The 538,025-nt window shown below is 44.5% G+C and overlaps 7 protein-coding genes, 3 long non-coding RNA genes and 1 pseudogene across 15 annotated transcripts; 7 read left to right on the top strand and 4 right to left on the bottom strand.

Moving 5' to 3' along the window:
• Positions 1-19,201: 19,201 nt before the first annotated feature.
• Positions 19,202-49,669, top strand: TXNRD3 (thioredoxin reductase 3). 2 transcript variants are annotated; one of them, XM_048859524.2, is made up of 16 exons: positions 19,202-19,428; positions 26,216-26,276; positions 28,005-28,114; positions 28,702-28,818; positions 30,647-30,719; positions 31,927-32,046; positions 32,580-32,722; positions 36,296-36,411; positions 36,524-36,749; positions 37,026-37,118; positions 37,644-37,720; positions 39,042-39,198; positions 39,410-39,517; positions 44,794-44,889; positions 47,798-47,932; positions 48,293-49,669. In XM_048859524.2, exons 1-16 carry the CDS (start codon positions 19,306-19,308, stop codon positions 48,353-48,355), a joined length of 1,818 nt encoding a protein of 605 aa, XP_048715481.2. In that variant the 5' UTR covers positions 19,202-19,305; the 3' UTR covers positions 48,356-49,669. The 2 variants fall into 2 exon arrangements, with proteins under 2 accessions (XP_048715481.2, XP_048715482.2); XM_048859525.2 differs by lacking the exon at positions 19,202-19,428 and adding an exon at positions 23,350-23,409.
• A 24,481-nt stretch (positions 49,670-74,150) lies between these two features.
• LOC142072865 (uncharacterized) lies at positions 74,151-76,449 on the top strand. Its single transcript, XR_012669468.1, has 3 exons — positions 74,151-74,753; positions 75,599-75,664; positions 76,349-76,449. It is a non-coding gene; the product is annotated as an uncharacterized LOC142072865 (long non-coding RNA).
• A 717-nt stretch (positions 76,450-77,166) lies between these two features.
• On the top strand, positions 77,167-106,546 carry LOC142072864 (uncharacterized). Its single transcript, XM_075131162.1, has 8 exons — positions 77,167-77,249; positions 79,488-79,597; positions 80,660-80,782; positions 81,651-81,727; positions 86,923-87,129; positions 87,814-87,975; positions 102,820-102,900; positions 105,916-106,546. Exons 3-8 carry the CDS (start codon positions 80,702-80,704, stop codon positions 106,106-106,108), a joined length of 801 nt encoding a protein of 266 aa, XP_074987263.1. The 5' UTR covers positions 77,167-77,249; positions 79,488-79,597; positions 80,660-80,701; the 3' UTR covers positions 106,109-106,546.
• On the top strand, positions 95,520-97,464 carry LOC142072863 (myb/SANT-like DNA-binding domain-containing protein 7). Its single transcript, XM_075131161.1, has 2 exons — positions 95,520-96,153; positions 96,965-97,464. Exons 1-2 carry the CDS (start codon positions 95,570-95,572, stop codon positions 97,020-97,022), a joined length of 642 nt encoding a protein of 213 aa, XP_074987262.1. The 5' UTR covers positions 95,520-95,569; the 3' UTR covers positions 97,023-97,464.
• Positions 106,547-109,715: 3,169 nt separating the features above from the next.
• On the top strand, positions 109,716-161,572 carry LOC125640678 (uncharacterized). The gene is made up of 16 exons (XM_048859529.2): positions 109,716-109,840; positions 110,561-110,663; positions 117,496-117,601; positions 119,056-119,261; positions 120,039-120,127; positions 122,570-122,644; positions 123,363-123,495; positions 124,403-124,551; positions 127,365-127,533; positions 135,660-135,691; positions 139,303-139,325; positions 142,900-142,974; positions 144,085-144,227; positions 156,041-156,185; positions 158,185-158,331; positions 160,394-161,572. Exons 1-16 carry the CDS (start codon positions 109,733-109,735, stop codon positions 160,581-160,583), a joined length of 1,893 nt encoding a protein of 630 aa, XP_048715486.2. The 5' UTR covers positions 109,716-109,732; the 3' UTR covers positions 160,584-161,572.
• Positions 161,573-178,058: 16,486 nt separating this feature from the next.
• On the top strand, positions 178,059-178,554 carry LOC125640679 (small ribosomal subunit protein uS13-like; annotated as a pseudogene).
• Positions 178,555-184,834: 6,280 nt separating this feature from the next.
• Positions 184,835-251,147, top strand: CHST13 (carbohydrate sulfotransferase 13). Its single transcript, XM_048859528.2, has 3 exons — positions 184,835-185,478; positions 240,785-240,867; positions 248,679-251,147. The coding sequence occupies exons 1-3, from the start codon at positions 185,385-185,387 to the stop codon at positions 249,522-249,524; spliced, it is 1,023 nt and encodes a 340-aa protein (XP_048715485.1). The 5' UTR covers positions 184,835-185,384; the 3' UTR covers positions 249,525-251,147.
• A 16,233-nt stretch (positions 251,148-267,380) lies between these two features.
• On the bottom strand, positions 267,381-303,592 carry SLC41A3 (solute carrier family 41 member 3). 4 transcript variants are annotated; one of them, XM_048859526.2, is made up of 11 exons: positions 303,202-303,591; positions 300,797-301,113; positions 286,597-286,704; positions 285,020-285,091; positions 284,573-284,717; positions 280,768-280,914; positions 277,175-277,319; positions 276,641-276,720; positions 273,542-273,676; positions 272,389-272,537; positions 267,381-270,707 (listed from the first exon to the last, which is right to left on the bottom strand). In XM_048859526.2, the coding sequence occupies exons 2-11, from the start codon at positions 301,085-301,087 to the stop codon at positions 270,522-270,524; spliced, it is 1,458 nt and encodes a 485-aa protein (XP_048715483.2). In that variant the 5' UTR covers positions 301,088-301,113; positions 303,202-303,591; the 3' UTR covers positions 267,381-270,521. The 4 variants fall into 4 exon arrangements, with proteins under 4 accessions (XP_048715483.2, XP_074986399.1, XP_074986400.1 ...); XM_075130298.1 differs by lacking the exon at positions 280,768-280,914 and having other exon boundaries at positions 303,202-303,592; XM_075130299.1 differs by lacking the exons at positions 300,797-301,113; positions 303,202-303,591 and adding an exon at positions 294,726-294,930.
• Positions 303,593-315,053: 11,461 nt separating this feature from the next.
• On the bottom strand, positions 315,054-341,649 carry LOC125640681 (uncharacterized). The gene is made up of 3 exons (XR_007357855.2): positions 341,491-341,649; positions 319,676-319,876; positions 315,054-316,982 (listed from the first exon to the last, which is right to left on the bottom strand). It is a non-coding gene; the product is annotated as an uncharacterized LOC125640681 (long non-coding RNA).
• Positions 341,650-472,928: 131,279 nt separating this feature from the next.
• Positions 472,929-476,274, bottom strand: LOC125640222 (uncharacterized). Its single transcript, XR_007357747.1, has 3 exons — positions 476,059-476,274; positions 475,081-475,277; positions 472,929-474,695 (listed from the first exon to the last, which is right to left on the bottom strand). It is a non-coding gene; the product is annotated as an uncharacterized LOC125640222 (long non-coding RNA).
• Positions 476,275-497,263: 20,989 nt separating this feature from the next.
• KLF15 (KLF transcription factor 15) lies at positions 497,264-513,384 on the bottom strand. Of its 2 annotated transcripts, none has more exons than XM_048858689.2 (3): positions 513,073-513,384; positions 507,060-508,167; positions 497,264-499,255 (listed from the first exon to the last, which is right to left on the bottom strand). In XM_048858689.2, the coding sequence occupies exons 2-3, from the start codon at positions 508,100-508,102 to the stop codon at positions 499,087-499,089; spliced, it is 1,212 nt and encodes a 403-aa protein (XP_048714646.1). In that variant the 5' UTR covers positions 508,103-508,167; positions 513,073-513,384; the 3' UTR covers positions 497,264-499,086. The 2 variants fall into 2 exon arrangements, with proteins under 2 accessions (XP_048714646.1, XP_074986398.1); XM_075130297.1 differs by lacking the exon at positions 513,073-513,384 and adding an exon at positions 511,471-511,633.
• Between the last annotated feature and the right edge of the window lie 24,641 nt (positions 513,385-538,025).

The raw sequence follows: 538,025 nt of genomic DNA, 5'->3' as shown, positions 1-538,025 counted from the left end.
GGGGGTTTCGATGAAAAGGGTCTTAAAGCCAAACCAGCTCAGGTTTGGATTTGACAGAACAAAACCCTGACTTCTTGTTTCCCTCCCACCCCCACAAATTCAAACCATCCCTCTCTCTGTCTGCCTCTATTAGAAAGAGAGATGGATCCAAATTGGAACTACAGGCCTGATTCTTGGATACCAAGCCCTCTCTGCTCTGCTCTGGCAACAGAGTGGGGCTACATAGCCAATTTATTTGCAAAATACTTTCCCCCAGTCCCCACCCCAGATCTCCTAGCCACAAAATTCTCCCTTCATATTCCAGAAAGCCCTAGCCAAAACAAAGGTCAGAGAAGAGAACTTTTCCCTCATTTACCTCCTACCTATGTTATGCCACTTCCCTTGTGATCCACAATGGTGTAACAACACATGGTGCCATGACTTGCGAGACAAATTCCCAAAGGTGGCACCTAAAGAATAAACGGACAGAGGAGAATCCACGCTCTTTCAGGAGAGAGAGGGGAAGTGAGGAAGAGGTAGTTTTCCTTTCAGGTAGCTAAGGAACTGGTTGCAGGCCCCGCTTTCACTAGTCAGGATACAAGCTACATGAGGCAAGAGTTTAGATGAGGGCTGATGTTGAAGTGACCCCTTCTAAAGCTATTTACCTGCTCCTGTGCTTGGTCACTTACTGTTTCATGCCTGTTTGCCCTGAAGAGTCCATACTGTCACCGGAGCGGCAGCTGGATTCTTTTTTAGGTCATGTATCAACAGCATCATCAGCTATGTTCTGATTCCACAACATTCACTAACAGTGGTGCTATTAGAAACAGACGGAACATGGCTGAAGGTTCAGGTCAGTTGAGAGATGATCAATATGGACTCTCTTGAGGTCATTGTACAGTCACTCTACTGGCTCTGACTAGAAAAGTAGATGGAGCAATAGGTACATAAACACAAAAGCCAGTGTTGATCGTACCTGTTAATGTTTGAAAGTTATCAGTAGGGACATTTGAGAAGGAAAACAGGTAGACGCCTTTTAGTCTTATTGAAGTCCATTGGACTAGGATAGTTTTTGGAAGGACAGAGTGAAAAAATGGATCAAAATTGTCTAATAATTAGATCTGAAGATCAATGCCTAGAAGGCATCTCCTAGTGTGTGTACGAGTACATAGGGGTGTGTATGTCTATGCACATGTATGTATGTACATACATCTCTCCACATGTGTGTCTGTGGGCATGATTTTTTGTGTGTATATATGTCTTTGTCTATGTCCATTTGTTTTGCATCTGCACAAGAGTGTGTGTCTGTATTCATGTGATTTGCATCTGAGTGTTCAAATGTATGTGTGGGTGTGAATGCATGTACCTAGGTCTGCGTGTCACTACACAAGCATGTATGTATTTGTGATTGTACACATCCCAAACACTAAAAAGGGCATTGAGGAGGACTGGTTTGTTTGCAAAGAGCCAAAGCTAAAGGGGTACTCTGCAGAACAGCTCATAAGCTATTGCAGTGTTAGCTGAGAAAGCAACATCTCTTTATAAAGCCTCATGTAAGCTCTACATCAAAAACAGTACAAAACAACTCAAAACCTCCAGGCTACTTTGGGATTATACAGTGGGTGAAATACTTTATCCAGCCTTAAAACCTGTCTTTGACTTTCTGCCTGAGGCCATTTAGACAGCCCAGACTACCAACTATATAACACAAAAGTTGAGCTTGCAGCCATATCCAAGAAGGCAAAACGTGGAAGTCCAAGTTCTCTCCTAAGAGAGGGGGTGATGGGATTATATTAAACTCCTCATTTTCTATCAGAATGGTTCAGTGGAGAATTAGCTGCTGTTAAAATAGATCTGTTGTTTGGTAGCAGAAGAAAGAAAACCAAGAATCTCAGGACTCCTGGGACCAAGTCGAAATAAGGGCATTGGGAGCTGACATCATGCATCAAATGCCTGGACACAAGAGGACTACTCCTTAACAATAAAGAACCCAGGAACTCTTACCGTATTTCCAATAAAGTCTTTGAATGGAACCGCAAGTAGATTTTTCTGTTTTAGCCATTTCAGATATACCATTCTCAGCATCTAGTTATTGTTTCTGGTTAGCCAGTCAAGCTTCTAATGGAATCTCCTGTTGGACATTATCTCTGAGACACACTGCGGCTGAAATATGGGTAGCCTGTTACCTAGCCAATATATACAAAGCATCAGTCATCTTCCTGCCGTGAAGAGCCAAGAAGTGAGACATCTATATGCAAAAACTCATCCAAAGCACCATGTAGTCATCAACTCACAATGAGCTGTTTACACCTTCCATCCCAGAGTGGTGATAGAACCAGCCAGTCCCGCATGACTCAACTTTATTGGCATGTACGTTTGGTCTTACACGTGGGCACTCTTGCCTGCCCATCCCCTTCCCTGTCTCTTTCATTCTCATCTGGGAACCTAGACAGATGGCTCAGATGTCCAGGGAGGGCAAGGCAGCCTCCGTTAGCCTATCAGCAGTTTAACCAAGTGACAAGACCAGAGGTGAATCCAAAGCTTACAGCACAACTCATTCCAGCTTTCCCCGGCCAAGCAGCTGGTTGCATCAGTGGGAGAAAATGTCTTCCATGGACCTTGGCATCTGAAAGCCTTCAGTCAACATTAGAAATGTTCACAGGGAGAGCTCCTGGGGTTTTTTTAAAGTGAGGGACAGTTTCAATCCAGGTCCTATTTGATGTAAATTGCTAAAGCTGGGTGGCATCCAGTGGGAAAGGTGGGGTGCTGTATAGCACTGCATGGAAGAGGGGGCTTCACCCAGGCATTTGGCTTTAGCTTTTTCTTTGTGGACTATAATGATAACATGTGGCTTATTTGCCATTCGCTTGGGGCAGCATGAAGGCAGATGGATTAGACAGCATCTGTCAGGGTTCCCTCCCCACTCTGAACTCTGGGGTACAGATGGGGGACCCGCATGAAAGACCCCCTAAGCTTATTTCTACCAGCTTAGGTTAAAAACTTCCCCAAGGTACAAATTCTTCCTTGTCCTTGGACAGTATTGCTGCCACCACCAAATAAGTTAGGCAAAGATTCAGGAAAAGGACCACTTGGAGTTCCTGTTCCCCAAAATATCCCCCCAAGCCCTTTCACCCCCTTTCCTGGGGAGGCTTGAGAATAATATATCAACCAATAGGTTAACCAAGTGAGCACAGACCAGACCCTTGGGTTTTTAGGACACTAAAAACCAATCAGATTCTTAAAAGCAGAACTTTATTATAAAGAAAAAAGTAAAAGAAGCACCTCTGTAAAATCAGGATGGAAGGTAATTTTACAGGGTAATAAGATTTAAAACACAGAAGATTCCCCTCTAAGCAAAACTTCAAAGTTACAAAAAACAGGAATAAATCTCCCTCTTAGCATAGGGAAAATTCACTAGCTAAAACAAAAGATAATCTAATGCATTTCCTTGCTTTACTTACAGTTTTTGTAATCTTAGATGCTTATTTCAGGTAGGGTTTTAGGAGAGGTTTTTTTCCTGCCTGGTCCCTTTCTCTGTCCCGAGAGAGCACAACAAAGAGAGCACAAACAAAACCTCCCCCCACAGATTTGAAAGTATCTTCTTCCCTTATTGGTCCTTTTGGTCAGGTCCCAACCAGGTTATTTGAGCTTCTTAACCCCTTACAGGTAAAGGAGGGATTTTATGCTATCCTTAACTGTATGTTTACAGCATCTTTCTGCTAATGGCTGCAGTGAAGGCAGTTCAGCAACGTCTTCCTTTCCTTATGTATTTATATGGGTCCCATTACTCCACTATCTGGGCATCTGACAATGTATTTGTCCCTACCACACCCCTGTGAAACAGGGCAGTGCTATGATCCTCCATTGCACAGATGGGGAACTGAGGCACAGAGAAACTAGGTGACTTACCTGAGCTCACACAGGGAGGCTGTGGCAGAGCAGGGAATTGAACCGACAGCTCAGTACTAGGCTAACCTCCTAACCATTCCATCACTGCAGTCATGTAAAGGTTTCCCTTTGCAACAACATCCTTGGCCCTCACACCACCATATCCTGGAGGCCAATTATTTTTATTATTATGGGAGATGCACAAAAATTGGAGTCTAGCTACTGCTCCCTACTGGGTGGAAGATTAACTGTCACCATGTAATGTACTAGCTGATGTGTACGTGTCATCTGCTGCCTCTACTGGGCAGAATCGAAACTCATCAAAGTGTTTGTGATCATACTGCCCTCTAATGGCTGGGGACTTGCAAAGACAATAAGCCTTAACACTACTACTGACAGGCAATGGAGATTCTCCAGTAGCCCATGTGTTATTGCTGGAGCTGAGATTCCTGTATTTGCTTCACTATGCATATGTATGTGTGCAGTTGGCCACTGTGGTGTCTCTGTTCTTGTGACCTGGGATTCCTTATAACCACTGAGACAGCTAATATGTTTTTGTTAACATACGCAGGGGCAGATTCATTGTCAGTCACAGCAAAAGACACCAGTTGGGAACTCAAACCAGGGAGAAAGAATTAGGGGAAGAAAATTCATTACTTTTCTCTGTGCAATGAGCATGTGCATTCCACTCACTTTTTTCAAATGACACTTTACCTGATATTAGTTCACTGTGAGCATCTTCAGCATAACCTTCGCACCCCCACAACCCAGTTCCTGCAAGAGCAAAATTAAATTTAAGCTACTAAAGTCGGACCTTTCTGAAGCAAAGAGAATCTTTAGAAATGGATTTTTTTAAAGGTCATTTTGAACTGTATGTGAGCAGACAGGGAGACCCAGGTCACTCAGCTAAATAATGCCACCAACAAGCATGGTCACTGTTATTAGGATAATCTCATCATTACCTGAAAAAGGTGGGGGCGGGGGGGAAGACTCTCTCTCTCTCTTTCCTTCTTTTTTGAAGACTTCAGAGGTGTTTGTTTTTGTGGCTGCCTCTGCATTTTCTGTTTCCAGCTGGGGCCAGAAGGAGAAGTGCTGAAATTATGTTGAAAAGAGCAAGGGACATAGTCATAGAATCATAGAATATCAGGGTTGGAAGGGACCTCAGGAGGTCATCTAGTCCAACCCCCTGCTCAAAGCAGGACTAATCCCCTTGCAGGACATCCAACCCTTGACCAGAACTAGGAAGAACTGGCATTCTCTGTTCTTGTCAGATCAAGCCCAGTTTAACAGACTCTACAAGTTTATACATGGCCCGATCCAGCGGAGCTCTTAAGCACACACTCAACTTTGAGTAGGCCCTTTGACTTCAATGAGACCATGCATGGGTTTAAAGTTAAATACATGCTTAAGTGCTTTGTTGAACTGGGGCCACTGTTCAGAGAAGGTTCAGAGATGCATGGTGCTTATCTCACCAGACCTCCTAACCATTTGAGATTCTCCCATCACTGTACTGAGGCCTTCATTAACCATTTTAATGAAGCTCTCCTAGTGGTAAAGGCCAGCAAGGGGAGATGGCTTTGTGGTCTAAGCCTCAGGTCTCAATTAATAGACTTCCTAAAACCACAGGCTTGGTTCCCCACAGCATCAAATCCATTCTTCTAAAGAAAGTAAACTGGTGTTCATGCAGCTTACTGTCTGGTGATAGATTCTATGGCAACTGGTGTGTTATAAATACCTTAGGTTATTTGCGGACGGAGGTCCTTCTGAACCACAACCATGCTTGTTGAACAAAAACGTTAAAAAAGCCCATAACACATTTCCTATGACTAGGGATTTGCTGCAGTGTCATCAGCCATAATGTCATCTCCCACCCCACTACTGTGCAGTGCACGGTGTGCCAATAGGTTACTCCCCCACCACAGAGCCAGCTGCATTTCCATGCATACATATCTAATATGGGATCCTTCAGGTTTAAAAATGCTATGTTAAGTAATTGATAAAACATTACATTATTATAGGTAGCCAGCCTGCTTTATGCCATCTGTGTTCCAGGATCCCTTTTTAATGAGGCTGCCTTTGAGAACCATACATACTAGAAAAAGAAACTGATGGTAGCACTTTCCTATGACTATAAAAATTAATGCAGCCAAGTCATTACAACATAAAGAAGACTGCTTTTTAAACTCTAAAACCCTCATGTTTGGTGGAAGTGGTTTTAATTTTCCGTTATTTTGTTCTACGGGCAGTAAAATGAGCCCAGCTTCCATCCAGGCAGCATAATTCAGTCAACATTCCCCTAAAACCTAACAATACACTGCCCTCTGCTGCATTTTTCTCTGACATGTTAAAAAGGAAAAGGAAAAGAAAATAGTCCTACTTTGCTACCTATTTCAAAATGAAATAAGCAGATGGTTTGTTAGCTCTCATCAATGAGTCAGTAACATCCAAGTTAAAACACTTTTGCCGGCGAGAAGTCAAAATAACAAAACGGATTCCGTAAACGGGACAGTAAAAGCAATTGCAAAAACTAGCAGTGAGTGTCCACGTGCCAGGAGTTCCTATGCCTTGGCCCTGCTGTCTCTCAGCTCCTATCAGAGTTTCAAAACCAATTATGTAACTTAAATAGCTAGTTACTGTGGTGCCTTTTTTGGGGGGGCAAGTTCTCCCCAGTTTAAGGCTACAAAACGTTGCACAGGAGCACAAGACTCAACATGAGACAAAACTGCATGAACTTGCAGTGCTCTCTAAACTTTTTCTGCCAAAGGGCCACACTGGCTACCTGCCCGGACTCCCAGGCCATGCCTAATTTGCATAAAATGGAGTTGATGGCAGCCATCCTCACCTTATGATAGAGGTATGGCCTGGGGAGAATTCAGGTCACAACATTCAGTGCTTCCTCTTGATTGAGGTGCTAGAGCATGGCATGCTGGGACCAGTAGTCCCTTTGGACCATTGTTAAAGAGAAGCGTGGACAAAAGGTCCCATTGTACAATGCTGAGGACCACAAGTTGCACTTTGACTCTCCTTGCCCAAAGCTGCTTGCATTTGATTCTGCTTGACTGAAATCAGAAAGTGCATTTGCTTAGATTTAGATTTTTAGATTTGGTCTCACTGTAGAGCACTTAGATTCATCTTGATAGATGAAGAATAAAATAAATTAGAGAGGTGATGAGAAACCCTCATGGAGATGGGATGTGCTTCTGAACATGCAGGCCCCAAGAAGTACAGCCAGTATCCAGGAGGCAGCACCCCCTTTGCTTTGGAGATGCATCAGGATAATTATTTCAAATTGCACTCAAGCAATAGGGTTCAGCTCTTGAGTTAGACTGCAAAAACCTCAACACGCAGGGATGTTTGGATTTGGATTTTTGGTTTAACCCACTAGAGGAGTGGGGGACCAAGTACAAACTCTGGATCAGAGCCAGGATCAGATGCCAAACTCTAACATTTCAAGGGTTCAGTATTGCCAACCCCAAACATACAAAAATCATGTCAGTCCCCACACAATCATGAGATGGGCCTGAAAATCATGAGATTTTTAAAAATAAAAAATGTTTGGTTCTCTGTATTTGCCATTTGGGTGGTTGTGCCTTTAAGGGTTCATGTCTTCAAGTTTTTCTCTGCAACCAGATGGGCTACAAACTTAATTTTCTAAACAAAAATTGAGATTCTCAAATAATCTCCTGACTCCAGAAGCTGGAGCTTGAAGAAAAAAAAACAAATACTGTAAGCATCATGATAACATTGTGAGAGTTGGTGACACTTGTATCTGGGGTTTGTGATAATTAACAGGGCTGGTCAAAGCAGCTCAGAATAAATGAGAATCTACCTGAACCTTCACTCAAATTTGAACTGTGAAACCTTTCTGAGTTTGGAGAAAGTTCAAGTAATGTCATTTCCCGCCCTCCCCCCTATTTCACCTTTCTGTGCTTCTTCTGCATGCCTCAGTTCTGGCCGGGCCTGGAAGTGCCAAATAACCACAAGAAAGGCTTATCTTGTGGGATTGCCACCCTGAAGAAGGAGGTACTGGCAACCTCATAAGCAAGCCTGTTCTTACTGGAGATCCAACCCCACTTGGCAGGCTTGAGAGATTCAGAAAAACATCCAGAATTTGAGGTGCTTATCCAAACCTCTGATCCTTTGAACTTTTACCCATCACTACTGAGCAATTCATTTAACTCAACTGGGCAAAGTCACAGAATGGTGGCCTTCTTTGGTGTCTGTGATTCGCACTCCTGGACCTTTGGCCTGCTCTGTACAGAATAGCATTTAATTGCCTAAAGGAAAAGCCATGTAAGTACACTTTAAGAGACAAACTGCTAATAAATCTGTGACAAAAGACAATGTATAAATCTGTGCTTTTGAATTTATGAGCCAGTCCTCCCCGTTGTGCATTCTTATGCTGCTGCAGGATAAAATAAATTGGTCTAGCTACAGGAATGGCAGGAAACATGTGAATATTCCCTTCCCTGTAATATTGATCTTTGATGCTACGGACCTTCTCTCCCTCGAGTTGAGTGGCATAGTCACTGAGGACGGATAAAGAAATTCACGGAAAGCAAGGAATGCAACTGGGAGTAGAACCCAGGGCCGTGACTGCTGCATTGCTAGTGTGTCTGAGCTACCTCACCATGACTGACTGGAATAAAAAAAAACACTCCTGGGAAATGTGCAGAATCTGACTTCTTAAAGGAACTGGGATTGCTTAGAACTATAGCCAAATTCCTGTATTTCTAAAAGATTAAAGACCTTTCTAGTCTTTCTTTTTTTCTTTTCTCTTTTTAAGAAGCTCTTGTAAGAAACTTAGCATAAGAAGGTGACTTTGGTAGATGGAAACAATATAGTTTTTATAACATAGATAAGTTATCCTGAGATAACTGAAATAAGTTGAAATAAGGTGCTATTGGGCTGTTAAGAATACAATCCTGTCCTGATAAAGCCTATCGCCTTCAGAGAAAGGGAAGTGCCTAGAAGATGTAAAAGGAAACTTAGTTTGATAGCATCCTGTCTGGCAAGAACTCACTTATCAATAGCTGGGATGTGAAATCCTCACTTCTGTATTGTTTTGTCATTATAGTTCCCACTTTGCTATTGTTTGTCTGTATAATCTCTGTCTGATTCTGTGATTGTTCCTGTCTGCTGTATAATTAATTTTGCTGGGTGTAAACTAATTAAGGTGGTGGGATATAATTGGTTACATAATCATGTTACAATATGTTAGGATTGGTTAGTTAAATTTCAGGAAAATGATTGGTTAAGGTATAGCTAAGCAGACCTCAAGTTTTACTATATAGTCTGCAGTCAATCAGGAAGTGAATGTGGGAAATGGGGGTGGGAATATTGGAATCATGTTTTGCTAAAGGGGGAAATTGGAATCATAGAATATCAGGGTTGGAAGGGACCTCAGAGGTCATCTAGTCCAATCCCCTGCTCAAAGCAGGACCAATCCCCAATTTTTGCCCCAGATCCCTAAATGGCCCCCCTCAAGGATTGAGCTCCCAATCCTGGGTTTAGCAGGCTAATGCTCAAATCACTGAGCTATCCATCATGTTTGGCTAAGGGCAGAAATGGGAACAGGGACACAGGTGTAAGGCTCTGTGGTGTCAGAGCTGGGAAGGGGGACACTAAGGAAGGAAACTGGAATCATGCTTGCTGGAGGTTCACCCCAATAAACATTGAATTGTTTGCACCTTTGGACTTCGGGTATTGTTGCTCTCTGTTCATGCAAGAAGGACCAGGGAAGTAAGTGGGTGAAGGAATAAGCCCCCTAACAACTACCTTCTGGCAAATCTAACAGCGATGTGTTGTTCAATAAATTAATCAAAAGATAGTGCTCATCCCCCAGAGCTTTCCATAATGCACCTCATCTTTCCTGGGCTGCAGAGTAAGTGCCAAGTGTCTGGGTTTCCTGGGTGGAGTACAGTTGCAAGATTGAACCCAGCCCTCATGATGAGTATTCACAGCAAGCTTTGGCAGTTTTAGGCAACAGAACAATGTTGTGCCTTGGATGTCTAAGTTACTGCCCTTCTGGCCATCCCACTGAGTGCATTAGTAGAGCTAAGGTACAGAGTGTTGCACGTAATTCCATGGAGCCAAAGATTGTCAGGTGATAGTGAGATCCCTGGCATGTAACTCTGAAGTGTCAGTCAGAGTTCATTTCATGGCCCAAATCATATAGTTGTGCACATATTTCTTGAAGCTATGCTGGGTAAAATAGTGCATAGTATGTATGCACTGTGCACAAGGTACAAACAGTTAGTATTTATTTCTTAGCTCACCATACCAGGGATGTCTCTATAAAATGCTCTACTTCTGTAAAAATACATATCACTAATAAAGCCCTGTGCAAAAATTAATGAATTAATCAGTGCAACACTCCAAGTCAATATTATCTCCATTTCACTGATAGCAAAACAAGCGGAGTTTAAGAAATGTTCGCAATGCCACATAAGAAGTCGGTGACAGAACTTGGGAGCTCCTGGCTTCCGACGCCGAGATGAAATCCACAAGACACTGTTCTCTCTATGCAGAATCCCTATGTGTATCCATCTTGGAAGTACAAAACAGCCATTACAAAAAATACTAGTTAGATAGTCAGTTTCCCACCCCAAACACTATCAATAAGCTTCTGTTAAATTGAGCATTAATAAATATATATTGTACTTCATCCTAAAGGTGACCAAACTTTGATTTTAGGAAACAGAAGATGGGGACTAGTTCCAGAGATCAGGACACTTGAGCAAAGTATGACTTGTTGTCCGATTCTGCAGACAGACAGCTGATCATAACTGCCACTCTGGGACATGGGTCTCCGAGGCTCCTGGGTTGCAGGCCATTTTGGGCTATAGAGATAATACATGTTGCTTGGCTTAGGACACCATCAACCTCTTGAGTTGTCTTTAAAAATAGCCCCAAGTAAAGAATATTGTATCTAATCCAATCTATCTAGTATCAAGAGAATGCTCACCGTGTTATTAGATCAGTCTACCCTCTAGGTGACAGTTACAGATGACTGTGATGAGCATATCTTGTCCTGTCTGTATATTATGTTTTTTTATTACAATTGGGCTTGAGCTGCAATCTTCGGGTCCAGTTTCAAACTTTCCCAAGGTTCAGGGGTGTTTGGATCCATCCTTGCCTCTAATTTTCAGGTAGAACTTGATGTGCTTTACTGGGAAGCACATACATCACTTTTATATGTTGTTGTAATGGTGATAGAATGAGAAAGTATAGGTTCTGACATATGGGTCATTTGGCAATTTCCTCCTGCTTTTTAACCTTTAAAACACTAGTGGCTATATATGGTCCTGGCAGCATATAACTTCCCATGTTTCTGTCCCTAGGTAACCGGTGCAAATACCATATACTACACTGGCATATACTTGTACTACTAGGGCTGACCTTAAGGGCTCTCAAAATATTCAACGAGGTGGACAACATGCTCAAAGAAGTAAATGTCCCTGGGTTTGACTCCACATAGGACCTTAGTAGCCTTTCTTGACTTGAGACACCAGAAGCTTTGAAAGTCAGCTCTGAATACATTCTACACTTGGAGCCCTGCACACTTTTTCAGTGAGTTCAGTGCCGTTGACAGGAACTGGATTGACAGTCTGGGAGACTCAAGTCTGCTTATCCATAGAACAGGTACAGAACTGGAAGCAGAAAGGAAATTTCTTCTACGTTGCCCTGCTGATGTGTCTCAACCCCATTCCCTCTCTAGTGGTGAGAGCGGGGAGTTCAGACTCCCTGATTTATTCACCATTAATTACATGCACTCCCTCCAAGCCCTGCCACCTCCTGTCCATAGCCTAACCCTTCCCTATACACAGATTCGTGGGCCTGTGGAGAGATGGGGTAGGAGAGAGTGCCTGTGGAGTGGGCAGACCCTTTGCCTCTCCAGAGTGAAATCTAAGTCCCATCTGACATATATCCTTTTAAAGTACCTGTATACCAAAGCCAGCTAAGCCTGTCCCAGTCTGGGGAGTTCTGCTTCTTAGCTGAAGAGCTTTTCTTCCCATCTCATCAGTGTATGGAGGTTCAGCCCTATGCCAAAGTCTCTCAGGGCTTGTCTACACTACTGCTTAAGTTGATGTAAGTTATGTTGCTCAGGGGTGTGAAAAAGCCACTCCGCTGAGTGATGTAACTTACATCAACTTAAAGTGGTGTCCACACCATGCTATGTCAGCAGGAGACACTCTCCCGCTGACATAGCTTCCGCCTTTTATTGAGGTGGAGTAATTATGCCGACGGGAGAGCACTCTTCCATTGGCATAGTGCATCAGCTGCGCTGATGTAGCGCAGTAGTCTAGACTAGCCCTCACTGTCTGAAAGCCTTTCAAATCCCATCCCAGTCCCTAGCTTGGAGTGCACGGTTATTATGCGAATCACATGCTGTCGCAGTCAGTGATAATTTACTTAATGGTGCCAAAATCTGTGAACTTGCCTAAAGGCTTTTGACATTATTTGCCACGAACATTAGTCAATACATTCTGGGATGGAGGCAATTTGCATGTCACCCAAATGACTAGATATCAAATTAGGCTTCCGACGGTCTCCAGAATGGCGCTCTCCTTTCATCATTAATCTTAACAAAGGGGGGGCCCAAGGCCCTGAATAGGGACCTGAGCTGTTTCCTTACATATGACTGATTGATGTGGCAATCTAAGGTTGGCCAGTTATCATCCATTTTGAAGAAGGCACCAACTTTCTATTTCTGCCTTCAGCTCCAAAACTGCAGTGTGATTTGGAGGGACTGGGGGGCTGATCCCACATAACAGCACATGTAGTTTGTTTTCCTGTGAAATGTTAATGCTAAAAATCCCATGTGCCCTATTCCCCTCCTACAGGACTGGCAACTTCCACAGAAGTCAATGAGGGTTATTGGCACACTCGTGTGGCAGGAGAATAGGGCCCCAGTTTAGGACTTTTGTACTGCTCTGTCTTACTCTCTTTCATATTAGAGAGACAAGGTGGGTGAGATAATAGCTTTTATTGGATCAGCTTCTGTTGGTGAGAGAGACAAGTTTTTGAGATTACAGAGAGCTCTTCTTCAGGACTGGAAAACTTACTCAGAGTGCCAATAAAAAATATTACCTTCTGTGTCTCTCTAATATCCCAGGATCAACACAGCTACAAAAACCCTTTCTTATTCACCGTCTTTGGGGAAACTCTCTATTCTGTTCCAGCCCTGTTACACCACTCTGATAGCATGAAGGGAGCAGAAATTATCATTTTTATTACCATAACGCGTAGGAGCCCTTAGTCATGGAGAAGGACCCTATTGTGCTAGGTGCTATACAGAATGTCTTCTTCAGGAATATCCCTGGCTGTCAGGAGCTATGGGCCTCAGTTCCCTCAGCTGAACCTGGGGCTAGCTGGCCTCAGGCCTTACTGGAAATCTTGGGAGGTGGGTAGGCACAAGCCCACCCATATCTAAAGGCCCCTCCCCCAGGAGGGACCACTGGACCCGGAACCAAATGAAGACGGGGGACAACTAAGGAATAACAGGGTCAGGAGTGAGGGACACAGGTTCAAAACTAGGGATCCAGAGGTGGACACTGAGCAGAGAACCCCAGACAGCACCCACTGCTCCTCAAAGCTATCTAGGGAGCCAGCGGATGCCACCCAAAGGAACCCTGGCCAGATGCATGAGACCAGGGAGGAGCGGAAATAGGCCCCACAATCACAGAGCACCCCCTCGTCTCACATCCTCCTCCTGGCTACTTGTTGTAGATGGCTACTTTGGCCAGGGCCAGGAGAAGGTTGATGAGGAGGTCTTGCAATTTGATGGGGCCATGGACAGGGTGTGCAAATATAAACAGGTGTGGGGAAAAGTGCAGCCAGAACCTCAGCAGGAGGTTCTGAAGGAGCCGGAATAGGAGCAGCAACCTGGCTCATTCGAGATAAGCATGAGCCAGGTTCTCCCTCACACCGCAAAAGGCTCAGGGGTCAGGGATGGGGGTGAGCTGCGCCTCCGGCCAATTAATGAGCCCAGCTGAGCTGCAGTAGAATCACCTGATCGGCCAGCCTGCCCAATTGGGTGCAAGGTGCCTACAAGTCTGCATTTAAGATCAACAGCAGCATGTTGCTGGTTACTTAGTACTTATACCCTGTATCTGCCTTGTTCCAGCCCTGTGCCCTTGTTTGATTTGTGACTCCAGCTCTGACTCTTGGCTTGTCTCCTCACTCCAGTGCTGACCCTTGGCTTTGACTCCCTGTTCCCATCTGCTGGGCCAGGCCATCTGCTAACAATCTCTGATAGTAAAATCTGGTTACATTAATCTCTTTTAGAGAAAGAGAGAGAGAGAAACTTACTCACAGAGAGGAACTAAACAGGCAATTCTGGATAGTTGTGAGGAAGGGTATGGTGGATAGTTTTAGTACCTGCACCTTGTATCAGAAACCCACAGGTTTCAGGGATTGTATCTGTCTGTGTTCATAGCTAACTTGAAATGGAGGCTCCATGAGAGTCAGCAAAACTTAAACCAAGGGATATTTTTTTCTTTGTGATGTGGCTAGAAACATTCTCAATCTAGGACTCTTCCATTATTAAGACTAAAAGAAAAGTAATAGACAAATCCCATTTTTCAAGGCTCCTGGAACAGCAATGATATATACATATGGTCAAAAAGAAATAAAATCACTCATGTCAGATGTCTCCCATTAGGTCCATTTCCATCACTGGTGGGATTACTGCTCTTGCAATTATTTTTTGACGTTCTTAAATAAGAGTAAGGATGGTCTTGTGCTTAAAGCATGGGACTGAGAGTTGGGCTGTATTATCAGCTATGCTACAAACTTCCTGGGAGACCTTGGGCAAGTCACTTCACCCCTCTCTGTGCCTCAGTTTCCCCATCTGCAAAATGCAGATAATATCTATCATACAGGGATATTACGAGGCTTGATGCATTAATAGCTGCAAAGTGTTATCAATTTTTATATAAAACAGTCAACATACACAATGGTGGGCAGTTGATGAATGTGCTGAGCCAATAACAGTAACTGCCCCAAAGAGCTTATAGTTTAAAAGCACAAGTGGGCACAATAAAGAAAAATGCAGAAGCCCCAATCCTGTTTCAAATTAAGACAACAGCTAAACTACTTGTGGGAGCAAAATCAGACCGACAGTATATTGGCTATGATCCCTGAGTTTTATACCTTTGGTGCTTCGAGGAATAGGAGGGAGGGCACATAGCAGACACTGCTTGGGGACTGTTCTAAGTGTAAGGGTAGAATGAATGATGCTCAAAGGCATGTGTGGATAAAAGGAAAAGTCAGAAGACAATCCTGGATGGAAAATAAGGATCAGGAGAGATATTGGAAATAGAAGAAGCCCTCCAGGGCCTAGCAGAATCTTTTTTCTAGGATCCAAGAAAAATAATTTAGAATTATTGGAAACCTCTCCACACAGACTAAGCTTGATAAGTTTATGGAGGGGATGGTATGATGGGATTGCCTAATTTTGGCAATTAGTTGATCTGTGACTATTAGTGGTAAATATGCCCAATGGCCTGTGATGGGATGTTAGATGGGGTGGGATCTGAGTTACTACAGAGAATTCTTTCCTGGGTGTCTAGCTGGTGAGTCTTGCCCACATGCTCAGGGTTTAGCTGATCATCATATTTGGGGTCGGGAAGGAATTTTCCTCCAGGGCAGATTGGCAGAGGTCCTGGGGGTATTTTGCTTTCCTCTGTAACGTAGGGCACGAGTCACTTGCTGGAGGATTCTCTGCACCTTGAAGTCTTTAAACCATGATCTGAGGACTTCGATAGCTCAGAGATAGGTTAAGGGTTTGTTACAGGAGTGGGTGGGTGAGATTCTGTGGCCTGCGTTGTGCAGGAGGTCAGACTCGATAACCATAATGGTCCCTTCTGCCTTAAAGTCTATGATTCTATGATATAAACAAGATTCAAGCGAGAGATGTCAATGCAGTTTTGGGCTGAGCATGCGGAGGCATCAGATCAGTCTGGAGGGAGAAAACAGCCCCTACTTTTTCATCTTGGCCAAGTGATGTGTCCTCCATTACTCCAGACGAGACTGTAGATAGGGGTGTAAGCAGTTCAGAAAGAGAATTATTATTTTAGGTGGTGGGATGAAGACAGTGGTGAAGCTTGCTCCTTCCCATTTTCCAACTTTGACTTCAAGTTAAATTGTCATTCTCTTTAAACATGAATGGGAAGCAAGAGAGTCAGCAAGAATTTCCAGTCATAGGGATCTCCCCACCAAAACACAAGTCACCTTTCCATTTTCGGAGCTCTTTGCCTGTTGAGGGAAGATGTGGGTTCTTGAGATTATATTGGGGCATTGCCACCTATCAGAAAACTATCCACCAAAGGTGAGGAAATAACCAGATCCTGCATTGGGTGGTTCTTGCTGTTCTAGGGTCATCAGCTTTTATTCATAGCAACACGGGAATTGCTATGATTCTTGAACAGACTGATAGTCTATTTAGTTGAGTCTGGAATCCTGTGCCCAACAGGGGCCAAGGCTAGATGCTTCAGGGTGAGATGTAACTACTCTGCGGGGGAGGGATAGCTCAGTGGTTTGAGCATTGGCCCGCTAAACCCAGGGTTGTGAGTTCAATCCTTGAGGGGGCCATTTAGGGATCTGGGGCAAAAATTGGGGATTGGTCCTGCTTTGAGTAGGGGGTTGGACTAGATGACCTCCTGAGGTCCCTTCCAACCTGGATATTCTATGATACTCTGCCTCTTTGTGCACCTAATTATGCAATAGTATCCAGGAAAGAGAAGGGGAATTTCTTCCTGACTCCAGCTGGAAATCAACTTATGCCCTGAGTAATGAATATTGATAGCGCGGATAGCACTGGTAATTATATCTTAGTGCTCTCATGTATCTGCAAATTGCTATTCTTATTCAGAACAATGTTTAATCCTTGTTTGAAACTTAGTGGAGCCTCCCAGCTCTGCCCTCACTCGGTTACACAGCAATACTGATAGAACAAAGAATTATAAGTTTAAAAAAAAAAAAAGCAATGCTCCACCACTGAACTATCACTGCCAGAATTAGGCAAAAAACCCATCTACCTGATGTTGTAGCCAGGAAGAATGAAAAGGTTTTTGAATCATCCATCATCTTAATTTATCAATAATATAGGACAAAGTATATAATATTTAAGACCGTCATTCTCAAACTTTTCCGTACAGCAACCTCATGCTACAACAGAAATATGTTTCAGAATACTCCTCCCATAAATTTTAGGATCTCTCCCCATCAAGTCATAACACATAGGAGGGTGTTTGCGAAACCTCTGGGTGGGGGAGTCACCATTTGCAGGTTGAGACCCCATGATTAACAATGTATAAGGGAGCTACTTTGAGCCTATCTTCATATAACCTGAGAGTTATGTATGCAAGTCTTTTACTCTCATTTTCCAAATGATAGATTAAAGGCAATGGAGATATGCAAAGATTTTTTCAAGTTCGGTTTACACCCTATTTTGTTTGTGATGTATAAAGAGAACATGAAAGGTTTCTTTGGGGGGGGGGGATGTATTTTCCTGTCTGTTTTTTACTTTAGAGAGACAAAGTGGATGAGGTAATATCTTTTATTGGACCAACTTCTGTTGGTACGAAAGAAAGCTTGTCTCTTCCACCAGCAGAAGTTGGTCCAATAAAAGATATTGCCCCACCCACCTTATCTTTCTAATATCCTGGGACCGACACAGCTATAACAACACTGTTTTTGCTTTATCAAGAATGTCAAGTCAGGTCTTTACTGTATTTGCTGGAGGACTTCATAGAAGTCTCAGATGTGTGTTGTGAGCTCTCACATCTTAATTGCAGAGACATGTGGGAGTATATATATTTAACAATGATGTCCTTTACTCCAAATGTTCATTAGGCATTAGAGTTAAATGAGTGCTAACAAATACTATAAATGTTTAAACAGTCTTAGCAAATATCTTCCTCTCTCAATGTTCAGTTATCACTTGCTTGATTCTTGTTATTAGCCTTCATTAGTTTTCCAATTTACCACAAAGTCTTCCAGGGTAGGTAAGACCTGAATTCCTTATACAGAAAACAAGCGGGGCCTTCTTTACGCATCCTAAGTAAACCCATTTTTCCCATCAGTGGGTCATCTTTAAGAAACTTGACCAATACCACAGAGTAACAGAGTTCCTGGCTCTAAGCCTCCAGCTCATTCTATCAGACTCCCTATCCATTAATATAACAACTTAAAAAATGATTTCACAAGTTTTGCCTGACCACAGGAGTGTTTTTTCAGGACTTGACTGTTTTAAAATGTGTTTTTATATAAGGAGCTTTGACTGTAAAGAGGTCGAACACACATCGTGTATACAAGCTGCTTTCTTCAATCCATCTGCAGGATTTGTCCATTTCCCCTTACTTTCCCTCACTCTCCCTCAGGCCCAATCTTTTTAATGAATCACAGCGACCACACACAAAGACTGCGCTGTTAGAATCTGTCCTGTAGATGGCAGCTTCTCCCAATTTTCTCACTCTATAGGATTCCTAAGCGAGATATCTTTACAGCCCACTATTTACAGGGTCTTTTAGACATCATCTGCAGCTAGTTATCTAGGTGTAAAGTTGCAGCTTGGCCATCTGTAGCAGCAATCAGATAATTTTGCAGTTGGTTGCTAAAAAGAAAAGAAAAAAGCACAAATGATGTGGGTGTTAAATGTGTAGCCACTTCTTTGGGTGGAGAGTAGGCAGATAGAAATAAGCTGCTAAAAAGCAAAGGCCCAGTCACCTGAACATTTAGCTTGTATTGGTCTCTAGTCTCTTTTTGTGTATCTCTTTTTTTTAACCAAAACCCCATTATTCCTATTTTACAGATGGGAAGCTAGAGGAACACAGGACAGAAGTGATGAGTTTGCACAGGGAGTAAGTGTCACAGATGAAGTGGGCTGTAGCCCACGAAAGCTTATGCGCTAATAAATTTGTTAGCCTCTAAGGTGCCACAAGTACGCCTGTTTTTTTGTTTTGGGGTTTTTTTGGGGGGCTACAGACTAACACGGCTGCTACTCTGAAACAGACAGAGAAAGCGCCCAGGAGTCCTTCCTTTCTGGTTCAAATCACTGGAGGCCACTCCCTTCCCAGAGCTGGGTCTAGAATTCACGAGCCCTAAGGATAGAAGCTATGCTATCTGCAGGTGACGACACCACCCAGACAACTGGAGGAGCTTGCTGCGTGTGCGCATGCTCTCCCTTCTTGGGCTGTCCCAAGTTTTCCTAGCGGGGCGAGGCGGGGCTGATGTTGGACTCTCAGTCTATGGACGGTGTAGGTTAACGCACACCCCGGCCTCATCCCGAGTAGACTCTTCCAGCCTCCTTCTTCCTCCCCCCCCCGCCCTCTCCGGAAGGAAAGAGGCGGGGCTAAAGGGCCACTAAGTACCGGTATCTGCGCGCGTCGGCTAGTGCGAGCAGAGCTGCCTTTTACTCGCCCTCCTGCTGCCATGCCGCCCCCGGGCCAGGTCCGGCTGCCGGACTGGGATGCGCTGCGGCTCCGCGTCCGGACTCTGATCAGCTCCCACCGGGTCGTGGTCTTCAGCAAGAGCTACTGCCCCTACTGCAACAAGGTACGGCCCGGCGGGTGGGGGGCGCCTGGGGTGGGCCTTGCCGCGCACACGCCCCGCGGGAGGAGGCCTCACGGCGGCTGCGCCCGGCAGTTGCCCCTGAGGGGGCTCGCGCTCTGCCGCTCGGGCCCGGCGGGGGCGGGGAGGAGCCCTAATCACCGGTTCTGGGGCGGGCGGGTTCCCTCCGAGCCTCAGGGCGACCTGAGGTGGGCTCTAGGCCCGGTGCAGCAGGCTGGTGTGAGGGTTTGCACTGAGCGCCCCACGCCTTTTCCTGAGCGTGGCCGGGAGCCTGGAGGCAAATGTCTCCCTCTCCCCCTCTCTCTGAGGGCAGGTATTGGTCACAGGCTGCCGTTCAAACAGAGCTCGCGCTCCAGGGCTTGGACCTGGCTCCCAACTTACGCTGGCGCGAGGAGCCGGCCAACTGCAAACGGGAGCTCGCGCTTCTTGCGTTAGCGGAGACCAAATGGGCGGAAGTGGGCAAATGCCACCCAGTGCACCGCTTCGTGTATTACGCCCAATCTTAAAGCCACTATTCAGGGATATCGGGTTTGTGGGGTTTTTTTGGTTGTGTTCCTCAAATGCTCAAGCAGAGGGCATCTCTTTAGTGACCAATCTGGATGAAGCTAAGCTGTCACCAAGCTTGAACTTCCTGTCACCTTTGAGCTGTTAGAAAGGCTGACTTATCACTGACTTGCTTTTATGTTGTTGAATGGTAATTCTGTATTATGGCAATACTGTAATTAGTGTTATAATAAACAAAGAAGTTGCTGAGCATTGCAGTGGCCAGAACAAGGATTTTTATTTTGGCACTACTTGGTAATACTTACCTATCTGCTTAGCTAGCTGACAAAGCTAGGCTTGAACTGGAGAATGAAAGTAGCTAGAAAAACAAACGTGCAAGGCCTTCCCTATGCATCATAAACAATTGCCTGTCAAATTCTAACTGCAGAATCTTGGTGCAGATTTAGGCACATCTTGATTGATTCTCAAATACTTGTTGAATTGACACTTAAAAGTGAAACCTTTTTAAAACTTGAAAATCTTGTGTGGTGAGGAAAAGCAAAGTCGGAATATTAGGCAGTAACTTCTAGTAGCATTTTTCTAACTATGTATTTTACATTGAAATTGGTTCCTTGGTAGTCATTCCTCTGGTTTCATGCCCTGAACTTGGATCTGTGTGTGTAAGTGGGATGTTACAATGGAGTCTTGTAATATTACTGTAGAAAGAAGAATCCCAATGATCATGTTTTTGTTCTAGCTGACATAAAATTACATTTAGACCTTAATTCAGGTCCAAGGTAAAATGTCAGAAATGTAGTAGGTACTTCAGATAAGAACATCATCTTGGGTCCTGAAAATATCATCATCTGTTGCTAAGTTTTATTTAGACTTTCAAAAATCTTTCTAATAGTCTTTTTACAGAATTTTGAGCAAGTGAAGTGATCATAGGGTGGTAGATGAAATCTCTTTTTAGGCATAGCAGAGTTTTTCTTGAGAGGATTCTTTTTCTTGGTGAGTCTGTATTTGAAATAGAAAAGGAGTACTTAAAGCTTATGCTCAGATAAATTGGTTAGTCTCTAAGGTGCCACAAGTACTCTTTTTTTTTTTTGCGAATACAGACTAACACGGCTGCTACTCTGAAACCTGTATTGGAAATACCCACTAAGAAAGGAATCTAACAATTGATGCTCATCTGCCTCGCTTTGTCTACTATTTCGCAGTTCTGTTTGGTCTATTGACAGTTGCAATAGTAGTTGTAGAGTGTTAGCAGCCTTTTTTAGGAATGTATTGGGGTCCAGTTAGATGGTATTGTCTTTTTTTTTTTTAATTTTTTTTTTTTAAAAACTCTTTTCTACCTTACCGTTTCACCTGTTGCTGGTGCTCCAAGAGCTATTCCAGTTGAGGGGAAATGGCTACAAATTAGGGCTGTCGATTAATCAGTTAACTCATGCAATTAACTCAAAGTTAATTGTGATTAAAAAAATTAATTGCAGTTTTAATGGTTCTGTTAACCAATAGAATACCAATTGAAATGTATTACATATTTTTGGATGGTTTTTCTACATTTTCCAAAATATTGATTTCAATTGCAACACAGAATACAAAGTGTACAGTACTCAATTTATATTATTTTGATTACAAATATTTGTACTGTAAAAATAAGCAAAAGAAATAGTATTTTTTTCAATTCACCTCATACAAGTAGTGGAGTGTAATATCTTTTTCTTGAAAGTGCAACTTACAAATGTAGTTTTGTTTTTGAGCGCAGTTATGTAACAAAAAAACAATGTAAAACTTCAGAGCCTACAAGTCCACTCAGTCCTACTTCTTGCTCAGACAAACAAGTTTGTTTACATTTGTAGGAGATAATGCTGTCCACTTCTTATTTACAATGTCACCTGAAAGTGAGGACAGGCGTTCGCTTGCTACTTTTGTAGCCGGCATTGCAAGGTATGTACTTGCCAGATACGCTAAACGTTTGTATGCCCCTTCATGTTTTGGTTACCGTTCCAGAGGACATGCTTCCATGCTGATGATGCTTATTTAAAAAAAAAAAAAGTGTTAACTAAATTTGTGATGGTCTCCTGCTCTGTTTTACCCACGTTCTGCCATATATTTCATGTTATAGCAGTCTCTGATGATGACCCAGTACATGTTCTTCTTAAGAACATTTTCACTGCAGATTTGACAAAACATAAAGAAGGTTCCAATGTGAGATTTCTAAAGATAGCTACAGGACTCGACCCAAGGTTTAACAATCTGAAGTGCCTTCCAAAATCTGAGTGGAACAAGGTGTGGAGCATGCTTTCAGAAGTCTTAAAAGAGCAACACTGGTGCAAAAACTACAGAGCCCAAACCACCAAAAAAAGAAAATGAAGCTTCTGCTGGTGGCATACGACTCAAATGATGAAAATGAACATGCATTGGTCTGCACTGCTTTGGATTGTTATTGAGCATAACCTGTCATCAGCATGGATGCATGTCCTCCGGAATGGTGGATGAAGCATGAAGGGACATATGAATTTTTCGCGCATCTAGTATGTAAATACCTTGCGACGCCGGCTACAACAGTACCATGCAAACACCCGTTCTCGCTTTTAGGTGACGTTGTAAACAAGAAGCAGGCAGCATTATCTCCTGCAAATGTAAACAAACTTGATTGGCTAAACAAGAAGTAAGACTGAGTGGACTTGTAGGCTCTAAAGTTTTGCATTATGTTGTTTTTGAGTGCAGTTTTTTGTACATAATTCTAAATTTGTAAATTCAACTTTCATTATATAGCGAGTGCACTATAGTACTTGTGTGAGGTGAATTGAAAAAATACTATCTAGTTTTTTACAGTGCAAATATTTATAATAAAAAAGAGCACTATATCTTTGTATTCTGTGTTGTAACTGAAATCAATATATCTGAAAATGTAGAAAACATCCAAACATTTTAAATAAATGGTATTCTATTATTGTTTAAGCGCATGACTAATCACAATTTTTTTTAATTGCTTGACAGCCCTACTACAGATCTGTGTGGCGTCAGTCTAGAACTTTGTTGCTGATTAGTGTTCCTTCCTGCTGAGGCAGATTCCCTTTTATGTAGCCTTTTTGGCTCCATGGAAACAGCCAGCTCTTGGGAGCACTATATTTACTGTCCCAGAGAGAGGAAGGGCAAGTACTGCTGCAGGTAGGCTGGGGAGCAATGTTGGCTCTGGGCTTAGTGCGGGAAGAGAAGGAGGAACATGCATGGAGCTGGATTAAGGGACAGGTGGTAAATCTGGAGCAAGGAAAGATGCTTGAGGAAATTTAGTGGAATAAGGGTCTCTAGTGTGTGTTTTCTCTTTGGCAGAGGAAGAGGGTGGAGAGAGTATGTTGAAAGAGAACAAACGAGGTCAAGAAAATTCATCTTCTGTTTCTCCTTTGGCTCTTTTAGGAGATTAGATAGGAGCAGGAATAAGAAACAGTGACCCATTGCAGCGGAAAATCCTTAATGGTAAGATGAGAAGGAAGGTGGTAGACAGGAATGGAGTTATCAGAATTTAACTTTCTTGCAGTTACTGCCAGTCAAGAATAACTTGCATGTATTTTAAATTCTTGCAACCATGGAGAAATTGATACTGGATGAGATGGAAAAACTTTTATAAATGCTAGCAGTCTCTATACTGACATGTAAAAGCAACTTGATACACAGAATAACCACAACTTCACATGACTGCTGATTATGATATGCCCTCAGCTAGTATATTATGCATCTATACAAATGCATAATGACATGTCAGGTCAGCTCAATTTAGATTGTTACAGAATGCTAATTGACTTATGAAACAGCAGACCCAGGACACTGCTTATTAGCTAACTCCACCTTGTGGAGTTTAAAGTAGCTAAACAGGTTGAAGTAATGAGAGCGAATGCTGCCAGGAAAAGTTTTAAAAAGTGCATTGTCATACTATAGTGCCTTTGTTCCAAGTTATTTTCCGTATGAAACTTAGTGTTAAGTAACTCACTAGTAATGTTTGTCCCCTAACTGTTTGTTTCCTGTGTAAGAATTGTAAGGAATTTCTTGTCTGTGTACAAATGCATTAGTTGAATTCAAGTGTGATGCATATTTGTATACTACAAATCAATATACAGACTGCAAATGTCTTCCTTCTGTACAGTTTAGTTAGATCTTGTAGGAAAAGTACCCTATGGCTGAGAATAAAGATGGCAAAGTTAGAAAGTCTTAAAATTAAAATCTAAAATGTTAAAGGACAAACGTACCCTCCCTTCTCGAGTGTAACTATTTGAAAACTCTTCTGTTCTCTTGTTTTTGCTATACTTTAGCAGTAGAGCAGTTCAGTGGTGTCTTTTGCCGCTGCCACACTTGAACTGTTTGTTCTACAGTAGAACCTCAGAGTAACGAATTCAGTCAACCTCACACCTCATTTGGAACTGGAAGTACCCAATCAGGCAGCAGCAGAGACTCAAAAAAAAGCAAGTACAGTACAGTACTGTGTTAAACGTAAACTACTTTTCCTTTTTTTAAAGGAAAGCAGTATTTTTCTTCTGCATAGTAAAGTTTCAAGGCTGTATTGAGTCAATGTTCAGTTCTAAACTTTGAAAGAATAGCCATAACATTTTTTTCAAAGTTACAAACATTTCAGAGTTATGAACAACCTCCATTCCTGAGGTGTTCGTAACTGAGGTTCTACTGTATTTATTTCATGAAAAAGGTGTCTGTCTCCTGTAGGCTGCTTTAATACAAATTAAAGTAAAACAGCAGCTAAGCAGTTATAATTCACTGGCATCACCCAAAAGACTAAAGGCCCCTACTCCATAAATATTAGTCCCATCAAGCTCCGCTTTTCTAAAAGTATACATAAACAGCCCTTTCAGAGTGCCCAAATACTCATGCTCCTTTGGAACCAACATAACAAAATTGAGAGCCCCTCATAGAGAAATCTGCGATCAGCACTCTTTCTTAAATCCCTAATTGCCTCTCCTCATCTTCCCTTCCCGGCAGTCAGAAGTTTAGGGTTGCCGCGGGTATGGGGTTGCATCCCTGATCATCTTGGCTAATAGCCATTGATGGACCTATCCTTTATATAGTTATTGAGTGAGCCCAGTTATGCTTTTGGCCATCAACATCCCATGGCAATGAGTTCCACAGTTTAACTTGCCACTGTGTGGCAAAAGTACTTCTTGTTTGTATTAAACCTGATGCCTATTTTAAAAAAAAAAATTGCCTCTCCTTTGTTCCATACTGTCATTGTTTCAGTCTCTCAATAATGCAGCTACCTAGCCATGTAGGATTTTATAGGTCAAAAACAGGAATCTTCAGTTTATTTTTTTTTGCATGCTTTTTAAAAAAAATTGATGTCCGTCATTTTGAGGGTCACTGTTCTTCATTCCAAGTCTGAAGATTGAGAGAGATGGCAATTTGTGTTCCTAATCCTGGTGTGGGTTGTCAGCCAGGGATCTAGTAATTTTCTGTGCAGTTAATGGTGAAAGTACAACTTCTAGATTTCAACCTAATTTTGCTACTTAATAGCTTCCTCACAAAACTTTCCCATCCCCAAAGACTCTTTGGCCATATGTGTGTATCTGATTACTAAATGACCCTTTGGTTTTCTATCCTCTACATCTACTTCAAAGCAGCTACCTCAAGATGTCTTAGTCTGGTTACTTCTGACACGATATAAGGGGTTAAAAAGACAATCTGCTACTAAGTTTTTTTGGTAGACAAAGTTCTCCCATCTCCTTCAGGAGAAGCATGGGGTTGGATACCAAAGTCTGAATCCTGTTGATTACTTAAACATACTTCTACACCGAAAATGAACATGTGATTGTAGCACAGGTATTGCTTTAATCCAGCTAGTGCAGCCATAAGTTCATTGTAGGTGAACCATCTCAGGAAGCTTGCCAAGGACCCTGAGTATGTACTTGGATTGCTAACAGGTGGTGAAGTACAGGCTTCCATGGCTTTGCTGCTATTGTTAACCACAATAGCTAGAATAAAGCTAGGATAGACATGCCTACTTGCATTAGTCACACTATCGTTCGTAGTGTGAATGTACCACCTGTGGTGGTGAAATCACATGAGATAGCAAAGGGGCTGCTTCTGAAAATTAACTTGGAAGTAATGACTTAGTATCTGCATAATTCAGTGTCTTAAAACAGTTGTATCTAATGTACTAATGCTCAATAGCAGATCTTGGTCCTAAACTGCATCGAAATATCAAATCTTTGACTTGTGAAAATGCAGTGCCCTTGTGTTCACGATAGTAGATATCAAATGAAACTATTCTGGTTTGTTACAGGTGAAAGAACTTTTTCATTCTATGGGAGTAGACTTCTATGCTTTGGAACTTGATTTAACTGGTAAGTAAAAATGACAGCTCGTGTTGAGATGCATAGATATATATTCATCCAACTTAAGCCACTCTTTTCCTATAAACTTTCTTGTACTGATCAGAGACACTAATTCTCTCTTGAATGATGCCTCGATTGGTGCAAAGTTACAATAGCATTTAAAATGCATGCTAAATTCTTATATCACAAGGCACTTTTTTTTTAAAATCTTGATTTATTTAATCAAATAGAAGTTTGATGGCTGTGTCAGGAAATTACCCACTGTTCTGTCTTGCAGGGAAACTAAGTTACTTTTTTTGTGTTCCCAGATAACTGTTAATGTTTTACTTGACTTAGAAGCGACCTTTGTGAAGAAATTTGCCTAGTCATTGGAAGTTGGGGGTGGGGAGGGGACACACTAAATTTCATTGCTTAGGCTGTAGCCAGTGCCAACTTTTATTAAAGCCAGGAGTTTTGAGGTTACAATACGGTCTTACGTTAAAATTACTTTTGTTCTTGAAAAAACAGTTAAGGGGTTTACTGGGCATTAATTGGCTGTAAAGATGGCTGATTGGTTGTAAAGATTCTGAATATATTTAGAAACTTCAGTGGTCATATATTTTGATTTTAAAACTTCGCTATTTATCCTGTTTACCAATTTAATACTTCATAAAACGTCCAAAAATAACATTGTGTTGAATAGTTTTAAATGTACTGACTGACTCTCACTGAAGTTTCCCTTTTTGGTTTAGCATTCTCTCCAAACTAGAGAGGTGCCCGCACAGTAAATGGATCCTAGCCTGACAAAGGGAACTGTAATATACATATGGATTTGCTGAGTCCATCTTACGTTTTGGGATGGTGATTGTGTGTTAAGGCTCTTTAATAATTAAGGCTGTACTTCATTTGCAGCTCCTGAGATTATTGGCACTGTCTCTGGGAATAAATAACACTAAAGTGCATTGTATATTCCCACAATTAATTGCACACACTTCCTGTACTGGCTGGACTATATTAGATTTCATAAAGCCACCAAGAAGGTGCCTATCCAGAGCACGTTCCATGTTGACAGTTGTTTAAAAGGACAACTGTTGTCAAAACCAGCAGTAATTGAAGCTTCAAAAGAAAATACTCTGCCTTCCCTAAAAACTAATCTGAAGTAACATATCTAGTCTCCAAAAGACCCTTTGAAATTAGTGTAGTAGCGTGCCCAGAAGGTCTATGGATTCTGGCTATTTCCAACAAAGGGGTGAACAAATTCCAAAGCCCAGGGGGCCTAATGAAGAACACCCTGCCAGCAGGGTGTGGGTGTGTGTGTGTTAGCTCAGATGCCTCCACTGATATTGACTGTGGCAATATACATAGGCAGGGAGGTAGTCTCTCTCAAATAGCCAGGTCTCGAGCAATGTATGGCTTACTTCTAAACTCAGTGACTTAAACACCACCTGGAAACCATCTCGCATTTAGGTTTGTGAAGCTTCAATTCATTCCATCTATCAAGACACATACTCTTGTGGGGAGGTACAATCTTTGAAAAATCTTCTTTTGTTTCAAAGCTTGTGCTTTTGAAGAATGTGTCTACAAACTTGCCATGTCTGAAACAAATACGTTGATTTTATGAGGGGCTTGTGATGTGTTTTTTCAGTTCTAGTTTTTAAAAAAAAACATACATTTAAGTGCACTTTCAGTGAGGATTGTTTCAAACTCTCTCATAGTGGTGTATTTTTTGTGTGTGTGTTTTTTTTTTTTAATCCTTAGATGATGGACCAAATATTCAGCAAGTGTTAGTAGAAGTGACTAGCCAGAGGGCTGTGCCCAATGTGTTTGTGAATGGAACACACATAGGTGGATATGATAAAACTTTTCAGGTAATCTTGCTTTTCTTGAGTTTGAAATTAGCTGTGACTAGAAATGAACTGACTAAGTAACATATCTCCATTTTTAAATACAGTCTAGTCACTTGATACCTCTTTTGCAACCACTGGTTTCAAAATATGCTAGTGAACTAACTTAATGCATACTTATTGCAGTCCCATAATGTCAAGAAGGAAATGAAATTAAAAAAATCAGTATTAAAAGGAGAGACAGTTGTTCCATCCTGCTTGATGTTCTATACAATAAGTAGAATTACAAATGGAGTGAGCAATGGGTCATCAGTGATTTCTTGACTTGGTTTTTTGGTATGTAGCTTTTGCTGTGTGACTTAAACATAACTTTAGAAGCAGAAAATGAGAACACAGTCCTGTGAAAGGTTCTATAATTGTGAGCTTTAAGTATCATGTGAGAACTCCCTTTCTAGCCCTCAGATTTGAAAAACTGCGTGCTAATGATCCTCTTTAATAAGTAATCCAAAATTAGGGTAGAAGCATCAGACACTATGACCTAGGTCATGAAAAAGCTGTGTAATTCACACTTGAACATTTAGCTGTGTGAGTAACCCATATGTTTGTTACAGGCTTCCCAGAGTGGCTCATTGCAGAATGTGCTAGGGAATTGCATAGATGATGCAGAAGTTTATGATTACGATCTTATTGTTGTTGGTGGTGGCTCTGGTGGACTTGCATGTTCCAAGGTATGCACTTGAGTTTGCACTTGTACACTGAATTTTGCCTATATATCAACTGTACATGTAAGATTTCTCCTGAAACTCTGTTGCTCTGTGCACCTGTCATTCTAATGCAATATAGTCTACATTTCAATGAGTCTTTCCATTCATTTGAAATTTAATGGGCTGAACACTGATGTAACTGTAGTGTAACATGCACTCCTTCAGGAGCTCATAGTTCAGAACTTTGGGCCAGATTCTTTCCCATTGGATAGTCACTTTTTGCTTCAGTCTTTCAACTTTGTCAACTTCTTCCTGGACAAGTAAGGAACTTAAGGAAACAGCAGCCTTTGTTTCTGGTAGCTTGTTTAGAAGGGTTGAAGGTTCAAAGTATTGATAGTACTTTTGGCTGGGCAGTGGAGGACAGGGGGATGACAAACACATATGCATAACATTCTCTTTAGATAATTACTGTTGACAGTGCAGGCTGTTGTATAGGGTTGCTTCTAGATATTTCTTCTCCAGGTGTGATACATATCTTCAGATGGTTGGAAGTGAAAATCCGGCTGCTCAGCTCCTCTGCAGCTTCTGATTGAGTTAGGTGCTGTCATAGATTCTCAGGGTCTGGTCTATGTCCCAGCCTGTAAACAGTCTCTTCGAAGTATCCCTTCAGTGTGCCAGACCCAAAGGCTCCACATAGTTCCACAGGGAAAGGCCCACAGCCTCCATGATTCCGAAGCTGGTACCTGTAGGCCCAGTTATTTGTGGTTCCCTTCAATAAGTCCAGCCAAGCCAGATTCCTATGGGAGACGTGTTCCTACCCCTTCAGAGCATAAAATATCTGCAAAAACAGTAAGAAGCCTTTTTAAAACAAGATACCAATTTTAATAACCTGGAATACAGAATCTAAAAAGTCTTTAGGTTAGTGTGAGATGCAGGCTTACGATATGATTCCTGTTGGTAAGAGCTAGGGTTCTGCCAGGTCCTGTTGCCCTGACATTATCCTGGCCCTCTGTCCCCTTTTGTTCTTAGGGCATGTCTAAATGTACAGCGACACAGCTGTGCCGGTACAGCTGTGCCGGTGCAGCTGTGCTGCTGCAGTGCATCTGGTGAAGACTCTCTATGCTGACAGGAGAGAGCTTTCCCATCGGCATAATAAAACCACCTCCATGAATGGTAGAAGCTATGGCTCTCCCACCAACATAGTGCTGTGCATACGAGTGCTTATGTTGCTGTAACTTATGTTGCTCAAGAGGATGGTTTAGTCATACCCCTAAGTGACCTAAGTTATCCTGACATAAACTGTAGTATAGACATACTGTTGGTCTCCAGGTTCCTCCTGTGTCCGTGTATCCAGCTCTGTCAGACATTTGACACCTTCACACATTCTTCAGCTTAGGGCCTTTGCTGTGCTTACCTGCAGAGAGGTGGCAGGGAATCTCCTCTTGGCTGTAGATTGCTAGGTGTGAGTGTCCCAGCCATTGAGGTTTTCAGTTTCTTCCAGATCCTCCATTCACATGCATAGGCTCTATTCAGTTCATTAATTATTCTGGTCTCTTACCAGGCAGCCACATGAGTCTGACACAGAGTCCCTTTTCCTTTGCATAGTAGTACAAAGCACAGGGGAACTGAGGTGCACAAGAACATGGTAAAAGTATTACCAAAATTCCCACACTTATCACAAGCACTGATGGCATTACGGAGAGAAGGGTAAGTGGTACTACGACTGTCATCAGAATTGCCTTCCATCAGACAAGCACATTGGAGGACCTGCTTAAATGATCAAGGAAAGCTTTTAGCATCAAAAAGCAATGGAGAAGTTCATCAGTTCATATCTGACTTCTTTTTAATACAGGAAGCTGCTGCCTTAGGAAAAAAGGTCATGGTGCTAGATTATGTTGTACCAACACCTTCGGGTACTTCATGGGGTAAGCGGTCCTAGCCTCAAATCACAATATATATGCATAGATTAAAATGCTGATGTCAAGCATTGCTTAAATTATTTAGTTTCAAGGTTTTGCATTCGTGTAGTATGGTAGTTGTATGGACATGAGGCTGTGATTCTACAACGTAAATGATGGAGGAAATAAACCTCACTCAACCTGCCTGTTCAAGATGGATTTTTCTATCCAGCCTGCATTTCACTATTTACTTCAATTTCTTATTAACAACTCTTGGATTTCACGTTCTCACTAAATTCTTTGCTACGTAACCTTCCCTTTTTAAATCTTAAACATTTTAATCCCTTATAGGGAAGCTGATATCTGTAAAGCACATTTTGAGCTCCTTAGATGAAAGTGTTAGTTTGAATTGGCTTTACACTTGAGTGGCTGAATTACAGTATCATCTCTCATCATTTTAGCTGAAGTGCTTAGCACTGTGATACATTCAGTATTTCATAGGCCCAAGGGGACCATACTTCTACAGTAGGTGTTACAAGCACCTCGAAGTGGATGCTTTTCCTGTGGTCTCCAGAATTCCTCACTTTCCCTTGACCTTGCTTTTTGCTGTTTTTCACTTTTTTTGATCCTGGCTCCTATAGAACAGATTAGTGGTCATCCTTTCCATAAGTAAACTCTGTGTAGAGAAGTATTCTTCTTTTGTTCTGAAGAAAGCACATGTTGAATTTCTTACAGTCACTCATAAGAGGAATGTTTGCCCTTCATTTCTTTTTTGAAATTTAGCTCTGTCTCTGACTCCATAGAATAGGCATGGTTAACACTGCAGACTGTGGTCTCTTGCACTTCTTAGGTATCATGAAAGTGTCATTCTGTTTTATCTGACTACAGAATAAGTGGCAGTGAATTAATCCAAAACTACTTTATATATGTGAATGTGTTGGGCCTATGCTTAAAGCTTTACTTGTGTAACCTGCTTGGTATTGGAATTGGAGTTAAAATGTTATTGCTTAAGTAAAAAATGTTACTTTGTCAACCTTGTCCAATTACATACTGCATCGGAAGGTATGTAGTTGTAAAGGAAGTTCTCCATCCATTGCTTGCATGTGTACAGAAAGTAATACTAATGGATGGCTAGACAGTGGAGTACATAGAGCATGTCATAAAAGACAGAAGTGCACATCTAAAGTTAATGCTGGTAATAACATTAAATAAACTTTCTTTCTTTCCATCACAGGACTTGGTGGCACTTGTGTAAATGTAGGTTGTATTCCTAAGAAACTCATGCATCAAGCTGCACTTCTGGGACAGGCTCTTCAAGATTCAAGGAAATTTGGCTGGGAGTATGATGAGCAAGGTCAATAACACTGAACACTGGTGGGGGAGGATGCAAATCAGAACTCTTGTTTGAGCTTAAATAAGAATTCTTTTAGTATTGAAGTGACTAAATAGAATTCAGTTTGCCACTTGAACAACTTTTCCCTCCCTCTCCCCCAAGATCTCTTTATGAAGACACTTAAACCTGTTTTGAGGCTTGATTCCACCATAACTTGCATAACCTAGCTTGTTGGGTTACTTGTAGTTGGGTTTCATAAACCCAGATAACTTTGCCAGTAGTGCTAAGAGAGAAGCCATTTTTTATATCTGATGGATATGAAGTATCCCTAGAAAAACTTTAATATGTTACTTATTACATGAAATGTGTATGTGTATTCTACTTGGGCTTGCTAATTTAGTGAGGCATTGCTTAACCTATAGTATTGCCATAATTTGAGTTATGACTAATTAGCAACTATTTTTACAATTTACTGTAAGCCTCTGACGTTCATGAAGTTAGTGTGTTTATACTTGTTTCTTTTTAACTGTAAAGCTTCTTGTTTCTATTTTTAGTTAAACACAACTGGGAGACCATGGTAGAAGCAATTCAGAACTACATAGGCTCTTTAAATTGGGGTTACAGGGTGTCCTTGAGAGAGAAGACTGTGACATACGTCAATGCCTATGCAGAATTTATCGAACCACACAAAATAAAGGTAGCTGCTGCATGTTTAGCTTTGGCTTATTTTCTCTGACCTGTTAAGAATCACTCCCCATATGTCCTAAAACTGCTCTTTAGTTGAAACCTAGTATGTAAAAGGTTTCAGCTTAATACAGTAACTCCTCACTTAACGTTGTAGTTATATTCCTGAAAAATGTGACTTTAAGTGAAACTATGTTAAGCGAATCCAATTTCCCCATAAGAATTAATGTAAATGTGCCGGAGGGGAAGATGTTAAGTTCCAGTGGGAAAAAAATTGACAGACAAAAGGCATTATATACATTTTAAACAAGCAATTTAATACAGCTATAAGTTTTTTTTTTTTTTTTTTTTTAAACAATTTTAAACTGAGGGTTTTCATAGTTTTCTTGGTGCTACTGGTACTGCTAGGCACTCCACTATCACTTGCTGGACGTTTTTGACTCATGATGCTGGGTGATGCATGCACGTCCGGAGGAACATGTGCTGCTACTCATTCCCTTCAGCCTGGAGTGGCCGGGGTCATGCAACATCAGGCAACTATTGCAAGAGAGAATTTGGAAAACCGTGTCATTTCTCCATGGTAATTTTGCTCCCCTTCTGGAAGCCCTGTGGGTTTAGGCTAGGACTAGTTATGGAGGCTCTTACTTTCACAGGAGCCCTGCTGGAGGACCAAAGGCCTCTCTTCCAGGGTGCCCTGGAAAAATGGCCCTGCTGTATCTCCCCTAGTAACCATGCACTCAGGATCCGGGCAGCATTGCAGCCAATGTAGTAAGAGGAGGAAAATTAACACTTGCTGCAGGGCTGTGCCCCTCTCTGCTGTGTGCATGCAGGGGTAGAGACATGCAGCTGGCATTAAAGTGAATGGCAAAGCTCCTGTGTATTTCACATGCTTTCGTGGAAGCAGGGCCAGGTTCTGTGCATCTCTATGCCGCTTCTCCCCCTTGCTACAGCGAAGCAGGCACTGGAATGCTATTCCTGTAACTTGCTTTGGGCAGGCTGCCGCCCCCTGTGCTCTTACCTCCCTCCAGCAAAGAGGAGGGAGCAGATAAAACATCATTTATTGTGTAGTAAGGCAGGGCCTCTGCTGTGCACCACCCGCAGCTGCTTTGCAGGCAGCTGGTGGCCTCGCAAGCACTTGGTGTAGAGCCCTATTCCCAAGCAGGGCCGTTGGGCCTTAAAGCAACAGTGAATCACTGGCAGGGGGAGTAGTTGCATGTGCTGTGCGTTTACAGCAGTACAGTACTATAGTTGGGAGGTGCCCATGTCTTACTCTACACAGGCACAGCCCACTGGCACTGGAGATGAGGCAGACAAGGACGCTGAAGGTACTGTAGGCTAGGAGAAGCACATTGCACAGCAGTGGCGGCAGCTTCCCCTACTCTGCAAGCACCAGGGGCTGGGGGCTCAACCCTCAGCCCGCCCGCTCCACCCCTTCCTCCAAGCCCCCACACTTGACCCGCCTCTTCTCTCCCTCGCTCCCGCTTCCCCCACCTCTTCCCCCTTTACTTCGCAGGCTACGGTCCTCCTTCCCAGGGCAATCAATCAGCTGGCTTGCTGTGTTTAGGAGGGAGGAGGGAGGACCCCCCCCCCCAGGGCAATCAGCTGGTTTGCGGTGTTCAGGAGGGAGGGGGGAGCTTGTGCGCTGAGCCCTCTCTCCTTCTCTTCCGCCCCCCCCCCCCCCAAATGCTGCAAGCCAGCTGATTGCCCCTGGCAGGAGGGGGAAGGTGCTGATCCGTGGGGTCTGCCGGTGGGCGGGAGGTGTTGTTGGTGGGGGGAGGGGGAAGAGCGTAGGGAGGCCGCCAGTTGTGGAGAAAGCAGGCAGACAAACAACAGAATAGTGGAGCATTGCACAACTTTAAATGAGCATGTTCCCTAATTGATCAGCAACAAAACAACATTAACCGGGATGACTTTAAGTGAGGAGTTATTGTATGATACTTTACTTATCTCACTTAAAGAATTAAAATTAGAGGAATAATTTACTGATTTAAGTAGATTTATACTCCAGTAACCACTGTCATAATACTTGCATACTAATACCAGTTATGTAGAAGTAATGTGGGGATCTGCAAATAGAGAATCTTGCATAAGTAGAGAGGTAGAGCTTGAGTATGTGACAACTGTGTGACTTGATTCCAAAATTTTAAATGAAAAGCTATGAAACATAACTATTAAATTGCCTTAATGTTTATAGATAATTGGTGTTAACTTAAATCTATAGCATGTAAGAATCAGGAGTTTACTGTATCTTTTATTCAAAATCCCTGGATAGTTGATTCAAGTTAAAACTTACTTTCTTCTTGTAACTTGCCTCTTGCCTCATAACGTCACTGAAAATTGGATCTTAATCTCAGTGAGTAACTATGAATAATACTGCATACTGAGCCAAGAAAACATTAAAATTAGTTTGGAAGAGGAGTGTTAATTTTAGAAAACACACAAATGGCCTACCGATCAGAAACATAGAGCCATATCCAAAACCTTGCTTGTTCCTCAAGTTCAGATCCCTTCCATGATATTATGGAGTTGGAATAGTATTCTGTGTATTGGCATAGGAATGAAGCCACAAGACAAGTATATACTTAATTTGTACTGCACAGCGGGTATTATAGCTGACTATCAGATTGGACCAGGGTTTACCCAGGTTAGGGATGCAGCAATGAATAAAATTTTACATCATGTAGGTTCACTGGATACAGCTGCTTGACCCTGATGTAGTTAGTTTGATTTAGTCACACAATTTAAATCCAGGTTACACTGAATGAGGAGTAAAACTAGTTGGCTTATTTTTTACCAATGTTATGGAAGAAATTCAATTTGCAGCTGTTCATTTAATATAAGTTTGGTACTGAGCTGGGCCATCAATACAGGAAAGTAGAGCAGACTTTTTTTAAGCTGCTACGTGCAAGAGGACAAATCTGACATTCCTTTTCGCCCAGGTTTGACTTGTAGTTTCTCAAACGCCTTTCAAAAAGAGGCATTTAGCAATATGAAGTCCCAAAGACTGACTGCCTTTGAAGTTGAGGGAAACTTAAACCATCCTTTGTTTTCTTCTCAACTGCGGTATCAGCCTGTCTTAAAGCACTTTTCTAGTCTACTCCTACACAAGCCTCAAAATTACTTGGATAACCATCTGTTTTGCTGCTAGCATCAACATCGAACTCTTATTTCAAGTTCTTTAAGAAACTTTCAGTCTAAGTTATTAGCTTAAACCTTCTGAGCCCTGCCCAAGTCAGCTGATCACTGTTGTTCAATGCAGCTAGTGTGGGAAGTGTAGTCTAGTGTATTTTCCCAATGTAAACCCATTAACAATGGATGTTACCATATAGTTCAGTAAAAGGATTTCTTAAGAGTATCTCTACAGTATAATGGCTTTTCACTTGGCTCCATCTGTTATCAAGACTCCTTTCTAAATCCTATTGCATTTATCAGCTGCTTGATAAAGTTGAGGTTTTTATTGTTGGCAGTAGGCCTTGAGACTCACAAGTTATTCCTGGCATCTAAGAATACAATAGTTCTGTAATTCTGTTTTTTGTGTTTTTGTTTTTGTTTTTTGGTTTGTTCTTGTTTTCCTGTGTATCTCCAGGCAACCACCAGGAAAGGACAGGAAACTTTTCACACAGCACAGACATTTGTCCTAGCAACAGGGGAAAGGCCCCGATATTTGGGTATCCCTGGAGATAAAGAATACTGCATTACTAGGTGAGATGAGATGTTAGTCTCGGTTAATAAGACTTCCCTTCTGTCTACTTTTGCACATGCAAATTGAAACAAAGCTGAATTGTAAAATAGTGTTTTCTGCGTTGCTTTTCAGCGATGACCTCTTCTCCCTGCCTTACTGCCCTGGCAAAACTCTAATTGTGGGTGCCTCCTATGTGGCTCTGGAGTGTGCAGGATTTCTTGCTGGCATTGGTTTGGATGTCACAGTTATGGTGCGCTCCATCCTTCTTCGAGGCTTTGACCAAGAAATGGCAGAGAGAGCAGGTTCCTACATGGAAACTCATGGTGTTAAATTCATCAGGAAATTTGTACCTACTCGGGCAAGTACTTTCACTTGTTTCTCTTCTTTCTTGCTAAATAGCCAGCCTGAAAGGAAAGGATTACCCAGAATGCAAGTGTCTTGTGATAAAATGTCTTCCAGAAAAAAAGTTCAGCTCTATAGCAGATAAGCTGAAAATTCTGTATGGCCAAGCTTTTATGTTAAAAGCATTTTATTGCTGAACATTCAGCAAGGTGTGTAGTGCATATGTTGTGTAATGCAATAAGGCTCTGCTGGTTAAGGTAACTTGACTAAGATTATTAATTCTTTCCTACAGATTGAAAAGTTGGAGGAAGGCATGCCTAGAAGACTAAAAGTGGTAGCACAGTCTACTGAGGGACCAAACACTGTTGAAGGAGAATATAATACTGTAAGCAATTTTGTACTACAAATATATCCCTGTTATCAGGCACTAAATGATGCCCACAAATATGTATTTGTATCAAAGTAAAATGTATGTTAATGATCATTAAAACTCTTAAATCATTTGTACTATTTTGAAACAAAGGAAGGGAGGTACAATAAGAAATTCAATAATTCTGGCAACCTGCCAGCGTTGTCAACATTCCATAGAAAAATAACAAGACTTTGATATTCTGTCCTGTTGCAACTCTATCCACAGAATTGCTGAAACTTTAACTCTGCTACGAGGGGGTTGACTGTTTTGTAGATGGTGTCATATGTTACCAGTTGTCTGTTCTGACTATTATTCTAGTATCAAGGTAATCTTTTTGCTGCTAACTACTGACACCTACACATTTTAAGCAACTTTAGGAAGTGTGGCTTCAGTTGTTCACTTGCTTAGTTTTCATTGAAAAATTGAAACAGAATACTTGGAATAACATTGATAGAAAGGAGTTCTTGATAGCTTCTTTTTTTGTTACTTTTTTTGTAGGTTTTGATGGCTATTGGTCGTGATGCCTGTACCAGAAACATTGGTTTAGATAAGATTGGTGTCAAAATCAATGAAAAGTGAGTATCTTAATTTGTCTGGCATGTTCACTTCAGAACTGCTCTCAGCTTCTTAACCCTACCAGTAACTATTGATACTGATTTTTGAAATTCCTGCTTATGATACTTGTCAGTTGAGCATGGAGATTTTCAATAGCTTTTGTCCCAAGAAAGGGAGCATGAGGTGTTATCTTTTTCTAGAAACCACTATTTTTAGTGTGTGTGTGTGTGTGGGCTCCTGTAAAACTGGACTTTGAAGCACATATAAGTGTGTTTTTTTTTTTTAAATGATAAAACTACAAGCAACTACTTTTACTTCAGTTACTCTGATGTAGTCTGTAATGCTTTTGCTTCACTGACCTATGAGTAAGCTTGGGAAACTTGATTGATATTATCTAGCGAAATTATAAAAATGTGTATGGTTTTTGAGCGTTTTTTAATGTTTCAGTTGTGGGAAATTACAGGGTGTCAGACAGTGGGGTGTTCGTTTAATGACAAGTTGAGATTCAAAAAGTTACAACGGTTAAAAGATGTTGTCAACATCACATGTTTAAAATATACTGAGTAAACATCCATAAATCAGACTAAGTTCTCAGGCAGCTTTTCTTACTTTGCCTGTCTGTAAACTTTTCTAATTGTCAATAGAAATATTTTTTTCATCTATATGTGTGTACAGTTGAATTGCTGTTTACCAGCATTTACTGATTAACAATCTTAACCTGTGTATGAGAGATTTAGCAGGAATACATCCACTAAACTGAGGCTTTACACTTGCATTTCTTAGAGAGGGCCCTTAAAATGCTAAAATAGCCTTATACAAGCAGGTTATTAAACTGACTCATGTTTCATTTTTCTGATTGATTGAACCTCATTAAATTCACTTTTCTGGTTTAACCAGATTAAGTTAGCATTATGAACAAAGCAACAGTGCCCATTGACTGAATAGTTGTTAATACTTCCCTTGTCATCTGTGCTGATAGATTAGACTTTTGCTTAGGAGGGAGATGTCTATTACTTCAGCAAGCTATATAATAATCAAATAGAAGGACAGATCCTGATTTCTCTCCAATGTCGGTGGTGGTGTTCATATTTACACTTGTGTGCAGAGGTGAAAATCTGGCCCCTTAGGTACTGACTGTTTGGCATTGTATGGGAGGGAAAAGGCAGTAGTCTGTGGCCCAAGGAGTTTATGTTCTAACTAGAGCTGGCATAAATACTTTCTTTTCTTAGAGCAGTGCCTGAAAGTATTCTAGTGTCTCTGTGTAGTAGAATAGGTCTTTAACTGAATTGAGAAAGTAAGGTCAGAGTACTGATCTACACTTTGTTGGGCTTTTTTCAAAAGGAATGGAAAAATACCTGTAAATGACGAGGAACAAACCAGTGTGCCTCATGTCTATGCTATTGGAGATATCTTGGATGGAAAACTTGAACTTACCCCAGTTGCAATTCAGGCAGGCAAGCTTCTAGCTCGCAGACTTTTTGGGGGTAGCTTTATAAAGGTAAGATCATATTCTGTGGAAAATAAGAACTTCACTTTCACCATGGTATTTACCTCAAGAGATTAGCAGGTGCTGGTTGAGAGTCTTGGGTCTTGTGCTACTATGACAATGATTTAATGGTGGTGCAGCTTGTTCACTTTTTTTTTAAAATGTCTCTACGTAGGCATATGAATATGTAAATATAAAGAAAACTGAATTCTTTTAATTTTAGTGTGACTATGTCAATGTACCAACTACAGTGTTTACTCCTTTGGAGTATGGCTGTTGTGGATTACCTGAAGAGAGAGCCATTGAAGAATATGGAAAGGAAAACGTAGAGGTGAGAAGCTGAAGTCTTCATTTCATAGCTGCCTGTTTAAATGTGCTATTGTACCTTCTCAAGAGGCTACTGGTCTAAATGAACATTACAAGTATTGAGGAGATCCCTATTTAAACACTTCGGTGTAATCTTACAGCATTAGTCAAGTATTTTCTTTGACAGCTGACAATTTCTAAAGCTTGTCTCTCACCAACAGATGTTGGGCTGATTCAAAGATTTTTCTCATACACCTGGTGTCTGAAAAATCCAGAAGCATTTAACTTTAGGGATATAGTTCCATGTGGCTCTTGGAGTTCTGGGAAATCCAAATTGGATGAGGGAAGGTAATTTCACTTCACTGGAACAGCGCTGTAAAATTCTTTGAACCAGTACTCCAAAAAGTTATTCATCCCCTTGTGTGCCACAAGCCTTTGCATGTTCATTTTAGGTGATGAGGTCCTAAGTCGTCCCCTATTTTCTGTTTTTTGTTCACTCTTATTTGCCCTGTTCCTTTGTAAACTGTTTCACTTTTCCTCCCTGGCCAATTCTTGGGCTGCTGGCATGGGCTTTAGACTGATTTAATCTTCATTCCAGTTCCTTATGTCTCCCTCCTCCTATAAGGTTTTCACAAATGTATTTGCAATAGAATTGTTTTTGTAGACTCAACTCTGGAATTCATGCTTGTAGTGCCAAATGTTTCCCTCTGATGTATAGAATCATAGAACTGAAGGGGACCTCGAGAGGTCATCTAGTCCAGTCCCCTGCACTCATGGCAGGGCTGATTTATCTAGACCATTCCTGACAGGTATTTGTCTAATCTGCTCTTGAAAATCTCCAATGATGGAGATTCCGCAACCTCCCTAGGCAATTTATTCCAGTGTTTAACCACCCTGATAAGTTTTTCCTACTGTCCAACCTAAACCTCCCTTCTTGCAATTTAAGCCCATTGCTTCTTGTCCTATCCTCAGAGGTTAAGAAAAACAATTTTTCTTCCTCCTCCTTGTTACAGTCTTTTTACATACTTGAAAACTGTTTTCATGTCCCCTCAGTCTTCTCTTTTCCAGATTAAACAACCCCAATTTTTTCAATCTTCCTTCATAGGTCATGTTTTCTAGACCTTTAATCATTGTTGCTGCTCGTCCCTGGACTCCCTCCAATTTGTCCATATCCTTTCTGAAGTGTGGTGCCCAGAACTGGACACAATACTCCAGCTGAGGCCTTAGTAGAGTGGAAGAATCACTTACAACACTCCTGCTAATACATCCCAGAATGTTTTTACTTTTTTTGCAACAGCATTACACTGACTCATATTTAGTTTGTGGTCCACTATTACGCCCCAGATCTCTCTCCACAGTACTCCTTCCTAGGCAGTCATTTCCCATTTTGTAAGTGTGCAACTGATTTTGTTTCTTCCTAAATGCAGTACTTTGCATTTGTTCTTATTGAATTTCATCCTATTTACCTCAGACCACTTCTCCAGTTTGTCCAGATCATTTTGAATTTTAATCCTATCCTCCAAAGCATTTGCAACCCCTCCCAGCTTGGTATTATCCACAAACTTGATAAGTGTACTCTGTATGCCATTATCTAAATAATTGATGATGAAGATACTGAACAGAACCAGACCCAGAACTGATCCCTGTAGGACCCCACTCGTTATACCCTTCCAGCATGACTCAGCCACTGATAACTACTCTCTCTGGTAGTGGTTTTCCAACCAGTTTTTCACCCACCTTATACTCTCTATTTGGAGCTGCTGTGTGGCACTCTGTTTTTACTAGTTTCTGTTTTACAATTCAGCACTAACTTGGAAGTTACTATAATTTTAGTGCCAGCTGACTAAAATACTTAGGATGCTGCATATGCAGTTCAAATTGTGTGTGTGTGTGTGTGAGAGAGGGAGAGCTCTAAAGGAGGGTGGCAAGCCCAGGATCTACTTGATGGGGGCTGTGAGGGCATACATGGTAATAAGACCAGAGAGGGATGGGCCCCTCTTTATTCACACTGAAGGGAGTGCCCTCACAACATACCAGTTTGTTACAGTTTTAAGATGGGGACTGGTGAGGTTGGGGCTCCCAGCACATGAATTTGGTTCCCACTCACTTGGGATCACGGCGGCAGCAACAGCCTGGGCCCAGTTGGTCTGGGGGCTAGTGCAATTCAGGCAATGGTGCATTGGCATTCTGAGGTATACAAAACATATCATCTGAGATCCCAGGTAGGGAATCAGTATTAATTTTTCCATTATTGTTCTCCTCCTCTTTCCTCTTTCTCTTTTCTCTCTCTCCCTTCCCCCCCCCCCCCCCCCCCCGAAAAAAGAAGGGAAAAAAAGATAAGTCCTAGGCAGTCTGCGAAGAGCTACAAAATCTCTCAAAACTGGGTGACTGGACAACAAAATGGCAGATGAAATTCAGAGTTGACAAATGCAAAGTAATATACGTTGGAAAACATAATCCCAACTGTACATAGAAAATGTAATCTAAATTAGCTATTACAACTCAAGATTTTGAAGTCATTGTGGATAGTTCTCTGAAAACTCAATGTGCAGCAGCAGTCAAAAAAGCAAACAATATAGGGAATCCTTAAAGGGATAGATAATAAGACAGAAAATATCATATTGCCTCTATATAAATCCATCGTATGCCCACATCTTGAATATTACATGCAGATGTGGTCGCCCCATCTCAAAACTGATATATTAGAAAAGGTTCAGAAAAGAACAAAAAAAATTATTAGGGGCATGGAACAGCTTCCATATTAGGAGAGATTAATAAAACTGGACTCTTCAGCTTGGAAAAGAGATGACTAAGGGGGGGGATATGATTTGAGGTCTATTAAAATCATGACTAGTGTGGAGAAAGTAAATAAGTGTTTACTCCTCATAACACAAGAATTAGGGATCACCAAATGAAATCAAAACAAAAGGAAGTATTTCTTCACACAACACACAGTCAACCTGTGGAACTCTTTGCCAGAGGATGTTGTGAAGGCCAAAACTATAACAGGGTTCAAAAAAGTAGTAGATAAGTTCATGGAGGATAGGTCCATCAGTGGCTGTTAGCCAGGATGAGCAGGGATGGTGTCCCTAGTCTCTGTTTGCCAGAAGCTGGAAATGAGTGACAGGGAATGGATCACTTGATTACCTGTTCTGCTCTGTTCATTCCCTCTAGGGCACCTGGCATTGACCACTGTCGAAAGATAGGATATTGGGCTAGATGGACCATTGGTCTGACCCATTATGGCTGTTCTTAAGTAAAATACAGTATTTTAATTGTATGTGCGACAACCAGAGCATCTTAGGCAGCTGGCACCAAACAGAAACTATTGAAGATAAACTTACAAAACACCAAAACAAAACTTATAACTGTTTTAATTGGAATGCTAAACAAAGCATCGCGATGGCCAAGCTTATACTTTTTTTTATTACTCTTAAACTATGTTAAGAATATCAAGGTTTCACAGTCAAGTGTTCAAAAGTTAGAAAATGCCAGAATTAGTTACCTGTGCAACCATAATTCAGCTCCTTTATCATGTATATGCAGTCTTGAAGTACATGATCATGTACTTTTTCCACACAATCCCAGTCTTATTCAGTGGATGGTTGTGGAGCTGAATAAGGGTTATGTAGTGAAAGACTAGTCTGTAAGATCCCTGCCTCATTGGTGGCAACAGTTGGAATGTGTATAGTGAGTGAGATGGGAGTGCTGAAAAAAGGACTATACCACTGATCTCATAGGCATGTTGTGAAAATAAACTCAATGTGTGTGAAGCACTCACTGTGGTGATGAGCACCATAGAAAAACTTATGAGGAAATTTAATAATTCAATCTTCAGAATAAGGTTTGACCAATGTGTAGTGAATGAGACATAGGGATATGCGTTGAACAATGAAGATCAAATATTTGATGGATGCTCAGTAAGTGAGCAATAGCCATTACTGCACAGAATAAGGAGGAGTTCTGTAGGAAAAATAGTCTTGAATTATATGATCAGACTATCATAATGCATATGCATAAGGGTAGTGAATTTAAAGATACACAGGCAGCCTTTTCTAGTTCCTTTTTTTTTAAGAGCTTGATTTTGCAACTTCACTGTTCTTCTAAAGTAGTTCTTTTGTAAAATTTCCTATCCTCCTTAAAAGGAAAAACAAAAACTGAAATCCCATCATGTGCACCAAACCCACATGGTTCAGCAGCAGGATTAGAACGTATAGACCTCTGCCACTTGAGCTAACTGAGTAACTGATAGCAGTATTAGGTTGTAATCATCTGTGGACCAGCACTACAGAGGGGTGGGACACTGTGCCTATGGATTACACAGATATATACTGATAGAGGAAATAGTGCGACTCTGGGATATTGGGTTCCATTTGAGGCTCTGGAGGGCAGTGTCCTCTAGCAGGCGCCGTCTTCTGCCCTTTCCCTTCCAACCTGTTCTAGTCTTTTTTTCCCCACCACTGGCTTCTGCTATTTAGTCTCCTTGCCCAGTAAATCCAATTGCCTGTCCCAGTTCTTCCACACTACCTGGATCTGTCATTGTCTCTTCTCCCTTCCCTTCCCTTCCCTTCCCCCCCCCCCCCCCCCAGCCTCTGGTTGCCCACTCATGTTTTCAGTCTCCACCTCTCCCAGTCCTAGTTTCCCTACACACCCATTGGTTTCCTGTTCTGCCCATCTTTCCTCCCCAGCTCCCAGACCTTTCCTCCTTGCCCAGCCAATTAGTCTCTGCCTCAGTTCTTCCCCATAATGTCATAAGTCCAGCTTTTGTGCCATCTGACTCAGATAGAGGGGACTTCCACACTGCCAGGGTGTCAGCCAGAGGGGATCATTGAGAGCACAGAAGAGACAGACTTCCTGCATCCCTAACACACAGGCCATACTTACTCTAAAGCATGGGAAACCACTGGTGCTTTCCAAAGCCACCCTTGTCCTCAGAAATGGCTGAACTGGTTTAACTGAAATTGTCCCAAAATGTTCAGCCTGAGGCTAACACCCAGCATGGAAAACTCCTGCCCAAATAGTTGGTTATAAGCAACTGGAAAACAGGATGTTTTGGGAAATGTCAGGCAAACTCAATAGGTAATGCTACTAGCCCTACATATAAACTCTTTGATTTGGAAGATGGAGAGTGGATGGAGCACTAAGTCCAGTTAGAAACTGGAGAGTAGTGCCATCAAATATCAATGAGAAATGGGTAGCTAGTAGGTTAGAGGTTTGGTTACAAACTAGGAAGCTTATAAATAGAATATATTAAAATAATTTAAATTTAGTCTTAACACTACTTCCTCTTGCTCCTTGCAGGTGTATCACACTTTGTTTTGGCCTCTTGAATGGACAGTACCCAGCAGAGACAACAATACTTGCTATGCAAAGATAATCTGCAATAAACATGACAATGTATGTATTATAAATCTGGAATTTGTCTCCACTCTGAGCATGTGTTAACCTCAGAAGTAAAATTCTAGGCTACAGACTCAAGAACATATATTTAGTGATTGACTTGAGGCCAGAGTCTCAGTTTATGGCCAGTTCCAGACACACATTCTATTAATGCAGAATCCAAGTACATTTTATTAAGAACTTAAACATGTTCTTTTGATCCACCAGGTAACATTTGGTTGTGTCTAGCAGATTGAGCAGTTGGTAGTTGGCACCAGATTAATGCCTTATGAAACTTGTCTCAATTTGATAACATTCATTTGGGGGTGGATTGGTATAGTTGTGTTTGGATTTTTCTCTAGAGTGAGTTTTGGGAGGTGGTTGTTCCTTATTTCTGGTACTTCAGAAATTCACCTTTCATTCGGTTCCAGTTAAATGACTTTTCAGAGTAGCAGCCTTGTTAGTCTGTATCCGCAAAAAGAAAAGGAGTACTTGTGGCATCTTAAAGACTAACAAATTTATTTGAGCATAAGCTTTCGTGAGCATCCGATGAAGTGAGCTGTAGCTCACGAAAGCTTATGCTCAAATAAATTTGTTAGTCTCTAAGGTGCCACAAGTACTCCTTTTCTTTAAGTGACCTTGTGTTGCATGCATTTTTGCGCCGTGTTTAAACTTGCATATTCTTAAGTCTCTAACTTTCTTAAGGAAGTATACCCCTTTCTGTTCAGTTTCTGCCACTTTTTGAGAATAGAAAACTTGCTTCTGGTTATAAAATTCTGCGCTGTACATTTTTAATAGGAAAAACAGGATTTTGTCATATGCCCAATAAGCTTTTAGCTGCAGCAATACTTGGTACCTTCTAATACATAACAGACCCAACCCTGAAGACTTTTTTGGAGAAATATAAAATACTCAAGCAGGGAAGATAATTTGGCATAAAAATGACTGGTGGTTGGGAGCAGAAACACTGTTTCTAAATACTATATTGTATCTAGCTATATCAGAGGTGGCCAAACTATGGCCCGCGGGACTGTCCTGCCTGACCCTTGAGCTCCTGGCCAGGGAGGCTAGCCCCCGGCCCCTCCCCTGCCACCACGCAGGCAGCACAGCTGGCTCCAACTGGGCAGCAGGGCTGCGAGCTCCCGCCGCTCTGAGCAGCATGGTAAGGTGGGGGCGGTGGTGGGGGGGTTGGATAAGGGTAGGAGGTCCCAGGGGGCAGACAGGGAGCAGGTGGTTGGATAGGGTATGGGAGTCCCAGGGAGCCTGTCGGGGCAGGGCACTCGGGGGCGGGGGGGAGTGGATGGGGGCAGGGTCCCGGGGTGGGGGAGCAGTCAGGAAAAGGAGTGGGGGGGGGGTTGGGGGTTCTAAGGGGGGCAGGAAGTGGGAGGGGCAGATGAGGGGCAGGGGCCAGGCTGTTGAGGGAGGCACTTTAGTTTACTGTAACATGTTCAACTTTACGGTAGAAACTATATAAAAACACCTGGGGAAGGGAGTACCTAGTGTAAATTTCAGATACCTCTTTTAAAACGCAAAGTAAATGGATGTTTGCATACAATTAATATTGTATTATGAGGTATTTAGTATCCTGCCTTAAGTATTGTAGCCAGACTCAGTGTGGCAATAACTGTTAACACTGACACTTCATGGGAAATATACACATTCTACTTTGAAACAATCCTGTTGCTGAGTCATTTATATTTAATAAAATACACAAGGGAAATTCATACAGAATTTTTGTTGCTTAAAGATAACTGCCAGTTTACTATTGCCTACAAGTTATTCTTGTCTGCAACCTCATTTGCCACTGCAGCCAGCGGTGACTTCAGAAACCAGTTAAGTTGATAAACTGAAATGTACAATAGACATGACTCACATCGGTAACAAGAGGGGAAGAAAAATAGCCAAAGTTCTCTAAATAGAACTTTTGCAGGCATCATGAATAGGTATTTAAATTCTGCCTTCGTATAAAGAAACACAGTACTATTTCACACATCAGCAACAATCTGAATGCACTGTATGTCTCTAGAACAGTGGTTCTTAACCTGGGGTGCATGCGGCCCCTGGGGGTGCAAGATGCCCCCTCTGGGGGTGCGAGACACGCCAGATTTTTTTTAGAAGGTAAATCATCTAAAACAAAAATTAAGGACACGCACGTAAGTACAACTACTTCGTTTCATCAAACCTATGTATTTATTAATATTATACCTTTTTAACGATTACCATAATATACAAACAAATATATATCTAGGTTTAAAGAACTGACCTACTTCAACGATATTTGGTAAGGGTGCAAGAACATATTTTGAGAACCAAAGGGGTGCAGGCTGCAGTAAAGGTTAACTACTGCTCTAGAATAATGAGCCAGCTGGTACAGAATTGGGCTTTGTCTACATTGGCAAGTGAAAGACAAACCTTTTGTCGGTCAAAGGTGTTAGTCAAAGGTGTTAGTACACCCTCCCAAAAGACACAAGTTTTGTCGACAAGTGCCAATGTGAACAGCACTTTGTCAGTAGGAGAGAGCTCTCCTGCCAACTAACAGCAGCTACACTGCGCACCTTTTAGTGGCACAGCTGTAGCAACGCAGCCATGTCGCTAAAAGCTGCATGGTGTAGACATAGTATGTTTCATCTTGAGCTGTATTTCTGAATTACGATGCTTGATTTAGTAATTCTAAAATGCATTCTGGGTATTGCTAATGAATACCCCCCCCCAGTGGTTAATTTGACTGGAAATGAACTTGAAGCTTTCATTTACTGACTTAACTGATGCTTATAGATGCCTCAGAGCATCTGTGCCAAGTGTACTGTTGACTCCGTTCATTTCAAGACAAATCTTCAGTGAACGGGAAGTCGCTCTTCAAATATGAATATGAAACTTCACCAATACAAAACCTATTTTGCTCTGACCTAATTTTCTTTCTTTAAAGAACCGTGTAATAGGATTTCATGTTCTTGGACCCAATGCTGGAGAAATTACCCAAGGTTTTGGTGCAGCAATAAAATGTGGTCTCACGAAAGAATTACTTGATGAAACAATAGGCATACATCCAACATGTGCAGAGGTAAGGGGGATACTTCAACTTTTTCAAACCAAGAGTTAATTAATACTTAATATTGAGGGAAGTTACCCATGTGCAGGAAGAGAATAGACCCAGGGTGACTTAAATCTAAAATCTCATCACATTAAACATTTTTATTTTATATTTTGATGGAAGTCCAATGTTACTTTGGCCTTTTAATATACAAAGCATGACATTTCTTGTAAATAAGTAATTATGCAGTCTGCATCTTGTCTTCCTAGTTAAACATTTGTAGAAACCTAGCTTGTTGGTTGCCCTTATAGTATACCACAGCCATTTAGACTACTGCATAAAGCATTAATAAATCCAAAAAGTCATTGTTTTTGTTTTTGTTTTTTACAGGTGTTCACTACAATGGAAATTACAAAATCTTCTGGAAAAGATGTCACTCAGGCAGGATGCTGAGGTTAAACCCTGCTGTTTTTATCTTTCTGTTGTCATGTACATTTTTCTCTTTGGAAGGCTTAAGAAGTGTGAAATACACTTGAGTAAAATAAATGAAAGCAGCAGTAGCATCAAACCTATTACAACTAGAAATGATGCATTTCTTAAGCTTCCTCGGTAGATAATGTTGGTAATGGAAAGAATACAACAGCAGGGAAAACGCAAACTATAAATCCTGACTTGCTTGGAAGTGGCACATAAGTGCTTTTTTGAAGTTTTGGCTCAGAGCCCCATTCTGAGGTGAGCTACAACTGATGACTTATCTTGCAAACTTAGGAAACTTCTTTGTATGGTCAAAAAACTGAGCTTCCTTCTGAAAGAGCTTTTGAGTTGCATAATTAATTTAAAGTTAACTCATTGGGTTCCAGTGTTTTTTGTATGAATGCTTTAGATATAAGGATGACTGTATAATTGTATTACTCTTGCCAGCAGCTCATTTTACAGTTCATGTTGGGTCACTTTTTTGTGTTTGCAGTGACTAACATGGATTTTAATGCTGTTCTTGACTTAGTTTTAAAAAAAGTTCATAAATCAAATACAGATGCTAGGCAGTGCAGCTAATGCACTTGCATTTAACCTCTATAAAGACCTGGCTCAAGTACCAAATAAGTTACAGGTGAGAGAATTTTGTGATCTTTTCTTACTTCATAGTTGCTTTGCTACCATAACTACTACTATCTTCCTGAAGCACAGGATTTTAATAGTAGGAATCTTGTGGGTCAGAGCTGAAGTATATTGAAAAAGCTCCTAAAACTTGTTGGTTGTCCTTGCAATCTGTGAGCCTAATCAGTGCTGACAGTGTCAAGTTTAGTTTCCACACCAATGTGTAAAATATTACATCATGTAAAAGTAATCTAACCTACAGTTCTGGCCTATCTAATAAAATTGGAGTCTCGATTATGGTCTTCTCTCCCCGTGTTATCTGTTCCATTAATACAGTAGCTAGAGAAATGGCTACACCACTAGGCACTAGAATCCACTTTGTGGACTTTAATGAACAACTTACTACTACTTTAAATTATATTTTGCAGCAGAGAACAGTGACTCGTGCTATCATGCCCTGTGTAGTTCCTGTATAGTCAGCAGCTTGAAACCGTTCCCCCTTGTTCTCATGTTAATTTGGGGAAGTGTGTGCTTGAATTTGGTGCTTCAGTTTTGTCCAGTGTTTTGAAAGACAGTTTTGAAAGACTATTTTGAACACTGTCTTATATAGTTTTTAACTGTTTAATCTATGGTGTATCATGACATTTAAAGTTCAATAAATGAACAATTGCATATGATGTGTCAAATACTTTGATCAAGATACATTACATACATTATATGGCACCTGTCCTGGGTAGAAGGGGTTCTGTATCTTAAGCTTGTTCAGGAGCCAGTGAACTAGGTCTCTTGACACTTCTGGAAGATTTTTCTTAAGCAGTTACAGATGCAATCATATTTATTACTCAGTCTGTATACATGGAAGGACCACTCTTTGCATACTAAAGTTTAGTGGAGAAGAAGACATCAATTTGGTACCAGGAACTGTATGCACTTCAGGAGGAAGAACTAAGCATAACTTTGGCAATTGAAAACTTCAGAAATGTTGAGTATATAAAATATATGCATAAGGAATTTGACTAGTTTTTTAGCATCAACATTTGTTGCAAAAGGTGCTAGAATACTAACAGTTCTTGGTTTTTTTTATCACTTGGGATTGACTGTGGGGGTGGGAAGCACACTGCAGTACCCACAAATGCCGTAAAGCCCTAGCTGCTATTAATTCAAAAATAGGATGGTCTACTGAATTTAACAGTACCATCTACCTGCAGAACTCTCTGACCTTTCTTTTTCATTTCTCCCATATCAATATTGCCCAAGCCCAACCCTACTTGAGAGTTTGCAATCATCACTTCAGCAGTGATCTAAAGTATGTACTAGAAACATACTGAGCATAAGTCTTGTCTGGGCAGCCTTACATGGATACCACATGTGCAGGGGTTATCTGTGCTTTGGATCACTCAGTTGTAACAGCTTAAAAGGGGACCAATGAAATTATACATTGCTTTGTGTGGAGCATGTGCTTGGATGAGTTGAGTGGCAATATAAATTCTAATTTACAACCAGACAGAAGATCTAAGAATGGAGGAGCAAGCAGAAGAAACAGATTCCAGAAGTTACTACTCTTAAAATCATGATTTGATAAGCAGTAAATGACAGCATAAATTTCTCAGGTCACATGTTACATTATGATTTTATTTATAGTTTATTAAAGGTTAATTATTAATAGATGATGCATTGTCCTGGTGGACTCTAGTCATAAGCAACCTATTAAGATCTAACGTACAAGCACGCTGTTTATAAACTCTTACCTATGTCTAACATGCTTATCAATCTATTATAAACTATGGCCAATACTTGTATAGTTAGCCTCTACGTATTAACTGAAGAGGTTGAGAGATATACAATAAACAGTTTGTACAAAGAGGAATGTTAAAAATGGTATCAGTCTGCTCACAAGGAACATTCTGCTTGTAGCAATTCATCAGTGGCACTTCTCTTTTGCTTACAATGAAACCTTGCTGCCATTCTGATCTCTGCTTTAAAGATATCAGGCTTGCATCAAATGTGATTGTGTAAAAGAATTAGGATTTGAGAAATAAAAACTCAGTCATTCTGCTGAGCGTGGTGTTAATGGGCTTGTTGGTCTTCAACCTAATTATCACCAGGACCGGTGTGCCAGTCTCTGCAACAGCATTTTTCCTCTAACAAGCTTTGTGTTTTACTTTCCTGGAGTTTGGATGTTGCATGGCAGCTCCTGAACCTCTCAGGAGAGGAAATATCAGACCAGCAGCAGCATAATATCCTCAGCAGGCCCTTCTTTCCAGCATCAGGATCCTCATCCCTCATAACCAGGATCTCTCAGGCATGCTGTATGTCAAGAAGCATCATGAAAGACACAGCAAGTGGGGATTGTGAGTCACACTAGTATTGTCAAAATACTCTAGTGGCAGGTTTGGGAGCTTCACTTGTGCTCTGCTAGATTACAGGACTATACCTGGAATGAATTAAAGGCTTTGATGAAGCCTGATTCCCTCAGAGAATTGAATTGGGTACCTGCTAAATCCTCCCCTTTTGTTGACATGTCTGTAGCTCCTATTCCTCTCAAGTACTAGGTATCCTACAATAGAATGCTGCACTTCACTGCTGGAGCATATCACAGATAAATTACAGACATGACTGCATTAATATGAGCAACCAAAGATTTCAGCATAGTCTGGGAATATGAGTCAAATAGGACTTTCCCTCCTCATGCCAGGTAAACAAAGGATTCTAAGTACTAGGTACTTTCTTTTCATATTCTCTGTAAGCACAGGATCTAAAAAGTATTTTCCTTGTTTTGATGGCAGAAAAGCCTGTCCAGACAAACCTCTATTCATGTTTGTCTTGAGTTTCCTTTGCTAAGTTGATGGAATCTGCTTTTTTTTTAAAAAAAGCAATGTGGTAGTCTCATGTAATGGCAAAAAAAGTGAAATACATTAATCCAATTAAAATACTAGACACCTTAGCCTGAAACTTACCTGAGAAAGCATACTTATGTTCCAGCTCCGTTGCAGGGGCAGTATTCATCCAACATAAGGCCATACTGCGTCAGACCAGTGGTCCATCTAGCCCAGTATCCTGTGTTCTGATCAGGGGCCATGCAATGTGCTTCAGAGGGCATGAAACACTAGCTAGGGCATCAAATTCTCTCTGGTGCTAAGCCCTGCTCAACATGCTCTGAAACATTTCAGTGAAAATCTGAAAACTTAGTTCCTGTAACGTGGATTTAAGTTCCCTCTGTGAGCTCATGATTGTCTCTATGCTGGTCACTACAACTACCATCTCTTTAAGGAGAAATACCTGCAGTTCTAAGAGGCTATAGCAAAACATTATAGTATTTTTATATGGTAAATGGCTGAATGAACCTTGTTCTAGATTGTGATCTCACTATTATCAAAATAGAAATGACATTTCTAGGCCCATTCTTCAAAATGGATGGAGTGAGATGAATTCTTCCCATTCCCTATTTGTAAAGAAAATACTAGCATTTAGCATCTTACGCTGCTTAGTTTCTACAGTTAATGTCTACTAGGACTAAACTCCTAAACAGAGCAGTCTAGTAATTGAGGGGATAAATCTTAACAAGAAAGTGAAATTTACAATCTTTATTTTTATCTCATTAGAAAATGTTCCATAGTTGGGTAAGTAGCATAGAATTCCAAGCCTGTTTTGGTAAACTAATCTAAGCAGTCATTCATGATATTAAGCCATGTCAAGATCTCTGCTAGTAGATTATTGGTATACTCTCATTCAAGATAGCACTCTTTACCTTCAGCAGTAGTTCACAGGAGAGTAACCCCCTTGTCTGGTTTGTTATATTTAAGTTCAATTTTCAAAGCAAATCAATCTAGGCTACATCTAGCTTAGGGGTTGGTTATGGATGCCAGTCACTGTAGTATCTGATTTAATTTCAGGCACTATAGCATTGATAGTAATGGAGATGCATTTATTTCCTTATTAGATGCTTCTCAAAACATTTTCCTTTCATGTTGCACTTTCATATTAGTAAATCTACAAAGTTATTTGTAACTGGAAACAAATTCAACTATATTACTCAGCCTGCTGTTAACCAAAACAATGTCTGTGTCTGCTTTATAATTAAGGTTGTGTCTGTATGTGCATCATGTCTCTTGAAGCAGTGAATAAACACCAAAGCTGCACATTTTACTAATAACTGGAAGAAATGTCTCCAAATGCAGGAATGGTAGTAATTATAGCACATGCAAATATGAAAATAAATTAGTTTGTGCAACATAGTCTTTGACTTTGACTGTAATTACAGCTTGAGTATTGTAATTTGTCATTAGTAACACTTGAACAGGTAGTTTTACCTCTGTCATCGTTTCACAAGCTAAGCTGTGTTTGAGTCATGAGGAAAAGGCCAAGGTTTTTCTAACAGATACAGTTTGAAGTATCTTACTGTGACTTTAGAAGGATAACTGTTTGTTTAAAAAATATTGTGTGATATTTAAGTGGGACTGGCTGAAAAAATTCCGTCAAATTTTTAAATGGAAAATGTGTTTTGACATGTTGCAAGTTTGTGGAAAGTCTATTTCCTTGAACACTTCATATTTTTTTTATTTTAAAACTTCTGGCAATGGGCAAGGACTTTTTTTTTTTTTTTTTTCATTCAAAATTGTTTTTTCTTTTTCTGCAAAACCCCAAAAATTCCAACAGAAGATTTTGATAAAAACTGGATTTTTCATTTGGTCAGTGCTCTACTTTGGGGAGGGGACACATTTCTTGACCAGATGTACTTTTTACTTAGTGTTGCTACACATACAAGATAGTCCAACTAAGAGTAGAGAATAAAATTCTCAATTGTTACCAGATATGTCTGTTACTTTGAGGTATGCCCATTTATAAGGGTTACTCTTCTGCGGAGGCTGGGGGGTTTTAGTAATTCTATTGATGTACTGCTTGTGTCACTTGTGTGTTCGTATGGATCTCTACTTCTCCCTTCTGCAGGACCTAGGTTCCCCAGGGCTGGATTCCTCCAGTCCCAGAATCGGATGAACCCACACTAACAGCAAGTCTGAGTGGACCGGGTCAATCAGCACTCTCAAGCTGACCCCCTTATATGCCCCTGGGCTCAATAGGCTCAGCCAAGCAGCACTTTCAAGCTGTCACCCTTATGTGCTAAAGGTACCACACTGGAATAGCGTAAGCCTGGGCAGAACAGCACTTCCAGGAGGCCACCCTTATGTGCCCCTGGACTCAGTAGTCTGAGTCAAGCAGCACTTTCAAGCTGCCACCCTCGTATGTCACAGGTTCAGCATGTCCCTATCCCCACCTTTACATCACAATTGTACTGGTAGTAACCCCCTGGATGAGCAAACCCCACAGTATTTTATCTTAGGTAAATGAAGCGTTGCTGCAGAGTAAATGGGGAAGCTAAAAACACAAGAGTAAAGTTCAGAGAGAAGCAACAGACTTAACCATAAAAGTTATTTATTGAATAATAGTGATAACTACACAAGGAGAGCCTAAACCAACATAAGTTATGTTATTAAAGGTTAATACCTGGGGTTAAAAAAAAAAAACAAACTCACCACTCCCTGAAGCTTGAACTGGTTGGGGTTCTCACGTGCTGGTGGTAGCTAAGGGTCCCAAGTGCTGGAGACAGGCAGAGCCCCCAGCACAATCAGTCAGGAGAAGATGAAATCCCAGTAGAACTGATGCAGAGTTTTGATCCGTGCATCAGAACACTTATTGGAGTGTGAGGAGGGCTTTTTGTAGGGAAAATACAATGGATCAAGGGAGGACACTAGATTTGTTTAAGGGTAAACTGATGACTTGGGTTTTCTTTAGGCTAGACAGTAGGAGCTGATCACTCTTGGCTATGGATGATGTTCCTTCCAGGGAGCTCACAATGCAATTAGGCTGCTTCAGTATTTTGGATATCAATTAAGGATTCATTACTAGAATTGGTCTGATAACTGCTGAGCTGGGTGTGTGCAGGCGTAGGTTCATTAACATCTAGAGCAGAGATTCCCCATGATGGAGTGCTTCCCTGCTTTTCTGGTCCCAGAGTTCAGTGCAGTTCTCTGTTCTCCATTCTGTATGCTCTCCAACACCACTTTCTACAAGCCATTACCCTCTGATCCCACTGAGAGTTACCAAAAGCAACTACAGCATTTGCTCAAGAAACTCCCTGAAAAAGCAAAATATCAAATCCGCACAGACACACCCCGGAACCCCGACCTGGGATGTTCTATCTACTACCCAAGATCCATAAACCTGGAAATCCTGGACGCCCCATCATCTCAGGCATTGGCACCCTGACAGCAGGATTGTCTGGCTATGTAGACTCCCTCCTCAGGCCCTACGCTACCAGCACTCCCAGCTACCTTCGAGACACCACTGACTTCCTGAGGAAACTACAATCCATCGGTGATCTTCCTGATAACACCATCCTGGCCACTATGGATGTAGAAGCCCTCTACACCAACATTCCACACAAAGATGGACTACAAGCCGTCAAGAACACTATCCCCGATAATGTCACGGCTAACCTGGTGGCTGAACTTTGTGACTTTGTCCTTACCCATAACTATTTTACATTTGGGGACAATGTATACCTTCAGATCAGCGGCACTGCTATGGGTACCCGCATGGCCCCACAGTATGCCAACATTTTTATGGCTGATTTAGAACAACGCTTCCTCGGCTCTCGTCCCCTAACACCCCTACTCTTCTTGCGCTATATTGATGACATCTTCATCATCTGGACCCATGGAAAAGAAGCCCTTGAGGAATTCCACCATGATTTCAACAATTTCCATCCCACCATCAACCTCAGCCTGGTCCAGTCCACACAAGAGATCCACTTCCTGGACACTACAGTGCTAATAAATGATGATCACATAAACGCCACCCTATACCCAAAACCTACTGACCGCTATTCCTACCTACATGCCTCCAGCTTTCACCCTGACCACACCACACGATCCATCGTCTACAGCCAAGCTCTGCGATACAACCGCATTTGCTCCAACCCCTCAGACAGAGACAGACACCTACGAGATCTCTATCAAGCATTCTTACAACTACAATACCCACCTGTGGAAGTGAAGAAACAGATTGATAGAGCCAGAAGAGTTCCCAGAAGTCACCTACTACAGGACAGGCCTAACAAAGAAAATAACAGAACGCCACTAGCCGTCACCTTCAGCCCCCAACTAAAACCCCTCCAACGCATTATTAAGGATCTACAACCTATCCTGAAGGATGACCCAACACTCTCACAAATCTTGGGAGACGGGCCAGTCCTTGCCTACAGACAGCCCCCCAACCTGAAGCAAATACTCACCAGCAACCACATACCACACAACAGAACCACTAACCCAGGAACCTATCCTTGCAACAAAGCCCGTTGCCAACTGTGCCCACATATCTATTCAGGGGACACCATCACAGGGCCTAATAACATCAGCCACACTATCAGAGGCTCGTTCACCTGCACATCCACCAATGTGATATATGTCATCATTTGCCAGCAATGCCCCTCTGCCATGTACATTGGTCAAACTGGACAGTCTCTACGTAAAAGAGTAAATGGACACAAATCAGATGTCAAGAATTATAACATTCATAAACCAGTCGGTGAACACTTCAGTCTCTCTGGTCACGCGATTACAGACATGAAAGTCGCTATTTTACAACAAAAAAACTTCAAATCCAGACTCCAGCGAGAAACTGCTGAATTGGAATTAATTTGCAAATTGGATACAATCAACTTAGGCTTGAATAGAGACTGGGAGTGGCTTAGTCATTATGCAAGGTAGCCTATTTCCCCTTGGTTTTTCCTACCCACCCCCCCAGACGTTCTTGTTAAACCCTGGATTTGTGCTGGAAATGGCCCAACTTGATTATCATACACATTGTAAGGAGAGTGATCACTTTAGATAAGCTATTACCAGCAGGAGAGTGGGGTGGGAGGAGGTATTTTTTCATGCTTTGTGTGTATATAATAAGATCTTCTGCACTTTCCACGGTATGCATCCGATGAAGTGAGCTGTAGCTCACGAAAGCTTATGCTCAAATAAATTGGTTAGTCTCTAAGGTGCCACAAGTACTCCTTTTCTTTTTGCGAATACAGACTAACACGGCTGTTACTCTAAAAACAGGAATATACATTCCATTCAGCACAACTTATTTTATCAGCCATTTAAACAAAACAGAATCTAACGCATATCTAACTAGATTGCTTACTGACTTTTTACAGGAGTTCTGACCTGAATTCCTGCTCTGGTCCTGGCAAAAACAACACAAAGACAGAGAGAAGCCTTTGTCCCGTCACCCCACAGCTTTGAAAGTATCTTGTCTCCTCATTGGTCATTTTGGTCAGGTGCCAGCGAGGTTGTCTTAGCTTCTTAACCCTTTACAGGTGAAAGAGTTTTTCCTCTGGCCAGGAGAGATTTAAAGGTGTTTACCCTTCCCTTTATATTTATGACATCATCTTTTTAAAATGTCTATTGTTTATAACAACTTTGATTACGCTGAGATTGAGTGGGGAAAATATTGTTTGGGCATTTGATATGACAGTGGTGCAAAATAATGTTGCTGGTCAGTTGTACTTCCTGTTTTATCAACTAGCATAACATCATATGTAAATTCCTCATCAGATTCTCTCTGCTAGATATTGTTTTCCAACAGCACTAAAGCTGAACATGAACAGGCATGAAGCAGACTTATGTAGGGAGGGAGGAAAGGAAGTTGAGAGGTGGGTCTGAGCCTTTTTATTAGTGACCTGCCCAAAAGGTCCTTAAATGTTAGTGAACGAGAAGAAAGTCTTCTGAATCTTCTTTCATAGGCTTTAGAAAAATTAAAAAACATCCAACAATACGTTATTTAAAAGGAATTCATTAGAAAATATTTTTGTAAATTAGTCAATTAATGTTTCTATTTAAAGGAACTCTTAAATAGAAGTAAATAAATCTGGCCCTACATTTAGATTTTGTAAAGAAGACTTGTAAAAAAACTAGGTCTAGTAAAAATGTTTCACAGAAAAAAAAATCACTTAAAGCTTCCAGTTGAAACAGCAGATTTTTAAACAAACACTCCTCTGCAGCGTTTGCAGTCCAAACCTCATAGCCATGAGAACCTGGAAACCAACATTGATTCTGAATGACCAGATGGGAAAAGTAAACAACGAGCCATGAAAAAAGGAACTAGATTTTTAAAGTTTACAGTTTTAATTAATTAAACTGCCCATAAATCAGTTTAGCAATTTGATTAGATTTTGTCCTTTTAACTAGGAACAACTATTATTTTTTTTCAAAAATATCCTAGGCAATTAAATTATTTGTCACACTGACTTTCAATAAGACTCAACCCTTTCAAAAAGTTTACTCCTACATATGTTAATTTAAGAGGATAAAACAGAAGAGTAATCTGTACATATTTGTGCCATGATCCTTGGTAACTTACTTCCTAAACTTACTTCAGTTTAGGAATACTTTGTATTTTGCCACAATTATCCTATTCTGCAATATTTTTATAATCATACAAAAATTGTAGCAATATTTTCTTATTTGGCATAATTTCCCTTATGTTATAAAAATATTATAACATATAATGGACACTTTTTGGTGTGGCATTTGAAAACCTGTCTTTATCTACATTGATCTGTTTTAAATAATTTGAACACGCTAAGGGTGAAGGAATTAATACATTAGAAAGATGCTATAAGTTCTCCCTAATGTTGGGATGGACTATTTTGATTAAAATTAAGTTAAACTATATCTCCTTTGCCAGGTCAGGAGCAGTAAAAATTTTATTTGCTGCTTTATGGACAGGCAAGCAAAATTTGTGCTGGCACCTTTTTATGACAATACACTATTGCAGTGCTTCTGTACTTGCATGTATGTTAATCAGAGAAACAGGTGGTTGCATAGAAATGGCAGCTGCTACAACCTGTTCAAGATTAATTTAAGAAAATCAGTTGCACAGTAGTTTTTAAAAGGGGACAGCAGTGGGATGGAATTGGCAAGGAATTCTGTGTGTAAACAAGAGGATATTGTCACAGAAGTTGATGGCTTATAAGGAAAGCCTTACTCTTTTGCCCCACTACAAAAAAAAAACCCCACATGTGCATGTAGAGCACATTTAGGGCTGAATCATGTCAAGAATCATGTAAGTGACCTTTATTCACTTAAGTAGTTCTGCTGACTTCAAAGGGGATCTCAGGAATGAAAGTACTATATGCCTGCACCTTGGCAGGACTGGGCTCTTAAAATACAAAGTTGGTGAGATGAAGAAGGATCCTGTGCTTGTATTTAGGCTCCCCTGTTAAAAAATAAAATATTTTAAAAATAAATTGAAAACTCTCCTTAAAAAAAGTTTCAATAGGATTCTGAAAGTGGCATGTTGCCCTAGGGTCCTCAGGAGGAGAGGGGTAGCAGGGATGTTGTCTGGGTTGGGTGGAAATAGCTTACAGCAGTGGTTTTCAGCCCTTTTTTAAAATTTGCAGACCCCTACAAATTTTCAGTTGGAGGTGCAGGCCCTTTTGGAAATCTTAGACAGTCCACAGCTACCCCAGGTTGAAAACCACTGGCTTAACAATGAGCATCCAGCAACTCATTGGCTGGAGAGTCCTCACTGCCATAGAAAGAGCCTAATCAATCTGTTTGTTGCCTTGTGAAATAAAGCTCTTAAATTCACACCTAACCATTTACATAAATCTGGTGTGTCAGTGTCACTCCCTGCGTAGGCCAGTGGGGTCTCTGAGGAGAGGAGAGGAGGAATGAGGGGGGGTCTCATGATGGTGAGGGATTGTGGTGGGGAAGGTTTGGGGGGATCTGCTGGAGAGGGTGAGGGGAGGTTTTGGGCGGATCAGTGATGGAGGGGGTGGGAGGAAGTTTGGGGGATCTGTGCTGGAGGAAGTGGAGGAGATCTGTGCTGGAGAGGAGGCTGGTGGGGTACAGGGGCGGTGAGTTATATCTCCACCTGGTGCCTTAACACCAGCAATATTTAGAGCCCAGGGGCCCAGCTCCACCAATATTTGGGGCTAGGTGTCCCCCCCCCCGGCCCCACCTGCCACCTCCCCGTGCCTCCCCTGAGTGTCCCCCAGCCCCTCTTGCTGCCCCCCCTCGCACCTCCCCGGGCCCAGAGCAGAGCATCACACCTCTGCCTCTTCCTTGCAGCTCCATGCTGCCTCCCTGCTGCAACTGCTACGGCAGGGTCCTAGTACCCCCCATCTCCACTGCCAGGGCAGACTGACTGAGCTTGCTCTTCCACCTCAGACCCTTCCCTTTTCCGGTGGGACGCTCCACCAGCACAGGGCCCCCCCTTCCGCCAGCCCCCCCATACGCCCCCACCCCGCCTGCAGTCACTACTCCTGCCCCATGCTGGGCAAGGAGGCAGCCCCATCCCTCACCCCCAGTGAGGCTACAGTCAGGGGCAACAGCAGGGGAGGAGGCGCACGCAGCACCCCACCGCCCCCGGCACCCACCACGTGGTAAGTGAGGGAGATTCCTGGACCTGAGAGGGGCCCTAAAAGCACATGCGGTGACAGTGGTGGGGGTGAGTGTGCTACTGGGGGGGGCAGGAAAGGGGGGCTCCTCCCCCAGAGCACGCTCCTGCCAGGGATGGGGGGAGTCCTCCTCTCTGGCCCCTGTCCCGGAGCAGCCTGCCTGCACCCCAAACTCATCCCCAGCCCTGCCCCACCCCAGAGCCCACACCCCCAGCCAGAGCTTTCACCCCCCCACCGCACTCTCAACCCTCTATCCTAGCCCTGAGCCCCTCCAACAACCCAAACACCTTATCCCCAGTCTCAGCCAGAGCCCTTGTCCCCTTGCACTCCAATCCTCTGCCCCAGCCCTGAGCCTCTCTAACCCCCCAAACCCCCCAGCCCCAGACAGAGCCCTCATCCCCCTGCACTCCAACCCTCTGCCCCAGCCCTGAGCCTCTCTAACCCCCCAAACCCTCCAGCCCCAGACAGAGCCCTCATCCCCCTGCACTCCAACCCTCTGCCCCAGCCCTGAGCCTCTCTAACCCCCCAAACCCTCCAGCCCCAGACAGAGCCCTCATCCCCCTGCACTCCAATCCTCTGCCCCAGCCCTGAGCCTCTCTAACCCCCCAAACCCCCCAGCCCCAGACAGAGCCCTCATCCCCCTGCACTCCAACCCTCTGCCCCAGCCCTGAGCCTCTCTAACCCCCCAAACCCTCCAGCCCCAGACAGAGCCCTCATCCCCCTGCACTCCAACCCTCTGCCCCAGCCCTGAGCTTCTCTAACCCCCCAAGCCCCCCAGGCCCAGACAGAGCCCTCATCCCCCTGCACTCCAACCCTCTGCCCGAGCAGAGCCTCTCTGACCCCCCAAACCCCCCAGCCCCAGACAGAGCCCTCATCCCCCTGCACTCCAACCCTCTGCCCGAGCCCTGAGCCTCTCTAACCCCCCAAACCCTCCAGCCCCAGACAGAGCCCTAATCCCCCTGCACTCCAACCCTCTGCCCCAGCCCTGAGCCTCTCTAACCCCCCAAACCCTCCAGCCCCAGACAGAGCCCTCATCCCCCTGCACTCCAACCCTCTGCCCCAGCCCTGAGCCTCTCTAACCCCCCAAACCCTCCAGCCCCAGACAGAGCCCTCATCCCCCTGCACTCCAACCCTCTGCCCCAGCCCTGAGCCTCTCTAACCCCCCAAACCCTCCAGCCCCAGACAGAGCCCTCATCCCCCTGCACTCCAACCCTCTGCCCCAGCCCTGAGCTTCTCTAACCCCCCCAAGCCCCCCAGGCCCAGACAGAGCCCTCATCCCCCTGCACTCCAACCCTCTGCCCGAGCAGAGCCTCTCTGACCCCCCAAACCCCCCAGCCCCAGACAGAGCCCTAATCCCCCTGCACTCCAACCCTCTGCCCCAGCCCTGAGCCTCTCTAACCCCCCAAACCCTCCAGCCCCAGACAGAGCCCTCATCCCCCTGCACTCCAACCCTCTGCCCCAGCCCTGAGCCTCTCTAACCCCCCAAACCCTCCAGCCCCAGACAGAGCCCTCATCCCCCTGCACTCCAACCCTCTGCCCCAGCCCTGAGCCTCTCTAACCCCCCAAACCCTCCAGCCCCAGACAGAGCCCTCATCCCCCTGCACTCCAACCCTCTGCCCCAGCCCTGAGCCTCTCTAACCCCCCAAGCCCCCCAGGCCCAGACAGAACCCTCATCCCCCTGCACTCCAACCCTCTGCCCCAGCAGAGCCTCTCTGACCCCCCCAAACCCCCCAGCCCCAGACAGAGCCCTCATCCCCCTGCACTCCAACCCTCTGCCCCAGCCCTGAGCCTCTCTAACCCCCCAAACCCTCCAGCCCCAGACAGAGCCCTAATCCCCCTGCACTCCAACCCTCTGCCCCAGCCCTGAGCCTCTCTAACCCCCCAAACCCTCCAGCCCCAGACAGAGCCCTCATCCCCCTGCACTCCAACCCTCTGCCCCAGCCCTGAGCCTCTCTAACCCCCCAAACCCTCCAGCCCCAGACAGAGCCCTCATCCCCCTGCACTCCAACCCTCTGCCCCAGCCCTGAGCCTCTCTAACCCCCCAAACCCTCCAGCCCCAGACAGAGCCCTCATCCCCCTGCACTCCAACCCTCTGCCCCAGCCCTGAGCCTCTCTAACCCCCCAAGCCCCCCAGCCCCAGACAGAGCCCTCATCCCCCTGCACTCCAACCCTCTGCCCAAGCAGAGCCTCTCTAACCCCCCAAACCCCCCAGCCCCAGACAGAGCCCTCATCCCCCTGCACTCCAACCCTCTGCCCCAGCCCTGAGCCTCTCTAACCCCCCAAACCCTCCAGCCCCAGACAGAGCCCTCATCCCCCTGCACTCCAACCCTCTGCCCCAGCCCTGAGCCTCTCTAACCCCCCAAACCCTCCAGCCCCAGACAGAGCCCTCATCCCCCTGCACTCCAACCCTCTGCCCCAGCCCTGAGCCTCTCTAACCCCCCAAACCCTCCAGCCCCAGACAGAGCCCTCATCCCCCTGCACTCCAACCCTCTGCCCCAGCCCTGAGCTTCTCTAACCCCCCAAGCCCCCCAGGCCCAGACAGAGCCCTCATCCCCCTGCACTCCAACCCTCTGCCCGAGCAGAGCCTCTCTGACCCCCCAAACCCCCCAGCCCCAGACAGAGCCCTAATCCCCCTGCACTCCAACCCTCTGCCCCAGCCCTGAGCCTCTCTAACCCCCCAAGCCCCCCAGCCCCAGACAGAGCCCTCATCCCCCTGCACTCCAACCCTCTGCCCCAGCCCTGAGCCTCTCTAACCCCCCAAACCCTCCAGCCCCAGACAGAGCCCTCATCCCCCTGCACTCCAACCCTCTGCCCGAGCAGAGCCTCTCTAACCCCCCAAACCCTCCAGCCCCAGACAGAGCCCTAATCCCCCTGCACTCCAACCCTCTGCCCCAGCCCTGAGCTTCTCTAACCCCCCCAAGCCCCCCAGGCCCAGACAGAGCCCTCATCCCCCTGCACTCCAACCCTCTGCCCCAGCCCTGAGCCTCTCTAACCCCCCAAACCCTCCAGCCCCAGACAGAGCCCTCATCCCCCTGCACTCCAACCCTCTGCCCGAGCAGAGCCTCTCTGACCCCCCAAACCCCCCAGCCCCAGACAGAGCCCTAATCCCCCTGCACTCCAACCCTCTGCCCCAGCCCTGAGCCTCTCTAACCCCCCAAACCCTCCAGCCCCAGACAGAGCCCTCATCCCCCTGCACTCCAACCCTCTGCCCCAGCCCTGAGCCTCTCTAACCCCCCAAACCCTCCAGCCCCAGACAGAGCCCTCATCCCCCTGCACTCCAACCCTCTGCCCCAGCCCTGAGCCTCTCTAACCCCCCAAACCCTCCAGCCCCAGACAGAGCCCTCATCCCCCTGCACTCCAACCCTCTGCCCCAGCCCTGAGCCTCTCTAACCCCCCAAGCCCCCCAGGCCCAGACAGAACCCTCATCCCCCTGCACTCCAACCCTCTGCCCCAGCAGAGCCTCTCTGACCCCCCCAAACCCCCCAGCCCCAGACAGAGCCCTCATCCCCCTGCACTCCAACCCTCTGCCCCAGCCCTGAGCCTCTCTAACCCCCCAAACCCTCCAGCCCCAGACAGAGCCCTCATCCCCCTGCACTCCAACCCTCTGCCCCAGCCCTGAGCCTCTCTAACCCCCCAAACCCTCCAGCCCCAGACAGAGCCCTCATCCCCCTGCACTCCAACCCTCTGCCCCAGCCCTGAGCCTCTCTAACCCCCCAAACCCTCCAGCCCCAGACAGAGCCCTCATCCCCCTGCACTCCAACCCTCTGCCCCAGCCCTGAGCCTCTCTAACCCCCCAAGCCCCCCAGCCCCAGACAGAGCCCTCATCCCCCTGCACTCCAACCCTCTGCCCGAGCAGAGCCTCTCTAACCCCCCAAACCCCCCAGCCCCAGACAGAGCCCTCATCCCCCTGCACTCCAACCCTCTGCCCCAGCCCTGAGCCTCTCTAACCCCCCAAACCCTCCAGCCCCAGACAGAGCCCTCATCCCCCTGCACTCCAACCCTCTGCCCCAGCCCTGAGCCTCTCTAACCCCCCAAACCCTCCAGCCCCAGACAGAGCCCTCATCCCCCTGCACTCCAACCCTCTGCCCCAGCCCTGAGCCTCTCTAACCCCCCAAACCCTCCAGCCCCAGACAGAGCCCTCATCCCCCTGCACTCCAACCCTCTGCCCCAGCCCTGAGCTTCTCTAACCCCCCAAGCCCCCCAGGCCCAGACAGAGCCCTCATCCCCCTGCACTCCAACCCTCTGCCCGAGCAGAGCCTCTCTGACCCCCCAAACGCCCCAGCCCCAGACAGAGCCCTAATCCCCCTGCACTCCAACCCTCTGCCCCAGCCCTGAGCCTCTCTAACCCCCCAAGCTCCCCAGCCCCAGACAGAGCCCTCATCCCCCTGCACTCCAACCCTCTGCCCCAGCCCTGAGCCTCTCTAACCCCCCAAACCCTCCAGCCCCAGACAGAGCCCTCATCCCCCTGCACTCCAACCCTCTGCCCCAGCCCTGAGCCTCTCTAACCCCCCAAACCCTCCAGCCCCAGACAGAGCCCTCATCCCCCTGCACTCCAACCCTCTGCCCCAGCCCTGAGCCTCTCTAACCCCCCAAACCCTCCAGCCCCAGACAGAGCCCTCATCCCCCTGCACTCCAACCCTCTGCCCCAGCCCTGAGCTTCTCTAACCCCCCAAGCCCCCCAGGCCCAGACAGAGCCCTCATCCCCCTGCACTCCAACCCTCTGCCCGAGCAGAGCCTCTCTGACCCCCCAAACCCCCCAGCCCCAGACAGAGCCCTAATCCCCCTGCACTCCAACCCTCTGCCCCAGCCCTGAGCCTCTCTAACCCCCCAAGCCCCCCAGCCCCAGACAGAGCCCTCATCCCCCTGCACTCCAACCCTCTGCCCCAGCCCTGAGCCTCTCTAACCCCCCAAACCCTCCAGCCCCAGACAGAGCCCTCATCCCCCTGCACTCCAACCCTCTGCCCCAGCCCTGAGCCTCTCTAACCCCCCAAGCCCCCCAGCCCCAGACAGAGCCCTCATCCCCCTGCACTCCAACCCTCTGCCCGAGCCAAGTCTCTCTAACCCTCCAAACCCCCCAGACAGAGCCTTCATCCCCCTGCACTCCAACCCTCTGCCCAAACCGAGCCCCTCTATCCCCTCAAGCCCCCCAGCTCCAGACAGAGCCCTCACCCCTACACCCCTACTCTTGCCCTGAGCCCCTCCCATACCCCCAAACCCTCATCTGCAGCCACACCCCACAGTCCTCACCCTGAACCCCTTCCCTCTGCACCCCTCCCATCCCCAAACTCCCTCCTGGAGCCTGCACCCCAATCCTGTGCCCCAGCCTAGGGCCTGCACCCCAGACCTCCTCCCCCACCCAAACTCCCTCCCAGAGCCTTAGGCAGGTGGGGGGCGGAGTTTGGGCAGGGGCGGGTTCTGGGCACCATCAACATTTCTACAAACCTGCCACCCCTGGGGGGGATCTGTGGTGGAGGGGGTGGGCAAGGTTTGGTGGGATCTGCTGGAGAGCGTGTGGGGAGATTTGGGGGGGGGGATCTGTGCTGGAGGGGAGGGGAGTATCTGCGCTGGTATCTGTGCTGGGAGAATGGGGGGAAGTTTGTGGGGGATCTGTGCTGGGGAAATGGGGAGGAAGTTTGGGGAACCTGTGGGGGGGGGATGGGAGGTTTTAGGGGATCTGTGCTGGTGGGGGAGGTTTGGGGGGATCTGTGCTGGGAGAACGGGGGGAAGTTTGGGGGATCTGTGCGGGGAGAACGGGGGGAAGTTTGGGCCTGTGCTGGTTGGGGAGGCTTGACCGTTGGTCTGTGGGAGGCAGAGGGATCGTGAGGGTCGCTGGGGAAATTTCCCTCCCCCCCCCCCCCATCAGAAGCTTCCCCCCGCCACCACTGTGGGGCGGGGAAGCGCCCGGGGCCGCAGGCCGGATGGGGCTCGTTGCCAGGTAACGCAGCTGCCGCTCCCGGGCCAGGCTGCCGCGGGGAGGCCCCGTTCCGGGCAAGGAGGCGGAGGCCAGGGGCGCCGCTCGCACCCTGCTGCAGCCGCGTCCCCGGGCGAGAGGGTCGGGGCGCAACCGCTGGCTCCCTCCAGGAGCAGGCCCAGCCCCCCTCTAATCATCCCCCCGGTTAAATACAGCGCGTCTCCCACCACCTGCCCCGGACCAAAATTAGCGCCCCCCTCCTCCGTAAGAGATCCCCAGCCTCCCACCTGTCTAACCACCTCCGGAGCCTCCCATGTACTCACCCCCCACCCCCCTCCCGAGCCTCTTGCCCCTCCGGAGCCTCCCATCTACTCACCCCCCATCCCCCTCCCGAGCCTCTTGCCCCTCCCGAGCCTCCCATCTACTCACCCCCCATCCCCCTCCCGAGCCTCTTGCCCCTCCCGAGCCTCCCATCTACTCACCCCCCATCCCCCTCCCGAGCCTCTTGCCCCTCCGGAGCCTCCCATCTACTCACCCCCCATCCCCCTCCCGAGCCTCTTGCCCCTCCCGAGCCTCCCATCTACTCACCCCCCTCCCGAGCCTCTTGCCCCTCCGGAGCCTCCCATCTACTCACCCCCCATCCCCCTCCCGAGCCTCTTGCCCCTCCCGAGCCTCCCATCTACTCACCCCCCTCCCGAGCCTCTTGCCCCTCCGGAGCCTCCCATCTACTCACCCCCCATCCCCCTCCCGAGCCTCTTGCCCCTCCGGAGCCTCCCATCTACTCACCCCCCATCCCCCTCCCGAGCCTCTTGCCCCTCCCGAGCCTCCCATCTACTCACCCCCCTCCCGAGCCTCTTGCCCCTCCGGAGCCTCCCATCTACTCACCCCCCACCCTCCTCCCGAGCCTCTTGCCCCTCCGGAGCCTCCCATCTACTCACCCCCCATCCCCCTCCCGAGCCTCTTGCCCCTCCCGAGCCTCCCATCTACTCACCCCCCTCCCGAGCCTCTTGCCCCTCCCGAGCCTCCCATCTACTCACCCCCCATCCCCCTCCCGAGCCTCTTGCCCCTCCGGAGCCTCCCATCTACTCACCCCGCACCCCTCTCCCGAGCCTCTTGCCCCTCCGGAGCCTCCCATCTACTCACCCCCCCATCCCCCTCCCGAGGCTCTTGCCCCTCCGGAGCCTCCCATCTACTCACCCCCCATCCCCCTCCCGAGCCTCTTGCCCCTCCGGAGCCTCCCATCTACTCACCCCCCATCCCCCTCCCGAGCCTCTTGCCTCTCCGGAGCCTCCCATCTACTCACCCCCCATCCCCCTCCCGAGCCTCTTGCCCCTCCGGAGCCTCCCATCTACTCACCCCCCATCCCCCTCCCGAGCCTCTTGCCCCTCCGGAGCCTCCCATCTACTCACCCCCCATCCCCCTCCCGAGCCTCTTGCCCCTCCGGAGCCTCCCATCTACTCACCCCACATCCCCCTCCCGAGCCTCTTGCCCCTCCGGAGCCTCCCATCTACTCACCCCCCACCCCCCTCCCGAGCCTCTTGCCCCTCCGGAGCCTCCCATCTACTCACCCCCCACCCCCCTCCCGAGCCTCTTGCCCCTCCGGAGCCTCCCATCTACTCACCCCCCACCCCCCTCCCGAGCCTCTTGCCCCTCCGGAGCCTCCCATCTACTCACCCCCCAACCCCCTCCCGAGCCTCTTGCCCCTCCGGAGCCTCCCATCTACTCACCCCCCATCCCCCTCCCGAGCCTCTTGCCCCTCCGGAGCCTCCCATCTACTCACCCCCCTCCCGAGCCTCTTGCCCCTCCGGAGCCTCCCATCTACTCACCCCCCATCCCCCTCCTGAGCCTCTTGCCCCTCCGGAGCCTCCCATCTACTCACCCCCCACCCCCCTCCCGAGCCTCTTGCCCCTCCGGAGCCTCCCATCTACTCACCCCCCATCCCCCTCCCGAGCCTCTTGCCCCTCCGGAGCCTCCCATCTACTCACCCCCCCACCCCCCTCCCGAGCCTCTTGCCCCTCCGGAGCCTCCCATCTACTCACCCCCCATTCCCCTCCCGAGCCTCCCATCTACTCACCCCCCATCCCCCTCCCGAGCTTCTTGCCCCTCCGGAGCCTCCCATCTACTCACCCCCCACCCCTCTCCCGAGCCTCTTGCCCCTCCGGAGCCTCCCATCTACTCACCCCCCCATCCCCCTCCCGAGGCTCTTGCCCCTCCGGAGCCTCCCATCTACTCACCCCCCATCCCCCTCCCGAGCCTCTTGCCCCTCCGGAGCCTCCCATCTACTCACCCCCCATCCCCCTCCCGAGCCTCTTGCCCCTCCGGAGCCTCCCATCTACTCACCCCCCATCCCCCTACGGAGCCTCTTGCCCCTCCGGAGCCTCCCATCTACTCACCCCCCATCCCCCTCCCGAGCCTCTTGCCCCTCCGGAGCCTCCCATCTACTCACCCCCCACCCCCCTCCCGAGCCTCTTGCCCCTCCGGAGCCTCCCATCTACTCACCCCCCACCCCCCTCCCGAGCCTCTTGCCCCTCCGGAGCCTCCCATCTACTCACCCCCCACCCCCCTCCCGAGCCTCTTGCCCCTCCGGAGCCTCCCATCTACTCACCCCCCACCCCCCTCCCGAGCCTCTTGCCCCTCCGGAGCCTCCCATCTACTCACCCCCCATCCCCCTCCCGAGCCTCTTGCCCCTCCGGAGCCTCCCATCTACTCACCCCCCTCCCGAGCCTCTTGCCCCTCCGGAGCCTCCCATCTACTCACCCCCCATTCCCCTCCCGAGCCTCCCATCTACTCACCCCCCATCCCCCTCCCGAGCCTCTTGCCCCTCCGGAGCCTCCCATCTACTCACCCCCCATCCCCCTCCCGAGCCTCTTGCCCCTCCGGAGCCTCCCATCTACTCACCCCCCATCCCGCTCCCGAGCCTCTTGCCCCTCCGGAGCCTCCCATCTACTCACCCCCCACCCTCCTCCCGAGCCTCTTGCCCCTCCGGAGCCTCCCATCTACTCACCCCCCCATCCCCCTCCTGAGGCTCTTGCCCCTCCGGAGCCTCCCATCTACTCACCCCCCATCCCCCTCCCGAGCCTCTTGCCCCTCCGGAGTCTCCCATCTACTCACCCCCCATCCCCCTCCCGAGCCTCTTGCCCCTCCGGAGCCTCCCATCTACTCACCCCCCATCCCCCTCCCGAGCCTCTTGCCCCTCCGGAGCCTCCCATCTACTCACCCCCCACCCCCCTCCCGAGCCTCTTGCCCCTCCGGAGCCTCCCATCTACTCACCCCCCATCCCCCTCCCGAGCCTCTTGCCCCTCCCGAGCCTCCCATCTACTCACCCCCCATCCCCCTCCCGAGCCTCTTGCCCCTCCCGAGCCTCCCATCTACTCACCCCCCATCCCCCTCCCGAGCCTCTTGCCCCTCCGGAGCCTCCCATCTACTCACCCCCCATCCCCCTCCCGAGCCTCTTGCCCCTCCCGAGCCTCCCATCTACTCACCCCCCTCCCGAGCCTCTTGCCCCTCCGGAGCCTCCCATCTACTCACCCCCCATCCCCCTCCCGAGCCTCTTGCCCCTCCCGAGCCTCCCATCTACTCACCCCCCTCCCGAGCCTCTTGCCCCTCCGGAGCCTCCCATCTACTCACCCCCCATCCCCCTCCCGAGCCTCTTGCCCCTCCGGAGCCTCCCATCTACTCACCCCCCATCCCCCTCCCGAGCCTCTTGCCCCTCCCGAGCCTCCCATCTACTCACCCCCCTCCCGAGCCTCTTGCCCCTCCGGAGCCTCCCATCTACTCACCCCCCACCCTCCTCCCGAGCCTCTTGCCCCTCCGGAGCCTCCCATCTACTCACCCCCCATCCCCCTCCCGAGCCTCTTGCCCCTCCCGAGCCTCCCATCTACTCACCCCCCTCCCGAGCCTCTTGCCCCTCCGGAGCCTCCCATCTACTCACCCCCCATTCCCCTCCCGAGCCTCCCATCTACTCACCCCCCATCCCCCTCCCGAGCCTCTTGCCCCTCCGGAGCCTCCCATCTACTCACCCCGCACCCCTCTCCCGAGCCTCTTGCCCCTCCGGAGCCTCCCATCTACTCACCCCCCCATCCCCCTCCCGAGGCTCTTGCCCCTCCGGAGCCTCCCATCTACTCACCCCCCATCCCCCTCCCGAGCCTCTTGCCCCTCCGGAGCCTCCCATCTACTCACCCCCCATCCCCCTCCCGAGCCTCTTGCCTCTCCGGAGCCTCCCATCTACTCACCCCCCATCCCCCTCCCGAGCCTCTTGCCCCTCCGGAGCCTCCCATCTACTCACCCCCCATCCCCCTCCCGAGCCTCTTGCCCCTCCGGAGCCTCCCATCTACTCACCCCCCATCCCCCTCCCGAGCCTCTTGCCCCTCCGGAGCCTCCCATCTACTCACCCCACATCCCCCTCCCGAGCCTCTTGCCCCTCCGGAGCCTCCCATCTACTCACCCCCCACCCCCCTCCCGAGCCTCTTGCCCCTCCGGAGCCTCCCATCTACTCACCCCCCACCCCCCTCCCGAGCCTCTTGCCCCTCCGGAGCCTCCCATCTACTCACCCCCCACCCCCCTCCCGAGCCTCTTGCCCCTCCGGAGCCTCCCATCTACTCACCCCCCAACCCCCTCCCGAGCCTCTTGCCCCTCCGGAGCCTCCCATCTACTCACCCCCCATCCCCCTCCCGAGCCTCTTGCCCCTCCGGAGCCTCCCATCTACTCACCCCCCTCCCGAGCCTCTTGCCCCTCCGGAGCCTCCCATCTACTCACCCCCCATCCCCCTCCTGAGCCTCTTGCCCCTCCGGAGCCTCCCATCTACTCACCCCCCACCCCCCTCCCGAGCCTCTTGCCCCTCCGGAGCCTCCCATCTACTCACCCCCCATCCCCCTCCCGAGCCTCTTGCCCCTCCGGAGCCTCCCATCTACTCACCCCCCACCCCCCTCCCGAGCCTCTTGCCCCTCCGGAGCCTCCCATCTACTCACCCCCCATTCCCCTCCCGAGCCTCCCATCTACTCACCCCCCATCCCCCTCCCGAGCTTCTTGCCCCTCCGGAGCCTCCCATCTACTCACCCCCCACCCCTCTCCCGAGCCTCTTGCCCCTCCGGAGCCTCCCATCTACTCACCCCCCCATCCCCCTCCCGAGGCTCTTGCCCCTCCGGAGCCTCCCATCTACTCACCCCCCATCCCCCTCCCGAGCCTCTTGCCCCTCCGGAGCCTCCCATCTACTCACCCCCCATCCCCCTCCCGAGCCTCTTGCCTCTCCGGAGCCTCCCATCTACTCACCCCCCATCCCCCTCCCGAGCCTCTTGCCCCTCCGGAGCCTCCCATCTACTCACCCCCCATCCCCCTCCCGAGCCTCTTGCCCCTCCGGAGCCTCCCATCTACTCACCCCCCATCCCCCTCCCGAGCCTCTTGCCCCTCCGGAGCCTCCCATCTACTCACCCCCCACCCCCCTCCCGAGCCTCTTGCCCCTCCGGAGCCTCCCATCTACTCACCCCCCACCCCCCTCCCGAGCCTCTTGCCCCTCCGGAGCCTCCCATCTACTCACCCCCCACCCCCCTCCCGAGCCTCTTGCCCCTCCGGAGCCTCCCATCTACTCACCCCCCACCCCCCTCCCGAGCCTCTTGCCCCTCCGGAGCCTCCCATCTACTCACCCCCCATCCCCCTCCCGAGCCTCTTGCCCCTCCGGAGCCTCCCATCTACTCACCCCCCTCCCGAGCCTCTTGCCCCTCCGGAGCCTCCCATCTACTCACCCCCCATTCCCCTCCCGAGCCTCCCATCTACTCACCCCCCATCCCCCTCCCGAGCCTCTTGCCCCTCCGGAGCCTCCCATCTACTCACCCCCCATCCCCCTCCCGAGCCTCTTGCCCCTCCGGAGCCTCCCATCTACTCACCCCCCATCCCGCTCCCGAGCCTCTTGCCCCTCCGGAGCCTCCCATCTACTCACCCCCCACCCTCCTCCCGAGCCTCTTGCCCCTCCGGAGCCTCCCATCTACTCACCCCCCCATCCCCCTCCTGAGGCTCTTGCCCCTCCGGAGCCTCCCATCTACTCACCCCCCATCCCCCTCCCGAGCCTCTTGCCCCTCCGGAGTCTCCCATCTACTCACCCCCCATCCCCCTCCCGAGCCTCTTGCCCCTCCGGAGCCTCCCATCTACTCACCCCCCATCCCCCTCCCGAGCCTCTTGCCCCTCCGGAGCCTCCCATCTACTCACCCCCCACCCCCCTCCCGAGCCTCTTGCCCCTCCGGAGCCTCCCATCTACTCACCCCCCATCCCCCTCCCGAGCCTCTTGCCCCTCCGGAGCCTCCCATCTACTCACCCCCCATCCCCCTCCCGAGCCTCTTGCCCCTCCGGAGCCTCCCATCTACTCATCCCCCTCCCGAGCCTCTTGCCCCTCCGGCCTCCCACCTGCTTACCCCCCATCCTCTTCCGGAGCCTCTTGCCCCTCCGGCCTCCCACCTGCCTACCCCCCATCCCCCTCCGGAGCCTCTGGCCCCTCCGGCCTCCCACCTGCTTACCCCCCATCCCCCTACGGAGCCTCTTGCCCCTCCAGCCTCCCACCTGCTTACCCCCCATCCCCCTACGGAGCCTCTTGCCCCTCTGGCCTCCCACCCGCCTACCGTCCATCCTCCTCCGGAGTCTCTTGCCCCTCCGGCCTCCCACCTGCCTACCCCCATCCCCCTCCGGAGCCTCCTGTCCCTCCAGCCTGCCACCTGTCTAGCTCCCTCCCCCATCTCCTCCGGAGCCTCTCATCTACTCACCCCCATCCTCCTTCAGAACCTATTGCCCCTCCAGCCTCCCATCTGCTTACCCCCATCCCCCTCCAGAGCAAGAGCCCCCTGCCCCTCCAGCTGCCCCAGCTATCCTCACTCCCTCCAGAACTAGAACGTCTCTGCCCTTCTAGTTCCAGCATCCTATCTACCTTCCCCCATTCCTTCAGAGCAATAGCCCCCAGTTTCCCTTCTCCCCATCCTCCCTAAATCTCCTTCCTGCTCCTCCAGTTTCCTGTCCATTTTAGCAGAGTCCCCCAGCAAGGACAACCCTTCCTCCCATCTACCTAATCCCCACTGCCAATACCAGAGAAAGCACCCCCCCCTTCTTCAAACACATCTCTGTTTCCTTCCCACTTTTCCACTGCCACTTCCAGGCCTCTCATTACAGCCACCATTGCTCGATTATATTTTTATCACTCTTTTAAAGTTTAATTTAATTGATGTTTGATGATCCCCCTCCCAGCTGGAAGGAGAAGGATTATCCAAGTCACTCCTTTATTGCTTAGAGTGGCAGCTTCTTTGCATTCCAGATCCTTGCTGGCCTGGGGAGAAGGAGACTGGAAAATGAAAGTTGGATTGCAAAGTATTTACTATCAGGCTATTCTATTTCCCCGCCCCTCCCCCAATCTTTAGCAGAGTAATAAAATGGTCAAGAGCAGTAAACCCCGGATTTCTCCGGTGCCTGAATTTGCCACTGATTGGCTGGGTGACTTTAGGGAAGTCATTTCACCTCTCTGGGGATAATGATACTTTCCTAACTCATAAAAGTGTTGAGATGATTATTTAATGTTTGCACAGCACTCCTAAGATTTCAATGGTGTATAAGTGTTAAGAGCCCTATGTAATTGAAAACAATTGTTTGGTGATAGCCAGAAACTAATCTACATTAGCATTATGTGAGATCCTGTTTAAAGGCTGTTGAGAAATTACAGTAGCTTTTTCCTGGATTTTTCTTTTAAGATGACAAAGAGAACTTAAAAGGAGTGAAAGAATCTTAAACAGGAATGACTAAAGCCTTAGTCCCACTAGCTGATCTTTGCAGAGTGTCCATTCAGGTCCAGAGAGTTCTACCTGGGCAGAGAGGTTGGCCCATGTGGTCAGAGTACAGGATGTGGAGTTGGGGAGAGGAGAATGGTCTGGTTAAGGCACAGGACTCAGGTCAGGGTACCTTATTTTTGTGTTCAGCTCTGGCACAGACTTCTTGTGTACCATTGAGTAAGTCACTTGCAGTCTCACTTTTTAAATAGGCCATTGATTTTGAGTGCCTGGTTTTGCGCCTGATTTTTCAAAGGTGCTGAGCACCTCTAGCTGCCATGTACTTGCTACTGCAACACAAATGATAACATGACTTCTGAAAATTGGACTCAGGTTGAGCACCCAAAACTATTTCATTTGGCAGAAAATCCTGTTTTCTCTATGTACGCTAACATTTTTACTTTTAAATTTCAGATTAACCTTCTGTGGGTTAATGACAGAGAGAAAACTACCAGAAATCAGACAGAAACTTCTCAATGATCTGATTAGTTCCACATTTACTGGCTAACAACTTTCCCAGATGGAACTAGACAAATCAATCAATTGTGCTGTTCATAAAAAGCCTAATGAATATGCTGCAGTGAGTTGCAGGAAAAGGTGAATTTAATGGATAGAATCAACATGCAAATTAAGAACATGGGAACATTTTCCCTGTGTCCTTTTTGGATTGCTATGACTTTACCTTGAATGAGTATGATTTCATAGAATCATAGAATCATAGAATCTCAGGGTTGGAAGGGACCTCAGGAGGTTATCTAGTCCAACCCCCTGCTCAAAGCAGGACCAAGCCCCAATTTTTGCCCCAAATCCCTAAATGGCCCCCTTGAGGATTGAACTCACAACCCTGGGTTTAACAGGCCAATGCTCACACCACTTTTCTGAGATCCGTATAAAACTGCTAACTTTGTGTAACAGTGAGTGAACATACAGTATTTTATCCTGATGATGATGATCTTTTAAAGATAGTATTTAAATACAGTAATCACTTAGATATGCCAACTGGCTGAATCAGTAGCAGCTTAGTTTGTTGTCTTCATGCAACCTCAGTTTGGTTCCTTTTTCTGGCCTTGGATTCTGCAGGAAGCAGTGGTTGAGAGCACTGTAGAAGCTGTTAAACCTCTGAAAGGAAGGAAGCTTATTTCTCTGCAATGACCCTTTTGGCTGCTTAAAAGCAGCTTCAGCTCCTAATGATTTCCATCCAGCCCTCCTGGGTCAGAAGTGTTAGAGGACTGGGGTGATACAATATATGTGGGCTTCTTATGGGAATCATTAGCAATTAATAGAACTGAAAAATTAATGACAAAAACCTAAGGCAAAGAATCCATTCACAGGGGGATTATTTGTCTTTGGAGTTCCTGGAGGGACTTTGGGTGTCGATAAATTGAAATGTATTATTTAAATTACCCATTGTTGTAACCTAATTCTAATTTGTTGTTGTGAAGATTATCTTTTCTAGATGATCTAAATGTATCCGAAGATGACCAGAAATTAAAAGAGACCTTGAAAGTGTACGTATGTATAGAGATGAGGGATGGGCTGGTCCGGTTCCCTGATGAGATATAGGCCCTTTTTAGAGGACTTGAACATCCACTGTCTTCTGGTGGAGCTTTGGGTACTAAATGCTTCTTAAAATGGGGCCTATAATGCTTTACTGGAACCAGAGTGGAGTCTTCAGTCCAACGTTTGGTCTCTCCGCAAGCCTGGAATGCTTCAAAGGCTCCACAGTGCCCTTGGGGCTAAGACAAATGAATTATGAGCTACAAAGTCCAGTCTCATCCTGCTCTGCTTAGTAGGATTGTGGGTTCCAGGATAGGAAGACTAAAGGGAGGGGAAACCAAGGGCTTTTCAGAGCTCTATGTAAGCTCCAGAGAACATCTCCACCCAAAGAGAAATGAGAATGGATATTTGTAGGTATAAGGCCAGAAGGGACCACTGTGGTCCTCTAATGTGACATCCTGCATAATACAGGCCATAGAACTTTCCTAAATTAATTATTATTTGAACTAGAGCATCTTTTAGAAAAACATCCTATCTTGGTTTTAAAATTGTCAGTGATGGAGAGTCTACCACTACCCTTGGTTAAAATGTACTCCGTTACTGACTGCCACGTTTTGTTGTCATCTTTTCAAGTACCCTTTGATATCCTGTACAATTCTAAATAGTGAAATAATAGATCATTCTCCCTATTGCAGAATTGCAGGAAAAGAAGTAACTGCAAAGGCCGTTTGCTTTCTTACCTTTGGCCTCTACTTGGTTAAAAGCTTTACCCAGCAACACTTAGATATAATAGGAGGTAAGAGGCAGCAAATTCTAGTCAAATAAAAGGGGATAGAGGAACATTTAAATAAAAAGGAAAACCAAAGTCTGACAATATGATGATGGAAAAATATACTGAAGCATCTGGTGTTGGGGGGGAGTGAATCAGATGGGAGGGAGAGGTCACAGAAATATGGAAAAGAGAGAATTTTACTCCTGTATTAACAAAGTGTTTTGCCGGTGGCTAGCCATGCAACTCCCTAGCACTTGGCATAACCTCTTGAAAATGGACCTATAGATATAATCAAAGTTTAAATTAAATCTTTATACAGTGCCCGTGCAAGATAGAAACAAGCCACCCACTGGTATCTAGTTTGAGGCCTTGGTTTAATATGTGTCAGTGAGAGCGTTTCTCTGTATAAGCATTATGTATAGTAGTAAAGACAAAAATGTCACATATTCCAAAGACTTTTTTTTGGTTTTGCTTACCTTTAATTGCTGGTTTAAAGTAAATGCCAAGTTCAGTGAAACATTTTAAGGTATCAAACTGAGGTGTATTAGTCCAACAGTTCTGAACATCTTAAAGATAAATTTGCTCTTCTACCTTATCTTAAATGCTTCAGCTGTTCATAAATAATGTTAGGGAAAACTTGTTAGTTCAGTAACACAAAGGTATGTTTTGATCCAACATTCCTAGAACATTTAGCCACAGTCAAGCAGTGAAACTGTCCTCTTCACAATTCTGTTTAGTGACTTACAACAGCAAGACTAGAAGACTGATCCTCGTGGATGGCAAAGGGTTGTTCAGCTTGGATTTACTTGCTTCTAAGACTGTAGGTGAGAGAGATCTTTATCTGTCAGGCTCAAGAGGTCAGTCTGCCTTGAACTCCATAAAAGATTAAAGATGTAGCAAATGTCCAAACTCTGTTTTGTAGTTAGGACATATTTTCCTGGTGTGATCATCTTCCTGTTCCATTCATTTTGATTTACACTCACTTGCCTTCATGAAAAAACCCTTGGGCTGCAGCATACTATTATACATTCATTACCTACAAGCAGCATATATAAGTAGGCATTGGTTACTCTTGGTTTTGTTTGCACATCAGAATAACATAACTGTGATTTTTAAAAAACATTTATTGAGGGGATGGGATGGGATCAGGAACTTGGAAATAGAATAACAGAATATTTTACTTATTAAGTTAACAGTTCAGCCCAGGTTGATAGCAAATGCCCTGAAATTGTGATGACTCTTCTTTGAAATGAATTGGGAGATTCAGTTCAGTTCGCAGTGGACAGGTGTCCATCTATCACTAGCTACTTCAGTTGGCATTAATTGGCTCTTTTAACAGTAATTTCAATAGAGGCACCACAAATTGAATGGGCCACAGACACTGAATTCTTCCGTCGTCCGTAGATGTTGTCCCTTTGTTGTTGAGGAGCATTACTGGGGCAGCGTGTAGAAAGCTTCCATTGCTGTGTTGTTCATGTTGCACCTATTTTGTAGAAAGAAGACTTCAGTCTCTAGGTTTTTCTTAATCTATGAGCACTAAAAAAAATTATAATTTAAAACGCTTAATAAAAATGATTTTCAAAATTAATGGCATTAAAATTTCAATATAATTTCCAATGAAAAACAATTTAGTGTCCCTTGTGGTTCTTACAGTTACTCATCCTTTATTATTATTATTATTATTATTATTTTATTATTTTATTATTTTATTATTATAGTAATAATTCTTAAAATATATTAATGTTAATATGACAACATAAACCTGATTATTATAACCCTGAATTTGAAGAGTTTCTTGCCTATTGGGGAAAGTCTACTGCTACTTTATTTATTTATTTTATTTGTATTGCAGTAGTGCCTAGGGGACCCCAGTTAGGATCAGGGTGCTATTTTGCTTGATACTTTACAAACGCAGAGTAATGTACGGTGTCTGCCCCAAACCTAAGTCATGCTTTTCATTTGCTGTTCTCTTTTGGATGTGACTGAAGATCAAGTATGAGCTTCTTTCCTCTCAAGCTATGTCCTCTTTCCCATGGATCCAACAATAAACTGACAGGACAGAATTCTTCTATGTAGTCTACAACTCAGAATTGTAATGTGAATCTTGACTGCATAGTCTTCATTCATTCAGTGCATGGAACGTTCATTGGTGTTTATGGGAGCTTTGCCAATGTAATTAGTGCAGAATAAGCAATCAAAACTACGGGAACTGCAGCATGGCTCAGAAAGAATTCAAGCCTTCATAAGAATTTGTGTGGCAACAGTGGTTATTAGACTGTCCTGTTACAAGAGATTGTTACTTCAGTGCAAGAACTTTCCACTGGATACCATTTGGGAAAAATAGTCTTATTCAAACCAAAAGATCCATGTTTTTAAATGTCCATGCTAACTGTGCTTGCAAAATGTATATGTTTTTAGAAACACACATTTGCGTGCACAGAAATGGGGATTTTTTGTGCAAAGACTGAAATGCATGAGCAAACTTGTATTTTGCTTGTGTTTTTTCAGTGGTCACCTTTAAACATCCTTAGTTCCAAGTTACCATATAATGGTATCTGCGACACCATAGTTCCAATCAGACAGGGAGACGGTAGGGAGATGTTTTTTTGAAAGTGTTGTCCAGTGTCTGAAAAGCAGTAGGAGAAGCCTTGAAAAATACTGATGGAATGTAAATGACTTTTTTTTGCTATATACTTTTTTCCATTTGTGTTGTGAAAATGCTTCTTTAATCCTTTAGAAACAACACATACCCATAATTCCCCTAATGATCTATTTGCTTAGCCACCAAAAGGCTAACCTGTGGCAATAACTCCTGCCCATATATTTTATTGCACCATGTATTTTCCCATACCAAAAAAAAAAAAGACATTTTAAGTAAATTTGCTAAGATAAGTAGGATTATATATATATATTTTAAAAATAGTAGGCAATTTTTCACCTGCACCAAAACGTTATACTTTATAAAATATTCTGTGCTGGAAAAAGAACATGACTAATTTATTAGACATTGTTTCAGTTTGTGTTTTGATTTTGTATTTTGGGGGTTTGTTTTGTTTTTCTAGTTAAAAGGGAAATAGATTTTCACAAGTACCAATTCAACACAGTGAGAAGCATCACTTACTGTGAAAAATTCAACGTTTACTTTGTACTGAGAAGAGACTATGCTCTTAAGGTAAAAGCACCTACTATCTGCTGTGTTTATTTTTTTCAGCTGTTTTGATTTTGAGTTTATTTGTGAGCTCTGTTGGCAGTTTGAACTAATTGATACATGAAGGAGGAGGTCTCAAAACCCTTATATGGCACTGTAGTATCCAGGATTCAGGTAGGAAGGGGATAGTGCAGAGTAATTACAGACCATTCAGGATATCCTCCTCTGATTGTCCAATAGTCCACCAGAAGTTGCTGCTGGAGTAATACAAAACCATTCTGCGGCCACTTTCTCCATCTCTTGAGCTGTTTATTTCTGTTCTGCAGTACTTGCACCTCTGCCATTTTAAAATCAAGAACCTGTGTTCATGGTGTGAACTCAGTTCATCTGTGCAGCAAAGCTCAACATTGTCACTGTGCCAACAGATTGACCCAGTTGTTTCTCTCATCATAGTTTATTAAACTAGTTCCATTGACGTTTAGTATGACATTACACATTGCAAGAAAACAACAAACTCCTGAAGGAGAAAGAGTGGCTGATTTTTGCATCCATTATTGGCATGGAAAGCAGTACAAGTTCAGTAGAACTACAGTGAGAGAAATATGACTTTTATCACTTTGTGTGATGACTCTATTTAGCTTAATCTATCTAACCTATTTTGGGTATTTTAGGATTCATGTCATCATAGTAGCTGAAAACCAATGGAGGAGATGGAAATACAGCCCAACTTACCCCATAAGTGCCTATCTCCATTAATTGTATGTCTCTGATTGTCTCCATCGCTACAGTAAAGTTTACAAAGAGGAAAAAATTATAATTCCTGCCATTTGTGAATTCACCGTGGGGGATGATGTGCATTTATCTGTTGTTTATAATTTAATTTTAAAAATTCAAATAAATAGTCTGTCAGTGAGGACAAAGTTTCTGAAAAGTTTTGTACCATATATTTTATATATGGTACATATATCCTTGCTCTCAAAGGCCTAAGTCTAGAAAGAGATGACTTCAATGCTTTGCTGGATCAGGGCCTTAATTACCCACAGCCTTTTTGGCATGATTTGTGAACATCACTTTTCTTTTCATAAGGTGTATAATAAGAATTATGAAGAGATCTGCTCAGTAGAAAACATGGAGTCACGTCTGTTAACACGTATGGTATTCAATCCTGCGAGTGATGAACTCATTACAGGAGGAATCAAAGGAGTAAAGGTAAGGGAATACCTCAGATGAGGTTTGAGTTTTCTCGTGCAACATTTTGGAAGCACAGGCATGAATTTAATGTAGGGCAAAGGGAGACTGTAGGCCTTGGTGGATTGAGCAGGGGAACTTTCACACTTAATTCACTGGTTTGAGCCCAACATTGGTCAACAGTGACTGAAGGATGTTACCATCTGATGACTGCGTGGTTGTGCCAATTAATTTCCTAGTGGTCAGATATCCAGATCACAAAAACACTATCATAACTTAGTGGCAGTCTCAGCAGAGAGACCAAGGGCTGAATGCACTATGGTAACTAAACCCTTCCCACTCCACTAGAGGTGATTTTCTTCCAGGATAGAGATCAGTTAGATCACTGGGGCTGACACTTGCATTGCCACCACCCTTGTTGTACTTGTTATGTGTATATATAAGTACAGGTCTATAGAATTGTCAATTCAGCACCTTTCACCAATACTCTATTTACTCTGAAAAGAAAATGAGGAGAAAATATTGTAGATTGGCTGGTTTATTTAGTTTCACTAATAGCTGGGTTGGCATGATGAACAAAGAGAATAGTCAATGCAGCGGAGAAGCATTTCTTAGGTGATGAAGTTTCTTAGGTATTATCTCATGTGATCATCATTTCATTTTTTTCTGTCAAAACAAATTAAAAGTTTCATAAGTGTTTTCTCGTTAATGCTGCTCTTACTTTAGGCTTATGTCTTTTGAAGTATCCAGGTCTGTCAGTATGGAAGTAATGGGAGAGCTTAATGGCTTATTGAAAAGGTTTTGATAGTTGACATTCAGATTTCCAGTTCTAGACTCAAGTACCAAATCAAGCTTGCAAAATTATCTTTGTATTCTTTTTTTCTTTTAGTTTTGGAAGTTTAAAGAAACAGAAAATACAGATTACTCTGATGCAGCTCACATGTCCAATTACAAGCTTTTCCCCAGGTAAACGGATTATTTGAGTTTAGAGAGTGAATATATACATGGGTTCTCGCAACAATTTTTTTGGTGGCCTCAGAGTGCAGCCACCAATTCTTGCTGGCTGACACTTTTTCCTAAAATACTTAATTTCCTAAAATAATTAATACTTAATTAAGTTTAGGAAAAACAAATAAATATGCACATATACACATCCAAAACATTATAATTAATTTATGTAGGATTTTTTGTGGGTTTTTTTTTTTTTGCTGACTCAATAAAAACAGTGCTGTGAAAAGTGATATTTGTATGTTTGTTAGTCTCATTTTTCACAGCAGACTTACTAGCTAGCTGGGAGGCTGTGAAAAGTGATAAGTGATATTAACAAACATACCGGATGACAGGTTTCAGAGTAGAGCTGTGTTAGTCTGTATGCGCAAAAAGAAAAGGAGTACTTGTGGCACCTTAGAGACTAACAAATTTATTTGAGCATAAGCTTTCGTGAGCTACGATGAAGTGAGCTGTAGCTCACGAAAGCTTATGCTCAAATAAATTTGTTAGTCTCTAAGGTGCCACAAGTACTCCTTTTCTTTAAACATACAAGAATCACTTTTCACAGCTTCCCAGCTAGCTAGTAAGTCTGCTGTGAAAAGTGACACTTGCATGTTTGTTAATATCACTTTTCTTAGCAAGCCCCAGGACAAACTGCTGTATCTTGTGAAAGCTTTTATAATGTTAATATAACTTATTATGAATTATTGTACATTGTGTATATTCATAGACACATACACTGCATATCTGGAAGTAATAGCTATGTGATTTCTATTCAAAACCATGTGCTAAGTGAGTTTATCGTGCACCTTTGAATGCCTCACCTGCACTCTGCCCACTAATCCATCTCCCCTGTATTTATTCCAACATTCTGAAACTCTGAGTAGCTTCAACCAGCAGTCTTTTTTTTTTTTTCAAATCACCCTGCCAGAAAAATATTTCCCCTTCTCCTCCCAAGTGTGAAATTCCTCTCCCCACCTCTGTGCGCTTCCAAAAATTATACTGGTCTGAGGCTCAGGACAAGTAAATTCTATCCTGGGCCAGTGTCAGCTTTTCTCTATATATAAACATCTAATATTACAATCCATTTACGTATGGCACTGAGAACTAGAAACAGTAGCTTTATATCTTTGGAAAGTAGATATTTGCAGGTTCTCGATGGGATCAAGGACTAGCTTCTAGTCCCGGAAAACTGAGATCTTGCACTTTCAATTTGTGTAATTTGTATGTAGAAGAAGGTATTTAGGATGGTTTCATGGCTCTTTCTGAACCCAGTAGACTTGGATTTATAATAAGTAGGGCTCTTGGCTTTACAGCAGTGGTGGACAACCTGCGGCCTGCAGGCCACACGTGGCCCATCAGGGCAAGCCGCTGGCGGGCCACCAGACCGTTTGTTTACATTTGCATGACTGCCCGCAGCTCCTAATGGCCGCAGCCAGGTCCGCGCTGATTCCCGCAGCTCTCATTGGCCAGGAACAGCAAACCATGGCCAGTGGGAGCTGCAGGCAGCCGTGCAAATGTAAACAAATGGTCTGGCGGCCCATCAGCGGCTTACCCTGACAGGCCGCAGGTTGCCCACCACTGCTTTACACACAGAGTAATACAAAAATAACCCCTGTGACCTTTTTAAAAACTCCAAACATTCCTAACATAGTTTTTATGTAAACTTATTTAGCCTGGGATGGTATACTATAAAAGTTTTATTGGCATTTGTTTGGAATAATCAGATTTGCTTACCAGTAGTAAATCCATGAGTTAGTTATGTGGCCATGCCAAACAAGTGTCAATAAAACCTTTAAAACACACCATTATATATTCCCAACATAGTGTGTGTGATGATTAGACAATTGTTTGAACACTATAATCAATTGAAACGTGCTCATTACCAGCTTCTAGGAAACCATGCTTTTTAAAAAAATAAAATATATCCAGCAGCTTTCATAAAATGAACTGTGTAGTCTTGTAGTGTGCAAAAAACTTCACAAACCAAATGACTCTATCATTTTATTTAAATGTGTACAGTAGTGTTGCTGTAGTCTTAATCATGTTTTTTTTTAATATAGTGCAGAATTCCCACACATGAGGCAAATCTGGTGTACAAATATGGCGCTTGATGTCAATATGCAAAGACTTTATTGCTTTTCTAATTGCGATCTCTTCTGCTATGATACCAAAGGGAATCTACTGTTTCAGCTAACCAATGCTCACCAAAGTACCATTCTCTCCTGCGTCTATTCATCATACTCCAATGCTTTGCTTACCTCCTCCAGGGACTCTGAAAGTAAGGTGGCACACAGGAACAAAGCATCTGAGCCTATGATCACACTTCTTTGTTTCTTCTTACTTTACCATATGTTTTTAATGAGACAGCAGTGATAGTAGTTTAAAACAGCAGTAGTGCTTCAGTGTATAAATGACATTCTAATTCTAAACCTAACTACAGCAATTCTTGCTCCCACATTTGAAGGCATGAAGGAAATTTTCTGTAGGCCATATTGGCAGAGAGTCTCATAGTTATTGCCTCTCTGGAGAACACACGGTCCAGGTCACGTGTTGTGTCACATAATCAATTTCTTGCAATAACAGGTGGGCCTAGAAATTAATGGACCGCAGTCTTTCCTATCATCATCATCTGTGTTTCTCTGAATTTTCATAAATAGAAACGTTATCTGTTAACATTTGAACCCAAACATAAATCTTAACATATAAAGTGTGACTTCTTTATGAATGTAGATCTCCTAGAGCTTTTCAAAAAAGTTCAGCAGATGAATGTCTTATCCATTATTTATTAATATTTAATCTCCCAAAAATATCTTCCCATTATCCTCCACTGAATCCAGGAATCACTTTCTGGGATAATGGCAAGGTGCTGAGCACATCCTAAAAGATGCAAAATGCCTTCAGCTTCATGGTATGGAAGGACGTGGTCCTTTGAAGGATTGGGCCCTACAGTACGTCCTGTCAACTTAAATTTTGAAGGAGCAATTCCTCCAAGCAGTAGTGTTTTTCATTCATCATCTTACCAACTCTATGTGATATAGTTTTTGATTTTACTATTTTCTATCAGCAATCATTCTTTCTTTTGTAAGAATAAGCAGGCACATTCTGAATGGTAATTGATAATGTTACTTTCCAGACTTTTCCAAATAAAGAAGCATCTGGCCTCCTTTTCAGTACCCTGGCTAAAGCATGAGAAAATGCCCAACCACTCTGTTTTGATTTTCTCATGATAATTATTAGGAAAATCAGGGATGCTCATGATGAAAAGGACTAAAGTCATAAATGTTTTTCAAAAACACAGAAATCATAGTGTTCATGACTCCCATGAATTGACTTCCTTCGTTAACTAAGTGCATTTCTTCACAGTGGAGTGTATCATTAGCACTCGGGAGAGAAAATACAGTATTAGATCAAAAGCAAAATTACAGGGTGTTTTTTAGTGTTTGGGGGTGGGGTTTTTTTGAAGAATAATCAGGTTTTTGGTGTCCTCAGTAAAATAACCAGAGACAAAGAAGTGTAGTTTATTTTGGCTTCTTCATAATTTAATTCTCATTTATTTACTGATTGATGGTTATTGTTTTATTTTAACCAGTAAAATCTTGGAATGACCAGGGCAGTTTGTTGCATGTATTTCATGGCCATACCAGGTCTGTCACACACATCCTCCTCCACCCAAACACTTTGTCTTTATTTATCTCTGGATCTTTGGATGGGACAGTGAAACTCTGGTCCCTGGATACAATGCAGCTGTTTTACAGGTACTTTAAAAGGCCATACTATTTATGTAAGTTTCACTGCTTACGACTAATGAAATATAATCCAGTTAAAATGCATTTCTAGCATTAGCATTTGTAGCATTTTATGGCATGTTGGATGAATTTCAAAGGAAAAATAAGGAATCTTTAAGGAGTAAGATAAATATCTCTGTAGATTATATGCCTCTAAGAATATTGCCACAGTTTGGCTCTATTTTCCAATTCTTTTGGGGCTGAACCTGTGAGGAGTTGAGGCTACTCAACAACTTGCAGGAGATGATCATCATCTCAGAGCATCAGGGCGCAGATCCTCAAAGGTATGTAAGCAGTTAACTCCAATGGATTTTATTTCAGTGGGAGTTAGGCACCTTAAAAATCTTTGAGGATCTATGCCCAGGTGCTCTGACCATAAGGCAAGAAACCCCGCTAAATAGAAAGGTATGTATCTCCGCTATTCTCAGCTCATTAGATGGTGAAGATCTCTTTAGCACAGCTTCTGTTTAGAACTGTGCAAATAATGGATTTTTCAGTTCACTAGCAATTTGGGTGAAACCCAAACCAAAATGTTTTGTTTAGCTTTCGAGCATTTAATGCCTTTGAATTTTTTAAAATACAATTGATGGAAAATTCAAAACAAAAAGTCATTTGGTGAGTAAAGTTAATATTTGCAGCGCAGGGCCTTATTCATTAAAGGGTCAGTTCACCTTTAATAGTGAGTTCTACTATAATTCCTTGAGTATTTATACAAGAGCTACAGTGTGCAAGAAGTGTTTAATTTATAAAGAAAAAATAAGATGTACAGTTCATGAGCTTGTTGTACGGTTATGAATAAATAAATCTTTACCTCTTAAAAAATGCTTAAAGTATGGCATTTCCCAAGGCATAAATAATGTATATCTGAATCTGCTTTGAGGTATTGGCCCCATACCATATAATTGATTTTTAAGGAGACCTTCACATCAATTACTTGATATTTAAGTGATTCAATAAGATACATCATTTTTACTAACGTCTAAAGGGATATCATGAGATCTAGAAATGAAGGTTGTGTCCCCTTGAGTGTTATAATTTCTAGTAACATTTTTATATAACCTGCAGGAATTAGCTCAGTATTTACTTATCATGTAAGTACATGGTAGTTCCATATCTTTGTGGCATGCAAAACAGATTCACCAAGGTCACTAAAGCAGTCAGTGTTGATTGGAATTGGTTCCAGTTTTTTTTCCCTCTGAGTTCCCCAGGGAATTGTCAGAATTTGAGTCTGGTGTGAAGAATTCTTTTTAGCTGAACATGGTCAACATTGAAAAATGTCCCGTGTAGTTTAACTTGGACTCTAATGTAATTGATGTAACTTGCTTCTGACTTACTTTAATTCATAATTTTCTTTGGCTTGTGGGGACTTTATCTTTCGTTTAGTTTATCATTGTTCACTGAAGGAATTGTTTGGATGGGCCTGGCTGAGGATAAATTGCTGTACTGCTCTTCCGCCCGCAATCTTCATGTGTATGACTTGAACTATTTTACCAAATTCTGGACTCGTGTCAGCAGTCAGATTAAGGATCTGTCCCTCTGTGGTGCCAATGGGAAATCCAGCAGGGTGGTAGCTATGGGCTCTGATAACAGGTATGTCTGACTACATGTGCTAATGAAAGTTTGAGGTGGTTTGGATCCGGGTTTTTGGTTGGATTGCATCTCCACTAGTAGTAATAAACTTCAATAGAAAAATGGTAAAGTGTGTGTATTAATAAACACCACATTCAACCATATCAAAGGGTTTTAGCTGCTGCCTGTTTAAAACTGTAAAGTAACAAACTAATCAAATAGAGAAGATATCTGCTTGCTTGACACAATATGGGTTACAAATTTTCACTATTTCTGAGATTTATGTTCTATTAGTCAAAATAAATACCTGTGAAATATTCTTAATGAAAATCACGCACACAGGAAAAAAGTATCAGTGTCTGGTTTTGACCTCCAGATTGTGCAAACTGAGCAGAACAGCGTACCTGCCCATGTTTATAATGGTCAAATGTTGGCATTACAGTACTGGAAAAAATAGCACCACAACTTTTAACTCCATTGAAGTGTATTAGCTTATGAGAGGTTTTAACTTTGAGTGAGTGGAAAAATCATGGTATTTTTCACTTTAAAATAACAGGGCCCATCCATTTAAAAGGGGATGTTTGCACGGAACATTAAAGTTACTGGGGGACGATGAATTGAAGTGTCATCCCTGTGTCTTGATTAAACAACAACTCTTCATTAACCTTTTCCCTTTACCACTTTCTTCTGTTTTTCTTTCCTAAGTTTACGAATTTTCTCTCTGAATAATGGGACAAAGTTATGTACCGTTCTGCCGCCTCCCTATCCCTCTCCGCTCCAGTCAGTTCTCAGCTTTGCCTATAATCGAACCAGTGGAACAATTTACTTCCTCCTGACTTCTTGGGATATATGGATCTACACAGCGAGGTACTACATCCATTTTACTAAACATTTACTGCTTTCTAGCCTCTTTCATTTCTCACTCTGTTGTATTCGTTTTTTTGTTTGTTTTCTTTTCATTACACTGGATGGGTAGGATGTTTTGGTATTAGGTGAAGACAGTGTATTCTGGAAAATGTTCAAAGTGTTTTACAAATCTTAATATTAATAAATATTGGGTAGGTAGATCAGTATTATTACTGCCCATTTTCCAGATGGCAAAAGTGAGGCCCAAAGAGGCGAAGTGACTAGACTGAGGTCACACAGAAAGTCTGTGGCAGAGCTGCTTATAGAATCCAGATTTCACAGCTCCCCATCCATTAACCATAAAAATAGCCTTTCTTCATATTTGAAGCACTGTATTTACAACAGCTACTTAATCCTGAGAGTCCCCTGTGAGATAGGTAACTAGAAACACCCCCATATAGGGAGATACTGAGGCTACACCTACAGTTGGAGCTGGGGATGAGATTCCCAGCCTGTGTAGACATACTTGCTCTAGCACTGTTCAAGCTAGTGCACTAAAAATAGCAGTCTAGCTGGGGTAGCACAGGCAGCAGCAAGTGGCGGCATGGGCTATTGTAGCCTGCAGTAGGGCTATTGTAGCCTACTGTAGCCTGCAGTGGGGCATAATTGTCAGTGTTGGGATTGTAATATGGGAGTTCCTGGCTTCAAGTCTTGTCCACACTGCTTCTTCCTCTCTGAGAAAGTTTGCAAGAATTCTCTTTCTTTCTTTCTCCCACAGCCCCATTTCCTTATCAGCAAAACCTGTTTCTGGTGAATTAGTATGAAAGCCTCAATTTCTTTAAATGTGTTGTGATTCCTGTTAGTGTGAACCTCATTTTACAGAGAAATTATTCTGTAAAAGCCACGATTTCACTATAAAGGGGATGTACTGCATTAACCCTGTGTTTCCCTTCCTATCACTGCTTGAAAACCAAGGCATTTATGTGTAATAGACATTTTTCTCCTTTCTAATGATGCCGCTTCCCCTGCCTTGATTATAACTTAGGCTATGACCACATTAGCACTTTTGTCAGCAAACCTTTCGTCGGTCAGGGTGTGAAAAAGCACCCCCTTGACTGACATAAGTTTCACTGACAAAAACTCCAGTGTGGACAGGTCTGTGTCAGTGGGAGACGCTCTCCTGGCGACATAGCTATTGCCGCTTGTTAGGGGTGATTTAATTATGCCAGCAGGAGAGCTCTCTCCCGCCAGCAAAGAACAGCTACATGGGAGACCTTCCAGTGGCGTAAGTGCAGTGATACAGTTGTGCTGCTGTAAGCTTCTTAGTGTAGACATAGCCTTAACTGAAGGCAGGTGAAGCAGAAAAGAAGAAAGATTCAGCTACAGAAAAAGGAGTGGAAAAGTACTTTTTTATTTTAATAGGGCTTTGCTTACCTATTGGAATTGTTTAAACTTAAGGCTTTGCCTACACTGCACTTTCATCTTTAAAACTTTTGTCACTCAGGGCGTAAAAAAACATCTTCCTGAACAACAAAAATGTTAATGACACAAACCACCGGTGTGGACAGTGCTTTGTCGGCGGGAGCTGTGCTCCCGGTGAGAAAGCTACCGTCCCCCGTTGGAGGTGGTTGTACTTTGTCACCAGGAGAGCTCTCTCCCGGTTAAAAAGAGCAGCCACACAGTGCACCTTTCAACTATGCAGCTGGCACAACCATGCTGTTGTAAGGTTTGCAGAGCAGACATAGCCTTAGTGTGGTGCTTAGGAAGCTCATATGATAAATAGGGCTACAGTTTCTGCAGTTGCCACACTGTCCTCCAAGGAATTCCCCCTGCCAAGCAACACCTTACTGTCTGATTGGTGTAGGCAACTGTGAGAGTGCAGTTTTATTACCTTTATTACTTGTATTGCTGTAGTGCCTAGAGGCCCTGATGAGGGCACTGTACAGAGAGAGCTTATAATCAAGGATTGTGTCAAGATGCCATAGGCAAATAAACAGCAAACCAGAGTTGGAGCAGTATGGGGAACAAGGGAACAGAAAAGAGAGGTGCATTTGCATAACCTGCCTGACCAGGTGCAGATACTTGTGTGAGCATTTTAAAATATAGATTATTTCAATTAATGTCTTGCAAAACCTGAAGCTGGCTTGAGGCAAGCTAAAAAATTGGCTTATTTGTTTTTGCCTCCCCATTTATCCCATTCTTATAGCCCTCAAAATTTGGTGTTTTCATTACTTGTGACTGTACTCCATTTTCGTCATTTGAAGGGACAAAACGGGCAGCATTACCAGATAGTCTATGGATTTCAATTAATAAATGTCTTCATACATTTTGTTTCCTATATAATTTTAATTAATAAAGTGATTTTTCAGCTACTTTTCACTTTGTTTCACATTTGGAGCTGACTAAATAGCAGACCATAATAATCTGAGGCCAGGCAAACACTGAGGATAGAGACAGACAAATCCATTATCTACTTTAAATCTCCAGTGAGCAAAACGTGGAAGAGACCACGCTTAAGGCAGAAACTGTAGGCCTGACTTCTTATCACAATATAGAATGGAGCTGTTGTTTGTGCTTTCTTTCCCCACCACATTAAGCCCTCACTCCCCTTTCAACTCTGAGGCCTATTGTTGTGAAATCTTAACTCTGGCCAGGAAAGCATTGCTTCCAACAATGTGCTCAGCGAGTTGCAAAATTTCAGTTAAAATATCAGCCAAGTGATTTATAGGTTTATCCGCCCTTAATGCCCAATGATCAGTTTGGATTAATACTTGGGAAATATTTATCCCTGCCAGTTGGGTGAGCTGAACAACTGGCATGCAGGCATTTTGAAGCATACAGGAGACCAGGTTTCTGATTTTGTGATGAAGTGGGGGTTTTAAGGAATGAAACAAATTTGCTGGTCTCAACTGAAAACAAATTTGCTGGTCTCCTACCAGATAATTATAACAGTCTGACATTTCTATTGGGATCTTTGGGCATGAAAGATGCAAAGAGTTTATAAGTTTAAAAATACACAGACATCATTTCATCCACCATCTGAGGTGAAGAGCAGAACCATATAACCACAAAAACAACATTGTGTGGCAATTTAGGTCAGGAAATGAAGAAGGATAATATATTCAGCTGAAACCCTGAAGGGAATTTAGGTCATTAGAACCTTGGCCACAATGTGGGTAGGACACCAAGGTTAACAATCCTATTCTTGAGAACAGTGCAATGTGATCTTTAATAACAGCGAATAGTCAGCACCAAAAGAAGCCTATGATGCTTAGTTTATTGTTGGTATCTTGTAATTACAATGTATATATAGTCTGGAGGTTTTTACCTATAAACATTGGGTGCATTATAAAAGGAGACGAATTAAACTTTAAAAAAAAAAAACAGTGACCAAGATAATTTCCCTGCTAGCCTGAACCAGTTTAAGGAATTCGTCACAGTTTTAATTGATGATTGAGGATGCCCAGGTAGCTGTCCTAAATACTTGTTAAGTAGGCTGCCCTTGACTAATACTCAGATGAAAGACAGGCAGCAGGGGTCAAGTAAGAATGACTAGAAAGTGATATGGCCATGGTGGCTTAATTAATTTTGGCAGAGTATTGTCCCTTTCTCACCTAGAAGTGAGAGTCTAATGTACATACTGGACAGTGGAGTGGAAAGTTAAGGATAAAATGAGGGGAAGAGTAAAAACAGCCATAGGAGGTAAGAAAAGAACAAAACAAGTGCTGATGCATTTGCCTCAAGACCAACGTGCTAGTGTATATCTAAAAGTTGGTAGAACGTGGTCCTTATTGTCTCTGATTGTTTTATGCTTGAGACCCTTAGATGAAATGAGAACAAAATATTATGAAAGTGTGATTCTGATCTGGAAAGGGATTTTATAAATAATTGGGTACATGTTTAGTGTCTCTCATGGTATGTCTGTGCTGCAGTCGGAGGTGTGAGTGCAGCACATGTAGACCTACATGAACTAGTTTTCAGGTACCAATAGCAGTGAGGTTATGACAGCATGGACTTCAGTGCTAGCTAGTCGCTCAAGTGATTACCCAGGTATAGCCTGTGACCCAGGGTGCCTGGGCAGCGCTCACTAGAAATGCCAAGCTCAGGGCAGTCTGAAAAGGAAGAGCAGATACTCCCCAAGATACTGGTGGGTAACACTGAAGTTAAACCTCCCAATCAGTCACAAACTGCACTTCTGATCCTGGTTATCAAGAAGCAAAAAAAGAAATCACACAGCCCCCTTTATTGCATTTCAGTCTCTGGCTCCCAATCAGCACCTAGTTGAGAAGTTATGTTAAACTCTGCTCACATATACAAAATGTTCTTCTGACCCCAAAGGGTCAGCCACATCACCAGGTCAGTATAAGTTTGGATCTTACCCATAATACCACGCTGCCAGCCTATCCTTTAGTGTCTAAAACTAAAGGTTTATTATCAAGGAAAAGAAAGAACAAGAAGAGAAATGTTAAATGGTAACACGGTCACATACATACAAAAACTTCAAAGTCCATATATCAGGTTCCTAGCTGTATTGATGATTTACTGGCTTTTAAGTCCCTCTGGAATACATCCACAGCTTGGATGGGTCATTCAGTCCTTTATTCAGAGCTTCAGTTTGTAGCAAAGTTCCTCCAGAGGTAAGAAGCAGGACTGAAGACAAAATGAAGATGCAGCTGCCTTGTATAGTCTTTTGCCATGCGGCCTGTGCTTCCTTTGTTCCCAAAACAAGCTGCTCAGCACATGGCTTGGAAGCCTTTTCTGTCCATGGGCATGTCCCATGCATGCCTTGCTGAGTCTGTATCCTCTGCCTTCTCTCAGTGGGTCAGTTGTATAGCTGATGGTCCCTTTTGGGCCATCAAGCAGGCTAGGCAGAGCTGACACCAAACTGTTTGGGGCGGGGAGGGGGTCACCCAGAAGCATGGCACAAGTTTTGTAATACAGACATAGATACATATCTATAACTCAATATCAAATGTGATACAAACACATAAATGAGATTATCATATTTGGCAAACTAACATTTTTACAGATATCTTACATGGCATATCTGGCACAATTCATTGCAATTTTACAATATTAGTATTCATAATAACCTCAAGTGTCCCCCAGAATTCATACAGCGTCACATAGCCTACACAGAAGCCCAGGCTGCCATAGCTTCACTGCTATTAGTACCTGAGCTAACTATATTAAAGTTAGCTCAGGTATGCCTAAACATGCTGCAGTCATACACCACGATTGCAGAGTAGATGTGCCCTCGGTGACTCTATTAAATCTGCTTAGTTTCCAAATAGAAAGTTAGGCCTGCAAGCGCGACCTTTGGTCTGAAAGTCTAGCTCAGTTCCTTATGGCTTGTACTCATTGCTGGTAATAAAGATTGTGCAGGTAGAATTTAGCCTTGTACTTGAAACCCAGTTAATAATTGTATTGATGGTTCATGAGATATTATAGAATCCAGCTCATGGCTGTGTTGGCTCTCCACTGCTGATTTGAGTAAAAGGTATTACTCACTTCAGTGACAAAAATAAGGTTTTACGTATGATATGGAATACAAACAAGGAACAGATCTTCTTTCAGAACTGCACTTAAAATGTATAGTACAAACCTCTGCCTTTAAATCATCTGTGTAGCTGAAAGCATTCAAGTACTTTTCTTCTAACTAACAATGGTGGGACAGTGCTCCATGTGGGCAACAGATGAATTAGAGTTGTTCTTCCTCCCTGCATTTCCAGCATTAGTGGGAGAGCTTTTATAATAATCCCTTTGCTGCTCGAGGTTATGAAATCCAGAGCCAATAAAGGAGTCCCATCATAGATTTATGTGAATAAAAGACATGGTAATTTTGGAATTCATAGCACTGTATGTTTGGTAAGAACTGGCACATTATCCTGATTTAATAGATGAGCAGGGATAGAGACACGGACATTAATCATTGTTCCTTCATCACAGGCGTTAATTTGCTTACGCATGAGATTCTAGCACACCTGACCAAACCTGACTTTTCTGCTCCTTTATCTAACTTTGCGATTAGGTGAGTGGGAGATGGCTTGTTGTTTTGCAGCTTTCCCCACAGCTCAGTGACTAGGTGTTGCGTACTACTGATGATAGAGATAGAGGGTGTCCTGTTGTGCAATCATCGGTCTCTTTGCATTTCAAAGGCTGAATTTCCATAATATTTAAAACCAAGAAGTACATACACAGAATAGGTGTGATACTTCTGGGCATTGTGATATTTTCCCTTCAGTAGTATTCAGTACAAGATCTTTTTCTTATTTATTGTTTGCATTACAGTAGCAGCTAGAGGCCCCAGTGAAGCTTAGCACCCCATTGTGCTAGGTTCTGTACATATGTAGTTTGCCAGTCCATGCCCTGAAGAGTTGACAATTCAAATAGAGAAAACGGACAAAGGATGGGAGCGGGAAAGGAAGTTTAATATTGCCATTTTATAGATTGGGAACTGAGGCACAGAGAAATTAACTTGGCTGAATCACTCAGGAAGGCTTTGGTTTCTAGAATGATTCCAAGAGAATGAAAACTCCTATAGGAGAGTTTGGGTTTTATTTTTGGATCAACGGGATTGCACACAAAACAGTGCAGATCTAGCCTTGCGTCCTGTTACCTAGCAGGTCGATGACTTTGTGCATCAATATTTAATTCGTCTCATTTTTTCTTTTCTGTGCTGGAATGAGTGTTCAAGGCATAGGGTATGGATTCCATGTCGGCCAGGCATGGCAAGAGGGCCCTCACTTCTCTGAGAGTGGAGCTCAGACCAAATAGGGTTTGTAGAGTTTTACCCAACCTTTAGTTTTTTTCTGTGCTTTTTCGTTTACTTCCTTGGTGTGCTGTTTTAAAACTGAGAATGCTGTGACCTGCAGCTCTCCTTATTCTGTTCATATGCCCGACACACAAACAGCTCTGCTTAGTCCTCTGTCTGTCCATTTCAGTTGTGACCTGTAGTACTGCCACTCCATTCCTGAACCTATCTTAGGGTGATCAGACAGCAAGTGTGAAAAATCGGGACAGGGGGTGGGGTGTAATAGGAGCCTATATAAGAAAAAGACCCAAAAATCAGGACATCTGGTCACCCTAACCTATCTTGAGTGATTGTGCTGGGAGAAAACATCCACCATAGGCTGAGATCATCAAACTTATTTCTTTTGTGATTTACACCAGGGTTTAACCTGTATCTCCAGAAATGAAAACAGTGCATTAACCCACAGCCTCATCTTACATCTAGTTTTCCTCTGGGTTTAGTCTAAGCCCTGGTCTACACTAGGACTTTAGGTCGAATTTAGCAGCGTTAAATCGATGTAAACCTGCACCCATCCACACAATGAAGCCCTTTATTTCAACTTAAAGGGCTCTTAAAATCGATTTCCTTACTCCACCCCTGACAAGTGGATTAGCGCTTAAATCGACGTTGCCGGCTCGAATTTGGGGTACTGTGGACACAATTCGATGGTATTGGCCTCCGGGAGCTATCCCAGAGTGCTCCATTATGACCACTCTGGACAGCACTCTCAACTCAGATGCACTGGCCAGGTAGACAGGAAAAGAACCGCGAACTTTTGAATCTCATTTCCTGTTTGGCCAGCGTGGCAAGCTGCAGGTGACCATGCAGAGCTCATCAGCAGAGGTGACCATGATGGAGTCCCAGAATCGCAAAAGAGCTCCAGCATGGACCGAACGGGAGGTACGAGATCTGATCGCTGTTTGGGGAGAGGAATCCGTGCTATCAGAACTCTGTTCCAGTTTTCGAAATGCCAAAACCTTTGTGAAAATCTCCCAGGGCATGAAGGACAGAGGCCATAACAGGGACCCGAAGCAGTGCCGCGTGAAACTGAAGGAGCTGAGGCAAGCCTACCAGAAAACCAGAGAGGCGAACAGCCGCTCTGGGTCAGAGCCCCAAACATGCCGCTTCTATGATGAGCTGCATGCCATTTTAGGGGGTTCAGCCACCACTACCCCAGCCGTGTTGTTTGACTCCTTCAATGGAGATGGAGGCAATACGGAAGCAGGTTTTGGGGATGAAGAAGATGATGATGAGGAGGAGGTTGTAGATAGCTCACAGCAAGCAAGCGGAGAAACCGCTTTTCCCGACAGCCAGGAACTGTTTCTCACCCTAGACCTGGAGCCAGTAAACCCCCGAACCCACCCAAGGCTGCCTCCTGGACCCAGCAGGCGGAGAAGGGACCTCTGGTGAGTGTACCTTTTAAAATACTATACATGGTTTAAAAGCAAGCATGTGAAAGGATTACTTTGCCCTGGCATTTGCGGTTCTCCTAGATGTAGTCCTAAAGCCTTTGCAAAAGGTTTCTGGGGAGGGCAGCCTTATTGCGTCCTTCATGGAAGGACACTTTACCACTCCAGGCCAGTAACACGTACTCGGGAATCATTGTAGAACAAAAAGAAAAGGAGTACTTGTGGCACCTTAGAGACTAACCAATTTATTTGAGCATGAGCTTTCGTGAGCCACAGCTCACTTCACTTCTGATGAAGTGAGCTGTGGCTCACGAAAGCTCATGCTCAAATAAATTGGTTAGTCTCTAAGGTGCCACAAGTACTCCTTTTCTTTTTGCGAATACAGACTAACACGGCTGTTCCTCTGAAACCTGTCATTGTAGAACAAAGCATTGCAGTGTATGTTTGCTGGCATTCAAACAACATCCGTTCTTTATCTCTCTGTGTTATCCTCAGGAGAGTGAGATATAATTCATGGTCACCTGGTTGAAATAGAGTGCTTTTCTTCAGGGGACACTCAGAGGAGCCCATTCCTGCTGGGCTGTTTGCCTGTGGCTAAACAGAAATGTTCCCCGCTGTTAGCCACAGGGAGGGGGGAAGGTTGAGGGGGTAGTCACGCGGTGGGAGGAGGCAAAATGTGACCTTGTAACGAAAGCACATGTGCTATGTATGTAATGTTAACGTCAAGGTTTACCCTGAAAGAGTGTAGCCACTGTTTTATAAAATGTGTCTTTTTAAATACCGCTGTCCCTTTTTTTTTCTCCACCAGCTGCATGTGTTTCAATGATCACAGGATCTTCTCCTTCGCAGAGGCTAGTGAAGCTTAGAAAGAAAAAAAAACGCACTCGCGATGAAATGTTCTCCGAGCTCATGCTGTCCTCCCACACTGACAGAGCACAGACGAATGTGTGGAGGCAAACAATGTCAGAGTGCAGGAAAGCACAAAATGACCGGGAGGAGAGGTGGCGGGCTGAAGAGAGTAAGTGGCGGGCTGAAGAGAGTAAGTGGCGGGCTGAAGACAGGGCTGAAGCTCAAATGTGGCGGCAGCGTGATGAGAGGAGGCAGGATTCAATGCTGAGGCTGCTGGAGGACCAAACCAGTATGCTCCAGTGTATGGTTGAGCTGCAGCAAAGGCAGCTGGAGCACAGACTGCCACTGCAGCCCCTCTGTAACCAACCGCCCTCCTCCCCAAGTTCCATAGCCTCCACACCCAGACGCCCAAGAACGCGGTGGGGGGGCCTCCGGCCAACCAGCCACTCCACCACAGAGGATTGCCCCAAAAAAAGAAGGCTGTCATTCAATAAATTTTAAAGTTGTAAACTTTTAAAGTGCTGTGCTTAAAGTGCTGTGTGGCATTTTCCTTCCCTCCTCCACCACCCCTCCTGGGCTACCTTGGTAGTCATCCCCCTATTTGTGTGATGAATGAATAAAGAATGCATGAATGTGAAGCAACAATGACTTTATTGCCTCTGCAAGCGGTGATTGAAGGGAGGAGGGGTGGGTGGTTAGCTTACAGGGAAGTAGAGTGAACCAAGGGGCGGGGGGTTTCATCAAGGAGAAACAAACAGAACTTTCACACCGTAGCCTGGCCAGTCATGAAACTGGTTTTCAAAGCTTCTCTGATGCGTACCGCGCCCTCCTGTGCTCTTCTAACCGCCCTGGTGTCTGGCTGCGCGTAACCAGCAGCCAGGCGATTTGCCTCAACCTCCCACCCCGCCATAAACGTCTCCCCCTTACTCTCACAGATATTGTGGAGCACACAGCAAGCAGTAATAACAGTGGGAATATTGGTTTCGCTGAGGTCTAAGCGAGTCAGTAAACTGCACCAGCGCGCCTTTAAACGTCCAAATGCACATTCTACCACCATTCTGCACTTGCTCAGCCTGTAGTTGAACAGCTCCTGACTACTGTCCAGGCTGCCTGTGTACGGCTTCATGAGCCATGGCATTAAGGGGTAGGCTGGGTCCCCAAGGATACATATAGGCATTTCAACATCCCCAACAGTTATTTTCTGGTCTGGGAATAAAGTCCCTTCCTGCAGCTTTTGAAACAGACCAGAGTTCCTGAAGATGCGAGCATCATGCACCTTTCCCGGCCATCCCACGTTGATGTTGGTGAAACGTCCCTTGTGATCCACCAGAGCTTGCAGCACTATCGAAAAGTACCCCTTGCGGTTTATGTACTCGGCGGCTTGGTGCTCCGGTGCCAAGATAGGGATATGGGTTCCGTCTATAGCCCCACCACAGTTAGGGAATCCCATTGCAGCAAAGCCATCCACTATGACCTGCACATTTCCCAGGGTCACTACCCTTGATATCAGCAGATCTTTGATTGCGTGGGCTACTTGCATCACAGCAGCCCCCACAGTAGATTTGCCCACTCCAAATTGATTCCCAACTGACCGGTAGCTGTCTGGCGTTGCAAGCTTCCACAGGGCTATCGCCACTCGCTTCTCAACTGTGAGGGCTGCTCTCATCTTGGTATTCATGCGCCTCAGGGCAGGGGAAAGCAAGTCACAAAGTTCCATGAAAGTGCCCTTACGCATGCGAAAGTTTCGCAGCCACTGGGAATCGTCCCAGACCTGGAACACTATGCGGTCCCACCAGTCTGTGCTTGTTTCCCGAGCCCAGAATCGGCGTTCCACAGCATGAACCTGCCCCATTAGCACCATGATGCATGCATTGGCAGGGCCCATGCTTTCAGAGAAATCTGTGTCCATGTCCTGATCACTCATGTGACCGCGCTGACGTCGCCTCCTCGCCCAGTATCGCTTTGCCAGGTTCTGGTGCTGCATATACTGCTGGATAATGCGTGTGGTGTTTAATGTGCTCCTAATTGCCAAAGTGAGCTGAGCGGCCTCCATGCTTGCCTTGGTATGGCGTCCGCACAGAAAAAAGGCGCGGAACGATTGTCTGCCATTGCTCTGACGGAGGGAGGGGCGACTGACGACACGGCTTACAGGGTTGGCTTCAGGGAGCTAAAATCAACAAAGGGGGTGTCTTTACATCAAGGAGTATTTCAGGCAGGACTTCACGGAGGGTTCCAATAAGAAATGGTGCACCTAAGTTATCGTTCTTATTGGAACAAGGAGGTTAGCCTGGCCTCTGATTGATACATGGCTAGATTTACCTCGCTGCACCTTCTCTGTGAGTGACTGCAGTGTGACCTAGAGGAATGAGTCCCCTAGACAGGGGAGGAGGCAAATGAGTACAAAACAAATCTGGTCTATTTCTTGTTTTGACCCACTCCATCTATCTTTTACATCTTTGGCTGGCAGCAGACGGTGCAGAAGGACTGCATGCCATCCACATCTTATGGCTGCTCGGCAGAAGATGGTACAGTACGACTGCTAGCCATCCTCATCTCTTGCCTGCCTGGCAGAAGATGGTACAATACGACTACTAGCAATCCTCATCTCTTGCCTGCCTGGCAGAAGATGGTACAGTACGACTGCTAGCAGTCCGTATCGCCTACCCGCTCACCATAAGACGGTTCAATAGGACTGACTGCAGGACTAAAGAGAATGACCTGGTCAAGTCACTCCAGATTTAGTCCCTGCGCCCATGTCTGCCCAGGCGCTCCCAGCCGACGTGGCCAGGAGCACCTCGGACACAACGATGACGACTACCAGTCGTACTGTACCGTCTGCTGCCACAAGGCAAGGGGTTGCTGCTACTGTGCAGCAATGCCGTACCGCGTCTGCCAGCACCCCGGAGACATAGGGTGACGGTTACCTGAGCGGGCTCCATGCTTGCCGTGGTATGGCGTCTGCACAGGTAACTCAGGAAAAAAGGCGCGAAACGATTGTCTGCCCTTGCTTTCATGGAGGGAGGGAGGGAACGGGGGGCCTGACGATATGTACCCAGAACCACCCGCGACAATGTTTTAGCCCCATCAGGCATTGGGATCTCAACCCAGAATTCCAATGGGCAGCGGAGACTGCGGGAACTGTGGGATAGCTACCCACAGTGCAACGCTCCGGAAGTCGACTCTAGCCTCGGTACTGTGGAAGCGCTCCGCCGAGTTAATGCACTTAATGCACTTAGAGCATTTTCTGTGGGGACACACACACTCGAATATATAAAACCGATTTCTAAAAAACCGACTTCTATAAATTCGACCTTATTCCGTAGTGTAGACATACCCTAAATTTCCTCTGAAATGGCCCTTACAAAATACAATTTAAAATTTCAGGTGTTCTGTGGGGATGGAGAGTTTCATGTTGTTTCTGTCATTTCTCATCTACCAGTAGGCTAGTAGTCATGTTATGAAGCTTTGAAGATGCACAAATGTGAAAAGTGTTTGGGGTGGGAGGAGATGCAGGTTCCCCAAAGCTCTGTAATGGAGAGGTGAGGAACTATGTATTCATGTGTGTTTGTACAGCACCTACCATTAGTGAGGATTCTGATCCTGATTAGGGTATCTGAGCACTACTGTAATGTACATATTAAATACTAGGGCTGTCAAGTGATTAAAATTAATCACGATTAATCGCACTATTAAAAAATAATGGCATACCATTTATTTAAGATTTTTTGGATGTTTTCTACATTTTCAAATATTTTTATTTCAATTACAACACAGAATACAAAGTGCACAGTGCTCACTTTATATTTTTGATTACAAATATTTGCACTGTAAAAAACAAAAGAAATAATATTTTTCAGTTCACCTAATGCAAGTTCTATAACGCAATCTCTTTATCATGAAAGCACAACTTACAAATGTAGAATTACGTACAAAAAACCCCCCTTCATTCAAAAATAAAACAATGTAAAACTTTAGAGCCTATAAGTCCCATCAGTCCTACTTCTTGTTCAGCCAATTGTTCAGGCAAGCAAGTTTGTTTACATTTGCAGAAGATAATGCTGCCTGCTTCTTGTTTGCAATGTCACCTGAAAGTGAGAACAGGCACTTGCATGGCATTGTTGTAGCCGGCATCTCAAGATATTTACATGTCAGATGTGCTAAAGATTCATATGTCCCTGGATGCTTCAGCCACCATTCCAGAGGACATGCGTCCATGCTGATGACAGGTTCTGCTTGATAAGAATCCAAAGCAGTGTGGACTGACGCGTGTTCATTTTCATCATCTAAGTCAGATGCCACCAGCAGAAGGCTGATTTTCTTTTTTGCTGGTTTGGGTTCTGAAGTTTCCTCATCAGAGTGTTGCTCTTTTAAGACTTCTGAAAGCAAACTCCACACCTCAATCCTCTCAGATTTTGGAAGGCACTTCAGATTCTTAAGTCTTGAGTCCAGTGCTGTAGCTATCTTTAGAAATTTCACATTGGAACCGTCTTTGCATTTTGTCAAATTTGCAGTGAAAGTGTTCTTAAAATGAACATATGCTGGGTCATCATTCAAGACTGCTATGACATGAAATAAATGGCAGAATGTGGGTAAAACAGAGCAGGAGACATACAATTCTCCCCCAAGGAGTTCAGTCACAAATTTAATTAGCGCATTTTTTTTTAATGAGCGTGAGTTAGCTATGATTAATCAACAGCCCTATTAAATACTAATACTCAGAGATTGTTCTGGTGCAGCAATAGCAAAAATTTGCTTCTTTCCATTTGCAGATTACTTGAGAATCCAGGGATGGTTCTGGGATGGCTGACAAACTCAGGTGTAGTGCTTTGAAAATATAAAGAGTGATGTATGAGTTAGGTATTCTCATCATCCATGTTGTACTAGCCAAATCACATGATTTCCCAAACCATTAACAGTGATAAATGTTGACAATTGTAGTATACAAACACCAAGGAGGAAGAGGAATTATTTAGGGTGACATAAGGGAGGGGTCACTAGGAGTAATAAAAGGAAATTAAAGAGGAGAAACTTCCTTGTAGCAGAACCTTTTACATTTTGAGATATTTGGGCAGAATACTAGAGAATGTACCACAGGGGTGTAGACAGCTTTTATTACGGGGTGGAGGGGAAAGGGAAGAAGATGTAGCTCCTGTTCCAGACTAAGCGTTTCCTTTATTAATGCAGTCTCTACATTTCTGGGGGGTAAAGCCTCCAATTGTGTACACCCACATATAAGAAACAATCCTGCGTTGACAGGAGGTGGATTAGATTAACTCTAGTACCAGTTGAGGAAAGAATTTAAGATCCCATTTATGCATTGGAGCCACAGTCTCTAACTTCTGTGATCCTCAGATTCTTCAGATCCTCAGATCTTCCTCAGTAGAACTGGTGGGAAAATGGGAAGTACCAATTTTTTCATTGAAATTTCAACCTTTGTGGTATTTTCTGACCAGATGTATTACTAACACAAAACTTCCTTTGGCTCCAATGAAAGTTTTACCTCCATACATACTGAGAGAGGATTTCAATATTTATGACTAGGTCTGCTCTGGATCTCAGCCCAACTCAGCACACAAGGCATGTTCAAAGATTTACGGGAAATAAGTACATTACCCTGGTTTTCTCTCACTCTCTCTCTCATCTTCTTTATTGCTTATTTACAATTCCAGAATATTGTGTGTTGTAGTGATCAGGCTTTTCAATCGTTTCATTGGAATAAAGATATGTTACTGCTGCAATTAACTCATAAGCACGTTCATACTCCAGATGTATTATCCCATTAAAATTTTCACACTGGGGTATTTTTTATTTCAGAACTGATCCTGCATGTAGGGCAGCAGCGTGGACTATTGAAGAAATACACCAGCACTTAAACAGAAAACACCCCTTAGCCTCGTGAGTTTCCTTACTTTGCTGATGGGCTTCTGTTGCTTTAGCAGCAGAAAAGGTTTTTTTCTGATTCATTCTTTATTTTCTGAACTAGTTGTATATTGATGAATTTTTAAAAATGAGGTAGCATCAGTCATTTACAAAGGTAGATAATACATGCTTCCTGCCCCATACAGCATACAGTGGGCTGTAGCCCACAAAAGCTTATGCTCTAATAAATTTGTTATTCTCTAAGGTGCCACAAGTACTCCTGTTCTTTTTGCAGATACAGACTAACACGGCTGCTACTCTGAAACCAGTCAAAATAAAATGACACACAGTTCAGAAGAAAATTAATAAGGTGACAAGAGGTGTTGTCTGGTGGATAAGAACAAGGAAAAAATGGAGTAGTCTGTAAGAAAGTACGAAAACAAGAATGGGAAAAAGAGAGCAGCTGAGGAATAAAGTGAAAAGATTGGGATGAGCATAGGGAGTGGGATGGAGCTAGGGAAAGTGAGAGCAGTAATAAGGGAGGGAGCAAGATGATAAGGTAAAGCCAAGGAATTTGAATTTGTAGTGGTAAGAGATGGGAAGTCAGTGGAAGAATTGAGGGAGGACGATGAAGGGGTCACAATGGCAGGAGAGGAAGGTTGGTTTGACAGTGACATTTTGGACAGATTGGAGCCAGTGAGAGACAGTGAAACCCAGAGAAGAAAAGTTACAACAGTTAAGGCAGGAAATGATCAGGGCACTGACAAAGGTATTAGCCATGGGTCAGTAAGGAAACTGCACATCTTGGGATTATTAAAGAGGAAGAAGAGACCGAATTTAACTTCAGCTGGCTTTGTTCATGTTAGGAGTTACATTAAAGGTTGCCTTGCATGGGCGTCACCTAAACTAATGGTGGATATGTGCCATTAAGCAGTATTGACTATTATTATTGCTACTTTCTTTTCCTCAGTAAGCACACTGCTACTTTAGTTAGAAATACTCTCAAGAGTCAGGTTGCTAATGCTGAATTTTTAAATCATTATTTTCAAAGGCTTTTTGCAATATGAGATATCCGTTATCACTAGAACTGGTTGAAAAATTTTCAGTGGAACAGTTTTCCATCTGAAAATGGAGTTTTGTTGAAATGGAAACTTTTTGTGGGAATGTTGATTTGTGGCCACATTTTTGATGGAAAAGTGTTAAAATGAATTGTTTTGACTTAACATATTTACCATATTTAAATGAATTGCTTCAAATTTATTATTTTATTTCATTTATATGTATATTTATATATTTAATAATTGATAATATATATTATATGTAATGTTTAATATTATTTTATAATTTATCAGAATGAAATCTTTCAATGTTTCCAAATACATTTTGGGGGGGAATTTCAACTTTTTGTTCCAATTTGGAATGCAAACAAATTTCAAAAGGTTAGAATTTCCCATAGGACAGAAATTCCACTTTCTGACTAGCGTTCATTGTAACACTGAAAGTTACAAAATATAATGTTGTCTGTCTTGAGTACATCCCAAATCTAGAATGATAGTGAATCTAATAAATGGATCAGTGTCGTATCAAGATTTCGGAATGACTTGAGCCAAATGTTCTGTAAATTATTTGTTTGCTGGTACTAGGCAATGGCATTTTATTGTACATTGTACTTTCCCCATATAGCTAGATACAACATCTGACATAAAGCACAAATGAGCCTCTTCAAGTATGGCGTCAGTTTAAAAAAACCTGTGATCCCACATTTCAGCTGTTATTGTCTGAATTAGGCACCAGTGATAGAAAGTAAGAGTTTGTACAAGATGTTCACAGGTGGTCAGAGCCACACTAATTGTTTATATTCATCACAGTGTTAGGAATTTTCATTTTTAATAGCCTTCAATTTAGCATCAGATCACACCAACCCTAGATTTGTTTTTAACACAGAGACATGTAATCCATGCAATTCAGCAGCAAGAATCTCTTTTCATAATGAAATGTATGTTCAGTATCTATGTGAACTGAGAAGGAAATGGGACTTTGACACAGGCCAATATAAAAGAGTTCATGTGTTTAGAACTGAAAGTTAACTTAATCATATGGGCTGTAGAATAGGAAAAAATAATGGTACTATTGTCTCACGAGTAATATCCCCCCATGCTGGTGTGTTGGCTGGGTAGAACTTTCATCTCTCCTTCAAAGGATAGAAGAGCATTTCTAAAGAGGATACATACTACTATGATATATGCCACAGAAATAACCTGAAATTGATTACTTTAAATAGAGGGCTTCTGCTTTGTACACATATACTCCTGCGACACTGAACTGAGAGCACCACTGAGCTGTGGAATAGCTAAAATACTTTTTCAGCCTTGCCATAGCTAATATTGCCATATACTGTACCTTCAGCGTAATGCCCACTTAGCAATGTCTGTCTAAGGTGTGGCTGAGTTTAACTAGTAGCTAACTTTTACTAAATTGTTTTCCTGTGTTTTAATAATATGCTAATGAAATTTTTTAAAATATGTGAACTTAAAAAATAAAATTAGCCTTTTATAAGATGGCCTGAAATGAATGTAGAAGGGATTGTTAAATTTGGGCTAATTTCTGTCAGCCCACCTCAGAGGGTAATGGATTCTGATTGCAGAGGAGGCTGGTCAGGAGTGAATTAGCAGTTTCTGCAGCAAGTCAAGAGCAAAGGGAATTGAGACTCCTCATACTGAATATTGCCACGAGGTAGCTGACAATGTCCATTGTGGACCTAGGAATGCCAAATGACCTAAAGGGTGCTCCTCCTTGTTACATCATGTATAAACAGCAAATTAGATGCCCAGAATGCAGTAGCTGAGCATGCAGTCTCTAGAGCATGTGTATATGTAAAGATTTCTAAAAATATTGCATGTCTCTATATTTAAAAAAAAAATAGGGTTGGTGTGATCTGCTGCTAAGTTAAATGTCATTAAATAATTCATTAGTTGCCCTCTGATGTGTGGGTCTGACAACCTGCGAACATTTTTTACAAACTCTCTTTGTGCTAATACAATGTTTTCCTAGTTATGTACAGAAGAATGAATATTTTCAACATACTCGAAAGGAGAGTGTAAGAGATCCAGTGAGATGCGAATGTCTCTGCAGCCTGTCCTCCCCAATATGCTACTGGATAGATGAAGGGCTGGTGTATGCAGATACCCAGGAATTTCTGGTTCTTGGTATGCAGGTAAAAAGCACAACAAGTATTTCTGATTAATCAGAGATATGCAGATATTAAAATTAACTGACTTGACAATTCTGAAGATACAGTGAGGAGTGCACGCTATTCCATCAGGGAGAGGCACTCATTATGTAAAAGCCACTAGGAAACTTTAGAGTTGATGTAAACAATTGTGATTAAATTTGAGTGCCTAAAGGGAGGTACCTAAATTTGGGCCAGATCAGCCCATTGCTTTACATGTGGATTATGGGCTTAATAAACTAACTACTTTGAAAATGTGTATGAAAATACTCTGTTCCGACTGTCCTACACAGAATTTTCCTGTTTCCGTACTTGAGGAATTTGCCTGAAGCTGGATGGCATATGAAAAAGTGGGTGTGAGTGTATAAATAAGAGGTTGTAATAAAGGCCCTCAAGAAACACTATGTCATGCCATCTAAACCCAGAGCAATATGCAAAATAAAAGACCTTGCAATCAGTAGAATCTGCAGGTGATCTGAAAAACAGGTTCTTTGGCATTAAATATTTAAATATGGATTTAGAAGCCTATCATTAGGTACCCAAGTTTGAACATTTGGTCAGTGAGTGCTGAATATACTTCCTACAAACTGATGGTCACCAAGGGCCAGATTTTCAAAGGTATTTAAGCATCTAAAAATGCAGATTGGCACTTAGTGGAGTTTTCAAAACACCTGGGCACCTAACTCCATTGACATAATGTGTTCAGCTTGTATTCATGGCAACCCCCCAAAGATTAACATTAATAATCTTATATGAAATCTTGTTACTGTCTCCTGGTCATAAGCTGTAAAAAAAATCAACTTGATCATAAGGAGGAAAAAAGGCAAAAAGAATGAATTTATAGTAAAATGTCGATGTCATGGGGCTTGTTATTTTTATCGCTGTAGCCTTCATTTTTCAACAAAACTTGTTCTAGCCCATTTAATAAAATATAATTACTAGTTTTAAAACATTTAAAATTACTATCCTTGTTCAACTCCATATTAAGTGTGCAGGCAAAGGCCAATACTGCCTTTTTGTCAGCTTTCAGCCTTGCCAAAGGCAACAGGAGCAGCAGCACTGACTTAAACCAGCTTTATTACTGTTTCTAAGAACTTGTCTACATCAGGAATCTGCTTCAATTCCGGCCACCGATGGCTTGAATTGAGGCAAATTCCCAGTGCAGGCAAAGACTAAAAACCCAGGGAAATTACAGAATCTGTGTGCCCCATGAAATGACTTTGTGACAAACTATTTCTAACTGAGAGTTCCTGTTCTCTTTTAGCCTCCAATGAAGATTTTAACTTGGCAGCTTTCAAGGTTCCCAGTGAATGTGCTTTAATTTTTTAGTATCTCATCCACCTACCTGCATGCATATCTCAAAAGTCAGAGATACCATTTTTTAAAAAAACAGTTAAAATAATTGAATCAGTATCTCCCTGAGCAGAGGCATTCTTATATACATGAGCAATTTTCTGCATCTTCCTCTAGATCTCTTATCCTATGTAAGGAAAAGGAACCTTGTGAAATGTACTTCCAAAAGTGTGACTTGATTATAAATGGCCTTGTGTTCTTACAACTATTTTAAGCAAGGTGTCCAGTGGAAGGGGAATAGGTGAAATCTCTGTAACTGCTGATGTGTGATGCAATTTAGATTCCGTGGCCTGTTCTTTAGTAATGGAAGATCATTACATGCAGGTGTTACATTACTGATTGACAAGATGTGACTCACTGAAAAGCTGCGTTGGTTTTGGTTCTATTGGTTATATTATATTAACAGTCATTAGGAAATGAGCATGTAGAATAAAGTGTTTTCTGTTCACTCTTTTTTCCAGTTGTGTTAGTTTTGCCAACATGGTCTTGGTCTAGTTTTTTCAGATTTACATGTGCAATGTGTTTGATAGTATGATCTGTTTTTTTCATCTGTGGGAGTATAATGCAATTCTCTTTGAATAGGATGGGAGAATCCTGTTTCTCCACACATCAATACAAAATCTAGTATATTATGAGATGAAGGCCTATAAAGATCCTGTAAGTGTACTTTGAATTTACAGCCTTTCTTTTATTAAAAGAGTTTCATAACAAAACATACATAGCTGGATAAGGCTAGATATAAAAATAAGAAACTATCTCTTCTCTTGTACTATGGCTGTCCTTAATACCGAATGTACAGACCAATCAGTTGTCTTGCTTCAGAAATGTAACCTACCACACACACAACATTACAGAATAATTCTGGGTATTCTTGCACAAATTCGCCAGATTCTGACTCAGAATATTGGTGTAAATGCAAAGTAGCTCCATTATCCTCAGTGAAGTAAGTGTGCTGAATTTGGTCCACTATTTCCAAAGGCAGAGCAACTTCACTGTCAAATACAAAGGAGTTCAAGAGCTTTTCACAGTCTGGAATCTTCTCAAGGGAGCTACATTACTTACATACACTTCAATATCTCACTCAGAAACTGAGTCATTATTACAAATTGTTGTCGTTTCAGCTAGGATTTCTAGATGCGTCATTGAGTCCTGTACACAAATTCTATACTAATTCTTCCATCTCTCTGTTTTTCCCTTGTCAAGAAGGGTTTAAGCAGATACCCTGTCCCCTGCTGGCATACTTAACTGGTAATTATAGTAGAGTAATGCTGTAGGTGTGTCACCCCCATCTGGCCAACAGTGCTAGCATATGAAATGACAAACCTCATATGAGGCATAGAAGAAAGGTTCCTGGCCTTTGGAACTTATTGTGTAAGCAGATATGTGTTGAGTCTATAGTGGGTAGGAGGAATTAGTGTTTGTAGCCTTTGTGGGAAAAGTGAGTTTTGAGGAGCAATTCGAAAAAAAGAGAGAGAGGCTGGGTCTTTTGCATTAATATAGGAAGAGAATTCCAGGAATAAGGGATTGTGTGGCAGAAATGAAATGAGAGGGAGAAGGATAGAAAGGGAGTAGTGAGGCAGGGTTCATTGGCAGAGCAAAGGGATGAGATTGGAAGTAGTAACAAATGTAAATTAACATTCCTTTACTTTATATGGTAATATGGTCCAGACTGGAGCCCTGCACGGGACTATTTTTTTAATCCTACTCTGGTCCAGCCCCCCTTTCCCACACTCCCACCCTCTCCCACATTGTTTCTTGCATTTTTATCCCTCTCCCACCCACAAAAACCTTAGATCCGCAAATCCCGGAAGAGATACAGATTCCCCCATGCTACTGAAAAAACAAACTGTCAGTTGATATATATATAAATGGAATTCAGATATAATTTATATCACTAAAAGAATAAAACAAATCTTGCTTAAACCATGTAAAAAATAATGCCTGTTATAATAGACATCAAATCTCTTTCTATCTCTCGCTTACACGTACGTATTAGAACCTTTATTTAAAAAAAAATTAGTATTTTCCTGCAAATTACCAATCTGTTTCCACCCCCCATCCAATCCCAACAAAAAAAATTTTGCCCGCTCCTGCTATTATGGCAGCTGGTCCTGTGGGACCCATGGGATCCCAGTCCCACTGCTGGGCTCTGGTCCAGATTTGTGTATTGATTGGTTTATCTATCAAGTATGTGTCTGCCAAAGAATAGCCCCTATTAAAGACCAGCACTCACTGTTTTAGGTAATTGAATTAAAACATGATAGAGATCACCATCAACTGATAAATATGTGCCAGGAGTTGGAATACAAATTGGTGCAGATCTGGAGTTTACCTGCCCTGCAGTTGCTTCACCAGATCAATATCTCAAATGAAACTATGGTTTTCACCAGGATTGTGAGTATCAAGAATAACTGTGGATTATCAGCGGGTATAAATATACAGTATATCACTGAGGGGATTGTTGTTATTATTTTATTATTTAACTGCTTACTGCTGGGTTTCTGGCATCTCCTTCAAAGTTTCTGGTACTGGCCACTGTTGATGATAGGCTACTGCGCTAGAGGGACCGTTGGTCTGATCTGGTATAACAAATCCCATGTTCCCTGTTTATTTCTACAAAGTGTGCCTAAGTGCTTTTCAGTTGGGGCTGGGGAGAACCCTGCCCCAGTTAGGGAAGGATCTAAATGTAGATGTGATGTGATCAGTGGGGTTAACGAACAGTAGGAAGTGAAGTAGGGTGAGGAACTGCATATATTACTGTGGTTTTTCAGATTTGGTATGTGCGTGTCTTGATGCTACATTAAAAGATTTCTCTGGTAATAATCACTGTTACGAACAATACTTTGGGGCATCATAGAAGAGGTGAGTCATAAAGAGAGTCTTGAAGGGTGGTATTTTGGTAGATCAGAATTGGGAGGGCATTCCATGTATCATGGGTAGCAGTCTTTTTAGGCCTCCAGGGTGGAAGATGGCACAAGAGTGGGCCTGTACCATCTCACTTCCTGGTACAGCATGTGTCTTCTGGAAGAGCTAAAAATAAGTCCATTCGTAAATGACGGCAGGAAACCTGTAAATGCTAACAATTAAAATAATTTTAGATTTTTGGAGTTTCAGAACAGTTCACTGTTCCTTGGCCTGCATTCTGGAGCTGTAAATGTCTTTGATGTTCATATTGAAGGCCCAGTGGAGTTGTTGGAGAAAAATGAGAAAAAGCCAGGTAAGGTTCATTAAAAAAACAAAGGAATAATAGTTCTCTGTCATCACAGGTTGGAAGTCGTGGGTGATGGTTTCATTGCTGATGAAAAGATATAAACATCAGATGGTATCTGATGGCATTATTCATAATGGGAATTGTACTTTTTCTATTATTAAGTGAATCACTGTAACTGAAGGGTCAAATCCTAAGACACTTGCTCAATTTTTACTCAGTAGTTTTTTGCAGTATTTATTCCTTAATAATAATTTCCTGTTTATTTGGAGTAATTTTCCATTTGACAGAGGGAGTGGAATTAGGATTTTGCTATTCTCGTCTTTCAGAATTTGAGCCAAATTCTGAAGATCGTACTCAGACTTTAATAATCATAATCATACCTAGGTATTAAATAGTGAGGTTAGTGGAAAATCTCCAGAAGCAGAACAAAGAAACCTGGTTTTGTTAGGGGAAACATATAAATGCAAGAGACTCTCAGAGAAAGACATAGGAAGCTTTGGGCAGAAGAGAGGAGCTTGCTTTTGTTGCAGGGGTGTCCCTTTTATTAGGGGAATCAACCAAGGTCAGAGAAAGCTAGCTGACCTAGACAAAGACAGAGGCTCCATGGTTCTGAGGAGAAACCACGAGCTGCAAGAGAAGGATCCTGGACGCCCCAGAGAACCCTGTCCAAGCCCAGAGAACTCTCCAGAGAGGGATGAGGAACCTGAGGTGGGGAAATGCGTATGGTTTTGTTTTATTATTTTGTCGATCTGTTGTGCTAAGTAAGAAGTAATTTTGTTTAGAATTCTGTGCAAAGTCAGTGTGTCTGTTGGCTTTGCTATTAAATTGTAAACCCAGACCACCATGCAATTCTGAGAGGGGATGTGTTTAAGCTATGGAAAGTCTGAGGGGTCGTGTTAGTCCCAGCATCTAGGCAGTTGGACTGTGGGGTCTCAGCTCTCAGGAGGGGTACTAGACAGAGGATCTGCACCCCAAAAGTGTGCCTAGAAACACAGGCAGCTGCCTAGGGTGGCAGATTTCTGGGAAGCTGCCTAGGATGACAGATTTGTCCCAGCCACCCCTCTGTCATGATGGAGGGGTGGCTGGACTCAATTTAAGTGGGGTTATAACCTAGTTTGCCAGGTCACAATGCCATTCACTCCAATTTGGCTTGGCCATCCCCTTTCATGCTGGAGGGATGGACAAGCCAAATTTGAGTTGTGTTGTGACCCCATATGCCAGGTTGCAATGCCACTCAACTTTGGCCTGGCTGCCCCACCACTACTCATGACTGAGATGGGGCCAGGCCAAATCTGCCTCCCTACTTTATGAAGAGGGTGTCAGCAAACTGAAGTTTTACCTATGGTAGTAGATTCTCTTGAGCGGCCTCTTCCTAGAAACTTCAGCCAGAGGCAAAATGCCTGGACTCTGTTCAGACTCAAGGGCTTAAAGAGGTGGGCTGCAGACACAACAGCCTTGTGACTGTCCAGCCAAAAGGAACCTTACCAGGGCTTTGTGTGTGTAATCAGAAGTTGAACCTTGTGCACTCTGTGGTGTTCGTGCTTCAGGCAGTATCCTTGAACAGTCACTGAAATAAAAACCTTCAATTCACTTCAGCATTTTGGGCCCTTTTAAAGTTGCTTTATACAGCATTTGTAGTGGTGATTTTTTTGTTATTCACAGTAATATTTGAAGATGGCAAAAAATTATCTGATAAGTATGTGAAAGTTTTCCCAATACAGGTTCATCCCAGAAATGTTTATGGGTAGTTATTTTGACATTGATTGAACAGCCTGAGTGATTTATTTGAACCCTACTCTTATTTTTAAAAGTTCAGTCATCCAGGAAGGGAGCAGAAAAAATAACACATGAGATAAGTGACCAGGCACACAGCTTGAATTGCAAATACTCAAAGCAAAAGCCTCCGTAAAGAGTTGTGAGGAGAATCCTGAGGTGGAAATATATTTGCATAAAACATTCATTAGCTAATTTTGAATAACAAATTCTTAGAAATTGAAGTTCATTCATGAATTATTCAAAAGTAGAAAAAAGGTCTTTTGTAATCAAATAAGATTTTTTTTGCTACAAATACTTCACCTAGTTTTATTCATGCTCTTGTATCAAAGAGCATATACAAGTTCTACAGAGGGGCAAAGTTTTGCTGAAACCTATGTTGGTCCATGTTTTTGGTTTTGGGGTCATGTTCTGTGCTCCCTACTTCTCTGCATAGTACCCATTAGCACTCTTCTCTCTTGTTCATATAACTCATGTGACACAGAATATTTTAAACTATACTACAGTAGGCTGAGTTCTGGATATTGAGCTATGGATAATGATTCCCCAGAAAGACAATCAGGGGCTCAGCTGTGGCATCCTGATCTGGGCCCACCCAAAACAACCAGGTTTGGTTGAGGGGAGTAAGGGTGTGGTTGGCATATACTGGTGCAGACCCCACCACCTCCGCATCTCATTTGCCTGCAGTCACTAACTCACCCTTCCCTACTTGAATTACTCATGATCCTGACACAGTTAATCTGTGCAGGTGGCTCTGGTAGGGGCATACAGCCAGCCTGAACAGAGATGCAAAATAACACTGGTGTTCAAGGCAAAAACAAAAAGCTAGAATTTAGCATCCGCAGTCTTATTATGTTGTATAGATAGGGCTCTCCCAAATTTATGGCCATGAAAAATGCGTCACAGACCATGAAAGCTGGTCTTTTGTGTGCTTTTACCCTATACTATACAGATTTCACAGAAGAGACCAGTGTTTCTCAAACCTGGGGTCCTGACCCAAAAGGGAGTTACAGGGCAGTTGCAAGGTTATTTTAGGGGGGTTGTGATATTGCCACCCATACTTCTTGCCCCACCTTCAGAGCTGGGTGGCTGGAGAGCGGCAGCTTTTGGCCAGCTGCCCAGCTCTGAAGGCAGCGCCCCGCAAGCAGCAGCACAGAAGTAAGGGTGGCAATACCATACCATGGCGTCCTTACTTCTGCGCTGTTGCTGGCAGCTGCCTCTCTCCAGCTGCCCAGCTCTGAAGGCAGCACCACCACCAGCTGCATCGCAAAAGTAAGGGTAGCAGTACCACAACCCCTCCTATAATGACCCTGCAAACCCCACAACTCCTTTTTGGGTCAGGACCCCTACAATTACAATGCTGTGAAATTTCAGATTTAAATAGCTGAAATCATTACATGTATGATTTTAAAAATCCTATGACTGTGAAATTGACCAAAATGGACCGTGAATTTGGTTAGGGCCCTAGACAAAAGTAAAACTCAACCCCACTTCAGCCAACCCGCAGTGAGAAGACCACATGCTTAATTAGCCCATTTAGTATTCTCTGCTACAGCTACTGAGATATTTTTCCTTCTCAAAACAACTTGATGCTTAGATCCTGTACCTAGTCCTACACAGCATTGAAATATCGTGTAAAGAACTGGAACTCCATGTCTGAATCCCCTCAGACTTTGGAGAACTTGGCTCCTGATTCAACTTCCCAACTTGGGTCAACCTCTGTAAGATGGATATGAACCCCTTTCAACTTTGGGGAAGTCAGTATTTGATTTTCACAGCTCAGAGCTATCTCTGTTTGTAATATCTTTTGTTTCCGCAAGGGTATTTTGCCACTATTCAATCACTTTCTGGAGTAATGTTTACAACAAAATATCCAAATTGTATGTGATTTAGAAATTTAATGTAGAAAGCAAACTTTTTAGAGCTATTTAGTCTACACAGCAGGCTTAACAGCAAGATCATTACTGAGACATAGACCTAGGGAGTATTGTTTAGTAAAGAAAAGTGAAGTGCTGATGCTTATCTTGTCAAAAGAAAAAAGACGGAAACAGAATAACAACACTGAAACCTTCTTTAAGAAAGATGTAGGTAAGTGGTTCTCAGACCTGCCTCGAGCCCCCACTTCTGTTGTATCCCTACCCGATGAGACAATCTGAAGAACTAGCTTGCTAAGAGATTTTCTTTCAAGTATTAGTTGCTGTGGTAACAGCATGAAGAGAAGATCAAATGGATGCCAAAACCAGACAGGTCTCTATGAGAATTCCTGATATGTAAATGATTGATAGCAACCCTAATCAGAAAGGTTAACAAAACAGATTTTCATGGCAGCTAAGGTAGGGCTTGTCTATACAGCAATTTAGTGAGAGGCAAGCCAGGGTGTAAATCTAACTCTAGCCTACCAGCACTAAGGCTATGTCCGCGCTACAGAGGTTTGCTGACAAAAGTAATGCCTCTTTAATTAAAGCGCGTTAATTAAATGGCTCTTGCATGTCCACACTATTCTCCTTCTGTCAGCAGAGTGCAGCCAAGCTGGCAGCTCTTATATCGACACAGAGAGCAGTGCACTGTGGGTAGCTATGCCATTGCGCAACTAGCCGCAGGGTGTTTTGGGAAAGGTTTGCAATGCCTCATGGGATAGGTACAGCATCACATGATGCGGGTTTCTCATGTTGACCCAGCTACTGCAGTGGTGTAGTGGTACAAAAAAAGTGGATAAACTAACTGTACTAACCTCCATATTCCCCAAATGAGAAGTAGGTAAAATCATTTTATACCAGCATTTATCCCCAACTACACTACTGTGCTTTGATATACTGCTGTTTGAAACAGTATGTAGTAGTAAGGTCCACATGGCCTGTTAGTGTATGGCAGGCAAAAGTGCCCATAGATTTACACCCCAGCTTGACATGCACTCTCTGTATAGAGTAGCCCCTAATTTTACCTTCTCCAGAGGACCTGGACCTTGTTTACAATTCTCATGATGTCCTGTGAACTGACAGTCCTGCGGTTTCATCAGAACTGAGCGCATGCACTTTTCATAAAGTAAACATTGATAGCTTAATAAAATAAGTTTCACATTCACATTTATATTGCCTTCTCATCATAAAGGGCTGGGCTGAGCCTAGGGCTCTCTCGAAACGTTGAGTAACATCCACATGATTGGCAAAATGGAGTTTCTTCCGGGTCTAACCTGATTTCTGCACATAAATGGCCTGCTGCCTATGTAAATGCCACTCCCACACACTTTGATTATTAGAAGTCTTCCGTTTTTCTTACTGAATCACATCTGTATTATACATGAGATACAAAGGTACATTTTATCTCATCTGTTTTTTTAATTGGCTCTAAAATTGGTTGACCCTTCCCATGCTGTAGTTGAAATCATGCAAGCAAAAAACGCATTTAAACAGTTTATTGCTTATTAAGGTACTAATAGTTTCCCTCACTGGTTTGTACCAGGATTCTTTTTCTGAGAACTGTGTTCTTTAGTCCTATTCAAAACCATAACATAGACTTTGTAGATGGGTAGGGCCTTTCAGCATTCCACTTACACCTGTGTTGTGGGACCTGTTTAGAATCCTGTTTTCCCCTATCCTGGTACAGCATAGTTATATTTTTAGTGTAGATAAGACTTAACTCTGTCCCTGAACTGAGCCTGGACATCTCCAAGGGCATCATTATATTAACATGTCCAAGGCTTTAGCATGTAACTGCTCCCCTAGACTGACTGTCATTGTGGTATTGGTGGTCCAATCCAGTCCAATCCAGTAGTCTGTGGATCTACTGTTGTTATTTATTTATATAACACCAAACAGCATGCTAAATCCTTTGTAGACATATAAGAAGGTAAAGGCCTTGCCTCAAAGAGCTTATCTAAATAAGCAACATAGAAATGAAAGGCCGGGACATGGAAATAGGATATAAGAAAAAGCAATGAGGTTGTATTGTGCACACTGTTGGCCCACCCACACCCATCACACTGCCTGGAATCATAATTTTAACAGTGCATTCTGGGAAGGCTGAGTAGCTCTTCCATGCTGTTTCAGCTGCAGGTGCCAGGGGCAAAGGATTGTCTATTTTGAAGGTGTTCTGAATAATACTATGCAAATTGAAGGCTGTGGGAGTAGAGTTGGCAACGGCCTCTGCATGTAATGGGATTAACTCTATTCAGTCTTCTTTTTATATTATTAATTTTATAAATATAATTTAGAGAATTTTATGGTGGTGAAAGGTACCAGATTGACAGCCCTGTAATGACTGTTTTGATGTACTCCTGTAGAAGAAAGTTGGAGTTATGTTAGGAGGATTGACAAACCTGGTTACACTGATGTAATTAAACAGTGCTCTTCACATAGCAGCAATACCGTATTATAACTTGGCTACAGGTCGACAATTATGCTGCAGCTCTGCTCATGAGTGAGGTCAAAACACAATTTGCCTGCTCATTTTAGGAATCATGAATGATATTCTGGCTCTGTTGAAGTCAATGGGAGTTTTGCCATTGACTTTGATGGGGTCAGGATCTTACTCTATGTGTTAACCATCTGATAGTATGGAGTCAACCATGTTACATCCTTGTTAAAACCGCAGTAAAAGTCCGTAATATAGGTGGGCTTAATAGCACAAATTTGCTAACATGGTTCTTGGATTGAGGAAAAAAACTCCATGATCACAATGGTCAGGAAAATTGCTAGAGCTGTACTAACAAAATCCATGTCTAAACAAGGTTGCATCTATCATGGGAATATTGGCAGAACTCTCGACCCAAGGAGCAGGTCTATACAGTGGAAATAACTTTGATTTTAAAAATTGAATTCTACGAATTGAGTTTAGCCTTGTACATTAATGCAATCTTAGCAAATGTTGTGTTTCCCTGTACATTACCAGTGTAGAGAGCATTAACTCCTCATGATGACATGGTTATAAGTGAAATCCAAGATTCCATTGCAAATCTAGGGAAAACTACTTATCCAATGACATGTGGGGTGGCCATCAATACAGTCAAGGGAGAGGAATTCAAAGTCAGGTATTCAGAATGTCCAAATTATATTTCTCTGTCTCTAAGGGGAAAATGAAGAACCAGATTTCAGTCATGATTCTGCAAATGATCACAAGGGCCCTGTGGTAGCAGTGGATGCCTGCAAGACCCTCTCTCTCTTTCTAAGCTGTGGGTAGGTGAAGCACTGAACATCGTCTCCTTATTTATACGGTAATCAGATGGGTTTTGTGCAGGACGGAAGCTCAGGTACATCCATATGAAACGTATAAAACCTATCATTTGGCTGATAACATGTTTCATACTCTTACAGCTGGTGCAATAGGTTTTCCACGCAATAAACTCAAGCTTGGTAACATCACTTTGGTATTGGTATCACGGTAAAATTATGCTTTATTAGACCCCTTCCAAGCGAGATGCTGGGAATACTACTTATGGACATAATGGACCAAATTCATCCCCATTTTCAATCTAGCAAATACCTAGGAAATATCAGTGTAAGTAGAACTGCAGGAGGATAGGAACAATGTGGGGGTGAGATTTCAGAGATAATCAAACCAGTCCAGGGAAGCGTCTGAACAACCACATATACATTTCATCATGGTAGCCATGTTAGTCTGTATCAGCAAAAACAACGAGGAGTACTTGTGGCACCTTAGAGACTAACAAATTTATTTGGCCCACGAAAGCTTATGCCCAGATAAATTTGTTAGTCTCTAAGGTGCCACAAGTACTCCTCATTGTTTTCACATATACATTGTCAATGGAAATTTCATTTGCAAGCTAAGCTATTTTTAAAGGAAATAAAATATAAAGAAATTGCACCAGTATTGGTGGGTTTCAGTTCAGTTCCTATTGGCCAACATAAAACCTTCCTTCACAATTAGCGATTAATTGGAATCTTTGTTGGCAATTTTAGAAGAGACATCAAAGGCTGACAATGAATGCAGAGACTGAACACTCCTCTTTCTCTTTGAGGCAAATGCTTCAGAATAGGAATGAGGTTTACTAGATGGTGCATAGTTTGAGGAGTTTGCACGGCAGCTGCCTGTGACACAGCAAGTGTATGATTATTCAGATGCCTTCTGTCTTCAGGACATTCAGTCATCTGGAGTACATTTTTTCTTTAAAAAAATCTGTTGGAATTAAACCCATTCTCAGAAATGGAGGAAGGGCTTATTTCCTCATTAATTTATTACATTGTTTTTGACGTTGTAGATGCTATATTAAGTAAACTCTTTCACTGCATGAAAGTCCCTATGATAAAATGCTGCTCCTTCCTGAACTCTGAATGTCTTTGCTTTTGTAGTGTTAATTTGGTTATTATTGGTTAAAGAAATCTACTTGTTTGTGACTGGAATAAAATTACTAGGTAACCCAGATTAATCCCTCTCCTTATGGATTCTCACTGATCCTACAGGGTAAAATTCTTCCCTGGGCAGAAATCCACATGTAACCTTTGCACCACTTATGTCCCGCTTAAACCCTACTTTCATGATTTAGTGGGATTAAGTGGTACATAGAACTCATGTTGGCCCTCTGTACAAGGGAAAATTTCACCCACAGTGAATTACTAAAATCAGCATTAAGACTATTTCACAAGATAGTTCTGATTCCTTTATTTTCCAGTGAGGACTACATGGTGAAACTCTGGGATATTCACAAGAATTTGGTGGCCGACATTTTTCTTGATAACACTCTCAGCTCTGCTTGTTTCCTGAATAGTTCTGGAGATATTTTAGTGGCTTTCAGAAATGATCTTTACATCTTGCCTCACAGTAAGGCACTGGGTATCTCAGCGACAGATACAGATGTCTCTGGAATCTCAGCAACAGGTATGACATCAGACAGTCTTACGTGGATACATTTACTCTCTTGTTAGGAATCAGATTTTTTTAACCATTTGTTATGATTTTCAGTGTCTGCACAATATATTGCACCATATTAGCTGTGAACAGTGCTTTAACAAAAGGGATAGTCATGAATTGATGGTAATTTGGGTCACAGTTAGATTTAAGTCTAATTTTGGTCACTTTACTGGGTGTTGCTTTCCTACATGAGCCCTTATTTCACAGTGACATAGTATCTGCAAGTCAGAGTTGAGTGCCTGACTTCTTTTAAAAAGAAAATTATAAAGAGCTTATTCTTCTAAAAGTCAAACAATCTTGGGTCATTTAGACCCAAATTTGACTTTTGTAAAAAAAAAAATAGTTTTACAAATCTTAATGTTATTTGAAATGTTTTCATGATTTTTTTGCACATTTAAAAGAAAACACCTTTTTTTTTCACTTTAAACTTTTTCCTACAACATTTGTTGTCCAAATATAACAGCATTGTTCTAGTTGTGCATAGGATCCAGAAATGAATCCAGAAACAATTCAGTCTATGTTTACTATTTGAACTGAATGAACTCAAAGGATGAGTGAATGCAAAACACAGCTAGCATCAATTGTAAAAAGTACATCAAATTTGTAATTTTTTTCATTTTTAAGTAATCTAAGTGTAGTAACACAGATAAGGATATTATATATATAACTTTTTGTCTTGGCAATGGCCCTTTTAAATATATTTATACAAATACCACTCTTGTGATATTGTGATATCTTCACCAGAGTCCTTCATTTATGAAAACCAAGCTTTAAATTACCAAAAGGAAGGAAAAACGGATGTCTCCAAAGTCACTGACATGGACTCTTATCTGGTATGTTCTAGTTGCTTGAACCCATACTGCTATCAAATATACAAGGGAAAACAATTCTGAATGAGCCATAGCACTCATAGACACAACATAAACCAGCTCCACTGAAGAACGTCTGATACTAGCAGCTATGTCTGCTACCATGTGCTAGATACACTGAAGAACAATAATTCCTGCCCCAGTTCCAGGATTAAGGCAGCTTCTTCTCTGACCTTCTGTAGTAGGAAGTGGTGGTGGAAAAAATATTATGTAAAACCCAGAGCTGGGATATGTATTTCCTAATAAGAAAACCTGTTCAGTTAGCAGATTTATTGTCTCAGTTTATTTCACTAATAAGCATTACCTCTAAAAGTAGAAATGGTTGCATACTCCAGAAAAGTGAACTGTTCCTATTACATGGGACAGAAAATGTGTTAGACTGGGTGAATGAGTTAGCACTTGACTGTGATCTCTCTCCATTTGTTGGAGTTTGTATTTCTGAACATAACTTCCTGTATATATACCAGATTTATTATAATTCACTAACATGTTCAACTACCCACATTTATAACTATTTGTACTTTCAGCTAACCTGAAAGTACTCCAAACTGACATGTTCTCTACCTATTAAATATAGAATACAAAATTTCAATATTAAATGAAATTTTTGCCAACATTTTTCAATTTTTCAAGTTCCACCGCTATGGAATTGATTTTTTTAAAAATTCAATTATGAAATGTTTATCATTTTTTCACTGAAGTTTGGAATTTTAAGGAAAAACAAAAGTGAAATGTTCATGAAAACTTTTGGGGAAAAAAGTGTTTTGGTTTTTTGACCAGCTCTAATACAGATTTATATACTTATCACTTATTCTTTATTTATCTGCTAAGATTTTATTCTGAAAACTGTGGAGGAAAATTCTTATAGGTACGTTTTCACAGCACTGTATACTGGTGACTAGGACCTTACACATTGTAAATTTAAAAACACCCATCCAAAAAAACATTCTGGATCATAGTGGTATGGAAGATAAAATAGCCACATTTCCTACAATTTAACAATTGAGCAAGTATTGAGTTTTTCCTCTACATTCTTAGTTAATATGTCATAATGGTGGCTCTTCCTAATACAAATGATATAGAGTACTCCTGGGGGAGTACTCATGCACCAAAAAATTAAAAATTCTGCACATAATATTTTCAAATTCTTCATATTTTATTTATCAAAATAACACAATATAATCACACCAGTTTCAATTTTTTTGGTCATTTATTTCAAAATATCTGTCAGCAAGTATGTCTGTAACAATACAGACAACAAAAAAGATTCAGGAATTATTATTTTTTTTGACAAATAGATTTCTTACTAGGCATACTAATACAGAACTCTGAGTAATAATTCATTTAAACTACAATACAGGACCGTGTTTCCCGCACCCCTCAGAAGCACAGCAAAGGCTTGGGGTAGTCGGGGTAACAGAGGAGCTAAGGGAGAGGGAAGTAAATTGCTGGGAAGGAGCCTGGGTGTGAACTTGGAGGGTTGTTGGATATGGGTGGGAAAAGTATGGAACAGGTTTTTGTGGGGGAGTGTGGAGGGATTATTAGGGAACTTCCCCCATGCAGACCCTTGCTGACCCCTAGACTCCCCCAGTCAGTCAGGCACATTTGTCCCTGTCCCCCTGTGACCCTGCATCCCCTTCCCCTGTCCCCATGTGTGCCTGTGCCCCACCCACCACACACTGTCCTTATGTAGCTCTGCACCCCCGCCCCAACCCCATCTGGCCCTGAATCTCCCTCCCCCTTGTGGCCCTGTGCCTCCACTCCCATTCAGCCCCTGCCCCAGTCTGTCCTCCCTCACTAGCCCTTATGAACCCCTTTCTGATGCCCCCCCAGTACCCCACACTGTCTGGCTCCCCATAGCCCCTGTCTCCTGACAAGGTCCACTGCGAAGAAGGCAGCTCTTTCTCTTCCCTCCCTGGTGGGGAGCTGCTGCTGTTCTTGTGCCACAGTGCCCTCTGGTGGGAAAATGGTGGAACTACATCAGTATTTTGGCAGAAGCTTTTTTCTGTGCAAAAAAAAAGTGGTGCTCATTAATTATGCACGTGTGCAGTAGCTCAGAATTCTCTCAGGAGTTATAGAGACACAAACAGCACTTTCCTGAGAGCATTTAGGTCTATGCACCACTTGAGCTTTGGGTTAAACCTATGAGTGGCATATAGGTCTTGTGCCAATAGGGGGGATGAATTTCACCCACTGAGAATAAATGCTTCTTCCAATGAGACTTTGCATCTATGGACCATATACAGTGTTTTTATGTGACATAGCTGATGACTTGATGACTAGAAACCCATGCATATGAGTGGCACCAAAAAGAATGCCTCACCAAGCTGTGTGTATGTGCGTAAGGGAAACATTTTCCTCACAGATTTATGATTACTGAGCGTCAACCTTTTCCCATTTCTCTAGGTGCCTTACATGGGATTTAATTTCACCAGTGACTTCACAACAGAATTGCTGGTTTCACCAATGGGCGGAGAAAAGGTTAGACTTAGTTGAATACTTAAGTTTCTTTGAAATCTGAAAATGGTGTTGGAAGTAAAGACGTGTTGAGACATTTTGATCCCTTTAGGAAATGTAAGTATCTCTAAGGGCTTGTACACAGTACCACTTATGTCGGTATAACTTATGTCGTTCAGGGGTGTGAATAAGCCATCTCTACAAGCGAGGTAAGTTACACCAACCTAAGTGCCAGTGTGGACAGTGCTATGTCTCCCACCAACATAGCTACTGGTTCTTGCGGAGGTGGTTTTATTATGCCGACAGGAGAGCTCTCTCCTGTCAGCATAGAGCAGGGGTTCTCAAACTGAGGGTCGGGACCCCTCAGGGGGTCGCGAGGTTATTATATGGTGGGTCACAAGCTGTCAGCCTCCACCCCAAACCCCGCTTTGCCTCCAGCATTTATAATAGTGTTACATATATTAAAAATACAGACCATTATTATACAGAGCATCTACATCAGATGTGCTACAGCAGTGCCACTGTAGTGCTTCTAGTGTACACTAGCCCTAAAAACAGAGCATCTGTCAAAAGGGACACAATCAACCTAGGTAGGACCCAAAATATAAAGGAGGGTGTTCTACTGAGTTGGTTGGGAAATTCATTAATGCAATGCGAACCTGCAAGTATTGTGTTAATTTAACATTTTATTACCTGTACATTACCTGTTGCTATATGTGTATACTCCTCTGTCATCCACCAGCTGTCCTGGAAGTTGCCACTGGCCCCTTCCCGGATTTATTGTTCTCCCAGTATCTCAGCGACTTCATTGAAGGTATTTGACTTCCTGTTTCAACCTGGACCTCTCAGCATAGATGAGCAAGAGAAGGCAGAACGTAAGGGATTCTTTCTACAATTCTACCTTCTTTTACTTCTGTTTATTCAAGAACTAAAGTAAATCTGGTAGCGTCCTAAACCTTGAACCAGATCCTCGGCTGGTGTAAATTGACGTAGCTCTGTCGACTTCAGTGGAGCTAAACTGATTTATACCAGCTGAAGGTCTGGCCCTATAGGCCAGATTTTCACAGTACCCTGCACACCAGGTGTCTGCTGTACACCCAAAACTCCAGTTGAAGTCAAAGGGAGCTGCAGATGCTCATTACCTCTGCAAATGGTCCGGGGGGAAATAAAACCGCACTATCTTCACCTCCTGAACATCTGCCTGTTGTTAGATCCACGGTACATTTTTTAAAAGCACATAAGTGCCTTAGTTCCTAAGTCCCATTTTCAACCGTGATTTAGGCACTTAAGAGCCCAAGTCCCATTGACTTTCACATACCCACAAATGGTAGTTCATGGACGAGTGGGCTTTCTGGTTGCCCTCTCCTCCTGTAAAAACACCAGAATGGAGGGGAGTGGGCAGCAAGTCATCCCTTAAATAGGAATGTAGATGTTTGGAGAAGGTTAGCTGGCTCAGAGCCTCCTCTCTCCTTCCAGCGCCCCCCCTCCCCCTTCCCAAATAGCTGCCACTGAGCTGGGTGTGGAGAGTTAAGCCCATTAAGAGGAGGAAGTTTGTGTGTGGACCAGGGAGGGAATGTGTGGGAGCATCAGAGGCTCTCAGGTGCATTTATTAAGCATCCTGTCTTTTGAAATATTGATTCTCAAACATCCTGAGATCCCTTCTTACTCTAATAAGGACTGTTTTCCAGCCTGTCAGAAAGCTTCCCTATAACATTCTCTTAAGGTGTATAGGGTGTAGTAGCAAATGGTATAACTAAAGCAGTCATTTCTCTTTTCTCCCAGTCTCTGAAAGAATGATCCTGACTGATTATATGAAATACTTGCCTGGCCCCAGACCTGCAGAGGCTGTGGATTTGGAAATACCTGAGTTTGGAATCTCCCCATGTTCTTCTCCACTCAGTGTATGTTCAGAGGCCCAGCCTGAGGAAGAGGTTTGTATGAAACCATTTCACACTTCTGTACAGAGTCCAGCAGTGTGTCGTGTCTGACTTCCTTCAACACAACACCGCCTTTATTAAGGTGACAGATTTCAGAGTAGCAGCCGTGTTAGTCTGTATCCACAAAAAGAAAAGGAGGACTTGTGGCACCTTAGAGACTAACAAATTTATTTGAGCATAAGTGAGCTGTAGCTCACGAAAGCTTATGCTCAAATAAATTTGTTAGTCTCTAAGGTGCCACAAGTCCTCCTTTTCTTTTATCAAGGTGGAAAGCAGAAATGCTGATGACTCAATTGTATATTGGCAAGTCATTTTGAGGTCCCTTCTCAAGTGCATTGATTAAACTCGGGCCTTCTAACACACAGCTAGTGTACTTAAGTTCACAATAATTCATCATAATTCTGTTTTGTTATGGGGACACCTGCTGGAAGAACTCTGAGCACAAGTAAATTCTGTGCCTGAGAATTTAGCCTGACATGCATCTCATCAAGAATGCCTATTACTGCCTTGTACATTTACCATCTCAGAAAGTAATTTGGGAATGTTTCTATTTTAATCCCTGGGATTACATCTCAAATACAGGGTAGAGTTTAATAATATAAATGTTTTTTAGGGTTTTTTTTCTTCACAGCACTGGAATGAAACCACAAATACTAGCCCTTTCACCAAATAAAAGTCAGTGCAATTGATACTGTTCAAATTTGAACAAAAATTAGAACACATTTTGAAAGAGAAAGTAGTTAAGGACATAGAGGTGAATGGTAATTGGTATAAAATACAACATGGTTTTACAAAAGGCAGATCATGCCAGACAAACCTGATCTCCTTCTTTGAGAAGATAAATACATTTTTAGACAAAGGAAATGCAGTAGATAGATCTAATGTACCTGGATTTCAGTAAGGCATTTGATACAGTTCCACATGGGAAATTATTCGTTAAATTGGAGAAGATGGGGATTAATATGAGAATTGAATGGTGGATAAGAAACTGGTTAAAGGGGAGACTACAATGGGCCATACTGAAAGGTGAACTGTCAGGCTAGAGGGAGGTTATGAATGTAGTTCCTCAGGGATCGGTCTTGGGACCAATCTTATTGTATTTCTGACCGTGGCACAAAAAGTAGAAGTGTGCTAATAAAATTTACAGATGACAGAAAGTCGGGAGGGATTGCCAATACGGAGGAGGACTGGAATATCACATAAGAAGATCTGGATGATCTTGTAAACTGGAGTAATAGAAATGGGATGAAATTTAATAGTGCAAAGTACAAGGTCATGCATTTAGGGACTAACAACAAGAATTTTTGCTATAAACTGCGGATTTACCAGTTGGAAGTGACAGAGGAGGAGAAAGACCTAGGTGTATTGGTTGATCGCAGGATGACTATGAGCTGTCAATGTGATGCGGCCATGAAAAAGGCTAATGTAGAGCTAGGATGCATTAGGTGAGGTATTTCCAGCAGAGACAGGGAAGTGTTTGTACCATTATAGAAGGCACTGGTGAGATCTCATCCGGAATACTGTGTGCAGTTTAGGTCTCCCATGTTTAAGAAAGTTTAATTCATTCTGCAACAGGTGCAGAAAAGGGCTATTAGGATGATCGAGGAATGGAAAACCTATCTTTTGAGAGGAGATTCAGAGAGCTTGGTTTGTTTAGCCTAAACAAAAGAAGGCCATGGGGAGATCTGATTGCTCTTTATAAATACATCAGAGGCATAAACACCAGGGAGGGAGGGGAGTTACTTAAGTTAAGCACCAGTGTGGACACAAGAACAAATGGCTGTAACGTGGCTATCAACAAGTTTAGGCTCAAACTTAGGCAAAGGTTTCTAACCATCAGAGGAGTGAAGTTCTGGAACAGCCTTCCAAGGGGAGCAGTAGGGGCAAAAAACCTAACCGGCCTTAAGACTGATCTTGATAAGTTTATGGAGGGGATTGTATGATGGGACTGCCTATGTTGGCATGTGGCCCATTGGTGACTGCCAGTAGCAAAAATCCCCAATGGCTGGAGACAGGACGCTATATGGGGAGGGCTCTGAGTTACTCCAGAGAATTCTTTCCCAGATGTCTGGTTAGTGGTTCTTGCTCATATGCTCAGGGTCTAACTGATTGCCATATTTGGGGTCAAGAAGGAATTTTCCCCCGGATCAGACTGGCAGGGACCCTGGGGGCGTGGTTTGGTTGCCTTCCTCTTCAGCATGGGGCATGGGTCACTGGCAGGTTTAAACTAATGTAAATGATGAATAATCTGTAACTAGTAGTATTTAAACCATGATTTGAGGATGTCAGTAACTCAGCCAGAGGTTCGGGGTCTATTACAGGAGTGGGTGGGTGAGGTTCTGTGGCCTGCAATGTGCAGGAGGTCAGACTAGATCATCACAATGGTCCCTTCTGACCTTAAAGGGCATGAGTCTGTGATACAGCTGTGGGTTTTACAAGCAGCATTGTAGAGAGTTATGGAAAGGCAGCCAAAGGCTTTTTTAATGGAATATTGTTCTAATTGCCTGGATTTAGGGCAAATATTTTTATTTCATCTCCATATAACAGATCTCAGTTTGCTTATTGGGCTTTCCTTATGCATAGGAACTCCTGACAGTGTGATCCACAGTGGTAGAGACCACAGAATACTGAAGGCAAGATCCACAATGTGGTTCTGAAAGGAGGATTTTGCCCTTAATCAGTACTGACTGGATTTGCCATGTTGCAAGCTGATAGTTTCAAAAATAAGGGATAAGAGAGGGATTTTTTTTAACTGGGCATTTTCCTCCCCCTAACAACCAACACTTGCCTGCTTTATTTTTGTTCAGGTTGCTGAAGCTGAGAGTGAATCCACTGATACAGAATTGCTACAGCAAATCCCAAGCACTGAACAGCAGCAAGTCAGTGAAGAAACAGACAAGGAGAGAAAAAATCTTCTAACAGAGGGAGATTTCTGTTTGGACAAAACTCAGACTTTACAGATGAAGAGAAAAACAGGTATTAAAAGTCTTCTTTTATTGTTGGCTTTTATTGTATATCATAGTTCTACAGATATTCTCCCCAGGCATGAGCCTACTCTTATCAGAGGCAAAACTTACATTGACTTTCATAGTGCAGGACCAGGGTCTTGAGCTCTATTCTTGGGTCTGCTACTGACTTCCTGATAGCCATGGCCAAGTCATTTAAACTGTCTGTGCCTCAACTTTTCTGTCTGTAAAATGGATACATAATGCTTATATGAAGTGTTATGAGGATTAATTCATTCATGTTGGTAGTGTTTTGAGATCTGATGGAAGATGCTACAAAAGGGAAAATTATTATTATACTAATATGTAATTACTTGATTAGAGATGGAGCATGAGCATTGTTCAAATTCTCCTTGCTTTACTCATGCAAGACCTGACTTCAGTGGGAGTACATATATGAGAAAGGAGCAGGATTTGCCCCATATTTGAAAAATGCCTTCTGGATCTGTTATTCACTCAGCAGTGTTGTTGAAGCGTTGTTGGTGCCAGGATATGAGAGAGATAGGTGGGTGAGGTAATATCTTTTTTACTAGACCAACTTCTGTTGGTTCGAGCTTACATAGAGCGCTTCTTCAACACTCAGTGCATAGGTTTCAGAGTAACAGCCATGTTAGTCTGTATTCGCAAAAAGAAAAGGAATACTTGTGGCACCTTAGAGACTAACCAATTTATTTGAGCATGAGCTTTCGTGAGCTACAGCTCACTTCATCGGATGCATACTGTGGAAACTGCAGAAGACATTATATACACACAGAGACCATGAAACAATACCTCCTCCCACCCCACTGTCCTGCTGGTAATAGCTTATCTAAAGTGATCATCAAGTTGGGCCATTTCCAGCACAAATCCAGGAAATGGCCCAACTTGATGATCACTTTAGATAAGCTATTACCAGCAGGACAGTGGGGTGGGAGGAGGTATTGTTTCATGGTCTCTGTGTGTATATAATGTCTTCTGCAGTTTCCACAGTATGCATCCGATGAAGTGAGCTGTAGCTCACGAAAGCTCATGCTCAAATAAATTGGTTAGTCTCTAAGGTGCCACAAGTACTCAGTGCACAGTTCAGCTCTGCTTTCTCTTTCCTGATCCACGCACTCATGCCCACACAGACAGTCCTCACAGAAACAAGTCACATTACAGGTTCTTGTTGTCCCTGTTCTGAAGGTTCTGAAAAAAGGAAGAAAAAATCTTCAAAGAGCGACAGATTTCCATCCGGCAAAGAAAAGGTATTCTCCATCACCATAAATGCTACAGTTGGTATTAGTGGGGCATTCACAATGACGCATGTCATAAACAGTGATTACTATTTCTGAAGGGTTTTTATTAAGTTCTTACACAATCCTAAAATTGGTAGCTAAGATACATTAATGATAAGTGCCATAGAAAAGTCCAGGAGGAATAGGATGTGAACAGTGTGCAGTAAATAAGTCCTCGTGCCACACTTTAAGCAGTAAGGACTCGGAGAACATAAAATATTAAATAACTGCTCATCTTCATGAGCACCATGAATTCTGTGCACTGAATGAGGCAGGGGCCTTGTGGAAAAAAATGGCATAGTATGTGATCATGCAATTAAAGACTGTATTATAATGCAAATGTACAAGGAAGCCAGATTGGGTCACACAGACAACCTTAATTTTGGTATATTCTAACTTTGAGTGCTTGCCTTTGCAACCTTAATGATCTTTTAACATAGTTGGTTGTGAGTAATAGCCTACAGATGGGCTCAACTCACAAAATTCCAAATTCAGATTTGGATTTTGAGCATCCCCAAAACTGAGGGGTTCAGATCTCAGGTTCTGATTGGGCCCATCTCTAATAAAAACCCATAGCAATTTAATATGATTTTAAAAATATATTCCTTGCTACTAAACAGGGTGTTTCCCTACTTGTGGAGTTTGCTCTTATATAATATGTTCTTAAACTTGCCTTATTTTAATTATGATTTAGAAGCTTATGCCCAGGAAATTATCCAGTTCAGAAGGTGCTGGTCTGAGAAAGACACGTACTCCAAAACATAAAAGATTTTCCTCAGAGATGCAGGTACCTGTTGTTGCAAACATAGGTGCTCTCCCAAAAATGTTACCAGTTTACCTCAACTGCTGTTGGATGGCAGGATGGCAGAGCTCGGTGATCAGTTTAGATTCCAGTTTCACAGTGGAAGTTTTTTGTTCATTCAGAAAACTCATGAATATTAATAATACACAGAAGCCTCCTTTAAATTGGTGATTCTATAAGATGATAACTCAGAAGAGAATCAAGTTTTGCTAAATACAAATCTTAAGTCAGATTTATTAAACAAATGATTAATGTTTTCATGTGAATCAGGCTATCTCGCAGATTTTTCCAGAATTGCCCAAGCCAATAAAATTGGGGGAAGAGAGAGAAATTCTGTAGCTAATATTAACAAACTTGGCAGATTAACAGTGCAAGGTCCCAGTATTCAAGTGGAGTATTACATGCTTGAACCTGTAGTCTCCACAGACCTCTGTACTAATTGTCAGACAGCTACAATCTGCCCCATTTAATACACATAGGTTACTGTGCTGAGGCTCTTGTGGTCTGTGCTGGGTAAAGTTTGGCCAACCTACTGTAGTGTATCTCCCCGCTTGTTTATTAAAAAAAGAAAAATGTTGATTTATTTTTTTTAAATCAGAACGCCATGATGGCTAGAGACCCCAAGGCTGTCTCCCGGGCCCATTCAGCTGTTCCTATAGGTGAGGTCAGATATTCCAACTCTATTATAAGTTTGCACTTGAAATGGTAGACATTAACATTCTCTTTTTCACAATGTGATCCCAATAAACATTTTGCAGTAATGAATCAAATAGCTCATGATAAACCCTATAGGAACTAAAATTCTTTTATAATTAAATAAACAGTATAAATTGTTGAATATCATCATACCTGATAAGACTGCAGGCCCAGAAATCTGGAGCCTTATACATCATACAGTGATGTAATTTGGATGTTTGAACATACAGTGACTTATTTGCACACTTTCTCTTTTGCCCCCCTACCAAGTATCTACCCTCCCCCTGCTTTTCTTTGGCTCCCCAGGGTTTCCTCACTAACCTTTCCCCCTCCTTGATTTTCCTCATCTCCCCCACAGTGTACTGCCTGACAATAGCAGACATTCCTAAAGCATGGTCCTCAACTGCCCACAGTCATAGAAATATGGCTAGAGTGAATGCCTACTTAGCTCCACTCTATATATCATATTGCCTAGCCACATATCTATAGTTTTGGATGAGCTGGAAAATATGCTGTAGGCAGGATCTCTATAGTTAGACTCTTAGGAGGACTCCTTGGAGTGTCCCTGATTAAGTGTTTATCTACACATGAAAATTAATCTGGAATAAAATAGGGTGTGGATTAACTATTCTTGATTTACTACATGTGTGGATGCTCTTATTGCAGAATAAGAGTGCCTTATTCTGAACTGGTTTAATCCATTTATGAATAAGGAACTCTTAATCCATTTTGGAATCTAATCTCATTCAGAATAAAACACTCTTATTCCAGAATAAGAGTGTCCGCACAGGGAGTTAACCTGGAATTCTTATTACAGAATAACTCCCCATATAGACAAGACTTTCAAGTCCTAGGGCAATCCTTCAAGAACTCTAACCAGAGTGATGCAACCAGAGCACCTTCTCCACATAGCTCCCCTGCTCTCCCAGTGACAGCAAGAGATAGGAGCAGGTGCCAATATCAGCAGTTTACTGACAAATCTAGATGATTTTAACAGCTCTCTATCCCAAGTCATTGCCACAATGGAAGCAGGACTGTTCAGTGTTACAGTCAGACCCTATAGTGCTAACAGCTAAAGAAGGGTCTCTATGAGTTCAGGTGGTAGGGGCCTGTGCTTTTGGAGCAGGAAAATCTGTATTCTGTTATCTCCACTGTTGCTGGGATGTTCTGAATGACCACAGTGGAGTCTAGTGACAGCCATGAAGTGGACATGTGGCAACTGTGAAATTCTAAAGGGCCTCAGATTTGTTGAAATATGATGTATTCTTTCTAAATTTCTCTTGGTTTACAACCTGTTGTCTCCAATGTGATTGTCAGGTGCATAAATGGGGCCGAATTTAACGACCAGTGTTTAGTAAATTTGTCACTCTGTTTTTGAACCAGGAATGGTCTGTTTCATTGACTAAGAATATTAGTGTTTTAGAAGTTTCTAACAAATGCCTTTGCCCTCCCAAGAGCTGTATTAATTCTTCAGCCAAATATTTGTCGAAACATTGTTGCCATGCAATGTCCTTCACTGACCTGAAGGTGGAGCAAAGGCCCTGCTTGTTTTTAAACTTTGTTCTAAAGCCAAATCTTTCTATATTACTGGTTTCAGAGTAACAGCCGTGTTAGTCTGTATTCGCAAAAAGAAAAGGAGTACTTGTGGCACCTTAGAGACTAACCAATTTATTTGAGCATAAGCTTTCGTGAGCTACAGCTCACTTATGCTCAAATAAATTGGTTAGTCTCTAAGGTGCCACAAGTACTCCTTTTCTTTCTATATTACTGATCTTGAACACTGACCATGAGGCCCATTAGAGTCGGTGGGGTTAAAGCGGGGGCAGACTGGAGATTACATTTACAAATATTCATATTACAGAAAAATTCAGTTATTTGGCAACAGCCTATTGCACATTCAGAAATGAAGCTTGGAGCAGGGGATCCTTCACTCTTTGTGCTCTTGTGAGCACCCCTATTGGCTAATGCCCATGAATGAATTGATTGTACATTCTTTTTCAAAGAACTAGGTCATTGTATTCCACAAGGGTTTGAATTAGAGGAGAAATAAAAGGTTAAAGGGGAATATAATTGAACAAAGGCAAAGCATCCCATTCAGCTCTGTTTGCCTTTATTACTGAAATTGGGGTGGGGGAAAGTAGTCAGGTCATGAAATTCAAACCTCGTGGCTGAAAAGGCCCCATCATAAAATACTTATTTTTCTATGTTACCAGTAAGCGCCTGGCAGCAGCAAACGAGAGAACTGGGTTTGATGTGGGGCAAAATTCAGAGCTTATTAACAGTGTAAATTCAGAGTAACTCCATGGATTTGAGCTTAATAGAGTTACTCTGGCTTTACTCAGCTATTCCTGAGATCAGAGTCTGGCCAGAGTCTGCAGGGTGTGCTGCAAAAGTAGGAGACTAATCTTCCAGAGCGGATGCAGAAAGCATGATGGTGCTCAGCAACTGCTGGTCCAGCTGGAGTGAGCTTAATGGAGCTGCGATGAAAGCTCTGATTCTGCTAGGCTTATATACTGAGAGTTATGATATTCTAGAAAAAATAAGATATTTATGAAGGGGACTTGTGTCTCTATGTCCCCAATGGATTTGGTGCTTCCTAAAGTTAGTTTTCTGGCTTCAAAGTAGATGGTATACATTTCTATTGATCTGTTATCTAGAAGTATGGGATAACGGTGGCATTCAGATTTTCAGAAAGTTCCATGACAGCATAGAAATTTCTTTTCATAGAATCACAGGACTGGAAGGGATCTCGAGAGGTCATCTAGTCCAGTCCCCTGCACTCATGGCAGGACTAAGTATTATCTAGACCATCCCTGACAGGTTTTTGTCTAACCTGCTCTTAAAAATCTCCAATGATGGAGATTCCACAACCTCTCCAGGCAGTTTATTCCAGTGCTTAACCACAATGACAGTTAGGAAGTTTTTCCTAATGTCCAACCTAAACTGCCCTTGCTGCAATTTAAGCCCATTGCTTCTTGTCCTGTCCTTAGAGGTTAAGAAGAACAATTTTTCTCCCTCCTCCTTGTAACAACCTTTTATGTACTTGAAAACTGTTATCATGTCCCTTCTCAGTCTTCTCTTTTCCAGACTAAACAAATCAAAATTTTTTCAATCTTCCTTCATAGGTCATGTTTTCTAGACCTTTAATCATTTTTGTTGCTTTTCTCTGGACTTTCTCCAATTTGTCCACATCTTTCCTGAAATGTGGCACCCAGAACTGGACACAATACTCCAGTTGAGGACTAATCAGCGTGGGGTAGAGCTGAAGAATTACTTCTCGTATTTTGCTTACAACACTCCTGCTAATACATCCCAGAATAATGTTCCCTTTTTTTTTTTTTTTTGCATTAATGGTATCACTGTCAAAATTCAGCGCAAATGCTATTGGAACTAACATCCTTTATCCACCCTAAATAACTAGTTATTATATTACAGTTTATAAAATGCACCTCTTGGTGTGTGCACAAAAGTATCAAATCACATACATCAGGATCTAAAATGACATAAGGAAGCAAGTCTTAGTCCAACTCAGGCTCTGTCAGGCCAATGAGGAAAACAAACTCCAGAGTCAAAAGCCTGTTACTGAGAACCCCATTGCACCAGCTCCCAGACCTTTTAATCTAGGGTTTGCTAGCTGATGCACCCCTGCTGATCTTAACCATTGGGATAAAACATGATGAGAAAGACAGTGGCTAAGGTGACAGTGGCTAAGGTAGCCAGGATCCAAATTGCATAGTGCTTTGTAGATCGTAGATATTGTGCAAAGGCATTTCCTTTTGTATTTTAAAACATGGGATGTGAAATACTTAGTCTTATTCTGACAGGTTTCAGAGTAACAGCCGTGTTAGTCTGTATTCGCAAAAAGAAAAGGAGTACTTTTTTGTGGCACCTTAGAGACTAACCAATTTATTTGAGCATAAGCTTTCGTGAGCTACAGCTCACTTCATCGGATGCATCCGATGAAGTGAGCTGTAGCTCACGAAAGCTTATGCTCAAATAAATTGGTTAGTCTCTAAGGTGCCACAAGTACTCCTTTAATCTTATTCTGATAATTTACACCTCCATGTAAGCTCTGACATATGTCATGGACTGTCTACTTCTCAGAGTTAGGCACTACTCCGTTCCTTTGTATTGCTGACATTCTAGAAAGCAGCACAAACATCTCACCAAAATTAGCACTTTGAGAAGAGAAATAACATCTTGGCATCAGTCCCTGATAATATGATGCCAATTCTGACATTTCTGCCAACGATGTAAAAGCAGGTTAGTTCCCCCATGTTTGACAGCCTAGCCTTTAGGTACAGTAAGTAAAGTACACATCAGGTAAGGTCCTTCATTCTCCAGCCTACTTTTAATTATAATTGCTGTCATCCTCATTTCTTTTGTGAAAGCTGCAAATCCACTTGGGGTTCTGGCAAGCTGATCTCTGACAATATCAAATGTTCTAAGAACTCTTAATCGAAGGCAGCTCATGAAAGCACTCCAGGGAACACTTTATTCTCTGTGTTTAAAAGGACATGAAAGTACAATAGCTCTCTTTATACTGGTATAAAAGCAGCCGATTGAACTTGTCAGTTTAATAAATAATACAGTTGCTTCCATCAGACACTGTTAATAGACTCCTGCCTGGACTAATGTTGTATTGAGTTGTTCAAGTGCTTACATGTTGTCTACCTGTGTCTTCCCTGGGTTAATCCCCTTTTATCTCCTGAAGGTAGAGCTTTCAGTAATAGCCTCCGAAGGGCATGAGGTCCACCACTCTTCATCCCCCACCCCATTTTTGTGTGTAGTGTTGCAGCAGCAAACTACTTATTTTCCTGGATAGGCCAGTTGGCTGGCTCGCATCTCATGTTTGGAGAGATTCAAATGCACTTGTACATGTAGAATCACTGACATTTTGTATTAGAGGGGGTCAGAGTAGAGGTGGTCGCAAGATGAAAAATTTGGATCAGGATTTTCAAGCACCCCAAACTTCACGGGTGTTTCATTCCAGATGTTTATTTCAATCCATTATAAAAATATGGACCAGCTGCAAAATTCATCTCTATGTTTGGATTTCAATCCTAAATTCAGGTTTTTTTGGGCCCATCCCTATTTTTGTGTTAACATGAGCAAAAATGCCATTTGTTTTATATGGAGAGTAACACACTCAGTGCTTTATGTTTCTAAAAGGTCAGGCCAGTGTCTGCACTATTGTGAGTGATATGCTGGGGAACACGAGACAGGGCACAAATGCAAAGGCAGAAGAAACGTACAAGTAACATTAATAGCTAGAGATTATAAAATCTTTTGTCGTGTTGGCTCTTGCTTATTTTTCTATTTTTTTTTCCCTCTCTGTGCCAGCAGAAAAAATGATTCCTACTCCTCCACCTGAGGTATGTGATAAACAAGGGGGGGGGAAAGACGCATTTATCATTGGGAATATGTTCCAAAGACTTTCATGACCAGAATTTCTGCTTTGAAAATATGGCTCGTGGTATTGTTGTTACGCATGTTCAGATTTTTTAAGAACCCCAGAGTGCTTCCTGTCTGACTCCCTGAAGATTGTGTTTCTCCAATTTAAAACCCATTTCCCTTAGACAATGATCCATGCAATGCCACCCTTGTCCCTGCTGACACAGATTGGACAAATTCCCTTTGGGGTCCAGCAGAGCTCCAGCTTCACTGGTTACAGGGATTGCTGTTGAGGTGGTATGAATTGGCTTGGCACCTATTTGCAGGATCATTCTGATTGTAGTGGATGTTTACTGGTCCTGGAGTCAGTAATTCATTTGATTAATAGCACTCTTGCTGTTTATCTGTAATAATCTATCTGGGCATGTTTACTGGAAACATGCAAGAACAGGGGAGCCAATATCAATCAAAACGAAATGACTCAACCTCAACATTAGCTGTTAAAAATAACAAATGTACTTATGTGGGAGTGATGGAGCAGTGGGTAGGGTTCTAACCTACCACTGAAGGGAACATGGTTCAGTTATCTGCCGTGCTATAAACTACCTGTGTAATCCTCAGCAAGTTACTTAGTATGTCTGTGCTTCAGTTCCCCACCTATAAAATGGGGATAATATAGGCCTGCCCTACCTCACAGGGTTGTTGTGAGAAGAAATACATTAAAGCAATGAGGTGTTTAGATACTGCAGTAATGGGTACCATGTAACTAACATAGAGAGTCTGCTCAAATAAAGGGGATTTACATTGTGTGGAGAGGATCAACAGATTTGGGTTCTTTCAGACCAAAAGGGGAAAGAGTTCCAAACTAAAGCTCTTTTCCCCAGACTCCTATGTGTTCAAATCCAGCAGCTGTAACCTGTTAGCAAGAGGACTTCTTCTGGTTTCAACTGTTGCAGCAATGCTTGCAAAGAGGCTTTTCTGCAGCCCTTCCACGTTGTAATTGAAAGTTGAACTGAAATGCTTTTCATTTTAAATATCAAAATGATTTGAAATCCAAAATCCTGGGCTGGAGGCATGTATGGGCTTCAAAATGATAAATACATGCATTTAAAAAACAAAATGCTCTTGTTGAAAACTGCCAGCTCTGAGTTCGGGATTCTGCATGTGCGCAGGTAGAACTGATAACGTTACCAAAACCTAAATGAGTGTCAGAAAGGCAGCTCGTTGCTCTGCATTGAGTGCTATTGATCCCTTCATGATTCCTGTGTGAAAGACACAGAACTCTGATCTCAGGGCTAGTTAAGTCATTCAGTTCATTTTCAGAACCATGCTGCTGTGAAGCTTTGCTATTTTTTTTTTTTTAAATGTTCATAAAGGTAGGGATTATTTCTGTTCTCTGCAGCCTGTGAGTAATTGCTGCTTCTGTCAGTAAATGGACTGGTTTCTTCCTGTGCCCAATATGTGCAAAGACTGTTAACGATATCTGCAATAAACACCTGAGTACTAGGCATACTCTGCACGTTTTGCATCTGGATGACGTGTCAGGGAACTAAGCCCTCCTTGATATTCTGTTGCCTTTAAACACCATCTAAGCACTGAATGTAGGAGCTTGGGAATGAGATACAGAGCCTTTCCCTTTTAGATCACCAGATTACTGGTTGAGGCACATTAGCAAGGGGTATTGTATGGGAAGTTTGTTCTGCTGCTTCTTATGTTGTACTTACCCTTTGCAGAGATGATAAGGTTTCCAGTGTTGTCAAACTGGCATCTTTCATGAGCTCATGCTCATGTGGATATTCCCGACTGGATTTAAAGAAGTGATTATTTCTTTTCATTAGCAATTGAGGTCATTTGGTTAAAATGGCTGCCAAAACATAATGGCATAGAGCAGAAGAATTAGGAAGCTGGGATTTGTAGCCATGTGTTCCAGTTGCTAGTTCCCCATTCATGCAATAACACAGCACTATAAACATGAATGTGTCATGTGTGCTAAAGAGCATGTTGCCACAGAGACCAGGAAGCTCAATGTTCTTAGCAACAATGCGGTTAAAGGATACAGCAAACTTTTTCTCTTGGGCCTTTTTCTCTTGGGTCCTGGTTGCATCTCAGCTGTGCTCTACCACTAAGGCTAGCAAGGGAAAGGATCTGGCATTGCAGATGGGAGCATACCAGGTATTCCAAGCAGGAAAAATTGTAGCTCCGTGTGTTAACCGCACCTGATGAATTGCCTGCGGTTAATCAAAGCACCATGTTGTGCGTTGTCACTGACTAGCAGGCTGTGCGTAGAGAAAGGGGAGTTATTCTTTAATTTATTTATGATTTGTATGGTGCAAACAGTGCACTCGCTGCTTTACAAAAGGGTTTGAAGACCAGGTCCCTTCCCTGAAGATCTCATAATCTAGGTGGGCACTATACAGACAAATAACAGGGGGATGGGCTGCAGCCAAGGCAAAATGAGTGAACAGTGACTTGTTAGCACCAAAGAGAAAAGGAGTACTTGTGGCACCTTAGAGACTAACACATTTATTTGAGCATAAGCTTTCGTGAGCTACAGCTCACTTCATGGGATGCATTCAGTGGAAAATACAGTGGGGAGATTTATATACCTAGAGAACATGAAACAATGGGTGTTACCATACACACTGTAAGGAGAGTGATCACTTAAGATGAGCTATTACCAGCAGGAGAGGGGGGGGGGAGGGAGAAAACCTTTTGTAGTGATAATTAAGGTGGGCCATTTCCAGCAGTTGACAAGAAGGGCTGAGGAACAGCGGAGGGGAGGAGGGGGATAAACATGGGAAAATAGTTTTACTTTGTGTAATGACCCATCCACTCCCAGTCTCTATTCAAGCCTAAGTTAATTGTATCCAGTTTGCAAATTAATTCCAATTCAGCAGTCTCTCCTTGGAGTCTGTTTTTGAAGTTTTTTTGTAGAAAAATTGCCACTTTTAGGTCCCCACTGTTCCTCAGAGGTTCTTGTCAACTGGTGGAACTGGCCCACCTTGATTATCACTACAAAAGGTTTCCCCCCTCCACCCCGCCCCGCTCCGCTCTCCTCTCCTGCTGGTAATAGCTCATCTTAAGTGATCACTCTTCTTACAGTGTGTATGGTAACACCCATTGTTTCGTGTTCTCTATGTATATAAATCTCCCCACTGTATTTTCCACTGAATGCATCCGATGAAGTGAGCTGTAGCTCATGAAAGCTTATGCCCAAATAAATTGGTTAGTCTCTAAGGTGCCACAAGTACTCCTTTTCTTTTTGCGAATACAGACTAACACAGCTGCTACTCTGAAACTTGTTAGCACCAGTCATTTTGCCCATGGGTCTTTTTGCATGTTGTGGATCTTTGTTTGGGGGAGGGAAGTTACTTAAGAAGATAAAGATTTTTAGTTATCTAGCTTGGTATCAGTTCAGGGGAGAGGGCTCCCTTTAGGCCCAATCTTGCTAAGTACTAAGCACCCACACCTCCCAGAGAAGTCAATGGGCATTGAGGATGCTCAGCCCTATGCAGGGTTGGACCCTTTGACTCCAATCTCTTTAGCTAGAAATCATGTTGTTTTATCTAATGCTTGTCTCTGTCTTTTTCAGGCTCTGGCACCAGCTGAGAAAAGGTATGCATAATGGGATGATTAAGTCATGTGTTTCCAAATAATCAAAGGCACGCTGTTTCTGCTAGGCAAGAATGTGGTTTCTTTTATAAGACATCTAGCCAGATTCAGGATTTCTTTGGGATTTTTAATTTCTTCGAAGGACACTGAAGGAAAACTGAATCTGGTTAAGGCTGGTTCTGCTCTCTTATATACCCAGGGCCAGATGTAATCTCATTCATATTCTTTTCATGTTTCAGCAGACAGAAAATAACTTTGCAGTCTGATTTCATTCCCTAGAGAAAATTGTTCCTATTGTGACAGTGTTTCAAAGCATTTCACACTGACATCCTATTCTGTGTATGTTTCTGGCAATGACTGAAGCTCAGGAAAGACACTTCAGTGAAACAGGTGGGGAGGAGGACAGGTTATTCATTGTTACTATTTAGTATTTGTATTATCATAGTGCCCAAGAGGCTCAGTCATGGACCAGGGCCCCAGTGCACTAGGCACTTTACAAACACAGAACAAAAAGACAGTCTTGCCCCAAAGAGCATATTCTTTTTTTTTTTTTTTCTTTCAAAACCATTCTCTTCCCTCGTCACCATGTAATGAATTCCTAACTCAGTAAGTGCCTCCAGCTTGGGGTGTCTCCCCTTCACTTCACTGTACTCTTACAAACATTGAAGCCAATTGGACTACTCATATGCTTAAAGTTAGGCCAGTGCTTTAATACCTTGCTGAATTAGGGCCAAATTGTGCTATTTAGGGACTGGCCCATGTTTGGATCAAGGAGAGCTACAGCATCTGGGGGAAACTCCAGGACATCACATGCTTCCAATATTTGCGCTCCCAGTAATGCAGGAAACAGTGCATGCCCGTCCCCAAACAGAAGGGCTGTGATTGAGCCTGGCTCTTACACTGCCCTGTTGGGCTAGACACAGCCTGGTCCTTATGGGGCATGTTCTCCCCTCTTCCTGTGAACATACTAGTTTTGTCTTGGTTCATGAGCACCCATGTGCTGGTTGCGATCCCTGCTTTTCGGCTTCGTTCTTATGAGCCAGCATTGTATTGAAATGCACAGGAATCCTATTCTTGAGGATGTCTACTTTTCCTCGTCGGGTCATTTAAATGACACAGAGATAGTGAGTTAATTGAGGCTAGTGTGCTCCTTGTGACAAAAAGGATGTGTTTGTAGAGAGGGGAAGGAATAGCAAATTTGGGCAGCAGCATCACAGCACGGTCTTCTAGACATCATTTTGCAGCTCCAAGATACAGCCTCAGGGGAAAGAATGACGAAGAACACCAGGCTTCCCTTAGAGCATCCTGCTTATAAAACTGGGGAACAATGTTGCCCTTAGTAGCCAACCTCAGGGAGCAGAGAATTCTTGTGGGTATTGAAAGGTCAAATACTGTCTTTCAAACAGAGGGATTGTACTTTTAACCATAGCATGGTGTTTAACTTTGGTCAAAGGCATCATAGGGGCACACCTGATTTGCTGTAAAGGAACCAGTCACAACGAGCCTCATTTTTCATATGGAGGAGTAGCTCAGAGACTGCCATGGTCATAGGCCAGAGAATGAAATTGACTCTCTGGCCTGGTGGCTAGGGAACTCACTTAGGAAGTAGGAGACCCAAGTTTGAAACCCTGTGCCACAGGTGCCGACTTCTAGTTTTCCCTGGGGTGCTCTGCCCCGAGGCCCCACCCCCACTCCGCCCCTTCTTCCGAGGCGCCGCCCCTCTCCGCCCTCCCCCAAGCACCTCCCTGAGCTTTTTGGTGGCGCAGCCACTAGTATTTTCCAGAGTCAGCTTCTATGCCCTGTGCCAAAGACAAATCATGTATGTGCAGTGGAACAGCTTCAGCAGAAGAGCTTGGGAGTGCTCCACCCCTGAATACCTCATAACCCAGTGGCTAGGGTATTGTCCTGCAGAATTTTCAGTCTTACTGTAATTCTCTTTTTCGATATTGAATGTGGCCATAAAGAATTGGATGAAATAATGCTATGAGAAAACCCTACTAAACAAAACATCTAGGGGGCCATTCTGCACCTGAAGACCCATGACTTTCAGTGTAAGATTTATGCTACTGTCCTTTTCATCCCCTCACGTACAAGGGAGCCAGCATCATGTGGGAGTCACCCTCCCAGCCAGAACCCAGCAACTGATCTTTTATGTTTGAAGGGCACCATTTCCCAGGTTGGAATTTATCCTTGTGGAGCCATATAATCTCACTTTGGATTGTATGGCCCATATTTAAACACAGTGTTTTTTATCAGTAGCCAAAGGAGGAAGAAAAACAGTGTATGAATTAAAGTTAAGCGTGCTCTATTTGAGAAATGTTTCTGTTAGAAGCTGTAAAGCTTTTAGCAATAAAGACTAGAATGACTTTGTGTAAATAAATTTTATGCTGTTCTGTATTGATTCTCTCTCTCAGAACACCTGGATCAAATGTGTTCCTTTTGCAAGTCAAATGGTGATTTTTTCTAACAGCCATTACTCCAAACCCTGAGGATCTGAAAACCAAGCTTTTATCTGCCTCTTATATCATCTCTTGGTATAAAAATCTTGCCATCAACATATAGCTGATCATTTAGCAGATAATCTGTAAAGCACGGTAAAAACTAGCTTCCCTAGCTCCATAGGCTCTGCACCCTAAAAGGAGCACTCATGTTTTAAAGAACCAGTTCTGTTTAGTGCCAGTTATTCTTTTACCTTCGGTTCCAAAATGCTTTTACTGAGCATGCTTATCTCCTTACAAACCTGAACAGTTTCCTGAGAAACAAGGTCTTCACACCACATTCCCTCTGCTTGAATCAAATGGTAACAGTGGTGACTATGTGTATACAAAGTTGACAAATAATACAGGGCAGCTCTGCCCTGCCTTTGAGTGCGGGGGAGCTGGAGATGAAAACGGCTTTTGTTGAACCTTTGTAAAGGTTTGATCTGCCAGCTCTGCCATTGAATCGCTGCTTGCACAAACCACTGTGCCACCTTTAAACAAGACCTTGTTAGATGATCAGATTTTATTTTAATCACTCGAACACCCAGTTTTCATTCTTAAAACCTGTCAGGCGCACACGGTCTCTGCTGAGCTGTTAATGGTTTGAGAGCCCCTGATAAGGTAAAACATTAATGATGGTTCAGGTCAGATTGGGGGATGGGGTTGTAAAGAGACCTAGAATGGCCTCTCCATGTCATGAGCTTATAGCAGTACTGCCTCAAGTGACATTGCGCAACCAGGAAAAAGAAGCAACTTTGGAAATTAACAAAGTAAAAAGGTGAGTGAGTGGCTACGGAATTTTTATAAAACATCCTATGCTGTCTTTTTCACTAACTTAATAAGGCTGCCATTCCAAAATGAACATAGATAAAGAGAGAGGGTTCCTTATGAGAGAGAGAAAATTAGGTTTGTTTTATTTGAGAGGTAAAAAATAAAAACTTTAAAAAGAACATTTCTCTTAGTGCATCCTGATTCTGTCAATTTCTTAAACAAACAAAACGACTCAAAAATACAATCTCTAAGTTTCTATATTAAAAATAATTGTCAGTTTCTTGATTATAACTCTCAGTTGAGTCATGCTGAATTTTTCTCCCTAGGACCTTTCTGAGGAAGAAAATTTATCAACAGAAAGATGGTAGCAATGTGAGCTGGAGTGATAAAGCCCTAGTGAGGTGCAGTATTTTGAACCTTAAGCCATGTTACAGTATCTATTGCTGCTTCTGTTTATGTTGTAATACCCAGAATGTGCTAGGTGCTGTACAAACACAGAACAAAACATGTAGTCCCAACCTCAAAGAGCTTCTGCCTAAAGGTAATGCTAAGAGGAACAGGTTTTTGCTGAATACTGCAGAGCTCTGAGGCCAGTAGAGATGTTTAATAAAATAATTTGTCCCTTTGTGACCTAATTTCTTTTCATAGCTACCAAAGTTCATCCTTTTCAGGATACTGGGCCAGTCACTAAACAGAATCCTCCAGGGTGGAAATACCTTGTTTTACTCTAGCATCTGAAAAGGAGCACTTGTGGCACCTTAGAGACTAACAAATTTATTTGAGCATAAGCTTATGCTCAAATAAATTTGTTAGTCTCTAAGGTGCCATAAGTACTCCTTTTCTTTTTGACAATATAAACTAACACAGCTGCTACTCTGAAATCTAGCATCTGAGGATCTCAAACCATGCCATTGACATTGCAGCACCCCGTGAGATAGGCTAGCATTGTTTTCGCTGTTTGGGACCTGAGGTAGTACGGATGAGTTAGGTCTCAAATTTACAAAAGTGTCCTTTAATTTTGGGTGCCCAACTTTAGCCATCTGGGGCCAGACTTACAGAGATACTGAGCACCCACAACTTCAGCTGAAGTCAGTGAGGGCTGCAGTTGTCTTGTTTGGAACAAATTACACCCTGCTTTTGAAAACTGCGCCCTATGTGATTTGCCCAAGATCACATAAAGAGTCAGTGGCAGAGACGGAAACAGACCCCAGCTCTTCTAACTTCTAGTCCTGTACTCGAACAACAAGACCCATCCTTGCTGACGATAGCCTGTAGACAGAGGAACATACAGATTCTAACACCTCGTTTTTGTGATGTAGGTGTGGCAGAAGCAGAAAGGGCAATGGCTCTCTCAGGGCGTGGTCCTGTCATAGTGTTTGTAAGGAGACTGAAATTCACTAGTCTAATCCTAGCCCCTTGTTATTATGAACAAACTGGGAGAATGGAGAAGATAAGATCAGGTGTACAAGCATCCTAGCTGAAAACACCATGTGTCTCTGTCTCATCTCCAGATTGGAGACCTGGAGAAGAAAAGAAAATGAAAGGACTGAGCATGCAAAGAAGAAGCGAGCAATACTGGAGCTCCAGAAATTGCAGCACCTCCACTTTCCAACAAGCCACTGGTTCTGTACTCAACCAGCCACTTCCCAGCAATGTAAGGCTCTTTATTCCCAATAACATGTAATATTTACACATGGGACAAGCGTAGGTAGGGAAAGGACTTGTGAATAAGGAGAAATCAGCACCCAAAATAAGTCTATTTTCATAGGTATGTCTCTAATTGAAACAGATATCATAGGCATCATATTTACGGCTTGATGCAAATGATGGGTGACATTTTTTCAAGCCTGCACTAACTTTTTGAAAATCTTCATTTCAAGTGTGGAGCAAAGCAAACCCCATTAATTTGTAAAATGACTGCCTGGAACTAACACCAAGTTCTCCATAAGGCTGAAGTCCCCAGAGTTACTGTACACAGCCAGCCCTAACATTCACTTTTATGACAGTCATTTGGATGAGTGGGAAGGTTTGAAATGTAGAAGGGGAGTCCGTTCTGGGACAGTTGTTGCTAGGGAGCATATAAAGGGGGGTTGATGGAGTGCTTTATTGTGGTGGTAGATACTCACCTGTAACCTCCCACTATGCTTCTCCAGATCTCATTTTTTTCTAGTCTACCAGCTTTTCCCCTTCTCCACCATTGACCTTCATAGATATTTAGGTCAGAAGGGACCATTATGATCGTCTAGTCTGACCTGCACAACGCAGGCCACAGAATTTCACCCACCACTCCTGCAAAAAACCTCACAACTATATCTGTGGTACTGAAGTCCTCAAATCGTAGTTTAAAGACTTCAAGGAGCAGAGAATCCTCCAGCAAGTGACCCGTGCCCCATGCTGCAGAGGAAGGCGAAAAACCTCCAGGGCCTCTTCCAATCTGCCCTGGAGGAAAATTCCTTCCCGACCCCAAATATGGCGATCAGCAAAACCCTGAGCATATGGGCAAGATTCATCAGCCAGATACTACAGAAAATTCTTTCCTGGGTAACTCGGATCCCACCCCATCTAATATCCCATCACAAGCCATTGGGCCTATTTACCATGAAGATTTAATTACCAAACCATGTTATCCCATCATACCATCTCCTCCATAAACTTATCGAGTTTAATCTTAAAGCCAGATAGATTTTTTGCCCCCACTGCTTCCCTTGGAAGGCTATTCCAAAACTTCACTCCTCTGATGGTTAGAAACCTTCGTCTAAGTTCTAGTCTAAATTTCCTGGTGGCCAGTTTATATCCATTTGTTCTTGTGTCCACATTGGTACTGAGCTTAAATAATTCCTTTCCCTCTCCAGTATTTATCCCTCTGATATATTTATAGAGAGCAATCATATCTCCCCTCAACCTTCTTTTAGTTAGGCTAAACAAGCCAAGCTCCTTGAGTCTCCTTTCCTAAGACAAGTTTTCCATTCCTCGGATCATCCTAGTAGCCCTTTTCTGTACCTGTTCCAGTTTGAATTCATCCTTCTTAAACATGGGAGACCAGAACTGCACACAGTATTCCAGGTGAGGTCTCACCAGTGCCTTGTATAACAGTACTAAAACCTCCTTATCCCTACTGAAAATACCTCTCCTGATGCATCCCAAGACCGCATTAGCTTTTTTCACGGCCATATCACAGTGGCAGCTCATAGTCATCCTATGATCAACCAATACTCCAAGGTCCTTTTCCTCCTCCGTTACTTCTAATTGATGCGTCCCTAGCTTATAACTAAAATTCTTGTTATTAATCCCTAAATGCATGACCTTACACTTCTCACTATTAAATTTCATCCTATTACTATTACTCCAGTTTACAAGGTCATCCAGATCCTCCTGTAGGATATCCCTGTCCTTCTCTAAATTGGCAATACCTCCCAGCTTTGTATCATCCGCATACTTTATTAGCACACTCCCACTTTTTGTGCCAAGGTCAGTAATAAAAATATTAAATAAGATTGGTCCCAAAACCGATCCTTGAGGAACTCCACTGGTAACCTCCCTCCAGCCGGACAGTTCACCTTTCAGTAGGACCCGTTGTAGTCTCCCCTTTAACCAATTCCTTATCCACCTTTCAATTTTCCTATTGATCCCCATCTTATCCAATTTAACTAATAATTCCCCATGTGGCACGGTATCAAATGCCTTACTAAAATCTAGGTAAATTAGATCCACTGCATTTCCTTTGTCTAAAAAATCTGTTACTTTCTCAAAGAAGGAGATCAGGTTGGTTTGGCACGATCTACCTTTTGTAAAACCATGTTGTATTTTGTCCCATTTACCATTGACTTCAATGTCCTTAACTACCTTCTCCTTCAAAATTTTTTCCAAGACCTTACATACTACAGATGTCAAACTAACAGGCCTATAATTACCCAGATCACTTTTTTTCCCTTTCTTAAAAATAGGAACTATGTTAGCAATTCTCCAATCATACGGTACAACCCCTGAGTTTACAGATTCATTAAAAATTCTTGCTCATGGGCTTGCAATTTCATGTGCCAATTCCTTTAATATTCTTGGATGAAGCTTATCTGGGCCCCCTGATTTAGTCCCATTAAGCTGTTTGAGTTTCGCTTCTACCTCAAATATGGTAATGTCTACCTCCATATCCTCATTCCCATTTGTCATGCTACCATTATCCCTAAGATCCTCTTTAGCCTTATTAAAGACTGAGGCAAAGTATTTGTTTAGATATTGGGCCATGCCTAGATTATCCTTGACCTCCACTCCATCCTCAGTGTTTAGCGGTCCCACTTCTTCTTTCTTTGTTTTCTTCTTATTTATATGACTATAGAACCTTTTACTATTGGTTTTAATTCCCTTTGCAAGGTCCAACTCTACTTGACTTTTAGCCTGTCTCACTTTATCCCTACATGTTCGGACCTCAATAAGGTAGCGTTCTTTACTGATCCCTCCCTTCTTCCACTCCCTGTATGCTTTCTGCTTTTTCTTAATCACCTCTCTGAGATGCTTGCTCATCCAGCTTGGTCTACAACTCCTGCCAATGAATTTTTTCCCCTTTCTTGGGATGCAGGCTTCCGATAGCTTCTGCAGCTTTGATTTAAAATAATCCCAGGCCTCCTCTACCTTTAGATCTATAAATTCTTCAGTCCAATCCACTTCCCTAACTAATTTCCTTAATTTTTGAAAGTCAGCCCTTTTGAAATCAAAAACCCTAGTTGCAGATTTATTTTTGTGAATCCTTCCATTCAGTTTGAACTGAATTAGCTCATGATCACTTGAGCCAAGACTATCCCCTACAGCCATTTCTTCTATGAGGTCCTCACTACTCACCAAAACCAAATCTAAAATGGAATCCCCTCTAGTTGGTTTAGCAACTACTTGCTGAAGGAATCCATCAGCTATCGCATCTAGGAAAATCTGAGCCCTATTATTATTATTAGCACTCGTCCTCCAGTCTATATCTGGGAAGTTAAAGTCTCTCATGATCACACAGTTTCCATTAGTATTTACTTTATTAAAAACATTAAAAAGGGCTCTATCCATATCCAAATTAGATCCCGGCGGTCTATAGCACACCCCAAGCACTATCCCAGGGGAGGCTCTAATAGTTTTCTTCCCCAATGTCATTTTTGCCCAGACGGACTCAGTCATATCCATTTCATTGCTTCTTATTTCTTTACATTCTACCTCATCCTTGATATACAATGCTACTCCACCACCTTTACCTTTATTTCGGTCTTTCCTAAACAGCACATACCCTTCAATACCTGTAGTCCAGTCATGACTACTATTCCACCATGTTTCTGTTATCCCTATAGTATCTGGTTTCACTTCCTGCACCAGTAGCTCTAGTTTTTGCTGTTTGGCCTCACTCACATTCTGTACCCTATTAGGCACGGTCATTCTACAGCCAGTATAACCTATTAGACTGGTATCTACACTGCCCTTCCTCTTATCCACGGCTGTATCCTTTCTTACTTCGTTTTCTTTCCTCTCAATGCTAAAATCCGGCGTGGAGATTACCTGGACATCTCCCAACCATCTCCCCCAAATTCCTAGTTTAAAGCTCTCGTAATCAGCTGTGCCAGCCTCCATCCTAGAAGTCTATTTCCTTCCCTACTCAGATGAAGTCCATCCCGAGAGAACTGTCCTCTGTCCCTGAATGCCTCCCAGTGGCCATACATCCCAAAGCCCTCCTTATAGCACCACTGCCTAAGCCATCTGTTGATAGTTATAATCTTGTCACATCTTTGTTGCCCTTCTCTAGGAACAGGCAGAATCCCACTAAAGATCACCTGAGCCTCGATTTCCTTAAGCGTCTTCCCCAGCCTAGCATAGTCTCCCTTAATACTTTCCAGCGAGAATCTAGCCGTATCATTTGTTCCCACATGAAGGATAATTAGGGGATTCTTTCCTGCTCCCTTTAGAATCCTTTTCAACCTCAGGTCTACATCCCGTATCTTAGCACCTGGAAGACAGCACACCCTCCTATTCTCTGGATCAGCTCTGGTTACAGGCCTATCTATTCTTCTCAGTAAAGAGTCCCCAATCACATAGACCTGCCTTTTCCTAGTGACGGTGCTATTCTCCAGTCTATCCCCTGTTCCCTCTAGCTGCAAGTTCTTTCCATTCCTATTTTCCGTTGTAATCCTCTTTAATCCATCCTGTATCCTCCTGGGGCTCATATTTGGTGTAATTTCCATTAACTCTTCCCCTTTTCCTATAGGACTAGCCGCTCTTCTCTTCTTTCTTGCCCTTCCACCTTCAGTGACTACCTGCTGAGCCCCTTCTTCATTTTCCAACTCTGCAAACCTATTCTTGAGCTCTATTTCTCCTTCACTCCTTCGTCTTTTCCTCTGCCTGGTTCTTTTAGTCACATGCTTCCACTGACCACTTTCCTCACCCAGTCTCCCCTCAGAATTCCCCAGCCCTGATTCCACCTGCAAGTCTGAGCTTTTCCCTTCAGATACCTCATGTCTTTGCTCCGTAATCTGCTCAAACTCCTTCCTAAACTCTACTAGACTTTCCACCTGCATCTCCAAACCTCGGATCTTTTCCTCCATCAGCTCTATCAGACGGCATTTCATACAGACAAAACTCTTACCAGGTGCCCCCTCCAGGATCATGTACATTCCTTCTCCCTTCCACTCTGAAAATTCTCAGAATCCACTTCCTACTTTAAAGAAGAACTTGAAATCCAACAGCCTCTGTGCGAGGCCCGAGCACAGCTCTTCTCTAGTGTACAGCCCATGCACTGGTATGCAGTGGAGTCTGGGAACCGTATATTTGATTCTCGGGTGATTTGAAGCAACCCAACAATCTCCACTGAACATCTAAGAATGCAGATTTTAACAGGGAAAGATATCATGTAGGCCACATACAGAGGCAAGAGGGCCCTGAGTTCCATTTTTATGGAAGGACAACAGTGCAAGAGAAGGGGGTTGCTTTGGAGACTTGGGTAGCAGACAGGCTGCATTATGAATTCGAATGAAACAATGGTTTCAATAGGCCAGGACATCAGGACGCCCCTGTAAAAGTGGGATGTTCATTCCCCATATTATTAGAGATGGAGCAGAGTCATCTGATCCAAATCCAAACTTCCCCACAATTCAGAGAAAAGCCCAAGTTGCAACATTCATCTCTGATTCCCCACCTTCCCCAGAGTTTGGATGGTGCCTTAGATCAGAAGTTCCTGTCTGTACCCATCTCTGCTATTTACACTGTGCCCTTCCGGTTCAGAAATCATGCTGAAACTTTCCAGAAAGACATGAAGATAAATTCCTTATATAAAACATGTCTCTATTTTTTTCTGTGTGCATTGTCTCGCCTTACTTCGTTCAAGCGGTAACTGGTTCTCCCTCCCTTCTTGTGATCACCTATAAAAAATATGTATATCTCCAGGCACAGAAATAAAGCTGTAGTCATTCTGAGTTGCTACTGGAATGTAGGTCTACCCAGTTAATTTCTTTCCCATTGTACTGGGTGGGGCAGTGATACAGTTACACTTAGACACACACCCTTCCCTTTTTTGTAGTATTTTAGTTATTTTTACTTCTGTCAAGGCTGACAACACAGCTTATTAGTAAGGAAAATAAGTAGTTTCTCTCCTTTTGTGGTGAACAGTAAGTTCTAAAATAATTTTTTGGAGCTTCTGATTCAGACATTCTGTGCAGCAACTCCTGCCTTGTCTAGCTGATTTATTGTCTATACTGCTTTAAAACATGCCATTTAAACCAGCACTGTAGTAGTGAATGATTGGGACAAACTTCCCTACCATAAAGATACCTTAAAAATAAAAATATACACTTCTGAGTCTGTCAGTTATTTCAGTTGTCCTGAAACAAAGACAACAATGTACAATTGCCAGCCCAGAGTACTGGATTCCTTATCCCAGGCATTTTGCATTTGCTGGGTACCTTGTCACAGGCACATAGCATTATCCTTCCACTCTGCTTTGTTGTTAGGCTCAATCAGTGTATTGAAACATACAAAAGAATTCTGCTCTGTCAAGTGCTCCAAGGACAGGACTGTTGAGTACTGTGTTTTAATAATCTACCTATTCATACGAAGACATCCAGCAGCAGGCAGGCAGAGAGCAATGTGTTGGCCAACCAAAACACAACTTGTGTATCTCATTTGAAGCCTACCAGCCTTTGTGCTGCCAATTTAAAGGGTTAATCTTCTGTATGCGAGGCTCATGTCACCTTGTTTCAGAACAGTTTCACTAATTCTCTCCCTTCTCTTCATCCCATGTGGTTTTGGCATGGAAATAGTACTAGTAGAAACATAATAAATCTTCCCAAATGACATGCAAAACCGCATTAAACTTGCCTGGTTCTGTTGCCTGCTCAAAATTCACACCAGCATCATGTGCCAAAAAAAAAAAAAAGGTTAATTTAGAATTCACAAACCTTGTGAACAAACCTGGGTTGATTTATGGTTTGACATCAAAACTAGGTGAAATTTGCAACTTTGCCTGGTTTCAGTATGGGAATAGGTGAAACTGAGCTTTCCTGTAAGCTTTTGGCTTTCTTTGAACCCCAAACTCAGCTCTAAATCTGGGGACAGGGAGCAATTGTTAACCCACATGGATTAAAACCCAACAAAATGTTGAGTGAGTTTTTGCAGAATGAAACAGCCGAGTTTTACTTGCTCTACTCTTTGTGCTCCAGAGTCAGAAATAAATATCCACTACTGCCCAAAAACTCATTGCCTTGGTTTATTTGGTAAGGGTGTCTCTTCCAAGGGTAGCCGTAAGTATATGGGTTATGCATAAGTTCTGCTTTTAGAATGGAGCAAATCCTGGCAGAGCTGAGGGTCTGTCTCTAGTTCTGTAATTACTGTACAAAGCAAAAGTTTGGATCTTTTGTTGCTTGCGTGTCACAGCACTTTTCAAGTTACCACTGGTGGATGAATCAGTAGAATAAATTTCCTAGATTAACTGCTGGGGGATGGGAAAAACCTTGGTTAATGATCTGTTATTTCTACAGTATTGTTTTTATAGTTATGTTTTAGTTCTGCCATAGCTGTGCATGGTGCTTTACAGTTAAATGAAGCAGCTCCCTGCTCCAACTAGTTTACAATCTAAGGGCCACATCCTGCAAACCCTTTCTTATTTGAGTAGTTTCATTGGAGTTCATAGGGCTATTAGCATAGGCCCATATATTTAAAGACATGTAGGCATTGCTGTGCTCATTTTCAAAAGAGATTTAGACACTTGGGAGCCATTCAATGGGATTTAGGCTTTGAAGTGCCTAAAATCCCTTTTGAAAATAAGATTTAGGCTCCTAAATCAGTTAGGCATTGCAACACTGAGTGCAGCAATGCCTGAATACCTTTGAAAAATCTGGGTCAGAAGGACTACTAACCTGAGTGAGGCTTTTGTAGGATCAAAGACTGTAAGTTATGGGTTTTAAAAATCAAGAAAACATTGTCTGACTCACCCTTAATAACTTAATTGTCTGTCTGATGCATGTCCAAAAATAATCCAAATAAGATTAAAGAACAATAAAAAGTTTTTATTCCCAAAGGGAAAGAACAGTCAGACTTTCAACACCACAGATGTTTTGGCCTGCAGTTACCCTTTGTGCTGTGTCAGAATGTAATAATTAAAGGGACATGGTCAACCAAAAACTCACTTCTTTGAATTCCTTACCTGTGTTAAATAGCAACATCTTAGATTGTTAAAATGGAAGGAATTTTAAAAATCAATTTTGCTTTGCACCATTTATGCTATGAACTGCATGCAAAGAAGTAAAGTTTGAAGTGTAAAACTAGGTTGGTCTGTTTCATTCTCATTTCTAATCAGTCTCATTTTCTGGTTCTCAAGCAATAGCACAGTGCTTTTGTTTTCTGTGCGTAGGCTCAGACTTTAAAAAAAATCACTTCACCTTTGCTTTCACCTCTGCCCTTTTGTCTTTGCTTTCCATTAACGCTGTATTAACAGGGGTGTCATATGTAAGACACAGGAGGTAATTGTCCCACTCTATTCAGGAGTACTCAGATGGGGTACTGTGCTCAGTTCTGGGCATCACATTTCAGCAAAGATGTGGACAGACTGGATAGAGTCCAGAGGAAAGCAACAAAAATGATAAAAGGTTTAGAAAACCTGACCTATTAGGAAAGGTTAAAATAACTGGGCATGCTTCGTCTTGAGAAAAGAAGACTGAAGGGGGGACCTGATAAGTATTCAAATATTTTAAGGTCTGTTATAAAGGGTGGTAATCAATTGTTCTTCATGTCCAGTGAAGGTAGGACAAAAAGCAATGGGCTTAATCTAAGGCAAAGGAGATAAAGGTTAGATATTAGGAAACACTTTTTAACTATAAGGGTAGTTAGGATCTGGAATAGACTTCCAAAGGAGGTTGTGGAATTGCTGTCATTGAAGGTTTTTAAAAACAGATTGGACCAACACCTGTCAGGGATGGTCTAGATTTACTTGGTCCTGCCACAGTTCAAGCAGCTGGACTTGATGACTTCTCAAGATCCCTCCAGCCCTACATTAATACAATTCTGTGATTCTATGAGCACACACACGATAGAGTATTATTTGCGTGAATACTCAAAGTGAATTTGAATTTTGCACACTAAAATAATTGCCGATTGTTTTAAACTGACAAAACCCTTCATGAGAGCCCTGATGCAGAGACAATTAAAAGATCTGACTTCACCCTTTGCAAGTAGTACAGTGCAAGCATCTGCAGTTAGTCTGGGTAAACAACTAACAATTTTCAACTGTGGTGAAAATTACAAATCAATAAATGCAAAATGCCTAGTATATTTTATTGTGGATGTCTCACTGTTTGACACAACAGTTAGTGTTCCCTAAACTCATGGCCAGATTCCTGGCACATGAGCCGTACTGTCAGCTCACTGCCTCCTTCACAGCTAGAATCACAGACTCACTTACTTTGTGTGTATGTGATAAGAAAAAAAATTATGTAACCTCAGAACCCCTCCACTAAATTTTACAGTAGACTGTTTTTTCTAGGAACGATGCCTTTGGCAAGGTCTGGCTGATCCGGAAGGGAAAACGTTTAATGTTTCAAAAATTTCCCTGATCCTGTTTATCTACTCCAAAGCCCAAATGGCTTCCTCGCTCTTTCTTTTGCATATAGGAGTTATAACCAAGGAACAGAAACAAAGCAATGGGACTTTTGTGACTATGGGACTTTTGTAACCAATCACAAAAGTGGAATATTGAGTAGCCAATACTTGCAGCAAACTGTTTGTGATCAATCCACAGAGAAAAAAACAAACAAATGTTGTGGGGTAAATTTAAGTTAAAAACAAATGTGAGGGAATCATGATCTGCTTGTAAATTGTCCTCAAGCAGAAAAAGAAGTTACATGTATCAAGGAAATTACTCCCAAGGAAGCATTCACTCAGCTCTAGCTACAGCACCACAAGGGATATAATTAATCAGAAAAATTAAGAGTAATTTACTGAGATTTTACAAAAATCCATCTTTAAATACATACCACTAATATTAGATTCTATAAATCCCTTCTTCGGTCTAAAGCCAGCTGAGAGTAATCCTTAATAACCAATCCGAACAGTCCTATATCGAAAGTCTGTTGAAAGCAGGCCAACCAATCAGCAGCCTAATGACATCAAGAGAAAAAATATACCCTGCACTGAAGATTTAGTCCTGATTGTGACGCCAAAGGTATATCTTCTGATGTCATTTCTCAGGCTCTTTACTGATTGGCTGCCATGTATTGAATAGGCCTTTTAGATGGATTAGCTGTAACCGTTACTTTGGCCCATCAGTGTGGGAAGGCCCTTTGGCCAAACCATCAGTGCTGTGGGGATGGCAGATCTTTCTCGTGGGTAAATAAAAGCTTGGCTGAAGCAGTATAGGTTTGTTTAGATTTTTGGGCACATTTTAGACTTGGTTTGTAGCTCTTTAGGGTGATTATTTTGCTGGTTTTACCTCTCACACTCAGTGACTATTAGCAAAGAGAAAAGCACATTTCTTTCAGTGCAAAATAATATTTTCCTTAATCTAAACTAATGTAAAGTCTCCATGGCAGCATCTACTAGAAATGTCCTTACTGACTATTCCCAAGGGGCAGTGCTCTGGGCAGGGTTACAGGACACTGTGATAAAAACACCTGAGTCAGCCTGCACTAGCTCTTGTCCATTTGTGCAAGCACCTGTGGGGAAGTGCTACCTTTTGGGAATAATGGGTACATAGATGCTGGAACTATGGGTGCTGGGGGGGCTGCCGCACTCCCTGGCTTGAAGTGGTTTCCATGTATATCCATTACAATCCCCCACTATAAAAATTGTTCCAGCAGCCCTGAACGGGTAACAGCATTTCTACTGCAGGCAAGACCTGTGTGAGAGAGAACTCAATGTGTCTTTCACTGTAAGATCCTCCATTTTAAATTCTCTCTTAGCCCTAACAGGCAGGTAAGTGGACTTCTTTCATAGAAGACAGAATACCACTGTCCTACAATTTCCTTTAGCTCAGTCTATTGCTGTTTGCAATTTTAAAGGAAATAGTTTCGATCTGTTTCAGTCTCAGTCGATTTCAATCTCCAAATATTCAGTTTATAAATGCCAGATAGAGAAGATTTATCAAACAAATCTCACACTCTTCCTTAATTAAGATAGTATTAAAGCATGGAGAACGGAGCTGTCGAGGCAGGTATTTAGGTTAGGGATGTGTGTTTGAATAAAAGAATACACTGCCAAAATCATGTAATCCATACTCCCATAGATACTGTGTTGCTGCAGTGATTCCCCCAAAAGACTAGGCCAAATTCAGAGGTGCTGTGTAAGATTTACCCTTTACTCTGGAAGGGAGCTCAGATACCTGGTGATGTGCTTTGCCTAAGACTCTGTATGGAACAGACTAGAGAGAGACTAGAATAGGTAGTTTAGGTTACATATCAGGAAGTGAGTCCAAAGGAGTCTAAGTTGGCTTAACATAAATAGCAAGGAGCCAGAAGAAGCTGTAAGTTAAAATACACGGTAGTTATTTTAATTCCCACCTTTATTACACTCTCTGGAAGATGCTTTTCCTATTACACTCCTCTCTTCTGGCCCCTTGGAATGTGACACCAACCTGGGCTCCCTTAAATCCAATTACTCCTTTTTCCTGACATGTAAGGTATGCTCCTTTATGCATCACCTCGGAATCTGGCCCTCTATGTAAAACCCTGAAAGTAAGCAGTATTTTTTAATCAATCCAATGAGCCTTTCAATACATAAGGATATAGAGTGCTAGAGAGGGGCTTAATAAGCAAAGTAAAAGAAATGTGTTAAGGGAAAAGAATGCAATAAAATACTGAGTGATTTAAAGTTTCCCCAAATGCTTGGAGTTTAGTGTCTCTCTCACTCCCAGGCATACAGACCCATGCAGGTGAGATGTGGTAGTTTAGATATATGTCTGAGTTCATTTCTGTATATAAAAATACATTACGAGCCTTCTAGCTTTCTCTTTCCATTCCCTAGATCAGAATTTGCAGATTTCTGAAAACCTCTTTGAAACGGAGTTTGCTGCTTGGATGCAGCCTCACAAGAAGTCCCATGTCCTTTCCCATCCGTGCGCTGTGATGCAGGAGGCCCCCATCAACTTTTCCAGGGAATTTCCTTACAGGTAAACAAAACATTCAGTAAGCCCAGAGAAATCCAGGTTCTGAGCCAGCTCACTCTTCCTTTGCAAGTGAATTACTCAGCGGGAAACATTAATGCTTCACAGGCTGAATGTAAAAAATAAAGGCCTCTTCTGAGTTGCATTAGCTTTGTAATAGATTGATTTGAACATGTGGGGAGCAGCAGCACCATCCTCGCAGCATTCAGTCATTTTTTGTTTTTTGGAAGACCAATGAGATGAGTTCTGGGTGCAAGCCAAGGGTTTGAATGGGACAGTGCAAGCACTGGAGAACTGTTTTCCCCCCCTCTGCATTTCCCTCTTTCAGTGATTCCTTTAAACCCTCTCCTCACACTCAAGCCTCCAACAGGCAGCCTCCCAGCTGAGGGGAACTGGGCAGGAATCCTTTTAGAACTCAGCAACGCTGCACTTTGGTCAAGAAAGGAGTATACACGGTGCTTCATGAAAAAAAAAGGAGTACTTGTGGCACCTTAGAGACTAACAAATTTATTTGAGCATAAGCTTTCGTGAGCTACACCCTAGTGAGGTGCAGTATTTTGAACCTTAAGCCATGTTACAGTATCTATTGCTGCTTCTGTTTATGTTGTAATACCCAGAATGTGCTAGGTGCTGTACAAACACAGAACAAAACATGTAGTCCCAACCTCAAAGAGCTTCTGCCTAAAGGTAATGCTAAGAGGAACAGGTTTTTGCTGAATACTGCAGAGCTCTGAGGCCAGTAGAGATGTTTAATAAAATAATTTGTCCCTTTGTGACCTAATTTCTTTTCATAGCTACCAAAGTTCATCCTTTTCAGGATACTGGGCCAGTCACTAAACAGAATCCTCCAGGGTGGAAATACCTTGTTTTACTCTAGCATCTGAAAAGGAGTACTTGTGGCACCTTAGAGACTAACAAATTTATTTGAGCATAAGCTTCATGAAACACTCTCTCCCAACACTGTGCAGGCACTGAGCTTGCTGCCTCTGCAGCACTTTTCACCTTTTGCTGGTTGTAGGATTTCCTAGTTTGACAAGTGATCCAAGAGTTCTTGCAGAACACTCCCTTTTATGGCAAAAGTTTCACTCGGAGTCTTTTTTCTATAGGAAGGGGAAGGAACATGGGCTAGCTGCTAAAGAGGGGACTGGGAATCAGGACGCATGGGTTCTGTTCCTTGGTCTACCAGCGACTCACCATGTGGTCAAGGGCAACTCACTTCACCTCTGCGTATCAGCTGCTCCTTGTGCAAATTAGGGACAATGTTTATATTCCTCTCTGCCAGAGAAGAAAGATGCCCATTCATTGCCATTTGTCTTCCTCTCCTGCCTCCCCTTGGACTCCCTGAGATCAAGAACATTCCAATGCACAGAGGGTTATGCCAATGGAGAAGGGGATTCCAGAATCCTGAACTCAAGTGTATATCCGGGTTGAGGATTAAAATCCAGTCCTCCTGTAACATGAGACTGTGAGGACTGTTTCATATTGCAGTTGCTTACCTGTGTCTGATTCCTCACTTGTTTAAATCAAATGATCATGTTTTTCACCCTTGCAGACAGAAGCACTGAACAATAAGTGTAGCCCTATAACCAAAAGAGGTTCTGTTCCAGGAAACTCATGGAAACTACAAGGAATTTTCAGTTTGGGGCAGGAGGAAGCTACCCGACCTCACTCAGATATTTGCGTTGATTCCGAACATTGCGTTCCAGCCCTGGGCTGGAAGCAGAGGCTGCCTCTTCCAATGCCACTTCTAGGGCAGAGCAGTATCACTGCACAGTATCAAGCAGCCACTGAATCTGATTTTGGGAGAAGTTTAAATCCTTAGGCAATAGTTTTCCGTTAGAGATCAGTTTCTTAGGGGAGCAATGGTCTCCCCTGAACTGAGATTTCCAGCTGGACCCTATATTTTTTGATTCTTAAGTATGCCTTAATAACTCATGTTTTCATCTTGTTTTTTTAATCTTCTTTTACCCCCATTATTTGAAAGTAATCTAATGTGATATTATAGACTAGCCTGGGGACCTGTGACCACACATGACCTGGAGGCAAAACCGCGTTACCCAAGGACGATGCTGGGCTTGTTTAAAGACGGCAAAGCAAGCAGCCTCCTTGTAGAGAGAAATCTGCAGCCAACAAAATCAATCCCTAGCAAAGGGTAAGTAGAGAAGCCCTCTGCGTCTGCCAACCCATGATGAATAATCACTCTGTTCCCCCAGGCTTTTCCTATTCCCATCATGCTTCACTCACTGGCTACAGTCTGATCCCATCATTCCCTCCGTAAAGATGCGTATAGCGGTCTCACTGCTGGCAAAAATCCAGGAAAGGAAAAAATTGCATTTCATAAATGTGTAAAATAGTAAAACGGTTCTCATGTTCACCCTGAATTTTATTTTATTTTATTTCAAAAGTAAGAGTCAGATTTCTCAGCAAAAAAAGGAATTTCTGTTTGGGGCAAATTCACAATTTTATCTAAGGTGTAATAACAGCAGCACAGAAAGCTGCACTTCTTAGCAGAAATGACAGGTGTTTACAAAGCAATCCAGGAAATTATCTGCCAAATTACCAGGTGTCATGAAGTGAGAATAGGTCATTTCAGCCAGCACTATGCATATGCAGCAGAGACATGCAGAGCCCAAGTCTGAAAATCCCACCCCTTTGAACACTACTCTGAGAGCAGAGAACAGGCCTTTAGGGTAAGTAGACAGCAGCCCAGACAGTTAGACATGCAGGTGGTGGCTGCCTGCACCTATGAATGATTCAATGGGCACAGAACAAAGGTGGCTGAGAAGTACCCAACACAGAAAACTCTGATCAAGATATTTTCAGAATGTGTGTGTTATATAGACACCAGGTTGGTGTCTCCTTCTGCCCAACACTTTGTTGTGGCTGTTTGTAAAGCAGTGATGCAGAAGGTTGCCTAAAAGAGAGAGTCTGCTTTGTGGCTTGATCCTCCAGAGATATTTGAGCTCACTCTGGTATAGTAAAGGGAGCTGTTGTTTGATAACCATGTCAAGCTATTAGTATAATTCTGATACGACTGCCTGGCTTATTCAAGAGCCCTTGAAGAGCATGCATAATGTCATGGTTACAGGGCTAGCTGCATCACTCTGAATGCACCTCCACAAGTGATGAGCCTCAAGCTGTCACCTTTTGTGGGGTGAAACCCTGTGATTCTCCCTTTCTTACACCAGGACCTCAGTTGCAGACCTCTGTGTGCTAACCACAGGCCAGAGTTTCAGTATCTGCAGTTCTACTTCTCAGGAGCTGTGAACAGTGGTATCCTGTGACCAATCAGCCTCTTCAAAATAAAGTATCATTTATTCTTAACAGTAGGAACACCACATAGCATAGGAAGAAAAGGAGGACTTGTGGCACCTTAGAGACTAACCAATTTATTTGAGCATAAGCTTTAGTGAGCTACAGCTCACTTCATCGGATGCAACTTATGCTCAAATAAATTGGTTAGTCTCTAAGGTGCCACAAGTACTCCTTTTCTTTTTGCGAATACAGACTAACACGGCTGTTACTCTGAAACATAGCATAGGAGAACAGTGTGGCTTATGTACCTAATGCTTACTTTCCCCCTGATGTGAGTCAGGTAGGCCTACCTTCTTCAGACTTCCTCCACAGAGCCTCTCTTTGTGTCAGGCTCTTTCTCTGACAACTGGTCCCCATTTCTCTTCAAAGAGGGACTTTTTAACTGTTTTGTCTCCTTCTGACCTTAGTCTGCCAGCCCTGGGAGGCGGGCCCTTCCTAATTAGCAGCCCAGCCATTGTTTTCCTAATGGTCCTTGTGGCATTTTCCCCAGAGGTATCTTACCTCTAGTCATTATCTCATTTCCTGCTTGCTTTTCCTAACAGCCCCTTTTGACTTAGCTCCATATAGTTGACAACAACTGCCCTTTCTGCTACTGGATGATCATAGAGCATGGAGCACAGAGCATTGCATCCGATGAAGTGAGCTGTAGCTCACGAAAGCTCATGCTCAAATAAATTGGTTAGTCTCTAAGGTGCCACAAGTACTCCTTTTCTTTTTGCGAATACAGACTAACACGGCTGTTACTCTGAAACCTGTCATAGAGCATGGATAAATGAATACAGAGTGCCCACCTCCTCCAAGCATAGTACCTACAGTATTAGCATTCGGAAAGATTGACATGTATCTTTACCTTAATATCAATCACTTGGAGATGACTCTGTCTCTGTTTTTCTTTTCAGGAGGTACATCTTGGTGAATGCTGAGACTCCTTCAATATCCTCTACCCCGTCTGTAAGCAGCCCACTGGAAGAGAGGTTACTGAGTGTCCGATTCCCCAAACAAAAAAAAAGGGTGCTTCAAACTCTGCCCCACAATGTGCACAAGCATTCTCAGCCTCCTGCAGCAATGCAACACCTTCTCGCTTTATGAAGGCATTTCCAGGGGTGGCTAACACCATAACAAGACCACTTTTCTAGTCCTGCAGATTGCATTTTGTAATGTGATCTTTTTTCCCAAGCTATATTGTTACCTGTTTTCTCTCTTTAATCTTGTGTTAATACTCCATGGTTGATACTCGTTAGCACCAAAGTGAATATTCAGTGAGCAATAATAGCCAAAGGGGGTCGCATTTTCTAGCTGTTAATTACCAGATAGGCTGAGAACTAGGGAGTAGGGTCCTGGAAAACTTTTATGCCAAAATCCAGCTTTTCTGGTTTCATTACCAGAGCAGAGCTCTCAAGGGTGTGCACTGACCTCTAGACCATTTCATGTGAACCTGGGACTGGGCTGGGCCTCCCAACAAACAGCATACCGTCTCCCTTAACCTGTAGCCATTTTTATGCGGGAGGGGACCTTTACTCCCCTAACAAAAGTCTTTGAGGAGGAGCTAGATGGTTCTCTCTTCCCACCAGACATTATCTGAGGAGCCGGCAAGCAGGCTTGCTGTGCTTCCCAATAACAGAAAGGTTTCTGAAGGATGCCTGGTAGCCCTACGCTACCCACCATCTGAGATCTGAGGTGATTCAGTCAGCCCAGAACTACTTGACAGGGCTTGCCTCCATCTAAAGATCTTGAGAGGGGGAGAGTGGCCCAGAACCCACTATGTGGAGACTCCAGAAGGCTGGTAAAGTCCACTAGCTCTTGCCCCCTCCTTGAAGATATCTGAAGTAAAATTTCAGTGTGGAGAGCCGGGGTGAACCCAACACTGAGGGCTGCAAAACAGATGAACTGAAATTCTCCCCCAACCCCAAATTGTTTTTTGTTCACTGAAGCCAACAGCTTTTATGTAGTCCTGCCTGAAAACTCAAGCCCTCAATCCAACCACCCATTCATTAATTGCCAGAAACTACCCAAGTCAGAGGTCAAATCACTCCAGTAAACTGTAAAAGTAATAAATGAATGGAATAGAAAATATCAAAGGTTTCACTCTCTGGTTTTGTCTTTCATTTGCACACCCAGCTTTTATTTCTTTGCAATATCAGCCTTTTCATACCAGCGAATTATGCTACAGTAGTGAACAGACAATGGTTCTCATCATTAGGCTAAGCTAACAATGTTATGTCTGTTACTGTCCAAGAGTCCTGCTAAATCAAAAAGAAAAGGAGTACTTGTGGCACCTTAGAGACTAACAAATTTATCTGAGAATAAGCTTTCGTGAGACCTGGTCTACCCTACAAATTTACATCGGTGTAACTGCATTGCTCAGGGGTGTGAAAAATCCACACCTCTGAGCAATGCAGTCATACCGACCTAACCCCCAGTGCAGGTCGACAAGAGGGCTTTTTCCTTCGACACAGCTACCGCTGCTCATGGAGGTGGATTAACTAGGCATGGTAGCACCTTGACTGAAGGGCTGCAGAGGCACAGTTGCACCAGTGATGCTGCAGCGCTGTAAGTGTAGCCACGCCCTCAGCCTGCCCTGAGACCAACCTTAGTCCTTTCCCCTCTCCCCCAACTAGGTAACTGTGCAAAGTATAAGGGAAACTGAGGCACACATAGGCTTCAGAAGAAACCTTACCAAAAATGCTCACTTTATCACATTAGGTAACGTAGACTGTGATTTTTCCAATATGGTTATAAGATGCTTCTCAGAAGAAAATCTACCTAGAACCTAGCTATATTTACATACAGTTGTTTCTACAACAGCTTCAGCAGTGGTGTGGACAGGGCCTCGGTGTTTGAATGAGGGTGATCAGAATGTGGTTTAATGAGGCTATGAGCCAAGGTTACGGTAACTAGCCGTATGAGAGAAGGTTTTTGAAAAAGAGACTTATTCTAAGCAAGGAAGTATAGTGAAAATTAATCCATTGCTACCAGCAGGGCATTGACTGACAGGTTCTCAAGATTCACTCTATACTTGGCTGCACCTGTCTTGCCATAACAAGCCATAAACTTCCATAAACTGTTGCCTGGCAACAGTGCCTCTTCTCTGAATCCAGTCTTCTTAAACCCGGTCATTAAAACCCTTTTGGTTTTTAGCTACGCAGCCTCAAGTATTCCCTTTACTAAGCATAAATGACAATCGCCACTGCAGGCCCTTTTCTCTGTTTGGATTGCCTCATCTCTCTGCTAATGCCCGGAGTTGGCTGCAGGAAGTTCTGCTGCATGTGTGATCAGAGCTCCAATTTCATGTCTGGTTTTCTTTTGCTTTCACTGATGATGCACAGAATGTGAAACCGGGACCCTGAGCCTGCTAAAGGCATGTGGATTTCTGAATCATCATTGCTTTGGTAAAGCACTTCTTCCTTTGGAGCAGTTGGTTTGCGTGTGGGAGGTGCTTGGCTAGCAGTTCAAGACCATGACCCCTCAGGTCAGCAGAACCATTTAACCCAGAGAGCAGTCAGAAATTCTCACTGCTTAATTTATTTTAGATTTTAGATTGAGAGTCTATTTAATGCTCATAAAACTGAAGGCCCAAGACCTATGGCGGAAGCCAGCTGCAATGTGGGCAGGGTGTGTACCCCTATGCAGCTATTGTGATGCACCCCCTGCTTTTCCAATTGCAAGCTGCTGCACAGCTCTGTCAATGCACTGGAGACTGCAGCATGCTTTCATATTCATTTTTGGGCACCACCACCTCTGCTGCATTTCCCAATCCCTATCTGTGCATTACCTTCGATTCCAGCCCCGGACCCTAAACAGCTCTACCAATCCACATCCGTGTCCTCTACTACTCCGTTCCTGTGCCCTCTGCCTCCACACACAGCTCTGCCAAAGCACCTCTCTTCTGACCTATGAGCCCCCTGCTATTCCAGTCCCGCTCTCTTTGCCCAGACTGAGTATCAGAATACCATTCATTTAACCTTTATTATGCATTATGAAATGCTTTAAAATGATATTCTCTCTATCTGAGGGAAGGTTGCAGAATGCATATGTATAGCTAAAGATCACAGATTAAAAGCTATCAGAAGGGTTAAAACTTCAATTCAGAGATCTGTGTTTATGCAAGAGAGGATGAGATCACTAACATCTAAATCCTTGTGCGGCGATGCATTTCCTGAGTTTCATACACTGCTTTATATGTTAGTAAAGCGTCTGGCTGGCGGCCTTTCTAACGTGCCCACCAGAGTGCCTCGGCATCATGTTTATTATAGGTGGCATATGTAGCTCTATCTATAGGTGAAGTTTTCCAACACTTCCCGTTATAAGAATCCATCTTCAGTTGCTTATAACTCTGCCAAACTTTAACCATTTGGGCTGAAATTTTCCATGCTGAGTGTCTACCTCAGGTTGATTTTATGTGGAAAATTTCAGCAAAAACGGTTTAGCCATTTCTGAGAACAAGATTAGGGGGAAATACATTTTTTTGCCCGTGTTAATTAATTGGTTGTAAGACTTTTTTTTAGAAGCTCTCATGCCTCTATGCTTTGGATCAGGGACTTGAAATGTGGCAGGGGTGGGGGTCTTTCTGGTGTTAGGGTTGTGCCTTTTGCTGTTCCCAGGAAAAAGTGCCCAAATTTGGCCTCTGAAAAATCACAGTTTGCACATGCTCAGTAGAGACTTATTAGAGTCTGGCAGCCAAATTCACTTAAGGTTCCATCTTCTGTCCGGGGCCTGCAAAGGCTGGGCAGGACTTTTCCTGCAGTTGCTGCTGTCAGCTGCTGTGATGCTGGGCAACAGAACTGAGAGTAGGGAGACTCCGTCTCCTGGGCTGTCAATGATCTCCCTGTTACATGCTCTACCACCAACTCCACCTATAATTAAGAATATCACTGTAGCATCTCTCTCTATCCAGGGTATTTCTATGGCACCAATCACCAGAGCATCCGAATGACACCTTTTGTGCCTGGAGAAGGTCCAAACTCTCTCTGCTCCTTTGCTTGAAGCTGCTTTTCAGGGGATGGTCACTCTGGGTGGTTTTCTTCCGGCAAAAAGTTGTGGAGCCACTTTGCAGCCAGCGTTCTTGTGAGCAGGTCTGTGCAAGAGCTTCACCAATTGAGGGGGAACCCAAAACTCTGGTGGGTAAGTAAAGGAGGACATTTTTTTTTCAACTATTTTGTTTAATGTAATTTAATATCATCAATGTGAGGCCTAATCCTGAGGAACTTGGGAATTCAAACCTGTTATGGGAGCCAATGGGAGCTTTTCCTGCCTGCAGTCTGCAAGTTTAGCTGCATTTTTCTTTTATTGATGTGGGATCTCCAACAGGTGTGTTGTTGTTAAAGCATTTCAGGTCTCCAGCAGGATTCCCCTATCTATCTGGTTTCTACCGTACTAACTGTCTCTGGAACTGGAGTAGACAGAAAGCTTTTCTAGCTAGGCCTGAGTGCAGCCAGGCCCGCTTAACTCTGCAGCAAAACTAAAACATTTTTCAAAGTGCCATGCTTCTTTTGCAGCCTGATTTGTACCCAAATATTACTGATTTTCCTATTAGTGTCATTTGGTGACCCCTTGTTCTTGTGTTATGAGAAGGAAACACTTCCTTATTTACTTTCGCCACACCAGTCATGATTTTATAGACCTCATATCATATCATATCATATCATATCATATCATATCATATCATACCTCTTAGTTGTCTCTTTTCCAAGCTGAAAAGTCCCAGTCTTATTAATCTCTCCTCATCTGGCAACCATTCCATACCCTTAATCATTTTTGTTGCCCTTCTCTGTACTTTTCCCCCAATGTATCTTTTTTGAGATCGGGTGACCAGAACTTCACGCAGTATTCCAGGTGTGGGCGTACCATGGATTTAAATAGTGGCATTAAGATATTTTCTGTCTTATTTTCTATCCCTTTCCTAATGCTTCTTTACTTTCTGTTCACTCTTTTGACTGCCATCGCTTGCTGATCAGATGTTTTCAGAGAACTATCCATGATGACTCCAAGATCTTTCTCCTGAGTGGTAACAGCTAATTTAAACCTCATCATTTTGTATGCGTAGCAGGAATTATGTTTTCCAATGCGCATTACTTTGCATTTATCAGTACTGAATTTCATCTGTCATTTTGTCATCCAGTTTTGTGAGATCCCGTTGTAACTCTTTGCAGTCTGCTTTGAATTTACCTACCTTGAGTAATTTTGTATCAGCTGCAGCCTTTGCCACCTCACTGTTTACCCCCTTTTCCAGATCCTATTAATATGTTGAACAGCACTAGCCCCAGTACAGATCCTTGAAGGACCCCGCTATTTACCTCTCTTCACTTTTATTCCTACCCTTTGTTTCCTATCTTTTAACCAGTTACTGATCCATGAGGGGACCGTCCCTTTTATTCCAAGACTGCTTAGTTTGCGTAAGAGTGTTAGATGAGGGAACTTGTCAAAGGCTTTCTGAAAGTCTAAGTACACTATATCCACTGGATCACCCTTGTTCACATGCTTATTGAAACCCTCAAAGAATTCTAGTTGATTGTTGAGGCATGATTTCTCTTCACAGAAGCCATGTTGACTCTTCCCCCAACATATCATGTTCATCTAGGTGGCTGATAATCCTGTTCCTTGCTATAGATTCAATCAATTTGTGGTGTACTGTAGTTAGGCTTATCAGCCTGTACCCAGGATTGCCTCTGCGGCCTTAATCTAAACCAGCGGTTCTCAAACTTCACTGCACCACAACCCCCTTCTGGCAACAAAAATTACTACACGACCCCAGGAGGGGGGACGGAAGCCTGAGCTTGCCAGCCGCTCTGAGTTGGGGGGCCCAAAGCCCAAGCCACGCCACCCCAGAGGGGAGGCCAAAGCCAAAGGGCTTCAGCCCCTGGCAGGGGCATGTAACCTGAGCCCTGCTATCCAGAGCTGAAACCCCTGGGCTTCGGCTTCAGCCCCAGGCGGTGGGACACGGGCTTCGGCCCCGGGTCCCAGCAAATATAATGCCAGCCCTGGTGACCCTATTAAAATGGGGTCACAACCCACAGTTTGAGAACCCCTGATCTAAGCAATAGGTTACATACCACAGTTAGTAGTTCTGCGATTTCAGTTGTGAGTTCCTCCAGAACTCTTGAGCAAATACCATCTGGTCCTGGTGACTTATTACTGTTAAATTTATCAATTTGTTCCAAAACCTCCTCTATTGACACCTCAGTCTAGGCCAGTTTGCCAGATGTGTCACCAAAAAGAATGGCTCAGTTGTGGGAATCTCCCTCACATCCTCTGCAGTGAAAACAGATGCAAAGAATCCACTTAGCTTCTCTGCAATGGCCTTATCTTCTGTGAGTGCTCCTTTAGCACCTGAGTCGTTCAGTGGCTTCCTCTTGAATGTACCATTGCAATCTCCATATTTAAAGGACGGGTTTATTACACTGCCAGCGGCTTGGCGTGCTAAGGAGACATGGTGGCTCACAGGCACTGAAAAGAGATGGGGCAGCACCTTGAATTGTTCTGTAGTTGACCCACGGGCAAGGGAGATATGGTGTGGAAGATGGGTCAGCCTGCTGGTAGCTTTTAGGAGTAGAATATGGGGCAATGTGGGAGGATTCACCCTCTCCCACAAAAGCACTAGGTAGGTTCTATAAATTTGTTTTCCATCCCCATGAAGAGCCGAACCAAAGTCTCTATGGCTGGGGGTCAGTGGCCATGACAGTGGAGCAAAGATCATTCTGGATCTTTCCCCTGATTAAGAGAGGGCTCTGGAATTGCAGACTTACCCCTGTCTCTCTCTGCACTCATACTATGGTCAGTGGGATTTCCACAGCACTCCTCTACTCATCCACTTAATGTTGAGGGGCAGGTGCTTGACTTGAGCGGCCATTCTCCAGGTCAGACGGTTTGGATGTGGTTTCATCTGTTAAATCGGTTGTGTCAGTCTCTTCCTTTTGTATCCAGAACCACTGCAGATGGACACACAAGTGACAGCGAAGAGAGATGCAGAGAATGGAGCAGTTTGGAAAACACAATATACTGGTAGACTTAGTCATGATCAACCTAATCAGTTACTATCTCTTTACACCTATTTTACATATCAAACCCCCCTCCTCCACACAGACATGTATACATCCCATCAAGGGGTAATTTTTCCTTGCTCAGGGCTAGAATGCTGTGGGATTAAATCCCTGACAGGACCTGAGATCCAGAACTTCATACCTATTCCCAGCACTGCAGTTCTAAACAGCTGAATCATGAGACGCGACGTCCTCTGGCTGAGCTGTTTCAATTCTGCATCTCTGGGGGAAGTTTAAAGATCACAATGACAATTTTTGTTAAGAGCTGGGGACAGCCTGGGTGTTCTGGCCAGCATGCCTTCTCTAGATAAAATGCTTTCTAATGTCCCAAGCTGTATAGGAGCTAGAACTGATGGAGTCTATCCAGTCATGCTCCCTGAAGCCAGCACATAACTTCATGCTATTACCAGGCTATTCTAGTTGGTGATGAGCAGTCAGTGTCAGTCCTCCATTTGTGCCCGGCCACCGGGGGCCTTGAGATCAGTGTGTAATCTCCCAGAATAGCCACTGAGATACCGTCTCCTGGGGTGCAGAAAAGGACTTTGTAGTTAACTCCTTCCCCTGACCCACATTCCAGCGAGACAAATACCTGAGGTGCAAGTTAACTCCCTCTTAGCAGTCTCAAAAGCCTTGTAGACACAATGAGCTGTGGCTCACGAAAGCTCATGCTCAAATAAATTGGTTAGTCTCTAAGGTGCCACAAGTACTCCTTTTCTTTTTGCGAATACAGACTAACACGGCTGTTCCTCTGAAATCTCCAGGTAGTGACACAAACCAGCAATGCATCAGAGACATTCAAAGTTGTCTGAATGTCTTTCTTAGCTCTTTATATTGGTGTGTGTGTGTGAGAGAGAGAGAGAAAGAGAGCAAGTGGTAAATTGTATACAAAATCTACATTAAAAGGTTGCAAAGTCAAACACTCAGAAGTTAGGGAATGCCAGAATTAAGGTTGCTTGAGCAAGCTTACTTCATCCCCTTTGTGCATATGTATTAGAAGTCTTTAATTACATGATTGCATGCTTTTTAAAAAAAACATTTGGATGGTTTCTCATGGGTACAGCAAAAGGTGAATCCCTAACACACAGCCCACGCCCCTGCCAATTTTCAAGACCTTGCTCCAAAGCACAGAGACACCAGAGCGTCTCATTGAAATTGTTGTAAAAACTTTTTAATATGGGCAAAACAACTTCCTCCCTCCCACCGCCCGCTTTTGTTTTCAGAAACAGACGTGCCGTTTTAGCTGAAACTTTTCAGTGGGAAAAAAAAAAAAGCCTGAGGCAAACACCTGGCTTGGAAAATTTCAGCCTAGATGATTACGGTTTGGCAAAGTTATAAACAACTGAAAACAGGGTTGGAAAGGTTTGGTCAACCTTAACTATATGCGGTTCTACCAACTCCTCCTAAGAGATACTAGGCTCTTCTCTATTGCACTGTAAATGTACAAAGAAATAAAATACAGCTAGGATAATCAGCTGCCTGGTTTCTGTGAGGAAAACTCCCTTCAAATGTGTTATTAACAGATTTCCTTTTCAGCAAATGTGTGTGTGTGTATGTGTATATATAGATAGAGTTCCCAGGCCAGACTCTCAGCTGTGTAAATGGGCGTAGTCATGCAGCTATTTACACCAGCGAGTATCTGGCTCTTAAATTGTATGTTCTAAACTAACAAGCCTGAGCTTGCGCATGAATGAATGAAGGAGCCCTGCTTTTGGGGGCAAACACTTTCTCCCTTTTAGTCATATCCAGCTGTAGCCAAATCATTTCAAAGCACTGTGCTTAGGTCATGCATCATTTAGACAAAGCTTACGGTTTCACCTCAGAGGCCTCTCTCCCTTTTATGGAATCCTTTAACTCAAACCACTGGTCTGGGCTTGAAAGAGAGAATTCCCTTGGCCTAGCATGCTGGAATCCTGTTAGCTGTGTCAGCACTGGCAAAGCAGCTGTCCAGATGTTACCTGCTAGCATTGGGCAGGACCAAAACGTTTCAACTCCCTTTTTGTGCTGTCCCTATAGTCTGATCCTGCAAGATGCCAGCTGCTTTCCGATTCTGGCTGCCATATGAATACAAAACTCGAGTGACTAGAGCTCAAGAAAGGAACTTGACTGAAAGCCTTGGAGGTTTAAATGTATCCGTATAATTGCTGCAGAAGAGGCAGCAGATGTGCAGGCTTCCCCCACACCAGCGTGCTTCGGTTGTGGTCTCCTCAGAGCTGTAGTTGTCGCCCCCTAGGGGGTTGCTGGAGTGCTGTGACACACCAGCCATTGTTCTGGCAAAGTGCAGTAGATCACTTGTTTGCTCCGCAGGACCTGGCTTTGCACCGCATAATCCATATTTCTACACTGTCCTGCGACCCCCCACAGAATGACTGGTCGAAGGAAAAGAGGCAAGTAGCTGTCACATCAGATGATCACTGATTAAGGTGACCTCAGACCGTGTTTAGTGATAGCAAAATGTTCCCAAGGTGCTGGGAATCTGTGTGTGGACCTAACTGCCACTCTAGCACTTTCATGATCAGGATCTGCAGAGGAAGTCCCAGTAATTCCCACAGAGGGGTCCCAGCAAAGAGGCATTAATTCACAAAATGTGTTACTATTAATGATACTGTCCAGGATCTGGTCACTGCCCATCAGGTAGGTGATGAAAGTTTGTTGTCAGTGACTCTGAATTCAGATGCAATCATACCTTTATGCTATTTGCTACAATAGCATTCCACTCCCCATGGTAATGAGTGGCACCGTGGACTTGCTTATTAAGTGTCATTCCTGGTTGATGGGTGTGAAAGGAGGAAGGATGCTCTTGTCTTTAATGTACTGATGTGGTTGCAGGAAATCTGTGTTCAAGTAATATGCTCTGCCACAGATTTCCTGTGTAATCTTGGGCAAGGCATGTAATCTCTTTGTGGCTCAGTTCCCCATCTGTAAAATGGGGTATAACATGTCTGTACATTCATTGTTTGTGAAGCGCTCTGATAGGAGATAAAAGGTTAAATGGCCATAGGTCACAGTGACTGTTTCTAAAATAATTATGGTCTGAACCCTGAAAACCTTCGTCAGACAAAACTGTTGAAAGGTTAAGGAGAGCAAGGACAGAATATAAATGGAGCAAAGACTTCAGGATCTGGACCTAAGAAAGATTACCAAGGGAAGACTCCTGCTGCCAGCAGAGAGTAAGGTGAGGAGGTGGTGGATCCTTCCTTGTATAGACTCCTGCTGATGAAAAGAGGGTGCTAGGCTAGGGAGGAATTCTCCAGAGCAAAGGTAGGGAGGCAGGTAGCGAGATTCAACTGGTTGGGCCTCGGCCCCTCACAAAGAGTGCCTAAGCTTCGGATAGGCACCCAAACCAGCTCAAACCTCTGACCCTGTTTGGGTTTGCTCACTGTTCCTTAGCAATTTCCATCTTTCAGGAGCTTTCTCAGGGACTGTGAGGGAATGAATTCCTCCAGGAACTAGGGACCATGACAAACCTCACCACCTTCCTCTCTGTGTGCAAGATGTGTTTTGTTGACATGGACCTCAAATGAGACACTTTACTATCCACATTTCTCCCCCTGGGGAGAGGATGAGAGAACAAACACATCACAGATTTAGTCACGTTACTTTATGCATCACTGGAAGGGGTTGAGTAACTATGGTGCTAAGTGCAGACTAAAACCGAAACAGAATAGAATAGAACCCCTTTACTGGGGTTCTTGAGGATATATGTCAAGATGACACATGTTGGCTGCTTCTGTCCTGCCTGTGCTGTGGCTTTCGTACCTGGGGACATCTTCTTGTCTGTTCTGCTATTTTGCACAAAACAAAGATCTATCTGTACATGTGCTGATTTCCTAGACACAAACAGTGTATCCCAGAGGCAGGCTGCCTTTTGTTTACACTACCGCTATCCAACACTAGCGTCACTAGAATACCCCATACTAAAGCACACATGGCATCTCTGCTTCCTGAGCCAGCTGGATTCTGTTGGGGAGAAATTGCTTTGACAGTGTAACTTATTAAATCACACACTTACAGTTAAGGATGTCTCTGCTGTCGTGTTGCCAGTAGAGAGGCTTATTCAAAAGCAATTTGAGACAAGATCTTTATGAGGGGCGGGGAGCTGTGATCTGGAATGTAATACAGGAACATGAGGAACTGGGTATTCCACTGAAAATGGAAGCATAGGGGGGCCACTGTCAGGGATGGACACTGTCTGAGAAGCTAGATGGAATAGAATCGGAATGGCATTTTAACACAGTTCTAGTGTCAAACCCATCCTGATCTGAGTAAGCATGTGGAGGAGGGCGTTTTGTGTCTCATAGGACACACGTGCATGTTCCTGGCTGTGCGTGTGTCATGTGCTTTCTTTCCTCTTCTGTTTTGACAAATGCTTGCCTGCAGATTGTGTTTTGTCTGTTTGTGGATTTCTCGATATAATGTGTTTCTCAGTTTGCAACAAAACAAAGTTTAGCTTCCAAGCTGTTATGGACATACGTATGTGCCCAGTGGAACATCCACTGGAATGGCTCTCTGGAACATGCTGGCTTCCACGTGGTCAGAGACAACAGTGGAACCCTGCTCCAGCAGTTAAGGGAGCATGTGTAGGGTGGCGCTCCAGACCCCTCCTTCTTGGTGATAGATGAGCATGGTCAGTTCATTCACCAATATCCATGTGTGTCCTTATGGATGCAGACTGTGGTATCTGGATAGGGCCCACCACTTCCTGCTTCCCACTCCACCAAAGCAACTAAATACAAGTACACTATTTGCATTACAAAAAGAACAGCTGGTCTGATACATGGAGGGTTGGCCTCACGCTACATGTGCTGTGGCCCAGTTGGATCGTGATGGCCACAGTGTAAGAACCTAGATAGTCTGGAGCTGGCAGGCACGGAGGATGACAGGCCTGCTGTGGCCATGGTGGGTACCATGGTGCTGGATGTGCTATCGCTTGTGTGGTTGTCATGGTGACATGCATTCTGGTCCTGGTGTGTGTCACAGTGATGAGTGTACTGGGGCCCTGGGTGTCGAGATGGGGAGATGGCTGTTTTTCTTTGGAAAATGGAGACAATTATTTTAACCCTTTATCCATGCTGATGGGCTCCCCAATGGAGGGTAGCGATATCCTTCTCTTCTGGGGATCGGAATGTGTCACTGAGGATCAGGAGCATCAAGGAGAGAAGGGCAATCTCCCACGGGTTCTACAAAGACAAGAAGGACCCTCCCCTCCCTCTTCCAGGGCTGCCAAAACTTTTAAAATTTGCCCTATGTCCTGAATTATCACATTGTGACTCTACCTTTGCAATGCTGCATCAGTGTGTGGTAATGGAGTTGGCTCTGCGTTGCTTTGTGAGATGATGTTGCTCTGAATAAATTCAGGTCATTTTATCTGTCCTACAATTTACAAATCTGGCCCTTTAATATTCCTCCTGCCATGAAGTATAGAGCTATGTGGATTGGAGTGTATGCATATAGATGTACCAACTCCCACTCATCCCCCACCCACCCATGTAGGAACTCTGTGTTAGTCATTGGAATTTGCACTGCAAGACAGGAAGAATTGGAAAGGGACAGGATGGATAAGATTCGTTTTTACTAAAAACAACTAGTATTCATATTCCAGCAACAGCCAGCCATGGTGCCGCTGCAACAGGGTGAAAGTACCAGTCAGACACTTGCTACAGATGTGAGATGTTTCACTTGCTCTGAGTGAGTTTTCGTGACATAGTGGTAAAAGCTCCTGGGCCCTGTCTCACAAGGTCTTACCTCATTGCTACTCCCAGGGGAGCTGCAGTGGTGCTGGAATATGGGGACTGCCTTTCCTAGTGTAGACAAGACCATAGGGGGATAAAAGAATAACTGGGAAAATTGGACCAGTAATTCCCACCACCAGATAGAATATTTTTAAAAGATGGGGGCTGTTTTTCTCCCAAGCCTTGTTTGTGTGTGTGGAACACTCAGACCTGTAATTCACCATTGGGGCAGCCAACCACGGTAGCAGCCGTGGAAAGTGTAGTGGAAACTGAAGCTTGGGAACATTGGCCATTGTGTCATCTAGCTCACCTCAGTGCAGGCCTATGTGACACAGAAGTAACAACCCCTGAACTTTTCCCTCTACCAGAGTTCCCACTGCTGGAACTGCGCAACCGTACGTCCCAGTTTTGCCAGTGTGCTCTGAGAGTCAGGGCAATTAGTTTTCCGTTATGCATCTGTCATGTCCTTCTGTACATGAATCTGTAAATCAGATGTCCGCAGTGAATTAGCTCCTTCCCTATGTTACCGTGGAACCCTATACAAATATAAATCCCCACTACAAAAAGCAAACACAATCCCCAATTGCCATCAGCTGAACAAAATGGTTTAGCTGTTGTTTTCAACATAGCTGCGGTATTTCCAGAAGACTGAGCACTGCAGGCAGCAAGAGGTTCCCAGAGCCTGCCATTTGGATTGGTTCCCCCACTGCCCCAGCTGCTGCGTTTTATTTTTACAGTGTTTTTAAATTGGTTCAGTAAAGAAGTTCAGAGGCAGACATGACTGAAGGAATGAATTCCTGAAATCTAGTTTTGAAAAGTCCAGCATGTCCCTGATGGGAAGAATGAGCCCAAACTTTCAGTCTTCTTCTGATAAACTGTCTCCACAGGTATTTTCCAAGAGCCAATTGTAAAGGGATCTCTGGGAGCCCTCCTTAGTGCTATAGGTTTAGGATTTTGTATTTCTAAACTGAAATGGCAGCAAGACTTGAAAATGACAAGGGTGCAACCTCTCGTCACTGAAGCACCAGACTCTCTTAGCCTACCAAGCGTTACTACCTTAGGCCTCAAACCTGCAAAGACGTATGCACTTGCTTAACCTTATGCATTGTGTGTCACCCCACAATCAAAGCTAACAGGACTATACACACTATGTAAGGATAAGCACATTTGTTAGTCTTCGCCGGATTGGCATCTTACTTCATAAATTGTCTGACTGAGGTCAATGGGATTACTCAACGAGTAAGGAGCTACTCAGTGTGAGTAAAGGTTGCAGAATGTGATCCTAGATTTAGAAGACACACATGCAGCCTCGCATTGCTTTGTTTATGTTATAACTATTGGGTTATCTTTCCAGAGGAAAGCTGGGCCTTGGTAATCTTAACTCTTGATCCTTCCTATTGTTCCTATAGGGCCCAATCCTGTAACACTTACCACTGCTTATTGGGCTTGATTTCTCCATTGCCCCGAACCTTGTGAAGTCATTTACATCAGTGCCAAGTAGGTTTTAAAATGCTATCATAGCAGAGTGGTCATGTTTATACCTACTCTGCACGATGAAAGTGATTATAGCAGGTGCTAGAAAATGGAGAATCAGGCCCATTGATTTCAGTGGAACTACTTCAGACACTGAGTACTACATCTGCTAGTGATTGCACTACACCTGATAGAGTTTGCAGGATAAGGCCCACCCTTGTTAATTTGTAAATGTGGCAGAATTGGGCCCTTCTTTCATAGGACATACACTGTGTATTTTTTTTTGTAATCGTATGTAGGGTGTAGGTAACGGCTTCTGATTGCCTTTAGTTATGGGAATGTGCACAAAGTGAAGTTGGGGAGGAAAGTAATTCATTGCTGAAGTCAAATTCGGGTGTGTGCATTCATTTATTCACAGATAGAGGATGCTAGTTAACTAAACTTTGCAGAAAAAACATATTTCAATTCTTCCCTCAAACCCCCACATTTATGCCATTTAAACTTACATTCCACATGATTCCCCATTGCCAGTAGAAGTCCTCCCTTCTTGGTAATTACATTCTGCCTTATTAAATCCTTCGAGCACTTTGATTTGGATATGACTCTACTTCCTTCACTTCCCACCCTACGCTGTTGCGCCACCCTGCAGTTCGCTGTGAGATGGCTGCCACATCCCACCCCAGAAGTGGCAGAGTTTTAGAAGTGGATGAAGTGGTTCCTGCAGTTGTCATTAGCTGAAGCACTTCTGGATGAAAATCTCTAGGTAAATGCAACGTATTAAGAAACAAGCAGATGATGCCCAAGCTCTTAGTCATGTGACTCATTCAAGTCAATAGGAAAAATAAGTCTAAAATCCAGAGCAAGTGCTCTTAATTCAGAGATGTACAGACACATAGGTACTAGGTTGAGCTACCCAGTGGGTATCACATCAAGCCATTTAACGTCTGTTTATAAGACCCCCTCATCTTGACAGGCACATTGTGAACTGATGCTTGGATTTCAGCAGGTGGCGCTGTTGCCAATGCCTAGTGAAAGCTGTTTACATTGGCCTAGTCGAGCAGGAATCAAGCAAGTTGGGGTGAAATGAAAACGCGGTCCTGAAAGGTTGCTTTCCAGGACAGCAGGGGAACGGGGCCCTGGGAGACATTGTGGATGTATCATTGCAGATTCCTAACCAATTTCAAATGAAACGAATGATTATTTAATCTGCAGTCAGCTCATCCTTGTACCCAGTGTTTAGGCTTCATTTCACTCTGTGATAAGGGACTCGAGGAGCAACTAGCCTTTTCAAAGGAGCACGCAGAGGGAGGGTTAGTGATGAGCTTCTATAATTCAGATGAAGCATCTCCTACAGGCAATGGACTGCAGGTACTGCATTTTTGGCAGACACAAGGACCTGCTTGCTCAGCCATGGAACAGACCCAACCCAGGCAAGTAGCAGCGCAAGCTTCCTTCTGCACTGCCTGGCCACTGGGCCTCCTCCCTGAACTAGAGTGATCACCTCTAATCTCCAGGCACCTCTAATTCAGTGTTCGGTGCTTCTGATGAGGCTGGCAACAATGAATTAGTGCCTAATGCAGTGGTGGGTTTTGTGGTGCAGACATACATCAATTAAGAGCTGGGCTGAGACCAGTAAACTCATTTCGCATAGGCCACTGAACAGCCATCAGATAGATTTTGTTTTAATATGTAATATATGTGTATAGATCATAGGTCAGTAATTCCCTGTCCTTTCCATACAGCGGCCAATCTAGCTGGGACCTGCAACCCCATTTGGAAAAGGAGGGATGGCTCAGTGGTTATGGTGGTAGCTTAGGGCTTGAAAAACCTAGGTTCAGTTTCTCGTTCTGCCACAGACTTGCTGTGTGACCTTGGGCAAGTCACTTAGCCTCTCTGTGCATCAGTTCCCCATTGGTACAATGGGGATAATAGCAACTCCTTCCATCACAGGAGGATAAAGATTGTGAGGTGCTCAGATATTGTGGCAATGGGAGCTGTAGATAGAAGATTGATAGAAACATGGAGATGGCAAGCTACTGACACCTGTGTGAGAGCCCATGTTATACATTTATTATCCTTCCTTGGAGCACACTTGCCCTTTCAAGGGGTTCTGAGCACGCACAATTCCCTTGGATCTGTGGGGGACTGAGCATTTTTCAGGATCAAGGCACTCAGAAAGTGGCAAACATGCTCTAAGGGCAGATGGACCAAATGACTTTACAGTGGGTGCAGAGTTCGTTTACAATGGAATGTAAATACCTAGCATATCACGACTTAACAGCGTTCTTACCCTTAGCTCATCTAACCCTTGGGCTCTTAACAGCATATTGACCTCAAGACATGTAAAGTGCAATCCAGCGTACACTGATATGACCACAAATATTCCAGTGCCCAACCCTTTTGGCATGAAATATAAACAAGGGACAGCATGAGCCAACAGATCCTTGCCTGGTTTTTAGCTTTGCAACTTTTAAAAAAATCTAGTAAATGCTAAGGATTTGATTATTTCATCAACTCCTATACGAGTTTGATTGTTTCATTAACTCCTGTGGGCTTCGGGCCAGATTTTCAAAGGTATTTAGGCACTGGAAGATTCCCACTGTGCAAATAATTGATTTTTCCAGTACAGTGGCCGAACCAAAACATCAAAAATAAAACAAAAATTCATTTCAGGTCACCCCAATATAATATTTTATTTTATTTTTATTTTTTGAAACCTGAATTTTTTCTTAAAAAAGTTGTGGGTTGAGCAAAACATTTTGTTTAATTATTGAGGGTTTTTTAACCTTCTTAAAATCGAAATAAAATCTGAAAAGAAAAATAATTTTGACTGAAAATGAAAACATTTTCTTTCAAAAATGTCTAAACCAAAACATTTTTGGGTGTGTGGTTTTGGTGGGTTGGTTTTTGTTTTTTGTTTTGGGGAGGCTAGGACGGGATTACCAAAGCAACACAGCAAATTAGACACGAATTCACAACATGTTTCAGTTAACCAGCATTTTTCACCGAAAAAAAAGTTGAGGCCAAAACACTTTGCTTACCACTACTCACGGTGCAAGTGGGCGCCTCATGGCATTTTCAAAAGTCTGAGGCGCCTCTGAAAATTCCGTGAGACAGCCTAAACACCTGTCAAAAGCTGGTCCTTTTCTACTTAAAACTCGGGCTCAGGCTAAAAATGTTGGATATGGATTCAATTTTCAAACCCCACCTCTTTTCCCTTGCGAAGTTGAAGGATCTTGAGGAGTTTGGTTTGGTTGCTTCAGATATTCATTGTTCTGTAACTTTATACTGAGTGAGTGACTAAGTAACTGCCTTTTAATGCGGAGTAGCCGCCATGTCTCTTGTGATCCCTGAGAAATTCCAGCGTATCTTGCGAGAGATGGGCGATGGAAAATCGCCTTCGCCATCACCACCATCAAGGGTGTGGGTCGACACTACGCTCATGTGGTGCTGAGGAAAGCGGACATTGGCCTGACCAAGAGGGCTGGGGAACTGACAGATGATGAGGTGGAGAGTGTCATCACTATCATGCAGAACCCCCATCAGTACAAGATCCCCGACTGGTTCCTCAACAGGCAGAAGGACGTCAAAGACAGCAAATACAGCCAGGTTCTGGCCAACGGGCTGGACAGCAAACTGCGTGAGGACCTGGAGTGGCTAAAGAAAATCAAGCTGCATCGGGGCCTACGCCACTTCTGGGGGCTGCGCGTGTGGGGCCAGCACACCAAGATGACCAGGCGCCGGGCCAGAACCGTCAGTGTCTCCAAGAAGAAGTAGTGTCTGCCCTGTGTCTGCAATAAAGTGCTGTTCTCAAAATAAATAAATAAATAAAATAAATAACAAGTGTCCCTACCCTCTCCCCCACCTATGGAACCTTAAGATGGTGAAAAGACTCTGCAGAAACAAAAACAGTGCAGTAAGCCAGGGGGTTTCCTAAAGGGGGAATGTTTATAAACAGAAATCAGACCACATTAACATAAGCCCACAAACCTTTCCCCAACTAATTCCTATTGGCCTGAGATCATGCCTCTAACTTTTCCTCAGCCACTCTCCCCCATTAGCTGGCTTATAGTTCTTCCCCGGAGCTCCTGTACAAGGAGAGTTGATCCTTGAGCCCCTCCTAGAGCTGATGATTATTATTTGTATTGTTGTAATGCCCAGTCATAGACCAAGACCCCATTGTGCTAGGCACTGTACAAACAACGAATAAAGAGATGGTCCCTGCCCCAATCTCTTTGCAATCTAAGTTGCAATCTAAGTATAAGATAAGACAAAAAATGGATATAGACTGGTGGGGCAATCCAAGGAAACAGTGAGACAATATTGGTAGGCATTGATCTCAGGACACCAGAAGCCTAACCTATTAGGTTAGCTGTTAAGATTAGCTGAGGTTAATGTCTTGTTCACTGGGGACAAGACAGTGCCACTGAACGCAGTGAAAGCACATCAGGGTCACAATCATCGTATTATTTGTATGGTGCCTCTTGAGCCTGCCTGACACTAGCATGGAAAAGTCCTAGCAAAAGTCAGCATGCAACTAGTTCAGCGCTGGAGCCAGATTCTGCTCTGCTTTACCCCAGTTTTGTGCCAATGTAAACCCACTTACTTAGTGATGTTACTCCTGATTTATGGTGGTATAAGCGAAGCAGAATCAGACCCACTGTGTACACACGTCAATTTACAATCCAGCGTTAGTTTGACAGACGTTATAGGTGGCTCGCTTTTACACCTTGAGCTGTACCCTGGTTTTTAATAGTAAGTATTTAATAACCAGAGACACATGAAAGGATTTGTATTCTTGCAGGGGAGCAGGAAAATAATCTTAAGAAAAAATGTGTGTTTAACACTGACTTTCAATCATTCATATTGCAATGACCAAAATAAACTAGCTGAGTTTAGAAAGAAATCACACATGGCATTTTATTGATGATGGTGTTGAAGCTTTGAACACTGATGATCGACCACATCCTGCTCTGCTTACTCACATGAGTAATCCCACTGATCCCGGTGAGTGCAGTCACATGAAAAGAGTGAACAAGATTTGGCTCACTGAGTCCATTGTGTATAATGGGGCTCTTCAATTAGAATCTAGAATTTCAGTCTTTCATAGGGCAGTGTTCTTCAGGTAATAAATCATCATCAGCTGTTTAGTAATTTTCTCTCTTGCCCTGAGCCCGCAGACTCTGCATCTGCCTTCAGCCCAAGTCTCCCATTCAGAGCTGGTCAGTACCTCTCTTTAATTAAATGGAGAGGTTGCTGTTTGGTTGCTTTAAAGAATGCTCAACTCACCCCAAGGCAGGGGCTAAGAGTGTTGCCTCCACTATATTGTGCTGTAAGGTACAATCCTACATCAGTTTTACACCACTGTGTTCAAGATAGTTACTCACAACTTATTCTTGTGTAGCTGATCGGAGAATCAAGCCCTTGTACTCAATTTCACAGCAAATTCTGCGATAGTTTACTGTCAGCTGTAACGCATTTGCGATCTAGACCGTGGTGTGTGATTTGTTCTCACGAAATATGTAAACTGAGTAATCACACTTTGATATAAATGTAAATGCAGGGTCAGCTTCTGATCTCAGTCCAACCTCAGCAAATCTGGAATAACTCTAATGAAATCAGTGGAATTGCTCCAGATTTATACTGCTGTAAGTAAAAGGAGAATCTGACCCAAAGGGAACTGGACTAGAGGATATATCTACTCTGCTTAATTTTGCTTCCAAGATTAACATTCATTTAAACCACAGCACTATATAAAATGATTAATAATAAGTGGGCCAAATCCTGCCTTATTGGGGCAAAATTTTAACTGATAGTGCAGGATTGGGATCACAATGACTACTATATTAGCCTTAATAAATATGAAAAAGCTCATAAGAATATAAGAATGGTCATACTGAGTCAGACCAAAGGTCCATCTAGCCCAGTATCCTGTCTTCCGACAGTGGCCAATGCCAGGTGCCCCAGAGGGAATGAACAGAACAGGTAATGACCAAGTGATCCATCTCCTGTTGCCCATTCCCAGCTTCTGGCAAATAAAGGCTAGGGACACCATCCCTGTTGATCCTGGCTAATAGCCATTGATGGACCTATCCTCCATGAACTTATCTAGTTCTTTTTTGAACCCTGTTATAGTCTTGGCCTTCACAACATCCTCTGGCAAGGAGTTCCACAGTTTGACTGTGCATTGTGTGAAAAAATACTTCCTTTTGTTTGTTTTAAACCTGGTGCCTATTAATTTCATTTGGTGACCCCTCGTCTTGTGTTATGAGAAGGCGTAAATAACACTTCCTTATTTACTTTCTCCATACCAGTCATGATTTTATAGACCTCTATCACATCATATCATACCTCTTAGTTGTCTCTTTTCCAAGCTGAAAAGTCCCAGTCTTATTAATCTCTCCTCATATGGCAGCCATTCCATACCCCTAATCATTTTTGTTGCCCTCTTCTGAACCTTTTCCAACTCCAGTATATCTTTTTTGAGATGGGGTGACCACATCTGCACACAGTATTCAAGATGTGGGCCTACCATGTCTTTATATAGGGGCAATGTGATATTTTCTGTCTTATTATCTATCCTTTTATTAATGATTCTCAACATTCTGTTTGCTTTTTTGACTGCCGTTGTACATTGAGTGGATGTTTTCAGAGAACTATCCACAATGACTCCAAGAGCTCTTTCTTGAGTGGTAACAGCCAATTTAGACCTCATCATTTTATATGTATAGTTGAGATTATGTTTTCCACTGTGCATTCCTTTGCATTTATCAACATTTAATTTCATCTGCCATTTTGTTGCCCCGTCACCCAGTTTTGAGAGATCCTTTTGTAGCTCTTCACAGTCTGCCTGGGTCTTAACTATCTTGAGCAATTTTGTATCATCTGCAAATTTTGCCACCTGTTTACCCCTTTTTCCGGATCATTTATGAATATGTTGAATAGGACTGGTCCCAGTACAGACCCCTGGGGGACAGCACTATTTACCTCTCTCCATTCTGAAAACTGTCCTTTTATTCCTACCCTTTGTTTCCTATCTTTTAACCAGTTACCAGTCCATGAGAGGATCTTCCCTCTTATCCCATGACAGCTTACTTTGCTTAAGAGCCTTCAGTGAGGGACCTTGTCAAAGTCTTTCTGAAAATCTAAGTACACTATATCCACTGGTTTCCCTTTGTCCCCATGCTTGTTGACCCCCTCAAAGAATTCTAGTAGATTGGTGAGGCATGGTTTCCCTTTACAAAAACCATGTTGACTATTCCCCAACAAATTATGTTGAGCGATGTGTCTGACAGTTTTGTTCTTTACTATAGTTTCAACCAGTTTGCCTGGTACTTTGCATTTATCAACTAGTACTGAAGTTGCCTATTATTACTCCTAACACATGCCTGCTTTAGGCCAGTAACTGCTGTTTTTCATGCTTCCCAACCCAAAAATAATTATTCTAAGCCCTTCACTCTTTAATTTGTTCTCATTTGCCCCCTCTTTGGAAAGAAAAATCCTGCATTTTATTTCTGTATCCACGTTTAGAGAGACAAGTTGAGTGAGGTAATATCTTTTATTGGACCAACTTCTGTTGGTGAGAGAGACAAGCTTTCCAGCTCTGTGTAAGCTCAAAAGCTTGTCTCTCTCACCATCAGATCTCTCTCACAATTTCCATCCCACCACCAACCTCAGCCTGGTCCAGTCCACACAAGAAATCCACTTCCTGGACACTACAGTGCTAATAAACAATGGCCACATAAACACCACCCTATACCGGAAACCTACTGACCGCTATTCCTACCTGCATGCCTCCAGCTTTCACCCTGACCACACCACACGATCCATCGTCTACAGCCAAGCTCTGCGATACAACCGCATTTGCTCCAACCCCTCAGACAGAGACAAACACCTACAAGATCTCTGTCAAGCTTTCTTACAACTACAATACCCACCTGCAGAAGTAAAGAAACAGATTGATAGAGCCAGAAGAGTTCCCAGAAGTTACCTACTACAGGACAGGCCTAACAAAGAAAATAACAGAACGCCACTAGCCGTCACCTTCAGCCCCCAACTAAAACCCCTCCAACGCATTATTAAGGATCTACAACCTATCCTAAAGGATGACCCAACACTCTCACAAGTCTTGGGAGACAGGCCAGTCCTTGCCTACAGACAGCCCCGCAACCTGAAGCAAATACTCACCAACAACCACATACCACACAACAGAACCACTAACCCAGGAACTTATCCTTGCAACAAAGCCCGTTGCCAATTGTGCCCACATATCTATTCAGGGGACACCATCACAGGGCCTAATAACATCAGCCACACTATCAGAGGCTCGTTCACCTGCACATCCACCAATGTGATATATGCCATCATGTGCCAGCAATGCCCCTCTGCCATGTACATTGGTCAAACTGGACAGTCTCTACGTAAAAGAATAAATGGACACAAATCAGATGTCAAGAATTATAACATTCATAAACCAGTCGGAGAACACTTCAATCTCTCTGGTCACGCAATCACAGACATGAAGGTCGCTATCTTAAAACAAAAAAACTTCAAATCCAGACTCCAGCGAGAAACTGCTGAATTGGAATTCATTTGCAAATTGGATACTATTAATTTAGGCTTAAATAGAGACTGGGAGTGGCTAAGTCATTATGCAAGGTAGCCTGTTTCCTCTTGTTTTTTCCTACCCCCCCCCCCCCAGATGTTCTGGTTTAACTTGGATTTAAACTTGGAGAGTGGTCAGTTTAGATGAGCTATTACCAGCAGGAGAGTGAGTTTGTGTGTGTATGGGGGTGGGGGGGATGTGAGAAAACCTGGATCTATGCAGGAAATAGCCCGACTTGATTATGTAAAGAGTTGTCACTTTGGATGGGCTAGCACCAGCAGGAGAGTGAATTTGTGTGGGGGGGTGGAGGGTGAGAAAACCTGGATTTGTGCTGGAAATGGCCCACCTGTTGATCACTTTAGATAAGCTATTACCAGCAGGACAGTGGGGTGGGAGGAGGTATTGTTTCATATTCTCTGTGTGTATATAAAGTCTGCTGCAGTTTCCACGGTATACATCTGATGAAGTGAGCTGTAGCTCACGAAAGCTCATGCTCAAATAAATTGGTTAGTCTCTAAGGTGCCACAAGTACTCCTTTTCTTTTTGCGAATACAGACTAACACGGCTGTTCCTCTGAAACCTGTCTCTTCTATAGAACTCCATAGGTTGATTTAGTGACTCCACAGAAAAGGGTCTCATTCTCTGTTAAGTTCTACAGGATATTTCCATAAGGCTAGCCTTAAACTAGGAAATATGAAGAGACAAAATCTGAAGCCAGGTATTGCTTGTGGGCCACAGGGGGATGGATCACTTGATGATTACCTGTTCTGTTCATTTCCTGTGGGGCACCTGACATTGGCCACTGTCAGGGGACAGGATACTGGGCTAGAGGGCCTTTGAACTGACGCAGTATGTCCTTCTTATGGGTATTTCACATTTCTTATGGGTATTTTGACGAATAGAAAACTCTCAAGGCACTGCAATTATTCATAGCTCTTTGTTTGCCCCCAGGGTATTTTAGTCCAGTCCTATATGGTTTATTGACGAGTGATCATTTAAATGTGTAATGTTATTGGAAACAATTGTGATTTAATGGCAATAGCAATTTTTGTGCTGCAGGAAGGTGCTGGAGGTTGGTCAGAACTTTCCTCTGCCTTCTTTGCAGCTCAGAAACTACAGCCTTGTTTCCACTCCCAGGTGACTAGTAGGTGAAACTGACCAGCCTTCAATTGTCTGATCGTTGTTGTTATTTGGGTTACAATGGCACTTTTCGGCCCAAACTGAGATTCCGGGCCCACTGCACTAGATGCTATAGGAAAGCAGGGGGGGCTGGGCGTTTGGCCCGGCTGCTGGAGTTGTCTAACCCAGTGAGCCAAGCCCGGCGAAGGGGCGAGATTTCTGAGCTGAATGAAACGCTGAGCCGACCCCGAAGGTGGAAAGCCAGGTGAGGGCTGTGCCAGGACCCGCCGCCGCGCGGGGACACAGAGGTGCTGCCAGACGGAATCTTTTGTAACAGCGAGCACGTGGGGCCGCCTTCCTCCCCCGGCCGGGGCAATCGCTGCACACACGGGCGCGGGCCAGGGCTTCTCTCCCGTCCACGTGCCGCTCCCCCCGCGGAGCCCCCAGCTGGAGCGCGGCCAGTCCCAGCCCAGCAACTTCGGGAACTCGCCGCGAGCGCTGGCGGGTCTGTAACTCAGCGGGACGGGTCCATGCAGCGGGCGGGGGGACGCTGCCAGCCGGCCCCCTAAACGAGCCAGGCGAGCGCGCCTCCCGGGCTGGGACCCCCCAGACGGCGGGCAGGGCCTTTGCCCAAAGCGGCTGCTGGGAAGGGAGCGGGGCTTGCCCAGGTGTGTGCGCCCGTCCTCCTCTCACCCACCCCCCCCCGGCCGGGAGCGGGTTAGTACAGCCCGGTGTGTGTGTGTGGAGAGAGGCTTCCCTGTGCCCTGGGGCAGCGGCGGCCGCGGCGGAGCGTCGGGCGGGGCTCGGGTTCCAGCGCCCCCCGGGCCATGCCCAGCTGCAGCCGCGGCAGCAGAAGCAGCTCGCTGGCCGCCCGCTGCCCCGAGGGGAGCCCCTCCGCCCCTGTAGCGGGCTTTGCCCCGGCGCGAGGATGAGGAAAAGCCGGGTGCAGCGGATGGTCCTGGCCACTTGTCTGGGCTCCTTCCTCCTGGTGATTTTCTACTTCCAAAGCAGCCTGAACCCAGGTGAGTGACATGGTCGCAGACCCCAGCCGGCCGGATCTCTGCCCGCTCCCCCGGCACGGCCCCTTCTCTGTGTGTCTGTGTCCCGGCTCCCCGTCCCTCGCTCGGGGAACCTGCGCCCTGCAAAGGTGTGGGCGCGCCGCTGAATTTGCCCAAGTTTCGGCTGCTCAGTTGCAACGAGCCGTCCGCATATCAAAGAGCGCAACGTCCCCGGCTCCGGGACAGCTGGGGCCAGGGGCAGTTTCGGGGGTTACAGCAGGACACGGGCTGAGCCGAGTCTCGCTGAGATCAATGGAAAGACTCCCTCTGACTTCCAGGGGAGTGGGGCCCTAAGTCCGCAGGAACTCCCTGGAGATCAGCGGGACTACTCGCTGGCTCTGAACTCGGAACCGAGCCCTTTGTTTCAGACGTTCACCTAGGTGCAGTTAGGTTTATGCACTTCGTTGTGTGCTCAGAGCCAGATGTATAGAGACAGTCTGGCCAGCTGGCATTTGCTTACTGCACATAAAGTCCTGCTTATGTTGAATGAGTGAAAACTCCCTGGGGAATACACTTGGCGTTTACGTATTTTTCAGCTGCAATCATTTACCTTCACTTTGTATCTTGTTTGTAAGGGGAAGGAAAATGCGATGAGTGTAATTAATAGATATATGAATTTCACATATTCAAATATCCATTTTAAAAAACAACTTTTTTTGGATCTGTTCCCAGATGGCTGCCTGTAGTAGAGTAGATTTGATTTGATGAAGTCAAGGAACACACCAATCTAAAATCTGCACTCGGTATTTGAATTAAAATGTCTTTAATGCTGTGATACAGACTAACAAAGGTGAAAGATTTCAGAGGAACAGCCGTGTTAGTCTGTATTCGCAAAAAGAAAAGGAGTACTTGTGGCACCTTAGAGACTAACCAATTTATTTGAGCATGAGCTTTCGTGAGCTACAGCTCACTTCATCAGATGCATACCGGAACAGGTCTCAGGTGTCATATGTCACACCTAGACCTATTGAAGTGCATCAAAAAATCCAGTTAAATTGTTGTCCCGCTATGGAAAGGAATATCTTTAATGTCTGTTGTCAGTAATACATTGTGCTTGGGGAGAAGATCCTATAGGAGCAGAACTAGAAAATAAACAGACTTGTACTAAAAGGGTGAGAAGTTTCACTGCCTGCTTTCTGCTCTTTCCTTGAAAAAGGAATTGCTTCCTATTTCCAAGAGATATTATTAGGTAATTCCCATAGTTTAACAATGCACTGGTGTCTTCTGATAACAGCAGAGATTAATCAATGGTGCTTTTAAAGTTATCTCCTCAAATTCAAAATACCTGTTGGACATAAGTTAGTAGATTTTTACCACTTTGGACTAAATGAGATGTAATTTCCATTTTATAGTAGTTATTCCATCACTTTAATACTCTTTTCTTGAAAATAAAAATACATAACTTGTTGGCTAAATAGTGTCTGATTTGAAAAGTGTATTAGGTTTGTGTGTGTGTGTTATGCTTACTGTTAGAAGTTTACTAAACGAGCTGTGCAGTCCTAGAAAACTGCATTCAGTTTTCTATTAATCAATAATGTATACTTTAAAATGAATATCTGCGGTATGATTTTGATATTTGGAACATTCAGTAGAAAAATGCTGCAATGGATCAGTTAAGTATCTATGTAGCAGCTGTGTTAGTCTGTATTCGTAAAAAGGAAATAAGTACTTGTGGCACCTTAGAGACTAATGAAAGCTTATGCTCAAATAAATTGGTTAGTCTCTATGGTGCCACAAGTACTCCTTTCCTTTTTAAGTATCTATGCATCCAACAGAGAGAGGTCCAAATTTTACATTAACTTCACTGGAATTGCACTGGTGTAATTGAGAGGAGAATCTGGTCTGTTATATGATTTTACTGTGGCTTTTTTTTTTTTTTAAACAGGAGGATGCCTTCATGGGTGCTGATCCTGAAGACACTTACGCACATGTTTAACTTTAATCCTATGAGTACTCCCGGTATTGATCTGAACGGAATTACTCACAGGGTTAAAGTTAAACATGAGCAAAAATGTTTGCTGGTTCAGGCAATCAAACTCAGTGACAGAATCACTACAACTGCATTGGAATGAGATAATTTAATTACCTATCTGGAACTCATGCTGGCGAGGTGCTGAGTGCCTCCTGTTGAGTTTGTTGGAAATTAAGTGCCCTCAATGCAAGGAACATCCCCTTAATTCAGAAAAGGTATCATTTTTGAGAGGTCTCACAGATGAGCATATTTCATATAAAATGAGGTTTCTTTGCAGGTAAAGAGATAGGGGCAAATCCTCAGGTGGTATAAATGGTCATCGCTCCTGACTATTGAATGAGTCACAGGGACACGCTTGTAATCTGAAATCATGAGAGTTAAGGGTAGTTTCCAGTATTGCAGCTGCCCCTCCGTGTCCTTCTTCAGTTCTTGTGGTTTTGCAGCTCCCTTTCCCTATGTAGATTGAGTGCTGTCAAATGCAGAAAACAAGCAAGCTGAAAAATATCATTTTCTCTTAGTTGAGATAAAATTGAGATTTATCACTTAGATTTTAGGTGTTGTTTGTAGCAATAGTAGGTAACCAATTTCAGACAGAAGTGTGGTTATTTTTTATTTGTTTTTAGTGGCTCTTTAAGTTGTTTGGTGTGTTTCTAGTATTACAAAAAAGCATTCCAGAGCAAGAGGTAGTCCCACAAGTCCCCTTCAAAGCAATCAAATGGTTTTTCCATTGTTGCTAAGCTAGGTTCTTCAGATTGTATTTCACATGAAACCTAAAGTGCGTAAATTGTAACTGATCGATCAGTGCTAAAGGCACATATAGATTCTGCCATCATTTGAGCCGGAATCAAGGCTTAAAATTGTGAGAGGCTGAGAGAGACAAATGATCATCTTATTAGATGTAGAAAAGCACTTAAAGGGCTTGATCTGCATGGAAGAGAAATAATTTAATCAGTAAAATTCCCACCTTTAAATATGCCTCTGTTTGGAGCAGCTGGCACTGAAATAACAAGTCATATAGAAATAGGGCACTCCTATTTCGAAGTCAGAGTGTGATGCACAGACTTATACTAAAATATAGTAGAATCTCTGAATTACCAACACCTCGGGAATGGGGGTTGTTCATAACTCTGAACAAAACATTATGGTTGTTCTTTCAAAAGTTTTACAACTGAACATTGAATTACTACAGCTTTGAAACTTTACTATGCAGAAGAAAAATGCTGCTTTCCCTTTATTTTTTTCATAGTTTACATTTAACACAGTACTGTACTGTATTTGCTTTTTTGTCTCTCCTGCTGCCTGATTGCATACTTCTGGTTCCCAGTGAGGTGTGTAGTTGACTGGTCAGTTCATAACTCCGGTGTTGGTAACTCTGAGGTTCTACTGTAACTAAAAGTGTGAATTACCATTGATTTGGTTATTTCATTTCCAGTTTCCATGTAGACAAGGCCTCTGACCACAAGCCATCCCCCTTGCTAGTGCAGGATACAGGGATCAAACTTGTTTCCATCAAAGTCAAAGGCAAAATCCCCGTTGTCCTTGGTGGAAGCAGAATCAGGCTTGTATGGCTGAATCCTACTTGCAAGTACATCAGTGTAAAGCCTGCATAACTCACTGACTGCGGGCTACTCCAGAGTTACACGTGTCTGACCGAGGGCAGAATCTGGACCTTAGTCTTTGTCATGGGGAGAGGATGCATCTGATATTAAACTTGGTAACACATTTGATTTTAGCCAGAATTACAAAATACAGATGTAACTCTTTGTAAAACCTCTTGAAATAAACGTTTAGCGTTGGAATCTAATGCACACTTTGAGCTCGACTCTGATCTCGCTTACGTTGGTGTCTGTCCAGTGAGGTCTCGGATTGACTCTGGTGTAACCAACGTCGGAATCTGATCCTCCGTTTTTCTCCTCCAGCTTTTACTGAGCTTGTGCCTCATTGGCTGTGTCTCCACAAGCTTTGTCCACCCCAGATTTCCCATCAGAGCTAACCCTGGTGCAGCTTCCCCTGTGGTAGCAACAGTGGGAGTGCTAGTGTGGAGTAGGCTCCAGCAGATGCTTGGGTTTTTACCGTTGTGCCATTTAACCCCACTGAAACTTCAGCAAAACCAGGGGGGGAGTGAGCCCAGCTGATTGAACAGTCCTGCAGGGGAACCTATGGGTTTGCAATTTGCATTAACCTTCACCGTACTGGCATTTTCCACACTGCCAAGCTGAGGAATGTTTTAGGTTTTGTGTGACATTTGCAGTCTCCAAAGTGGTTAAACAAATGGCCACTCCATCCCACAGGAATTTGAATATTTCCTATATAAAAGAGAAAAGTCTCTGAAGAAAGCTTTGTAAGGGACATATGACTCTGCGGGGCCTGATTCTCCATTAACCATTGTAAATCAGGAGTAGCTCCATTGAAGCCAATGGGGTTTCACTGGTATAAGTGAGTGGAGAAACCAACAGGCCCCTTGTGCATAAGGCATTTCAATTCGTGACTTTGGTGTCTGTCTATTGGTGAAGGCCCACGGGGCTACGGAGTCATAGTGAAATGCATGTGTAGCTACTACCAGCCCCCTCTGGCTGCAAAACAGTCAGGATTTTCCTCTGTGCATTTATTGACTCTTGCACCCTTGTTTACTAGACTCCAGTGGCAGTTCAGGGTGCCTTGCAGGATTGGGGTTTGCTTCGGCTAATGTATTCAAAGTGCTGTATTCATACAGTCATAGCATTTAATGCCAGAAGGGAGTGTTAGCTCATCTATTCTGAGCTCCTGTGTGTCACTGGCCACTAAACTTCATCCACTTTCCTTTGTATTGAGACCAATACCTTTGTTTGATTAAACCGCTCTTCTAGAAAGGCATCCATCTTGATCTGAAGACCTCCAGAGGTGGAGAATCCACCACTTCCCTTAGGAGTTTTGTTCCCGTGGTTAATCTCCCTTGCTATTGCAAAATTGAGGGCTTATTCCTAATTTGAATTTGCCATTGATTCTTGTTGTATCTTTCTGCCCTAGATTAAACAGCCTTTTAGTACCCAATACTGCAGAGGGGGGGGAGGGCTAGCTCAATGGTTTGAGCATTGGCCTGCTAAACCCAGGGTTGTGAGTTCAATCCTTGAGGGGGCCATTTGGGATCTGGGGCAAAAATTGGGGATTGGTTCTGTTTTGAGCAGGGGGTTGGACTAGATGACCTCCTGTGGTCCCTTCCAACCCTGATATTCTATGATCCTGCATTTTCTAGAGTTCTTTGCCGTCCAGCTGTTGGTGTGAGTTGTTGAACCTCCAAAGATGCCTTTGAGTGCCAACACCAGGGCCTTACACCGCCCTTGATCCAAGCACACAGGTCCTGCTGACTTTAGGAGGACTTTTGCTGCCCATCCACAACAGCATATAGCTCATGAATTTTTTGGCACTCAGTAAGCTCAGGGAAAGCTATTTCTTTCCAACTAAGTTCTATGTCTGGCGTCCTAGGTACTGCATCTCCTATAAAGCCTTGAATTGCATTCACAATTACATCCCCTAATGACCTGAATGTTAATGAAAGGAATGGCAGAAGGGGCCCTGATGTCGCACATGCTCTGATATTGTACAAGCCATTAATATTTGCAGTTGGTTGTGAAATAATGCCTAAGAAAAGAAAGGGAAAGTGAAACTTGCAGCGTAGCTGACATTCCTTTAAAGCTTCTGTTCTGAAACTTGCCCATGTAAAGGGGCCCTGTCTTGCTCCCCTCATGCACCTGGCCCCAGCTGTTGACATTGTCGCCATTAAAAGGTTTTTTTTTTGCTACTTTTTACTCATGTTAGACCCGCAGAAGCAGCCCAGCTGTGGCAGAGTGAGCTGGAGTGGGGATCGTGATCAAGTATCAGGGAGATGCAACCACGTTGGCCTTCCTATATTACCAACTGTAAGAGGCATCCTAGCTCGATGGGAAGCAGATTTTGTGGGAAAAGAGGAATTCCGTTATGGAAAATATTGAAATCCTATTGAACATCCATTCATTTGAGTGATTCATCGAGACACAGTAGCTATAAGATGAGCCTATTTCCTGCTTGTACCTGTTGTGCTTTTCCTCACAGAAGAACTCGGTTTTTGTTTTTTGCTTTCAAGACATGGCTGTGTGACTTTAGAACTAATTCCCAGTGCTGTTCACGCCAGCTGTGACTCGTCGTGTGGCATTTACGCTGTGTGAGATATCAGCCCAAGCTCCTGAATTTTGGATCTTCCACATCCAGATCCAAATTTGGTGGAGTTTGGATCTGGGGGGGGATTTGGTCCAGGCCCACCTCTACCTTGTACATAGTTAATAAACCCATGATCTCCTTTGAGCAAAGTGGCTCTAACGGACACTACACTCGCTAGGTCACTCAAGCCAAGATTTTCAAAGGTGACTAATGATTTTTGGGTGCATCCATTTTTGGGTCCCAAACTTGAGGTGTCTTAAAGGGGGCTAATTTTTAAAGAGTACTGAGATCTGCCAAAACCAGGCCATTTTAAGGTGTCTCAATTAGGCACCCAAAACTGATAGTAACTTTTGAAAATCTTGGCCAGAGTGAGCTGTCACAGTCAACTCTGGATTTGTCCCCACTGGGAAAATGCCCAGCAGTGCAGCTGTACTAGTGGTAGCATCAGTGGGAATTTCCCCCCTAAAATTCCCTACTGCAGGCCTGGCCACTAAGACTGGGGGAGCGGGGAAAATGTTTTAATTCATATCTTTCAAAATTTCTTGATGACAAATTAATAGTGTGCTCTTCCCCAGTGCTTTTCAGGTAAGGTGCTCAAAGTGCTTTATGATAATTATTTAAATAATATTTTACATCATCCCTGTGGCATATGTAAATATTATTACACCCATCTTGCAGCTGGGGGAAACTGAGGCATAGAGCTGTTAAGTGACTTGTCCAAGGCCACACAGAGTTGGGCCCCGAATCTGCAAATACACATGGGCTTAGGTTTAAATGGGGCTACTCGTGCTTAAAGTTAAGCGTGTGTGTAAGTATTTGCAGGAGTGGGGCATTAGCAGAGCTAAGAATAGGATTTATGGGTCCTACTCCCAACCCCCTCCCCCCATGGTCTGCTCAAACCACTAGACTAGGGTTGCCAACATTGTATTTCAAAAATAAAGGAATGTTTTCTTAGCACCCCACCTCCCAATATTATTATTATTTTATTATTTAATTTATTAATAATAATGAGTACTCACCTACATTCGCCAGGGCTATTTCTTACTGCTTTTTGCTGCACTCAGCAACTCCCGATCTTATTGTACAGAGATGAAGAAATAAGAGATGTTCCTGAGAATAAGGGACTGTTGGCAACCCTACCTAGACAACAGTTCCTCTGCATTTTTTTAAAAAAAGTTTATTTTTCATTCAAAGATTAGGGTAAAATCCGACACTGTTGAAATAATGGTAAAACTCCTATTGCCTTCAATAGGATCCGTGTTTCCTTCCTAGTTTTAAATTATAATAATTCAGGGAAATGAATACATCAGAATGACCCAATACTACTCAAACCATTGTGTTGTAGTTACTCCAAATGTCCACTTGGGGTTGCATCATTGTCTTATGTCTTAAAAAAATGCAATGTTGATCTTGTCTTTGCTATCCACTAGCAAATGAATGCAAGTGAAATCCCAAGTAGCATCAAGAGACGCATGCTCTGCCTTCTCTTACCTCGTTGGGTACTCACCTGTGTATTGAGCCTGGTCCTGCAAACTCTCTGTGCTTGGAACTCCTGCTGGAGCCAACTGGGATTTTGTGCACAGAGGGCTTGCTTGTTCAGAGCTTCTTAGCAGCTGACCGACCCAATTCTAAATCTTTCCAGATAACGGTGCTGATCTGACTTCCCTTTGGTTTGTGCAACATGACAGGCACTGGTGTGAAAATATAAGGGACCCTCCGGGGCTTTTATCCATTTGCTTTTGTTGCAGATGAGTTGCGTGAGTTTTTTTCAGCTCATGTTCTGGTTTTTAGCTGTATGAAATCCGAGAGGCAGTAACTGAGTTGTAAGAGGCAATATACTAGTGCGCTGTTAAAACAATTGGCCAGTATGTCAACAGAGGCATTAGATAGCACTGTCTGGAATGCCAGTTCCCACACACTGCTTGCGTTTGCTTGTGTTGAAAGGAAGGCGTGTAACATAGAATCTGTGACCTACTCTTGTGGACTCACTGGCTGGCTCTGCACTCGAACATGGATCCGTAATGAAGTCCATATGTTCCTGAGGGCCAATCCTTTCATGTGGAATGCTTTCTAGTCCCTCTTGGGTTTGTTCAGTTTCCTGACGGTCTGTGATAATTGCAAGAGATTTGAGAGAGGGCAAGTGTGGGACTTAGCTTGTCTGGAAGTTTATTCCGAATCTGCAGAAAAGAGACCGAAGATGGTGATCCTGGGGTCTTTGCCATATTGATCCAGGCCTTTTTCATCCCAGGGTTTGGTTCATTCAGTGCACCCGGCTTGGGGCTACATCTCATGAATGATGTCTGCTGGCTAGTTCACTCTTTTTACTCAAAAAGAAAAGGAGTACTTGTGGCACCTTAGAGACTAACCAATTTATTTGAGCATGAGCTTTCGTGAGCTACAGCTCACTTCATCAGATGCCATGCTCAAATAAATTGGTTAGTCTCTAAGGTGCCACAAGTACTCCTTTTCTTTTTGCGAATACAGACTAACACGGCTGCCTCTGAAATCTCTTTTTACTCAGGTTGGGTCCCTGGGTCTCTCTGAAACAGGCTCATCCCTTGTGTATTACTGCATGTGTGGAGATCCAGCAAGCTAGCAGCCTTCATATCTAATGGAGAGGGGGGCTGGAGGCGGGGCATTCTCAGTGAGATGATCTGTGACTGTTTCACTTCTGGCATTGATTGGCCAGAGCCCAAATTTACTGATCTTCAAGTCACACAGTACTTTCTCCCAGCTGTTTTCTGATGAGGGCAAGGGTTAGAGTAAGGGAGAGTGAGGAGAGCACAAATTTCCATCCCCTGGCTAAAAGCAGAGGGAACTCTCCCTCCTCCTTGACAGGCACTGTTCCAATCTACCTTAACCCCTGGGTGGGGCTGAGGAGGTGGTTGGGGAGAGCTCTATATTCGGGGAAGCAAAGTAGGAGAGTCTTATTTTGGATGATGTGGCTGTGTGTGTGCTGATGCAGCTCCGATAGCTGCGACATGTGCCCAGATCACAGGATTGAAGTCGTCTTTGGGCTAAATGGTATGAGCTGTAGTGAGGAGAGCCATGCCAGGCAATCGATGTATCCCCTGGGCACCAGTCATCATTTGGCCACTCTATGGAGCCAGTATGATAAATGTGTCAATGTGTGTCTTTAATCCGATGATGTTCCCCAAGGCTCTGCTGATGAGTGAGGTACATTAAACAAACAGGAAGGCAGAACCCTCTCTGGCATACCACTTCCAGCCTTCACTTCTAACACAAGTGACACATTGCCGGAAGCCAGACTAAGTGATCACAATGGTCCCTGCTGACCTTTAAATCTATGGAGTTTCACACAGTTGGGGAGTCTTGAGAGAATGGCTGTCCTACCAGCCAAACAGCGGGAAGCTCAACCAGAGAAAAGGAACCCTCTTGGTGGACAGATCTGGTTCTGATTCTGTAATTACTGCTTATGTCTTGATAGCAGGATGGGCCCAATCCCACCATGAAGTTACTGGGAGTTGGTAGCATGCAAGGTAGACGATAGCTCTAATAGCAGAGCTGCTTGGAAAATGGAGTTCTTTTAGTGGAAACTTTTTCAACTTCAACATTTTTTCGATTTAAAACAAAAAACAAAAAAATTCAAAAGAAGGAAAAAAATCATTCTTGTGACATAAGAAAGAAAACCCCCAAACTGAAGAGTTTTTGATTTTTGGTTTTTCGATGAAAAGTCAACGTTTTTCGCAGCAGGCAGAGACTCTAGTGAAAAGTTTCATTTAGTAAAACAACCACTTTTCTGTCAAAAACCAGGTTTGATGGAAAATTTTCAAGCCACCTTCCCCGCAGACAAGGCTGAGCTTCATGGTTTTCCCACCATCACTTTCATTTGACAGAGACCTGACTCTGAAATACACCCCAAGCAGGGGCAGCACTGAACACAGTTTTTGGAAGAGCTTCTGAATAATCCAGTGAGGACAACTGGCTGGGCCAGTTCAGGCAGAATCATGCACTGTCCAGAACACAGTTCTGACAGCCAGTCTGAAGCTGGCAACTGAATACTCTCTTGATGGACAAATAATCTGAACCTCATTTGTAAAACCAAATTATTAAAACCACTTTTCCATCAGCTGCTGCTTGGAGAATTCCCCCAAAGGAAGTCACAGAACCTGTTACGGGAGCTGGAATTTATCATGTGATGAGTTGTCTTACCTGACTGCTGTTTTCCATGTATATTTTAATTTAAAGCATTACAACTCTGTTTTAATCCCCCTGCAAGCACAACGCTCCCCAGAACTTGTTATAAAACTGTTTATAATAGTGGCTTTTATTTGCTTGACTCTGTTTTAGACACATCTGGACAGATGCCCATATTCTCATTAAAATGCACTTACGGACCATCAGACAATCCGATGGTAGGTCTCACTGAACATCTGCAGTTAGAGATCGGCCCAAATCACAAGGCCAGCTGTGAACCACCATCAACCATGGGTCCTTGTGTACACTGAAGCTTTTGCACTGTCGTAGCTACACTGTTTAGATGTGCTGCAGCAGTAGGATCGGGCTTGCACCAACATACTTACCCAAATGCAGGGGTAAGTCACTGGTGCATGTCTAAATTTGGGAGTTGCACCAGTGTAACTATATCAATTTAGTTACATCAGTGCAGATTTCTATTCTGTATAGGTTCTTATACTGTGCTTGTCACTGTACTATCTGAGGGTATGTTTACACTGCAATAAAAGACCCATGACAGAGAGTCTGGGACAACTGGCGCAGGCTCATGGGGCTTGTGCTACAGGGCAAAAAACAGCAGTGGAGCTGTTCAGGCTTGAGCTGGAGCCTGGGCTCTGTAACCTGGTGAGGGGGGAGGTTCTTGGAGCCCAGGTTTCAGCCTGAGCCTGCAGGTCTACACTGCTATTTTTAGCCCTGTAGCGTGAGCCCAAGTCAGTTATCCAGGCTCTCAGCTCTGCTGCTGTGGGTTTTTTATTGCAGTGTAGGCATATTCTGAGTGCCTTCCGGTACTGCATTGAGCAACAGGGCTACCCATCTGTCAGGTGGTGTTTGTGCCTTAGTCTAGACAAGCCCAGAGCTGAAATTCAGATCTGCATTGGCAGCCTGATTCGCTCATGCTCTGCACCCTGTGTAAGCATATTCACCAGTGGAAAGTGGGTGAGAAATGCTACCAGATCAGAATGGCAGAGTTAGCCTCTCCTGTTGCCCAGGTGTAGATGACTACAGGCAGGAAAAGGCAGGTCCTTGAACTTTATGTTCGGGGTCCAACTCTTGTTCCATTCATTGCAAGCAAAAGATGCCACATGCTGTGAACTACAGTAGCTGTTCTTAAGTTGTCCCATGACAACCGTCAGCTTGTGCATTTTAAACACACACCAAGGCAGGCCTGACATTCTTCTTGCTGTTGAAATTTTTAAAAATGAAATAAATATTAGACTAGATAATATAGGTGAACAGTTATTGGTGTGATTTGGGCATGCAGTTGCCATTGTTTGCACATAGAAAGGGCTGATGCACAAAACTGGTTTGAGTTGTGTGCACAATAATAGTCATGGCACACCAGTGGGAGAGATTTTGTGTGTATCCAACCCTGGATGCACGTGTGAATTAAGATTTGCAGCCCCAGCCTGCACACGTGTATCAACAGTTGTGTGTGCAAGTTGGGGACGCACACATTTTTAGATGTGAAAAAATTGTCTCTTTGAAAGCAGTTTAGTGCCAGGTTCATTTAATTACTTCTTGCTGCTCCTTCCTGTGTTTGCAAAGCAACTCTATGATGTGGTCCCTCTCCTCAGGATCTAACCGTCTACTCTGGCTGAGTACAATACACACATTTAACCCAGGAGGCATGAGAACTGGCACAGACAGGTCTGTAGGAGATTGGCAGTGCAAAGGTTGGCAACACAGAGCACAGGTAATGCGCTCTTGTGCATGGGAAGAGAGAGTTGATGATAGCTTCTTTGATATATCGCAGCTTAATAATACATTTATATGGTGCCTTGAGGGTCCCTTAACCAGTATCTCTCATTTGCAGTTCACCCTGGAAAGGTGAACCTTGGTTTCAGTTTGCTGTACTATGGCACAGGACCTGAAATTATCCAGTAATAATAATTTAACTTATTTTGAACATGGCCTTTTGATGGAGGATCTCAAAGCACTGTGCCAATGTTAATTGTTACAACAACCCTGCGGATAGGGAAGTATTCTCCCCACAAGGCATGGCGGGATTTGCCCAATTTATTTCCCACTGACTTCCTTAGGAGTTGAGGGCATTCAACACTTTGCAGGATCAAGGCTAGTTCCACTTGCATTGAAATCATTGCTGTTGACATCAGTGGATACAAGAGAGGGCTTGGAGTCAGCTGGAAATAAAACCCAGGGTTCTTGACTCCCAAGCCTCTGATCTAGCCACTAGCACACACTCCCACCCTTGAAAAGGAGGCAGACTGTGGGCATCATAATCTGTTATCTTTAGAGAGCATATTGCTATGCAACTGAGGTCCAGATACCTGTCTGGGTCAGAGGCTTTGGTTTGATCCCGTGCTTAGTTAGGATAACTTGATATTGATTTATTTTCCCCTCCATTCTGCAGTGTTCCCCGTTTTCTAAGTCCCCATGTTTAAGTACAGCTAACCCTTTGACAGTAAATATCCCCGCTGCCTCTTGAGAGGGAGCAACCTGGGAAAGCTGCAGGGCTTTAAACTGTTTACTTTTCACACCTCCATTCTTTATATTGGATGGTTTGTGCATGCCCTGTTGGCTCTGCTTGTGGAACGCTCTGTGAAGAACTCTCGCTAGGATGGGGATGATCCCATGGCGAGCCTGTTGTGGATCCTTCTTGTTTATTCACCTCCTTCTAAATACCCGCTTTCACTGAAGTCCTTCGGGGTATGGCATGTAGCTGCCTACAATGGACCATGTTTGCTTGACATTTTACTTCTGGCCTGCCCAGTGCCACTTGAAAGAGCAAATACCCATCAAATCTATTTCTAAAGGGGAGAATAGCCTACGTTGTGCTGTTGGGGGGGGGGAAAGGCCAGTGGTGGGAATCAAGACCTCTAGCATTGTCTCCTTTATGGCCTGCTTGGACTCTGTCTTCTGTCTAATATCACTTTCCTAGTAGTGATCCTGTAGCCGCCAATGAAATCCCCTCCATGCAGGCAAAACCTCAGTCTCGGGCCTAAAGCCTGAGGTTAGGCAGGTATGCGAGAGAGCTGAGAGCCTGTCTGTTGGGAGCTAACTGAAAGTCCTGGGTGGCCATTGGTCAGCTGAACTCATCTCCTTCCCTGTGATTTATTGGAAATCTACCAGCCTGTGGAATAATGTTGATGCATTGCTTTAAAAAAAAATTATTAACAACCTAGGGAACAAAGCTAATGCAACATTTATATGTTTTTGGGAAGGCAGCTGAATGCAATGAGGAGGGTGTCTAGCACGTCTGAGAAGAGTCAGAGCCACATCTAAAGGTGTTTAGTGAAATAAGGACTCTGTGCAGAAACCTCTGAATCAAAACTTCAGTTCATTGGTGTCATAAACTATTTGTGCTGAATCTCCCGTTCCTTGGAGACTACCATAATGATATGAATATGATCATAACTTAATGAGTGAAGTGGCCCCTTTTGCAGGCACTGAGGTATTTACAGACTTTACATAAAGAAGCTCAACTCGTATCAGCTACCCCTGGAATGCAGCCACTTCTGGGCTAGGGGGCAGCAGCCATTAGAACAGTTCCTTCTTCCATACAGAGCGGTTGAGTAGAGGGACTGCTGAAGAATACTTCATGCAGGCAGGGGGCAGTTCTGACTGACAGTATGTGATTATCCAAAGTGGAGGTTAGTCAAGACACTGAGGTTGACACCTCTACCCCAGAATGATCGCAAATGAGAGGGGCCTCTGCTTTACACTCCTCTGCAGGCTGGAAGCAGCATGCTACAGCACTGTTGCGCTATTGAATCACCAGCAACTTGCCTTTTCCTTTGAGGGCTCCAGTCTACATACGTCAACAGCCCTGCTCTCCTTAGCTAGTGCAGACGGACAGAACCACAGCCTGAGGTCCAGGGAATGTCTTTGTACCTGCTGACCAGTAGGCTGACCAGAATGAACCCTCAGCTTTCTGTCAGCGTTTCTTTCTTAGCATTGCAAATATCGTAGTTTTTCACTCCACCAGTGCTCTCGCCACAGGTTCTGTGCTTTGGTGTAGGGTTTGGGGGAGATTAAAGCTTTTCCGTGCTCACCATACCCTGGCAATCATTTACAACTCGGGCATTTTGAAAGCTTGCTGGCCAGCTGACTCTTGGAATAAGTCAAAGATCTGCTGAATTCCAAACTTGGTTCTATGCGGTTAAGAGCTGCCTGGCTTTCCCTCCATTGACTAGAATGCCGGCCCTGCTCAAGTTATGCAGCTCCATTGCCCTCTAGTTACTGGGGTTCCACTGAGGATATAAAACCCCTAATGGTTACTACAGGGAACAGAGTTTCTTTCTTAGCTCAAAGGATGAAGGCCTGTGTATGTGGAGCCAAAAGAACTGATGTCGGAGACTGGTTGGTGTCTCCTGTTTGTGGCCCAGAGGTTTGTTACAGGAGGCCCTAGAGCGTGTTCATGAAACCTTTGGGATTTTTGTTTGTGTAGGAAAACCACTGATTGCCTAAGCCATAAAGGCAGTTCCTGAAGTGTGGCATTGACTGCCCGTCATTGGCCTGGAAGCCACTTATATTTCCTATAGCTCTCCAGTGCTTTGGCGTTTGGTATGGTTATATGGTTAATTTTGTCTTGAACAAGAAGAAAGGTTCTTTTCTGATAGCTTTTACCACTGCATTTATTGCTGACCTAGGGTTCAGTAGCTATCTGTATACCAAAGCCTTGGGATATGCTACTGCCCCCACCTGATCCGTGAGAGGAAGCAAAACCACAACACCCACATCTTGACACAGCTACATTGGTTCCCCGGCTCATGTCAAAACTAAGATAAAAATCTGTCGCCTTCCTGCTTGATTTTTAAAACTGTCCTAGTTTCCAGCTGACTGTTCCCTTGTGTGTGTCTCTCTGCTTCCGTACTGCTCCTACCCCTCCCCTAATACCAGCCTTTTCGCACAGTGTCACCCTGCAATGCAAAAACCTTGCGGTCTTCTGATGATCTGGAACAGCCTCTCTTTCTTACTAGCTGATCCATCTCTGTTGAGTCAAAGAGATACATCAGTTGGACAGATCTCCACTGAAGACGTAGCTCTCCGCCTTTTAATCACTCCCCCTGTGCTGCTGCTGTTTAGTTTCACTGCGCCTGTTTAATTTAGCTTCACTCAAGGCCTTTTGGCATGTCCTGGAGATGCTTTTCTGTACCTAGCAAAGCTGTGCTGTAGCACACAGCGAGCGATCTCCAAGCTCACCATGTTAGCTGTTTTGTGCTTTGCGTAGCTGCTTCCTCAAGCACCACCGAAAACCATGCTGCCCACGACAGGTTCTGGTGTTGGGCTCACATGCATAAATTATGATATGCTGAGAGACACTGGAGACTGCATCCGTAACAGACCTCTTTGAGACCTGATTGAATTGGCCTGGTCAACACTGGTTCTCCACTTGTGAGGTAACTCTCTTCTCATCATGTGTCAGTATATTTATGCCTCATCTGTAATTTTCATTCCATGCATTTGAAGAAGTTGGATTTTTTACTCACAAAAGCTTATGCTCAAATAAATCTGTTAATCTTTTTAAGGTGCCACCGGACTCCTCATTGTCTTTGAGCTTGGGTGTGAGTACCCTCTGCCATAGGCCTCGACTTCCCCTTTGCCCAGTGGGTGCTTGACCCCCCCCCCCCCCTTTTCCCGCCCCTGCACTGTCCTCCCCCCCACCCCCATTCCACCCCCTTCCCTCAAGTCCCAGCCCTTGCTCCTCCTCTTTCCGCCTCCTTCCCTGAGTGTGCCATGTCCCCACCCCTCCACCCTCCCTCCCGGCAAGTCCAAAGCGCCGCCAAACAGCTGTTTAGCGGCAGCTGGGCAGGAAGCACTGGGAGGTAGGTGGAGGAGCAGGGATACAGCACGCTCGGGGGAGGAGGTGGGAGAGGCGGGGGGAGCTTGGCTGCCAGTGGGTGCTAAGCACCCACTAATTTTTCCCCATGGGTGCTCCAGCCCCAGAGCATCCATAGAGTTGGCGCCTATGCTCTCTGCAATTGATATAACTGTCAGGATAAACTAATCACAGGATTCCACTTAGTACAAAAAGGGTAGTGAATCCACCCAGGAGTTCTGGATAGAGTGGATGGATGGGTTTTTCTGACAAGGCTGAGTACTGTCTGTGTGTGTGTGTGTGATAGAGAGAGAGACTGACTGGCCAGTGCAAGAAAACCAAGCAGCAGCCTGTAAGCATAGTGTGACCCTGGAGAAGCCTGGAGAGAAGCTGGGGTCAGGTATGCTGGCCGAGTGAAGCTTGGGGCTGTAAGCTAAGAAACTGCGCCTTTTGGTTTTGGTCTCTCCTGTGCTCAGAGAAGCAGGACTTAGTACATTTCTTGTAAATAAAAAAGGCTGCATCAAAGAAGATACCAGACTCCATCTCCATCATCAATATTTACTCCCAACTGGGACGTCCCCAGGGTGCTGAATTTTGACAAGCTGCTCTGGTTAAAAAGGGGCAACATTAGTTAGTTTATGTTCTGACTGTGCTTGGAAATGCACATTGCGTTCAAAGTTTTGGGGCTGATACGACATATTAAAATGGTTGGTACGCTCATACTGATGGGACCTGATAGTCACAGACTCCTTACAATCTGTGTATTCTTAGCCAGGATCTGTTAGTCCTGTATCTATCCCAATCATACACACATTCCACACTAAAGTGCTTTCACACATCCCTTGCTCTTTTATGCTGGAATTCTTTTCCCTGGACAGACCAGGATAGATAGATTGGTAGAGTTAAAAATCTAAAGATCCTTCTCCTCTTCCTCTGAAGGTCTGAATCTCCATTGTCCTGTCCCTTGTGTTGTGACGTGCTCCAGGGCAAGGTGAGTGCAAAGCGTGTGTGAAATGTTACCGGTTAACATTTTACGAGCCCTTTGCACTAGTGTAAATGACCGCAGAAATGACTGCAAAGTGACAGAGACTCAGGTGCTGGCTGTTGGCTGTACAGTCTTTGTGGCTTGTTCCTCACTTCGTGAATGGCACGTCCTGACTAATTTGCCTGCATATTGTGGATGCCTCCTGGGTTCTTTCCTAATTCTGCTCTTGTGGAGAGCCTTGGGCTGCATCGGGTCTGAAAGGGATTGCTGCGTTCCCTTGTCTCCGTGTCTGTCCCTTGCAGGCAGCTCCATGTGAGTTGTCACTCTTTAGATGTTCTGCAGACTGCATGGATTTGCAGCCCACCACAAGTATGAAACATGATCCAGCTCTGGTCTCTGACCAGATGTTATTTAGCTGCTCTGTGTGATGAATTATTGACCCTGCAGGAAGCAGGGTGACTGACATACGGATCAAAGATGATATTTTATTTGGAACTGTTCACGGTGGGTGTTTCTGTGTCTGTCCTGTGTCAAGGTGGACTTCCCGCGAGGCAGGGATTCAGGAAATTAGCTTAAACTAATTAGTGCTCAGCAGATTTTCAATAACACCCCTCTCCCCCATGCTCATTGTCCTTTCCTCTAAATCAGGAGCTGAAGTGCATGAAATTGTGAATAGCTCTCCATGGGTAGCAGTGACACCTGCATAGTATGCCTCTGATGCAAATGAGAAAAGAGGCACAAAGAGATCAAGGACCCAGTCTTGCACATACCTGCTCCCAAGCATGGTGCTTGCTAGGTGGAGTCCGATAGAAGCTAATGCGTCTATTTATGGTAGTAAGCACTATGCATGGTAGTAGCATCTTTGAAGGATAGGGCCTGACGTATTTTGCCCAGGATCACTCCTGGCTCTGGGAGTTACATTCTTATCTCCCTTGGACTTCAGGGAGGTTGAAGGGTGTGACAATTTGGGGGATCTGACTGTACTATATAGGGACTCTGGTTGATGTTATAAAAATTGTTACCTCATGGAATGCATCTAGGCGGATGTGGTCTCCACCATGTGCTGACAAGGCTGTAAGTAATTTCTCCCTGACCAAATACAATGGAGAGTTGCCAACTTTGGTCCAGAACACAGTTGTTAAACAATTGGTATGCTAAGGAGGTTGGCTAGACTGGAAGAAGCTCCGTCCTTCTGCTTGTCTGTGAGATGCTGATGAAGTAAAGAGTAGAAAAACAGCATCAGCAGAACAAAGGAACCCTGTGCTGGCAGAGGGACACATAGACTGAGAGACTCCATGGAGACAGGACAGAAAGCTTGGGGCAGGAGAAGGGAAGAAATGGGTATGCTTTCGCAATAGGGTGTCCTATTTAAATGTGGGCCGGTTAAAGTCAGAGAAAACTAGCTGAGCTGGAAAGACTCCATGATTTGGAAGAGAAGTCATACGCTGTAGAGGAAGGATCCTAGATGCCCCAGAGGGCTCTGCCCAATCCCAAAGAACTCTCCAGAATGGTGAGGAACCTGAGACAGGGAAATGTGTCTAGGTGGGTGTGTGGTTTTGTATAGATTGGTATATTTCTCTGGCTACTCGGTAACGAAGAAAGGTGTTTAGAATCCTGTGCAAAGTCTGTCAGTGAGTCTGTTGGCTTTCACTATCACATACCCCCGAGGAGGTGAACTGTAAACCAGAAGGTGCACACCTTCAGTCGGATTCTGGGGAATGTGCAAGAGCTGCTGGAAGGTTTGTGGGGAGACAGCACTAGTTTCAGGGCCTAGGCAAATGGACCCTGGAGTTCCCCCTGCCAAGAAGGGTGTCAACAAGAGGCCCACACCTGGAGTGAGTGCCTAGAGACCCAAAGCCAGGAACAGTGCCTAAATTCAGCCTTGCCCCAGCAGGCAAAGGGCACTTGGGATTCAGTATTTGGATCTCCTCACAGCACTCTGATGAATATCCAACAGTGGGGAGCTTGACTAGATCTGTGACAGAGGACACTTGGAAGTCAGTAGGAGTTGGTAGGAGTCTTGCCAATGACTTCAACAGGTGCAGGTCCAGATACCCAGAGTCAGTTGGGAAGAGAATCCATGGTTCCTGACTCCCAGGCCCCTGAACTAGCCATTAAACTGCTTTCCCCCCTGGAAAAGGAAACTGACCTTCTGTAGCGCCTTCTGCAGACCAAGTGTCTCAGAGAGCTAAACAGGACAGTGTGCTTAATGCTGATCGTGCAGTAGCCGTGGAGGCAAATACTGCAGCTGTTCAGACAGCCAAATGGAATTGATACTTATGTATATGGTGTCTCAGTGCTACATTGATAGGCACCTTGGAAATGCTTGAATTCTTCTCAGACCCTTTTTCAGATACTCCGTTGGCTGAGAAGTCTGGGATATCCATGCTGCTTCATGATAACTGAAGTGGGAACTTGGTCATACTGGATCAGACCAGTGCTCTGTCTCACCTGGTACCTTGTCTCAGGCAGCATCTCATGCCACAGGCTTCATAGGAAACTCCATGATGGATAATTATGCAGTAACATTCTCACGAGGGGGAATTTCTACTTTCACCAGGCTTCATGATTGGTTTATGCCCTAATGTTCTTAAATTTTTATCCCAGCTAATACAACTGTGTCTATTCATATAAATCTTCAGTCCTTTTTTAAAGCTAAGCTCTTTAACTCTGTTTCTAGTGGCAATGAGTTCCACAGGTTAACTAATCATATGTTAAAAGGAAATAATCTAATCAGAGATCTGAACTGGGCCTATAGTTGAAGAAGCACTAAGAATCCCAGAGATGAACAAAGGGAAAGCAGGAGTAACCACTAGTAAACTGGTGCTATCAGAAAGGATTTGCTGAGTCTACCTTTTTCATGATCTGGTTCCTATATCCTGCTTTGTGATTTTTATCAGTCCCATATGGGGAGCTGGCCTGGCTGCTAGAAACATACCAGCCAGGCATATACATCCCTCTGAGGGAGGCTGGGTCTGTGAGCAATACATCATCCGGGATGTTTCTTTCTTGCTTGCATTTTTTGAGTGTTAATGTCGTGTGCCTGAAAACGAGTGACCAAAAGCCAAAAAAAATGTCTGAGCCAAATCTAAGTACAAGCAGGCACTGTGCAAGCTCCCTGGCCAGCGTTCTGCAAGAATGCCTGATCCCAACTCTCGGCACCCTCCACTATCCTGGGCTCCCACACAGCAATCCCAAGGCCAGGGCTTGGAGCACAGTGGAACAGGAAGCAGTGGCCACTGGCTGGTACAGCTGGGCTCTTAATCTGACAGGTTGGCGCAGTTACCTGGAAAGTCTGAGCCCAAGGGCTTAGTGAAGCTGTGTGCCTGCATACACAGGCCCCAGTGATTGTGAGTCCATATGATTATGGATCGCCTAAACATTCTGCATGTGCACAGAAGAATCTTGGCCTGTGACTGTGAGTGGGATGCCAGCCTCCTCGTTTGAAAATCTGCGCTCCGGCATCCAGGCTGGGTGCTGCTAGACGGATCTCGATCTGCCAGCCTGTCACACCCTCCGCATTGACAGGGTGAGCACTGCTGGTACAATTCCTGCGAAGCAATGGCCTGGAAAGGGTTTATTGACAGTGAATGGGAACGCTCGTAGTTTAGATTTGCATCATAGCTCTCATCCATATGCTGCTGCGGCTGCAATGCAGAACCAGGAGAATGACTGACTTGGGTGGTAGTGTTGGGGACACCACTCTTGAAAGGCCTCTTTCTGGGTTTGCAGGAGAAATTAACCATTGAAGACGTCCAGGTAAGTATTGGGTAGGTGAAAGAGCCAGCCAGTATTTGCCTCTGTTCAGATCAGTCTCCATTAGCTTTGGTTCCTGTCTTCAGCCACAGGAATGACCCTGGGCTGTTGGCAAATAGGATCCAGCTTCCCTGACAAGGACCCATTCTCCTTCTTTGCCCACTTTATTGTGGGCTAAAGCTTGAGCTGTGGTCCTTTTAGGCCATTTGGCTGGAGATTCTTTGGCTGATTCTTGAACTGGTTTGAGTAAATGGATTGAAAAAAAATGTTTTCACCTTAAAAACCCTGACTCAGCGCTGCTCATCCTTAGGAGGGGAGAGCGCCACCTACCTGGGGCCAGGTGTGCTAGATCCCAGCACCTGATGCATACCGCACTGAGATGGTGTGACAATTGACCGGTTGGAATCTGAATATAAGTTACCAGTAGGAAAATAAACCCAAGCTAAGGTTTGCAAACAGATAGGTTTATCCTACCTTAACTCCTTTCTTGAGAAGGTTTTATAGAACATGTGGAAGTTCTTGGTTCCTGGCTTTAATCTCCTCTTCTCTTTGTTAATGGAAAGGCTAAAAAAACCTTTGGGCTCTCCAGCAGCATAGAATTTCAATGCTGTTATGTAATGTCTTCTGGCAATCAGATCTTCATAAGTCACAGCTCCTTCTGGGGCCAGTGGCTGTTAGTAGCTGGACTGACTCAGGGGTCCTTATTGCTTAACCCTTAGAAATCTGGTTAAAGCCTGAAAACTGGCTGGTTTGATTTGGGCTCTCAGAGGTCAGGTCCGGGCACTCTGTCAGAGGTTGGGCAGGAGGGAAGGATGAGGAGTGAAATTGACAAACACAAAAGTAGGGCCAGTTTCATTGCCCAAGGTGAATGACCTGCAAACTGTAACCAAGCAGCAGAAATAAACAAGTAGATTTAAAGGTACAAACCTCATTCAGTATCAAGAGTCTAAAGTTGTATATTACTAACACCACGTTTTGTAAAAATCGTAATGGCGGCCCTTAAAACTCACAGCCGTTCAAGTTAGTGGAGCCTTCGCAGGCAGCCTGAGGGTTAGTGAGTGTATATGGTGTGTGTAGGAAAGAATTGGCTGCAAAACTATCCGCAGTAGATAGCGTCCCAGCTTTGGGAATAGCAACCGCTCCAGTGTTAACTATTAGCTGCCAAGCCAGCGGAGAATGCACAAAGAGCTGCAAGCCAGATGTTTATATCCATTTGGTGGGCAAAATGCACACACTGACAAATGCCTGACTTGTGCACAAAGCTATTACAACTGCCCGTCTGGTAACTGCATGGTCCGATGGCTCATGGTGGTCGCCATGTGAGCAGTTGCGCAACTAATTTGTCTGAAAAACATGGTCTGTATTTCTGGCTCTGTGATGGGGCTTAACCCGCAGCACCTGCCAGGCAAGGGAATGAACCCCAGTTAATCATGCTCCACAGCTGGGCGTGATTAACTGGAGGAGCTGGAGCTAAGTAGACTGAGGGAGCTCAGTTGGAGAGAGACTGCAGTGGAAGAAGACTCTTGGAGCAGGTTAGGCTTCTGTAGGGGAGCTCAGAGATAGGGCTAACAAGGGAAGGGCAGTGAAGCCTGAGGGGGTGAAGGGCTGTTAGTTTGAAAATGTGTTTCTATTTTTATTTGGACTTGTTTGTGCTACCCTGGAAGGGGTGTAGACTTCTGGGTGGTTGGCTGGAGGGCCAAGCCACAGAACACCCACAAGTGGAGTTGGGAGAAGATGCAGGCTGAGAAAAGCCTTCGCAGGCCAGGGAGAGCCCAGTAGGGGGCACCAGAGAAAAGAACCCTGTGCAATGCTGTGACTAGCGACAAGGAGGCGCTCATGAGATGAGGACATGCTACCACAGGCTCCCACTGAAAGGTGCAAGCAAAAAGTAGGAACTTGGGCTGGTAAGGCACCTCTTCCTCAACTGCATGATGCCTAAGGCCTGTCAGCCGAAACTGTGTCTAGTTTTCAGCCGTGTGTGTGTGTGTGTGTGTGTGTTTGGAACAAGGCCATCTCTGGTCGAGACAGACTTTCCCCTCGTTTGTTAGTGTTTTAATTTGGAATAAAAGCTCAAATAACTGTGAAGGTTGGGACTCTCTTCTGGTGAAGTCATTTTCTCCCTTCCCATCTTCCAGAACTATACTTGAAGTAGAGTTTTCACTGTCAGGAGAATTAGGAGCAACCTGAGCAGTTCCGATTAGTGTTCCAGCTACTCCAGCATGCGGTCTCAAACAGTGGCCTGCACTGTAGCACATGCCTAAGTGGGAAATCCAGGAAATCGTAAGAGGACAGTGTCATGGAGTTCAAGGGATGCAATCCAGACCATTAAAGGGTTGTCACTGCTTGCCCTGCAACCCTGGGTGCCTCTCAATGCTTTGCTACTGCAGCTTCCAGCCTGGGATGCTCTCAATCATAGACTCATAGAATATCAGGGTTGGAAGAGACCTCAAGAGGTCATCTAGTCCAACCCCCTGCTCAAAGCAGGACCAATCCCCAATTAAATCATCCCAGCCAGGGCTTTGTCAAGCCGGACCTTAAAATCTTCTAAGGAAGGAGATTCCACTACCTCCCTAGGAACCCATTCCAGTGCTTCACCACCCTCCTAGTGAAAAAGTTTTTCCTAATATCCAACCTAAACCTCCCCCACAGCAACTTGAGACCATTACTCCTCGTTCTGTCATCTGCTACCACTGAGAACAGTCTAGATCCATCCTCTTTGGAACCCCCTTTCAGGTAGTTGAAAGCAGTTATCAAATCCCCCTTCATTCTTCTCGTCTGCAGACTAAATAATCCCAGTTCCCTCACTCTCTCTTCATAAATCATGTGCTCCAGCCCCCTAATCATTTTTGTTGCCCTCCACTGGACTCTTTCCAATTTTTCCACATCTTTCTTGTAGTGTGGGACCCAAAACTGGACACAGTACTCCAGATGAGGCCTCACCAATGCCGAATAGAGGGGAATGATCACTTGCCTCGATCTGCTGGGAATGCTTCTACTTATACAGCCCCAAATGCCGTTAGCCTTCTTGGGAACAAGGGCACACTGTTGGCTCATATCCAGCTTCTCATTCACTGTAACCCCTAGGTCCTTTTCTGCAGAACTGCTTCCTAGCCATTCGGTCCCTAGTCTGTAGCAGTGCAATCAGCAACAAGCATGCAAGTCACACCCTGAGTGTCTGTGTGTGATGCAGCCAACCCGGGTTCAGCAGCTCTGACCCCAACAGCCTCTATGCAGCCCTACTTTGGCTTCCACCAGCCTTGGTTGTAACCAGCAGGGTCACTCCCAGTTCCCAATTTCTCCCAAACCATGTGCCCTCAAGTGTCCAGCCCTCTGCTGGACGTTTCAGAGAAACAATAAAGTTCATTTGTTATTTAAAGAGACAAAAGCACCTCACAGTTATTAACTTAACTGGGGTAAACACTCCCTTCTGTGCAAACACAGCACTGCATTGGTTTATAGTAAAAATAAAGCACGTTTCTCAACAGGACATAGGGTAAGGGATGTCAAGTTAGGAAGGGTTACAAGCAAATAAAAGGCAAAACGCTCATCTAGAAGTCTAAAACTTTATCTAGCAAGATACAGGCTTTGTTCAAGATGGTTTCTCTCCTCGGTCATTCTTATTTCCAGCTGTGGCTGACTTTTCCTCATTCAGGACCTTCCACAGAAGGACAAGGTGCTGGTATCCCTTGTCTTCCTAGGTGAAAAATCTTTGCCTCAGCAGGTTTCTCACTTATGTTAAGTTTCCAGAGACTTCAGCCCCTCCTTGGCTGAAAGACCCATCTTTCTCAGCTTGCAAGAGCTCTGGTCCCCTGCGTGTCTCTAGAGATGGATAACTTAGGCATTTTCTGTCCTTCCCTTTGTAGTCCAGTGAACTTTTGAAAAGCATATCTCAAAGTTCATTGACCTTGCTTCAAGAATCAGGAAGGCTTCATGGGGTCTCATCTCCAGCCCCCATCGAGATTAAGTGGTCATCTTTCCACACTTGCTCTCCTGGTGGCTATTTTTACTTTGCATGTAAATGTTCTTTTCTTTGTCTTTGCCTGACAACCAGGCAGGCCGGACAAGCAAATACACAGTCCTTCAGATCTGGAAATGCTGACTCCCCTTGAGAGCTTTGATGGTTCCATTTACTACATATGTAAATTGTAATCCCGTTGTCACTGGTTACCCCTACTTATTTGTATTCAAGATCTGGGCAGACCTGTTTTGTACTTTGTTCAAATACAGACTTTAAAACATAATATCAGAGAACATCCATAAGGCCACGTATAGCATTAATATATGCCTCTTACAATGATATTAATCCCCAGTGTGTCATTGGAAAACTTTAATGACACCTTTTACATACAGATCATGACATCAGTGAATTGGGGTACTGGTCTGAGCTGCTCAGGCCAGCTGAAACTCATTACCTCATACCAGTGAGCCCCTTACTCTTAGGGTCATGCCCTGAAGCATGAAAGATATTTTTTTATTGCAACTCTGGCTGTATTCTTTAGCCGTATAAACGTCCAGTTCTGTTTAGATTCCCACCCTTGGCATCAGTGATATCCTGTGTCAATTGCACTGCTGTGGAACAATTCGGAGCTCTCCTTCTACTTCACTATGAAGGGAGGGTGGCCAGCCAAGAGTTTGCGATAGCAGTTTGTTAGCTGTATGTATGTGCTGGGTGGGGCTGTCCCATTATTTAATTATTATTGCTCGACTTTGTTATATTAGCAGCTAGAGGCCCTGATCAGTGGGACCCTCCATGGCAGACACAGAATAAATGTGCTCCAAAGATCTTGCAATCTAATTAAGACAAGATGCCACAAAGTGAACATAACAATCAATCAGGAGGAGGAGAAAGAGAAGCAGTGTTCTTACATAGGCCAGAGAAATATTAGGCAATCCCTAGCAGCGATCTTCATCGCTGTTATCAGTCAGCACCATCGTGGTAGAAATGAGCCTGGAGGAGGGATGTGAAGAAAGACAGGGCAGTGACTTAGTTTGGGAGACATCAGGGGCAGCGTGGAAAGGAAGCATGGAGGTGCTCGTGGAAGAAGCAGGCAAACGGGGGTTAGAGGCTGGCCTTGGGGATGGAGGGAAGGGGACACAGGCAATGCGATCAGATACAACAGCGCACAGGGAAGTTGTGACAAGCCTGAAAGGTGAGGCCCAGAAGTCTGAATCTGACATGGTGGGGAGAGGTAAGTACAGGAGGCAGTGACAGGCATCTTAGTCGCAGCATTTGGAGTGGAGCTGTGGGGAGTGAGGTGGGCGTCAAGAAGATTGGAGAGGAGGCAGTTGTAGTGGACACAGTGTGAGATAATGAGGGTGAAGGATCTGAACTGACCTCAAGTGAGCTCCGGCTGAAGCATTCTGCCTGCGGGAGTCGTGGGAGGGAAAGCAGAGACCTGTTCAAAGTGTTGGGTGGGAGCACAGGCGAAGGCCCTGCATTCACAGCAGCATCCTCCACTAGCCTTTCACATCTGTGCAGTTCAGTAGGCTCCCGTCACTGCATCTTGGCTGGGCAGGGCTGCTGTCCCTCCCTCACAAAGGTTACTGCAGCAGCTGGGGAAGGCATTTTCCTGTTCAAGTCTATCTGTTTGTATTGAGCCGACTCCAGGCAAAGAAACCCAGAGCTGGTGGCAGTGAGTGTGGGAGTGAATGCACCTTGTCTGCAGTTTTATTGTGTCTGGCATTAGCCAGAAAATTCCCAGTCTGGGTGACAGGGTATTAACCGGGACGATTCCACCAGGGTGGAGGGGAGGGGAGGGGAACCTTCAGATCAAGTATCAGGCTTAAAGGGCCACGCTTCCCAGACAGGCCACAGGTTGCGTGTTTTTAAGATTGCTCTCTTAAACTCTGGGGCATTTACCTGGCACCTAAATGCAAACTGTGTTCAGCAGGGGCCTGATCCAGACAGGAGCTGCAGTTTTTATTGTTACCAATGGGAGCTGTAGGTCCTCAGCACCCCCTCAGTAGGCCCTGAATGCCAGTCCCTTCCCCCCTTCACTCAGGTGGAAATGAGGGAACTGTCTCTGCAGGGGACACGCTGAAACTGACCATTCCCAGAGCACTGCCAGACGCTCAGCAGGCTTGATCCAATGCCCGTTGAAGTCAATGCAGGGGCTGTCCGCTGACTTGGAAGGGCGTTGGATCCGGCCCAGAGTAAACGAACTGGAAAATATGGAGGCAAACACCTTTGTAATCTCTTGGTCTCTATCCATTCTCCTCCTCTTCAATAATACTTTTTAACATAGTAGGGCATTAACCTTCAGGCAGCAGGGATGTTTTTAAAATTGGTGGTGCCCTTGTAAAATAGACTAGAGGCAGGTTCCAAAAATGCACCCAGATGGGAAAGAAATTCACACGCAAGGGCAGACGCTCTGTGGTGCAACCTGCCTCACCCACTCCATTTTCTCTTCCTTATAGCAGAACAAGAGATGGATGGAGCATCTTAACTGGCTTGGGTTTACGTTTTGGGTTTTTTTTCCACTTTAACCCACAACTCTGAGATGACTTAACTGTGGGCTTGGGTATTTCGTGTCCTTCCGTCTCAATGTCTGATTTCTGACTTTATAGCTTACGGCAATTCCCTAGCGTCAACCTTTCATATGCTCCAGCCTGCAAAGCGTACAGTGCCATGATAATGTCCAGATCCACAGAAGTGGGCGGTGCTGCCTGGGAATGGGGTATACCCAGAGTCTCTGAGAGATGTGCTGATTTAGCAGATTCCCCTAGCAAATGCCTTTGGAGCCCAAACTAAATTAAAAGCTGTCAATCCCGCACCCTCCTCCCATCCTAAGGAAGCACAGTGGAGCGCACACTCCCTGGCCTCCCTACTGTGAATCTTCCCTAAAGCTCAGCTGTCCCCTCTTGGGATTCAGGGGTAAATCGAGACCACTGTATGTATAGAGTTCATTTGTTCATTGCTGGAATGCAGCTATCTGTTGGGTGGAAAGTGGCAACTGTGTATCTATGTACACTAGGGATTTGGGGGAGCGGAAGTGAAGAATATCTTCTCCCACCGCATCTGCAGGGGAAGTTAAATTAAACGGACATAACTACTCCTCCAGGAATTTGGCCTGGACTCTGGATCTTTCAAACAATGCGTTGGGACCATTAACTGTGGCAAGTCAAGTCTTTGGTAACTTTTACATTCCATCCAAAAGGCTGGTTGAAGTCATGGGTTCAGCATCACAGGTGCAGGCGGATCTGCTGGTATTTTGGGGTAGATAATTTCAATCTCGAAAAGTTGTGCATTTCCCTACCCCGATGTTTGCCAGTAAGGCTGCTGCTTCTGGCAGAATCTGCTGCCTGTGTGGCTGGAACCCAGCAGGTACCAGGATGTGTGCTACGGTGACCAGATGTCCCGATTTTATAGGGACAGCCTCGATATTCAGGGATTTATCTTATATAGGTGCCTGTTACACCCCACCCCCATCCCGATTTTTCACACTTGCTGTCAGGTCACCCTAATGTGCACGCACTCATGCAGGCAGCCGTTCCCATCAGTGTCTCCTAGAGAAGCGCTTAGGAGGTTGTAGATTAGCCTGTCCTATGCATATTCCCTTTTCTCCCCATCCTCCTAGGCAGCCCTGCTCTCCTAGAACAACAGCGTTGTCCTCTTCCAGCCAAAAATGCACATCCCTGGAGGAGTTGGTGCTTTTTCCTGATTAACTCAGTGCAATTGGTTGGATAATCCCATGTAAAACCATGACTCCTCCGACCCTTCAAAGTGTGCTTTTTGGCTAGAAAGACTCTCACGATCCGCGCGGGACCCCAGGCACCTCACATTACTCTCGAGCTGTTCTCACAGCCCTGGAACTGAAGGGAAGCCTTGGTGTGGTCATTAGTATTTGGGAGACATACAGAGGTGAGGGCTGCTGCTTTAGCAGGGTGTGTGCGTAACTCTGCCCCTTAATATGACTTAAAAGGAAAGAAAACTATTGCAAATGACCACAAACCTCTTGCTGTTCCCTGGCCCACAAACAAGAGTTTCCAGGTAACTCTTATTCTACCGTGGGTTCTGGGGTCGAGGGGGCAGTCAAGCCAATGTTTGCCTTGGCTTTAAAATCAAACATTATCAGAGGCTTCAAGTGCCCTTTATGCCTTGGTGCGGTAAGTAAGGATCCTGTAAAAACGGGGGAAGCAACTTTCAGCTGAGAACTGCTAGGGTCAGTTCTCGGAGTGGGGAGGCTCTCTGGTGGCTCACCTGAGAGAGGCGATGCTGGTGGGACACAAGATAGCGTGCAAATTGCAGACGCGCAAGATCCAATCAGTTGTGAACCTCTTGTGCAACCAAGTCATGGTGGGAAGACTCAATATGATGTGAAACCCCCCTGCTTGGTTTCTAGTGCTGTGGAAAATCCTGGAGATTGTTCTGCTGTCATCCCCGCTCCAATGATCAGGGGTGTTCAGGGTGGAATGGCAACTGTCAAGTCCCCCTAAAGTTCATCTCATGGGTCCTGCCCAGGATCCTAAGGCAGATGCTATCTGTAATGGAGCAGTCAAGGTGGGCATTGCAGCTACAGTGTCTTAAGAATTGTTTAAGCTTAGAGGGGTGAATGTTTGTTACACAGGCCCAACCCAACTTGCTACAGATCGGCCTGTCCCAGGGGAAAGTCAGCAATTGTATGTGGTGGGAGGGGTCAGAAAATTGCTCCCTTTCCTTTTTTTCGGGGGAAGCAGGTTTGCCCAGCTGTGTGCAACCAGGTCCTTCTCAGACGCTGGAGGGGTCAAACTGTAAGCCAGTTCCCATGGCAATTCTTCTGACGAGTCCATGTTAATGAGTGAGGAAGGGTCTTCTGGGATGCCACTTGATAAGAGGTCCAGGAGAGAAGCAGCTGAATGTGGATGGCAGTGTGAGAATTGCCGGAGTTCCAGGCCGGAGCGCTGGAACAGTTTGTACAGTGGGGGTGCTGGGAGCCATTGAACAAAACTGTGAACCCTGGATATCATGGAAACCACTTCAAGCCTGGGGGTGCAGGAGCCAGCACCCCTGGTTCCAGGGCTTAGAGAGTTTGCCTCTGAAAAGCATCTCCAATGTCACTGGCCACCTGGTGACTAAAAAAACTTACTGAAAGTCTTTTGAAGAAGAGGAGAACCGGGGGGGGGGGGGAGAGTGGGAGAAACCATATGCTGTGATTGTGGCTAAAGATGTTTTAAATGTTTTTATACAGCACTGTGTATGTGGGCAGTGGCTAATTAGCCACTGGGCCAACTGGGCCTGCACCCAGGGGCTCTGGAAAAATGGGTGCCCCCTCACCCTGACCTGCTCCGTCTGCCCACGCCCCAATCCCACTCCCCGACAGGAGCACTGGGCAGAGCGGGGCAAGCCCCCGTGCCCTGACCCCATTTCCCTGGCAAGAGTGCCACGGGGACTGCAGGTGGAAGGGGTGGGGAGGGGCCCCCACTTGTCATGGCCCAGGGCCCCACAAAACCATAATCCGCCTCTGTATCTGGGGCTGGCTGCTCTGATGTCACATGGGGGCAGAGATTGGGAACGGGTAGAAGCCTGTAGAAAGCTCAGTCAGGAAACAGATGGTAAAAACCGCCAATGTCTGTGGTGTCTGTGTCTGGGAGGTGTTACATTATTGTGGCTAGACTGCCCATTATAGATGTGCTGTGACAGTCTAGTACAGAGCTCACACATGTGCAGTATACCTCACTGGGGTAGATCACTCAAATGGAAGCCCCACTGTGCACCGTTCTGTTATCCTCCAAGCTTGGGTCTGATCGCACAGGCGGCCTTGTCTTCACTTTTGTGGGCGACTTCCCTGAAATTGCATTTCTCTTTTGTCAACTGAAGGGTGTGTAAATGCCGAGAAGGGGGGGGGGGGTTGTTTTGCTTGCCCTTTTCAGCTGGGCTGGGGAAAGGTGCTGGGTTATGTAGCCGTGGCAAATGTACGAGATCTAGCCCTTCCAGCACCCGAGTGCTACCGGCTGTGTCTGACTCTGCCAAGTCCAAGTCACTCTGTTGGTTTAATTTCTGGGTTTATTTTATTTTACCCACACAGAACAGCTTTAAATCGGGAACATGTAGGGTGACCAGACGTCCCGATATTAAGTTATTTGTCCCGCGTCCCAACCATACATCGGTCGGGATGCCATTTGTCCTGATATTTTGGCGCAGGCCCTGCTGTGTACTAGTTCGCACGTAACCTGGGGTCCCGGGCTGGCGGCACTTACGTGGGGCAGGCCCAACCAGGGAAGCAGCTGGCAGGAGCCTGCAGCCCCTAGGCATAGAGGCGGTGAGGAGGATCTCCGCATGCTGCACCCGCCCTGAGTGCTCTGTCGTGACCAATGGGAGCTGTGGGGGCAGGGCTTGCAGGCGCGGGCAGCCTGCAGAGAGCCGCTCCCCACCCTCCTTCCCCAACCCTGCCCTAGGAGCCACAGGGAGCTGCTGGATGCTTCCCGGGAGCCACCCCAGTAGGCACCACTGGGACCTCCCACCCACGGCTGGTCCCTCTGGCTCGTAGGGTCGAGAGGACAGGGGGCTCTGCACGCTGCTCCGGCCTGCAAGCCCCGCTCCAGCAGCTCCCATTGGTGCTTTTCCCAGCCAATGGGAGCCACGGAGCTCGCGCTTGCGGCGGGCGCAGCACATGGAGAGTCTGGAGACCCCCCCCCCCCCCGCCACTCTGACCCTAGGAGCCAGAGACCTCCCAGCAGGGCCAGTGAGTGCGGCCAGGGAAGGGTTCCTCTGCCCCTCCTCCCTCCACTTTATTCCTCCCTGACCTATTTCTTCCCTTGGACATAGGCTGGTGTCATTGTGAGGCCAGTGGAGCAGGCTGGGGCTCCTTCCCAGTGCTGCCCATCCACCCCAGCACATCAGGGCTTGCGTGTGTGAGGCAATCAGGCGCGGTGGTCCAAGAGGGGACAGTGTGAAAAGCACAGACCTCCTGAATGGGGGCGGGGATTCCCAGGGGCCCAACAATAGGGGAATGGAACTCAGGAAGGGAGAAGCCCTGGGAGGGGGCTGCTGGAGCCCATGAATGTAGGGGGCTGGAGCCCGTGAAAATGTGGGGCTGCCTTCGGGTCACTGGGGCCCATAAAACAGGGGACAGAGCCCATGGGGGGGCAGGATCCGCAGGGCGCTGGCTGTGTGAGGCAGCTGGGGTCGAGGGGCAGTCCTCCCCCAAACATGGACTGCTGCTGGGTCCAAAACTTCCAGGCTCATGCCACTGCTGCCTTTCGCCAGCAGAGTCTCATTTGCTCCAGGACGGGGGAGGCCGTCTGCTGTGTGCACATTTGAACCTCGCCCCATCCTTTGTGCTCGCCCCCCGTTGTTGCCAAGGGCCTCACGTGGGCACCTGGGAGTCTGCCTGCATTGGGAATACAGTGGAGCATGCTCAGGCTGCTGCAGGGATGGGAGTGGCTCTGCCCTGAAAGTCCCAGCCCCTGCGCATCAAGCAGAGAGGGGAGAGGGCGGAGAGGAGCCAGCAGGCTTGGTGGGGTCTAGGGGTGCAGCACCATTGTATACTCAGTACTGGAAAGAGCTGCCCTTTCCTTGAGGCTGGGAACAAAAGTCACACTTCAATTCAGCTGTCACCTGCCAGCTCTTCAGCTTAGCGCTGCACCAGATCCAAACCCGCTCTTGGCGAATGAGCTTTGGGATCCGACCGATCCAAAGTGAACTGAAGTCGCCCATTTATTTTAAAGCTCTGCCATCTGGGAAACTCACTCTGCAGTGACAACAGAGGAAAACCTACCCCAATCAATTGAGCCCGGGTGGGAATGTCCCATTAAACCTAATTGCGCTTTATGTTATCTACTGGCAATTTTGGTTTTTCAGGTTGTTTTCAGGTGTAACACAATTTACGGTAGGGATATGTATTTTTCAGTTCTGAACCACAGTGCATACCCTAGGACAAACTACAGTGGGCATGTAATAACACGTAAGAAGCACAGAGACTGCGTGTTTCTTTTCAGTGGCTGGCTAGCTATCTAGCAAACGGTCTTTAGCCGAAAACCCCACCCCAAAATGGCAATGGCAAGGGAGGAGACAACTACCCAAAAACCAAAAAAGACAGTGTAGGTACAGGACAGAATGGGAAACCACTTACACCTGGATTCGGAAATCCTACGAGTGTGATTCAAAAGCCTTTTGTAAAGCACGCAGGAAAGAATTTAGCATTTGCCATGGCGGTGAGTCCAATGTTAAGCATCATGCTGATTCAAAAAACATGACCAAAACACCAAAACTCACAAGAGCAATACCCTTGTCTTAAATTTTTCCAGCAGGCCAAACGAAGCCTTCAGTAACAAGGTTATCACTGCTGAGCAAACTCAAGTTTACCACACAGTAGTCCATCAGCACTCCTATCGCTCGTGTGACTGTGAACTTAAACTGGTGCCTACCGTGTATCCAGATTCAACGATTGCGAAGCTCGTCAGCTGTGGCCGTACTAAAGTGGAGGCATTGATCAAAAATGTGCTGACCCTGCTCTTGACAGGATTTTAAAAAGACTTCAGCAAGCCAGATGGTCCCTATTCCTCACTTGCCACAGGTGCCTCTAACAAGGGCAATGTGAAAACTTTCCCCTTCTCGCTGAGATACTGGCCATGTGAACATGGGGTCCACGGTAAACTGTTAGACTTCTATGAGCAAAGTGAAGAGACTGCGGAGGCAATAAGCAACACGTTACTTGAAAAACTTGCAACACACAAACTAGACCTGAACCAAGTGCCTTCCTACTGCGCTGATAATGCAAACGTGAATGACGGAAAGCAGCAATCAGGGTACCAGAATTTAAAAAAACAAAACAAAAATATCTTGCCTGCAAACTGCCCTGCCCATGTTGTGCACAATGCCGTGAAACATGCTAGCAATACCCTACAAGTCGACATTGAGACTCTGGTGATTAAGACGTTCAATCGTTTCAGCAGTTCTGCGAAAAGAGTAGCAGCATTGAAGAATACGTTTGACTTTGTGGATATGGAGTATATCACTTTACTGTGCCACGTTCTGACATGCTGGTTGAGTCTTTTCCCAGCTGTAAACAGGCTTGTAAATATGTGGTAGGCTGTTAAGTGCTACTTTGTTTCTCTGGCCAGTGACGAGTGCCCAAAATCTCTATGGATGCTGTTCTCAGACATGGAAAACGGTGAACAAGGTGAGGGGCCTAGCAAAGTTGAGGTTCATCTGTTTTTCCTCCAGAATGTCCTGAAAATCTTCAATGATACTGTGCTCTGTTTGGAAAATGAGCGTATGACAGCATGTGAAATGTATGGCATAATGAATACTCTGAGAATTAAACTTCAGCAATGGAAGAATGACATTCTTTGGCTCCAAAGTTGAAAATGCATTATCTGAGATGCTGCCTGTCACTGCTGCATGTCTCCAGAAAGACTTCATGAAATTTGACGATGTGTTGATCCTATATTTGGAGAAATGGTTTGATTTTTCAACAACTGGCTACGTGTTCAATACCCAGTGCTTGAACATCAAAGTTAATAGGTCATTTGAATACAAGGATCTGTCTGCGGCCGTGACAGCTGTAAACCTACTTAAAAGAGTGGATCTTGATCAGTTCTCTGATGATGTCTTTGATGATACAGTACTCAAGTCCAAGTTGGAGCCTGGAAAATACTCATTTGGGGAACTCTGGTCTCAAGTGCTGAGAAACAAGGACGGTAGCACTGAATTCCTGAACGTGACAAAGCTGGTGTCATACGTGCTCAGTATACCAGTAAGCAATACATACACAGAGCATGTATTTTCAATCATGAAAGGTGCATGGACTGATGTCCGGAATTGAAGCAGCATAGACTTGGTGCGGTGTGAAACCCTTGTCAAAATGAATTTTTGGATGCATTGCAAGGACTTCTACAGCTTTGTGATTGCACAGAAGTAAGTTATGACTATGGCAAAGTCATCCAAGAAGTACTAGACTTCTGCCATGTCTGAGAGGTATGCAGATTGGGAAGTTGATTTATTGACTGAATAAAAAACCCTGCCCTTTACCCTTGTTTGTTTTAGTGTACAAATAAATCTGAATGTTTATGGATTACAGCTAAGTCTACAATTTAGTCAGGGGGGCCATGACACTCACTGATTCCAGATCTTTGTGATGTAGTTTGCTTCAGCTGTCAGTGGCTGAAGCTGGGGCTGAAGGCAGGACTGTGGGCCTCCCCTCTGTGACTGTGTGGCTGGGGCTGGAGCCAGGGCTAGAACTGGGACCCTTCACTCTCCTGCCCTGCAACTGGGTCTGACTTCGCAACCAGGATCCTGCGCCCCTGGCCCCATGGCTTCCCCCCCCCCCCGCCCCATGTGTCCCGATATTCACTCTTGTGATCTGGTCACCCTAGGAACACGTAAGCCTCTGGCTGGAGCATTATCAACGTTTCCACTTTGGTGAAGACTGAGGCCTGGTCTACAGACAGATGGTTGTACGAGCAGAACTACATCAAATAGGGGGATGATTTTCTTTTCCCAACATAGTAATATCAGTACAACCCCTACTGTGGACCCTGGGTGTCTGATGAGAAGCGCCTTGTACCATGCCTCTTCCCCTTCCCCTGTGGGAATAGCGACACTAGGCTATGTCTCTGCTAGGAGCACTTTACCAGTGTAGCAACACTAGTGTTCGATAGTGGCAAATGTACGACACTAGTGCGGACCCAGCTGTACTTGCAAAGCTGCACTGCGTACCACTCTCGCAAAGCCACCCACCACCAGTGAAACAAGCCAGTCCAGTATTATTGTCTGCGCTAAGAGCTGTGCTGACAAAAGCCCCGTCAGTCAAGGATCGCACCACTTCACAACATAGCTATACTAGAAAGGGGAATAAGCTATGCCAGGATAAGCAGTTACAACCTCCTTGTGTGGATGCCATTATAGTGGTATAAAAGTGCTTCATACCAGAATAGCTTATTCCCTTTACCCGGGTATAACTGTGCCCACATTAGGGTGCTGTGCTGCTTCAACTATACCTATGTAATGAAACCAGTACACCTTGAGCGTGCAGACAAGGCTTTACTAGTGACTAGACTCCGGAGTGAAGGCTGCAGTTTTATAGATGGTTTTAGTGCACTGGAGTGCATGACAGATAACCAAAGCCCAGGGCGTACTTCAGTTTTAATCAAAAGCATTTCAAAGCAGATTGACGTGCTTTTTAAAAAAAGAAAAATGCTTTGCATTTATACAGAGCTTTCATCCTTAAATCTCCGGTTGGTGGGTGAAGACTAGGATCCCTGGTTTTTTAGAAGTGAGCAAACTAACTCCTAGAGAAGGGACGTGACTTGTCTGAGGTCTCCCAGGGACTCGGCGGCAGAGCAGGGACTAAACCCCAGATCTCCTAACCCCCACCTTCCTCCTGTAACCAGTGGACCTTGGACCAATAATGGCTTGATTTTCCGAGGTGCTGAGCAGCCTGGACTGCCAGGCCTTGGAGAAAGGCATCTCCCAGAAAGGTGACGAGAGGGGGCTGGATTCAGACCTCACTAGTTTGATTCCATGGTTACGCTCCCGGTCCATGGAGTCATTCCAGACTCACGCTAGGCTGAGGAAGGGAAATGGAGCCCAGGGCTGAGGTGAGATGGCTCAGTCTATGGATTAACAGGGCGGGGAAGTGTTCAGACAAGACATGCTGTCAGACGGGGATGCTGGCTCCTTTTTTTTTTTCAGAAAGGTGTTTGTGTCCACAGTGATGATAGGTGCCAGCTCTGTTCCCTAGCCAGGGTTGGCAGGGGCTGCGTCTGGAGTGTTGCTGGAAGCTGCTGCTCAGAAGGCTGCTGTATCAGGGCAGAGCTCAGTGCTTTGGTTGACAAGGCCACTTTGACTCTCGCTCACATTTTCCTGTGGAAGAGGCAAGATGGTGAGAATTAGACCAGGCTGCTGAACCCCCTCTGGTGTGATCTAGGGCAGGAGGCTTGAATGGCATGTGTCTAATTCATTGGTACCCTAAGAAGGGCCAGTTAGGAGGGGGGCTGTCAGCTCCAGTTCCCTGGGTTCAGCTCCCAATCTGGATTACAGTGGGGAATGGGATTGGTGAGTTTCTCAGTCTAGTGCCCATGTGTGTGTCCCCCACAGCACCACTGTCTGAAATGCCCAAGTTTTTCTTGGTTTGTCCTGGACTCCTCTGCTCAGCACCCTCCATTCTCCTTGGCACTGTTTTTGCTGCCTCTGGTGAGGCCCCTGGTCCTGGGTCTGAGAACTCTGCTATCTTCTCTGGGCAGCCTGGATGCCCTTAAAGCCTTTAGTGGTGAATGGCCAGGCTCCTTCTGCTCCATGTGGTGGTGAATACTTTGTGCAGAGAGGTGCCTCTGGATACTTGTTGCAAGACTGCCTGTTATCAGCTAATGTATATTACCACCTTGGCTTTCCCATTGTGCCCCCTTTTTGGAAGGCTATAAATGATCAGGTTACATTATTTTTGAGAGGGTGCTTTAAAAAAAATCCTCTAATTTCTGATTCCTGCAGGGCTTCAGAGAACATGACTACGTACATAGATAGGCAACTTCAGCAGTTCTGCAGAAAAGAACTTGGGGATTGCAGTGGATGAGATGCTGGATATGAGTCAGCATTGTGCTCCTGTTGCTATGAAAGCTAATGGTATAGTGGGCTGCATTAGCAGGAGCATTGCCAACAGATCGAGGGAAGTGATTATTCTCCTCTATTCAGCACTGGTGAGGCCACATCTGGAGTATTGCGTCCAGTTTTGGGCCCCCCACTACAGAAGGGATGTCCAGCGGAGAGTCCAGCGGACTGGAGAGTCCAGCAGAGAGCAATGAAAATGATCAGGGAGCTGGGGCACATGACTTACAAGGAGAGGCTGAGGGAACTGTGCTTGTTTAGTCTGCAGAAGAGAAGAGTGAGGGGGGTTTGATAGCAGCCTTCAACTACCTGAAGCAGGGTTCCAAAGAGGATGGAGCTAGGCTATTCTCAGTGGTGGCAGATGACAGAACAAGGAGCAATTGTCTCAAGTTGCAGTGGGGCAGGTCTAGGATATTAGGAAACACTATTTCACTAGGAGGGTATTGAAGCACTGGAATGGGTTACCTAGGGAGGTGGTGGAATCTCCATCCTTAAAGGTTTTTAAGATCTGGCTTGACAAAGCCCTGGCTGGGATGATTTAGTTGGGGTTGATCCTGCTTTGAGCAGAGGGTTGGACTTGATGACCTCTTGAGGTCTCTTCTAACCCTAATCCTCTATGATTCTATGAACTTTCCTTTCTAAGCTGTATCCTGATTTTTGCACTGCCCAACCCTGAGCCTTCTTCAGTCTCCCTAACCCTCCTGCCAAACCCTAGCCTTCCTGCTACACAAGACAAGCATTCCGGCACTGGAATGAGTGGAGGAGCTGGGGTTCGAGGGGGTAGACTTGGGATAGCAGGGTTTGCTGCAGGTCAGAATTGAGGTGCATCAGCAGAGCTGGTAAGGAGAGCCAGGATAAGGGAGGAGATGGGGGAGAAGGGGGAACTTTAGGCCAGGATTGAGCTATACTGGTATTGCTACAGGTGGGAAACTCATCTAGTGCCTGACTTGGCAGCACTGCCCTCCCTATTCACAGAGAAATCTGAAAGCCAAGCTCACCTGAAAACTGATTTCAGAGTAGCAGCTGTGTTAGTCTGTATCTGCAAAAAGATCAGGAGGACTTGTGGCACCTTAGAGACTAACCAATTTATTTGAGCATAAGCTTTTGTGGGCTACAGCCCACTTTATCGGATGCATAGAATGGAACATATAGTAAGAAGGTATATATACATTCACACATACAGAGAACATGAAAAGGTGGAAGTAGCCATACCAACTGTAAGAGGCTAGCTAATTAAGATGAGCTATTATCAGCAGGAGAAAAAAACTTTGGTAGTGATAATCAAGATGGCCCATTCAGACAGCTGACAAGAAAGTGTGAGGATACTTAACATGGGGAAATAGATTCAATATGTGTAATGACCCAGCCACTCCCAGTCTCTATTCAAACCCAAGTTAATGGTACGTATCTAGTTTGCATATTACTTCAAGCTCAGCAGTTTCTCCTTGGAGTCTGTTTTTGAAGCTTTTCTGTTGCAAAATTGCCACCTTTAAGTCTGTTACTGATTGACCAGAGAGGTTGAAGTGTTCTCCTACTGTTTTTTGAATGTTAGGAAAAGTACTCCTTTTCTTTTTGCTAATACAGACTAACACGGCTGCTACCCTGAAAGCTAGGGGAAGGAGAATAATCCTCTGTTCGTCATGAGCCTGACTGGCAATCCTGCCATTTCCTGCAATGAGTGTGAAGGGACAAAGCAGAGAGTGATGTGAAGCCAAATGCAGCCCTGGTGCCAGCAGATGCATTTCCCATGGACTTTAATGCAAGTTGTTCCTGCTTACTCCAGGGCACAGTTCGGTCCTAGGTTACCAGGCTAACCTGTGCAGAGGTTCCAAAGGAATGAAATATCCCTACAGCGTATTGTACATTATAATAAAGCCAGCCCAACAGAGTAGGATGCCAGAATTGCATTGCTACAGACATGCACCACTGGATAGACTGGGCACAACTGAGGCTATGAAACCCAGAGCCACAGGAAGCACTTCAGGGCTTGGATTTCATCCCAGTCTTGGTTCCCTGAGCCATCTGCATAAAGACAAACCCAGCTAGAGGCATAGACCAGTGCACTCTTAACTGAGGGAAGGGGGAACAAAATGGTTTAGAATCTGAACCCAGATCTTGATCCAAATTCTGCAGCTGGCCTTATCTCTACAATGGACCAGATGTAAATCTCAGTACGCAACTTCTCTCTCCCCACCCCAAAAGCCCCCCTCCAAATTCTGGGGCAGGTTACCCTCTCTACTTTGCGGTGCTCTGAGGTCCACTGATGGCTTTGATGCAAATCCAGGTGAAAGCACATTCATTTTGACTGACATTTGATGTGAGAACCTAACTCACTCTCAAATTGAAGCTTAGGGTGGGTGGACGTAGACAGTAGGAACTCCTCTCCATATAAATAAATAAATGTGATTTTAATGGACCCCTCTGAAGTGGCCAGCTGAGTCATGAGTCCCAGGTTTTGGCATGGGACCTAAAACTCTCGGACCTGACCTACATCTTGTTCAGTATCCTAGGTGCATGAAGACCACCCACCCCACCCCATCTCATTCTCTCTCTGCATCGAACTCCTTTCTAATAAACATGGGTTCATGCCACAAAATTCAGAGTGGATTTTAAACACATCCAGAGGCCACTCAGTGCTTGGATATGGGGGCCTGGTTCAGCACGACGGGGAGAAAAAGCCATTTGCAAAATTCAGGTTTTCAGACACTTCCAAATTCCAAGATGTTTGGGCCATCTGAGGCCAGCAGACCTCTGGTTTCTGCTGCTTAAAGTACAGAAAATCCTAGGGTGACCAGATGCCCTGATTTTGTAGGGACAGTCCTGATTTTTGGGTCTTTTTCTTATACAGGCTCCTATTACCTACCCCCCCGTCCCAATTTTTAGCAAATGTTAGCATTTGCTCCAACCCCTCAGACAGAGACAAACACCTACAAGATCTCTATCAAGCATTCTTACAACTACAATACCCACCTGCTAAAGTGAAGAAACAGATTGACAGAGCCAGAAGAGTACCCAGAAGTTACCTACTACAGGACAGGCCTAACAAAGAAAATAAAAGAACGCCACTAGCCGTCACCTTCAGCCCCCAACTAAAACCTCTCCAACGCATTATCAAGGATCTACAACCTATCCTGAAGGACGACCCATCATTCTCACAAATCTTGGGAGACAGGCCAGTCCTTGCCTACAGACAGCCCCCCAACCTGAAGCAAATACTCACCAGCAACTACATATCACACAGCAGAACCACTAACCCAGGAACCTATCCTTGCAACAAAGCCCGTTGCCAACTGTGCCCACATATCTATTCAGGGGACACCATCACAGGGCCTAATCACATCAGCCACACTATCAGAGGCTCATTCACCTGCACATCTACCAATGTGATATATGCCATCATGTGCAAGCAATGCCCCTCTGCTATGTGCATTGGTCAAACTGGACAGTCTCTATGTAAAAGAATAAATGGACACAAATCAGATGTCAAGAATTATAACATTCATAAACCAGTCGGAGAACACTTCAATCTCTCTGGTCACGTGATTACAGACATGAAAGTTGCAATATTACAACAGAAAAACTTCAAAACCAGACTCCAGCGAGAGACTGCTGAATTGGAATTAATTTGCAAATTGGATACAATTAACTTAGGCTTGAATAGAGACTGGGAGTGGCTAAGTCATTATGCAAGGTAACCTATTTCCCCTTGTTTTTTCCTACAACCCCCCCACCATTCCTCAGACATTCTTGTTAAACCCTGGATTTATGCTGGAAATGGCCCACCTTGATTATCATACAGATTGTAAGGAGAGTGATCGCTTTAGATAAGCTATTACCAGCAGGAGAGTGGGGTGGGGGGAGAGAGAAACTTTTGAAGTGATAAACACCCATTTTTTCATGATCTGTGTGTATAAAAACATCCTCATTGCATTTTCCACTTTTATGCATCCGATGAAGTGAGCTGTAGCTCACGAAAGCTCATGCTCAAATAAATTGGTTAGTCTCTAAGGTGCCACAAGTCCTCCTTTTCTTTTTCCCTTAGCTTGTGAGCCAAGACTTGGAGCATTGGGAAAGTCTCCTTTTGAAGACAGCTGGGGCTTCTCCATATACCTCAGCGGACAGAAATGCGGAGCAACCTCCCTTTAACGGATCATGGTCTGCGGAGTGAAGGAATAAGTAAAAGCAATGTATATATTGCTGGCCTGGTCGTCAGTGGATGGAATATCTGATGCTGATTGTTGAGGAGCTGCCTGTATCCACAGCAAACTGGCACTGCATCCCTGTCTCCCTGCAGTTTACAGTAGCCTGCTGCTGCTCAGTATGATATTCCCATCCCAAGGCACCTCCCAGGCAGGATACCGCAGCATGCAAATTCTCTGTCAGCTGAGTGAGGAGGGAGAGGCCCCATCCTCAGCATCACAGGGTTTACTATGCACCACTGGGGCAGCTCCTTGTGGCTCATCTGGGGATTAGCCCTCGACTGGTGTGACGCCCCTCCTTTGTTTGCTCACCCTGTGGTCTCTCTCACTTTCTGTGGACTCGGGTTCCTCCCTCTTCGGGACTCGGCCTTCTGGCCAGGTCACTATAGTTCTCCGCTTCTGGGGTAACAAAGCCCCATTGGACAAACTGTCTCAGCCAGTCTTCTGATCCTCTACCCAGCCTGTGCCACTTTCCCAGTGTCTGGCTGGGGATCCCACCCACCTACTACTTCAGGTTCCAGCCCAGGGACCTTATGCCCAGCAACCAGTCTGCTCAAGCTCCGACTTTGTTGCTGTTTCCCTAGGCGCTTTCCTACTTTTCTTCCCTATTGTCTGGCCCACCTCTGCGTTTACCACAGGAGTGTCCTCCACTCCCCAGGGCTACTGCCCCCTCTCGGCTTCTTGCCTGAGTCTGTAGTCCCATGCAGGATTCCTGGGCTTGCTGTCCTCCTAGAACTTCTCCTTGTTACCTTGTCAACTCCCTCCTCACTAGGGAGTGAGTGCAGAGCTCCTCCCTGAACTCCTCTCCTACCGCTAACTTCCTATCTATAAGCCTATCCCAGCTCCTCCCCGAGCTGGGCTTCATCAGCCACAAGGCCTTACCAGACCTTGGCTCCCCTCCAAGTGCAATCAGCCTGTTTTAACCCATTCAGGCCTTTGTGTGGGGCAGACAGCTCATCACACTCGGGTCTTGCCTTGAGTCTTGCTTTGAGCAGGGGGTTGGACTAGATGGCTTCCTGAGGTCCCTTCCAACCCTGAGATTCTATGTGCAAGAACAAATGTTGCTGTTATTGACCATAAAATGATACCTCCACATATACAATCCAGCTACAACGTGTAACTCCTATCTCAAGTGCATCTGTTGTAATGGGGCATGAGGCTACTTAGTGACACCAAACATGTTGACAGCAAGGGCTTATATGTTCTGGTTCAGAGGTAAGGCGCTTCTATGCATCTTGTCCCAAGCCCTTGCTTGGAGAACAGAGAATCCTGTTTGGAAGGATGCAAATCAGGATTGTGCGGGAAGGAAGAGTCGCTAATTTCAGACTGTCGCCCATGAGCACTTGCATGTCAGTGACATCCTGCAGTTTAATGTGGGGAAAAATGCATTTTCTAGGAGGAGGCTGTGAGCCAGTGGACCCAGTGTTACAGGAGAACCTTCAATGAAACCCAGTCAATTTCACTTCCTTTCTCTAGTCAGTTTCACTTCCTGGGTCTCCTGCACCAGGGGAGTACTGTTGTTTGCGCTCACAAACCTGTAAGGAATGTGTGAATTTAACAACCCAAGCAGATGATACAGTGGATTTATGGAAAATTTTAATTTAAATAAGCAAATGCCTTTTATGTTACTCGCTCTTTAGAATCACTCAATTATCAACATGAAGTTTAATAGCAGGAGTCAAAGTGGGCCGGCTCATCGGTTTTCAGGAGGTGGCTCTCTTGTGTTCCAAAAATCTAAATTTTCATTTAGAAATAAAAATTCAGCTGAGGTGCTGAGCAGCTGCATCTCCCATTGACTATAGCTGCGAATGAAGGTGCTCAGCACTTCTGAGAATCGGGGTCTCTAGTCTTTGTGGTTGTGGAGATACTCTTCCAAAGAGTGAACCTGTGCAGTGAAGTGTGCCCAAGTTTGCAGACCTCCTGAAACAGTATCTCTGAGAGACGTGTGAACTGCTTTTATTAATCCCGATGAGGCCTAAACTCTGAAGACTGACGGCAATTTAAATGCCAGAAATATTACCCTTTTTCCCTGCTGATCAAAGCACACAAGAAAGGAAAGGGTCAATTATATTACATCCGATGAAGTGAGCTGTAGCTCACGAAAGCTTATGCTCAAATAAATTGGTTAGTCTCTAAGGTGCCACAGGTCCTCCTTTTCTTTTTGCAAATACAGACTAACACAGCTGCTACTCTGAAACCTGTCATTATATTATGAAGATCAGCACAATGTACTGTGATTTGATGTCTTGCTTAGGTGTGTTGAGTGGGGAGGAGCTTGGATTGTAGGTGGAGCGTCAGTGAGTGCCACTCCTTTTCCACTTACCCTGAAGCAGCAGCTAAATTGGAGCTCTCTAAACAAACAAACAGACTTTTTAGCTTTATGTCTGTCTATACCTACTGATTAGAGCGCAGAGCTGGGGCTAGGACCTCTTAAGTTTTTAGTCCTGGCTCTGTGTAATGTTTTTCCTGGGTGACCTGTTTTGTCTATTTATATTACACCCCACCCTCACCCCAGTGCCTGTGCTCCACCCCTCTAGGCAGATCATGGCTGTATATAATACCCATTATGCATGCAGGGACCATCACCCTGGGAGAATGCTGTTGCTGCCATGCTCTTTCCACATACGGCGTCACAGCTTCCAGACATCAACTGGAACATGTACTCCAGCCGTCATTCAAAAACTGAGATGGAAAACTGAGCTCAGACTGCAAAATGTCTGGATTTTTCACTCTGTGAAATATTGTGCAGACTGTGCAGAAATATTTTTCAAGTTTTAACTCCTTTTGGATTTTGGAATCGAAAATGAGACAATCACTAAACAACGGCTGCAGATCTCTCCCTCTTCCCCCCCACCTCCCCCCATATTGAATAATATGGTCTCAGTTCTCCTTTGTTAAATTGGATCACAGGGTTCTATGTTTCTGTTTTTATTGGTGCGGTTACTTTGTTAGCAAGGAAGTTGCTTTAGTGCATGGTGCTTTTATTCTTGTAATCGGGTGGATTCTATTGGAAGTCACTTATCCATCAAAACTGTGCCCCTCCCAAACTTGCTCATATTTCAGGGGAGGGAGGAGGGAGTAGCAAAATTTGGAGAAACTAATCCGTGTGATCCAATGGCCATCAACAGTGACCAAGAGGTCTAGGTTCTAGTCCCAGTTGTGCCACTGACTTGCCGTGTGATTTAGGCAAGTCAATTAATCCTTGTGCCTCGGGTTTCCTGTGTGAAAAATGAAGTGAAAATGCTCGCTCACCTTGATAACGCACATTGAGATCTGTGAATGGAAAGTGCTAAGAATTCTTGTGTATTTCACAAAATTTGAGGGCTGCTTTGGAAACAGCTGTGTCACATTGCTGTTCCTATCCAGCGCAGCTCTGCTGATGCAATTCGATCCTGACTTTCAGACCCCTCCTGTTCCAGTCTTGGACCAACATTGATCACTCTAGGTAGTAGCTTTTCTATGCATGTTAGGGCCAAGTACAGAGCAGTAAATTCGTTTTACTTGACACCTAAACGTGCTTTGGAATGCAGGGTCTCCAGAATGAAGGCTGGCCTGCTGTGGTTTTTCTTTAGTGGTTTTTCCTTGGTCTCTTTTTTGGATCTTGTTCAAAATGTTGAGGAAGAAAAGAGAGAAGCTGTCCCCAGGAAGGGTGACTTGAGGCTTGCCATAAAAATGGTGTCTTCCTCCAATACAAGCAGTTCCTCCCAATCACCTTTCAGACTCTCTGCCTCCAGGAGTCACAGACCGTAATTAATGCCCAAGACCATAATTTCTGACTTCCAGGAAGAGCTATCATTTCTTCTTCTTTTAGGTCTTGCATAGACACAACAGGAAATGAGGGATAAAGTGAGTGTGTATTAGGCAACAATATGGAGATCAGTGCTTCTACCAGGATTAACCCTTTAGAGATTGTGTGGTGTGTGAGACAGAGAGAGAGAATATGCCCGTTTTCTAAGCACTGAAGGCATTGGTTCCTGTGGCAGAATACTTAGCGCTGTTCAGACATTAACCAGTCTGCACATCCCTGAATGGGAGGTAAATATCGTTTATTCCCATTTTACTAATGGGGAAACTGAGGCAAACGGACATTGAAGGTCCTGATTTTCAGAGGTGCTGAGGGCCCACAAGTTCTATGGGGACGGTGGGTGCTCAGCACCTTTTGAGAATCAGGTCTTCAGTGACCTGCCCAGAGTTGCACAGCATGTCAGTGGCAGTGCTGGGAACAGAACTCAGCTTTCCAGATTCCTACTACTGTGTATAATAATAATTAATACCCCCTAGCTCTGATAAAGTGCTTTTCGCCTGTAGGCCACTAAGCGCTCTTCAAAGGGGGCAAGTTTACGGATGGGAAACTGGGGCACAGAGAGGGGAAGTGACTTGCCACAAGGTCACCCAGCAAGCTGGGGTCAGAGCCAGGAATAGAACCCACGTGTTCTGGGTCCTAGGCCAGTTTGCTGGCCTCTGAGTCACATTTCCCCTCTGTTACCCACAAGCCCATATCTCCTCCCCTGGGAGCCAAACTGAAACCTTTAATCTGAACGTCGGCTGCTGAGATAAAACAGACTCTGGGTCTGAATCGCCGCTGGTGTTGGTTCTGCACAGCTCATACCAGCCTCGTCTGCCAACGTCTAGCTTTATATAGGTACAATTCCAGTCTGTGTTTCCAAAAACATCATCTGCATCTTCAGAACTCTGACAGCCCTCTATTTTGTGGTATGGTTTGGTCCTGGGTTTGCTGCGGAAAAAGTCTTCTGTGTTTTCCGTCCTCTGTCTTTTCCTACCTTCTCCTCAGTGGCCTGGCACTGTAGAGATGCAAAGGGGTTAGTGAATCGCTGTAGCAGGCCAAGGGGAGATAAATTGGGTTGGGTGCGAGCAGAAGTAGGTCTTTATTCTGAATCATACTAAGCTATTGTTCTCATTGATGACACAGATAGGACCTGGGGAGTTCTGAGCAGTTCTCATTCTCTCCCATACAGGGTAGTGGGTTACCAGCCAACTCATTACGATAATACTTCCTCTTCCAAGCTCTAGCTAGCAAATCCTCACCATGCCCCCATTAGATATTATTACTCTGATTCCCATGGACCCATAGAATCTGTCTCCCTGATGCCAGTACTGGCTTGTCTCTGCAGTGTTACAAGAGTGCAGGGAAAGCTTGTTGCTGCCGACGGCCGTGATGTCATCTGCTGCTGCTCAATGGTCTTTGCCTGGGTTTCTGGAGAATCATCAACCTCTTTCCCTCTCCTTGGATCGCTTCCCTAGAGCACATGGACTCGCTCTGTAAAACAGATGCTGGGAGCAGGGGGAAACGACGCCATTGGAGGGCTGCTTGCCATGCCTTTGTTTCAGCACTGAGAGCTCCTAGCTCCTCTTCCAGCTGAACAGTGGGCCCTGGCTGCAGGCCCTCAATCAACACATGGAGCAACTTTCCCCTGCTCGCGATGTGCCCGTTGACGTTGGACAGAGGATGCAGACGTTCTTCTCTTGACTGTGGTCCAGTATTTCCTGCGGGTGCGCCCTGGCCTGCCCTGAGCAGTAGGGGATTCCGGCTCCTGCAGGGGGAACAGTTGTCTAAATCCCCAGCTCGGGTGTTCACTTCAGCATTGCATTTACTGTTTAATTTACATTTACTCTGCTACTGTGTTCACATGCTCCCAAGTGCAATAGGGCCCTGATCTTGGTCGGTCCCTACACACTACCATAATAAACATGCTAATCAGAGTTGCTCCAAATTGACACCAGTGTAACTCAGAGCAGAATCTGACCAGTTCACTGCAGTTTGGGTACCACAATTTCTGTTTTGTCTTGTTGTACTGTTTGATGCAACGTACCTCCCATGGTTCTCCTGCATGCAGAGGAATAGAATCAAGACAGGAGGCCTGAAACAAGGCTTTCCCTCTCATGCACTCTTCTGCAGTGCAGAAAATAGGATTTGATAGCAGCACCCCTCTTTTTTAAACACCTTGTTTTTCAAAGCATTCCCTGGAATATCAGCATCCTGTAATACTTCTGCCCACTTTATTGACTAATAAGCCTAGAAATGTCCCTGTAAAATTGATTTCCTTCTCCTTTTCAAAAGAGAGTGAAGTGAAAGAGCTGAACCCCAGACTGAGAACAATTATTGCTATCAGACTGCTGCAGGATAATAGCTTCTGTGTTCGGTGGAATATTAGTAGAATTTGGAGTGTGGGTTGGTTGGTTTATTTGTTTTTTCAAGCTCTACAAGGAAGATTGAAAGCAACAGCAGCACAGAAAGCTCTAAAAAGTACCTGTGTTTCCTTCTAGTCTCTGATCATGTGGTGGGTACCGCTTAGCTCTGGTTCCTTTACAAGTGTTTTCTCTGCTGCTTCCCATCTCCCCCAGTCACACACCCGCCCACTGTATCTCTTCTGTCCCCCTTTCCCAGGCTATGGCGAAGATAAGCCTTTGAACTTTATAACCAATCCAAACACGCCCCCACCTGCCCGTGCGCCTTAGAAAAGTTTGGCACTGGGTCCCAACTTTGCAGCTTGGTCCCATCCTCACTGGTCACCCTCATCCTCATTGATTTCTTAGTTGTCTGAGAAATGGGGTAGGGAAGTGCAGGGGTGTGGGGTTTCTTCCCTATAGGAACTGGATCTAGCTGGCTGAACTGTACCCCTGCATATGGAAACAACTGTGGCTATGCGAAACCTTTTGGGGATTTCCATGTGCGGAGGGGGCTGGATGTGGAATCTGGGAAAGTCACTAACGGGCTGTAAAGTCAGAACTGGAGCCAAGACGTTATGATCTTGGAACGGCCCGCGTGATGGAGCATCTGCTGTACTTATAGCTGTGATCCCAAAATGGAGAGGGATCCATTAATCTACCCTATTTCCCCCTACTGTCAGCTATTCCATTACCTGTTGGCTTCATCCCCTTCCTCAACCTCCTAGAGCCCAGAGGCCACTATAGCAAGGGTACCTCCGGCCCGGGAACTTAGCCACTGTAAGCAGAACCGTGGGGGCTTTTTTTTCCACTCAGTCTCTTGAAGTGAAGCCAAGGTAACAATAAATGGTCAGAAATATAATTCCCCACCTGCCCCCTGCTCTAATTCATGGTTCATCCCAAACCGAATGGAAGAAACAGGTTGGAATAAAAACCTGAGACTTTCTTTCCCCTCCAGCCCTATACTGGTTTCCAGTTCAAGGCTCAGTCCCTGCAGTTTAGCCAGCGTTCAATAGGAAGCCACTTGAGAGCTCTGCCTTCGCGGGCTGTGCTATTGTCTGCTTTGGCTTGTGTGGGGGCAGCTGTCTGTAGGGAAGTTCAGGACCGGAATAACTGGGGGCTGGAGGGTGGGATTGAAGTACATGAACAGAGCCGTTGGAGGGGGTTGGTTCCAAGAATAGGATAGCGGGGAGTGCTGCAGCTCAGGAGTAAGGGGCTTCATCAGAGCTGTAGTTGGGAGTGCGGGCGGCAGACCCAAGGCCAGAGGAGCAGGGGGCGTTGCAGGTCTGGATTCTTTGTTACACAGATACACCGTGGAGCCCATGTAGAGTAAACATAGTCAGTGACCTCTGTTGGCAAGTAGAGTGAGTGTTCTGTATAGTTTCAATGCCTGGTGCCATCACCTATTGCTCTGCCTCGTTGCTGCACCGAGGCTCCTTCCGACTACAAAGCCCATGTTCTACTGATCATGTCTTCATCTGCCACGGCGTGAGTTGTGAAATGTTGCCACCCGCCTCTGAGTTTGCAGCTCTGACACTGCCTCCAAGAGAACCCACCCCCTCATTACTGTTCAGCAGCCATATTACTTCAAAGCTCCTGACCGGCTGGTGACTGCTGGGCCAGCGAGTGAGGTCTAGCTGAGCCACTCGCGGTTGAGTCGCTGCTTCGGCCCCATTCGCCGGGGGTTTCAAACTCTGCTTTAAACATTGCTGCGAGCTGGGACTTGGCTGCATTACTGTCCCAGCCGGGAAGCCCATCTACGTTTCTTCTAGGGAATTAGAGTGTAAAGCAAACAGAAGTTTTCTGGGTTAGATGCTTCCTCTGGTGCATGTGCTTGTAAAAGCTGAATTGGCCCGGACGTCAATCATGAAAGTTTGGCAAGGGCCTAGTCCAGGGGATGGCGTAATCGCTTGTGAAAACTAAACCAGCTGAGAGCTATGAAATGTTGCAACCTGGCTGCTGCCCATTCGAGCTCAGAGCTCTAAGGCCCCCCCATCAGCATTGCAACAGCCGTTTTTAAGTGTACACAGTACGTGCCCTGTGACCAAGCTGACCAGGCTGTTGCAGGTATCTGTATCTATGGAAGGGGTGTATTCTGGGCCAGATCTTGCTCTGGTGTAGGGACAAAGGGGAGACAGCTTTCAGCTGCCCTATTCAGGGGCTTTCTGGGGACACTGCAGCAAACAGTGCAGGATAGGGAAGTCCCTGGTCTAAATTGCACCTCTGCTTCAATGGCTTTGCAGCTGTTGCCTTCAAACTTACCTGTAGCACTTAAAACCAACCCCTCTCACACTCCAGTGGCCCCGCAGGAGCACCAAATTGCTGGAGGGCAGATCTGCCCTGCCCACAACTCCTTCCACTCCCCACGCACCCCTCTGGCTGGCCTGCAACATGCTGCTGTTCTGCTCAAAAGTACCTCTTGTGCTGGGGCCGGGGCTCTTGCCTGGTGAGCAGATAGCCCTCAGAGCCGGCTCTTCATATGACCTACAGGACCCTGTACCAATGCTATTTACTAGGGTCCTTATACTGCTGCTAAAGCCCCCTTGCCTCCAGCCTAGCTAAACTGAGCCCTGTGTACTCTAGGGCCCCAGGTCAACCTCAGCAGTTAGTCTTTGGTGGTACAGTTATTTCCTGCAGCTAGAAATGTGACGATTTGTGAGCATGTTATTTTCCAAAGCAAATCCCTCCATGCTATTTTGAATAAAAGGCAGTGTTGGCCATCCCAGTGCTCACAAGCAACCACTGTGCATCCCCCACAATCAGCAGGCACCCCGATAACACTATTGCCAACTTCAAATGTTCAAAAATCACGAGTCAGGCTCAACTAAAATCATGAGATTGGCTTTCAAATCAGGAGATTATGTACAAATAATAGATTTGTGCTTCTTTTTCTTTGCCTTCTGCTTTTTGAGCCTTTAGGGTGCACTGGGGTCACATTTTGAAGCTTTCTCCACAGTCATGAGGGCTAGAAACTTACTTTCTCTTTAAGAATGAAGGCTGACATCATCACATATCCACTTGATTCCAGGAGCTGGGGCTTTAAGGAAAACAATTATCATGAAGCTCATGAAAAAATCATGAGAGATGGCAACACAGCTAACAACAAGCCAGTGTGAGTGGCCTAGTACTCATAAGCAACCCTACAATAACAAATTGGGGGGAGGGATAGCTCAGTGGTTTGAGCATTGGCCTGCTAAACCCAGGGTTGTGAGTTCAATCCTTGAGGGGGCCATTTGGGATGTGGGGCAAAAATTGGGGATTGGTCCTGCTTTGAGCAGGGGGTTGGACTAAATGACCTCCTGAGGTCCCTGATATTCTATGATTCTATGAAATCAGGGAAATAAAACTCATTGGGAAACTTGCAGTTTCAGATTTTCACTTTTTAAAAATTATTTCTTCTTTGTAACAATCAGGTTTTAAATAATGGATTTTTAAAAGGACCAGGACCATTTGCCTTTCGTTTGCAAATGACTCAGCCTGGCAATGCAGACTCTTAAACCCTTGGGCAAGTGTTGCAGCATGGCACTGCATGCCTCAGGCCTGTTCCTCATCTCTCCTCACCACAGATGTTGTTACACCCGCTTGCGGGGTAACTGTTACATTGGATGGAGGAACCTAGCACCACTGCCCGTTACCTCCTGTTGAGTAACTCCTTGATCATCTAATGCTGCAGGAAGTGTCATTTCCTATGCGTATGTGGATTTATCAGTGGCTGGTGCTCAGATCTTAAAGTGGGGTCTTTTTTTTTTTTTTTTTTTATGTTGTATTTCAAAAGGACTACAGTTGCGTGTCTTAGACCCCAAAATTAGCTTGCTGAAAACAGGTATATTTTCAAACCCTAATATTAGCAGAATGCTTTTCATGCTTTAACCTCCATGAGACATGTTCGCTTTGCTTTTTAAAATGTCTCTGCAGCAATTATAACCTGCATCCTGCAACACTGGGCTGCTGAACTTTTCGGGGCATCCTCATCTTATGGAGAGGGCCAACTTATAGTATTACCAAGAGCTATGTGGTGGGAGGTCACAAAGCTAGGGCCGGCCCTGATGCAGGACTTGCATAGCAGAGTGCCCAGTGATGTCCTTTCAGGCTCGATCCTGTCACCTGTTTTCACATGAGCAGTCCCATTTACTGGGCTTGCATCAAGACTTGGTATCAGGCTGTTTGGGATTCAGGCTGAATCAACACTGAGGTGTATTTATTCCATAGCATCCAAATCTTGGGAGATTTTGGCCAAAAGAGGCAGAAATCACATCACATCAGGTGTGCCCGGGAGATTTTCACATGTCCCGTCTAGAACTGGAAAACAGGCCCCTGACTGTTTGGGATTTTTTTTGCGGGGGGTAGGGGTGGGATTCTAATCTAAACTGTTAACTCTCATTTATCTTCCCTCCCCACCAAAACAGCTGAGGGGATTTGGAATCAAGATTCTGGTTTGAATCCATCTCTAGCAGTAACTAAATTTTTAAAGGCCACTTTCAGTCCCAACATAAGCCAGAGCAGCTCCTCTTGACATCATGAGGGGTTACACAGGGTCAGATATGCTATCTTCCCCTGGGCATTCTCTGCTTCTCTCACTCTCTTCATCTGCCTTTTGGCCTCCCCTGCCTCTTCTCCCTCTTCCCCTCTTCTGTCCTGGGCTGGGGGTGATTTGAATGTAAGAGGATTGATCTCCTAAACCTCCCCCACTACTCCTGATCGGCTTTCTTCCTTTCCTTCCCAGGCCTGAGCAGGGACGTTGTTGTGTGGCGCAGACTTCCTCCTTTCTCTCCAGGCTCCTGATCAGCTCCATCCTGCTCCCCCTCTCTCTGAGCACTGTCTCTGCCTCCCTACTGCACTGAGCAGGGATCAGAGAGGAGGAGGATGAGCAACAATTACCATGTCTCCTAGTGACCAGAGAGTAGACACCCAAGGGAAGCTTTCCCTGCTCCCCACGTTTAATCTTTGTCCCTCAGGCAGGAAGTGAGGCATCCTAGAATCCAAATGAGGGATGGGGAATAGAACTGTGCTCTGGGGTGCCACCATTTACAGCAGGGCAGTTTTTTAAACTGACGGGGCCTGAAGGAGGGTAGCTCACAGCTGCCCTGCATCAATCAGCTGTGGATAAATGCATGAGCTGGATGTTTCTGCTACACCGACCAGCCGTTTAAATGGTTAACCATGTGCATATTTCAATTGTTGCCATTAGGCTCCAGAATCAACACAATCTGACATATACAAGGTATCTCACTCTTCCTTGATAGCCATTGTTTCAGGCTGTCAGCAGACTCAGGCAGACAGCACTGCATGAAGTCACATTTGGAACGTTTTTCACAACTTTAAGGGCTAGACACATCATTATTCTCATAAATGAAAACTTTTCCTCAGTATCTCCTCTTGCCTTGGAAACTGGAATAACACAGCAGATGGGTAGCATCTATCCTGGAGTCTGACACCAGTTTAAACAACCCTCCAATACAAAACCAGGGTATCTATGTAGTATAGAGAGAAATAAAAACCTGAGCAGGAGGCTCTTTAGTTTCAAACACTAGAACAATTTTTTTAAAATAGCAAGTAAGACTTAAAACAGATTTATAATGGTTAAGGATCTTGACAACTTCCCTATTAATTAGCAAGTGACCTGAGCCCTGAAATGTATATCTTAGTCCACGGGTTCTCAAACTGGGGGTCAGGACTCCTCAGGGGGTCACGAGGTTATTACGTGGGGGGTCGCGAGCTGTCAGCCTCCGCCCCAAATCCCGCGTCACCTCCAGCATTTATAATAGTTTTAAATATAAAAAAAGTTTTTAATTTATAAGGGGGGTCATACTCAGAGGCTTGCTGTGTGAAAGGGGTCACCAGTACAAAAGTTTGAGAACCACTGCCTTAGTCTGTCCCACTATCACTGCCTAGCACAAATGCTGTTACACCCTTTTGTCAGATAAAACAGTTGGGATTGCTATCTGTTACGTCCTGTTGAGTAATTCCCTCGCTGATGCAGCCCAGCGGGCAGTGGTATTTCTCATGTCCACGTGGGTCAAGTTACTCGGCAGTTGCAACTGAAGTTGTGAAATGCAATTGCCTTTTACTTGTGGTTTATTATTTTAAAAGGACATGCATGAAATGTTTGTACCCCAAACTTAGGTTTTGTTTATTGGCAGAAATATTCTGAAGATGTATGCATTTTCTTGCATTCCATGTAAATAGTATTTTCTTTGATTTTAAACATGACCCATGAAGTGTTTGCAGTTCAAACATTGCAACAGTTTGCTAATATGGAGAGCCAGAACATGAAACTGACTAGAAGAAACAAAATAAAAGGAATAATGAGTAGGCTTACAGTACAATTTAGTGAAATACAGAAAATAAAAACATACAAAAAACCACAACACAGCATTAGTCATGAAAAGTAAATTTGAGAATTTTAGTTCTGAAAACTTTCAGTAATTCAGATGATACAAAGAACAGGGATAAGGAAATTTGTATTACAAATACACTTACTAACCTGACCAGGTTCTTTTAAATCTCAGATAAACAGCAGGGCCTATGTGTGTGAGAGAGATTTTCATGTTTATAAGGCAGTGAGTTTGAACTCAGACTTCTAGGTCTATTCCGTACTCTCTCACTGATTCACTGTGGGCATGTCACTTATGGCTTGATTTTCATAAATCCTGAGCACCTATTGCCTCAGTTTCCCTATGTGTTATATGGGACACCAACAATTTAAAAATCACACATCTGTCTGAATTTTATGAATGCCTGCAAGATGTCTAGTACAATGGGGTGCTCAGCACACTTTTCCAAGACACCCCAGGGCTTTTATGATGTCATGTATAATGTTATAAAATAATATTTTCTCTGTAGCCTTCCAGAAATGCTCCTTGCGTATCTTTAGCGATGAAGTCTTCCCAAAAGCACGGCTGAGCTTTTCTCTCTCCCATTATTGTAGCTGAGTTTTCTGGATACCCTTTGTTAATATTTTTGTGCACTCCTGGATGAGCCATTATTTTGCAATGTCCTAGGGATACTTGCATCGATATTTGCAATCCTGGATATGCAAGGAGCATTTCTGGAAGGCTATAGAGAAAATATTATTTTATAAATGTATAATGTATTTAACCATCAGCTGGCTCCAGAACTTTCATGTGGTGTGTAGGGCCATATACAGACCTGGATCTGCATTTAGCAATCCCACATGTGGGCAGCAGCAAGAAGCGCTTTGACACCTTTGAGTATGTGATGTGGGACTTGAATCCAGTAAATCCTAACCCAGAGGTGACCACCTTTCGCAAAGCGTCACACCCAGGGTGACAGACAGCTTGGCAAGTGGTGGAAGGGGACAAGTTGCTCGTTCAGTGTAAAAATCTGAATGGGCTTAAATCAAAGGTGACACCAACCCATATTTAACCCAGACACTCTTCCTGGGAGCTCTTTGCTCTCGTTCATAGCAACTGTACCTGAGAGGCAGTAGCGAGGGAAGTAAAATGCTCTGCTTTCTTCTCCCCCACCCTTCTCTCTCCAGCTGCAGAGGATAGGATTCTGGGGACCAGCTGGCACGGGAAGTCAGGCCGAAGTCCACTCCAGGCACTTTACGACAGTGACCAGGTGGGTGAACTTGAAGAGGAAAATGAAGGATCTGAAAGGTGGGGGTGGGGAATCTGTGGGGGTTTGGAGGGAATTGACCCGTTATTTAATGACATTTAGTGTGTTCTTAAATTGCAGCCCCACACAGGCTGCTTTGCAGTAACAACCTGACCTTGAGGTGTCAAGGGCAGCGTCTGAAAAAGGTCACAACCTTCTAGATAATTATCAGTGATAAAAAGTACTCCAGACCCCTGCTGCTTCTTGTGTCAAGCAGTTTTATTTGCCTTTGGCCTGGCACAGCCAGGCTGAGGTACAGCAATTGAGGATCCAACAATGGTACTCTAGCTGAGGATTTCAAAGCAAATTCTACAGCACAAAAGATGGGTAAAATCTTCCCCAGCTGAACACATGAATGGCCATGCTGGGTCAGACCAAGGGTCCACCTAGCCCAGTATCCCATCTCTGACAGCATGCAGTGGCAGGTGCATCAGAGGGAATGAACAGGACAGGGTCATTTTGAGTGATCCATCCCCAGTTGTCCAGTCCAACTTCTGGCAGTCGGACACCCCAAGTATGGGGTTGTGTCCCTGACCATCTTGAGATCACCTCTGCCATATTTTTCAAGATAACTGAACAGGGCACCATTGGGCTAGGTGCTGTACAGACAGAACAGAAAGATTGTCCCTGCCTCAAAGAGTCTACAGTCTAAGGCTATGTCTACACTACAGCTTATGTCAGCAGAATTTATATCCCTCAGGGGTGTGAATAAACCATCCCCCTGAGCGACATAAATTACACTGACATAAGCGCCGGTGTGGATAGCCCTATGTCGGTGGGAGAGTTTCTCCTGCCGATGTAGCTTCTGCCACTTGTGGGAGAGCTCTCTCCTGTTGGCATAGAGCATCTTCACCAGTGGTGCAGCTGCAGCGCTGTACTTGTAGACATGGCCTTAGTAAATCGCAGTCATCTTTGGATTGCGTTGTAGCCATCTCATCTCCACCCAAGCCCTAGTCCCAGCAAGACACTAGCTAAGATGATCAGCTATACCACACCTCTCAGGCGCCGACTTTCCAAAGTGCCAGGGGGTGCTCGACCTCCGGCTCTGCCCCAGGCCCTGCCCCCACTCCACCCCTTCCCTTCAGGCCCCACCCCGCCCCGCCTCTTCCTGCCCAGTTCCAGCCCTCTCCCGAGCACGCCGTGTCCTTGCTCCTGCCCCTCCTCCCCCTGGGACTCCTGAACACCGCAAAACAGCTGATCGCAGCAGGCGGGAGGAGCGGGAAGGGATGGGGAGGCGCTGCTCCGCATGGCCCGCCAGTGGATGGGAGCTGCTTGGGAGGGGGAGCTGATGGGGGGGCTGCCGGTGGGTGCCCAGCACCCACCTTTTTTTCCCTGTGCATGCTCCAGCCCTGAATTCTTTCACCCTTGTAAAGTGCTTTGAGATCCTTAAGAGCTAGAACAGGCCAAATAAATGCAGGATAACAGCCTTGTCTTGCTTAACGCTATCCCTGTTACAGTCAGAGCATTCTTAAAGGAAGCCCCCACCTGGCCTCCCATTCAGATGGCCAACATCTCACTGGAAAACAGGCTATGTGCACGCCTTTAAGCATGTGGCTGGAAGGCCAGACCCATGTATCCTGACGGAAGACATGCGGACACTAACTGCCATTTCTGAAACCTTGATGGGACCCGTCTCCCCAGTGATCCCAGAAAACACAGAGCCGCTGTCAACCTCTTCCTCACCAGGGAAGGGTTAAGCTGAGCTGTCCGACCCAGAGCTCTAGGTCTGCTTCTTGCCCTCTTGGACATGGGCTCTGGGCTCCCAGCCTTCTGAGTGGCTGGCAAGCACATCAGAAGCAGCCGCTGCCAGAGACCAGCTCAGCATTCAGCACATACCTCCCCTTTGGGCTCCTGTCTGAACACTGTTGACTTTACAGATGGTTCGCAAAGGGGGAGAATGAATGGAGCTCGGTCCTTTCACTGCACAGCCCAGGTTTCCTGGCTGCCGGCAAGGGGAGGGAGAGGACGCATGCAGGCCTGGCTCCTGCAGCCAGCACAGAATCCCAGTGGCCCAAGGTAGCAGGGGAGGGAGGGACAGGCTTCTCCACTCTCCCCTGGCTTGGGCGCTCCATTGTCACTGTCAGGGGCTTGCGTGATTTGAGGTGTTTTCATCTATTGTTAGCAGTCCAGGCAAAAGGATTGAGAATGAGGGGACAGTAACCCCCTCATGGGACAGGAGCAGCAGCACAGAGCAGAGAGAGACAGTGTTTTGATGAGGAGCCCGAGGGAAGGCCTCGGGGGGGAATCCTGTGGGATCTACCACACCTTCAAAGGTTCCCTGAACTTTTCCACAAATGAGGAGGGCTGGCCACAATTCTCTCCAGAGCCTGACACAGCTACCCATCCATTGACTTTTGGGGGTGTCATGTGGGGGTCAGTGGGGATGCTATTAGCTACGGCTGACCCAGAAACTGAGGGACCAACTTCTGCATCAGCACTGCTGAGTGGGGATCTGCTGCTCGCTGTGGTGTTTTTCCATTGACCTTCCTTCCCATAATGCCCAGGCAGAGCATTCTGACTGTCAGAGAGGGGCAATGACATGACATTCAGGGGAAATTGACATAATCCTCAGCTGGGGTCTCCACTCAGCCCCCCTGTTTTCTAGGAGAGTCCTGGTTTGCCAACTACCTAGCCAACAAGCCCCCAACTGGGTCTGTGACTCTGCATCACCATGGCATTGGGTTGTGATGGCATGACACCAGCTCACCTCACCAACTCCCAAACATCCCATAAATGCATCGTAATGGGGCAGTAGTGCCACTCAGGATATCCTGGGTATCAGCCCCTCCTCACACCCCTGCTCTGGGCCAGAGTTCCAGACTCTACAGGTTATACACTGTCACGTGGCTGACAAACTGCTAGCAGCCATGGAGGGACCAGGGGCCTGGAGGCATCAGAGATCTAGAAAGAACTATCCATGTCATCCTCACCATGTTGATCTCTCAGGTGTGTGTGGGGCAGCCTAAAACTCATCCCACTGAAATCAAGTTCACCCTCCACAACCACACTGTGCAGCATTATTGTTGAGAATGAACATGGACACAACTCCAGGAAAGGCAGTTAATGGTTCCCATGGCAACTGTAATGAGTCCCTCTTATGCCCATGTAATAGCTTTTATGCTTTTGTGTGGCTGCATTACATTTGCTCTGGGGAAATGGTAAATGTGGAATGTCTTGGCTCTGGTGCATTCAAAGCCTCAGACTACTGCTCCAGGAATGTAGTTGGGGTTTTTAAAAACTGATATTTAATGTCCTTGGCTTTTAAAAAGAAGGAAATGAAGGGAGCCGTTTTGCACAGAGATAAATACAAGGCGGGCACTTACTCCATTGGGTAACTGGTGAAATGCAGCTGCATTTCTTTGGTGCTGGGCATGCACACGTTTAGCCATCCCTCCATCCCTCATGGTTTTGAGCAAGTACAGAAAAAGCACTTGACTATAGTATGAGATGCTCTGTACTGTTTTCACGGACAGAAATGGCTACAGATTAAAAAAAACAAAACCAAACTCTGAGCTGAGACCACACAAGAGAAATTTCAAGCCAGAGGGTGATTGTTTTCAGGAAGTTACAGTATCTGAAATCCAGGGCTAAGAATGAAAATGCCTCTTCGGCCGTATCTGTAACACCACGAACAAGATGCTAATGTCGTGACTTCCAAGTAGCCAGCCAGGTACAGTGGGGCAGAACCTCAGTTGGTGTAAATTGTCATAGGAGTCAGTGGAGCTATGACAGTTTATACCCGCTCAGGATCTGGCCCATTATTTCCCTGCTGGGAGAAAAAAATGAGTGAATAGCAGACAAAGGATACTTTTATTTCAGTCCTGCTTCAATTTACAATTAGTATGGGTCCTGCTGACTATGGTTTTGAACAGGGATGTTAATGTGGTTTCAGTTGCCTAAATGGTACCCACATAAACATCTACAAAGGTTATGGACCTGCATTGGTGGTGAGCTCTTCCCAGTAAAAGCTTCCTCCTGCACAGTGCAACTTCTAGCAATGAATCTGCGGGTTTCAATGTAGGAGCCTGAATGCAAAGCATCAATGGGATGGAAGGCTTGTATTGGGTCCCAGGGTCCAAAGTGCTGTGTTTAGAAAGCTCCCAGCTAGCAAAGCACCCACAGCTTTGCCTGCCCAACCGAAGAAGGATCTTGAAGTGAGCCTTACAGGGACTGGCAGGGTGGCTGGGGGTCCATGCAGGCAGCCTGGGATAAGCAAACGGGCTCCTGGGGGAGAGGGGGTGATGTAACAATGGCGGACAGCTGTCAGGAAGCTTCAGGAGCAAGAATGTGAGTAATGCAAAGGTCTGGCTGCACCTTACCTCATGAGGCGGGAACTCTCTCCATGCGTGGTGAGCTGGGCTGACAGGATAATGATCCCAGTCTTGCTGGCTACTGAAGGAGCATCCAGCCAGAACCTGATTACAGGGATGGAATGATTTTAAGGCAACCCTTTTTTTATTATTATTCTTGAGCTTTTAAGGTCCACAAATATTGGGGGAAATACCTGGAGACCCAGAAAGAATACGGGCATGTTTATCAAATGGGAGGGTCATTGTGCAAGCTTTCCCGGCACAATTCTGCCAATGCACTTCCGTCCTGACCTACAGCACCCTCCTAGTCCAGTCCAGGGGTCCCCCCCCGTCTCAAGCCTGACTTCCAGTTGCTCCTGTTATTGTAGTCCAGGGTCCCCATCTGGCTCCGCTGCACCTCAGTCCTGGCCTGCAGCATCCCCTGATCTCCCCATGGGGCACCCGCAGAAGAAAAGGAGCAGTTTGCCAGAGCACTGTCACACCTGTGCAGGTTGACCCCTGAGGTGGCTCGGAGAGCAGGAACAGGAAGGGTGTTCCTTGCATGGGGGTGGCATGGAGAAAGGGGCAGGAGATGGTTGCGGGAGAAAAGAACTAACAGACTCATCTCTGAGGCATTATTGGTGAGGAGGAAGAGGAGGAGGGGAGGCAGATGGTGCGATAAGCAACCAGGTCAGAGAAGTAGGCCAGCAAGGAGCTCTGTACGGCCTTGTAGACAAGGCTGAGCAGTTTAAACTGTAGGGGATGCTCAGAGGGAGGCCAATTCAAATGCCAAGCCATGGGGGTTGTTCCCAGTCCTGTGGAAGATCCATCTCTCTGTGGTTTGGGTGGTGAAAGGTGCAGGAACAGAGGGGTGTGAAGGGAAACAAAGTGAATCCCAGGCTACAGAAATAGGACAGCGAGCAGCTATTCCCCTGGACAGTGGGGTGCCTGTCTGGAGGAGCAGAGTCTGAAGTGGAAGACACACTCAGCTTGCAACATGGGAGCCATCATCATGGTAAAGCGACAGCTGCACAAAAGCAGGTTTCTTTTAGCAGTGGGAGTGGTAGTTACTTAACTGTCATCATAGTCTGTGAGTTGGTAACACTCTGGGGCCTGCCTGGCAGTTTCCCTTATAGGGCCAGCCCTGAGTGGTATGGAGAAGCCACAGCAGTTGTCTTCTCCCTCTCTGCCAGCATTGATGGGAGCGGGTGGGCAGGAGAGGGAGGGGATCTAGCGTCCTGCCAGTGGCTTTACTTTGAAATCGCATGGTTCTAGTGGTTTTAAGACATTGCCGTGAGAGGGGAGCCCCTGCTACAGAGCTCAGATATCCAAACCTCCCCAGCTCTAGGTTTACAGAGCTAGAGGCTGGCGTGAAGTTGGAGCTGATCTTACCCAAAGTTTTTGGGGTAAGCTGAGATTTCGATCCAGAGACATCTCTGCTCGGCTTTTAGCAAAGCAGTAGAGCTGGTGGGAGAGGAGGCTCCGGGAGGAGAGGAGAGGAGGATTCGAAGCCTTGAGGGATGAGAAAGAAAATGTAAATGAAGCGCTCCTGGGCTGAAACCCGAGCCTTCTGCCTGCATCCTACTGCAAAGCGGGGCTGTGTTGGGGGATGTGGCGTCGGAGGAGGAGGAGAGACGTCCCTAGGCTTTGTGCAATGGTGAGGGAAGGCCCCGAATAGGAATCTGAATCTCCGGTTAATGAACTTGCCCTGCACAGCCCAGCCTGGGGCCACGTGCTGACCTCTGCCAAACCTTGGCTTTGCAGACAGCTCAGGCAGAAAGAGATGCGAAGTGGGGGGAATGGGGGAGGGTGTTTGGGTTGCTGGAGGCATCTCAAGACAGGTGTGATCACAATCATGTCCTGCGGCCAGTGGGACCGCTCCAGTTTCAGATGCTGAGCTGGCCTCATAGAAAACGAGGGGGTGGGGTGGCGTTGAGATGACTCGGGGGCATCTGCTTTCCTCGTCTGCTGACCCCAGGAGAATAATGTGAGCGGGGGAGAACTGAGGCCAAGGCAGGTCTAGCCCCCCCCCACCCCATCCCAGTCTTGCCAATCCAAGCTCTGAGGGGCTGCTCAGCAGGGAGCCCAGCAGATGGCTTTAGCAGCAAGGGTGATGCTGTCTGGCTGTGCAAGGATGGACAGCCTCTCATTCCCCTCCTGCCTTCCCATCTCTGTATGGGGTTTCTTCACTCCCCTCTGCACTGCAGGAGGCCCTCAAAGGGAGCTGTTCCTTTGCCTACCCACTCTGCAGGGCAAGTGCCAAAGGTCCCCTCTTCGCTTCCTGCATTAGGCACAGGGCAGGCCTCAGAATGGTTTGTGCCTTCAGTCCGCGCCGCTCTGCGGGTCATGCTTCCTTCCAGCCACAGCCCGAGCAGCCCCTCGTCCCTGCAAGGTGTGCACGTTCAATCCCGGCTGCCAGCCCCAAGGGGGTGCTAGAGACCGAACGTTCTTCTGCTCCCGGAGCCATAGATGTCCCTCTCACGAAACCCAAGGATGTTCTGACCCTACAGGCTCCAGCCTAAGGAGCAGGCAGTGCTGACAAAGCTGGGTGATGCAGGGCTCCTGACTCTGCCATCCAGAAAGCATGGGACTTGGAAACAGCTCATTCTCCCTCCCAGTTCCCTGCTGCTTTCCACACCTCTCTGAAAACGTGCACTTGAATCTGACTCATGTCCCAGCTGCCCGAACAGCCCCTAACATGGGAGCTGAGCCATGTGTTGGAGACTCACCTTCACCCAGCCTGCCCCCAGCCCTGAGAATATCCCCAGACCCCATCCCACAGAGGCTGCACAGGCAGGCTCCTAAGCAAGGCTGGTGGAAGGGATTGTAGCTTCCTGGTTGAAAACTCCCCTGCCCCCACGTTTCAAGGAGAGATTTCCAAGGACGTGAGTGAGGGTTGTGTGCCTAAATCCCTTTGACTTTCAATGGACGTCTACCAGGCTGCCCCTTGGGCCTTTGAAAACACCCCCTCAACATTCATGGTTTTTCCTCTATAGGTAACTCAGTTCAATTTAATTTTTCCCTAGCCAAAGGGAAGCCAATTCCTTGTATTACGAACTCCGTCCTGACCCCTTAATCTGTGCTAGCACAAGTGGCCAGTCTATATTTAGTGTGTATGTATTATAGCAATTTTTAAAGTAGAATTTCTCTCTTTGCTCCATTTTTCACAAGCGCGTGCTCTCTTTCTCTCTCTCCCTCTCTCTCTATTTGCTTCCACTCTCCTCCTTTTTCCCCATTGGATCTAAGTGTCAAGTGCCTCACAGCAATCAAAGCTCAGAGCTAAGGCAAAAAGTCCACATAGGTGAACTCCACAGCCTACAAGCAGAGCCCAGTGCTGGGGAGGGGAAAGCGTGTTCCACCAGAGCAGATTGGGAACATGGACTTCATGCTCTGATTCCCATGTCTGAACTCAGTACGTCTGGCTGGAGCCCAACTCCATTTTAAGTTCAGTTGGGCAATAATGATTTCCCTCTTGTCTCTCCCCAGTTCGAGCAGTCATCACTGCAGGCCACTCACCAGCAGAGGCGGGACCTGCTGAGCAGCGTTTGCAGTCGCTACACCCGCAAGCGGCGCCTCCTGACGCGCGATGATCTTCGCCACCTGGTGGTGGATGACGTGCATGGGCTGCTCTACTGCTACGTGCCCAAGGTGGCCTGCACCAACTGGAAGCGAGTCATGATGGTTCTGACTGGACAGGGCAAGTACCGGGACCCTCTGGAAATCCCAGCCAATGAGGCCCATGTCTCGTCCAACCTGCGCACCCTCTCCGAGTACAGCACTCCCGAGATCAACCATCGCCTGCGCAACTACCTCAAGTTCATCTTTGTGCGAGAACCCTTCGAGCGCCTGGTCTCGGCCTACCGCAACAAGTTCACCCGCCGCTACAACACGGCCTTCCACAAGCGCTACGGCACCAAGATCATCCGTCGGCACCGGCAGGAGCCCAGCAACGAGGCCCTGGAGCGTGGCGATGATGTGCGCTTCAAGGAGTTCGTCTACTACCTGCTGGACCCACGCACACAAGTTGAGGAGCCCTTCAACGAACACTGGGAGCGGGTGCACTCGCTCTGCCACCCCTGCATCATTCACTACGATGTGGTGGGCAAGTACGAGACACTGGCCGAGGACGCCAACTACGTCCTGCAGCTGGTAGGGGCCGATGCCAGTGTTAAGTTCCCCTCTTCCTCTAAGACCACCAGGACCACAGACGACATGACAGCCCAGTTCTTCGAGGACATCAGCCCCTTCTACCAAAGGAGACTCTTTAATTTATACAAAATGGATTACTTGCTCTTCAACTACTCCATCCCGTCATACCTGCGCCTCCGATGAGGGTGGTGGTAGAGGGGCCCTAGAGAACTGGGGACCTCACTCATTCTTAGCTACTCAAGACACCTCCTGCCTTCTCCCCACATGCTTGCTGTTTAGTTAATTCCTTTCCCCTCTGCCTCTCCATTCCCCTTCAAGCACGTGCATCGCATGCCGACGCCCTCATTGGGACTGACCATGTGGCGAGAGGCTGCCTTGTTGATTAGCACGCGGAATGCTTGGGCTGAAGCACCCCTAGCCCATTCCAGTGCCTGCGGTAGATTGTTCACAGAAGCAGGCTGCTATTGTTTAAACGGTCAACTTTTGTGTTTCCTTTAGATGCTAAGAGAATTCACTGCGGATCTGAATCTTGGGAAGGCTGCTTATTGGGGTAGGCTCCCTTCACGGCCTGTCCCACTAACTGAGTTGTTTGCAGCCTGGTCACGAGGGATCTCAACCTTTGATGGGCATGGGGAGGTCTGTCAGAATTTTGCATAGGATGATGAGAAAAGCAATAATTTGTGTATTGTTTTCTTTGTTCTTCTCCCTTCCCCCAAGCCACCCCCTTTCCCATTGATTGAGGAAGGGGGAACGTGAACCATCGATGTCGTCTTGTGATCTAGTATTTCTCTGTGGCAAAGCCTGTTTTTATTGCTTCTCCCTCATGCTCAGTTGGAATTTTAAATACTTTGTTTTATGTACATATAGAAAGAGAAGGACAGATTCATAATTGTAAATCGATGAAGCTGCATTGCTTTCAGTGAAACTGAACTGATTGACACCAGCAGAAGATTTGGCCTAGATATTGTGTGTGTGTGTCCTGACCAAATATGGTAATTAAAGACCCCATGACCCTTATGTGTAAGAGTAGTTGTCAACTGCTCTTTGGGTCAGGGACAGTTTTATTTTCCATCTATTTGGGGTCCCATTGTGTTAGGTGCTGTACAATCTGGTTGCCCTCTAAGGACTACCATAATATAAATGTTCAATAGTATTAATCCTTGTGTCCTGGCCAAATTCCAGTTTGGCTGCTTAAATGTGGCCTACCAAATATTCTTCTTCACCTCCTGCTATGCGGTGTAGCTGATGCTTCTCACTCCAGAGATGGCCGTATTTCACTGTTGGACCAAACAATTTACAGGCACTGTTTGTGTATCAGTTTGTTTGTAAAGCACTTTGGGAGGGGATGCACTATAGAAATGGGAGATACTTATGAAAAGATGACGCAGATTTCCGGAAAGGGTTGTGGGAAGAGCAAGAGAGAGAGTCTGTGTCTGTGTGTTTGTGTGTGTGAGAACAAAACATAGACATAGACACCTAGTGGAAGGTTGTTGGCTGGCTGGCTTTGGACAATTCATTACTTGAAGAAGAAATAAGAAAACCTAAGATTTTAATATCCAACCAGTCCAGATAGATGGATTTGCTTAGACAAAACAGCACTTCAGTCTTTACTCTGTTAAATTCAGCTTTGGCTCTGCATATAGAGCATCTCCTCTGTAAGTAAACATGCTGATAGCAGAATTACTGTACAGTGGTGTCTGCTGATTCTGTTGTGAATACTTGACTTAGTGCAATACAGTGGCAAGGTTTTTATAAAACTCCATTGTGCTCAGACTTAAGTCTTTGTAAAACAAATGTTTTCACTGAGTATTTTTCAGCTTGTTATTTCTTAATGTCTTTTGCCCTCTGCTTCAGAACTGCTCCTAAAATGCGGAAGTTCTGTCCTTGGTTATCACACTCTGGAAGGCCAAAGTGAAATCCAACTCTGGGAAAATCTCATCAAGTTTGGTAGTTGGGTTTGGATGAGCACTGGAAAAGTTCAGATGATGATCTGGAGTATCAGAACTGCTCTGCCAGACTGGATCTGAGAGCTCATGAAAATGGCCTTTCTTAGGCTATTTTGGCACTTCTCTATCTACCTGAAACCCAGAAGCACAGAAACATATAAAAATATTACAGAATGTGACCAGTGAATTTTGAACTTCTCAGAGGTTTGGATTGAATTTTTGCATGGAGGTTTTTGTGTTCATTGGTCTTACATTACCTGGCCATCTTTTGCCCATGCCTGTTGAAAACCTGCCTTGCTCACATTTCTGTGACACAGTGTCATGTTTTTGATAATTGATTGTAGTCATGGGTCAGATTTAGGACACCAAAAGGCTGACACCCGACTTAAACACCATGCACAGCACCAGAGTAGGTGGCCATTTCTTCTAAAATGATCAATAGTGACCTAGGACCAGATTGTAAAGGTGTTTTAGGCATTGCTATGCTCAGCGTTGCAATGCCAAAGTGATTTGTGAGCTTAAATCTCATTTTCAGAAGTGATTTAGGCCATTAGGAGTCTAAGTTCCATTGACAGTCGATGGGATTTAGACCTACAAGTGCCTGAATCACTTGAAAATGAGATTGAGGCTCCTAAATCAGTTTGGTGTTGCAATGCTGAACACAGCAATGCCTAAAATACCTTTTCAAATCTGGGCCATAGGTCACAGTGACGACATTTACAACAGTGGTTGTCCGTGGTAGGTTTCAGAGTTAGCACCCCATTGAGCTGAATGGAGCAATCCACAAACCTCTTAAAGCTGTTGCTTCTTCAGACTCACCACGACAATTTGACGTTTGTTTGTTTGCTTTGTTTTTTGTACCCATAAGATCTAGAAATGTGGTGGGTGGGTTGGTTTATTTTTATTTTTTTTTAATGAAAGCTTAACTTTTACAGAAACCAGGGAAGTGTCCAGAAATGTGGTGGCTGGTACTAGCCCACTCCAACCCCTGCTCTTAGCAGGACAAGAGACCCCACTACGGTGTTGTCTGTCTGGTCTTTCCTTTTCTGGCTACTGTTGATGACTGTGCCAGTGAGCCAGGTTAGGACCTTCACTATTGAGAGTGCTTGTGCACGTAACACCATTTGACAAGGAATATCTCTGTGATAATGAGGAGTACTTGTGGCACCTTATAGACTAACAAATTTATTTGGGCATAAGCTTTCGTGGGCTAAAACCCATGAATCATAGAATCATAGAATATCTGGGTTGGAAGGGACCCCAGAAGGTCATCTAGTCCAACCCCCTGCTCGAAGCAGGACCAATTCCCAGTTAAATCATCCCAGCCAGGGCTTTGTCAAGCCTGACCTTAAAAACTTCTAAGGAAGGAGATTCTACCACCTCCCTAGGTAACGCATTCCAGTGTTTCACCACCCTCATAGTGAAAAAGTTTTTCCTAATATCCAATCTAAACCTCCCCCCCTGCAACTTGAACTCCCTGTGATTGTATATGAGGACTGGGTGGCTCGGGATGGGGAATGGCCTGCATTGCCTTTCATCTTTAAGTTGTCACAGTTTGATAGCTGTTTGATCTCAGTCCCTGTCCTGGCAGACAGATATTCACATCAGCAAAACTGGACCCCTGAATGCCATTACTTAGCCAAGAGACCAGGCCCAAATGGGCCTGACAGATGGAAGTACCCTACCACCCATAGACATGGTCCCTTCAGGAAGGGGACAATGGAAGGATGAAGTTTATAACCCTTCTATACAATGCTGAACTGTCCATTGGAAGTCAATGGGACTTTTGCTTCTAGATAACCTAGGTGCTTTTGAAAATATCACCCTCATTGGGTTTTTTCCACCAATCATTCTGCATTACGTTGCTGTTGAACTCTTGGTTTTATTCTTGACAAAATAATGCCTTTAGCATTCCCGTTGATGTGAACTGAAATCTGTATACCCTCATGGAAAATGGCCTCTTTTTATTGCAAAGATAAGTGAGTTCTGACTGGGTTGGAGCGTTCCATGTACTATAAATGCTTTGCATTTGCCAAGCCAAACCAGCAAATTCAGCCCATGACCAAGGGCCCGTGAGTCCAGGCTTGGTATCAAAAGAGAACGGTGAGGACTGCCCGTTCCATCAAGAGGAGACAACACACTGGTATCATGCTGAGTGGTGAAGAGGGACAGTAAGTTACATATTTACATCCTTGTGCCTTCCCCTACCACAGCTACAAGGTAACTGCCCCTTCTCATGTCCCTGCTGTCAGAGGTAAGTGTGGGAAAGCCAATTTGTGTCTGTTTGATCCAAATGGAGTTATGGAGACACCATGAGGCCAGCTAGGAAAATTGCAATCCTTTTAATTTCCTATGGAATTCTGGGCACTATGTCCCATGATTTGTGAGTGGTATTTAAAAATTGAGCCGTATCCACTCTCCTCCATCTTCCTAGCAGCTCTAAGCCCCTTCTCTCACGGCTTAAGACATTTTCTGGGGGAATTCAGATTGCATAGAAGATTTTATGCAACTCAAAACTTTGCCTTCTCTTGGGAACATGACTCTAAGATGGTGGCTGTTGATGGATGACATGCCCACAAAAACCCAGAGAGTGAATCAGAAACATGGGGTGATGACCACCTCTATAGAGAACATGGAGATAACAGGTTCTGAGGAAGTCAGTGGTTCTGGGCTCTCCAAAGGATTCTGAATCAGGGCAGTTAGTAGCCTGCATGTGAATGTATCCAAACAGAACAGATGCTAGAGCCCTATCATAGCAAAGTGATTTACGTATAGCAAACCTGCTTCTGACTATGGAGGCACCGATTCTTTGTATGTAGAGAGGAGCTAGTCTGGTAATGATGAGGCTGAAGGGAGGTCAGGCCAGAGAAGCATATTGGGACCCAGAGCAGAAGCACCGTTTCCAGGGTCTCTCACTGCCAAGCATGGTGCCTTGTGCCAAACTTTGAGGAAAGTTTGCTGGCCGCAGAAGAGAAGATGCAGGAGGACAAGGAGAGCTTGAGGAACACAGCTGAGATGGGAAGAGACAAGTTCCTACCCTTCCTTCTAGGCAGGGTGGCTGACCGGGCACACATGGGGAGACTCCTGGTGCAGCTGGCTGGCTTTTCTTGAGTGAGCCCTGTTCTCCTTAATTCTGACCATGGCCAGACTCTGCTCTCCAGGCAGTGATGGTCAATTGCCCTGGTATACTGCAGATTTTCAATTCAGATCCAACAGCATCAGCACCTTCAAAGCTTGTGCATCAGGTGAGCTGGGATGTCGTATACTAATTATCTACCTTCATTTTTATTTAGATCCTGTCACCATGGTATCTGAGCCTCACTCTTCTCTAGCAGAATCCAGCCAGGGACCTGCATGTGCTTTGCAGACATGAATTAAACCTCATAACTTAAGTTCCTGCAAGATTGACATGTATCATTCCCATTCTGCAGGTGGGAAGCTGAGAAGCAGCCCAAAGTCACCCAGCAAATCAGCGACAGAGTCACGAATAGACCCAGGTCTCTTCATTCCAAATCCTCTGCAATAGGCACAAAGGCCCAGCTTTCTACTCCTTAGTTCCTTTCTTTTAGTGCCTCTGACCTACTCTTCTGAGGAGATACACGTTTGCCAGGAACATCATGGTACTCCACTTTCCCACTTCCTCACATGCATGGTGCCAATGCGTTTATGAATCCTAGAGAAGCAAAGGTTTTGGCTGGTGAGTTTGTTGAGGTATGTAGCAGTATAGCATCCAGCTGCTTCTCCCCTAGCTAGCAGGAGGAAAATCTGTCTTTGCAGAAAGCTCTGTAGCTGTGATTTGAAGATACAACAAAAAAATCGATCTTTGGAGCTAATTGGGGCCATTTTTACACAGTCACTTTTCTGTGCGCCTGTCTTGTCACCATATGTGATAGAATTCTATTTCTCCTGACCTGATTGGTGCATTAATTGGAATTGCATTAATTATCTCTCTCTCTCCGCAAAGCCCCCCACTTTGGAGCAGCTGCAGCAAACCATTTATCATTCCCTTGTGCTGAGGAGTCCAAGGCACTTCATGTGGTTTCAATCTTTGTCAATTAGAGTGCAGTGCATTGCATAAAAGGATATAATCTGCCCCCTTTCTCACTGCACTAATCAATAAACTGCCACCAAATGGCCAGCCGTTCATCCCCTTACTCTGCTGTAGAACGCAGCGCTCTCCAGAGGGCGCTTGACATGGAACTGTAATCAATTCAGTTCAACATAAAACCAAAGATTTCAGGCAGCTCAGTAATAAATCTTCCTTCTCCTCTGCCCCCTTCCCGCTCCCCTGGGAAACTTCAAAACTGGATCTAATTACTGGAAAGAGCAGAAGTAGCTGCTGTGATAATCTCACCCTGCTGAAAGGCCAGTGTGTAGTATGGGAATTGTGACCTTGTCTACACCCACAGTTGCACCGGTGCAAACCCCTGTGTAGACACTCCTATTGTGCTTTAAGAGCGGATTATTTCAGTTTAATTTAAGCCTGTTCCCATTTGAAGTAAACCAAGAGCATCCACTCGGACTTTCGTACTGGTTTAGCTAAATCAATTTAAATTCAAACCTTTAGTTAAACAGGTAGAAATCTGTGTGTAAAGCCCAAGGATTGTTCTGGGACTCGGAAGACTTGGGTTTAATTCCCTGATTCGACACAGCCTTTCTGTGTGATTTTGGGCTAGTTGTGTCGTCTCTCTGTGACTCTATTCCCCATCTCCCTCACAGAGGGCCTGCTGAATTCTTTAGAAATCAGTCACACTTTTTTCAATGGAATGCTCTGTGTGAATATGATGGCAGGTGCCCAGACTGGTAGGCACAAGAGAGCTACACATTGGTTATCCATTGATCCAGTTCTTCTGTTCACTGCCTATGGCTTTTGGCTGCATGGACCACGCCACGGGCTGAACCTTTGCTTTGGGACTCGCCGTTTTTCACGGTGTGGTGTGAGAAGAGAGATTTCTATATTTTTGCTCCACTTTAATTCTCTCTCGTGCAGGGCATGGCTCTCTCTTATTCATTTGTTCTGGGTGGGTCCTTAATCTTGAGCTGCTTCTGCTTGAGAAACAAACTTTTGCCCCAGCCTCCTTCCCAAAGGGTGAAAGCAGCAAGCTGAGCACTAGCAGCTATTTAAATAAAGTGAAGTTGGCTCCTAAATTTCCTTTAATGGCCCCATCTGCACTGATGGAGTGACAAAGTAACCCCCTACCACCGTAAGTAACTAGCCTTGCAGTTGGAGAGCCAAATCCTGTCCCATTGGAATAAAGGGATTTGTGCCTAGATGAAGGGGGAATGCACTGTACTTTTGGCATGGTCTGGGCTGAGATCACAGCCAGAACTTTAGTAGAGTTTGGATCTGGACTGTGGCTTGACCTCATCCCTACTGAACAACGTATCCATGTGTCATGAAGGCAGATTCTGTATGAACCCTCGGTTTTGGCTGAGTGACACCAGCAGGTACCCCACAATTAGCTTAGCAGAGTGCGCTGTACCTTGGCTGTATGCATGAAGGAAAATCACTTCAAACCCTGGAAAGCTAACTCTGGGTTAGTCGCTGTCAGAGAATAGAAATGAATGGAAAATCCAGGTCAGCTCAGCCGTATGTGAGGAATGAATGTGCAAATCCTGCTGTAAAAAACAACAGCAGCCCTATCATATTCTGGGGTGCAATGCAGACTAGTGAAGGGTTGTATCACCACCTGCCCTGCAACCTGGGGTGTCCCGCAATGCTTTGCTGCTGTAGCTCCCAACCTGGGCACTTCATAAACAGCATGGAGGTTACACCCACAGTGTCTGTGTATAGGCACAGCCCTGACCCCAGCTTCCTGTCAGCAACACACTCTGGCTTCTTGTAGCCTTGGTTACTACTTGCAGGGTGACCACAACGCACTCCAAGTCTTATATTTTCCCTCTCCTGGGAAAGTAGAGAGTACTCAGATAGTACAGGGCTGTTGCCCCTGCAAGGGGTCAATACACAACAGTTCGTTCTTTTAATTGGCGTTACCAAAAAATTCCTTTTAAACACCGGATTAGTTTTGATTAAAAAATAAAACAACATCTCTCTCAGTGTACTTAACTAAACATAAGTGAATAGAAGAATAAGGCAAAGTCAGACATGGTTACAAGAAAAATAAAGACAAAACGCTTTCTAGCAACTAAAACTTTACAAACTAGACTTGGGTTCAAGGTAAAAATCCTTCCACGATCCTAGCAACAGGCTGCCTGAATTCTCAAGTCAGGATCTGCCCCAAAAGGCCAAAGGGCTGGTTCCTCTGTCGTCTGAGAGGGCATATGCACGCAAGAGAGAGACTGGTGTGTTTTTGCCCCTCACTTTTATAGTCCAATCCCCCTTTTAAGTGGATTAGTCTGAGGCTTACCCCTGAAAGCAAAATTTACTCAAAGAAGGCAACATGGGGATGGGGGTACAGGTGCCCCTGTGCTCTTTCTTTTCCCCTGTGTATGCTGAAATGCAGATTTGCTGTCTCAAGGACCCTGTTTACTACTTATACATAAACTGAGATTAAACACACATGCCTTTGTTTAAGCTAGACCTGCTAAACCACTCCTGCCTAAGCAGGGGTATGTGGGTTTGAACATGTGCTACCACCATCATATAGGGGGAATTTGTAACTTTACAGATCATGTTGCTACATCTATTTCACCATGATATCATTGACCAGTGAGTTACTAGTTTTTGATTTTGTACAAAGATTATTACAATAGTGTGTAGGCTGTGAATACAGGGGTGCATTCAGTCACAAGCCCTCAGATGGTACTTATTTAAAAATTGAATCCTTCCCATTGATCGTAAGATGCTTCCACCTGTGCGATACCCATCAGGCATTGTGAGAGACACAGCTCTTGAGTCAAGGTGTTGAAATGGCAGAGGGTGAGTTCTGGGGAATGTACAGTTCCTTCAACAGCAGCAAATCCTTAAACAAGAGGAAGGGGATGTGGCCTAGTGATAAGGGTGGCTCAGAAGCCCTGTGTTGTGAGCTGTAAAGTAGGGGTGTGTGTGTGTCATGATCTTTACCAAAGTGGCTTGAGATTCCTGGATGAAAGGTGCTGTACACATGCGAAAGGAGGGGCAAAAGATCAACTCTCAGGCCTCACAACCTTGACAAGTTTACACTGAGCAATATGAGGAAACTTGGGGTTTAGTCCACTGCATTGCTGTGTCACTTAGGCCCATATTGGCAGAAGTACCCTCTGTTTCTTTTGATGTCCAACCTTAAATGCCTACGGCCTAATTTTTCAGTGCTGCGGTGCAGCCACACAACCCAGTGACGTCAGTTGGCATTGTGGCTGCCTGACACTGCTGAGCAGTTGCGGTTGGGCATCCAAAAAATTAGGGGCCACTTTGGTCTTTCTCTCCTTCAGCACTTCAGAGGCTCCAACTGTAAAATGGGTGTGCGGGTACTTACTCCTGCTTCTCAAAAATGCTTTCAGATCTATAGAGGAAAAGCTTCCGGTAAGCATGTTAAGGCAGGGGCCGGGCCTTCCTGTGTGTTTATACAAGGCCTGACACAACTGGGCCAGATCCTATTTGGGATCTCTTGGTGCTATTGCAATACAAATGCATAAAAATGCAAATTACCGTATATATTATAAACTTAAAAAAACTGATGGCTTTAATGCTCTGCTTTTCTGGCATCACAGTGGCGAAGGGAAAGACAGAGCCTTTCTCTAAGCAGTCCCAACTACACTGCTCTTCATTCTTCAGACCATAAACCATATTTCCTGTACAGCCTGATATTAAACACCCCTCCCCCCACCCCGCCCAGCGGCTTATTTAATGACATAAAGGTTCTTCTGCCAGTGAAACAAAACTGAGATTCAGTGATGCCAAGGTTTCCTTTCAGCGCTTCTTGGGTGACACTGATTGCCTTGTTTAACCAACTGGAGGAATAAACAGGCTTCCTGTGAAGGGGAAAAATACAGCTGTGTTGTCAAGTATGTCTTTGGAGACAGTGTTCGTCGTGAAGGTTTTTTCATCCCCCCCCCGCCCCCCAGATTTGCTTGTGTTTACCTGTTGGCTCTTGCACCCTGGGAGAATGCTGCACTTCTAACCAGGCATTGCTTCTGGAAAAACACTGGCTTATGCTATGACCGCCGCTGGTGAGGTTACGGGGGCAGTGTATGCTGGGGAATACTGCTCCCCCTCTCCCCCTGCACCAACCCTATTCCCTCCTCCGGTAGGAGGCCGAAGTCATCGCCTCCTTTGCTGAAAGCAAGTTCTAGCTGCAGTGGTGATGCTCCTCAGCTGGCCACGGGTCAGGCTGTTCCTGCAGTCCCAGCCCTTTTGTTCCTCAACAGTGAAGGCATAATGGAACAAGAAGGGGATCTTACCAAGGGAAAGGGGCAACTTCTGCTCTCTTACATGGGGGTAAAGCAGGAGTAACTCCACTGAAGTTGCAGTTCTGCAACAGGATGCAGGTGCCTAACTCCCTGTGGATTAGGCACCTAAAGCCCTTTGAGTTCTGGCTTTAAGTCCTCTAAACCAGATGCTTTCAGTAAATAAGGCTAAATGGGGCAAGGTGCTAGCTCACCAGGCAGCTCGGGCCACCTGAACATGAAATCGGGGGGGAGTCCCCTCTCACAGTGGCTTCACACTGCTGTAACTCTATTGACGTAATTTCCAGAGCAGAATCAAGCCTGTGGTGCTTTGTTCTGCGATGGATGCAGTGGAAGTGGTAGCGTGGGTTAGATGGCAGAGTAGCAGACACTCCAGTGGTCTATTCTTCCTGTAACTTGTGGGAGCTTGAGCGTTAACTGCTCTGGGCCTGTTGCCCCACCTCTAAACTGTAGATAATGCTAGAGGGGTGCATACTTGATTACGGCTAGACTCTGCACTCACTGCGCACACCTGTGACTCCTTGCAGCCCTTCATTTCCCCCACCCCCTGCCTGTGTGCTACCCTACCCTCCCCCACTATTTCAGGGGCTCCCAGCAACCTCTCCTAACGCCCTTCCTCATGCCAGAGATTCTGTGTGTTGCCTGGTCTCCTCTCCCCTGCATCCCAGGGTCTCACATGTCCCACCCCCATTCAAGGCATTTGCGTACCCCGTCCCCCATTCCTCCGCCCACCAGGTTCTGTGTGTCCTCGGTTAACCCCTCCTCCTCACTCGATATCAGACTATCCAATTCTCTGCAAGGGCTCTGTGTGCTGCTCATTGCCTCCTACGTAGGGTGTCCATACATCCCGTTTTGGCCAGGGCAGTCCCCTTTTTAAGCCCCATCCCGGATGGTCCTGTCTTCTTTTGGCAAAACTCGGCTTTTGTCACATATTGCTTTTGCCAACTGATCAAGAGCAAAAGGAACAAACGTACACTTTTCCAAAAAGTGGGGTGTGTCCCCAGGGTTGGGGGGGGTGGCGAGGTGTCCAGCCCGTAGCCCTGGGCGCTGTGGGGTTGGGCCATGTGGTAATGCCAGGTGGTTCAGGCCAGCCCTACGCAATGTCCCATTTTTTACTTTGGGAAATATGGTCACCTTACTTCTATGCCTATTACAGGGACTCTGTGTATCTCCTTTTTCCGCTACCTTTCTGCCCCCTGGCTGTGAAGGGACAGGCGGCTGGCTGGTGCTTTCTCTCTCGCACGTGCTTTCCCTCACCCTGGAGCAGGTTCTGTGGTGGCAGCATGCTGGAGGGAGGGAGCCATAAAGCTGCCTTGCCTCTCTTCGCCCTCGGGCTACCCTGACTGGTTGCGGTCTTGGCTACACTATAGAGTTTTGTTGACTAAAGGTATGCTGATGTAACCCACACACCTCCTGGGTGTGGTGCTCTGTTCCCCTCTAGTGGCACTGAGTTGAGGCTCATGCATTTAGCTCCAGAGGTCCCACGTTCACGCCCTCCTGCCAACGACTGGGGTCTGTCGGTGTTACACTGACATAGAGCAGCTGTTTTAATTAAACCGCTGCTGCATGTCCACACTACGCTCCTTGTGCCAGCAGACTGCATCCACACTAGCAGCTTGTGCATTCCCACAGAGAGCAGTGCACTGTGGGTAGCTATCCCACTGTGCAACTGGCCGCGGGGTGCTTCAGGAAGGGGTTGCGGTGCCTCATGGGGCAGGTGCAGTGTCGGAGGTGGCAGGTTTTTCCATCCCATCATTCCATGGACAGCCTACTGGACTGCCAACTGCCTTTCAACTGAAGGGGTGGGGGCGGAAGAGACCGTGTGCGAACTGGGACAGTGTGTATGTGGGAGAGAGACACACACATACACAGCAGCACACACTCTGTCTCTCTCACATACCCCCCCCCCCACATACACACACGCTTCCCCACCAGCACACACTCTCACACACACCCCCCCCCACAGTGTGTGCTGGGGGAGTGTGTGTGTTGCGGGGGCCGACATGCTGGCTCTAAGTTCAGACAAACCAATCTGCACAGCACAGCAGGAGCTCCCCCATGTCCCCTCTGCAGCAGCAGCCCGCTGTGCCTGCCCGTGTTCCTCGTGCTGGGGAGAGCAGGATTCCTGCCGAGTTCGCCCACAGACCAACGAGCCGCACCCTGCGCTGTTGACAGTAGCGGATTAGCCACTGGGCCGATAGGGCCGATAGGGCCCTGGTCAACTGGGAGGCCCCAGAAAAAAAATCCACCGCTCAGTGCCCCTGCCACTGGGCAAAGCCCCAGTGCCCCGACTCTGCTCCTCAGCAGAAGCCATGGGACAGGGGAAGACACCCGCGCCCACCCCATCCCTGGCAGAAGCCCCCCAGCATCCCTCAACCCTGTTCCTGGCAGAAGCTGTGGGACGGGGGAAAGACCAAGCCCCTCCCCCACCATCCTAGCAGAAGATGTGGGGCGGCAGGGGAAGCCCCCACCGGCAGAAGCCTCCGGACAGTGGAAGACCCAGTGCCTCCCCTTCCCTGCCGACCCCATCCCCGGCAGAAGCTGTGGGGCAGCAGGAGACGCCCCAGTGCCCCGACTTGATCCCTGGCAGACACGCTGGGGGAGCGGGGCGGGAGATGCCCCAGTGCCCAGACCCTGGGCCCCCACACAAGCGCAGGGCGTGGCAGGAGAAGCCCGAGCACATGGACCCCTGCTGGGGCCCTGGGACTGGAGGAGCTTGTACGCCCTGGCAAGGCGCAGAGACAGGGCTTCTCCAATCTTGGGGCCGAGGGAGGAGAAAGGAGCAAATGGGTTTGGGGGCACAGTGGGGGGGAGTGTTGCCAACTTTCTAATTGCAGAAAACCGAACACCTTTAACTTGCCCCTGCCCCGTCTCCAAGGCCCTGCCGCTATTCACTCCATTCCCCCCTCCCTCCATCGCTCACTCTCCCCCACCCTCACTCACATCCTCATTTTCACCGGGCTGGGGCGGGGAGTGTGGGGGCTGAGGATGAGGAGTTTGGGGTGTGTGTGGGAGGGGGCTGGGCTGGGGCAGTGGGTTGGGGCGTAGGAGGGGGTGAAGGTGCTGGATGGGGGTGTGGGGTCAGTGTGGGGCTGAGGAGTTTGGGTTGTGGGGGGGGGTGGCTGGGCTGGGGGGTTCAGAGTGTGGGAGAGGGCTCCATGCTGGGGGCCGGGGGCGGTGAGGACACTGGCTGGGGGTGCAGGCTCTGGGGTGGGGCTGAGGATGAGGGGTTTGAGGTGAAAGAGGGGGCTGCCAGGGCCCTGCAGCCCCTAAGTGCATGGGCGGCCAGGGAGGCTCTGAGCGCTGCCCTCACACCCACAGGTGCCACTCCTGCAGCTCCCATTGTTCGCGGTTCCCGGCCAATGGGAGCCACAGAGCTGACACTCAGGGTGGGGGAAGCGCAGTGCCACCCGGCCGCCCATGTGCCTAGGGGCTGCAAGGACCTGGCGACCGCTTGTGGGCGCCGCCATGCCGCCAACCGGACTTTTAATGGCCCCGTCAGCAGTGCTAATTGCAGTTGCCAGGGTCCCGTTTCGACCGGGCGTTCCCCGAGACAACTGGACGCCTGGCAACCCTAGGCGCATGCCTGTGTAGCTGGAATGCAGGGCAGCAGCGTTCAAAACAGACAGCAGTGTGGTCACGATGGGCATTGTGGGATATTGGGGTAGGCCCATTATGGCGCCATAATGAACGGCAGCATCTACAGTAACACGTTGCTTTAACTTTCCCGCAAATAGCCCTATGCCTCTCGTGGAGGCGGTTTTATTTTTGTATGCAAAACAACAGAATTTTGCCACTAAAAGTAGCTTTGCAGTGTGTGCACCTCCACTGCTTTGTCGGCAAAAGGCAAAACTATGTAGTGTATGTTAGGATATAGATATTCAGGCCTGTCTGTAAAGGCCTATACTCTAAGAATTTAGGTGTATTCTTATCACTTGGCTAGTTCTAGAGGTATAAAAGAGAGAATCAAAATCACTGTCGGCCAGTGTAAGGGCCTTCTCTTACTGTGACAGTCTGAGGCCCTGTTCTTAGGCTAAGGCCTTTGGCTAAGCAGCAGAGGCAGCCATAAGCTGGGAAGCGACTGGTCACATCCTCACATTCCAAACTAGTCACATTGAAATAAGGTGCTATTGGGCTCTTAGGAATACAATCCTGTCCTGATAAAGCCTATCGCCTCCAGAGAAAGGGAAGTGCCCAGAAGATGTAAAAGGAAACTTAGTTTGATAGCATCCTGTCTGGCAAGAACTCACTTATCAATAGCTGGGATGTGAAATCCTCACTTCTGTATTGTTTTGTCATTATAGTTCCCACTTTGCCATTAGAAAAGGAGTACTTGTGGCACCTTAGAGACTAACCAATTTATTTGAGCATGAGCTTTCGTGAGCCCGCTCAAATAAATTGGTTAGTCTCTAAGGTGCCACAAGTACTCCTTTTCTTTTTGCGAATACAGACTAACACGGCTGTTCCTCTGAAACCTGTCACTTTGCCATTGTTTGTCTGTATAATCTCTGTCTGGGTCTGTGATTGTTTCTGACTGCTGTATAATTAATTTTGCTGGGTGTAAACTAATTAAGGCGGTGGGATATAATTGGTTACATAATCATGTTACAATATGTTAGGATTGGTTAGTTAAATTTCAGGAAAATGATTGGTTAAGGTATAGCTAAGCAGAACTCAAGTTTTACTATATAGTCTGCAGTCAAGCAGGAAGTGGGTGTGTGCGGAATGGGGGTAGGGAACTTGGAATCATGTTTTGCTAAAGGGGGAAATGGGAACAGGGAATGGGGGTGGGGAAATTGGAATCATGTTTGGCTAAGGGCAGGAATGGGAACGGGAACAGGGACACAGGTATGGCTCTGTAGTGTCAGAGCTGGGAAGGTGGACACTAAGGAAGGAAACTGTACTCATGCTTGCTGGACGTTCACCCCAATAAACATCGTATTGTTTGCACCTTTGGACTTCGGGTATTGTTACTCTCTGTTCATGCGAGAAGGATCAGGGAAGTAAGTGGGTGAAGGAATAAGCCCCCTCACAGTGTAGGGAAGGCTTGAGACTGCACCCCAGAGCTGCTAAGACGCTCTCAGGAGGGAGACCAAGGAGCAACTCTTGAAGTGCTATGGGGTTTTCTGATTCTCATCGAGTTTGTTTGGGTTCAGCCTATGGGTGCCTGACCCATTCCCTGCAACTTTAGAATTGCTTGGAAACGGGGTCTCAAAGGCTATCACCTTACATCCAGACGGAGAAATGTGATTCAGGTTGAATGTAGAGCTTCTCTTCTCTCAGCCAACTATATGCTTAGCTTCCAGGGATGGGGTTTTGAGGCTGAGTGAGCGTATCTTTGACGTGGTAACTACCTTATTACTATTAGTGTAAGCAGTGTCAGGATGCGCTCCACCCTGACATCTGGTGGTGAGGTGTGGCAAGTTGTGGAAAAGAACTTCAGGGGCTGATCTCATTTGCATAGGCACACCCACCCTGCCTAGAATGAGGCCAAAGCTGCCCAAATGGTCACTTTGGCTGCTGTGGGATCCTCAGTGTCTCTGTTATTGGGGCAGGAAGAATAAATTGTTATTATCCTGATTATGGGAACTGTGCTTGGAGCTGTACTTGGCCTTTTGTTATGATGGAGGGACTCACCATCAACTAAGTAGCACTCGCTAGGTAAGGGTCATGGGTTCCAAAACTCTGTGAATTGAGAGAGGCTGGGGATAAGTATTAATACTTGGTGGTATGGGCCCCTTGGTGAGGGCCTTACATGCTAATTGCACTTCCTCCTCTCTCTACTGTGGAATATCAGAGCTAATTTTGATTTTATTAGAAGTCTAGTTACAGACTGCTGAGCTCACTCTGGGCTAATAGTGTACCAGCACTGCGGCTTCCCTACTACAAGCTGAATTCACCAAAGAGCTGACCTGACTAAGAGGTGAAATCACTGAGTGTTGTGTTAAGTAGTGGCGGAGCCTGAAGCTATATTGTGGAGCAGTTTGTGGGATGGCTGGAGTGCCTTGTGGACAGGCTGGTGGAGCAGTTCATAGGACGGTGGGAGCTGCTGGTGGGACACGGAGCAGTTCGTGGGACGGCGGGAGCTGCTGCTGCTACTGGTGGGCTGCAGAGCGGAGCTGAGCAAAGCAGCTCATGGGGCGGCTGGCAGAGCGGAGCGAAGGCCTATGGAGCTGTGGGGCGCTCAGCTTCTGATCATGTAAGGTGCCTCTTACCCCTGCCCCCATCTCCACCCAGGTTGGGAGGTAAAGCTCTGCAGATAAACTTTAGAACTCTGGGGCTGCCCTGACCAGGGACAGAGACTTTTGGGTCATTGGACTTTTGGGACTTTGGGTGATTTGGGGTTGCTGGACTTAAGAACCAAAGGGAAAGGGGCACGCCCCAATTTGCTTGGGGTGGGTTTTTTTGCTCATGGGTTGTGTTATGAATCCCGTTGGTGGTGTTTCCCCAACATAATGCCACATTGTTTCTCTCTGTTATTAAAATGCTTTTTGCTACACTCAGACTCTGTGCTTGCAAGAGGGGAAGTATTGCCTCTTGGAGGCGCCCAGCAGGGGTGGTATATAGTTGTCCCAGGTCACTGGGTGGGGGCTCGACCCGGTTTGCATTGTTATTGGAATGGATCCCCTAGATATTGAACCCGGCCCTTGTTGCTGCCAACTCTGACAGGCAGAAGGGTTATATTAGTAATGGCTGACGGTGTGAACTGTTGATCTTAGTGCTGGGTTTTACTCAGTTTACAACATGCTGGTGTCATGGCAAGAATGACTCTAAAGTGAACTGGGCATTTGCTACCTGAGAGACAAGTGCCTTTCAGATTACTGGAAAAATCTCATTCTATCCCTGCCCAAGGCAATCCGTGTTTTTCACTGTTCTCACAAGAAAGGTTTAAAAATGGAGAGAAAAGTGGACTCCGCCCCTTCCTCCTTTTAAAATTGGATACTAGATCCATCTAAATGCAGGCTCACGTGGCTTTTCACCGAGTTACGTATAGTTCTGGGACCCAGACGTGCCAGTGCTCCAGGCAAAGAACTTCCACTTAAGCCAAGAGGATTTTTATGCCTGGAACAGTTGCAGGTCCGCCTTTTTGGGGCTTGTTTCCCCACTGCCCTCAACTTTGTGTTATAATATCTTTGCAAAGCAAATGCAAAAAAACCGCTACCACCACAGAATGGTAGAAAATCCTCTTTGCACAGATATGAATGACAACACAAAGAGCAAGACACAGAAAATCAGGACCTCTGGCATCGATAAATCCCAGAAATGAGTTAACAGTTTAGCACCAAGATCAGGTCTATATCACAAAGGGACTTGCTTGTATTTTCCCCACGTTGAGGCCCATTTTCAAATTTGGTCACGTGCACATCAGCCTATTTACCTGCTGCCTTAGCACTAAAGCTAAATCTTGTTACAGGTTTCAGAGTAGCAGCCGTGTTAGTCTGTATCCGTAAAAAGAAAAGGAGTACTTGTGGCACCTTAGAGACTAACAAATTTATTAGAGCATAAGCTTTCGTGTTACCATATAACACCCATTGTTTCATGTTCTCTGTGTATATAAAATCTCCCCACTACATTTTCTACTGTATGCATCCGATGAAGTGAGCTGTAGCTCACGAAAGCTTATGCTCGAATAAATTTGTTAGTCTCTAAGGTGCCAAAAGTACTCCTTTTCTTTTCTTGTTATAGAAGCTCTTTTGAAATAAGGTCTGAAATATATATATATACACACACACAGAGAGAAAACAGGTTTAGAAGACAAATAAATGTCCCTTTAATCCGCACTTTAAAAAGCCCCTTGTACAGAAACCATTTTCTCCTGTTCTCAGCGATTCTCAAACTTCATCGCACGGCAATCCCCTTCTGACAATAAAAATTACTAAATGACCCCAGGTGGGGGCGTGGAGGAGCAGAGCCAGAACCAGAGCCCTGCTGCCCCGGGCTGAAGCCCTTGGGTTTCGGCTTCAGCCCTGGGCCCCAGTGAATCTAATGCTGGCCCTGGCGACTCCATTAAAATGGGGTCACAACCCACTTTGGGGTCCTGATCAAGAGTGTGAGAACCACTGTGTTATATCATATCTCTGGAGGATAGAAAAGAAACACCAATAGAGCAACAGAATTATTTTGCTGCTTGGCCAAACAGCAAAAGTTTCAGTATGGCCAGACCTCGGACCTTAGCGAACAGCCCCTGTCAGTGCTATTTATGCCCCAGGCATATTGGCCTCAGCCTCAGAGACGCAACTGGGATTGTCAAACTGTCCTACACAAAAACACATCAGTCAAAAGGTGTAGCATTTGCTTGACAATCATGCCTGTTTAAATAGGACACAGCTGGGACTGATTACATGTTCCAGCCCAAGGACACTGTCAATATTTACAACCAGAAAAAGCTGGTCATTAAGAAATATTGTTTATTAGAAAAAAAATTAGAAGTGTGAATTATTGCTTTAAGTTCTAAGAGCGACCATGTATCAGTTACTGGGAATCATAAATCAGGAAAGTGACTGGCCCAGTCACTAGGGGTAAAATTCAACCCCGTGCAGAAGGCCAGCACCAAATAAGTCCTCAACATGGGTGCATTGGGCTTGTGCTGGCCCTTTGCACCAGTGTGAATTTCCCCAGGTGACTATCTGTAGGGAAAACTGCTGTAGGGGCAGATGATGGGAGCAACCACCTATTTAGTGCTCCTCTTAAAATAGGGAAAGATTTATTATGAGGCTCCCACCTGTAGGTTCCTTTTTGTCCCTGCTGGACTGTGCTAACACACTAGGAAGAGGCTTGCCTAAGTTGCTCAGATCCCCACCCTAGTAGGGAAGATAGCAAAGACAAGGGAGTCCTTAGAAAATCGGCACAGGAAGTTTGCCCTGCTGCTGCCCATTCTGTTCCTGGTCTGTGGTGGGAGGACTTTGTTCTGTAGAGGCTCTCAAGCCAGCATCACAGTCACTTCTTAAAAAATTGGTTACAGTCTTGAGATCTGCAAACTCCTAGACTGCACGGCGCCCCCTTCCCTACACATCTGTAATTGCTCATGACAACGATGTTTCAGTTTGAATGAAAGTAACCCGTCTTCCTGTCTACGCTGCTGCAATTACCACACATCCGCTCATGGTTGAAACTGAATTGTGCTGACTTCACACAGGCAGCAGATGGTTAGTAACGCATAAAGGGCCATGATTAGAGGACAATGGGATGTGAATGCTGAAATGCAGCCATCCGGGAAGCTAACGTTCCATTCAGCCAGGGCTGCAGCACTTACCGTTGTGAACGAAAAAGGGTCACCGGAGCTATGTTTTCAAACTGAACAGGGCCTCAAGCAGTACCGCAGAGCTGAACAGCCCAGGATTTTAGGGGTGTTCACAAGCTAAACTGGGATCTGAATATTGCAAATACTTTCTTCATAATGGTCTGTCATAGGAAGATCCAGACAGCACTAAGGCTGGGATGTGCAACAGGGCCTAACAGAGTTAGGCACCCAAATCTGTTCATATTCAATGGAGCTGGTTGCCTAATTCTCATAAGCTCCTTTGAAAAATCTCAGTCTAAAACTTTAGCATGCTCAAAAGCCAGATCACAAGTTTGGCTTAAAGACTGAATCAAACCCTACTGAAACTCAGTTTGCAATCTCTCCAGCTGCTGCATCTATTACATGTCTCACAAAGCACCTAGGCACTTCTGAAAATCTCCTTGGCTGCCTACCTACATCTTTGGGTGTCTATATCTCTTTAAAAATCTGGCCCCACATATTTGCCTAAGGTGACAGAGGAAGGCTGTAGCAGAGTAAGGAACTGAACTGTGGTTTTTAGTCTCACAAGCTAGTGCCCTCAACCACTGTTCCCCGCTTCCTCTCTTAGGGCTGGGGAACACCACCAACCAAAGACTTCTACAGAAATCAACAAGCATCAACAGTGTGACCTAATGGAGGCTTTTAGAATAGGTTGGACAAACACTTGCCAGGACTGGTCTAGGTTTACTTAGTCCTGCCTCAGCATGGGGGGCTGGCCTGGAGGGCTTCTAAAGGTCCCACCCTGTCCTACATTTCTATGCTAAATGGTATTTTTTTGAAGGGGTGGCTGGATTATGTATCCTAGCTGAAATATGGCCCAAGCTGTGCAGGTCTAGGTGTTAGTGATCTAACAGTTCCTTAGTACAGTGCCAATACCAGCGATTAGCAACATCAAAATAATGGCAATCCCACCCCCACCACTACGAAATGGTTTACATTTTATTTGTGTTTCCATAAACCATAAAAACTACTGAACAGATGTTCCTTAAGTTGCAATCCAATGGGGAACATGCTCTTTGAGACCCTGAATACAGAAGTTATGGAGAGAGAAGTTTAAGGCCTTTATTGATTCTTGCTCCCAGGGATGTGCTGGGGAGGAAGAGGGGCAAGAAAATATTACTTGAGCTCTAACTGCTGATCAGAGACATTGCAACATCCTCATCTAGGATCTGATCCAAAGACTAACTGAAGACAATAGAAAGTCTCCCATTGACTTCAGTGGGGAGTGAATTAGTCTCCTACTTACCAGGTGGTTACATTCATACATTTTTAAGCCAATCAAAATGCAGATTTGCCAAGATATGACCTGTGTTCCTTAACCCCTGGTTTTATAGATGCACACATAGACAGAGTACACTGTTTTAAGATGGCTAGGTCACATTCAAAGCTGGATAAATCCAGACAGATGCTGCTTCTTTTGATCTAAATTAGACAGCTGTAAGGCACTGCAGTGGTCAGTAGGGGTGGGCAAGGATAGCAGACCCGTTCAGTTTAAAGACTTAGTCTTAGAAGTAGTCTCTAACGACCTTGTTGGACCATGTTAAAGCACCATACTGAATGACTTGCTTGGTGGAGCAGCAATGGACCAACGCTGCAGCAGATGTCCGGTTAGTTTCGCAGTTTCATCTCAGTCCCATTGACGAGCCAAACCAAGCGGAAGCAAAGTGCCAGGAATCCCGTGCCCAGGAGGTCGCCCAGGGCAGTGAGGTAGGGGATGGAGAAGTTGTCTGGATCCAGGGCCCTCCTCCACACCAGTCGCACAATTAGATCAGCCATGTAGAGCAGGATTCCCACCTGTCCAGAGAGAAGACAGACCCAGCGGTCAGCGAGTGACAGGCATGCAGCTGGGATATGGTACCTATTGCTAGAATACACTGTCATTATGATGGAGGGATGGAGTTCCTGCTGCCAATGAAGTCAATGGGAGACGTAAGTGTGAGCAGGATTGGGCCTAAAAAATGTAGGGAAAAACAATGGGCCAGCCCACAAAAGGTAACTTCTGTAGGCAGAGGTTTTATGCTTCTCTTTTACGTTAGCGATTCGGGTCTTGTCTACCTCGTTTTTCCTGGCAGTCTCCCTGGTACCAACTGGAGATCTAGTAGGTTTTTATCACATCAAAGATACCAAGCAAGTGAACCCTGAGTCACTGAAAAGAGAAGTGATTTTTATCTAGACTATTTAAAAATCTTTGTGGTTTTATTTGTTTTTCATTCACATTTACCTCAAGATCCCGATAACCAGCTGTAGGAAAAGCTTTTGTTAAAGATTAAAGACTGCCTTTTTAATTCAATTAAATATTGAGAGAGTTCTCCCACTCCGTATCTCTAGGTCCTCCAAGGGACATCTCAGCATATCAGGGACCACAAGATTGCGCATTTCTAAAGGGAATAAACCAAGCAGAAAAAATAGCAAGCACAACTCTCCTCCCCCTGCATCATTTCTTAGTCTTCATAGATTATAATGCAATTAAAAAGAGCACACGCCTAGTGTTTCCTTCACTACTAGGTCCCCTAGAAATCAGCTGTGATGTTGCTGAGATTCCATTACCGGTGCTGTAATTTATTGCATGTATTTTCATATTTGGCTCCGACTGTGGGAGTGGTTTTGCCATGGTGGATATGCAGAATAGCAAGTTTTTTTTTTTTTTAAAACAACTTCAACTGTGGTGTCGGGGTTGTGTGTCATATAATCACAGGCAGAGGATGGCAAAGCCGAGCCAATTGTTTACACGTGCAAAGAATTCACACATGCTGCAAGCCTGATTTTAAAGGGAAGCAAAAGGAGGACCACAATCTTTTACCCTGCAAGTTAATGAACTTGTAGAATGACTCATTTAAAAGGGCAAATGAACCAGGAGAATCAGTGAGTTTAAGTGACAGCGACGTGTCTGCGAGTAGGACGATGGAGTGTGTGGATGGGGAAGGCAGAACAGTGAAAGGATAAAGGGGCAAAGGCAGAACAGATCGAACTGGCGGTCTGAGGTCTATGTATGGCTGTTATTTTCGAATGCGGGATCTCTCGCCATCTCAGGCCTCTTGGTGCTTGGTTTTCTCCTTGCTGAATGTGGCTCTGACTCACAGAGTCCAGTTCCCCTAGCCCAAAGACTTCCACTTTGGCATGTGAAATCCGCCTTGCAGAATTATCATGGAAATTTACCAGTCTAGCACAAAATCTGCTCACTTGCCTTTGGCTGTGATGACCAGCAATAACGGGGGAGAGGGGGAACAAACAAACTACACATAGTTATTTGCCCACTAAATATATTACTGCTGCAGTGGGACAAAGAGAACTACAAGAGCCTGTACAATGCACCCAGCATCTGGAACAGGGATGCTCCTGCCACTAATAATTCCTGGGATTATGGCGACTGGGTGAGGATGGCAGTGTGGAGCAACTGGGACTAAGGGACAGTGATTGGGATTTTCATTGCTGGCTGATAGATTCACCCTCAGCTCAGCTGGGCTCTTTTTATTACCTGCAGCAAAGCAGCAGTCAGATAAAACATCACAAAAGTGACGGTGATGGCTGTGTGCCCGCCCTGCAGCAGGCGAATGGTGTACAGGAATACCAGGTGTCCGGGGATAACCAGCAGGAACAGGACGCGGGCTGACTTGGAATTCACCCCTGGAGAGAACACATGTATTAAAATGAACCAGAGCAGTTACTGCTTGAGGGGGAAAGAAGCATGAAGCTGTACATCTTTCAGTGACCACAGACACATTTGTAGATGTTAAATACCATTGCCAGGAGAGTAGGAGAGAGACATGGACTGTTGACAACTCATTTCTGAAGGATACTCAGTTCCTTAATATAACATTAGGTATCGTGAGTAACTATCTAGTTGTTTCATCCACCCCTCTGGATCCCACTTCTCACACCATATAAAGTATTTCTGGGACTGCCCCCAGCAGCTTTTTCTGGCATTAACCTCATAATAAAACCATGTTCTACATACATACTCAGCTCCCTGATTCTCTCCTGATCCTCTTGCTTAACTTCCCACAGCTGTTCCATTCAGCTATCCTACGCAGCTCCGGTCCCCACTCAGCTCCTACCATGAATCACCGTGATCCACTTTCCTAGCTCTGACTCTGCCCTATCGTCAGCGCACAGACTTCCAACGGAAAAGCAACATGAGCCAGTCATCTAAAAGTAACAGACCAGATTCGGATTTTGCTTGTGTCAGTGTAACTCCATTGCCTTGATCAGAGCTACTCCTGATTTTCCCAGCATGAGTGAGATCAGAATCGGCCCCACTACGTGCTTCAGTCCGCTTCTAATTCATGCACTGGGGCATCTAGGACGGTCCCAGTTACAATGGGCGACTCGCCCTGAGCGTGAATTTGAAGTTTCTTTTCAAATGATTTGTTGCCAGCGACAGATACTCTGGAGGCCAGTGTTCCCTGTCCATCCACGGAGCAAGTACAGCACAGCTAGTAGGAACAAGCTTCCCCCAACCTGCCCTTTGCCAAGGCACCTCAATCCTGCCCTGGAGGTTCCCCCTCTCAGGAAGGAAGAGGAGTGCAATCTCCGCAACCCATGCGGTCCTTAACCAGCCAGGGTGACAAAGGGCGCTCTCGTTGGGATGATGGGTTTCGCGATGTGCACACCTGGGGTTCATTGTCTACCTGACGTGAAGAACGTCGTGCATGGATTGGGCCAGTTCTGCCTCATCTTGTAGGGCAGGACTCCAGGCATGCTCCAGAAGTGCAGGAATGTGGAGATGCGGCTGGCTTGGATGGCTACCAGATTCCCACCAACACCTGCAAGTGCAAAATACAACAATCCCATAAGCCTCTCTCCTAGTGGTAGCAAGTAGCCACATACAATGCATTGGTCTCTAGGGACTCAGCAGAAGGTTGGCCAACCTGTATCTGCTCAGATGCGCAGTGGGCATGGTGGTTAAGAAGAGATCAACCCAAACCCATGTGTCATTGTGGTGCTGTTTTATTCACATGCTAGGAACAGTCACAAAAATCACAGGAAGAGGAACGTTCGGATGAATGTCTCTTTTTGGTGGTTTTATATAAAACATTCTCCCCTGGACCTTCTGCTTGCTGTGACAAGTCAAATGTTGCATGATCTCCAGCTGGCATGAACTGATCTCTGGGAAACATCTGGTGCAAACAGCCGGTGCAAAGGCAGCTGCTGCTCTCAGTTCTGCTTCTCGGAGGGACTCAGCTAGAGAGACTTTATTATTTAAATCACAAGTGAAACAGACCATGATCATCCTGTTCATTTGGAAGCACCTGACACATTTACTAAGTGAGAAAGAATCAGATGAGAATGAATCAGCCCTAACCATGTTGGTTAATTAAAAGGCAATTAGTACCTTCCCAATTGTTTAATTCTGGCAAACATGAAATAGCTGCTACATTCTCCATTAGACCACTGACTATATTCTGGGCAGCAATCCTGCATTGCCTATGGGTCTGTATGTACCTGTGTGTGGCGGAGGGAATGGGATGCACTGGATAAAATAATAATGAGCTAAATCCTGCAGCTTTTACTTGTTTCTTTTCTCAGGCACTCTCTCTCTCTCTCTCTCTCTCTGTCACTGAAGGTGAAATCTGCCTGAGTGAAAACCGAGTAGTCTTCAGGACCTGATCCAAAAATAATATGACCTAAAGGGTGATATTTGCAAACTGACTCCCTGAAAGGGAACCCTCAAACTGTTCCTGGGCATCTTTGCCCATGCGAACAGGGAGTTGCACCAAAACAGGGGCATGCTTAATTCTGCAGATGATTTTGGGCCAATAAATGTTCTCTCTGATATCTAGCAATCTGTGAGAACTTTTATGAGCTCTGATCAATGGAATAGCTTTGATTTGATTTCCTAATGTAGCTTTTTGGCTGATAGCACTGGAAAAGGTTTGTCATAAAGGGTGTGTCTACACTCCAAAGTAAGATCAGAGTTAATAGAACCTGAGTTAGCAGACCTTGGGTTTGTTAATCTAGGGCTTGAACGTCTACACTCATTTGTAACCCCAGGTTAGGAATTGCTGAACCCTGGGTCCCAGCCTGGAGCTCCAAAATCTACCCTGCATTATGCAGCCTCGAGTCCAACCACCAATATCCCAGGCCTTGTCTACACTACATGGGAAAGCTGATCTAGCCTACACAATTTGAGTTACGTTAGTAGTGTAACTCAAGTCGACGTAGCTTACATCTACTTACCACGGGGTCCACACTACGCGATGTCGACTGGAGACGCTCTCCCATCGACTCCCCTTACTCTTCTCGTTCCAGTGGAGTACCGGAGTCGACGGGAGAGTGATCTGCCAAAAGGCGGCCACTCTAGCTCTTTGTGTAGTGTGGGAAAAGCTGATTGCCCACCAAACTTGACTGTCCAAAGTACAAAGAAAGTTGGCCCATGGGACTGTGGAATACTTTTGGTGGACTCCCAGAGCACAAGTCCAGTGGGGCAGCATCTGCACTGCAAAGCAACATGGTTTGAACCCTGGGTCCCAGCTTGACTCAGGCTTGGACCCTCCACCCCCATGAGGTCATGGGACCTGGGTCAGTGCGATTTGTGTGTAGTCAGAAGCAGGGTTAGGCTTGAGCCTAAATTCAAACCGTGGGCTTACATTGCAGGTAGACAGGTTTAGCAAGACATCTTGTGGGTATTAGAATCGCTGCAATTTAAAGAGCTGCTAGACGACAAAATGCTTTGCATATGGAACAACGCTGTAATTTCTTAATGAATGTTGGTTTCCTCTAGAATGAGCCTAACTTGCATTAAACATTATATCAGAAAAAAATCAATCCAAAAGCCCAGGCTGTTTCCACAGTTGGCTAATCTTGATCATCAATGTGTATCAGAAGCTTGAACTGATTGCACAGCTCAGACTGTTGATTTGGGATTGGAAGGAAAGGAGTTTTATTGTGATATTTTGCAGTGATTGAATGCTCATGAAACTCAGGGTATGTCCACAGTGCAATTAAAAACCCACAGCTGCCCCTGTGCTCGTGCGGCTCGGGCTAAAGGGCTGTTTAATTGCAGTGTAGACGTTTGGGCTAAGGCTGCAGCTCAAGCCTTGGGACCCTTCCACCTCACAGGGACCCAGAACCTGGACTCCAACCTGAGCCCAAATGTCTACACTGCAATTAAAGAGCCCCTTAGTTGAGCTCCAAGAGCCCAAATCAGCTGGCATCGTCAGTTGCAGGTGTCTAATTGTGGTGTAGACAGGCTAACAGCAGATGTAGTCAGCTGGGGTTATGCAGGCTTCCTCCCCACAGCTCTGCTCAGTCCTGACCTGCAGCTCACCCTGCTATTCCACTCCAGAGCCTCTCCCGATCTGAGGATACGTCTACACTGGAATCAGAGGTACAACTGCAGCTCAGTTTGGCATACTCACACGAGTTTTCACCTAGCTAGCATGGCTCAAAATAGCAGTGATTCGCAGAGACCGCAGAGCAAGCTAGGAGCATGAGCAGATACCTAGGGTTCTGGGCTTGTACAGCCCATGCCACTGCGTCTTCACTGCTATTTTTAGCCACACTAGCTAGATTACAGCTAGTCTGGGTATATCTATACAAGCTGTAATCACACCTCTGACTGCACGGCAGACGTAACCTGAAAGTGCCAATTGTTCTGCAATGTGTGATGTGGATAAAGCAAAAACCAGACGAGACCATCAGTCTCAGTTTCTTTGGTAACATAAGCTGGCAAGTGAACCCAGCCCTCTGGAGGTGAAAGGACAAAAACATAAGCCCCCTCAACCTACCATTAATCACAGGTGTAAAAACTGCCATGCCTTCGAAGTTTGGGTCAGTTACAGTTTTGTCCAAGATCAGCCCACCAATGCTGTTAAAAATGACACAAAATAAAAGCTTATTACCTATCATCTGTTACCAGGCGCAGAATACAGAGACTGAGACAAGGACTAACTGTTCTTTTTGTTCTGTGTTAGTACAGCACCTAACACAATGGGGTCTTGATCCGCGACTGGGGTTTCTAAGTGCTACCACAACACCAATAATAATGACAGCTATACAGGTTGTATTTGACTATGCAGCAGATGTGTTTGTTTTATGGAACACACTGATCCATCAAAGCGCCTCTAACGATGACAGGTCCTGAGACCAGAGAATTTAAAACCATGTCACTATAAATCATCACTGGAATCTCAGACAGGCAGAATATTTTTTTTTGGGGGGGGGGCACTGTCCTGGACCTTCAGTTAGGCTGACTGTTATTCCCTGAAAGAGAAAAAGATGTTCGCAGGGTGTGGAGTGAGAAGGGTGGTTCCTAGGTTTACCTGCTGATGCTCATTGCAACAATCACCGGCTGCCATCCAGACTTCAGGACCTCAGCAATAGATGGACTTTGCTTGGCAATAGCAACCCAAAGAGGAATCATGATAACAAACACAGCGCAGATCAAAGGCGAAAGGTATTTCACATCTGGCATGGAAAAGAAATTCAAAGTTAAATGCGATTTACATGCCTCCAACTGCATAAGAGTGTAAAATCTGACTGGACACCACCATTACATTCCTGACTGACTGAAAGAAAGGAAGCACTGCTTGGGACTGAAGTCTTCATGTTGCAAGATATAAATCACATCATCCAGGATATTTTTTTCCCCCCACAGTCCATAATTCACCTCCGAAACTCACCGGCACAGGAAAGTACAAAGGCCAAGAGATTAGGAGGATTCAAATCAAGTTAGATAGATATGAATCACGACGTCCACACCATTTCATTAGACTGGATAGAAATGTATATGGGATATAAACCCTTTTATTTCAGGGATAAGTCAACCACTAACTCGCTGGGGCTAAGAAGAATGTTTTCCTGTGGGCAACTTATGCCATAAATAGACATGAGGGGGCATCTCACCCCTTCCTCTGAACCATCTGGCACTGGCTGTTGCTGATGCCAGGGCAGCAGACTAGATGGACAACTGCTGTTTTCTGATGCTCCATACATCAGACAGCTGAGGGGCAGGATTTTTACTTGCTGGTTTACGTTCATTTCTTTAGCTACATTTCCCTTTGGCAGCAGCATAACCTTGAAACGACCTTCAGAAGCCAATGGCTCTTAAAAAATGCTGCCCTACAAGAAAACAAACATGACTCAGCACCAGAAACATCTTCAAGAGATGGGGATTGTGCCAGGCCTTTTGAGATACTAATAATTTGTCTATAGGGCTTCTCCATCTGCTCTCTGTATTAAGTCCAAAGCTGGGCATGGTAAAACATAGGTTTTGCAGGTATTCCAATATATAACGCAAGCTTGATACATTTCTAACCTAAGGTCCTGACAATATGTTTGGGAAAATGCATGTAAGACACGATTAACTTTCTTAGGCCACGTCGACACTACCCGCCGGATCGGCGGGTGGTGATCGATCTATCGGGGATTGATTTATCGCGTCTAGTGTAGACGCGATAAATCGATCCTCGATCGCTCTGCTGTAGACTCCAGAACTCCACCAGGGCGAGAGGTGGAAGCGGAGTCGACGGGGGGAGCGGCGGCCGTCGATCCCGCACCGCGAGGACGCGAAGTAAGTGATTCTACGTCGATCTAAGATACGTCAACTTCAGCTACGCTATTCTCGTAGCTGAAGTGGCGTATCTTAGATTGATCCCCCCCATAGTGTAGACCAGGCCTTAGAATAGTATCTTATCATTATGAAAGCTTTTTTACACAGGGAGGTACTTATCATAGTGCACTTCACCCACCACTGAAATGCAGCCTCTTCTGGGGTGCAAATGGCAGCTGTTTAACAGTGCATAGCACCCCCTCAAGCCAGCTAGGACAGGAAGCAAAGACGCACGATGGGACATCCAACCGAGTCAGATGCCAAGTATCCCCTTGCTCTTTTGGGCATTTGGCAATTAGCTTAATTTTAAACCCCACACATACAGGATGTTCACATCTATCACATACGATCCAAGGCCCACTGTAATCAATGGAAAGATTCCCTTTAGAATCTGTATGTCAGGCCTTTGGACCCAGTTCTGTCACCCTTACTCAGGAGTAGTATCTTACTAAGCAAGCAGTCCATTGATTATTACTTGTTGAGTGAAATACTATTCAGCGCGAGGAAGGGTGGTGTAATCAGCCCCGAAGTATTTAGAACTGGAAGGAGACATGTTGATTTTAAAAGATTATAAAACACTGTACTGGAACGAGAGCATTATACCTCCAGGGGAAAATGTAACTTTCAAAGGCATGTAACATTCTGGGCCTTCCATGACTCAGTGTCCTTAAGGGAATATACTTCTCTGATCAAGGCAGGGTCACACACCCTATCCCACTTCCCTCTCACCTCCACTGAAATACAGAAGAGTTTGGAAACCTGGGAATTATGAAAACCCACCAATTGGGTGATGTCACACTAGTGACTGACACAACGTAACCAATCCTCTGCCAGAGCACTGCTGAATAAAACTCCAGCAGAATTTATGCCCTCTCCAGCCAGACTACTCAACTGCAATGATAGCCCCCTAAATTCACGGCTGCTCATTACTGTATTTGTACACTAGGGTATATGTTATCATCTTACTCCAGAATGCAGTCCCGGAGAGAGATTACTGGACGTGGAGATGCAGAAGGCCAAGCCAGTTTTGTGTAGGTAGATGGCATGGCATCTTGGGGAACTGCACACTGAATAAATACATTTCTGAAGCATAGGAGAACTAGAATGAAAGGACTATTGGACCTCCCCCAGCCTCTTTCTCTCTGGGATATGGATTCAATTGTTCTCCTATTTGTAGGCATGTGGAATAAGTTATTGGAATAGGAAAAAGCTGTCTCTCTCACCATTTCTGCTCTCAGTTTTCAGTGAAACTTTGGGTTTAATTGTTACAAACTTTTCATTTTTTAAAAACATCCTCAACAGACGTTGTTTAAAAAAAACAACCCAGCCCTGAACCTTTTCTCTTTCTAGGTCAGGCCCATGGTACTTTGCTTAGCTATTTTCAAACATCAATTAAAGCATAAATCACATTTCTCCCCAGTTCCAAAAATGTACTGTGCATTTTCCAGGCTCATATAGGAGAAGCAGTTCACGTGCCAAGGTTTTTAGCCCATTTGTCACCTCTAGGATTATGGCTACACAGCAAAGAAACACCTGTGGCTGGCCCAGGCCAGCTGACTCAGGCATTCAGGGCTCGGGCTGCGGGGCCATTTCATTGCTGTGTAGACTCCCTCCCACCTTGCAGGGTCCTAGAGCCTGAGCCCAGACGTCTACAAAGCAGTGAAACAGCCACGCAGCTCGAGCCTCGAGAGCCCGAGTCGGATGGCACGGATCAGCCGCGGGTGTCTAGCTGCTGTGTAGACATACCCTCAGAGCATGGTTAACACAGCAGTCACAGCACCGGCCTAAAGAGGGTCTCTTAGGAGAATATATTCTCTCCCCCATTCCAAGATGATGATAATGCTTTGTGCTCCCAGAGGACCGGAGACATCAGCTAAGCCTCACAATAGCCTTATGAGGTGGGGAGCATTATTCCCATTTACATGTGGGGGTGCAAAGGCAAAGAGAGCATAAGTGACTCGGCCAGTGTTGCAGTGAGTTAGTGACAGATGCAAGACTAGAACCGAGGTGTCCTGAATCCCAGTCTTCTGCTCTAACCACTGGACAACATTATTTCCATTCCACTGAATGGTCCCAAAACCCTTACAATAGACCGGACAGTCATAGGACTTACCTACAAAGCCTTTTCCATCTCTATCTCCCACCTCCACAGCCCTACAAGACCACTCCCTGTTGTAATGCTGTGTCCAGTCTAGCTTCAACATTTCCAGGACTGTGGATGCTTCCCTTCCACAACTGAACAGCTCTCCCTAGCAGGAGGCTTCCCCGACAGCTGAGCCGCAGAGACTCTGCTATGTACCTTACCTATGTATTTAAAGAGGGTGCTGCTGATTCCTGCTAGCAGAGAAAGGGTTATCAAATCTCCAAGGCTCGCTGCTATAGGAGTGGCGACGTTGTCTGGGTTTATCCCCACCTTCCTCGCACCGATGATCACACCGATCATCACTAGACCTAGAGAAGACACAGACCAGGGGTTCAGACACAGAGGATGATGCTGTTTTTTGTGTTGGCACCATTGCTCCACACTGTGCCAATGGCTGCCCTGGTTCCGGGATGGCCCATGGTGGCTTAAAGTTGCCTTTGCCCATCACTTGGTGCAGCATCCAAGTGGAGTTTGGTCACACTCAGGAAATGGGCCCAGTGTTCTCACTGTACTGAAGAACATGGCTCTGCCACGGGCCCATACACAACAAAGCAAACACCACGGCTCAGTGCAGAAAGCACTGAATGGCCCAAATGTAGATGCTTTCATCCCTGCCAGATAGTCTCTACTGGCCTGAAGTGGGACCAGGAACAAAGCACATTCATAGCTATGCACACAGTGCGTACTCAAGACCAGGCAGAAGTAGCAGGGGACTAGAGAGGTGCCATTCTCTGGGGTCACATCTAGATTCCACAGCCCAAAGGCATTTTCCAGAACAGCATTCAGTATTATTCAGTTTTTTTACTTGCTTTTGAATTCTTAAGTGGCATGGGGCTGCCACTGCAGGTCACAAACCAGCTCCACGTCCCCAGCATAAGGGTCTTGGCTGGGCATCCGTTTCCCCCAGCGATCCCTGGCTGCCAGAACAGCTGCTTGGGGACCACAGCTCTCTGGGCTGCTCTAATTTACAATGTGGCCTGGAGGCTGGACAGCTTCAGGATCAAGGGGGTATAAAAGTAGCTTCTAGCCACGTACACCCCCCCATCCTGAGGTGGGCTAAGCAAAATTCAGCTGCAGGTCAGGATCTGGGGCACAGTCTCCTGCTGGTTGGTGAGGATGGAATTTTGGCTTATTAATAGAAACCCCAAAGGCCAGGTGAGAGTCAGACTCTGAGAACAAGAGAGCGTCCTGCTACAGCAGTGCAAACCAGAACAGAGCGCAGCAAAATGTCACAGCAGCAGCAACAGTTCATTTTTGGGAAAATGAGACCTTGGCAGAGATCAGACAAAACTCTTATCTGTGGGCAAGTCAACTGACAGACACGTTTATCAGCCTGACTTGAGTGTTTTGTGACTGTTCAGGGCAGTAGCTGATCTCCAGCCTCCAAAACAAGCCCAGATCCAATGTCCTTCGAGCCTCCCATGGCATTCTGTCCTCTGCCACTGCCCCGAGGCACCCTGCTGACCACCGTTGGCATGGCATGGGGGACGCAGGCCAGGAAAGGAGAACACTCTCTGGCTCAGAAACCTGTGTCTGCTCACAAAGGCCTGCGAGTGCTGAATCTCCATGTGTGCCTGGAACATACTCCATTCTTCCGAACACCACACCTCCAGACAACAGCTCTCACACATGCACACACTAGCCCCTCCCCTCTAACACGTGCACACAATGCACCCCCAAAACACCTTCCCCCCATGACACAAATCACCTGGCTCCCTTCGATGCACAAACACGACCTGCTTCCTTAACTACACATGTCCACACAACAGCAACTTGTCACCGTAGCTAGGAAAGACCTTAACATTAGCTGAATGTGTGTCAGCAAAGTCCTTCCTTTTTACATCCAGTCAATTCTTTGGAGGAACAGAGGTTAACCTCACAGCTTTTATTTTTATAAACTTCTGAGAAGTTGTCTAGTGCTCCTCATCACACGCACCTCTGTTGTTCTTGGACTCTGGCCTAGGAACATCTGTACGCTCTGACTTATCCTCTTTTTCTTAGACGACGCCATGTGTGCAAGGCTACTGCATAGGGTTGCCGATTTTAGCTGGATGTATTCCTGAAGGTTTCGTCATATGACAATCTTTAATTAAAGATTAAGCTTTAATTCCTGGAGACTCCAGGACAATCCTGGAGGGTTGGGCAACCCGAGATACACAACACATTGCTGCCCACTCAGTCACTAATAAGGATGTCATGCTGCTCTCTTGTGGCAGATGTGTGAATTCCTACTTTTCCCTTTAACCAGACCCTCCTTATAATGACATCATTGTGGAACGGCCTGCCAAGAACTCAGCTCTGATTATCTTCATTTCACAGAGAGGGCCATGCAGATAGAGAAATGAAGTGATTTGTCCAAGTTCAAAAAGTGAATCTGTAGCCAGGAACAGAACTCAAGAGTGCTGACTCCCATCCCCATGCTTTAAACACTCGATCATACTAATCTACCATTGACCTTCCGTGAGGAAAGGGACAGCTTTGACAGCCATTTCCCATCCCTTATCAAAAGCATACCATATTTCCCTAGATCGACATGCTCTTAGAGAGAAGTGTGTGTGTGTGAGAGATGCTGTAAAAGAGCAGTGCGTGTATGCATGAAGTACCCTTTATACTTCACAAAAAGAAAAGGAGTACTTGTGGCACCTTAGAGACTAACCAATTTATTTGAGCATAAGCTTTCGTGAGCTACAGCTCACTTCATTGGATGCTTCAGATAACCCAGGGCATTTTGCAGTGTGGTACCAATTTACTGCACGTCCTGGCAGCACGGTGATTACAACACCCACTCTGCACTTAGTCGTCACTCACACTCAGCCCTGAGTGTTACAGGCAGTCTTACTGCAAGATGGAGCACCCAAAGCTTTTGGATGGCACTTATGTGTGTTAATCAGTGAACTGCATTTACTGGCTGGCTGGAACACTGGGCTTTGGATCTGCTCAAAGATCTTCCCTGGGGTCTTCAAAATGATATATGATTGGCCACCAGGGAGAAACAGGAAGGGACTCCTCTGAAGAATGGTGCTTTTAACATAGAGCACCCCTTGCTGCTGCCCTGCAGTAGGAATGAGCCCCAGCCCTAACTGGTCTGAAGAAAATCCCAGTGGGGGAGGAGTGTCTGAACTTTCAGAGCACTGGGAACACACTGAATTTCTTTTCTGTCTTTAAAACAAAAATGTGTGTGAGAGTTTAGAGCGGATGGATGGCGCCAGCTGTTTGAGGACTGGCACGGGGGGCAGAGCAAATGAATGGCCCACCCTTTGGGTATGAGAGAGGCCACAGAACCCAGAAATCAACAGATCATGGGACAAAAATGAACGAAAAGGGACGGGGGTGCAGGACACAGACACAAAACAAAGGAATTTAAAGGGACATGGAGCGGAGGAGAGCAGACAACACCCGCAGCTCAAAGAAGGCATTCAAGGAGTCAGTAGACACCACCCATGAGAATTCTGTGCAGATGTGTGTGCATGAATGAGGAACCCAAAAAAGGCCCCAAAGTCACAGCGAACCCCCACATCCAACATTCTTCTCTTGGACTGATGGATGGCACCACCTTGGCTAGTGCCAGGAGGAGGCTGATGAGGTGGTTTCTGGACTTTCCCTGGAGACTGAAGTCTTCTCTTCACAGAAAAGGTACAGCATGGATGAAGCAGGGCAAGCTCACCCCATCACATCTTGTCTCCTAACTAGGGGTGCGAGGGGAGCTCTCACTCTATGGTGCATTCAGTCCTTGGCCTCCCTAGGTGTCAGTTTGTGGTGGTGATTTTAATAATCCAGTAATATTTTGGGATTTGGCTGCCTGTCCACTGGAAGTTCCACCAAGACCCCAAAATCGTTTCATGTCAGCTACTGAACAGTGTCCCAGATGGGAAAAGAGCAAACAGTCCATGGAGAGCAGATGTGCATGGAAAGGGTGGTTTCTCACTGGCCCAAATTACCGGGTGTGGTGGGGTTAACGAGACTCACCTAGGGAGAGCGCAGCTATGAATGCTGTAGTCACACTGCTCGCACAGAGCACTGCAGCCTGATTCAGCTCCACGTGCCCCTTTGAGATCGCTCCCAGGATGACAGCGGCTATGGCAGCCAGCAGCCCCACTACAGTGGCCTGTACCTGTTGGGCAAAAATCAGCTGGTAGGCAGAGTTCCATGTGGGGTCCGTGACCCTGAACACATACACAGGAGCCTGTGATCCCCTTCATCACCACCAGCATGGCACTAATAAGACATGGGGATCATTCCACCCCACATTCAGGAAACTGCACCCCAGAAAGCCAAACTCCAGCTGAATTCCTCTAAGAGAAAATCCCAATTCCATCCAAACACTCACTATAGAATGTAACGAGACGGAACAGCCTGAGAGGGCAGTTTAGCAAAAGAAAGGAGCCTTTTCCAGCTCCAGCTGGAGCCGCTTACCTGAATCAGGGCTAAATTGCAGGTGGCCATTTTCCACTGTTCCTGGGTATCATCCATCTGTCCAGTGTTAGCCTGGAAATCAAGAGAGAACGTGAAAGGCACGTGAAAGAAAACGTGAAAGAGAACGTGAAAGAACTCCTGTGGCACTGGCAGCAAGAGGGTTTCACTTGGACCCTCTAGGAGAGAGTAAGTGAACGTCAGCATGATGAAAGATGCTAGCCAGTGTCCCCAGTCTTCCTCACTTCCCCCTCTCTCATTAATGAGTATCCCCCTGCCCTAGCCTCTGAAGGGCACCAGAGTTCAGCTCTGGTCTCTTGCAGGTGGGGTAGGATATCAGCAGACACGCTGGGCCAGACTTTCAAAGGCAGGTACCTGAGCTGTGTGCACTGTGTCTGCAGGAGCTGATCCCACGTGTGAGCACCCACCTAGTGCCAACATCCCAGTGCAACCTCTGCAGGTGCTACAGACGAGTGTGCAAATTCCAGGCTCGCAGCTCAGGTGCCTGCTTGTTAAAATGCTGACGTACAGCATCAGGAGCTCAGTGCTGCCGAGAGACGGAAATATGCTCAGAAGAGTCACATGGTTTAGTCACTTCTGCCAGATACAGGAGGCTGACTGTGGCCTTTGACAGAGCCCATAACCACCTGGGCCCATCTCTACTGGTGCTGCTGATGGAAACTACTGGGGTGATTGTGCTGTGCAAACTGAAGGGAAACGACACAATAAAAAAACAACGCAGCCTTCTTCCCACAAGGGAAAAAAATACCCTTCAGAATAAGGAAGAAGCAGGCTATAGATGACAAATAGTATCTTCCTTTTTCAGGCTACTCAGATTCCAGTCCAACCCACTGTCAGACTCAGCAGAGAAAACCTGTCACCTCGTGCACAGAGCACAGCTGAACTGTTTGTTACTATTTATTCTTTACAAGCAGTTTTGTGGCCTGGCCTGTCTCAGGGGCAGACCTGCAGTAGGGGCATCCCACAAACCAACAAAAGGACTCCTAAAGGACAGATCATGCTGCTGCCAGAGGGGCTAGATCATGCCATAAGTTGCCGAAGCTACTAACGGTCCCAAGAAGTCTTGTGGGGACTTAGGGACATCCACATGCTGGTCTGCTGGGACAGCTCACTGCCAGGGATGGGAAGGAAAGTGTCAGTACCCATAACGGTCAGTGGCCATAAGGGGAGACATCTCAGTAGTGCAGCCCACAGCTCAGCACTGGTAGCCACTGTGCGTACAACCAATGTTCTCTTTGGTCTCTCTCAATTTTTGCAACACCCTCCACCACCGGCAACTGGACACATATGGATGAATCATCCTTTAAGAGGCGACCAGCTGCAGAATCGGGATGAACCTTTTTTAACACTCCCCCCGCCTGAAACACCTTGTTTCAGCTTAGCAGGGAAGGGGATGGGGTCTCTGATTCACACACACACACACAGAAGAGGATGGGGTCTTTGTTTCTCTCTCTCGGTCACACACACACACGTGCGCGCATGTGTGAAAGTAGGACCTGTTGGTCAAAGGATTCCTTCCTGTTCAAACCCCGCACTTCCCCCAAAGCTTTTACACTTACAGCAGTAGAGAGTCTGGACGCCAGGGTCATTTCAAGGTTACCCTTCAAGCCAACCAGGGCAGGAACCAGGATAAAAACTTCTGTAATTGTCCGAAACACATCCCAGTGCTAAAAAGGAAGGCAACATGAAGAACGTCAACCTCATCTAATGCCATTTTGCCTAGATATGTGTTCTCCTTCCCTGGCTCATTTCCTGTCCTAAAACATAAGGCATGCACTGTGAACAACTGGTGTGCTCCACCTCAGAGGCAGCTGTAATCTGATGGTGCGTGAAACAATTTTTGAGTTTACAAAGTGTTCTCTGATCTCTTGGGCAGATAGGTACTACACAAATAAGAGATATTATTAATGACTATTATTATCCAGAGTCACAACAGTCAAGACAAAGAGATTTTGAACAGGGTATAAAAAATACTTGTGCTTTAGGGCTTAAGACAATCTCTATCTATTAGGAATTAGGATGAGACCTTCCTGGAAGCATCTTCCCACTCTGCGTTTCTGGATACTGAACTGGATGGACTGCAGGTCTAAACCAGTATGGCAATCCCCATATTCCGATGATTGCTTTGGAGTTGAGTTACATGAAGCTGATGTTTCAAACTGTGACATTCTATACGATCTGAAATCTCAAGTACAGTAGACCCTCAGAGTTACTAACACCAGAATTTCGAACAAACCAGTCAACCACACACCTCATTTGTAACCAAAAGTATGCAATCAGGTAGTAGCAGAGACAAAAAAAGAAAAGAAAAGAAGAAGCAGATACAGTACTCTGTTAAATATAAAGTACTAAAAAAATAAAGGGAAAGCAGTATTTTTCTTCTGCATAGTAAAGTTTCAAAGCTGTATTAAGTCAATATTCAGTTGTAAACTTTTAAAAGAACAACCAGAATGTTTTGTTCAGAGTTACGAACAACCCCCATTTCCGAGGTGTTCATAACTCTGAAATTCTACTGTGGCTTCAGTGACTAATGCAGAAATAATGTGCAACTTATTTGAATATACCTTTAAAGATAATGTCTGGCCATGCACTGAACTACTGTATGTTCAGGAGGTTAACAGATAGTCATGCTGCAGCCAGAGGAGATCCTCTTGGAGAGGAGTGACACACCAGACAAGCTTATCAGAAGGTTCTGAAGTCTGCAGAGCTATTCTGAAACTGATCCAAGTGCTGCAACAAGACCCCTTGTCAATTACTGTGGGAAATCTGATTCTGGGACAAACTGAGGTGGACTATCAAAGTTCCTCCTAATGTCGCTTCCAGTTTCATTGTTGCCCAATGGAGCCAGTTAGGAATACAAGGATCAAATTCAGCCCTGGTGTAAGTGGATGGATCTCCCACTGACACCATTGTCCAGAGGTCAGTGGCCTGGCATCTCAGCAGACTTTAATCCAGCTGAAGACACTGGGATCTGCAGGCAGTCAGCACCTTTGAAAATCAGGCCACAAATAGACCTAATTTAATAAACACCCACTGCAAGTGAGGAAGGTGGTGGGCAAAACATCTCTTCTGAGCCTCCTGTAGTGATGACCTGGAAAAATAAGCTACGGGATGTTAAGAGCTAACATGAGTGGGGAAGGCGTACTAGTCATACTACCTGAAAGTCTTTAACTTTTGTTTGATTTTGTCAACACCTAACTCAAACACCTGAAATACATTTGGGGTAGAAAAAAAGAAAAGACATATTTGTTAAAGATTCAAACACCCTTCTTTAATTAAGGGGTAAGAAAGCTTCCCTCCAGTACACATTTGATCCTTCCAGTGAGTCTTCCAGAAAAAAAAGGAAAGACCAGACTTGATCTTCTTCCTGTAAAGAACAGGCATAACTTTACCTCCTGCCACCCCACCTCCCCCAAGCTTGCAGGTTTTATACATAAAAAGAAGCCAAAAAAGGACAGAAACACAAGTGTTTAATTTCTTTTGCAGGCCAACTTTAAGGATCATGGTTTGTCATACCAATATGCATCCGATGAAGTGAGCTGTAGCTCACGAAAGCTTATGCTCAAATAAATTTGTTAGTCTCCAAGATGCCACAAGTACTCCTTTTCTTTTTGCGAATATGTTTTTGAGTTTCTATTGTATTCTTCAGATTCCTGCATGGATCCTGCAGGCTTCAAGCCAAAGTAGGCTAAGTTAATGGAGTGCCTTGTATGATTCGCAATGCTTCGCTTTACATATTGTATCTTTTATATGAATTACTTTGTGGGTCCATGGACAATTAATTAAAAATGAAAAAAAAAGTAAAAAAACCCACAATATTCAGATCACTTCATTTTCCCCCCATTAGAGAGTCTCATTAGTAACATGCCAGGAATCCAAAGGCAGTATTAATTATTATAATTTGTACTGCAATAGTGCCTGGAGCCCCATACTGGACTAGCCCCCCTTGTGCAAACTGCTGTATAAACTGAACAAAAAGAGTTTACAATCTGAACTGAATGAAACACAAAGATTGAAACCAGTTAACACAGAACAGTGATTTTCAACCTGTGGTCTGCAGACACCTGGGCATCCACAGACTATGTCTAAGATTTCCAAAGGGGTCTGCACCTCCACTTGAAATTTTTTAGGGATCCGCAAATGAAAAAAATATTGAAAACCAGTGATATAGAGGAACAGTCCTCAGAGACGACAGCTTCCCAGGTGGAATACTCCAGCTAGATTCTGTGGCATTTCATAGGCGTACAGGACCAAAAGCAGGGCGGGGGCCTTTCACATCTGCACTGGGGTCAGAGCAAAACTGAAGTGAGCTGGCCTGTGCTGTCGGAGAAGCTCAGGGCTGGAATACTGGGTGTCGCGGCAGCTCAGTACTGAGCTGCATTAGCAGAGCAGGATTGGGCAATCGGTCTGGAGCAACAGATGGGTGCAGCAGGTCAGGACTGCAGCCCAAGTGTGTGTGTGTGTGTTTGGGAGGGAGCAGGGGAGATGCCTGAATAAAGACTTCAGGACTGAGTCTAAGAATAGTAACATTTTCATGATTCCTCCAACACCAAGTGAAGTGAAAACAGGTTTAGGAGGAACGTGAACATCCCCCTGCAGTATCGCAAGCCTACACTGTGTTAATGTCACAAAATTAGGAAGCGAAACTCACGAGAAACCCAAAATAAAACTGACCTCCCTCATTTCACTGTCCAAACTAATCCAAGCAGAAAAAGTTAAACATAATACATTGCATAAAGCAAATAATTTTATAAAAATCCCTGTCAGTGCTAACAATCTCATGTGCTACTAGCAACCAACGGTGAAGAATACTTCATGCATACGGCTATAATGTGGACAGTGTCTCACTGAGGATGAAAGAGAAGCTTTATTCCTGAATGTTCATGCTTGAAATGTAATCCTCCTGGATCAAATTTGATTCCTCACATTAATGTAACACAGTGGCCAGATACCAACCTGTAGTCTGCAAGGCTGGTGCCTCTCTAGCAGTGCAAAGCAGTCTGGAAGCCGGTTCAACATGTTGGCTGCAAATTCCTGTGGGGTAGGTGGAAGTGTCTAGCCAGAGCAGTTCTAAGCCATACTCCGCCCCCAGCGCAGGGAGCAAATCATGGCCATGACTAGAGCACTGAGCCATTCTGGTTATCCCCAGAGGGAGGAACAGACTCTGAGGGGCTGCTACCAGTCAGGGCATCCTAGAGTAGCCTTGAGGCTACTCACTGGGGATGCATAAAGCTGATTTACAACCACCTTCACAGCCCCTCTAGTTGTGTCAAGCCCAGCTGAAGATTTGGGCCTCAATAGAAATTCTGTTTAAATTAAAGTACAAATAGATTAATTTGCATATATCTCAGATTGTGCTATCATTTAGCATTTGGAACCTATCACTGTGCCAGCTTCAGCCCTGAAATAGGCGGGTGCACAATTCCAGGAAATTTACAATGGGGTGACAGAGTACAGAACAGGTTTCATTGACTCTTCTCAGCTCAAATTTGAAATTGACTGTATAGTTCATTTCTCCCTTGCCTACACTTTTTAATTCCTCTGTCCCTCTGCTATTATTTAGCTGGTAACTTGGTAAAGCAAATGGGATGCAGTTAAAAAAAGAAGTTGATTTACTGTATTTTTTTGCTGCTGCATTAGCCTCTGATTTGGGAGCTGTTCATTTGACTGTATCTGCTTTTCTAGAGTCGCAAAAGGCCCACAGGAATGCATCTAGCCACTTCCTCTCCCCAGCTTGTTATCGCCATGGATCAGCTGATGCTCAGAAGAAACAGTGTGGCCTCTCTCCCTGGCTAAGCTTGCAAATTGGAATAAAGGAGTTATCTCGAAGAGCAGCCAAAAATAGAGAGCATAGCTTGGTGCACTTCCCACCTCCATGCCTTCTGTAGGAAGCCATGTAAATGGGAAAGTGCTTGCAGCCACAATACGGAGGCATTTACTTTCCACCTGCCTTCCTTCTTCCCCTCACTCATTCACAGCTTGCAAAATATTGGTAGTGAAATCCTGACTCCACTGAAATCAGTGGCAAGACTCTCTGGGTACGTCTACATAGCAAGTAGCGGCCCGTAACATCGAGTCTCAGAGTTCGGGTCTACAGACTTGGGCTCATGCTATGGCACTCAAAGTAGCGGCGTACATGGTCAGGCACGGGCTCAGATGCCAAGGGAGGGGGTAGACTTCAGAGCCTGAACTCCAGTCTCAGCCGCAATGTCTACACAGCTGTTTTTAGCTAAATAGCATTAGATGAGGCTCTGAGACTTGCTGCCATGAGCCACCACTTGCTGTGTGGACATACCCTGAGTGTTGCAATGTTAAGCAACTGCTTGTGGCCCTGTGCTTTTGGGAGTTCCATGCAGACTTCTATTCCATGGAGTGGAGTGGCAACTCACCTCTCAATCTTTTGGCAGTAGGACTAGAGAAGGAGGCACATGCCTCTACATGCCCCTTTCCAGCAAGGTAGGGCCCTGAAAATTATATATAGCCAGTCCGAGCTTCCAGCACAGTGCCACTCTGCTGCTGTTTGGCAAAACAAGAGCAGTGTAAGTAAACTCATGTACACTCACTACACAGCATTCACTTCCATTATCAAGGTGGTACTTGTTTCTGTGTGTTCACATCTCTCTAACAAGGGTAAATAAGGGGATGCTGGAAAGCACTTTGTTGCAGTAACTGGAAATCCTTTAAAACAGATTTCTCAGTGTCAGACCAGCTCCTGCTAAAGGGCGGGGCACAGAGTCAGTTACGAGAGCTAGAAAGGGCCTCTGGGGTCGGTGAATCTCAATGTTACCAATTCTCACAATTTCATGTCAAGTCTTGTGGTATTTTCCTTAAGTCCACAGCTCTTGGGGTCACATGAATACATCAAAATCTCAGCCTGTTTTAAAAGGATGTAAATTTCTAGTCCTCATTGTTGTGGAGAAAAGTTAGAAAACATTAATCTTACTGGCTCAAAGACCAGAACACAAATAAAAAGCGCCCCAAATATATTATTTTTTGAAATCTCATGATTATTAAGTCATCTCATGATGTTTTTGGGTCTGACTCATGATTTCTGAATGCTTGGGGTCGGCAACACTGCAATCTATTGCAGAAACATCTCCTCTAAGCTATTTTTGATTCGTAGCAGCAATGATGCTTACACCTCCTCTGGGAGTCAATTCCACTGTCCAATGGTTTCTCTTCCTATTAACTTAGAAACTTTTCCCTGTTATTTTGCTTAATGCATGGACCATCCTGTACAAGTTTCCAAGACCCTAATGTGTAAATAAATTAAGTATATATTAGGTACAGAGTCTGGTATTTATATCACGTGTGCAGTATGTTGGAATGTGTGCGTCAAGTGTGTGTTATATATTTTCTACCTAGACAGATACAAAGGTACAGCAATATTCTTGAACAGGATCCCGCTTTCCAACAACTCCAAAGGATTTTAACACTTTACGTTAAGGGAACGTTTACACTTAAAATGCTGCAGCTGAGCTGCTATAGCATTTCTGTGTAGACACTACCTACGCCAAAAGAAGCCATCCTGTCAGCGTACGTAATCCACCTCCTTGAGCGGTGGTAGTCGACAGAAGAATTTTCCTTAGTGCTTACAGAGGGACTTAGGTCGGCTTAAATGGATCGCTCAGGGGTGTGGATTTTTCACACCTCTGACCAACATAGTTAAACCAACTTAATTTTCTAGTGTAGACGAAGCCTAAGATTTACCTACTTGACAAGGACTTGGTGAGGATTAGTATTTTAATGTCTGTATCCTGCTGTGAAAGATAAGGCTGCAGATAAGTAAGTGCTAAGTATTATTATATAGCACAGGGGAGATGGTTAAGGAGAGGAGCTCCTGTAAGGCTAAAAGGTAGGTGTGTGCCTTGGAGCAGAGCACAGGTGGGTTGTTAGGCATAGTTCAGCATCAGGATACACTACTTCAGTTAGCCATTCTTTCTTTATTGCTCCTCACATCATATTCCCTTGAATCAATTCATTCTTTGCACCATTATTTTCCTTGGTCAAGTGACAGAGCAAGACTCCCCCCCCAAATATAAAGCAGTGCCCGTACATGGCTCCTGCTGGGGTACAAGTGCCAGAGAATCCTATGAACTCCAGCTTGCTTTTGAACACCGTACATAACAGTCTGAAAGCAGCAGAAGCTGTGCCAACATTCTGATTTGCAAATCCACCCACATAAGGTACCCAAACAAGATCAAATTTTGAGTTTCTATTTGCGCCACCAGTACAAAGGAAAGCTAGACGGGCCAGATTCTGATCTTGGACACAGTAGTGTAAATCCAGCATAACTCTACTGAAGTCAAAGGGAGTTATGCTGAATTTATACCCAAGTAAATGGGATCAGAATCTGGCCCAGAAATGTTTAGATTCTAGTCTTATTTTCTTATTCTGTGCCTATCACCAGGATAGCTGAGTGCCTTCAAGATTAAAGAATAATCAATGAAAATAACCTCTAGTATCCAAGAACTGAAATGATAAACTTGCTTCAAAATGTGAACATGTTAACCACAGCTCTGACCTGGAACTTTCTCACTGGTGATCTGTGGGGGATAGAATGAATATGGTACAACAGATGAATATGCTATAGCATCTGTTTGATCCCAGTACTGTGGCCTGGTGCAGCTTCATACAAGTTGCCCCAAAATGCGTGGCTGGGCACAGAATGGGAGGAACCGTTCCTCTACTGTACCTAGGGTACTGTCTGTCCAGCCGCCCATCCCTAAATACAAAGCCAAACACCCTGATTTAGGAAGAGCCCTTCCTACATATTGACACAAAGAGGATGCTCTTTAGCCTGGGCAGGACCCGATGGCAATCATGCTTATTAGACACACGAATTACAAATGCATATGCAAGGTCACCAAGGCAAACCAGCCCCTTGCTACTAAGCTGCTTAATCACACATACGTACTTGAACAACATCCATCAACAGGCCAGCAGCCACCATGCCCAAACCAGCCAAGAGGAATGGCACAAAGATCTGGAAGGCAATGGAGAAGGACGTCTCTGGGAGAAATCCATTCGCTGACCTGGTCAGCTTGCAGGTGAAACCTCTCAGTTTCTTCCCATGGAAGCACAGCTCCAGTTGTAGCTGGGTGACCACCATGGTCAAATGCCATTAACCCATATTCAACAAGCAAAGCACGAAAAAAAGCCAGGAAATCACACACACCACACTCCCAGCTGCTTGCTCCACAGTTTGAAGACACTTCTCCCCAACCTAGCAGTGAAGCCACAGTCCTTTGTTTCCTCTTCTCCTCCTCCCTTCCAGAGAGCCACAGCAAGCTTATCTTCCAAAATCAGCTTGACTTGGTTGAGCTCAGACTGAGAGGAGCCTCATGGAAGCTCTTTCTCCATGTTACCTCCAGAAGAATTTAAAAGAGAAGAAAGAAAGATTGCTGAGATGTTTGTGGATAAATACTGATGATCCCACCCCTGCTCCAGCTTCCCCCAGCTCAGTGAAAACCAGAAAGACCTGCTCCTCAGGCTATGGCATAAGAGTCCCTGCGCAAAGAGTGACAGGCCACGCAGGAATCCTTCAGTGTTCTCAAAGGCACAGGTATTGTCCTTTCTCCTGAGGTTACATTTCTTCACAGAGCATGACTTGCCTTTGATACAATGGTTTAATATATAAGCTGGTGCTGAAGTAACCCCAGCATGTGGGGCACTGAACTTTTCTCACCGTTCCAAGGCCACGGGGAGGGGCAATTAATATCCAGGTTTTCATTTGGTTTCCCTCAAAGTCTCTGAGAGCAGGAGTCCACGCCTGTTACAACCACGGCTATGACCCAGCTCCCATCAGGGAAGGCAGCAAAGCTGTACTGGCTGTGAGAACGTTTGCCCCGCCTGACCTCCGTTTTGCTCCCCCCTCTCCAGTCTTGTCTGTGGTGTACGAGCTCAGGAAGGAATAATCAGCTTATGTCGCCTGTATCTCTAAATGATTGACTTAAAAAAATTCCACAGAACCAACCAATGAGCTTCAAAGACGAATACCCTTATCTGCTGTCATCACATCAACTTTCAGCTAGCTCACAAAAGACCAAGATAAAAGTCACAGTAAGAGCTTATTTAAGGTAGCTCTATAATCTCACTAGACCAGGGGTCTCAAACATGCAGCCCGCGGGGCTATTTCCTGCGGCCCGACAGCTCCCTGCGGTCCCCCTGCGTTTACCAAGAGCGGCTCCGGCCCAGCGCGCACCAGAGGCAGGGCAGGCTCCCTGCCTGCCTGCCCACCCTGCCCCCGCGCCACTCTGGGAAGCGGCCGGGACCTGGGGAAGGGTGGGGGGCCAAGGGGTCTGTGTGTTGCCCTGGCCACTCCTCCAGGTACCTCCCCCAAAGCTCCTATTGGCCCGGTCCCCCATTCCCGGCCAATGGGAGCTGTGGGGGTGGTGCCTGGAGGCGCGGCCAGGGCAACACACAGACCCCTGTCCCTCCCCTCCCCCAGGTTCCGGCCACTTCCTGGAGCAGTGTGGGGGCAGGGCGGGCAGGCAGGCAGGGAGCCTGCCCTGCCTCCGGTGTGCGCCGGCCTGTAGCCTGCCTCCCGAACCCTTCCTGCAGCCAAACCCCCGGCTGCGCCCCGCACCCCTCCTGCACCCCAACCCCCTGCCCTGAGCCCCCTGCCACACCCCGCACCCCTCCTGCACCCCAACCCCCTGCCCTGAGCCCCCTGCCGCACCCTGAACCCCTCCTGGGAATGGGGGCATGGAAGGGATGGGAAGAGGCGGGGCCTCATGGAAGGGCTGAACTTGGGGCAGGGCCGGGGCAGCGGGGGGCGAGGTGCAATGTACTAATGTACCCTCGGGCCAATGTACTAATTCTCATGTGGCCCTCGTGGTCATTTGAGTTTGAGACCCCTGCACTAGACCATGGGGGGAAAAAGGGAAAAGTTTCCAAGTTTCCAATAGCTACTATATGCTCTTTCACTTCCTGTCCTAAAGCTTAGTGCAGCACTGCTGCATGCTGCTGAATAGCTCTTGCATTTCACCCCAGAGGTAGCTTCACCTCAGTGCTTCCTGCTTAACGATACTTGGCCAAAGTCACTGGCATACACCCGTTGACTTCAGTGTGGTTGCGCCCATTTATGCTAGTTTTGTATAATTTGTATCATTCTTTGTAGAGATGGGCCTAAACTGTAAAGCTCAAATCCAGATCCAAACTTATCTAAACTTGGGGGTGGAAGGTGTTTTGTCAGGGCTCCTCTGTGACAGGATGGATGAATTTAAATCAGCAAACAGGAAACCTTGGTTTAAATCAACAATTTTAATCATGTTTTGAATTTGAACTTTTAAGTTATTTTCCTGAAGAAAAGTTGATTCTCACTGGTTGATAACTATTAATCCATGCTGATCTGCAACTAAATATAGCCTTTACTCTAAATTTGGTTCTTCTTTCTACTAACCAGGAGGGTACACTATAGCTATATACATTTATTACATAGCTTAACATACAATTATTCAGATTCTTCATTTTTATATTTTTTATTATTTTAGAAAATGGCAAATGATTCATTTCTTATTCACTATCTGGTGATTAACTTTTTTTAAATGTGATTTGTGTCAAGCCCCATTTGGATGGAAATGCAAATTCAATTAAAATACACAAAAACTGCATTTTACTTGTTTTCATTAAATAAATGTGCTGAAAATGCAAGAATAAAAGGATACCAAAAAGTTTATCAAAACATGTTTTGCATTTAAAACTAACCTGTTTATTAAACGAAGTAAGTATTATCTGTAGTTAGTGAATTGAACCAATTATTTCTGATCACTGTGTCCTTCAAGATTTTAGAACTAGTAGATCTCATCCTCTCACACCTGGTTTCTATTTGTAAACTGTAAGAGAAAATAACAAGCTTTCCTGCTTTTTCAACTCCCAATTGGCATCTTAATTTTGAATGACCTAGTCACTGAACTGAACTAGTTGAATAAACTGAAATGAAGGAAATATTCTCTCTGCAGTCAAAAGTTGTTTTAACACATAACCTGCTCCCAGGTGCTTAGCTAGTGGCTGCCACCAATTCAGTTTGACTTTCTTTCAAAGTTGGCAGCAACTACTGAATGTAATTTTTTGTATTTAAATGATTTTAATAGATTATAAATTTAAATTTCAAAATTAATTTTAAATGTTTTTTTAAATAAAGTTGTATTTAATTTAAATAATCTGGTTTCAATTGAAAAAGTGTTTTTTTTTAATCTTCACTTTATACCTAGCCTTCTCTGTAACAATTTGGATGGCATGTTAGGGTCTTGGAGTCAAAAGGTTATATATAAGTTATTTGTAATAAAAGGGGGTTTGGACGACCTGAGGAATTGGAAATTGGATAGGGAGCCTTTCACTGATCAGTTTCTGGTTTAAATTCAGCCAGTCAGTAGTGATAGAAATTGCTGGCTGTTTGATGGCCAGTGCAAAGAGTTTGCTTGTCTCAGTCCAGTTCCTAGCATTCAAAATCAACATTGAAAAACCCTCATCACTATATTTGGCACTAGCTGGCCTCTGAATGGGCATTCTCAGCAAGGAGATTTAAGGACACATGGACCACGGACTCTGAACTAGCATTTGTCCCCAGAGCTAAGCACACTGGCTGGGAGAATGGATACCTTCCCCAGCCCTAAATTCACACAAACACACACACAATTATCAAGTCTAAAGGGTTTGGCTGCACAAGGATCTCCAGGTAAGTGTTAGAGGCCACAAAACAAGAACCCTGGCTCCAGATTCCTGACTCAATCCTTTGCTGCTCCCAGAGACAATGCACCAGGAGCAATGCAGGGAGGCAGTATCCTCAAAGCCCGTGGGATTTGGCACTCCATCAACAGCAGCACATGGTGGCTGTCAGGAAGCAAAGAGGGGTGGTTGTTTCAATCCTCCCTGCTGGAGGAGAGCTCAAAGGGACAGGAACAGGGGAGACTAAACAGAGAAGCTCTCTCCAATGCCTACAAAATGGGTTTTATGACCCAGTCTCCTTCTTCCCACCAAGAACTTCAAGGTAATAGGATGAAGCTCTGGTTCCACGCAGAAGTCCGAGGTCAAGTGAGTAACAAATGCAGAGCTGGTTCTAGTCAGCAACCTCAGGATTTCAGGGGTTTGTATTCATGTATGCAGATAAACAATATACAGTCCTAAAGAGTCACTGTAGGTTGTGAATTGCTCATTCATAGGCAAAAGCATTAGTATAAGGAGAAAAGGAGTACTTGTGGCACCTTTAGAGACTAACCAATTTATTTGAGCATAAGCTTTTGTGAGCTACAGCTCACTTCATCGGATGCATGTGAGCTGTAGCTCACGAAAGCTCATGCTCAAATGAATTGGTTAGTCTCTAAGGTGCCACAAGTACTCCTTTTCTTTTTGCAAATACAGACTAACACGGCTGTTACTCTGAAACCTGTCAGTATAAAGAGAGTATCAGATTGTTTGAAAGACCCAGTGCCATAAAGGGACATAATAGCTAGTATGTCCTATATTAAAGCTTTGGCAAGCTGGGGTGAATGAGGTTATCACTCTCCCTCATGCTCCATTACTAAGTAAGCACAATAAAAAGCATTCAACTGGCAAACAGACAGGCAGAAAACATAGTTAACTCAAGCAGCCCATGTTTGCACACTGGCTTTTTTTATTGTACACTTAAGGAACCTCTGATTGAGAGTCACATATCCGGAGCCTCACCCCTTCCAGCACAAACCATCCCACAAGGTAATATTTTGCTTAAACTAAGTTCTTTCGGGCAGGAAACCACTTCTGGTTATATGCCTAGACAACGCCTAGCACAGTGGGGCTCTTACCCCTGACTGGGGCCTCTTGAATAACTTTCAAAAAGAAAATCAGAAGCGCTAAGAGGAGCAGAGGAAGAGACACAAAATGCCAAAGAACAAGATTTTAAACACATTTTGTTTGGATGGGACTTATCATTGCTGCAGAATATGGTAGCACAAGCGCTCCCCAACAGTGTGGCTGGCCACCTTCCTGTCCCCCATGTTCAAATCACTGGAGGGCAGGCCTGTTAAGCACCAGTGGGGTCTAGGAATAAGAACAGTACTGATACTGCTAGTTCACTGCCAGTGTGGGGCGAATTATTTCAATATCGTTTTTTAATTTATTTATCTCTCTCCCTCTATCTGAGCAGCGACAAAAAGGAGAGGAGGGAGCACTTATGTCAAGGTGGGCTGGGAGCAGGCAGACCCTGAGTGAATAGGGGAGGAGGCCAGAAAGGACCACGAGGGAAATGCTGAGTTCCTATTCATTCAGCAGAAGCCGCAGCAACAGGTGGCTTGGGATAAGTTAGGCTGGTGGGGAAGCAAACAAGGGAGGAAGAGTCCAAGCAGCAATGAGTCCATCCATGGCGGGGATGGAAAGAGCCATACATTCACTTGGGCTGTGCACATTCATCAGGACTCCCAAGTGCTAGCAGATGGAGTGCTTGTCTTTCCACAAGTGAGCCTGCACGGGGCTGATTTCTTCCCTGACTGGTAAGGAACTCGGCATGAGATGGAAGGGTACTATGTATTCTTATTCACATATAATTGTTTGTAATTTATGTCAGATAGAGGAATTCATTTCACTTCCTGTTCTAAACTACAGAGTGACGTTGCCGTGCATCTGTTTAACAACTGGCACACACTTCCCCAGAAGTGGCCGCCTTTCAGGAAACACTTCACCCGCCACTGTATATATGATTTGTAAAGTGGTTGTGTGAACATTAGATAAAAGGTAATTTATCTTAATCATCAGTTACTAATAAAAAAGGAAAAATCAAAACAGAGATTAAAAATTAAAAACCAAATTAAAAACCCTTTATATGTTAAAACTCCATTAAGGGGGAGACAAAAACAGGATCAGGAAGGACATTCTAAATTCAGAGGCGCTCTGCTGAGCTACTGACACATAGCATCTTCTGTTCTAGGAGGGTTCTTACAAGAGTGGATAATGGGTGCTGCAGTATCTGGCATCAATTGGTGAATTAAGGACACTGTGCCAGTCTTAAGAGGCAATGCCCTTTGCTTCTGTAGGTCCTAGTTGATCTCCTTACACCACAAGAGTAATCAAGGGGCTGAAGGGAAATAACTCCAACTCTGTGAAAGTTGTCAATACCAGCACAGGGCTTTCAGTGTCACCATATCAGATAACAAAGGGGCACGCTGACCTGATAGCTTGCTAGTCAAATACACAGGGAGGAAAAATACGAATGCAAAGCTGAAAAAGCATTACCCATTAGTAATAACACATTGTGACCTCTTGATTGTACTGCAGACATGAACTGTAACTCTAAATGTAAATTGCCTAAAATTAGTTCTTAGTCTAATCAGAACTTAGACTTTAAGTAGTGCCTATGACAGAAAACGTGTTACACAGGCTGGAAAGCGACAAGTTGTTCATTAGAAGGCCTTAGAAACAAACATGGAGAGCAACTGGGTGCTCAGCAAGTTGCATTCGGCACTAAGAAGAGCACTAGGGAGCTCTGGGGCTTGGAAGCACTATAGTGATGCCTTCAGTCTCCATGGGAAGTGCAGGACAAGGCATCTGACAGGCCTCACCCAGCGATAGCCAGAGCACTCTGCAGAAGTAGCTGTATAATGCTGGATTGAATTTTGGGGTGGGGAAGGAAATGAACATCTAAAATAAAGGGAGACCTTCTTCTCTCCCATATCCATCCAACCTGCTGTAACCCTGTCACTTGTGCATATCTAGGAAAGGAGAAAAGGCAGGAGCTCTGAAGCCTGGTAACAGGACACCACACACAGAAGAGCTTTTTACCCTTACCTGAACATAGTCCAAAACCATCCCAGCCAAGACCATGCCAAGCCCTGCTAACAGGTACGGCAGGAGCACCTGCAGGCCAATTGCAATGGCTGATTCGTCCTGCAGCTTTGCCATGGGCCCTTTCCCCTCAGCTGGCTGCTTCTGCAGTGAGACCAAAGGGACATCCTCTGCTTCCTGGCTGCCAAGTCTGCTGTCCTTGTGTTTACCCTTGTTCTTTGCTTTGTGCCTGGATCGTTCTCCATTTTTCGTCCTGCCTTCCTTCCTCCGCTGCCAAGCTTCCTCCTCTTTCATCTTGATCCTCTCAAATCGATGGCTTTCTAAAGATGCAAGACAAGAAACAGGCCAAAGTGAGAAATGATAAAAGGGAGAATCCCATGAGGTGTTTTTTTTTGTTATTGTTGTTGAGAGAGAGAGAGGTGCCCTTTGTATTCAACCACACGGTTACCTCCATCCCATCAGCTTTAGGGCAAAATGATACCTACTCCTCCAAGCAGTAGCACAGATTACTAGTTGATCCAAGTATTGGTCCTTTTAGACTTTCATTTAGCCTCTCATTCCAGGCCACTGGTTTCCCTCTCCGTAATCCCATCTCTCTGCACTGGCATGGGGTCATGCCACACCTCCTGCCATGCATTCCAGCACTCACTCAGTAAAAGGCCAGGCACTCACTAAGGAGATTGCAATCCAGTCCTGTGGCCATGGATGTGCCTGCTTCCCACACTCCATGAGTTTCCCAATGATTATGAGAGGGGGACTCAGAAGCAGACTCAGCAATTTGTAGTTTCAGGACCTTACCTGGTATAGGAAACTGACATATTCTATCCAGTAGGGGGCAGCAGTGCCAGAGCTAGCCCATTGGGAGCCCTAAGCAGGAGTATTTTGGGGTTTCCCCCTCACAACATATACTAATAATTAATATGGGGGCCCGTGACCTGCTCAGGGCCCTAAGCAATTGTTTAGTCAGCTTATACCTAGCGCCAGCTCTGAGAAGCAATGCAGTACAAATGTATATTACAGCAAGTAGTCACTCATTAGCTGATGAGCTGATATTTACTTCACCATGTGTCAGATCTCCATTATACCCTTCTTTCACATCTATCCTAACACACACAAATATGGGGACCTCAAGATCATATCTGTCTGCAAAACATCTACCATGCCTAACCATGGTGCCATATTAGTGGTAGATAATAGTGCAATGTGACATTTATTTGATGGCTCTGTGAAATAGTGTGGTCTCAGCCCGACCCTTGGTCATGTGCCCATGTCAAAATTGGCACTAACTGGGCCCCATGTTGGCAGGCTCATTATAAAGGCTACGGAGAAGTGATTCCCAATCCTAAAGGTCTGACCCAGTACCTGGTCACTGGCTGGCTGATGTTTCATGATTTGCAGTTCAGAGAGCTGTGGATTGAACGCATGGGATGCAGGCCTCAGACAGATGCAGCCTAACCCTCAATTCCTCTAGTTCAGGTAGCACTCAACTCTCCTCTCAGCTTGGCAAACATCTGGAGAGTCACAGAGTTTAAGGCCAGAAGCCTTGGAAGACCAGACCACCTAGTCTAGTGGTGCCCAAACGTTTCCTCTCATGCTCCCCCTTACCAGTAATGGAATGTGTCCGTGCTTCTGCCCCCCGCCCCCTCCGGGCCAGGGGTGGAGCCATGGCCAGGAGCTGGACGCTGAGCTGTGTCCAGGGGCTGTGGCTGGGAGTGGGGCTGGAGGCTGCAGCCAGGAGCAGAGCTCTGGCTGGGAGCAGGAACCAGGAGAGGGGGCTGGAGCTAAGGCCGGGAGCAGGGGCCAGGAGCGGGGGCCAGAGCAGACCTGGGGGCAGAGTGGAACTGGGTAGCACTCCCCTCCCCATCCCCCATAGGAGCTGGCCCAGGCTCCACCACACCCCCCCAGATGTTCCCTCCCCCCCCCAGTTTGGGGACCACTCTAGTCTGATCCCCTGTGTATTGCAGGCCACCAACACCCCCAGCACCCACGCTGAACCCATCAAATCAGATTAGACCAAGGCAGTGGTTCTTAACCTGTGGCCCAATCAGCACACAGCTGTGGCCCATTTGACATCCTCAGGGCCCTCTAGGTAGCATTGGATGCGGCCCACAATGGTAAATGGGCTGAGAACCACTGGACCAAAGCATTACAGCCCACAGAAAACAGCATGGGAGGAGCTAAGGGGTAGGAAATACAGCTGTGGGAAACAGCTGGAGCCAGGCTGCAGGAACAATTTGTACAGTGCGGTTCCTGAGAGCCACTGAACCAAGCTGTAAACCCTGCCTATGATGGAAACCACTTCAAGCCAGGGGGTAGGGCAGCACCCTCATCCCTAGTTCCAGTACCCTGGAGCAAGCGGCTGGGGGGGGCTACAGGAGTCTCTGAGACCCCCAGTCCCCGGCACTCACCCAGCTCTTTGTCCTCGCCCGGCAGGGCAGGCCTCTCTATATCTCCCCCCGCGCGAAGAGGGGGAGGGGGGGGCACGGCGCATCTGGACAATATGCAAACGACGGAGGCGAGGGCGCCACATCTGGAGCCGGGCTCCGAGCCGCGGCGGGAGCTGGAGCCCGGGCTCTGCCGCCGCCCGAGGGGCGCTTTACAGCCGGAAGCGCCGCAGCGGGGCGGCGGGAGAGCGGAAAAGCAAGCGGCAGCAGCTGGGGAAGGCCTGCCCCGCTCCTGCCGAGGGGCGGGCGGTGAGCGACAGGCGCAGGCCAAGTCTCTGCTCTGCCGCAGCTGGGGCAAGCTGCGACGGCGCCGCTGGCCCGGCTGCAGCCCTCAGTGCAGCCCCTGGCGCTGGTAGCGTCTGCAATCCAGTACAAGCCGCCCCCCCCCCCCCCCCCACAACTTCTGCAGCGGCTACTGCTACCCTGCAGTGCGTATCCTTCCCAACCCCCCACCTCTGCAGTGCCCAGCCTCTGGCCGTGCCCCGCAAGGATGGGTGCATAAAGATAGGTGCTCCAAAACCATGCCTGGACACCTGACAACAAGAGAGGCGCGGTTTTTCAATTATGCAGCACCCTCGGCCTCAACTTCCACTAACATCAATGGGACCTGGAGGTGCCCAGCACTTCAAAGTCAGGGTGCTTTCATTTAGTTGAGGGAGAGCTTCTGTCAGTGTCCTTAATCCACCTGGGGGAGAGGCAGTAGCTATGTCAACACTCCCACTGACAAAGCGCTGTCTACACCAGGGATTAGGTCGGTATAGGGTGACTAGATTCCTGTTTGTATAGGGACAGTCCTGGTTTTTTGGGACTTTTTCTAATATAGGCGCCTATTACCCCCCACCCCCTGTTCCATTTTTTCACAATTGCTGTCTGGTCACTCTAGGTCGGCATAACTACGTCGCTCAGGAGTGTAGATTTTTCACACTCCTGAGTAACATAGTTATATTGATATAAGTCTGTAGTGTAGACCTGGCCTAAATGTGGAGTTTGGTACCTACCTTTAGGCATCTACATTTGAAAAATTTGCCTTAAATGGTGGCCTTACTTACTCAAAACCATAGACTGAGTCCATCGTCAGAACTATGATTAAAACTCAGGAGTTCTATTTTCCACAATCTTATGCTCCCACCAAGAGATTTACTTCTGATCTATTAGCATTATTAGGTGCATCACAAGAAGAGAGGGGCTTTATCTTTCTTTGAAGCATTCTGTCTTTGCGACTGTTGGAGAGAGAACAGGAAAACTAAATGGTCTATTTTTCTGCTCTGGTATGGCAGCTGTTATTCATTGTTTGTTAATCACTAACAGTGTGCTAGGCCCTGTACAAAACACAGAGGAGGAGATATGATTCTTGCTTCAAGGAGTTTCCAGTTGAAGACCCTCATCCTGCAAGTTGGTCGCTAGATCCCTGAACCCTTCGGTGCCTCACTGAAGTTAATGGAGGTCTATGCAGATGCAGAGGGTCCATTCACAGACTGACTTGCAGGGTTAGGGTTTACATAGACGAAACAATTCACGCACAGGGTACACTGACTGATCTGTAGAAGCTCTGCAGCTTGAAGCGCAGTTAGTATTTGTGTTGGTTACGATGGCTGTGCAACAGCTCTTTGACTGGTTAACAGTGTGTTCCCAGAAGAAGTGAGTTTTAAGGAGGATCTGAAGGAAAAGGGGGTTTTCCCTGTATATCAGGGGCTGGAAAGGGTTATAAATCTTATGTCCTTCTGGCTCTGAACCTGCCCCCAAATGCTTCCTGCCGGCCTTTTTAATGAGAAATAAAGACACAAACAGAAAAAAAAAAGTTAAACGTCAAAGGACCTACATGCATACTACTTGAGGTGAGTAAGGGATGCTGAATGAGTTTCAAAGGAAACAGAGGGATAAGACAAAAATGGAGAAACATGTAAGGGTTAAAAGAGTCACCACAAAATCTCAGCTCCCCATAAGCCATCCACAAAACATGGGAAAACTCAGCAAAATAATGACAGTAATTAACAAAACATCAAGACACAGTGTTTACCTAGTTACTTTTTAATATAAGTGCTAGTATGTTCACACACACACAACAGTCATTTATGAGCTGGACCCAGGCCTGTCTTTTCTCGCCAGTAACGCTTCTCAAGAGACTACCCACGTGCTCTGTCGATTCCTGAAGCTCAGCTGTAAATTGATAAGTATAATAAGAACTACAAGTCTCTCTGTGACTCAGTTCTCTACCTGTCGCATGAGGATAATAGCTTTTCCCTACCTCACAGGGGTGCTGTGAGCATAAATATAGTCTTTTGTGAGCTGCTCAGATACTACGGTAATAAGTATCTAAGATAGATAATAAAAATAGATAGTAGAAAATCTCCATTATACATATACTTTGGCCAAGTACAATCAAGAAAGCTTATGCTCAGATAAATTGGTTAGTCTCTAAGGTGCCACAAGTCCTCCTTTTCTTTTTGCGAATACAGACTAACACGGCTGCTACTCTGAAACCTGTCAAAAAGGGCATGTGGCAGTTGCTGAATTTTCTTTCATCGAAAAAGATTTCTTCAGTCTGTAACTTCAAAGGGAATTTTTTTTTCTTAGGACAGTAAAACAGTTGGATATCAAGAAAAACTGCCCGACAGTGAGATCTATCACATTGTGAAAGTCTTCTCAAAGGAAGTAATCAAAGCCACCTTTGCATTTAAAACTAGACTGGACAAAGCACTGGAAAATATACTGAAGGCTGCGATCGTGTAGCTTAGGCCTTTGGTGGAGAACTAGATGGGATCTGACAGAACTTTTCTCTCCCACAATTCCATGATTCTATAATAGATGCTATTAGAAGCTAAAACTTTCAGCGCTGGCTTGAGTGAATGAGGCTGCAGCTGTGAAGGGGAGAAAGAAATTTCCTCATTTTTTAAAGTGTTTACATACCACATGTTTAAAGCTTCCTGGGTGAAATCCTGGCTTCATTGACTTCAGTGAGAGCAGGTTTTCTCCCCTTGATATTTGTTTCAACCTCCTCTAGAGTCAATGTGTTTTTACTACTCCTGGCATATAAGCACGCAAATCCCATTAAGCATTGCACTCATGCGAACTGATTGAATCATGCAGTTTAAATTTTCAAAATAATTCAGGATTTAGAATCATTACCTCAATGCCAGAATTGTGTTGTATCTGAACGAATTCGGTCCTGGAGGTTAGGTTGTTATGCTAAAGGTTTCATAAGGACAGAATGGTGTCTCCTGGCCTGTGAGCCCATGGTTTAAGCAGGGTAGACTTGAGTGTTGTGAGCCTTTGCAAGTGACAGTAACAAAACCCTGCAGCTGCTTGTGTGCTGGGACCATGCATTACTTCTGAACGTCATTTCTAAAATGATCAGGCTTAAATTTCAGCTCACCGAGCATTATTGTGTGTCTTATCTTCTTTGCAAATGATGCCTCCCTTACAGTGGTCAGAAGAGGTTTTTTTCCCCCAGGGGAAGGCGGGGGGGATGAGGTGCCAGTTAAAAATAGTGGCCTTGACAAGACATTTTAAGACTCGTAGCTCTTATTATGCTATCAGTTTACAGCTGAACCTGAAGAATCTACAGAGCAAGTGGGAAGTCTCTTGAGAAGTTTCATTATGAGGAAAGTCAGAACTGGTTTCAGCACATAAATTAAAATAAATAATACAGTGTTCTGCGGTACTGGTGCACATCATGACAGCTTCCAGAAATGCTACAACAGTATTATGAATCAATACTATAGGAACCTAGTGCTCTTTTGTTTAAGGGAGTTGTGTGTGGTAGTTTAGATTCTGGACATAAGGACAAAAAATATATTGTTTGATGGCAGGCAGAGGACTTTATAGGTGACAAAGTCAGACATCTGTGTGATGGTGTTGACTGCAGCTGACGACAAGGATATGCAGAGCTGGATATCAGGAGCCAATGGTATCACCACCTCTCCAATGAGTTTCAATGAGTTATTGAAAAGGGGAGTGGGCAACACAGATTCCTGCGGGAGTCTATAATGTGGGTCTTGGGGAAGAGAAGCATTTGCCAATTATGAATCTCTGGAATCTGAGAAGCAGGGGCGGCCCATCCATATAGGCAAACTAGGCGGTCGCCTAGGGTGCCAAGTTAAACGGGGCGCTAAATTCAAGGGAAAAAAATCAAAGAAAAAAAAAAAGAAAAAGATGACAAAAATACAAATGAAATAACGAAGATGTCATTATTTTAATTCCTGTGCATGTATGGCGGGAATATGAATTATAATTCATTTCTCTACATTTCTGAGAATTTATTAATATGTCAAATCTTTTATTTACTGCAAAAATAAATAATATTTTAGCGAATTTTTTTTTTCAATTTGCAATGTAGGGTCAAGATGACCCACTGCTCAATTTTGATAAGCAATAACTCAGCCACAGTGAAACACATCCACCAGTGGCAAGAGCTGCAATGCTAGTGACACCTAACTCAAATATACATCAAGGTTGCATAGCCAGAAATTCATATAGAGTGGAGATATCGCGAGTTGATACATGTCAAATGGTCATTTTAACACACTTCGCAGATAGATGGTTAAGAATTGAGTGAATACTGTGGAAAATTGTGTTTCTTGGTACCAAAGAATAAAGAACAATGTCTTTCACTCAGCATTATAAATCCAAAATGTGAGTATCTTTAAGCTTTATTAAACCTTAGCGTTATTATCAGACTGTATAATTATGAACTTTTCTTTGTTATAATTGGTTCACATGTAATAAATAAGGTCCATAAAAGAAATGTAACAGCGTTAACGCTTAACAGACTAAGAGAGTGATGACGTCACACTCCAAGTGGGTAACCGTGAAGAAGGGGATTACTTTTCAAACAACCGGTGTCGGGTTATAACGGGTTATAACTTTATAATTTTGTTTCCATGTAAACACTGTAACTGACTGTTTTAATAGGTAAGTGATTGTGTGTTTCTAATCACTGAACCTTTAAGCAGTGAAAAGATGTGTTGGGATGGCTGTAATGTGGTTTAAATCGCCAACCACGTGGTGGGTGTGTCAGTCATCCTTAACGCTATAATGCTTGCAGTCGGGAGCACAGTACATAACAGTATTCAAATGCCTCATGGTGGAAAGAGGAAAAAGAAAACCCTCAGGAGCTGAGTATCGTACACGAAAGGCTGAGAAGGAAAAGGACCAAGCAAAACAGCAGGGATCCTTCCTGAAATATCTTCTCTTTAATCCAAATAAAGATGGAAGCAGTTCACAGCATCCAGATGAAATAATTTTACTTGGAGAGGAGGTTAGCTCACATCTGCATGGAAGCAGTTTGAAGCATCAAGATGAAAGTATATTACTTCGAGATGAGGGTAGCTCACATCCAGAAAAAAAGCAGTTTGGAAGCTCAAGATGATGGAAACTTACTTCTAGATGAAGGCAGCTCACAGGATCAGACTGATATGGAAGTGGAGAAAATGTATTCACCTTCAGAGACACATGCAGAAATTGAAGTAAATGGAGTAGAAGGAAGAAAGGATGAGGAAGTTACAAAAAAGTTACAGTATGGGGACCCAGCTTCATAGCCCAGATGTGATGACAGTGTGCGGCAAATTCTCGTGGAACATGGACCTGAACAAGTTCATGAATTTCCTTTCCCTAAGGATGGAAATAAAAGAAAATTCTCTGCTCAGCATTACAAGAGGAAACTCATTAATGGGGAAGAAATTAATCAAAACTGGTTACAATATTCAGTGTCAAAGGACTCTGTGTTTTGCTTTTGCTGCAAGTTGTTTAGAAATCAAGCAATTGGTACATCACTTACTGAAAATGGTTCGAAGGACTGGAAAAACATAACTTTAATTCTCTCTTCACATGAAAGAAGTACAGAACATTTGGAATGTTTTCAAAATTGGAAAGAACTTGAATTACGATTGAAAACAGGAAAAATTATCGATGAAAAAAATTTACTTGTGATCAAGGAAAAAGAAGAATATTGGCCACAAATATTAGAGCATCTGATTGCTTTAGTGAGAGTTCCCGTGGGCAAAATTTAGCATTCCGCAGCCATGGTAGAAATGAAAAATTATACACTCTAGGTAATGGAAACTTTTTAAAATTTGTTGAATACCTAGCTTTGTTTGATCCAGTCATGAAGGAGCATCTACATAAAATAACTGATCATGAAACACAGGTCCATTACTTAGGAAAAAATATGCAGAATGAACTGATTCAAATCCTAGCAAATGCCATTAAAAAGAAAATCATAGAAGCTGCCCATTCTGTAAAATACTTTTCAATAATACTGGACTTAACACCAGATGTGAGCCATGTTGAACAAATTACGATGATCATAATTTTGTGAGTATGGAAAAGTCTACAGATGAAGATAATGTTGAAGTGCTCATAAAGGAACATTTTTTGGGTTTCGTACCACTGAAGGAAACGACTGGAGCATTTATGACTGAAACAATTCTACAAGAGCTTGAAACAATGTCATTATCTGTTGAAAACTTATGTTGGCCAAGGCTATGATAATGGGAGTACTATGAAGGGTAAAGACAATGGTGTGCAAAAGAGAATGATGGAAATCAATCCAGGGGCCTTTTTCATTCCTTGCAGTGTGCATTCTCTGAATTTGGTTGTCAGTGAAGCTGCTAGATGCTGTTTGGAGGCAAGCATTTTTTTTTGACCTGGTGCAACATGTTTATGTGTTTTTCTCAGGCTCAACATGCCGTTGGGAGATTCTGACTCGCCATATGAATTCTCTAACTGTGAAACCACTTAGTCAGACAAGATGGGAGAGTCGCATTGATGCTTTGAAGCCTCTTCACTATGAACTTGGAAACATATATGATGCCCTAATTGAAATTTCTGATGATATTACCTTTACTGGATCATCTGGCCACGTTCAGATGCAGAAGCTCTTGCAAATGGCCTTTCCAAGTTCAAATTTGTGACTTCACTTATTTTGTGGTATAATATCCTTTTCAAAATTAACCTCACTAGTAAGCAGCTTCAGGAAAAGAACTTGAACATACATTTTGCTATTCAAAAACTGCAGCAAAGTAAAAATATTCTGGAGGCATTCAGAAGTGATGAAGGGTTTGAAAGAACACTGGTAGATTCTCTCGAGCTTACTGAAGAAATAGACTTTTCGACAGAATTTGAACCAGAGCCAGTTTGCATTCGGCAAAAGAAACAGCAGTTTTCATATGAAGTACAAGACACACCCATTCAGAACCCAGAACAAAGGTTCAAAGTGAATTTCTGCTTCGCAGTCCTTGATACTGCTATTCACTCGGTTGACGAAAGATTTCAACAGATGCAGCAGCTAGAGTCAGTATTTGGCTTTCTATATGATATCCGCAGCTTGCAAAAGAAAACAGCAAAACAGTTAAGAGAATTTTGTATAAAACTGGAGTTGGCATTGACTCATGAAAATTCAAAAGACATTGATGCTACAGATTTGTGTCGTGAGCTTCAGGCTTTTTCAAGACGACTTATGAAAGATTCCACTCCTGAAGAAGTACTGAAGTTTGTTTGTTAAAATAAACTCACAGACAGTTTTCCAAACATCTTTATAGCTCTACACATTCTTTTAACTTTGCCAGTTTCTGTAGCTAGTGAGGAACATAGCTTTTCAAAGTTAAAATTGATAAAAACCTATCTGCATTCAACAATGGTGCAAGAGAGACTTGTTGGACTTGCCACAATGTCAACAGAGCATGAAATAGCTGGAAAACTGGATCTAAAAGAACTAGTGACTGAATTTTCAAAACTTAAAGCAAGAAAAGTCATGTTTTAAGAGCACAAAGTGTTTTTTATTCAGAGTGTTTTGTAAATACAAGTTAAAGTTCATTGAAGAGTTTTCTTATTTCTTTCTATATTGGATGTGGTAGTAGTGGCAGGTAAAGCAGGATAGCGTAATGGATGACTTTGGATTTATAATAATAAAAATTATAATTTACATTTTTAATGCATTTTTATTTGAAATCAGACTGAAATATCATCTAGCTGTTGTGTACAAATCTATTCTGAAAATTGTGTGCCTCTATTTTATCTGATCTCATTGGTTGGAGAGACAGACGGACGGACAAACTGAATAATTAGGCCTCTGTTTTTTAAAAAAAATGCTTAAAAGACATTAAAAGGAAAAATGGGGCAAAATGTTTCCCAGTTTACCGAAAACCTCAGCCTAGATCTGCCCTTGGGGATGGGGGCACCGATGCATGGTTCGCCTAGGGCGCCAGTTGCTGGCAGCTAGTCTAGGGCCGGCGCTGCTGAGAAGTTTGAGCAGAACTCTCATAGTACTGCACCATCTTCTTCAAGGTCTTTTGTGTGCTGATCAGCAACACCCTTCAGCAAACAATATCAAAGGCAGCTTATGCATGAAGCTTTCCCATTGAAAGAGATGCCCTGCAAGACCTAGAAAGACTCCAGGTGATTGACTCCAGTTTGCTGTGTTGGAGGAGTGTATGTAAACAGCCAAAGCAAGAAAGATGGACTGTTTCAGAGAGGCTCTTCACATCAGCCTGCTAGAGCTCACAACAGTCCATCTTGCACTGATCAATCTCAAAAAGTCATTGCCACAGTCAGTGCATTCTTCTAAATGCAGACAACACTGCTGTGCTGGTGTACAGAGATCACCCAGGAGCAAAGAGCAGACTGTTGCTGAAGAAGGAGACCCTTCTGATCAAGTAGGGGGAGTTCCACCATCTGTCCATCAAGCTGAAATAAAGCCTGAGGGTTAAGCAGAAAACTGATATATGCAAGGATCTCAGTAAGTAAACATCTCAGAGGATAGAGTACAAGCAGGGTACACTGAGTATCAGCCTCTATGGAAAACTGAAAACACAAAAAATTCTGGAGCAGATACAGAGACAGGTGAGAGGGGTGGTTTCGGATGCCTTCGGGAGGCATTGGAACTTCCCTCCAGTGCATGCATCCTCTCTGATACCTCTCATTTGGAGGGTAATAAAGAAAGTCATTTGAGATAGAGCCAAGCTCACACTCCTTGCTCCTGCATGGCCAAGAAGATCATGGTTCGTATAAGTTGGTTGGTAGTGGTTCGCTTGAGACTTAGTGTCACAGAAACCCTGCGTTTATCACAATCCAGCGCAGCGTATCTATTGGATTGGCTCCTGTGGGAGAGAGAGTAATCAAAGTTCTAGATGCTCTCCCGTTCTCCAGAAAGAAGGGCACGTCATTTGCTCATAGCAGAACCTGGACAGTGTTCATCTCACGGTGCAAAGACAGGAGGCCAATTTGTGCTAAGTTGTTCTCTGTCCTCACCAACCTAGAATTCCTGCGTGCTGGTTTTCCATAGTCCTACCAGAGTGCAGGTAGCAGCCTTGAGAACTATGAAGGAGTTTGAGGATTGTTTCCAGCTAGGATTCCAACCCATAGCATCTCTCTCCTCTGACCTCTTCTATTCTCCCTGCTCCCTCCACAGAGCCTTCACTTAGTGCTTAATAAGCACTTTATTCCCCCATTCATACTATTCCACTTTTGCTTCTCTCCTGGAAAGTAATTTTCCTGGCAGTTATTACTTTAGCCAGGAGGGGAGGAAGCTATCAGCCCTTTCCTATATTCTGTTCTGTATTGTTTCCCACCCTGATAAAGGTGGCCCCTTCGGTTCTGCTGTGAAATAATTTTCTTCCCAGGATCACTTTAGGGATCCGTATTATCAAAAACTTTTCTCTGGTTAGTCTCTTTTGCCCTCAGCAGTAAAAGTGAAGCCAGCGTTAGCTAGCTAGCAGGAGGCTACTTAAGAGATATCTTATCTGTAAAGTGCCTTTTGAGGTATGTCTTCACTGCAGAATTAACTCAGGTGATCAGCACCTGGGTCTGAGCACTCAGGTTAGCCTAACTTGCATCTGAGCAGCCACACTGCAAAACCATACTTGAGTTACTGAGTCCTCACTTCCTCATGTGTGTCACTAGGACTTCTGGGGGCCTAGCCTGTGGTTCTTTGTGCTGCACTAAGATGAGCTGTGCTCAGTGAATTCTGGGAGAATCTGTCTGTCCTGGGAGCACAGGGGAATTTGTGGGAAAATACTGGAGGACTATCAGCCTTTAAGTAATTAGCCTGCATCCTCACTGCAAAGTGGGCCGGTTACCAGCCCAAGTGAAAGCAGAATCTAAGCTCTAACCCCACCCAGGCCAGCTAGTCTGGGCTTAAAGCACCAGGGACTTGGGTGTGAGGTTTGTGAGTGGATGGGAGAGAGGTTGGGGAAACACCTGAGTAAGAGCTTGTGTTAACTCTGCAGCAAAGACACACCTTGGGAGGTGTGAGGACCCTTTCATTCTTCTGAAAGGTGTAAAGAAAAAGAGCCCAGGGAGGTAGCTGGGTGAGCTGGCAGGAAACCTACCTGGTTTCTGTGAGATTTCAATAGAATTAACAATTTTTTTTAATCTCCTCTGTCTGAAGCATCAGCGATGGCCACAGATGACAATGGGACATTGGATGAAGAGGGCTATGGCTTTGAGGTGGCACCGAGCTTTTTCTGTCTCAGGTGCTTGGTTGGCTGGTTCTTGCTCACATGCTCAGGGTCTAACAGATATCCATATGTGGGGTTGGGAAGGAATTTTTCCTCAGGTCAGATTGGCAGTGACCTTGGGGATTTTTCCCCCCTTCCTCTGCAGCATTTGAGTATGGGTCACTTGCCAGGATTATCTGGGTATATCTCACTTATTTCCCTGCCTTTATGGGGGCCTTGGGCACTGGTGCACCTTGGGCCCTCCTGTCCTCTGCCTGTGGCACATAATAGTTTAGTCTCCTGTGGGCTGTAATACTTTGGTCTAATTTCAGTTGTTGGGTTTAGTGTATGGGTGCTAGGTGGTGTTTGTGGCCTGTGATATACAGGAAGTCGGACTAGATGATCTGAGGGTCCCTTCTGGCCTTAAACTCTATAATCCTATATTTCCATGGAACGTTTCAATTCTGTCATTTCAGCATTTTCCTGTGGAAAGCTTTTCAGTGGAAAGTTTCCCACCAGCTCTCCTCTGAAGTTCCTCACAGCCATCTCTGTTCTTGACTGACTCAAATGGCTGTATGTCCTCAGCAAGTTTTGTCAACTCAATGTCACTTTCACAAGAAAGAGAGATTGTGAAATGGACTCTGCGTATACCATCGAAACTGGAAAAGCTGAAAAGGAAGCTTTTATCAGGGTAACCCTGTCTGCATCTTTGTGAGCTGCTTGGTTGATCAGGGTTCATTAGCGAAAGAGCCAGACCCAGAACTGAGTTGGTTCCCAGCATTTAATGGTATATCAGACCCTAGGATTCTGTGTAGGGTCATCTGTTGAGGTACCTTGTTATCCGGTGCTTGAGTCCTACAAGAAGGAGTAGTGGAATTATTGCTAAATCATGACTAACATGTAGATCAAGTTAGCTCCAACCAAATTATAAATGGGTTGGAACTTCTTTCAAGAACAGATGGAACTTGAGACTGGGCCAGAGGTCGTCCTGAAGGAGAGCCCTAGGAACAGCCAAGTTTGGAGAGAAAGTGTAAGCTGAGGTTTATGTCTGAGTCACCAATAAGGTCAAAACCGGAAGGGGGTAAATGTGGCTTATGTAGGTATGCTGTCTTCAGAGCAATGTGGCTGCTCCATCTGCTTAAATTGTATTTGTGCTTGAATGGAGCTGGCATTCTGCCTGAAGCTGGCTGGCTCAGTTATCTAGTCGTCCCCTTACAGAATTCTTCCTCCCACCAAAAAAGTGCAAAAAACTGCAATGAGCAAGACACTTAAATATTGATCATTATTAGCAACACAGGCCACAGGAATGTGCAGCAACATATTATTGCTTTATACGTCTCATTTCTGATTTGAATTTAAATTTGAAAGTTAATTTTAACACAGATAAGGCCCGGGATGATAAGATCCACGAATATTAGTTAAAAAATCCTCTGTCAATATTGTTTTTACTAATGTAATAATGTACAAAAGACTGTACATCATAAGGCCTATTGTATATCACACATGCATTTAATACATTCAGGGCATTAGGTTTTAGTGTGATTTCCACCCATTTTGTTACCCACATGAATTTATTTGCTCTTCTATGATACTCAGGTGACATGGGAAACTCGTACCAATGTGCCACTAGATGGCAGCAGCATAGCGTGACATCTTGTTCAATCCCACTCTCAATGGAATACATTGTACAGCATGCTGATTTACTGGAGGGCTCATAGTCTTGGGATTCCAAGCCTGTCATTTGGAGGTCAGGGGTTCAAATGTGGCTCAGGTCAGCAGTGGTTAGAAATCTTTACAATCTGACAGCTGTTCAGTGGCCCATGTGAAATGTGTTTGTGGATTTCCATTCCTGTCTCATGGACAGGTGCCCATATGATAATTGGTACTAATTGGCCCCATTGCAATTTGCTAGCAGCATTTGCAGAGAAGCTAAAAGACTGAATGGGCCACAGAGACTAAATTCCCCTCTCACTTCTCTGGCTTGTTCCACAAGGCAAAGGGTTCATCTCTGTGCACAAGCCTTCCCTCTGTAATGATGCCAGAAGAAGAATGCCCTGGCTTTGTTCCTTGTGGGAGAAAACCACTGCCTGAAATGATCTCATTCGGTATAGGGGCACAGAAGATACGAGGAGTGATATGTAGAGTCCGTTAGCAGCTAAACATTAAGTTGCTGTTAATTTAGTACATGACACTCAGATATTCTAGCAATGGGGCCATTCAATACCATTAAACATGTCAATAACATGTGTTGTTGACAGATCAGCATAGCTGCACAGACAGATTTTATCCGAAGCATTTAGTCCAGCCATAGTGGTGACCTAGCTTTAAAAAAGAAAATGGATCTGAAATCCTTTTCTCATATTGAATGTCTTCTGGCTTCAAAGGTTGGGGGGAGAAGGCCCTTTTTGTATCCCCTGCCCTGGAAGACATTTAGCTGGCCATGCTCCCTCCTAACCTCTTTGTAATCCCATGTGGGGTTGGAGCAGCTGATACTCTGAGGACACCCCATGAGATAAGCAATGAGCCTAGCCAGCATGTGACTGTGAAACAGTTCAAGTCTGTGTGTCACAGATCTTGTTCCGTTCAGATCTGAGAAGCATGTTGCTATGCAAATCTCTCTGGGGAGTTGGGCACCTCTCCAGTGCACAGATTTGCCTTGCTGCTAATGAATCAACCTCTTTTGCTAATTTACCTCCCAAGCTTGTTTACTTGGAAACCAAGGGTTTAAGGAACAAGGCTCTCTCCATGCATAACAACGACCTATTTTAGATGGTCTTCCTCTCTCAGTCATATTTATGGAGGGGAGGCACAAGTGAGGGGGCCTGTATCCAAGAGGCACTTCCAGGAAACTGTCACAAACAACTTCAGGCCATGTCCATTTTGAGACCTGACATTTCAGGGTGCCAGCACTTCCTTAACACAGAAAATGCTGGTGAGAGCCTGCGCTGGAATTCGTCTGCCTTGTACCAAGGGCCCGATGTGGACTCACACTCTCTGTGTATGTTTGTTATTTTGCCATTTCCCTATTTTAGTGAGGAACACAAACAGTCTCATACTCCCCCACAAGGGCCGATCAATTATGACACTGTCACAGCCACGCCAGGGCAAAACAAACATGCTCCCCGGCTCCCCAAACCTTCACAGGGCAGGACTGCAAAGGAGATGGCATCTCGATGGGGAACGCTTGTAGAGGCGAAACATTCCAGATGCCGTCCCATCTACGAGGGGCAGGGTGCTCTCTCAGAACAGCCCATAGAGAGGACAAAAAGAGGTCCCTCTTGTGGTTCCCCTGTAGGCATCCCTAAGAGAGAACTGGAGACAAAACCATTCAGTGTTATTTAAAAAAAACAACCACCACATTGGAAAGAGAGATGGGCTGAACTAAACCCCTGACCTCACCAACTCTAAATGTGAGGTTTGAATCCCAGTCTGAAACTTTGGCTCGAGCCAATCTCTAGCATAAGACTATTCTTAATCAATACATGCAAGGAACATGGGAGTGCGATGACCAGGGCTGGATTAACTCTCCTGTGGACCCGGGCGCTGTTAGATTTTGTGGGGCTCCTGTATACAAGTCTTTTTCCTAATTTAAAACAAAATGATCACAATTATGGCATTGAGGCTATTAACACTATACTAAACTTGCTTTTTAAAGCTGTTTTGTGGTTACATTTCAGTCTTAAAACATGTAGAATATAGTTAAATTAATTCAAAATAGCCTACTTCTTACCTTAGAACAGCTCTTATATTAGTTTCTTTCTGGGAGGGAGTTTGGGTGTAGGAGGGGGCTCCAGGCTGGGGGCAGAGTGTTGGGGTGCATGAGAGGGTGAGGAGTGCAGGCTCTGGGAGGGAGTTTGGGTGCAGGAGGAGATTCTGACCTGGGGCAGTTGGTTGCGGTGTGAGGGGGGGTGTGAGGGGATGTGAGCAGTAGGCTCCAGCCAGGAGGCGCTTAACACGGTGGCTCGCAGCTGGTGTCGCAGCAGGGCTCAGGCAGGCTGCCTGCCTGCATGCCGTGGCCCCACGCTGCTCCCGGAAGCGGCTGGCTGCTGGCACGTCTCTGAGCGCCCCGGGGGGAGTGGGACAGTGTGTCTCTGTGCGCTGCCTGTGCTGCCCCTGCAGCTCCCATTGGCCAGTTTCTGTGCTAGCATCTGGCTGCTTCTAGGAGCGGTGGGGCCATGGCATGTAGGCAGCCTGCCTGAGCCCTGCTGCACCAGGGTCCCCCTCAGCCCGGGACCCTGGGCTGCAGCCCCTAAAGCCCCTGTGTTAATCCAGCCCTGGTGATGACCTGTGTTTATTAGGATTTTCACCATTGATCCATCTAATCCAGTGTCCCCAATAGCTGATGTTTCAAAGTAAAGAGACAGAGAAATGCACAACATGCCTAGCCATGGACGGGAGAAATAGTATTTAGACTTTATCCAACATGTTTCACCTTCAAAGTATTTTAGTGATATTAACAAATACATTATATTCCGCTCAGAGTCAGTGCTAACCCATTGGGGTCCCTCAGCAGGCATATTTTGAACCCCCCCAACACATACTAAAAAAGCAAATGGGGACTCCCTTCAGCTGCTTGGGGCCTTAAGCAATTGCTTAGTCTGCTTATGCCTAGCACCAGTTCTGATTCAGCTCATATGATTAATTAGTTAAAATTCCTTCCTGAGTGGGATATTGGAGGTTGCATCATCTGCGGTGCATATATCAGGCATTATTTCTAGACATCCGTTAACTGGGCATTACATACCGTGGAGAGTAAAGGATGCTAACAGCCTAACTCAGTCTTTCCAGTGGTCTCAGATTTTGTAGTAATTGCTCCCCAGAAAGCGGAACGAGAGCAATCTAAGTTGCCTTACTATGTAATGGTGTGCAGTGCTGACTGTGTATGGACACAGTAGACCACAGAGTGGTAACCATGTGTTTTCATAGCAGATTTACAAGCTATTGAGAGGGCTTTAAGAAAGGGGAGAGGGACTCTCTGCTGGAACAAAGCAGCTCCAAAGATCGGCAAGGATGCTATCATTTCTGCTGTTCAGTCCAGTCTGAGAGGGATTTCCTACTATGAATACATGAGGCAATGGTTCTGTATCTTTCTACTGCTTCTTTTTTTGCACTTGTTAAAATAATCCATCGTTCTAAGGCACTCAGCCCCATGGTATGCTGGGCACCATTAAATACATTTAGAAACACATCATTGCCCTGAAAGAAAAGGAACAATGCTTCCTTCCAACCCTCTCCTCCCACAGATTAATGCCTCATACTTAAGAGGAATCAGATCTAGATGGTTTATTCCCCAGAGCACATACGTATTAAAGTGATTTTATTAAGTGACTCACAAAATGATTGTTTTGAAGAGTCTTTCCAGTTCGTTAGGATATTTCCTCAGGCACCTATTTTATCCTTGGGTTTTGCTGATCTATTTCCTGAACCTTTGCATTTAATTTCAACCATATTTTGTTGTTTTAAATAGATAAATTGTTCTACTGAACGCTAGCTCGGTCCTGTATTTCACAATCTGTAGTTTTGTGGAAAAAATAGACATGTTATCAAATTCGTTTTCGAATGATGACAGACATGGTATCAAAATTATCTGGACTGGACTGCATGATTCAGGGATTTGGTTATGAGAGAAAGAGTCTTTCAGCTCCATGTTGCCAGTGCTAGTCTTACTCAGATCAGTAATGACTGCACATTATTACTGTCTGACGATTATTCAGAGGCCTGTGAAATGAATTGTTGGTCTTAGTACAGTTCCCAGTGGACAGATGTCCACAGCACAGAACCCACCCTCATAGCTGACCTGGCACTAGCTGATGGTCGCAGCAGAGAGGTCAAGGCTTGTCTGGATCATGGAGCCTAAGCATGGATGGAGCCATTATCACAAAGAGGCATTCAAAAATACAAAGGAAATGATACGTAATATAATATGTGGCAGTTAAAGAAATTCAGCATTTGGGTGTCACATTTGCAAAATCAGCCTCTAAAATTGCAGGTTCACTTTTACTCACCTCCATTTTCACATATCTGAACCTTCCATTTTGTCCATGCAGATTGCATGTGGGTATTATGCAGATGCAGTTTGCACCAGCAAAAACTCAGATGCGAATCATTGCATTTGCCGTTTCAGTGGCCACTTTTGAAATCCTGGAAGGTGCTGAGCTCATCTCAATCCGTTGAACTCCGAAGTCCGCCCCTCTCAGAACGTGGTTCTAAAATAGGGACAATCAAATCTCAGGGCATAAACTCTTATTGGTTAATTTTACCTTGGTTCAGAAGAGAATTGCGAAGCCCTCCCACTGCCAAAGGCTCACAACCGGTACCACCAGCAAATGCCTAATGCCAGAAGGGTTCTGTGCCCTAAGCTCACATGATTTGGCAGAGAGGGGCTATATACATTTACATGGATCCGCTCGCTCTGACATCTGAATAAGTGATATGCAGGGGTCTGGCCACTACTCCAGCCTCGGGGCTGCGCTAGCAGCTATGGAACCTGTGCTGCAACTATTCTACTCCCTGGCCTCAGGTTGTGTGCGCGAGTGCATGGATTTCAGTTCCCTTGTACTTCATCCACGGGAAGTATTGTGGACCGATGAGCTGGGTAGCACATGAATAATAATCATATTCTATGCGTCTATAGCACTTTCTATCCAAGGATCCCCAAGCAATTTACAGGATCCCCAAGCAGATCAATTAATGGTGGGATGGCATTTTGGAAAAAAAATAAAATGCAATATCAACGTGTGTTACTGTTATTTTTAGAGAAGGGCAGAATATGGATCGCGATCCAAACTTTCTCAAAGTTCAAGGTTGTTCATACCCAGAGCTTTAACTTCTTCACATCAATTATTATTAACATTTACTAGCTATTAACTATCCTTTAACTAGCTAAGCCTCATAAAGCTATGTGACAAAGATCAGAATTAGAGGGGTAGCCGTGTTAGTCTGTAGCCACAAAAACAACAAGGAGTCCGGTGGCACCTTAAAGACTAACAGATTTAATAAATCTGTTAAAGATCAGAATTGTCACTCCCACATTACAGATCAGGAACTGAGGTGCAGAGAAGCTAAGCAACTTGCCTGAGGTTATGCAGCTTGTCATTGGCATGACTGGAAATAGAATCCAAGAGTCGTCCCACAGCAATTCTTCTGCTCTAACCACTACCTACAGCACTCTCTCCCGCTGTTCCAATGCAGTCCCTTTTCTGAATTATCTGCTCTCTTTAGGGCCCACTCCTGCTCATGTATTTGAGCAGTTCAAGGTCTACTCATGTGAATAAGGGTTTGAAGAACTGGGCCCTTATTTTGAACACCTAAAGCAATAACTTTAGATAGCACTTCTAATTATATTTCACGATTTTCACTCCCTTTTCCCACCCACAAAGCACTAATTTCCCCTGTTGACTCTCTCCCATAAATACAGTTTTTTTCGACAGTCCAGAGAGGGTAGGGAGCAAAGACAGAAACAAATGCTCAATGCACAGAGCAGATCTGTTCACTTGGCCTCATTGCCCTCCCCAGAGCTCTGAAAACAATTAGAGCGATCCTCTAATTGGGAAGAGCTAGGTGTCCTTGGTCCCCAGCTCACCCACCAGCTTGGCAGGTTGCACACACTAGGCTCCCAAGGTTTACAGCCAGGTGTTATTGCTCAGTGCAGCTGGGGCCTCGCCAGGCTTTCTGAAGAAAGATGTATTTATTTAGAACTGGCTTATGCGATGGAAAACTGGTTTCTATATTTAACAGGAAGCACCCTCTGCAGATTAACACCAGCCGTATCTTCTTTGGGGACTGCTGTGTTCTTATGTGAAAACGTGCCACTACCCTCTGTGGCCTTTTTAGGCATAGTCCTCCACAGAGCTGTGGTCTGGTAATTTACATATTAACCATTTGTAGGTCTTTTCCCCTTCAAAAGCCTCAGATTAAGAATTAAATAGCCTCCTAGAGCACAGGAAGATAGGAATTTTCAGAGCCATTGGAAGACTGTTGTGTAGGATTTGCTGGGAAATTTTTTCCATGTTGAGAAACAATCCTTTGAATGAGTATGTGCATACTACTTTGTTTGTCAACCTTGTCCATTGCCACGGGCTAAGCCAGGCATGACCACATCACTGCCTGAAGGGGAGACCTCCAAGAAATCCCATGATTCTGCAGCAAGAGGTGATTCACTATTACTGTGCTCCAGTGTATGAGGGTGCTATGGTGTTGGAGGTACCATCATTTGGACAAAATGTAAATCCACGGCATGTTTTTGTAAGAGTAAAGGTAGCATCCCCCAAACTCCAACCTGTGTATTACATTCCATGTACCTACCTTTCCACTGCCTGTTCAAATGCATGCAGTCTCTTTCCTCTCTTCTTCTGCTAGCTAAACTCTTGTGTAATATTCCTTTTTATTCCAGGGGCAGGTACATAGTTCTTGTATATGCCTTCCAACCTACCCATTTAGGCTTGTTGTGAACATTACTTACTGTTTGAAAAAAGGCATTTGGATCATCGGATGAAAGGTGCTATAGCTGTATCGACATAATTAATTAGGCCTCACTACACCCTTGTTAGTTAGATGGTATTATCCTTATGTACTATTTAAGGAAACAGGGGCACAAAGAGGTTTAATGACTGGCCTAAGACTATATGAATCAGTGGCAGATCCAGGAACAAACTCTCAGCATTCCAGTTCTCCTGCTGTGCCCACAAAACTAAAAATTCCCAGCACTCCTCATGTCCAGTCCCTTCTCCCTTCTAATAACAGCAGTAAAAATATAAGTAAGATTTTTAGGGCTAGGACTGTGTCTTTAAACGTATTAGTACAGCATCCAGCATAATGGGGCCTGATCCCGATTTTGTGACCAGGACCCTATTGCAATATCAATATGAAATAACAGTAAAGCTACATGACAACATTACCATAGACAACTATTGTGCAAGGAAATCCTGCATTTGTGTTTGCAAAGTGGACAGCTGTGAGGAGCATACGTTCTTGTTTGCACGCAGTTACTCATTTAGTGTGTGCAAATGCTCAGATTATGTATGCAACAGGTACACATGTAGGTTTTGTAAGTACAAGTTGGATGTCAACATTTGAGAAATCTAGCCTAGTCATCACATTCACTAGCAAGGCCTCGGACAAATACGCATACAAATTCAGTTTGTACCGAATTTCCCCAGTAATTTTGCAGATTTTGAGAAAAGCAAGTATTCAGGTTTTACCGATTTTAACACAGATTTTGCAAGTGCCAGCACTCCCCAGAGCCAGTTATCCCCAAACAGAGTCCCCACAGCACGACTCCACACAAGAGGGTAACTGCTGGCTGGCGACTGCTTCTGCACAGGGTGGGAGCGAGACGGGCAGGGACCTGAGTGATAGCCCCCATCTGCTTTCCTTGCCAGACAGAGCCCCCTCCTGACCCCTGCCCTTCAGCGCAGCCCTGTCTGCTTCCCTGTGGAGTGAGAGAGGCAGCCAGGTCCTGGCAGCTGAGACTGCTCGACCGCTGCTGTGACTGGCCCCAGGGAGTGGAAGGCTCCCACTGTGCCCCTGAGAGTACTGGGAACCCTTCACTTTCCACCTTCTGCCCCCCATGAGTATCAGGCACCTGCCAGTCCCCCCACCAGCTTAACCCCCATGAGTACCAGAGACCCCTCACCCTGACTACTATCCCCTGGGTGTACCAGACGCCACTCATCCTCCTGCCCCCCATGAGTACTGGGAACCTCTCACCCCTTCTGGCCCTTCATTTTAGTTTTTTTAACCTGTTTTCACCCATCTTTTAATTATTCTTTTAAATAAATGATAAATTCCCAGAATTTTTTTTTTTTTTAATTTTCTAAAGCCAAAGGCCTTACATATCCATCACCTGAACTGGCTTTTCAGAAACCTGCACACTGACTGTTAAACAAATCACTGACATTCCTTGTGCCACTGGCCATAACCAGAGCCTTGTTTTCTGCTACCAGCAGTGACTGATTTATATTATCTGCAAGGCAGCCAGTTCAGGAACAATGAGGATTTGTAGCTATTAGGACAGGAGACATGCTGAGGTGGCTAATTCAAACTCCTTACTGAAAGCCTCGAACCTGCAGAAAGAGGGCAGGAGCTTGACATGTATATGTCCTTGCCAGGCAGCACAGTCTAGTGGTTGAAATATGAACCTTGGAGGCAAGAGAGCAAGGTTTTACTTTCGGCTCAGCCACAGAATTGCTGTGTATCCTTGACCAATATTTAGGCTTTTGGGCCAGAGTTTCAAGGATATGTAGATCCCTAAAGATGTAGATAGACACCTGGTAAGTGTTTCCCAGGGGCCTAAGCAGTTTAGGTGCCTAGGTCCCTTTAGGAGCCTTATCTGCCTAGACACTTTGGAAAATCCTGCCAGGCGCCTAGCTGCATCTTTTGGCACCTGAATACTTTTGAAAATCTGGCCCTTTGTGCCTCAGTTTCCCCATCTGTAAAACTTGGCTAACTAAAATTAACCACCCAACATGGGCTACTATATATCTTAATTTGGGGATGTTTGTAAGGCGTCTTGAGATACTTACATGGAAGGTGCTGAAGAGGCGCATATCGTATTTGCAGATTTTTATTCCATTAGTAGCATCTTTCTGCCACAAATAGAATACAAAATAGCTCTGGTATCTTTAAGGAGAGATCTATTTATGTATCTGTGGGCAAAAAATCTAAAGTCCTTGGATTGACAGTTAAAGCATACTTCTGAACTGGGCATCTGCGCAGATGGGCTAACGGGGAAGAATATGCTTTAGACCCACCTCCCCCCCACCCCCCCCCCCCCAAAAAAAAAAGAATGCAGTACAATGATACAAAAGAAATAAATTCTTGTGAATAGAACCAGTTCCCTTTTCTGCCTGCTGGAAACTCTGATCTGGCAGCAAGTGTTTGGGAGTAACAAGAGCCATAATAGGTATGAGACCCTTGTGCTTTCTATATTTGTAATGGTCTGGCCTGGTTGGAGGCAGCTGCATTAGCGGCCGCATGTTATGTCTTGTGATCTGCTCTCTGATAATAAGCATAAAATGATGGTGACGTTAAGAACTGGCAGAAGCCATTTTTAGAGTGTGGAGCGGGAGAGGGCAATAGTTTATTGAACTTTTGAAGAATTTGTGCCCTCCCAGGAAACTCTGGCCGTGAATCCTCATTGAAACATAATCCTAGTGAATATTCCTTTAGCTGAATGCCAGATCCTGAAGCTAAAACCCCAATGTGAGGCCCATCCAGGTGTGAAAAAGATCTAGCCGTCCTTTTATGCTTATTATCAGAGAGCAGATCACAAGACCTACCATGCGGTTTCATCCAGTATCAGTTGAGAATTCTTTCAGGATTCTCAGGCTCAGCCTGGACCAAAGAGATTGGAGGATGGAAGTGGCCACTGGCTGCTTTTCTAAAAAGGCACAGCAGCACCACAATAGCCCAATCACCAAGAAAGTCACCACCTTGAAAGTAAAAAATAGGCTGCATGGCGATTGTGAACCCTGTTTCTCCAAAATTACCTCCCCTTTCCAACGCCACGAAAAAAAATTGAAAAATTTCAGCCAGCACTATAGTTGGCTGAAAATAGGAGGGGAAACCCCCCAGAAAAAGCTGTGTCAAAAATGTTCCCCCCCTTTTTTTTTTCCAATTTGCATCTAAATTAAAAAGAAATCCAACCAGCTCTACTTGGAAGATTTAAATGATCTTCAAAATCATTAACACTTGTGCTGCAAGCAGACTTTTTGAACACAAAACAAAATGCCTCTTCCTTACCTCCCAACATTAAAAACCTCCAAAGTATTAGATGGGCTAATTTGTGTCTCAGATAGTTTAGCTGCTCAATGTGTAGCGGTTACCAACTCCCAGACGTGTCGGCAGTAAGCCTCCCCCACTGCTATCTTACCATCATCTGAAAGCCTTCGATGTGTTTCATTGATCATTAATGCATCAGATTAATTATCTATGTTCAACTGCAAAAAAGCAAGGAAGATACATGGAACTGGCTAATTAATAATAACTAGCTAGGTAAATACTGACTCATTATCATCCAGTCATCTCTTTAAAGGAACAAACATTACAGGGCAGTTCCTTAACCTTTTGCTAAAGTGATGGAGTTCAGTTAAACTGAATATTTAGGTAGCTTAAATCAAAACTGAACCCAAATGTCTAGTGGAGGAATTCTCCAAATTAAAGCATTGTATATCACCAGGCCCACTTTTACTTCCCATCATTGCTCTTCTTTAGCCACTGTCCCTTCTCTAGAGTGTGCTGGCAGCTGAAATAGCTACCAGAGGTTACTTTCAAACATGGATTTTGCAGAAGTTAGACACATTGACACAACAAGGCCTATAAGCTGATTGTGATAATACATTCAGCAAGGGACAGATGGATATTCTGCGTTAGTCTGTCTCTCTTTCACTCTGTCTCTCAAGGTGCAGACAAAGAAGCGGACTACAAGGACCAAGAGAAGCTATGGGCTTCTGGAGAGATGGTTGGAATTCCAGTTAAGATTGAAAATGGAAATGAGTTGGCTGATCTCATCCGTTCAGTCCAAACTACAGAACTACTCTTTTGCATGACTGGTAATGTGAGTTCCAGAGATATCTAGGATCAGAACACAAGGGCGTGTTGCACATCAGAATTGGGCAGCACTTGCAGAGCTGTTTAAGGGAAGTTTGCCCAGCCTCTGTGCACACTGCAGCCTTATTCCGAGAAGATCATGCATGATGCGCAAAAGGGTCCCCAAGTTTGTAGGCCAGTGGGTGCCCAGAAAGTTAAGAGCTAAGCATCTATCCTCCGTACTTAGCGGTAGTAAATCCCAAGTCTCCTGAACGTTTCCTTCCTTCCTCTCAAGATTGCAAGGTAAAAATCAACCAGGTGGGGTGTGGCCATTACTCTTGTACCTAGGCAGGAGCAGCTTAGTGGCCACACAGCAGCAGTCTCACTGATGCAGGAATGGAGTCCCCTGAACGTTTACTCTGCCCCGTACTATTTACCTTGCACTTTCCCAAGCAACATGCTGCACCTATGCTAGATAGGCTCAAGTCCTAGGTCTGATGCCATTGCAATGGTCTGTGCATAATTTCCATTAGTGCTAACTACACGTTCACAAGCCATTCATTTCCAGCTACTTACCCCTGTCTTCCATTTTATGCACATCAAAAGCGAAAAGTAAGAATGATGTAAAAAAACCTGGATGGGGCAGGGCTCCAATGTGAGCCAGCATGGCTGCTGAGTGCGAGTGCCCTTTGGCTGTAGAGGAAGAGCTGGATTTCAGAATCAGTAGCTGGGGTTACAATGAACGTCATTGCACTGCAATGAAATGTGTTGCTCTGCAGTTAGAGCAGGGCTTCTCAAACTGGGGGTCGGGACCCCTCAGGGGGTTGTAAGGTTATTACCTGGGGGGTGTCACAAGATGTCAGCCTCCACCCCAAATCCCGTTTTGCCTCCAGCATTTATAATGGTGTTAAATATACAAAAAAGTGTTTTTAATTTATAAGGGGGGGGGGTCGCACTCAGAGGCTTGCTATGTGAAAGGGGTCACCAGTACAAAAGTTTGAGAACCACTGAGTTAGAGAATGAAAGTGCCTCAGGGTAGCTGCTGCTCCTCAGTTGGTGTGTTGTTAAATCTCAGGTCCTTATGTTGATAACTGGGTGGCAATAGTGACATACTTTTGGTAGCCTAATAAGGGCCGAATTGTGCTTGGCCACAGTGCAGGTACAGCAAGGAATTGTGAGGTGTCAAGAAGTGTTGCTGTCTTTGTATCCCGTTCAGGGGCTGCACATCATCGCAATCCCTCCCCAAAGAGACAATCCTGGCTTATCCCTTAGGCTAGGAAATTTCCAGGGCTTGCTAAATAAACAGGCTAGAGCCAAGTATCGTGGTGGCTGGTTCTGTGCAAGCTCCCTGATTTGGAACAGCCCTGCCAATGTACCTCTGTTCTCATCTGTAACACCCAAAGCTAATCTACTTCTGGGTTTTCTCAAGCAGGGAATAAAAGTGGCAATTCTTCAACAAAAAAACTTCAAAACCAGACTCCAGCGAGAGACTGCTGAATTGGAATTAATTTGCAAACAGGATACAATTAACTTAGGCTTGAATAAAGACTGGGAGTGGATGTTCATTACACAAAGTAAAACTATTTCTCCTTGTTTATTTCCCCTCCTGCTGTTCTTGTAAAGTGCTGGAAATGGCCCACCTTGATTATCACTACAACAGGCTCCCTTCCCCCCCCCCCCCGCTTGTAATAGCTCACCTTTCCTGGTCACTCTCTTTACAGTGTGTATGGTAAAACCCATTGTTTCATGTTCTCTGTGTATATAAAATCTCCCCACTCTATTTTCCACTGTATGCATCTGATGAAGTGAGCTGTAGCTCATGAAAGCTTACGCTCTAATAAATTTGTTAGTCTCTAAGGTGCCACAAGTCCTCCTTTTCTTCTTATAAAGTCTGCAGATGACACCAAGCTGGGAGAGGCTTTGGAGGATAGGATTAAAATTCAAAATGATCTGGAGAAATGGTCTGAAGTAAATAGGATGGAATTCAATAAGGACAAATGCAAAGTACTCCACTTAAGACGGAACGATCAATTGCACACATACAAAATGGGAAATGACTGCCTAGGAAGGAGTGCTGCAGAAAAGGATCTGGGGGTCATTGTGCCTCACAAGCTAAATATGAATCAACAGTGTAACGCGGTTGCAAAAAGAGCAAACATTTTGGGATGTATTAGCAGGAGCGTTGTCAACGAGACACAAAAAGTAGTTCTTCCACTTTACTCTGTGCTGATAAGGCCTCTGCTGGAAAATTATGTCCAGTTTGAGGCATCACATTTCAGGAGAGATGTGGACGAATTGGAGAAAATCCAGAGGAGAGCAACAAAAATCATTAAATGTCTAGAAAACATGACCTATGAGGAAAGTTTGAAAAAAAATGGATATGTTTAGTCTGGAGAAGACAGAGTCAGGGACATGATAACAGTTTTCAAGTACATAAAAGGTTGTTACAAGGAGGAGGGAGGTTCTCATTAACCTCTGAGGATAGGATAAGAAACAATGGTCTTAAACTGCAGCAAGGGAGGTTTAGGCTGGATATTAGGAAAAGTTTCCTGTCAGGTTAGGAAGCACTGGAATAAATTGCCTAGGGAGTTTGTGAAATCTCCATCATTGGAAGTTTTAAAGAGCAGGTTAGACAAACATCTGTCAAGGATGGAGATAACACTTATGCCTGCCATGAGTGCAGGGCACTGGATTAGAAAAACCTCTCGAGGTCCCTTCCAGTCTTATGAGTCTATGAAGTTAAGTGACTTGCCCAAGGTCACACAGGCTGTCTGTGGCAGAGCCAGGAATAAAACCCAAATCACCTGGCTCCTAGACCTGTATCTTAACCACAAAACCATCCTTATTCCCTTTATAAAGTCTTTATCCTTTATAAAGTCTGCTGCAGTTTCCACGGTATGCATCTGATGAAGTGAGCTGTAGCTCACGAAAGCTCATGCTCAAATAAATTGGTTAGTCTCTAAGGTGTCACAAGTACTCCTTTTCTTTTTGACTGAGTATTATTATTTTATCAACTACAATTGGTTAATAACATAGTAAAAGCATCCTGATTGGTGAATAATTAAATGACACCGTGTTTTAATATCATGTGCTGCACCTGCAAAGAGCTGCAGGAGACACATTAAAGAGTCACTTGCGGCTTGTGAGCCTCACTGTGAGTATCACTGTGCCAAGGTAATTCCATTTATGCTGCTATGCTTCGAACATTTACCAAAGAATTACTTACAAACGTATGGTATGCTTTACCATAATGCAAAGTATATAACCATCAGAACAGTTGGAGATCTAAGGAAGGCAATCTGCAGATGCAAAAGAAACCTTGGGATAAGAATATTTCCCCATGTTAAACCCTTAGCTTTCGACAACTATTTGGGAAAACACTTGCCTTTTGCTACTGTATTCATAGAATAGAATTCAATTTGGACACTAAGTACAAAAGCCTCCAGAGCTTCTTGGGAGTAGATAAAGAGCCGCCATGCATTCTGGGATCTCCAGATTGCCTATCTTAGAATCAGATGAGTAACTGATAGTGGTGCCCCCAAACCCCTGCTTTCAGAGTATTCTACTGAGTATCTTCACAGAGCCCTCTGAAACATTCCCAGAATTTACAAACCAAAAATTCACATCCAAAAATCCCTGATTTTTGGGAAATTTGAGATCTGGATCCACATTCCCATCTGTATAAACGTCCTAGCTAGCATGCTCCAGGCTGACTGTATATGGTGAATCACTAATAAGCATGAAATAAGATACTTAAAAGTGCTGAGTATTTCCATTGGTATCACTGAATTAAAGTATATTATCTCACATTAATTACATTAATTACATACTAAATGTAATAAAGGATGAAGCCAAAAAGAATCAGAGGCTCAGTTTTAATAAACTTTATTATCCATATTATCCAGGCTTCTTGGGTTTTCAGAACTGGACCAGCAGTCTCATGAGAATAGGCCCACACAGTGGATTTCTGGGGCTTACTGCTTCTGCAGACACCCCAAGAACAGTATTTCAATGAACCTGAACCAAAAATCCTTGAACCAAGTTCTTCAAAACTTTGGGGGAGTTCAGATGTGCATCTGTATTCAGATCCAAATTTTGCAGCTCATTCCTACCTCTATAGTGGGCTGAACCAATAATTGCATTAGCTTGGCACATCAAAAAGGGTAAGCGACCTGCAATCTGGACACTAAGGCCTTGTCCAGTAGGGAAATTTTCAGCTCCTCACATATTAGCAATGCTAGCAATCCTAGTACAGGATGGGTCTCCAGCCCTGGCAGCTGTCTCCAGCACTGTGTTGGTTAGACTTGCCAGTTTAGATGACAGGGTGTTAAAAATGTTTGTGGCCCCTAGCAACAAGTTTACAGTGGGACTCCCAGGGTTGATTGCAGAAGGTGCTGAGCACCCACCCTCTGGAAATCAGCTGCTTTTAAGGTGTCTCATGATGGACATCCAAAATCATTGATCACTTTTGAAAATCTCGGCCAGGAGCTTTCGTGTTGCAACCCAGTAGGACAGATTACTTTGGATGAGCACAGGTCCCTGGGAAGTGGAGGGATGAGGGATAGCCAAGAACAAAGCAGACCATCCCCCTGACTTTGTTTAATAATTAGCAGTGAGTTGACAGCTGTCAATAGTGCAGCTTGGGGAAACCCGAAATCCCTTCAAGTTGACACAAACTCACTACTCAGGGGAGTGCAACCACATCACATCCACTCCCTGATAGTTCTACCAGCTCCTCATACACTTCAGGATCCGGTTCAGAGTATGCAGCTTAAGGGTGCCAAAAAGGGGATAATGATGCACCACCGGTATTTCTCCCTCTCCCAACTCCTTGTCCTGTACCTTCTGCTCAGGTAGCACAGGCCTCCTCCCTGTCCTCCATTGCTGGCGTGAGAGCCTTCTCCTGTGCCACACTGCTGTCTGCAGCTGCCTTGCTATGACTGTTTGCCTCACCGAATCCCCCCTGAGCAAGGCATGCAAGACTGAAACAAAACAAAGAACCTGACCTCCCTTTTCCCAGCTACAGAGATAGCCCCCGGTACCAGTTTTCAACTCAGTTTCATAGAAATGTTTCATCTACTGCATATATATTTCATTTCAGAGGCCAGCCTCTCCCCAGGGGCCGTTCAATGCTGATCTCTAGTCTGCTACCTCTGTGTAAAACTCTGGCCCCAGCTCAGAGAAAACAGTGGCGGTGGCAGCAGCCAGGGGACAAACAGCAGGGGGTGCGCTGAGATTGGAGGGGGGCTTGCTTGGTAGATTTTTGAATTCTTGCCAAATAGCTCACAGAGGCTGTAATAATAAGAGCAGTAGAAGATAAACACTCTGAGGGCAAGCTACTCAGCTGGCATAAATGGGCACAGCTCCACTGACTTCATTGGAGTGACACCAATTTACACCAGCGAAGGTTCTGGCCCTCTACTGCTAGCAATGACTGGAGTTTAAAGTTATGCACAGAAACTCCAAGAGATGGAATTTCTAAAGCTAAAATTCAGCAGAGATACAGCCAGATCCTAAATCCCTATGAAGTCTTTACACAGGTGCTTTTCCAATTAAAGTCAATGGGAGTTTCGTCTGAGTAATGACTGGAGTAAAAATAGAGTAAGAATATCAGGCTTTGACACATAGTCTTTAACACATACCCAGTAAACCCCATGCTGCGTGATATGCTTTGACTTTTCATCGGCCACAAAGATGTTAACTATGCCACCCAGTACATTCCACAGCAGAACAATATTTATATTTGATCTCTGAGATGGTTTAACCCCACAAGTTACATAAGACAGTCATTCCCCATACAGTAATGGAAACAGACAGCGCTTGCCATAGTTTATTTTTGCACCAGGCATTCTTTGGCAGACACTTATGGGACACAATATGGCAGGGGAATGGCATCGGACTTCCCCTGTGCGAGAGTCAGGACAGCAGCCCAGCAGAAGAGCAACACAGAACTTTCTCTCTTTTTTTGAAAAAAGAAAAGGAGGACTTGTGGCACCTTAGAGACTAACAAATTTATTTGAGCATAAGCTTTCATGAGCTACAGCTCACTTCATCGGATGCATTCAGTGGAAAATACAGTGGGGAGATTTATATACGTAGAGAACATGAAACAATGGGTGTTACCATACACACTGTAAGGAGAGTGATCACTTAAGGTGAGCTATTACCAGCAGGAGAGCGGGACGGGGTGGGGAACCTTTTGTAGTGATAATCAAGGTGGGCCATTTCCAGCAGTTGACAAGAACTTCTGAGGAACACTGCGGGGTGGAGGGGGGGGTGGGAATAAACATGGGGAAATAGTTTTACATCCACTCCCAGTCTCTATTCAAGCCTAAGTTAATTGTATCCAGTTTCCAAATTAATTCCAATTCAGCAGTCTCTCGCTGGAGTCTGGTTTTGAAGTTTTTTTGTTGAAGAATTGCCACTTTTAGGTCTGTAATCGAGTGACCAAAGAGATTGAAGTGTTCTCCAACTGGTTTTTTAATGTTATAATTCTTGACATCTGACTTGTGTCCATTTATTCTTTTACGTAGAGACTGTCCAGTTTGACCAATGTACATGGCAGAGGGACATTGCTGGCACATGATGGCATATATCACATTGGTAGATGTGCAGGTGAACGAGCCTCTGATAGTGTGGCTGATGTGATTAGGCCCTATGATGGTGTCCCCTGAATAGATATGTGGGCACAGTTGGCAATGGGTTTTGTTGCAAGGATAGGTTCATGGGTTAGTATTTTTGTTGTGTGGTGTGTGGTTGCTGGTGAGTATTTGCTTCAGGTTGGGGGGCTGTCTGTAGGCAAGGACTGGCCTGTCTCCCAAAATCTGTGAGAGTGATGGGTCGTCCTTCAGGATAGGTTGTAGATCCTTGATGATGCATTGGAGAGGTTTTAGTTGGGGGCTGAAGGTGACGGCTAGTGGCGTTCTGTTATTTTCTTTGTTGGGCCTGTCCTGTAGTAGGTAACTTCTGGGTACTCTTCTGGCTCTGTTTCTCAGTCTGTTTCTTCACTTCAGCAGGTGGGTATTGTAGTTGTAAGAATGCTTGATAGAGATCTTGTTGGTGTTTGTCTCTGTCTGAGGGGTTGGAGCAAATGCGGTTGTATCGTAAAGCTTGGCTGTAGACAATGGATTGTGTGGTGTGGTCTGGATGAAAGCTGGAGGCATGTAGGTAGGAATAGCGGTCAGTAGGTTTCCGGTATAGGGTGTGTTTATGTGACCATCGCTTATTAGCACCGTAGTTTCCAGGAAGTGGATCTCTTGTGTGGACTGGTCCAGGCTGAGGTTGATGGTGGGATGGAAATTGTTGAAATCATGGTGGAATTCCTCAAGGGCTACTTTTCCATGGGTCCAGATGATGAAGATGTCATCAATATAGCACAAGTAGAGTAGGGGCGTTAGGGGACGAGAGCTGAGGAAGCATTGTTCTAAGTCAGCCATAAAAATGTTGGCATACTGTGGGGCCATGCGGGTACCCATAGCAGTACCGCTGATTTGAAGGTATACATTGTCCCCAAATGTGAAATAGTTATGTGTGAGGAAAAAGTCACAAAGTTCAGCCACCACGTTTGCCGTGACATTATCAGGGATAGTGTTCCTGACGGCTTGTAGTCCATCTTTGTGTGGAATGTTGGTGTAGAGGGCTTCTACATCCATAGTGGCCAGGATGGTGTTTTCAGGAAGATCACCGACGGATTGTAGTTTCCTCAGGAAGTCAGTGGTGTCTCAAAGATAGCTGGGAGTGCTGGTAGCGTAGGGCCTGAGGAGGGAGTCTACATAGCCAGACAATCCTGCTGTCAGGGTGCCAACGTCTGAGATGATGGGGTATCCAGGATTTCCAGGTTTATGGATCTTGGGTAGCAGATAGAAAACCCCAGGTCGGGGTTCCAGGGGTGTGTCTGTGCGGATTTGTTCTTGTGCTTTTTCAGGGAGTATCTTGAGCAAATGGTGTAGTTTCTTTTGGTAACCCTCAGTGGGATCAGAGGGTAATGGCTTGTAGAAAGTGGTGTTGGAGAGCTGCCTAGCAGCCTCTTGTTCATATTCCGACCTATTCATGATGACGACAGCACCTCCTTTGTCAGCCTTTTTGATTCTGTGGTGACCTAGAATCCTATTTTCGACATCTCCGACTCAAGAAATATTTCCAACATACCTCTGAACAACATACTAACCCACAGAGAGCTTCCTACCAAGACTACAAAAAGAAGGATTCTGGGTGGACTCCTCCTGAAGGTCGAAACAACAGACTGGACTTCTACATAGAGTGCTTCCGCCAATGTGCACGGGCTGAAATTGTGGAAAAGCAGCATCACTTGCCCCATAACTTCAGCCGTGCAGAACACAATGCCATCCACAGCCTCAGAAACAACTCTGACGTTCTTGTCAACTGCTGGAAATGGCCCACCCTGATTATCACTACAAAAGGTTCCCCCCGCACCCCCTCCCACTCTCCTGCTGGTAATAGCTCACCTTAAGTGATCAGGTTTCAGAGTAGCAGCTGTGTTAATCTGTATTCACAAAAAGAAAAGGAGTACTTGTGGCACCTTAGAGACTAACCAATTTATTTGAGCATAAGCTTTCGTGAGCTACAGCTCACTTCATCGGATGCATAAAAGTGGAAAATGCAGTGGGGATATTTTTATACACATAGACCACGAAAAAATGGGTGTATGTAGAAGTCCAGTCTACTGTCTCGACCTTCAGGAGGAGTAGAAGCTGTCCTATCTCGGGGCCTCTCCTTCTGCCCCTCCACCCCCACGAACATGATACAGTTCTGTGGTGACCTAGAATCCTATTTTCGACGTCTCCGCCTCAAGGAATATTTCCAACACTCCTCTGAACAACATAGTAATCCACAGAGACCTTCCTACCAACACTACAAAAAGAAGGATTCTAGGTGGACTCCTCCTGAAGGTCGAGACAGTAGACTGGACTTCTACATAGAGTGCTTCCGCCGACGTGCACGGGCTGAAATTGTGGAAAAGTAGCATCACTTACCCCACCATCTCAGCCGTGCAGAACACAATGCCATCCACAGCCTCAGAAACAACTCTGACATCATAATCAAAAAGGCTGACAAAGGAGGTGCTGTCGTCATCATGAATAGGTCGGAATATGAACAAGAGGCTACTCGGCAGCTCTCCAACACCACTTTCTACAAGCCATTACCATCTGATCCCACTGAGGGTTACCGAAAGAAACTACAGAATTTGCTCAAGATACTCCCTGAAAAAGCACAAGAACAAATCCGCACAGACACACCCCTGGAACCCCGACCTGGGATATTCTATCTACTACCCAAGATCCATAAACCTGGAAATCCTGGACGCCACATCATCTCAGGCATTGGCACCCTGACAGCAGGATTGTCTGGCTATGTAGACTCCCTCCTCAGGCCCTACGCTACCAGCACTCCCAGCTATCTTCGAGACACCACTGACTTCCTGAGGAAACTACAATCCGTCGGTGATCTTCCTGAAAACACCATCCTGGCCACTATGGATGTAGAAGCCCTCTACACCAACATTCCACACAAAGATGGACTACAAGCCGTCAGGAACACTATCCCTGATAATGTCACGGCAAACGTGGTGGCTGAACTTTGTGACTTTTTCCTCACACATAACTATTTCACATTTGGGGACAATGTATACCTTCAAATCAGCGGCACTGCTATGGGTACCCGCATGGCCCCACAGTTTGTCAACATTTTTATGGCTGACTTAGAACAACCCTTCCTCAGCTCTCGTCCCCTAATACCCCTACTCTACTTGCGCTATATTGATGACATCTTCATCATCTGGACCCATGGAAAAGAAGCCCTTGAGGAATTCCACCATGATTTCAACAATTTCCATCCCACCATCAACCTCAGCCTGGACCAGTCCACACAAGAGATCCACTTCCTGGACACTATGGTGCTAATAAGCGATGGTCACATAAACACCACCCTATACCGGAAACCTACTGACCGCTATGCCTACCTACATGCCTCCAGCTTTCATCCAGACCACACCACACAATCCATTGTCTACAGCCAAGCTCTACGATACAACCGCATTTGCTCCAACCCCTCAGACAGAGACAAACACCAACAAGATCTCTATCAAGCATTCTTACAACTACAATACCCACCTGCTGAAGTGAAGAAACAGATTGACAGAGCCAGAAGAGTACCCAGAAGTTACCTACTACAGGACAGGGCTAACAAAGAAAATAACAGAACGCCACTAGCCGTCACCTTCAGCCCCCAACTAAAACCTCTCCAACGCATTATCAAGGATCTACAACCTATCCTAAAGGATGACCCATCACTCTCACAAATCTTGGGAGACAGGCCAGTCCTTGCCTACAGACAGCCCCCCAACCTGAAGCAAATACTCACCAGCAACTACATACCACACAACAGAATCACTAACCCAGGAACCTATCCTTGCAACAAAGCCCATTGCCAACTGTGCCCACATATCTATTCAGGGGACACCATCATAGGGCCTAATCACATCAGCCACACTATCAGAGGCTCGTTCACCTGCACATCTACCAATGTGATATATGCCATCATGTGCCAGCAATGCCCCTCTGCCATGTACATTGGTCAAACTGGACAGTCTCTACGTAAAAGAATAAATGGACACAAGTCAGATGTCAAGAATTATAACATTCATAAACCAGTCGGAGAACATTTCAATCTCTCTGGTCAGGCGATTCCAGAAATGAAAGTTGCGATATTACAACAGAAAAACTTCAAAACCAGACTCCAGCGAGAGACTGCTGAATTGGAATTAATTTGGAAACTGGATACAATTAACTTAGGCTTGAATAGAGACTGGGAGTGGCTAAGTCATTATGCAAGGTAACCTATTTCCCCTTTTTTCCTACCGCCCCGCCCCCTCTCCTCAGACGTTCTTGTTAAACCCTGGATTTGTGCTTTAAATGGCCCACCTTGATTATCATACACATTGTAAGGAGAGTGATCACTTTAGATAAGCTATTATCAGCAGGAGAATAGGGTGGGGGGGGGGAGAGAAAATCTTTTGCAGTGATAAACACCCATTTTTTCATAGTTTGTGTGTATAAAAACATCTGCTGTATTTTCCACAGTATGCATCCGATGAAGTGAGCTGTAGCTCACGAAAGCTTATGCTCAAATAAATTGGTTAGTCTCTAAGGTGCCACAAGTACTCCTTTTCTTTTTGCGAATACAGACTAACACAGCTGTTACTCTGATCCCTAAAGAAGCAAAGCATGAGCTAGATCAGTGGTTCTTAACCTTTACTGCAGCCTGCACCCCTTTGGTTCTCAAACTATGTTCTTGCACCCCTTAGCAAAAATCGTTGAAGTAGGTCAGTTCTTTAAACCTAGATATATTTTTGTTTGTAGTTGTACTTACAACTTAATTTGTACTTAATTTGTGTTTTCCATGATTTACCTTCTAAAAAAATCTGGCACGTCTTGCACCCCCAGAAAGGGCCTCTCGCACCCCCAGGGGGCACATGCATCCCAGGTTAAGAATCACTGATCTAGAGGAACAAGCAGTGAGCTGGGAATCAAACTCCCAAGCTCAAATCTTGGCTCTGCTAGCAAATCACTATGCGGCCTTGGTAAGTCACTTCACCTCTTTGTGTAGTTTCACTATCTGCAGAAGAGGGGATAAAGATACTCACCTACCACGTCCAGGAACCTTATAAGGATTAATTAGTTAATGTTTATGCAGCACCTTGAATATGTACAACTGCTCAGTATTATTATCATTATTACACAGCTTGTTCAGGTCTAGCTACGGAAGACTCTACGCAGGTTATGTAGAGATGGGACTCAGCCGCAAAATTTGGATCTGCATCTGAATTTCCTCCAAGTTCAAGGGTGTTTGGTCCAGGGTTTTGGTTCAGTCTATTACAGATATCAGGCCAGCCACAGTTCAGGCTTGTTTGGATCCAGGTTTTGGATTGAGGCTCATCAGTAATAGACCATGGAGACAATATTGGCTTTTCATCACTTTCCTCATTTTGGGATACTTTCCATCATTAGGTATCCTCTCTGGGGAAGATGAGTATAAAGAACTGAGTGAATTTTGACACTATCTGTTCCGAACCCTTTGGAAATGAATGAAAGAAGAGCTCAGTCTTGAAAGGTACTGAATTGCCTACCCTGCCTGTGAGGTGGTGAGCATGGCTATCTCCAGTGGAAGCCAAGAGGATGTGAAGATATTCAGCTCTAGGTTTGGGCCCTACGTGCATGAACACACTTAACAACTTCTGTCATGTGTTCTGATCCCATTCCTGCATGGTGCAAAATGCCTCCCGGAAGGCTCGACTTCAACGGAACTTGGAACCAGGAACCTGACCCTGGTTGAGCCACGAGTAGCTCTCAGTCGACAATTATTCTTTGCAGATTTTATTTTATAGATCAGGGGTTGGCAATGGACTTTAAATGCATCTTATATATAACCCACTGTGAGCTAGGTTGCATGAGCGCGAAGAGGCAGGTCTATATGTAAACCCAGATGGGAATGCATTAGCGGGAGTCTTAGCACGCCAGCAACCACATGCATCATTTTTGCATCATTGCTGGAAAGAATGGAGCAGATCATACCCTGGGACTTTGTCACCTGAAGATATATGATGAACCTCCATGTGTGTCACATTCATATACGCCACAGTCTGTTCGCAGAGCAAGAACAAGAAGTGCTGCAGGGTGAGCTGCATTTCACAGCCCTCCACCTGTCAGGAGGAGCAGGGAGAGTATGGAACAGGCTGCATACAGAAGATGGGCCAAACCAGAAATAGTCCATCATGTGCCATGGGCCCCACATTCCTGAGGATCTTTTCCTAGGAGTCTGATGTCAGAAACAGAGAGTGTTACCACCATTCATCAGTCGATGAGTGCGGTTTGTGCTTTTGTGTTTTTCCCCTCTCTAGTTGCTCTTTCTGACAATACACTGGGGCTCCAGGGAATTACCCCGACTTGTATTGTTTTACTAACAGTTAGACCCTCTGTTCTTGCAGATGCTGCTAGGAGTGAAAACACTCGAGGGGAGTTCAGTAGCTGTTCAGGGATGGGATGGAGAAAAAAATGGAATGAAATATGTTCACATTTCTTAACTGCATGTCCCAGCTGAACGTCTTGTTCCCTGTTCCCTTTCTGCCATTTAATCCAGCCTTTTTGCCAGTGATCAAAGAGTGCTGCAAAAAAGACTGCTCCTGAGTGTGCCCAAATACTTTTGCAAAACCCTTGCTTTCCAAATTCAACACCCTCCTGAGCTACTGCTTTCATGCCATCAATGGGGTCTTATGGGTGTTATCAAGTGCTAAGAAATCCTTTGCTGCTGTCAGAAGCTACAATAAAGCTCGCTGCTTCCCTAGCTCTTGCCTTTATCCAGATCACACACTTTATTTAGTTGGCTCTCTTCTCCAGTTTCAGCTGTAGATCCCTTCCCCCACCCTGCCCCCACCAGAGTCTAATGTCCTTCCCAAGGTCATGCTGCTTTCTGAGTCGCTCTTGTTTCCTCTTCAAAGTCAAGCTGTCCAACCCCTCCCCCCCACCATTCCCCTTCCTTGCTTCTTTTCGCTCTTCCCTCTCAATTGTTTAATCAAGTTTCTCTAAAAGATCAGCTCCTGTGGACAGCTCCCTGTATAGGCCTTTCCCCAACCCCTGCCTCTCCGCCTCACTTCACTTCACAAAGATAACGAGGTCACCTGGATGCCAGTGACCAGAGTGAATGTGAAGGCAACAGATGTTATGGTAGAATAGAACCTGGGGCTGTTCGGTGATCCAGTTTACAGTGGCCCGCTTTTGAGTCACTAGCTAGCTCACCTGTGCTTTGGGTTTGGTAGGAAAATAAGGGTCTGAATTTCAGACATGCACTTGTAGAAAATCACACTCACTCTTGCATCTCTAATGTGCACACACAGGTAAAGTGGAGAGAAAGCTGGGCATCCGTGCAGGACACCAGATAGGTCAGTGCACACTTCTATGCACAAATTGGGCATGCTGGGCTGGAGCTCCAGCCACTGTGGACAGGCATCGCGCCCGTGAACTCTTGGCATGGACTGCAGTGGAGCTATGCCAATTTTCTCCCGCTCAGGATCTCGCCCAAAATTCTGCCTGTATTGGAAAATTAGGTCCTAAATATATTTAGAATAAATAAACTAAGAAATAACTTGGCAGGTGATAGTTCAGACCCTTTGGTGGCCAGACACGTGCCAGTTGTGAGCTAAAATATTTAGGGGGCCATTGACTTCCTAGCAGATCAATAGTCCTTGCACCAGAAAGCTATTGGCTAACTGGCGATGGCCTGAGAGGAAGCCACATCACTCTGTGACTCTCACGGCCCTGGCCCTGACTTGTACGACTTGCAGCGGTGCTGACATCAGTGGAGATGAACACAATGTATAGCAGGGCAGGACTTGGTCCAGGAGCCTCCATGGAAGGCTAATGGTAATTACCCACATTGAAATTCTGTCAGGGCACTGGGTCAATGCCTCAGCTCCATCAGGATTCGATTGTCCCTGCAAAGCTTAGCCCCAGTTAGAGGGAAGTACAGAGCCACATCGCAGCAGAAGGTATTTTACTTCTGGAATCCAAAGTGCCTCTGAGAGCTCCAGTCTAGCATGGGTCGGAGTGGATTCTGCATCACCCTTTGAGAGCATATACAATGCACTCCCCATCTCCATCCAACACCAGATCTGCTGGCTGGCATGGAGGTGATAGCTGGGCTATGGCTAAGGTACGGCCTCCTTTAAGAAGGCTAGAGGGCATTAGTCCCATGTCGTCAGACACTGTAGTTGTACCAGAGCCCTGCGCATGGGCGGGTGGGGAGGAGGAGGCTGTCTCTCTTGCTCCCTGTAGGCCATATAGGAGCCAGACAATCTGGCCTGCACTGTCAGCAATTGTTTATTGCTTATACTGCAAAGCAACAGAGATGTCCCAGTAACCAAAAAAAAAAAAAAAAAAGAAAGAAAAGAAAAAGAAAAGTAAATAATAGACTATGATCTGGAGGCTGATTTGGAAGTGATTCTCTCTCTTCGTCTCCATAGGAAATTTGACACCCTCCAAAGACTAGAAAACTTACTGGTGTTAATTCCCAGCTTTAGCAAGGGATGCGACTGGAGGCTCATATTTCTAATCAAGTCAGGCAGGTTGTGATTTTTCAGAGTGATTCATTCTTTCCCTGTAATGATCCCAGAGGAGAATCCACAGCAATTCAGCCATAAGCCCCTGCATCCTTCCTCCCTCCCCTTTCCAATTATCCCTCTTGAAATTAAGCTTCTTGGCAGTGCAACTCCAGCTCCTACCTCTATTTCCTTCTGTTGCAGGACCCTTTTGAAAATCCTGGATTCACCACCTTTAGGCATTAGCCCATACACAACTGTCCCAGCACAGAACAGAGAGAACATCATGTTATTTCCATTCTTCTCGTGGTTGTGTTCTCTCACAGCCCCACATTGCTTATGGCTTCCATGCCACGTATTCTTCTGTCCGTTGCCATGGTGCAGCCGCTGGTTTGTCATTAATATTGTGGGTAACTTCAGATCCTTGACCTCAAGGCTTTCAGTGCTTTTCATGGTGTATTTTCCTCTTGATTGAGTTGCTCTGCATTCCCAAGCAAAGTTAAAACAAAAATAAAATGCGGCCACTTTTGAATGGGAAAATCTGTTCCACAAAGACACAGAACAACAGATGCTGAAGAACAGCAAATGAAGAGAAGATCAGCCAACCTCTTCAGGCTCGCAGGCTATGGGGTATATTTAGATTTGTCTGCACTGTGTTTGTCAAACCATTGTCCCAAAGGATTTTTCATGAACTCAATACCTGCCCCAGTTTTAACTCTTCAGTACTAATATTCTGCACTTTCATCTAAGGATCTCAAAACACTCTACAACTATTAATCCATTAAGCTCCACAACACGCCTGAGAGATGGGTAAGGCATTATTATTCACATTTTATGGACAGGAGAACTGAGACACAGAAACGTTAAACATGTGCCTACCCAAATTATATATTCAAGCTCTCTCCTTCCAATATGTGTGTTCATAAGTCGTGACTTGCACACACATTGGAGGAGTGACCCAAGGGGTTGTGTGCTGAAGGCGAGTTCCTGTAAAAGTTTGTGTTCACTATTTGAACATTTGTGACTGTGTGAATTGTCCAACAGGATTACTAGCTAAACTGCACTTTCAAGGTCAAATTCTGTCCCTGGTTACTTATGGGCAAACCCTAAAGTCTGTCTTTAGCTACTAAGGGCAGAATTTGGACCTACAGCATCATTATTCAGGCTGATAATGTACTTGCCAGAAAGGATCCAGCATCACTCTCAGATCCCAGGGTGAGTTTGCAGCTCTGGTAGCTACTATTATTCGTAATCTCAGAAAATATGATAGACATTTATTTGAGACAGGAAATATACTATGTCATTTTGAGTCACTTGTCAAAACAAAACTGCCCTTTAATGATCAAAAGCTTTTAACAAATGTATTCAGTTAAAGATACTCCATTTGCAGAGGGTTTCCCTGAAAAATTAACTTGTAAAAATATGAATTCACATTAAACAGGACTAACTTGCTGCATTCTTGAATATCAAACCCTCCTACCTTGTAGAGGAACAGTTTACATGGTGGTGTGCCCACAAGGACATGAAAACCTGGGGAAACAGCAGAGCATCTTCACAAGGGGGAAAAAATAGCATAATTGTCTAAAAGAGGAAAGTGATTCTATTTGGGGAAAGCACTTTAGGAGCATCAAACAAAGTATGAGCCTACATTTGTCACATTCCCTCAGTCCATGAGGAAGCTTGTTTCCACACCCACACACCCAGTCCAGGCTAATGGTAGCACTGATGATAATACCAACTACCACCTGGTTATTTCTGAATCAATAATACAAGAAGAGCAGCAAATGAAGAACAAGGCTCTGATTTTGAGATCCTTCACTCCTGAATTTAGCTCAGGAATAGGTGAGGGGGGAAAGGAAAGCCACCTCTTTCATTTTGGAGCCCTTTGGTGCCATTTAGTTCTTGCCAGCAGTTAGAGCAGCTTAAGGGTTACTCTAAATTCCACTTGGTTTCTCATGGCTCCCTAGGGGCTCTGGAAAGCAGAGAATAGCTATGGTTCTGACTGGTCTAATGCCCTCCCCACTCCTGAAATGCTGGGGGCTATGAGTGGGGCCTGTGTAGGGCCATTTTGGCATCTCTTCTGGAGCCTCCTTATACAGGGAGAATTCCCACCTTTGATGCTCCCAGAGCAGCAGAAGAGGCTACAGAGCTACTGAGAATGACCCCATGTGGTTTGCTCCTTCATCAGCCATGCAATCCAGTTGGTTTGGTTTCAGGGTGGGCCATAGCCCTGTCTGTCTGTCTATCTAGCTATGACAACTGTAGGGGCAGCTCATTACTTATTTTTACCATTTATAAAAAAAAAATTCTCCTATCGTGACCTCTTATCTACATGTGCAGTAAATAACAACGTCTGCATAGTTGTTTATGGTGGTGTTGTAGCTATGTTGATCCCAGGAAGAGGGAGAGACAAGGTAGGTAGGGCAATATCATTTATGGACCAACTTCTGTTGGTGGGAGGAAGACGCGTTTGAATGACACAGCCCAACAAAAGGTATTACCTTCCCTACATTGTCTCTCTTATATCTGCACACACACTCCATCAGCTGAGCCAATCTCAGGTAATGAAAGCAAAATGACTCCTTATACCCCAACTCAGGCCCCTCCTCACAAGCCATCTCTTGCAGAATGGCCAAATGGACTGGCATGGACAGATGCGCTGATGGACCAGCGAATTCCAAAGTGGAAGGTCCTCCAGTAAGAATGGTCTGTCACAAGGCCCTAGACTAACACATCTAAGGAATGACAGCTCAAACGACCCATTAGATCCAAGCTGCCAGATTTGAATGCTAGGAGAGAGGTGGTCTGTTAGGTATCGAAAACAGGGAAGGGGGCTCCCTGTAACTAATATGGGTCCTATTACTAGGCTTGCTGCACTGAGCAAGTCTTGGCCTAATAGGCTAGATCCTTGGCTGTACTGTAAATGCCAGTATTTGCACCTAAAACCTGGCTCTACGAGCTTAGTGCCTCCACCTAGGGAACAGATACATACCATAAGACCTGTGCATTCACTCAAAGATAGCTGGTATTGCAATGACAAATTCTGATGCTAAGAGCTTGGTTCAGAGAACTTTGAAAAACTTGACAGTGATTAGGCAGCTGAGACCATTTTGATCATGCTGACCAATACTGTCTCATTGTTTCCTTGTGCTCTCCTGTCTGTCTATCTCCACCTCTCATCATACACCTAGATTGTGTAAACTCTTTGGGTCAGTGACTGTATTTCTGTTTTGTGTTTGTACAGAACCTAATACAATGGGGTCCTGCTCCACGACTGGGGCTCCTGGGCTTTATCACAATTATTGTAATAAAATAATAATGAATATTTGTGAAATAAGTTTGCAGAAAATTTGGAAAAAGACAAAGGGCTAAAGATGAAATAGGTTGCTTAGTAGAGCTGGTCAGAAATTTTCTGACCGAATATTATTCCATTGGAAAATACAGATTTGATTAAATCAAATTGTTCTATGGGAACATGTACATTTCATTGAATATTCTGGTTCCCCACTAGCTCAGCCACCTCCCTGGCAACCTGTCTGGTGGGCTGCCACCAAGCTGGGAGCTACCAAGGCTGCTGGGTTCCCTGCCTGGCAGCCTTTGAGCGCCCCAGCGCAAGTCCCAGCTTGCACAGCAGAGAGCCTGGAAGCAGGGCTGCCAGGTCTCTGTGCAGATCTAGGAGCCCTGTCAATTTTGTTTCAAAAAGCTAAAATGAAATGTCAATTTGATTTTTTTAAAATGAAATTCTGGAATTCCCATTTCACTGGAAATGTCAAGATTTAGTGCTGAAAAAAAATCAGAATTTCTCGTGGAAATGGAATTCCACGTTCTGACCAGCTGCGTTGTTCAGTGCAAATAGCTCACGTATCTCCCACTGGAGACTGATATTTTGTGATGAAAAAAGGTCCGTTTTCCATTTTACCAACTCTAAACAATGTGGAAATGTAAAGGTCACAGGCCAGGTCCTCGGCCCCAGCGTCATCTTACCTGGCTCTCTGGGGATTTTCCTGTGTTGAAGGAATTCCCCAAAGGCAAAGAACCATTGTAATGGCTGCCATTGCACTCCCATACCTGTTCCTGGCATAGTGGGGACACATTTGGTGGGGGGAAAGGAAATACAGCCAGGACATACTTACAATCCAGTAATCCCTAGAACAGTTTACGGAGGACAAGGGCAGCCGGGAATAATTCACAGCAGCTCTGAAGGCTCTCTAATTTGTGTTGGGAGGCCAGGTGGACTAGATCAGCCACAGAAGCAGGGGAATTCAGAGGTGGTTGAGAGGCATCATTTGCCTCCTTTTGCTGTCATCCAATCGTGCACAAAGCAAGACTCAGACAAATCAGAAGATTTGGCACCATAACCTGGCTTTCAGTGTAGCACCCAGAATTTTGCACCTGCAAATACCTGCAAGTACAGTTGATAGTAAGAGACATACCTGATTTACAGGCACAACCAAGGAGTCAGACATCTACATTCTGTCATTCACACCCAGGGTCAATCATTCCCCCGCTGACTGTAGAAATCAAAGGGCCAAATTCATCCCTAGTGAAATTATCCTGAAGTCAATAGAGTTACACCGGGAGTTAATCTGGCTCTCAGGAAGCTTAGTTACACCAACATATTGATTTGATTGGACATGCGGCTGTTAAACTGTAGAAGTTAATGGAACACTAGTTTGAGATGCACATTGACTCTTTCAAGAAAACGTCATCCATACCGGCCAGGTTACGTGTGGGTCATTACAGTAGTAGCTATTCCTCTACACATGTGCAAATAGGAATTTAAGATCTGCCTGATTTATAAATTGTACATTTTTGCTACTCCCTCTTCTTGTTTCAGAGTCAGGTATGGATTTTAATTGGGCAAGCCCCCAGTTATTGTGAAGAAAATGGGATTAACAAGCCTCAGACTAGAATGTTTCACTTGGAAACAGTTCCTTATCCAGTCTTTCTCCCATGTGGAGAATATGACTCTAGAATGGAAATAGCTTACACCATTTTACAAACTGGCATCAGTCAAAATAAACAGCAGGCGCTGAACGAATTCCAGCAGCGTGTCTGCATGCTTCACTTATTTGCAAATTGACAATACAATGATTTCTTCACTGGCAATTCTGTGAGCATCTATAGGTGCCGTATATCAGCACTTAAGAGGATTCTGATTATTTCTCTACAGAAGCCGTGGCCTATTTATACAATATGCAGTTAGCTCACAGTGATATCAGAAACAGCATCTCTAGTGGCTAACGCATGGGATTGGGAACCAGGAGATCTGGGTTCCAATTCCAGTTCTGCCACAGATTTGCTGTCTGACTCTGGGCAATTTGCTAAAGCCTGGATTTCCAAGTATCTGCTAATTTTGGCCCTCAGGAACAACTAAAATCTGATTTTCTGAGGTGCTAAGCAGCTGCAGTTCTCTCTAGGAACTGTGGGTATTCAGCATCTCTGAAAAATCACTTCCTCGATGTCTCAAACTGGGCACTCAAATTTAGAGGACCCTTGAATATTTTGGCATTTATCTCTGCATACTGATTCCCCACATGTAAAATGGGGATACTAAAAATACATTTCTATTTCATGGAGAAGCTGGCTGGTCTGATAAACGTCTATAATGAGATTTCAGATCTTCTGCTGCAAGGGGCTACAGAAATGCACAGCCTTACAACAAAGTGATATAATGTGTCATGTAAAGTAGCAATTATACAGCAGGATGTGGTGTTTTCACTTGTTTTTCATGATATCCTAACTAAAAGGATACACTCTTCCACAAAAATGCGTGTGCATTACAGTTGGCAATATTTAAAGCAGAACCTCAGATTGTAGCTAATGCAAGGTGAATCCTTTACAGAGAAACGCCAAACCATGTATACTGTTCAAATGTGGAAAATGAAAACAGCTGAGTTTTGCACAAAACTATGGTTTTGGGTCCTGTGAATCTTTTGTCAAAGCTCAAAGTGAAAATTCTTGCTGTCCCCGGAGAGCAGCAATTATTATTCAACCATGTTTTATGGTTTCCTTCCCGTTTTACTGCAAAGTCTGTGACAGCTGATCATATGGTATGTCTGGGTTGAATAAAGCAGGTGACCCTTTGCCAAACCTATGCACAATACACGGGGAGCTTAATGAAACGTGTCAGTTTCACTTTGAATTGTGCATTCATCCTACTGGATGAACCTGAATCTGCAAGTGAAACTCAAGGGTTGTATAACCATGTAAATCGTTACACAGGGAAAAAATCCTTGCAAAACATTCACCAAGTCTAGTTACAGCAAAACATATCAGTATATCTGGAACTGAATAGATTAGCTTGAGTAATAATTTAAAATATGTACCACATCTAGGGCTGGCTATAGGAAAGGAAGTATAGTTTACTGGTTAAGGCAAAGGACTGGGAATCAGAAGACCTGAATTCTATTCCCAGCTCTGTTACAAACTTCCTGTATGATTTTGAACAAGTCACTTACTTATCTGTGTGCCTCAGTTCTCCATCTGTATAATGGAGATAAAAAGTGTCTCCCTTTGCTTGTCTTGTCTATTAGATTGTGAGTTCTGCAGGGCAGGGACCATCTATTCCTGAGTGCCTGTACAGTTCCAGCCAAGAGGTCTCCAACACAATTGGTGCCTCTAAGCTCTGGTGCAATACAAATAATTATCTAAATGTTTATTGTACACAATAGAAAAGAGCACAGTAAGAAAGGATTTGACTGGGGTATAACAAACCACTGAAGTGTCTAATGTAAATTGATCAGACCTTTCTTTTCACTCTGCCCCACAATATAAAAACAAAGAGACCCTTGATGAAAATGAAAGGCACTAGATTTAACAGAAAAATAAGCCTGCAAAAGAGGAAGATCTTTCCGCAGCCTGTTGCCAAGCTGTGAAAGTCCCTGCTGCCCAGCAAAAGAGATGAACTGTATTCCAGCCCCCTTCCCCCAGCTCATTGCTAAAGAAGACTATTGGGTGAATAAGCTAATGGGCAGATTCTTGGAGATGCTGAGTGCTCCTGTTCTCATTGAAGCCAAAATGAAATGTGAGAGCTCAGTGTGATGAATTGGGGCCATTTTCTCCAGTCCATTTTCTCCACTTGCCGTGTGATAGCCTGCATGAGGCAGGGGACACCTCTGCCTGCCTGGACACCGATGGCCCTTGACGACTATCAAAGGAAGAGTGAGATAGAGAGGGACATGCATGTAATGTTTATTGTTTTGTATGATCAGTACTCTCCTGTGCTTTACATGTTTAAGTATAGAAGAGAATGTGACCCACATTAGGAGAGTGCTTCACAGCATTCAGACAGCTGACCTAACTGTACAGGTGGAGAAATGCAACGTGTGTGTGTGCGTAGGGGGTGGCAGAAGTGGGCTATCTTGGCCGTAGAGTGCGGAAGGGCTGCATAAAAACAGAGCCTGCAGAAGTGGAGGTGATCAAGAACTGGCCCCCTCCCCAGACAAGAAAACAGGTACAATCCTTTATTGGGATGACACGGTATTATTGGAGATTCGTCCCTCACTTTAGTACTCTGACTGCTCTCATCACTGATCTATGTAAAAAGGGTAAGCCAGCCATGGTCATTGGGTCCCAACAGTGTCAATGAGCAATCGGTGAACTGAAGGAAGCCCTGAGTACAGACCCAGTTCTAGTAAGCATGGCCTGCCACAAACTTTTTATGCTTTTCACCCATGCCTCTGACAAGGGGCTTGGGCTGTGCTGATGCAAAGCGATGAAAAGGGGGAGACACATCCCGGAGTGTAACTGAGAAAGAAAATGCTTCCCCCAGAGGCAAATTATGCAACAATTGCAAATGAATATTTGGCAATGGTGTTGGCCCTAGGAAATTACAGCCCTACCTTTTTGGGTGTCATTTCACTGTATATAGTCACACTCACCTGGTTACATCAAAGGAAAGAGACAAATACTACATTGCTAAATTGCTAAATACTACATTGCCTTGTGCCCCAGACTTATGATATAGAAATGGTTTATGTCAAAAGGAATACAAATTTGGTCACTGACGGTCTGTCCAGGAAATAAGTCAGTGGGCCCCCCTTGGGTGCTGGAAAGCCATCCTTGCTAGTAACAGCTTCTTTAAGGAGGAGACGTGACAGATATTGTAACCACTTGCACATCTTTGGGGACTATATTATGTTTTGTGTTTAAAAGAGGAAACCCCCAAAAGCCATTATAATGAGATGGGCCAGTGTGAGCTGTAAAATACATACAGCCATTTGTGTATTTGTGTGATCTTGGTTCACAGAGGGTGGGTTTCCTGCAGAATCTGGAACCACTAGGGGGTGATTCATGAAAATTACCCAGTGCTTTTATGGAAAAAATCAGCCTTTCAAAGTTTACCCCTGAGGAGGAAATTGAATCATTGAATAGTGATTACCTGTTACAGGAGGTCAGAGATCAAAGGCCCAAACTGTATAAATGGCTGAACTTCCCCAAGGGGCTTCTGGTTCTTGATAAGAAACCTGATAAATTGGTAACCAGGAGAGCAAGCCCAGCTGATGGGTTTGAAAGACTGACACCTACGAGAGCCTTATGCTGGAGGTGGTGGTGACCACCGGCAAGGTTTTAGCAATAGGGATTTTTATTGTGTTTTGTATGTTTTCTCTGTAATGCTTTTGTCCTAAGAATGAAAATAAATGCTTTGTGAAGACTGGTTGGTAACTGGGTATGCACAGTCATAACCCCAGGTGCTGGGCCCCGGTCAGACCTGTTGGGGAAATCACAGTAGGTGCAGAGGGACTGCAAGCCTAATCCCCCAGTCTGAAGGCAGAAAGACGCAGGACTCTGCCCAAGAGAGGTAAAGGCTGGGAGCCTGAAATCATAAGTGGGTGCCCTCTCCAGGTAGACCAGGAGTGGGCTCAAAGCCGCAGTTAACCCTGAAACTGTGACACTCAGCCTACGGTGACCAGACAGCAAATGTGAAAAATCAGGACAGGCGGTGGAGGGTAATAGGAGCCTATATAAGAAAAAGACCCAAAAATCAGGACTGTCCCTGTAAAATCCGGACATCTGGTCACCCTACAGCATCCCTGAAAATCAGGCCATTCATACTCTGGGTTTTATGCCAGCATAAATGTATTACCTTTTATCAGCCCTAGTTGCAGGGCCATTGCTCTTTTCTCTATTCTTTTTATTCTGCTACAAATTGAATTGCCCTGTGTCTAGACCTACCTGTTATTCCACTGGAGTGGCAACCTATGAAAGGAGGAAATCTGTAACCGGACACCTAACTTCAGTCGGGAGAGCTTGTTTCAGTTTGTTCTGAGTCATAGTGACAGCTTTGAAGCAGACAAGAAGCCCTCTGATTCTGTCACAGGGGGTTTAACTGGGGGGAAAAAAGCTTATTGTAAAAGAGGATGCATAGGCCCATGCATAGCACACACACCCCACCCCCATATCACATGGAGATCAATATTATATTTTGAAGACCCTCTGAGAAACTACTGAGTGTCTGAACACTGATATTAAATAGGTAATACATTTCCTCTCTCCAACATCTTCCGCTGAGGGATCTCAAAATGCATTACAATCATTAAGGAATTAAGCCTTACACCATCCTTATGACATAGGTAAAGATTGTTATCCTATTTTACACATGGAGAAACTGAAGCTCAGGGAAATTAAGTAACTTCACCCCCAATCTCAGAGAGTCATTGGCAGAGCCAGAAATAAGATCCAGATCTCCTGACTCCCTATCCCATGCTTTAGCAAGCATGTCCTTCACCTCCTAGTGATGGAGATACGTGAGAGTTACAGAGCCAAGGTGAGTAGGAAAGCACTAGGAAAAGATGAAGGGGACTAAACCAGTGGTGTGGGTGTGGTCAATGGGCAGATTTTCTAGCAATATTGATCTCCACCACCATGGCAAATTCCCAAAGGGATGTGGCCTCCTTGCAAATTGAATCACACCCAGATCGATTCTGGCAAGGTACTTAAGGTGGTCTGATTGGATATTCAGTTTATGTCAATCCCTGGCAATCTTGTCACGCCGCTGAAGATATTGGTGCCCAGGTGATTGATGGCTGTGTTGTGGCATTCCTTGGTACACGTGCTTCAGAATTCCTAGGTCTTCCATTCTTATAATATGTCCATATCAAGAAAGCTACTGAATCTAATATGTCTGTACCAAGAAAGCCAGTTTCCTATCTCTATGTGAGGTCAGTCAGGCTGTGTTCTGGCACCATCTTTGCTCATTATCGGTATTGACTGATTGATGGGTAAGCTTGAGGAGGCAGCTGTTGGTTGCACTTAGCTGAAAACCATTCTGCTTTGAGATCTTGAATACGCTAATCCCGTTGGCTTGTTGGCTCAGTTTGGTGAATCGCTGTAGCTGATGGCAGATCTGTTCAGGCAAGAAGCAGCATGCATTGGTCTGATTATTAATCCAGACAAAACTAAGTCTCTAGCCATTACCATGGAACAACCTCCAGCTCCAGATTACAACCAGCTCAATTTTATTCTATCCAGACAGGTGGCAGCTGTCAAATATTTGGGCAGTGTCATAGACAATGCTGAAGGATGCTTGAAAGATGTGGTTGCTTGTATAGCAGCCGCTGCTGCCATGATTTGGACCCTTCAGGGACGCTCTCTGGGGACATTGTGACATACACCTTGCTACGAAGCCACATATCTACAGAATCACGGTTTTACCAACTTTGTTGTACGTAAGTGAAATATCTGTGCTGAAGAAGGCCGAAGAATACAATTGACATTTTTGATTCCTGTCCTTTCAGTCAGCTACTCCATATAAAGTGTCAGGACAAGATCAGGTATGAGGATATTCAAAGCCAGGCCCAGCAACCTCCTCCATCAGAGGCTCAATTTTGGTGGCTAACAATATGAGCAAGCTACTAAAGCATTGTTCTGTTGCAAGGACTAATTGCACAGGGAGATTTAAAGGGACAATCATAGCAGATGTGATGGGGAGAAAAAATTCCTCCTCCCAATAATCACGTACACATGTGGCTGAAAGCCTGGCAAGCAGAGCTTTGAAGAAATCAATGTAGCATATCATAGAATCATAGAATCATAGAATATAAGGGTTGGAAGGGACCCCAGAAGGTCATCTAGTCCTACCCCCTGCTCGAAGCAGGACCAATTCCCAGTTAAATCATCCCAGCCAGGGCTTTGTCAAGCCTGACCTTAAAAACCTCTAAGGAAGGAGATTCTACCACCTCCCTAGGTAACGCATTCCAGTGTTTCACCACCCTCTTAGTGAAAAAGTTTTTCCTAATATCCAATCTAAACCTCCCCCACTGCAGCTTGAGACCATTACTCCTCGTTCTGTCATCTGCTACCATTGAGAACAGTCTAGAGCCATCCTCTTTGGAACCCCCTTTCAGGTAGTTGAAAGCAGCTATCAAATCCCCCCTCATTCTTCTCTTCTGCAGGCTAAACAATCCCAGCTCCCTCAGCCTCTCCTCATAACTCATGTGTTCCAGACCCCTAATCATTTTTGTTGCCCTTCGCTGGACTCTCTCCAATTTATCCACATCCTTCTTGAAGTGTGGGGCCCAAAACTGGACACAGTACTCCAGATGAGGCCTCACCAATGTCGAATAGAGGGGAACGATCACGTCCCTCGATCTGCTCGCTATGCCCCTACTTATACATCCCATAATGCCATTGGCCTTCTTGGCAACAGGGGCACACTGCTGACTCATATCCAGCTTCTCGTCCACTGTCACCCCTAGGTCCTTTTCTGCAGAACTGCTGCCTAGCCATTCGGTCCCTAGTCTGTAGCTGTGCATTGGGTTCTTCCGTCCTAAGTGCAGGACCCTGCACTTATCCTTATTGAACCTCATCAGATTTCTTTTGGCCCAATCCTCCAATTTGTCTAGGTCCTTCTGTATCCTATCCCTCCCCTCCAGCGTATCTACCACTCCTCCCAGTTTAGTATCATCCGCAAATTTGCTGAGAGTGCAATCCACACCATCCTCCAGATCATTTATGAAGATATTGAACAAAACCGGCCCCAGGACTGACCCTTGGGGCACTCCACTTGATACTGGCTGCCAACTAGACATGGAGCCATTCATAACTACCCGTTGAGCCCGACAATCTAGCCAGCTTTCTACCCACCTTATAGTGCATTCTTCCAGCCCATACTTCCTTAACTTGCTGACAAGAATACTGTGGGAGACCGTGTCAAAAGCTTTGCTAAAGTCAAGAAACAATACATCCACTGCTTTCCCTTCATCCACAGAACCAGTAATTTCATCATAAAAGGCAATTAGATTAGTCAGGCATGACCTTCCCTTGGTGAATCCATGCTGGCTGTTCCTGATCACTTTCCTCTCATGCAAGTGCTTCAGGATTGATTCTTTGAGGACCTGCTCCATGATTTTTCCAGGGACTGAGGTGAGGCTGACTGGCCTGTAGTTCCCAGGATCCTCCTTCTTCCCTTTTTTAAAGATTGGCACTACATTAGCCTTTTTCCAGTCATCCGGGACTTCCCCCGTTCGCCACGAGTTTTCAAAGATAATGGCCAATGGCTCTGCAATCACAGCCGCCAATTCCTTCAGCACTCTCGGATGCAACTCGTCCGGCCCCATGGACTTGTGCACATCCAGCTTTTCTAAATAGTCCCTAACCACCTCTATCTCCACAGAGGGAGATATCTTATAATGATATCTTATAATGGTGCCCAAAAAAGACCAGAGGGGTGAAAGGATCATCCCCAAACATAGCTCCGCTCCTCCACATCCTCCATCCAAATCTTCCCTTTGCCCTAATTGTTCTCAACTCCAGCATCATCTTTCACCTTGTACTCTCCTTCTCCTCCCACAACTGCTCAGTCTGTAAATCTTCCGGTCACCACCTCTGCTGTGAATGCCGATGTTTTGACTCTCCCTCCGTTCATCTAGACCTCAATCTCCTCTTTCCTTGGAGTGCGGCAGTCTCCTCTCTCTAAGGCTCTTCACTCTCTGGACTCCAGCAGGTGCAGAACGCTGTTCTTCGCATTCTCACCCATACAAAGGGGTTTGACTGCTTCAAGCCCATCCTTAACCATCTCACCGGCTCCCTGTTCATTTCGGGAACCAGTTCCAAACTGTCACCTGGGCCTTTACATTTTTGATTAGTCTTAGCTCTTAGGCCTCATCTCTCGCTACTCTTCCCATTCTCTGTGGCCATCCAGCACCTACCTTCTTGCTCTCACTACACAAAATCTCCATACTGCTGGTAGAAGAATCTCCTTGGTGCAGTTTCCATTGTTTGGAACAGCAGTTCTATATATGGCACCTTTTCACGTTATTGGCTGTTCTTTCAAAAATCATCTTGACTTTATTATTTATATTAGGGTAACACTTAGAGGCCCCAACCAAGATTGGTGCCCCAATGGGCTAAGCACCGTACAGAGAGTCTACACTGCAACTAGAAATGTAATTTCTAGTCAGGTAGATGTACATGCACTCGCTTTGATTAAGCTAGCAGGCTAAAAAAAGGCAACATAGCCACAGCAACATGGGCAGTGGCTCAGGCTAGCCACCTGACTACAATCCCAACTGAGTGCCTAGGCATGTGTTTGGGCAGTTGGCCTTCATCACCACTCATGTTGCTGCTGCTGCTACAAGACTATTTTTCTCATGTTAGCTTGGTCAAAGTTAGCGTGTACACATATATTCAAGCTGTACGTTACATCTCCAGCTGCAGTACAGAGGTACTTATAGTAAGAGATGGCCCCATCCACAAAGAGTTTTGTCTAAATATACATGGTGGCAGATGGAAGCATTATTATTCTTATGATTTTCTTAAGAGCACACAGGGAAGTCTGTGGCAGATACCGGAATTCTACCTATATTTCCTGAGTCCCAGGCCAGCGTCTTGACTGGAAGGCGACCCTGCCTTGCAAGGAAAAAAAATTCTCCTTAGCCTGTGCCTCTTAATTTCCCTTTCATTTCATTAATTGGTTTGTGAATAGTCAAATATATTCAATGTGCTTTTAACCACAGTTTTCTGTAATTACCGTCATATACTCTCTGCTGCCCTCTAACTGATTCTGGAAAGAGGTTTGTATGGAAATCATTATATACAGTTGTACTGTGCTCTCTTGTTTAGTCTAATGAAAGCTGGTATTCCCATCAGGAGGGATTAATTTAAATGCTCTTATCTCAGTTACTTTAATCCATTTATTTGTAGATGGGCCAAACTGCTCAATTCTAGCATCCTGTGCAAAAATAAAAGGACTTTTTCATAGGAAATATCTCCATGGGATCATTTCCCTCCGCATCTACGGCTAGTGGCTGCTGTGAGTTGAAACAATTCTAAATCTTACTCTGGTAGAACCCCACTAATTGATGCTAGTGTTCTGAGTCTCTATAAGTGTTTTTAATTGCTCAGAAAAAATAATGCCAAAACTGAGCCAACTGCCAGTGTTTCCAGGGGACTGATTGCATTCACAAATCTTGTAATCTTTTTATGTTCATTCTGAGAATACTCCAAAAAAGGCAATCAGAACTTGGCCAGCAAATTAAGTGCTTATTCAAAGATTAATTCACATCATCTGTACTCCATTAGATGTTCTCTTTTGCCAGGGAATATAATGCAATATCTTCAGGGGGGAATAATTCCTGCTATTGCCAAGTGCTTGCAATTTACTGGCTCTCATTGCACTGACACAGGAATCACAGGACCATGGGCACAGCTAAATCAGATATTGTGGCAATGTATGGGATGAGACATATGGAGCAAATCTGTTTCATTCTTGTGCTAAAAGAGTATTGATGACAAGTCTGCAATGCAGCCAACTGACATAGGGAAGGCAATCCCACCTATCATTAAAAACATATCCCCCTTATACTATGAGAGGAACAGAATTTGTTTAAATGTTAATAACTGGATTTTTCATTTGAAATGTCAGAGATATGGCTCAGGTGGCTAGTGATATTGGATCTCACAATTTTTGGGTGCCCAGCTTGGGACACCTCAAAGGGGCTTGATCTTCCAAGTGTGGGTGCTCAGTACTTTCTCAAAAAACAGGTTTCCCTATGGTGGGCACCAAAAAGAAAAAAGGCTTCCAGAATCAGAAATTGCTTCTGAAAATCATGGTCATGGTTTCCATTGGGATACAGTGGTCACAGAATATAATTCTTCTTCTGGGGGTATGTCTACCCAGCCCACGGCAGTGAGTCTCAGAGCCCGGGTCAACAGACCCTCAGACTCACGCTATGGTGCTAAAAACAGCAGTATAGATGTTGTGGCTTGGGCCGGAGCTCAGGCTCCGAAGCCTAGGGAAGGAGGTGGGCTTCAGAGCCCAAACCCCAATGTCTACAGAGCTATTTTTAGTGCCATAGCATGAGCCCTGCAAGCCCAGGTCTGTCGACCTGGGCTCTGAGATGCGCTGCTTGAGGCTGCCATTCGCGGTGTAGACATATCCAACGTCTACCCTGTTTCTAAACCTCAGGCTGTTCAAATGCTTTTGTGTAAGGTAGGGAACAAATATCAACTAAGCCTAGAACTTGTAACCTACCTGATAGCAGCAAATGACTTACTGGGTTAATACCATGGAACTACATACTTCCTGCTCCTCCATACAGTATACTTAAGAATTACCATACAGAGTTCTGTGAAGTGTTGTACAATATCCATGTGAAGTAGGACCATTGCTAATTATGGCCTAGAGCATCACCAGGATGTTGGTGATACAGAACTGTGTATCTTACATATGTGTTGTGGAGGCCTTGCCTGATTGATGTTGATCACTAAATGGATCCTCAGGCAAAACAGGAGTATTGGTGTCGGGTAAAAGTCATCCTTAGAAAGAAGCTCTCTCCCCCTTCATGTCTCTGCTTTTAGAGGAGACTCATAAAATAAGAATCTGAGACACACTGTTGACACGCTCTTTCCATAAAGAATCACATGTTGGATGTAGTCCAAAGGCTTTTCCAGTAACAGTTGGTGCAGGCCATCTGCTTATCTATTCCACAGCTCTCTTGAAACACATGCCCTCATGACCACAAGGCTTGGTTACAGGATGCCCTCTGAGTGGAGCTGTAAGTTGAGATCCTCCCAATGCTCACAACTTGTTCACAAGGAAGCAGCACATTTACTCACTGGCTTGAGCATCAATACATTTATATGGCACTCTGGGGTCAGAGGAAGGTTTGAGAGGAAGGAGTGCAATTTCCCCTCCTTTCCCTAGCTTAGGGATGGAGTGCATCCCTACAGCACTTCCTCTTCCTTGGCAGATGCAATGAGAACTCCGCCTCCTGTTTCAATCTATTTTAACACCAGATCACACCCCCTTTACATCAGCAGCCTATAAAGAGGCATATGGACTTTAAGATGGTGCTGTTGGGTTTTTAGACTATGTTTGTTTGGTTGCCTCCTCTGTGCATCCCTCACTCCTCCGGCCTTTCTGGATTTATCAAATCAATTAAGTCTCAGGGTGATCTAGGCAGGCCATTTTAGGTAGGCTTAAATCTCCTATTGTACTGTCTAGGTCACTTTTCTGTGCGAGACTCTCAGAGAGACCCCATAGCTGGAAATATCCATGGATATATCATTTGGCTGCATCGAGGGCTCCTCTCCCTCACAGAGGAACAACAACTGAAGAGATGTAAGTTGATGTGTATACAGTACCCCTGGTTTGATCTAGGTAGGTCTTGATGACAGACCATATACATTTTTCCAGATATGCCTCTGCATCTACTGTGTTGAAAAATACGAATGTACAGGTATCTCATGAAGCTTCTTAAAGTTACATTCTTTTTAGTCTAAAGTAATTTTAATGACTGGATCACCATGGACTCTTGATGCCATATTGTCTGTATTAAAGTGTATTTGAATGAATCACACACCAGCTGAGTCATTTTCTCCAAGGCCCAGATCCAATGCCCACTGAAGTCAGTGGGAATCTTTCTGTTGACTTCAGTGGGTGCTGGAACAGGGTCCAACTGCACGTGGTTTGATATGGAAGTCAGAATGCTACATGTTTTGAAGTAGCCATTTAAAATGGGTTTCCCTGAAGGGCAGAGCTAAGCAACAGTAGATTGTTTATGCCCTGTAGGAACCATGCAAGGGGAAGTTCTGTGCTCCATAGTGAGGCTTTGAGATATGGAAGTAAATATTAAAATTGTTCCCAAAATAATATTGTGGAAAAATCTATGCTCTGCCTGACATTTAGAAAACTAATCCCTTCCTTCAGTACAAAATGCCGACTTCTCCCAATAGCTACTCAGAACCAAGAGGGAAATTTGAATTACCCTCTTTATGAAATTTTATTTTTATTATTATTATTATTATTATGCCCCATAAATATCAAGGTTTTTTTTATTTTTTTTACTCCCAAGCTCTTCCCTTCAGGAAATGTCAGCCAAGCATAACCCAGTGAAAAACGAACATTTAATGTTTGCCTTGGCTTCTCAGACTCATGATGCTTCCAGAGTGTGGGCAGAACAAAACAGAGAGGCCCAGACAAACAACCTGGCCTGAAAATTGGGCACTATTTGAAGCCAGTTTGTGTGTACTGGGAATCAAACCTGTATGCTGGGCTTCGCCAAGTCTGGTGCTTTTCCTTCACTTTCCCAAGCCCATGGAAGCCACATCAATATATATATTTTCAAGAAAGATATTTGCGATCTTCCAAAGTTTCAGGCTAACATCCTTCCTCACCCTCTGTCACACCATTTGCATTGAAACAACTATTATAAACGGCATTGTAAAGGTTTCACAGACTTCACTATCTTTGGGCTGTTTTGCGAGTATATGAATGATATCTCACGCTTTGCCTGGGAAAATGACTTTGGAGGCCAAGTACTGTGGTTTTGGCATTTGTACTGTAAACAAGAGGGCATCCTTATGTCTTTAGATGTGCCCCAAATGGAATAGGTTCATTTTGTAACTCATTCCAATTTAATTTGTATATAACTGTTTTCTGCATTAAAAATATAGGGAATGATTAATCACTCCATTACTCCAGTTGCAACATAACTCCATTGCAATCAGTGCAGTTAGACCAGTATCTAACTGGAATGGTAGATTAGGCCAATAGATTATGTTACTGTGACTAACAGATGATAAATTACTTTCCCTCTTTAAGCAGGAAAACCAACCTCCAGCCTCAATGGTAATCAGGATTCTGTTAGCTGCAAAATGATTTCATTCATTACAATAAGAGTGCTTCAGAACACTGGGGAAACTCTGGGTAACTAACTGGCTGGCTGAGCAGGTAATGGATTATAACTAGTACAGCTGTGCCACATCATACTGATGCATAGGGTAGTTGAAAAGCCTATATCCATAGCTAGAGCTTCTCAGAAATTTTCCATTGAAATCTAAGCAAAATATTTCATTTCAGCTCAGGCTGGCCTGAATCAAAGTATTTTGGTTTACTGAACTAATTGAAACACTAAATTTCAGGTCAGTTCAACATTAATCTATGTTCCCCAGAGCTCCCATGGTGCCTCCTGGGAGTTGAAGTTCAGGTAGCTCATGTTCCCGTTCTCCACTATGGGCTTAGATCCCTGTTTGAACTACACCTCTCATGATCCATTGTGGTGTCCCCTCTGGGTGAAACACCAAAGTGCATCATGGGCATTCCATGATCATGGTGCATTATAGGAGACGTAGTTCAGCCAGGGAGCCTGGTCCATAGAAGACAATGGAGGCATGAGGCACCATGGGAGCTTGGAGGACAATGTCAAACTGACCCAACATTAAATGTTTTGACTCAGTTCAACAAACTGAAATGAAACATTTGGATTCAGGAATGTCAGAATGTTTCATTTTGATTGAAAAATGTCAAAACAAAATATTTCAAACATTTTAAAATTGATTTTGGGGGATGGGGGTGGGGGGAATTTCTGTTCTGTGAAAAAAATCGATATATCAACTTTTCATCCCAAATCAGGATGCAATTTAAAAAAAAAAATATCAGGAGGAAAATTCCACTTTTTGACCAGTTCTACCCATAGCTCTAACAAAGCCAGTATAGTTTTACTATCTCTTTTTTATTCTTCATCTAGCAAGAATATTGCTATTAACAATTACCCACATTTTCAATTATGGCTTCTCATTTTATGCCACTATGGTCAAATGGGCACACTGTTACCTATAGTTTGAACGCTATGTGGCAATTCTGCCCACACAAAATTGAATTCTGGCTTGAGTCACTGATGCCTTATGGGAAACTTGACAAACATTTCATTTAGAAACAATTCTGGTGGAGCTGGATCAGCAAACAAACAACACAAAACAAAAGCCAACAACCACCTTTTCAGACACGAAGTTTCTTCACCAAGGGAAACAGAAACAAAACAGTTTTACATAACCAGGAAACAGAAGAACCACAGCCTGGGTCACAAACAAGATGTGCAACTACTAGAAAATAGGTACTATCTTCTCAGGTGGGCTGATAAGAAGCGGATATTTATTTCCTGCCCCCAGTCACATGATAGGTATCAAAGTTATCAAAGGTTAATATGCCAGTCATATGGCAGAGGCCAATGTCCACTAATTGCAGTGGCTACTCTTACATTTTCGAAAAGAAAATGAGAGAAGATCAAAAATTAATAGAGACCATTAATAATAAACAGAGGCAAAACACAGTGTTGCCAGCTTCTGAGATTACTAGTCTTACAGTATTTGATGCATTACTTAAAGCCCCAGCCCCTGAAATCAATTGACTGCAAAAGAATCTCAGCTGTACGCAAGTGTACACAAAAGATTAATAGAAAGGACACTCCTCGACATTTATTTTTTAATCTCTTAATTTTTAAGCAAATCTCATGATTTTGGGAGGCCTGCCTCATGATTTTTTAACACTGAGGTTGACAATACTGTAAACAATGTACGATGGAAGTCAAGATGGACAACCAGAAGCCTTCTATAGTAGAGGAGAAGATTATTCCACCTTCTTATTGAACACCTGTCAATAATCTCAACCTCAGTTGCACTCTGATCACATGGCCACTGCTTGTTCTCAAAACATTGTCTTCTGGAGTGGCCGGTTCTGCCACTGAGGTGGATGTGCCACTTGTAGCCTATATTTGCTGCTCCTTATGTTTTTTATTGTCAGCGACTGGGTGGGTTTGTGTTGATTTTGCCAGGACAGATGCATTGTCAGTAGCATTTTTGATGCTCTAAAAAAGCAGAAAACCGCCTGGGTTTCGATTTCTGGTCGGTAGAGCTGTCTCTTGTGCTTGGTTATGATACATGACCTTGATGCAGATGGTATAGAAGCCAGCCACTTTCTGTTTGAATCTAACATTCTCTCCCACTTGGTATGGCTGGCATTCTTGATGGAGCTTTTCTTCTTTCCTAGTTTCCTGGTGTCTAGGTCATTTGTGACTCTTTCAGGTTTAATTATCTTTGGCTCAAGAAGCTTGTTAGATATTGGCACTAAGGTTTTTGTCCTTCTGACTGCAAGTCTCTGAAACACTGAGCTTAATGAAGCCTTGGGAGGTATGTTCCGATACACTAACAATCCAACTATGGATCCCTTCAACATGCCAGAGCTTTTCATCATCAAGTTATTTGCTATTTAAATGGACTTTTCTGTTAACCCATTTGACTGCTTAGTAAAGGTTTGATATGCTGGTAGGAGTCCGACGTTTATTTCCTGGACCAAATCACATGATGTGGCTCAAGGTCACAAAAGACACATGGCAGGGGTAAGTGTCCACTGACTCCATTGGCTACTGTTACACTGAGTAAACCTCTTGCAGAGTTTCTTGTATTCCCTTTGATAACCTGACTGGACCTTCTGTTCCCAGCTTGCCTTTTTATTTCACCCTGGACACCAGGAGGCTAAGCAAGAAGTTAACTCTGTCCTGCTGTAAAACAATTATGGCCTACCCAATACGTAACCCACAGGGGGATTTTTAGTTTGTTTGTGAGCCAAGCCAGTATTTCTCTGTAGAGCCAAGGGGCACGTGTAAATACTGCTCTACTTTCAAGAACAAAAACTGCTCAAAAGGCCTTCTGATTAGAGACAGGGTTTGGACTCCTCTTGCCATACCAATAAAAGAGCCATCTTCTTCAGAAAGTAGCCTGTGGAGGCTAGGGAAGGTCACCAAATATTAATCAAAAGCTCAGGAGAGAACAAGGCTGAGGAGAGTCAGCTCAGGAGTTTGGAAATGTCAATATTAGGGCTTCAAGGGGAACAGGGGCTTGACCAGAGCACTCAGCTTATCTTCTGCAAGCTCTGGTCCCTGCTGCTAACACAAGGGACCAAAGGCTCTGAGTTTATGGCCTGTGAGCAGCGCCGGCTCCAGGCCCCAGCGTTCCAAGCAGGTGCGTGAGGCAGCAGTTAGAAAGGGCGGCAGTTCCTCCGGCCGCGGCGGCAAATCGGCGGCAGCTTCTTCCTTTTGCCGTCCTCGGCAGCAATCTTTTTTCACTGCTTGGGGCGGCAAAAACTATAGAGCCGGCCCTGCCTATGAGGTTACAGGGCGGTGCAGGAGGAGGACGGCAGGACAGAAACCAAAAGTTTGATTCTCCATTGCCTTTCCCTTTCACAGACATCCAGGCAAAGTGGGTGTAAAACGTCATCATTCTGATTTGGTAGCATTTGACCCTCACACCGCACAGGTGTAAACGGCTACACAAGGAGCAGAGGAAGGGAGGAGCAGACCACAAGAAAGAAGAGACCCTTACAAGGACAGAGGACTGGCTGATCTTGCCCTCCTCAGAAGCATCTGGGTCCCATTCCCAGAACCTGTGTGGATCTGGTAACCACCAGCCCCACAACCTCTCCTTTACACAGAGACTTTGAGTCCTGGGACGTCTCCGCTCTATAGTTGCTTTGTGGGCCCTATCACTGGAGCCTCTCATCTGGGAAAAGAACAGGCCCCACTATCTCTAAGGAGGCCAACATTTGTGTGCACTTAAGATTTGTTTTTGCCATGGAGTATTCAGTATTCTTAGTGACCCTCTAATGTGCGTTGGGGAGTTAGCTCTCATTATCTTACAACTATTAACATTTTATAGATTTTAAAAAAATGTTTCTTAGGACTATTTGCCATATCCCGCTGCCTGTAAAGGCTGGTCTGATTTTCACAGATGCTGAGACCTGCAGCTCCCTTTGAATTCACTGGGTATTCTGCACTTCTAAAGGTCAAGTAACATGAGTCCAACTATACAGGACTCAGAGGGAGCCAAAAAGGCCTCTAAAATTGGCCTAAAAACTTTTGTCACAGATTTAAAGTCCATTATTTCAGTACGTTGCAGGACTAGAACAGAGGCAGCTGTGTATGCTACTGGAGAGCTCTTGTTTCTTCTGGGTGAAATCTCCAAGGTCTGCCAGGTAACAATATTGGATATTTAATGTGTAGCATTTTTATGTTTAGAAAAGCTGTCACTGGCCTGGACTGAATTTTACCTCCACTGGGCTTTAGGCTAGGGTTGCCAACTCTCTCATCTCACAAACCCAAACATCCTTGCCCCACGCCCTTCCCTGCCCCTTCCCCAAACCCCGCCCCTTCTCTGAGGACCCACCCCTGCTCACTCCAGCCCCCCTCCCTCTGATGCTCGCTCTCCCCCACCCTCACTCACTTTCACCGGGCTCGGGCAGGGGGTTGGGATGCGGGAGGGGATGCGGACTCTGGGCTGTGACAGAGGGCTATGCAGTGTGCAGTGGGGTTCCGGGCTGAGCCTGGGGAAGGGGATTGGGGTGCAGGAGCGGGCTCAGGACTGGGGCAGGGGTTTGGGGTGCAGGTGGGGGCGTGGGATGCGGGCTTCATGAGGGAGTTTGTGTGCAGGAGGGGGCTGGGGCAGGGGGTTGAGGTGCAGAAGGGGGCTCAGGACTGGGACAGGGGGTTGGGGTGCAGGCGGGGGTGTGGGCTCTGGGAGGAAGTTTGCATGCAGGAGGGGGCTGGGGCAGGGGATTGGGGTGCAGGGGTGTGTGTGGGGTGCACTCTGGGAGAGAGTTTGGGTGCGGGAATGGGCTCAGGGCTGGGGAAGGGGTTGGGGTGTGGGAGGGAGTTCAGGGTGCAGGGTCTGGCTGGTCAGCACTTACCTCCGGAAGCAGAAGCAGCATGTCCAGCAGTGGCTCCTAGACTCAGAGGCAGCCAGGCAGCTCTACACACTGCACCTGCCTGCAGGCACTGCTCCTGCAGCTCCCATTGACCACAGTTCCCCGTTCCCGGCCAATGGGAGTCGGCGCTGGGATGGGGATAGCATGCAGAAACCCCCTGGCGGCCCCTCCGCCTAGGAACTGCTGCCGGACATGCTGTCCGTTTCCAGGAGCGGCGGGAAGCCAGAGCAAGTAGGGAGCCTGCTTTAGCCCTGCTGAACTTTTAGTGGCTGAAAATCTCCAGGATTGGCTTCAGTAGTCTCCGGGACATCGAGCCCATTTCTGGGAGACTCCCAGCCAAACTGGCAGGGTTGGCAACCCTACGTTGGGCCTGGGAACCTGTGGGGAGACAGAGAAAACTCATTTCAGTAACAGGTTGACTTACAAAAAGAAAAGAAAAGAAAAAAGAAAAGCAGCAGCTGTTTGGAGCTGCTCACAATTTTGGGAGGTTAGGAGTCGTCCTGCAAAAGGTGGATTAGTGGGCAGAGAACAGGTGAGATGGTCAAATGGTGCATGAGAAATGCAGTTCATCATATGGTTGTGCAATTTATCACATGGATACCACTAGCATACACTGGGTAGACAGATTGTGCAAATAGCTATCTAAACACAAAACTTACTGTACTGCTGTACGGATGCGTTTCTGGTCCTGCATGTGCCGAATTTATGAGAGATTCTTGGCAATGGCAGAAACCCAGCAGAGGAAAAAAATAAACCAGGACTCTCCCCTTTTCTCTTGAACAGCTTTGTTGGGACTTAGTAGGACAGGCGAGAAAGTACTGAGAGCGTCAAGATGGAAGTAGGAACATAATACAACTGTCAAAGTCCATTTGGGATAACATACCTCTGATAGTCTGACCAGAAATACTGTTCCAGAGGAACGCAGGTAACAGCAAAACAGGTCTCAACGGGGACGCGGGGGGAGGGGCACACAGGGTCATGCGCCCCCCAACCCCCGATTTCTGCCTTCCATTTAGCACAGAGGTTTTCAAACTGTTGCCTCCTGCCAAGAGCCGGCGGATTGGAAGCTGGTGGGAGCCGCCCAACCCACTCGGGCTCCTGGCTCTCCACGCTGTGGAAGCTGGGGTGCTGGCTGGCTCACTGACCGGCAGCCATCCCTGCCCTGCGCCTTGAGACAAGCCACCTCTGCTCGGTTGGGTGCTCCCCACACAGAGCAGGCAGCACAGCTCTGAGCTGAGTCCCGATGTGTTCCTGCCTCTTCCTTGAAGAAGCCCAGTGTGGCCAACGATGCCCCCTGGAGCCGTCCCCTGCTCGCAGAGCCCGCCTGCCATGAGATGTTCCCCGAAGCTGCTGCCCCTCAGCCCAGAGGCGACATGCAAGGCAGTCACGTGCCTCCCCACCCCCCCGGAATCTTTAAATTGTGTCCCCCCACCATCAAGAGTTACGCATTGCCTCTGCCTGGATTGTAATCCTAGCTCTGCCACTGATTTATTGGGTAACTTTGGTTAAGAAATTTAACCCCTCCAGGCTTCCGTTTCCGCATCTGTAAAATGGGGATAAGGACACTGAGCTCAAAGGAATTAGGTGGAAATTAGTTAATATGTTTGCAGTGCCCATAAGATGTAAGGTACTATATATGTATAAAGCATTGCATACATTACTGAGATATCCATTTCGCCTCCACACTGCCAGTGACACCAGCCTCCATCACCTACTTGTTACATTTTCAAACAAGCAGCTTTGTGCTTCCTCACACTTGCAAGCAAACACATGCAAAGCTACCTCATTGTCCTCCTTCTGATGCCTCCTTAAAAAACCTCTCCTTCACCATGATGCCTACAAAACACAACAGTTAGGCAGCTGGTGAACTGAGCCAGCTGCCTATGAGGCTAACAAATCCAGTGTCACTGGTTCCTTGGGACCCCCTGTCAATCCATCGGTTTCCACCTGTTGTCTCTTGGCTGGTACTTAGGCTGTAAGCTTTTTGGGTCCATCTTTTTGTTCTGTGTTTGTACAGCACCTAGCACAATGGACACCTGGTCCGTGAGTTGGGCTCCTGGGAGCTACTGCAATACAACTAATGAAATACTACTACTATATAAATATTAGGCAACATCATTACTAAGGTAAGCTGTCATGACGCCTCTGTAGGTGGAACACACACAGGCATTGACTCCACAGCCGTCATGAGCCCTCATACAAGGTTAGATGATATGATAAACGCCGTAAATAGAAACTATTTGTTCTGAGCAATTGCTGTTCAATCAATAAACAGTCGAAACGTCAGCGAAAAACCACTATGTTTCCTCAAACAAGAGTCTGTATCTTCCCCCCCACCCCTTTCTAAACAAGTTCAGTTTGTGAAGACTGAAGAAAAACAGGGCGTCCTTTCAAATCCCTTCTCTGGATCAAACCTCATTAGATTTTGATGTCAATGGTGCATAGAAAGCTGACCACTGCCAGCGTAAGTATTTGGCAGCCTGACAGTTACATAATACAATCCTGTCTTTCACAGAAGAGAGATCTCTGTGCTACTAAAAGTGCTAAATTTTAACCCACTGCTTTGCTCCGTCCAGCCAAAACAACACTGTACATTTTCCACAGTAAAGAATTATGTTAAAAAAATGTTAAAACCCACTGCTTGAAAAAAAAATACCCCGAAAGATTGAGAAAATATTTATTTAAGGAAGTACACACTTCCCCCTCCCCTCCACCAAAATCCACTAGGAAGAGGGAGAAGTTTGTCTCTTAAAATGAATAGTTGTATTTTTAAAAAAACACCGTGTATGTTTATCAACAAGTACATAGTAAAGAAAAAAGGCTATGCTGATCTCAATACCACATCATTGCTTAATGGAAAGGTTTGGATTCAGAATAAACAGAAACGTGCACTGTTTTGCAAAGGTGTTGACACTGAGTTTGCATTTTCAGGTCCCACGAACGCGGGGAAAAATACTCAACAGTTTTATCCCCTCTCAGAATGGGTTTTTAAGTTTGTCTGTATATCATATGCCCCCTGAAGCAGCATCTATTCAAATAAGGCTTCTATATGTGTATGTGTATTTGGGGGGGGGGGGCGGGGGGCACGGAATCAGTGGCACTTTTGGCTTTTATTTGTGCTCTTTGCCAACAGGATGACAAGCTGCATGAGAGTTTTATAGGGCTGGATTCCAAAGTCCCTACTCAGGTGATACTCCCACTGAAAACAAGGGGGGATTTAATAGATTCAAAGATTTTAAGGCCAGGAGGGAACATTCGATCATCTAGCCTGACCTCCGGAATAAAACATGCCATAGAATTTCATTCATTACCCCTGCAATGAGCCTTATAACTTGTTTTGACGAAAGCATACCTTCCAAAAAGGCATCCAGTCTTAAAAGCAAACAGGATGTTAGGAATCATTAAAAAAGGGATAGAGAATAAGATGGAGAATATTGTATTGCCCTCATATAAATCCATGGTATGCCCGCATCTTGAATATTGCGTACAGGTGTGGTCTCCTCATCTCAGAAAAGATATACTGGCATTAGAAAAGGTTCAGAGAAGGGCAACTAAAATGATTAGGGGTTGGAACAGGTCCCATATGAGTAGAGATTAAAGAGAGTAGGACTTTTCAGCTCAGAAAAGAGGAGACTAAGGCGGGATTTGATAGAGCTATATAATCATGAGTGGCATGGAGAAAGTGAATAAGGAAAAGTTATTTACTTGTTCCCATAATATAAGAACTAGGGGCCACCAAATGAAATTAATGGGCAGCAGGTTTAAAACAAATAAAAGGAAGTTCTTCACACAGCGCACAGTCAACCTGTGGAACTCCTTGCCTGAGGAGGTTCTGAAGGCCAGGACTATAACAGGGTTTAAAAGAGAACTAGATAAATTCATGGAGGTTAAGTCCATTAATGGCTATTAGCCAGGATGAGTAAGGAATGGTGTCCCTAGCCTCTGTTTGTCAGAGGGTGGAGATGGATGGCAGGAGAGAGATCACTTGATCATTACCTGTTAGGTTCACTCCCTCTGGGGCACCTGGCATTGGCCACTGTCAGCAGACAGGATACTGGGCCGGATAGACCTTTGGTCTGACCCAGTATGGCCATTCTTACGTTCTTATGTTCTCGAGAGGTGGTGAATCCTGCATAAGGACTGAATAAAAACCGAGTAAAGACGTCAGGATTTGACTCAGAGAAGGGAACTGCTCAGTTCTATGAGTTTCTGAGCACCCTCAATGCTTACTGATTTCAGTGGGCGTTGAAGGTATTCAGCATGACCCAGGCACAAACCCAATATTATGGAGAGATCCTGAAAGATACCAAGAAACTACAGCTCTCACTTTACACTTACTTTTCACTCAGACAAACAGCCACTGACTTCAGTGGAGTGGGAGTTTGCAGAATAAGGACCCGGGGCTTGCTCCATTGAATTTAGCAAGAGTTTTGACTCAATAAAAAGCGAGTGATGATTTCCGGTTTTGCCACAGTAGGAGCGGTAGGTGCACAGGGCCTCTCAGGATCAGACCCTTCATGCCCTGGACGCTAGGCTGCCCTTACACACTGTTCTTGCAGTAAAAAGGGGACATGAAGAATCATGAAATTCTTCATGATTAGAAATCAAGAAAAGAGAGCATGGGATAGTGACATAGAAGGGTGGAACAATCTGACTATCAAGATACACAGCACAAAGAGCTCCCAGTGACAGTGCTCTGAAATGCTCTCCTCAGTACAAGCTAGAGGTTGTCTCCTGGCACCCTTCCAATCCAAGCTCAAGCCCATTGCATTTTCTTTTGAGCTCCATGTGTTTTGAGTGGCCATTTTATTTATTGTACACTGGGAGGGGGTAGGGCAGTGGGAGTTTTACTGGGGACTTTGGTTTTTCCCTGGTTCAGGAATTAACTGGGTCATGTTGTGTGCTGTGTGTTGTTAGACCTAGAGCATGAGCACCATATAAACAAACACGGTTGTAACTGAGGCTAAAAGCTTGCTGTGTAGCAAGGGGTCACAGACCCAGCTCACAACAGAGAGTGACCCAGGAGGCGAGTCAGGCACTGGTGAATGGGCATTACACAGTTGTTTAAACAATTGTCTGTGCTCCCCACCCACACTCTGTGATCCCTATCAAAGGGGGCCCAAATTGCAGGCCCTCGCTAGGATCTACTACCAGCAAAGTACCCCTGCAGGCCCCATGCTGCCAAGGGAGCCCTGTGAAGAACACAGACAGAGACTCCTCCTGCATCAGCGGGACCTGAAGGGATGGATCAGGGGTTCTCATGGCCTGACCAGCCCTTGCAAACTCCAGTGCTTGACACTTCCTCATGTCTGTCATACCTCTTCTGTGAGGTGATGATACAGCAGAAAACTGGCTCCCCACCTTTAGAACCTACACCCTGCAATGTCAGATGTACCCCTGGGTCCATGGCCTATTTGTATAACTAGGATGAGGTGGTGTGGGAAGCACCAGAAGATGAGAGGCTGGCTCCACTGTGCTGGGGGAATGACAAGAGGGGCCTTGGGTAAGAGGAAGGATTTGCTAGGTATTTATTGGGCATGAAAATGATAATTAAACAGACTGAAGTAATTTTTGCTAGATATGGAGGAGGGCTAGATCAGTAACTCGCAGTAGCCAAGTGGAGGGGCAGCTGGAGATAGTCTATGTAGGCAAGGACAAAACTAACAAGGCAGGTACTAGTCATCTCCTTTACCACTTCGCTTGTGTGTTGTACCCCTTTCCCTCGCTCTACAACTTTTTTTTTTTAAGATAGGAAAACTCTTTAAGAAGGGTCTGTCTCTCTTCTGTGTCTATACAGACCCTAATACCTTGTGAGTACTACTGCAATCTGAATAATAATAAAAAAATATAATTCCACCTGCACGTGGCCCCCTTAAAATCCGTAGGCAGAAATCAGATGTGATTTCCTCTTTAAAATGCAGCTGGTGGAGTAACAGGAAAGATGTTCAGCATTTGCTTGGACCAAGAATACCATCTCCTGTGACACATCAATCTTTGGTTAACTGTGTTGCCCAACACAATGTGACTCTGTTGTGCTGAATTCAGTTGTTACTGTCTTCTTCTTATTATTGTTACAACAGCTCATTCTCATTACTCTTTGTGATGGGTCTCAAATTCTAATTTTGCTGTAGTCCCTTGATGTGCTAATCCAGTAAAAGCATATTTGCATGGGATGCACACATGGAGATTATTAAACTTTCATTATCAAACAGATTGAGCAAGGCCTTGCGGAGTGAACCTCCAAACGAAGAGGCATTTAAATGCTAAGCAATATTTACTTGACCAAGTTGTGTGCCCTATATTCATCTTGCAAACTACATTCAGATACCTGCTCATAACAGTTCCAAAGACTTAGGGTAATGTTTTCAAAAGTGATTTAGGTACTCAGGATGCTAAGTCTCATTGAAAGGCAATGGGATTTAAGAATCTTTCAATGAGATTTAGACTCCTAAGCACCTAATTTTCACTTTTGAAAATTTTACCTTTACATTTATTGTTCCATATGGTGTAGACACGTTCATATAGTACGTCTATGAAAGATCTACCTACCTACCTTAGGAACTAGAAAGCACTCATCCCTATGACTGCAGAATACGTACATAAGTACATGTATTGTATCTATCGAAATGGATCCTGAGAGGCACAGCACAGATGGACTGAAGAGAAGAGCTGGACTGGAATTAAGCTAGGTGTAAGGGGACTGTTGCCCCCTTACTAACATTCAGTGGGGGTGTTTTGGTTGGCTAGCTCCCAGTACTAAAAGGGGAAGGGTCTATGGGAAACCAGGACCCTGAGACTGACAGCCCCCATGAACAACGGGGAGAGGCCAGTGCTCCAGGTCAGCCTGAATGACAGGGTGGGCAGGCTAATCAGGGAGTCAGGAGGCCAGGGAGGTCCCGTCCTCTGTGTGAGCTGGAATTGCCTGGGTCAGATGGAGTGGGACCGAACTAAGGAGAAAGCAGGGGCCCAAGCTAAGCTGGGGAGCAGAGCTGTGCCAGATCCAGAGGGACCAGAAAAGCAGCCCAGAGAGAGCAGACTTGCCCTGGGAGCAGAGCTGCAGCCCCAAAGCCAGAGGCACAGCCCAGAGAGAGCAGACTTGCCCTGGGAGGAGAGTTGCAGCAACCAGAGCCAGAGGGGCCAGAAAAGCAGCCCAGGAAGCAGGTCAGTGCTGGGAGCAGAGTCACAGAAGCAGCCTGCAGAGCAGACCTGTCCTGGGAGCAGAGCTGCAGCAACCAGAGCCAGAGGGGCCAGAGAAGCAGCCGAAGGAGCTGGAGGCAGAGCAGCAGCAGCAGTGCTGAGACAGAGTGGTGGAGCTGGGGCTGGAGCAGTCCGGAGCTGGGTGCGGTGAGCAGATGGGGAGACCGAGGGGGACCCTGGGCAGCGGGCCCAGCACAGGGAGATGCCTCAGCCAAGAGGCTCTGCAGGCCAGGCTTGGATCGTAACCCCGACAGGGCGGGGGCGACACTAGGAAGAAGGGTCCTACCCCTTAGAGCCTGAGAGCCTGTGGCCACCACCAGAGCAAGTGTCCAACCCACAGCATCCCTGCCGCACAGCCAGGGCCTGAGAAGGCGGCCTGGGACTTACAAGGAGCAGACTGTGAACTGCTCTGATATTCCAGAGACACTGTTTGTGATGTTCCCTGCCACAGAGCGGGGTGATGTGTTTCCTTTAGCCTTTCCCATTTTTCCTTATTCTTTTTAAAATTAATTGTTGATTAAATAACTTGCCTTTGCTTTAAATTGTATGTAATGGTCAGTGGGTCAGAGAACTGCAGAGAGAGTACCCCGGAGTGGGGACACCCTATCCCCTGTCCTAGGTGACCACAGCAGGGTTGGGGGTCGAGCCCCCCTGGAATCCTGGGCCCAGCCTTGTTGGGGTTACGAGGACTCTGCCAGACAGGAGAGTGGAAGGGGAGTCCTCAAGGGCAGGGAGGCCACTGGGTAAAGGAAGTGAGAGCGAGGATTCAGATCCTTTCGCTAGCCCACTTCACCGGGATAGTGCAGAAGCCATAAAAGTTCCCCACAATAGTGGGACTATTCCCCCGCTTACATAAGGTTCAGGGTATGTATTCAAAACTAAACCCAGGGCTAGAATTTGGGTTCAATGCAAGAGGTTGCAACTTGCAAGCTATTCTTTCAAGATTGTCAGACCCAAATAGCAGAAATCTCTTGAGATCAGTTGACTCTGTGAGCTAAAAAAGCATTGCAAGAGATTTGTACATCTTGAGTTGCACCGCAACCAGGTCCTGAAAATGGGAGCCTTCTGATCTTGGATCCTATCAGGAACAAAAACTATGGGGACATGTTCATATCTGAGGGAATCAAGCCTGAATTCCTCTAGCCCCAAACCGGGTGGCATTTGGATTGAGGGAGAGATATCCAAAGAGGCGCTGTTCAGATTTGGATTAGAGTTCATGTTCAAAGCCAGAGCTGGGTCAGGATTCTGATTTAGCAATGGTGAACTCTCACAAGTCTTTCTCCTGAGATTTCAGCCAAATTGCCAGAAATCTTGTAAGATCTGCAGTTCTTGTGAGATTTCTGCCCTTGGGCACCACATCTGTTTCACATCCAGAAAGTTCAAGGATGTCTGGTTTGACCCCTTATAGAAGTAGCTGCGAGCTGTAAAAAAAAAACAAATCTGAATCTGAGTTCAGGTTCTGATTCCTCTGCTTCACTCCATAGTTTGGTGGTATTCAGATTTGGGGCTTTGGTTCAGAACCATCTTTAATTAACCATTTTAAGCTAGATTAACCTGGAGGGAGCGTGCCTGTACCTAGATGGACCTGGTCATTGAGCTCTGGCCATCTCTCTAGCTCATGTAAACTAGGGAGAACCCCACTGAGGACTCCATTGGCAGCTTCCCAAGAGTGTGACCAGCCACCCCTAATTTGCATACAATAGACCTCATATCTAAAAAACACTCACGGCCTGATCCTGGCTGCAATGCACTGGCCCACAGGGACCATTAAAGGCGCCCTTCAACTGTCCCCTGTCTCCCCCGTCCCCCCGGCGTGGGGAAATCCCTGGCTGGCATACAGCCAGCACAGCCAGGATGTGGTCACCTTCTTAACCTCCTGCCATGTGGGTACTGGCAGTGACCTGACTGCTACCCACACCAGCAACCTCCAGATGATTTAACCTCTGAGCAAAATCATTACAAGCTGGAGTAACTTCGGTGGCATACAGCCATACTTGCCCTACACCCTGAGCTGCACTGAACAGAGCTCTGGCCCAAATTGAGGATCTAGCCCTGAATGCCCAAGACCATAACTTTGATTGCTCTTCGTATCTTACTTGTTAAATATCTAGATTGTTTGTTGACTGAACTCACTAGCAGCAAAAGCCCCCATTTGACCCAGCTTCATCCTCACTCAGCCATGAAACAGAGGAGGGAGGCTGTGGGCAGTATTTAAGGACTCTGAGTACCACCTTTGGTCCACAAGATGCATTTTAGCTGCCCCTGCTTTAAATTATGCAAGAGTTTAAACTCAGGGCATTAATGTAAAACCTCTAACCTCTGTGGGCTTGTGTTTTGCACTGGGTTACCCAGCCTGCCGGGCTGGTGTGAGGATGAGTCAGTTAATGTTTGTACTGTGCTTTGAAGAGGTAAGGCACCATATAAGTGTTAATATTATCCTTATCCTGAGCCCTTCTGTTTTTTCATGTAAAGCAATCACTAGAATGTTGGCTTTTAAAACAACTTTCCCCTCACATAATCCAGATATTTTAAAAGGTGTTGGATTAACGGCAGATTTGTCAATTTAGAGTCCACACATTTTAGAGCAAGCTTATTTGTTTTCTAGACATGACAGATGTCAAAATAGTCCTTGCCCCAGAGAGTTTACAGTGTAAAAGACTGACAGGCAGCTTTTGCTTCTGGCTGTTCTCTGAGCTACCTGGATTTGGGGATTGGATTCGATGGTCATTCCATCCTGGGCAGACTCTGAACTCCCAAGCTACAAACCATGGGAAGCTCTGCGAGGGGAACCTTCATGGAATTGTCCTTCCTTTACTTTTTTTTTTTTGTGCAGAGGAGACAATCTGGCCCATTACAATTATTTCTAATATAATATAAACCTTTGCGCCAGGATAAAATATGCCATTCCAGGTCTAAAGCCAGGAGCAATTTTAAAATGTCTACATCTGTTTTCCACAAACTTGCAGTGAAGATCACCCTGAATAGAGCAGTGGCTCTCAACCTTTTCAGACTACTGTACCCCTTTTAGGAGTCTGATTTATCTTGTATACTCCCAAGTTACATCTCACTTAAAAACTATTTGCTTACAAAATCAAACATAAAAATACAAAAGTGTCACAGCACACTGTTACTGAAAAATTGCTGACTTTCTCATTTTTACCATATAATTATAAAATAAATCAATTGGAATATAAATATTGTACTTACATTTCAGTGTATAGCACATAGAGCAGTCTAAACAAGTCATTGTCTGTATGAAATTTTAGTTTGTACTGACTTTGCTAGTGCTTTTTATGTAGCCTGTTGTAAAATAAATATCTAGGTGAGTTGATGTACCCCCTGGAAGAGCACTGAGTACCCCTCGGGTACATGTACCCCTGGTTGAGAACCACTGGTGTAGAGGGCCAGTATGAGGTCTGTTTTGACTGACATGCTGGGAACCTCTAAAGCTAAAAGCATGAGCTGCTACAGTTTGAGCTAAAGAGCATACTGGGCCTGTAACAGACTCTCATTATCTGTGGATTGGACTCATGTGGGGATCTGTAATACATACTCCTCAATGGGTTATACATGCACAACTCAAATTCTATTTTGAAGGCTTAAGTGGCACATATGCCTTGTGTTGGCCCACTGCATGGGGTGAGTTTCACCCTTTCCGAGACAAGCTGTCTTTTTAACTTATATGAGAGCTAACAATAAAAGTAAAGTAAAAATAAAATAAAAAGTTTACCAGCTTGGGACATTCTGTGCTTCTGTAACGCCCAGCTGACTTCACTATTTTTTCAGGATCAAATTTGGCAAAGTTGTCAATTTCCTAACATGGACCAGGCTCTCTTGGTTACTTCAGAAAGTAATGTGAATGAGCCAAGTTTTTCAGGATTGAAAATTAGTAACTGCATATGTACATGTAACACTTGCAGAACAATTTCTTAACACGTACACTTGTACTAAAAGTGTAATCTCCCTATGGTGCAGATTGATTTATGTTGGGGGCGTTGTGTGACAAATTCATGTGAGCCTTCCAGAGAGGCTATAGTATCCGTCATATATCGACTCTCAGGCTCGTTTTGTGCCATTTTTTCCAATAAAAAGTTAGGGAAAATGAATAGGAAAATTAAGGCTCTTAATTTGCTCACTCTTCAGTTTGAATTTCCTTTTTGATTTAAAAATCAGAGGCAAAACATAAAAGGTGTCAAACTGGTGACAACTGGGAGTGACCACTGATTTAAACAAAGTCACTCCAGAGTTACACCAGCGGAACAGAGCAAAATCTGGTCTAGGGTCTTATTGATTAATTGCTTCTCACCTGGTGGAAAGTGAGTTCTAGCCCATAGGATTCCAAGAAATTATCACAAATAGAGGAGCATTGTCCTGCTGAAAACATATGATCCACCAACCCTGTTACATAACAGCTGGATATTTATGGCTTTGGAAAGAAGCCCTTGTGAACCAGATTGTTACTGGCTCTTTTATGGGATATTCATGGCTGGGAAGAGGGAGAGTGTGAGGAGTCTGAACCACTTATACATCTTGTGCAAGGGCCCAGGACAATAGCAATCCCTTTGCAAGCTTCCTCTGGGAGAGGGTGGCTCAAGGCTTTGCCTATATGGTGTGATCAAGCTCTGTACATTTATGCACACACAAATTAGTATGTATTCCACATACTAACTAGGGAAAGGCCAGAACCAACCTCCCAGATCCAAACACTCCCAAACTTTGGAAAAGTTACTGTGTAGATTCCCTGGTCCAGGTCCATGTCTCCTGCTCGCTAAGTGCCCGATTCTGATCCCACTGAAGTCAACAGCAAAGCACCTCTTGGAGAAATATTGTGCCCAGAACTGGCCCAGGAGTCCATTGTTTCACTTGCTACATCAACACTTTTTTTTTTTTTTTACACTATTGTACCTGGCTAGAGTTTCCAAATTTCTTTCTTTTCCTGATCTCACTCGAATGATGTCAGAAAGGAGGGGTGGGAAGACAAGTACAACAAATGTGGTAAATGCCAAGGCTGGAAACAGCGACTCCGAGAAATAAATATAATAAGGAGATCCAGTGCCAACGCTGGAAACAGCAGCCGAGCAAAAGGGAAATGTAAAACGTTCTTGGCAAGGGCACATGGATTCAGCCGGCTGAAAGAAGCAAATTCCAGCCCACAGCATTGCAACCAATAATCTATGTCTCTCTAGAGAAAATACAGATGTTTGTAATTTTTCTGTTTTTTTTTTAACTGCACATATGAAATAACTTTGTTGTCTTGAAAAACCCCTCTAGGACTGGGTATTGCAAATATTACTTATGTACAAACTCTAAACTGCTGACTCAAACTAAACAAACACACACACACACACACACACACAAACACAAATACACAATTACATCCAGGGAAGTTTTGAAATACATTGTAATAACATTAATGGATTTGAAGATTAACCAAGGTCAATGAGCTAAAATAAATGTCTCCAGGCTGGAAGATATGCAAACTGATAAATAACAATGGAGAGATACAGTAAGTAACGGAATTGTTTTTGAATGCAACAGGGTATTTCCCTTTTTTATGAATATTTTCGCAATTTTTTTTTTCAAAAAATGGTACTCATCAGAATTGGAAGAGAATCTGATCCTGAGGATCCTCTCATTTCAACTGGCATGCTGTGGGTATAACTCCATTGTTTGCAATACTGACGCTCCTGATTTACAATGATGCAGGTGACACAAAATAAGGGCCTTTGTCCAGTATCGGGGGGACAGCTGAACTATGTCTTCAGGGCCAAATACTTTGCTAGCATATCACCACTAACTTCGGTGGAGTTTCTCCATCAGAGAATTTGGCCCATAATATGGGAGAGAGCAGATATTCTAAATATAAAGGTGGCCTGATTCTTCCCTTGCTTACTCCTTGTGTTGTTATGTAGCGTTATTTAGAGTGCGTAGACTTATTGTGAAATGCAGCCATTCTGATTTACACCCACTTTGCACAGGTGTCAATAACTGCACACGCTCCAAGACAGTGGCAACTGAAGGCCAGAGTTCAGGAAGTTTTTTGCACACTTTTAACAATTATTATTATAACCCGCCTGTAGTTGCCAGATGTCTCTATTGTCTAATTATTGCTCCTATTTATTTTTTCTCCTGCAAATGCTATCAAGCTACAGCCTCAGCATTTTGACTCACGTTTTGTCTGTAGTTGTCTATACTGCTCCAGAGAACACGTAGAGATGGGAAGGAGTTTTAAATTAACTTCCTCATAGAAGAACTTAGCTTTACAGGATTTGCTGATCATCAATCCATCAAGTTCAGTGTCCTGCTTCTAGTAGTGACCAATATGTGATATTTCAAAGCAAGGGTCAGACCCTCAGGTGGTGTAAATCTTCAGCGCTTCACCGAAGTCAAGTCAATGGCATGACACTGATTTACAAATAAAAAACCCAGAATGGTCTTGCACCAGTCTATTTGTGCAATACCATGCACAGAGTAAAGATGCCTACAACTCATTCCTTGCAGTTGACAAACTAATCCCTTGAAGCATTATATCTGAACAACCTTGTAACACTGTCTTAACTTCTGTCTAGGCATTTTTAACCACACTCATCACAGTGGTATGTGAGCATCCTTTGCCACAATTATTGACAGGAGTAATAAAATTAACCCAGTCCTTTTTACAATCCAGCCACAAACTGTCTGCTGCAGTAGCACGTTCCGCAGGTTGCCTGTAGACTGTATATAGAGTATCTCTTCTCACATATTTCACACTTACTGGCTGTAATTGCAGTAAGCGTTCCTTTAGTCTTGCATCATGAGATAGGGCAAAGGTGTAAGGGAAAATGGTTGGTTTTTTATCCTGCCCTTCATTATGCTGCATCCCTCAGGCATATCCGCTAGTCCTCCAATCTCCTAACGGTTTCATCTAGCCTACTCCTAAACACCTCTGCTGACCAGCCCTCAGTGATCTCCCTTGACAAATTATTCCATTGTCTAACTGATCAGAGTTAAAACTGCTTTCAGAATTTCTCATTTAAATGACCCTGGGTTTAATTTCAGGATTTAACTCTCTGTATTCTCCACCTGTAACCACCTCAGCTATGTCCTCCTGCTGGTTTTCATTGTTCTATTTTCAATTATTAATATTTTGGTCTCCCTCCTAAGCTATGGAGGAAATTGAAATTGGCCATTTCAGACACATTAAAGAAATAAGATCTCTCCTTCCTGCTAAGAGGAACCATGGCTTTATTGTTTTCCAGACTCCGCTGTGTCAGCAACTCCAGCCAGATAGTATAAAAATGAATTCTCCAAGGTTGGTAGAAGTCACCTTCTTATTAGTATCTGACTATCTGCACACGGGTTTGGGTCCAGTCTCCAGCATCTGTTACGCACATTTTGTATTGGCTGTGACAACTGGCAAGTTGAGGATTTCTTCTTTTTATTGGTCTTGCGAATAGAAAACTGGGAAAGGAATTGGAAAACTTAAGGAAAGCAATTCAAAAACTTGATGTGAGCCTTTATTTAACTGCCTGGGGATGGCGTCTCCAAAATCCATTACTCTTCATTGCACTCTTTGAATCACTCACTACCTCTAATAGACTCATTTATAATATGGCAGGCTGCATATCCCACTGCTCTAATTCTGCTTTAACTGCCACAAACCATGAGAGCCTGAATATAAAAGACCCAATGGGTGGGTTGATGTGGTGGGAGATGCCTGTTACAGGGCTAAAAGAAGTGGAGGGGAGGAGAGAGAATATGCCAGCTCCGCAACACTGTCCCCCTGCACCTCTGACTAACACTTCATAAGACATGCTGGGGAGATCTCTGCAGGGTCAGGATCCATTTGAAGAGAAGGGTGGCATTAGGCAGGCTGAAGCAGGGATAGAGTGGCCCCACTTTGGATGCACCTCATTCCCCCTCTGATCCAGCTCAGGTCGTACAGCTGGGGCTGTATTAACTTTCCTGAAGCCCTTGCCACAGTGGGGGGAACCTGAGGGCAGCTGTGGCCGAGAGTCATTCCTGGTAGCACAGTTCCACTGCAGTCACACTGGCCGCAGGGGATAGGGGCACCTCTGGCATAGAGCTTCTGTGGAGGTGTCATACACCTGATTGAGTCCCGTAAGTGGACAGTCACAATCTGCTGTATTGGACTCAACCTTTGGATCCCCCATACTTCCAAATCACCTGGGTCTGTGCAAAGTCCAGACAATGTTTCTAAGTCTGGGTCACCAAGGCACACTCCCCGGTGCAGACCTCCTCTCTGGCCATCTTCCTTGGGATGGAGGACTCTGCAGTTCAACTGCCTTAGGCCCTCAAAAAAAGTGCTCTGACCTCGCAAGCCTCCAGAGTCACTTATGCTCACGCCCCTCTGAGATCCACTGCGGTGGGTGCTCTGGTTTACAGCTTATCTCCTTGGGGACCCTGGGCAGATAAACTAAGGAACACAGGCTTTATTCAGGAGTTTCTAAAACCACTGAAACGTTTACTCTCAAAGCAGACACGTTACAGACCTTTAGGTAAAACAACAAAAGCTTAGATGCCTTCCCCCCTGAGTCTATGCTCACTCCTTCTCTGAGCACTTAGGCCCAGCCCTTGTGTCAGGTGGGTAGGCCCTTCCTGCAGTCTGTTGTTGGCCAATGGTCGGGGTGGCAGGTTTGTATAATTTTTGGTGGTGTCCAGAATGGGTCCAAGTCCCACTCTGCGCCCCCCACCTGCCTAAGGCTCTGGGAGGGAGTTTGGGTGCTGGGTGCATGCTCTGGGCTGGGGCACGGTGTTGGGGTGCAGGAGAGGGTGTGCAGAGTGGGCTCCGAGAGGGAGCTTGGGTGTGGGCTCTAGGCTGGGACAGGGGGTAGAGGTGCGGGGGGGGGGGGTGCAGGGTGGACGCTGGGAGGGAGTTTGGGTACGGGGTGCGGGCTTTGGGCTGGGGCATGGGGTTAGGTTGTGGGAGAGAATGAGGGGTGCAGCGCTTACCTCAGGCGGCTCCCGAAAGCGACCCGCACACCCCTCTGGCAGCGCTCCTAGGCAGGGGAGCCGGGGGTCTCCACATGCCACTGCCCACAGGCACTGCCCCTGCAGCTCCCATTGGCTGCAGTTCCAATGGCAGAGTCAGTGCTCAGGGCGGGGGCAGTGTGCAGAGACACACACCCCCCCAGGGACCGCAAGGACATGCCAGCCCCTTCCGGAGTGGCACGCCGCATGGAGCGAGGGCAGGCAGCAAGCCGCTTTAGCCCCACCGCACTGCCGGTGGTGGGAGCGGGGGGCCCCTGGGCCCTTTTAAATCACCCAGGAGTGGCAGGCAGGGCCAGGAGACCCTCCAGGGAAGGCGCCTGGTAGGCGGCAGGCAGGGCTCGGGGACAGACCCAGCCCGAAACATTGGTGGAGATGGGCCCTCATGTTGTGAATATTCCTGAAGCACGGGCACCATGGGCCCATATAACTTGTCACCCCTGCCAATGGTTGGCCAGTGAAAGTGATGGAGGCAAGAGCAGATCTTCCCCTTAAATACAGTTTCAGTCCTCTCTGTCATGCGACCCACTGGTTAGCTTCAGAATCTCAATCAAATGGTTAGCTCAAACTGGGAAAAACAGTTCTTGCAGCCTAACCACACTGTGTAGCAAATCAATTGTTCCGAGGGCAGATCCCTTGGAATGGAAGACCATCATATTTGACGGCTCTCATGTCAGTCCCTTCAGGGTGGTGTCAGGTATAGGGCTGGGTGGAAGACAGCAGTTCTGTTTTGTGTAAAATGTAGAGGTTTGGGAATTCGTCTACATTCTATGTGGAAGGAAAACAAGACCTTTCAAAGTTTCTTTCCCCATGAGAAAAAAAGAGAAAAACACACACACCAGAATAGCCAAAAGCCTCGAGATTAGGGAGGTCACCTCGGATGCTGGCCACCTAGTTCAAGTTCCTGCTTGGCTTGAGCTGGGAACTTGAATATGGGTCTCCTTCATCTCAAGTGAGCATCCCAACCCCTGGGGTATTCTGGGATGGAGCTCCTACACTCTCTCACATCCTAGACGGAAGAAATTTTTGTCAAAACTGACGTGTTTTCATCATACATTTCAGATACATCAACAAATTTTCAATCAGCTTTACTCAGGAATTATAACAATTAGTCTCTTGACATCTCCCTTTGACATCTCAAGGCAGTCACATACAAACTCAACATGTAGGTCGCATTCTTCAGAATGGTGATTACGCTGCCAAGTGAAGGACACTGTGATAGAAGCCTGTACACATATAGACCAGTCTGTCACAAAATGATACAGGGTTTCCATGCAGATCCCTGAAGGTTTGCAGGGTTTTCGACAGACCGTAGGCCTCGCTCTGTAGCAGCTTGCTCCCCTCCAGTGGAATGACATGGGCAAGAAAATTCTCACAGAATCCCTTCCCCTGCTCTCTCACAGGGTTCTACCACAAAAGGGGGTGAGGTGGGCTGAAGGAAAGAGGGGTATCTTGATTATTTAAATCATTGATAAAACATCGGCCACCCCACCCCACAATCGATAATCTACTGGTTTCCTGCTAAACAGTAACAGCTGAGAAGTGCAACTTGCAATTGAAGGCAGTCACAGAGATTTCAGTCGACACCTGTTTTGTTAGCCAAAAAGATTGAGTTGCTGTAGGAAATCTCACACACTTTAAATCAAAGACTCAGATTATCCATGCTCCCCTGCTTTTATCTATATGATTGGCTTTGTTTTCAAGCCATCTGTATTATGTTTTTTCCTCCCTTCTCCCCCGCCCCCCTCCATGGGAATACATTTGGAACGGGTGAAGGGTATCACACTGACTCTAAAGACTGCAGTCTTTGAATTATCCCCAAACTCTAATTGTGTGGGCAGCAGCAGCGCAGCTGCCTCTGTGCTCCTCCAACAATGTTTCAAATTTGCCATAGAAGGTGCGCTTCTAGGAGATGAGAGGATCCTCCTGTGGATCCCCTGGAGAGGGACAAGGAGTGTGCCCCAACTGTGTATTTGATTTAATAATGACGAAGCTTGTCCATTAGGAACCAGACTAATACCACCATCGTGTTACACCATAACATCATAACGAGCCTGTTTTGCCACCCTGTCTCACAGTAACGAAGGGCCTGATCCAAAGCTCACTGAAGTCATTAGAAATCTTTTTGTTGTCTGCACTGAGCTTTGGGTTAGGCCCTTACTCCACAAGTTATTCTATCAAAACCCATGGAGCAACTTACTTTAAGTAAAGATGACAGATTTGGGCTTTGAGGCAGATGCCTCAGCAATGCAAGCTGGGGCTAGTCTACACTGGAAAGTGACAGCTGTAAGTAACTAAGGCAAAAAAATTTTGTTTAGCACTTCCAACCTTATTCACAAGCCATGTGATGTCTCTTTGGTAGCCTATGGGAAAAAGCCCCTTCCACTTCTTTGACCAACTCATCATTTCCCTAAAATAGCAGAAGAAGGAAAAAAGAAAAGAAAACAAAAAAGGAGTCTTCACAGACTGGAAGAAATGTCAGTTTGTCAGGCACTCAGGTACCATGGTGATGGTCATGACATAAAAACCTAGATGGATTAGACACAGCACGTCACGTCAAAGGCCAGTACGGTTCAATATAACTCAGGTGAATTCAGGTAGAACAGTGATGATTTCTTATCCAACTAAAAGACTTTCCCCTGTATGCTATGACCACATAAATTAAACAAACCATGGATTGTTCTCCACTATAAGTTACCTGCCAATCTACAAAGGTAATTTTCTTTCATTAGCAATGGACTCAAGGCACAAAAGTCAGGGAGCTTGGATTTAGGATATGAGTTTGGTCCAATTTTTATTAACACATATTTTTGTCTCTCCCTTTAGCATGACCAGAGCTGGTGCAATTATTTCTAGGGCCCAATACCAGATGGAGGCCTTATGTGGTGAGGGAATGGGATTTTGCCATGATATAGCCTCCTCATCCTCCAGTTTTCCTGCTGGATTGGACTTGTGATTCACTGTCTGGTCAGAGTCCTCAACTGCACGGGTTCCCAAACAGCCCTTTGTGTGGTTTGTGCTTAGAACTGGACTCTGAGCATGGTCAGATATAATTTTATGCCAGCCTGAAGTTAGTCACTGAGGTCTACAGAAAGATATTCTCCATTCTTCCCAGTATGATGAAACTTGTTGTTGTTTTCAAGACTCCATCATGTCAGCAAGCCCAGCCAGCAATTATATATACATATATAAAAAAACCTCTCCAAGGATAGTAAAAGTTCCTACTTATTACTTTATAATGATCTACAAATTTTAGATCCAAATGCCTGGAATCCACTGTCCACATTTCGTACTGGCTGACAAAACTGGCAGAGGATTTTGTACCAGGAACAGAAAACTAGGAAATGAGTTGGACACATACTAAATCTGGAAGACAAGCCTTCAAAACCGCAGAGGAGCCTCTGATTAAGTGGCCATGCCAAGTCTCTACAAACGATTCAGGTTAGGGGAAAACAGAACAAGAAGCCATTTTATTTGGGACCTTCACTATGAGCTGAATTGACTTGAACGTAAGGAGGTTGTTCCCATTCTGACGCTGCCTGAGCGAGACAAGATTTGCAGGACTAAGGGTAGGAGAAAAGCCGAATATACAAGCATTTTAATAACCGGGGGAGTGAAAGAGGGGAAAACAGAATTTCAATGCTTTAAATTCTCTCCCCTCTTATACTCTTCCAGCACTGCATCTAGGCCTCAGAGTCTGGGCCCATCACCATCACCATCTAGGCAACAGTTCCAACTAACTGTGTCCCATAGTCCTTCAGTATAAGTAAGTGTAGATGCAGAAGGTGTGAGATCCTTTGAGCTGAGGGGGCCTGCATGGTAGGCATAGGGTCCTTATTAAGGCCCCAATTCAGCAGAGTGCTTAAGCACGTGCTAGAGTGTTTTGCTGGACCAGCCTGAATATTGGGAGTAGGTTTACATAAAAGATGCTGTACCTTAGTCCTACTTTTACCCAGCTCCTGCTTCTCATTTCTGTTTCTGCAAGGAGTCTTCCTTCTACTCCTCCTCAGTGAGAAGGGCATTAAGAAGAAAAAAAAAAGCAGGGTCAGCCAACTGCAAGAGATCTCTTTCTGCAAGTTGCGGGGGGGTAGGGGGCCATTACACCATTGTACAGGAGTACAAAGAGGAAGGCCTCCCCCCTGCCTACAGGACTTAACTGTCCCATATTCATTAGGCAGATTTCACAAGTGGTTTGCTCTCTCATTCACCTTTAATCTCAGATCACAGCTCTCTCAAACAAAACCCTCTCATTAAAGACTCCCCTAAAGACTCACTGTCTTCACGGTGCTCACAGGAAGCAACTCAAACAAGAGAGGGAGGGAGACAGAGAGAGATTCTATAGAGAGAATTTATGCTCAAATAAATTGGTTAGTCTCTAAGGTGCCACAAGTACTCCTTTTCTTTTTGTATCTCCAAACCAGTTCTTCCTTGGAGCTTCCAAGTGCATTCCATCTCCTGCATTTCTCTTTCAGATTGTTAGCTCATCAGGACAGGGACTTTGTCTTGTAAAAAGCTGGGCCTAATTTTGGCTCTCAACAAATAAAACAACAAGGAGTGATGATAATAATTAATCGTGAGCCGCCAAGCTGCTCTGAGGGATGGATTGTGCAAGTTAGAAGCATGTATTCACACATGCGCACACACGCATGCACGCTGCAATTTCATACAAGGAAGTATTCATACCTCTCTGTGTGCAATTTACGCAGAACTTGATTTTCAACATCTTATTAAAAAAATCCAAATTTTCCTCAAGTTACAAGAAGCTGAAAGAAACTTGGAATCCAATAGCTCTTGACTGGAAATAAGGCTGAAACTCCATCCATAGCCTCCTTTCATAGCTCAGTCAATGATGGCAATAATCAAACAGTGTAAAGCTGCCATTTTTCTTAGAGAGTTACCAGAATTATTTTTAAAAAGCTTGTTTCAGATTCTAATTTGGCTGGGGTTTCCCCTCTCCACCAGGATATAAAGTAAAAACATATTTATGACATGATGTTAATTTATCTCTGAATTACTTAGGGTTACTGGTATGGAAGAATATAGCTGCCATTGAGCTGGCTAGAAAACAACTCAAATCTATATTAGAAAGAGACACTGTGTTATGATTAAGAGGTTTCAGAATGGTTTGAAATTTGATGATCTCCACAGAGAAGGGCACTGAAATATTTCTCTCTTGGGAAACTGTTTCAGGATCTTTCCAGCAGAAAAATCTGAACAGATTAATTCTATTGAATTTAGCTTTTTGTGCAAAACTCCTTTCTGAATTTGACCAATTAGTTCCAAGAAGGACTTGAAGGAGAATACTGAAGGTACTCAACAGGGAGACTGATCCAGACATGGAGCAGCATAACAGACAACATGAAGCCAAAGGCGGAATAAGGTGAGAAAACGCAACTCCTAATACTCCAGGAGTTCACACCAACTCTTCATCTGCTCAAAATAACTGCATTCTAGTAAGAGATGATTGTTCCCTTACTGAGATCTTCTCATTTTTACTTTAATTTTTCCTCCCATGTCTCATAAACATAAGCACATAAAAAATAGGCCATACTAGGTCAAACCAATGGTCCATCTAGCCCAGGAACCTGTCTTCCGACAGTGGCCAGTGCCAGATCCTTCAAAGGGAATTAACAGAACAGGGCAATTACCAAGTGATCCATTCCCTGTTGTCCAGTTCCATCATCTGGCAGTCAGTGGCTTAGGAACACCCAGAGCATGGGGTTGCCTCCCTGACCATCTTGGCTAATAGTGATTGATGGACCTATCCTCCATGAACTTATCTAATTCTTTTTTTAACCCAGTTATAGTTTTGGCCTTCACAACATCCCCGGCAATGAATTCCACAGGTTGACTGTGTGTACTGTGAAGAAATACTTCTTTTTCTTTGTTTTAAACCTGTTGCCTATTAATTTTATTGGGTGATCCCTGCTTCTTGTGTTATGTGAAGGGGTAAATAACACTTCCCCATTCACTTTCTCCGCACTAGTCATAATTTTATAGACCTCAATCGTATCCCCCCTTTGTCCTCTCTTTTCCAAGCTGAAGAGTCCCAGTCTTTTTAATCTCTCCTCATCTGGAAACTGTTTCAGATCCTTAATCATTTTTGTTTCCCTTCTCTGTTTCTTTTCCATTTCTTATATATCTTTTTTTAAGATAGGTTGACCACAACAGCACACAGTATTCAAGGTGTGGGTGTACCATGGTTCTGTATAGTGGCATTATGATATTTATTGTCTTATTATCTATCCCTTTCCAAATGGTTCCTAACACTGTGTTAGCTTTTTTGACTGCTGCTGCACATGGAGTGGATGATTTCAGAGGACTATCCACAGTGACGCCATGATCTCTTTCTTGAGTGATAACAGCTAATTTAGACCCTGTCATTTTGTATGTATAATGGGGATTATGTTTTCCAGTGTGCATTACTTTGCATTTATCAACACTGAATTTAATCTGCCATTTTGTTGCCAGGTCACTCAGGTTTGTGAGATCCTTTTGCAACTCTTCACAGTCAGCTTTGGACTTAACTATCTTGAATAATTTTATATCATCTGCAAATGTTGACACGTCTCTTTTAACTCCTTTTTCCAGATCATTTATGAATATGTTGAACAGCATTGGTTCCATTATAGATCCCTGGGGGACACTGCTATTTACCACTCTCCATTCTGAAAATGGACTATTTCTAGCCTATTTCCTGTCTTTTAACCAATTACTGATCCATGAGAGGACGTTCCCTCTTATCCCATGACTGCTTAGTTTGCTTAAGAGCCTTTGGTGAAGGACCTTGTCAAAGGCTTTCTGAAAGTCCATGTACATTATATCCACCGGATCACCCTTGTCCACATGCTTGTTGACCCCCTCAAAGAATTCTTATAGATTGGTGAGGCATGATTTCCCTTTACAAAAGCCAAATGACTTTCCCCATAAATCATGTTCATCTATGTGACTGGTAAATCTGATTGAAACTGTAGTATAGAATAAAATTGCCTGGTACTGAATTTAGGCTTATTGGCCAGTAATTGGCAGGATTGCCTCTGGAGACTTTTTTAAAAATAGGCATCACATTAGCTATCCTCCAGTTATCTGGCACAGAAGTTGATTTAAGTGATCAGTTACATGCCACTGTTAGTAATTCTGAGGTTTCATAGTTCAGTTCCTTCAGAACTCCTGGGTGAATACCATCTGATCTTGGTGACTTATGACTGTTTAATTTAACAATTTGTTCCCCAAACTCCTCTACTGACACCTCATTGTGGGACAGTTCCTCAGATCTGTCACCCAAAAAGAATAGCTCAGGTTTTGGAATCTCCCTCACATCCTCTGCAGTGAAGACTGATGCAAAGAATTCATGCTGAACCAGCTATGTTTGTGCCACCTTTGGTCCAGCGTGTACTTCTTTCATCCAAAGACCTCTCCTCCAATCTCAACACCAGCCAAGACAAGGGCATTACAACATCTTTTAAAAGTTCCATTTTCTTACTAAAAAAACAGGGCAGTTAGTTGATCACCGACTCATTGTTAGCAGATTTATCACTTCATCTACTTAAGGAAGGCAAGAAAAACTTTGAAAAAAACAACCAATGTGTCTCAGATCCATGCCACTTTTCATTTTACATGATAGCTCTTTGTGATTGAATAGCACAGTGGTCTCTCTGCACAGCCATTATGTTATGTTTTTCTGGAGATTGTTATGTTTTCAGTGATTTGAAAGGGGGCGGGAGAGCAACAGCTGAATTCCAGATGATTTGAGCATTTTGCTAACAAAGAGTGTGTTGAATGCTAAATGAGACAGATCCTTCCTAGAAAGAGCTATGAACAAATATGTACTGCATGGTCAAATGTTAGATTGAGATTCACTCAAGGCTTTCTGCATAGATCGTAAATCAAATTTTCCAGTGGAAATGGCTTGTGACAAGCACAGCGGATGTAGGATGACTGCCTAAGTATTCATTTGTGCACTTCATATTGTGAGAGTTTTTTGTTTTGTTTTTAAATTTTGGAGTGAAATTCAGAGTTCAGTCTCTCATTTTCATTACACTAGCTCTAGCCAGGCACAGAAGCAGGAAGATAAGCTCAAACAGCTAGCCCTTCCACTATATGCAATTCTGCCAGTGTGTCTTAAACATGACCCGCACCTCCCATTGCATTTCACTTCTGGGAAATCCATGCAGCTCTGTCAATGCACCTCTCTCCTGATTTGCATATCTAATATTCCATTATTAAACCCACTCACCATATAGTTTTTGCCAAGGCACTTCGATCGTGACTTTCTTTGTCTTTCCTGAGCAAAGACGGTCATAAGGGGAACAGTGTCAAATTATGTGGGGAGCTGCATGATCTGGAGAGATGATTACTAATGTCCCAGCTAATGAGCTTCATGGATGTGGCCAAATCTGTTCTGGCACTCATAAACCATCAGGGTATAGTACGCAAATTTGTTTTAGTTTGTAGATTATTGGACTGCAGTGAACTGTGAATTAAGAGCAATTTATCTGGCAGACAGCAACTATCAAGTGTGACAGGGTTGGGCCGGATGGCTACAGGAGAGTAATAGAAGGCAGATATATTAGCCCCAGGTTAAGTAGGTCCCTTTTCCCTGGGTAAGGTAACAGGGATGGTTCCAGAACAATCAGGAACCTTCTGGAGACAATCAAGACAGACAGGCTGACTAGAACACCTGCAGCCAATCAAGAAGCTGCCACAGTCAATTAAGGCAGGCTAATCAGGGCACCTGGGTTTAAAAAAAGGAGCTCACTTCAGTTTGTGGTGCGCGTGTAAGGAGCTGAGAGCAAGAGGCGCTAGGAGCTGAGAGTGAGAACGCGGACTGTTAGAGGACTGAGGAGTACAACATTATCAGACACCAGGAGGAAGGTCCTAGAGTGAGGATAAAGAAGATGTTGGGAGGAGGCCATGGGGAAGTAGCCCAGGGAGTTGTAGCTGTCACACAGCTATTCCAGGAGGCACTCTAGACAGCTGCATTCCACAGGGCCCTGGGCTGGAACCTGGAGTAGAGGGCGGGCCTGGGTTCCCTCCAAACCTCCCAACTCCTGGTTAGACACAGGAGGAGTTGGCCTGCACTGTGGGTTCACGGAAACAGCCAAACTGAGGGCTGCCGTGAAGCTCCAAGGCGAGCAAATCCGCCAATAAGTGCAAGACCCACCAAGGTAGAGGAGGAACTTTGGTACACAAGATAATTGTTACAGTTTCGTCAGATTATTGGTCCACATTTTAAGAAATGTTTTCAAATTCCCTTTTGATGCCTATTATGTCACTGATCCATAACAAAGAGGGGAAAGGAATTGCTTTTGAAAAATTTACCCAGAAAAAGGGATTGGCATGATCAAAAACTTCATGACCTTCAAGGCTCAGCGGAACCATTTTGCTCTGTTATATAGTAAGTAAGACCAATTACACAGTGAGATTACTTGCCAAGAGGGCTATCAAGACAATCTCATTAAAGGGGGTCAAGAGTAAAATATATTTGGGCCAAACTCTGCTCTCAGTTCCACCAGTGTCAGTCTTGAGTCCACACTGATGTCACGGGAGTTACTCCAGATTTACTTAGGTGTAGCTGAAAACAAATTGGTCAATATGGCTTTAAACTGGAGGAAAAACGCATGGGGGCAGGATTAGATAAGCCAACCCTGACTTGTACAATTCAATATCGTGTCTGATTCTGATCGCATCAATCTCTGTTTTATACTGATGTAACTTCACTGACATTAATGGACCTATGGCTGGTTTATAGGAACTGTAACTGAGCATTGCTACTGATCTCTGTAACTTAGATCAGAATCAGGCCTAAATTGTAAAGGGGGAAAGCATAAAATCCCCCATGCCTTTACACACTGTACCTCTCCTAGGTGTAATTCTTTACACAAATCAGGTGGCAGACGGTTTGGGCTAATTTTTCTAAACATGCATGCAATAGGTGGGCCCACCAAAAATACACATGGATGCAGTGCACGCATAACACACACACACTTGTGAATGCCTTCTGCACTTGCCCATCTAACTACACAGCTGCACTTAATGTACTGGCTGTGTGTGTGTGTGTCACTCCTGCTCTAATGTACATGGAATGTCAGGCCTGCTGAAATGTACACTATGTGACTATGTCTGCTTCTCGTGGTTGGGAGGTCCATAAAGGATATAAAGCCTAATGCTAATACAGGTAACAGTGCTTCCCCTTTAGCTCAAGTGACATATGGTTTTGGAGCCAAAGGTCCTCGGGACCCAGTAGAAAATGTATGCACTTTAGCATATAATTCTGATGTTTGTTACAGACTGGTGGCACCCAAACCAAGACCACGACCACAAACAACATATAGTTCAAACTACACACATACAGCACTAGGAGGTAGAATCCAGGAGCTTGAGATCCCAAATCACAGGCCTCTCTCACTTGATGGAGGGGGGGAAATCTCCATTAGATGTAGTAGTGTCAAGCTTTGTAGCCTCCTTGGGCTTCCAAACACTAGAGGGCATCATAGTCACATATACTTAAACAGACCTACCAATCCCTTCAGCAGTGGACTGTAGTGTGCAGGTACTGAGCCAGGACATGAAAAGGTGATAAGGTAAATGTACCTGTTACACTGGACTTGCACAATGTGAGCCCTTCTGTTAGTTTTTCAAAATAAATATGTGTATATTCCACACATAAGAACTGCATTAACAGAACATTTCTAAGGTTGCAAAGTCAAGCACTCAAAAGCTGGGAAATGCCAGAATTAAGGTCATCCATGCAACCTGAAATCAGCCTCCTTGTGCATATGCGTTATGATGCAGTCTTTAATTACATGGTCACAGATTGTTTTTGCCATAGACCCCCACCTCATTCAGTGAGGAACAGTGCTGAGCAGGTAGTCAATATTTTGCTTTCTCCTCATTGTCCAATACGTGGCCCCAGGCCTTATTGATTAAACACTATTCAAACCCCAGTCTGAATTCTGCACCATTAAATTTCCTCATTGCCTTGTCTATGGCACTCATAACTATCGAAGCCGAGTGTTTCACAAAGATTAAATAGTTTATTCTCACAACACCCTTATGAGGTGACGGGGTGGTATTACCCCCATTTTACATAGGGGGAACTGAGGCACAGAGAGATTAAGGCAAAAACATCCACTAATGTTGGGTGTCCAATTTGAGATGCCTAGAACTTGATTTTCAGCGTAGCATTATATAGCACTTTATCTGTTCAACAAACTCCTCCCCTTGAGTTCAGTTGCAGATGTGAGCACTTAGAAGTGCTGCAAAGCAGACCCCAGTGTAGCAAGTCAGGCACCCAGAAAAGGAAGAACGCAAAGTGAGTGACCAGCTGTGGAAAGTTTGGTAACAGTGTAAGTGACTTGCCCAGCAAGGAACTCTGTGGCACAATCAGAAATACCATCCAGTTCCCCAGGGAAGCATTCCACTGCCTTAACCATGAACCACCCCCTTGCTCTTCCTGTAATCCCCATCTCATTCACTACACGGCTTCCAACTTCTGTAACAAATGAGGCAGAGGTCCTAACAGACACCAGTCTCCTTCACTGTACAGCTCTGGTTCATCCCCGGAGCAGATCCATCCCATGTCCTGCATGAGGCAGGGGCTGGGTGCAAAATAGTACATGATCATGTAATTAAAGACTGTAATCATAATGCATAAAGAACCCAAGGGCTGAATTAACATTGCACGAGCAAGCCACCCTGAAGAGCATACAATCCTGCTCTATCTGCTGATTTTAGGTTTGCTGTCATTTGTTTTAAACACACTAATATTTGTCATTCAGTGCTACATAAATAACAAATAGTAAACACGCTTAAACAATTTATAGTTACGCATCTAAAGCCATGCACAAGATTTTGAAAATACAAGGACAAAACTGCCAGCACTTGAGTTTGGTGGGATTTAAGATTTCTGTTTTCTCCAAATAGCCACATAGTGAGGAGGATCTGGCTGCAAAAACTCCTCTTGAGAAAAATAAATCTTTATTTTACTTATTGGCTCCCCCACACCCCGCAACAAAGTGTCTATAAATCCTCTGCAATGGGGAGGGGCTGTAATGGAAAGGCTGATGGATCCTTAACACTACTGTGGCTCATACTGCTGCCAGTGCCATCAATCCTTAAATAAACATTCTGAACTGTCATATCCAATATACTAGACTCTGGTGGATAGTTAAAGACAAAGGAGGAGAACAGAGCAGCATTGAAATAAGAGCGGAAAAGACTTGCACTTCAGCTGGAGACCAGGGGCTGTTGTGGAACGTAACACCCGATGCCCAGCGTTTTTTGCTGGCCTCAAGCAGATATATTTAGAGGGTTTAGTAACAAACGGCCTTTGTTGATTTATTTAGTTGCACATTTTGAAGGAGAAATTGACAGTATTTGGAGCTTCTCCGCACTCCTTTTTTGTGTTCCCAAGACCAAAATAGTCTCCTGTAATGTAATTTCCAGCTGACCTATCCAGTGGCCAGCTGGAAACTACAGGGGTAGATTAATGGCCTAGGAAGCTTTAAAGAGAACAATAGCATGATCTTAGGACAAAGAAGAACATGTGAAACTGAGTAGTCTTGAAAAAAGAATTCTGTGTGTGATAAATTTTGCCACAGCTTATTTAGTATTTAACATGAAAGGCAAACATGCATGTTTATACTGACTCAAAATTTGCCAGCTCCAAACAATAACCCTTCAATAAACTTGTACAATATTCTTTCCTTTAAAAAAAACAAAACAATTGTACCTTGTTGTAGGGCCAAGTTCTGCTCTTAGTTACACCTTCTGGAAAACCAAAGCCACTGCAGTGGCACCATTTGAGACTTACATCAGTGCAACAGAGAAGAATTTGATCCCTGGTGTCAATTTCATAGTGTGCCTGATAGGAATCACACATGAGACATGGCGACACAGAATCACATGTGGAACTCCAGGAATGATTTTGTCTGATCTACTGAACAGAAACTGAATGTTCCAACAGGAAATGTAATTTTACTATCAATGCGGACTTACTGTGTATAAGTAAATCAGTTTGGTCTCACTGTAGTGTGACTGAAATATGTCTCTATTTCATCCACTGACATACACCAGGGAGCAGGTTGTCGTTTCTTTAGGCATTTTTTCAGTTTCTCAGGCACCTATCCAGAGCTCTATGCCCTTACCAAAATTTTAGAAAAAATAACCTGTAATGCATCAGCACAATCATAGAAATGTAGGAATGGAAGGGACCTTGAGAGGTCACCCGGTTCATTCCCTATGCTGAGGCAGGACCAAATATACCTAGACCCACCCCCAACAGATGTTTGTCTAACCCGTTCTTAAAAACCTCCAATGATAGGGATTCCACAACCTCCTTGGTAACCTATATATCAATTGGTAACAATGTATCAATTCATCCAATTTCCAACTTCGATTTCCAGTTAAATAACTCTCTCATAAAAATCAAAAGCTGCCCAATCAATCTGTTTAAGTCACCTCTTGATTTCTGTCCCCGAGCCCCTTCCCCACAATACCTATGAGATTCAAACTTCTTAAGTATGTGAAAGAACATAGTTTTTACAGCATACCCAGAAAGCGAACAAATCTAGGCTCTGGCATGTCAAGGAGTGAAGCACAGTCAAGAGATACTCACAAAGAACACCCTGTCAGCATCTGTACAGAAGGCACTTCAGCATGGTTGCCTCACCCATGCCATGTGGAGACAGATGGGATCTCAAATTACCAGGTCCCAAACCATTTATAGGTTAAACATTGAGCATACGTCTAAACTTCAATAAAAGACCCGTGGCACCGAGTCTCACAGCTCTGGTCAGTTGACCCGAGCTCACGGAGTTCAGGCTACAGGGCTAAAAATTGCAGCATAGATGTTTGGACTCCAGTCTGAGCCTGGGCTCTGCAACTCCCCAGTGGGAGAAGGTCTCAGAGCCCAGGCTCCAGTCTGAGCCTGAATGTCTACACTGCAATTTTTTAGCCCCACATCCTGAACCCCATGAGCCAGAGTCAATTGACTGGGCTCAGAGACTTGGTGCTTTGGATTTTTTATTGCCATGAGATATAGTTGGAGCCAGTGCAACTCTCAGAATACTGGTGTTTATATGCACCTTGCATGACACACTGCTCAATGGGCAGTTGGATGTATTTTTGCATTTGCTGAGTTTCCCAATGTACAGTGCATTACAGCAGATGACAAAGACATGAAAATGGGTTGCACGCTTTTCTGGCCAGATGGAAATAAGAGATGATATTTGGCTACTGGTGATGTTTGATCTCCTAAAAGCAGCCTTGGTTCTAATAAAACTCCAAAGTTGCAAACCTGACTTAGGGATAGCAAGTACACTCCCTCCACCAAGGGTGCAGTGATCACCCTCACCAATTCTTCCACTTGCTTCTTCCAGTCCACCACCATCTCTTCAGCCTCATCTAGATTAAGCCTGGCCCACTTTGCCATCATTCTTGCTCCATTTTTGGAACGACACCAAGTTTATTCCTTCCTCTGCATTGACTCATAGACTTTAAGGCCAGAAGGGACCAACATGATCATCTAGTTTGACCTCCTGCACATTGCAGGCTACAGAACCCACCCACTCCTGTAATAGACCTAGAACCTCTGGCTGAGATACTGACATCCTCAAATCATGATTTAAAAATTCAAGTTACAGAGAATCCACCATTTATACTAGTTTAAACCTGCAAGTGGCCATGCCTCATGCTGCAGAGTCAGGCAATGGGGAAAATTAAGAAGGCCATGTTGAATGTGACCCATCACATCCCATTGGGTCTGATGTAACGACAACATGGAGCTAGTATCTTCTGCATACTAAATATACCACAGCTCACTCTTCCTTATTAACTCTGCCAGTGGCCTCAGATACATATTGATAGGAAAGGTGATGCTGCAGAGCTGCTGCCTCAGAGCACTCCCTTGTGGCCTGGAGTGGCTGCAGTTGCTCTGACTCAGTTTCCCCCCTTCTCAGGGCTCCACAAAACTCCACAGCCTGTTTTGGCTGCTGCAATGACTTGGCCTTCTGGTTACATCATTTTTTGAAACTTTCATCCCTTCTGGTGCATGCAAACAAATCAGTCAGGCTCAATCTGGGCCTAGTCCCTTCTCAAGGGGTCTGTTTCCTCTCCTCTAATTCTTCTGCCCATCTTCTAGGATCCTTAAGGGTACTCCCTGCTCTTTCCCAGTCAGGCACTCCCAAGGCCTTCCTATCTGGAGACTTCCACAGGCCTCTGTCTGCCTTATGAGCTCCTTTGGTTCCTCACAGCCTTTCTGCAGCCATTTGCTGCCATCACTTCCCCTTTCTCCCGAGGCCTCTGGGCTACCTAAAGTAGAGACTTGACTTGGTCACATGACCCACCAGTCACACCAACATGACGGTCTTCATTTTCCCCACTTGGGGATGACAGTTGACTTGTCACCAGTGGGGCGGCTGACACCCACCTCCCTTTAAAGTGCCACCCTGTGACAGGTGACAAACTTGGCACTTGCAGTACATCAAGACAGAGCCATTGGGTTAGACAAACAACTGCCCCAAACCATCCTAGGTACCTCCAAAATAGAAATGAATGGGAACACGTGAAAGCACCTTCATCCACTCCCACTAGCAAGGAGAGGGTCCCAACAAACCCTCACGATCCAATGGCTGGAAGCGGATGCTAGACAAATTCAGACAGGAAATAAGGCATAAATTCTTAACGGTGAGAGTAATTAATCGTTGGAATAATTTACCAAGGGCTGTGATGGATTCTCCATCACTGACAATTTTAAAATCAAGATTGTATGTTTTTACTAAAAGATCTTGTCTAGGAATTATTTTGGGGACATTCTATGATCTGTGTTTTACAGGAGGTCAGACTAGATGATCATAGTGGTCCCTTCTGGCCTTGAAATCTGTGAATAAAAACAAGTGACAGATCTAAAAATTGTTTATTATGCCCAACTGAGCACATCCCTCCCAAAATAAGGAATCAATGCAGAAAGAATGAACTTCATGGACACAGGAGCCAAGAGCCCACACTGCGTGGGATGCTCAGTATAAAAAAAACTCAGTAACCTGTTGACAAATACCATCCCTGATCTTGGAAACGTTCTGTACAGTGCAGAATGTTCTCAACCCTGTCTTCAGCCCAACTCAGTAGGGTCTTTATACAGAGAGTAAATGATGAAGAGAAATCACTCACTTCATAATGCTGCACTTCAGCAGACCTGAGGCCTAGTCAACATACAGTTCTTAAATGAGAAGGCCTGTTTTCAAACAGCACAATGTGGTTACCTCAACATACTTGGCACCAGAAGGGATTGGAATTAAAGGCGTTTGGTGGTTTTGGAGAAACACATGAGCCCTTATTTTACAAAATATATATTTTTTTTAGTGTTTGTTTTGTTTTTTCAAATAGCAAACTCCCCTCCCCCCCTCCCCTATTCTGGGATGTTATGTCTGGAATGCATGGATTCCAAGGGTTTGTTTTCTTCCCTTTTCTACTCCTTTGGAATTTCATCCTCAGCTGCTTTTTTCATCAGAGGGGTTTGCAGGACATTTTCTTTATATATTTTCTTTTAGTGCATCTTATTTTTCTGTATGTAGATACACATTCTGCTGTACTGTTTATCAGAGATGCATGCTCTCCCTGAACCCCAAGCACACACATGGCTTATGAGAAAAATAAACCCATTTTGTTCTGCGCCAGTTTACCCTCATATTAACATCTTACTAAACTGGTTTCTTATACATCGTATTTATTTGCCTGAATATGATGCAAGAACCCCCAGACAGGGAGTGGGTCTTCTATGTGTTTTCAGAGACACATAATACATAGTAAATAAATCATATTTAATAACAATGATGATTCTACTGGCTGGTTGGAACTGGTGCTTCTGTTTATTCAACCCTATTTTAGCATAAAAGGAGATGCAGAAATAAGGGGATGGGGCCACAAATTGAAATGGTTTGCTGATTGTGGTATGTGTTTTCCCTGCTCATTTGCTCTATATTACATTGGCTCCCACTCACTATCCAGTCATATGACCAGCATTGAAGAAAGCCAGATCCTTTTTATTTGGGAATTGCTGATATATATATCCAAGTTTTGATTCAAGTGTCAACCTGACCAAGAGTGACATGTCTCTTTCTTAATCAGGTTTATATATATATATACACATACACGCACACATACAGATCTACACAACCCCCTGGCGTCTATATATGGCTTTGCTTCGGTGTTGCTTAAGTGAGGCTGCTACGGAGTTGGAACACAAACCCAGCCCAAATGTGTCCACGTCCAACCATCCCACCCTAGTCTCACATTTATACAGTATACCTCTTGCCCTGCTTATTGTAAGTTTCTCCTGGCTGGTTTCCCAGAATATCCCTTGCTTCTGGCAAGAGAATTGTACATGTCTGACATGCTGTCGCCAGAGTCCTTAGCTACAGTATATGCTGTTCTTAATATAATCAGGGATTTGGAAGATGGCAGGGAAGGAGGGGTTGTTCTGTAGGAATTAATTCTGTTTGATGTTCCAAAAATCACACACTTTAAAACTGTAACTCCAAGATGATCAGCCTACGTATTAAATAGAACTGGTCAAAAATGGGTTTTGTGCCCCTGCAGAAATTTTAACTTTTTTGTCAAAACCCCCAAAATGTTTGGTTTTGGCAACCCAAAAGCAAAAAATTGGGCCGTTTGGGTTTTTGACAGAAAATGGAAAAATTGAGGAGTAAACACACTTTCTAGAAAATGTTTTTAGCTGGATACCCAATGTTCTACTGAAAACAAAGTTTTGATGGAAATTTTTTGTCTGGCCCTAGTATTAAATTATCTGACCCAATCAAAAGGAGAGAGACGTGTTGTCTTTCAGGTATAGATTCCTCTGTCTCTACTTCCCTTTTCTTCAATATTTTTAATGTAATAATAAGGGATGAGATGTCACCAACAAATGCCATGCAATGACATGATAGAGATGCTCTAACATCACCCTGCTGGGAAATCACATTGCATGTCCTTTATGCAGCAGAGCCCCTCTTATGGCAAAGTGACTTCCACTTTTCCAAGGAAAGGTTCCCCAGAGCTGGAATGTTGTCATCCAGTTAGGAATATTCCCTGGGCCAGATTCTGGTCTTTGTGCCATCTGTGTAACTTGGAGTCACTACTGAAAACAGTGGTGTGACTCTGGGTTTTTACCAGTGTCATCAAGATCAGATGCTGGTTTACTGTCCTATACTGCACTATATCGCTTCAGGTCAATAATTGTCCAAATGACCTTGAATCCAAGTTTGAGAAGTATCCATTTTCTCTTTGTGTTGGGACAAAGGCAGGGAGAGGAAGGATGGTCTTGCGGTGATGGCACAGACCTGGAATTCCAAAGATCAGGGTTCTACTGCCACACAGGGTGCTCTGTGACCTTGGGCATGCCACTTCAGCTGTGTGCCTCAGGTCTCTATCTATGTAATGGAGATGAGAATATTTCCTTTTTTAACCAACCTTTGTCTGTCTTGTCTATTTAGATTGTAAGCAATTAGGAGCAGGGGCTGTCTCTTTTAAAGGGATTATAGAATACCTAGCAAAATGGAGCCTGATCTCAGTTGGAGCCTCTAGACACTACTGTAATATGAGTAAATAACAATAATCCTCAGCACAGGAATTATCGCTAACGTGCACGGCGGCTAGCACAACAAATTTACTTGGTGCTACTGTAATACAAATAATAAAAACACAGAAAGCATAACATTGTGCTGGGCCTCTTGTGTGTTCCTACAGGTAGAATATCATGCATTATCTGAAAAATTACAGATAAGTTAAATATATAAATGTCATGAGAGTTAGCGCAATTAAAGAATGCCATACGTTTCAGTCGGTCCTGAGGTATCTGAACCTTCTGCTCTAAATCTCTTCCCATGCTGAGATTGTGAGCCCACTTCTTGTGATCTTTGCTTTGGCCCTGTAAGGCAATCTCAAGCACGGACCTGACTTTGTTATATTACTCCTTTACAGTACACCTGTCCTTCCATACAGGACAGATTATTGACGTGGAGCTTCTTCCAGATCACAATCAAAGCGTTTGGGATGATGTCATTATACCAAAGCAGGTTGTTAACTGCTATCCAAGCCCCAGATCCTGTTACAGACTTGGAATACGGAGCTCAACGTTAATTCTTGTCAAGAATAGATGCACACTGGAGCAAGACAAATTGCTCTCCTATAAATATTAAAAGTAGTCGTTTAACTGGGTTTGCTGCTGTCGAGGTCTCTAATTCTGAGCTACGAAAGAGAAAGTTATCGATTATTCATGTGGTTAAAGAAAACAAGTGAGTGTCAGACTGTTCAGTAACAAAAGCAGTAACTGAATGTGATTCAACCCTGTCCCAAAGGACATAGATTAAACACTTTGGGCCAGATTCTGGTCTCAGTTGTGTCAGGGACTTCAGTGGAATTACTTCAGATATACAACAATCTAACAGGGCAGAACGCAGCCCAAACACACACTCAGCATCGGTGTTTCTGTTTCCTAGACAGTTTCGTTCTTTTTCGTACCTTTGGCTGTTGAGCAGAACTTGTGAAGTTTATTAAGTGTTGTACGACAAAGCTGATTCATTGAATGCAAGCTTGGAAATTTCTTGAAGACACTACTGTAACGTCAAAGCATTTAGGAGAAAATTTTTTGCTTGTGTGTCAGGAAACGCCCGCCCCCCCCCCCAATATTCAGTTAAAACATTTAGAGCGTGGGAGGGGAAAAAATCTAAACATTCCCTGCAATGCTGGAAGCCCAAAGAACAGCATTGTGTTAACGGACAGATCCAGAAATGCAAATTAAACTGACCAGTCCAGCATCAATGCCCAGGCAGAGTGAAGTACAAACAAACAGTATAAATGACCAACAATGTGAGAGTGTAACATTAAAGTGTAGCATAATCTTATTTTCCTAAGCTGCATGATTTATATGGCTAAGGAAAGTACTCCAATACGCCATATAGTTTTAACTTTCCTATGTTCTTTTAATATGGATATTGAGTGTCATCTTTGTTGTCCCAATAGCCACATGCCTGGTCCTGTCTTCTCTGCCTCTTATATTTCACATGCAACTGAATATCGAATTGAAATAAGCACTTATGTTGTGCCTTTTAGGATCTGCACTGCTATAGGAGGATCACGGGAAGCACTCTGGGAGTTTCCCTATACGCTGAGGAGCACACAAACGGATTCATCCCCTTAAGGAGTACAACCTACTCCCACAGTGTGGTTGGCCAGTTTTGATGCCTGGTGTAGGAGAAGGGGAGTCTTATTTCTGCCTATGCTCCCTACTCCCCTCCCCACCCACTCTGGGGCCCTGTGATTCCTCTGGGGAGTAATTAGGGAACAGGGAGTCCTTATGCAGGACATGCAGGAGCACTAGTGAAGGTGCCTTGTCCTCCCCCACACTGTACCCTTATAATCTAGCTCATAAACATATTAAGTGTGAGTTGAAATGGCTCAGGAAGTATCTAAGTCCGTTTGACATTAAGATCACAAGATGAAAAGATTTACAGGACATCAGTTTCTATTGACTTTTATGGTTTCCTGCCCATGACCTGTGTTAAGGCAATCTAAAGATTTCTCCTGATTGTCTTCTAAACCCAAGCTTATTTGGGGATAAATTGTTATAGAACATGTTATAGAACTATTCAGCTGGGAAGGAGACATAGAGAACCTCAGCACAGAAAAATGCACACAAAGGAAATCAGTTCTCCTCTATCCTCCTCCACGAACATCAGTTTTCACAGCCATGAGCAGCAGCGCTTACGGGGAAGAGTACAGGGGGGAGCAGGGGGAAGAATGACCACAGAGTGAATTATGATGTATTAGCCTTTTGCCTCTAGAGACCTGGTTGGAAAGCTGAAAATATCCACACGTGAAATGAGTTTGGGAAGCTCTCAGCTTGGTTACTATTTAGTGCCTGACCCTAGAGCTGCAGAGCATATCCTGGGTACTGCTGAAATCAGTGGGAGCTGGTACTTACTTAGCAGCTCTCCAGACATGCCCTGCACATTGCAAGACCGCGCTCTTACAAGGACAAGTTATGAAACGACTCCCATAGAGTTTTCTACTAAAGTGCTGGACTATGAGTTGGTGTTGAAGGCAAGGTAGTGCCTCTGATTCACATGGTGAAGTTTGACCAGCACTGAATTCTACTCTCTGTTACTTCAGTGAAACTTCTTTGACTTGAATGCATTTGACGCCTCTTGGTCTCTCACATTTATGTGCAATGCCATTCACACGTGCAAAAAAATGTGTTAGCCTTCAAAAACCCGCTCTCTCCACACACACCTTCCCACCCTGCTGCCCAAGGTATATTCCTAGCATATGCTTCTATTGATCTCTGAGTATAAGGTAGCTGAAGGAATCTATCTCAGTATATCTAGGTAATAACCGATACTATTACTCCTACCTAATTCTTATAAAATGCTTTTCACCATAGATCTCAAAGCACCTTACAAAAGAAGGTATCATAATCCCCATTTTACAGATAGGGAAGCTGAAGTACTAAAAGGTGATGTGACTGCCCAAGTTCCCACAGCTGGCAGAGTTGGAATAGAATCCAGGTTCCCAGCTCCTCCCCTAATGTCCTACTCCCTTGCTATTGTGGATGGGGCAGAGAAAAGAACATTAAAAACAGAGCACTAGAGGCAACGAAGTGCTGGATTCTCAGCTGATGGAACTCCACAAAGACCAGTGGTTAGCCCAGCAGAGAAACTGACCCAAAATTGAATAGGAAGACTAGTTTTTATAAATTAAAGTGCAACTTTATCCACATTAACACTGAGTACTAGAGATGCGCCAGATTAGTGTTTGGATTTGATCTACACTTTTCCAAAATTCAGGAAAGTTTGGATCTGTGAGTTTGGTTTGAGCCCAGACTCTACGTGGAGCTTGTCTACATGGGAACTTCACTGTGAAGTTATTGAGAAATAGCTAGGGTGTGTAGTCAAAAGCACAATAGCTCTTCTGCGCTAACTCTCTATGCGGACGCTTATTCTGCACTAAGCTAGTGTGGAAGAGCTATTCAGCCGTTCTAGTCCGCAGAGTTATTCCAGGCTCCCCCACAAGCAGACAAGCTCTTAGAAGAATGTTGCCACCATAAAATAATACATAACAGGATGCGTAGCCTACAAACAGTTAATCCGCCTTGGCAAGGCAATTAGGCTGGAGCAAGGGGAGGACTCTGCTTGGAAAAGAAGTTCTGCAGCCGATGTCACAGATAGTTTGTAGGTAGGCAGGCAGTGGCCAGTCAGTATTTTATTTTGGTTTTGAAAGTGTTGAGGGTTTTTCTGTTTTGTTTGTCATTTCTTTCCAGAGGCTGAATCAAACCCAGCTCTGTAGCCATTTGTCGGTTATGCAAGGGGCCCCGTTTACAACCCGAGATGGTTTTCATTATTGGTAACATACAGTTCTTTCTTAGGCTGAGACAGGCATGAAAACAAGAATTATGTTGCTCTGGGATGTTTGAAGGCTACCGCACTTCCTCTGTGCGATTCTAGAACTAAGACGTGGACAGACTACGCTCAGCTCCTGCATGGATGTACAAGCCTAGGAAAGGACACAAGGAGCCCCCCCCCCATATAGGGGCCAGACACTATCACATGAACACAACAATTATAGGGCAGGCTAGTGCCTCTCACAGTCTGAGCCAACGCAAAGGGGTAGCCAGCTCTGGAGGACAGCACACGGTGCAGCCTCTTGACAGGTGGTGCAACAGCTGTACTCCCCTTGCCTGCCAGGGAGCTCCAGGGGGCCCTGTGCTTTCCGGAGGCATAGTGCCGCCTAACGGTCCCCTGGGCTCTGCAACTCTACACTACCCCCAAAGCACATGTGTCTATAAAGCAAATCAGGGCCCATATACAGCACAACCATATCTCTCCACCCGATGGTTGCCAATTCTGGTTGGACATATTCCTGGAGGTTTCATCACATGACATAATATTTAATTAAAGATTAATCTTTAATTCCTGGAGAGTCCTGGATGATCCTGGAGGGTTGGTAACGCGACACAGAGGCTTTATCTCTTTGGAAATCTCAGTTGAAGATTTATTTTCTCCCTTGTCTCTGCCTCGCTCCTATTGGTGCTATTTAAGTTTCCAGTCCTGCAAATAATTATGCCCATTTCAAATGCACTGTAAACTAAGTCCAGGTCTGTGGGACCCAGCCTTGTGGAGTTAGAAGCACCGAGCCCATGCTTCTACACTGCATTGTAAACCTGGGTTTACCATTGCTAGAGCTGGGTCCCACAGCCGTGCTAATGTGTCCATACTGAACTATGAAGACCTTCTGACTCGGGTCTGCGGCTTGACCTGCATCCACACAGCAAAATGTCAGGGCTTGCACCCAAGTCACAGTGGGACTCAGGCTCTGAACCAGCCCCCTATCAAGGTCGTAGGACCCAGGTCCTGAGCATTTGCTGACCTGAATCAGACTGATTTGTGTGTGGACAGAAGAGGTGGCTTGGGCTCAAACCTGAGTCAGAGCCCAGGCATAATGTGCAATAGACACATACCCTATGGGATGCCACATGGCAGTAGCGACATGTGAGAAGGCCACCATTTTGGCTGACAAGGAATAGCGTTATAGCTCAAGCTGTAGAGACTTATGCTTCTGGGGCCCTCTGGTGCTGAAAGCATACGTCTCTACAGGTTCAGCTATAGAGCTAGGTTCTCAAGTCAAGTGGGTGAAGCCCAGAGAAGGACACAGAACTAGGCTTAGAAGGATTAGATTGGTATTGGTAAATGTCAATTTCATCATACACATGCAAACGGATGACAAAAATATTTTCATGGATGATCATAAAAATTTACAGATAGGCAAAGAAAGAAAAATGCTGCTTGAGAACTTATTTAGGGCTTGTTTACACTGTGAAGTTGTCAACAAAACTTTTGTCTTTCACGGGTACTTAACCCCCCCACCCCACAAAAGACAAAAGTTTTGCTGATGCAAGTAGCAGTGTGAACGCAGCTTTCTCGGCAGGACTGCTCTCCTGCCGACAAAGCTAATGCCGCTCACGGGGCTGGAAGTATTTTGTCGGCAAAAGTGTGGACAAAGTACCGAAAAAGAGAGTGTACACGCGCTGACTTTTAAGCTGTGTGGTGTAGACAAGCCCTGTGTGTTGATGTAAAGCTATTTACTGTGTGTATTTTGACATGTGATCTTGACCCCTCCTCTCCAAGCAAAGCTGTGAAAATGTACATTGATAAAATAAAAAATTAAAAAGCTTAAAAATAAACATTGATCTTATCTGTCGAAATTATTAAAAAAACTATCGAATTGTGCCAAGGCTACGCATAACCCACTGTAATTGACCAGCGGGTTACATGTACATGAGAGTAACCGCTGGCAGGATCAAGCCCTAACTCTGTAAAGCATTTTGGGATCCAGCTTGCCTGACACATGCAGTGCTCAATCCTGCATTCATTTCCCCCCTCCCCTCCTAAACTCCTACTGATTTCAGCGGGAGTTTTGGGAGCAAAGAGAATGTAAGTCTGTGCCCTAAAATTCTATGTTTATCTCTAAACACTAAGATCCCCAGTTGTCTAATGTTACTGGAGTGTTACTTTCAATGTCTGGGCTTTCACCTTCTTAAATATAGAGAGTCCTAACTTGAAAACACAGCCATCCACTGAACCAAGGTCATTAGTTTACAGATTGTGTGTTCAACCATTGAGCTGAAGATGATGTTCTTGTGGCTTAAGACCAGCACATACTTGTGCTTTACCCACAGACTATACACAGTGCATTCCTGTAGCTCTCTTGGAGGGGTTGGGCAAAGCAAGGGCTGGAGATCAGAACATGTAAACTGCAGCATCCTGAATACAGACAAGATTTTTCTTGAAGAGGACCTATGCTAAGTAGCATAACACAGTATCTGTGAAAGTCCTGAACCCAGTCATTTCTATTGTTTACTACCATACTACACATGTAAGCCCCAATCGCTTTGTTCTCAGTGTTGAGACGGTGTAAATGCCCAGAGCAGACAAACGGATGATAGATTTTTCTTTCACTCTTTACCTCCCACCTTGATTTCTTGTCTTGTTGGTGGATAAGAATAGGTTAGAGACAGGAACAGAGAATAGTATCCTGAAAATGACATGCTTGCCAACAGTTCAACTGAGTAAGGATGCCATTGTGGATTTTTGAAAATCAAATTATCTGGAAGAACTCCTGTTAAGATTATGTTAATCAACAGCATGAAGGAAAAAATGAGCAGGAGACTCTGGCAGAAGCTGTCTGGGATGTTACCAATTAAACTTGCTTTTTTTTCCCTGGAAGCCAGTAGCATTCATATTAGCTATCCTCCACTGCTGTAGCTCTAATAGCTAAACAGGCAATTACTGTGATAGCTGGCTGAATAATTAAAAAAGATACACACATAAATAGTCCACTGGATGAAGGACAGGGAAAACATTCAAAACGTTATCTGCTGAATATTGTTCGGCTATCTATAGAACAAGTTAAATTATGGAAAAACATTTGTGCAACAAAAAAATGCCCAAATCCTGAAAATCATTCTGAATTCATCTGAAATTATCCACAACAAATCAGCTGACTCCAATTATTATGTTTACTTCAAAATAAAGTCAGAGTTTTGCCCCATATCTAAGTGTCATACGTGTTCTCAGTAGGACAGACCCTCAGCTAGTATAAAGTGCCATAGCTCCATTGACTTCAATGTCACTAAAGAAGTGTCAGAATTTTATGCATCTCCACCTGAAAATAGGACCTAGAGCAAGGGGTCACAACCACCCTGCCCTTCCCATATTGGTAGATGGGAAGGGAGCTGAGTGGAGGAGCCAAGAACCACTTACCTAGACCGATCTATACCAATCGGTTTATTCCCCTTTGGGAAATATGATTTTTGGAAATACATGGAAGGTTTGGAGTAGGGCCTTAAAGCCATTCACCCAGCCTTACATTGAAAATGTTTATTGCGACCTTCTCCCTGGGCATATTGGTCAGTCAATTCCATTAGGCCACTTCTGACTTCCCCATCTCATAACACAAGAGTAACAGACACTCACTCAATGACATTAAATGGGAAGACATTTAAAACTGATAAGATTTGTTTTTTAAATATACATAGTGCATAACTAATCTGGGGGACTCACCACCACAAGATACCACTAAAGCAAAGACTGGTAGGAATCTGAGAAACATTAGACATTTATATGGATATTAAGACTAAACAGCCCCCATGGCACTAGCTAGGATAAACATTTATGAGGCATATCAACCCCCAGGCTTCAGGACATAAGCCAACCACTAACTGCCAGGGATTAAGAAGAAACATCCCCCGAAGTATATTACTGTGCAATAGTCTATTATGAGGATTTTACACCTTCCTCTGAAGCATCTGGTACTCAGCACTGCCGAGAGTGGGATCCTCAAATTGATGGACAACTGCTGTGATCAGAAATGGCAATTCCTATATCCTTGTGTTCCTAACAAGAGCTTTACTGAGGGCTCTTTACTGCTACACACGTTGTATGTTCTGTTTCCATCTGACGCTACCAGGTATCCTCTGTAAGAGGCTCTACTCCATTACAAACTATAGTCTTAAAATAGTCAATCATAACATTCACGGTATGTTGGCAAACACCACATTATGTCAGTAAACTTAGGACGACTATTGGCAAAAACAGGACACCTGTTGTCAGTATACTGCTGAACATGATAGTTTTAACATTGGAAAAACTTGGAATGGCTCCATACAGACCTATTTAATGCCAAATTAACATCCCAGCCAGCCAATAACTGTTACTGATGTAAATTTTCAAAATGTTCTTTAACCACTAATTTGGAGCTAGATGTAAATAGTTTAGATAGGGCTATGGGTGCATAACAGCATGTCTGAACTTTGTTTGCAAAAACTGTATAATCTAAAAATAGAAACTGAAAGACTCCCAATGGCTGCAAGCAATCTCGCGCTTCTGATGGAAGCACCATCGGCTACAATGAAAGGAAATGATCAGAATTACTTGGTGAAGCAGGTGGAAGGAAGTCAGTAAATGGACACTGGAGACTGAAGGCAAGGCTTTAAAGCACATGCTACTAATGTTAAGCCTAACAAACAACTGGCAACAGTGGGAATTGCATTGTACATGGTCAGATGTACCTAGTTCCAATCTGTAAAGTGAGTAGGATTTGGCGATCTGTTACATGACCTTTTTAGAAACTAGTAGCATGAATCTTTCTGCCTGATGAGTCAGCATGATGATGGCTCAAAAATGACTCCAAACTGAAGCGAAAGAAAATGAATCCATGAGACACTCTGGAGAGTGAGTCAAATTTAGCATCAAGGTATTGTGTTAATTACTTTAGGGAGAGGGCACTTGAAGAACAGATCTTGGCCAAAAGCAGGACTAACCTGATCTATGAGGAAAGATTAAAAAAAACTGGGCATGTTTAGTCTTGAGAAAAGAAGTCTGAGATGGGGACCTGATAACAGTCTTCAAATATGTTAAGCGCTGTTATAAAGAGGACAGTGATCAATTGGTCTCCATGCCCACTGCAGGTAGGACAAGAAGTAATAGGCTTAATCTGCAGCAAGGGAGATTTAGGTTAGATATTAGGAAAATCTGTCTAACTCTAAGGGTAGTTAAGCTCTGGACTATGTTTCCAAGGGAAGTTGTGGAATCCCCTTAATTGGAGGTTTTTAAAACAGGTTGGACAAACACCTGTCAGGGATAGTCTAGACCAGTGGTTCTCAACTCTGATCCACCGCTTGTTCAGGGAAAGCCCCTGGTGTGCCGGACCGGTTTGTTTACCTGCCGCGTCCGCAGGTTCAGCCGATTGCGGCTCCCACTGGCCGCGGTTCGCCGCTCCAGGCCAATGGGGGCTGCGGGAAGCGGCGTGGGCCGAGGGACGTGCTGGCTGCCCTTCCCGCAGCCCCCATTGGCTTGGAGCAGCGAACCACAGCCAGTGGGAGCCGCGATCGGCTGAACCTGCGGACGCGGCAGGTAAACAAATGGGCCCAGCACGCCAGGGGCTTTCCCTGAACAAGTGGTGGACCAGAGTTGAGAACCGCTGGTCTAGACTAACCAACAGTGCTGGTTTCTCAGATTACAATACAGTGGATACATTATTACATGGGGGTGTTATATTTTGCTATAAATATACATCAGAATATACTTATACTACTACACATCACACACAGTATTTTACATAAGAAAATGATCAATTTTATTACTTTTTTCTTAGAAATATGGCGGGGGGGGGGGTTGAAATGTGTTAGAGAACTAAGGCCCTCATTTGATGAGGTACTGAAGCACATGCCTAGCTTTAAGCACATGTATAATCTCATAATGACTCACATGCTAGGAAGCAGTGACTCTGAAAAGAATTGGGGATGAGGGTGGATAATCAGCTGAACATGAGCTCCCAGTGTGACACTGTGGACAAAAGAACCAATGCAATCCTGGGATGCATAAATAGGGGAATTTCAAGGAGAAGTGTAGAGGTTATTTTACCTCTGTATTTGGCACCAGTGCAACTGCTGCTGGAATACTGCATCCAGCTCTAGTGCCCACAATTCAAGCAGGATGTTGATAAATTGGAGAGGGTTCAGAGAAGAGCCACAAGAATGATTAAAGGACTAGACAACATTCCTTCTAGTGACAGACTCAAAGAGCTTAATCTATTTAGCGCAACAAAGAGAAGGTTAGGGGATGACTTGATTACAGTCTATAAGTATCTACACAGGGAATAAATATTTAATAATGGGCCCTTCAGTCTAGCAGACAGAGGTATAACATGATCCAATGGCCGGAAGGTGAAGCTATACGAATTCAGACCGGAAATGAGTGGTTTTTAAACATGTCAGAGCAAGCATTTTGTTCCAATTGTTAATAAGGGTCATCGTGGATTCTCCACCATAGACAATTTTAAAATCAAGATTGGATGTTTTTCTCAAACATCTGCTCAAGGAATTATTGTGGGGAAGTTGTCTGGCTTGTGTTATACGGAGGGTCCGACATAATGGTCCCTTCTGGCCTTGGAATCTATGAATCTACTTTGCAGAGTCAGGGTCTTAGTTTTTGGAAAAGTGTGATTGATAGGACTGGATTGAGCTCGGCATACTGCTGGGTATGAGCTAAGCACACCTCCCACACACCACTCTGCCAATACATCTCTTTCCAGCCCTGCAGAACAGCCTGCTATTCAAGTCTGGATCTAGCAAACAGAGGGCACCAGTTATGCTAAATTGTGATCTGCTCAGTGGTTGTTTGGTGATATGCATAAGTTAAGTAGGATGACCGCCATCAAACTTTCTCACTTCAGACTCAAGTTTGGGACTTCAAACCAGGCTTTCTGTAATACAAGACCATTGTGTCACTTACCCCTCACATTTTGCCATATTTAGAATTTCACAGATGGTTATGAAAAGCCTGCAGCATACATGGTATAAAAATGATGCTATGCCACTGTCATGAACAATATGGAGATCCCCATTAAACAAACAGTGTCATCCCACAGTACCTTTTCTATTGATGAGTAGATCTAGAATCTGATAAGATTAGACTTGGCCTCACCCTAGACTAGTGCTGTGTGAAGAGGGACTTCTGGTCAGCACAAGTATGCAACCCCCAGCTCCACATCCACTGGAAAGGAAATAACTGGAAAGGAAACCACAGAGTTTCCCAACTGGAGTCACTGCTTACAACAAAAGTCACAGGACAGAGATAGGTTTTGTTTTTAGTTAATTGAGTTTAACATCATCCTTGTCCTAGTTATTAATTTTATGGGTTGCCTTTGTTTTATAATTAACATCTCTCAACTATTCCAAACCTAGTCAGCAGAAACTTTAATCTGCAAGTTATCCATATAACGCACAATGCCAATTGTCTGGTTTAATTCTTGACTACACCTATTGCCCTGTCCATCACTGATGAAAGGTGATCTTGCCCCATCCCCTTTGTTCTTCTTGCTGCTTTTAGGCTCTGTCATGCTACATTATGCTCAAGGACATACTGGGCCTAGTATTTACATTGGAGAACAATAACGATTATTTTGGAATAGAGAAGATAGACCTGACGTTCACACATTCTTGTGTGTCCATGATCTCAAAGTGAAGCATCACTAGCCTAGCAGCCTGGATTTTAAGTTCTATTACAGCTGGTCGCTGGACAGAAGGAATAGGAGGGCAGAAGACGAGGAAAATACATCCTTTTCCACTTGTCGGTGATATTTTGGAACACAAAGCCTGATTCTAAACTAGATTGCCCTGGTAGAGTAATTTGGAGACAATGAGGTTACCGCTATATTTCTAGCGGTGTGAAATCAGAATCTGACTCAACGGATTTACCCCAGTGTCAAACCTGTGTGAGAGTGATCAGAATATGGCCTAGTCATTTTAGCGTGGGATTCAGCTTGATCCCTCCTCAACTTTAACCGTGTCTCCTTGCTTTTTTAAAAATCTTATCTCTTAATATATTAATTTTCCATTCAGTGTTTTGGCTCACTTAGCTCCCATATGTGTAGTAGTAATGTGTTAATGGACAGTTGAGACAAAGCTATTCAGAACTGTAACCTAGTATCTGGTACATTCTGTCTGAGCTTAGCTGTTGTAAGATGAATTTTATGTAGAGGGTTGTGTTTCTTAATCCTAACCTGCAACTCAGGAGCCAAATTCTGATCTGAGTTTGCATCAGTTAAAAGCCAGAGAAACAATTGGTTTTATTAGAGTGACTCCAAATACACTGGTGTTGCTGAGCAGAATTTGATCCTAGAGTTGTAGATTATGCAAACATCCAAAGCAAATAATAGGTTCTCACAGCTATTCTGATACATTAATAAAAACTTGAGCACAAGAACCTAAACTCAAGAGATGCATGAGGAATGTGGGATAGTGACTAAGGTGGAGAGATAACAGAAGCTAGGAAAGAAACTGGGTGATGGCTGAATCTGACAAGTGGCAGCTAGATGCTCTGAGCAGACTTAGCCCATTATTGAAGTTCTCCATCTCCTGGCTGATGTCTTACGTGTTTTCTAGCTACTTCCAAATGAGAATCCTCAATTCTCTGTGGGCAGTTGATTTACCTCCTAGGATAAAGGACAGTCTTAAGATAATCAAGTCAATGAGAACTGTGGTAACCCGACTTCAGAGGGTATCACACTTGCACTGGTCAATGTGCGTTATGCATTCCCCTCTGTGCCTGATCCACAGAGGATGCAAGTTAGTTCACAGTTTACTGCTTGAGCTAAGCCTCAACCTCACAAGCTGTGGAGATTCATGCTTTTGGCACTGGAGGTCCTCAGTTCAATCCTAGTATGTCAGGCAAGATGGCAGTCATTGGAGGTTTCTTATTTTCACCTTTTTTTAGGGCTGATCCCACCCTCAGGGCCAACTATAATGTCTGCCAGCTGAAAGATACATAGTCAAGAGTAGATACCAACTGGGAGACTGACGCTTCCATGGGTAAGTCTACATTGCACTAAAACACCCGCAGCTGGTCCATGACAGCCGACTTGGGATCGCTGGGCTTCGGCTATGAGGCTATGAAATTGCACTGTACACTTCTGGGCTTGGGCTGGAGCCTGGGCTCTGGGACCCTGCAATGAAGGCGAGTCCCTGAGCCCAAATGTCTACACTACAATTTTATAGCCCTGCAGCCTGCGCCCAGTGAGCCCGAGTCAGCTGACAGAGGCCAGCTGTAGACGTTTTATCGCAGTGTAGACATGCTCTATGAGGCCCAGGAAGCTTAGTACTAGATACTTCATGAGAACCATAGTGGAGATAGGTGAAAGGATATAGGGCCCACTTCTCCTCTCATACCAGTTTTACACTAATCATTCAGTCCCTGGGCCTTTGAGTCAGAGATTCAGTTCTATGCATGATATTAGAATCAGTCTTAGACAACTGTTATGTAACCATGACATTTTAAGGGGACAAGACACTTCCTATTTGATCAGTAACTATAGATTTTCCTTTGTGCTTTCCTTTTTTGGACACAATTGCCTGTTGACATTATCCCATTCAGTTTCCATGACCTAAAACTTAAAAAAGGATATATAAATACCACAAGTCTCTGCATAATCTTTTGTAGGAAAAAATGGATGTCATTAAAACTTCTCTAACATGGCACATTCATCTCTTGTCCATTTTATTACAAGAAACAGATTTCCTGAACATAAAAATGTCCACAATTAATTGTTGGCATTCATCACACAAAAAGGGCAGAGTGTGATCTCAGTTATACTGGTGTAAGACCAAAATAACAAGTCAATTTATTTTCATGGAGTTACACGGAATTGTCACCACCACAACCAACAGCAGAGTCTGTCCCAAGATGTACTCCTTTCAGTTAAGTTTGCAGTGCTCTTGTTTAAATATTTCTCAAAACCGTATACTGAGCTTCATGGGAATAGTTACAATATGACTAATTTATATGTAAACCCAAACAGGAACATCTAAAATGACCTCCCAAATATTACAATGTGCTCACTATGCATAAAGATTTCAGTAAAAGGTCCATTCAGCAAATCTTAACATTTCCCACAAATGAAGGAACAGGTGCTGAACTGAGCAGAAGCTACACATTGTGATTTGTTATATTTATCCATAGTTCCATCCACTTCTGCCAATCGTTACATGGGCCTGGCGTGTGCAATAACCCCTAGAAACACCACCACCCACTTGGTTTGCAAGTAAGGAATTAGCAAACCACGGTTATTCTCCACGGTGCTGTGTATTTTTTACTTCCCATCCCAGACCACCCCCAAAGTGAAGGGTCACAACTAGCATCCCAAACTGAATGGCTAAACTTTCTTCTGAGCCCTCTCCACTTACCCTTATTTTGTCAGAGCTAACAATATCACCAGCCTACCTGTCATTCATGCCTGTAACCCAGCAGCATCTTACTCTCCACTCCTCCCTTGCCTCACACGTCCAAGCTATGTCCAAATCTTACCAGTTCTTCCTCCCTAACATTTCTAAAACCCAAACTTTTCTTTCTGTCCATGCTGCAAAACCCTTGTCTATGTCCTCATCCTTATACCCCATATTCACCACCGCTACCACTTCCTCTCGAGCTTTAACACCCCCCACAATGCCATACAAAATGCAGTAGCTGAGATCATCTTCCAAGTCTGATCACCCCTCTTCTATGAATCTCTCCACTGGCTCCCCTTTTTCTACCACATCACCACCAAGCTTCTAGTCCTTACGACAACTCTGCCCATTCATACTCATCGCTTATTGTGCTGTCTTCTCCTGCTCTCTGCTCCACTACCACCACCAACCCTGGCCACTGTTTCTCTACTTGTCTCACAATCATAGAATCACAGGGTTCGAAGGGACCGCAAGGGTCATTCTAGCATAGCCCCCTGCCAGGATAGGCAGGATTTGTTGTGTCTAAACCATCCATGACTGATGGCTATCCAGCCTCCTTTTGGAAACCTCCTGTGAAGGCAGTTCCATGACCTGCCCAGGCCATCTGCTGCATTGTCCTACTGTTCTTTCCCTTAGGGAGTTTTCCCTGAGATTTAATCTAAATCTGCTATGCTGTGGTTTGAATCCATTGACTCTTATCCTGCCATCTTTGTACTGTCTCCTGGGCTATAGTACTTCCCAGTAACACCCTCCCTGAACTAATGCATAAGGCCATTTTACCCTCCTTTAAATCTCTCCGCAAGAGCCACTTTTGCCATGAAGCGTAAATAAAAATCAGCCTACGAATGATGGCTAGGCTATGCAGCACTGTGGGATAACTGATTGTCATTCATATAACACAGGAAAAGTAAACTGTATTTTTTTCAGATCATTTATATATTTTATATCACCTGTGTATTTTGCAAGTGGTCTTAAACTGTAAACTCTCTGTGGAAAGGACCTGGTCTAGCTATGCCTTTGCTGCAGCAAGCAGAGAAGGGTCCCCAGCTGTGGCTGGGATCTTTGAGTGATACTATAATACAAACAATACCACTATCCCTGTGACAGACGGACATTCCCTCCACTGCAGTCTCACTCACCTTTCTAGACTGTTACCCTGGAAGAACCAAACCTGCAGCACCACCCACAAGGTGAATACCCTCAACTTTCATCCAGCTAATGGATTTGAAGGCGTTTAGAATCCATGCTATAGGAGATGCTCAGTGCCTTCGGCTTTTTATATCTATCTATTGATAGACTAATTTCGACAGTATCAATATTTATTTTTAAGCATTTTTTAAAATTTTTATCAATTTAAAACATTACTGTTGTAGGAAATTGTGAGGGAGGCAAGCAATCAGGAGGGGGAGGGGTTTCAGACAATCATTTAACGCCAGTAGACGTTGAGATTCAAAAAGTTAATGCTTTAAAACTTAAAAAAACCAGACCATCAACATCACATGTCAAAATATACAAAGTAAATAGCCTTAAATCAGACTGTAATAAGTTCTCAAGAAGCATTTTTCTTACTTTGCCTAGCTGTAAATTTCAGTTATCATTGATGGACATTTTTTTTGGTTGGTTTGTGTCTGTACGGTGAAATCGATGTTTATTGACATTTACCAATAAAAATCTAATCTTTGCAAGCCTATTTATATTTATCACGGGCCTGAGTTTACTCTCATTTATACCAGTTTTACATCCACAGCTTCAGCGGAGCTGCTTCAGATTCACACTTACAGTGTAAGGGCGTGGTGAACCAGGCCCTATATTTTTAATACGTTATGAGTCACTGAGTCTGATCTTGTTTCCACTGTGTGTGGAGGGGTGGGTGGGGGGTGTAAAATATTGGAAAGAATAGTTTCAATGGGCTGACAATTTAGGCAGACAATTGTTTTCATTATTATACACTGAATCATGGAATTTTATACACAGAAAATTGTACAATATTGTATCGTTACTACTGACTCATCTCATTGTATTTGATGATTTTACATGTAAACACTGCATTTTAAAGACTATACTTCTAGTTTAGGTGCAAAATAATCCTCGGATTCCCTACCAATTTGGAAATGTTGTAATTTTAGGATTATTAATTATACAAAAGTGTACATTTCCGTTTCTATTCCCTCGGGGACAGGAAAAGTACCATAGTTCATCACAAAGCAGCCATTGGCAATACACCCAGGCAATAGTTAGAGCTTTCTCAGCTTCTGTGAACTAATCTTGGATTGAGCAAAGTCAACACATAAACATCTGTGCCATAACATGGGCAGTAATCCTTGGAATTCCTCACCAGCAGCAGTTTTTTTAATTCACTCTTCTTTACTAACAGGTAAGTGACTGGCCCTCAGTGATCGGAGATTTGTATGTGACATATTTAAAGAAGCTTTCAGACTGTTCACTTAGGACTAGACACAGCCCTGCTGTAAACTCTGGCTTAAAAAACCAAAAATTAATACAATAGAATCAAGGATTTAAGGACAGAGGATCAAATTTTGGCCTCAGATTGGTGCAAATATAGAATCATCCAGCTGACGTCAGCAAAACCGAGATCAGAATTTGGCCCAGAGTCAATAGATCAGTAACAAGCCAAATTCATTATCACACTCTTTCCCTACATGTTCTAGGCCGAATGTGATTCTGGGGTGTGAATGCTTCTTTATTTGGCCTTTTTGCTGGAATCTCTCATATTATCAAATAAATCTACAGTTTTGTCCCTGGTTGCTGAGAGCTCCTTATATCGAAGCATGGAACACAATAGTGAGATATTTAACTGTGAGCTTCATAGATCATGTCTGAAATGTATGGATAGTCCACAGCACTCACTAAACTACCAAAGTGCAGCTCCTAGCATACACAGCACACAAACACTGCAAAGGACTCTCTGAGAAGCAGTCTCTTATTTTGTTGTTTTATAGTCCTAGTCAAGAACAGGAAAGGATGTCACAAAGATGTCACACATGCAACCAGAGACTGAGCTCAGCTACACCCACGTGTATCTGGAGTGATTCCATTGAAGTTAATGGCGTGACTCTGGATTTACACCAGAATAACTAAATTCAGAATCTAGCCCTAATCATCTAGTCATTGAGTTGAGACCATGAGTGATTCTCATTAACACTAAAGTTCCTTTACAGAGCTCAGGCCTTAATATAGGTGTAAATTACATTTATATTCACTTTATGGCCCTTTTACTTTGCCAGACTGGTATAAAATGCCCTTTTTGTAAATGAGAACCAGGCCCTAATGAACCCAATTTTTGCTGCCTCATCTCAGCACACTTCATGTTTATGGGGATTTATTACACACTTAGCTGCATGGGAGGAAAATATTTGCTAGTAGTTTCTACCACTCCATATGGCTTTCTCTGACTCAATGGGCTCTCAAAATGCACAAATATTTTCCCGTAAACAACTAACTAGTTCAAACTGCAGTCTGCTGAGAGTAAGAGGCTGAACACAGACTATTTATAATGCTTTTTTAAAAAAATAGTGCAGAATATACAAGATTCATGAACACACTGTGACAAATAGCAATTTAGGCAGCTAGAAGTATAATAATTCTTTTCCTTTAGGTTTTAAAAGGCAGACAGCCTTAAACCAGATGGTAAAACATAAAATTAAGCTTGTGGTTTTAAGAATTCTGAGAATACAGCTGAACTATACAACACATGGTTATCTTTTTGTATCTTACTACTGCAGTGACTTTAGAGAGGACATTGACCCACAGATTTGACTATATTTGGAAATACATCTTGAGTACCAGCACACAAATGGGTGATTATAAACAAATCTTCCACATGCTTGTATCCAGGTCAATGGAAAGAGAGGTTCCCATCACGGACTTCTGTTGGCAAACTATCAAGGGCTTTCCCTTAACTGGCCAAGTTTCTTTCTCTCTCTCTCTCATTCTCTCTCTCTCTCACACACACACACAGTTCCCAGCTGTGGAGGGAAAATAATTATAAACCCAAAAGATAAACAGCCTGAAAGGAGTCATACCATGGGCGAAATATCTATGGGAGTAAATGGGCAAAATTCAACTGAAGTCAAATAAGCTTTGTCCATTTACAACAGCTGCCAATGGGGTAGCAACAGTCTTACCCACAGAAGCTCTCGGTGACCAGGATCCAGTGGTGGATGGACCATTATGTATGGGGGGGGGAGGGTCTCAGAACTCTGGTTGGAAGCTGATTTCAAGGTTTGCTCCATTATGAGGAGTTTAAATTTTATTTCCCTGTTTTTATGGGATCTCCTTTTAAATGAAGAGCAGATTTTACATTTTGAGGGCATTTGGGTATCCCCTAGCATGCAAGTTAGGTGACCAGATGTCCTAATTTTACAGGGACAGTCCTGATTTTTGGATCTTTTTCTTATATAGGCTCCTATTACCCCCCACCCCTGTCCTGATTTTTCACACTTGCTGTCTGGTCACCCTACATGCAAGACACTTAGAGTGTCTGTTGCTAACCAGGAAGGATTCCTGATAGAAAGAATTATGTTTAAAGTCTGGGGATCCCACCATATCCCCAGTAATAAGAGTCCAAAACAACCCCAGCAATGGAGAAAAGCATAAAACAAGGGAGAAAGAACTAGAACTAAGTAACTACTGTCTAATAAACACAGCAAAGTGGGCCCTGTCTCAGTCCGAAGGCAGTTGAGAAGGAACTGAGAGCGGTTCAACCGTGCAGCCCAGTGTATCCTCTCCACGGGGCACAGGGGCGGAGGTGGCATCAACATTACTGCTGCCTCCTCTTCCTCCAGTCATTTTGTGACTAGTCAAAATGATCCGGGTCCAATTCATGAATAGTTCCAGGCTGACTAAAACGGCACTTTGTGTTGAATAAACTATTCATCTGAAAAAACTTCCCCAAGCTCCAGCCTGCAGTGCACACATGAGAGAAAATTAAAGGTTGAGGAGAAACTAAGAATGGCCTCACACTTATTAGTTGAAGTCCAACCCTTGGAGTTCCTACAGGAGTGTGTTTTGCAGCTTGTTGCCTTTATAGTTTACGTCTGATGGCAACAGCTCCCTGTCCGAATGCAAGGATTCTGTTCATTCAATATACAAATTACAGTGAATTATATCAATGGGCTTTAAGAAGAAAACACTCAATTATGCAAGCAAATATCCTGATGCTATTGAAGCACACTGCAAAACAATTTCTGAATTATGGCTTATATAATATGCAGCATGCCTTACAGAACTCAAGGGGTAGTATTTGCTGCACAGGTTCCTGACCTCTCCTGTGAGTATATTCCTCCATTTGTTTGCTCTTACGGTAGCTATCCAAAACTGTGGTATAGTAACAGCCTGTATACTTGCATTTCTAAAAGGTGCAAAGATCCAAAAGTCTTCAGCCCACCAAGGTGTATTTCCTATTGCTTTTTTATGAAAGGGTTATATTTCCATTTTTCTGGTCACTTTCCTCATTTTCTGTAGGGAGCTGAGGTTTCAGTTTTAATCCATTTCTACCTCTAATTAGGGCCGGTCAATATTTTTCCATTAAAACTGCTTTTCAGTAGAAAACTGGGTCTTTGACTAAATGACATTTTTCACAAAAAATGTCTGCTTTGCACGAAAAATTTCAAGTTTTCAAATCAAAACCTGAACCCTGGGTTTTCAAACAAAAATGTAGCGGGGTGGAGTTGACAAAGTCTAAATTTTCCACAGAAAAAACAATCCATTTTCAAACTAGCTCTAGCTAAAATATCTGAATTATCAATAAATAAAGGTTATATTACTATGATGTCACTTTGCTGGTGTGTGTATGGGTTCCGGAAGACACTGGAAATCGTATTTAAAAAGAAACCAGTGAAATTCTACAAATACTCAGTCTCCTGTCCACCTCCCCTTAACACAGAAAAAACAAGTTCTCTTTATAATGGTGGTATTTTCTGAAGAAAAATATGTTTTGAGAAGGCCAGATTAGTTTTTCAGCAAGTCACATTCATTTTTCTTTGTCTATACAAAACCACAACAGGGGCTTAAATATGAGCTGCCAGTTGACAGAAGGGATTGTTCCTGCTAAAACTCCTTTGTGTTCAGTTTCTTCCCATAACTGTAGTGTTTGTTAGGCTTTATCATTCAGAGGGGAGAGTGGAGTAGAAAGGGAAGGAAGGGCCCTTTTGTTACTTGATCTTCCCCCACCAGCAAACACACAACCTCAACAGATAACTAGAATTAAGAAGAGTAAAAGAAAACCCAATGGGACTCTCCCAATACAGCCTGTAGTTTCATTAAATGCTTGAAGTCTTTGACAGGACCTGGGCCGAAACCAAAACTCCCAATCTAAGCATCGCGCAGATTTGGGGAAGTTTGGATCCACAATATTGCCAACCCTCATGATTTTAATCACAGCTATCATGAGATTCACTTACTGTTGGGTGCCTCCTTGTGGCTGGGTCAGGGAATTAGGTCTACTCAAGTCTGATGCACCTTCCTCGCACCATGGCCCGTCTCCGGGACTCTAGTGCTCCCTCTTTGTGACTCCACCCTCCAGCCAGGTCATTGTACAGTCCTCCCCTTCCAGTGTATGAAAGTCCCAGTGGATCAGTTGCCCTCATGCTACTCCACACAATCTTCTAGTCCAGGGCCACATTGTGTGCCACTTTCCAAGCAGCAGGTAGGGAAACCCAGGCCAACCCACTACTCCAGGTTCCAGCCCAGGGATCTTATATCTAGCAACTACAGTCTGCTTGCTCCCAGACCCTGTTGCTATTTCCATGGACTCCTTCTGACATCCCTTCTCTTCTGGTCCCCTCCTCTAAGTATTTTGGCCCCAACACTCTCCTCCCAGGGAGTGACTGGAGGCTACTCTGTTCTTTGGCATCTTGCCAGACTGTAGTCCCAAACACACTTTCCTTCTCCCAGGGAGTGACTGCAGACTACTTACCCTGCAGCACTCTTCAGTTCTCAGCTTCCTCCTTTTGTACAGGCCTAACCTGCTTCTTCCCATCTGGGCTCCATCATCACTTAGTGCTTGTCCTTCAAGCCTAAATCTCCTCCCAGGTGCAGCCTACCAGGTTGATTGACCTAATTTATCCTGCTGTGCCTTGTGTGGAGTGGGCACCCCATCACAACAGGTCTTGTGATATTTAGTGTTTTTCTTAAAGCCCCAGCTTCTGGTGTAATGTGATTGCATGAGAATCTCAGATTTCATTAAAATAAAAAAAGTAAGTTTCTAGCTCTCATGGTTGCAGAGAAAAGCATGAAAATATGACCCCAGGGTAACCTAATGGCTCAAAACCCAAAAGGCAAATAAAGAAAACCCAAAATATTTCTTCTTAAAAATCAGATTTAAAAAAAAAATCTCATGATTTGGGGGGTGCTGACTCATGACTTTTGAACATTTAGGGTTAGCAGTACTGGATTCAGACTAAAAGAAAAGGAGTACTTGTGGCACCTTAGAGACTAACCAATTTATTTGAGCATGAGCTTTCGTGAGCTACAGCTCACTTCATCAGATGCATACCGTGGAAACTCTGCAGTTTCCACGGTATGCATCTGATGAAGTGAGCTGTAGCTCACGAAAGCTCATGCTCAAATAAATTGGTTAGTCTCTAAGGTGCCACAAGTACTCCTTTTCTGAATATTGCTGTGATTCTTGGTGTAAGGGGCCATCTACCACAGAGATGTGCTCACCTGTGTGGCAAGACAGAAGGGACTGGCTGTGATTCTGTTAAGGCTGTTAAAGTACCTGAGGAGTTTGTACTTGGTGCAATTGGTTGATGAAATCTAAGGCTTGGTCTACACTACATACTTACTTCAGTATAACTACATTGCTCAGGGATGTGAAAAATCCATACCCCTGAATGATGCAGTTATACTGACCTGGACCCCTTGCATAGACAACACTATGTCAGCAGGAGAGTTTCTCCTGCCTATCCCAGAGGTGGAAGTAGAGCATCTTCACATGACATGTTTCAGCGGCGCAGCTGCGCCAATGTACATTTGTAGTGTAGATCTGCCCTAAGTTTACAACTCAACCAATTTCCAGGTTGTGCCCCGTTTTTTAATAGTCTGCCCTGAGGCTGGTACTCACGCTCTTGCATCACTGCTGGGAGCACGACACCATCCTTTCAAGGATGCTCTGGAATATGTATCTTGAATTTTGAGGCTATCCCTCTAAACCCAATTCTTTCATTGTAGATCCAGATTTACTTAAAGTTATTGGGCTCGATCATGCACGCCTGAACTCAGACAAATCTCTCCTTGACTGGAATGGCAGCTTTCCCTGAGTAATGGATCAGCCCTGTTGAATGGAATAATACTACACACATTGCTCATGCATTTGCAGTTATGTGTTTCGGGAATTCTCTCAATCTTATTCCCTCCAGACACAGTAATATGTACTGTGAAGACATGCTGGTCTTTCCAGGTTAGCAAGACCCAAACACGAAGGATGCAGTCCTTTTTCAGGATTCCACTTATCTTAATATCATTCATTCTATGAGGCTTCAACAGAAGATAGTGGACCAAGTTTGGGGACACCTAAGACTCATCACTATGTTGCAAATCGTGACCACTTGGAACTTAATGATGACAGCGGGGATAGAAGTTAAGAAATTCCTCCTCAAATAAAGATCAATACCACAAGAACTAAAGAAGAATCTTCCCGAGCTGTTAGCAGCCCAGAGCCAACACGAAAGCTTATGCTCTAATAAATTTGTTAGTCTCTAAGGTGCCACAAGTACTTCTTTACTTTTTACTGACAGAAAGCTGAGCAGTGCGAATTCACTGCAGTACTGCCAGTGGCAAATAAATACACAAACAGTTCATTACAATACATTTTTAAAATGAGTTCATTGTTCTCAGAGCTTTATAAAACCAGACTCTTAATTTGTCAGTCTCTGGATGGGCCCAGATAAGGTTAGAATTCCGGGGATGATAAATATTTGCACAGGGGAGAATTAGATTTCAGATATCAGCAAAAATTAATATCTGGTCACAAATTAGTTTAGAGGATGAATCAATTTAACATTATACAGTATATCGTGAGATCACACAGCAAAGATCAGCTGAAAAGAATTATATTTATAATAACTTGTACATATACATGCGCCTCTTTTACCCCAAATGATCTCAGACGGCTTTCCTAAGCTTTCCCTACACAGGAATCACACCTATTGTTGAAGTGCAGCCACCTCTGGGGGTGAAAAAGGGCAGAGAACAACAGAGACCACCACCCCTATATTGCAACACCTAACAGGAAGTGATGAATACTCCATCCATCCCACAGAAAGAACTGAGGGAGGAAGAATGTAACTGTACAAAGAATAATTTGGCCAGAGCAGTTGGGTTAGTGATTGAGAGTGGTCAGAATCACTGTCCATGTCTACACTACAGGGACTATAACAGCATAGCTATGGCATTGTAGCTATACTGGCATAATCCCATATTGTTGATGTTGCCGTAGAAGCACCACCTCCCCAAATGACAGGAGCTAGGTTGACGAAAGCATTCTTCCATCAACCTAGCTACGTCTACACTAGCTGTTAGTGCGGCAGGGCTCTGTCTGTCTTCAAAAATATATATATCTTGCTCAGAATGCAGTTTTGCTGATGCAAAAGTTCTGGCTGACGCCATCCCTGACAATCCTTAAGCAAGTGAGTTCTGTCTTCCTAAACCTCTTACTTAACATTAATTTCCTGGTGGTCTATCTACCAGCAGAGCAAGATAGATATAAGGAGTTTAACTTCTTAAGTTTAACAAGGCAGGAAGCATTTTGCTTCCCACCCAAATGTGTCTTTGTTGAGCCATGTAGTTGTTTCCCATCCCAGCATGCCCTAGCTATGTGCCACCTTTCTCCACCACCCTCATGTTAAGTGGATTTCTTCTGAATAGTCTCAGTTAATCTGACAGCCAAATAGTGACTTACTCTGTCACTTGCTGCTTACAAAGACACAGAGACAACTTGTGTATTCATAAATTCATGGAACAGAAACAATCAGCTTTATAACAGCTACCTCAGATGACATTATCTACCGGGAGGGAGGTAAAATGTTCTTCTAAGAATTAACCTCTCTTGCCACTAAACTAATAATTCTGTGAAGAACTAGCCCTTGTGCACATCACTGCCCTTTACTGGATGGAATTAGAACTGCTCATCTTTGTGTTTTAGGCCTCATGTTGCTATGCAGATTCTCCTACAGTGTAAGTGGTATGAGCTTGTGCTTTTGGAACCAGATGAGCATGTTCTGCACTTGCAGTTGCTATGAAATTCCAAGTGACCATAGCGTGAAGAAGAGTGACAATTGCTGAAGTTCCCGGGAGGGTAGAGATGTTAAGTCTTATTGTATACCATAGACTGATATGCAAAACCAGTATAACTGCAGAATATATAAATCCTGGATTTGGTATAGTTACATAATAAAAATCTCTTTGGAAAAAGAAGTTGTCTAACTACTCTGTGTGTGTACTTTATGGGGGCTCCATTGTAAAGACCCTCTTCAGAGGACTCCCACAAGGTCCAGTACTTGGTCCTCCACCCTTTTGTATCCCTGATTTCTCTCTTTATCTCTTCTACTAACTTTAGCTCCCACTTTTAATGCATGAAGAAACAAATTCACAGCCAAGCAGCAGAGCAAACACCTCAGAACGTATGAATACCTTTTATCATGCTTCTAGCCATGGACACTCACTGCATGATATGTAAACATTATAACCCCTACTGAAAGGCCAACCATCAGCAGAGAGCTCCAAAACAGGAAGGGAATAAAAGTAAATTCCATGTGTTCACGTACTTGCCAACTCATTTTTGCCTGCTCATGTTTGACTAGCTCCACCTGTCTTCTCTCCCTCTCTGTCTCCAGCACCTCTGCCCAGTCTTCACGGTCACATTGTTTCCAAGTTTAAAATAGAGCTGGCTGGAAACCTCATTTTTTGTTTCTGTTTTTCCAGTTGAAAAAGTTAATCGAAACTGACATTTTTCTATTGATAATACCTCTTCCAATCAAACCCCATTTCTGATGGAAAGTTTTGTCAGTCAAAAATGTCTAATAGCTTTAAAAAAAAAGTTACCTTTTTCTATCCATCTACATATGGATTTTGTTTTGTTTTTACAGAGTACCAATACAAAGGAGGTAAAAAAGAGAAGACATGAATACCCAGGACAAATACTTTGCATGGCCTCCTGAGAATTTCACAGCTCAGTATGCATACACTTCTCAAAATGTCAACCTGGAGATAGAACTCAGATCCCAAAGTGCAGGTTCTTATCACTTGAGCTAAAGGAGAATCTCCATTAGCAGTTAGCAGCATAGGTCCTATGACAAACAATGAAGCAATTATGTCTCCAATCAATAGAGGGCAATCTTACACACCCCTTCCAATTGTTAACACTATTTTTACAGGATAAAGTTACTGGAGGCCATGTCTTGCAATTTTATCATGAGTCTTGTTATATTTGGTGTTTTTTTTAAAGCCCCAGCTCACGGAGTCAAGGGATTAGGTGAGAAGCTCAATACATTTCTAGCCTTTTTTGGTTGAGGAGAAAAGCTTGCAAATGTGATCTGAGTGCACCCTGAAGCCTCAAAAACCAGAAGGCAAACAAAAAGAACCCCAAATGAATTAATTTTTAAAAAATCTCATGATTAAGCCACTCTCATGGTTTTGGTGCGGCCTGCCTCATGGCTTTGGAATGCCTGGGGTTGGTAATATTTGATAACTGTAAATTATAATATATAATTGTTATAGATGATTACTTCTCCCATTCAATCAGCTCTATTTGCCTTAAACCCTCTTGTTTTTACACTCTTCGGGCAGGCAAATAGAAGCCCATTACTTTACACTGGTGTGCATGTAGAGTCAATTAACCTGGACTGGTTAAGCAACATTCAACATTCAACATTCAACACACGAAGAAGTTCCCCATGTCCTAAATGCAAATGCTAGCTACAATAATAATCCCACCGAGAAGATTAGCATGCAATTACTCAGTTACCACTGATCACACAGGAACACGGTGGATCTATTCTCAAGGTACATAGGAGGTGGAAAGTCTAACTCAGTGGTTTTCAACCTGTAGTCTGTGGACTCCTGGGATTCTGCAGTCAAGGTCTAAAATTTCCAAAGGGGTCCGCACCTCCATTTCAAATTTTTTAGGGGTCCGCAAATGAAAGGTTGAAAACCACTGGTCTAACTGGTTAAGTCCATCTGGAGCGTCTGGCGAATGATTGGGAACCAAACATTTCTGCAACTCCAGACATTTTATGGTCTTGTTGCCTGTTAGTGAGCACGGCCAGAGTGTGGAGGGAACAGGAACAGGATTGCCCGTCTCAAGCAGATGCGGAAGAGACGGAGCTGCAATAAATAAAGAGAAACACACAATGACAGGTCTGTTGGTTTCCAAGTTACGCTGAAATCCAAGCGTGAGACATTGTCACACACAGACGAGAGTGTCATTGGCAGCTGAGCTGACAATCATATGCAGAGGGACAACTAATGCCAACCACAGCAGCACTGGCCAGGGCTCACAATCCCAGGCAGATATGACAAGGATACTTTTCCACATGTGGGGTTGTCAATACTTTACAAGGACAGCTCTGATTTTTAAATGTTTTGGGGGCTAGGGCCCTGTACTCCTAATCCCTCTCTCCTTCACAAGCTTCACTCAGGCTGTAGTCCTACTCTTGCTGAGGCCTCGACCCACAAAGGAAATAATTTTTCTCTGCTGAACAGGGAGAAAGGAAGCACCGTGTTTTGAAGGTCTGAGTGTTAGGTATTATTACAAAGCACAAGAGTCTTGTGAAATCATGTAATCCCAAAGGGAGAGTGAATCTGGGCTGGGCAGCAGAGACATTGTGTAGGCTAGCACCTAGGAATAGGGTAACCATATTTCCCAAAGGAAAAACAGGACACCCCCAGCCGCTCGCCCGAGGCCACACATGCCCCGGCGAGGCTGGCCTAGCCGCTCACCCTTCTCCCCAAGCCCCCATCCCCAAGAAGCTGTTGCTGGAACACTACCCCTCCCATGCCCTACCTACCCCCCACTTGTGGGGCTGGCATCTCCACTTGCCCCTGCATCTTCCTCCACACCGCACCCCACTTTTTTGACAAAAGTGGGCATTTGTCCCATTTGCTCTTGCCAACTGATCAAGACAGCAAGATCAAATGGGACACTTCTGCAACAACAAAAATAAGTCAGGACTGCCAGGACAGGGCTGAAAAAAGGGACTGTCCTGGCCAAAACAGGACATATGGTCACCTTACCTAGGAAACAAATGTTGATTCACCTTCTCTATCAGTAACAAAGGGGTGGATTTTATAGTGGCAATTAAGGCAGTGCATGCTGCCTCAGGCCCAAATTCTATCCATCCCCCATTAGTTAGAGCAACAAAAATCTTTTTCCTCAAGACATCAACAGCAAGTTCCCACCAAACCTTGCAATTTCTTCCTCCAGGTTCCCAGGAACATACAGTAGGATTTGCCATACTACATGAGAATACTGGTCTCTCTCACCCTGTATCTTGCCTCCGAGAGAGTCCAATATCTGATGCTTCAGAGGAAGATGAAACATGAAATTAGCCACACTGTCCAGTTGACAGGAATGTGTCTTAGAGAGGTGAATTTTAATGCCACGTGTTTATCTTTCTTTTCAGTTATCTATGTCATTCATCTGAGGGCTCTCTCAGGTTTGGCAAGATAAGAGATATCATAGGAATTGGACAGGGAAAGTCCTTCTCAGGTCACCTGGGCCTTTTCCCCCCAGATAAGACAGGATTGTTCCCAACATCCTATTCCCCAGTGTCACATCCAGTTCCGCAGACAGGACCATATCCCCCACACTCATGTAACTCTAAACATTGGGGAAGTTCAGATCTGGATCCCAACTTTGTGATCTGGGCCCAGCCTAGTTTAAAATCATTTGGTTGGATAGGATTACCATCATATTCCTTGGCGAGATATAACACCCTCCTGGAATTCACTGCTAGGATTCTTTTCTGGATAATCATCCTTAATTTCTCTTATTCAATTTTATCACAATAATTCAATGTATACTTCTTGGATATCCCTTGAACAATCCCTCTCTCCTCCCTGGTGCTAACATATTTTAGATACCTGTAGATAGTCAGACATATTCCTTTGCCCACCATCCCTTAACCCAGTAGTTCCCAAACTAGGGGCGCCGCTTGTTCAGGGAAAGCCCCTGGCGGGTTTAACCAGTTTGTTTACCTGCCGCATCCACAGGTTCGGCCAATCGCAGCTCCCACTGGCCGCGGATCTCCGTTCTCAGCCAATGGGGGCTGCGGGAAGCGGCACAGGCCGAGGGACGTGCTTGCCGCCCTTCCCGCAGCCCCCATTGGCCTTTGCTTTCTCTCCGAGGGCTACGAGCAGTGTATTGCCAACAGTTACCGGGAACCACACCTCCCTCCTTCTAAGCAAGCACATTTATTCTTAAACTGAAAACTTTTCAGAGCAAACATATAAAAAATAATAAAATTTTCTACACACATGCTAGAAGCTTACCAGGGGTCACCCATCAGTCTTACGGGGCCCTAGCTGGCTGCAGTCTTCCCAACCCTTCTACAAAGGTTGGGGCCCTCCTTGGACAGAAGGTTCCATCTGTTTGCTGGATCTGACACAAGCCCTGTGGCAGTTTAAACGCAGCCCTTTTATACCAAAAGCCCTGTTGTCTGTTGGTCTTTGAAAACCCCACTTTGAACCAGTATATGGGAACCTTCCCATGGGGTGGTAACTTCCTGGACATGCTTACACTTTCAGTGACTAGTCTTAGTAACCTCCCACTGTTTTTAGTTCCTGGAGGAGCTGTAGTAACCCTCACTCTGGAGTTACAACAATCCCTGGCTCACAATGATACATAAAACATTCAAGCACTTAATACAATATGGTCCCCAAATATATTGCATACCGTTGCAATACCTGGCATAGTAACATAGGTCATTATTGTTAATAATACTGAGCAATTATAGAGCACCTCATATTTTCAAAGCGCTTTACAAACAGTAGTTTCATAGGGTCAAGCCCTATGGCCAGCTGCAGCCTGAATAAAGAGCCTGTGCATTGTGAAGGACTGAATGCCCCACTGCTAGGTGGTTGCTACTCAGCCTCAGAAATGGAGCAGCCCTTGTGGTCATTCTGCCTAGTGTGGAAGGGATTCTCTGGTGGACTTGCTACTCCAAAACCACCCTCCATGCTGGGAATGATGGGTCCCTTCAGCTTCACAGGTACACAAGGGGACAAGAATTCTCCATGTGAGCTCCCCATGTCTTGGCTCCCTTCCCTCACTGAAGCCACTCTTGTTCTATTGTGCCCACTATCCTCTGTATCCGTGGAGGGATGGGAGAGAGGGCATGATCTAGCAGATAATGCAGAAACTGCTGTGGTCAGTTTTTCTGAACTGAAAGCAATTAGAGCCATTCCCCTCTGGTGTGAGAGTTTGACCCATGAGTCATTTGAGAGTTGTCACCATCACTTAATACCAATGTAGCGAACATTAGGCTGCTGAAAGGTTTTGGGGCTGGGACACCATCCTTTAATCTTCAACCCAGATTAATCTCTGTCCTGAGCCATTTGAAAGTCTCTGCCACAGGCAGGAGAGCTCTGATTTCTCTAACTCTGCAATGCAGAGCATGATGAGCTTTCAAGTGGGAGGTGCGACAGACATTAATGTGGCCTGCTTTGCAGAGGAGACGAGCATCCACAGCTCCTATTGACGTCACTAGGAGCTGTCCGTGCCTAGCAGCTATGAAAAAAATCAGGCCACAGGTATCGTCTGTACACTAGGAGGTGCTGTAGTGCTCAACCCTTGACCTGAAAGATGGCATATTGGGTTTTCCATTGCAGGAGATGAAGACAGATCGACAGAATGGTGCGCTCCATACAGACTTTTGCATAAACTATGGGATGGGAAAGACTATTATGTTATCTAGCAGTCTCTTTGGTTCTCCTCTCCTCTATTGTCTTCTTAAATTTTTATAGACAAATTGAAACAAATCTCATGGCACAGTTATAAACAGCCCAAGGTTACCTGGAAGGAACTGGGAATAAAACAAATTGACCTTATTAGTGCCGCTCTGCTGAAATTAATACAATACCATATTTACTGCTGCGCCTAGAGGCAACAAGTTAAGCAAATACCTCATAGGATTTCTCAGCCATTGGTTGCATATTATCGTTTGAACTTACTTGGCTGACAAATGCCCCTTTTATATTATGGTGATCAAGCAAAGTCACAGTGACATCTGCCTTCTGCACAATGTGGCTTGCCACTGTTCTATTTGCTGGCTCATTATGTCCCAAGACTTCCTGCTTTGCTCATGGCACTATAGGTTGGTATTGGTTACTCAGCTAATCAGCTGAGTTAGTCCAGATTTACACCACCATAACCCAGATCCGAATCTGGCCATAGGTCTTCAAAATATGCATTTGTGTGAACGTAATGCTTCTGAAAGGCACAGGATTGGCAGATCCTGAGACTGAAGTCATCCATTTAAACAACAGACACGTTCAGCCCGGGTAGCACTCCATTATCCCCAACTCAGATGCCTTTGACTTCAGTGGGATTTGGATCAGGCCCTGCAGGCTTTGTCTTGGCTGGGGTGGGGAGGGGGAAGGTGTTTGTTTACCATGTGTTAGCTAACACATGGCAATTAGTATGAGACACAGCCTAGTGGAGGCAAGGCAGTCTGCAGTTTGCATACGGTGACCCTACGCCCCATATTCTTAGTTGAGATATGCTTATGATGTGAATATGGCATAACTAAGATAGGTTTTATGCTAGATGGGTCATGTGAGATATCATTGGAAAGGTTATGATTTACTGAATGTGATTATTCAATTTGTAGGCATGTATCACTTCTGTATCAGAAGTTAGGAATATTGACTATGTAACAATTACAACTGTGTTTTCACCTGGGGAACGCTCACCAGACAGTATGCAATTAGCATGGAATGGGCCATTAGGGAGAACAATAGGACTTTGAAGATACTAATCGCCCTCCTTCCTGAGAAGTTTCCTGGGATGCTGCTTTGACACTGCAGGGTCAGGTGATCATATCACCTGGTAGTGGACACCATCTTGGACATCTAGTTTTTTCCATTAAGAGGGGGTGAGGGTCAAACTGGGAAACAAAGGATTCCTGCCATATGCAAATCCTATTTAAGGCTGGGGAGTGAGTTAATCTTGGCTCTTCTCCACTGCCTCTCCCGCCCAAGAAGGTAGACTGCTGAAAACTCCCGAAGAAACAAAGGAACTAAGGTTGGGGGGGAAGAGGCAGGGGCGAGCCCAGGTGAGAAAGGTCAGCCTGTGAAAGGAATACCTAAAATTTTAAGCTGCAAGCAGTGCAGTTTACCTTCAACAAACTCTGCAACCTGCATAAAACAACATTTAGGGAGAGAATTTGCTACTATTAACCAGTTAATTTAGTGTGTTAAGTGAAGTTTGTGTGTTTTGTTTTATTTGCTCAATAATCTGCTTTGATCTGTTTGCTATCTCTTATAATCCCTTAAAATCTACCTTTAGTAGTTAATAAATTTGTTTTTTGTTTATTCTGAAACCCAGTTTGTGCAATTCATAACGGGGGGGGGGGGCAAAAAGCTGTGCATATCTTCCTTCACATTGAGGAAGGGAGCAAATTTCATGAGCGTACGCTGTATAGATCTCTATACAGTGCAAGACAATATAATTTTGGGTTTGCATCCCAAAGGAGGTGTGCACTTGAGTGCTTGGCAATTCCCGAGCTGAATCTTCCCATATAGGGCTGATCTTAGTGTCTGTGTATCTTTCTGCAGCTGGGTGTGTCCCTATGTGTGTGTGTGTGAGTGCGCGTGCTGGAGAAGGCTTGAGGACCTGGCACAGCAGGACAGGATGAGGGAGCCCAAGCTGGTGGAACGGGCTGGCTCAGTGGGACCCCAGTATATCAGGTGGCATCGCAGAGCCAGGGGGCAACCCGTCACACATACAATTTGGCAGGTCAAGTGAAAGACTATGAAGAAGCCTAGAGTTTCACCTGACCTGCTAACTCATGTTAAAATGTAGACCGTCTTTGTCTTCACCAGGATTTTACTATGAGTTAATTACCACATTAGCACTCATATGGTAAACACCCTACAATAGTAACACAGCACTCTATTAAAAATGGACTTGTATTTTATAGCTTTCACAGTTGCAACAGCTGCTGTTAGGGTTGTGTCATGATCATTGGGCCAACAAATTTACCCTAATTGTGAGCTCAGTTGTAAAAATTCATATGATAACAAATGTTGATGGGAAAAGGTGCAAAAGGGAGACTGGATTAGTCTAAACAAAAAGGCCTACTGATGTAACTCATGACTCGTAAGATCATGCTTGGTAAAAAACAGATGTGGAACTGGAAATTATTTAACCAAAATTGGTGTGTTGGCTATTAGGCCTAATGGACAAAATAATGAGAGGATGGGCTATTCCACATATCACCCCCTTTTTGGATCCTTGAAGAAAGACTTGTGGGGGGGGGGGTAACACAGAAGAACAGATGGAGGCTACTGAAGCAAGCTTCACCAACATGGCTGCCACCCCGCTCTGTGTCCTAGGACCCTGAACCTTCTTCATCCTAATCTTGAGGGGTCTCCTGACCAGAGAGAGAGATCCACAAGACATCGTCACCCCTACCAGTGCAGCTCCCACTGAATCCCAAATACCACTGGAGATTAAGCAGGATTGGACTGTAACTGCAGCAGCAATTGCTCCAGCCCATCTCATCTAACTACTTTTCCCCAAATAGGACAGTTATTACCACCTTTGATACCATCTGAGACGGTCAGACAAGGAGTTTTTCCTTTTCTGTATCTTTAATAAAAGGTTATAAGGGTGTGTTTGCCATGGTACGAAGCAGGCTGAGGTCTCTCTATACCAAATCCCAGACCTTGTTTAACGCAGTTTAATGTTGGACAGCAACTGGTTTGTGTTAACGCTGTTGGCCCATTTATTCCATCTAAATTAATACAACAGTTTCTATACCACTTCCAGTTTAACTCCCTTTTTTCTTTTCCATATTTTCTTCAAAACTCTTCTATTTAGCTGAAACATCCCCGAATTGGTCTCAATTCCAAGGTGATATTTTTTTCCTAGTGTGAACACAACCTAAGATCCTCGGGTGAAATCCTGGCCTCCATTGATGTCAATAGGACTTTCAATGGGGGGGGGGGGGCAGGATTTCACCCCTGAAATATGAGAAACATTAAGCATTCACTCAACACCCATTGAAGTCTGAGGGTTTTGAGAGCGCTCATCACCAGGTAGTAGATGCAGCACTTAAATTTCAACTGCACATGTAAGTAAGCACATTTTAATTATTACATTTCCCCCCCTCCCGCGCCAGAGTTTGTCACTCCTTCATTGCTTATAAACATCTAGCCTCTTGTTAAATTTAAAGATTTAAAATTCAGATGTTTGAGTTGTGTGCTAGGGAGTTAGAATATTTACACAGAGACACTTTTCTATATAATTTTCCTGCATTTGACTCATAAATTGCAGAACACTCTCACCTCAGACTTTTTTCTAGAAAAATATATTACCTTGAAACTGGGAAGTTCCAACCCAATAGGAGAATTTTTGAGAAAATATGGACAAGCAAAAAGGGGGTTAACATGAGAGTGGAGTTGCAACCCTAACTATAGCTATTGCTACTGTGAAAGCTATAAATACATTTCCATTTGTAATGGGGTGCTGTGTTATCAAAGGTCTGCATTAAATAATCAAATATTAGGGCCTGATCCTGAAAAACTTGATGCACAGGAGTAGTCTCTTATTCCCAGAAATGCTATTAAATTCAAAGGGATTACTCACATCAAGTGCATCGAGTTTTCAGATCTCATAAGGTTATACAAAATCAGGTCCTGATTTAGAAACCTTTATAGTACACTGGGAGTTTGTATTATACTTAGTTGGCATCGTTCCTGATGATTTAAAATACTGTACTGTATTAAGGCAATTGGCCTTACTTCATAGCTTCAGAGGTGTCTGAACTGTCTGCAAGATCTTACATCATGTGCTCTTCTGCATCTTTATTGCACAAGCAAACATTGTTAAATAGGAATGACTACAATGGTTAAGTAAACCATAGCACAATACATACACAGTCATCTATTCAAATACCAGAAGCAACCTGCTATTTGCTTCCCGGTACAGGCTTATTTTACTATGAGTAGGTGGCAGATTTTAATTTATCCTATATACTTTACATTTTGAAAGGGCTCTTAAAAATGCGTTGGCATGCTATAGAGCAAGTTACCACTATACGATTTATCCCAAACTATGTTAGCTATGAAACGATCACAGAACAACGGTCTGAAATTGCTAATCTAATCCCCAAATGATGAACATAGATAGAGACACCCACACCTATTTGAGCTGTGTTTGCAGCCTGGCTAGTGGCTCAACAAGGCAGTGGTGTGTTGATTTATTGAGGGAAAAAGTAAGACGGTGGGTCAGATCCTTAGCTGGCAGAAGAAAGTCCAGGTCCAGTGAAGTCAATGTAGCTATGCTGATTTACACCAGCCAGGGATCTGGCCCTATATTTGCAAATGGAAAGCAGCACAAGAAATTTAACTCCCTCCACACTAATGCTTCATGGTGAAATCCAGGCTCCACTGAAGTCAATAGCCAGATTCCCGTCGACTTCTCTGAGGCCAAGATTTCACACATGGTGACTACAGAAAAATATGAAGAAAGATCCTATTCCACTTGGAATTTTGCTGCCCCTGCTTGTGGTTGAGATCTCATTCCCCACTGGCTGATTTCTCTGTGGCTAGATCTACACCGGGATAATTTGGAACTGAGCAGAGGCAGTTAACACGGTGGTAAAGATGCCTGTTCCTTAAATATGCTACAGCTGTCAGCATTACTACCCCAGTGGAGTTGCCCCCATGGGGATTTATGGGTCTGAATTTTTCTAATCGAGACAAAACCAGTGAATGTAAGAGCTTGAGAGGAAGCATGAGTCTTCAAGAGTACAATGCAATTATTAACTATGGGAACTGGAACATTTATGAGTGAATTACAAGAAAAGTAGCTCCTTTTGATGCCCACTGAAGTTTAGGGTTGCCAACTTTCTAATCCCACCAAACTGAACATCCTAGCCCTGCCCCTTCCCCGAGCCCCGCCCCCTGTCCTGCCCCTTCCTTGAGGCCATGCCCCCCACTCACTACATTCCCCCTCCCTCAGTGGCTCGCTCTCCCCCACCCTCACTCACTTTCACTGGGCTTGGGCAGGGGTTTGGGGTGCAGGAGGAGGTGAGGGCTCTAACTGAGGGTGTGGGCTCTGGGGTGGGGCCAGAAATGAGGGGTTCAGGGTGTGGGAGGGGGCTCCGGGCTGGGGCAGGGGGTTAGGGTGCAGGAGGGGGTGAGGGCTCTGGCTGGAGGTGTGGGCTCTGTGGTGGGACTGTGGATGAGGGGTTCACAATGGGGGAGGGGCTGCAGGTTGAGGCAGGGTGTTGGAGTATGGGGGGGTGAGGGCTCCATCTGGGGGTGCAGGCTCTGGGGTGGCGCTGGGAATGAGGGGTTTGGGGTGCAGGAGGGCACTCCAGGCGGGGGGGTGAGGCAGAGGGGTTCAGGGTGTGGGAGGGGGCTCTGGGCTGGGGCAAGGGGTTGGGGTGCAGGCGGGTGAGGGCTCCATCTGGGGGTGCAGGCTCTGGGGTGGGGACAGGGATGAGGGGTTTGGGATGCAGGAGGGGGCTCTGGTTTAGGTGGGGGCAAGGGGTTGGGGCATGGGCTTACCTGCAATGGCTCCTGGTCAGCGGCGCAGCAGGTGGGCTCAGGCAGGCTTTCTGCCTGTCCTGGCACTGCGGACTGCACTGTGCCCCAGAAGCGGCTGGAAGGTTTGGCTCCTAGGTGGAAGCGTGGCAGATGGCTCTGCACCACGCCACTCTTGCCCGCAGGCATCACCACCACCCGCAGCTCCCATTTGCCATGGTTCCTGGCCAATGGGAGTGTGGAGCCAGTGCTTGGGCGGGGGCAGCGTACAGAACCCCCTCCTCGCCCCCCCCCCCCCCGCCTAGGAGCCAGACCTGCTGGCCGTTTCCATGGCGCAGCACGGTGCCAGGCCAGGTAGGGACTAGCCTGCCTTAACTCCACAGCACCACTGACCGGACTTTTAACAGCTGACCGGAGCTGCCAGTGTCCCTTTTTGACCAGGTGTTCCAGTCAAAAACTGGACCCCTGGTTACCCTACAGAAGTTGCATGCTGCAGTGTTGAACAGACATACCAAAATCCTTAGTCCAAGACACAATTCCATGGCATTTAAAGAGTAACTCCTACTCCTACTCTGCCCCTGGTCAGCGAATGGCTATTACCCTATAGTTGCCGCAGCCCACTCTCAGCGTGGGAGGGAGCTGGTCAGTGAATCTGGGCAGATCTATTACTCTTGCTACAACTTGCCTTCACCTCCCATGGCAGTTTAGAAGGAGATCCTGACAAATATAATTCTATGACACACTGATCCCAAGTCCTATGCCTTCTGAGTAGCGGATATGTCGAGGAGAGGTGTGTGCAGGATTGGCCTCTGGGAGACACTATGCAAACTTATGGGCAAGGCCCTGTGTGCTTTCCAATTCCGTGGCTGCAGAATTAACTGCCCCTTGCTGCAAGCTATGTCACCAAATAAAGAACAAATGTTAATAATATGGTGACAAGTTACTCCCTTCGAATGTTGCATTAACATAGGCAGCCAATGGTTCTGCCAAATCCTCAGGTCCTTACTCAGTTTTCACATCGACTTTACTCAGGGAAAACTCCCATTTGCTTCTATGGAAACTTGCACAAGTGAAAACTTCTGGCCCCAGGCTGGGGTTTTCAAAGGAGTTCAGCTCCCAAATCTGACTGAAATTCAATGGGAGCTGAGCATCTAAGTCTGCTAGGCTCCTTTCAAAATCCCAGCCCGCACCAACAGTGCACAGCAGATTATATTGTGCCAACAACTTTACAGAACTGCCTGCATTTTTATATTCATAATAACTTGAAATCCCCCTGGGTGGAATTTGCCCCTGTGCACACAGCCAGTGCAAGGTCCTCCACCATTCACTGTAGTGGGATTTCAGTGGTCTAGAGGCCTATGTGCAGGCCTGTTTCACACCAAAATAAATATATGGACCAGTAGCAAGTATTATAAAAAGTTAAACACCTAAAGGAATAAACAGCACCAGAATCATATATATGTAGCACTGGCTGGAACCTTGATAGGTCATCTAGTCCAGCCCCTGCACTGAGGCAAAACAAATTATTATCTGACCATCCCTGCCAGGTGTTTGTCTAATCCAGTCTTTAAAACCTCCAAATTATGGAGATTCCACAACCTCCATCGGTAATTTGTTCCGGTGCTTAACTACCCCGACAGTTAAGAATTTTTTTCCTCATGTCTAATCTAAATCTCCTTTGCTGCAATTTAAGCCCATTACTTCTTATCCTGTCCTCAGTGGTTAAGGAAAACAACTTATCATCCTCCTCTTCATAACAACCTTTTACATACTTGAAGATTGTTTTCATGTCCCCCTTCAGTCTTCTCTTCTCCAAACTAAACAAACCTAGTTTTCTCAATCTTTCCTCATAGATCACTTTTTCTCGACCTTTAATCATTTTTGTTGCTCTTCTCTGGACTTTCTCCAATTTGTCCAAAGTGTGGTGCCCAGAACTGGATGCAACACTCCAGCTGAGGCCTAACCAGCACTGAGTAGAGGGGAAGAATTACTTCTTGTGTCTTGCTTACAAAACTCCTGCTAAAACATCCCAGAATGATGTTTGCTTTTTTTTGCAACAGTGTTACATTATTGACTCATATTTAGTTTGTGATCCACTATAATCCTATATCCTCTCCTGCACTACTCCTTCCTAGGCAGTCATTTCCCATTTTGTATGTGTGCAACAGATTATTTCTTCCGAAATGTAGTACTTTGCATTTGTCCTTATTGAATTTCATCCTATTTATTTCAGACCATTTCTCCAGTTTGTCAAGATCATTTTGAATTTTAATCCTGTCCTCCAAAGCGCTTGCAACCCCTCCCAGCTTGATATCATCTGCACTCTTTATAAAAGAGTACTTTCTATGCCATTATCCACATCATTTAAGATATTGAATGGAACCGGACTCCAGACAGAACCTCACTTAATATGTCCTTCCAGCTTGATTGTGAACCATTGATAACTACTCTGAGTATGCTTTCCAACCAACTCTGCGTCCATCTTAAAATAGGTACATCAAGCCTATATTTCTCTAGTTTGTTCATGAGAAGGTCATGTGAGACAGTATCAAAAACCTTGCTAAAGTCAAGATATATCACACCTACTGCTTTCCCCCTACCCACAAGGCTTGTTACCCTGTTAAAGAAGAATATTAGGTTGGTTTGTAAGGTGACCATATGCAAGGCTATCTCTAGGGGCGTGCGGGGCCTGGGACATAGGCACCGAGTTTCTGTCTGCTGGGGGGAGCTTCCCCCCAGCTCTTCCCCGCCCCCACTCCACCCCTTCCCCCAAGACCCTGCCCCACTCTTCCCACCCTGCCTCTTCCCTGCCCAGTTCTGCCCCCTCCCCCAAGCGCACTGCACCCTCGTTCCTCTCCCCCAGCACCTCCAGACACTGGGAAACAGCTGATCCAAGGCAGGTGGTAGGTGCTGGGAGGGAAAGGGGGGCACTGATCGGCAGGGCCCACCGGTGGGCAGGAGGTGCTGGGGGAAGGTGGAGGTGGTAGGGTTGCTCGTCCACAACCCCCGCCCAGCTCCTGCCTCGCCTCCCCACCTACTCATGAAGCACGGGGCCCCCCAAAGCACAGAGCCCCGGGGAGGTCATCCCGATTCACTGTACCCTAGGGATGGCTCTGTCCATATGTCCCATTTTGGGTGGGACAGTCCCTTTTTCAGGCATTGTCCCGGCTGTCCTGACTTTTTTGAGAAAACTGGGCATTTGTCCCATTTGCTCTTGCCAACTGATCGTCAGTGGGCAAGAGCAAACGGGACAAATGCCCAGTTTTGTAAAAAATGTGGGGTGGGACCCCTAGCAAGGTGGAGAGAAACATGCCAGGGGCAGGCAAATAGCAACACCAGCCCTGTGCTGGCGGGAGGGCTAGGGAGAGCGGCTCGGGCCGGCCAGCCCTCTCCACGTGCAGTGGGGGAGAGGGAGGCCTCGGGTGGCCCTGCACGTGGGCGGGCAGTGGGATGGGGCTCGGGATGGGGACCACCAGCCCCGCACGTGGGGGAGGAGCTTAGAACAACACCGTGTGCTGGGGGAAGGGGGCCGTGGGTGGGAGGCGGGGAAGAGCAGGCTTGGAGGACCAGCCCCATGTGCAGGTGGGCAGCGGGGAGGGGACTCAGATCAGCCCCATGCACAGGCAGGTGGGGGGTCATGGATGGACAGCAGGGGGGCTCAGGCCGGCCCCAGGCACCAGTGGGGAGGGAGACCTCACGCTGGCCATGGGTGGAAGGCAGGGAGGGTTCAGGCAGCCCTGAGTGCAGCGGGAGGCTGGAGCTGGCCCTGGAGGGAGGGGGACCTCAGCACAGCCCCACGCCCAGTGGGAGGCAGGGAGGGCTTGGGCTGGTCCTGCATGGGGGTGGGAGGGTCTTGGGCCAGCCCGGGGGTGTCCTGTTTTCCCTTTGGGAAAATATGGTCACCCTATTGATTTGACATGATTTGTTCTTGTCAAATCCATGTTGACTATTACTTATCACCTAATTTTCTTCTAGGTGCTTACAAATTGATTATCTATAAATGCCATACCATTCCCAGATACCATGGTGATGGGCACAATAGAAACAGATTAGATACAATGATGGAAAGCACAGAATTCTGGAAAGGCTTTTTCTTCTACAGGCCATTCTAACTTATGCTGGTTTGCTACAATACAAGGAAACTTCCCAGTAGGAATCACTGTAGGAGAGCAATAGACTAGCTATTAGATGCATGGTTTATTAAGGGAGGCCTGGGACAACTGGAAGAAGCATATGCACAATAGAACAGACCAAGTCTGTAGCCACCTCATTGCTTTTCCTCCACTTTCGGTTCCACACAGCTCTGCACAGGATACAGGACTCTCACACACTGGCCCCCATGGAGTAGGCATTTCAGACCACAGCATATAGGTTTCAGAGTAGCAGCCATGTTAGTCTGTATTCGCAAAAAGAAAAGGAGTACTTGTGGCACCTTAGAGACTAACCAATTTATTTGAGCATAAGCTTTCGTGAGCCACAGCTCACTTCATTGGATGCATGCAGTGAAAATACAGTGGGGAGATTTATATACATAGAGAACATGAAACAATGGGTGTTACCAGACACACTGTAACGAGAGAGTGATCACTTAAGGTGAGCTATTACCAGCAGTTTTTTTGAAGTTTTTTTGTTGAAGTATTACTTCAAAACCAGACTCCAGCGAGAGACTGTTGAATTGGAATTAATTTGCAAACTGGATACAATTAACTTAGGCTTGAATAGAGACTGGGAGTGGATGGGTCATTACACAAAGTAAAACTATTTCCCCATGTTTATCCCCCCCCACCCCGCACTGTTCCTCAGAGGTTCTTGTCAACTGCTGGAAATGGCCCACCCTGATTATCACTACAAAAGTGTCGTCACCCCCCCGCGCCGGCTCTCCTGCTGGTAATAGCTCACCTTAAGTGATCACTCTGGTTACAGTGTGTATGGTAACACCCATTGTTTCATGTTCTCTGTGTATAGAAATCTCCCCACTGTATTTTCCACTGAATGCATCCGATGAAATGAGCTGTAGCTCACGAAAGCTTATGCTCAGATAAATTGGTTAGCATATAGGTGACAGTCTGGGCTATCTTCTTACTGATCTATGTGATTGGCTTTCCAAGAATATCTGTCATGAGGGTAAACCTAGTTTAAGGCTATAAATAGACCTAGTAAATTAATACACAAGTATCTACTGAGCACTTCTCCAAGTGCCACGTCTAGCAGGAATCAGAAGACATCTTCTACTAATGTACCATTACACTTGTTTGTTCTAAACAGCTTAAAATGGGCTCAAATTGACCAGAGACACCGGATTTATGGCTAATCACTGCTTTTTGACCTATGACTGCAGAAGTGTTAACAGGCCACTCTACCTTGAAAGATCATTTAAACATGTGCTAACTACTTATGCTAGACAATCTGTTCCACCTCCCATTTAGCTGTGATGCTCAGAGTACTGTTCCCAGACCTGAAGAAGAGCTCTGTGTGGCTCGAAAGCTTGTCTCTCTCACCAACAGAAGTTGGTCCTATAAAAGATATTGCCACACTCACTGTCTCTCTCTAATATCTTGGGACCAACAGGGCTACAACTACACTGCATGTATCCCCTTCCTGTCGTTTGTCAATAATGGGCCCAGATTTTAGGAACAAGTGTGTAGAGTGAACCTATTCGATGGAGGTAAACTAGCTGGGGCTAGTTGAATTATGTATTTCAGATTAATTTGACCCTTGTTTCTGTTTGCAAATTGCTTGCAAAAGGGTTCATATTTTTGTGAATGTCTTATCTGTAAGTAGCTGCCAAATCATTTGGGCAAGCAGTTTCCAGCCTACAGGGTGTTCATGGACCGTTCAGTAGACTTCATTTGTGATGTGTGGCTAGCCACGTAACTCATGTGGCATTGGTTTCTTCTCCCTGACTGCATGACAAACTTTTTAAGCAGAACAGAGAATAAAAAATAATTTAAAAAAAGAGAACAGCAAATACCCTTGTGCACATAAGAATATTCTAATTATATGGAAAACAGGCACTATTCTCCAAACACTCATTTGCACACATTTGGGAATAGTGGGGGAAGAAAGCTGTTTGTATAGTGCCTAACACCATGGTCGATGACTAATGCTTTCATTCTCCATAATGGCCTGGCCTGGCCCTCCATCACACTCCCAAACATTGGGAAGTTTGCCTGGGGCTCTGAACTTTACAACCAAGGCCCCTCTCTAATCTCCATAGTGTCAATCCCATGACTATTCATTGGTGCTAGAACTCACTTAATTTAAAACCAGATACAATGTGATTCATCCAGCATTGCTGGAAAAGAACACAACCGACTAATTAAATCACGCACCAAAGAGTACAACATTAAAGAGGATTTCAGGCAGCTTGGGATGCTGTTAGTTTACGCTTGTAATCACCACTCTGTCCGTTAGTCACCACGTAGAGTACAGTCTTTGGAGGTTCAAGTATCCCTGCTAAACTACATAGTAGAGGGCTAGTTCAAAGATCACATGGCAGAACAGACATAGTATCCCAGAGTCTAAGCAGACAGTTTTGTTTTTTGTCTTGTCATTTGCGGCTTTAGGGTCAGCTTGCAGAATTAGAGCTCAAGCGTGCAGTATTTCTCTGCCCAGGAAGCCCATTTCTCACTTAAGCAAGTCATTCTTTTATATATTATGTATATACCCACACATCATATTTAATTTTAAAAGCATTTCAGCCACTTCAATGGAGGACAATGTCAGTTGATTTCATGTTTTCGTACATTTGCTTCAGAGGTCATCTTGGCAGGCCTCTTTATTAGTTCTCCAATCCACAATCACCTCAGGGACATGTTATCTCACTGGTGTGTTGGGGAGTTATGTACATAAGCCTTCTGTGCATCAGGAGGGGTTTGAACAGGACCCTGTGACATTATTAATATGAACTGTGACCGTATAGATCATTGTTGCAACCAAGGTCATATAGTGGCACCAAATCTTGTACAAAGGAGGTCAAGTAAGGTGTCTCTGAAAAGGTTGTGATTTGCTGGTTATGATTATGCTATCTGTATGCATGTATCAGTTTTGTATTTAAAGTTATAAGTATTGGCTCTATACTGTCTGTATTTCAAATTTGTGCCATGCTTCTGGGTGACACCCCAGACAATTTGGCATCAACACTGCCTAGCCTGCTTGATGGCCCATTAAGGACTATGAACTATACAACTGACCCACTGAGAGAAGGCAGATACAACTTGTGACTCAGCAAGGCATGCAGGGACATGCCTATGGACAGAAGTCTAAGGTTTTTCAATACCATGTGCTGAGTAGCTTGTGTTTGGAACAAAGGAAGCACAAGCCACATGGCAAAAGGACTATAAAAGGCAGGTGCAACTCCTTCATCTTGCCTTCAATCCTGCTTCTTACCTCTGGAGGAACTTTGCTACAAACTGAAGCTCTGAACAATGGACTGAATGACCCATCCAAGCTGTGGATGTACTCTACAGACTTGATTTGAACCAACAGTTTATTCCATCACTGCTACAAGCCTGAACCAAGAACTTTGCCATTACTGTATGTAATTGATTCAGTTTAACCAGTTTTAGCTCTCATCTATATTTCTTTCTTTTTATGAATAAACCTTTAGATTTTAGATTCTAAAGGATTGGCAACAGCGTGATTTGTGGGTAAGATCTGACTGGTATATTGACTTGGGTCTGGGGCTTGGTCCTTTGGGATCAGGAGAACCTTTTTCCTTTTACTGGGGTATTGGTTTTCATAACCATTCATCCCCATAAGAAGTGGCTGCTGGTGGTGATACTGGGAAATTGGAGTGTCTGCGGGAATTGCTTGTATGACTTCTGGTTAGCCAGTGGGGTAAAACCGAAGTCTTCTCTGTCTGGCTGGTTTGGTGTGCCTTAGAAGTGGAGAACCCCAGCCTTGGGCTGTGACTGCCCTGCTCTAAGCAATTTGTCCTGAATTGATATTCTCAGTAGTGTCCCGCCACAGGCCGCATTGTTATAGATCCCGTAAGGAATAATAAAGTTAATTACTTCATCAAATTAAAAACTGATTTTTCCAAAGAGCAACTGCACCTCCACTTTCAACTTTTTCTTTTCTAATCAATACCTTGCAGAAAGATTCCTGAAGGGATGTGGCAAGAGTGGGGAACGCAACATCTCAGGAAGGGATCCACAGTAAAACACATCAGACTGTTAAAACCTGAAATTATGAATGCTCAGGAATATTCTTGGCTTTTGTCCACCAAAGTTAATTACTTCATCAAATTAAAAACTGATTTTTCCAAAGAGCAACTGCACCTCCACTTTCAACTTTTTCTTTTCTAATCAATACCTTGCAGAAAGATTCCTGAAGGGATGTGGCAAGAGTGGGGAACGCAACATCTCAGGAAGGGATCCACAGTAAAACACATCAGACTGTTAAAACCTGAAATTATGAATGCTCAGGAATATTCTTGGCTTTTGTCCACCAAAGTTGCAATCCTGCAAATACTTGTGCACATGCTTAACTTTACTATCATGAGTAGCTGATTTCAATAGGGCTGCTCAGAGATGTAAGGCTAAGTGTATGCGTGTTTGTTCATCAGGGCCTAAGTTCACTTTCTACCACCTTTACTCCGGTTGAGTAGAACCTTATTCCACAAGAAGTCCCATTGAAGTTCTTGACACCACACAGAGTGAGGTCGGACAAAACTGGAGTAAAGATGACAGAAAACAGCCAGTCCTGTAGTAGCTTCAGAATTCTAGGTCTTAAAACTCTAACAGCGAATCCCTCTTCATCATAAATATTATTAGGGAATTCTGACAGGGAGCAGACTAGAGACTGAGATCCTGTAGGAATCAGGTAAGACTTCTGCCATGAAGCTCAACAATCTACCAAATATACCAACAGCATGCCAAAATCTGAACTGAGGCATTTCTAAGTTGGGCTGGTTGCTAATTTTCTGTTGAAACTTTTTAAGTAGGAAATTGGGGTTTTGCCAAAATGAACATTTTTGTGGGAAGTGCTTCCTTTCTATGAAAAACTCAAAATTTTCATTGGAAAGCCAAAAACCTGAAAAGGGTTTTGTTCTGTTTTTTAACAGAAAGTCAATGATTTCTGTGGAACCCCCACCTTCACCTCCACATTTGCCCAGCTTTGCTTTCAAGGAAGATTTTGAGAAGCTATACTGTAAGCAGCATGCAAAGTGAACTGGTCAATATCATGAAACCTATAGGCTGGGAAAACAGAATTCCATTTACACACCACACACATGTAAACACATACCCATGGTTGTACTCTCTCTCTCTCTCTCTCTCTCTCTCCCTCACACACACCACTTTCTGCTTATGGTTATTGCGATGGAGTTCAAAGCTCTAAAAGCTGCAGAGATCATTAGAAACCTAACCATCTATGCTTAATCAAAATGAAACCATCCCATTCACAGGGACACTCCCTTTTTCCTAAGAAGAACAATTGGAACTTTGTGTTTCAGCATGCACCCTGAAGTGTGGTGAAAGGAATAACAGGTTTATCCTGAAGAAAGACAACATGCTGATGGAGGTTTTACTGAATTTGTACATGCAACTCTTTTCTGGATGTAGCCACACAGACCCCCTTTGACCCACAAATGCTCATCAACACTTGCCTCTTGGCTAGTCATTAAATATAGTTATTGAGTCCCATATTAATATGCAAATCATACCACAGTACAATTTCTCTTGCTGCATCCATCATGGGCCTGTCAAGTAGTCTCCTTAGAGTGGCAAGATCTATTATAAAGTAACATGTGTAAGGTGCATGCAAAAGGCAGCACTCTCGAGTTTGTGGTTTTTTTCAGGTAACATCTCTTGTTCAGGGGTATTTGTTTGAAGACAAATGGGGAGGAGCTTTCTTACAAATCCCCAAGCCTCCATTCTCACCTGCATGCTCCAACAGAGAAATGGAAAATCTGTTTCTCAGTGGCAGATCCCACACATCAGGGTTATACAGGTGGGAAGGAGCTCCCCATAGCAATTCCTCCCTAGTAAAGGAGTGAGCGGAGTTGGAGTAAGAAGGGCTAAGATGTTTCAAAACTAAATAGTTATTCTAGGTGGCTCAGCTTTGGGTGCCCAGCAGAGACATCTTAAAGATGCCTCGTTTTCAACATGTAGGTGCTCCCCACTTTTTCAAAATCAGGCTCCGTTAATGTGTCTCAGGTTGGGCACCCAAAATCACCAGTTCCTTCTGAAAATCCAAAATTAACAGGTTGTATTCCCAGCTCTGCCACTGATTCGCTACATAACCTTGGACAACTGTTTGAGTCACTCTCTGCCTCAGGTTCCTCAGCTGAACAAGGAGAATGATAATACTTGTTTTCTAGTGCAGAAGGGAAATTTTTTTAGATTTTTTTTCTAAAACACATTTTGCACAAGATTTTCCACCATTCTGTTTTGTGCAGGACTCCAAAATGTTTCATAAGTTGGCATGAGAAATTCAGTTCTACCCAGAAACATCAGGCTTTCAGAAACACAGGCATATAAAATTTCACATGGGCATACCAAACCAGCTACGTCTGGCAATTTTTGTTTCCATGACCACAAGGAGGAAATGCACTTTTTTTAAAAGCATCACCTAAGTATTGAGAGAGGAAGGATAGTCAAGGGGTTAGGGTACTAGCCCAGGACTTGAGGGGCCCAGATAACGGTCCCTGCTCCAGACTTTCTGTGTGACCTTGCACAAGTCTTTTAGCCTCTCTGTGCCTTAGTTGTTCCTTCTATAAAATATGATAATAGCACTGTCCTGCCTTTCAGGAGCATTGTGAGGATAAACACATTAAAGATTGTGAGGTGCTCAGATACTATGGTGATGGAGGCCAAACAAGAACCTAAAGTAGATGGTATTAACAAGGCCAAATTACATGCAGTACCAGCACACAGCAACCAATTTTCACATAACAAAGATACATATTAATCCAGTGAAGGGGGATTCTGAACCAAAAGGCTCATCACTGAGATGCTCCCCCAGGCTTTCCAAAACCGTGGAGGGCCCAAGCAGACACTTTATGCCTCTCCATCCACCCAACACACCCTGTGACAAACCCTGGCCCAACAAAGCAAGCACTTAATACTGGGAACTATACAAATAAAAAATATATTAACAAGCCCCACGCCACACTACCTAGTGTCTTCTTGCAGGGAAAGATGGCTGGCCAGTATCTCCTCCAGCATGTTTGGTGGAAGGGCAACCTTCTCCTCTGACATGAAATTTCTCCAGCGTAAGTGAGAGCAGAATCAGACCCTTGATCCTTGTGAGTAGTAGTTAGAAAAACATCAGGCATTCAGGTTTCTTTCCTAGCTAGTTCAGAGCAGGGCCGGCTCTAGGCTTTTTTGCCGCCCCAAGCAAAAAATTTGCCACCCCAAGTTCCAAGACCGCAACTGCCCAAGCAAAAAAAAATAAAAAAGGGATAGCCGGAATGCTGCCCCTGGAATTGTGCCACCCCAAGCACATGCTTGCTTTGCTGGTGCCTAGAACCGGTCCTGGTAAGCAGATAATTCTTTCTGAGAAAATGGCTTCCGCTGACTCTCCTCATTGCAGGAGTTAGGTTCAGCCAATCAGGGAAATTGTATCAACATCATATGATGGGTGTGATCATTCGATTCCAAACCATCCCTAGTCAAACTTTAAAAAAAAAAAAAATCATTGGCACAAAATTTTCACAGTCCTCAGAAGTGTGGCGAGATGGTGCTTTGTTCTGGGAATTAGCATGGGCGGCAGGAATTAAGCTATGTGGCTGTGAGTTCCATTGCAGCATCTGCTTTAGATCATAGGAGTGAGTCCCTTCTGGCTTTCAGATCCACAAACCCTAAATCACCTAATGTGAGAATTCATTGCACATTCGAAAACTTGCTCCAATTTTGTGACTGCTCAGTAAGCTCAAGAGCAGCAGAGCTGATCGAAACTCAGAATGTCCATTTTCAATATCCTAGGAAAATGATTCCAAGCTAACACAAGGATAATGAAAACAGCTGCTCCTCTGATTAGTATACTTATCTTATTCTCTAGATCAAAGTTTCTCCTGTTTGTGTGGGAGTGAAACAGTTTGACACTTGGGACATCTGTTTCATTACCACACAAACAGGAGACCCTTTCATCTAACAAAGAAGATAAGATGGTTCACTCAGTACAGAGTAGCAGCTGCCATTAACAATTTTAAAAATAAGATAAAATAAATAAAGATAACAGAATATTTCAACTAATATATGATGTCATATTATGATGTGTCAATAGTAGTGCATATTTATTATTATTATTACTGATGGCATGAAATAATGTGAAAATTATAAAAATATATACAAATGAAAAAACATCAAACAAAAAAAAACTGGAAACAAAATTTCAAAATGTTCCAAAATATTTTTTTATTTCAAATATTTTTCTAACAGGAAATTTAATCAAAATTTCAGTTTCACCGAAATAGCTTTTCCTGATGAAAAAAAAAAAAAAGATTTTGACAAAATACTTCTGACCAGTGTTCAAAAGCAGGCAAAATTTCAATGAAAACACATTTTGCTACAAGTATTCACCTAGCTCTAATATTTACCTCCCTGATAAGCCCATCACGAGCCTTCACTAATGTTTACTTATTAAACTACTTAGAAATCTTTGGGGGAAAGGAACTATAGAAATGCAACGTGCTATTATTTCTGATTTATCATGCTGCCTTAAAAATTGAGCTCAAATAATTTTTCAGTCTAAAAGGGGGACAAGGAGGTTTCCAAATTCACTACCTCTCTCGTGTTCTGGATGGTGAATGGAAAACCCCGAGAGTGATTAAATTGCCAGCAGCAAGTGTAGAAAACAAGCCTAAAAACATGAGTATATCCGAGAGAATTCAGAGCAGGAACTGGGCAGCAGGCACAGAGATTTCACTGGAATAGAGAATACAAGGTTATTTCTGAGCATGGTCTTGGAAACTTCAAGGCTTCAGTCCTGCAGAGAGCTCTCAGGTGGACCCCTGCACCCTTCTGAATTGCCCCTGACTTCAGTGGGGTCCACCCACATGGACTCTTGTGGATGTCATTGCGGAATTGGGGCCTAGGTTAGTACAGAATGCAGCATTCATCCTGGGCAGTTTTGGGCCCCCAACATTTGAGGATGACCGAGAATGCAGGGCTGGTTGTAGGTAGCAGCCCACAGAGACTTTGGTGTAATGGAGAATGGAGCACTGTTGCTGAGTTTCAGAGGGTTGCTTAACATTCATTGTGCACAGTTCAAGCAAGTTTTATAGTGTCACTGCAAATCCATGAGTCATTGAACCTCTTTAGGTCCTGCCAGCAGTACTGATAAAGTTGCCAAACCATCAGTCTACCTCTGCCTCTTTTCCCCCTTCACCCTCTCCCAGATTATTAATGCAAAAGCAATATATTTTACAAAGATGTTGAAAAAAAGGGTAAAGATAAAGCTATATCCTAGAGAAAAAAAACCACATAGGGTCCCATTCCTTTTCTTTGTCATTCAATACTAGGCATCTTCCTGGAACACCAAAATGGGTAGTCCCAATTTCTGAAAATGTATTTAGAGCCAGTGAAAGGTGATGGCATATTTGATGTCCGATAAAGGTGGGCAGAGTCTACCTATAACTAAAGGCCTTCCCCCTCAGTTGAGGGCAGGACAACTGGACCATCAATTAATTCCGGGGGGGTGGGGGGGTGGGAAATGAAAAGAGCAGGAGTGTAGTACATAGGCATCAAATGAGGGAACTGGTCGGGGATCCTGAGCAGAGACTCGAGACAGTGCTTACTGCTCCAAGAAGAAATTCACCTGAACAGTCAGTGGATGCCAGACAGAAGAACTCCGCCTTGGTACATGAGATGAGTAGGGGCCAAAAGCAGCCACAGAGAACCTCCAAATTGAGCTTCCTCCTCCTGGACGAATGTGTGGCCATCTTGGCCAATGGCAGGAGGTGGCTGACAAGGAGATTCCATGTCTCTGTGGAGCCACAGACAGGGAGTGCATAAAGGAAGAGATGTAGGGAGAAGTGCTACCGAAACCTCAGCAGTAGCTTCTGGAGAAGCTGAAAGATGGTCTGCGCCCTGATGCACGGGGAGGCAGGTCTGTGCCAAAGTCTCCCTCTAGATGCAGGAAGAGCAGTTGTCAGGGGGACACGGTGAACCGTGCCAATACCATGCCCATGGCTCACCGCGCCATTGTGAAAGATGTCACAATGACAGCCTCAGAGACTGAGGTTCTCTGCCTATTTACTGGACATGCAAAATGGGCAGCACAGGCTTCTTAAACATGCCACCCTACTAATGCACTACAATGGTAACCTGGGGAAACAGATACAGGTGGGCTAACAGGGTTACTCATCAACACAGGCCACGCCAGCTACCAAATGGCTGCCAGATGATAATACAGTTTCTGTTAACTTGTGCTGGGTTTGAACATGGGAGCTGAAAGGTTCAAAATCCCACCACCAATTCCACAAGCCAGCCAGTTCCCAAAACATTCCACAGTCCTAATGGTTTCATTTTTTTTTTAAGGTTTGAATTTAAATTTGATGATGACCCATCTTTCCAACAAGACAGCACCTCCTATCTGTGCCAAGGTAAATGCAACTATTTACGTGAAGAATTCGAGCAAATCTCCTTGTAAGGGGGCTTCAGAGGGATGGCACATGAGCAGACGTCACTAGAAGGTGATCTCTCCTATTTCTCATGGTATTTCTAAGGTACCAGTAACACCTGCACAGTGCTTTCATAATAGAGTCATAGAATCATAGGGTTGGAAAGGACTGCAAGGGTCATCTAGTCTAACCCCCTCCCGAGATGCAGGAGTTGTTGTGTCTAAATCATCCAAGACAGATGGCTATCCAGCCTCCTCTCGAAAACCTCCAGTGGAAAAGCTTCCACTACCTGCCTAGGCCATCTGTTCCATCGTCCTACTGTTCTTACCGTTAGGAAGTTTTTCTTGAGATTTAATCTAAATCTGCTGTGCTGTAGGTTGAACCCACTGTTTCTTGTCCTGTCCTCTGTGGCAAAAGAGAAGAACTTTTCTCCATCTTTTTTATGGCAGCCTTTCAAATATTTGAAGATCACTATCATGTCCCCCCTAATCTCCTCTTTTCTAAACTAAACTTACCAGCTCCTTCAGCCTCGGCTCAGATGACTTGCATTCCATTCCTCTGATTATCTTTGTCACTCACCTCTGGATCCTTTCCAGTTTTCTCTACATCTTTTCTGTACAATGGTGACCAAAACTGAACACAGTACTCCAGCTGAGGCCTAACCAGTGCTGAGTAGAGCGGTACTGTCACTCCCGTGACTTCCATGCTAGGCCTCTGTTAATGCAACCTAAAATTGCATTTGCTTTTTTTGCAACAGCGTCTCATTGCTGATTCATGGTGAGGTTGTGATCCACCACAACTCCCAGATCCTTCTCAACAGTGCTGCTGGTCAGTCAGTTTCCCCCCATTCTGTATTTGTGCATTTGGGTTTTTCCCCACTAAGAGTAGCACCTTAACATTTGTCTTTGCTGAATTTCATTTTGTGGTCTACAGCCCAGTTCTCCAATTTATCAAGATCCCTCTAAATTTCAGCTTTACCGTCCAAAGTATTGGCAATCCCCCCAGCTTTGTGTCCTACTTGATCAGTAGACTCTTTATACCTACATCCAAGTAATTAATAAAGAGGTTAAAAAACACTGGATCCAGAACAGATCCCCATGGAACCCTAGGATATCAAAGCACGTTAGATGCAATTAATCAGTTTATTTTCACAGCACTGCTACAATGTTGGAGAGCAGTATTGCTATCCCCATTTTACAGATTAAAAGAAACGGAGGCATAGAGGTGGTGGCAGCGCTAGGAACAAAACCCAGTCCTTCTGCTTCATAATGTTGTGCCTTAACCACAAGACTCCCCTTCCCTCTGCCACCACCTCACGCTGGATAGAATCATATGGCAAACACGGTGAGCAGGGCTGCTTGCTTAGACATACGTGTCCAGCTGTTGGTAACTTTGTGTTTGGTCTGTGCTGTCAACATTCCAAGGTGAATCTGCTTTGCTAGAATGTACAATTTAGCCACACACACGAAGTTCTTGCTTGGATAGGCCTAGCAAGCATTACACCAGGTGGCTTTGTTCAGAGGGCGTGGAGGAAACGTAGCTCAACCTGTTGTTAACCAAGTAAAAGGTCCCTTGAACTGTAGTTACCCCTTGGCACAGACAACTGATCTGGCACTCTTAATTGTTTACTCTTTGATTATATAAAAAAATGTGCAGTTGGTCACTGTGGGCTAACAAATTTTGTCAAAGAGGCAGATAAACAGCCCCAGCCCACAGGGAAGAGCACCTGCAGCTCTCTGCCAGGAGAAACACAGGCGTGATCTGCAGGGCAGCCTTTCCCATCCAACCAGTCGTTCCTCCAGCCGCGCAGTCATTCCTGCAATCGCAATCCTTTGCTTTTACTCGTCAGAGGTTCTTCACGCTGCGAGGGGGAGAGGAGTCAGATTACAGATATGAGGAGCAATCACTGGGGGAGGGGAAGAAGGTTAGGGTTTGCAAACTTGCAGCCCAAACGGAAAACCTTTGCAAAAGTAACCAGTTCCTCTTGGCCCATTCTTGAGTATTTTATGTCATTTCGAGGCTGATTTAGCAAAGAGATAAGGCCAGATTCTGATCACCTTTACACTGGTGTAAATCTGGAATGACTCCACTGAAGTCAATTGAATTCCACCAGATTTACACTGGGGTAATTGCAGTCAGAGCTGGGACCAATGGTCTCTACTTTTCTAGTAGACATTTTGAATGACAAGCCACAGATCAAACTAAATCAGTGGGTCTGGGGCTCATCAGTCAATCAAAGTCATGCATATTTATAACGACTACATGCTGAATCCTGGCTCTGCCTCCTTAAATTACAGTAAGTTATGTTCTCACAAAATGCTTATTAAGCAGATGTTTCACAGAAATAGAGACAAATTCCTTCAACCTCTTTAACAGCTGTGACCAGCATTCAGAGAATAGGCCCTGTATTCCTACTGCCATGCAGTGAAGGCCTTATGTGACTTAATTTTAATTGCCTTTTGGGATTCTGTCTTGCCAGCTCGAGTAAGTGGCAAGTGGATAGGATTAGGCTTTGTTAGACATCGAGTTGTTTTTTCCTGGGGTTCAGCTTTTTTGAAACTATTTATTTTTCCTTTTTAAAATTGTTTCTTGTGCTGTGGTGTCCAAGTACATCCAAACATAGGGTCTCTCACTATTCACGAAGCTCCACCAAATCTTGCACCTTGTCAGTGCTTCGACTTGGAGGCAAATTAGCTCTGTCTCAATAGGAGAGCAGAGCTTTCATCCATTCTTCGTTTAGGGCTGCCATTTTTCCCAATTCCAGCCCACATCCTCCCTGCCTGACACTGTGCCTGCACGCACACTGGGTACCCCGTGGTTGATTGATATACAGGACCTTAGCAACTCCATTCCTTGACCATCAGGAGAGAAGTCATGCAGAATTCTTCAGAACACTCTCTGGCCACTGCGCTTGTTGCCTGTACAGTGCACACCCAGGTTCAGAAATTAACAGAGGCCCCTATAACTCCATTCACCATTTGCTAGGTAACGCAAAGTCCATCTGGAGTGGGATCATTTCACATGTGGTTTTGTCCTCGGGTTCCTGGAAGTAATAGATCACCTAGAGAGGACATGGAATAGCTGACATCAAAGCACCCAGAACTAATTCACTGATCTTTAAACTAGGAGGGGCTGGAAAAAACATAGGGGTAAAAAACATTCTGTATTATCAGTGAGGGGCAGTAGGGTTGAATTAAACTTCTGCAGCCTGCACATAGATCTCTTGAGGGTGGATTGTCCTTGAAGTGGCCATCACAAAGGCAGATCTAGGAACCAGAACAAGGACGGTGTGAAGTTCAGCACAGCAGCACATGATCTCATTTTGCAAACTTGCATACAGGAGTCATAAAACGTCGAAGGAAATAATTCTTTGCCCTTCCATTGCACCTCTCTTCTGAGGATCTCAAAGCACTTTGCAAGTAGAAAGGACCAGATTCTGATGTTTTTACTCACGCTGCTGAGTAGCATGTTACTCCATGAGTAGCCCCATTGACTTCATCGAGCAAGATAATATTCAGCATAAGTAAGAGGATCAGAATCTGGCCTTTGCTAATTGCATCACAAGACTTCTGTGCAGCAGGTCGGTATTTTTAGTTTTATGGCCAACTATGCAAAATTCAATGTTTGTCATCATCATTTTCTTTTTTCTTCCTTTTAGTCTTTATATCCACATTCCAATATAACATCAAAACAGAACTATGTAGAATGTCAACATGTTAATTAAAAAATATTGAAGACTGACATGTTTACTAAAATAAAATGGGAATCTCTTGTATGATAACTATATAACCTTAGGCTCCGATCCTGCAAGCTGCCACAGTCAGGGTGGACCCGTCACCCCTGCACCTATGCAGATCCCCATTAAAGGCATTTTACTTCAATTTAAAGATAGTAAAAACTTTGGCCACATCTTGCAATTAGATGCACATAGGCAGATTAGATTGCAAGAATGGGGCCTATGGCTCTTGATCTTGCTTGCTGTTCTCTGCACCCATATGGAACTCCACAGAAGTTATACCATTTGTGTCAAACCCATTTTACTGATGGGTAAACTGAGACATGGAGCAATTAAGTGCAAAATAAGCTTTTGGTTGTGATTATATAAAGGTCACCAACAGAACATGGAAACACTACTCCAAATTAGCAGTTTCCCCTTAGTCTGAAATACTCCCAGCCTCCCATTAGCAACATGGTGCAAATGTTCACAAGGATCTCCTTGAGTACATCTGTCATTAACAAACATTTCCTGATGCAGAGAGACTCAATTAAATAATAATTGCAATTGCTAAAGGTTGCCAGATAATTCACCCATTGCAGGAGCTGCAGGGGACAGCACACACGAGACACCAAAATCCATTGTTAATTGACCTAAAGTAGCAAAGATTGTGTTCTTTAAGTCTATTTCACTGAAAAAAATCTGTCTAACAGAGGAGATAAATAGATTGATCTGGCTGATATCTTAGGAGATCTGCAGGATTTGGGGACTGAACCCCCTCCTCTATGAAGCTGACCCATTCCCCGTGGAGGAATTCTAAGGGGAACCTCACTCATACAACTTCTCTCCCCATAGGCCTGCCATGTGTGGCCTCCAGCTCTTGGTCTTCTTCCTCTTATTATTTATTTATTAAGTGCTGATAATAGGCTTAGCCTCAAAGGAAGTCATGGTGATAGAGAGACTACCCAAATCAGACAGCTAGGGACTGTGATTCAGAGGATGTCTATAGAGCAGAGGTGTCCAACCCACAGCCTGTTCCCTGGATCCAGCCCACATGCCATATTTAGATGCTCCAGAATCTAAGCTTTTGGGTTTTTTTTAAAAAATAAGTTCTTAGCGCTCATGGCTGCAGAGATTACCGTCAACTGTCTACCAGGTTCAACCACTGCAGTGATGTCAGCCTTAGACTGCAAACAATCTGAAATAAGGACTCCGAACAGAAAACTTCCCTTTCCCCTATGAATCTGACTGGACGATCAACAGTAAAGTCCAGCGATGACACGAGTGTTAACATTAACTAGTTAGCCAGGTCTCACTTCTGTGCATGGAATGGGGAGAAAGGGTGAAAGGGAAGCATGATGGATTGGAACTTGGGAGTTGCATCAGGGAAGGAAATGCAGAAAAAAGAACTGTGGAGACTCATGATGACAGAGGAGGGGGAGAGAAAGGAGGATGGGAAAGGAAGAGAAATAAAAGGCAGGAACAGTGGTGGCCATAAGGGGAGCAGATTTTCTCATTGAGTGATGAATGCGATAACTAAGCATTTTGTTGCTACAAAAAGGCCATATTCAGGGGAACCTGATCTCTTGATCTACATCAGTAGGCATTCCACTGTGCTTTGTGAGCAGCACATCGTTCGGAATTTGTACTCTGGCCCACAGACCATAACTAAACATAGAATTCGGAGCCTGTCCAAAGAAGGAATTTGACACCCCTGATGCAGAGTGTAAGGTGGTAGATGTTTGAGTAGATGACGGCATTTTTGATGACACGGATTATTGTTGGTGAACTTCATGAAGGAAGTTGGTGTGACAGAGTGGGATATGGCTGTATCAATTTGTGAACTGCATTTTGTATTGCAACCTCCATCTTCGCTTGTGACCTTCACCATGACCTTCATTTCATAGTGTAACCTACACTATTGGATTATAAAGTCTATTTTGTATCAGAGGGCTGGCACCTAGTTGAAGGACTATGGCTGAGAAGCCATCATAGAGCAAACTAGGGTCATCAGCTTTGATTGTCTTTCAGCTACCTGCCCATTGCCATGGGACAATGGACTCTCTACACAAAAGCCTGACTGGGGGAAGGGGCTAGGATTTTCCAGCTGGAGCACATGGACAAAGAGGAACAGATACTATTTAAGGTGGCGGGGATGAGAGAGGGGTCTCTGAGCAAAGGGGCCAACCATTGCCACATGCCAGAAAATCAGTCTGTAAAGAGAGGGAGGGCTCTGCCCTTCCTGAGTCACGGATAAGACCGCGCATTCAGAGAAGGGGTGAGATCAAACTGGGAGGCTACATCTCAGGACTTTTTATTTTGTAAAGATCCTGTAACTCTCTAGTGCTTTTTAAGAGTAAAGTGCCTATGGTGAGAAATTCTTTTGCTCAGTCAGTGTTCCTTGCTTGTTTGCCACATTGTAACAGAAGCGGTTAATCAAGAAGCTTGGAGTTCCCGCAGGAGGTAGAAACCTGAATGAGTGTGCATGAGCAACTAGAGGCTCAGGGGGGCTGGGGCACTGGTTTCAGGGTTCAAGGCAGCTGGGCTGTGGAGCTCCATGTCCCAAAGAAAGGTGGAAGACATAGGGTCTGCACCTGCACCTCAGAGACCCAGAGCAAGGAACAGAGGCCTGACTCCATCCAGACACAGAGGGTTTAGAATCCCCCTCTGTGGGATCCAGAGGTTGAGTCCACTCATAAGGACCGGCGGCCACCCAGAGAGGCAGACTGGGCCAAGTTGTGACATGTAGGTTTTAAGGGGCATTTGAATGTACAGCTTCATTATCAGACTATGGTTTATCCAGGATACATGTGTGTTTAGAATTGTGAAACAGGAACAAAAGTCACAGAAGTGAAGCTTTTATTGGCTAAAAACTTTGGTGGGAAATTTTGTAGAAGGGATCATTTTATGATCAACCATTTGTACCGCAAATGATAATGGTCATAATGCAATGTCATGCCTCTGTTCACCTGCAGAGGAGTAAAAGGGTCGAGAAGTAAATTATCCCTCCATGTATGTCATGACACAGTTGGTTTTTCACGTACCTCAGAAGAACCAGGTATTGGTCACTACTGGAAGCTGGATGCTGGCCTGGGAGGACAATGATATGAGTGGTACAATAAAGCCTTTGGTCAGCTCTGATCAAGCTGTTTGAGGCAGGGACTGTCTTTTTGTTCCATGTTTTTACAGCACTTAGCACAATGGAGGCCTGGGCCATGACTGGGACTTCTAGGTGCTACAGCAATACAAGTAAATAATTGTATATGTTATTGTGACAATGTCACACCTGACAGTTCTGGGAGGGTGGCTGAAAGTAGGTATACCAGTCTTTGAAAAGTTAAAGCCCTTTTTCCTATGAACTGAAAGAGGGTACCTCTGGTTCATCAGGGACATGTAAGTCTAATTAAGGGCAGCCTGTGACTTTTAAAAATCTCTTTTTAAAGTGAGCACTGCAGAAGAATTGTGGGCAGTGAGGGAAAAAGGCTTCTCCTAGGTGAAAGAGAGCTCTTTTTTCCCTGTCAGGGAAATCTCTTGTTTATTTCTGTTCGGGGAGAGGACCTTGGTTCCCAGCATAGCTAGGCCCAGAGTGGATTAGAAAGGGTGGCTGGTGATTGGTAGCCAGCACAAATTGAAGCAGTATTCCAGTGGGAATTAGGAAATGTACTTTTTTGGGGGGAGGGTGGGGGGGTTGTTTAAAGAAGCCCTCTCAGCCGAACCCTGGGGCCTATCCCGTAAATACTGTAAATAAATCAATGTGAAGAATTAAACCTCCATAGTAGGACTGATTTAGCCCAGGCCCCTCCAGTGCCAAAGAGAGAAATGCTGAGCCCTGATATGACGAAAGCGGTGTGTTGTTAAATATTATGAATAATAATAATAATTAATAGGAAACAAACTGAGCTAGAAACATTTTCCAATGCTTTTTATCCTGGCCACTTTTTTTCCTTATTCTTCTAGTAGTGCTTGTCTACACTGCCTTGCAGTGTGGACAACACGGGTGTGAATAGTAGTACGCACCAAAGTGCTGCACTGTAACTCCTCCATGTGGACACTGCAGAGGTGAATTTAAAGGTTCCTAGTGCATGTTCATGAAGTTCTCTTCAAACAGGATTACATTTGTGTGAACTAGGAAACGTTGAGTTTGCATCCACACGGGTCAGTCACAACACACCATTTTAGCATGCCCTGATATTCATACCCTCATAGTCCAAACAGCACAGCTAGGTAGGCCTAGCCTTAGTTTCTTTACTGGAAGCAAGTGCAAACTGGTATGACTTCGTTCAGGAAATTCTTGCTCCTGTGGGTTTGTCTCTGAAGGTGACTCTGGGGAAGAACTCCAATTAACACAGTACCTGGAAGTCTCAGGCAATAACCCTAAGTCATATGCCAAAGGGTGCAGCTAAAATGCTGAACGAGGGGTCTGGAGTCCTCTCATTAATACATAGCAACTAAAACCATAGCTCCCTGAGAAGTTGACGAAGAATGCTTTGAAGCACCAATGCAGTCCTGGGAGCTGTTTCACAGCAAGAACCCTCATTTCAATCTTGATCATTAATCAAGTGTAAGCGGGGGAATAGTCCTGCTATTGTGGGGAACTTTCCTGTCTTCTGCACTACCCCAGTGAAGTGGGCTAGCGAAAGGATCTGAATCCTCGCTCCCACTTCCTTTACCCAGTGGCCTCCCTGCCCTTGAGGACTCCCCTTCCACTCTCCTGTCTGGCAGAGTCCTTGTAACCCCAACAAGGCAGGGCCCTGGGCTTGACCCCCAACCCTGCTGTGGTCACCTAGGACAGGGGATAGGGTGTCCCCACTCCGGGGTACTCTCTCTACACTGGGCACTTCTCTGACCCACTGACCATTACATACAATTTAAAGCAAATGCAAGTTATTTAATCAACAATTAATTTTAAAAAGAATAAGGAAAAATGGGAAAGGCTAAAGGAAACACATCACCCCGCTCTGTGGCAGGGAACATCACAAACAGTGTCTCTGGAATGTCCGGGCAGTTCACAGTCTGTTCCTTGTAAGTCCCAGGCCGCGTTCTCAGGCCCTGGCTGTGCGGCAGGGATGCTGTGGGTTGGACACTTGCTCTGGTGGTGGCCACACACTCTCAGGCTCTAAGTGGTAGGACCCTTCTTCCCAGTGTTGCCCCCGCCCTGTCGGGGTTACGATCCAAGCCTGGCCTGCAGAGCCTCTTGGCTGAGGCGTCTCCCTGTGCTGGGCCCGCTGCCCAGGGTCCCCCTCGGTCTCTCCAGCTGCTCACCGAACCCAGCTCCGGACTGCTCCAGTCCCAGCTCCACCACTCTGTCTCTGCACTGCTGCTGCTGCTCTGCCTCCAGCTCCCTCGGCTGCTTCTTTGGCCCCTCTGGCTCTGGTTGCTGCAGCTCTGCTCCCAGGACAGGTCTGCTCTCTCTGGACTGCTTTTCTGGTCCCTCTGGATCCCGCACAGCTCTGTTCCCCAGCTTAGCTTGGGCCCCTGCTTTCTCCTTAGCTCGGCCCCACTCTGACCCAGGCAAATCCAGCTCACACAGAGGATGGGACCTCCCTGGCCTCCTGACTCCCTGATTAGCCTGCCCGCCCTGTCATTCAGGATGACCTGGAGCATTGGCCTCTCCCCATTGTTCCTGGGGACTATCAGTCTCAGGGTCCTGATTTCCCATAGACCCTTCCCCTTTTAGTACTGGGAGCTAGCCAACCAAAACACCCCCACTGAATGTTAGTAAGGGGGCAACAGTCCCCTTATACAAGCATTCCAGTTCCAGTTGGATCTTGCTGCTTGGTTTCAACTTACAGATGTTCTTCAGAATGGCTCAGTTCAACACCCACTGTCCAATTGCTTGACACAATCCCAATATTAAGTCAGACTGTTTATTAGCCAAGGACAGAACTTGGGCTCTTGTGCCAAAATGTTATATTTTGAACTCTCACGCAAGCAGATTTAATTTGTTCCAACATTAGGGTCAGACGTCTAGCTGATATATTTAGAAATGACTTTCCATGGACTCCAGCTAAAGTGAATCACTGTGTCCAGTGTTAATGAACTTAGAAAATTACTGTTTTGAGGGTGATTGCATTGACAATTTTGATATATTTTTTTTTCTGTTCGCCTTTGGAAATTTCACAACCATCAGTTAGCCAAACTCCAAGTCTGAGCTGGGTATCTTGCAACACTGATTTATCAATGTTACTGAAAAACAAATCCCTACAGCGTCAGACCTTTCATTGATCCACCATGTTGGATTCAAGCCTGCAGTTTGTTACATAAGACCCAAGGCAAGTAAAAGCCAAACTTGTTGATTTATACTAATCCCGAATCATTGTTTGGCTGCATATAACCCACTGACTCAGCTAGAATTCCAACTGGGGGCTTTGGCTGTATTACAGTCTTTTTGTACCTCCTTAGCCCCCAGCACAGGCTGGGGATAAAGCCACAGTCTAGCCCTAAAAGTGTAGTAACTCCATTGTCTTCCTTGGAATTACTCTGGATTTACATCAGCAAACCTGTGCTCAGAAACTGGCATATATATACCTGGGCATACAGGCATGTTTGTATGGTGTCACATCCATTCTCAGTGCTAAATGCATTTTTCTTATTAGGAATGAGACAGTAATACACATCGCTGTTTACAAGCATCTGTATGCATAATCCTTCATCAAAGTGTCTCATGCTTATTAAGTGTACAGAGGGTAAGGTAAGGTGCTGAGTCCACCACCCTGATCTGGAAAAGCACTTAGTCATGTACTTAACTTTAAGCACATACACAATGTCACTGACCTCAGTGGGACTCTCACATGTTTCAAGTTAAGCACATGCATAAGCATTTTGCTGGATCCAAGCCAGCATACTCAGCACATTACCAGATCAAAGTCTAGGTGCATTGGACAGAATTTTGTTCCCCCTGAAGACCCATGGAAGCTTTTCCCACTGACTTCAATGGGATCAGTCATAATTTAGGCTCACCTAAGGGTTCATATATGCACCCAATTTTTCAATTGCACTGCAAATTCCAGGTAGGAGAATCATGACATGACACCATTGAAAGACTTGTATCTGGCTTTTAAATTGTGACTTCGGCAGCAGATAAAACTTGAAAAAAGGGACATGTAAGCTAAAAGAAATGGCCTCAGATGGTATTTCCCAACATTCTTTGCTAGTATATTTATGATTTATTTTAAAATAAGGATTGTCCTCCTTCACAGTGCAGTTTCTTCCCCTGCTGAATCTGGCATGTAAGTCCTAGGGCTCAGTTCTCCTATGCATCCAAACTCCACTTGGTGTGGAGTTGGAAGTCCATGACGGAGCCAGTTATAGTTCACTGATTCTTTGCTGGCTGAAGCCTTGTATGAGTTATGCCACAGGCATATGGTACTAAGGTGGCTTTTGTCTTTGTTTCCAGTTTCTGTGCCAGTGGAGAATGAACCATCCTCCTAGTCTTAATTTACAATGGCGTATGATTCCGATAGCACAGACAAGATCATAATTCCAGATGAGGAATCAGATCCAAGAGCAGATTAACGCCCAAGCAACAGGAATCCTGTTTAAATGCAGAATGTCCCTAAATAAGACAATATAAAGGAAGAACAAACTGACATGTATGAGAAACTGCATTCAAACAGAAGGTTCTTTCTTACAGCTGTATTTAAGGCTCCAGCAGTGAGATTTTTCAGAGAGTCCATTTGGGCCTAACCACTCACCTTTTCCTCTTTCTTTGGGAGAGTAAGGTGCTAACTCGCCTTTCTGGAACTTCTACTTCATTTCCTGGAAATAAGCCTTCAGTCACGTGATATTGTTTTGCTACTCTTTAGGAATTCCAGCTCCTTGTTTGGACAGATTGTAAACAAGGAAATCTGATACCTCAAGGACAGAAGGAGGGAGAGAACAAGATGTCCCTAGAAAGACATTGGAGAGTGTTCAAACATACAGTGGTTTTTATTTTTATATACTATAATTTCTTACCCAGCACCACTAAATGCTATACAGAGAAAGTCAATCATAAACAAAGGGAGATTTTAAAGTAGGGGACAGGGCCTGATATTTAGCCCAGTTTTAAATGTGTCTCTGTCTCTGCAATTTTGCTGGTGCAGTTTTGAACCTACAGTGATTTCCAGGCACAGTTTTGCTCCCAAAGGACCTGATTTGCGGGTTCAGGCAGGGTCTGTACACAGGCAAGTAAATGAGCACCCACAATCTGCTGCACAAAACCAATGGGCAGTTTTTAAACAATCTGGCCCTTAAAGAATGGAATTGACTTGGTGGCTTCGGGAGAGAATGGGGGTCTGTTCCAGATAGATGGGGTAGAACAACTGAAAGAGAGATTCCTGATTTTGGAGATTCATAGGAAGGGTACAGGGAGGAGGGCATAACTGAAGAAGTCGAGTATGCACAGGCCAATCAAAGGGAAAGGATGGAGATTTTGTAGTGGTAGAGACTGGGGGAGTGAATCCATAGGGAGTTTTAAAATCTAAGAGGGCAGTTTTGAATTCAGCACTTCTGCACCATGTCTGTGGCAGTGGGGGAGACATTTCTGAGCTACTTGCTTGTATTTCTTTGCTGCGATAGGGTGGGTTTGACATTATAATCCAATCTGTTAAGTACAGTATAAATAGGACAGCGGTGCAGAAGATGAGATGCTACCTCTCATGGTTAGATACTGTCAGCTTTTGAAAACATTCCCTCCCCAGATATGTTTGTTCTTCATATTCTCTCTACTCTTGGCAAACAGATGACATTTACCCTTAGCCTCATGGTTCCCACTGTGAATAGTGGACATAGAAGCAAGCAGGGCTCTAGCTCTGAACTTCAGAATCACTGGGACCCTTAAGCAAAAATAAGATCCTAACCCTAAACTGAGCCCTGTCATTAACCTTAATTGGGACCCTCATGTGCACTAATTCTACACTGATTCTAACCCAGTCTGTAACCCTAAGCTGAGCACCATGCTGACTGGCAGCCTCACAGCAGCTGGGAGAATAAAATAGCTGGGAAGCAGAGGGGCAGGGAGACTGCCAAAGGACCAAGCAGACTGGAGAAGAGAACTCCTGCCACTAAGCTTCTGAGAAGCCACACAGAGAGAGCCCCTGAGAAGGGACAACCGGACCAAGAGGCTGAAAGCCTACAGAAATCAGGGGAAGTAGGAAGGAGCTCAGAGTACTGCAGGACTTAAGTCCCAATTATGCCTCTCTGGCTTAAGGGCCATGAGCTGGAAGGAAAACAGTGGACTGGGTGGGCCTGGGTTCCCCTACCAACCCCTGAGAGACTTAAAAAATGAGGGGGTTTCCAGACCCCCGGGGCACCAGGATTCTGCCAAGAATAAGGAGAAAGCACACGTCCTCTAGCAAGAGGAACTGACTGATCACCAACCCAGACTGAACGAACCCTGGCACAACGTTCCTCCTGGCCAAAGGGGGCACTGTTGCAGTGACACACCAGCTTCACACCAAGTTAAACAATGGGTCCTAAAATGTGTATTTCACACTCCATTGATTGCAAACTTCTTAGAAGCTTGGAGATAACAAGCTTTTCCCCACCAAATTTGTCCATTTGAAAACTGTTGAATTTCCCACCAGACAGCACCCTCCACCATTTTTCTTTTTCCAAGATAAACAATGTAGCTCTAGTTCGTTTACTTCCTTTTTAAGGGCATATGCTTCACAGATAATGTTAGGAGGAGCATGGACAACTCTGGCAACAGGGTCCAGTATTTAAAAGCCAGATCCAAAGCCCAGTGAAGTCACTTGAAGGATTCCCTTTGACTTCAGTTGGTTTGGGATCAGGCCCTAAATGTTGCAGTGGGACCAGTAAAAGAAGCTCATGCATAGAGTTGGGCAGGAAATGGTTTTCCCATCCCATGAGAGTCTGAGACTTTCCCAGCCCAAATTAGGACAAAAATTCAAAATCTCATTTGGAAACTGATAATCCAAAATATTTTTCAGATTGGGTCCATTGAAATGTTCTATTTCAATTTTGATCTTTAAAAGATAACCTATTTTTGGTATAAATTAACTATATTTCAAAATGAAAAAAGTAATTTCAAACCAAAAAATGAACTTCACTTTGAAAATGTCAAAGCAGAATATTATGACAATTTCAAGACTTTTTTTTTTCTCGCCAAAAAATGTCTAATTGGGAGATTTGAATTCTTGGGGAGATCTTTACATAACAATAATGATTGTTTTTCTAGGATGTCTGATGCTCTACCAGCTCTTGGTTGAAGTTGCACAGCTGCAGGGTCTCCATCCACTTCTGTGAATAAATGCATCAATAAACAGAGCACCTTTTCATCTCTGGTTTTCCAGAGTCCTTCACAAATGCTGTAAAATGGAGCCCGCAAGGGGATACTGAAGTGCTGATTTCTTCATGAAGATGACACAGAACACAACTACAATTTCGCAGAAGACACCACCTCTGTTCCCTGCTTCAAACAGCTTCTACTTAGGACCTTGATATTTCATTTTGGTGGTTTTGTAAGAAAATGGAATGGGGCAATATAATCCACCCACTTATATACACCCTGAAACCTTGCAAAACATTTCACATAACACCAGTCTTGAACCTAAACATAAAAGTTTAAAGATTTTACCACCTAAACTGAGAATAAGCCCATATACATGGTTTTGTGCTCTCAGCTGCAACAAAGCACATTCTCTGCTGGAGTCTTGCCAGCTGGTTGTTACTGTTGCAACATATAGCTGAAATGGGTGCTATGGCTAAGTCTGGTTTCAGAGCAGCAGCCGTGTTAGTCAGTGATCGCAAAAAGAAAAGGAGGACTTGTGGCACCTTAGAGACTAACAAATTTATTTGAGCATAAGCTTTCATGAGCTACAGCTTACTTCATCGAATCCGATGAAGTAAGCTGTAGCTCACGACAGCTTATGCTCAAATAAATTTGTTAGTCTCTAAGGTGCCACAAGTACTCCTTTTCTTATAGCTAAGTCTGACAATGCAATCCCATTGGAGGTCTGTAAATGATTCTGCTGTTTGTGATACATTCCTCTGATCTGGACTCCACTTAAATGAATGACTTCCACTTAAATGAAGCCAAGGACAAAGTTCAAGGGTAAGCCAATAACCTTTGGTTTTATTTATGTAGAGAAGCAATTCCTTACAGTACCTTGTAGAGCTGATTCACACCATCATTCTCTCTCTCCCCTTAGTCCAATTGCCTTGTTTCCTTTTCCATCACAGCATGAGCCGTTTATACACAATTCAGACAAATTTGCATCCCCCCTACTAAGTCATTCTGTTGTCCCCTTCCCCCAGCCAGGTGCAGTGCCCAGTACAGTCTCCTCTCCTGCACCTGCCCTAATTCCTTTGCAATGCCACCTGAGGAAGGTGGTGGTAGGGGTCTGTGTGATGTAATGTCCTGGGTGGAAATTGTGGAAGTAGTTAGGCTAATCATGGGTGAAGGTTTCCTGTGACCCAGGAGAAAAGGAGAGTCTGTGATGTGCTCTATGATAGAGGGAAAGTCATTACCCACTCTATGTTCAGTACTTAGATATGGCACCCATCACCACAGTAGCTGAGCCTCTTGCAAGCTGTTTTTTCATGTATTTATCCTCACAATACCCAGGGAAGGCAGGAAGAGCCATTTTACACCTGAGGAATACAGAGACTATATGACTTACCAAGGTCACACAGGAAGTCGGTGGCACAGCAGGGAATTGAATGCTGCTCTCCCAAGTCCCAGGCTAATCTATCACTGCACCAACTTTCCTCTCCGAGGAGCTGCACTAATTATCCCCCCACAGCTCTCAGTCAGAAAAAAGCTGCTCAAATGCCACCACATGCAACACTGGAGCAGGGACCTGCATTAGGCCTCTAGGTGCCACTGCAATAGAAAGAACATCACACTCAGGGGTGCGTGCAGGAATTTAAATTTGACCGCTTTTGAAGGGGCATGTTAGAGCAGCAGCTGGGGGCTAGGTCAGCAGCCAGGGCTGGTTCCAGGGCCAGAGCAGTGGCTGGGGATGGATCAGGGTCCAGGGGATGGGTCCAGGGATGGGTCCGAGCAACGGCCGGGGCTGGATCAGTGGCTGGGTCTGGGTCCAGGGCTGGGTCAGTGGCTAGACTGGAGCAGCAGCTGGGGCTGGAGCAGAAATAGGTATTTTACATTAATATTGGAGGTGCCCCTGCTTGCCCCCCCCCGTGCATGCTCCTGATTACACTTATGTTTCAACTTGTCCCTAGTGCTGTGGGCCCCCCAAATACCTGAGGCCCCCAGGTGGCTGTAGCTTTAACAGCATTATCCAAACAGGCTCTGCTTTTACAGGGCATGGATCTTACCATGACGAGATAACTGGTTCTGTGGATGAAGGGAAAGCAGTGGACGTGTTGTTCCTTGACTTTAGCAAAGCTTTTGACATGGTCTCCCACAGTATTCTTGTCAGCAAGTTAAGGAAGTATGGGCTGGATGAATGGACTATAAGGTGGATAGAAAGCTGGCTAGATTGTCGGGCTCAACAGGTAGTGATCAATGGCTCCATATCTAGTTGGCAGCCGGTATCAAGTGGAGTGCCCCAAGGGTCGGTCCTGGGGCCGGTTTTGTTCAATATCTTCATAAATGATCTGGAGGATGGTGTGGATTGCACCCTCAGCAAGTTTGCAGATGACACTAAACTGGGAGGAGAGGTAGATATGCTGGAGGGTAGGGATAGGATACAGAGGGACCTAGACAAATTGGAGGATTGGGCCAAAAGATATCTGATGAGGTTCAACAAGGACAAGTGCAGAGTCCTGCACTTAGGATGGAAGAATCCAATGCACCGCTACAGACTAGGGACCAAATGGCTAGGCAGCAGTTCTGCAGAAAAGGACCTAGGGGTTACAGTGGACGAGAAGCTGGATATGAGTCAACTGTGTGCCCTTGTTGCCAAGAAGGCCAATGGCATTTTGGGATGTATAAGCAGGGGCATTGCCAGCAGATGGAGGGACGTGATCGTTCCCCTCTATTCGACACTGGTGAGGCCTCATCTGGAGTACTGTGTCCAGTTTTGGGCCCCACACTACAAGAAGGATGTGGAAAAATTGGAAAGAGTCCAGCAGAGGGCAACAAAAATGATTAGGGGACTGGAACACATGAGTTATAAGGAGAGGCTGAGGGAACTGGGGATGTTTAGTCTACGGAAGAGAAGAATGAGGGGGGATTTGATAGCTGCTTTCAACTACCTGAAAGGGGGTTCCAAAGAGGATGGCTCTAGACTGTTCTCAGTGGTAGCAGATGACAGAACAAGAAGTAATGGTCTCAAGTTGCAGTGGGGGAGATTTAGGTTGGATTTTAGGAAAAACTTTTTCACTAGGAGGGTGGTGAAATACTGGAATGCGTTACCTAGGGAGGTGGTGGAATCTCCTTCCTTAGAAGTTTTTAAGGTCAGGCTTGGCAAAGCCCTGGCTGGGATGATTTAATTGGGGATCGGTCCTGCTTTGAGCAGGGGGTTGGACTAGATGACCTCCTGAGGTCCCTTCCAACCCTGATATTCTATGATTCTATGATTCTACCAGCATAGTCCCACCAAGTAACGGTGGGCCTCATAGCAAATGTTGCCCTATCCCAGAAATTCACAACACAGTGAAATTGAGCTTGCTTTACTGAAATATAAATGGCTGAATCTGACAGTAAGCTAAGTAGCTGACTTTGCTGAGAGCACTTCTGAAAATACTTTATTGTGTGTTGTATCTGCATTCGGTGCCATGCAGCCTGTCTTACCTTGAGTCCACTTGTAGTAGCCTTCTTAGTGTGCTCCTTTGTTTAGTGTTATAAATTGGCACAGAAAGCTGTTTACCAGGGCTTGAAAACACCACTTACAGTGCAGAACAGTCCCCCACTACATTGAAACGCTTGGTGAACAAAACCACCACTCAGGTCTGTCAAGATCAATGTGTTCTAGCAGTTAGAGTGCAAGACAGAGAAGGAACACTTGCTTTCATTCCTAGTTCTCAAAAAGAAAAGGAGTACTTGTGGCACCTTAGAGACTAACAAATTTATTTGAGCATAAGCTTTCGTGAGCTACAGCATCCACTGAATGCATCCGATGAAGTGAGCTGTAGCTCACGAAAGCTTATGCTCAGATAAATTTGTTAGTCTCTAAGGTGCCACAAGTCCTCCTTTTCTTTTTGCAAATACAGACTAACATGGCTGCTACTCTGAAATCCGATTCCTAGTTCTGCCACTGACTAGCTATGGAGCTCTTAGAAAGTCACTTTCCCTCTCTGTGCCACTGGTTCACCATCTGTAAAATGGGGCTGCTGCTGATTATTACCGGTACCTTGCACACAGATGGGCTGCGAGGTGTAATGCTTGAATATTTGGAAAGTGCTTTGAGATCTGGGACGAAAGACACTAGAAAGCTGCAAAGGTTTATTATTATTGCTTATAATATAGTCCAAAGTTTCAGCTATCCCCCCTGAAACCCCAGTGGGGCTAAAGCAAAATATGTATGACTGTTTGGGCTCAGGCTGTGTTTTAAGTCTCTGAATTCTTTCATATGGTTGTAACAGCCAGAGACACTTCAAATGAAGATTAAAGAAGCCCCATGTACTGGAATAACTTTCCCACATGGGAAGTTTCTTCCTACCTCCCATGAGTTAATTGATGCATGAGGGTTACTCTTTCTTTTGATTTTTTTTATCCTAGCCAATATAACTATGGATGTTTTCATTATTTATACCATATGATATCCAGCTCATCATTCAATCTTTGCTCATCAAAGCTTCATTTAAACTGAGATTAGTTTATTTGAAATCTGGCTGCTGCCATCATTTCCCTTGCTACATATATTTATTTATTCCTAGCTGTATTCTTTTTGGGTAGCCTTGCCAGGTAGTTTTGATTAGTAACATATTGTTCATGCATCACTGTCATGGAGCCAGCAAAGGCCCAAAGATGCAGTAGGACGTACAAACCAAGCCATTATAGGATTGTGAAATGAACTTCTCTGAATGGCAGCACGAACTTTTCACTTGTAAAATCTTTCTCCGTGTAGTTCTATCTGAGCCTGTTTGACCTCTGTTTGGAATACATACTACTTACCCCGACAAAGGTACAGAGCCTTGTGATCTCACGTGAAGGAAGCCAAATAACCCTACTGGATAATGAATTTACAGAATTCACTTATTTTCTGAAGCATTAAGAAAAACACTCGAAGGTTTTAGGGAGGAAATACCCTTTGCTCAACTAAAGCTCTCTTAGCAGATTCTTCTCAGGCAAAGTGGAATGCTAGGGCAGGGGGATAGGAATAGACCTGAATAGTCATTGAAGCAAAGAGAGAGATAATGACTGTAATCTGGTGGTTCGAGTACACACCTGCGTGGGAGAAGACCTGGATTTCAATCCCTGCTCCAAAGAATATTTAATAATTTATGCGAATTAGAACAGCTTGAACAGGAGAGATTGAGGGAGACTCACTTCACAACACATAATAATCGGAGGGTTAGAGTACTCACCTGGGATGTGGGAAACCCAGCTTTTGGAATGGGGATTTGAATCCGAGTGAGTGGTACTGGGCATGAGTGAGTGGTTCTGGGAACCAGTGAGTGGTATGGGTACTGAGTGAGTGGTACTGGGTACTGGTACTACAGCCCTTCTAATTTTGTGAATGGCTCCTAAATCCCCTTGTGAATTCAACCATTCAGGAAATGTCAAGTGGTTTGTATTAACATTTCTGATTTTTTTCTTTTTTCATTTTAGCTGAAACAATTAGCCATTATTGTCACAAATTCACAAAAATTACAGTTGACCTGAATCTGCATTTTTCAGTGAAAAAAAGTTTCAGCTGAAAAATTTCACCCAGCTCTAGATAGGAATGAACTGAAGGAGATGAGAGGGCCAAATTTTCAAAGTTAGGGACCCACATGCCCGCAGTGTACGATTGCAAATATAAATCAGGTATTTGCACAAAAACACAGACCATTTATTGTCCAACTGGCTGTGTGCACACACAAAAACCTGATTTGTATACACACACACACACACACACACACACACACACACACACACACACACACACACACAATATTTGCATGCATAAGTTCATTGCATGCAAATATTCATATGCAATTGAATTCTTAGCTTTGGAAATCTGACCCAATATCTTTGTATGTGGAGTTGGCCAGTTCAGCTGATTACATGTTCAACATAGATAATAAATCAGGAGCATTGCTCAATGCCCTCAGGGGCTCTGACTAGAAAGAGAAAGGGAAGATAGCACCAAATTGCAGGCACGCATTTGTGTGTAATATTTCGCAAAGACAGAAGTATTATGCAGTTTACTGGCTTCCCCTGAGTAACGTTCTGTCATCTAATTGCTCAATAGTCAAAGGAAAGTTCCAATAAAGCTGCTTAGGCCTCTAAAGTTCCTGCCTAAAATATAGACTAACAAAAACCAAAAAGGCACTGTTGGGAAAGTTGAAATGCTATGAATAATATCTAACAAAAGAGAAGACATGGTGATTTTTAAAAATTGATCAGAGGCCATTAGAAAGATTTCTGTGGGAATCTGCATGGCAAGTAGGTTAACCATGGGAGAAATCATGAAGTCCTAAACTCAAGTAAAGTTCCATTTTGAGGTAGGAGGGTAGGTAGGACAAGAAGTAATGAGCTTTATCTGCAGGAAAGGAGATTTAGGTTAGATATTAGGAAAAACTCTAATTATAAGGGTAATTAAACTCTGGAATTGCTTCCAAGGGAGGTTGTGGAATCCCTATTATGGAGGTTTTTAAGAACAGGCTGGACAAACACCTGTCAGGGATGGTGTAGATTTACTTTGTCCTGCCTCAGTGCAGGAGGCTTGACTTGATGATTTCTCAAGGTCCCCTTCCAGCCCTTAATTTCTATTATTCTAACCCAGGAGTCCTGATTCCCAGGCCCTTGTTCTAAGAGACCACAAATTTTCCCTATGTAACAGTGACCTATTTCCTTTGTTCTGAATGCTCATAGGATCTCTGTTTGTGATGATTTGCAGTTAGGGGCCATGACCAACATTTTGCTCCTGGCTGGAGTTAACTATGAAGTAAAAAAACCAGCTGGCTAATTTGCTAAGTCGGAGAGCTATGGGAAGAGACCTTGTCCACCATCTCACTGCCAGACCTATTTCTTGTCTTCCTTTTATAGAACCCCAGTTAAAGGTGATGAGGAATGTGTGGCTCTTTGATGAAGTCCTCCCCCTTTCCTTTGGCAAAGAGTCAGAGAGGGCCAGACCATGTCTTCACTTATTGGTGGGGTGGAATGGAGGACAGAATTCGGATCAGCTTGTTTTCCACATGTTTAATCAGTAGAGCAATGCCTCATACGTAAATTTCCACGTGTCACCACTAGTCCTACACACAGTCCTCAGTGGTTTTAAACAAAGAGAGAAAGAGATAGGGCCCAATCTTGCATGGTCCTGAGCTCTTACATGCATGGTAGGACCCAGAGACAGAGGGCCAGATTCTGCTCGAAAGTCAATGATGTTATTCTAGATTTACAGTGATGCAAAAAACCAGAATCTGACCCAGGAGGGAGAGGTGAACTCCATGGCTGTTTATGATAAACTGTAAACTTTGTTTCCTTTATGTGATTCCTCCTCAGCAGTGCTTGATCATAGGAGCTCATTGTTCCAGCACAGTCCATGATTCACAATGTTACAACAGGGCTGAGTTCGGCTTCTGGAGGTTTTTAATTACCTATCCTTACAATCTGAACTAATTTTTTTTTCCATTTTGGATAAGAAATTTGTTTTCTTGGGAGTATTTTATAACATCAGGTCATCACTCTTTATTAGATTCATCATCTAGGACTAAGGTAATATCTCTGATTGCTTAAACACAGTCATGGAAAGAAACGTTTCCAAACAGAAAACGGAATGGGCAGCAAAAAAAAAAAAAAAAAAGGGTGGGCATTTTTTATGCCTTGATCTATCACTACCTTGAAAGGAGGAAAGACTGCTTTATTTTTAAGAGGCAGGATCCTCAGCTGGAAAAATTGGTGGCATTCTATCAAAGTCCAACTCCACTCCACTGGAGCTATGCCCATTTACCCCGGCTGAAATTCTGGAGCAACATTTCTTTCTTGCAAACTCTCTTTAAAAAACAGGTACAGTAGAATTTAGTGAATAGGGACACCTGCATGGACTGAGAAACCTAGATATTAGAGGCTTGAACCTAATTTCATTGAAATCAGTAGCAAAATCCAGTGTTGCTGAAACAGTTTGTATAGTGGGGGTGCTGAGAGCCATTGAACCCTGGATATAATGGAAACCACTTCAAGTCAGGGGGTGCTGCCGCACTCCCAGCTCCAGTACCTACGGCAAAATCCAATGGGCTTCAATAGCTCAGTGGTGTAAAATCTGGTTCTAGTTGTGCCTAGACATGATGGTGATTTGTGGCCTATAAACACAATAGATAGATTAGATAGATAGATCCCTAATAAGAGAATTTGTTGTTTAGATTGTAAGCTCTTTGGGGCAGGGACTTTGCTTTCCAATTTACTTGTAGAATGCCTCACCCATTTGTGGCACTAGTTTTATACAAATAATAATTTATAACAAAAACCAGGGTCAGATGATCAGGATTGCCACCCTCAGAGCCAATGTTCAGGGGCAACAAATCCCCATGTGTTCCTCCATTTATTTGTTGTTTTGCTTGCACCTTTTGTGGGGGAGAAGGGCAGGGCAGGCACTGAAAATGTTTCCCTCCTTGGGTGATAAGGCCAGCCCTAATAACAATGTATAGCAAACTCCTCAGGAATTATTAAGGGAAACGTCTACCCTCTCACCTCCAAATAGTCCAAATGAATTGTGCACAGATTTGTAAGGTCTGAATCTCCTCTCCCACCTCTGTTAAGAGGAGTAGCTCCAATGAAATGCTGTGGATGCATCCAATGAAGTGAGCTGTAGCTCACGAAAGCTTATGCTCAAATAAATTGGTTAGTCTCTAAGGTGCCACAAGTCCTCCTTTTCTTTTTGCGAATACAGACTAACACGGCTGCTACTCTGAAAAATGAAATCAATGAGGCTACAATCTATTTGACCAAAGCCTGAGGTCCTTTTCCAGCAAAACTTCCACTGAAGTCAATTGGAGTTTTGCCCGGATACAAACTGAATGAAAACTGATCCAGAGATGTGAGCAATCCTTACTCTTCAGAGTAGTTCCATTGTCTTCAACCATGCTTTGCATGTGGGTTAAGGATTAGTCATGTGAGGAAGTGTTGCAAGATCAGGCTCTGGGACTTGGTTCTTAGAGGGCCTGATCCAAAGCCCATTGGATTCAGATGGAAATATTCCGCTTGACCTAAGGGGCTTTGGATCAGGTTCTAATTGCTCTGTTACTGTATCCGTTTGTATAATTAAAACACAAATGTAGTTGTCCTCTACTACATCAAACAAATGGCTACACAAATACATTTTTAAAAGTTAATATAAAGAACAATTTCATGGCCTTTGTCCTTTCGGGACCTTTAAAAATTGCATTTGCTTTTTTATTCCTTCTCATGCTCACACAGAAATTAAACATATCAGTTCACATCCATTCCTATTATCCAGCACAAGGACCCAGAGAAGTCCCTTTTAAATGGCTTTATGCCTATTAAGTATACTCCATGAAACTAGTTTACAGCAATATATGGGCTAGAAACTTTAATTCTTTCAGACAAACTGAATGCTTAAGATCACAAACCATTTAAAAAGATCTGTGATTGTGTTTAATCCATTTTTAATATAACTGATTTGTCTGCCATGCATTGTGTGGTTTATAGAATAAGATACTTTAGAGACAAAAAAAAAGGCTATTAGATTATCTACTTAATCTCTCTTTGCAAGAGTCTATTCTTCAGTACCTTGATCCAATCTAATTTGAAAAATGTCTCAAAATATGAGGTTTCCTGTTTCCACCACTTCCCTTATGGGAAAATTCTACAGTCTAATAGAAATCACTGTTAGGAAACTTCCTGATATTTAAGCCTAAATTTTCCATTGGTTAGTCTTACCTATTACTCTTAATTATTCCACTTGTAACACCCTAAGTAAATCCACTTTCTCTCTCTCTGATATTTACAGACTTCAGATATTTGCAGATTGTTAGAATGTCCTGCCTTAGTCATTGCTAATCCAAGATCACCTCTGTTTATTGATATGGATGTAGCGCACTCCTCCACTACTTCCTCCAGCCTGAGGAACCATCCTATATGGCACAAAGCTTTGTCAAAAAAAGAGAAAGAAAAGGCAACATAGTGAGAGAGAGTTGTTAGGTTAGATCTGTGGCCAAGACAAACACTCACGCTCACACTAGAGAATTGTTTGCATTATTTTCAACATTCAGTTTCTTTTATGGATGATTTTTCCCTTCTGCCCTTTTGCCCTTAGCTGTTCTATTCCCTTTGCCTTGTTTGACCAAAAGCACAGATGAGAATGCAAGAGCAACCAACCAAGACCCTCAAGTGCCAGTTTGGAGCTGGAGTCTGCTCCTATTCTGTCGTGTTTCCTTCCACCTTTCTTGCAAAAAGCCCCCAGTATGTCATGGGCATAGAATGGTTGGGTCTAAGGAGAATGAATGTGTTTATTAGATGCTTAGCTACATGCTCCCCTCTTTGGCTCCTACTCGGTAGCTGTGCAATGGGACTTTCCTTAATGCAGGATCAGGCTGCCCAGCTCATCTCCTTTTTACCTTGCACGTAATACATGCAAGCACTTCTTCCATGAGAAGGCTCAGTGCTCTCATTGGGACAGAAGGTGAAATGCTAGCCTCATTTAAGTCAATGGCAAAACAACCATTGACTTCAACGAGGCCAGGATTTCAGCTAAAATTACTGTTCTTCAGAGGCAGTGAGGGATTAAAAGTGTGCCACATGAATGCACTGGTTAAAGTGAAAGACTGGCTAAGCAGATATAAGGTCCAAATACGAAAGCTACAGAGGGTCAACGTTCCAGTTCAGTGAACCATGGCAACAGTTCCAGGACAATGCATCGCTTGAAGAAACTAAGTAGCTATCAGTGTGCACTGTCAAGAGCCTATGGCTGAGATTTTCAAAGATAAGGGATTTGGACACATTGATTCCCATTCATTTTTATTTGGAATCGGGCATCCAACTCTCTGCTTAAGAAAGCAATAGCTGTGCTCCAAGCACAATGAGGCCTGATGGCCAAGATCTCCAGATGGATGGCACTGCTACGGAAACTCAGCTCCTGGCGCCAAATCCATTCTGAAGTCAATGGAGTTACACCAGGGATAAATTTGGCCTCCTGCATTATGCAAGCACTCATGGATTAGAGGCGTACTGGTAAACGCAGGCTGTGATGGTGATGCAATAGGTGGCATTTCTACATGGAAGAACCAGGCACAGGAACTAACTTGAGCCCAAGGTGTGACAGTCAATTTGCAGAGCTGTTAATTTGTGCAGAGGAAGCTGAAAGCAAAGAAGTCAATAATGTAGTAAGATTATATAATCGATAAGTGACAGGGAAAAGGAATCTAATACAATGAGAAAAAACTTTCCTTTCCTTCTCATAACACAAGAACTAGGGGTCACCAAATGAAATGAATAGGCAGCAGATTTAAAACAAACAAAAGGAAGTATTTCTTCACACAACACACAGTCAACCTGTGGAACTCTTTGCCAGAGGATGTTGTGAAGGCCAAGACTATAACAGGGTTCAGAAAAGAACTAGATACATTCATGGAGGATAGGTCCCTCAATGGCTATTAGCCAGGATGGGCAGTGATGGTGTCCCTAGCCTCTATTTGCCAGAAGCTGGGAATGGGCAACAGGGGACGGATCACTTGATGATTACCTGTTCTGTTCATTCCTTCTGGGGCACCTGGCAGTGGCCACTGTCGGAAGATAGGCTACTGGGCTAGATGGACCTTTGGTCTGACCCAGTATGGCTGGTCTTCTGTTCCTATGTTCTCTAGGCCCTCTGGCTGGTTAGGAGTTGGCTGTGGAAGGAACTGGAGTGGTTGTGATGACAGCAGCATTCTAGTTCCAGCTCTGTGTAAACAAGACAACTATGTGCACAAATTAAGCATACAATTTCATGCATAGTTTTGTGCAGACAATTGCACCTGTACAGTTAGTAACATTAGACTCATAGCGTGCATCAAACTGTTTCATTTTATCAACCATTTAACCAAAATTTAAATGCATGTGGCACACCGGAGAATAGCCAGCAAGTTAATCTCCTTACAGTTTCCTAAACTTCAGCAGTTATGCCACATGAGACAGCCCTTTCCTTCTTTTCATTCTCCCTAACCCCTCATCTAGGGAGGACTCACTTCTCAGACACTACAGTCCAGCCCTCAGGCACTGACCAAGCATCTTGTCCTCTGTATGGAGACGCAATGCCTGTAGGCCGTGCCTACAAAAGGATGCAATGAAATCATAGAACTCACCATGACCACTGCAATGTAAATTGTCAGTTGAACCTCTATCCAGCCTCTACTCCACTGGACTATGCGCCAAATTGCGCACACACTTACTTACACCTGCTCTTTGCAGATAGAAAACCCTGTTAAAAATTCCAACCCTTGTGAGCACCCTTTAAATAGTCTAACAGCTGTGCACATACATCTCTGCATTGCACCCGCACTTTAGCCCCACCCCAGTACGTGCAGTTTAAAGGGTACAAGCAAGTATTAATGCAAATGCAGATGTTTGCAACTGCAAAGTGTGGGTGCAAGTTGATACAACTGCAACTCATAGAAAATTCTCCACAAAATGGCTTTACAGTGATTTGATTCCAACCTCCTAGGAAGGTAAGTTCTTAACTCACATGGATCAGAGGTGCAAAGGTCAGATCTAGATCCATATGTGAATTCTCAAAGTTCAGGTTGTTTGGATCCAGTTCTGGCAGAGTTGGACATGCTGTTTTGTTCAGGCTGAAGATGTGGATTCCTATCCAGCATGACAGTCACCACTAACTCATGTCTGAAGCTTTCAAATTGCTGAGATGCACAAGGACCCATGCCCCTGCCTTACATCCAGGCCAGCAAACAACTGTCCCTGCAATAATACGGCAGTGAGAGCATATGAAATGTGGCCTGTCATCTAAGCAAGGTATTTCATCAGTAATCAGATGGTTCAGAAATGTGCTTAGCAGCAAAATTGTGTAAGGGCAAGGAAAGTGAAGGCAAAGAGCAAATTTGGCAATCTCCCCTCTCCCCACCCCCAAGATAATAAAGGGAATGAAGAATGGAAAGGGGAGCTGCCATGCAGTTCAGATTATGGAACCAAGCAGGCAAAGGCCCTAAAAGGAGCTATCACAGGCTGTTCCTTTATTACATTATTTACCATTGACTGGCTGATCTGGCTGATTATATATTGTAAAGAGAGTGTAAAGTTTCATGTGTGTTGTTTCGCTTGTTTCTGGAACTGCTATCACTAGATAAAAATGTGTTTTATGATACTTTTATCAGGAGCAGTACTTTCCTTAATTCAGAGTAGTTTCTGCAAAACAACAGCAGCCTCAAGTGCGTAAAGCTAGGGAACTTGTGCAGAGGGTGGATTTAATCAACTTCAGAGTCAATTTTCAGTCTAACTGAGGGCTTGGCTACACTTGCGAGTTACAGCACAATAAAGGAGCCCCGGGCGCACTAGCTCACTACCCGTCCGCCGTGGCAAGGCACGTAGAGCGCCCTGACTCCGCGGCTACAGCGCGGCTGGTACTCCACCTCGGCGAGTGGAATAACATTTGCTGCGCCCCCGCTGGAGCGCCGCAGTGCCAGTGTGAACGAGGTGTTGCTTTACTGTGCTCTGATCAGCCTCCGGAAATGTCCCATAATCCCCTTAAGTCAAGTGGCCATTCTTTTCATTGTTTTGGAATCGCTGCAGGAATGCGGATATGCCCTTTGAAAGCTCCGTTTCTGACAGCCGGCTGCTTATCTGCTCCGAGACAAAGCAACCATTAGTGTGGAATGCTGTGTGTGAGAGAGAAAGGCCGGGGCGGGGGGGGGGGGTCTGCTGCTTTCTGAACTTACAAGACAGCATGCTGACATGCTCTCAGCCCCCCAAAAACCCACTCTCTCTCCCCCCACATACACACAACACACTCCCTGTCACACTCCACCCCTCATTTGAAAAGCAGGTTGCAGTCACTTGCATGCTGGGATAGCTACCCATAATGCACCACTCCCAATGCCGCTGCAAGTGCCTCAAATGTGGCCACGTCAGTGCACCTGAAGCTGTCAGTGTGGACAGACTGCAGCGCTTTCCCTACTGCGCTCTACGAAGGCTGGTTTAACTCAAAGTGCTCTACATCTGCAAGTGTAGCCATGCCCTGAAGCTAGTCTCATGTGTCATTAAACCCAATGAGGTTTACTCTGCCCTCCACATTGAAGTCCAAGTAATGTTCATGGTGTCTTCTCCACAATCAGCTGAAAAACCCATTTCATTTGCACCCATCCACTGTATTTTTACTAGGGTGGACCGGCACAACAAAAGCTGACAATGGCTTCCTCAGGTGAACAATGGGTGATTTATTTTCAGTATCTTGTCTGTGGTGTTTCGGTTCAGATATATTTGTGCCTCGCACAGAATGGCTGCATGCAAACTGACTGCATAGATCCTCAGTCTGAGAGTGAATTAGGTTCATGGCAAACTTTGTGAAAAATCCATGTCACTGTTGTTGCGTCTCTAACGTTCCCCACTGTGTCTGATTATCATGGGAGTCTCTTAGATCTTTGGGATTTATACCAAACTCCATAACACCCAGGTGCTGACGAGATCGTATCTTGTACGAAGTAGCCTGTGCACTGATATATGTGGGTAAAACAAGGCAGAATTCCAGCCTTCCCTTTGAATACCCTAGATATGGTCTCAGGATACAGCTTTCTGTAATGTTGCATCCCCGTCATTTAAAAAATAGAATGTTTGTGAACTGAACGCTGATGGAAGGTGCTAGAAGGAGTGAGTTGGAGTCTGAACTTCTCTACTGATCCACAGAACAGGCAGCGGCAATGCAATGTGCCTCAACCATGACCTGTATGGACTGTCTGTAGGCCTAAAAGAGGAATTCACTCTGTTCAGCCCTTGGCCTCTCTACTGGGACTGCCAGCAAAGAGTCAATTAGAATTAACTGTTTTGGTGGGTTTTGTGATGAGGACACGAGTCCGCTTGGAATTGGACTGAGACCCACCAAGAGGAAACTGGACCGGTTCTGAGTTTTCAAAGAAGATTGGGCACCTTTCACCAGCCTCACCAGTCAGTTTTAATATTGTGTAAATAACCAGTCACCTATGAAGGGGCTGCCTGGAGTGAGTAATGGGTCGTGAAGCAGGTAAAGCAGGTGCTAAACATTTGCCAGAAGAAGAAGACTGAGATCAACACATCATGTGATGCTGTGTTATTTTATGTCCCATTGCCTGGCAATGCCACACACCCCCTCAATGCCAGCTCACTGGGTCCCTTCTAAAAAGGTGGCATTTTAGGTTCTCGGTTTCTCTATCTGCAGAGGCATTCATGTTTGTTATTCTCAGGCTGGCAGTGTCTCTACTGGTTAACTGAGTAACCTACCTCTAATTAAAGATTAAAATAATTAAGAGCTAGCTCAGAGGTTTGGTAACAAGATACAAAGTTTTTCTCCTCTGGGTAACTGTTGCCAATCCAGACCAGGTCAGTAGGAAGTGGTTACAATCTGACAGCAGCTCAGTGACTCCTCTGTGAATTGAGATTGTTCATCTCAGTCCAGTTCCTAGTGGACAGGAGTCCACATCATGGAAACCACAGTTGTGTGTGACATTAACAGGCACCCTTGTTCGTGATCTCAGCACTGAAGCCCATCACTCATCAGGGCAGGAAAACTGACCTTCAGAAGGTGGGTCCCTCTGCACTGGCAACGAGACACATTATTATTATTCACCTAGCACCCCTATGAAAGCTGCTATACAGACTGATTTGAAGACAGGACCCCTACCCCTAAGAGCTTATACTTTATATAGACCTATAGAAATGGACATGGGAAGAAACGAAAAAAGGAACAGGAGCCCATCTGCAGGAGGTTTTCCGGGGAGACATGCCTAGATATAGCCAGTGCTAGACCTGTTCTGTGGTTTCTGAAAAGATTCCAGGGCTTGAATTGGGCACCTTTCACCAGCACCATCATTCAGTTTTAATACTGTAATAACCGATCACCTACAAAAGAGCTGCCTGGAGACATTTAGAGTCCCTTGTGGGTAATAACAGGTTTTAAAGCAGATTAGGGAGGGCGTTGGTGTTCCCCCCAATGAAAAATGAATAATTATATAACTAAGTCTCTTTGCTTTCTAATGCAACACATATTGGGAATCTTGCACATTGACTACAGTGTGTGTATTGTTCCATGTCAGTGGATAAATAATTCACCATCTGAAGACTTGGTAGCTTTTTCTTGCAGCTCAGGATTATTGTTTCACTTGATGCAGGAAGCTGGCTCCCTTTCTTTCCTTTCTTCCTAGGAGAATGTTGTCATTTTGAGCCTTGAGTGATATGCAGGTCAGTGCCCCACCAAGCTTGCCTGGCCATTAGCGTGTGCATGTGTGTATCTGCCAGAGTTACGTGAAGAGCTGATTTAATTTCGGCTTTATTGTATTTCGGTTTATTTGTATTTTGCTTCACAGTGGTTTTACAGCTGTTGCCCTTTGAGCTTTTTCCAACCTAATTTAAAAGCTAAGGCTAGCTTAGGGCCAAATGTGTGTGTGTGTGGGGGGGGGATTTTTGTTGTTTTAATGACAGGGTGGATATGTGTGAAAACACATCTAACAGGGATGTCTCTGTGTGGTGTCCTTTCAGAGTCTGTTCCAGAAAGTGAAGAAATCAATAAACTCCTCTTGGAAGAGAGAAACCAAAACCAAATCCCCAGATCTGAGGATCACCAGATTCTGGGGAAGCCTAGTGATGGCAAGATGGTCACTTTTCTATTCTCTGGTGTTTGGGGGCAGTAGCAGAATCAATGTAAGCCTCCAGTAGGAGTGGCAACATCTTAGTGTCAGAATATATGTGGCCCCAATATCTTTAATATCAAAAGACTAAGGGTCTGATCCAAATCCCACTGAATTCATACAAAGTTTTTCCTTTTACTTTTAATGGGCTTCGAATCAGGCCCTAAAACTTTATGTTAAAAGTCAGATGTGAAACATGGAATAAACCACATGGCCCTGAACCTGCACCATTCAAATCAATGGACGCTTTGCCAGTGACTTCAATGAGTATTGAGCCCTGTATCTGTAGCCTTCCGTTTCAAAAAGGTATCGACATCTACAACAGAGATGTCGAAAGGGGCTGAAAGAGAAGTGTGTTGGTTGTGCATATACACAGTATGTACCTATGTTCCACATCAAGTATGCCAACAGAGATGTAGGTGCTACACAATTGCCAGGGCAAATAATTGCACTATTGAGATAGACTCAAACTGCAACATGTGGATCAAAAGTCAGGGGAATTGCTTTGGGGCACTATAAAGATGGACGGCCAAATCTTCAGCTGGTGTAAATTGGTGCAGCTGCATTGAAGTCAACAGGGCTACTCTAATTTACACCAGCTGAAGATCTGTCCTAGAACACGTTTGCAAAATTAGGTGCTGGATCCAGGACTGAGTTCTAACGCCTCACATTTTGGGTTGCAGAGCGGGAGGATTTCTTCATACCTGGAGTTTTGTTTTCTGCCCATCTCTAATGCAAATCTGATACTTGGAAACATGATGGGTGAAAGTACATATTTTGAGGGAGAAATTTATGAGCCCACCATTTGTAAATTCAGTCCATTCTGCATATATATGTTTTACTAGTGCAACAAACAGGGCATACGTGTTCTTTGCACAATTAACTGTGTGTTGTGTGATTAATGAACAGCTGCTGTGTTAGCTTTTTAAATCATACTATGCTATGGGATTGCTAAAATCACGTGGTGGGTGTCACTCATTTTGTTGAAGAAGAGGAAGAATATGAATTCGAAGATATTTGATTTTACAGTGTTGAGGCTCTGAAACATCTGGGTAATATTATGCAACAATTGCTTTAAAACACACGTACAGTTTCCAACAGCTCCAGGCCTTGTTTGTCTGAAAACGGACTCGGAGCACAGACACTTATCAACAGAGGCCTAAACAAATTTCAGCACAAGCTTTGTTTTTTTGCTGACTGAAAATCAAGGTCTTCTAGGGCTGCAGTTGCTGAGGCAACAAAAAGGAGAACATTAAATGATCAACATGAAGGCCAAAGCTATCAGAGTTGGAATGACCAAAAGTTAATATTTAACTTGAACCTGCTATTTGTTTAAAAACCTTTAGCTCAATTTATGTTACCAATTGCCTGGTGGAGCCACTTCAGAAATAACTGTGGACCATAGGAATTTTCATAGAAATTCAGACCATAGGTCCATATATTTTGGTTTCCTGTCTCTGATAGCAGTCAAAACCACCATAATGGGCAATTTTGCAATAACATGCCTATGTGGGAAGTTTTTCGTCTAATCCTATGTGTCTGATGGTCAGTTTGTGTCTTTAAGCATGAGCAATGATATTGTTTGCCCTAATTAATATAACTGTGGATGATATTTTTAGTATCTATAAAAACGTCTAATTCTTTTTCAATTTTACTATGCTCTATCATGTGGCAATGAATTCCAGAAATTAATTCCTCTATGCACTGAGCCCAGAAGACATGGAACAGTTGGCAGATGAGTTTGGTGGAGGTCAGGGCACATGGAAGTGGACTGGAACTAAAGATGGTGCTGGATGAAATGACCCACCTACCTCCAGTGCAGACAGGTGTTTTCCTCAAATGTGATCTTCAACCAGTGCTGTCTCAAAGATCTGGCGGTGCACTGCCTTCCCAACCCCCCATGCTGTTTCTTTCACCCAAGGAAGTACCACCTCTGAAAAGCCAGTAGGAACATAGTAGCTTTGGCCAGCTTAACAAGCCCATTGCTAGTTTAAAGGTGGGGTAAGGCGGGTCATAGCTGAGCTACCTGCAAGCTAACACTCACCCCTGGCCAGATCCTCAGCTAGTGTAAATCAGCATAAGTCACTGAGGTCAATGATGCATTGAAATCAAAGGAGCTGTGCTGCTTTACATGTGGTCCTCTATTTCTTTTATGATACCTATCTCTTCTGGAGCTGATTCACCCCATCTTTTAATGAAAATATCCAGGAGGAAAACTGCCCACCTTCTACCTCCAAGCCTACCAGCAAAGTCTCACCCAGCCCGAGAAAACATTCTTCAAAAGGTCTGATTTTCTGTGTATGACCACCTGACACTAAACATTCATTCTGTCTGGTGAATTATTGATCCATACTGGAAATCATCAGAATAGCCATGTGCCATCACGGAGACAAAGCATTCATGTTCTAGCATACATTAGCACAGACTTTCCTTGGGGAGTGGTGAGATGTTGCCACTCCATTTCAGCTTTCCCAATCGCGCTGAAGATTTCAGTTCAATGGAAAATGACAGTTGTCTGCCTTGTGACTCTGACTAAGTGTCAGCAGACCCTGGGCAAAACCTTTTGGGTCTCTGAGGCTGTTGCCCACCCACATCACTCCATCGAATCATGTCCAATTCTTATTGTCCTTGTCATCATCCTGTTCTTCTCCCTCTGTTCATCAAACGCAGAGGAAATTGGAGATAAGACTGTGTTCAGTGATTTCAACATGGACAAAGAGTTTGTGCATTAAGTCTCTGCAAAATAAATAAATCAATAAATCATATGCAACAGGGCTGTAACACACAATTGGGAGGCCCAGCCATGTTATAAAATGATCCCTTCCTGTCACTGCAGATAGAAAAAAACAAAACACCCTGCATGTTACAAATATGCGAAGGAACCCTGGTTTAACCATGTTTATTTTCCACTGTCCCCTAACATGGGCTTAGATTGTGCCAAGGGGTATGCCTTCATGCATGGAGCTCGCCTTTCCATATGGAAGGACATATGTGCTGTTTCTTTAAAACTTGAGCAGGAAGTCAGGTGGGAGGAGCTGGGAAGGTGGCAGAGGAAGTCCTGCATTCCCTGATAGAGTAGCTCTTAGGGCATATGCGTGGAGCGGCCACTGAGGGTCTGACCCTAAGGCTTTGACTTGTTGGTTTTTGCCTGAGCAAAGTATAACTGGAGCTGCCATATAGTATAAAAAGGTTACGCTCGCACATAAAATTGCTGAGTTTGGTTCGCTGTTATTGGTGGACTCACAGTGTTCACAGATCTGTGGATGGCAAATGTTTCACAAATTTCAACATAAATCATTTGCCTGAAAACGTTATTTCCACTTTGTTGTTTGTTAGCCTCCTGTTCAGCATGTTTCAGTAACCTGATCAGGGAGCAAAGATACTATCATTTGACTTGGATACCACCACTAACAGACACTGAATAGTTGAAGTCACCGGCCTGATAATTTTTCATTATTCAAACTCTTTGGCAAATATTGATGAATAATAAAAACATTCAAAGAAAATGTGAATGATTTGCCAACCCCAAAAGGGGAAAATCTCATAACTAAACACTATTTGTAACTAATTGGTCTACAAGCTCCAGTTCTGAGTAAGGGCTTCAGGATTGGGGCAAATCTATAGCTATATATAATATATTCAGGGATCATTCACCGAACACTGACTACTGCCTCTCTGGGGTCAAGCACAAGAGGTGTTTAAAAGTGCATAGAAAAGTTACGCTGCACTTTATGTCTATTTCAATGGACTCCCATTCAGTAAGACTTCTGCATCATAAATACAGGAGATATTCATTATTATGCATACTGCTAATTACTTTCTGTGGGAAGGCGGGTGCATGGGCACATCCCCTCATCCATCTAGCTGTCTTGCTTTCTAAGCACATGCACCATCTTCATCACCATAATATTTGAATGCCAACTCGTAGGCTTCCCTTCTCAGGGACCCTAAATGAGGCTTATTTTAAGCACTCGGCTTGCTCTTTCCAGAGCCTCCTTCCATGTGTTCTTTACATCTTCACCACAATAGTAGGAACCTGTCACAAAGGGAAAGAAATGATCAAAAATACATCTGTAACAGGTATGATGCTGGCAGACCAGGTGCCAGTTCATTCCAGAGCCCCAGGCCACTTCATTTGCATATTAGTACAGATCAAAGTGATTGTTAAATTTATAAGTGTGTATTTGGTGTTTAAATTTCATGAAAACTAGTGGAATGTTACTTGCATTGCTTTCACTTATCTGTATCCCATTTTATAATGTAGCAGCAAGCATTTACATTGTGGATACCGCTGTAACTAAATAACCCATCAAGTAACGAAGAAGCCTTGTGGAATGCAAATGAAGAACTTTAACAGAAAAGTGCTAATTTCAAAGCACGTGATCATAGTGTGTGATGATCGGAGGTCAAAGACTGTAACTGTGAGAAGCAGCTATAAGTATGGATTCAAGGAAAGATCCAGCATCTCTGGACTGTTTGGACTCTTATAGAGAAGTGTACCAGATGCAAAGTGGAGATCCCCAGAGATAATCTGGGTACCCTGAGAAGACTTTTGGGAAACTGGCAGTTTATTACATCACTGCCACCATTTTGAATTACAAATTGTGGTTCACCTGTGCATATATTTTATCTGCTTTAATCCCTCAATCACTCTCATTTCCTTTTCTTAGCCAATGCACTTTTAGTTGATTTACTATAGAATTGGCTGCCATCACTGTCTTTGGTGTAAGATCTGGAGTACCGATTGATCTGGGGAAAATTACTGGTCTCTTGGGAATGGAAGCAACCTAAATGTAATGTGATTTTTGGTATAAGTGACCTCTTATCACAAAGTCCAGTTTGTCTGGGTGGCAAGATAGACTGGAGAGTCTAAGGGGACCCTCTGTGACTCCATGGTAAGATTGGTCTAGTGATCCTGGATTTCACATTTGTCACTGGCTTGGTGAAATCTATTCATAGATCAGACCACCAGTTTGGAGTGTCTGCCCTGTTTTCTGACAGTCTGCCCTGAGGTAAGCACTCATGGTCACAAGTCACTCCAGATAGCCTTACAACAGGTTGGAAATGTTTGCCTGAAACACCCCTGCTTTTTTAGCTGGTGTTAATCTTTCTGGAAAAAAAGATAAAGATAAAGAGGGTTTTGCTGACTCAGTGGCTCAGACTACACCTGGATATAAAGGAGTGACTTTTTGGAGAGAGGAGACTAGGGTACATCTGAACAGTCCTGAGCAAGACACCCTAGGAGCAGTGAAGCCTGAAAAGAAAGTCTGAGCTGAACTTTGCTGTTGTGTTATCTTCTTGCTATTTTCTAAAGCCAAACCCCAGGGAGGGAAATCAGTTTGGGCTTAGACTGCATGGGCTGTTTGTAGACCAGGCTGCGAAAGGTGCCTGCTCACACCATCTTTAACACAAACCCTTAAAGCCTAAATTTAACTGTGATAAAGTCATTTCCCTACGTGCTTTGTAAACTGAAGCTCTGAAAGTGAGCAATGGCAGCAGTTCACTGCTCTTACACCTGCTCCCACCTCTCTCAGCCTTCCTAGGGCAGCACTTGTTCAACAAACACGAACATGTTTGCTGCTCACCAACTGCTAGGATTGGGCCCATAAGGGTAATGGGCTGGATTCTGATCTCATACTAGTTTTACACTGATGCAGCTCGACTGACTTCAATGGTGTGACTCCTGATTGACAGTAGGGTAAATCAGCATCGAATCAGGCCCAGCAGTACAATAGACCATGACCCCGCAGAAGGAATCATGCCTTTAATTTGTCATCTTGAGAGAGCTGAATTATTGCCTAGTTGGTCCATTTTTATAACATTTTTGGGAAACCAGAAACGCTCACGCTAAGTCAGTGCCCTGTTTTTAGCCTTAGGGTGTCAGAAAAGGACTCTCTCTTTGCTATACACTAGATTCTGTGTAATCCCATCTTCTTATTACCTGGGGGAAATTAGGAAGTGAAACAACAATTCTGCTCTCACAGGTATCAGTCCATGGAGTACTCCTACAGCCAAAACCATCTTCCAAACTACCATAGAATTTGCCAAATGTGACAGAAGATTTTTCTTTGTATGAAAGTTGCTGAAAACTGCACTCTGTCCCCTTCATGTTGCCCCCAATTGAGGAGTGTACAATTCTAATCAAGCATAATCTAGGAGTCTGAGGGATCGATTTATGAGCAAGGATCACAACAAAAGGAACTAAATATGTATAACTGTTCTAATGCTGTCTAAGGGGTGGGATACATTTGGGCTTCTAGGCACTATGATAATACAAATAATAAATCACAATTATAATCTCACAGAAATGTTCACAACAGTAGGGGTGTGAACACTGGATCCTTATCTAACTCTGGTTTGGATAATTACTTTTTGATTCCTTGAATTTCCTCCCTCGATATAGTTAGCTATTTCAAATGTGTGCACTCGTACTCTGTCTGATGCATTAACTCTCCACTTTCTATCCCTACCCCTCCCACCTCCCCACAATAGAGACACTGACCTCTTCCCAGAATAGGACAGTATATACTGTTAATAAAAGGAAATGAAAAGTGTAACCCACATGAACATAACATATGCCAAACACCTCCCCCCGCCCATGAACTGGATATAGTATTCTTTGCTTCCTATCCTAAACTATTATGCAGTGTTGCCATACACTGTTATAAAACAACTGTCGTGTTCCACCCAAGAGAAGGCTGCCTTTCAGTGGATGGCATGGCACTTCCTGTGTCCCTTGGGACAAAGGACACAGTATGAACAAACAGTATTTTTCTTATTATACTATTACATGGTTGCTGCAAACAAATGTGGTTGGGAATTGCAGCCAAATAAGCATAAATGCCAACAAAACAAAACATTACATACATCTCATCTGGAAGTTATTTTTATTTATGTTATTGCATTTTGTCATGGTGACGTTTGGCCTGTAAGTAGGAAAATCTGGACCCTGACATGTACTAGAAATCTCTCCTGTTCAGAGGCCCCAGACTTTTATTCCACTCTTGTAGTTTTGTTTATGACTTTCAGCACATGTGGTTGGACAGAGCTGTGCCTGGTGTTCTGTACTTTATATAACCAGCATTTTTTCCCAGAAGAAATTTATTAAAAATAATAAAATAAAAACACATGGAAAACTCACTTTTATAGCACTATAGATCAGGCCACAGACAGATGTGCAAATAGCCCCCCCATACCCCAAATAATCTAAAGTGGTAAGTCACATTTCTGCTCAACAACCCCTAAAAGTTGTTGCTTTAAGCTGATGACTGCTGGAGTACATGCCCTCCCCCATGGTGATCAAACACTGGTGTAGATTTCCAACCTCACTTATTTCCATTGGGTCCCTTCTTTACTTTGCTTTGCTCTTTACACACAGTGTAAGCCACTCAGCTAACTCACAAACCTGCATACCAAAGAACATTTTCCAGTCATAGGATTCCACTCCCTTTTCTTCAGAGACTGAGTTTTATTTCTTCAGAAGAAAACTATTGAACACAAGTTCACCACCATCAACCCTGTCCTTTCCCCTTGACCCACTGTCTTGTGTGTGAGCCTATCTACTCCCTATAGGATTACGCTCTGCAGACCGTCTGTCTGATGGTCATACATAAACAGAGTTCTTTCCCCTAAGCCAGAGACTCCTATATGATTATCATACCCCCTGCAGCATTCCCCCTTCAACTGAGCTACCCGCTGGCTTTTATGAGAATGAGGAATCTTCAAACTATCACCTGATCTCTGGCCTCATAGCCTCAGCTGGGAGGCAGCTGATTAGTCACAGGCGGGGCTGGGTTGAACAGCCCCTAAAGGGTCAGCCTTGTGGTACAAGACCATAACCTGAAGCCTTGGATGGGAGTTTTGCTTGAGTAAGAACTAAGGCTGAAATCCTGGCCTCCCTTAAAGTCAACAGGAGCTTTGCCATTGACTTCCCTAAGGTTTGGATTTCATCCTGAACAGATATTTTAGTATGTGCCCTACACACATGTGCCCTGTGTGGGATGGTCTCCAAAATGTGCCCCATTTATCAAGTGGGGGGGCTGGGGTCTAGCAGAATAATTATGGGCTGGGTGTTAAGAGACCTGGGTTCTGTTTTTAACTCTACCTAGGGGTCAAGGGGTGCCCCACGCAAACCACTGCATTTGTTTCCTTGTTGGTACAATGGAGGATAATATCACTTGAACAGCACATATGTGAATTAGGGACATCAAGGAAGGACAGCATACTACAACCTCCATGTGAAAGCTAATTAGGACCCTGACTATCTGCAGCACCATCTGAAGCTACTTGTGGTGCTGGAGTTTCCTTTCCACTAGTGTCTAAGCTGTTTATCATACAGGTAGTGATATCTTCAGTTACAATGTTCTCTTCTTGCTGCCTCTGCTGCTGGAAAACCCTAGAGAACTTACCTGACTTTGAGCTACTTTTTAGTCCAATTGTACTCATTCAGTGTATGCAAATGGCCTTGATAGACTCTTCATTGCTGCGCTCTGTGGAATTTTCTTAGTGATGTGAGCCAGTTTAATTGGTCCATTGAAGATAAAGTTCTTTTGCCATGTTGTTGCCCTGAGAGGTTGTTGCCACTGGGCTGAGAAATGGGCTATTTGTAGAGCTGAGTGGGAACTGACATCTTTTCTGCCATGAAAATTTTCTATAGAACTGTTTCTGCTTTCAGCAAAAATTTTCTATGAAGTTTTTCATGGGTTTCTTTTGTTTTTGTTTTTTTGGTAAAAAATAATAAAAAAAAAGTGTTGGTCCCTGAAATCTGATCATTTTTCAGTTTTTTGACAATCATCCCTCCCTGAAATCTTCCACACAGAGAGACATTTTCCATGGAAATCTCCATGTTGTCAAAACCCCACAATCTTGCAAACAATCAAAACCATCCTGATTTGATGGAAAATTTTTGACCAGTGAAAGACCTTTGACTCTGAGGAGAGAGAATGAGTGAGAAGAGCACTAGGGGAGAGAAGTACCTTCCTCGGGCACAAGGGCTGCTGTTTTAAGTGGCCTTTAACTCTAGATGTGCAAGTGTTTACATCCTCCTCCATGCTAGGCACCTATGTTAGGTGGAATCATGATGTTGCCTAACGGGACTTTATGGAGACAGCTACTGTGAGGGGAAGGATGATCTTGTGTTTGAGACACTGAACTGGGGTTCAGGAGTTCGGACTTCAATTCCTAGTTCTATCTATGTGACCCTGAGTAAGTCACTTGATCACTGTATGCCTCAATTCCCCAGCTGTAAAATGGGGTTAATAAAAGTTCCTTTGTCTGTCTTGTCCAGTGATATTGTAAGCAGTCTGGAACTGTCTCTTGCTATGCACATGTATAGCACCTAGCAAAATAAGGCTCCAGTTTCTAAGTACTACTGAAATAGAAAAAATAATAATACTCATGATAGGTAAGAGAGGAAGAATCTGGCCCTAAGTAGCATCTCTCTCTAGACACGGATTGGTTATTTATTGACCCAATAAACCTGCCTTAAAAATGCAATTAGAATTGTTCACAACAAAGGGTGGAATTTGTTAATTTTAACACAATTTATGTAGTTACAGAGATTAAATGGAAGATCAGACCAACCACCAGAGACTGACTCCAGTGAAATCCTTTGTACTAACTTTCAAAACAGGAACTCTTACTCAAGTAAAATGTTTGTGTTAATAGATAACAACTTAGTCCACAGACACAGTGAATGAATGACCAATGCTGGGGTTTTGGGGGGGCAGAGAGTTGGGATTTTTTTTAAAGAAAAGTATGTGGGGGCACTTGCAACCAGCAGAAAGTATCCAAGATGGTTTAGAAGAGTTAGAATGGCAGCTGTAAGGAAAAGAGAGTTATGATTCCAATGTTAGCCAAGGTAAACCTTTGAGGGTCACGGCCACATTCACTTGATCGCATGTAGGATTAAAGATTAAACTATTGCTGCTGTATGGTGCAATGTACATTCTAAATCAAGAGCCAGATTCATTCCTTGGATAGGCACTGGTATAGGAATGGAGGGAAGCTAGTTGATGCGTCCCCTGTTCAGGGACTGTGGGGGCCAATGCAGCCCTTAGCACAAGGTAGAGAAGCCCTGAGGCCTGTGCTAACTTGAGCCCCTCTTGCAATGGCCATTATGAGCTATTTCAGGGGCTCAGAATTGCCAGGGAGCAGGACCACCCTGGCTACTCCCTGTCTTTCCCCCAGTCCTCCTTGGAATGCCCCTCTGTTTCTCAGGTTCCTCCAGAGGTAGCAGAGTTGGTCCTGCGATATTTGGGAGGAGCAGTTCTTAGATGGGTTATGCCTTTCCTAGGCTCCTTTGTGACACAGGGCAAGAATGAATGGTGCCCCAAATCGTCCACATGGACATAGCGAATACAGCCTTTTTCATCCACTCAACTGGGAATGTGGCCAAACATAACTCACATTTGGTGACTTTGTCATACCATAGTTATATATGGTGCAGACCTCTATCTGAACTCAAGGAACAAAAAGTTCTATTTCTGTCACACTCTGTTTTGCTTGAGACAATTGTATTTATAAGATCAGAGAGGAGTTAAAAAAACACAAAGTGATTTTTAAGAAGTACAGGCGAATGGCTAAGACACAGGCCTGGGGCAGGGAACCAGGACACTTTGGATCTATTCCTACGTCTGCCACTGGCTTTCTGTGTGATCGTGGGGCAGTCATTTAAACTCTGTCTCTGAGTTTCTTCCATTTGAAAATGGAGACAGTTCTTATTCTGCAGAGGGTCTGGAAGGCTTAATTCATTCCTATTTGTAAAGCACACTTTGATCCTGAGATGAAATATGCTAAAGAAGTGCCACCAACTATTTATTATTATTATTAATGTAGAGTAAGTGATTTATTCCACTGAGATGAAATGAAACTGCAGGAGCAAACTGGAGAAAGTGACTTCAGAGTTCTCTGGATTCACAGTACTCCACCCGCCATGGTGCTCCAGAAGATATCAAGTTTCAAACCTTATGCCATCAGGACCAACTCCACTTTGCTGGTCATCCCCTGAGGCATCACATGGTTTCTATCAGCTTGGAAGCCACAGTCTTATCTGAATTAAATATTTCATGGGTGTCACATATATCATACACCCATGGATTATCTACAGCACACTTCCAGCTATAATGTCTATGGGGTCACCACTGGCTCAAACAACCTGGGAGTCCTTGAGAAGCTCATATTCAAAGAAAACCATGAACTCTTAAGGAGAAATGTGTTATTAGAGCATGTTTATTTACCAGTTATTCATCGTGAACAGAAAAATGATTCCAGATGGCAAGTGAATGACCCCCCTCCAGTTGGTTCATTCATTCCTGTGACAAGAAGAGGAAGGGTTTACCGGATATACTTGTCAGCTACATATTACAGACTCTCTTTTCTGATAGAAAAAAGCCCTTCACCCCTCTTTTTCCATTAAACTTTCCTGAATAGCACTGAGATCGATAAGGAAACCTCAGCAGGTGACCTTCCCCTCCACCTTTCAGCATGCTGCTGGGACTCCCACTTCAAAACTCACAAGGACCTGATTATGGACCTCATCGTAGGGGGCAGATGTTTCATTGGTTGCTTCTGGAAGACAAAATGATCATCCACCTCTTCCATTTCAGAGGCCATTTACAGAAAAGCCAGGGCCGGCAGGTATAATTTACATCTCCACACATCAGGTAGGTTCCCTATCCTGGGCAGGTATTCACCATGTAGAATCATCACCTTCTCTCAGGTTTTCCAGTGGAGCAGCTTAAACCCTATTGGATGCTCCCTTTCTGAAACAGCCAATGAGGGGAACTTCTGAATCAGTGCACACTGAAGCTCACGTGCTATTATTCCTGCTCTGTCTCGCACAGCCCCCTTTCCAAACAGCACTGATCCCACTGTGGCCATTCTCTGGCATAACTGAATTTGCAAACACTTTACCCTCATTATCTGCCACTGGGGACCTTCCCTGTGAATGAATCTAATTTCTGCTCTCCAAGGTCTGGGGCGCGCTGTCTCTGGAAAAAGAACACGCATCAGAGAAAACAAAAAGTGGGCGACGACCTGGCTGCCAGTTTTAGAATGCTCAGGAAAAGCCAGCTCTCCGGCAGCCAAACCCGGCTTCCGTGGCACTCTTGCGCTTATTGGAGGCTGGTTTTATAAAATGCCTGGAGTCTTTTCTGCACAATAGCCTGCTACTTCTCTTTCCAGTCAGAACATTATATCAACTCTGAGAGCCCAATCCAATGCCCAGCGATGTCAATGAAGGTTGCAGCTACCCAGTGCTTTTGAAAATCATGCCTTTCTTATGTCAGTGCCTAGCCAGAGATTTAGGAACCTCCCGTTAGGCACTTAGGTTTGAGAATTTTGGCTGGAATATTTTGAGAGGTAAAATAATAGTGGTTTATATTTTTACTTAGATGCGCTGCTGGTACGTGCTCATACACTATGTCAAGGTGTGTGCTAAAAACCCCTGTATAGTAACTCCTATGTCACATTTCATCTAAGGAGCTCAAAGCACACATGAATTAAGCTTCATAATATATAGGTGGGGCAGATCTATTATTCTCATTTAACACTAGGGGAAACTGAGGCACGGGGCAGTTAAATGACTTCCCTGAGGTCACACAGGGAGACAGTTGCAACATCAGGAAGAGACCCCTGTTATCCTTTCATCCAACCCCCCATTTCTAACCACTAGCTTCTTCTCCCTCTTGGGGTCTAATCTAGTTTTGCTGTGATGGTTCCACCAAGGACCCTCTTGCAGTGCTATATAATAGGAAGGCAGGGGTACTTTTTGCTGTATAAATGAGGCCCAAACCTCTGTGCATGTTGGAGGAGGCAGGAGAATACCTCCCTTTGTTAACATACCTCCTGCTCTCCTTTCTTTTCCAGAAAAACAACAGGTCCGATTCACCTCTCATTAATACCAGGTTCAGAACTGTGATAACTCCGCTGACATCCATGGAGCTGTTATTCCTTATTTGCCCTGGTGTAAGTGAGAGGAAAATCAGGCCCTATGTCTCCCAGTCTTTCAAAGAGTTAACTTGTCATTCACATATTTCATTTCTGTTTTACATAATACTTTGGCTTGCAGAACTAAGCAGAAAGATGCAACCTTGCCCTCTTCTCCAGCTGGCAGGAACCTTCTCGGATGTTGTTCGAAACCATAGGATGCCTTACTAATGTTGTTGTAAACCATAGGAAACCTTACGAATGACCCTATTTTAGCAGAATGCAGGCCAAGACATACACACTCCTTAGGAGAATAAAATTAAGGGTAGGATAGGGACATTGATGAAAGCTCTCAGCAGCATGCTCGCCAAGGAGATCATTCAGCCCTATCTAGAGAAAAGAGGGGCCACCTTAAATGGGATCATGTCAGCTTCACCACAAAAAAGTGAGAGCACAATATAGACTTGGGGAAGTATTGTTGTAACAGATTAAGGACCCACTCTGGCTCCCATGAAAAGCAATGGGAAGATTCCCATTAACTTCCATGGCAGATAGATCAGGCCTTATAGGTCCGATCCAGCTAGGTGCTGAGCACCTCCTGTGAGTTGCTAAATGCCCACAACTCCCACTGAAGTCAGTGAGCATCCGCAGCAATCAGGCCTGTGCTCCTTAGAAGGGCCACATCTATGGTATTTCTAAATAAGAGAACAACTGGCATTTTACTACAATGTGTAATGCTCAGTGAACCAAACAGGACAGATTTAATAGGTGCTGTTAGGTGGGAAAAGGAGCCACCTTTTTCCTGTCCACACCTTTGCTATTTCTCGTGAAGGGGATGGCAGGATCAGCAAGCTGGAGCCACTGAGTTCCCGTGTTACAAAACACGAATGCTTACATAACAGCAAGGAGATCACTGTAGTCATTAACCTCGGCTCAGTGCCAGTTGCTTTGTTCTGAAGTCACCTGCTTGTTTGGTTTAAATGTCTAAGTGGTATGTTAGAAAAGGAGAAACTGTTCCAACCTCCTCCTACCATTTACCCTGTAGATCAGGAAATCCCAGGGGAAGGAAGCAGAGAGACTGCAACAATCCTTGGTGTGCGACAGTCCCCACAGTAATGAGAAAAAAATATACACAAATACTGACATCCTCCCAGAAGGGTCAGTTCTGCTACCCTTAATCACGAGTCAGCCCATTGAAGCTAGTGGATTGACGCACATGGATATTGACCACTCCAAATCAGAGCCTGAGACCAGGCCTGATTCTCCCATCACATGGGTGTAAATTGGGAGTAATTCCGCTGAAGCCAATGGAGTTACACTGATATAAAACTGAAGTAAGTAACAGGAGAGCCAGACCCAGTGAGTGTGGCCTGGCTAAGTAGTGAGCCAGGAAATCAGGAGCTTGGCAAACTGGTTCTCTTTCTCTCGTGGGCATCTTTTCCCATTGTAATAATTATCAATACAACCTGACTTTATCTAGTGCCCTGTTCTGACCTTCTCTTATCTGATATCCCGCCCTTAAGTTCTGTTACTCTTTGTCTTCTGTAATCTAATGTGTGTTATCTACATGTGGTCCGCTCCAGTGGGTAGAGCAGAGGACTAAGTTTCATGACTTCTTATTTCTATTCCCAGCTCTACCTCAGCCTTGCTGTGTGATCTTGGACAAATCACTAAACCATTCTAAGCTTTCATTTAGTCAAAGGTAAACTAGATATATGTCAAGCATGTTAATGTCAACATCCCTTTATTATTATGCCTATGCCACACCTGCATTTGGCTTCATCAGACTTTATTTCTTACCTTCTATCATTTAATATATTTTTTTCCACTGAACTCTGAAGAAATTAAGATGACAGCAACCAAAAATGGCCATTAAAATATTTTAGAGAAACATACAAACCTTGGGATCATGATCATCATCTTATAGATTTATGTTAGGGTCAATATGTCATTTATTTATATTTCTAGACTGCAACTACAGATGGCTGAAGTCAATAGGAATTAAGCATGTTCATAAAGATAAGGTGTTTCAGTGTTTTGCTGAAAAGACATGCTTTATTGAATAAGGAACATAGCTAAGGTGTCTCCAGTTATGGTCCCAATCGACGTAAGAACGTAAGCATATGTTTAAATTCAAGCCTATAGGTAGTCCTATTATCATCAACTCAGGAATCCAAAGTTAAATATTGCATAAATGCGTTACTGGATCAGGGCCTATGTCCACAATAGGTGGATGTATGCAAGTAAGTCTATGTAAAATTCAAAAAGTTCATTTGGAATTTTCAAAAATTGTCCAATTTTCATGACAATCCCCTGAAACATTATAAACTTTCACTCAACAATGGCACGACTTGCACCCCGTAAATGGCCCTATTTTTGAGCAAAAATTTCAAAGTTTTCAAATTTCTTTTGGAACGATATCAGTTTGCCTAACAATCAGGCATACACATTTCTTAATGCATACACTTTTTTTTTGAAATGTGAAAATGCCATTTCATGGAAAACAAAATATTCTAGGTTGCAACAGGACCCAGACTCGGGTTAAAAAAATGTTCACTTTTGCTCTGTTCTAATAGTAGGTTTTTTTTAATAACTCCAGTTCTGCTTTAAACACCTTCTACTGCAGAGGCATAAGAATTTCTGCCTCCAGTTCATTTTAGAGTAGATTGCAAAGTTATATTCATATCAGAGCTACAAGGAAGATGGGGTTGAGATTGTTGTGTTTGTTAATGTAAAGTAACTGGTTTAATATATAACATCTGTAAAGAGAGTGGATGGGAGGGGGGAATGTTTACTATTCAACCATGCAACCAGCAGTCTAGTGCTTTTAGGACTATGATCTTCCCACATTTTATGAGTTAACAACACACAGTGGTGACCGAAACCTGGTTTGACGCATTCCTGAGCTTTGTTGTTGGTCATGCAAGGATTCTGTAAGACCACCATCAAAGTTATAGAAAGACTTGAGTCATATGTCAGTATCTTTTGGTGGAGTAACCTGTGAGTCAGGAAAATAACATACACTGTCCCTAAGTGCTAGTTAGTCTGGTTTTGGACATTACCTGGGCTATGTTTCTGGACTATGTGAACCAGTGGTCTGACCCAGTATAGCAGTTCCTGCATAGATGCAGACACAATGCTGACAGGAAATACATCATTGAGTTCCTCCTCAAATGGTGAAAAGACAGACAGGCTCCAGGCAGTACAGGTGTCCTCTGTGCAGAGCGTGAGAGGAGCATATTTTATGCCCCAATTCTGTGAAAGAGGAGTAGAAAGCAGGACAGAATTTGTCCTCCTCCCCAGACGCACGGAGGGCTTTCAGATCTCATGTACCATTCTGTTGAATATAAGGCTTTCACAAGAAAATCAAACCAACGTGAATTAGCAATTAAATCTGTGTTATGTCATACAGGATCTTCCTACTGGCTGCTTAATTTCACAATCTAGCCCTATGACTATTATTACTAATAATAATCCCTTCTCTTCTTTAGCACCTTTCATCTTAGCATCTTATAAACATAATTAAACCCCTGCAATATTTCTGTGGTGTATCATTATGCCCATTTTATAGATGAGGAAACTGAGGCATAGAGTGGTTCAGTACTTTGCCCTGGGTCATGCAGCGAGCTACTGACAGAGCCATGGCTAGAACCCTGCAGCCCTGAGTCCTCATTCTACACACTAACCACTAGACCCCCACTGCCTTCAGCCCTGTTAGCTTTTCATTCGTTAACCACATTTGCACTGCAAATATGTTCCATGGCAGTCAGATACCAAAGAGGGCACCACAGTGACTGACAGGCATGGCATGAAAACTTAAATAGAATAGAAGGGGGAACAGAAACGTCTCAGGACCCCCAATAATTTCTGAGCTCTGGTCCCTGCTGAATATTGGTCCTATGCCTGTCACATGAAGCAGAGCAAACATCACTACAGTTAACTTTGGGCCTATCAGGATCACAAAAGCTTCTGAAGTTCACTGTGGACCAACTCCAGCCTCACCCTTTCACCCCATACCTAAGAAGTTATGTCCAGGTGAAACAAAACTCAAGAACTAATTTCTTCTCTCAAACATGATTGGGGGGAAAAAATCATTTCAAAAGGGATTTAAAATTTCCATTTTCATTTTATTGTCAAAGTAAATATATTTTATGAAGAACAAAAGAAAATATACAGAATTGTAACTTATGTACACTGGCATTATAGATATTTTTGTTTCCAATTTACACAAATTTTGATATGTTATTAAAAGATATTTTATATAGATATGCATCTATGTACAGTTTTATTTACATACATTCATAGGATGTGAGATAAACCAGTCAACAAAAGATAGTTCATTTATATTAATTTCTAGAGGGCAAAAGGAATGCATTCCTAAAATAAGGTAGTTTTAGCTCTACTGTTCTTACATACAGTATGTTCTCCACTTCTACCTACTAATGTGAGAATTGCAGTGTTTTATTTCCCATTTGGCTGACAAGAAGACAGGCAGATGCCATCTGTGAGTGGAAAGGAAATGCAATATCCTTTATATAACATCTCTGATTTTTGAATTCTACTGTATTCTAAAGAGTCCTACAATTCGCAGAGTTAAAAAATAAAAACAAAAAAAGAAACACAAACATAATATTGTTATGATAACGTCTGATTATTGTTTAAAATTCCCTTCTTAGCCACTTAGGTAGCTACCATATGTACTTGTTTCTACTGTTCCCACCCATTCACTCACCCCAGCTGTGTGGCACTCTGACATGGCTGTTAATAATAAAATAATGCTTTGCACTTAAAGATCCCTGTCAGCTAAGGCTCTCAAAGTGCTTTTACAAACATTAATTACGCCTCACAATCTCTCCTGGGCGGGATATAAGTATTATTATCCTGATTGTACAGATGGGGGAACCAAGCTATGAAGAGATTCAGGGCCCAAGCCTGCAGGCATCTGCTGAAGTCAGGGGGAGTTAAAGATGCCCACCCAGCACCTTTCAGGATTGGTGCTTGCCCAGTGTCACACCGTGAGACAACAGCAGAGCCAGGGATAGAAACTAGGAGTCCTGACATCCAGGCTCCCCTGCTCTAACCACTAGACAACACTCCTGATAATGAAGAGGACAGTTTCAGCCAGAGCCAAGGTGTAATCACTGGTTCCTTAAATATGTGGGCATCTCCCCCACGCTCAACACATTGACCACGTAAGATGGAAGGCATGCAGGCAGTTTACACGGATCCATAATGAAAGGCCTTCATTCCAGCCCATTGAATCTGGGCCGAGCGTTTGGGTTTTTTGTTTTAAGGACATTGTCAGATCCAGTTTCCGGGTGCACGAGATTTGCTGACCAAGTTATGAATGGCAAGGACCACTGAAGGATGGTGTGTTGGAGAAATCAGAGGCCCAAATTCCAATCCCACTACTCCCCATCTCTCAACTGTTCCTCCTCCTCCTCCTTTTGCCTACCCCCCCAAATCCTTGGCTCAGGCGACTCAAAAACAAAGGAGCTGTTTTCATTTCAAAAGGAATTTACTGTTTCCAAACTGGACAAATAGACCAGCTTAATAAAAACTCACAATGAATGGCTCTGTACATGAGCAAAGCCCTCAGGAATGCCAGGACTATAATTAACTAGCAGCAAGTAGCCCATAAATTTGCCTTGTGCAGCAGAAAACAGCTAAAAATAAAACACTGTAATTTCCAAAAAGAAGCAGCAGCAAAGGGAAAGATAGAAGGAAAGGAAAATAAAATAAAATAATAATATTAATAAAAAACCCACCCCACCCTCCCCCAAAAGAACTTCGTTCTCAAATCATGTTGGCAGGACACAAAACATTCAGAGGTGGTAGTGTGAAGTAACAGCGCTGACCGTTCTATGGAGACAAATAAATTATCACAAGAAATATAGTGAGCAAAGTGCTGTTGTCGGCTGTTCCAGGACGGACAGGTGGCAAGGGGTAGGTGGGACCAATCAGTTCACGGAGCGCACAGAGCGGTTGCTTCTAGGGAACCGGTGCACCTTCACGTGTTTGGATAAGTGGTCACTTCGAGCAAATTTCTTCTCGCAGACAGGACACTGGTAAGGTTTCACTCCAGAGTGGGAGCGTCTGTGCCGGGAGAGCTCATCTGATCTGGAGAACCTGCAAGCAGAGGTTTAGAAAAGAAAACCCTCTTCAGATTTTTGCTGCTAATTCTTTTATGCCATTGCTACTTTTCCATGGCCCATGCTGCATGCATGGAACTTCATGGCAGCATCAGGGATAGAACTCAAGTCCTCCTGCTGCAGAAGCCCAAACACTTAAGCTAAAAGAGAATATGTCAGCAGTATAAGGCCCATGACATACAGTCGAGCAGTTCTCATTCTATCCAGCAGAGGACAGCAGTAACACACTACACTTCATTGCATCATTCTTTGGGGCTCATGCAAATTAGAACGGATAGCAATGACAGGAGACAGGCCCTAAAGGAGTTACCGGTGTATAAGCTTTACCCTAACCCCTGACTACACATACACACAACCTGGCTAATGCATCATCACTCCTGACCTGCAGCAAGCACCCCGTGCTATTCCAATCCCAAACCCCACAAAGCTCTGCCAATGCACATCAATTCTAACCCACAGCATCTTCCTTAAACTCCAGTTCTGGGCCTCTCCTGTGCAGAGACCACCACCGATGCTCCAAAGCTAAGGCTTCTGCCAGTCTCACCTTGGCATGCTCAGAATGATGGAGGAACGGCAATATCCTCAATCACAACGAGATTGTGAGACCGTGGCCAGATACTATGTGAGGGACTACCCAGGCAGAGTCAGCCATGCTTACTCTGAAGCCACTCGGCTTATTGAATTGACCTAAGAAAAGAAGAAACTTTTCTCCCAAAGGATTAAATAAAGGGCTATTAATGTCAATTCCGGCTCACGGTTATACTGGAGTAAATCCCAGGATGACTCTATTGACTACATTGCAGCTACTCTGGATCTGCACTGGTACAAATGGAGATAAGGATTTGGCCCTAGGTTACCAAAATTAGATTCCCCAATATCGTTTTATTTTTAGACACCTCCCACCCACAACAGCCAAGGAATAGTCGCCAAATAGCCATCGTGAATCTCGGAGGCCCATTTTAAACTCAGATAAACCAGCTAATCCTTGGGACCGAGCGGCTGGGTTGGTGCTATTTCTAGCCTAGACCAGTGCTGGGAGCCCAAGTGTTAACAATGTCATGCTAAGACAGTTCCCTCTGGATGCACGCAGAGCTGCTGTCCAACAAAGGGTGATGAATGTGAGTTGCCAGAACACTAACAGAGAGTGGCATAGAAAAAGAACTCTCAAGAAACCATACCAGCTGTTTATTTACAATAAATACATGAAGTCATGAGTGTTTGCTGAATAAAGAGGGGAAAGGACATGTGGGAAAATGTGCATTTGTGGAACAAAACCAACACAATACCACTTGTGTAAATATACTATTTTTCTGGAGGGGAAATAAAGAGCACCATTTCAGGTGGAAAGAGACTTTACAGCTCACACTCTAAATTCTTCATGTAAGAAAATACAAACTAATTGCAGCTAGAGATGATCCCATGCTACCAGTTGATAGTCAGGATCCAAACTTTGCTAAAGTTTGGTGTGTTTGGATTTAGGATTTTTTTTTTATTCTAAGCTTTTATTTCACTGTCCACTACAGAGAGAGTGGATAGTTCAGATTTTGATACAGCTCCAAACTTTCCCAAAATTCTTGAGTGTCGTGATTCCGGGCTGAATTTGGGCCCATCTGCACCTGTGAACACTTCTCTCTCTAACACTGCTAGCCCTTTCCAGCAGTGGGTACCCAGCCATGACCAGAGTCTGGAACACTGACATGACCAAGAACTGTTTGTGAAACTCCTCCATTGGGCTGGCCCTGATGCAGTGTCCTTAAAGGAATTATCTTTAAGAACCATGAGATCATAGGACTCTGAGAAACTTTTCAGAGCAACTCAACAGGAGAGAAAGGGAAGGGCAGCATACACTATACAGAACTTTGCAGACTGAGAGCTGCTAGGACCTCACCAACATATCATAGTGGCAAGTTGACAGACATGGGATCAGACATGTTGGACAAGGAACTGATTTGTTTGCCAGGAAAGGTAGTCACTTTCTCAGGTGGAAGAGAAATCTACCTCAGGAGAGAGGTCCTTGAGAGACAAACACAGAGCAATCCTCATGGCAGAGGCAGGAGCCGGAAGATGCAGGGCTGCCTCATCCAGGTCTCTGTGTTGTCAGTATCATTATAAAACACAAGGAAAAGTGGGATGGAGGGACCTGAAACAAGCTCAGAGCAAGACAACTGCAATGGGTCCCTGGCAATTGCACCAAGGGAGAGGGGAGGGAGTCATATGTCAGAGATGTGTGTGTTATGTGAGCCATGGACGCTACTGTGAGTTAATATGATAAAAATACACTTAACCTCATAACGACGCCCTTAGCTGAAGAAGTAAGAATGTTGCAATGCTGTTACCCAGCATTCCTGGAAAGATCACCTTACCGGGCCCCACAGAAATAAACCCCCCTCTCTCTCCCTGTGTTTACAAAAAAAAAAAAACCCAAAAGTTAGAACAGGAAAGCTGCTAGAATTCTATTGCCTGCGATATTCAGAGATCAGGCTAAATGACGATAAAGGTCCTGTCTCGCCTTACAGTCTAAAAAAATTGATGGAATTCCAAATTCAAACAGGTAGCAAATGAAAAAGAGGCCCCACTTACAAATAAGCAGCCCAAATTTTATGATCCCAGCACCTACGAAATGACAGCTCCTCCGAAATAAAGACAGACTGTTTGGAAATCTCACACAAACAGAAGGAGCCAAATTCACCCCTCTTGTAATTCCACTGCAATTGATGGAGATGGGCCAAGGATGAATGTAGCCCTGTAAGTGCAGAATGACACTGAATTTGTTGCCTTCCTTCCACTATACCTGCTGGCTTCAGTCAGGAAACTGAATCACGCTATTTAGACAGACTATCAGCTTCTGCTCAAGGGAGACCTATCTTGTAAGGGAGTGATTGCATCTTGTTAGAATTCTCACTTCGGGAACAGGTGAAAGTATTTTCCACCTGAGGGACTTATTTCAAAGGCAAGGCTGCCAGGGACTTGGGAGGGTGCCTGTCGGCCCTTCACAGTTTCCCTCTAAATTCAGAAATAAAGTAGCCTCCCAAAGAGAAAGGAGATTCAGAGAGCACAATTATTTCAGCTCCTGAGAGCTGAAGTGCACTTTCTGGGCATTCGCAAAAAGAAAAGGAGTACTTGTGGCACCTTAGAGACTAACCAATTTATTTGAGCATGAGCTTTCGTGAGCTACAGCTCACTTCATCAGATGCTCACGAAAGCTCATGCTCAAATAAATTGGTTAGTCTCTAAGGTGCCACAAGTACTCCTTTTCTTTTTGCGAATACAGACTAACACGGCTGTTACTCTGAAACCTTTCTGGGCATTGGAGCAGGAGCGGTGGGGGGTGCAAGAATGTAAATAACAGAGGCGGGTACAAAGCAGAATATTGCTCCAACAAATAACAATCATACGAGGACTAAAAATATCCAGTCGCGCTGAGTTATAGACTCATAGACTTTAAGGTCAGAAGGGACCATCATGATCATTTAGTCTGACCTCCTGCACATTCCAGTTCCATCAGTTAACTAGAAGTTTCATAATAAAGTAGCTCCTTTCTGTTGCCTTTTAAATGTCACTGTGTGCCCTCGCTCTTCTTCGTCTTGTATTGTAGGAAAGGGAGCATCCAACTAGCCCTTTCTGTACCACTCCTATGACACAGGGAGGGGCAGTGCCCACAATGTGGCCACAATCCCGAGAGCTACAATAAAGAACAATAATGGCATCATATAGTGACCCCAAGATCCAAACACAGGGGCTCCTCAGGCACATCTCCCCCTTCCCGTGCAGAAGAAAGGCTCAACCATTTCCACAGCACCTTTCCCCATCCTCAAGACCCTGCAGAAGCCTCTATGCCATTCTGGAGATGCCAGCTAGGGCAGACGGTAGAGATTGGGCAAGTTTGAGGGAGGAGGGGCTGGAATATGGTAGAGGGATGGGGAAACAACACATTGTATGAGGGCCAGAGCAGAAGCACAGGGTCTCTGTGTGGATGCCCCAGGCCTCGCAGGTGTCCCTGGGGATCCAAGAAGCTTGGGCTCGAGCCTTGTGGCCTTTTAAGTTAGAAGGAAAAGCCTCCTACCTAACAGGACGTTGTGAGGGATCTATCTCGGCGAGGGAATCCCCACAGGGATCTCTCCCCCTCCCCCCGACACCTCCTGCTTGAGTTACGGCATCTGGACTTTCCTTATGTCCTGTAACGCACTGTGTGCTCAGGAAATACACAGCCTCACACAGTAAGCTTCCTTTAACACAGCCACATCTTTATGCAGTGTAGAGGGGTCTCAGTGTAAATGAGAATCAGCCCCAAGAATCTTATTCACATTTTTGGGCCATTGTGGTGCCCTGAGCAGGCAACTCCAGCAACTTGCCTATACTCTATCATTGCCAAGATCATCATCTTGAGAAGTTACAACTAACTCAGATTCATCAGCATGGTTTACCAGCCATTTAAACTGTTCCTTCGAAAGTGCAGTAGCTTGCATCTGTCTTCACCAAATTTCCTACATAAGATACTGAAGTTCAGGTGTGAGTTTCATGGTTTTGCCCTTCTCAGAAGCGGCAGGCATTAGCCACTGACCTAGATGAACGTAATGTGTAGCCTGGTCTGACACGGATCAATGCTCTGACTGGTACAACAGGATACTGGACTAAATGGGTCACTGGCAGTTTCTGTACTCTGCTGTTTGCATATTGCTTAAGACTGAAAAGAGCAGCTCTCGCGTTCTGTGATGGAGGGGCAAAAGTTGGTAGTGGTCAGCATTCAGAAAGGAACTTGGGAATCCCATGCTGTATGAGGCTTGCAAAAGTTTAACCTTTCCCATCACTTTGCTTTGCTACACTTAAAGATGACATACGGTTGGTTGGGAGTTTGTTTTAGTTTAGCTGTTCTGTCCATACAGGAAGAAGGAAAAGCTTTTACACAGACACCCCCCTTGTAGCTAAACACTATGACTCAAATGATACCAAGCAGCATTTTTCTAAATTGCTATTTTCCATGAACTCAGATTTTAAGTTCATTTTGCTGAAAAAGAAATACACCATACACACGCAGAGAAGAAAGGAAAAGAACGTGGAAGAAACCAGCAGCAGAATTTCAGTGCATAAATTCATTTGGGATGATATAAAACTGAGAACAGACTCCAGATGTACTTGACTTAGTCATGTGAGCTCACAGCTCTCCCTGAACTTCTGGAAAAGGTAAACATGCTTTACTGATGAAAGGAGACTGTGTAATTCTGTGCTCACTGCTCTGGCTATGGTATGTCACTGCAGATCTGACTTTGATGTCTGAGAAGAACACATGGGAGTGCTGGAATCTCAAGCTTGTTCTAAGAGATTTGTGATAGAGGGAAACAGCCCCTTTGAAAGTCTGCCCCCTCCTTGGTCTATGTTAGTGATGGGCCCCAGCTGAAAAATTTCAAACTGGGATCAGAACTCATCCAAAGTTATGGGGCATTTAAATCCGGGGTTCTGGCTTATGCTCTCAGTTATCCTAAGTGCAAAGATGCAACCACAATGAGGGGTTTGGAAAAACATCCAACAGCCAGAAACAAGCCTTTTTTGTATGGAAGTTATTTAATCCCTAGGCTCTACTGGACTTCTGCCCATAAAGAACTATGGCTGTCCAAGCATTTGGCTCTTTAAATTACAGGTTCTAGATGTACTCACCATCTGGATCGGTACTTCTCTTTACATGCCTCTTGGCATTTTTGCTACGCACCGTTCACACTAGACTTCAACCCTTGTGAGGTTGTGGACATACAGAGGCTACACTCATCCTTGGTGTCACTTCATGGGAGGCACCCCAGGGAACATTAGTCTATATTGCTGCTTATGCATTCCTAATCATTCACCTTTGACTGACATTCTGGACAATACCAGTGTTCTCATAAGATACATCCACAGAAGATCATCCACAAAAGAACAATTCACAGACTCCTGAGGTCTGATCTTGCACTGCTGAAATCAATGCGGAATCAGATAGAGACACAATCAGAGCCCCGGCAAGTCATCTTCTGACCTCAAATATGCCTGGGTCAGGACCATTGTCACTAGTGGTTAGCTGAATATTGCAAATCAATTTCCCACAAACATTCATTCAGCTTTTTAAAGGAATTAAACTTTGGCCAAATTTCAACCCTTTGTTTTGTTCCCCTTCCACAAAAATTTGGACAATCAAGTTTCACCAGCATCATGGCTCATGGAAAGCAAGCGTTACGTTTGCACAGATACTAGCAGAAAAAAAATCTTAAATATGCTCCTTGCAAGCATTGACTCTGAAAGTCAAATAGAAAGGACGATGCTCTGCCAATGAGGGCATGGGAAAATGCCATGTGATTTATGTGACCAATCACAACTGAGAGACACAGTCGAATTTCAGTTCATTTGAATCACAAGGTTGGAAGTAAACAAAGCTTGTGAAAAATTTCATTGGTAGCAAATCAATGAAGGAAAATTGCAATCTGCTCATGGAGCCTCCATGAATGAGAAAAGGGAGGAAACTGATCACAGGAAGTATTAGCTACAGATGATCCACTCAGCCCTAGTGGCAATGGGGAAAGCTCAGTGTATCAGTTAGAGGAAAGGGACAAGATTCAGACTAGTTCCGACTTTTTCCTTTCAAACAAATTCATCCATCCCTAGTGGTCCTATATCTCACACACCTGCAATTTTATTCATGTCTCTCCTCTTATCTCTTCAGTTCACAATGAGTGTGACCCATTTCCTAACCACACATTGCTCACCAAAGCACTACAGGATGTTTTTCCTTTTGCCAAGTCTTTCGAATCATTTTGGTATAATTTAACAGGTGGTATTTGAGATGATGTTTGGTTTTCATCAAAGTGTATGAAGTTTCATTGCTCGGTTAAGAAACTGGCTGGGTTCCAGAGCAGATTGAAAAATGGAGGAGAAGGGGTTTCCATGGGAAATTTCAACTTTTTAATCACAAAAGAAATATTTGTCAGTTTCCAGTTTTCCAACAAATAATCAAAAATTTTGAGGAAAGCTAAAGCTAAAGTAAATTTTTACTTATTCAAAAACTCAATTTTCCATTGAAGAAAAGTTTTGACAGAAAATTTTTAACCACCCCTTCTGATTGTTTTCACCGATTACTTTTGAAATGTACAACACTCAGGGGCACATCTGGATGAGCACTAATATACATTTCTAAACCAGAACATAAAATAAACACAGATTAAATTGGAGTAGCATACCCTATGATGAGACAGCATTCCCAAGCTAGTATTTTATTCTGGAAATTACAAAATTGCTTATAATGTTTTAAAATTTTATTAGGGTTTTATTAAGCATATATGTCATTCATAGCCCTTCACTGATTGTATTTGACCTCCATGTAGTTGAATCTCCAAATGCATATAATCATGTAGTACTAGTAATGAAGTGACTGTGCTCCAATGACCCAATTTGCTTTGTGTGTCCTAGTTTGCATCAATGGTACATTGGAGATAGTATGCTGCAATGGGACCAATGAATATACAAAGCAATATCTGCAGGAGCAAGTCTAATCTGGCCATTATGAAATGAAATACCAGTCACTGGGGTATTTTTTTAGACTTTTGTACAGTGAACGTCAACAGTAATGTTCTGCTATTCAACACACCAAAGTCCCTAACATTAAGAAAAGTGGTTTTAATTTTAAAACCAACCAAACAGGTTTCAGAGAACAGCAAAATTGTTTATAAACGAACTTGGTTCAAACCTGTTTGGCTGGCATATTATGTCAAGTGAATGATATGTTTATTGGATACGGAGTACTACTGCATCACAGTACTGACCTCCATCCACAACCGGGCCACGTGCATGCAAAAGGTTTTTCTCCTGTGTGTCTCCTCAGGTGTGCTTTCAAATGGCTGCTTTTAGTGTACATCTTGGTACAGCCAGGGAAAGAACATTTGTGCATTTTAATGAGTTCTGCCGCAGGGTTCTTTTGAAATTTCTGGCCCACGATGATCCCCGTTTGACCCTGGATCATGCCTCCTGGCCCAATAGGCTTTGCAGCAATAGGGACTGGAGCTATGCGGACAAATTTAGAAGACAAGTTCAAATTGGATGACTGAACAATCTGCGGCACAAGTGCAAATGTCTGTCCTTGAATGTTGACTAGGAGCTGTGCAATTTTAATATTCTCTTGTGCTGGTCCTTGTGAACTAGGGCTTGTATTTGACTCTTGTTTGATCTGTACAGGCTGAATTTGGAGCATGACAGGTATCCCTCCCTCCAGGGACAGTGCTCCATTTGAAACATCGCTACCTTCTGTTGAGCTACTTGATTGTTCGCTTTTACTTTCTTTTAAATTAACGCTAGGTGCCAGATGGTCTTTTTGCTGGACTGAAGCAACAGAAACTTGGCTGCAAGCTCTCAAGTCCTTGGTCTCACTTTTAGGCCCTTCCTTGAGATCCAACTCCATGTTTTCTTCCAGAAACTCCTCAATCTCCTCAAGTGTGGGCTGAAATGGTCCAGAATCTTCCATATCCACTGTGAACTCAGGCAATCTGAAATACTCCTCTTTCACTACTGGTTGAAGTCTCCTTTTGTCCCACCAAGAGGCAGGGGTGTTCCCCAAGGAAGCCTGGGACAGTAAATAGTCTAAAATGCTATCTTGACTTTCAGCGCTAGATGTGCTTCCATAGCTAGAGCTGAGAACCTGGGAATCGGGGCTGGAACAAGAGCAAAAGCTTGAAGAATCGCTGTCATCTTCTGACACCGGTGAGGGCAGCATCTGGTATGACCTCCCACCGGCCATCATGTCCCCAAAGTATCCAACAGGGGACCTTGTGGATGAAAAATATTCATCAGCCGGAAGCAAGTGATCCACCATTCCTGGATAATCTGTTACGGATATCCCACCAGCATATACCACACAGTGAAAGCTCAAGCGAAAGCCTGAATATAGGGAACAAAAATATTGACAGTCAGAAGTCAGGTTTAATCATTCATCTCCATGCACTAGACCTACAAATCTCTCCAGCTTAAATGAGAGTCAACTGCATGCAGTTTCACTGGGAACACATGTTGCTACATGCTTTCATATTGCTGTATCACCCCCAAAGGATTCTGAGTGCCTAGGCATTTTCCAAGATTGCACCACATGTTTGCAAAAGAATTCTTTCAGAAATCATTTCACAACTAAGTGTTCTGTAGATTTACAGTGCCTTCTCAGACTATTACTGGCAAGAGGAAATACATTTATAATCTTTTGTCTGACAAGGAAACAGAGAGCCAAAGAAGGGAATGGGGGGGGGGGGGAAGTGTTGAAATTTTTACCACCCAAAAAGCAAATAAAAATAAAGTTTATAACTTGTGTCCATGAAAGAACACTATCCTTTCCTTATCTTATAGCTTTCCATTGACTTTATTTTTCACTGTCTCAGTTATTCAAATATAGGCTAATCTGCATAATACAAGGACCAATCTGCTAGGAGCCAAAAATATTTATTGTGCTTCAGCATTTACTAGTAAGATTTTCCTTTCCAGATGTAATGAATCAGTTTATTAACGTCATCATCACCTGCATCACCCTTAATAGGACTGGCACCATGCTGGGCTAATTACCATGTGCTGGCAGGCCAGCTGATTGTGCGAGTGTCACCTCATTATTCCACGCTGCTTGTCACTTGAATACACAGCCTTGAGATGATCTAAACATGGTGCCAACTTCTAAACTGGGAACTTGGAACAAAGCTCTTGCGTAGGATTTCAACTCATTGTGACTACAGCAAGTGACTGCATTTTGTTATATTCTGAACACACGCAATTTAGTAGGGCCAATGGGCCTGATCCTTCAACCTCTTACTCACTTGAGTGTTCTGGTTGAAGTCAGTGGGACTACTCCCTTGAATAAAGAACGACAGGCTCCGACGCTTATTTTGCAACCCTCAGGCAAAACTCCCTCTGAAGCCAATGCAATTCCTGCAGCCCTCAATTCAGGCACAGCAGTCTTACTGGGAGTTTTGTCTGAGAAAACACTGCTTGACGGCTGCACGATATAACTCTTAAGGAGCTAAAATGCAGATGTGCAGACTTTGCTGAACACTGGCCGTGGGCCCTCCCCTCTGCTCAAGGTGACTGACTGAAAACTGAGCTGCCTATGTACATAATAAAACACGCCTCCCTGTGGAAGGTATGTGGATTGCAGCGATAGATATAATTTGATCGGTCAATAAGGGTGTGTTTGAGAGAGAGGGACAGGCAATCAGAAGGCATGTGACCGAGCATGAAGGAAATGCCAGTCAAGCTTGTTGCACACTGTCATTTTCCACAGGCTCTGCTGCTGTGCTGTGGACACTTTGCCATGAATAGTCAATAGTGTCCAGTTTTGGGAAGGGTGGGAGCTGTTTATTATTACTCCAAGGCACCTATGCTGCCTGATCTGCAATTTGCCTCTGTCTCTGTCTTCTAGGAGGAAATAAAAATAAATCTGTGCACTCAATCTATAGCTGATGCACTGCACAGCAACCTTCACATGCTCCATCAGCATCAGTCTATTAATGTTCCACAGGAAGTAAAAGTAAAAACACACTTCTTAAAGCTACAGCTTCCTTATTTATGTTTATGTGTGGAGGAGGGTGGTGGTGGTTCCAAAGAAAAGGGAATTAAAAGCCAAATTGTACATTTTCCTGGTTTGCATCCACTGTCAGTCATCTATTCTTGCAAACTGATAATGAAATACTCACCTGTGCTCAAAGTGAGGAAGTTCAAACAAAGGTTAGTGTCCATGTTCTGTGACCTTAGCATATAATCATTTCTAATAGTAAAAGTGATTGCCAGCATACCTGAAATATGCCTAGGGGACTACAAGTCAGATTTTGATCTCAGTGCAAATTCAATTACTCCAACAGAAGTCAGTGGAGCTGAGTTACTCCAGATGTAGACCAGTGAACAGAGATCAGAATCTGGCTCTGTGAATCTTTTATTGCTTCTAAAAAGGGTTCGCTGATTAATATCTTGCTTGCCTCAAAAGCAGAGATAACCACAGTTTAATGTGGGGCAGAGGGGAGGGCACATTCCCATATGGCAGATGGCTTCAAATCCTGCCTATTCCCATTTTGCTCCAGCTCTAACCTCTCACTGCTATTGCTGTGACCACAAAGATTTTGCACACAAGACATTTTTGCTGAAGAGAGATTGGTGTGTGTGTGTGTGTGTGTGTGTGTGTGAGAGAGAGAGAGAGAGAGAGAGAGAAAGTATCTGAGTGGCAGCAAACTTAGCAGAAAAAACATTTTTTTTGTAAAGATTTCTTAAATGTCCATTTCAATCTGGAAGCCATTCTTGCTCCCACTGAAATAAATGACAAAATGGCCACACTACTGGCCAATCTAAAGAGCAAAAGACCCTCAGTACTGCGGCTAAAGATATGGCCCAAACCAGACATTTGCAAAGAAACAAGAACCAGTTAGGTTAATACAAAATAATGATTATATCATAAATCTAACATTTATACACAGCATTTGCATCCATAAGCATTCCAAAATGATTTATAAAAGAGGCTTCACTTCTTATGCCACTGAAATGCAGCCACCTCTGGGGTGAAATGTAGCAGCTGATTAACAGCGGACAGCAGCACTATGGTCTCCAAGTTGCAAAAGAGTTCTCAGCTTTGTTTTCTTGCATGTTATGCCAGAGTCACATTGTTCTGTTTAACAGTTGTCTGTTTAGTGACTGACTAACAAAAGGATAGAACACATATGCCCCTGTACAGCAATGTTTCAGATTAAAAATTACAAAAGTCAAGGCCTCAGTGGCTTGCTGAAAGATAGGCAGAAATTTAGCAGCCTGTTATTCCTGGTGATGTTTACAACATCGTAGGAAATACCATATCACATAACTGATAACACCAATAGCATATTTTGGCAATTGGTGCTTGCTCAGCAGCTGTGGATATGCTGACAACCATTTTCCAGGAAAATCGGTTTTCTCTGAGGATTAAAAATGCATGGAAGGGCCTGATCCTGCTCCAGCTGGTCCATAAAGCTGACTATAAAGTGACTTTGAAACACTGTGGGCCTTGAATTTCAAACAAATCAGGAGCCAGTTAACATATAAAGGCATTTTCAAAATAGAAAAATCCATTTTCTATTAGCAGCCTGGGAGCTGCATGACTGAAATTAGTTCTCCAAAGTAATTTTCCTGATAAGGAGCCTCTTTACAGTACATTTTACAATACAAAGTAGTCATGCCAACGATTACCTTTGCAAGGTGCATTAAAGAGAGGACGCATTTGATACAGCATGATCTGGTGAGAGCTACTTTTAAAGGGGTGGTATTAGGGGACAGCCTGAGCATTATTAGGAAGTTCAGAAAAATGCTTTCCAGCTCATCTGGTTTCCTCATTCCACAGCTTGCAAACGCCCCAGAACACTTTTAGAGAAAGCAGACTTTTGAAAAGCTCTTCCACTTTCCCCTGCCCTCTTACAGAGGGAACACTTTAATCTACAGCAACCCTGGCAGCAGCGATGGTGAAACAATAATCCGCTGCCTCGGTCGCAAGCACATGCTGATCACACATTCGTTCCAGGCATTTCTATGCTAATTTCTCATTAGTGAATGGAGCCCCGGCAACTGATGCGCTGCACAGGGCAGAAAGACGGGACAGGGGATGCTGCATTTCAGAGCCCCTCGGGCCTTGCCAGGCTGTGAGTCAGCCCAGGAGTTGGGGTTTCCTCTGCACTCATGGCTGAAGAGCCCGGCTGTGTTTAGCCCACCTGGCGGGGCTGGACATGGAGCGAAGGAACCCAGTGCATTGATGCTGCTCCCCCCCGGCCTCAGAGCTCAGCTTGACCGAGAGTAACCCTGCCTCGCCGCTTCGCCTGTCAACACTGCCATAACAGCCTGCGAGCAGAGCACACACAGCCTCCCCCTGCTCCGGCTCCGGCTCCCCGCCTTCCCGAGCAGCCGCGGCCGGCCTGCACGCAGAGGGGCACGCGTCTCCCGGCGCGCCCGGGGGAGATGGGCTTGAGCTTTGCAGCCCGATGCTCTCCTGCGGGGCGGTGGGGGGAGGAGGGATGTCTCCCTTTTGCTCCTGTCCGGAGCCACAAAACAACCGACCTCTGCAATGCACATCCATGCATCGCAACGCCGGGTGCGGCCACCCCCGTGCAAAGAAAAGAGTGTGTGTGTGTGTGTGTGTGTGGAGGGGGGGGGGTTAACCATCTACTCGTTATCCTTCTGCAAAGAGCTAATCCTCCCCCGCGTCCGGGGGGAGGGGTACTGGGGGGGGGGGTAAAGTCTCTAATCCCGGGGCGCATTGCATCGGCAGAGAGCGGGCAGGCTCCTGGCTTGGAGAGCGGGGTGATTCCTGGCCCCTTCTTGCAAATGAAGCGGGTCTCAGCGCTGGGCAGAGGAAACTGTCCCTTCGCTGCCAGTCCGGCCAACATATGGTTATAAACATCGCCCCGGCTCCTGCCCGACCAGCTCCCCCGCCCCCTGCAGAAAGAGGAGCCCCTGTAAATACAGCCAGCTTGTGGGGTCTTATCTTCCAGAGTCCATTGGGACTGGATGGCACGAAGGACCCCCCCCACACACACACACACATACCCCCCTTTGCACGGCACTTCAACAAATCCGGATCTCCTCCTTCCCCCTCCCCAACGCTGATCCCAGAGCTTCTCTCCAGCATGTTCCCATCCCCCCTCCCGGGGATCCCCCCCCCCCCAGCAATCCCGGAGATTTCCTTCCCTTGGCCCCAGCGGGCAGCGCTAACCCGGCCAGCCCCCTGCAGGCAGGGTGCTCTACGCTACGGGACACAGAGCCCCCCGCCCTGCGGGTGAGAAACGTGTCTTTACTCCTTACCTGAACTTTTCTGGACAGACACACACACCAAAAAAAAAAAAAAACCCCAAAAAAACAACAACACCCCAAATCAAAGACAAGCAAGATCCCAGCGGGCAGCAGCTCCTCGTGGCATTCAGAACCAGCGCGACACCCCCAGCAAGCACCAAACCCCACAGCGCTCCTAGGGAGGGGGCCTGGCCGCTTGTTAAATGTTGTCCCTGAAAACTGCCTAGAGGCAGGGTCCCGATTTGCAGCGGCGCTGGCCGGGCCGCTGATGTGTCCTTTAGCTCCGCTAGTGTAGTACTATATCCCCGTCACATGACTGCCAGGGAAGTTATCACAGTGAAGGCAGAGGAAGGCTTGAAAGAGGCTCGACCAAAGCCGCTCACGTCATTGGCCAAAGCAGAAGCAAAGGGGCTGGCCGGAGGGTTTTGTCGTCAATGGAAGCATCTGGCACCCTATCCTCCCTCTGCCTCTGCCTTCCCCTCCGCCTCCTCTCCCTCTGCTGCCTGCCCCCTCCTGGTCTGTATCACAGCCAACCGAGCGCAGGCAGGAATGTTTGGCTGCTTCCCTGCTTACTCGATCTCTGAGCCATGACAGTGAAGATCATGTGAATGAGAGGTAGAAATACCTTGGGGATATTTTGAGGACTGCAAAACCTGGAAGAAACCACACAGAGAATTTTTCTCTAACAGGGCCAGGTGTGGGTTGGTAGGGGCGGGTAGGAGGCTGGTTTGAGTGCAGATTGTAGTCTGCAAAGCTGGAAATGTTCAAGACGCATGCCAGTCTTATGAATGGATCTGAATCCATTTCCCTTTCTTTAAGTCTTGCCTTGTCTGTCCTTGGCTTCTGACCGGCCCTGGGATACTGCTGTTCGGAAAGGATGCAGGACAAACCTACTGAACCGGGGCGGGAGGGGGGGGGGGTCGGGGAGGGGACCTGGATTTGTGCTGGAAATGGCCCAACTTGATTATCATACACATTGTAAGGAGAGTGATCACTTTAGATAAGCTATTACCATCAGGAGAGTGGGGTGGAGGGAGGTATTTTTTCATGCTTTGTGTGTATTAAAAGATCTTCTACACTTTCCACAGTATGCATCTGATGAAGTGAGCTGTAGCTCGCGAAAGCTTATGCTCAAATAAATTGGTTAGTCTCTAAGGTGCCACAAGTACTCCTTTTCTTTTTGTGACTACAGACTAACGCGGCTGTTACTCTGAAACCTTCTTTTAAACAAAAGGTTGATCCATTTTTAGCAGAGCTGTTTGAACACCAGGAAAAGGACCATGTCAAAATTTAAAGTGATTAAAATGATTAAAGTGATCACAGCAACAAATACTCTCAATGATTTGCATTAAATATCACCAACATCAAAGCCCATCTGTGTTGTTCTGTACTGTGGAAACACATACCGAGGGACAGTCACTGCCCCCAATGAGCTTATCTCCTAAATAGACAAGGCAGGAAAAAGGATCTGAGAAAGGAAGCTTGATTATCCCCATTTGACAGATGGGGAAACCAAGGCACAGAGAGATTAAGCCACTTGCTCAAGGTGGAACAGAAAGTCTGTAGCAGAGGTAGGATTTAAAGCCAGATCTCCTGAGTCCCATCCTTAACTACTAGACCATCCTTCCACTCAATTGGTTTTAAGTGCCTGCCAACAATCTGCTCAGCCTTGTGTCAGGCACACAATACAGACAGTCCCTACTTTGAAGAGGTTATAGCTTAAATAAGACAACACAGAACAGAGAGAACACAGTGGGAAATTGCTCTTGCTGACTCATTTCTTGGGAGCATCTCAGAAGGAGCTTTTAGGTAGAATATGAATGGACAGAGGATAAATGCAGTGATTCTCAAACTTTTGTACTGGTGACCCCTTTCACATAGCAAACCTCTGAGTGCGACCCCCTTTATACATTTAAAACACTTTTTAATACATTTAACACCATGATAAATGATGGAGGCAAAGCAGGGTTTGGGGTGGAGGCTGACAGCTCGTGACTCCCCATGTAATAACCTCGTGACCCCCCTGAGGGGTCCCAACCCCCCATTTGAGAACCCCTGAGATAATGGCTTGGTGCACTATAGCTGGGAGGGGTGGGGTAGAAGAAGACATGGAGCCAGCTGTATGTAGGTGTGGGTGGATGGATAGTGCACAGAGGCTGGCATCATTAGGGGTAAGGTGACAAGATGTCCTGATTTTATAGGGACAGTTCCGATTTTTGGGTCTTTTTCTTATATAGGCTCCTATTACCCCCCACCCCCATCCCGATTTTTCAAACTATCTGTCTGGTCACCCTAATTAGGGGAGAGGAGAGGGCAAGGTATGATGTGATAAAAAATCAGGTCAGAGAGGAGTGGAGCTATGCAGAACCTAGAAGCCGAAGATGAAGACAAGATGATTAAACTTGTAGCGAAAACAGGTGGGGAGGGGAGCTAGAAGGATTCAAAGGAAGGGTTTTAAAGAATACTTATTTTTTGTTACTAATACTATTATAATACATTATTAAAAGTGAAAAAAAATCATTTCTACATCATTTATGGTCAGTTTTCCTTTTGGTGGGTTTGGTTTGGTTTAGTTTTTTTTTGCATGTCACCAGTTTACCCAGTGAAACTAGACAGAACCCTCATTTTTCAGCTGTTCTGCACACATATGCCTGTGTTTCAGTTTCCAACACTGAAGGGGATGGTTTAAATTAAAAAAAGAAAAGTATTTTCATTAAAAAAAAAGAATACACACACTTACATTTACATATTTCAATGAATACTATATACACACACACACACTTGATATATGTTAGATATATCAAGGGCTAAATGCAATGGAGTTACACCAGCCAAGAATTTGGCCTCAAATATTTTTATCCACATTAGACTTTGCAAATTCCCTGCTTTATTGTTTACTTTAAATTCAAGTGCTCTATTGCTTGAGAATGTGTGAAATACACCACCATGCAAAGGGACCAGGAACAATGCTTATGCACCTAAGTTCCAAGACCTCAAAATAGGATCTAAATGGGACTTAAATAGGACTCCTAATGTGGCCACCATTGCACAAATGTGAAATTCACACACACTGTAATTAATATCTTAGGAACAACCAAAATCAAGCATTTTTTATCAGAGCCTTAATTTTAGCAACATTATGACTGAAATATAAGGATGGGGACGCATTAGAGGACTCTCAACACTGTCCTCCACATGCTAAAGATGATTCCTTTATATTTTATTTTATTTTAATTTATTAACAGATCCATTCTTTTATAACAGCAATCTTATAAACCTTATTCTACAACATTAATAGAAATACACTTTCTATATACGCACAAACACAATTATAAATTGGCCTATGGAAGTACCTAAAGTTGTATTGACGAGACCTGCTACCAGTCGCTTTCTTCAACTTAGTGCTACTGAGGTTGATGTTTTTCTACTCTGTGTCTTCCTTTTCTGTCTTGTCAGGTGGTAGTGTTAGTTAAAGTCTTTCATTATCTCGTGTTTAGGTCCAAACTTTTCTTTTTCTTATATTTAAATACACAATCTGTTACGTAGTTGTCCTATCAAACCTCTTTTCTCCTATCTATTTTCCTTACTTTAAGATACTGATTTTGAGTTTAATTTTGACTATTGTTGAAGGGGTTTCTTGCTTCCTTAGGACTAAGAAAAAGTTCTCAAGCTATCAGGTTTGATGGCGGGCGATGACCCTCTTCCAGCAAATTTCAGAAAGTTCCACCAGCCTTCTCAGTAGTTACATTTTTTGCTTGTCTCCAGTAGATCTCTGACTCGATAAGTTAGTTTTTCTAGTTCCAGAATTTCCCACACTTTTTGATGCCAGTTAAAAGTTTTAGGTGAGTTACTCCTCTTCCACCACCTTGCTCAAATAAATTGGTTAGTCTCTAAGGTGCCACAAGTACTCCTTCACCTTGCTACAGTAATTCTAGCAGCAGCTAGGAGATGAGTGATCAGTTTTTTATGACATTTTTTTATAAAGGGAAGAAGGAGGATCCTGGGAACTACAGGCCAGTCAGCCTCACCTCAGTCTCTGGAAAAATCATGGAGCAGGTCCTCAAGGAATCAATTCTGAAGCACTTAGAGGAGAGGAAAGTGATCAGGAACAGTCAGCATGGATTCACCAAGGGCAAGTCATGCCTGACTAATCTAATTGCCTTCTATGATGAGATAACTGGCTCTGTGGATGAAGGGAAAGCAGTGGACGTGTTGTTCCTTGACTTTAGCAAAGCTTTTGACATGGTCTCCCACAGTATTCTTGCCAGCAAGTTAAAGAAGTATGGGCTGGATGAATGGACTATAAGGTGGATAGAAAGCTGGCTAGATTGTCGGGCTCAACAGGTAGTGATCAATGGCTCCATGTCTAGTCGGCAGCTGGTATCAAGTGGAGTGCCCCAGGGGTCGGTCCTGGGGCCGGTTTTGTTCAATATCTTCATAAATGATCTGGAGGATGGTGTGGATTGCACCCTCAGCAAGTTTGCAGATGACACTAAATTGGGAGGAGTGGTAGATACGCTGGAGGGTAGGGATAGGATACAGAGGGACCTAGACAAATTGGAGGATTGGGCCAAAAGAAATCTGATGAGGTTCAACGAGGACAAGTGCAGAGTCCCTGCACTTAGGACGGAAGAATCCAATGCACCGCTACAGACTAGGGACTGAATGGCTAGGCAGCAGTTCTGCAGAAAAGGACCTAGGGGTTACAGTGGACGAGAAGCTGGATATGAGTCAACAGTGTGCCCTTGTTGCCAAGAAGGCCAATGGCATTTTGGGATGTATAAGTGGCATTGCCAGCAGATGGAGGGACGTGATCGTTCCCCTCTATTCGACATTGGTGAGGCCTCATCTGGAGTACTGTGTCCAGTTTTGGGCCCCACACTACAAGAAGGATGTGGAAAAATTGGAAAGAGTCCAGCAGAGGGTAACAAAAATGATTAGGGGACTGGAACACATGACTTATGAGGAGAGGCTGAGGGAACTGGGGATGTTTAGTCTACGGAAGAGAAGAATGAGGGGGGATTTGATAGCTGCTTTCAGCTACCTGAAAGGGGGTTCCAAAGAGGATGGCTCTAGACTGTTCTCAGTGGTAGCAGATGACAGAACAAGGAGTAATGGTCTCAAGTTGCAGTGGGGGAGATTTAGGTTGGATATTAGGAAAAACTTTTTCACTAGGAGGGTGGTGAAACACTGGAATGCGTTACCTAGGGAGGTGGTGGAATCTCCTTCCCTAGAAATTTTTAAGGTCAGGCTTGACAAAGCCCTGGCTGGCATGATTTAGTCGGGGATCGGTCCTGCTTTGAGTAGGGGGTTGGACTAGATGACCTCCTGAGGTCCCTTCCAACCCTGATATTCTATGAATCTATGATTCTATGATTCTGTGACGTTTATAAGATGCAGGGTTTTCAGGACAATTTAATAAAAATACTAAGGGGTTTTCTGACAGCTAACACCCTGTTCTCTTTTACGGCTTTCCAAAATGTCTTAATATGTTGGCCCCTCTAACATACATGGAGAAATCCCCCCATTTCATTACATGCTCTCCAGAATTTGCCTGTCCCTGCACTATAAATTCATTTAATTTTATGGGGAGTTAAGTACCACTCATAAAAAAATTTAATGGTAATTTTTGATTAATGTGTTTGTTGAGGTGTAGGGACTATAGCTCCATTTGTTCTCCCATTCCTCAGTTTTGGTGTCTATGTTACATCAACCTTCCAACTTTTCATGAATGTAGTTATTTCCTCTAAGTAACAGCTAGAGATTACTTTGTATAGAACAGAAAGCAAGCCCGTATGCAGAATCGATAGAGTGAGTGATTTTTCAAATTCCATCAATTTTCTACTTTGGTTTGCATTGGTGCAGGGAGGTTGAAAAGTGTCTGTTGCAGGCATCGATATAGTGGAATTTTGGTGTCTTTTGCAAGTTGTATTTCATCAGGTAATCTAAATGTTTTGTCTCTAAACAGTTGGCTGAATTTTGATATACCTATAAGTTCTCAAATGTCAAAATTTCCCAGGCTTTTAGTGGGGTTACATTTTATATTATCTACTATGGGTATTAGAGATGATGGGTATGGGCTTGGCTTTCTAAATAAACTATCCCAAGTTTCTATTGTTGCTTTCATGAAAGAGTGGTTATATGTTGATTTTGGCCTATAGGTTTCTTTATACAAGGGATCATATGGAGTTTGAGTCCTTTATAGAATCATAGAATGGTAGGACTGGAAGGGACCTTGAGAGGTCATCTAGTCCAGTCGCCTGCACACAAAGTAGGACTACGTAATAACTAGACCATTCCTGACAGGCGTTTCCAGTGAAGGAGTTTCCACAACCTCCCTAAGCAACTGGATCCTGTACTTAACTACGCTGACAGTTGGGAAGTTTTTCCTAATGTTCAACCTAAAGCTCAGTTTAAGCCCATTGCTTCTCAGAGGTTAAAGAGAACCATTTTTCTCCCTCCTCCTTGTAACAACCTTTTATGTACTTGAAAACTGTTATCATGTCCCTTCTCAGTCTTCTCTTTTCCAGACTAAACAAATCCAATTTTTTCAATCTTCCTTCATAGGTCATGTTTTCTAGACCTTTAAATCACTTTTGTTGCTCTTCTCTGGACTTTCTCCAATGTGTCCACATCTTTCCTGAAATGTGGCTCCCAGAACTGGACACAATACTGCAGCTGAAGCCTTATCAGTGCGGAGTAGAGGGGAAGAATTACTTCTTGTGTCCTGCTTACAACACTCCTGCTAATACATCCCAGAATGAGGTTTGTTTTTTTGCAACAGTGTCACGCTGTTGACTCATATTTAGTTTGTGATCTACTATGACACCCAGATTCCTTTCTGCAGTACTCCTTCCGAGGCAGTCATTACCCATTTTGTATGTGTGCAACGGATTGTGCCTTCCTAAATGGCGTACTTTGCATTTGTCCTTTTTGAATTTCATCCTGTTTACTTCAGAGCATTTCTCCAGTTTGTCCAGATCATTCTGAATTTTAATCCCATCCTCCAAAGCACATTTAATTGCACATAAATACTATAATACCATTAATAATTGCACACTTTTTATAAATATTTGCTGACATTGGGTGAAATTCACCACTGTGTAGACAGCCAGACTTCCACCTAAGTGGAATTTAAGTGGTTCGTAAGTCTTGTGCTTGCTCTCTGTGCAGGTGTCAATTTCATGCTTGTTTCAACTTAGGCCTGGAACCTTCTGTTCTTCTTTAAATAAAACTCCCACTGAAGTCAATAGGAATTTTGCCTGAGTAGTGACTCAGATTGGACCTTTAGTTTGTCTTGACGATAAAGAGACAAATCCACCACTGCAGTAAATCTATGCAACTCCACTGAAGTTCACAGTGACTTGGGCTGAATGAGAGCACGTGATTTTAGCCAAATGGCAGAAACCAACACAGAACCGTGCCCATTCCTTGTGCACAGAAATGTGTGACTAGCGTGAAGTTAAATCCAATGTGAAGTAAAAAGACAGGTGTGATGTTTCTGTATTCATGCAATAGCTGTTTCACTATGCAAACATCACGGATCAGTTATGTTTCCCTCAGCACCTCCATAGCACAATGCGGAATGACAAGAATACAGGTAACCATCACGATCACTGCACCTGGGACTTGGTGTCGGATTATCTTTGATTGAAAAGAGAATTGGTTCTGCCATTCTCTCAGCTCTTTTTTAAATGTAGATTTTATCTGGCAAATTTCCTCATTTCACTCTCTTCCTCCCTGGAGCGTCACAATCTTTGGTGATCAGTTTGGCATAAATGCCTAGACAAACATATAGACCAGGGGTGGCCAACCTGAGCCTGAGAAGGAGCCTGAATTTACCAATGTACATTGCCAAAGAGCCACAGTAATACGTCAGCAGCCCCCCATCAGCTCCCCAGCACCTCCTGCTTGCCGGCAGCCCCCACCAATCAGCGCCTATTCCTCCCTCCCCCCGCCCATTGCAATCAGCTGTTTCACGTGCGCAGGAGGCTCTGTGGGGGTGGGGGAGGAGCGAGGGCATGGCAGGCTCAGAGGAAGGGGTAGGGGCCTTGGGGGAAGGGGTGGAGTGGGGGTAGGGCTCAGGGCAGGGGGTTGAGCAGGGGGTTGAGCAGTGAGCACCCACCAGCCCATTGGAAGTTAGCATCTATAGCTCCAGCCCCGGAATCCGTGCCTAGGTAAGGAGCCGCATATTAACCTCTGAAGAGCCGCATGCGGCTCTGGAGCCACGGGTTGGCCCCCCTGATATAGACAGACACACAGATGATAAGATCACATGTTCTAAAAGTTAATCTGTGGTCTGAATTTCCTCACTGCTAATGTATCACAGAATCATTGGAAGTAGCGACTGGACCTTTTTTTGAAAGGACCGGTGAGGTTTTCTGGTCCCTTCCCTGCAATCAGTGCTTACTTTGTAATGAAAGAGGTGCCAGGGCTTGCCTCAAGCAGTTAGGTTGGGGCTCAAGCAATTTTTTTTACATTCATAACTGATGCAGCAAACCCAGAGGTGCTGGGGCTATGAACTGCCGAGCCTAGAGGTACTGGGCCCGGCTCAGCCCTGGCATAAGTTAAGCACTGTCTGCAGTCAGGAGTTGTCCTTGCAGTGTGAATTTTTTGGCTGTGTTTGCATATTGCTGAACATGCCAGCTTGTACGTGGACTGCTTTTTTTCCTTCTTTCAACAGGTTTACCATGCATGTGTGTGAGCTGGGAGTATTCTCGAAATATTGTGTTACCATCACCAACTTTCCAGTTTTGCGGGGGACTGGAGAAGACGGTCTTTGAACTCAAACAATGGTCAACCAGAGAGGTCACTGTTGAGCAAGGTAGTTTCCTTGTTTTCCTGGTCCTGGTCTACACAGCCAAGTTTTGCTAGCATAGCTATGTCGGCTCGGGCTGTGAACAAAACCCACATCCCGTATCCGACAGAGCCACGCCGGTAAATCCCTGGTGTAGATGCAACTATACTGACGCAAGAGCTTCTGTAGATAATGTATTTTGGGGAGATAGTATAGCCATTCTGCAGGCTTACTCTGAGTCTAAACTAGGAGGCTTTGACAGCCAACGCTCTGTAGCGTAGACAAATTCTAAAGGTTACGCATTTTGCTTCTGCCATACTCACAGCCCCAGCTGCTTCCCACTTGCCAATGCAGCAAACTCCTAAAAAGCAATTGAAGCAAATGGCCATTTAGCAAAACAAAGGGTCCTCATGCTGGATCAATTACCCACACATTTATATGTGATTTATGAATCACAGCCACTTTTTCCATGACAGAAGCACAAAACAATCAGGCTAAAAAATGTTCAGATTTTATTTGGGACTTTTATGACTGAAAAGTTCCCAAATCAATACTTTCTATGTTCTGCAAAATAAATAGTTCTCCCCAGCTGAGATCTTGTGGCTCTCATTTTTCAGCACCAAGACATATATGTTTTCAATCCTGGAGCCTAGCTATAAAGTGGATTAATAATGGAAACCTGTTAAGCTCTCCAGCACAGTAGTGGTGTGGCGATCACATTAATTTGCAGTCCTTGAACATTAGCAGATAAGAACTGCAAGTCCTGTTAGTGCTACAATAGTATTGACACAAAGAACGTGTTTATTCTCTGCTGCTGTATTGCAGGACAAGGTGGAACAGTAACCGCAGGGCCAAATTTCTTTGGCCTCACAAGGGCACCTGTGCTGCACAGACAGCATTTTATTATTTTATTTTATTTTGCTGGGTTGGAAATGATGTTGCCTCTCGGAGTCTGATCACAGGTCCAGAGGGAGACACGAAGGAAGAAGCCCATTTCAGATTGTTATATTGGGGCCCTCTGGAAAATCAAAGAGGCTTCGGATCTGGGCAAAGGTTCTTTGTTTTCCAAATTCGTTGTTTAGTCAGATGCTGAGCGAGACAATTTGAGCAAAATGTCTAGATGCCATTTTTTCCTGGGTGTGCATTAGGCACAGTTCTTCCCCCATATTTGCATGCACAAAACCCTCCTTTGCTTCAATGCAAGTTCCGCAGGTGTATCCAAGAGCGAAATTGGGGCCATTAAAATTACGAATGGGCAGTGGGTCCTTTTGCTCTTCTCAGTGACATGGATCCATTTCTAAAGCAATGGCGGAAATGTTCTGACGCTGGCGCTGTTGACTTGAACTTGAAGTGATGTCAAACCGAGTCCGAGCTCTGTGGTTCCCAAGCAGCACTGGAACCCATTTCTCCATGTAACTGGTCAGGCCCAATGCAAGAGGGAACAAAAGCAAAACTAACAGTCAATAGGCGAGCCCTGGTCAGAACTAGCCCTTGTGAAAATGAGCTCAGGAGCGGATGTAAGAGTTGCAAACTCATTTGCAACCACTTTAGGGGGACTTTTATACAATGCCTGCATCAAGTGTATTGGGTTGAGGAAAGCCGAGTAGACTGGAAGATGTGAAGGAACAATCTCACTGAGACAGCTGGCTCCTGTTCAGTAGTGAGTCTGTAATAAGCTGTGCTTCCCTGCCCTCTCCTGGATAGAATATGTCAGATCTAGTCGCATGTGTTTAGCATCCCTTGCGGGCAGTTGGGGGAATTGATCCTCTTTGCAGACTGGGAAGAGGCCAGTGGATTTGGAAACAAAGTTTACTGGACTGAGCAGCCATGACTGCCGTGCGTCCATCCTGCATTGCCAGCACCGGCTTGGTATTAACTAGGAAACTGATTTTCCTGGCTGGACTTCCCAAGAAAGAGCTGCCTGCGTGGCTGTTCTTTGTGGATTCACATTAAAGTGAGGAACGGTAAGCAAATGGGGTACAGAGTGTCTTGCCTCACCACCAATGCAATTCCAGCCCAAGATGCAAAAAACGTTGGTCCAGTTTACGTGGCCACATCAGGTCAAAAAACAGCATTGCAACTGACACTAATTAGCCCCAGTCTCTGTGGAGAGGCCAAACACTGGATGGACAAGGAAATTGAACTCCTCTCTCACCTGGAGATCTGACCTCTCCTGGCCAGGGTTGAAGCTAAAGGGTGAAGCAGAATTGGAAGCTGTGCTGAATCTCTTAGGAGGGTCACCTAAATAGGAGGAATGGGCCTGAATTGCAAAGTCTTGAACTTCCCCAGAATTCAGGATGTTCAGATCTGAGGCTTTGGCTTCAGAGCCTCCTCTAACAGACAGAGAACTTTGGTCTTCAGAACTTTTAACCCACAGGGGAATCAATTCACTGAAAACAACTGAATAGCTCAGGGGGACTGATTTTATACTTTATTGGATTCATTTCTTGTTATTATTACTGCAATTCCTCTTAGAATTAATGTGGTTTATTTCATCGTTACTTTTTTGAGCACCAAGCATGCAAAGTGACACTGGCACTGCTTTGTGAATAGTGTTTTTAGTAAACTGCTGCTAACATGGTAATGGGAGCAAAAGACCACAGTCCCTTAGTCTGCCTGTTGGTGGGTCTCTGGAAAATCCATTTGAGTGACTAGAGCAGTAACTGAAATGTTCTATGCAGTGTGGTTGTAGCCGTGTTGGTCCCAGGATATTAGAGACGAGGTGGGTGAGGCAATGTCTTTTATTGGACCAACTTCTGTGTAAGCTCAAAAGTTTCTCTCTTTCACCAATCAAAGTCGGTCTAGTAATGGATATGTTGTTCAGTACCAAAGACAAGCAAGAGCCAAATCCTTCACCTTGTGGATGGGCAATGGGCAAGTACTCTATCATGATTCTCTCCTCAACATTGTGTGAAGACGTAGCACTTGGAGGGAGATAGAAAGCATAGCCGGTAGAACATCAACTGTGCAGATTCACTGGCCAACCTCCCTGCCATGGACAGAAGGGTAGGGCAGGAGCCACGGACACTGGTTCTCTCCAGGAAAACCACAGGAGCCATTGGTTCTCCCCAACTTCAGAGGAGTGGTCCTTTGCTACTCCAAGCCCTGCACAAACCCTATTTACGAAGCTTTGTGCAGGGGTCAGGATTTGGGGGACAGCTCTACCCCTGTTTCTCACCAACCCCTTGAAAGTCAAAAGTCACGCAACCAATTTCAGACTATATCGCATATCACTGTTGCATGCCCACTGACTTATTTTGACGGCAGGCTACCGGCTCTCCACCTGGCTGATGATGATGCCATTAAACAGTTGGGCACGTTGGGAATATGCCAATGATGGCCAACCCCTTCCTTCATGGATTTCTCCAGAAAGCAAGAACTGCTTTTCTGGCTGGCAGTTCTTTGTGGATTCATGTTCATGTGAGTAATGGACTGGATAACTTCTGATCAAACATCTTATCAAAGCAACAACATTATACACAGCAATTTCCAGCTGCCTTTGAAAAAGAAAGAAGAATCCTGCTTCATTGCTGGGGTTAAAAAAATGTTTCTGCTCACCACAGAAATAAAATTAAATGAATGATGAGCTATAACTTTAATGAGACTAATGCCCTTTCTTGTTTCTTAAAGTTAATTCTTCATATACATTTTTTCTGCTCTGTTTTATATCTGTCCAGACTCCGTGCTCCTGGGGATTAATTATGCACTCAGCAGTCATTCTGAAGCCCAGTTTTAGTATTTGGCAAGACCAATTCTTCCAGACTAGCTTGCAAAATAATACCTTGTTTCAGAGCAGCACCACTGGCTGGAGTTTCTGCCCAATTCTCTTCATTTTGGATAGTCTTTTATTGAGCTGCTATTGAGAGGTGATTGATGGTCACAGAGTGTATATTCTCAGTAGAATATTTTTTAAAAAATCCCAGGAGATATTTTTATTCAAAAATACATTGTGATGTAATCTTGTATTCTCCCCCCATCCCCCCGAGCACCACCCTTACTAGCCTTTAATCACAACTGAGTCAATCCACAAGGTACAGAGTCAGACCATCTGGATCCATTCTTGCCCAAAGGTCAGTTGTGTTCACATCCAGTGTTTTCTAGTCCATTATTAGATTTACCATGGAGTTCGAGGTTCAGATAGTTATTGGTTCAACTCAGAATTTGAGGGTGTTCTGATCAGAGAGGTTGTTTTGGGACAAGTTCTGATTTATGATGAACGTCATGAACCACGAATAAGCAATTTTCTTTGCTGTACTGACCCCATGGGCAAAAATCCTACCTTTGATGGCATTCTTGTAGCGCCTCTGTAGTCAGTGGGACTCCACAGATGTAACTGAGAGCTGAATTCTCCAGGAGACATTACTAGCGAGGGAGTGGCTATGGTGCAGGGATCAGAGAATGTGGCTGGGAGTGAAGCATTATCATTTCCATTCCCAGATTCCGTTCCCCCTATTTCTGTTTTAATTTATTGTGTAATCTTGGCCAAGCCACTTCACTTCTCCACGCCTCAGTTTCCCCCATCTGTAAACTGATTATAAACTAATTTGGAATAAAGTATTCTTATTCCAGAATAGGTGCTTCCACACAGAGCTAATCAGGAATAGTTACCGGTAATCTGTTTTAAATTCACACCTTACCTTATTCTGGATACATTTTCATGTGTAGACAAGCCCACAGAAATACCAACACAATTGGTACTAATCAGCAATCTTCCTAGCAGTCTCAGCATGGTGCCCATTATAGGGATATAAGGGACAGATGCAAAGTCTGGATCTCAATCCAAATTTCCTGTGCTCACACTGGTCAGTTTTGAGGATTTGGCTCAGTTCTGTTTCCAGTTACATATTTTTTTACCTGTGTTTTTTACCTGTTTTAACACTAAACTGTTAAAACTGATTCTTTAAAACACACAAAACATTAGTAGATTTGCTTTACGCTCTTCTGTGGGTGCCCTTTTTGCACTTCTCTTACCTTGGACAATGAAAACAGACTAAACATTTTCATTTTTGTTTCTAATCAACTTCTAGTCAATTTATCCTTCTGATTCTTATGTACTACCACAGTGCTGCCATGCTCAGAGTGCACGGACTGCTGGGGAATGTTTATATCTGTTTAAAGAAAAATAAGCTTTCCATAGAAAGTTTAGCTCTTAGAAACTTTCTGATTGGTTGGAGGATTTGTAAAGGCTGGTTTTTACAGTTTCTAAATTTGAGACCCAGATTTGACCTGTCAGTGTCCTTGTAAGAAGTAGTTGTGAAACAGTTGGGCATTCTGGGTGCCAATATGCAAATGAGAAACACCAAGCTTCTGTTTCTATATCCAGAACTGTCAAAACGCAGCGTGGACTAGAGTAGACAAATATGCAACTGTGGGACAGAATCAGAAGCAGTGTTATTATCGGTAGAGGGCTAGAATCAGCCCTGCTTTATACCTGGGCTTGGCAGGTGTAAAGCAGGGGATGGCATGGCTGTGAAAGGCCAGCAGGGGAGGGCACTGTTTGAGGTGCTGGTAAGGCTAATGTGGTCCATTGATGCACTGATTCATTGCATCCACTTAGCATCACATATTGGCAGGGCTCCTGGTTAGCTACAGCTCCTGCCCTGGCACCATTTCTCGGGGAGGGTGGTGACAGAAACACCAGCTCTCCTCTGCTTGGTCAGGAGATGTCTCTCCACTGATGTCAGAAAGTGTCCCTTTCTTCCCTGTGCCACCAGGGATGAATCTTCCCTCTAGGAAACAGAGACTTTTGACTGTTGCCTCATTTTTATCAAAACTTTTCACAACCATTGCTTGTAACGTTATCCTCTTTCTTTGTCACTATGAACCTCAGCAGAGTTTAACCAGCAGTGACCGTTCTGAGCTGGTCATTAGGTGACAATAGAATTTTTCTCCTCATACTGCTCACAAGGAGATGAGTCTAGAGTCTATCTCCAGGGGCGTACTAGCCCTGGTGATTTACGGCTCACCATCACTCAAGCCATTTGCTGCCCTTCCATGATCGTCACAGTAGCCCGGGGCACAGTCTCAACCCCAACCCCAGAAAAGGCAGTAATATCTCTGGATTTTTATATCAGCTGCTGCCCCAGCCGCAGCTGTCCAGGCTGCAGCCAGATTATGTTCCTTTTAAAGAGCAATTTCCCATCCACTTTCAATCACAGGTTTCATGACCTCTGGAGCAGCTGGAATTTGCAGGAGATGGCCAATCGTGTAAGCAGATATCCTTCCACTCACAAAGCAACATGAGCTAACCCCGCTGCCATTTGGTAACCTATTAATTGTGCTGGCTGGATCAAACTGTCATGGGCCGATTTCTGTTGTGCAGCAGCAGCAGCCATCATCCGGCCCAGAGACCTTAGCTCTGCCAGTGTTGAAATGATGTACATTGTTGCAAGCTTTGACATCATTCTGGCAGGATCAAGCTCAGCCGTTTGTCCAAATCGGGGATTGCACACAGTGCCCTGGAGAGCTGAGATATTGTGCCAAGAGGGGATGTTAAAAGAAAGTTCACTGGAGAAGCAGGTTCAGGGAGAACCTGGACAATGTCTGGTGGCATCTCTTACACAGTGGGAGACATATCTGGCCACCACATCTGCTAATATATTGACTCTCACTAGCTGGAGAGGACAGGTGTGACTTTGACCATTTGCACCATGAAAAAAATAAAATATTAATAATTCATATGTACATAGTGTCTGCCTTGCCAAAGGTAACCCAAGTGCTTTACCAAAAAATAAATAAATAAATAGTAATACAGATTAAGGGCCCAGTCCTGCAAAATCATGAGCATCTACAATGTCCATTGACTTCAGCAAGAGGTAAAGGCACTCCAGTACCCCTCTGGAGGTGCTCAGCACCTTGCCCGCTCAGCCCTTTAATGAACAGAAATATTTGAGCTTAAGACAGCAAATAAAGCCAAAACCAAGACACTGTGCCAAAGACTCTCTTGAATTAAGAACTTTTTAACACCTGCAGTAAATGGAGAACTTTGTGCTCATCCTTAGACGTAAATGGAAGGCGCAGTCTTGGGGTACAGGGACAAAGTCCCCACTTGCCCCAGGGAAGACAGTTTGCTGGAGCCAGGAAGAGGACCAGCTGTGTAACCTCTTTGAGGCAGGGACCATCTTTTTGTTGTGTGTGTGTGTACCGTGGCTAGTGCAATGGAATACTGGTCCATCACTAGGGCTCCTAGGCACTACGGTAACACAAATAATAATCATTCAAATGCCTTGACAATGGACCAATTTATAGACACTCAGCTGGACTCAGACTTGCAGATCAGCAAAAGGAGGCCAAAGATACTGTGAGGGGCTATGGAAACTGCCACAGAGCTTGAATCTTTCCTTGCAGCAGAGTACCAGAAGAGGAAGCAGCTGCAGCAAGGAAAATTGAAGTTGATTGTCATGAGCCCTCCAAGCACAGCACTGTGTCTAATACGTATGATATTAGGGGGTTCGAATCTGGTTTGTGACATTTTTGAATGATTAGAAAAAGTGTTAAATTTGGTTTATAAAACAAGGGAAATTGGCAATAATACAAAAATTAAGGAAGCAGTTCAGTTAAATGCTGATGCTTTGAAAAAAAAATGGCCATAAAAAGACTGTTATAAATTTAAGGCAGGCCAGGACAGAGCACCACAGTGTCTAGTGAAAGCCCCTCTCCCAGTTTGGGAAAATGGGGATGGGGCACCAGATGAAGGGGTACAGCTTGGAGGTACAAGGATTAGCCCCACTTTTTCTTTTTTTTAAGGTCTAGACAGTTAAAAAACAATAATGGGAGTCTGCCTATTAAGTGTGCAACAGGATCTGTGAAATGCATGGGAACCGTGGACACTGGCTCCAACAGAACAGCTATTAAACCAGACATGCTACAAAGGCTGGGGAATAGGGGATCCAAAAGTGAACCACCTAGTTAGTTGTAAAAGGGAGAAGTGCACTCCTCAAATTTTGGGGAAAATGGATTTGAAAACTAGACCTCTGGAATTTAAGCAAGAAGTCTGGAGAGCTGATAGAGTGGATGAGTTAATAATTGCTTTGGGTTTCATTATAGTTAATAATGTACTATATGATGTATAATACATGTCAGGAACGGGAGTCACTGGGTCCAGGCCAGGAGGATCAGGGTTACTCATACTTGAAGGGTCAGAAAGGTGCAGAGCCTGGAATTGTATTGAGACAAGAGAGATATGGGGAAGGTTCTGGTTGCGATGGAAGGAAGAAGAGGACAGAACATGGAGAAGCAGAGGAGAGAAGAAAACCATGGAAGACTTAGATGAAGCATCCAAATCAAACCTGTCACACACACCCCAAGCAAGGGGACAAGAGAAAGGAGTCTACAGCTAGGTAGAGACATTGATCTCTTCCAGTTTGGCAAGTCCTATGTGCCTCTAGTCCAGTACCTTGCCTCCAGGAGTGGTTGAATTTGGATGCTTTAGGGGAAAATCTTTGTTGGCATCCCAGTTCCAGGCACAGTACAACACTTATGGGTGTTTTGTTCCTGTTGGTATAGCTACAGAACTGTAGTGGGGCAGACATTCTATTTATAAGCATATCTGATGTCAGCGAAATTGTTTCTATAGATTGTACATCAAGTACACAAGAACATACTCTGGCTGAGGGGAATGAATTAGCACAGGTTATAGAAGCAGTGTCTTCTTAATTCAATACATCTGGTTAAGGACAGCAGCTGGCCCTCTGCCCAGACCTTCTCACAAGCTCTCTGAAAGCCAAGCAGATCACTTTACTAACAACAATGTGAGAAGGAAGGTTTGAAAATACTGTTTTTAAAGGGCCTGACTTATTAGCCGGAGAATTCTAAACAGGACCTTGAAAAAAGGTCCAAAGCTCTATTTATAGAGGTCTTACGATGCTCTTTCAAATATATAATTTGCATAATATATTAATGAAACATCTAAACGGTTAACGCTCCCTGTGAAACGATTACATGAGTTAACCAGAACACAGATTTTTAGCAAAAAGTGCCTGAGAACAGACAAAAGATGACGTGTTATTCCAACGAATGTTCTAGCTTGCACCTGTTCTTTTTAATGATTCTGAGTCTGGTTTTGTCTGGAGACAGAATTCCTTAGACGGCTATTCTGATTTCTGTCGCTCCTTGGAAACGTTTCCTTTGTTTAAAAGAAGTGAAACATTGTTGTGTATTGTTATTTGCTGTAGCTGTGCACACAGCCCACACGTATCTTACCCGTGAGGTGGCAGCAGCTATCTTAAATCTGGGTTCTCTATTAAAAGAAAAATAATAATGGAAGAGTTTTCTTGCTGACCTGCAACTCGCATTCCTTTAATTATCTGAGAGTCTATTTGTCATCCCCCTCATCAATACCCTCCTCACAAGACCTTTTGATAGCTGGATGTTTAAATTACATACAGATTTACAATTTATGAACCACTGAAATGTGAATAAATAAGCCCTTCCAGTCTGCCAAGTCTCAACCCCTGCCTTAAATTCCCCACTTACGGAAAATTTCCCCAGATATTAAGCAGCATTCAAGTCTTGTAATTACAGGTATATGAGCCACCTAACCGTTTAGGGGAAAGCAGCAAACAGCTCTTGTAGCAATTATTCCTCTTATCTCTGAGCAGGGCATTGACCCACTGCGCAAACTGCAGGTAGGAAAACCACAGGGAAAGCAACCTTAAATGTAATATTTACTTAAGAGGAGACATTTCACTGGAAAACAAGCTACAACATCTGCTGACATCTTGGTACATAGAATTACGTGTATTCAAGCAGATGTTGGCCTGGATAGATTAAGGGATTAGGCATGGGATGTGAAGCTTTTTGAGCAGTCCCTAGTTGGGGGTAATGAATAGGTAATGAATGAAAGCTCTTACCATTTGACACCTGTTGGGTGGCCCATCTGAAGTGAGTTAGCAGTGTCAGTGCATTTCCTACTAAGTGGGATTCCATTGCAACTAAATAGCTACTGAAGTTGGTGGGAAACCTGCATACAAGACCCTGCTCCACAGTATAGACTTCAATGGGCAAGTCACTTGACCTCTCTGCACCTCAGTTTCCCCATCAGTGTCAAATGCAGATAACTGTACTGGGATAAGTCATAGGGGTGTTGTAGGATGAAATAGTGAGGTGTTCAGATATTACAGTAATAGGAGCCATTTAAATTAGATAGATAGATCAAATGTATTCATGCCATTGGGATGGGATACCCAGTGGAAACTGCATGGATGTGTATGGGGGCATGTTGGCTACTGCACCCCACTGGCTGCTGTAAACCGTTATTTCCCATTGGCTACATTCTACATGTGTGTCACTCCCATTGAAATTCATGGGAATTCCAAGGGGGAAGCCTGGAAGAGTGGGACCTTTATCAGAACAAAAATCCTTTTAGGACAGATTCTGCAGGTCCCGAGGAAAATAATTATTCCCTGAAAATGAACTGGAATAACAGACAGGACTAGAGTAGTCTCATGGGCCTCATCTTTGTGGCTATCTCTAGAATGGGCCAAACCAAAACTCTGATTCCAAACACACCTGAACTTTTAGGGAAATGTGGATTTGGATCTAAACTTTGTTTGGGGCCCAGGTGTTGCTAGAAACTCAAAAATGGCATTGCAATTGAACAATGTAATTTATAAAAAACAATCTAACAGTGAACATTCCCATTCAACTCTATGGGAATCATTCCATTGTCTACAGGGGGCTTTGGATCAGGCCCTATACACTGCTGATAAGCCTGCATAGTCGGTAGTCCAATCTGTAACTGATTAATCCAGGCCCAGAGTTAAGGAGGCCCTATGTATTGACACTAGACAGCACAGACTGTGTTAGTCAATTAGTCAAGAGCTAGAGAGAACCACAGAGTTTGTCTGTGTCCAGCAGCCTCAATAAAGAATACAGTTTATATTCATTACAGTGGAGTCTTTTCTTCCACAAGGGACGCTACAATAAGCATTATGTTTGAAAAACCATTGACCCACTTCCACATTGTTGCCATCTGGACTCACAAGATGTTGAGAATTTACGCCTTTTAGCGAGAAAGGGAGTGCAACTGATTTGATTATGGCCAGGGGAAAAAACCCAATAGCTCAGCACATACTCTTATCAGTGTAACTACAGCCAGTGCTCACAAACACCACCATAGAAAAGCCACGAGTTTGTCAGATTCCCTGTTGGAGTTTTGGCAGGTGACAGTTTCCAGTTTAATCCATCAGTTGCAAAAATAAAATGAAATCCCCTTATAGGTAGGGCCCTACCAAATTCACGGCCATGAAAAAAACGTCACAGATCATGAAATCTGGTGACCTCCCCCGTGAAATCTGTTCTTTTGTGTGCTTTTACCCTATACTATACAGATTTCACAGGAGAGACTAGGGTTTCTCAAACTGGGGGTCCTGACCCAAAAGGGACTTGGAGGGGAAGTCCCAAGGTTATTTAGGGGGGTTGCGGCATTGCCCCCCTTATTTCTGTGCTGCCTTCAGAGCTGGGTGGCTGAGAGCGGCAGCTGTTTGCCAGGAGCCCAGCTCTGAAGGCAGCACCCTGCCAGCAGCAGTGCAGAATTAAGGGTGGCAATACCAGACCATGGCGTCCTTACTTCTGCACCGCTGCCTTTGAAGCTGGGTGGCTGGAGAGCGGCGGCTGCTGACTGGGGGCCCAGCTCTGCAGGCAGCAGCGCAGAAGTAAGGGTGGCAATACCGTGCCCTGCCCTCCTTACTTCTGCGCTGCTGCTGCTGGCGGCGGCTCTGCTCTCAGAGCCGGGCTCCCGGCCAGCAGCTGCCGCTCTCCAGCTGCCCGGCTCTGAAGGCAGCACCGCCTCACCAGCAGCAGCGCAGAAGTCAGGGTAGAAGTACCACAACCCCCCCACAATAACCTTACGACCCCCCTCTCCCAACTCCTTTTTGGGTCAGGGCCCCTACAATTACACCACTGTGAAATTTCAGCTTAAAATAGCTGAAATCGTGAAATTTACAATTTAAAAAATCCTGTGACCATGAAAATGACCAAAATGGACCTTGAATTTGGTAGGGCCCTACTTATGGGGGACCATCCTGGTGGGAAGCAATGTCAAAAGAGTCCCATTTTGGTTTTAGGCTAATAGCATCCTGGAGGGTAGGATCTACAATTCTGCATACTAAATCAAGGTTCTTCTATTGAATCACCCTGCTAACAGGAATTAAAACTCTGCTCACAGAATCTTGATGGCCTCTTCAAAACTGCTTACAGAATTTATCACTTGGGAAATTTAACCATTAACATCCAGGGGATGGAACAGGATTTTCTTTGTGCTGATTGTGTTTAACCCTCATTCATAACATACAAGGTGAAATTCAAACACATGTGCAAAGAGAAACCACGAGTGAGAAATGTGGGTCCTTCAACCAAATCCGTCTCTCTCCAGCGGCTGAAAAGCAACTTTTGATGACATCCTGTGGTGGGCTCTGGCAGTGCGGTTGTTCCAAGGTCCCCTGAAATCAGCCTCCCCCTTTGCAACTGATGCAGGTTCCCTGCAGTAAGAGGATGCTCAGCTGGGAGCGGTGAGACAATAAACAGCAATTGGTGGTAGATGAGGGGGCCCAACACGATCAAAGAATCACATCAGGATTCTAGAAACGGCAGTCCTGCTGTAAACACGAGACATCCCAACCTTCCTTCACCACAGGGCTTTTCTGGAGAGCAAGAGGATTCTTTTGTGCTGTGAAGATGACCCACCCATCCTGTATTTCAGTCAACATCCCTTTTGAGGAGCTTGACCCAAAGCCCATCGCAGTCAAAGAGAGTCTTGTGGCTGTGGGTCAGGCTCTTGGTGCCCTATGTTCTGTCACCCATATGCAAGAAACTTGAACTATTAAGAAGCATTTGATCAGCCAGACAGGATATGTTGGCAACCATTACTCATTTAAAGGCTCATATGATTCATAGATTCATAGATTCATAGATATTTAGGCCAGAAGGGACCATTATGATCATCTAGTCTGACCTCCTGCACAATGCAGGCCACAGAATTTCACCCACCACTCCTAAAAAAGACCTCACATCTATATCTGTGCTATTGAAGTCCCCAAATTGTAGTTTGAAGACCTCAAGGAGCAGAGAATCCTCCAGCAAGTGACCCGTGCCCCATGCTACAGAGGAAGGCGAAAAACCTCCAGGGCCTTCCAATCTGCCCTGGAGGAAAATTCCTTCCCGACCCCAAATATGGCGATCAGCTAAACCCTGAGCATATGGGCAAGATTGATTGTGTACTGTGAATAAAGCTTTGTTCAAAAATAAAAAAATGGGAGGGATTCTGTTCCCTACTCTAGTCCCTCTATGCAATAGTAACATGATATAGGAGCCAGAAACAGCCTCCTCCCCCCCCCCCCAAGGGAATGGGGCGAGTGTGTATTCTGGCATAGGCACAGCATAGGACCACTCTAGCCAGTTTTATCCTGGCCCCTCTGCAAGTCCTTCTACATGGGACGTAGCCCAGAATGCAGAGCCCTGTGTGGGTTCTGCCCATAGTCAGTCCTTGGGAGGCTACAATAAATTTGAACAGCACCTATTACTCTACTAAAAAGAAAAGGAGTACTTGTGGCACCTTAGAGACTAACCAATTTATTTGAGCATGAGCTTTCGTGAGCTACAGCTCATTTCAGGCTGCTCAGGCCCCTGAAGGAATTCAGAGAGTCCTGGAAGTACAGCACAGAATATCAGCTGGTAGGATTTCTCCTTCCTTAATTTTTTTTAACCTTATTAATATCAGGTCTTGATTTCCCTCTTTGGCTGTTTCAGGTTCTACAGCACCAAACCCAGCAAAGATTATAAAGCTGAACGGATCAGAGAGAAAATACTCAAACTGCCTTGAAGTATTTCTGTGCCATTCTCTGCTTGTCATTTGGCTTGTATTTTAGTCCTTTCCTGTTTGTCTAGTGCACATTCAGTTACATTTTATAATATCTAAAGTAAAATAAATTAATAATGGAGACCCTTGAGAGAGTTAAAAGGAATGGTGGAGACTAATGAACCCTGAGCTGACCAGTGTACTTGATGCATGCCAGCTTCCTGGTATAAATATATATTACTTTGCAGTCATATCTTTCTGTCTCTGTAGATACTTATATGGCTCCCATCTCTTATAGTATTTCTCAGCCAGCAATTTAAAAACATTTTGCCAGTACCAACTAACTAACTCTCACACCACCCCAGTGATGATGATGATGATGATGATAAGTATTAATTGCTCCATTTTATAGATGAGGAAACGGAGGCACAGAGAAATCAAGTGACTTGTCCAAGATCAATTACAAGCCAACAACAAAGACAGAACTAGAACTCCAAATCCTTCCATTCCAATCCCATGTTCTAGCCATGCCTTACGAACTATTGTGCTGTAACAATTCTCCCGCTATCACATCTATTAGATGAATAAGGGCATCTTACTAAAAGTGAATCTTACCTCACTGACACCTGGGCTTCTGCTCTCACCAAACATAGAATGAGGAAACAGTATTGATAACCCTTATGTCAAACATTTAACAAACTCGTAGACATGGTATCCCGATGTCACACTATGGATCCTTGAAACTATGTGAAAGTAACTAACAAGCTACACCACCAGTCAGTTGCACAGACCACTTTATAAAGCAGGTTTTCCCCATGATGTGCACATGTAATTTATTACATTCATTAACAGAGTTAATAGCTGCTTACAACAGACCCCCTAGTATCCTTCTGGCCTTAAAAATCATGAATCTATGGGCCCTCAAAGAAAAGCATAACATAAACACTTGTAGAGTTTACAGGAAGTGAGTGATGAGCCAAAAAAATTTCATTAAAAGCTACCTACTTTCTCTCAATTTGATAATGTAATGATCAGTTTTTTAAATCACGTGTGTTCTAATATTAAGTAATAAACGTTTAGCAAGGTTTCATGGAAGGGAAACATAGCTATAGAATTTGTATCATTCACTTTGAGAAATGACTCCATATATTAGAGCTATAGCTGTCCTAATCTCCTAGGTTCCTACGTTATGCACTCCAGTGATGTCTATGCGTACCACTACAGCTCTGTATCTGCAGTTCCATTATAAATCCTTACTTCCAAAGGCTATTTACATTTAGAGAATTGCATTTGCAGTACAATTTGTTCCTTGATTTTTTTTAATACGCAAAATGATTTTTCAATTTCTCTCCTGATTCAAATCTTCTACTACAACTGGGAAATTTTCAACTAAAAGATTCCTTTACAGAAACATAAGATTACCCTGTATTTTTTTGCCAAATGCTGAAGTATTTGTTTGGGGTAAACAGAAGTTTCCTCTTTTATAAGCAACATCCTCCTCTTGCTTGAATTATTGAGAGAGACTTTACAGCTCAGTGAGTCCCATATTTTAGCGATCCACAACAATGGAAAATAACACATTAAATAGGAGTTTGCTCTTTTTAAAAACAAATCCTGTTATTTGTCATGTTGTATGATTTATTCAGGTGGGTAAAGCCATCTAGAAATCTATTGTAACACAGAAATTGCTGTTTTAGAAAGCTCAACTGCTAATCCCTAGAACACAAAAGAAGCACATTGATATATCTGGAACCGATATTTTTCCCTTTGGGCACAACAAAGAGAAAATAAGGGGTTTTTGATACCTTTCCCTCCCCCCATTCCCCAAAATCATATTTTTCCAATACGCCTTTATAAATGTATGACATAATAATATTTTGCAGCACCTTTCATCTGATGAGTCCTTTACAGCTGTTAGTTTAGTAAGCCAAACAACACCCTTCTGAGGTGACTAAATTTAATTATCCATATTTTACAGCTGGGGAAAGGGTAAACTGAGCTCCAAAGAGGTCAAGTGACTTGCTCACAGTCACACAGCCAGAAAATTGCAGTCAGGTTTAGAAGCCTGGATGGAGGCCCTGCTCTAACCTCTTAGATAAACTGTCTCCCTATGTATAAGATTTGTAGAGATAGGGTTAAATTCTTTCCACTAAAAATAAGAAGTAGAAATGCATGATTAGCAATATACCTCTTTGCCTCTGAAAATGGTCCCTAGGCTGTTATTATCCAGGGAAAAAAGAACCTCTGCAAAATCAGTAGAAAGAAACCTGCAATGAATCCTGCCAAACACCTACCAAACACAGTGGCACGTCATGTGCAGCCCCTTGGTTGGTTTATGTGCAAGAGAGACCCGCAGTTGCCGCTAACCGCAAT

This window comes from Caretta caretta, chromosome 7 (assembly GCF_965140235.1).
Source record: "Caretta caretta isolate rCarCar2 chromosome 7, rCarCar1.hap1, whole genome shotgun sequence".
NCBI classification, from domain to species: domain Eukaryota; kingdom Metazoa; phylum Chordata; order Testudines; family Cheloniidae; genus Caretta; species Caretta caretta.
The sequence above is the reverse complement of the archived record's forward strand: the minus strand, read 5'-3'. Positions and strand labels throughout refer to the sequence as shown.

Bases quoted from the DNA above. Each gene is read 5' to 3' on its own strand.
- LOC142072863 (XM_075131161.1), top strand. From the start codon at position 95,570: ATGCAGAGCTCATCAGCAGAGGTGACCATGATGGAGTCCCAGAATCGC. The intron at 96,154-96,964 runs GTGAGTGTACCT...TTTCTCCACCAG, and splicing joins AGGCGGAGAAGGGACCTCTG to CTGCATGTGTTTCAATGATC.
- LOC125640678 (XM_048859529.2), top strand. From the start codon at position 109,733: ATGTGCCAGGAGTTGGAATACAAATTGGTGCAGATCTGGAGTTTACCT. The intron at 142,975-144,084 runs GTGCAGTATTTT...TCTCATCTCCAG, and splicing joins AGTGATAAAGCCCTAGTGAG to ATTGGAGACCTGGAGAAGAA. The intron at 158,332-160,393 runs GTAAGTAGAGAA...TTTTCTTTTCAG, and splicing joins AAATCAATCCCTAGCAAAGG to GAGGTACATCTTGGTGAATG.
- TXNRD3 (XM_048859524.2), top strand. From the start codon at position 19,306: ATGCCGCCCCCGGGCCAGGTCCGGCTGCCGGACTGGGATGCGCTGCGG. The intron at 36,412-36,523 runs GTGAGATGAGAT...GTTGCTTTTCAG, and splicing joins AAAGAATACTGCATTACTAG to CGATGACCTCTTCTCCCTGC. The intron at 39,199-39,409 runs GTAAGATCATAT...TTTTAATTTTAG, and splicing joins TTGGGGGTAGCTTTATAAAG to TGTGACTATGTCAATGTACC.
- CHST13 (XM_048859528.2), top strand. From the start codon at position 185,385: ATGAGGAAAAGCCGGGTGCAGCGGATGGTCCTGGCCACTTGTCTGGGC. The intron at 185,479-240,784 runs GTGAGTGACATG...TTCTCTCTCCAG, and splicing joins CCAAAGCAGCCTGAACCCAG to CTGCAGAGGATAGGATTCTG. The intron at 240,868-248,678 runs GTGGGTGAACTT...GTCTCTCCCCAG, and splicing joins CACTTTACGACAGTGACCAG to TTCGAGCAGTCATCACTGCA.
- LOC142072864 (XM_075131162.1), top strand. From the start codon at position 80,702: ATGGAGTCACGTCTGTTAACACGTATGGTATTCAATCCTGCGAGTGAT. The intron at 80,783-81,650 runs GTAAGGGAATAC...TTTTTCTTTTAG, and splicing joins GAGGAATCAAAGGAGTAAAG to TTTTGGAAGTTTAAAGAAAC. The intron at 81,728-86,922 runs GTAAACGGATTA...TCTTTCGTTTAG, and splicing joins AATTACAAGCTTTTCCCCAG to TTTATCATTGTTCACTGAAG.
- SLC41A3 (XM_048859526.2), bottom strand. From the start codon at position 301,087: ATGAAAGAGGAGGAAGCTTGGCAGCGGAGGAAGGAAGGCAGGACGAAA. The intron at 273,677-276,640 runs GTAGGTTGAGGG...TTGCACTTGCAG, and splicing joins TTTTACACCTGTGATTAATG to GTGTTGGTGGGAATCTGGTA. The intron at 270,708-272,388 runs GTAATAAAAAGA...CTCTCTGGACAG, and splicing joins TGACTGCTGCTTTGCTGCAG to GTGGGAATCCTGCTCTACAT.
- KLF15 (XM_075130297.1), bottom strand. From the start codon at position 511,513: ATGCTGTATCAAATGCGTCCTCTCTTTAATGCACCTTGCAAAG. The intron at 508,168-511,470 runs GTAATCGTTGGC...CCCTATATTCAG, and splicing joins CTTTAATGCACCTTGCAAAG to GCTTTCGCTTGAGCTTTCAC. The intron at 499,256-507,059 runs GTCAGTACTGTG...CTCTGCTTGCAG, and splicing joins TGGCCCGGTTGTGGATGGAG to GTTCTCCAGATCAGATGAGC.